The sequence below is a fragment of the Patella vulgata genome, chromosome 7 (genome assembly GCF_932274485.2).
Source record: "Patella vulgata chromosome 7, xgPatVulg1.2, whole genome shotgun sequence".
NCBI classification, from domain to species: domain Eukaryota; kingdom Metazoa; phylum Mollusca; class Gastropoda; family Patellidae; genus Patella; species Patella vulgata.
The window spans coordinates 1,192,000-1,768,715 of NC_065885.2; the positions used below are offsets into that span (position 1 = coordinate 1,192,000).

At 36.3% G+C, this 576,716-nt stretch overlaps 16 protein-coding genes and 4 long non-coding RNA genes across 43 annotated transcripts; 15 read left to right on the top strand and 5 right to left on the bottom strand.

Moving 5' to 3' along the window:
• Positions 1–2,746: 2,746 nt before the first annotated feature.
• Positions 2,747–3,561, bottom strand: LOC126828685 (uncharacterized). Its single transcript, XR_007683196.2, has 2 exons — positions 3,462–3,561; positions 2,747–2,898 (listed from the first exon to the last, which is right to left on the bottom strand). It is a non-coding gene; the product is annotated as an uncharacterized LOC126828685 (long non-coding RNA).
• Positions 3,562–19,245: 15,684 nt separating this feature from the next.
• LOC126828678 (monoglyceride lipase) lies at positions 19,246–34,278 on the top strand. 4 transcript variants are annotated; one of them, XR_008788860.1, is made up of 9 exons: positions 19,246–19,483; positions 21,931–22,037; positions 24,873–25,012; positions 25,690–25,800; positions 26,865–26,954; positions 28,722–28,774; positions 31,010–31,172; positions 31,795–34,007; positions 34,039–34,278. XR_008788860.1 is itself a non-coding variant. In XM_056102500.1 (8 exons), the coding sequence occupies exons 1-8, from the start codon at positions 19,362–19,364 to the stop codon at positions 31,891–31,893; spliced, it is 885 nt and encodes a 294-aa protein (XP_055958475.1). In that variant the 5' UTR covers positions 19,246–19,361; the 3' UTR covers positions 31,894–34,278. The 4 variants fall into 4 exon arrangements, 1 of the variants encoding a protein (XP_055958475.1); XR_008788861.1 differs by having other exon boundaries at positions 34,070–34,278; XR_008788859.1 differs by having other exon boundaries at positions 34,101–34,278.
• Positions 34,279–35,236: 958 nt separating this feature from the next.
• LOC126828661 (uncharacterized) lies at positions 35,237–61,447 on the bottom strand. Of its 5 annotated transcripts, none has more exons than XM_050558572.1 (2): positions 61,374–61,447; positions 35,237–41,558 (listed from the first exon to the last, which is right to left on the bottom strand). In XM_050558572.1, exon 2 carries the CDS (start codon positions 40,698–40,700, stop codon positions 38,838–38,840), a length of 1,863 nt encoding a protein of 620 aa, XP_050414529.1. In that variant the 5' UTR covers positions 40,701–41,558; positions 61,374–61,447; the 3' UTR covers positions 35,237–38,837. The 5 variants fall into 5 exon arrangements, with proteins under 5 accessions (XP_050414529.1, XP_050414528.1, XP_050414526.1 ...); XM_050558571.2 differs by having other exon boundaries at positions 61,341–61,412; XM_050558569.1 differs by lacking the exon at positions 61,374–61,447 and adding an exon at positions 60,893–61,314.
• A 45,352-nt stretch (positions 61,448–106,799) lies between these two features.
• Positions 106,800–116,794, top strand: LOC126828676 (transmembrane protein 115). The gene is made up of 3 exons (XM_050558598.2): positions 106,800–107,522; positions 108,261–108,434; positions 110,000–116,794. Exons 1-3 carry the CDS (start codon positions 106,819–106,821, stop codon positions 110,202–110,204), a joined length of 1,083 nt encoding a protein of 360 aa, XP_050414555.1. The 5' UTR covers positions 106,800–106,818; the 3' UTR covers positions 110,205–116,794.
• A 5,540-nt stretch (positions 116,795–122,334) lies between these two features.
• LOC126828133 (probable ATP-dependent RNA helicase DDX20) lies at positions 122,335–130,193 on the bottom strand. The gene is made up of 8 exons (XM_050557715.1): positions 129,884–130,193; positions 128,587–128,681; positions 127,136–127,304; positions 126,326–126,437; positions 124,485–124,627; positions 123,767–123,905; positions 123,226–123,367; positions 122,335–122,415 (listed from the first exon to the last, which is right to left on the bottom strand). Exons 1-8 carry the CDS (start codon positions 130,071–130,073, stop codon positions 122,335–122,337), a joined length of 1,071 nt encoding a protein of 356 aa, XP_050413672.1. The 5' UTR covers positions 130,074–130,193.
• An 89-nt stretch (positions 130,194–130,282) lies between these two features.
• LOC126828677 (twinfilin-1) lies at positions 130,283–141,137 on the top strand. Its single transcript, XM_056102209.1, has 10 exons — positions 130,283–130,400; positions 131,290–131,367; positions 132,376–132,426; positions 133,469–133,596; positions 133,822–133,917; positions 134,233–134,337; positions 134,935–135,060; positions 135,342–135,492; positions 135,900–136,021; positions 136,896–141,137. The coding sequence occupies exons 1-10, from the start codon at positions 130,376–130,378 to the stop codon at positions 137,052–137,054; spliced, it is 1,041 nt and encodes a 346-aa protein (XP_055958184.1). The 5' UTR covers positions 130,283–130,375; the 3' UTR covers positions 137,055–141,137.
• A 5,367-nt stretch (positions 141,138–146,504) lies between these two features.
• LOC126828681 (high mobility group protein B1) lies at positions 146,505–152,354 on the top strand. Its single transcript, XM_050558610.1, has 5 exons — positions 146,505–146,662; positions 147,599–147,750; positions 148,541–148,817; positions 149,704–149,810; positions 150,751–152,354. The coding sequence occupies exons 1-5, from the start codon at positions 146,659–146,661 to the stop codon at positions 150,898–150,900; spliced, it is 690 nt and encodes a 229-aa protein (XP_050414567.1). The 5' UTR covers positions 146,505–146,658; the 3' UTR covers positions 150,901–152,354.
• Positions 152,355–155,946: 3,592 nt separating this feature from the next.
• LOC126828659 (ras association domain-containing protein 1) lies at positions 155,947–226,008 on the top strand. Of its 3 annotated transcripts, none has more exons than XM_050558563.2 (8): positions 155,947–156,178; positions 157,042–157,751; positions 210,425–210,669; positions 214,278–214,430; positions 217,566–217,759; positions 218,675–218,784; positions 219,774–219,892; positions 221,143–226,008. In XM_050558563.2, the coding sequence occupies exons 2-8, from the start codon at positions 157,313–157,315 to the stop codon at positions 221,386–221,388; spliced, it is 1,506 nt and encodes a 501-aa protein (XP_050414520.1). In that variant the 5' UTR covers positions 155,947–156,178; positions 157,042–157,312; the 3' UTR covers positions 221,389–226,008. The 3 variants fall into 3 exon arrangements, 2 of the variants coding, with proteins under 2 accessions (XP_050414520.1, XP_050414519.1); XM_050558562.2 differs by lacking the exons at positions 155,947–156,178; positions 157,042–157,751 and adding exons at positions 165,105–165,187; positions 186,178–187,890; XR_007683190.2 differs by lacking the exons at positions 155,947–156,178; positions 157,042–157,751 and adding an exon at positions 186,125–187,890 and having other exon boundaries at positions 221,143–225,026; positions 225,111–226,008.
• A 3,338-nt stretch (positions 226,009–229,346) lies between these two features.
• On the top strand, positions 229,347–260,941 carry LOC126828684 (uncharacterized). Its single transcript, XR_007683195.2, has 5 exons — positions 229,347–229,692; positions 240,655–240,796; positions 241,564–241,712; positions 242,255–242,399; positions 257,819–260,941. It is a non-coding gene; the product is annotated as an uncharacterized LOC126828684 (long non-coding RNA).
• On the top strand, positions 247,757–253,565 carry LOC126828671 (cholecystokinin receptor). The gene is made up of 2 exons (XM_050558590.2): positions 247,757–247,990; positions 250,327–253,565. Exon 2 carries the CDS (start codon positions 250,344–250,346, stop codon positions 251,739–251,741), a length of 1,398 nt encoding a protein of 465 aa, XP_050414547.1. The 5' UTR covers positions 247,757–247,990; positions 250,327–250,343; the 3' UTR covers positions 251,742–253,565.
• Positions 260,942–265,372: 4,431 nt separating the features above from the next.
• Positions 265,373–272,779, top strand: LOC126828682 (sigma non-opioid intracellular receptor 1). Its single transcript, XM_050558612.2, has 4 exons — positions 265,373–265,623; positions 267,343–267,543; positions 268,531–268,623; positions 269,044–272,779. The coding sequence occupies exons 1-4, from the start codon at positions 265,488–265,490 to the stop codon at positions 269,286–269,288; spliced, it is 675 nt and encodes a 224-aa protein (XP_050414569.1). The 5' UTR covers positions 265,373–265,487; the 3' UTR covers positions 269,289–272,779.
• Positions 272,780–273,978: 1,199 nt separating this feature from the next.
• Positions 273,979–281,750, top strand: LOC126828683 (uncharacterized). 4 transcript variants are annotated; one of them, XR_007683191.2, is made up of 5 exons: positions 273,979–274,122; positions 276,841–277,028; positions 277,502–277,662; positions 278,907–279,016; positions 281,132–281,750. It is a non-coding gene; the product is annotated as an uncharacterized LOC126828683 (long non-coding RNA). The 4 variants fall into 4 exon arrangements; XR_007683192.1 differs by having other exon boundaries at positions 274,001–274,130; XR_007683194.1 differs by lacking the exon at positions 273,979–274,122 and adding an exon at positions 274,179–274,216.
• A 7,152-nt stretch (positions 281,751–288,902) lies between these two features.
• LOC126828653 (cation-dependent mannose-6-phosphate receptor) lies at positions 288,903–304,631 on the top strand. The gene is made up of 6 exons (XM_056102376.1): positions 288,903–289,186; positions 289,810–289,970; positions 290,597–290,706; positions 291,142–291,281; positions 292,593–292,719; positions 295,881–304,631. Exons 1-6 carry the CDS (start codon positions 289,011–289,013, stop codon positions 296,004–296,006), a joined length of 840 nt encoding a protein of 279 aa, XP_055958351.1. The 5' UTR covers positions 288,903–289,010; the 3' UTR covers positions 296,007–304,631.
• Positions 304,212–311,607, bottom strand: LOC126828656 (uncharacterized). Its single transcript, XR_007683187.2, has 6 exons — positions 311,457–311,607; positions 309,766–309,854; positions 308,494–308,560; positions 307,721–307,782; positions 306,123–306,229; positions 304,212–304,951 (listed from the first exon to the last, which is right to left on the bottom strand). It is a non-coding gene; the product is annotated as an uncharacterized LOC126828656 (long non-coding RNA).
• A 119-nt stretch (positions 311,608–311,726) lies between these two features.
• LOC126828655 (sperm-associated antigen 7 homolog) lies at positions 311,727–321,595 on the top strand. The gene is made up of 7 exons (XM_050558561.2): positions 311,727–311,880; positions 314,078–314,145; positions 314,358–314,446; positions 315,152–315,236; positions 316,488–316,577; positions 319,003–319,150; positions 319,948–321,595. Exons 1-7 carry the CDS (start codon positions 311,802–311,804, stop codon positions 320,139–320,141), a joined length of 753 nt encoding a protein of 250 aa, XP_050414518.1. The 5' UTR covers positions 311,727–311,801; the 3' UTR covers positions 320,142–321,595.
• Positions 321,596–322,848: 1,253 nt separating this feature from the next.
• On the bottom strand, positions 322,849–388,971 carry LOC126828647 (segment polarity protein dishevelled homolog DVL-3). 5 transcript variants are annotated; one of them, XM_050558539.2, is made up of 18 exons: positions 388,697–388,971; positions 385,850–385,919; positions 370,348–370,475; positions 369,300–369,379; positions 360,967–361,032; positions 354,068–354,203; positions 353,706–353,799; positions 353,045–353,114; positions 352,180–352,267; positions 351,233–351,361; positions 350,445–350,689; positions 349,522–349,653; positions 348,526–348,690; positions 348,036–348,056; positions 347,152–347,421; positions 341,786–341,953; positions 333,111–333,338; positions 322,849–330,905 (listed from the first exon to the last, which is right to left on the bottom strand). In XM_050558539.2, the coding sequence occupies exons 1-18, from the start codon at positions 388,855–388,857 to the stop codon at positions 330,874–330,876; spliced, it is 2,283 nt and encodes a 760-aa protein (XP_050414496.1). In that variant the 5' UTR covers positions 388,858–388,971; the 3' UTR covers positions 322,849–330,873. The 5 variants fall into 5 exon arrangements, with proteins under 5 accessions (XP_050414496.1, XP_050414498.1, XP_050414499.1 ...); XM_050558541.2 differs by lacking the exon at positions 360,967–361,032; XM_050558542.2 differs by lacking the exon at positions 341,786–341,953.
• Positions 388,972–389,580: 609 nt separating this feature from the next.
• Positions 389,581–428,342, top strand: LOC126828645 (E3 ubiquitin-protein ligase MIB2). Of its 2 annotated transcripts, none has more exons than XM_050558534.1 (18): positions 389,581–389,682; positions 394,120–394,366; positions 403,721–403,892; positions 404,737–404,843; positions 405,338–405,532; positions 405,873–406,009; positions 406,234–406,344; positions 415,627–415,731; positions 416,276–416,456; positions 417,407–417,549; positions 417,985–418,133; positions 418,859–419,015; positions 419,612–419,766; positions 420,331–420,457; positions 421,865–422,074; positions 422,690–422,865; positions 423,907–424,112; positions 426,048–428,342. In XM_050558534.1, the coding sequence occupies exons 2-18, from the start codon at positions 394,144–394,146 to the stop codon at positions 426,287–426,289; spliced, it is 2,796 nt and encodes a 931-aa protein (XP_050414491.1). In that variant the 5' UTR covers positions 389,581–389,682; positions 394,120–394,143; the 3' UTR covers positions 426,290–428,342. The 2 variants fall into 2 exon arrangements, with proteins under 2 accessions (XP_050414491.1, XP_050414490.1); XM_050558533.2 differs by lacking the exon at positions 389,581–389,682 and adding an exon at positions 393,595–393,691.
• A 9,881-nt stretch (positions 428,343–438,223) lies between these two features.
• On the top strand, positions 438,224–517,595 carry LOC126828649 (solute carrier family 2, facilitated glucose transporter member 1). 6 transcript variants are annotated; one of them, XM_056102538.1, is made up of 12 exons: positions 438,224–438,242; positions 490,001–490,105; positions 498,095–498,202; positions 502,948–503,240; positions 504,093–504,217; positions 504,884–505,024; positions 505,543–505,680; positions 505,887–506,074; positions 507,548–507,658; positions 508,901–509,096; positions 510,488–510,615; positions 511,356–517,595. In XM_056102538.1, the coding sequence occupies exons 2-12, from the start codon at positions 490,085–490,087 to the stop codon at positions 511,560–511,562; spliced, it is 1,656 nt and encodes a 551-aa protein (XP_055958513.1). In that variant the 5' UTR covers positions 438,224–438,242; positions 490,001–490,084; the 3' UTR covers positions 511,563–517,595. The 6 variants fall into 6 exon arrangements, 5 of the variants coding, with proteins under 5 accessions (XP_055958513.1, XP_050414503.1, XP_050414502.1 ...); XM_050558546.2 differs by lacking the exon at positions 438,224–438,242 and adding an exon at positions 439,977–440,097; XM_050558545.2 differs by lacking the exon at positions 438,224–438,242 and adding an exon at positions 474,662–474,741.
• Positions 517,596–518,907: 1,312 nt separating this feature from the next.
• Positions 518,908–540,954, top strand: LOC126828646 (coatomer subunit beta'). Of its 2 annotated transcripts, XM_050558535.2 has the most exons (21): positions 518,908–519,023; positions 519,735–519,872; positions 520,257–520,343; positions 521,589–521,715; positions 522,817–522,965; positions 523,784–523,930; positions 524,328–524,427; positions 525,556–525,698; positions 526,411–526,610; positions 527,607–527,806; positions 528,390–528,496; positions 528,940–529,083; positions 530,193–530,323; positions 531,058–531,265; positions 531,895–532,005; positions 532,790–533,004; positions 533,707–533,799; positions 535,996–536,176; positions 536,831–536,965; positions 537,485–537,688; positions 538,565–540,954. In XM_050558535.2, the coding sequence occupies exons 1-21, from the start codon at positions 519,021–519,023 to the stop codon at positions 538,598–538,600; spliced, it is 2,859 nt and encodes a 952-aa protein (XP_050414492.1). In that variant the 5' UTR covers positions 518,908–519,020; the 3' UTR covers positions 538,601–540,954. The 2 variants fall into 2 exon arrangements, with proteins under 2 accessions (XP_050414492.1, XP_050414495.1); XM_050558538.2 differs by lacking the exons at positions 518,908–519,023; positions 519,735–519,872; positions 520,257–520,343; positions 521,589–521,715; positions 522,817–522,965 and adding an exon at positions 523,064–523,076.
• Positions 540,955–556,667: 15,713 nt separating this feature from the next.
• Positions 556,668–567,577, top strand: LOC126828652 (forkhead box protein D3-B). Its single transcript, XM_050558553.2, has 2 exons — positions 556,668–558,060; positions 566,601–567,577. The coding sequence occupies exons 1-2, from the start codon at positions 557,144–557,146 to the stop codon at positions 566,602–566,604; spliced, it is 921 nt and encodes a 306-aa protein (XP_050414510.1). The 5' UTR covers positions 556,668–557,143; the 3' UTR covers positions 566,605–567,577.
• Positions 567,578–576,716: the final 9,139 nt, after the last annotated feature.

Genomic DNA, 576,716 nt, shown 5'->3' on the forward strand with positions numbered 1-576,716 from the left:
CAACATGACCGGATACAACAGTGTGTTCACCAGGCGGAGGGAAAGGAACCCCAATGTCCAAAGGGCCCCCAAATTAGTTCTAAAATAATAATTTATGATTTGATTTATTATGTTGTGTCAAATAAATCTATCTATCAATCATACTGAAATGCAGATTCTCCTGTAAAATAAGCTTCACATACCACCCCTTCCCTTTTATAAACCATGTCACCGGGAAAAATCTAGCCTTCATAAAGATGCACAATAAAAATGTATAGCCGGCATTAAGCCGTGTTCAAACGTGTGCACGTATCCTTGTCGAGCCGGTTTTATCTTAAAATTGTTTATCCCAGTAATTTCAAACCAATTGTAAATGGAACAGCCACATTGATAGTATAATTAGTAAAGTATCTAAATTAGTAAACTGCCTACGCTCCTTGAAATATCCTTAAACAGAAAATCGCTAAACACCTTATATTCTTCATTCATTCTGCCGCACTTTGACTATGCCGATGTTATCTGGGACGGGTGCACTGACTACTTATCTAATAATCTCGAATCTCTTCAGCTTGATGCACTACGCACTATTTGTGGGGCGGTTAAAGGTACTAGCCACGCTTCCCTCTACGCGGAAACTGGGTTTATTCCACTCAAAGAACGACGAAATCGACACAAATTAAAATTTCTATACAAAAATATAAACAACCTGACCCCTCCCTATTTTAAGAATCTCATAAATCTGGAACCAACAAATACATATTCATTTCGAAACGAAGATAAAATTAAAGAAATTCGATATCGTACTGAAATATTTTCTAATTCATTTATTCCATCCAACATAAGAGAGTGAAATAAACTCAGCCTCCCTGCTAGAAACTCAAGAACCCTTAAAATATTCTCCGACCATCTCTCCAAATCAGATATAAAAATTCCATCTTTTTACTACAACGGTCAGCGGAAACTCCAGATAATCCATTGTAAACTTGACTCCGATGTTCTAACCTACAGGGCCACAAATACCTCAGACATGTTGCTGACAGCCCCGCATGCCTCTGTGGTCACATTTTTGAAGATCCTAATCACTACCTCTTGCAATGCCCCTTACATTCAAATGCACGAAAGGAAACTATAGACAAATTACAACACGATCATAAAAACATTGACTATCTCTTGTTCGGGTCCACAAAACACTGTACAGATGTAAACAACAATATTTTTAATCAAGTCCACAAGTTTATTGACATGGCAAACAAATTTTAATCTTGCTTATTAATTGTTTTAATTTACAATATTAGTTTCAAATTTACGTGATGATGTAACCTATAATATATATATTGTACATTGCCATCCGTCTCATGATATATGTATTTTATATGTATGTGTTTGCCATTTTAACTGTGTATGTACACCCATTTTGTACCTTTGTTTTAATATTATGTATGTATATTATCTAGAGAGAGGGGTTTTACATAGGCTAAGCCTGTTCCCTAATCTCATTCAGACAAACTGAATAAAATATTGTTTATAAAAAAAAATCCCAGTATCTAGTTCTTTTCTTCTATCTGTTAAGGGGGTCGCGTTGGCTACCGAGAAAGTACCGTTGACACATTGGCATTCACGTAAAAGAACCCTTAAAAGATTGTCCGGGCAACATTTCCCTCACAGTACACTGCATGGCGTATGTCCGTCTTCAATATTTTTTTGTTGTTGTGAAGATGAATTTACCGATTCCTGATGACCTGTGAGTGGCATACAAAGCGCTGAAGAAACGCCGGGGATTTATACTTATCAAAAATAAAACAGCCAACAAACAATTCTTGGTGTACCCAGACCTTAAGGACCAACTCGTGTCTTCCTATACAACTGTTGTAACTATACGCATTAGTGAAAGTTTTATGCAAACCGGCCTATTATAAGCATATACAGTGCATTGAACAGCTACCATTTTCTGTCAACCCGGAAAGTCCCACGTATCTAGGCGTCATACTGAATATTGTTTAATAACATTAAATTTAGATCACTAACGGTGTATAATATATGATATAATGACGACAATCTTCTATACTAATATTTGTGACTGTCTGTCTGTCTGTTCGGGGTTGGCGGCTACACTAGGTTTGCCCCGAGTCTGAAATTTAATGTGTATAAGGGTAACTCGGACTGGGGAGTAACACAGGCCGGGTGCAGTTAGTCTACCACTTCCGGTTTCGGGGTTATGACCCCCGAGCGAAGCCGGGCATTCTGCTAGTATATAATATAATGACGACAATATCCAGGTAATTTTCAAATTAGACTGAAAAATGTTTAAGAGTTGAATAAATAAACGTTCGAAGCATTGTCGCCGTTTTGGCTTCACTCCAATTCCCACATTGTCTTGACGTGGGACCCTCGCTGCTCATGTGGTACACTTTTCAGCTAATCTAGACTAGTTGGGGGCGTGGAATACCAGACCCACCATCAGAAACCCGACAGACTTACATTCTGATGATACCAGATATTGGTACACTTTTCAGCTAGGTTAACACCCTGGGCTCCCGCTCTATTCGTGGTAATGGTTGGCTATTGGCCTTGTGTATGCTAACCGCCAAAAACTGAATTTCTGAATTTTATTTTCCTAAATACATTTAGATAAATAAATAGAACTAAGACAAACTAATCAGTGAGTAAGACGTTGGGTACCTAACCCAGAGTTCCGGATTTTGGTCGAGCAAGTTCATCGGGATGTTATAAAATATTCAGAAAAAGCATTATAATTCAAAGTACTTAATTCATCATCTATCATATATTCTACTTTAATTGTTATACAGAAACATGTATTTTCACAATAAAAACAGTTTTCATCTAGAACGATTGTTGCTATTCTGTTCACCTCCCTCGTTCTTTAGGATCACTTGTCTCTATTAATTTCATGATCCTTATCTGAAAACAAAACACCAGTAATATAGACATAAAAAACTATGTCATCTTTCCAAGATCTTTTTGTGGCTAGCATTAGGTTATGTTTTAATTAGAACTACTATCACCTATTCTGTTTCAAATTCTAAATATCTTTTATCCTTGTACCTCTTTATATGTATATGTTACTTTGATTGACGGTCCAAATTTAGGTGCGGTTTCCCTATGCTAATGGTGCAGAAGGGAGGGTCTGGCAAAACAGTGACCAGTCATTAGGATGGTACTAAAATATGAGGCCCCGTATACACGGTGCCGTGCAAATGAAACCTCTGCAATTTAAATAAGAGTAGGCTGCAGCACTACTGGCAACCTCCCCCCCCCCCCACTCCCAGCACACTGGTAAATACCCATCTTCATTAGCCAAGTTGATACCCATCTTCATTAGCCAGGTTGATACAGATACATAGGACGTTAAACCCCATTTTATTTTATTTCATTACTTTGATCCTAGGGCAAATCGCTACACCATTACTTTACAATGGTTAGTCCACACCCCTGCTTTACGATGATTAGAAAACCTGACTTACTTGTACTATTTCAGCATTTCGTATTGTTGACACCAACTTGACAACCATTATGACATACGCCATCTTCTATTCTACAGCCTCCTGTATTACAGTAGGAACAAACCATTACATCCCCAATATCCATCTTTACAACCAATCAAACAAACACCATATAATTGTCGACATGTACCATTACAGGTGGAACATGATTCCTCACACGCATCACCATAGTAACCATCTTTACATCCGGTACATTTCCTTGTTCTGGCGTCACAGGAGTAGTTGAAACAGTTCCTTGAACATCTTTGGTTACAATTCGTACCGTAAAAACCATCAGGACAATTTTCTAAAGAATAACAAAATTCAAAACATATTTATATTTGTACTCTTTGTTTCATAAAGTCTGTCACTGTGTCAACTGGCGTGGTTTCGATTCCCCGGTTGTCCATAAACGCCATCGGGGCAATTTTCTAAATAATAATAAAATTGAACACATATTTATGTTTGTACCCGTGGTTTCAAAATAAATAAATCGATAACAATTAAGTTTAAAATACTAAAGGCTCAGAGAGTAAGGGGCCGGTTCACTAACCATGAGTTCCCCCACGGGTTCGATCAGGGGAATTGGAACGTATGAGGGGCAAGGGAAGGTATTGTCCCCCGGGGTCCTTTCGCAAGACTGGAAAAATGTTTGGCACTCTGGTGGACAAGAGATGAAATTATCAATAACCTTACCTGGGAATATTTGTACCTCACATAGGTTCAGTATTGCTGGTGTTCCTTTTACAGATATAAAAACAAATCTACCAGAAAAGGATGGAACTGCTGCTTGATTACATCTTTCGATGATGTAGGTTGTCATGGCAACTGATGTATGGTCTTTGTAACATGGTGTAGCTGTTGTAAATCCTGCTTCATTACAATGACCACTTGAACTCACTCTAATCTCAAATCCTTTTAGTCTGGATGCATAACCTGGAAATTTAATTTAATTTAATTTATTATTTCTTATACGCATTACATATACATCTCAATGCGTTAACAACAATGTATCAGTAAAAATAGAAATAGAACCCTGAAATAAAAACATTTGACAATTGTATCACAGTACATTTCATCACAGCACATTACATAAAAGAACAGTATCACAGCATATACATCAACCAAAGTATAACACAAAAAGATAAGTCTTCAATTTTGATTTAAAGTGGTTAAATTCAGACAAATTTCTTAATTCTGCATGTAACTTGTTCCAAAGAGCTGGAGCCCTAATGAAAAATGCCTTCTCCCCATATGTTTTTGTTTTCGGGGGTTGAGGTTTTTTTTAAGGAAATTGAATTGTCACTTCTAAGACTTATATATACTATTCAAAAAAAGTAGGGGATATTTGATTTTGGGGGCATAATACTAAAATATGAAAATGACTACGAAAAAAGTCACTATAGAACCTAACAGAAATAACATTTCCAGTTACATGTGACGCCCAAACGCACCAATAGCTACCGCATGGAATGCAGGTGATGCTTGGGATCATCATGGGGGTCCAACCCAAGATTTGCACGACTCTGACTTTGAATGTTACAGTCATTGTGGCATTGAATTCCAGGGTGGAAACATCAGTTTAATTGTTTTAGTGACCAGAAAACAAATTTTGATATGCGTCGGCTTACCCAAAATGAAAGGTTACGTGCCCTTGGCATGCTACAGATCGGCACAACACAGGCGGTTGTGGCGCGGACGATGAATGTTTCTCAGTCTGTCATAAGCAGGCTATGGTCCAGATACCGTGATACACAATCTATACAGGACAGACCACGCTCAGGTCGACCAAGGGCGACAACTCAAGCCCAGGATCGATTTATCCGTACCTTGGCCTTGAGAAATCGTGTCATCACAGCAAATCAGATCAGCGCTCGTCTTCAAACAGACACTGGTGTGAGAGTGAGTTGTTGCAGGGCGTGTTACAGGCCAGTACTACCGGGACAACATCTTGGCAGTCCATGTTGTGCCGTTCGCACGACGTCATGGCCGCCGTTTCATCTTCCAGGATGACAACGCAAGATGTCACAGGGCCAGGATCGTTACAGGTTACCTCCAACAATAGAACATCACCACATTACCTTGGCCAGCACTGAGTCCCGATCTCTCCCCCATCGAGCATGTCTGGGACATGCTTGGACAGAGGTTACGTCAACGTCAACAACGTCCTGCCAATGTCCAAGAACTTGCTGCTGCGTTGCAACAGGAATGGGACAATCTGGACCAAAATGACCTTAGACGTCTCATTAGGAGTATGCCACGTCGGATCAATGCTTGTTTGGCAAACAGAGGAGGATTTACCCGTTACTGACTTGGTTGTGATGCTGTGGTAACTTTGCTGTTTGACCCCGGGTATCATTTTACCCTTATAATGGTCAGTCTGTGCCTTACTTAGTCTAACGATCATTTGGAATAAATCGATGAATGTGAACTTCATTTCATTTTGTCATTTGTTTCTTCGTCAGTTTCATTAGGTGACTTTAATAACACTTAAAAATCAAATATCCCCTACTTTTTTTGAATAGTATATGTTTTTGGATTTACAATAATTAAATCTTTCAAGTACAAAGGTGCTGTTGTTAGATGGATGCATTTAAAAACTATACATAATACTTTGAAATCGACCCTCAATTTAACCGGTAACTAATGAAGATTTCGTAGGATCGGAGTAATACGTTCTCTGCGATCTACTTTACATACAATTCTTGCTGCAGAGTTTTGAATCGCTTGCAGTTTCTTGAACTGAAACTCATGGACACCAGATAACACACCATGACAATAATCTAGTCTACATGACACAAAGGTATGAATAAGTCTTTCTGTACTGGCACGATCTAACAAGTGTCTGATCTTACTAATACGCCACAATGAGTAAGACGCACTTTTACATATATTTGCAATATGTTTGTCCATTGTGCCTTCACAATCAAAATAAACACCTAAATTACGAACTACAGAGGCGGTAGTAATGACAGAATCTCCTATTCTGATTTGCTTTACATCATTTACACATCGTGTACGACAAAATTTTGACGAAAAACAGATGAACTCACTCTTATTATCATTCAATGCGAGAAAGTTAATTTTCATCCATTGTCTAATTTCATCTATGCAAGTTTCTATTTTGACACTGCTATCTGTATTGTTACATGTAATATAGATCTGCGTATCATCTGCAAAGATTACTGTTTTGCAGCCATGTTTAATTATGATATCTTCCAAGGGTGTAACATAAAGTGAAAACAAAATTGGTCCTAAGACCGAACCTTGTGGTACTCCAAACGTCAATGGTCGTTCATCAGACATCACCGACCCCAGCGAAATCCTTTGAGCTCTACCACAAAGAAAAGCTTCAATCCAACTGATTACATTTCCTCGAATATGAAATCTTGATCTAAGTCGATGCAAAAGGATGCTGTGGTCGATGGTGTCAAATGCAGCTGACAAATCGAGTAATATTAAAAATACATCTTTCCTGTGGTCCAGGGCCAGCATAATATCATTGTGAACTTTCAGCAATGCTGTTTCAGTTCCATGACCTTGTTTGTATGCTGACTGAAATTTACCATACAATGAATTTGCCATTAAATAATCATTTAGTTGAACAAATGCACATCTCTCCAAAAATTTATCTAAGAAAGAGCAGTTGGAAACTGGGCGATAGTTCTTTAATTCATTCCTCTCAAGGCCATGCTTCTTTATGAGAGGTCTCACAATAGCACGCTTACAATTGTCGGTAAACGTTCCTAAGATAAAAGACGTGTTCACAATCGATGTAAGTGCGGGAGCCCACAGATCAGTCCTTGTATCGTTTCCCGAGAGAGAGAGAGAGAGAGAGAGAGAGAGAGAGTTGGTATCACTCTACAGGTGAGGACATATGACCAACACTATTCGGTCATGGCATCGCTATACGGGGGCATTCTGGTGTCCCCGCGTCAACGGTTATTTTCAATCTCCGTGATGGTGTATAAATGGGTAAAAGGAGTACAAACGTTTGAACCAGGCATTCTAGTTGGAAACCGATCATGGTTATCTTGAATTTTGACATGTCTCCATATTGACAACCATTATATTTTTTAATCGCGTTTTTTATCAATATAGCCATCAAGTTACTGCTGGTTTGGCTGTTCAAAAACACATTAAAACAGTTAGTGGAATACGGTTTCATGGGTTAGATCTAGAAAAAATCGACACCATAGGTTTGTGTCAAGCTCAGTTGCCAATGTAAACAACGTCAATGTCTAATGACAGTCGAATTATGTCACTATGTTTATGTGAAGACTTACGCTAAACAAATGTCATTTTAAAGCAAAAAACGCCATTTAGCCTAAATCCCTGTAAGAAAGGTACGACATATAATACAATTGTTCCATCTTTGTAAACACAAGACGAAAACAAAATGATAAATGTAAGAAAGGTCTTAATTAGGCCCAATTTTCTACCCTTTCAAAATAAAGTGATTATTACCCTAAACACACTGAACCTCACACAAATAGGCCTAGGCCTACCCCCACGAATTTGAGATTTTCAACACCCATTTTCACATTTTTGTTTTCAAGAGAATATTTTCTTTAGTGTTTGCCTACTATACTCTATAGATTAGTTCGAGATTTATTTTTTTCGTTGTGTGTCTCTCTAATAGATTTTAAATCATGTACTAACTTTGATGATCAGTAGAGTACACTGTTCACTACAGGTGATAAGTTAGTGCTTGTGGTCAAAGGGGAGATAATTTGGTGCGATATGCATTCATTGTTGGGACATGGCCACAGATGACAATTTAATTAAATTCTACCCAATACCACTAGTTAAAGGAACGGGTTTCCTACTAGGATAGTACAGTCTTTGAGAAAACCCAATGTCTCTAGAATTAGTAGGACATGTGAGATAGGTCCCCACAGCCACACCTCCCCCATTAAAATATTATGAGAGAACCCAATGTCTTGAGTATTAGTGGGACATGTATGTGAGATTTGTCCCCACAACCAAATTCCTCCCATACATATGATGAGAGAACACAATGATTCGAATATAAGTGGGACGAAAAATCGAGGTCCCGTGTACAGGTTTGCGTGCACGTAAAGAACCTGTGGCAGTTTGAAATAAGCGTAGGTCGTAATGTCGATGACGGTGAGAAATTCCCTCCACAGAACCGTGTTCATTAGATTATTCGGGAGCAGAAATGTAGGATTTCATTTCATTTCATATTTTTTTTTCATTTGAATTTAGTTGTAGAATGATTATGCATATTTACGTGGATGTATTTACAGGAAACAGATTGCAACATTATGAATTTCTAGGGAGTCCAAGTCAACTGGAGGCTATCATATTATCGTACAATACCCTTTCAATAATTTGCTTGAGCATAGGAGTCGTACGCTTTGGGAGGGAGCTGTAGAAATCCCACTATGTGTGTCAGGCGACCTAACCCCTTGTCACGTTGAAGTCTTGGATCGACACCAGGCCACTAGACTCAATGACAGTCCATACGATACATAACGCATCCCTGACTTAAATGTATATTGTTTATTTTGAAAGTGAATTAGATTAGAGTATAATACCTCTGTCTACTCGATTCAATATTTTTATACTGGTAATATCAAATCTCTGTTTTAGATCAACACACCACCATTGTTCGCTTCGTTTGTCATCAGAGTATGTACAACCTCCGGTAGCATACCAATTGTGGGTAGTGATACCATCTACAGCTCTATAGGAAGGGCTGTTAAAACCTGTTGAACTTTGCCATGTTTGTTTACCCAGGGCTATATTAAAGGAAGCTGAAAAAAATATGGAGAAATCTATACATAATCATTTGAACTAGCCTGGAGGTCGGGTGTTCGATCCCTGCAAAGTTCATCTCGATTTTCCGGCGTGGTTTCCCCTTGTCAGTGATGCAGAACAGAGGGCCTGACAAGGACAGCTGCCTAGTCGTTCGGTTGGGACGAAAAACCGAGGACCCGTGTACACTTTGGCGTGCACGTAAAAGATCCCTTGGCAGTTGGAATTCGATATAAGAGTAGGCCGTAGCGCCGCTGCCCGGGCAAAATTTCCCTCATAGCACACTGTATGGCGTATGCCCGTCTTCAATTAGCCCAGGTTAGGTGCAGAAGAGTAGGACGTTAAACCCCATTTCATTTCATTTCATTTACTATATTTGCAACATATTTATAAAGTTTCTTAATAATTCCTTAAAGATACATTATGGGAGATTTTTATAGAGAATTGGCCATTCTTGATATAACAGTTCAAAAGTACATGATGAAAGAAGAATATATTGAAAAATTCAGTCAAATTACTTTATTCTGAACATAGTTATCATCGTTGTAATATTTGCCTAGAAATGGTAGCGAATTGTGTCTTCACCTTAGCTGATCGTTTGATTGACAGGCGTTAACTCCACCTACATATCTCGATTATCAAGTAAAATTTTCAATGGCATACCGAAACGCTTTACAGCGGCCTCGCTAAGTACACTCTATCATTTAGCCTCGATCTAACTGACGTATTTTCATCAGGTTACCCCTTATTTGATTTAATCAATTAGCGAAATCCTATTTAAATCCGAGCTGTAGCCGAGCCATCCGTGGGTCTACAGAGTTGATTTTGGTCTTGTTGTTTAAATAAAGATCTAATTTATAATTTCTATAACATCTGAAGCCTAAATTAAGACTTGCAATAATCAGATTTAGCTCTTGCATAATGCATGTTTAAATAATACGAGTACATGAATTGGCAAAACTGAGCGATAACTGCGACAACACGATGCCGCGTTGTGTTCAAAATTGACTTGACTACGCACTTTCGTCTATTGGTACTAAAACCCAGGTGTTTTTATAGTAGAATACATCCCATATCCACGATACGCACACATTATGACCTCTAAAAGGGCGATTTTTTGTACAATCAGGGACCATAATCCAGGTCGTTGCGGTCCGATATGCGCGAATATCGACGGAAATCAAGATCCGTGGTTAATAAACAAACATTGCACGTTTCATCAAAAATAGATGACAATTGTGACCTCTAAAAGGCATCAAGTTACGGTCCGATAACTGTAAAGTGTCCACAAAAAATTGTAAACTGTAAAGTTTCCACAAAACAATGTGGACGGACGGACGTCTGGACGACAAGGGCCACGACAATATACCTCCACATGTTGGCGTATAAAAATGTCTTTCTCTATCTCCATATATTTCCTTATTTGGTCGTCAACCAGCGCCAAGGGACCGGGGCTTTCCGTGTTGGGACGTCCCCAAGGAAATTTGACGGCTGCAAATGCGTTTCCCTGCATTCCAGCCCTAATTACAGCAACTCCAATGCAATACAATATATTTCAGCCCGTTTTGCATGTAGGCGTTTTTGTGACGTTTTCGCGTGCATTTCGACGGTTACATGGATACTTTCTAATTTTATTTGCATTTAACCGACTTTTTTTGCCTGCGAAAACGAGAGCGGAAACCCCGTAAAAACGTATACATGGTAAACGGGCTTAACTTGGGGGACTGAACTACCGACCCGAATACCCAAAGGACAGTCAATTGTCTAAAATCTATAAATTATTAAAAAAAATAAAAACTTGAAAAATATATAAGCCTTACCTAATATATGTAGAAGTTGACTGGTGAAAACCAGAAAGATCAATAGTCTATCTATAGTCAACATTTTATATAAAAACATTCTACCATCTATAATAATATCCTGTCTGTCAACAGATTCTCCTGTAAAATAAGCTTCACATACCACACCTTCCCTTTTATAAACCATGTCCCGGGTAAAATCTAGCCTTCATAAAGGTACACAAAAAAAGAAGAAAAATGTATAGTCAGCATTAAGCCGTGTCCAAACGTCTGTACGCATCCTTGTCGAGTAGGTTTTATTTTCAAATTGTTTATCCCAGTATCTAGTTTTTGTTTCTATCTTTCATGAGATCCGCGGTGGCTCAGTGAGTAAGACACTGGTTCACAAGTCTCTCGGTTTCGCTCCCGGCGTTGGTCGAAAAAGTTCCTACGGATTTTCTGGCGTGGCTTTCCTTCTCTTTGGTGAAGGACGGAGGGTCTGACAAGGACTGGTGTTTAGTCGTTCGGGTGAGACAAAAACCTAGGCCCAGTGTACACATTGGAGTGTTCGACTTCCATTCATAATTTAATCATGAAGTGGATAATCGAGACTATGTTTTTAACGTACGGACTTGAGTAATGATGATCGAGGCTAGGCAGAAATTTCAATCTCTAAAATCTCGGTTCATAGTGGATCAATTTGACTGAAATTGTCAGCAAATTACCTTTACATTATCTAGTTTCTAACTATTATAGTGGGAACTGTCAGCTCTTTACCTAATCTCCCATAATGTATCTTTAAGAAGTCTATAATCAACTCGCTAGCATCCTGTGTCCAGTACAGTTGCTACGATAATAAACAATCTACGCCACATCTTACAACACTCGTAACATCGCTTAGAATAAGGTAATTTGAATGAAACTTTCGATCAATATATTCATTTTCTATTTTGAACTAGGCCTATAGGCCTACATGTAACACAAAGAACAGTCTGGTCTTTGTCCAATTCTTACATAATGCATCAATAAAGACCGATGGACATGGGTGACGACAGTATTATTATTATTATTATTATTATTATTTATTATTATTTAATACATTTATATAGCGCATCTTTCACCAAAGTGTTCAGATGCGCTTAACAATAACAAAGTAAAATACAATTTATAATAAAAAGAAGTTCCTAAAAATTCAATTTATAATAAAAAAGAAGTTCCTAAATAAAAAAGTAAGAAGAGAGAGACAATGTAAAAATGACATAAATTTTTTTTAAAACTACCCATAAAACAGTCAAATGTGTAAAATCAGTAAAAAGCCTGTTTGAATAAATGAGTTTTCAAGTGCGATTTGAATGTAATGATGGAAGGTGATTTCCGAATAAGATAAGGTAATTTATTCCAAATTATCGGTGCATAAAATGAAAAGGCCCTCTCGTCATAGGATGCTAGTCTGGCTCGAGGTTGTACTAACTGTAAATCGTCATTAGAGGATCTTGTGTTTCTCACCGAAGTGCGGATTTGTATCAATTCAGATAAGTATGGGGGTGCAAAACCATTGAGACATTTGTATGTAATTAACAATATTTTAAAATCAATTCTGAATGATTCAGGAAGCCAATGAAGGGTGTAAAGAATTGGAGTTATGTGCTCATGATAACCTACACCAGTAACCAGACGTGCTGCGGAATTTTGCAGTTTTTGTAGTTTTGAAATTAGCTTATCCGGTAGACCAGTTAACAAGGAGTTCAAACAATCAAGACGTGAAATCACAAGAGATTGAATTAAAGTTCTAGTAGCATCAACAGATAAATATTTACGTATTCTGCTGATATTGCGCAGATTATAATAGCCATTCTTACAAATATTATTAACATGATTTTCCATTGTAAAATATGAGTCAAAGATGGCTCCTATGTTTCTTGCAGTTAGTGATGGGGATATAACAGTTTTACACACACGAATTGAAGGATCAGAGTCAACTTTACTAAGCACATTTTTAGAACCAATTTGTAGATATTCAGTTTTGTCATCGTTTAATTTAAGAAAGTTTGAAGTCATCCAATTTTTAATGTCATCTATGCACTGTTCCAGTTTTCACTTTGAAAAAATGAGATGATTGTCAACAGAGGGTTTGAATGATAGATAAATCTGAGTATCGTCAGCGTATAATTGAAAACACAGCCCATGTTTACGTACTATGTCTCCAAGAGGTGAAGTATAAAGACTAAACAGTATCGGTCCCAGAACCGATCCTTGCGGAACGCCACAAGAAAGAATGTTTTTGGGTGAAGCGTGATCACCAACTATAACTGTTTGATCTCGGTTTGTTAGATACGAAGTAATAAGTTCAAGAGCATTTTCTTTGATTCCAAACACATTATGTAGTCGATTTAGGAGTATAAGATGGTCAACAGTGTCGAAAGCTGCTGATAAGTCCAGTAGTACAAGTAGAACACATTCACTCTTATCTACAGATAAGTTGATGTCATTGTGTACACGTATGAGAGCTGTTTCAGTGCTATGGTATTTTCTGTAGGCGCTTTGGAACTTTTCCAATAAATCATGATCACTTATATGGGACACTAACTGTTTTGAAATACAACGTTCTAAAAGCTTCGATATAAAACTTAAATTAGATACTGGTCTGTAGTTTCTTTCAAGATTTATGTCAAGACTGGGCTTTTTGATTAAAGGAAAAACAATGGCATGCTTAAATACATCAGGGACACAATTTTCACTTATAGCAGAATTGATGATATCGGTAATAACCGGAGAAAACACATTAAGATTATCCACTATGAATTTGGATGGAATTGGGTCCAAGGAACAAGTGGTTTTAGAAGATTCTTTCACTAATTTTTTAATATCATTCTCACTGACAGTCTGAAACCTGCACAAAGTCGGAGGGATTTGAGAACGAAATAAAATAATGATTTGGAAGAAAAATCCTAAGAAGATTGTCTGCAGCAATAAGAATTACATGTCACTGAGTGTGCGATTTCATGTTGGCGATAATCTCCATCATAACTAAATTTAGCTATGGATTTACCAAGATAAAACGCCGGGGATTAATCATTATCAACAAAACAGCCAACAAAAGATGCTTGGTGTGCCCAGGCCTTAAGGACCAACTCGTGCCTTCCTACAAAAGTGTGGTGATTATTTAGATGCGTTTTGAGGTATGTTTTATTATTCAAACCTGAACAACCACCGTTTTTTGCGTCAACCCGGAATATCCTTCATCTCTAGTGGTTATACTGAATATCCTTCAATAACATTAACCTAGAACAGTAACATGTCTCAGAGTTTTCGATTGGATCAAAGTCTCGGGTAATTCCCCAGATCTTACACCATTACACAGGTTTAAGTTTTAATATACAAGTAAATAAAAGTTGCACAATCACAGCCTTTAGTGGTTATACTGAATATCCTTCAATAACATTAACCTAGAACAGTAACATGTCTCAGAGTTTTCGATTGGATCAAAGTCTCGGGTAATTCCCCAGATCTTACACCATTACACAGGTTTAAGTTTTAATATACAAGTAAATAAAAGTTGCACAATCACAGCCTTTAGTCCTTTTCAAAAACCGAAACTCTGAATGTGACTACACCCTATAATAAATTTACTAATCAAATAGAAAGCCTAGGTATTAAAATCAGATGAACACCAGTTAAAATACTCGGAATCTACATCTCACTAGATCAAAGTGAGCGTGATAACATAAACTTTGAAAATAAATTACTAGATATAGAATCTGTTATAACAAGATGGAATAAAAGACACTTAACAATAATTTTAAAAAATACAAATAATAAAGACATTCTGTCTACCAAAGATTTCATATCCAGCCTTGGCACTATAAGTTCCTAAAAACATAATATTTAAATTTAATCAAATAGTTTATAAATATTTGTGTTATTACCCAGGATATACCAAGTGGAGGTCAATGCATGTTAAATCTAAAAGAATTTTTAAAGTGTCAGTGTATCTTTTGGATAAAGAAAATAATCTCAAACAACGATCTGTCATGGATTATTGCATTTAACTTAATTTTGCAAAGATATGGATGAACTGTTCTACCAGCTTGTAATGATGAAAAAGGCATACAAATACAAAATCCGTTCTATACAGAATTATTAACCAACTGGTATGAAATATATACTAATTATCCGCTTGAAAAACAAATTGTCTGGAACAATAAACACAGTTGATAAAGTCTTAATCCAAAATAAATATCTGTATGTAGCAGATATCATTAGCAATACAAATAATACAAGTTTTGAAAACTATAATATTGGTGCATTAAAACAAGTAGCACATGCTATTAAGAGGCAATTGTGAACTATGAAAAAATAACAGCATTCAAAAAGAATACAATAACAGATGGTAGTATCATTCATCTAAAGGATATATATAACAAAACAGTATTTGACATAAAATCGAAGGATATCTATAATGTAAGAGTAGAAAAATCATTTGTTACACCAAAATGCATAAACCAGTGGCAAACCATTCTAAATACCACTATTGATAATATAGAAACCAAAAAAATATTTACGTTAGCAAAAAACTGTATGCTGTAATACAAAAATGCGCAGCTTAGATTATAAGTATATACATAGAATAATATACACTAATGCAAAGCTATGTAAACTCAAATTTACTGAGAGTTCTCTTTCTGCCCTCTGTAACTCATGCCTTGAAACCCAGGAACACTTATTCTATTTATGTCCAGTAACACAAACAATATTATAGATGGGTTCCCGCGTACAAACTGGGTGATTTAATGGTATATATGGACTAAAAACATATTCAAACTAATTAATTTGTCATAACGTTGCTTCAAATCCTTCTCAAACATTGTAATTGCGAAGGAATGTCCTGCTTTCAAAATTCAATCAAACCAGGTCAATATGTTTACGTCACTTGACTTACCTCTCTTGGACGTGAGAGGAGAATTCATTGCATACATAAGACGATGTTGTCTTGAATCGCTTACTATTTATTACAAATATGGAATCCTAATTAAATTCTCGGATTATCCACTACCCGCGCCTTTTTCCGTGATTTTTATCTCAGAAAGTGTTGTACGTCTAACTATTCAACAATCAGATTAAAATACAGATCTATATTTCGTTTCGTTTTTTTTATACTTTCGATGGCCTACACTAGGGTAAGGTTTTCGTCGTTTACTCGCGTCACTCGAGTCGACTCCATTGCCGAGTTTACCCGGGTGAAACATCCTGAACGGTCCGAGTAGTCACATGACATCAAAACTGTTACGACGTCAGTATGTGATCGAGAGACAGGCTTTTTTGCGTATAGGACGCCATTTTGTCACGTGACAAACCCTTTTACTCTCCGCTCAATGGGGAGTAAGCGGGTTAGTCACGTGATGCGACTCGAGTCAGTCATGTGACCAACTCGATTCAAAACGCGAACGGTCTGGTGTCGACTCGAGTGACCCTTTTGACGTCAGACATTTGATTAACCAATCAGCATTGATGTTACTAGTGGATTACCCACAGTTCCGTGAAAAACACGCCTAAAGCTCGCCGTAACAGACCGTTTCATTGGCTTATCCCTGACACTATTCAGAACACGAGTTAAATAACAACTCTTCTAGATCCAAGTGTAGTAAAGACAAGTAAAACGAAATTTTGAACTATAAAAACTAAACGAAATAGGATGTGTGTTTTAACCAGATTGACTCTTCATAAAGTTTATCAACTTGTACATCAAGCGCTCAATGTGCGCGTGTGACCTTTGACATCACGTGTGCAGAAATTCCTAATCGTCGGGGAACCCTTACATTTTTGTCCTGTATACGCTCCATGAGTGTTTTTCGGGGAATCCAGTATTTTTCTAGTAAGATTGGATACCTCTACTTTCCATATATAAAAAAATCACCATACTTTTATTGGAAATAACCACCCGATAAATTCTTTTCTGGGAACCCATATTTAACCAATTTGTCTGAAATCCTTAAAAAACAATATTAATACCATAATCTGTCAAGAAGCAATACATCTAGGAGTATATAATATAAAAATGTTTAACGACATTTAACCTCCTTACAAAATATTACATCTATGATTGTAAAATTAAAAATAAATTCCCAAATAAAGATCAGTACCTCAACTTTATGAGAACTGTGTCAAAGACAGCTGGATTTGTTTGTTGGCAACAAGACAATCGTAGACGAATGGAAATATGAAATTTAATTATAAAGGTACAACACAAAGCACCCCCAACCCCACCCCCGAACAAATTACAGCACATGTATACTCTGATCTGCATTTTATACTTAAAGAAGGGAGAGAGAGAGGGAGAAATGGGGTTTAACGTCCACTCGACACAAACTAGGTCATTTCGGGACTAACATATGGTTCAATTTATTTCAATAATTCGCTTGCGCGTAGGGGTCTTTAGCAGTGGGAGGAAACCGGAGGACCTGGAGAAAACCCACGAGGTTGGACAGGCGACCCTACTCCTTGTCACGTACAACCGGGGATTCGAAACCACGCCACGCCCCCCCCCCCCAACCTAAAGAAGGATATACGGTGTAGTTAGGTTAGAATATTCTGTGTAATTTGATGATCAAGCCCGGTAGAGTATATATTATATTATTTAAATATGTTATTTATTTGTATTGTACTATAATTGTCTACACATGTATTTTTAGACATATTTAAGTTATGTATCAAGAAACGTTTTGCATTATTATACTAAAGTTTTGATGAAAAAAGAAGAAGAAAATAACGGAAGACATCAGTAGTGGAACAACTTCTACTCCGATTCCTTCCCACTGGAAAGGCGCGTGTCCCCAAGACAATAAAAATGAAAATAACCCCTCGGTTGAGTATAATGAATATACCCACTGCCAAGAGAGAAATAGAATATAATGAATACACCCAAAAACCAGAGAGAGAGAGAGAGAGAGAGAGAGGGGGAGAGAGGGAGAGAGAGAGAGAGCATAGTGAATATAAGGACCATGAATATTTAACAGATATCGATGTTAACAACTTTTGAACATTCCTTATCGTGCTAACGAGGGCACGAGGAGGACGCGAAACAGGGTGACACTTTTCCTTCTTCTATGACGAACCAAAATCTCTTGGTTTTCATCTCAACCTAAAATAATTCATCAAAGTAACAATATTTTATTAAAATCAGTTCCTACAGCGTCTTCTCTTTAATCTAATTAAAATGGTTTTATTTTTGTACTACATTAAAATCTCACAAATTTACTAATCACGTCCCTACAAAAAGACAGATATCTCAACTTAGGTCGACTACTATACTAAGGCCAGTTTTCCATGTACGCGTTCTCCTGGCGTTTCCGCGCGGGTTCTCGCCTACGAAAAGTCGGTCTAATGCAAGCGTAATGAGACCATTTCATTGCAATCAGCGAACCTTGTGTGGAAACGCCGCCATAACCCATAAGTGGAAACGGGCTTAAAAAATAAAACGTACATTGGGTAAATGATACACATAATTGAGTTAATCACGTGTCATTGGAACGATGATAAACCTAATTGAGTTAATCACGTGTCAATATTATTATAATCTTATCTGATTTAATCACAAGAAAAGAATCTCAAGTTGATTGTGTAGTGCTCTTCATTATATCTATTATCATTAATTCAGGACCAGAATCCCAGCAAATTAATGGCGTTCGAAAGGGTGTGGGGTTTGCCGAGTGGTCTAAAGTGTGTAACTGTTATCTAACAGCGTCTGAAAAAATATTACCACGGAAAGGTAGCTCTTCATTTAAAGGCTCAATACCACTCTTGTTGTAACTGAATAATATGTCCCAATCTTTATTCTGGTCAACAAATTGTACTATTTTACAATATTCCAATTGATTGATGATACAAATTTCATCTTAACACACCTAATTTAAAAAATTGGAAAAATTCAACTAAATGATTTGAAAAGCCTGACGTAAAGCTTGTCAAATGTGACTTGGATTTAAAAATATTTTTGAACCCTCTGGACAAGTACAATAGGATTTAATGGATAATTTACACAACAGGTAGGACACATAAACATCTAATACTTAGAATAAAGCTATTATTTATTTTCTGGAGCTGTCAAGCCAGCAAGAGTGTTATTGTCCCTTTAAGACAATTTTATTCTTAATCACACAGCCCCGCCCTCTTTTGTCTGATTTTACGTTTTGTAAAAGTGAGTTGTTTCCCTTGTGGACCAGAACTGTGACCAGCTTGTGAGAGAGTGTCCAAAGGCTGGGAGGTCATTCAGTCGACTTATAACTACCTTTAGACATAAAAACGCGAGAAAATCTGAATTAAAATCATGGCTCAAACAAAATACGAAGTAAGTGAAGAGAAGACAAGTGAAAAATGGATGACAAATGCCGATAATCAGTCGATATTTTGTAGATATTGGGGAGACGACGCTGGAATAACAAAACCCAGGTAAAATGGTTAATTCTCCTAGGGCTAGATTATCGTTTGCCTTTCTTATAAAGATTAATCACAAATATCCTTGTAATATCTGAATGGATAATAGCTAAACAGATAAATTTATGTCTAAGTTTCTAACAAATATATTCAAAAATACTTCATGCAGTCATTTATAACCCATTTTTTACTAACATAATTACAGCTAGATCCTATACTGACACAACACATTATTACATGCATTACATACCTGTATTAATATTAAGTCAAGCAGATAGTGCATTACTATTAAAAGCTAGACCTATTTTACCAGAAATTATTGCACATTTAGACCTAATTAAGGTGTACCTCACCTGTATTAAATCAACATGAGAGAAACTATTGTGTTGATGATTTCATTTATTGTGTTGTTTGATAGTAAAAATAGATGATATTTAATACCATACCTAACAGGAAGAGAATAAACTACCTGTCAACATATAATTTGAAATATTTTCACTGGAGTTAAGGCCTACAATTTGACCCATATTGTTCTAGTGATACTTTATTCACATGTTTAAAATAATCTAATTTAGTAATTAAATAAAAACAGAATTTGATTGAAATGACAAAAGTCTTCTACGAACATTTTATATTTTATTGTTTTCTAGATAAGTTATTGATTTAGTGATTAATCACAGTTGTGAATATAGACATTTATAAATGTAGATCAATACATTGAATCATTTAGATAACAAACCTCATCTGTCAACCCTCCATGTTTCGAGATAAGAGATGGTGCTATATATAGTTCCACATAGCAAAGCCCAACGCAAATCACATCAGACCTCAGTAAGCAAAATTGACAATATTTTTCATCAAAACGATTATTGATTATTATTATTTATAATATTTCTGCCACATCAAACTACAATTAAGCATATATAATCCTACCTGAATCGGGTATAAATCAAATCATTGTATTAAAATCGAGGCTTTAACTTGTTATGACGGTGTATGTCGGATAAAAACAATGCTTCATTAATTTAAACGCGAATATTTGGAGTTGGGCGATAGTCGTGCCACTACATTGGCCTCTGTAAGTGTAATTGGTCATAATAGTATAAAATTATCTTATTTTTAAGATGTTACATGCATTAATAAAGAAACTGAGTTTGCCACTTGGATCTAAAGGCACCCAATCATGGCTAAAAAAAATCCTATCTTAACGTTTTTAGCTACCTTCTTGTAGCTATAAATCATTGTGCATTAAAACACAGGATGCTATTCCCAACCACTCACAGTATTAGAAGTTTATTAAGAAGTTTATTAAGAACTACAGCTACTGCTATCAGTGATTACAAGTGATATAATACATAGATCAATTCATTATATTTAAGGTACCGGTATGTGTTTTTTAATTTTGGTGAGCGTGACATTAAGTAATATTTTGGTACTGCGTAAGGACTTTAACAAATTAAAAATACTGACATTTTCCCCAGATGTGCATTTCAATGAAATCATCACATTCAATATTTCAATGATGTACAGTTGTCACATCAAAGGATAGCATCACATCTGTATGTTAAGTTTGTAAATTCAAGAATGCTATATAGAATTAGTCAAGCATTCATAGAATAAATGAACCATATCTAATGAATGTAACATTGTTTAAGCCCAAGCTACTCCTATTATGACCAGTGATATATATCGACTAATCAACCCAAGTAAAATAGGTGTACCTGCTGTACATATAGTTACGCTCTATTTCACCTGGATTTGTCAACAATGTTTGCAATGACCCTGACCTTTAGAACTATTCAGGTGTCTGTATTTAAATGTTGGCTTCAAGTTTATTATTTTAGGTCCAATGATGAACTACGAAACAAATTTCATAGGCTATAATAGGCCATGTACTCTATTGGATTTAAAAAAATAAAATCAAAATTGAAATTGATACTTATTAGTGATGAAATTGCCAGATGGAACTTTGCCAGAGCAGTGGAATTTCTACATACATTGTTATTTCACAGGTCTGTCAGTATCCCCCTGATTATACTGGATGGTGCAGAATACTAGTAGTATGGTAAAGGGGCATTATGGGAGATTACTATAATAGTAACAAAATAGATAATTTGCTGAAAATTTCAGTCAATTTGATCCACTCTGAACCGAGATATTAGCCTTTGAAATTTATGTCTAGCATCGATCATAATTACTAAAGTCGCTAGGATAAAAAACATAGTCTCGATTATCCATTCCATGATTAAATTATGAATGGAAGTTGAACAGCAAATCTGAACCTAATCAATAAATATCACAGGCTAGCGATGCCATCGAGAGGTGATTATGGTCTGGATAAGTTAATTAATGTCTAATTAATAATTTAGATAACATTTCAGGCCTAAAGAAAGACCTGCAATAGGCAGATTTAGCTCTTGTATAATGTATGTTTAACTTGATTTTATTTTGTATAATTTCAGTGGTCTTGTTTTTATTGCCCATGGAGCTGCGGAACACTGTTTATGGTACGGTGAACTAGCATCACAACTTATACAGAAAAATCTCTACGTATTCGCACATGATCATAGTATGTATTCTAATCACAATTCTTTTATTACATCTCTTCAACTTTTAAGATTCAATCATCACCAACCTTGTTGTTAGAGCTCTAAGCTAGAATAAACGTCCTTCTGTTCTGATCCAACTGGTGAAGACGGGCATACGCCGTACAGTGTCGTATGAGGGAAATTTTGTCTGGACAGCGGCACTACAGCCTACTCTTATATCAAATTCCAACTGCCAAGGGATCTTTTATATGCACGCCAATGTGTACACAGGACCTCGGTTATTCATCTGAACGACTAGACAGCTGTCCTTGTCAGGCCCTCCTTCCTGCACCACTGACAAGGGGAAACCATGGTGGAAACCATGATGAACTTTTTCGACCAATGCCGGGTCCGGGATTGAACCTGCTACCTCCTTGCCAGTGAGCCACCGTGGCTACGGAGCTCTGAGCTAAAATCTCCTGGATTTAAAGTAGTGCTGGTACCATATATCGTTCCATCAATGTATCACAATTCATCTTCTCACGATTCAGCGTGAACGGCCAACTCTTTATCTAAATCTGTTCATCAGGATTTTCTGGCGTGGTTTCCCCTTGTCAGTGGTGCAGAACGGAGGGCCTGACAAGGACAGCTGTTTAGTCCTTCCGATGAGACGAAAAACCGAGGTCCCGTATATACATTGGAATGCATGTAAAAGATCCCTTGGCAGTTGGAATTCAATATAAGAGTAGTGCCGCTGCTCGGGCAAAATTTCCCTCATAGCACACTGTATGGCGTATGCCCGTCTTCATTAGCCCAGTATAGGAGCAGAACAGTAGGACGTTAAACCCCATTTTATTTCATTTATCTAAATCTTACATAATGCATCTTTACTATATTGGGTTTTATTGGATATTAATTAAATTAAAGTCTGAGACAGAACTAGGTCACATGGGTTAAAAAGAGGATGTTATGAGATGTCATGTGTTAGTACATAACTTCCTTCCTTATCTAGATGGTCTATTTATTAATATTCACATTTAAAGTAGCTAAGTTTCTAACTCAATATCATCCAAAGTCTTCGACATTGAAAACACAAATTATTTTTCAATTTAAATCAATATTAATGTTGTGATATTACCTGTCAAACGGTGAAGGCTTATTCTTATCTGGAGAGCATGCGTAATAAATACTATCGGTGTAAACTGGAATAACCAGACACTAGAGATTGCCATTCGATTGTGACTTCTGGTGCATTTCGCCAAACATAATTGATTAGAAATTCAATAAAACATAAACGATTGAATGTAAATCATATATACATTCATATTATATGCGTTGAGACCCATTTGTGTCCATTTCTAGATGGGGGGTTGGATGGCCGAATGGTTAGCACGCGCGCGCTGTATCATACGGTCTGTCATTGCGTCAACTGGTCGGGTTTCGATTCCCCGGTTGTACATGACAAGGAGTAGGGTAGCCTGTCCAACCTCGTGGGTTTTCTCCGGGTCCTCCGGTTTCCTCCCACAGCTATAGACCCCTACGCGCAAGCGAATTATTGAAATAAAATTGAACCATATGTTAGTCCCGAAATGACCTAGTTTGTGTCGAGTGGACGTTAAACCCCATTTCTCTCTCTCTCTCTCCATTTCTAGATCCCAAATATTAGCGATTCAGCTCCTTTAAGTATAAAATCAGTTTATATACATTCATATTATATGCATTGTGATCCATTTGTGTCAATTTCTAGGTTTCAAATATTGGCGATTTGGCTCCTTTAATTATGTAAAATATATGCTAACTATTATATTTAAAATAGGTCAGAAAAAAAGTTAATCATAAGAGTAACTGATTAAGGTATTAAAATTCACATCTAATTATATAATCTTACTATAATATTAAAAATAGGTTGAAAAAAAAATAAGTGTACTGTGTTATCTGAACAAGATAACTTACTAGAAATATCTATAATCTCTGACAGATTCTGTCTTCACATAGAGTTAGCAACAGTGGCTCAGTGATAAGGGTGCTGGCTCACTAAACACAGGAGGGGGGCTGGGTGGGCGAATGGTTAACGTGTGCGCGTTTGATCACAAGGTCTTTCATTTGAGTCAAGTGCCGTGGTTTCGAATACCCTCTTGTACTAGACAAGGAGTAAGATCGCCTGTCCAACCTCATGAGTTTCCCTGAAATGTTAGTCCCAAAATGACCTAGTTTGTGTCGAGTGGACGTTAAACCCTCCCTCTCTCTCTCTCTTTCAGTAGATAATCTCCAGATTAAAAAGAGGCCTATTAAAAGATTTTAGCCAACACTATAGGTAAAGGCGTAGGGGCCGGGATGGGGGGGGGCATTTTTCGGGCAGTGTATTTCCCTTTTATCGGGCACAAACATCTGAGAATGAGACCATATATCATAGAAATATAATTAAATAATGGTTGATTCATTCTGAATTGTATAATGATTGATTCATTCTGAACATTAGGGTGACAAAGAAAATATTCTGGCAAATAGTCTCAGCCCTTCCAATTGGTCCCCTATGACTCAAGAATACAAGACCTGGGTTTCACTGTAGGTTGGTCAACTCCCGATTATGGATGTATCCCTAGACCTGGCCAACACTATAGGTTCGTCAAAGATGAGTCCCTAGACCTGGCCAACGGTTTATCTATTCATTTACAAATGACTATATGTACTCACCACCACAACTGTTTTTTAAAAATGATTTGAACCAGTGATGGGATTTTGCCCGTATATTCCGGACTTGTCCGAATCTTTTTTCCAAACGTCCAAAATTGTCCGACCGGGAATATGCCCAATCGGACATCAAGACATGGTGAATAATATTCAAAATTCCCAAATTAATATATTGATTATTTTAGTTGGTCATGGACAGAGTGAAGGTGCTCGAGTTCATATCGATGATTTTGATTATTACGTGAGAGATGTATTTCAACATATAGAAGATGTCCAGAAAAAATTTGATGCGGACATTCCTTGTTTTATTATCGGACATTCCATGGTGAGTACTGGTTGGGGGAGGGGGAGGGGGTGGAAGTCACTGAGTATTAGTCTGAGGGGTGGACGACACCCGGTACTGGTCGGAGTGGTGGAAGTAGTAACTCAGTTCATGTAGTGACTAGGGCTGGTTAGTTGGGGTTCATTGAGTTATGGTCGGGGTGGTGGAAGTGGTAACAGAGTACTGGTCAGGAGAGAGGGGGGGGGGTCATTGAGTACTGGTCAGGAGAGAGGGGGGGTCATTGAGTACTGGTAGGGGAGAAGAGGGGGTCATTGAGTACTGGTCGAGGTGGTGTAAGTGATAACAGAGTACTGGTCAAGATGGTGGAAGTAGCCACTGTATCCTGGTCGGGGAGAGGGAGTGGCAGTATATTGTGTAATGGTTGAGGTGGTCAAATACCACACTGTGCGCTAACGATTAACGATAACACAAACCTGCTCTAAGTTGAAGACAAACTACATTTCAAGAAATTAACAACAAATATCAAATCAAGTGAATGAATCCGTAAACGTCCAGGGCCTGTAATGGTACTGGTAGGGAGAGGGGGGGGGGCATTGAGTACTGGTGGAGGGAGGGGGGAGAGGGTTCATTGGGTTCTGATCGGGGTGGTGTAAGCGTTCCGGGCCTATAATGATATACAGGCTTCATTCAAAATAAAGAACTATGGTGTTATTTTTCAGGGTGGTGCAATAAGTATAATGGCAGCCATGAAAAGACCAACATTTTTTAAAGGTGTAGTTTTAATTGCACCTGCTATAATACCCAGTCCTGATGCTGTCTCACCTCTCAAGGTAAATTATAACAATTAAAAGATATTTAAATTCATAATAATGCTGTCTCACCTCTCAAGGTAAAATATACCAATAAATAGATAATTAAATTCATAATGATGCTGTCTCTCGTTTAATGGTAAAATAAAATAATAAATTCATAATGAAGTCCAAACAAGCAGTGCCCTAGGCTATTCCACTGATGGGGCTTCTCCCCAATCCCCCACCCTTACGACTAGAGCAAGATGAATGGGTGCTGTAAACACAATTGAGCAATGCCAAGGATGATAACATTGTCAAAAATATTATACACCTTATTAATCAGCTGGAGACCTCTTGTATCTCAAGGCCTTAGGCTTCAGGTAGATCTGGTACTGTAAACTTGAATATACAGATTTCCAGCTAAACCTTATGTTAATACATAATAGGGATACTCGATTGAACATTCCGGGATTAAATTCTGTCAATTCCAAAAAATAGTGTCAGTCAAGTGAAAAGGAGAATTTCGGAGTTCAACGCATGTGCCGACTGCATAAAAAATAATTCAACCAATCATGACAGCTGAAACACATTTGTTACTTAAATTATGTCACAATTCTACTCACACCACCTCAGCTGCCAGAACTGTGACAGGGCTGAATTCCGTATCACTTAATTTTAATTCTGTCAATTCGGGACGTTCGGGACTGCCAATCGAGCACCACCAATGTGACTTGTACCATCAATCCTTCTTTCCGTAGATAACTTATGTATCATCCTAAAAGACCTAACACTCTCGTCGGCCATCCACAAGCTCTAGAGTCATAAGTTATCATCAGATAAGCAGTCTATCAACATTGACGTTTGTAGTAGATTATCCACAGTTCTGTGCACCATACGCCAAGAATTCGTCGTAACAGATCGTTTCATTGGCTACTCCCTCACTTCAACTAGAATGCCATATAACAACTCTTCAAGATCCTAGTGTAGTAAAGACAAATAAAATAAAATTTTGAACGAAACGATATAGGATCTGTGTTTTAATCAGATTGGTGTATGTTTTGTTGCCTGGGAACCTATATTATTATAATCCAATAAATTTCCAGATTCATGTAGGGAGAGTTGTAGCCAGATTGTGTCCACAATGTCCGGTAGTTTATCTAGATCAAGATAAAATATCTCGAGATACAGCTGTGGTAATTTTATATTAAAAAAAAACTTATTTTAGTCGTTTGCTGTAGGCCTATCTCTCTAACCTTATTTTAGTGTCAACTTTTTTTTCTGCTTTATTAAAATATTTCTGCTCTTGCTACCAATTTTTTCTATTTAACAAAACTAGCACTAACAATCCCTATGGAGATAGGATCTTTTCAGATCATGTGTTAAATTTACTTATTTCCTGGATGCAGTTATTTTTGGATCAGAAACTGGTTCACAACTGACGGCCATCTTGTTGGTCTTGAGGGTGACGCTGTTCGAAAGAAGCCTGCGACTTCAATTTTTTATGTAAAGTCATGATTCCAAGATGGCTGTGATGACGTCATACTCAGTTTGTGGTCCATAGTATGCTGGTACAGTGGAATCTGTCACTTCCGACATCATACGGGGTCGTTAAAATAGACCGGATTACACAGTGTGACGGAATACTCAATACTGGAAGTACTCTTCTTCGGTTGTATATCGATGTTGTATTTGGTGGCAAATGTTTATTATTTTATGTTTCTATAGCGCTCGCATTTTTATCATGCAATGATCGGTCCAGTAATGCTCTAAAAAAAACAAACCGTAGAATTGGCCAAGGTGTGCAGAATGTTTAAAGGCCTTGATGTTGAAACCACTCATGCATCATTCTGTTGATATCAAGATATCAAAGATCGACATGATTATTAATCTCACCAATAATTGATTGGTGATTACAACTTGTCAACACTGATGGATTGACGATTAATTCAAATCGTATGACGGGATCGCTGATTGATGTCAAAATTCGTAATATTCAGAATACGGATTACTCAAACTTTTTTGGCTGAAGTAAAAAGGAAAGAAATCGTAACTTGAAACTGATGACGAATTCCATAGAATGTCATAGTATTCAGAGTCCACTGTACTTGTTTTTATGGTTTTGTAACAATGTATTTTTGTTTATGTGTCTGTATTATAGTTAACTGTATGTAGATTGTTAGCATGGATGTGGCCTAGTTTAACTCTAGCTTGGATAGATAGAACTTTAATATCACGTTCTACTCAACTGGTGATTATTATTAACATTTCTTTCTTTCGTCTTCCGTATATAATACTTCAAACATAACAATTACAGTCTTTACAAAGTGGTAACAAATTCTATCTGTTTCTATATAGTCTACCAAAATTATTTGTCGTCACTAGAGACACCCTGTAGATTGTTTTTTGCGTTTGAAGTTTAGAATGACCTCAACTTTCTATGTTGTCTACTAATCTCTTTTTATCACCCAATAATACATTCTACAGTAGATATCGCCAGTGTGATATATTTCATAATCTACTGCGATATCTCCTTAGGAGATATCGCTTTACATGAATTTGATTGGTCAGTTGAAAAGGAACTACTATTTTTTTATTTTCAAAGAACAGTTCATTTCTTATTAAAAGTAACTTTTTTTTATTAAAAATGAACTATTGTTATTCAATTGACCTTGATGGAAACACTGGGTCAATATAAAGGACTTTGCAATGGTTGAATTGCTGTCAAAAAATGATGTATCACTACGCCGTTGTCTTTTTTGATATCAAAAAATATCAACACTCGTTGATAAAGTAAAAAAAAATTTTAAATAACCTGCTAGAAACCACAAAGTTTAAAAGATTTAAGCTCAATTCACGTTTAGGTAAACCATTTATTAATTCCAAGCTGCGTTTTAAATTGAAATGACCTGTTGTGTATTAGTTAAAACACCTAAAATAAAATAACTTGTTGTTTTTACTAGGTAAAGAAATATTCAGATGATCCACTCGTACATCACGGTGGTTTAAAGGCCAAGTAAGTTGAGTTGAATATATTAAACATACATTATGTAAGAGCTAAATCTGCCTATTGCTGGTCTTTCTTTAGGCCTGAAATGTTACCTAAACTATTAATTAGACTTTAAACATACATTATGCAAGATCTAAATCTGCCTATTGCAGGTCTTTCTCTAGGCCTTAAATGCTATATAAACTATTAATTAGACATTAATTAACTTATCCAGACCATAATCAACTCTTGATGCTATCTAATTTAAGTAGATTAGAACTGTACGGCCATTTAATGATTTAATTTAAATGGAGGAGCGAGGCTAAGATTCGAATAACCAGCACCGAGGTTACAATAATAAACAATCAATGCACACATCTTTTCAAAACTACAAACAGTCCTAACATGTCTCAGAATAAAGTAATTTAAATGAAATTTTCAGTATATTCATTTTGCATTATCTAGTTTTAAACTTTATAGTGAGAATGGCAAGCTTCTTTATCTAAATCTTACATAATGTATTTTTAGTATTTTTGTATGTTCACTTGTTGGTAAATTTTGCCAGGACTTTGACATTTCAAGCGACTTTTCATTGATTTGCGTTTCAACTTTCAAGTTTTTTATTACATGCACGTCAATGTTTAAATGAGTTGGTCTCAGGTTTTTACTACATGTGAATAGGGTTATATGTAAAGCACAGATTTAAAACGCATCACTTAGTTTTTCGTATAACAAAATGATCCTGTAAACATATCTTATTTATTTTGCTTCTTATTGTGAACAATATTCAAATGGGAACACATCAATAACAACACATTTGTACACTTATGGATGTTTAATCTGTAATCAAGGGTACAAAGTCAGAGGGGTCAAAACCAAAAGTACGACACAGATGTCAGTAGCGCGTGTGTCCTCCACCGGCCATCATCACGATTAGGATACAGCATTAACGCGACTCCTGCAAATGTGTAAGGCGGTCCGGTGATGAAATGTGAAGCCTCCCCACACCATTACACTTCCCCCATCCCATCGATTAGTTTCGAAGACGCAGCAGTCTGCAAGACGTCTCCACACACGTTGACGGCCATCAGCGTGATAAAGATGAAAGCGACTCTCATCACTGAAGAGCACTTTGCCAGTCTACTCTTCTCCATGTCTGGTGTCCTTGAGCCCCTATCAAACGCCGCTGACGGTGATGATCCCTGAGGATAGCTCCAACATAAGGTCGTCGTGCATGGAGTCCTACTTCTCTTAGACGACGTCTTACGGTGTTGGCACTTACTGGTCCTTGTCTTCCGACGACTGCTGCACCTGTTCGAGTCGCTGGGCGGAATCTGTCACGCAGATGAGTGACCCGGATGTAGCGGTCTTGAGCCTGGGTTGTAACGTGTTGTGGGCCAGGACGTTGGCGGTCACGTGTTGATCCAGTAACTCGAACACGTTCCACCAACCTTACAATAGTGGACTGATGACAATTGAAGTGTCTGGCAATAGCACGTGTAGACATGCCAGCCCTGGACATTCCCATGGCTTCATTCCGTTGTTTTTCAATAAGTCTCGGCATCTCTAGCTCGATTCCTTCACACGTCCAACTACAAAATACGACAGATTGATGTTTCACAGTTCATGTACTGCACATTAAGTTGAAAACATGCTTTTAAAGCGCTCACACACAATGCTGCACGTGAATATTGGGTTTTTCATGTGCATCTCGTGCAATTTTTTTTTTTTGCACACGGGCCGATATTTTTTGCATTTGGGAGCATTGTGTGAAACAATAGTTCATAGTATTGCATAATATTATACAAACAAAACCACCTAGTAATAAAATATTTGGGAAAAAAGTGATGCGTTTTCCATGGCGCTCAGTATATTTCCCCTCCATGTTGTGTTAAGGGGAATAACTCTTGTCATGTAATACAATCAGATGATGTCCTTCTCATTTGTGGAGTTCACAGTTTCAACATCAAACAAATTTTGTATAAAACCTTATATATAATTGTCTCCCCTTTTATAACTATTACATTATCTCCCCTTGTTTTATAACTATTACATTATCTCCTCTTGTTTTATCACTATTACATTATCTCCCCCTTGTTTTATCACTATTAAATTATCTCCCCTTGTTTTATCACGATTACATTATCTCCCCTTGTTTTATCACTATTACATTATCTCCCCTTGTTTTATCACAATTAGATTATCTCCCCTTGTTTTATCACAATTAGATTATCTCCTCATGTTTTATCACTATTATTATAGATGGGGTTTATGTATGATAAATACGTTAAAGTATATAGAAGATCATCTAACGGATATAACATGGCCGTTTCTAAATCTCCATGGTGAAGAAGATAAAATCGTTGATGTTCAAGGTTCGAGAGAAATGGACGAAAAAGCACAAAGTAAAGATAAAACATTAAAGGTATAAAAAAGTTCATCAGGCCAAAACAAATTTTTCTTCTGATTTCTTGTGGGAACAAACAAAAATTTTAAATAAAAAAATTAATTGGTTAATGTTCTCAAAAATTTTTAGTTCAACATTTTAAGTTTTGAAATTTTGAACAAAAGTAATTGTTTTAAGTAGGCCTACTCAGGGCACAATCCATTGTCATTGTGGGTAAAAGTAGCAAGCAGCACTGATGAGCCTCAAGGGCCTACTGTGACCCACAAGCCACAGATTAGAAACCCCTGTTATGTATAAATGTACAACTGACTCATAAAGTAGTTAAATATTGATAAATAAGGTTTAACAACCTTCTGTTCTGTTCTGATGTACGCCATACATCAGTACTACAGCCTACTCTTAATTCGAATTCCAACTGTCAGAGGATCTTTTAGGTGCACGCCAGTGTTTACACAGGATTTCTTCAGACTTGCACCACTGACAAGGGGGAACCACATCAGAAAATCCTAATGGACTTTCACAGCCAACAACAGTGATCGAATGTTGGACCTCCAGATTACCAATCAATATCATACTCACCAAGCCACTGCGGCTCCCATTGTTTAAATAAATAATGTACCTCGTGTGTTTTTTTTTTCAGATCTACCCTAAACATTATCATCAACTTCACAATGAACCGGGATCTGATGGAGCTAAAGTTCGAGAAGATATCATAAACTGGATTACAGAACGACTCTAACCTTTAACCTTTAACCTTTTAACTACCTGTGTTTTAATCAATCTACCTATAAATGAACCACCTGAGTCATTCAGTATCAAACCAAACAAGAGTGGACTATTTTTCTGAACTGACTTTGCCTTATTTACTCCAGAAATCTTTATTTTTTTGTGGTTCAAGCAAGTGTGCTCTCTTTTTGTTTTGTTACAGAATGAACCACTGAATTTCTTTTGATAATTTTTATGTATGTTTATGTATCTGATAAATGTTGATTTATTTTATATATTTTTATAATTTTGTTGCTGTCTGATTTTATGTTGATATTTATGCATATGATATTATGTCAGGTTCGTTTTCATTAGCCCAGTCGGAGCAGAACAGTAGGATGTTAAACCCCATTTCATTTCATTTAATGTAGGTCAATAAATAGGGTGCCCCTTGTGCCGAAAATTTTCTCTACCAAAAGTGGTACTCGACACACCGTGAATTTACACGCTTCAGTGGCTTGTCTCGAAGTGATTTCTGGCTAGTCACGCACCCACTTTAAGTCTATAAATAGCCATCTATCAACTATTACAGTCGTAAAAGATCTATTGTTGAAGATTCTGAATGGCAGTAATATTTAGCTTTTTGGTTATGACAGCAGCTTTAGAAATTACGTTCATTTTATTTTTTAAATTGCTTTATCATTAACTGTACCATTAGGAGCGACATCTTTTGGTTTAGTACAAATAATATCTCTGAAAAACTCAGGTTAGACAGGAACATGATACTAGCAGTAGTTTCATTTAACTTTTATAAGGATTGGTATATATATATAGATATTGTGGTGTAATTGTCGAGATATTTGGAGATATTTATGTATGTTGGAGCACCCTACAATAAGAAATTTTGTAGATAAAGTTTGCCTTAAGAGTCATCATGATATCATGACCAGAAGTCACTTGCCTATATATCTATTGAGGGATCTTATTACTCTTAGTGTTAAACGATATATCTATTAAATGTTGCTTGCATGTCTTGTGATTTTTTTAAAATTTATTCCCATTCATGTTTAGGTTTCCAAAATGCTGTATTTAATCTGTTCAACCTAATGGGGCACTGTGATACGGTTCCAGCCATTAGCTTCGTAAAATTTGGAACTCCCTGCAAAAGAAGGAGGCAGGCAGATAGCGTAATATATAATTATATAACCAAAAATACACGTTACTGATTTGTAAATAATTTTATTTCTAGGTGGGGGGAACCTATCAAAAGGATCCAGATTAAGCCCTGGGAGTACTATAGCCATCTCTTGTCAAGATGTTCTTCTATATGTAGTACCACCAGTATAAAGTTTTATAATTATTATGTAATATATTTTTCTGTATTATATTATAACATTCTGCTCACAAATGAAGTATTTTGATTTTAAAATTATTTTAGTATTTTGATTTTAAAATTATTTTAGTATTGTTTTTAAGTTTTTGATTTGAAATAATTTAATATATTTTGTATAGTGTATATTTTGTAGATATTTCTTAAGTTCCTGAAAGAACACTCTGAAACATTAATTATCAATGTTTTATGTTTTAAATTGTATATTTATTTCATACAAATCGTATATTTATACTGTGTTAAGTTCAGGTTATACAACCAGATAGTGGAGTAAAACGGAATGATACTGCTGGAGATTCCGAGGATGGTCTTACATCAGCTTATATCATATAGTATCTTTGAAAGGCATTTAGTGAAAGCGATATATAATAAACAGACAACTTTATGGATAACTTTCACTAGGTTAAATAAACTGCAACGTTTCAATGAGGATACTTTCATCGTTATCAAGCAATGATATAATAAAACATGTTACAGAAGGTTATATACAAGTGGATAACTTTCACTGGGTATATTAACGGTGAGAGTAACCTCATTGCAGTTAATAAACCTAGTGAATGTTAGCCATAAAGTTGTCTGTTTATTAACTTATATCATAGTAACGTGTTCTATATGTGTTTCTGTTTAAATGTAGTGTAAGCATACTGTCCTTAATGAACGTCTTGATGCAATAAATATATTATCTCATGGAATCGAGAATCACATCATAGGCTTAAACAATTGTGTAAATAATTTTACATTTCTCGATTATCGCGACCGTGTGCATCTGCGTCTATATATCATATACAGGTGTGCATCTGCTTCTATATATCATATACAGGTGTGCATCTGCTTCTATATATCATATACAGGTGTGCATCTGCTTCTATATATCATATACACCTATTGAGGACCAGAGAATTATTTGAGAGTGTACAATAATTTTATATCTATCAATGTTATATCTACTGAAACTATTTTTATATATCAGTGTCAATATAACAAAGTATTTATTTTATGTTTTTGCTAAAATAAAGATTTTTAATTGTTTTTCTTGTTGATGTTATTTATAAAGCATCTCAACACAAACCATATCTCTATTTAGCTACAACTTGGAGGCAGGGGGTATGGTTACTCTCTCTAGAACATCTAATACCACTTCTCTTGGGTGGTGTCATACATGGGGCAGGGTATGCTTACTCTTTGTAAAACACTCGATACCACTTCCATATTAGCTGTGACTAGAGGTGGATATAACGCAGGTGATAGGGTGCGTTAACGCAGGTGATAGGGTGCTTTAACACTCTCTAGAACACCTGATACCATCTCTCTAGATGTCACACAAATTCCACCCCAGCCTTCTGTTGAATGTAATGTAATCCACACCATAGATCAGTTGCGAGTTCAGTGTGGGGTAGACAATATACTAAACCCAATCTGTCGTAGGGGTAGGGAGGTAGTATACGTCACTCAATCTGTCGTAGGGGTAGGAAGGGAGGTAGTATATTACACTCAATCTTTTGCCAGAGGAAGGGTAACTTATATACTGCACTCAATATGTTGTGAAAGGAGGTGGGGGGGGGGGGGAACTAGTATACTGCACTCAATAAGTCAAGATAGAGAGAAATGGGGTTTAACGTGTCTCACTCAACACATACTAGGTCATTTCGGTACTAACATATGGTTTAATTTTATTTCAATAATTGGCTTGCGCATTAGGGGTTTAGCAGTGGCTGGAAACCGGAGAAAACCCAGGAGTTTGGACAGGCGACCCTACTTCTTGTCACATACAACCGGGGAATCAAAACCACACCTGTTGACTCAGTGACAGACCTTACGATTAAGAAAAGTGGAAACATGGGCATAATCTTCCATATTTGCTATATCACACAAGAGAAATAAATTAACATATGTTAGTCTTGGTAAAAAGGTAAAATATATTTTAGTACTTTTTACCCTTGTAGCCACCCTGAAGAAGCCGAGAGAAAGCAAAAGAAAAATAATTCCATTTTATTATTATAAGATTTATTTCAGAATTTTTATAAATATTGGTTTACTAAAAACACATGAAATAATTAAATGTACAAATTCATAATAAATATTATATGTTTAAAATAAAAAAAAAATTCAGTGAGAATCTGAAAGTAAAAATATGGAAATCCGAACAGCCAAAATAACAAATAAATCAACAAATATAATTATGGAGAGAAGTTTGTGTCACTGAAAATTTGTTGCTTTTTGATTTGATTTTATGCAAGTATGGGTGCAGTATGGTAAAATATTAATTCATTTTCAAAATGATGATAGTAACTCCCTGCCCTTAAACTGAAAATATAAAATTAAAACTCCCAATATCAATAATAATAAACATTAAGTATTGTTTAATGGTCGAGAGCGAGACATTAAGTAATATATTGTAACAACAAGAGGACCGTCAGGTCCGAGTGTTTTTACAATATATTACGCAATGTCTCAGCTCGAGACCATTAAACATCTTAAAATACAGACACTCCGCACGTGCGTTTACAGTGAAATACGTCACTCGAGTCTAATATTTGACAAGGTACGATTGGCAAGTTGCCCGTACGATTATTTGAAATAATGGTACGCCAACATCAAAGGGTGACGTCACATCTGTATTTTAATGTCTAATTGTAATAATACACCAGATACAGTTCTATTGAATACAAATACTGTTTTATTAATGAGGGTCTATTTAGATCACACGGTCAGAGTCAAGTGTCGGTCAGAGTCAAGTGTCGTGGTTTTGATTCCCAACTTGTACATGACAAGGAGAAGGGTGACCTGTCTAACCTCGTGGGATTTCTCCAGGTTTCCTCCCACTGCTATAGACTCCTACACAAAGGAGAAACAACTAAAGAATCCTTTGTGAATGAGAAAAAATGATATGAAATTTAACTATATGTTAGTCCTAAAATGACCCTAGTTTGTATCAAGTGGGCTTAACCCCCCCCCCCCTCTCTCTCTCTCTCTCTCTCTCTCTCTCAATCCAAGTTAAAATGTTCTCTCAGTAATAAACAGTACTTGTATTCCTTGGAAATGTTGTCCTGGGTATTTCCAATATAATTACTAAATACCATGGTAACTAATTATATCTCAATAAGCAGTAATGTTTATTTTATTAAATCTGAACCCCAAAAATTATTAGTCAAGAAATTTTAAATTTGCTGAACATCATGATTAGCCGGGAACTAATTTTGAGGTCACTAAATGGAGTTGTCCCCCTTTATATATTCACTGACCCATTCTTCACATTTTCTAGAATAGATCTACAGAAGAATAAAACATACTAAACTATATAAAACCCCTAGATTTTTTATATATGTAAATGTTTCTACTTACAAAATGATATCCACACATGAATTCATATAAATATGATACAAGGAATTTAAATTACAAAGTTTCTGTTGATTATGTAAAATGATCGACTGTTGATATTTTGAAGTATTCTGTTTATCTTATGTATTATCTGCGTAGTGTTATATTAAACAGAAGAGAAGTCTACCAAGAGTAAGGCCTACCAAATCACCAATTTAGATCTGTGTCTTAAATCAGACTCACCAATACGATGGATGAATTACATAAACAAATTAAATGACAACATCCCCAGGAAACAGAGAATGGAATTAAGACCAGACCAATTTAATATTCTGTTGTTTGCAATGTTAAAATTTCTGGTAAGTTCTTCAGACTAATTGAAAAACCAAAAGTACTTGGTTGCACTGGTCAAAAACTTTTAGTTTTAAATTTTGACATTTCAAAATTTTAAATAAAACATCTGTCACATGATTCAAGTGGTTATTTATTTATATAGATCTGGAAGAACAAATAGTCCAAACCGTAATATTTCCTTCAACAAAATATAATACGTTCTTTTTATTCACACGTTAAAAGTTTTCTTCCTCTAAACACCTCTGTACAATTCTATCTATACACAAACTTTCCACTAACAAAACAAGCCAGGCAAATAAAAACAAATATAGGCTAAATATTTACTGAATTACTCTTTCATTTTAAAATAGTTAATTAAACCTCTTTCATTTAAATTCAAAATAAATTGGTTCAATTTAAAATAGAATATTGAATTGGTTTAATCTTGAATCTGTCATTTTGTGATTGGATAAAATCTAAATATACACCAATGATTCAATTTCATTGATGCAAAAAAGCCTTAATTTTGATACCACAATTGCCTATATCATTATCTCGCGCTTTGACTGCCCATCCCAAACACCCCCTCTAGATTTGCTCCTCGTAACACAGCACAATTATATGGAAGACAAGTTACTTAAAAGTTTATTTTAGAGACATTTATAATTGTGTTAGTCTCATTCAGTTACTAGATGCCGGTTAATTATAAAAAAAACATTTGTCTTTAGCATTGATCCTGATAAAATACCCACTCCTAATAAATTATGTTATCTCTGGACACAAAATAACATTTTGACACTGCACCTCTATATAATTATTGTTACTCTTTTTTTAGCTCAAATACAGCATCTTGAGATTTATTTCAGAATCATGATGAAAATTTCCAAACAAGATAAACTTTATACGTTTTCTTATTGTCAAAGATGTAGTCTTGTAAATAAGATTTGTTATTCCAAGGTTATATTATCAGGGTTTCAACGCCAAACTTCGTAAGACAAAGAGGTGCTTAACATTTTTCAATTTTATTTTTTGCAAGTTTAAGATTTTATTTCGGTTTTGGCTTAAATTTGTTGATTGTTGAACAGAGTTTATATCTCAACATTGGCTACACGTCTGTGAATCTAAAAATAAACTGTAAATATATATATACCCACTTTACAAAACAAAATAAATATTTATACCCAAATATTTCACATTTAGACAGCCACTCACTTCACAAAACAAATCAAATATCAAATTTCATTAAAGATACACTACATAAGATTTAGATAAAGAGCTAATTACGTTCTTGCTATAATAGTTCAAAAGATACATTGTGTAAGATTTAGATAAAGAGCTGGCCATTCTTGCTATAATAGTTCAAAAATAGATAATAGAACATGATATATATGGAAAATTTCATTCAAATTACTTTATTCCAAGTGAAGTTATAACTGTTTAAAGATATAGCATTGATTGTTTATTATCATAACAATGGTACTTGACAACCATTTTATTGTTAAATTTTTCAATTTTGAGGATGTTTAAATCCATTTAAATCTCGGCCATCATATGCTCTAGAGAGTTAATTATGGTCTTGTTTTGTTAATCAATGTCTAATTAATAGTTTATATACCATTTCAGCCCAAAAGAAAGACCTGCAATAGGCAGATTTAGCTCTTGCATAATGTATGTTTAAACTGATGACATAAAAACCCATTTACAACTCACACTTCTGTACCCAAGTCAGTTCCCAAGGAAATATTGCTGTTCCAATATAGTGGTGATTCAGGTGTTTACGTGATGACTAACAGTGAATTTTACCTGTGTGTTGTATAGGGAAGGGAATATTAATTTTTTCTGGATTCTAGGGGGCAGAAAGTGTCAGTGTGTTTAGGCCTATACACATGTTTTTGCAATAATTTACTTTATATCCAAATCAAAGAGATGATGTCATTTTAAACTAACGTTGACAGTTTACTTTTCAATGCTGGATTATCATTAACACTTCGACCACCATTCACTAAAGATGGCGGTTCATGTACAGAGTTATCTGCCCTTTGATATGTTACACTCTGGTTTAATTGTCCGTAATTTACGCGCATGGGTTTAGGAGGGGCACTTGGCACTTTACTTGATGTCGAGGCTGAACGAAGCCTCATTTTCACTTCCTCTGACGACTGAGAGGGAGGTTGTAGCCATGTTTGTGATGACGGCATGGCATGGAAACTATGACGATGTGATGCATTACGACCTTGAGGTAACCCGTACTGACCTTGACCCTGGCCCTGAAATAATTTATAAATATCTGCTGATGAGGCGTATAATGGTTTCTTTATGCCTAATGAAAGTTCGGACATTGCGCGCAGCTGATCCTGTAATCGTGGCGATTCTGTTCCACGATCTGATAATCTGTCAGATGGATTCATATGATTGGCTAATTCTACTGGTTGCGCGATACTACCATAACCCCATGAATAGCGATCGCGTTTCGCAGGAGGTTTAGGTCTTAACTTTACAGCACTGTCTTTCGAATAAATAGCAGCCGGGTGTGATTGTCTATCGAAACGTAAATCCGGCATTGACACCATATGATTGTCTGGACGCTGTTTTTGTTTAATAATTAGATCATTATCGATGTCATTGTCTAAACTGGGAATTCGTTTGCCGTCACCAAACTTATCCGACATTCCCATTTGAATGTTTTTATCATTCCACAACGTATCGTAATACTTGACGTCAGAATGAGGCACGTATCCCATCTTCTCTACGCGATTGATCCATTCTTGACGAGATGTCGGAGAAGTCGGGGTGATGTAGTCACTCTCTTCAGGTATTTTTCTATTTTGCGAACCTACTTGTACGGGCACCGCATGAAATATACCATGTTGATCTGAGTTAACAGACTGTCCACTGTTCTTTAACGATCCTCGGTTGTAGGAATCGTGACGGGTTTCGCTCGGATAATTTGCGTTGCGAATGTCTTCATTTTCATAATAACTCCCACGATTTTGGTAAGTGTTCTCGACAGGACGGTTTGCGTTACGAACATCCTGATTTTCGTAATAATTCCCACGATTTTGAATACTTTCCGAAGATCTTCTGGACCGACCAGGTCTCTCTTGATCAGAACCACTCGGTTCTTCTTCCTCGATTGTGGTCAACGCACGTAAGCGTTCCTCGAGCGACTGACCGGAAGTATCGTGATTGTCTACTGGCTTAGTCACTCTTCTAACTGGCATTATGGGACGGGTATTTGGTGCTGGTCGTCCACTGGAGGTATTTTGCTGAGTTCGGGACATTTGTGGGTTAAGTCTATTGATGCTGCCTTGGCTTGAGGTGCTTTCTAAAGTGGAAAGCGATGATAAACTAGACGATAACGGAGATGAAAGTGACGTGGATGTGTTTGTCCTATTATCGGTTCCGTAACCCTCGTCAATAGTTACATCATCTTCTTCGGAAGGTCCGAGATTTTTCAGTCCGTAATTATAACTATTCTCATGCTGTATTTTGCATTGTTCGTATGTTTGATTGCTGCGTTGAATACTTTCTTCGTTACGAAGTTCTTCCGCAGTGTTCATCATTATCATAGTATCACACGACGAATCACTTCCAGAATCTAACACATCCAACGGATCAAAATTTTCCCACAATTCCTTGGCTGTATCTGGCGTAATGTGTTTTAGCGGAGGTGAAAAGGCCGAGTCTTTTGTATTAAAACCGAAAAAATTACAAGGATCTTCCTTTTCCCAGATTTTATCATGCCGTGTCACATTTGTACGTGTCAAAGGTCGTGGCTCCGGTGAAATTTGAGTCATCATAGTTATGCCCCTTGTTCGATTCTCTCTGTGTAATAACGTGAATTGAAAACAACATCGCGAAGTTAATCGGTAACAAAATACATCGTATTATTTCATTCGAATCCACGTGGCACAACAAACATAGCAATTTGTCTACTTTTACTTTGCAAAATCACTAATCCAAACCTTTTTTTTATCCGTCTGATTCCAAACCTTGTGCTTGCAGATAAAACTTTCACTTGAACTTGTTGATAATCAATGTAACAACACACAAGAAAATATTCTTGATTTATCCTCAACAAAGTATTTGTTTGGTATGAAAGCACTCCTTAAAATGATTCATCAACTATCCTTGAAGCCAGCTCACAGATTTCTAACACACTTTTCAAGCTTTTTATCCAAAACAAAATATTCGCAAATTGAATGAACTCGCTCGAATTCACCGTCAAGTAATGATGTCATATATTCCAGTAGCACAAAATTCACACACTGAATTTGTTCGCAAACACAAACTGTTGATGATTTAACAGTAAACCAATAAAAAGCTTGGATAGAGTTTGTCTTGTTTACACTCTTATCCAATCGACAATCACTTAACAAATTAACAGCACACTTGAACCTGTAAAGTGTAAACCGTGTCTGCTTTGTTCAAAGATTTTCGAGGAGATCCTGAATCTCGATTTTAGCGCACAACTTGTGAGCCGAAACGTAATGACTTTAAGTAAATTTACTGGTTAAGATTTCTCACACAACTAACAAAATGTCGATTGCCATGGTTACTAAATCTTTTTTAAATGTGCACATGTTTTCTTGTGGGTTATCCGTCCTAGTTGATGTTTGTTCTTCAAATCTTCGACATTCCGTTCAGTTTAACATCATCTGAAAAAGTTAAGAGAAAATAATTATAAAATACAGTTTAAAGAAGCATAATTGCTCAGGAGTTTTATTCACGAAAACTTAAAAACTAAAACATTTCAAGAATGCCAACTTTTCATTGGCCCAAAGCTAAAATTAAAGTCATCTCGCTTCTCAATTGTAAGTGCAGGGGTGTCGCACTACACGCAAAACAAAACCTACGAGACAAACGTGCGGATAAGCCGAACTATTGACATTGAAAGCTGAAAATAACAACTATCAAATCAAGTGAATGGATCCGGAGACCAGCTGTACGCGTCCAATGTGAGTGATAATACAGCTGTTAATAACGTTAAATACCTTAGATTTAACTCAAACAAACTGTGTCTAAATACAAGATCTCCTAAACATATAGTTACCCCTAGAATTATACAGGTACTTCAGAAAAAAAATTATGGTATCGTTTTCACAACACAGATTTATTTAGTGTTCACTAGGTCAATCTGGATTCTGGCGTCAAATAGGTGTAACAGTAGTCAAATAGATGTATAATGAGTCAAATAGTTCTATCTGGATTTAAAAGTTTATTTACAGTCAAACAGGTCTAACTGGAGTCAAACAGGTCTATATGGAGTCAATCAGGTCTATCTGCAGTCAAACAGGACTATCTGGAGTCAAAAAAGTCCTTTTGCCGTCAAAAAGTCTACCTGGAGTCAAACAGGTCTATCTGGAGTCAAATAAAGGTCTATCTGGAGTCAAACAAGTCTATATATCTGCTGTCAAAAAGTCTATCTGGAGTCAAACAGGTGTATCTGAGAGTGAAAAAATCCCTTCTATTTTAATTAAAGGTCATAAAATATAGAATCTCCTTAAGCTTCAAAGTTCCATCTAGAATAAGACAATCACAGCTATAATAAGACAATCACAGCTATTGACTGTAGATAAAAAATCCCTTCTATTTTAATTAAAGGTCAGGAAGAATAGAGTCTCCTTTTCCTTCAAAGTTCCATCTAAAACAAGACAATTAAAGCCATTAGCTGTAGTTATAAAAATCCCTTCACAGTTTCAATTAATGCTAATTTTGAAGGATGTTTTTCACCTGAAAGTTTCACCATCACTGTAGACCATACAGGTCACGATTAAATCAAAAAATTTCTTACATATGGTAAAACTCATTTAAAATTTGTTTCTACATCAAAGTCATGTCCTGATCTTATGAATAGACTTCCACATCAAACCAAATTGATACTTTCTTCTCAAACAGAACTCGAGACCTTTAAACTGCATACCTTCCACTTGTACAAATGTTTCATTGAATACCTTTAATTTTTACCTGATAGTCATTAAATTTAACTGGGCACCACACCCAAATCAAGTATTCCAACTTGGCAAGAATTTTATTTTTCTTTTAACTTGTACAAAACAATTAATCCCTCATAGATTACTGTCATGTTTTATTGGTATTTTCTTAGTTGGTATCAAAGTGTTTCGTTAACTCTTATTTCCTTTCTCATAATCAAAGATCACTTACTCTGCCAAGTATTTCAATTATCATCTAGACATATGCAAATATCTAGACATCAAATGCAAATATCTAGACATATGCAAATAACTAGATTTATGCAAATAACTAGGCTTATACAAATAACTAGGCTTATGCAAATAACTAGGCTTATGCAAATAACTAGGCTTATGCAAATATATAGACATATGCAAATCATATGCAAATATCAAATCATATGCAAATATCAAGAAATATGCAAATATCAAGACATCATATGCAAATATCTAGACATATGCAAATATCTAGACATATGCAAATATCTAGACATATGCAAATATCTAGACATATGTAAATTATTAGACATATGCAAATATCTAGACATATGCAGGTGTGAGATCCCTTTGTCGGGTATGAAAATCAGGTGTGAGATCGCTTTGTTGGGTATGAAAATCAGGTGTGAAGTTCCATTTAAACATCTTTATACAGGTAACATACAGGTAGTGATAAAAAAGAACATTTTTTTCCCAAGAACTACGAGTTCCTCTTTTAAGAATTTGGCTTAAAGACAAATTAGCATTAACCTAACCAGATAAATACACTGGCAAATTTCCTTTCAGCAGTCAAACTTCCCAGGTGTTGATAATTAATTAATTGACTATCCTAATTAAACCACACTTATTCACCTTCTGCTTAATTCTTTAATATAATTAATTACATAGAATCCTAATAAATCAAAATGATGAATATTTTACTCTCTAAACAGACAGTAAGAGAGACAGAGAGAGAGAGAAAAGGAGAGAGAGAGAGATGGGGTTTAAGGTCCACTTGACACAAACTAGGTCATTTTGGGACTAACATAGGGTTCAATTTTATTCCAATAATTCGCTTGCGCGCAGGGGTCTTTATCAGTGGGTGGAAACCACGAAGTTGGACAGGCGACGCTACAGCTTGTCACGTTCAATCGGGGAATCGATTTATTGTCATCTATATATCTGTATTGATGAAAATTACATACAAAACAGGTGCCAGGACCTATAATAGTTTAATATATCCAGGACCTACAATAGTTTAATATATCCAGGACCTATAATAGTTTAATATATCCAAGACTTATAATAGTTTAATATATCCAGGACTTATAATAGTTTAATATATCCAACACTTATAATAGTTTAATATATCCAGGACTTATAATAGTTTAATATATCCAGGATCTATAATAGTTTAATATATCCAAGACTTATAATAGTTTAATATATCCAGGACTTATAATAGTTTAATATATCCAAGACTTATAATAGTTTAATATATCCAGGACTTATAATAGTTTAATATATTCAAAACCGTATTATAACATTGAGGTGGTTAAATCTATTAAATAAAATATAAACTCAGAACCGTAACAAAATATGAATAAGTTGAATACATTTTATAGTTTCTAATTATAACGCTGTTACATTACAGCTTTTATCACCAACCTCAATACGTTTAAAATTATATCATAAAAAAACAGAACATTAGGATTTGAATAAATTGACCTATAAATTCATACAATAAAACTGACTGTATAATTATCGTATTTTACATCAATTATTACATAGCCTGCAGCGTAAACACGGCCTAGTTACAAAAATATACTCAATATATAATAGTGTATTACAGTTTCTTCTATTGCGAAAAATAAATATACATTAGCCGTATATACAACAGGGTGTAGTACAGCCGTATATACAACCACCCGATTAGATTTTATTACATACTTCGAGAAGGTATTTGTTGAGTAATAAAACCTTCTAGTAGTTTATCGGGGGCTGGCCGTCCTTACCGCACGGTACAAATAAAACCTTCGGGTGCTTCCGGAGTCCAAAATAGTTGGGGATAACTAACCCTAACCCTAACCCTTTTTAAAAGACTGAACTTGGGTCTAATTTAGGTTTTACTTCTCTTAAAAGGGTTAGGGTTCGGGTTAGTATTCCCCTAAATACTCATTTGTATAAAGCGGCCATTTTGGTATGAGTTCTGGCTTGTTCTGGAATTTGTTGCTTCTAGTGGCGATAATATTTGTACCGTGCGGTAAGGACGGCCAGCCCTCGATAAACTACTACAAGGTTTTATTACTCAACAAATACCTTCTCGAAGTATGTAATAAAATCTAATCGGGAGATACAACAGGGGTGTATAGCCGTATATACAACAGGGGGTATCGTACAACTCCATACTCTGTCTATTAACATTCACAGCTGAACAGTTTCTTATTAAGTCCAAAATTCTAGCAATCATTTCTACGCCCTTCAATATTTGGATTTTTCAGACCAGTGAAATAATCTATTACATCACATTTTGGTGGTTGATTTACGTATTTAAACCTACCTTTAATTATGGTGTTCAGTGAAATGAGAAATTGACACTTTAAGAAACTTACATTTTACGAACGTTTTCCATAATCTTGTACAACTATGATGTGGAAATCTCAAAACACTTTAAAAACATAATCTTTGAGTGGCATTTAGCAATCGGCAAACACATTAATAGAACAAGTTTTTATGGGATACAATCACTAGTTTTCTTCTAAAAGCATGACCCTATCCTCTGATCGTTGTTGATAAAAACAGCATTATAATCTTGTACAACTATTTAACATATATGTGTACACCTCAAAACACTATCAAAACTGTAACAGCGTAATTCAATCTTAAATTTTATCGACTTTTAAAACTCAACAGTTAAACTTTACACACCATCAATACAAACTTTTAATACTGTTGAATAAATTTCATTTTAATACAACAGCTGCACATGGTAAATCATGCACTATTCGTTATTTCTGTATGCGGTATATTGAATATTTTATCATAAAGACTTTGTTCGAACCAAACAACCTGCACATTGTATAAAATCATTGAATGGTAAACCTCAATAATTATCAAACGACGACATCAACCATTAAATGTCTCTAGTTTTAAACAATAAATTACAGGTTGTTTTATTTTATCAATACAACGAACAGAAGCAACGAGTACAAAACACTAGCAGCAAATTAATCGTGTTTTCGAGAGTGCAACAGATGCACTTCATTACCCACCAAGTAAAAGGCCTTGAGGACAAATCAATTTAAATTTCAGTTGTTCAAGGTCTGGATCAATAAATAGCCAATTTTAATCAATTGAAAGATGTTTTGTATAAAACAATGCATCCAAGTGCTTTTATTTTTTAAATTAGTTTTTTTCCTGAAGAAATAAGATGCAAAATGTTAAAAAATGTTCCCAAAGAACAGAAAGGGACAAAATCACAGGATCAATAAATTCGGTGGTCGAATGGTTAACATGTGTGTATTACATCATAAGGGTTGTCATTGAGTCAAGTGGCACCAATTTGATTCTCTGCATGTGCGTGACAAGGAGTAGGGTCGCCTGTCCAACCTCGTGGGTTTTCTCCGGGTCCTCCGGTTTCCCCCCACTGCTAAAGACCCCCCTTTCTCTGGGTCCTCCTGTGACCTCCCACTGCTAAAGACCCCCATGCGCAAGCGAATTAATGAAATAAAATTGAAAGATATGTTATAAAAAAAGTACGTACGAAAATCCAAAGTTATTTACGGGGACTGTAATTAATTTACAAGTGTATGAAAAGGTTTTTACCTTACAAATTTTGAATAGGCCAATGAGTACGAAAAGGTTGGATTCTATCAACGAACGAATGAATGATGTTTTTATTGCTTGTATTCATTTGCTCTTTGGCAAAAGAAATATATTTTATTAATAATTGTGAAATCTTTACGAGTATTGAGCTATCTTTATATATATACATGAGTGTATAAATGGTATTTATGGTGTGACTTGAAATGATCAGCTAGAAAGGTAAAAGATTTATTGACAAGACCAAGATGTTATTAAACCCAAAAATACAAAATATTTGTTAAGAACAAGCCTGGGACCAAACCCTTGACTTGCATAGATAACAAACCTCCAATTACTAATAAAATGGGGTCTACCGTCCTAATTTTCTGCACCGATTGGGCTAATGAAAACGGGCATATGTGGGAAATTTTGCCTGGACAGCATTTCTACGATCTACTTTAAATTCGAAAGTCAAGGCTTCTGTTAAATGCACGCCAATGTGTATATGGGACCTCAATTTCTTTTTTTGTCTCTTTCAAACAACTAGACACTATCCTTGTCCTGCACCACTGATAGCGTCTGACTCACTGACATTGACATTTGCATCAAGCTCAACGGTTGTTGATTAGATAATACTCCAAAATTATTCTGATATACACAAACATTTTGTTTCACATGCCTCTTGGGAGCCAGGCGCTGGCTCGCTAGCCTGGAAATCGGGTGTTCGATCCCTGCATTGGCCGAGAAACTTCATCGGGAATTTCTGGCGTGGTTTCCCCTTCTTTGTGGTGCAGAATGGAGGGCCAGACAAGGACAGCTGTCTAGTCATTCGGATGGGGCCGAAAAACCGAGGACCTTTGTATCCATTCGCATGCACGTAAAAGATGCCTTGGCAATTGGAGTTCGATATAAGAGTAGACCATAGTGCCACTGCAAAGGCAAAATTTCCCTCATAGCACACTGTATGGCGTATGCCCGTCTTCATTAGCCCAGTCGGAGCAGAAAAGTAGGACATTAAACCCCGTTTCATTTCATTTTCCCCTGCCTCTTATGTACATTCAAATCTTCATCCGCCCAGTGTGAGCAGAACATTAGAATGTTAAACCCCCTTTGTGTTCCCCAATCCAGTATAACCACTAAATAATATAAAGCCATCTTGTCAGTGTGAAAATGTGTTTAACATACATAGATAAAAGACATACACATGATAAATAAAAACATACATGATGTATACAAGAATTTTCAATGATAAGAAACTAATTGTTGGGCTAAATAATCTGACATTATTTCACTGATGTCCACAAACAGAGATATTCTGATTAACATTCCATGTGAAGAAATATCATACAACCTAGTCAAACAATCCATAATAATTCTAGATACAAAGATTCCCCGGACATACGAACATCTCATACCACTTCTCAATGATAGTTATACTTCTTGCACATAATATACTTCACTTATTGGATGGGAACCAATACCCTTTCACACTTGGACCACCCTAAACTACAGGAATTAGAGCACCCAGATCTAGGCACAGTAGTTTCCAACAGTTTATATCACTTGTCTTTGATGATATTTTACAACGAATCAGGATTGTTAATATTTACATGTACCTAGTGCTTACAGGGACAATAACACTCTTGCTGGCTTGACAGCTCCAGAAAATAAAAAATAGCCTTATTCTAAGTACTAGATGTGTTAGTGTCCTACCTGTTGTGTAAATTATCCATTACATCCTATTTTACTTGTCCAGAGGGTTCGAAAATATTTTAAAATCCAAGTCACATTTGACAAGCTTTACGTCAGGCTTTTCAAATCATTTAGTTGAATTTTTCCAATTTTTAAATTAGGTGTGTTAAGATGAAATTTATATCACCAATTAATTGGAATATTGTAAAATAGTACAATTTGTTGACCAGAATAAAGATTGGGACATATTATTCAATTACAACAAGAGTGGTATTGAGCCTTTAAAAAATAACTCTAAAAAACTCACATTTCACAATAAAATACAGAGAACATTTGATGATCAGTCAATCACGTCATCTCAACATCAGGTATGATATGTTTAATCAGTAGTTTAAAGGTGGACAATAAAGAGATAATATGTCATTAAGATTACATCATCTACCTATAGGTAAACCTTTCATCTATCTATATATAGGTAATCTTATACACCTGTCATTTACCTGTCTCAACCTATATACCTTGTCCTTGATAGTATAATAAACAAAGTTGAATGAAAACTACTTTATAAAGGTAGATCGACCCGTCACCCATCTCCTTTTATTCTAAGACAGAGAGAGTTTAACATGTACACATCATTGCTCTCACACCCCCTAGTAAAATAATCTTTATATCAGAAAGTAAAAATTTACCATATTTAGGCTTGAAATAACCCAAGAAAACATGTGTTACCGGAGGAACAACGAGAGACACAGAGAGAGGAGTGTAGCATACACATCCCATAGCTTCCACACCCTTCTTATTAAAAAACTTTAAATATAGAAAATAAATTTACCCATTTCAGACTCAAAATAATCCAGGAAAACTTGTTTTAGGAGACCAACTTGTAGCTGTCAATCTACTAAATATATTAATCTTGTACAAACACTCCTTAGTTCACTCCCTTCCCACCCCCATACTTTATTTAAATACAGGTGGAAACATGTCATATCGTTAACTTACTGACCTACCTGTAAACATATCTACCTGTAAATATAAACAGGTTCTATTATACACTCCTTGCTAATTAATTATTTGTTTAAACATACATTATACAAGAGCTAAATCTGCCTATTGCAAGTCTTTCTTTAGGCCTGAAATGTTATATAAATTATTAATTGGACATTAGTTAATTATCCAGACCATAATCAACTCTCGATGCCATCGGATATCTGCGATATTAAGTAGATTAGAACAGTTCAGTCATATTTTGATTGAATTTATAAATGGAGAAGCGAGGCCAAGCTTCAAACAACTGGTGTGGTGGTTGCAATTAATGCACACATCTAGTCAAACCTTCAAAAGCTAATATCTTCGCTCGCAATGGAGCAATTTGAACGAAATTTTCAATACATTCATTTTGCATTATCTATTTTCGAACTATTATAGTAAGAACTGCTAGCTCTTTATCTAAATCGTACATAATTTATCTTTAACTTAATTGAATTATGAAAACTGTAGCAGAAATCTATGAAAATTGTGTTTATTTCCCTGAGGATAAAGACAGAGATTACAAGTATTACTTTCTATTAATCATCATCCTTTTTAGTTAATTTAATCGTTTTTCATGTTTTCAGGTTTCTTCTGTTCCGACAAAAATATAAGATCTTGGAGCTCGAGAACCCTAATGTGTTAAACCTCCATTTTATTTTGAGTTCCATAAGGAAATTTCTTCCATTTATTTTTGTTTATTTATCCTCTGAGAATTAGGGTACCACATTTAAAAAAAAGCTTCTTTCCTGTTGTAAGATTTGTGCTATGGGTTTGACTGTTAAACATGGGTATCTGTATTGCATTTGGTTTTTTGGAGGGGAGAGCTTGGGAGAGACACACCACTGCCTACTACGTATTGAGATTACAAATCACAACATGTATAATATCATCCGTATTAAATCATATCTCCCTCTCACGATCTGTCGTTATCTAACCACAGGCTGTTCCAGGTAATTTAACCTGCCCGCTAATCTCTTTTTCATCATCAATCAATCACGATTCACCGATTCTACACAAAAACCTTCACTGAGATTTCCGTGAAGCAATAAAAAGACAATTTCAAGCCAAGCATAAGTAGCTGATTGGGTTAACAATGGTTCAACTTTAATCTACGCATTCCTCCAGGTTAGATTGCGGAGAAAGTGAAGAGTTAATTTACCGTAAGTGATTTGAAATGACGAGCAACAGGTTGAAATTTAAATGAGTTTTCAGCTAGTGTCTGTCTACCTTTTCTAAACTATTTGGTTTTATTTTAAGACTATGCAGATGTTAACGGTCTCTCATCGTCAATCGAGGAATTTTTAATCCCCAGCAAATTAAAATATTGTGAAAGATGAGTCTTTAAAAGGATTATAAGTCGCAAAAATGTTTCTTTTCAGTTTAGTATTTATAGAGATAAAAGTAGAATTAGGTAACATTAGATAAAGAGCCGACGGTTCTCACTATAATAGCTAAAAAATAGATAATGTAAAGGGAATTTCTGAACTGGGATATTAGCAATTCAATTTTAGGTACGATAATAAACAAAGTCTCTATAATCCTTTTTTACGTTAAATTATCCATCACAAAATGTATTCAAATCCATTAAATATCGCAAGCTAGCGATGACATCGAGAGTTGATTATAGACTGGATAAGTTAACTAATGTCTAATTAATAATTCATAAAACATTTCAGGCCCAAAGAAAGACCTGCAATATGAAGATTTAGCTCTTGCATAATATATATGTACATTTAGGAACTGACATAATTAAAGGGTGTCATAATGTATGTTTAATTAAAAATTTCCCAACATTCAGCATCCTCAACAGACAATATAAACAATCCAGTGCCACATATATTTGTTGGGTCAATAATTTTCACAGGCCTCTTTATAAATCAGATTGAATGCAACCCAAAAGATTCTCAACTCTTGATATCATGCTTCTGTTTTCTTGATTAAATTTCCTAGCTGGGCCTCTTTTTAAATCAGATTGAATCCAAACACAGATATCTTTGTTCTGTTTTCATAATTAAATGTTAAATAATCGATTTGAGATCATTATAGCATGGATTAAACAATGAAAAAATAAATATACTTCAAAAAATTTCTAAGACATTCAGCGTCTTTAATGAAACGTAAACAGCCACTTGACCGTTTTAAAACATTACATTTCTCGCTACTCTCTTAAAAAAACTTCTGACTTGAATTTTATTACAACTTCAAGGTCAGATAAACTTAGTGCCCAATTTAATATCATATATTTTACCTATAAACAATAAATACCTGGACCTCAATGACCCCTTATTAATCCTTATTTTATATTATATGCAATAACTATGGTATACGAGATTTTACTATGGTATATTGTCTATTGTATACAAGATTTTACCGTGGTATATTGAGTTATAATACACACTTGACTTATCAATATCTCACAGTAAAATTTTATATCCATTTTATATCAGTCATTTAAAGGGAGTGTTACATTCCTCTATATTATATTCGAATGGAATTGACTTGAACACTGCGTCAACATAATACTTCCGTCGTTTTGTGGTTATTTTTATTTTTATGTTTACAAGATTTTGACTGGACAGTTGTGTTTCTGTATATCTTACTTTGATTTCCGACTATCATGGGTTGTGTACATGGGTGAACTTCTGCCATATCTGAATTACTAGACATCTAGCTAACCAGTTGGTTATTTTCACTGCCAGTCAGACAAGACTGGTCAATATACCTGAAGTCAGAAGACTCAGAACCCTACTGAGAAGTACATAATTAACACTTCACCAAAAATAAAAACATTTTCTTGATGAATGGGGCCATGGTGGCTCAGCAAAGTATGGCTTTGGCTCATTAACCCTAACCCTAACCCTAACCCTAACCCATCCTGCTGTTTATACGTGCGTGGACGTAAAAGAATCCTTGACGTTTAGAATTGAATGGCACACTGAATGGCACATGTCCACTTTCCTCTCATAGCACACAGAATGGTACTTGTCTGTCTGTCCATAGCACACTGAATGGAATGTGACTGTCTGTCCCCTCATAGCACACTGAATTGCTCGTGTCTGTCGGCAGAAAAGTAGGAAGTTAAACCCCATTTCATGTCACAAGGCATTATAGTGTCATGTAAATATACATGTTTCTGTATGCTTATTTAGATGATACAACAAGACATGACATGACATGACATGACACAGATATGACTATACAGTTATCATACAACAAGTATTATAGGAGGAAATATAAATAAATAAAACAACAGTTCAAAATAAATTAGATCTTAAAATAATATTAAAGAGAAAGATAGAAAAATGGGGTTAATGTCCACATGACACAAACTAAGTAATTTTGGGACTAATATATGGTTTAATTTTAATTCAATAATTTGCCTGCGTGTAAAGGTCTTTATAGTGGCAGGTAAACCAGAGGACCCGGAGAAAACCCAAGCGGTTGGACAGACGACCCTACTCCTTGTCACGTACAAGCGAACAATCGAAACCACGCCACTTGACTCAATTACAGACCTTATGATCTAACGTGCATGCCATAAGACAATTCAGCCACCTATACCCCACCCCCCTTCATAACACAAATCTCTGCACCTCCATACTTATTGTGGCCGTTTTTGTTTGGAACAGTGCATCTGAAAGTTTGTCAAAATTATGATTAAAATCATTTATTTTTTCTAATTGCAAATGGATTACGAACCCTGATGCAAACCACATTTGTTTTTCTGTGGTTATATTATCACGGTTTTAATACCAACATTCGTATACCCAGTTACTATAAAATATACAAGAGGTATTTAAATTATTTCTCTGTGTATACTATACAAACACCCCTTTTATCCTACGTTTACGACCTTAAAGTCATTACAGCACTTCAGAATTCGGTCACAGTTTCTAACTTGTAAACATTTTAAAATAGCACTTATAGTAGCCAAGTCTCTAACTCAATATCATCCAAAGTCTTCAACACTGAAAACACAAATTATTTGTCAATTTAAATCTACATTGATGTTGTGATCTTACGGGGAAGAGATGGGCATCGTGTACCATAATGCGTTTCTTCGCCATTTGTAACAAGGGACTCGAAGAACGAGGCTAGACATATTCCACAAGTCATGTTAGTATAGATGTCATTGAGTCATGTCAAACAGTGACGCCATAGTCTTATCTGGAGAGCATGCGCAATAAATATTGTTGGAATAACCAGACGCTAGAGATTGCCATTTGATTGAGACTTCTGTCATATTTCGCCGAACATAACTTATCAGAAATTAGAGTAAAAATGGAAACGAAGGAATGTAAATCAGTTTATACATTCATATTACAATATTATATGCGTTACGACCCATTTGTGTCAATTTCTAGATCCCAAGTATTAGCGATTTAGCTACTTTAAATCTCTTACCTGTATCAATCCTTGAATTTCTGGATTTCAAATATCAAATTTTTGTGACATATCCTCAACATAATACAGCAAAAACTGTAAATAATTACACAATATAACTCTTTATTTTTCTAAAATTTCTAGGGCCGTCAAATGAATGCAGTCAAATTCAAAGGTCTATTCTATATTCAAAGTTTTAAAATAGAACTTCACATTGCCCAGCTGTCATTTCAAATTCTATAAACAGCAGATATCGCTAGTGAGTTTGTACGGGTATTCAACATGTAACTGAATAAAATAAATAAACGAACTCACGTTAAAATATTCAGCACTAAAATAGATTTATGTTAAGATCTTCCGTACATTACAACCTGCTGTTATATTTACCTATTGTATATATATATTAGTATTATCCAATCACAAGCCAAGCACCTGTTTATATTTTATTACGATGTCAATGTTCTATATACTATATGTACTACTGTTACTATCAATATTCTACTAGTTTTTACTACATAATTTATTCATAGACAAAGTTGTTGTATATATACTATAAACCAGTTTGTGTATATATTACATACTAACTTTATAACTGTTTTATTTCTCAATGTAAAGACATGTCCGCTAAATAGAAAACGTGTCAATGTAAACTTTGATATTTGTTAGAATTATTCAACATGACATATATACCTTGTGTTATAGGCCTTCTCAAGAATTAACTCAGATAATAACTCAAAAATAAACTCAGATAATAACTCAAGAATTAACTCAGATAATAATTCAAGAATTAACTGGGATAACCCAAAAATTAACTCAAGAATTAACTGAGAGACAATAAAGATGTACAGACGAACACTGTACAATTGTTTCACTATCTATAGTATAGTATATCAACATCTACCTGTAGTATATACTACACCAGGTATACCAATCTATTGACCAATAGTAAAAGGGGCACCTGCTCACTTTGTTTATTTCATCAATATAACTGTTTGTATGTTATAAAGTGTATTTTGATGAAAATATAAGAGAATAAATGGTTTTACGCTCTTATATGGACACAGATCACTAAAGATTTCCCCATTGACTCCAATGTTAATTCTCGTATCTTAGACCGGCTCTAACTTTTTCCCAAATTTTCGTTGGGTAGAACGCTTTCTACCACAGATGGAGCAACATGTGGCAACCACTTGCCCAAAAGCACGTATGAGGTTCTTCATGAAAAACTTGAGATACACAAGCTGGAAGTGGAGACAAGTAAACATGCAATTTCAGGCCCTACATTTCAACGTAACCAACCTCTCAACTCTTGTATCCTTCCGCATCAAAATTATGAATATTCACCAAAACCTGGCAGAAAATGTATTTTCAAACCCTTTTCCTCAATTCTACACCAAAAAGTCAACAAAAATCGCCATGCAAAAGGGGGAAAAAGGAAAAGGGAGAGGAAGACTAAAAATAGCTTTGGCCCTTGTTTTGTGGGTGACGGTGTAGGAATATTTGGTGATCTGTGTCCATATCTTCATCAAACGTTTCTCAACTTCTCATCTTGTCGTTATAACGTAACATCCTCTCATTATTGATGTGTATTTTGAGGTGTATGTAACGTAACATCCTCTCATTATTGATGTGTATTTTGAGGTGTATGTAACGTAACATCCTCTCATTATTGATGTGTATTTTGAGGTGTATGTAACGTAACATCCTCTCATTATTGATGTGTATTTTGAGGTGTATGTAACGTAACATCCTCTCATTATTGATGTGTATTTTGAGGTGTATGTAACGTAACATCCTCTCATTATTGATGTGTATTTTGAGGTGTATGTAACGTAACATCCTCTCATTATTGATGTGTATTTTGAGGTGTATGTAACGTAACATCCTCTCATTATTGATGTGTATTTTGAGGTGTATGTAACGTAACATCCTCTCATTATTGATGTGTATTTTGAGGTGTATGTAACACCTTAACAGTTACTGATCACTCTATTATACTTATATACACAGACCATCCAATACCACTTCTTATATAAACACCTGACATACTAATATATATATATACAGACCATCTAATACTACTTCTTATTTAACTTCAACCTGGAAATACGGCACACAGACATTGTCAAACACACTCACTCTGGTGTCTGTCATTTTATCAGGCCCAGGTTTGTCTTTTTACTGTATTTTTATTGATATTTTTAATACATGACAGAGTTTTAAACATCAGGTAAAACTTCAGTATTACCTGACATTATGTCAGCTAGATACAACTATAAACTGTATATCCAGGTCTATAGTCCATAAAAGACAACATACTTACATCAATGTCCATGTATACAAATATAACAACATTTATCACTCTGGTTTATAAAAATATTTTTCTAATTATCTTTTATATAGCACCTGATGCTGCTCTAATACTCTCTCTCTCTCTCTCTCTCTCTCTCTCTCTCTCTCTCTCTCTCTCTCTCTCTCCCTCTCTCTCTCTCTCTCCCCCTCTCTCTCTCCCCCCTCTCTCTCTCTCTCTCTCTCTCTCTCTCTCTCTCTCTCTCTCTCTCTCTCTCTCTCTCTCTCTCTCTCTCTCTCTCTCTCTCTCTCTCTCTCTCTCTCTCTCTCTCTCTCCCTCTCTCTCTCTCTCCCCCCTCTCTCTCTCTCTCTCTCTTCTCTCTCTCTCTCTCTCTGTGGAATGATTAATGGAGTGAGAAATAGAGTTTAACATCCACTCAACACAAACTAGGTTATTTCGGGACTAAAGCATAGGGAGTACACAGAGAAAACCCACGAGGTTCGAAAGACGACCCACTCCTTTTCACTCCTTTTCACGTACATGCCACTTGACTCAATGAGAGACCAGAATATTTTGTGCCTGACAATGACTCTGGGGCCTGTTTCACAAAATTTTAACTAAGATAAAATCCAAATTTTGGTAATTTGATTGGATAATATTAGACTGATTTTAGTGCTTAGCCAATCAAAATTAAAGTATTTACTAAAATTGGATTTTATCTTTAGTTAAGATTTTGAGAAACAGGGCCATGGCCTAGGAGTTTCTGTGTTTAAATAGAATATTGAAAATGACTTTACCTACTGTAGTACTGAATGCCCAACAATAGTTTCTTCAATTCATTCTGTAGTAATTCCATATAGTATGATAGTAAACTAAACACATTCACATTCTACCTCTGTCTCTATCTATTAATGTTTATTATCCAATAGTAATGGGGGCACCTGCTGGGATGTTTTATCAAACTATTACCTGCCACTAGATTTAGTTACAACATAAACCTAATTGAGATAATAGTCTTTAGATAAAGAGACCAGACAGACCCCCTACTTGATCCACTTGAGGTTAACAACCTACAAACGGTGGACAGACAATTACCACAGGATAAAACAGGTACTAGAAGTGGATGTGACATAATCTACCACAACCTCTGATCATCTTACCTGGGTTTAAATTTAAATATACAGTTGGTTAAATCATGTATAATATACTCTACCTACTGAACACAGGTAGATGCTGAACGCAGGTAGATACTGAACACAGGTAAATGAAATGAAATGGGGTTTAGCATTCTACTGTTCTGCTCCGACTAGGCTAAAGAAGACGAGCTTACGCCATGTCGTGTGCTATGAGGATATTTTGCCCGGACATGGAGCTCTTATATCGAATTCTAACAGTCAAGGGTTCTTTTACGTACATGCCAATGTTTACATACTTAAGTAAAATATCGGAATGATCAAATTATTCTTAATAAAATAAATAATTCTAAAATATGGAGGAGAAACACATGTACGATTTCTTTCAATTTGGGGATGCTGAAACTCAAAGACTAATAAACCCAGAAATCAAAGCGCATTACTCCATCCCCTGCTATACTATATGTAGCCTAAAGTCTCACCAGCTACAGCAGCTTGTGAGATAGTGAGATAAGAACAAGATTAATCTTCTGATTGGCATTAAGAAAGTAAAGTCTCCTAATATCCAATCTGCCAACCAATATAACCCTAGAGGCTATAGTCTAGAAAGTCAGCCACCCTGGCTCGGAGATGACAAGTTGACCTGTTTACAAAATGATGAAAGATAAATCGTCCATTGTTATCTTTGGACGACACGAATCCTTCAATAACATATTGTAGTATTCTATGAACAATGGGATTAATGGTGGATGATCTCCGAAGGAATTCACTGATCTCGGGAGATAAAGAATAATTTGTATTGAGATTTAGTTGTAGTGTACGAGACATTGACCAGGGGATTATTGTATTCGTGTTTCACCTGAGTTTTTACCTGATATTGTGTACAGGTGTTGTAATCTTACAACAGGTATTCAAGTTATCTACTTTGATGTGGTAATTCATTCTAGCTATTATCAAAGGATAAACTTACAAACAGAAACCGCAAATTTAAATAAAAAACTCAAGATCATAATTTCAACATAGGTATCAATTTTATCGTACCTGATACATTTAGGTTAGCTATATTTGGGTGTGAGAATCATCTGATACAATTATTATTACCTGTAGATTATACCTGTCCACCTAGGTAATTATCTGTCTATGAAATTTTATTTATAGGTTAAGTACCTTTAATGTGACATGATATATTATTATTATTATATGAAATTACAAGAAATAACTACAGCTTTATTTTATATATATCAGAGAGGGAGAGAGAGAGAGAGAGAGAGAGAGAGAGAGAGAGTTTAACATTGACTCAACACAAACTAGGTCATTTTGGGACTAACATATGGTTCAAATTTATTTCAATAATTGGCTTGCACGTACGTGGGGGTCTTTATCACTGGGAGTAAACTACAGAACCTGGAGAGAGAGAGAGAGAGAGAGAGAGAGAGAGAGAGAGAGATGGTTTAACATCGACTCAACACAAACTAGGTCATTTTGGGACTAACATATGGTCTTTATCACTGGGAGTAAACTGGAGAACCTGGAGAAAATATATGACGTTGGACAGGCGACCCTTCTCCTTGTTAAGTACACATAACAGAATCCTTGACTGTTGGAATTCAATGAAGCGTAGATGCAAATGCTGCTGTCAGGGCAAAATTCACTCCCCTCGCATTGTATAGAGGACCATAGAGAAGAAAGTAACCTTACGATAGTCCCAAAATAAACAAAGTGAAGTGTTGACAAAAACCCTTGACCTGATATAGAAGGGAAATAAGGCACCTGTCACTGACAATGTCAGGCACAGATTGAGGCTTTGTCAGGCACAAAACCTCTGGTGCCTGTCATTTTGTCTGGCATTGATTTGTCTTTTTTTTTGATATTATTAATATATGTCTGGCACTAAGTTGAAAATGTCAGGTACTATTAGTGCCTGACATTGTGTCCGGTAAATCTAAAACCGTTATTTCCAGGCCTGACCATATATACAATTTGATGACGACTAGGAGGAAACGCTCCTGTCCAGGCAAAACTTATAACTGAAGTGATGCGTTGACATGACGTCATGTTTCATTTCAACTGGTAACCCGAGCCTTCGATCAGAAAAACTTCACAATGTTATAAGAACAATCAAAAGAAAAATAGTAATAAGTTGTCATTGGTTACCATAGCAACCTGACAATCATCAATTAAACTTACAGTCAATTCTAAAGATTACGTGAAAAAAGGTGATTTTTAAATTTTTATAGATCAATATCTGTATCAATAAACACCTTTCAGGTAAATCTGATGATTAGTTAATCAATAGTTAATCACACCTTTTCTTACCTCAGGTGAAATCAACAGGTAAAAATATCCAATAATCCGACCTAAGGCTGTTGATGACAGTTGGTTGACAGGTAACAAACTAACATTAAGCCTGAGTCCACACAACTATATAAAGAATGGGAGAAATAGGGTTTAACATCCACTCAACACAATCCAGGTCATTTTGGGACTAACATATGGTGTTATTTTAATTCAATAATTTGCTAGCACATTGGGATCTTTACCATTAGAGGGAGACCAGATGGCCCAGATAAAACCCACAAGGCTAGGCAGACGGCAACCCTATTTCCTGTCACGTTCAAGTATGGGATCAAAACCATGTCATTTGACTCAATGACGTACGTTATGATCTAAAGCGCACGACCAAGCAGCCACCCTCTCTACTCAATAACATACCACTAAGTCGAGATACGGATTCAAGTTGCTCCAGGCGGTAATTCAACCAGACGTCCTTCCATCCCAGTGATTATAAGTGCAATACTCAGCAGATAATATTGAAAATACAATGTTTAATGGATTTAATATTGACCAGAAGATATCAATAATAACAAGAACTCGGTACAACACAGACGTGAACACTTCAACAGTAACCTGTAACTAGTTGCCAGGCAGTCTGTTCATAATCTGGAATATTTCAAGTTTATCAATTCTTTGTGAAAATATAATCATTATAATTAACCGCAACTTTATTCAATCAACTTCAAAAAATGAACAGTCACAGAGGAAATCATTTACTATAATTTTATTATTAGCAATCAGAAGAAAATAATATGTCGATTTTCTTGCCATGCCAATATCTAACTCATATACATGTTAAAATGATTTCATTAATATCTTTCTATAAATCGCTAGTCTATAATACCATGTCAATATATAACTCATATACTATGTTAATATACCATACCAATATATAACTTATATACAATGTCAATATATAACTTATATATCATGTCAATATATAACTCATATACCATGTCAATATATAACTCATATACCATTTCAATATATAACTCATAATACATGTTAAAATGATTTCAATAAAACCTTTCTATAAATCTCTAGATATACTTATTGTCCATATACTATTTCAATATGTAACTAATATAATGTTCATGAGATTTCATCAATACCTGTCTAAAAATTCCTAAATATACTTATTGTCCATACACCATGTCAATATGAATATCTGTTATCTGGGGATTAAGGTAACAACAAGGTAATCAGTGTCCAGGTTAACGACAAAATATGAAAATAAAATACCTCAATAAACAACCCATACCATATTATTTACCTTTCCTCCAATTCATAAAACTTAACACATATATCTAATTGTCTTATATTCAGCCTGATCACAAAAACACTAACAAACACTGGCCACAGGTAAAGGATAAACATACCTGAACACTATTTCTACCTGGCCATACAGTTCTCTCTTTCAACTGTCCGATATACTTTCTGTACCCAGTAAACAATTCAACAAGGGCTGGATAACAATCCGATATAGGTGTCCCTATAACACTGTCCACAGGTAAAGGCAAAACATACCTGAAATCTAATTCTACCTGGCCATACAGTTCACTCTTTCAATTGTCTGATATAATTTTTGTATATGTAGTAAAAAATCCAAAGATCTGAATATCCGATATAGGTGTCCCTTACACTAACACTGTTTGCCTTCTTTCATCTAGACGACAAAATCTATTTATTGGTTGATAAAACTGTACAGGTATCCTAGTGTCAGGTAATGTTTATATACTCAACAAGTCGAAGGTTTTCATATCCCATATCATACACTGTCACTAAAAACATTCACCTTGTCCATGTTACCTGTAAAACTAAACCTACCTATGCATGTGTTAGTGACAAAAAATAATGTACCTGCAAACCATGCCTACAGCCGCTAGCAAGCTTTCACCTAGTCCATAAACACCGCCTACTCAACTACTTGATAAACACGACACATATTCAACTCAGGTGGTGGGAAAACTACACGCCTCTCAATACAGGCTTTGTTTTCATGAATTCAATGAAGCACGACCGAGGACGTGGGTTGACGCAGATCACCTTTTCTCTACCTGTCAATTAACATATCTGATAAAAAACTAAAGACGGTCATTTAAAGTGGTTAATATGTGATATGAAGAGTGTAATTTCACGTTATTAGTTGGAGCTTAAATAAATGGTGATCAACCATAATTTGGTGAAATAAACCAACAATTTTAGTTTTAGAATATCGTAAACTGTAATTTAGGGAAATAAATCCAAAGTCTTTATTTTAAAGTCCCGAAGCGCCATTTTAAACAATATAAATTACTTGTAGACTACAATATCGTAAAAGATGAATCTCTAATAGGAATATCAGATCAAAAATGGTTCAATATCGTTCAGTATTTACAAGGATATGTGGAATTGAAATTATATCGATCTCTACTGCTCGTTTTGCCAATTTGTTGTCCATGAAAATTTTGATTTTGTTTTCTTAATAAATGTTAAATAATTAATCGGAGTTCATATGTGAATAAAGCTGTAAGAAATTTGATATTTCAGCGACAGATATGGATGGCGCATCGTTACTTTAATGGTTAAATCATACAGGCTGTTTACATGGTTAAATCATACAGGCTGTTTACACGGAGAAAAGTATAAAAACAGTAATCTGTTCACATAAACCAATAATTTTCGATTAAAATAACTTAATTTAATAACGTGAAATTAACCCAAAATTGTTAATTTAATATTCAAAATTCCAATATAAACAATCCAAATGTAGAGAATTTGGTGGTAAACAATAATGTGGTGAAATAAACCAATAATTTGAGTCTAAAATATCTTTATTTAGTCCGATATATAACACGAAATACAGTTGGGTGAAATACACGTAAACTGTTGTCTAAAATAGCTTTAATGATCAAACGGTTTCATACACACAATTTACATGCAGAAAAGTTGATAACTGTAATTTGGTGAAATTAACCCAAAATGTTAGTCTAAAAAACTATTATTTCAAGTTTCCATGCCAACAGAAGAACTATTGAAAATTTAATAGCAAAAATGATGGTAACATAAATTGTAATTTTGTGAAATACATTCAGAATATTAGTCTATAATAATTTTAATAAACTTAACATGATAATTTACTTTTTCTGATAACAATCATATTTCGATCTCCTCCCGTTCCATAAAAAAATACTTTTATTTAGTCAGATATTTAGTCATATTTTCATGGAATTTAAAAAAAAAAAAAAGATAACTCCATTTCCATGTGCTGACTTAAATGTATTTTTGCAAATCTAATTCAGTTTTTTGCAATCTCAGAGTCGGTAATTTCAGAGATCTGATGAACTCTAATAAACAAAAAATTATTTACTTTTGCAATTGAATTCAGTTTCTGCAACCTCAGAATCAAGAATTGGGTTTTTGCAATCTCAGTTCCATTTTTTGCAATTTCACAGGAATTTTGCATATAGCAATTCAAATATATATGTAAATGTATGAAAGAATACTAATTTATGTATAATATAAAATACAGAACTGAAATTAAAGACAATTCTTATTTTTTGTTTGAGAAAGTGTAACGACCGGAGGACCAAGTTTTTTTTCTACTTTAAATATCAATTAACATACATTTCTATTATTCTTAGTGCGGTCCGATAGTTGATCACCACGGTTAATGGACAGCAAGGGTGTTAACACTTGGCTCAATAATAACAAAAGGTCGAAGGTCGAGGTATAGAAAGTGCTCCACAGGGTGGAAATTATTCAACGTGTTATTTTCTTTAGATCAGAGATTTACACAAACTGGTTTTTTTTCACGGTTAATAAAAGGGACTCAGGCCATGAAAAGACCACCATAAAACCGTCACTCCTATATCTGATGAAAATTTACTTACTGGTACATCTAGATTGTTTTTGTTTTTTTGTCATTCTTTTGTCCAATATTCTGTTGTTTTTTTTTTTCTCGGATACTTGATACCCTAACATACAGGCCTGGATATAATGACAGACTGTCAAAAGCTACTGAACTAGCGATGTGAGATGGACAAACACAGAGAGAGGGGGAGAGGGAGAAATGGGGTTTAATGTCCACTCGACACAAACTAGGTCATTTCGGGACTAACGTATGGTTTTAATTTTTTATTTCATTCAATAATTCGCTTGCGCGTAGGGGTCTTTAGCAGTGGGAAGAAACCGGAGGACCCGGAGAAAACCCACGAGGTTGAACAGGTGACCCTACTCCTTGTCACGTACAACCGGGGATTCGAAACCACGCCAGTTGACTCAATGACAGACTTTATGATACAGCGCGCATCTGCTAACCATTCAGCCATCCAACCCCCCTAATACAGAGAGACAGAAGGAGAGAAAGACAGAAAAAAGTAGAGAGAGAAATGGGGTTTAATGTCCACTCAACATATACTAGATCATTTTGAGACTAACATATGGTTCAATTCTATTTTAATAATTTGCTTGCGTGTTTATTAGTAGGAGGTAACCTGAGATAACTCACGAGGTAGCAAGGAAAACATATCAATAGCGAAAACAATTATTTTCACAAATTTTCTTTTACAAAAGTTTATAAATGTAATATTTTATTTTTAATATGATTACCAGTTTTTTAATTTAAAGAACGACCCAGGATATTAACTGTAAAAATATTCTTTTATTCATTTTCTAATCAGAAATATGTTAAAATGAACATGTTTTTTAAAGAATAATTCATGTAATATGGTTTTTTTATTTTAAAAAGATGGTAAAGCCTTGGGATTAAATACAAGACATAATAAAAAACAAGGTTATAGACATCAAAGTTTTGTTTCATGTCGAAAGATAACAAATTATTTTACACTTTCATATGATTATTGGATACTAAAGATATAATGTAATTAAGATTTAGATAAAGAGCTGACCATTCTTGCTATAATAGTTTAAAAATAGATAATGTAAAATGAAAATTTCATTCAAATTACTTCATTCTGAGCCAAGTTATCACTATTTGTAGATTTAACAAGATGTGTCCATTGTGGTAACCAGGGCACTGGTATAATCGGGACTTATCCTCGCTTTCCCATTTTTAAATTAAATTTTTAAATGGCGAACCGTTTTATTCTAGTTAAAATCTCGAGCATTCAATTGCATCGAGAGCTGAATATGGTCTTGTCATGTTAATAAATAGTTTATATAACATTTCAGGCCTTTTCTATGTTTCTAAAGATCCTAATATGATCTTGAATAAGCATACACTGTCCTGAGCACCCAAAACTATAATTACCTACACGTATACACAGATGTCAATATTGGATTTACCTTTACAACATTTACCTTTATATATTTCAAGTAGATAAGAGTTAATTATATTTTTTTCTCAGGTAACTTCGGTCAATTATATTAAAAGATATATTAACCTATCATTCGAGTCCAATATATTCTAATAATTTAATATAAGTTAAGTACTTGATTGGCTAGCATCCAATTTTCTACAATCTTTATTTATTTCTATTCCGTGAATAATATTTAAAGTTATGATAACACACCTAGGTGTATATGCACTCGACATAGTTAAATCAGCTGGTTCATCATCCTTGTAGTTTTAGGCCTAAAATCTAAGAGTGTTATCAATTTTAAATTAGGGTTGGATGGCTGAATGGTTAGCGCATGCACATTGTATCATAAGGCCTGTGAAAGAGTCAACTGGCGTGGTTTTGATTCCCTGGTTGAACGTGGCAAGGAGTAGGGTCGTCTGTTCAATCTCGTAAGTTTTCTCCGGGTCCTTCAGTTTCCTTCCACGGCTAAAGACCCCTACACGCAAGGGAATTATTGAAATAAAATTGAACCATATGTTAGTCTAAAATGACATAGTTTGTGTAAATTGGATTTTAAACCACATTTTTCTCTCTCTATCATTTTTCTTTGAAAACGTGGATGAAAAACAACCAGATAATTAGTCACCAATATGATCACCTTGATCTACCTGTCATACCCCTGTCAATCATTCTAAACCTACATACAGAAATATGTCACCTATATTTTTACCTGTATACTCGTTAACACACCTACAATAATATCTACCTGTCATTTGTAAACACAATTTATCACCTGGTGAGAGGAGAGAGAGAGAGAGAGACAGAGTTTAACCTCCACTTGACACAAATAGGTCATTTCGGGCCTAACATACATGTATGGTTCAATTTTATTTCATTAATTCGCTTGCACGTAGGGGTCTTTAGCAGTGGAAGGAAACCGGAGGACCAGGAGAAAACCCATGAGGAGTAACTACACTCCACACGAACTTGATCCTTTCAGGACTAACAAATGGTTCAATTTTAATTAACTACACTCGCCATATAGGGGCCTTTAGCAGTGGGAGGATGCTACTCCTTGTCACGTACAAGTGGGGAATCGAAACCACCCCAGGTGACTCAATGACAGACCTTATGATCTAAGGCCACCCAACCACCTGTTTAAAAGAAGAACCAGTCATAATGTAAACAGGTACTTTAACACCTGAGAGATCACCCAGTCCATTATTAACATGTCTATTTGATCATATTTACAGTATTTTAAATAAAACCTGCTCTTGATGATACAAGGCTTTAGGACACTCAAATTTGAAATTTTGTTTTTAAAACTCGTTAAAATGTTTACTTCCTATTTCTTTGGGAATAAAAATAATTAAAAACAAAAAAAAGACTTGATTGCTCTTTTCAGAAGCAAATGTTTTAAGGGCCGGTCACACAGGCTTCCGCGAGTTGATCACGAGTGTATCGCGAGGAAGAACTGTCAAACGCGAAGTAAGCGCGGTCACAAGTGAATGACACGTGAATGAAACGTGGTGGACTCGCGAATAACAAGTGCGCACACGCGCGAAAAATTTTACACGCGCACGGAGTCCGATTTTATTTTTGAGCAGCACAAAAATTAGGCGCAACGGCCACCGCGTGTCGCACACGTGGTGTAAACGCTGTACAAACGCGGGCCAAACGCGATAACACGTGGTACACTCGCGGATCACAAGTGGACGACAAGTGGTCACTCGCGGGCAAACGCAAAATTTCTTCGTGTGACTGCGTGTGTAGCACTTGTCATCCACTTGTGATCCGCGTGTCTACAGCGTTCCTACCACCTGTGATAGCGTGTGCTCCACGTGTAAAAGGCTTCCTCAGGGATTGTGTCACGAGTCATCCGCGGGCCATTCGCGTGTTTTCGCGTTGAATCGCGATTGAACCACGACTGATTCGCGTGTCGTCCACGACCCAATCTCGTTTGTACCACTAGTTATTTCTGCTATAAAAAGATCGCGTGTGGGCCATTTTTCATCAGTTGTGATCAAGAACACCGGACGCGGCGGCTTTTATACACGCGGGCGGCAAGCGGAGCACAAGTGATCGGCACGTGATTCACACGCGGAGCACATGTGGAGCACAAGTGATACACACGCGCTGCGTGTGACCCCATTTTCTGACCACAAGCGCTCACACACGGAGGACTCGTGGTGGACACGCGATGCACACGCGCGCGTGTGGTCCACTTGTCATTCGCGTGTCCAGCATGTCTGAGACAAATTGGTTGATTTTCACCGCGTGTAGAAAAAATTTGCAAAATTTATAGCAAAATTACACGTGATCAACTCGCGGAAGCCTGTGTGACCGGCCCATTAAATTAAAAGTAACGGTAATCCTGTATCTTTTTCCCTACTCACACCTGGATTCAAATGAGGTACAATCCAGTCAAAAGTCCAGTCCTTTAACTCATCAACAGCCCTCTAATATCCACACCAGAAGTCAATATTTACCAATCAATAGCTGTTTATTTTTTTAAGTGTCCAAGAAAATCAGTCAACCATGTATTGGTGTAATTAGAGGTAAACTTTCTTTTAACTAAACAAATCAACGCCCTTGGGCACTCGACATTTTTATACCTAGTTTAAAATCTATGTTTAATTTGTGCTAACTTATTGTGTACAAAAAACATTTGGTTAAAATAATCACCCCACCTGGGGCCAAATATTTCTACTCAGGTGAATATTATCTTTAAACTTTTTGATTTAATGAGGGCACCTGCTGTATTATTCTAATGGTTTTCACAACCTGGTGGGGTTAGGTGTCCGAGCAGTCTAACACATAGGCTTTAGTTCATAAGGTCTGTCATTTGAATCAAATACCAAGCTTGCGTGCAAAAAAGAGTAGGATCGCCTGTTCAACCTCATGAGTTTTCTCCAGGTCCCCCGGTTTCCCCCCACTGCCAAACATTCTGTATGCACATTATGCGGATTATTGAAATGAAATTGAACCACATATTGTTCCCAAAATGACCTGTTTTGTGTCAGTCTCTCTCTCACACACAACCAGACAAAATTTTAATTATAAGGATCTACTTCAAATATAATTAGGTCGTACTGAGGGTCTGTCAGGGAATAAAAAGAACCTTGGCAGTTGGAATTTGATATAAGAGTAGGCCTTAGCACTGCTTTTCGGGCAAAATTTCCCTTAAAACACATTGTACAGTGTATGCCTGTCTTCAGTAGCCCAGTCGGAGCAGACAGTAGGACGTTAAACCCCTTTTCAATTAATTTATCTTATTTCAATTGGGTTGTTTATTTAGACTAACATACACAAGCCTGGAAATAAGGCACCAGTCACAGACATTGATAGGCACAAATTCACGATTTGTCTGATACAATCTGTCTGGTGTCGGTCATTTATCCTGGCACAGATCTGTGCATCTGCAGTGTTATAAATGATGTTTTTAATAAATGTCTGACATAAAGTTCAAAGTATAAGCTATATATGTTCATTAGTGCCCGGGGATCACTGATGCGATCTCAGTATTGGCCGAGAAAGTTCTTCATGATTTTTAAAGCTACATCTTCTCTGACAGTTGAAATTAAAATCAAATTGAGTAGAAACCCAACTGTTGTGCCAAAATTTCCTTCATAGCACTCTGCATGTTTTCTTATTATCCCAGTCGGAGCAGAAAAGTAGGACATAAAACACCCTTTTCATTTCATCTCACCTCAACCCTTCTGCTCCCTTTATTCTCCATGAGATTGTAAAGAACTTTAAATCAAACGTGATCTATAATCATATTTTAATGATAAGGAGTATGAACATTGTATCAAGTAGATCCTGTAAAATCTGGAGTAGAGGTAATAAAGATAGACAGAAGATGAAGTAGTACCTGTCGTATCACTACGCCATCTACAGGTGTTTAACATCGTAAAAACACTTCACGGACAGCTACTGACCAAAGATATTGCTTCTCTTTAAGATCAAATTATAACACTTCGGTTTCAAGTATCTGTACCGATCTATCTTTCGTAAAAATCTTTGATGGACAGCCACTGACCAAAGCAATCACTTGTCTTTACGATCAGATTATATCGCTTTAGTTTCAAGAATCTGTAGCCTATCTACAGATGTTAACAATCGTAAAAATATTTGACGGACAGCTACCGAGCAAATTAAACACTGTTTCACTAAAAATCAAATTCTGGCCATCAGTATTCTAGATTAAAGATGACAAAAGAAAAGAGCTGTTCAGATTAATTCTATTTTGGGAACCAAATTTTTATAAACTGAATGATTTACAACAATTTAAAATACTGATGATGAATAAAAAATATAGTAATTTTAAAAAGTTTAGCAGCTATTGCATACAATTCGTTTATTATGTCTTTGTAAAGTTGTGTATCTTTGTATAATTATGTACGTGTATATATGTATCCTTTGTTTCATGTATATTTCTATTATTTTTTATTTGTATATGCACATAACCTTGTAAGCTTTTTATGCAATAAAGTTTCTTCTTCTTCGTCTATAGCATAAACTATGAAATACCTTTTTTGATTTTTATATACAACGAAATGTCGCTTTAATTAAAAGAGTAATGGTATTCCATATTATGTTTTTGTGTTTATTATATGTGTCAAAGAAGATATTCGTCATCAATATGGAGACGAGGCAGTGAAATTAGTGAATTTAATTAGTAAATTAGACAGTAAATTTATTAAAGCAAGTAACAGTCTGACTTTTCTATTACAGTGTGGTGATAAGAACATCACAGACCATCACTACTTACAATTCTCCATCAAAGCTCCTGAGAAATAAGGTACATAGGGGGCTTAGATGTCACGGACAACAGGTCAGTAAATATGTTTGGTGTTTTTAACCATTCTTTTGTCAAGAGAAAAGTTTATTCATTCAGATTGCACTGAGTACAAATTGACAGTGCACATAAATAACAGGCCTGCGGACATTTCTATTGTAAATAGATTTAATTCTAATGTATGTTTGTTGAACTGTACGACTTTATGGCAGGTGTAATAATACAGGTAAAAACACTACTTTAACAGTTGGAGAATTCTGATGAACTCAGAAAAAAAATCTGTCATCATTAGCCCAGTTTGGAGCAGAACAGTAGGATGTTAAACCCCATTTCATTTCAGAGAAAACCCACGCACAAGCTGGGGAATCGAAACCATGCCACTTGACTCAATGACAGATCTTATGATCTAAAGCATGTGCATTAGACCATCAGAGCACTCAACGCACTCTCAGTTGAGAGTCTCTCACGATACCCCCAGATAACATTAGATTAATAACAACACCATTAGGGCACACAACTCTCACCACGCCCCTTTAATAACACCCCCCCCCCCCCGGATAACATTAGATTAATAACAACCCCATTAGGGCACACACAACTCTCACCACGCCCCTTTAATAACACCCCTTGGATAACATTAGATTAATAACAACCCCATTAGGGCACACACAACTCTCACCACGCCCCTTTAATAACACCCCTTGGATAACATTAGATTAATAACAACCCCATTAGGGCACACACAACTCTCACCACGCCCCTTTAATAACACCCCTTGGATAACATTAGATTAATAACAACACCATTAGGGTACCCAACTCGCACCACGCCCCTTTAATAACACCCCCCCCCCCCCCGGATAACATTAGATTAATAACAACACCATTAGGGCACCCAACTCGCACCACACCTTTGATAACCTTAGATTAATAACAACCCCATGATCTAGTAAAGCTTAAATAATTAAATCTGACAACTGACCTACTCTAATAATAGCCTTATCAATATATATTGAATCAATAGTTTAATCAAATAAGATGGGATGAGTCATAGACAGATCAAATATTATTTCTATTGATCTACACCTGAATAATTATATCTACCTGGAATATACAAGTTATTATTACCTATAGTATTTATCCTGATTTTACTAAAACAGTTGTCCAACCTCGTGGGTTTTCTCTGGGTCCTCCGATTTCCTTCCACTGCTAAAGACCTCTACGTGCAAGCGAATTATGGAAATAAAATTGAACCACGTGTTAGTCCCGAAATGACCTAGTTTGTGTCAAGAGGACGTTAAACTCTCTCTCTCTCTCTCTCTCTCTCTCTCTCTCACACTAAAGGAGTTGACTCAATATGTATTGTATCAAAGTTTCTATCCTGGATTTTATGATATGGTTTCCCTTTAAGTCAGTGGTGCAGTAGAAACGGTCTTTCAACCGAACCCTGTTTACAAATGAACATAATCAATGAAACTATTTGATTGGATGAAAAACAAGCATTTGCCATGCAATATATGCCCACATTTTTGTACAATCAGGGGACATAATCCAGGCAGTTATGGTTTAATATCGAAATGAACCAAGATCTTTGGTTTATAAAAATACATTTTAAGTTTCATCAAATCAAAATCAGATTAAAATTGTAACTTAGATGTCTTATATATCTTTCACTGGAATTTGATGAACTCTGGCCAGTTAAAACCTAAAACATCCTCAATGGCTACAAAACTGATTATTAACAACCTTATTCACAATCCCTGTTCTCACAAAAACAAGATGAACCCAAGTGTATTTTTATAAGGTGTATATCTATGTGATATTTGTTCCACTTGACAAAAATTGTTTAATAATGATTAATCTATATCCTCTTCGTTAGTCATAAACTGACTTTTTTTTAAAATAACACATGACCTCATGACCTCATACAAACTCTATATTTCTCTCAAGAAAAAATCTAATAATTAATTTTCATGAGAATCATTTGATAGGCTTGACAAATATTATTTAATTATGTGTAACTATAAACTCATCTTCCCCCAAAGATGAATGACCCTTTATGACTCTAGATGAATGAATGAAAAATATTGACCCTTTATGACTCAACCCCTAATAGTAATCACTTCATCAATCTTCAAAAGTTTGTGACAATCAGCAAATTGTACCAAATAAAAAATCCACGAAAAATCAAGCTTTCGATCAGGTAGTGTGTTCATCATTATTTTTTAATTTACTAACTAAAAAGGTTCTGAGACCCTGATCTCGAAGATGCATTAAAACGGACTGGGAGATATTAGGTCTACTGAGTGACAGAATAGGGTATAGGGGCAATTTTGGAATAATAATATCCCAGTTAGAATGAGAAATCGTTAGATAATATCCCAGAGAGTTAAAGAAAGAGGGGTCTTTAGCAGTAGAGGGGAAACTGGATGACCCGGAGAAAACCCACAAGGTTTGAGGTTGGTGTGGTGACCTGTCATACACAAACTGGGAATCACAACCATGCCACTTGACCCAATCATAGTCCTAATGATCTAAAGTGCATGTTAGACCATTCGGTCAACCAAACTCCCTCAATTATTTTAAGAGATTCAACTTTCAATGTTTCAGGTTGCAAGGGATTTCGATTCCTTCATATGGCAAAATATTTCTCGATTTCACTACAAAATAATCATATAAAACATCAGTGGAAGAAATAGAAACCCTTAAGGCTGTCTTTTGTCAAACAAACTGAGCTTTTAAAATTATTGATATATCTATGTATAAAACACATAGAAAATTTAACTCTTGAAAAAACCTGACATGCCCATTAGTAACTACTTAGTACTATCAATCAGATTTCTCGACAACTAGCGATAAAAACTTGTGTTTTCATGTCTTCAATCCATAACACTTTAAAGAGAGAGAGAGAGAGAGAGGGAGAGAGAGAGAGAGAGATTTAACCTCCACTCAACTCAAACTAGGTCATTTCGAGACTGACATATGGGTCAATTTTATTTCAATAATTCGCTTCTGTGTAGGGGGTCTTTAGCAGTGGGAGGAAACTGGAGGACCCAGAGAAAACCCATGAGGTTGGACAGGCGACCCTACTCCTTGTCATGTACAACCGGGGAATCAAAACCATGCCAGCTGACTCAATGACAGACCTTATGATACAATGCGCACATGCTAACAATTCGGCCATCCAACCCACCCACACTTAAAAGATATACTCCTGTAACATTAACTGAGTTATTCAAAGAATCCTCAAAATTCATCTTACAGTAACTATGTGTTAATGCATCTGTCGTTAATGCAAATAACCCTCCAACTTGAAATCAATCGGATTTAAAATAGGCTGATCAATTATTGTCGCCGACAACAAAATGGTACCAAGATTATTAGCAAGAAACATAGATAGATGATATTTCAATTCAACATATCTTTGTAAATACTCAATGGAATTGAACCATTTCAGTGACCTCATAGAGAGATAAACAATGGGATTTTAAGTAAAAATATTATAAGTACCAGGCTCTGAGTTCTCCAACTTAAGTTAAAAATTTACTCAACTTTCAATCAATGTTTATGTGAAATATCTTTAAAAGCTGAAAATTATTCTGACTAAATACAGTCTTCATTAACCTAGTCAGAGCAGAACAGTAGGACGTTAAACCCATTTCATATATTCAGACTTAATACGACTCACTACCACTTTAAATCGAATCTTCAGTACTTAAAATGATCAGGATTTTTTTTTCACAAGTGATAATAAGTCTAAAAAAAGAGAAAATAAAAAAACTTACACACAACCATTTAGCCTTGTCAATCATTTTACTCTGAGCAAACTAACGATAACAGACAAGTTTTTGTCATTCCTTTAGTCTGACATCTATCAAAGTCAATTTAACCGAATTTGATATCTCCTCATGGAGGTACTTAAACAACAAAAAATAGAAAACCACAAAAACCACAGGAGAGCCTTCTAGTTTACATTGTGATAAGAAAGGTCAGAGGTCAAAGGTTATCAGTTACCCCAGTAAAACAAGATATTAACATACATTAGGTTTAAAAGTTTTGTTATTAAATACCTGAAGGTTTGTTTATAAACTTGACCTGATTTATTTCATAAGAATGTGAAACCATGATAATCTATCTCTACATCCATCTTTTAGAATTTTACCTCTTATCAGTGTCTAGTCGTTTGGATGGGACAAAAACTAAGGTCCCATGTACTCTTTGTTTATAAACTGAGATAATCTACCTCTGCATGGTTCTTTTAGAATTACACCTCTTGCCAGTGGTGCAGGACGAATGGTCTGGCAAGAACCAGGCTCTAGTTGTTCGGATGAGATGTAAAACTGTGGTCCCATCCCTGTACACATTGGTGTGTAGTACGTAAAAGAAACCTTGACAATTGGAATTTGATGTAAGAGTAGAGCGTGGGACCACTGTCAGGGCAAGATTTCCTCATAGCACACTATATGCCGTATGTCTGTCTTCATTAGCCCAGTCGGAGCAGAACAGTATAAGGTTAAATCCCCAAGAGGTTAGAATCAGTTGCTGACCTTTAATCCATATGTCAAGAAAATTATCTCAAAAACAAGACATTAACATTTAGTGATATGTTTTATATTAGGGTTAATTGTTATTACCTCTTTAAGTGGCATTTATTAATTGAACAGTAACAACTAACACTATTTATGGATAACAATTACTGGTTTATTAACATGCAACGTTTCCACGATGATACTCTCATCTTTATCAAGTATATGGTTGTTATTGTAGGCCTGTAGAGTTATCAGTAGAAATCAGCCATAGCTTGTTTATAAACCATCTACCATTAACCCTTGTTTTGTGGAAAAGCAAAGTTCTTGCATTAAAAACAACACAGCTGGACTTGTAGATTATGTACAAATTAAGAACTGTTTGTGTGATTATTTGCTAGAATCTAAAACCTATTTATATATTGACATAGAACTGGTCAGTGTGTATAGTAGGACACCTGTCACACCTATTATTGACACAGGGGTGGTCACTATATATATATATATTATCATGGAGGTGGTCATCTTGTATTAGTTTATTTAATAATTCTGGTCAAATGTTGACATTTCTACACTGATAGTCTTTACACCATCATCAAATAATAAATAATCTTATCTTTAAATATTAACACATCTAGCCTTACATCTTCCTTTCTTCCTTATAATAACATATTCCCCATATATTCTTTTCAACCCTACATGAAATAAAATGGGGTTTAGCGTCCTACTTTTCTGCACCAACTGCCACGTAGTATGCAGTGTGCTATAAGGGAAACATCGATTACTTGGGTAATCTACACTAAATAGTTGGATAGTAAGACAATGCCAAAAATGAAAGATAGGTTGCCAGGTTAACAAAACTGATGCCCAGAGAAGAAACAAGGGCCATAACTATAGAAGCAATCAATGACTTCTGTGTCTCCCTCTGTCAACAATATACATGTATATAAATTCTAAAAAGATTGGATGAAAACTTTGAGTCTGTAGAATGTTCATAAACAATTGTGGATGGCTGATGGATATACGACAATCTGTCAATGTGGGACCTATAAAAAAAAGGCCAAACAATTTTTCTGAAGATAGCATTAATAGTGTAATGCTACTACTTCTAAAATTAGAATCACTTGAAAGAATACATAAGATCAATAGATTGTCAATACCCAACACGACCAAGTTTTAATCTGATTATCGTCAACTAAATACTGATAAATTGATATTTCATCACAAATAAATCACGGTATTACTCGAGATATGTTTCATATGAATAACCTGATATTGATTATAACTAATCAACGAGTCAGGGAGGACGACGACAAATCATTGAATAAATATCATTTATTACACTCAGTAATCAAATATCAATAATTAATTCTCATTATTTTACATCAATAAATTTCGAGGTCACTGACTATTGAAGAGTTTGTACTTTATATTGAACAAGCAGGACACCCGGCTTTGCTCAGGGCCCAAATTAGGCTGGGGCCCAAATTTTAACACAACCCAAACTACTGTGGTTGTAAAGGGCACTGGACTCTCATCTAGAATCTCTCGAGTTCAAATCCTTTGGTAGGAACTTTGGATTTTTTTTTTCGAAAGGGTATGAAAAACTGAGGTTAAACTACATGTTTTTTTTACCATCCAAACAACTAGACAGCAGATGTCCTTGTCAGGCCCTTCATCCTGCACCACTGACAAGGGGAAACCATGCTGGAAAATCTAGATGAACTTTCTCGGCCAACAACGGGAGCAAACCTGAGACATCCGGGCTAGCGGGCTAGCATCTTACTCACTGAGCCACCGTGGCCCCAGAAGTTGAAGAAGAGCAGATGGTAAAACATTAAACTTTGTGAACAGATGAAAAGTGGTACTGCATTTTCCAGAGCATACACAACATCTATCACGAAACAGATGAAAAGTGGTACTGCATGTTCCAGAGCATACACAACATCTATCACCAAACAGATTAAAAGTGGTACTGTATGTTCCAGAGCAGACACAACACCTATCACAAAACAGATGAAAAGTGGTACTGCATGTTCCAGAGCATACACAACACCTATCACCAAACAGATTAAAAGTGGTACTGTATGTTCCAGAGCAGACACAACACCTATCACAAAACAGATGAAAAGTGGTACTGCATGTTCCAGAGAATACACAACACCTATTACAAAACTGAGCAACATCTTGGAACTTTGATTCCAGAAGATAAATGAACTGACAAATAATATATTTACCTGAATCTCAGACAGGTTTGTTGTATTTAAATTTCCTGTGTTTATAAACCCTTGAAAATTATCTCACTGTGGGAACAACGCCAGTTTATAGGAAAAACAAACTTCAATTGTTGTCTTCTACTTATAGATAAAAAAAAGTCATGTTTTTAGTCCATCACCTGTTAGATTTCACACCAAACAAGATTATAACATCTGGGTAGTATAACAAGAACAATATATCACTATATACTGAGAGAGAGAGAGAGAGATAGAGAGAGAGAGAGTTTAATATCCACTCGACACAAACTATGGTTCAATTTTATTTCAATAATTCGCTTGCGTCTAGGGGTCTTTAGTAGTGGGAGGAAATCGGAGGACCGCGAGAAAACCCACAAGGTATTATTCAAGAGCTAAATCTGCCCATTGCAGGTCTATCATTAGGCCTTATTTGTTATATAAATTATTAATTAGACATTTATTAACACTACAAGACCATAATCAACTCTCTAGACCATTGAATGGCTCCGATTTTAAGTAGATTAGAACAGTTTGGCCATTTAATGATTTAATTTAAAAATCAAAAAACAAGGCTAAGTCTCGAATATACCAGTATCACGGTTACGATAATATACAATTAATACACACATATGTTGTCAAAACTACGAACAGTGATAACGTTGCTCTGAATAAAGTAATTTGAAATAAATTTTCAGTATATTCATTTTGCATTATCTATTTTTGAACTATTATAGCAAGATTGGCCAACTCTTACATCATGTATCTTTAATATATCAAGGGAGCAATGGCAAGCTTTACGTCATGGGTTTCCAGTTATTGCGCTACCCCCATGGGTTTCCAGTTATTGCGCTACCCCCCATGGGTTTCAGTGTGGTTTCTAACGCTATTGGCCCATTCTGATCTTCATTACCTCAATCATTTTGCTCAACCAGTGTCAAAGATATACCGTGGCTTGACTAACATGTTCCACGCAGCCCTAAATTTCTTTGAGAGTACCCTGGCATCCCTAATGATATAAATATTTGGTTTTATGTCTCCACGACATCTTGTTCCTCAATAACAAAAGCTTGGGCCGCTATGGAAGGAGCTATATTAGGCCCATTGTGCTGAGGTGGTCATTTTCTTCAAAATTTCAAATTGTGGCCTTGAAATAGACCCTTTCATTATGTTATGTCTATATACAGTGCTGGATTAACCATTAAGCAAATTAATCACATGCTTAGGCCATCATGGGAATGGGGGCACCACAGAAAAACTATTATCATTATAGTATTTATTAGTGTTTATATTTTGAATTACTTATACTGTATATGGGGACAACAAAATCTTTAAAGTGTTTAAGGCCTCTTACTCTCGTCATGTTTCTCATGGGAAATCAGCGTTCACCATACAGTGACTGAGTTTGTCTTTCAGTGATTGTTTTTATTCTTGTCTTAAGACAGCTCGTCCTTTAATCTGGCTAAAGACCTTCACCCATCAAATAAACAAATATAAAACTCTAGTCTGTCATTTTTTACAGGTAACTATGGTAATATGATACCAGGTAATCTCCTCTAATTAGTATTACCTTACTCATTAAAATAGTTTCAACAGAAATCAACCCTTCTTCAAGTTCACTTGTGGGGTTGGATGGCCGAATGGTTAGCATGTGCAGGGGCTAAATGAAAGGCAGCAGACCCTTCCTCAAGTTTTCTTTCATCAAGAGGATCTGTTACACATTCTCAGATTCAGGTTTTCATAATAATAACAATAAAATTACGACTGTACATTGATTTTATACGGCACTGAATTCTTTACGACACTGACTTCTTGATTTTATCAATCAATATAATTATTGGACCAGATATCACAGACTAACCTCTGGCAAATTTTGGGCAGATTATTGTATATTTTAATGTTATTGAAAGTTCATGTATCTTTATAATTCTAAGCCCATTTATATACTCTTTTTAAAAAAAAAGTAGGAGATATTCAGAAACAATACAATGCACTGCTGTTTTTCTTAGAAGTAACCAGTGTATGGTGATAATGGCCCCATTTCACGCACAAAAAGATACACCGTCAAAAGTGAAAATGGATGTTTTTGATTTTCGTCTTAATAATGAGTAATTGCTCTACCAATCCTCAGACATTCAGCAATTCATCGTGGCATGCTCCTAATCAACCATCCAATCACGATTTGGGGCAATCTGACCCACTCCTCTTGCAGTGCCACGGCCAATTCTTGCAGTGTTGTCGGTTAACATCGACAAACACGTCTCCCGATCAAATTACATGTAAACGAAACACACTAAAGCAAAGATACGCTAAACAGTAAATCTTATGAAAGAACCAATAGGAAAGCAAACATGGATAGTTTTCATCAACCCATCAAATATTCCTGTTTGGAAAAATTTGGTTGGGTTATTCAATATTTTATTTATTGTATTGTTATTGAAAACTGTTTATGTGTTTATCTATAATTTTAACGTCATTTATGGACCTCATAGATAAAGAGCGGGTCGTTCTCCCTATAATAGTTCAAAAATTGATAATGAAAAGGGAATACGTTGAAAATTTCAGTCAAATTACTTCATTCTGAGCAGAGTTTGAAGAAAAGTATCTAGTCTTGATTGTCCTTGCTACTGTTGTTAACTTATTAACGGACATTCATGTTTAAATCTGTTGAAAATCCAAACCATCTGAAGCACTAGTGAGTTGATTATGGACTTGGCATGTGAATAAATGTCTAATTAATGTTTAATATAACATTTTGAGGCCAAACATTAGGCTGATAATTCATCCTTAATTTAATAAATGATTTGTAATAAAAGTAATAGTATATCCCAGATTTGACCCATAAACCAAAATGTCCAGACACACCTGTAATTAAAAGAAGAAAGACTCAGAAAAACAGGTAATTTTATACTTTATAGTAAAAAACCTCAAAATTACATCCACTGTATCCGTATCTTTAAAGGTTATCAGTCGTGTTTGTCCGTTTGGTTTTACTAGTAATCATTAACAAGAGCAACACTGTACAACAATACGCCTCCAGTAGAACAAACAGGATTTTTATATCTCCGATGGCCTTTAGGGCGTGCTAGTTATTTCTTCAAGTCAACAAAACAACACATTTAACCTGTAACTGGAAAAACCTGACACAAACTTCTACCAACCCTGCTGTTGGTGTGACTCATGAATGAAGGATTTCAGAATCGTAAAGAGTTGTAGGTAATCAGAAACAAAACTGCTGTTAGTTTTTTGGACAATATTCATCCATTTCCTAAATTTAATGCTCACGTAAATATTTGAACTCAGATAGTTTTTTCAAGGCTATAATTGAACTGATTATTTCTAGTACTTGTCATTCAATATCAATTAAAGACACATTCCCATGAAACTATTTATCAGGTTCTTCTTTCCCAAAAAACTAATGTATATGGTACATAGAGAGAGAAATGGGGTTTAACATCCACTTGACACAAACTAGGTCATTTCGATACTAACACATGGTTCAATTTTATTTCAATAATTCTCTTGCGCGTAGGTTACTTTAGCAGTGGGAGTAAACACAGGGACCAGGAGAAAACCCACCAGGTTGGCCAGGTGACCCTACTCCTTGTCACGTACAACCGGGGAATTGAAACCATGCCAGCTGACTCAATGACAGACTCTATGGTATATGTATATGGAAAGTAGAGACACTCAACCTTACTAGAACAATACTAGACTCTCTAGAAAATACCCAAAATGTTTTGAGAGAGATTTGAAAAAAAATTTTGATGGATAATTTAGTTTGAATATGTTATCTGTCCAAATATATCATCAAATCACACAGTTTGTACGCGGGAAGGTAACACTAAAACTAATAAATCAACATTTTATCTCCTATGAAATGTTTACTAATTTTAATTCTGTAAAATATTTCCTGATATTAATTCAATGAAATCAACTAATATTCAAACATAAACAAAACGATTTAATAAAATATATTTATTTAAAATGCACAAAATTAGTTCACAAATTGATTATTTCAATTAAATTATATATGCAATTGCATTCAAGTAATAAAAGAATGTCCAAATATTACAATCTGACCACCAGCAAAATTTGGTCTGTTTAATGCTCCCTTTTGGTCTATGTAATGCCCCTTATGGTCTATGTAATGCTCCCTCAAGAAAATGGATACCAGTTTAATTGATCACTACCTAACCTGTAGCGCTTTAATCTAACCAAGGTTTCTGGATGTCATTCTTGTTCTACTATAAAGGAATTCTCCTGTATTAACAGATTTCCATGGGGATCGGTCTATAATGTTATTTCCCAGGTTACAGAAGGAATGTCAAGATTCTCACGCTTGTCTTTGATGTGGCTGTGGATCAAACTATGTACAATATGTGAATTATTAATCTCCATAAAACATGTTGGTTTAACTTCCTACAGACTTCCTCAGACTTCCTTAACTTCCTCAACTTTCATTTTTTCTTTATTCCCATAGGAAAATATTTATAAAGATATGTACAACTTTCAGATCTTATTTCATTGTTTGGTAGTTCATAGCATTTTTAGTATATTTTGGGTTTTTTTTGCTATGCTAGGAAATCCATCATTTTGATTTTTGTGTTTCCTTATTATTTTTTAGGTATTAAATTTTTGACCTCGACAAATTATCATTAATAATTTATTATTATTCACAGAAGTCAAATTGATTTATAAAGATAGGTTGCCAGCAGCTAAGTTGTCCGGGTAGTCATCAATGGTTGTCGCATATATTTTTTTCTTTCGTCAGCAATGAAAATATTTACAACACACTAAAATCGGAGTAATAACTCATTTGGCTTCTAGTTCTGCCCTATTCTAACATTAAGCACACAAAACATTTAATATCAATTCCCATAATTATTGAAAATCTTTGAAAATTGATAGCAATTTTGGATGCCGGACAAGACGGGCAGGTGGGGGCGACGACAATATACGACCACCTTTCAAGTCAACCAGAAGTCTTTTATAAACATCCTATAATTAATACATCATATCTTTCAATGATTGATTGATCTGACCTCTAGTAAAAGGTCACGTTTAGACCAGGTCAATTAACCCTGTAGTCTTTGATGTCATAAATAATGGTCTAATCTCTATGGATGATAATATCCAATACATTACAACCAGTTACATTGATGTAAAAAACATGTTTAATAACTTATCCCTTAGTCCGATACATTAATCATTTTACTATAACCATTAATATCATCATTATTCTCCTTCATATATATCGACATAAAACGAATCTATTTACGGTATGTCTTTTCATGTACTGGTATCCTCTTACATTAACCCTCTTATGAAGAAAATAGAGAGAATGAAATGGAGTTTAACGTCCTACTGTTCTGCTTCGACTGGGCTAATGAAGACCAACACATACAGTGTGCTATGAGGGAAATTGAATTCCAGCTGTCAAGGGTTATTTTAATTAATCCTCGCCAACATATACACTGGACCTTGGTTATTTCTTTTTGTCCAGCCCTCCGTCCTGCTTCATTGACAAGGGACTGGATAATTCAGAGAAATTTTCTTGACAAACACTAGGAGTGAACCCAAGATCTCCTGGTTAACAAGTCAGCTTCTTACTCACTGAGCCACTGCGGCACCCTTTTGTAAAGAAAATGCAGAGAAATAAAACAATTACATTCTCTAAGAAAGTTCCTTAAGATTTTCCCTGGCAAGGTGTCTAGTTGCTCATATGGGACAAACAATTGATCTTACATCCTATGTGTACCATTGGTAGCTTGTATGAGAGAGAGAGAGGGAGGGTTTAAGTCCACTCTACATAACCTAGGTCATTTTGGGACTAACATAATGATTCAATATTCAATAATTTACCTGAGCGTCTTTAGCAGGGGGGGGGGGGGCTTGGAGAAAACTCACAAAGTTGGACAGGTGACTCTACTCTTACAATTTTAGGGATCAAAACCATGCCACTTGACGCAATAATAGACCTTATGATCTAAAGTGCATGTATTAGATCTTTCAGTCATCCAAAACCCAAACCAATGCAATTTCATGAATTTTATTCTGACCTAGCTGGAACAGTTCCGAGTATGGTACACTTATCGCTGCCAAGTTTAAACACAACAAAACACTGAAAGATTAGAAGTTGTATCAAATGGCATGAAACAAAGAAATAATGATTCATTTCAACAAACCCTTTAAATTGTCTAAATTCTGTGGCATGCCACGGCTATTACTATTAGAGAATCTGCCATATTGTAAATTCTGTAGCATGCCACGGCTATTAGAGAACCTGTTCTATTGTAAATTCTGTGGCATGTTGCGGCTATTAGAAAACCTGCCATATTATAAATTCTGTGGCATGCCTTGGCTATTAGAGAACCTGCCATATCATATTATAAAGCACTTTGTAGTCTGTTTATCTTTGTGAAGTTCATGTTTAAGAAAACCATTGAATCATTAGAATATCCAGGTGGAATATATCAACAATCCTGCATCGAGATTTCTTGATATATATATATACATTCTTTAAATATCAACATGTTTATGGCTATTTCAATTTAAACACAAGAATTCTACTGGAAAACAAATACTGTATTTTTAAATCAGAGCTACCTTTTTACGATGATTCTTCTGTCGTTTTTAACTACAATAGATATTGTACGCAATATTAGATGTTGTCCGCAAAACGCAAATAAACAATTAAGTATTGTTAAAATAAAATATACGTTTGATGGGTTAATCTTTGATCCAACTTAGTCCAAACAGGAAGATTATCTATTTATCATGGATTAAGCTGAAATAGATTTTGTGCAAAAAATGTAAAAAGCCAATCGTGTACAACTTCAAATTGTTGATATTGTCTCAAAATAAAAGTACCGTAGCTTGTAGACTTAATTCTAAAACAATAAATGTTTAAAATCAGGCATCTGTCAGGTTAACAAGGCCTGAACTTTATCTCAAGGTAACCATTTAGCATTTCTAAATTTCACCTAACAAAGGTCACATAGCAAACCTGATGAGTTCAGCTGATATTTTTAAAATACAAAACGTATTCATTTCCCTTAAATAGATCTTTTTCAAGTTCACATATAAAGAGAGAAATGGGGTTTAACTTCCACTCATTACAAACTAGGTCATTTCAGGACCAACATATGGTTTAATTTTATTTCAAAAATTCGCTTGAGCATAGGGGTCTTTAGCAGTGGGAGGAAACCGGAGGTCCCAGAGAAAAGCCACGATGTTGGACAGGCGATCCTACTCCTTGCCACGTACAACCGGGAAATCGAAACAACACCAGTTGACTCAATGACAGACCTTATGATACAGCGCGCACATGTTAACCATTCAACCATCCAATCCCCCACCCTCACCCGAAGGTTGAGATATAACTAGGACGGAGCATAATATTTTCAAAATATAAAATGTATTCCATTTTCCCCAAATAAATATTCTGTATTTCTTTTACGTTCAGATAGAATGGAGCATTAATTTAAAACATATAAATTGTATTTATTTTCCTAAAAAAAAAAATCAGTATTTCTTTAAAGTTCAGATGGAAACAGGACGGAGAATCACATTTTCAAAATCCACAATTGACGACTTTTCTATTTTTTGCACGTGTATAACAAAGAGAAACAAACGCATGCACCTCAAGGATACAATTTCTGCATCTATCTAATGAGAGGTCAGACCTGACAAGGAGGAGTGTATTTTACGCTTTACACATGGTTAATGGATGGCACCAAAAGGCCAAGACTGATATTTCCGCGAGGGTCAGGTGGAGAGAAGAACCGCCTGTTCCACACCTGGTAGGTATCAAGGTAACATTGACGAGATTCCCAGGAGTATTGAGGAAGATGGGCGACAGACGGTTCCTCCCATTAACGGTCAAAAATAAACAAAAGTTCAGGTGATAATCGGATGAAGCTGGCTGATTGGTAAGATTTAATACAAGTGAAAATGTTCGTTATGATAACAATTTCAGCAGATAAGATAACGAACTGGTAGGTCAAACAGGTAGATGAAAGGGTGGTATATTTTATAAGGGCATGTAGTCGTGAAGGTTATTTCAAGCAGGGTCAGATTAAGAAGGGTGCTGAATTGGCCGAAGCCAGGACCCCCCAAAATAGTATTTTAATATTTTTAAAATTGTTTTTTACAATAAATAAATATGTCATGTTGTATAATGTTTGTGCCAAATAAATCTAAAATTAAAATGAAATGGGGTTTAACGTCCTACTGTTCTGCTCCGACTGGGCTAATGAAGACGGGCATACACCATACAGTGTGCTATGAGAGAAATTTTGCCCGGGCAGCGGCACTATGGCCTACTCTTATATCAAATTCCAACTGCCTAGCAACTTTTACATGCACGCCAATGTGTACATGGGACCTCGGTTTTTCATCCCATCTGAATGACTAGACTGCTGTCCTTGTCAGGCCCTCCATCCTGCACCACTGACAATGAGGAACCACGCCGGAAATTCCTGATGAACTTTCTTGGCCAATGCAGGGATTGAACACAGTGATGCAGGACAGAGTGTATGACAAAGAACAGTGTCTAGTCATTTGGATGGGACAAAAAAGCGAGGTCCCTTGTACACAAAAGAACTCCTGACTGTATAGCGTATGGCAGCCTTGATTAGGCCAGACAGTGTAGAAAAGTAGGAACATTTAACCCCATTTCATTTCATATCTAAAATCTCTGTCTAAAAGAAGAGAAAACTATAATAATACAATTTTCGGAACTCGATCTACAATGATGGTGAAGGTAATGACGTAACTTAGGATTTAAAGAATTCGGTTGTGTAACCCCAGTTGTTCCAAGATAAGAAAAATAAGAATTTGATTTCAGTAGCAGAGAAAATTCTGATAAATTTACACAAATAATTGACAATCGGTGAGATAAAAGGAACCGAAAGAAGAATGAGATACTCCTGAAGGCAGGTGCGTACACAAGAGTTGAATAGAATTACTCCCCTTGGTTTTACGTTTCACGCTTTTGTTATCTTAACCCATTCAAAGAAAATCATCAGCTTACAAGTTTGTTGTTACATCAACTAATCTGCTGATTTGATCAATTAATTATCCAATCAGCTGCCTGGATGCAGCCGTGTTGGTTTGATGTTAAATTAGTAGCGTGTGATAAGGGGTGTGCGGGTGTGCCAGTGTGTTCTGTACAAGCAGGGAATGTTGTACCAACAGTTGTAAATACCAACTGTGTTTATAAATTACTGTTGATTATATTGAGTGCACATTACCGGCTTCAAGTGCTTTTATAGTTTAAAGGGACAATACCAGGAAAATATTTCTGTTTCTAAAACTACAGGAGTTATCTTAGACAAAAGACTAAAAAAAATCAGATTAAAATAATTTTTAGATTTCTGGTTCTTATTACAAGTAGTTCAGTTTTAAATATGGTTTGTAATATCCTAGACCAGTGTAGTAATATGTTAACTAAGAGAAATAGCTGGGGTCGCAAGGATTCATATTTTATTTTCCTTTTCTTCAAAGAAATTAAATGAAATAGGGTTTAATTGTCCTACTGTTCTGCTCTGACTGGGCTAATGAAGACGGGCATACGCCATACAGTGTGCTATGAGGGAAGTTTTGCCCAGGCAGCAGCACTATGGCCTACTCATATATCAAATTCCAACTGCTAAAGGACCTTTTATGTGCACGCCAATGTATACAAAGGACCTCATTTTATGTCCAATCCGAACGACTAAAGAACTGTCCTAGTCAGGTCCTCCGTCTTGCACCACTGACAAGGAGGAACCATGCCAGAAATTCCCGATGAACTTTGTCAGCCAATGTAGGGATCAAACACGCAACCTCCAGACTAGCGAGCCAGTGTCTTATACACTAAGCTGTGGCTCGAGTTTCTTCGAAGGGTGGGTTGGGGTGGGGTGGCCGAATGGTTAGCATGTGCGCTTTGTTTTATTAAGTCTGTCATTGAGTCAACTTAAGTGGTTTCGATTCCCCGATTGTACGTGACAAAGAGTAGGGTCACATGTCCAACCTTGTGGGGTTTCTCTGGGTCCTTCGTTTTCCTCCCGCTGCTAAAGATCCCTAAGCGCAAGTGAATTATTGAAATAAAATTGAACCATATGTTAGTCCCGAAATGAACGAGTTTGTGTCAAGTGGATGTTAAACCCAATCTCTCTCTCTCTCTCTCTCTCTCTCTCTCTCCAAAGAGGATATGTATATTGTCCGTGGTTAATGGTGTTTATTTATGTGTGGTGTGGTCTTCCTGTCCGTAGATAATTCAATGAACACCCATTCAATCAATTCATGTAGTTTCTGACTACACATTATGATTTCATTTCCTATTGATGCAAGGCAATCGAATCTCACTAAAATCATAAACAATGATCTGTGTATCTTTATGAGGATTCCAACCTTGTAGTGATCCCTGGAGATTAATTAATGAATGAAATACAACCCTGTCAACCTTGTAGTCATCCCTGGAGAGTATTTAATGAATGAAATACAACCCGTCAACACATGAGCTATAAAATATATGATATGAAAATAAATGTATATTTTTACCCCTGACCATCCCTCCCTAGTACCACTATGGTTAATAATGATTTGTTGATTGAAGTTGGAAACATTAAACCACAATCAACAGAAATATTCACAGATAGATGATATCATACTTTATATTTATTTGTTTACAATTTTATTTGTTTTAAAATCCCACATTAAAATAACATCTGGTACTGTTATCAGATGTTGTCAATTATCAGTTTTAGTAAGAACACAGATGTAGAGGCTAGTTGTGTGTGTGGATATGTTCATGACTCCACAAGACAGTAGCCTATGGGACAGGGCCAAATAATATGGGCAAGGCAGTGACAGAAATTTGGGCTATTATTATTAGACTTCTACAAATTCAAACAAGAATCTTCAAGATCAATATTGAAGTCTAAAGTAGCAAGTTTGGCAAAATCGATGCCTTGCGATATTCAGTCAAAAATAAAGAAATCCAGGCACTGTTCTAGACCTCAAATTTTTACAGTAAACTCAATAATATTTGATGATGTAGAAAATTGAGTATATAATACCTCAACATAACTCAAAATTTAATTGTTGAGTACCCTTTATTTTACATGCACCTACTGTATTATACATGACACCTACTATACGACTACTATATGCAGCAGTGTACCAAGAGGTCAAATATTTTTATGTTGATAATAAATAACATCTATACTGCTGTATTAATTACACTGTCACACTCAAATAATAAATACCTCATAAATAATACTCCTCTAACAAACTATAGTATTATATTTCCCTTTAATCTACTTCATAGTACCCTCATGGTACCCTATTAAAATCCCTCCTTCTCTCATATCATTACATGGTTAGAAACCTTAACCAGACTGGAAAATCCTAATGAGCATTGACAGCCAGCAGAAGATTTGAAACTACAACATACCGAATAAGCCAGGATATGTACATATATTGAGAGAGCGAGAGAGAGAGAGAGAGAGAGAGAAATGGGGTTTGTCCACTGGACACAAACTAGGTCATTTCGAGACTAACATATGTTTCAAATTTATTTCAATAATTCGTTTGCGTGTCTTTAGCAGTGGGAGGAAATTGGAGGACCCAGAGAAAACCCACTAGGTTTGACAGGCGACCCTACTCCTTGTCACATACAACTGGGGAGTCAAAACCATGCTAGTTGACTAAATGACAGACATTATGGTACCACCTACATGCACTAACCATTCGGCCTTCCAACCCCGCTCCCTGCCATATATTTCGAACCCAATAAACCAATCCACATTCTCATTTAAGACGTTCACACAGCTAACAAATATCTATTGTAGTTTTAGATTACCAGAAATATCCACAGCATCATATCTTAACATCATTGGTCAAGTTTATCAAAAGTAGCCATATTTCCCTGTAAGTGTAATATTAATCAACGACTCATCACTTTTCTAATTAAACTGTAAATTGAATTTTCATCTCATCATATCAATAATTAGCGAGTTGAGATCCCAGAATAAAACCTGGGAAGCTATTTCTAAAAGTTCATTAATTATAGGATATCTGTCTCAATTCCTGTTAATTACCATCAACATATCGGTTGTCAGTCATCAATCGGCTGACCATAGTTACAACAAGTTAAATCAGGACTAACCCTTGTTAACAAGGCCAAATAAAAACATTTCTGTGTTAACGGTTACTTGTTCAGTATTGAGCAAGCATACCCTGTCTCAAGCACATCATCTGTCACTGCAAGTTCAATATGCACGTTTGTATGTGAATTCTGCGTATTGTGTCTTGTCTATAGTTTAGTTGTATGTAATTATGTGTGGTGCAGTCCTCCTGCACTTACGATTAGAATATAAATCGTAGCCCGTGTAGCAGGTGCCCTTTCTAAATACTATAATTACTAACAGTTAATACAACCAGTCTAAATGTAAATTACACATCACTCTACAATTGATGGAGGAATAAAATCTCTTGAATCTAATCACACATTGGCCTATGGAGAACGGGGGCAGAACGGGCATACAATCCAGGAGTTGGCTCTCGGACATCACCAAACCCCTTACTAACAGTTAATACTACTAGTCTAAATTTAAATTACAGATGAGACTACAACTGATGGATGAATAAAACTTCTATAAAATCTTTGTAATCTAATCACACGTTGGCTTGGTGGCTTCCTGAGAACGGGGCAGAAGGGAGAGCATATAATCAAGGAGTATTAGGCCTTCGGGCATCACCAAAACTCTGCAACACCAATAAGTGTACTATTCTCAATATCAAAATTAATAGAGCGAGGGAGAAATGGTGTTTAATGTCCAATTAACACAAACTAGGTAGTTTTGGGACTAACATATTGTTAAATTTGTTAATTCAATAATTTGCTTGCATGTAAGGAAACTGGAGGACCCAGAGAAAACCCACGAGGATGGACAGGTGACCCTACTCCTTGTCACATACAAGTGGGGAATCGAAGCCCCACCAGTTGATTCAATGACAGGTCTTATGATCTAAAACTAAACCAAGCGGCCATCGAACTCTTCTGGTAATTGATAGAAGTAATATATCAGTTCTACAATGAACCGAGAAGACAAATAGGTGATGACATTGTGTTTGATTTTTCATGAATAGTAATGAAGCCAATAAAATCTCTGAGCATCAGGTGTCTTTTCTGATATTCCAATTGATTAAAACCAATAAATGTAATCATTATTCCACCAAGCTACAAATCACACTGGAATCAAGTATCCATTACAGGAAAACTGTACCACATAACATAAACATTACAGACAACAAAAATTCGAAAAATTAATTAATAGTGTTCTAGTACTTAATTCAGTTGATTCCAATAGTGTTAGTGACATGAAGTTAATAGAGGGAGAGAGAGAGAGGGAAATGGGGTTTAACGTCCACTCACACAAACTAGGTCATTTCGGGACTAACACATGGTTCAATTTTATTTCAATAATTCGCTTGCGCATAGTGGGTCTTTAGCAGTGGGAGGAAACCGATGTTAATAAAGGACATCATGGGTACTGGGTGTTCAATGACAATTAAGTACACCCTGACTAACAAGAGAGAGATGGGTTTAAGGTCATTTCGGGACTAACATATGATTTAATCTTATTTCAATAATTCACTTGTGTGTAGGGGTCTTTAGAAGTGGAAGGAAACCGGAGAACCTGGAGTAAACCCATGAGGTTGGTGCTGCTGAACAAGTCAGACTGACATTCAAATTTGACTATATAAACTTCCCACTGCCTGTATTAGCTGTTTATCTATCTTCATCACCTAATTAGTACAGAATGGTAAAATATAAAACCTCATTTTATTTTCTACATTTCTTTTATTTAAAGGTTTGGTTTAGGCCAAACCAGTTTAGTTTTCTGTTCTTCGGGATCACCTGCAAAAATGTTCCTTCTTATTTTTTTTGAGAAAAAGACTTGTTTTTTAAAAAAACAAAAGTACTTGTTTCAATCTGATTTTGTTTTTTTATACTTTCGATGGCCTACACTACACATGAAGATCTGACCAGATGTAGTAAAAGGTTGCGTCAGAGGTCGTGCGAACGACTTTTGACCCTATGACGTCAGACATTGATTAATCAATCAGTGTTGACATTTCTAGTGGCTAATCCCTCACACCATTCAGAACACATCAATGATAACAACTCTTCCAGATCCTAGTGTAGTACAGACAAGTAAAACAAAATTTTCAACTATAAAAAACAAAACGAAATAGGATCTGTGTTTTAATCAGCTTGTGGGGATCACGTGGCTAAGTGGGTAAGACGCTAGCTCGCTAGCCTGGAGGTCGGGTGTTCGATCCCTGCATTGGCCGAGAAAGTTCATCCAGATTTTCCGGCGTGGTTCCCCCTTGTCAGTGATGCAGGACGGAGGGGCTGACAAGGAAAGCTGTCTAGTCGTTCGGATGGGACGAAAAACCGAGGTCCCGTATACACATTGGCGTGCACGTAAAAGATCCCTTGGCAGTTGGAATTCGATATAAGAGTAGGCCGTAGTGCCGCTGTCCGGGCAAAATTTCCCTCATAGCACACTGTATGGCGTATGCCCGTCTTCATTAGCCCAGGTTAGGAGCAGAACAGTAGGACGTTAAACTCCATTTCATTTCATTTCATTTAATCAGCTTGTGCTGTTTAAATTCTTTTAGTTCTACATTTTGTAATTTTTGAAATTTTAAACAAAACATTTTTCACATGATTCAAGTAGCTATTTGTTTATCAAGACTGCAAGAAACAGAAATGAAATGAAATGAAATGGAGTTTAATGTCCTACCTTTCTGCTCCTAACCTGGGCTAATGAAGACGGGCATACGCCATACAGTGTGCTATGAGGGAAATTTTGCCCTGACAGCGGCACTACGGCCTACTCTTATATCGAATTCCAACTGCCAAGGGATCTTTTACGTGCACGCCAATGTGTACACGGGACCTCGGTTTTTCGTACCATCCGAACGACTAGACAGCTTTCCTTGTCAGCCCCTCCGTCCTGCATCACTGACAAGGGAGAACCACGCCGGAAAATCTGGATGAACTTTCTCGGCCAATGCAGGGATCGAACACCCGACCTCCAGGCTAGCGAGCCAGCGTCTTACCCACTTAGCCACGTGATCCCCTGCAACAAACAGAAAATCAAATTGAATTGGCCTCATGTTCAGCTCAAGTCGTATTTGACCAACTTTAAATATCAATTGAATTGGCCTTACATATGATACCTGATTTTACATCTCAGGAGAATATTCACCTCTATTGAATTAAAGTTTATTTATTTAATTTATAAACTAGAAATGACGTACAAGATGGAATAATAATTTACTATCTATTTTAGAACTCGACACAGTATAGGTCTGTTTTTTGTTTTTGGATATGAATCACGATCAAGCTGTTGCTATCAATCTGGTGAAAGAGAGCGAAGCAAGAGAAAGGTTAAAATTAGCTTCCTACTTCTCTATTTATCTATCAACTATTTTATCTCTTCTACTTTTTTACTCAACCCATCAAACATCAGTTTCAAAGATCACAAGTTGCCTAAATCCTTAAACAAATTGGAAATTATAAAAAAATCTACAGTCGACAGTGCCACCCTAATCAAATATCAACAGTTGGCAGTGCCACCTGAATCAAATATCTACTGTTGACAGAGTCACCCAACTCAAATATTAACAGTTGACAGTGCCACTCAAATCAAATATCTACAGTTGCCAGTGCCACCCAAATCAAGAACCAAATATTGTGATCGTGAATATCAGAGATATGATGCAGTTTTATGGAACTGATATCAGGAAATGAGAAACTATGGGTCAAAGCTTGAGTGAAGTTATGAGGGTTTGAAGTTTTCACAAGATATTCTCAAGAGAGAGACAGAGAGAGATGGGGTTTAACATCCACTCGACACAAACTAGGTCATTTCCGGACTAACATATGGTTCAATGTTATTGCAATAATTTGCTGGCATGTAGGGGTCTTTAGCAGTGGGAGGAAACCAGAGGACCCGGAGAAAACCCACGAGGTTAGACAGGCGACCCTACTCCTTGTCATGTACAATTGAGGATTCAAAACCACGCTAGTCTTGATTATCCATTTTAACATTAAATTATTAAATGGCGCAGTTGTTCTAATCCATTCAATATCATGACCATCTGATGATCTAGAGAGTTGATTATGGGCTTGTCATGTGAATAAATTCCTAATTAATAATTCAAAAATTATCTTAAGCCAAAATACATAACTGGAATTATTATACTTGTGCATTTTAATAATGCAGAGCTTCTACGCCTAAGTGTTCTTTAAAAACATGGTACCGAAATGAAATATACAACTAAAATAAGATGTGTCGTCCTTAACAACCCTGCTCTATCATGTATCTTGCACTAAATATTTACCTGTATGTTAGTTGACATACCTTAACCACGCCCTAAAGGTAAGACTAAAGGTAAGTCTAATAACATACAGGTAAACTACTTACATACCTACATAATATCTATCCTTAATCTACTTTTACATATAATGATGATTTATCTCCAATCACAACAATTTACTTTATTTTCAAGGACGAGAAACTTTAGTCAATGTATTAATCATAGAAGTCAAACTCAACAGAAATGAAATGTGTAAAGCAGAAATTTTGTCCAGAATGTCAAGTTTTTTTTACATACTTGCCAATGTTTCAACGGGACAGCTATTTTTGTTTCATCGGCATGGTTTCCCCTTGTCAGTAGTCCAGGACGGAGGGTCTGACAAAGACAGAAACGAGGTCCCGTGTACACATTAGTATACACGTAAAAGATCCCTTAGCAGTTGGAAAATGAAATAAGATTAGGCAGTGGCGCTGCTGCTTGGGCAAAATTTCATTTGGACCTTGGTTTATCGAATTTAAAATGCCAGACACATTTTCAATCACCAATGACAAGGTGAAAGTCAAGCTGGAAATATGTAAGAAAAAACCAGGATCGAACCATGAACCTTCTGACTAGTGAGCCAGTGTCATACTCGATGATCCACCGAGGGTAGCCAAGAGGTCTAATGCATATGCTTTAGATTACAAGGTCTGTCATTGACTCAAGTGGCCTGGGTTTAATCCCAAGCCGAACATATTTTTGTAATAAAATTGTAATCATATTAGTCCCAAAATGACATGGTTCGTGTCAGGCTGATGCCAAACACTCTCTCTCTCTCTCTCTCTCTCTCTCTCTCTCTTTCTCATCAGTGATGACCAGTACTTAAAGATACATTACAGGAGATTGGATAAAGAGCTGGCAGTTCTCACTATAATAGTTACAAACAAGATAATATAAAGGGAGTATGCTGAAAATTTCAGTCAAATTGATCCACTATGAACCGATATTTTAGCGATTGAATTTTCGACCTAGCTTCGTTCATCATTACTAAAGTCGGTAGGATAAAAAACATAGTCTCGATTATCCATTTCATGATTAAATTATGAATGGAAGTCGAACAGCAAATCGGATCATAATCTAGTAAATAACGCAGGCCATCGAGAGTTGATTATGGTCTGGATAAGTTAATTAATGTCTAATAAATAATTTAGATACAATTTCAGGCCTAAAGAAAGACCTGCAATAGGCAGATTTAGTTCTTGAATAATGTATGTTTAAGGCTCACACTGCATAAATACATTTTAAAGGGAAAGATTATAATGAAATACCTTACCCCATGCATATACAAATCTTGATAGTGTTGAGGTTTAGTTAAACCGATCTCTTGTATAAAATATCTCTCTAAGAAGACATTCATTTAATCTGGCGACTTCCTTTAAACACTGACATATAATTAAGTCATAGATTACCTAAGGTCATGTCATATTTTACCTGAGGTCATGTCATAACGAGTAATAATTTGTTAAAGGATAATTTTAATCTGTAAAACTGTGATCGGCCTAAAGCATTTTGTCGTAACTCATCATTAATAAACACCCTCTCACCCTCCAGGCTTGAATATAGGACATACCAATATTAATATGGTACAAATATCTATTTGTATACAGAAGATACCAATATCAATATGGGGGGGGGGCAGATTGTATAATTTGTGCACTTTAGATCCCAAGGTCTGTCATCGATTCTCAGCTTGTATGTGACAAGGCGTAGGTTCAACCTTGCCAATTTTCTAGAGTATTCAGGTTTCCTCCCACTGCTAAAGATCCCTACATGCAAATGAATTATGGAAATAAAATTGACTATTGAACTATATGTTAGTCCCAAGTTTGTGTCAGTGGACTTTACACACCATCCCTCCCTCTCTCTCTCCATCTCTCTCTATCTCTCTCTCTCTCTCTCCAATATCAATAATGTTAAAAGATATCTATTTGAAATTGATCATTATTTTAACAAAAAATCTCAGCCTTCTTTAGACTCAAATATTTTCTAGCTATTGAAACATGGTGCCTGACAGAACCTTGATTTGTGCCTGACAACCGGATGAAATGAAACAGGGGTTTAACATCCTTCATATCTGCACTGACTGGAACTGTTCCCGCCAACACGGGGAGTGATCCCATCACCTGCAGGCTAGCGTTGTACTCACTGACTGGAACTGTCTCCGACAACACTGGGAGTGAACCCATCACCCACAGGCTAACGAGCCAGCGTCATACTCACTGACTAGAACTGTCTCTCTACCAACATCGGGAGTGAACCCAAGACACACAGGCTAGCGAGCCAGCGTCTTACTCACTGAGTCACTGCAGCTCTTATTTGTACCTGACAAGGTCCGTGACAGGTGCCTTATCTCCAGACTTGGTCTTAAATTAAAGATTCCATAAACGTACAAACACAATAATCATTACCTTAATCTAGGATCACAAATCCACCATTATTTTGTTTATCTTTCAGCCGATGTAATAAATAGAATAGATCTTCTTTTTGAGTGGCACTTAGTAATTGAACAACATATGCTTGATAATGACGACAGTACCGTTGTCGAAACGTTGCACGTTAATAAACCAGTAATTGTTATTCCATATATTATATATAGAATTGTTAGTGTAATGTAATAGATGCTAGCATATTTCTTGTAATCACGAGAGTTAATTTCATCAGAGAATAGAACAGCTGCAACAAGCTATATAAAAACACAACTGGTATTAAACAAGTCAATAGTAGTAGTAATAGTAACCAGAGTTGATGCCGTAAAGAGTAGAATGTCTGCAACTATCAATAGTAATAGTACCACAGAGTTGATGCTGTAAGAACGTCTGCAACTACTAACAGGAATAGTTTATTCTGTTATAATTGACAAGGGGTGAGTGAAACACATCAGTGCACAACAACCATATTAAATGGCTATCAGTATTACACAAGTTTAAAGTGGTACCAAGACTAACAGGAATAGTTCATTCTGTTTAAACAAGCATAACAACAAACCAAATTCAATCTAACAACAGAATACTTATTGAAACGTTGCTCTATTACAGTTGCCAGTGATTGTTATCCATCAACTAGTATTTGTGTTATTTCAATGTTTTTCTATGATTTAAATCATTACAGTTGTTAGTGATTGTTATCCATAAAGTTGTGTTTCTAATATTTCAATGTGTTTTTATCACTAAAATCCATTACAAACAGCACATTCAAACTGTTGAAGTTTCCTCTCAAGATCTACAATCTACTGAACCGTATCGGTAGCCAGATAACTCCCTAATGTTAATAGCCCTGTACTCTCTGTAGAGATGCAGAATATTAACTGCTGCCACTCTCCCTCTGTCTCCAGATATATCAGAATATTAACTGCATGGAACTCTCTCTGATGTATCAGTTCAATTCTATTAACACTCAGTACTATTATTTGATTTTAGAAAGTTGATTACCAACACAGACGAACCGTGATACGTTATCGTTATCGTGCACAGTGTGCAGCTATTGCAATCTATTTAACAGTTTTACTCATACCGTCGCATGGCCACATTGTAAACCCATCTGAAAGTCATTAACTCTAGGATAACATATTACCTGCTACCTGCATTATGCCTAATTACAGGTATGATAGGTAAAAATAGATCATAGTAAGTTGTGTAATCTACACACAGGCCAAAACAATAAAATTTTCAGTTCTTCAAGATTTTTATAAACAAACAGCAACTTGAATGATATTCTGTTTAAATTTGTTACTTACAAGTTTCGAGCTTAAAGTAGCTAAGTCACTAACACAATACAATCCAAAATCTTTTATAAACAAACAGCTACTTGAATGATATTCTGTTTAAATTTGTTACTTACAAGTTTCGAGCTTAAAGTAGCTAAGTCACTAACACAATACAATCCAAAATCTTACACGTTGAAAACACGAATTATTTGTCAATTCAAATCAACATTGATGTTGTTATCTTACCGGGAAAAGGTAGGCTTCTGATATCCAATATTTAAGACAAAATAAACATTTTACCATTGGTACACGAATCGTGTACCATAGTGCGTTTCATCGTCATTTGTGACTTAAGTGACCAGAAAGAGAGAGGCTAGACATATTCCACAACTCATGTCATACGGCGACGTCATAACTTATCTGGAAAGCATGCGCAATAGACTGGAAAAACCAGACGCTAGAAATTTCTATTCGGTTGAGACTCATGCCGTATTTCGCTGTACCTAACTGATTTGAAATTAGAGTCAAAACAGAAACAATTGAATGTAAATCAGTTCATATACAATCAGATTACATTATTATATGCGTTGCTACCCATTTCGGTCAATTTCTAGGTCCCAAATATTAGCGAGTTAGCTTCTTTAAAAATTCTGAACAGTATTTAAACATGCATTATGCAAGAGCTAAATCTGCCTATTGCAGGTCTTTCTTTAGGCCTTAAATGTTATCTAAATTATTAATTAGACATTAATTAACTTATCCAGACCATAATCAACTCTCGATGGCATCGCTAGGCTGCAATGTTTATTGGATTAGGTTCCGATTTGCTGTTCGACTTCCATTCATAAATTAAATCATGAAATGGATGATAGAGACTATGTTTTTTATCGTACAGACTTTAGTAATGATGATCAAGGCTAGGCCCACGATTCGATCGCTAAAATCTCGTTTCATAGTTGATCAATTTGGCTGAAATTTTCAGCAAATTCCCTTTACAGTATCTTTTTTAACTATTATAGTGAGAACTGCCAGCTCTTTATCAAATCTCCCATAATGTATCTTTAATCAGGACTGTTGGTTTTTAAATTAGTCTATTTGATGCAAGAAGCAAAATTTTAACCAACGTTCCCGAAAACAGAAGATAAAATTGGTGTGGCCACAATGTATGTACTGTATATCTAAAGATAGGTAATTAAACCCTACAGGTATATTTACATATTTCATGTATACCATGTATATTTAATTAATCTTTAATCAACTTAAAGTGGGGCTGTGTGCGTGAGACATGGTATGCTCATGGATATCAATCCATTATAGATAGCTGGACAACTTTAATAAACTTAATATGGAATTGTGCAAGAGGCATGCTATGCTTGTGGATGTCAATCCATTATAAATATTTGGATGCCCTTGTGGGGCTGTGTGTAAGGCATGGCATGCTCATGGATGTAAATCCATTATACTTGGACAACTTTAATCAACTTATCATAATATGGTGTAGTGCAAGAGATATGCTATGCTCATTAATGTAAATCCATTATAAATAGTTGGGATACCTTTAATCAATTTAACATGGTGTTATGCAAGAGGTATGCTATGCTCATTAATATAAATCCATTATAAATAGTTGGACGCCTTTAATCAATTTAATATGATGTTGTGCATGAGACATGGAGGATATTTTTCTATCATAATAAAAACCTTAAGAAATTTTTCAAATGCCGTAGGGCAAAAGGAAACAGTAATGTATGTACTCTTAAGAATATAATTTAGCGATTGAGCACATTAAAAAATACAACACAATTTATATGGAAAACGATCACTGGTTTTATACACATATAGCACGACGTTACGTCAAGTATTCTCTTATAGTTATGAAGAATAGATGTTCTATAGGGTGGACTGGTGTATCTACAGGGAGCTGGTTCAACAAGTATTCCCTTTATCGTTTACAAGAATAGATGTTGTATAGGGAGACTGGTGTATCGTACAGGGGGGGAGATTGGGTGGACTGGTGTTAATAATCGTGTTCCTGTTTTTACCAGCTTTGTTTATATTTGAACATCTGTTGAGTTTTAATCTGTGTTTAAATCACCTGCTAGAAACATGGACTCAACTTACACAACTGATCTATAAATAGAACCGAAAACTTCAAACAATGTTTAATTCAGTAGAGAAGGGATGGGGCTTCCGGGGGGGTGGGGGGGGTGGGGGGGGTGGGGGGGGGGGGGGGGGTCTATTCTCCACTTACACAACTCAACCTTAAAATAGAACTGAAAACTTGCATGTGTGTCAGGGGTGGGAGGATGGAGAAAGGGGGTTAGGAAGTCTACCTGAATTTTTTTTCAAAGCTATGAGTTGATGATAAACAAACTATACACAAACTAGGTCATTTCGGAAGTAACATAAGGTTCAATTTTATTCGAATAATTTGCTTGCGCGTAGGGGACTTGAGCAGTGGGAGGAAACAGAAGAAAACCCCACTCCTTGTCAAGTACAAGCGGGGAATAGAAACCATGCCTCTTGACTAAATGGCAGACCTTATGACGTAAAGCACACACGTTAACCATTCAGCCACCCAAACCACGCTTTGACAAGAGATAACTATGCTGGAGAATCGTCGAAGGAATGCACATCCCAAGTTTCATGTTGATCATACTTAAATTGGAAGGAAGGACATAGGCTTTTTTTGAAGAGCGTCACCCCCAAGAACAGTTTGGGCCCAGTTCCGGGTCTAGAAAGGATTCCACAGTGAATAGCATAATATTACAACATCAGATCAGTAAAGTCTGGGCTCTTTACACAGGTAATATGATATAAAGTATGGTCTCTTTACACAGGTGATTTGATGAGGAGTAAAGTATGGTCTCTAGACACGGGTGATTTGAAGAGGAGTAAATTATGGTCCCTTTACACAGGTACTATGATGAGGAGTAAGCTATGGTTTCTTTAGAGGGGTGATTTGATGAAGAGTAAAATGTGGTCTCTTTAATGTGATCTGTTTACACAGGTATTTTGGTAAAGGGTAAAACAAATGGTCTCTTTACACAGGTAATATGGTCTCTTTATACGGGTAGGTTGATGACAAGGAAACTGTGTTCTCTTTATACAGGTAAGCTGATGACGAGTAAACTATGGTCTCTGTACAGAGGTAATTCAATCATCGACTTCCTTCAGCCTTACAATAATTTTCTTTCAAGTCCAGATGTTAGTGCAATCATCCTAAAAACATTGAATCATCAACAATCTTGGCAACGATTGATGCTATATACCTCCTTAACAAATTGGAAGTTAATAGCAATTATTACTGCCAGAAACATTCTAATCTATTTTTTGTCTTCCAAACCAAATTATTTTCTGAGGTTTTTTCTTGTGACTATTTAATTGCCATCACATAACTCACATGAAGTATAAAATTATATATTTTGATAAAGTCTCAAAAAGTAATTTGAGGAATTGATGAATCCCTTGCTAAAGACACTGGTGAAAGTTGAATCTCTAATATGAATAGTAGTCTAAAAATAGTATAATTCCATTCATAATTAACAAAGACATGATTAATTTAAAAAGAGAGAGAGAAATGGGGTTTAATGTCCACTCGATGTAAACTAGGTCAGTTCAGGACTAACATAGGGTTCAGTTTTATTTTAATAAATCACTTGCACGTAGGTGTCTTTGGCAGTGGGAGGAAAACGGAGGACATGGAGTTAAACCATTAGCGACCCTATTGCTTCTCACGGACATGTGGGAAATCGAAACCACGCAACTTGACTCAATGATAGACCTTAAGATACCGCGTATTAGACCACCCAAGCCCCATTTTCTTAATCAAATGTCAAATATTCCATTGGTTGTTTTTTTTTGTTCTTCAAAACACATAATAAAAATATGGCTTGGTTACTCATCTCAAAAACTTTTAGTACTAAGTTTTATAGTTTAGAAATTTAAAAAAACAAAAACATTCATGACTAACTGACTAGTTGTGTTGTGCTATTGCAGACCAAAATGAAATGAAATGGGGTTTAACATCCTACTGTTCTGCACTGACTGGGCTAAGACGGACATTGTTGAGACTAGAGTGACTATATATATTTAGCACCGACGCATTTAATCGGTTTTCAAAATACACACATGACAACAGAATAACAGACAGTTTATTTTTCATCACAATAATTCTATATTTAAAAAAAAAGAAATTCCTACACCATAAACTCTTCTAAAAATAACGTCCATTGATATTTATATATAAATCTGTCACATTTCCTACACAAAAAGAATTTTCTTCTAAAAATAAAAATAAAACTGATCTATAAAAAATCTGTCATTAGATCCGTTAAAATATTTACCGTGGGCCTCAGTAATAAAAATCTTGTGGTTATTGTCACAAGAAGAGGGTAAAAGTACACGAATAAAGACTGGCTAAAACTTGGCTTATATTTACTAACACTTGTCGGTTACTTAGATAAACACGTTAATTTATTGACATATTACATTCCAAGGTTCTTATCCTACCTAGTTATATTTTTCTACGTTAAAATTACGCATATCAAAATTCTTTTGAAGTTGGATCTGTTTAAATAGGTATTTTCTGTACTTTAAAAATATAAAACTTCCTTTGAAGTTATATCTTTATAAATAGATATCTCTCATATTTTATTTGCATCATTTGAGGTTTTTTTTTTTAACATGCTCCCTGTTTTAAACAATCTGATTAAAATACAGATTTGTATTTCGTTTCGTTTTTTTTATACTTTCGATGGCCTAGTGTAGTGAAGACAAGTAAAACGAAATTTTGAACTATAAAAAACGAAACGAAATAGGATCTCAGGGACGGATCCAGGAATTTTTGCAGGAGGGGGTTTGCCAGGTTCCGGAGACAATGTATCTCTCCCCCCCCCTCCCGCATGGTCTCTATCGTCATTTTGGCGTATATACATACACATTGAGCTTTTTAAACAGAGAAATTCAACATCTCGTTTGACATCAATTTTTATAATGAATTAATCCAATGACATTGTGATTCAATTTCATGGATGCAAAGCATTAATTGTGATATCACATAATGTCTATATCATTATCTCGTGCTTTGGGAGCCCATCCTGTCCCACATCTGACGATAAAGGATAAAGCACACAGCCGAGAAACTTTTTTCAAAAAAAGTGTTGATTTACAAAAAAATTTTATGTAGCTGAGCAGGGGGGGTTGAAGTTTCTATTCCTTATTGCAATAAATAATCTACAATATGTGTACTGGTATTGTGAAAGTTGAATTTCTAAAAGTACACCATCTTCATTAGCCCAGTTGGAGTAAAACAGTAGGATGTTAAACCCCATTTCATTTCATTTCTAAAAGTACAAAAATGTTTCAATTGTGTTTAGTATCTACTATTTACAATGATATGTTGAATTGCTCGATTGGGATTGGTGACTAACCAATTATTTTGACTCAAATCTGTTACATCTTGATCCAAGGATAGTTTGAGTCACTTAAGTCTGGAGATTTTGCAAAAGAATGAAACTAGTTGTTTTTGTCTGGGAAGTTATTTTCTACTGTATAGATTTCAAATTACAATGTCTTCATCTGTTGGTATAATAATAAACAAAGTCTTGATTATCCATTTTTACATTAACGTGTCAGTCACAAAATGTATTCAAAACCACTAAGCATCACAGACATCCAATGGCATCGCGAGTTGATTATGGTCTTGGTAAGTTAATTAATGTCTAATTAATAGTTTAGATAACATTTCAGGCCTAAAGAAAGACCTGCAATAGGCAGATTTAGCTCTTGAATAATACATGTTTAAACTTTACTCCATGTTTTTAATTGTTTATAAAATTATTTCATGTCAAGAAATTTCAGTAAAAGACATCCTAATATAGATTAAAGACAATCCCTTTAAAAACAGTTAAACAAGGTTCTGAACAGCTGACCAATATTTGACCTCTAAAATCAGATTAATGACCTTGACTGAGATTTGCCCACAATACAAGATCACATGCTGCAAAAGATGATACTGGTCAATATTCTATTGTTACTGACCGGCAGTCAATCAGCATTCAGACAACAGACCAATCTAATGGTCATCACAGTGCCTCAGTGGACTGATTGCATGGCCGGGAGTTATCTGGACAGGTCAGCTGCAGGAATGAGAATTAATCTTCAAATCAATCAATGTCCGAACAATTGGACAATTTAAATATCATGAAGTGCCTGTTGTGAGAATCTGTCCACTGATTGGAAGCCTGGGGTTAATCCCCATTTAATCAAATGAGTTCTGATTGCAAGACCCTTGTCACCTGTTCAGATAGCAAGATCCTTGTCATAGTTCAGCAGAGAAACTTGCAGGAATTAGAATAACACTGATGCCAAATATCTCATACTCTGTAGACAACTATATAACCCCCATGGACGTTATACTTTTCTCCATTAACCATTATAAAGATTTATTTTTCATTTTTATACTTTCGTGTATTTTCATCCCTAATATTATGTTATTAAGTATAATTTACATACTGTCCCAAAAAGGGTGTTTTATGTTATAAATATATATCCATCTATCAAGCATCTGCTCCTCGCAGTGTTACGGTTGATACTGTCCCTAATACCTCTTAATCCAATGGATGTCTCGGCCCATTGCTTCACGAATATGTTAACCATTTACTTTGTAAATCCACAAATTGTTAAATAATTTTATAAAACAAAGAAGAAATATGATAATTCCTACCTTTATCGTCACAGCATCTCCAACTTCTCCAGATTAACCTGAACGTTGAACAAAACAGCCATCAAATTCCACATTGAATAGTCACTCTGAAATGAATGGGTTGTTTTCTCACAGAACCGTGTCCAAAAGTTTTACTTTGAAAGCCATCAGTTTCCAATGTTTGAAAGAGAGAACATTCCGTTAGATGACAAACGAGGCCATCTTTGTGGGTTTACTTTTATCATGAACGCACAAAGATTTCAAACAGCTACCAATGTCAACACAATAAAATACCTCGAAACATTAATGAAATAGTCAGCGTGCATCGCGCAGCATGCTTTCACTCTAGTTCAACCATAACTGTTCTTTCTGTGTAACAGACCCAGCTTGATTGATGCAAAGAGAGGCGTGCCAAATTATGGAGTAAAAGTCTGCAATAAAATTTAAACGCGTGCTTATAGAGACCGTGTTGAATTGCATTTTTAATTAATATTGTTCTCCATAAAAATTGGGAATCGTTGAAATGGCGACCTGCTGGTTTGAAATTTTATTAAATACAATTAAACTAAATTTGAATTAATGGATGAAAAGTCGCCTAGATATAGCCCAAATCTCATATTCCCAAATTGCACGTGCAGTGAACGGGTTAGAGTTCAAGTATACAACTGTTAAATAATTGTTTTCTTTTTGAAATATCTGCATTAGTCAATGCTAGAATTCGTTCAACTTTATCTAGTCTGCATAATAAGATTCCAATTGACAATCGCTGTGGAGCAATAAGGAAATGTGGTGACCTCGACTAGAATGAAATGAAATGGGGTTTAACTTCCTACTGTATTGCTCTCATTACGCTAATGAAGACGGACATACGTGTGCTATTTTGCCTAGCACTATGGCCTACTCTTATATTGAATTCCAACTGCCTTGGGATATTTAACGTGCATGTCAATTTAAGCACAAGACCTCGGTCTATCGTCCTATCCGAATGACTAGACAACTGACAAGTTGAAACCACGCCGGGAGAGAACACGTATACGTGTCTTTCTCACTTAGCCACCGTGGCTCCTGTTATGGCATCGACTAGAATGTCTTGGATTTTTACGAACCATCGGGATTTTTCAAACTCGGGTCCCGCTTAAAATTGCCAAAGCTGGCGTCTGCGAGTATGGCAAGGAAAGTGTGTATAGGCCTACCGTTCGCATGGTAAGAAAACCCTACGTCCATGCAGTCGTCTACGTCAAAGAACCATTGACGGTTCGAATTCTAGGAGACGGAATCGCTGCTGCCCGTTAATTTCAAAATCCTTGCCATTCGACCCCACTGACCATTGTGCAATATCGAATTGATCCCTTATATCATATTAAATACACATGTAACCCACACCTTGCAATATACAATGTTTAAAAGAGATCAATATACAGCACACAGATTATTGTGTGTAATCGTTTAATAACGCACCTTGAGTAGACAAAGAACTCTTGATGGTGGGTAGCAGAATCTCAGTGAATATACATTTTAACTCATGATTTATAATACACGGTTGGTCGGAGAATCTCGGTGATATACATATAACTCATACTTCACAATCCATCGTTGGTAGCAGAATCTCTGTGATTATTCAAATAACCCATAGTTTATTATAATCCACGGTTGGGAGCAGAATCTCAGTGAATTTACATATCACTCATGCTTTATAATACACGGTTGGTAGCAGAATCTCGGTGAATATACATATCACTCATGCTTAATAATACACGGTTGGTAGCAGAATCTCGGTGAATATACATATCACTCATGCTTAATAATACACGGTTGGTAGCAGAATCTCGGTGAATATACATATTTAACCCATACTTTATAATACACGGTTGGTAGCAGAATCTCGGTGAATATACATATTTAACCCATACTTTATTATACCTGTCGAGGCTGTGATTGGTTATCGTTCCGGATATTTATATAATTACCTGCACGTAAAAGAATATGAAATGAACGTGTTTTAACGTCCTAAATATCTGCACCGACTGGGCTAATACAATCTGACATACGCCATGTTAGGGGCTAAGTAAGATGGTCGCAATGACGAGCTTTGCGTCATGGTTTTGAGTTTCTGCGCCCCTTGGGTTTTTGTGCCCCCTCACAAATGGCAAAAACTCACGCGGTTTCAATGCGGTTTTCAGCATCATAATGCTTAACTAGTATCAAACATATACCATGAGTCAGATATGCTATAAATCGACTCTAGCATGTTCCACACAGCCCAATTACCCCCCCCCCCCCCCCACCACACACACACACATAGATAGAAGTATTGTGTTTTGGGGGCACGGGCGGGATCTTTTTCCTCATGCAAAATCATGGGTCACCACGCCCCTGCGTCATGCAGTGGGTAAACGAGGGAACTGCTTGCTCGGGCAGCAGCGCTACGGCCTACTATTGTTTGAAATCCAACAGTCAATTGTTCTGTAACGTGCACACTGGCCATTGTGTACACGGGACCTTGGTTTTACGTCCCATTCGAACGACTAGACCTTTCCCTTCGTTTTGCTGCTGTTTGCATCACTGAGAGAGAGAGAGGGGGAGAGAGAGGGAGAGAGAGAGAGAGAGCTGTAACATCCGCTGGACACAAACTATTTCGGGACTAGCATGGTTCAATTTCATTAAGCTTTCGAGAAGAGCTGCCGGGTACTTTTTGTCTTCAAATTATATTTTCCCCCAAGAATATAGGAAGTCGGGCATCAGCCAGCGTCTATGGCTCGAAGCACGGCGTCTGGGGATATGATCGACAGCATCTAGAAAGTAGTCATATATATTACATCATTTATGTGGAAACGAAAACCCACTCTCTGTGCATACCTGCATTCCATATTTTGGGGGAGAGGGGGGGGGGGGCAGAAAAGAAATGGCCGAAAAAAAAAATCCGTCTTTGATTGCTCGACGTCGCAGCCATCGAGCACCGAATTTGTCACAAGTTACCACGTTTTCCTGCCATTTTCGCTCGTGAATACAAAAACCTGGAAGTGGCCCATGTGACGTATAGCCTTGTACGTATGTTTTTATCGATAAAACAAATATTGATAATGGCCGAAAAACAACGTCAACCATAAAGCAGAACGTCTACTCCAGAGTAGCGCAACAACCTGTTTATTGCACTGGTTTTAAATGTTTTATCTATTAGTCAGTTTAAAGAAAAACTGAGAACTTAAATAATGATCGACGCTCGAAAACTCGTTCCAGGCAAATATTTTTTCCCCCAAAATTAATTTTTTTTCACTTTACCCGTCCGCCGGAAAATCTGTCCGAAAAACTGGTGAAACAAATAATGATCGTGGCCCAAAAATTGTCACAATTCAGAGTGACTCCAAACCAAAAGTCATTTGAATTCGGGCATTTTATTTTGCCGGCTACAAAGGGGTTTATTTCACACAAAAATATCATTTTAAATTTCTTTTCTCGTTTTACTAATGTTTATATACCGTAAGTATAGAAGTACTTGTAACTTTTTACATTGGCCTGTGGCGCTTAAAGTTAAAGAAATAGTTACAGCTCAAGGGAAATAACTTTGATTAAGAATTGTACGGACACTTCCGGAATGTTTGTTGACGTCATTTGTGTTTTCGTCAAGATGCAAGATGGCGACGTCCATGGCTCATAGTAAAGTTACGTTTTGTAAAGAGCAGTTATCTGCTGCGTTTGGCAAGAGCAGCGTTGTTGTCAAATTTGTAGCTGTTACCGTAACTGTTGGCTATCTCCTCACATTTATTTCATCGGCCATACCCTACATTACGATCACCCCTGGCTATGTCATTCCTCCTAACGGGAGATTCTACTCTCTGTTCACTTACGCCTTCGTCGAACTTCATTTTTGGGATGTTTTAGTAGACATTGCAGTGGTTATATTGTGCGGAAAATTACTGGAACCATTATGGGGAGCTCTGGACATGTTATTATTCTTCACGGTTGTCAATATTTGTGTGGGACTGTTGACATCTTTTTGTTATCTATTCCAATATCTTCTAACTAAAAATGATGAATATTTATTTGAAACACATATTTACGGACTCGCTGGATTCATTGCCGCGTTTTCTGTGGCCGTTAAACAAGTGATGCCTGACCATATTTTGTTCACTTCACCGTTCGGAAAGCTGCGAAACACTCACATACCTTTGTTGTTGTTATTGACTGCCATTACGTTACGCTTAGTTGGTTTACTCGATGGACCATATCCATATCTGTTTGGTTGGGGTATAATGGTTAGCTGGATATATCTTAGATTTTATCAGAAACACAGTAATGGTAACCGAGGAGATATGGCGGACAATTTTAGTTTTGCAAGGTACGAATATATCTGATAAACTTTTATCATTTCAGGTTGTTTTGATTCCCTGATTGTACGTGACAAGGAGTAGGGTCGCCTGTCCAACCTCAAAGGTTTTTTCTGGGTCCTCCGGTTCCTCCCACTGCTAAAGACCCCTACACGCAAGCGAATTATTGAAATAAAAGCAATTTATAATCATATGTATCAATAAGAAAAGATGGCCAAATGGTTAGCACGTGCACGCTGTATCATAAGGTCTGTCATTGATTCAACTGGCATGGTTTTGATTCCCCAGTTGTACGTCAAAAGGAATAGGGTCACCTGTCCAACCTAGTGGGTTTTCTCCGGATCCTCTGGTTTCCTCCCACTGCTAAATAACGCTACGCGCAAGCGAATTATTGAAATAAAATAGAACAATATGTATGTCCCGAAAGGACCTAGTTTGTATCGAGTGGACGTTAATCCCCATTTCTCTCTCATTTCATTAGGTTAGTGTCAAATTAACCGATGAATCACTGCTAGAATCGACTAACATCAGGTGATGAATAATACTATTGGTCCTGCAACGATTTGTCTTTTTTCTGGTTTTTTTTATTAATACAAGTCTGGCACAAAGTAAAAAATGTCAGGTACTAGCTAGTGGCACAACGTTTTGTCCGGTACAACAATAAGGATCACTATTTGTTGAAGCCTGAATACGAATAATACAAAGAAACTTCTGATGATAAAACATGTTATTTGCTATTTGTTTTTCAGTTTCTTTCCAAGTCAGTTACAACCATTTATAGCTGTTTTATCCAATACAGTCTTTATGGCTTTTGTAAAGATTAAGATTTGTAAGAAACCTCAGCGTAGATATGACGTCAGTTCACCAACAACTATCACTATAAGTTTACCTGGTACTGACCCACAAGATGCTGAGAGGCGAAGGTAATTTATTAATTAGTAAGCACAGGAGGACAGCACCACACATAAACAATTACCCAAGACAAACTTACGGACATCACACACAATATACAGAAATCACAAACAACAGACGCACATATCATATCAAGGGAGGGGATCACGGTGGTTAAGTGGCGAAGAGGCTGGCTCGCTAGCCTGGAGTTCGCGTGTTTGATCCCTGCATTGGCCGAGAAAGTTCATCCAGATTTTCCGGCGTGGTTTCCCCTTATCAATGATGCAGGACGGAGGGCCTGACAAGGACAGCTGTCTAGTCTTTCAGATGGGACGAAAAACCGAGGTCCCGTGTACATATTGGCGTGCACGTAAAAGATCCCTTGACAGTTGGAATTCGATGTAAGAGTAGGCCGTAGCGCCGCTGCCCGGGCAAAATTTCCCTCATAGCACACTGTATTAGCCCAGTTTAGGTGCAGAACAGTAGGACGTTAAACCCCATTTCATTTCATTTCATTTCAGATCAAGGGAATGAATGCAGGGGGGTAGCCATAAGCATCCACTACGCCGTCCAGTCCAGGGCCTTTTTTAGTGATGCAAGGATAACTCTTTATTATTCTCAATGAAAAACAAAGCTATCCAAAACAAAATGGGGAATATTTCCCAATTGTTGTATCGTTTTACATGTAGGAGTATATAATGTAGCTGAAGGGAGTAGAAGGTCTGATTAGAATTTGAATGTCATATTCTCCTCAGAAAACCGTTTCATTTCTCTTTAGGTCTCCAAATGGTAAACCCTCGTTGAAAAATAGTGTTGGGTATTGCCACTGCAGTTCACAATACAATACGTATTGCAATTCGGGCACTACGATATAATTCGTATCATAATTCATAACCAGGTCAATATTTACCAAGAAAATAACAAGATAAATGAATAATTGATACTTTTAGTCCTGCCAATGTCGGAGAAATAAAACTTTTCTATATCACGATATTGATGTGGATAAAAAATAAGCACCAAAACATTTTAAGAGTGTTTGTGTACCTGTGGTTAATGTGAGACGTGGATTATTAAGAGTAACCGGTTACTTACTGAATCGACAAATAAAAAAAGTATCGCGATACATCGATTCAGCGTCTTGTGATTCAATACGCAAATCTTGAGAAGCTGAAACACAATAAATTGAATTCAAACATGTATCGTGCCAGCACTTGTGATAAGGCCTTCAGTGGTTGTGGAATAACAGAATTCTTAAACATTGGGTATGTTCAAATCCTAATTCAAAACCAATTTGTTTGTGACTTGGGGGTTGTATGATAAGGTCTGTCATTCAGTCAACTGACATGGTTTCGATTCCCTAATTTTACATGACAAAGGATAGGGTTTCCTGTCCAACAGCGTGGGTTTTCTCCAGTTTCCTCTCACTGCTACAGACCCCTATGTGCAAGCAAATTATTGAAAAAAAATTGAACCATGTGTTAGTCCCAAAATGACCTAGTTTGTGTCCAGTGGACTGTCTGTGACTTACGATCAGGATTATCTTCCACATGTTATATGAATGGAGTGAGTATATTTTATTATAATTATATATTTACAGGCAAGTGGCATTAAAAGCTTTGAATGAAAGACTTTGTAAATCTGAAACACCAGCAAAATGGCCGTCCTTGGTTGATGAGTCTGGTAATAAATCACCCGGGTCGAGTCCAGAAAGAGAGTTATCTGACCCTCCTCCAGCAGTCCATAAAAAGAAAATACCAGTTCCTGAATTTAAAGAAATGAAATCATCCGTAGAAGATGTGTGATGATTATGGGGCTATGAATGAAACCAGGGTTTCTATTTCTACATTGTAAAACTTGTACATTTAGTAGACATATTTAAATTTGAGAACAACAACACACATATACTTTTGTCCCCTGCAGAATCAGAAATATGCATCCTGGAATTAAATTCTCTACTCGACGTGTCTAGTGTGTTGCTGGGAATTATAATTTGGGATTATTTTTAAAAACGAATTGCTTCCTTTTCGCCTCCCCATGGTATCACTGAGAACCACGCTGATCTGCACTTTTCCAGGCATTCTTCCACTCACTACTATAACTATAGTAAGACGGTTTTTCGTCGCAGTCTTGGAATTAATTTAATTCTTTAAATGACATCTAGCAGTACCGTTAACTATTCAACACACAACACAAGGTACATATATATATATATATAACTACTTCTCTATTATTTAATATCAACAGTTTATAAAAAATATACAGGTAAGATTTCAAGATAACAACAGATAAGTAGTTATATCTATATATACTTTGTGTTTTGTTTCACTGTGAATGGTCTAGATTAAGTTTTGTCCTTACCTCCAGATTCAAATTTTTACTGTAGAGAGCTGTCTCATGTCTAAATAAATAAACTAAGGCCTGATCAAATCAAAGAGGTCTTATATTGTTTTAATTATGTTAGTTGTATGAAAATATATATTTTATAGCATCTCAATTCATAAATTACTAGCATGTTAAATTAATATGAAATGAAATCGAGTTTAAAATCCTACTTTTTTTACCTATTCTTTGTGTAATTAAAACTGCCAAGGGTTCTTTTACATAGAGTACACAGGTTTTTGGTCCCTTCCGGATGACTGAATGCTAATTAAGTCATATTGACCAAGTTCCTGGACTTGACCAGTATAAATATGTGAAATAGAAGCCATGAAGTAAAGCTGTGTAATATTTTGTATATTGGTGTGTATATATATATGGTTATACTATGATAATTACATAGAATATCATGTAAAACATGTTATATCTCATTATTAAGTTTATATATTAACATATTCTATTTACAACATTCTATATATTATATATATTTAATTGTATTCAAATTTTCATCCCTGGAAATTTAAAGGCCTGCTGATGTCGACAACCTAAGTTCTTAACAGCTACATGTACAATGTACAACATGTCTAGCAAAAAACTCATTGCAGACTGTAGAGAGTCTCGTCATCGAGGTTTCGCTGGCTATTTCCATCCCCGTCATGGTGACATGTTGTTTATTAAACAATCTCTGTTACAGAAGTGTGCATTTTGAAATAGACGTATAAACTTCAATGGTTTGATAGTGATGAATTGTTTGTCAGTAGTAAGGTTGCAACGATACTAAAACAATTTATCGTGATATCTCACATTATTGTTAAAATAAATTATTGGATTATCGCGAAAACGCAATATTTGTTATTTTAGATGATAATTTCATAGGTTGACCTGATTATCGCGACATATAACCATCTGCACGATATCGCGGCAACAATAGTTAGTGCAAATGGCCGACAAAACTTTGTGGACAATCTTTGATACCATTTCATGTATTTACCATAGATCAAGGATTATCTGTTGGCTGATACAAAATAAACTTGATGTGTACAAGGCTTGAATATTTTGTTGACTCGTAATTTTTGTGTGTGGTCTGAAACTGCCTGCTTAAATACTGATAAGAGTTATGCCCCTTTATTTTCAGTAAAAATGTCTGAGAAAGTAAATTCTGAAACCCCAACACTTGTGCTAAATGTGATATGGCTGTTCCGTTTGCAAGCCTTAACATTATGTATCCTATTGTTTAATGACATTTTTAAGGTTTTATCATTTTGTCTCCATCTCCGATTTACAGATGCGACCATACATTTATATTTTGTTTTGAATTAGAAACAAATAAGGCCAATATCAGAGATAAAAGAATCAGTTTGGGTGTGGGTGGTCTAACCATGTATTTTAAATTAAAAGGTCTGTCATAGATGTAGGTCTGTTTTGATCTCGGCAGTCTGTTGACAGGAAGTCACGTCTCTCTCTCTCAATTATATAAAATATAATTAAACGTACGTCAATCCAAATATATTTTCAACATGTCATCTCTGTAAGATATATTGAAATAGATATTTATGTTTTTTTAGTGATGTTATATGTTTTGTAAAAATAATGCCGTGGGTTACTGTTATATTTTGAACATTTTGAACAGTCAGATGTTAGGCTAGACCAAATGGATTTTCTGTTGTTCGGAAACACCTGTTAAAATCTTGCTTCTTATTTCTTCAAAAATGAAATTTGGGTTTAACGTCCTACTGTTCTACTCTGACTGGGCTAATGAAGACGGGCATACGCCATACAGTGAGCTATGGGAGAAATTTTGCCCGGGCAGCGGCACTATGGCCTACTCTTACATTGAATTCCAACTGCCAAGGGGTCTTTTACGTGCACGTCCATGTATACAATAGACTTTGGTTTTTTCGTTCCATCCAAATAAATAGACAGCTGTCCTTGTCAGGCCCTCCGTTCTGCTCGACTGACAAGACGAAACCACGTTGGAAAATCATGATGAACTTTCTCGGCCAATGCAGGGATCGAACACGTGACCTCCAGGCTAGCGAGTCAGCGTCTTACCCACTTAGCCACTGTGGTTCCCCTCTTTTATTTCTTCAGGAAAAGGGGGATGGGGTTGGATGGCCGAATGGTTAGCATGCGCACGCTGTATCATAAAGTCTGTCATTGAGTCAACTGGCGTGGTTTCGATTCCCCGGTTGTACGTGACAAGGAGTAGGGTTGCCTGTCCCACCTCGTCAGTTTTCTCCGGGTCCCTCCCATTGCTAAAGATCCCTACGCGCGAGCGGATTGTTGAAATAAAATTGAACCATATGTTAGTCCCAAAATGACCTAGTTTGTATCGAGTGGACATTAAACCCCCATTTCTCTCTCTCTCTCTCTCTTTTCTGGAAAGGGACTAATTAAACAACCAAAAGTACTTGGCAGTGTGGTTCAAAGACTTTTAGTTCCAAATTCTTAAGTTTTGAAATTTTATATGGTGGCTTTTTATTTATTGAGACCCCAAACAACTGAAAATCAAACTGGTGTCACCTTACTAGTTGTAAATATTGGAATGGGTTGTTGATATTACGTATTATTGATGGGATTTTGTCGTCAAATGTTTCTGTTGTTTTGTTTTAGATGTAAATTATGGAATTTTCACGAGGAATTAGTGTTAAGCCTTGTGTCTTTAAATCGCTGATCGTGTTAAGCCTTGTGTCTTTAAATCGCTGATCGTCATAAAATTTCCACTTTTCAGACAATATCTAATTTTCATGGTTTAATCGATGACGCTGAAATCTACTCAAATTTATTATTTAAACATACATTATGCAAGAGCTAAATCTGCCTATTGCAGGTCTTTCTTTAGGTTTCAGATGTTATAGAAATTATTAATTAGATCTTTATTTACATGACAAGCTCAAAATCAACTCCGTAGACCCACGGATGGCTTGGATACAGCTTGGATTTAAACAGTCGTCCATTTAAAATTAAATCAAGAAATGTCCAACCAAGCTAACTTTTACCGTTAGTCACTGACGTCACCAGCGGAAACTGGTTTTGAAAGGCCTACCAAGCAGGCTACCATAGCCATTGAGAATGTTACTTGATAATCCAGAATATGTGGGTGGAGTTATCGTCTGTTAATCAAACGATCAGTAATTCTCGTAGATGGTACGGATACAGTTGATGCCTATTTCTAGTCCAAACTTCTAAACTTCAGAACAAAGTAACAGGACTGAAATTTTCAATATTTTCTTTTTTTATCATCTAATTTGGAATTATTATACATGTAGCAAGAATGGTCAACTCTTGTTAAACTCTTAACTAATGTATCTTTAATTAATAAAACAGGCTAAAGACAGATAATCTTTTGGTTTGAATTCAATCAGATTAAACAAGGCAGATTTCTGCAAAAATCGTAGGGTTTGTTCTTTATCCAATATATTGCCTGAACTGTGTGACGAATGGTGACAAAACTTCAGGTCGTCCTATCTTTGTAGATGCTGAATGGAATTGAACCATTTGTGGGATTATATTTCACAATATTGTAGTTTGCATGTGATTCAAAATCTCCCAATCTCATTAAAACACAGATCTTATTTAGTTTCGCGTTTTATAGTTCAAACTTTCGTTTTACTTGTCTTTACTACACTAGGATCTGGAAGAGTTGTTATATAACCCGCGTTCTGGATGGCGTGAGTGATTAGCCAATGAAACCATCTGTTACGACGACTTATTGGCGTGGGATGCATGGAATTGTGGGTAAACCACTAGAAACACCAATGCTGATTGATTAATCAATGTCTGAGGTCATACGGTCAAAAGCCATACGTACGACCTCTGATGCAACCTTCCACTACAACCGATCAGATCTTCATGTAGTGTAGGCCATGGAAAGTATAAAAAAACGAAATGAAATATAGATGTGTATTTTAATCAGATTGAGAATCTGACGATCAGCGGGTTTAAAATAGAATATAATAAATTATTATTTTGTAAACGTGTGTTTTATGTATATTTGGTTTGAAGTGAAGTATGTTATATGCTCAATCTATCAACTATCTATTCTTTTCATTAATTATATAAAATATTTATAGAGGATATCATCAGTCATTCTGTCTATTTATCATTGTTAGTAAGGGTTTATATATAATTGTAAACTTACTTGGAACGCTTTAGTTCGAACACCTGATATCTTTGTTAGGGTTTTTATATAATTCAACTCGTACTGTTAACTCTTTAGTTCGAAGTCCCATTCGAACACATGATATTATTGTTAGTTACGGTTTATATATAATTCAACTTCAGATCGACTGTAAACTTACTAGGCCGTGTTCTAGGAACGCTTTAGTTCAAAGTTCCACTAGAACATCTGATACCACTTGACTAACAGTTTTTTTATTTCAGTAATTTAAAATTCTTTTATTTTTAATCACATGAAATTCATTGCTTTAAGTATATTGACATTGTTCTGAAATTAAATGAGGGTAAATTGTAGTTCTTAGACCATGGCTGGTTGCACAGAACACTTACAGTACTCAAGAAAGACCAAATTAGTCTTTAATTATTTAGGGTCAAGTGAACAATTTTTTATGTTATAAATTCCAGAATTTAGAATCTGTGTGTGATTTGTATATTTTTTTAAAAATATTCAATTTCCCACAACTGAGTACTAAAATTTCCTCAAATTAAATATTTAAGTAGGAAAACAAAAGCAAAATATCATTGGTAGATATTGTCCTGGCTTGGATTTAATCGAATAAAAAGTGTTCAGCAAAAATTATAGGAGGCGCTGGCTTGTGTTGAATAGATCCTACTGCATCTGCCGAATGATTTGACCAAATCAAACATGTTTGATATATTCGAACAAATTATATTTGCCTACTCACCCGAATGTAGAATTCATTACCCAATCACGACTGATATCAAGAAGTCATGTGATTGTTTGAAGACATGGTCGCTGCCATGATTAATCATGTAACGTGAAAGTTGATGCAATCAACTGGCGAATCGGACAAAGGATTCGCTTTGTACGTCCACACATTCTGCTAATGTGTCTTAAACTGTTGAATCGGCCTTGTGCGTCCACACATACGGCTAATGTGTCTAACGCTTAATTTTGACAAACTTTCAATTCATCCTACCTTATTAAATACTGAATGGAATTGAATGAGTTTCAACATCGTAGTTGGTAAAGGATTAAACATCCTCCAGATGTTTTATTTTGAGAGAACTGAATGTAATTTAGGATGCCATGTCTATCTGATTAAAGACATGTAGATATTTTTGTCTTACGTATTTCTATTGATAACTATAATTTATTCAAATATAAAGAAGATAAGAATTGTCTTCGAGAGTTTTGTTATAAAACTATGACTAAATAAATACTAATCTGTATCAGATTCTCCAACACGGCATTCAGTAATTGAATATATTAAACATACTTTATACAAGAGCTAAGTTTGCCTATTGCAGGTCTTTCTTTAGGCCTGAAATGTTATATAAACTATTTATTAGACATTTATTAACATGCCAAGACCATAATCAACTCTCGATGCCATCAGATAGCTCCGATTTAAAGTAGGTTAGAATGGTTCGGCCATTTAATGATTTAATTTAACCAGGGAGAAGCAAGGTTAAGACTCAAATGACCAGTTCAATCTTGTCAAAACTACAATCATTTGTAACTTTGCTCAGGATTAAGTAATTTGAATGAATTTTTGAAATAACTAACAAGAACGACCAGCTATTTATGTAAATCTTACAAAAGACCCCTTTAAAATAAACACAACAGTTCTATAAAAACAATTACTGTATTTTTAATCCAAGCTACTGCTACAATGATCGTCTTGTCGATTTCAAGCTCAATTGGTTTCCCTAGAACTGTTTTATCTTATATTTAGTGACGATTGATTTATCATTGGTGAGTTTATATGTGGTATATTAGTGTATTAAAATCCTGTTCACAGTCTATAAAGCATAATGATGTCATGTAACACAGAAATGAGGCTAACTTTAATAAAACTTATTCTATACTGGTTGTTATATTGTGTGCGTTCTCTGAAGAAACAAGTACCCATCTTGGAATTATGACGTCATATCAAACATCAAAGTCTGTCAATTGATGCTGCACAATTGTCCAAAGAAGTTTCGTGTCAATCGTACAAGAATAAGAGCAGTCTTGAACAAGATTGAGTTGCACTTGGGGAACAGTATAATTTATGATGATTGAATATGATTGTCATCTAGATACCAGCTTTAACATCAAGTATGGTGCTCTGTGTCAGACTTACCTGTAGGCTTGGCAGGCTGAAGCCTAAAGATCTATTATTTACCTGTAGGCAGACTGAAGCCTAGGGCCTTAAGAACTGTTATATACCTGTAGGCAGACTGAAGCCTAGGGCCTTAAGAAATAGGTTTAACGCACTACCTTTCAGCACCAACTGTGCTGTGAGGGTGACAGTATTTCTGACAACTCTTCCAACTGTCAAGGGATCCTTAAAGTTCTGTTAGTGGTATACACAGGACCATCCAAATAATAGCAAAGAGCAAATTAAGAGGACTGGGGTCTTAACATCCACTCAACACAAACCAGATGATTTTGGGGCTATGGTTCAATTTTATTTCAATAATTCGCTTGCACGTAGGGGTCTTTAGCAGTGGGCACAAACCAGAGGACCCAAAGAAAACCCACAAGATTTGACAGACGACCCTACTCCTTGCCATGTGCAAGCATGGAACCAAATAATAAGACACTTTGTACCAATGACAAGCAGAACCCAGATTATCAATTCCTGAAGAACCTTCTCGGCTGATCTCTCAATAAAATCGTGCAGGACAGAGGACCTGGCACGGGACAAGGTATAGTCATTCGGGTGGGACAAAAAATCAAGGTCCTGTGTACACATTGCCGTGCCAGTAAAAGAAGTTGGAATTCGATATAAGAGTAGGCCATGGTGATGCTGTCCGAGCAAAATTCCCCCATGTCTATCTTCATCAGCCCTGTCGGAGCAAAACAGTGGAACATTAAACCCCATTTCATGTCAATAAAATGAACAAGGACATAAGTTCATAATCTGGTAACAAATGCTATTTAATTTTTAAATTGTTGACATATCTCACAGTTTCTATTTAAAATAAAAAAACATGCTACAATATGAAAAGGTTAATTACTTTCTTAACATTTGTCTGATATAATCTTTTTGAATCTTGGCAATCTCTTGCATCTTTTTCATAGATTCTTCGATAGTTTCAGGTCTAGGTTGAGAATAGTTGGGATAATAATTATAGCACTGTTCTCTATAGTATGGATTCATGGGATAATTGGGATAAAAACCGTAGGATTGTTTTCTATAATATGGATCCATGGGATAGCAAGGATAAGAACTGTACGACAGATTTCCACGTCTGTACCATGGACAATCATAATATTCAGATTCGGAATAATACTTATTATAATTAGCACCATCAATCACGGAATCTTTAGTTTTTCCTGGCTGCTCCATTTTCTCCTTTTTACAACGTCTGCTTGCCTGTTTCGAGAGGTTTTCATCTTCTTGAAGATTTCTGATAAATGACGGTTTTGTTTTCTCTTTATGAAGAGCTGCTTGTCTGCGCTCAGTCTTGCGTCTTTCAAAAATCATTTCTCCAGATTCACACCAGTGACTACCGTTTTCAAAATTGCTAGGTTCGCTCCATTTTTTGGTTTTATCTTTTCTCCGATTATTGACATGGTGACTGGATTCTGTAAACATAGACAGATTCCTATCATGGTCATAGGGATAGGGATAACCGTGATCATAAAACCAATTATTTGCATGAAAGTTATTATGTGGCAGATGGTAATCAATTCTTGCACCGAAAGGAACTCTTTCATTCTCAGTAACGTGATGGCACTGTTGATGTCCGTATGTTTGTTTATGGGTCAAAAGATATTCAGAATCTTTTTTGCGTCGAGATCTTTCATCTTCGGATTCAGAATTGGGTGATGAATCTGAATCAGATGTAATAGACGTTGAACTGCTGGACTCGGCGATTTCTGAATCACTTTCCTGAAGAATAATTTCCGATGTTTTGGATGGTGTAGAGCTGTCAAGAACATCAGATAAAGACGCTATGCCATTTTGATTGGACACACAGATTTTGGCAAGTTTGGGTTGAAACTCCTGCACGGATGGATTCCGAAGTTGATCTTTAATGTCTTTCAAGTTAGATTCCACTAAATCGGGTGAAATTGTTTTATTAATTTTAAGTTCTTTTAATTGTCTCATATTTTCCTCCATTTTTGAATTGTCTTCCATTGTTCTATTCGTTGACGATACATGTGGAACACGTAAATCTTGCGTTTGAGTTTCTCGTGAAGTTGTTTGAACCGTGCATATATTTTGTTGTCGATTAGTCGAATAAATTTGATCAATTCTAACCAATCTGCTTTTTTCAATGGAAGGAATATTTTTAACTGAGTCCTGAATATCTTTATGTATCCTAGCAACATAATTATAATCACTTTTAGTCTCACCGTTTTTAAACTCATCGTAACTTTTAAGTTTCTCGCGATATCTACTTACATTACGCAACTTTTTATTTTTAACATCACTTCCTGCTTTCGTTTCTGTATTGTCTTTATTATTTGACGTTTCATTATTTGTTGGCATATCTTCGAGATTAATGGATTCCACTACATTCAGCTCGTTAGAATTAGATTTACTTTGACTATTATTCAAATCAACAGACATCGTATTTTCAAGATTTAGATTCTGCACGGCTTTCACCACATCTTGGCAACATTTCTGTAACACAACTTTATCATTTGTTTGATTTTCATGATTCGAATCTACTTCTGTTTTCTCTACGACTTTTAAAAGATTTGCTTTTAATTTGTCTCTCTGTTTAAAGGCGCTTGATTGATTGTCGAAATTCTCCGTTAAATCACTCGGATCACATTTAATATCTTCCGAAACACAAGATTCTGATTTCATACAAACACTTTTCTCTTTCTTAGAATACTTTGAGTTTATTTTAGCACTAATAACTGCACCATTCATCTTTATATCTGAACCACGATTTTCAATTTTCAAAGCACCTGTTTTTAGATCGTAAGAAACATTGTTTAGTTCACGAGAATCTTTTGTTTTAAGATTAATACTATTCGTACTGTCTGTTATATTTGAAGGTTGGGAATGGGAATTATTCAAATCTCTATTTTCTCTAGTTTCGGAAGAATTCCTATAAAGTTTCTCATTTGTTTTCACTGATTCATCAACAACGACCGTGCTTGTCTTGGGTGATTTTTGAAAGCTGACAACACTATCAGTGATATCACGTACATCAACAACTGGAGAATTAGTTGTGGAACAATCTTGTTTCAAACTCTCAAGATTTAGCGACAAATTTGGAAGTTCAGTTTTGTCTTCTTTACAAATAAATTTTTGGGTACTCGGTTTCATGCCTTTATCAGATAAATTTTCCGTTTTACCGAATAATTCATCTTGTGCACTAGGTTCACTGGGTGTAATTAAAGAATTATTCGTGTTTTTATCATCACAAGAAAGTTGATTTTTCTTTCCAGAATAATTTGAATTGGTGTTGTCTTTTATCTCTGTTTTCTCGTGTGATGATCGGCCATTCATTGCCGTTGCCCCGATTGTTTGAATCTGTTCCGTGCTAATTATATCATCTATATTTATCGGTATTTCTTTCTTCACCAGATCCACTGGTAGCGGGTCTGAAATAAAAAAAAAAATCTGAATAGGGAACATTAACGTCAACACGATACTTCTAAAATAAGACAGGCCCATGAAGCGTTGAAATATGCCCACACAGCAGCTATGTCTCGAAACAAATATAACCATGGACAGCCGCTTATCCGAGAGGAAAACTTAGATGTTGATCAAATTTGATAAAGATCTTTAATCTGATCTCTATCGTGTTCACAAACATTTCCAACACATAACTTATCTCTCGAAAAGAAGGGTTTATCCACAGAATGCTTCACACCAAATTTAAAAATGAATATGGTTCATACTCTTATGACCTCAATGCTTCACACAAAATTCAAATAAAATCTGTTAAAAAATCAATCTGGTTAAAACACAGATCCTATTTCGTTTCGTTTTTTATAGTTCAAAATTTCATTTTACTTGTCTTTACTACACTAGGTTCAGAAGAGTTGTTATATAACAGGCACTGTGCTTGATGCAAGGAATTAGCCAATGAAACGGTCCGTTACGGCAAGTTCTTGCAAGTAGTTAGCCAATGAAACGGTCCATTACGGCGAGTTCTTGGCGTGCTGTGCACAAAACTGTGGGTAAACCACTAGAAACGTCAACGCTGATGGATTAATCAATGTCTGACCCCTGGCACGACTTCCCACTACAACTGGTCAGATCTTCATGTAGTGAAGGCCATCGAAAGTATAAATAACTAAATATAGATCTGTATTTTAATCAGATTGCAAAAAAATGTAGTCTGTTTCATGTTCATAAGGTTTTCTGGTAATGATCATGATAATACTGGTTACTATGACGATCCTTGTGCTTTACATTTCATTGGTGTAATATTTTCTTGCAAGGGGTTTGGTGGCTGAATGATTTTAGGTGTCATCGAGTAGGGTCATCTGTCTAACCTCATGGGTTTTCTCTGGGTGTCTCTCCCTCTCCCCGCCCCCCTCTATCTCCTCAGCAGTCTTGCCTGTTAAACCTCTTGGGTTTTTTCCGGGTATCTGTCCCCCCCCCCCTCCTTCTCTGCAAAATGTTAGATGCTATGAAAGAGGGTTTATTGACACCCACGACACTGAAATGTGGGCATATAAAAATGGGTGTTTAATTTTGGGGTTTTTTTCGGCACCAACCTACGAATATTTCATAATACCAGCCTTCGTGTTAAAATACAAATGTGACTTATGACTCAATAAAATTTGAACTATCTTTTACCTGGAATGGGCCAAATTTTTGTATTACATTTTTTCTCTACAGCACGAAGTTCCGATTCTTCCTTGCCACTGCTTACTATTGATATAGCTGCTCCAAACGATCCTGGAATAAAAATATCTTCTCTTCATCTCCTCACTGATTTTATAAAAATAGTAACAAAATAACCTGCATGGGATCGGAGGCAGCAGGGGTTACGTAAAAATAGGGATACAGATCAACTGGAATATTAGGTTCAGGGAACCAGGGGTACAAGACAACTGGAAATATTAAGCTTGGGGATACAAGACACTTGAGGATACAAAGCATTTGGAGATACAAGATTCTAACTGGAGATACAAGGTATCTGGGGGTACAAATTGGGGTATTAAGTTTTGGGATACAAGGCAACTAGGGATATGAGACCAATGGGAATATTACGCTCAAGGACACTGGGCAACTGGGGGTATATGGCAACTGGGGGTATATGGCAACTTGGGATAAAAGGCAAATTGTCATTGGATTTATATAAAAATGATTGTAAAGTCGTAATGTAAATAATTATATATAAACTAATCTGTAACAACTAATAACTCACCAAATCGTCCAGCTCTACCAATACGATGTAAATAGGTTTCATGATCATACGGTACATCAAGATTAATCACCAAATCTACTTTATCAGCATCAATACCACGAGATGTCTACAATATAAACAACAATCTACGTTATCGGCATCAATACCACGAGATGTCTACAATATAAACAATCTAAGTTATCAGTATCAATACCATGAGATGTCTACAATATAAACAATCTATGTTATCAGCATTGATACCACAAGATGTCTACAATAAAAACAATCTACGTTATCGGCATCAATACCACAAGATGTCTACAATAAAAACAATCTATGTTATCAGCATTGATACCACAAGATGTCTACAATATAAACAACAACACTTTGACTGATATATATTCTTTTTAGAGACCCAGCTTTCACAATATTTTAGTTGTCAAGGTTTTACGGGTAGATGTTCCTCAAATGACGCTCAAAGACCTCAAAGATTTGTTAAATGTTTACTACTATTTTGTGTGTTGCTTTTATAATCAGTAAATCTCGAAAACCTCCTAATTTACATTTTGTAAATCAACTGAATTCAAATGTCAATGCTACGTAGTCCACAGGAATGGTATATATGTCCGGAATAATAATTATTATTCAGTAAGACGGACAGGACTATGGTAAAAGTAATACACTTGAAGTAATGGAAATGTAGTGAATAATGTAATGAATAATGGGCATTGGGCATGTAATTGGTAATGGACATTGGACAAGTAATGGACATTGGAAATGCAATGAACATTGGAAATGTAACGAGTAATGGACATTGGACATGTAATGAGTAATGGTCATGTAATGGGGTTTATAGTCGTTATGTTCTGCTACGATAGGGCTAATGAGTAATGGAACATTTAAAATAAATGCTGATGAATGGACGTTTCATCCATATAGGCTAAATAGATGCTAAATGGTGCCAATAGGAGATGATGATGTTCTTACCAAATCAGTTGATATTAAAACTCGACACTGGTATGTTTTAAGTTGATTCATGGCCTCCAATCTTTCTTTCTGATCTAAACTACCAGCTATACAAGTTGTTGGCCATCCCTGAGCTTGTAATTCACTGCATAAATTCTGGGCTCTGAAAACACAAAGCAATAAACACAAATCTAGAAACTTTAACTTTAGCAGAGATTTATCTTATACAGCAGGCCATACATAAAATCTGATTTAAAGTAACTCAACCAAAATAAATCTCAATATGAAATGAAATGAAATGAGGTCCTACTGTTCTGCTCCGAACTGGGCTAATGTAGACAGGTATATGCCATACAGTGTGCTATGAGGGAAATTTGGCCCGGACAGTGGCACTATGGCCTACTTTTATATCGAATTCCAACTGCCAAGGGATCTTATACGTGCATGCAAATGTATATACAAGACCTCGGTTTTGGTTTTTCGTCCCATTCGAATGACTAGACAACTGTCCTTGTCAGACCCTCCATGCCACTCAAAGATGATGTCATGGAGATTATATTACCTGGTTTGATAGTTTGAAAAGATCAAACATTGTTTAAATGTAATACTGGACAATATTTCTACAACAGCTTTAGTCTTTGTTTCTAGGTCTTTATTTGGTAATGGATGATGGGGTACTTGCGTATAATACTGTTTAATACCTGAATAATAATTATAACAAAACAATAACTGTATCTGCTAAAATAAAACCAAAGATGTAACAATTGGATAATGTATATTGGATCATATATTCCTATATGATGAGAGAGAAATGGGGTTTAACGTCCACTCGACACAAATTAGGTCATTTCAGGACTAACATATGGTTCAATTTAGTTTCAATAATTCGCTTGTGCGTAGCAGTCGTTAGCAGTGGGAGGAAACCGGAGAACCCGTAGAAAACCCACGAGGTTGGACAGACGACCCTACTCCTTTTCACGTACAACCAGGAAATCTAAACCATGCCAGTCGACTCAATGACAGACTATATGATACAGCGCGCGCGTGCTAACCATTCGGCCATCCAACTCTCCTCTATATGATGAGATATATGTAGTACCTTGAAATGTGGTGCATATAAGGTGTCATTTAGTCAACTATACAAAAATTACCCCCCCCCCACCATTAAACTTCAGATTTTTGGTAAAGCTTGTCTGAGAACCAAACCAAAATATTGTATGACCTAATATACATGTATATACCTACCCAATTGGGCGGGAACAGAAATATTATATACCTACCCAATAGAGCTGGATCAGAAATATTAAGACGTATAAAAGTTGGATTCCTCATATAGGCTGTTAAATGATTAGCAAGGTATTCTGGGTAGGTTGCAGATAACGCAAGAATCTGTTTATTCTCTGGTAAAGTTGAATAAATCCAACTGGAAAACAAAGTTAAAATAAATGAAAACTGTACAACGTATGTCTTTGTTTACAATAATTATGATCAAATAACTTTGTCTTTTAATACGACACAATGTAGGATCAAATTATCTGAATTGTTGCACTTGAAGCCATTTTCCCATCTGTCAGGGACAGCGTTCGTAGGGCTGACAAGTGACCACAGAAAAACATTTAATTATATATGTCAGTCTAAAAAAACTGAACTATTTTACATTAAACTTCAATTCCTTTCCACGGGAGCCGCAGTGGCTCTATGAGTAGAGAGAGAGAGAAATGTGGTTTAACGTCCACTCGACACAAACTAGGTCATTTCGGGACTAACATATGGTTTAATTTTATTTCAATAATTCACTTGCGCATAGGGGTCTTTAGCAGTGGGAGGAAACCGGAGGGCCCGGAGAAAACCCACGAGGTTGGACAGGCGACCCTACTCCTTGTCACGTACAACCGGGGATTCGAAACCACGCCAGTCGACTCAATGACAGACTTTATGATACAGCGCGCACGCTAACCATTCGGCCATCCACCCCCCCCAGGCTCTGTGAGTAAGATGCTGGGTCGCTAAGCAGGAGGTCTAGGGTTTGATCCCTTTGTCGGTCTGAGAAAGTTTTTTCGGTGTGATTCTCTTTGTAAGTGCTGCAGGACGGAATATCTGACAAGGGCAGTGACTAGTCACTCGGATTGGACAAAAAAAATGGGGTCCTTTGTACAAATTGGCATGGATGTATGAGAACCCTTGACAGTAGGAATTCTAAATACAATTAGGTCGTGATGCTGCTATCTTGGCAAAATTACCCTAACAGCACACAGCATTGTGTATGCCTGTCTTCATTAACAAAGTCAGTGCAGAAAAGTAGGGTGTTAAACCCCATTTCATCTGCATCTTTCTTCCTAATTGTTGAATATCAGTATTTACATATAATCATGTGGCAGAAAATTCAAAATCAATAACTTGCCACAGAAAAATTATATATGTCAGTATCAAAATAACTATCTTACGTTAAATACCATTCCTTTCCTCCTAATACTTAAACATATTCAACGTCCACTCGACACAAACTATGTCATTACAATTAACAGTGGGAGGAAATCAGAGAAAACCCATGATGGTTGGACATGCAATCCTACTCCTTGTCACATACAAGCATGGAATCTAAACCCCGCCACTTGACTCAATGACGGACCTTATGATCTGAAGTGCATATATTAACAGCCCTTGCTGAATAACAGGAAAGAAATAGAGTTAATATATGTGAGATTCAGTACTCAATCTGATAAAAACATAGATACTATTTCGTTTCGTTTTTTATAGTTCAAAGTTTCATTTTACTTGTCTTTACTACACTAGGATCTGGAAGAGTTGTTATCATTGACGTGTTCTGAATGGTGTCTGTTATGGCCAGCTTTAGGCGTGTTTTTCACGGAACTGTGGGTAATCCACTAGTAACATCAATGATCGTATGACCTCTGATGCGACCTATCGCTACAACCGGTCAGATCTTCATGTAGTGTAGGCTATCGAAAGTATAAAAAAACGAAGCAAAATACAGATCTGTATTATAATCAGATTGATTCAGTACTTAACATATTTTTTTATACTGGACTTTGAATACTAATCGTTCAATAAAATATTATGTAATATTTTTTAAGTTAGCCTGTTTCAGGTGAAGACTTACTTTATCTGATCTTGAAAACTTTCTTCTAATAATTTATCAGCTTCATCCAGTACCAACAATCTGATACTATCTGTTGACATTAAACCACTTTCTATTAACTGTTTCACACGTCCTATAAACATCAATTATAAACTTATACTATCTGTTGACATTAAACCACTTTCTATTAACTGATTTACACGGCCTATAAACATCAAATATAAACTTAAAAAACATTTCTAATTTACACTTATATAACTTGTATTCTCTCTAAAGGCACCGATCGAGTAAACACAAGGCATGCACAAACTGAATATAATACTATCCAGACCAATCATAGCAGTTCTGTCAACAGTTAAATGTTCACTCCTAGTTTTTTTAATCGTATTAGCGTTTACCTTGTGCTTATTTATGGCAAGAAAATATTTGTAGTAATGTCACAATATTAAAGTTTCTAGTGATTGTTAGCCGTATTGTTTTAAATATAATTTTAAAAGGAAACTTGATTAAAAATATTTTGATAATCTGAGGTAAGCAAAATATATCGATAATTTACTGAATGGCAAACTAGGTTATTTCGGGACTAACGTATGGTTCAATCTTATTTCAATAATTTGTTTGCATGTTGGACAGGTTTGCATGTTGGAGAACCCGGAGGAAACCCACGAGGTTGGACAGGTGACCCTACTTTTTGTCACATACAAGCTGGGAATCAAAACCACGCCACTTGACTCAATGACGGACCTTATGATCTAATGCACACATGTAAAACCATTTGGCCACCACCCCAACCCCCAGCTAAACCTTGACTTAAAAACTCAAGTATTATACCTGGTGATCCAATAGCTATATGACATCTTTTTAATTTCTGTATATCATCTTTTACGGGAAGTCCACCTATAAATGTATGACAAGCAAGTCGTGGTAAATAAACTCCAATATTCTTTATAACATCCTGTATCTGAACAGCTATTTCTCTAGTTGGTGCTAAAACTAATACCTATAAGGAGAGAGAAAGAAATGAGACTTAATGTCCACTCGACACAAATTGGGTCATTTTGGGACTAACATATGGTTAAATTTTATTTCAACAATTCGCTTGTGCGTAGGGGTCTTTAGCAGTAGGAAGAAACCGGAGGACCCAGAGAAAATCCACGAGGTTGGACGGGCAATCCTACTCCTTTGTACAATAAGGGAGTTGAACCACACCAGTTGATTCAATGACAAGACCTTATGATACAACGCGCCATGCTACCCATTCGGCCATCGAACCCCCAAATAGGGCACTTAGTAGGTTTGTTTCCTGCAGAAATTGGAGGCAGAATTTAACAGGTGTTCTCGAAAAAACAGAAATTCAAATTGGTGAGGCCTAATGTATCATTAGATTTTTAATCATTCAAGTTGAAATCATTTTTGATTTTGGGTTAATATTTTGAACACCCTATATATATTTGGGTTTTTTTAACAATATAAAATTTATAACGATCTAATTCAAATCAAAATGTTCTAAATGATTATTTAACATTAACTATGAAAACAAAATCAAAACATTAACAGTAGATAATCTCCGAACCCATCAAAGGATTTCAGTAACAATCATTAACAGTAGATAATCTCCGAACCCATTAAAGGATTTCAGAAACAATCCTAGGTGTTGACTATATGCTGTTTATATCATCTATACAGTTGATGCCACAAATTTTGAGGAATTTTCAATTCATCATATCTTTATAAATACTAAACTGAATTGAACCATTTTTGAACTGACTTTCCTTTTATAGAAATGAAATGAAATGGGGTTTAACATCCTACTGTTTTGCTCCGAACTGGGCTAATGAAGACGGGCATACCCAATATAGTGTGCTATGAGGGAAATTTTGCCTGGACAGCGGCCTACTCTTATATCGAATTCCAACTGTCAAGGGATCTTTTTCGTGCACACCAATGTGTACACGGGACCTTGGTTTTCCGTCCCATCTGAACGACTAGACAGCTGTCCTTGTCAGGCCCTCCGTCCTGCATCATTGACAAGGGAGAACCACGCCGAAAAATCTGGATGAACTTTCTCGGCCAAAGCAGGGATCGAACTTTTCCTTTTATAGCTTCAAATTGTAGTTTGAATATGAATCCTATAATCGCTTATTTCACCTTCAGAGAAATTAACTAATTTATTTTAAAAAGTTAATGTGGCAACTTTAACACTCATACCACAAAGTAGAGTTTTAATTTTACTTTAGTGAATTTTATGTCTGATCTGTCAAAATAAGGGAAAAAAATCAAACCTGCAGAGCTGAACTTTTCAGTTGTAAGCTTTCTAAAGCAACTACAGAAAACACACATGTTTTTCCAGTACCAGATTTAGCTTGCACTATTAAATCTGAAAGAAAAATATTCTTATTAATATGTGGGGGTCTGTTAACTTTATTTATATATGAATAGAGAGAGAGAGAGAGAGAGAGATTTAACCTCCACTCGACACAAACTAGGTCATTTCGAGACTAACACACAGTTCAATTATTCACTTGCGCGTAGGGTTTTTTTTTTAGCAGTGGGAGGAAACAGGAGGACTCAGAGAAAACCCACAAGGTTGGACAGATGACCCTACTCTTTGTCACCTACAACCAGGGAATCGAAACCACACCAGTTGACTCAATGACAGACCTTATGATACAGCACGCTCATGCTAACCATTCGGCCATCCAACCCACTTCTGGACTAATGAAGGCAGGCATACACCATGCAGTATGCCATGAGTGGAATTTTGTCTGGACAACAATTGGCACGATTTCGTTTATATGCACGCCAGCGAGTACATGGATTTGAATTTTAAATCCCATCTGAATAACTAGATGCTTTTCCTTGCCAAGCTCTTCTATCCTACACCACTGAACAGGGAAAATCAGGCTGAAAGATCCTGGGGAACTTTATTTTTTTTAATTATTCTACTGCCATTTTGAACAAAAAAAACTTGTATCTTATATTGTATCATTCATTTCCATCATAAAAAGGCAGTTCCTCTTTAATTTGTGTGTAAGGGATGTGCTAACAAAATTTTGTTATGAAACAAATTTTGGAATGGGATAGGCCATTGGTCAGGCCATATTGAAATAGTTGATTGTGACCAACAAGAATAGTGATGGCTTCCGGTTGTCAGTCAGGCAATAAAATCTTTCACTAGGCTGGTTGCTGACCTAAACATTGAAGATTCACCATCACCAAATATTTGGCAATCTAAAACTACTACTAATAGCAGGAGAATCTTGATGGATCCTTGAAATTGTAGGCCTCTTTTTTTTTTCAAACAAATCAAATGGGTCGTATATTGTTGTTAGTATAATATTGACTACGTAAGCGTTTACCGCTAAATGATAAGGCCAACTCAATTTTTCATCATAGGCTGCGACATGTAAACTGGGCTAGCACTAATCCTAACCCTGGACCTTGCCCCAATGCTTACGGCTTTACGCTAACCTAGCTAGGCTACAATCTCGCCAACAATCATGTGCCCTCTAACCTCATTTACATCTCAGTGACCTTGACAAAAACTGAACTGGCCTTAACAAATAAAATTAGCCCTACCTAATCCGCAACGACCAAGAGGTATGGCTTTTAACTGAATGGGTGACGGTCTTTCAAAACCGGCTGATATCAAGCCTTTCTGAACTGGATCCGACAAAAGCAAACCAGCGAAATCTACATTTTCAGACAGCAAAACGTCGTTTGTTCTTTTCTGAGAATTAATTTTATGTGCAACACTTGGAGTCTCCATTGCAGCAAATGAACTGAAACGCCCTGGGATCTCTTTGAAAGCTGTACTAGACGCTAGGTCTAATTAAATAATTATCTTCGAAAGATAAGTTCGCAAAATCCACGTTGTCAGCCATTTTGCCTCGATAGCCTAAGAATTATGTGAACGATAAATTGATTGGTGTAGATTAGTATCATTCACCAATGGGTAGTGTTGAAACAACGTAAAATGGATTTTTAATCACGTGACAGGAGGGAGTGTACTCTTTCCGAACTTCCGACAACTTCCTCTTCTGAGTCAACTTTTACCTGTAAAAGTCAACAATGTCTCACCAAACTGGAATATCAGGTACAGTATTCTTGATCTGAAATGATTGAGACGTAAACCCTATGGAATTATTCTAGATAATTTTGTCAATTTTGTGAAATAAGTCAAACTTAGTGAGTATGATTCAAAACATTTTGCGAAAGCTGCTCGGTCTGCTAATGGACATTCCATCATCATCAACAACCACTTATTGACAGTTGACTTCACCAGTCAGACAAATGTACAATCAATAAGCAGGGACAATAAGTCAGTGTTTTGTGGTTCAGTATGTCAGTCAACAGTTGTATCTGTAATCCTATGTAAATAAATATACACAAACACTTCCTTGTAAAATGAAGGTGATGTTTGTGCTTGGAGTCGAGTTGAAGAAACAATAACATGTTAATTACTGAATCTTGCCGAATTCATAATTGTACAAATAAAGAAATTAACTTAAGTAGTGGTTTTGATTGTTATAATTCGTAAGAAATAAAATGGACTTTAATGTCCTACTGTTCTGCTCCGACAGTGTGCTATGAAGGAATTTTTGCCTGAGCAGTGGCACTATGGCCTACTCTTATATTGAATTCCAACTGCCAAGGGATCTTTTACTGCACGTCAATGTGTACACAGGACCTTGATTCTTCGTCCCATTCAAACGACTAGACAGCTGTCCTTGTCAAGCCCTCCGTCTTGCACCACTGACAAGTGGAAACCACACTGGAAAATCCTGATGAACTTTCTTGGCCAATGCAGGGATCGAACACGTGACCTCCAGGCTAGTGAGCCAGCGTCTTACCCACTTAGCCACTGTGGCTCCCGATACCTGTAAGAGTTTTGAAACGTTGCATATAATAAAATAAAATGTGGTAAATCCATAAAGTTGTGTTATTATGAAAATTAACTGAAAGTACGGAATTTATTTTTTCAGCTTCGGAAGAATTGCTGGCAGAGTTTGCTAGGGCTAAAAGTGAATCTGTCCGTGTTTTAAAAGTTTCTATTGAGAAAGGTTAGTATTATCAAGGATGTAGAATATTCCCTCAGATGAAGTTGAGGGTTATTCCCCGATTATCGTAAAATGCAACTGGTAATAGGCATCAAAGTATTTTGCACAATTCCAATTCAAAATCCGTCTGATTAAAACATTTTGTTTTACTTGTCTTTACTACACTAGAATATGGAAGAGTTGTTATATTGATGGCGAGGCACGGAACTGTGTATAAACCACTAGAAACGTCAACGCTGGTTGATAAATCAATGTCATAGGGTCGAAAGCCACTCGCACCACTCCTGACAAACCTTCCAGATCTTTATGTAGTGTAGCCTATCAAAAGTATAAAAAAAAATGAAACGAAATATAGATGTGTATTTTAATCAGATTGAGTAAAAATGCCCTGTCACTGTAAAATTAGTATTGTCAAGGAGGTAGAATAGTCTCTAGATGAAATTTACCGTTATTTCTCAATTTTTATCAAAAATGCAAATTAATTTGATAAGAGATATCCATGTATAGTTCTGTCACTGTAAGGTTGTTAAAGTTGACTTATGAACATACGACTTTTACAAATAAAAATATCTGACACATTGGTTATTGGAATTAGTCACACTTTTACTAAGTGACATGTTTTACAACTTGTTAAACACCTGCTAATTAATGACAACTTTCTATACACACTAAACATTAGTTTACAGTAATGATCACTTGTACGTGACAAGGAGTAGGGTCGCCTGTTCAGCCTTGTGGGTTTTCTCAGGGTGCTCCTGTTTTCTCCCACTGCTAAAAATCCCTACGCGCAAGCGATTTATTGAAATAAAATTTAACCATATGTTAGTCACGAAATGACCTAGTTCATGTCGAGTGGATGTTAAACCCCATTCCTCTCTCTCTCTCTGTATGATTTAATGATAAAAATTTTGTTCATAAGTTGTAATTATCTACTGCAATTTCTCCTTGGTCCACTTTGTTACAAAAAAACAAGATTATTTTCTAATCCATGTAAAATTATTTTTATTTTAGAACAGATGGTTTTAAGTGAAAGTTTGCCAGGCAAGAAATCATGGGATGAAGATATCCTTTTATATAAATACACAATTCCACTTCCTTTACCAAAACAACGGGAAAACATACCAGCCGAAGTTTCTGATAATGTTTATAATGTTTATGAAAAGGTGTAAACAGTAGTGACCGATTATCGGCAAATAGTCTGCCATTTTGCTGATACTGGAGGTGTCGATATCTGTTCGAACAGACCCAGTGAAAAAACCTTTAAAATATCATTGTCTCTTGCGTGGCTCTCGGCCATATTGTCGAGCACAAAGTCTCTAATGCTCGTCAACTTGTCTGATATATATTTGTCTTTTATCAGTGATATTTTAAATGTCCAGCACCAGGTTCAAATTGTCTGTTACTAGATGTCAATAACACTGCCCAGTACCATAAAGATATTTTAACTTTTAGTGTCAATAACACTGTCTAATACCCTAAAGATATTTTAACTCTTAAGTGTCAATAACGCTACCTAGTAACATAAAGATATTTTAACTCTGAGTGTCAATAACACTGCCCAGTACCATAAAGATATTTTTACCCCAGTCGCATTCTCTTCTTTACTTGTGGACAATTCGTTTGTGACCAGAAACAGTCGCTGGAAGCTACAGACTTGTTCTTGACATGGTCGAACTTCTTCTCTTCTTGAGGAAGGCAGGTTGGCTGGCTTTAGATCATAAGGTCTGTCATTGGGTCAAGTGGTGTGGTTTTGATACCCTGTGTGTACATGACAAGGAGTAGGCCTGCCTCTCTAACCTCGTGGGTTTTCACCGGATCCTCAATTTTCCTCCCATTCCTCAAGTGGATTATTGAAATTAAATTGAGTCATAGGTTAGTCCTGAAAAAACCTAGTTAGTGTCGAGTGGATGTTAAACCCCATTTCTCCCTCTCACCACTGGAAACTCTGTGGTTGTTCTACGAGACATAGTTAAACTTGTTCTCTTTGGTATTTGAAAGTTTGTTGCTGACTGGAAACAATCGTTCACGACCAAAATGTAACGAAGTTTGCTAGAAACAACAGGGTTGTTTATAATTGTTTAATTTGACCTTAACGATGTTGTACAATATGATGAGTTAGTTTTACCATTGTTAGAAGAGAAGCAGCCATGTTATATATTATATAGATTAGATGAGAAGAATACAACAGGTTATTTATGGATCGTAATATCCTGGTCACCAGATTTCTCACCTGTAAGTTTATTCATTTTATTTTCTCGAAAACTTAACGCTTTAACACCTGGTACATCTGAACTAAACAGATCATTTCATTGGCTAATCCCTTACATCAAATTCAAATTGAACACTATTTAAAAGCTCTTCCATATTCTATTGTGGTGAAGAAGACAACCTCCACCTGAAAAATTAATTATTTATTACAAAGTAGAATCTGTGATCTAATCGTATTTTGTTTTGTAGGTACGACAGAAGATGTTATACGCTGCAACAAGGGCCACATTAAGAAAGGAATTTGGTCAAGGTGATTTGAAACATGATGTGTTTGGTACCACAATTGTAAGTTATTATCTGTAAAGGTTATTTTCAACTTGGTCTTTTATTGTATTGTGATTAAAAGGAAATATGGTCAATAATCATGAAATGTTCATTTAAGAGGCTATTAAAACATATGATTATAACATTTTAGAAACATGTTAATTTAAGAGGCTATCAGAAACATGATTATAATATATTCATTTTAGGAAAAGCCAATTAAAACCATGATTATAATATATTTATTTTAGAAAGATGTTAATTTAAAACCATGATTATAATATATTTATTTTAGAAAGATGTTATTTTAAAACCATAATTATAATATATTTATTTTAGGAAGATGTTAATTTAAAGGGTTATCAGAAACATAAGAAATCTTTAGATGCTCCAGCACCTTTAACATTTGCTGAAGAAGAACTCAAAGCTATTAAAGACAATGAGGTACAATTAAACTCTTTCTGATACAACTTTTAAAAAATCTTTGTAATTTAAAAAAGTTAAATATTTAGAATCTTGATGATGTAAAAAGAGTTGAATATTTCAAATCTTTATGATGTAAAAAGAGTTGAATATTTAAAATCTTTATGATGTAAAAAGAGTTAAATATTTAAAATCTTTATGATGTAAAAAGAGTTGAATATTTAAAATCTTTATGATGTGAAAAATTGTCATTTAAAAGAGTTAAATATTTAAAATCTTTATCATGTAAAAAAGTATTTTGTTTAATGCCTGAATGCACCTACTTGGTTAATGAAGACAGGCTTTCTTTGCCCGAACAGCGGCACTATGTCCCACTTCTACAACTTTTAAGGGTTCTTTTATGTGCATGTCGATGTCTATATTGTTCCTTGCCAGATCCTCCATTAAACGACGACCGACAAGGGGATACCACTCCGAAAAATCCCAAGGAAGATTGGTCAACACCTGTAGTTAACCCAAGACCTGTTATGGTTCTAGAACCAAGTAATAATATCCTGGTTACTCCACCACAATAAAATTTGTCCAGAAACATAAATATTTGTATTTTTATTCTTACAGGTGAATGCTGTAGTTAATATTGATACAAAACATCAAACTATGCAAGGTGTTGCCTTCCCTTTAACTAAAGTAGCAGTAGAAAAACTAGAAGAACTTAAAAATGGTGATATTAATTATGTTCAATTAGTAAGTCAACATTTACAACATCTTATCAACACTTCAGTGATATTATATATAGATAAAGATTCACGGTTTTGCAACCTTTATGGACGGCCCAGACAACTTAGCTGCTGTGGGTGTATGTTTTGTTGCCAGAAAACCTATGTTGTTCACTGTTCACTAGGTGTCCATTCAGTCAGAGTACCTCTAGTGTAGTTTTGAACAAGAATCTAATATGTATCAAAAGTGGAATATAGAAATATGATTTATTAAATATTGTAATACCCAGATTGTTTTTATCTTTCTAGAGTTTGGATATTACAAAAGAAATTATAAATCTTGAAGAATCTGGCGATGTAAAAATTGGTAATTTGCCGTCCAAAGTTCCTGATGATCATCCCCGATATCATTTATTCACATTTAAACATACGCATGAAGGTGATTACATGGAAACCACAGGTACGTGAATTATTTACACTAGAGTTGACATTTATTTTTTGTATTTGTATATTTTGTGTATTTACAATATTTATATATTCTATTCTGGGATATACTATTATAATAATGATAATAATATAGATATATTCCAAGTATTTATATTTTCTATGCTGGGAAGGACTATTATAATATTGTTATATTTTTGTATTTTCAGTATTTGCATATATTTTGTGTATTTACAGTATATTTTGTGTACTTATTTTTTGTATTTACAGTATATTTTGTGTACTTATTTTTTGTATTTACAGTATATTTTGTGTATTTACAGTATATTGTGTGTATATTTTGTGTATTTACAGTATATTTACTGTATATTTACAGTATATAATTTTGTGTGTATTTATAGTATATATTTTGTATATTTACAGTATTTATATATTCTATGCCTGGATATAAATGTTCTATAAAAGAGCGTATGTTATATTCAAGTTGTAAATCACCTGTAGTGGATTATATACAGACAGTTATAGGAATAGATTTAGTTAAAAAGGTAAGTCATGTTTCAATTTTAATTACGGAGGGGGTGTGGGGTGAATGGTTTAGTTTAGGTCCCAGCCTTGTGAGTGGTGCAGGACAGAGGGCCTGACAAGCACAGCTGTCTAGTTGTTCGGATGGGACAAAAAAGCAAGATCTTGTGTAAACATGACAGTTGAAATTTGTTATAAGTGTAGGCCGTGGCGTCACTGTACTGGGAAAATGTTTTCCATTGGCAGCCAGTAAATATCCACTAACAGTTTGAAATTGGAATCTGAGTAACGTAGCGTCACAGTAAGGGCAAAGTTTCCCTAATTGCACACTGCATGGTGTTGCCCGTCTTCGTCATCTTGGTTGATGCAGGAAAGTAGGACGTTAAACCCTGCACTGCACTTACTGTTCGTTTGATTTCCAAGTCGTAATGGAAATGAAATGAAATGGGGTTTAACGTCCTACTGTTCTGCTCCGACTGAGCTAATGAAGACGGGCATATACCATACAGTGTGCTATGAAGGAAATTTTGCATAGACTCTTATATCGAATTCCAACTGCCAAGGGATCTTTTACATGCACGCCAGTATGTGCATGGGACATTGGTTTTTTAATCCCATCCAAACGACTAGACAGCTGTCCCTGTCAGGCCCTCCATCCTGCACCACTGACAAGGGGAAACCAAGTCGGATAATTCCGACGAACTTTCTCAGCCAATGCAGGGAGTGAACCCACGATCTCCAAGCTAGCGAGCCAATGTCTTACTCACTTAGTCAGAGTGATAATGGAAAGATATATGGAATGAGCTAAGCAATGGTTACTTGAACAAAAGTCAAGCACATGTTTAAATTTAATAGGGCCAAACATCTGAAGTTATCCTTTCTAATTTGTTGTTTCAGATTGAATCTGATGATGCTAAAGAATTAACAGAAAAATTCATTTATGAAGAAGTTCATCCTACGAAAAATGCAGTACGACAAGCGTTTGCCAAACCAAAAGGTCCAGCAAATAGAGGTCCTCGTCGAATGATTCGGGCAAAGGAAGGAGAAGAGCAATAATTGTATATTTGTACATTTGATAATTTAATTTTAGGAATGAAATTTTTAGGAGTGAGGAACAATTTAATTGAGCTATAAAATAAGTTGAAGAATTTTAGGAATGAAATTTAAAATGTGTCCCCTAATTGGCAGCTCAGCACACCTCATATATATTTAGGGTTTGGAGCGAAAAAGATAAATTTTGAAAACTCATTTATCATGAAAAAAATAAATCCATTGTTAGTTGGAGAAAAGCCTCATAAAAACATCACTGAAGACAATTTATTTCATGTGATTTCCCTAAAATGTAGAAATAACAGCATTAATTAAAAACAGCTACACAGACGTTGTAAGCAGGAAACAACAAATATCAAATCAAGTGGGTGGATCCGTGGGTCCGCTGTAAACGTCCACTGAGCTGTACAGTCCTAGCTAGATCTATTTCATAAGGTCAACTCAAGATTTCGTCAAGGTTGCTGAGATGTAAATAAGGTTAGGGCATGTGATTGTTGGCGAGATTGTAGGTTAGGATAAGCGTTAGGGCTAGATTTAGGGTTAGGGTTGGGATAAGCGCTTTGACCAAACGTGAAGTTGGCCTTATAAAATAGATCTAACCATAAAGTCCCGGGTCTGTAATGATACAAGCTTCACACAAAATGAAACAAAAACAACAATAAATGCTCTACGAGACCTAATAGAAATAATGCAATGGTGGTCGTCTCTTGAATGGCAATCGTCTGCCGATATATATCATCTGTTGTTCCAAAAATAACTAAATCAGGAAATTTAACACCAAATGATTGAATTATTGTTAGAATATGTTAAGATATATATTATAAAGAATTAAATCACCTTTTTATTGTTGCTTTATGTTGATAAGTTTATTATTATCTGTTATAACTCTTTGTTTTGTATATAGACAATGAACTTTGATCCTGTGTGATGATTTCCCTATGTTATTATTGAGTTTGAAGTCTTGTTTCCATTTATGGGGTTAAAATGTAATCGTAATATGAATCGGTTTCTTGAGATTACACCCGCGGACGTCATTACCTGTGCAGTTTATCTAATAACATTTCATACCTGTGTCCCTTCTTTTATCATACTAAAAAACTTGGAGTGGACGATATTTGAAATTTTAATTATTGCTATTACTGCCAATAACGATCTAAAAACCCACAATACATTGTCATTATTGCAGCTTATGCTGTGTTCTATAAAATACAAGGATCTTTCAGAGAATATTATTGAAGAAATGGCGATAATTTAGGGCTAATCGATATATTGGATTATTGGGGTATTTTTATCGGTCAATAAAATTCACATGTTGATTTATTGTCCAATCCTACCAAATATCATGGTAAACGGAAACCTTGCATTCAGCAGTTAATTTGTTGTAATAGATGCTGATTGGTTGGGGGGGCAAGGGATGGCGAATGGTTAGCACATGCACGCTGTATCATAAGATCTGTCATTGAGTCAACTGGCATGGTTTCGATCATCCGGTTGTACGTGACAAGGAGTAGGGTCGCCTGGCTAACCTTAATGAGAAGGGTTAATTGTGACAACATTAACCCTTGTCTGCAGAAATGAAATGGGGTTTAACGTCCTACTTTTCTGTGCCAACTTATCCAAGTCCTTGTTTGCAGATGATGCCATAACACACGACAGTACAGTTCGGTGAACTTAAGAATTTTTTTCGGAAATTCACCTGCACGTCAAACCTCATAAATGGAAGGAATTGGTTTGTTTCAGTTGTTTTTTACGTTATATATATAAAGGTAACACAAGAAAAAATGTTAATTAATAAATTATTATGAATATGTTTTAATGATCAGTGTCATCAGTCTAGTTTTAATTTGCTGTGTTCATATGTCCAGAAGATGACTATATTCTTGTATTTATATAAAGTGGTGATTCTTCTGGCAGGTAGGTTGGACGGCATGTGGTATATTTCTAGCCCAAACTTGTATGTGACAATGACTAGCGCTGCCTGTTTTCTCCAGGTCCTCTAGTTTCCCCCGAATTATTGAAATAAAATTGTATCATATGTTAGTTCAGTGTCAATAAATGTATCTTGATTCCTTAGATTACAGACATTTTGATAGACCCCATTAAACATTTAATTACTTTCACTTACCTTACGAGAGAATTGTTTCTTGTCACATGTATAATAGTACATTGTTGTTCTATTTAAATAAAGGACTGCTTCGTAAGGACACGAGGGCCTTATTCATGAAAACTTAAACTAAAATATTTTAGCAATTCAGCTCTTCCATTGGCCAATAGCTTAAATTTATTCTATTATTTTAATCTTCAACAAATACAGAGGCTGCATCATTAAAAATATTTTAAATTAAGTTTTCATGAATTACGCCCCAGGACCCACATCTAGAAATTTATCTGTTACAAATTCTGTTGTCAGTCGAAAAGACCATTACATACCACTGCCCTGGTAAATTCCAACCATTAGGTATATAATTTTAGTAATACAAATTATAGTTATTTTTGTGTTGACGAGATGTTTAAAGTGAATAAATTAATTATGTAGTGATTAAGATGTTTATATATTCGTGATGTTGATAATCATTATTTCTGTAGTTGAATATTTTATAAGTTAAAATTATTTTGTTTTTTTTATTTACATTCCCTTTCATCATGTCCCAAATTCCTGTAGAATTTTAACAACAAGAAAATAATCATTTAATCTTTACAATGGAATTCTACCTCATAATCCTGTCAACAATCTAAGCAAATTTTAATAAACAATTTTGAGGAATCAGACTACTGAAAAATTCAAAAAGAGTTAAAATTGATTTAAGTTAAAACCAGCAGTATTCACAAAATCAAACCTTTTGAATTAAGACCAGCCGTATCCAAAATCAAACCATTTGAATTAAGACCAGCCGTATCCATTTGCCTTATCTAGTTTTTAAACTAGAGAGCAACAAACTGAATATGGCTGTTATTATTTTGTTTGGCTGTTGGATTAGATGCCCCACCTCCCGAAGGTTTAAATATTAATATTATATTGGACGTCTAAAAGGTTAAACAATGTTTCCACAATTTCAGTATTTATATATAAAACCTACGGAGAGATTGTTAATCAACAAGGATTTATCCTGATTTATTTACTCTATCTTTTGTTTCTTGTTAAATCTATGGAATCAAATTTAAAATACAAATAATTTTGTAATTAAAGTTGCATTGCATTGTGTAAGATTTAGATAAAAATCTTAGTTTAAAAATGGATAATTGAAAATTACTTTATTCATAGCGAAGTTATTAATGGTTGAAGTTTTGACAAAATTGGGCTGTGATAATAAGCAACGTCTCGATTATCCATTTTGACTTGGGACGAGTGTTCTAATCCATTTAATCGGTCATCCAATCAGCCTATCATGTGAATAAATGTCTAATTAATAATTTATATAACATTTGATGCCAGAGGAAGTCCTGCAATAGGTAGAGTTAGCTCTTACATAATGAACGTTTAACTGAAAGTATTCATATTGCTCAAAATGGCATCCATGGATAATGTTTTCTATGATTGATATTTATGTTATAGATCAGAGCTTTGAGAGGAGGTGCTATTACTATATATTCTATATTCTATTCCTGTCTGTATATTCATATTTACTCCATGTCAGCAAACTTTGTAATATATTTATTTTATGTTTTCTCTCATCAAAATACCTGACATTATATATATCACGAGTATGCCGGTTATTTTGAAACGTACCCCTAGATCTACTTGAAATGTCAGTTATTTTGAAATGTATCCTTGGGTCTACTTGAAACACCAGTTATTTTGAAACATACCCTTGGATCTACTTGGAACACCAGTTATTTTGAAACGTACCCTTGGATCTACTTTGAAATGCCAGTTATTTTAAAACGTACCCTTTTATCACTGTAATATGAATATCCTTTAAATAGAAGATTTGATACTATATTCTCTTGGATTCCATTCATATAAAATATATCTTGTTGATATAATGAAATTAGTTTATAATATTAATAGATAGATAGATTTTATTCTATGAATTAAACATGTAAATAGATGTAAAATACAGGAATAAAGCTGTGTGATCACTTGAATAATTTTTTTTATTATTGTATTAGCTTGATAACTTGAGAGAATACTCTTCGAAACGTCGCCCCAAAAAATAAGTAGCTGTTTATTCCATAAGTATGTGTTTTTGTGTATTGCTCTATCCAGTTACTAAATGCCTCGAAAAGATTATTACTTGAATACACTTCTATTTTATCTATAAACATACCTTCTCACCTACAAACTCTACCTGTGATTTAAATCTCTTGCGAAACATTCTAATCTCTCAAGAAAACTCCCCCAAAGCCATAAAAGTCTTGTTTTAAGCAGCTGTGTTTGTTATTTGACTTGATTGTGGGAGAATCAATTTTACAGCTAGTATTTGTCGCTACTCGCTCTCGTCTGTTTACTATACATATCGAAGCCCCTAAGTAAATTCTTGGATAATCCTCTGCCAAAGTCTTTTTTTGAGTCCCTTTTGTGCTTTCAATGTCGAAGACTGTGGATGACATTGAGTTAAGAGACTTAGCTACTTCAATTGGTGGGGGTTGGGAGGCCGAATGGTTAGCAGGAGCGCGTTGTATCATACAGTCCGTCATTGAGTCATCTGGCGGGGTTTTGATTCCCCAGTTGTATGTGCCAAGGAGTAGGGTCGCTTGTCTCCGGGTCCTCTGGTTTCCTCCCACTTCTAAAGACCCCTACGCGCAAGCGAATTATTGAAATAAAATTGAACCATGTGTTAGTCCCAAAATGACCTAGTTTGTGTCAAGTGGACGTTAAACCCCATATCTCTCTCTCAATTTAATTGGTTGTTACTTGTGAACAGATTTTAGTGTGTTTTAAATGTTTTCATTACTGACAAATTAAAAAATATTTATAGATGCGTTGTTAAAGTTTAAATATTTATTATAACTTTAACCTCAAATCTTATCTGAAATAAAGGTTTACAGCTATTAGACTTATTCTAGGAATACTGTTTAGAGAAAACTGCCCTGTTGAATACGATTCGGTGTATTGAATAAAATACTGTATAAAGGGAGGTAACTCCTTGTACCGTTAATGGATGCAGACCACCATTAATGTCTCCCATACTCCAATGTTAATGTTGGTCTCTTTGCCCGGCTCAAACTTTCCCTCAGTTTTCATTTGGCTGAATCCTTTTCACAACAGACAGAGAAACAAATGCTCATGTCTTCGCACCAATATTTGTATGAGGTTGACCACCAAATTTTTGAGATATACAAACTTGAAGTAGCATACTAAAAACATGTAACTATTCGCTGTACATATCACCGTAGCCAACCTGATAACTCTGCTATCCTTCACCCGCTAAATCATGAATATTGACCAAAACCTGGCAGAAAATGTTAATTTAAACCCTCTTCCTCCATTCTATGCCAAAAAAAATCAACAAAAATAGGAAATCAGCGGGAGAGAATTGCTATTAATAGACGAACCCTATCAAAATTTAACCAATACGCTATTCTTGACAAATATAAGTAAAACAGTGAATTGTTAGTAAGGGCCTATAACTAAAGCATTTACTTGACAATTATTACAATTTTCGTTTCTGGCTTTTAATCGAGTTTATGCAATCAGAATTAATTTACAATATGCTAATGGTCGCAGATTATAGTTGGGAGACATGTAGCAAACTTTCACCCTAGAAATTCTGGCTACAGTATATATTCTGTGGCAATTTTACCAACTAATGAAAAACTACCTAACTTCAAGATTATATATAACAACTTAAGAAGGGCTTCAATCTAGGTGAGAACATCAACTTCTGTAGGGGCCCGTGAGCTTACCATACTCACAGGCTCCTTCTCACGCTATCCATAATTTAATCTAAATTGGAAGATGCTAATTGAGGGCCGATTCGGGAAGTTCGGGGATTTCCGGAGTCCAAAATGACCGCTTTATGAGTATTTTGGGGAATACTAACCCTAAAGGGGGTAAACAGTAAATTGGATCCAAGTTGAGTCTTCTAAAAATGGTTAGCGGTATTATTCTCCGAAATACTCATTCATATAAAACGGTTATTTTAGACTCCGGAACTCCCAGAGTCTCTCCAATCGGCCTACAATTAGCATCTTCCAATCTAAATTATTTCAATGGTCAGTATTAACTAAGTGTATATATTGTCTGGTTATATTTTCACATATCATTGCATAATAATGACTAGAGAAGCCTAGTCGAAACGTTGCTCAGTGATACGCGGTAAATTCATAGAATTTTAACCCATGGTGTAAATCTATTTTATTACCTTGTTAAACGTCTGGACTTAATAATAGGTGATAATTTATGAACAATGACAGTTTCTTAAACATGTCATTTGAAACCCTCTTCAGGCAGCCTATTTACGCTAGGTATATAGCTGGCCCTTGTTAACATCCTGTTATGTTAGTTAATTGCTTCCAGGTTTCTCGTATTGGAGGAATTTTAGTTTTATTGTGTTATCGATAAACCATAACAGTGAAATCTCATCAAAATGGATTCTGCATTAACATTTCTTATTATATCTGTTAATGTCTTCGCCGTTTCACCGAAACACGCATAATAAGCTGTGTATTTGCCTTGAAATAAAGATCAACTTTGCTTTAGCATAAAAAACACGTCATTTTGGGGACGGGGAATTCAAACTGTGGAAACAGCCGTCGTATCGCGATAAGTATTGTTTATCGTTATTAAATGTGTGTGTGTGGGGGGGAGTGGAATTGAGTCAACTGGCTTGGTTTCGATTCCCCGGTTGTACGTGAAAAGGAGTAGGGTTATCTGTCCAACCTCGTGGTTTTTCTCCGCTTCCCCCGGTTTCCTCCCACTGCTAAAGACCCCTATGCGCAAGCGAATTACTAAACTAAATTGAGCCATGTGTTAGTCTCGAAATTACCTAGCATCAAATATGTTATAAACAACACCATTCAATCCCTTGTAATATAAACTGGTTATTATGGCGTCATTTTACAATTAAATATAGGCCTATATTTGAAGTGTCGGGGGACCCCATTGCATGCACATAAAACCCATTATACAGCCCTGGGGGCAATAGAACACTTCCGCGACAATGCAAAAACAAATACCAAAACTCACAATAGAACAAAGGAAAAAAAAGAAAAGAAAAACCAAGAAAAAAAAAAGTAGCAATGACTACAAGAAAATCACAATAGAATAGAACAATAATAGATTAGTTGACTAGTGTGATTCTCTACATGTAACGGTCCTACTAATAGCCCATCAGTCGGTTCATTTTGTTTATTACAAATTTAACGTCTAATACATAATACATGATGTTGTTTTAATTCAAAATGAAATAGGGTTTAACGTCCTACTGTTCTGCTCTGAGTGAGCTAATGAAGACGTGCATACGCCATACAGTGTGTTATAAGGGGAATTTTGGCCTTACAGCGGTTCTACTCCTCTATCGAATTCCCGTTCTGCCAAGGGATCTATTACGTGCACGAGACCTCGTTTTTTCGTCCCATCCGAACGACTAGACAACTGTCCTTGTCAGGTCTCATCCCTGTACCACTGGCAAGGGGAAACCAGACCGGTTTAATTAAAATTGGGACATTAAACCCCATTTTATACATTTCGTCTTTTCTGGGTTAATGGCGTCCGTTTAATTATTTTTGAAAGGCATTTAGCAATTGATTTATGATATAACACTAGAATACTGCAAAGTGATTGTATCCATACCACGTGTTCTAGTATTATAACATTATATATCACGTATAAATGTAAACAAATTCGTCACCAGTTAATAAAATTAACAATAAACGTTAATAAATCGTGTAGAATATTTTGACAGGTTTGTCACCTGTCGACTCCTGTTTATTTATTATTTTTAAATAGACGTATAACTTGACTCTTGACAAGCATAACGCGTCGAGTAAAATGTTAAAAATAAAAACTATCAGTATCAATATAGCCTTATTCTAAGTACTAGATGTGTTAGTGTCCTACCTGTTGTGTAAATTATCCATTAAATCCTATTTTACTTGTCCAGAGGGTTCAAAGATATTTTTAAATCCAAGTCACATTTGAAAAGCTTTACGTCAGGCTTTTCAAATCATTTAGTTGAATTTTTCCATTTTTTTAAATAAGGTGTGTTAAGATGAAATTTGTATCATCAATTAATTGAAATATTGTAAAATAGTACAATTTGTTGACTAGAATAAAGATTGGGACATATTATTCAGTTACAACAAGAGTGGTATTGAGCCTTTAATACCATTAAAATAGGGGTTGACGGCTCGTAGTTCGAGTAAAACGAGTACAAAGGAGTTGTTTCAACGGATTCAACTTTCACCACACAATGGGTTATGTAAGGATTAATGTGTGTAAATCACGCAGAATGGTTTCTAGAAAGAATTCCATGACAAATCTTTTCACGCGTCATTGGCGTTAATTAGGATATTTTAATGGATGAAAATCTCTTCCTTCAGTATTAAATATATAGGCAGGATATTTAAGCTTCCTTACACGAACACAACATTTTACCGAGAGACAGAGAGCTATATCACGCTTGTCTTAATTTCGAATTATTGAAATAAAATTGTATCATATGTTTTATATACTTTGTAAAATGTATGCCATCCTCAAAGGGCGTGGGGGTTGGATGGCCGAATGGTTAGCGCGGGCGCGTTGTATCATAAGGTCTTCCATTGAGTCAACTGGCGTGGTTTGCCATTGAGTCAACTGGCGTGGTTTCGATTCCCCGGTTGTACGTGACAAGGAGTACGTCCAACCTCGTAGGTTTTCTCCGGGTCCTCCGGTTTCCTCCCACTGCTAAAGACCCCTTCGTGCAAGCGAATTATTGAACTAAAATTGAACCATGTGTTAGTCCCGAAATGACCTAGTTTGTGTTGAGTGGACGTTACCCCCCCCCCCCCCCTCTCTCTCTATTGTATTCTATGTAACTCCCGATATAACAGATTTTTGGTGAGAGGACGATAGTACCCCCCCCCCTCTCTCTCTCTCTCTCTTTGTGTTCCGCTTAAGGAATATAATAATTCAATGATTCGTGACAAAAAATTCAAATTGATTTGAAGTGAGATATTGGCTAACCAATCTACTAATATGTTTATAACACCCATTTTTTCTGAGAAATATATTTTTGTCTGAAATAAATGGCTCGCCTTGCCTAGAAAATAATTAGCATCATCGACGAAAGTAAATAGGATACATCCCAATCACGAAAACAAAGTTTGTGTAACTATCAATTTTACATGTCAATAATTGGTTATTTATCTTCATATTTTAATAGGAAAAAATAATCTGGCTTTGGGGGTTAAATAAAGTGTCGAATTCCCACCCTATCAAGTAATCTGATGTTTTCATTCGATAAAAAATTTGAGAAACCTGCACAGCCCATCCAATCGGTGATTGGCTTTGATCTGGAGTTGCCTCCCTTGTCACACCAGCTTGTGGCGGGAAAATGCATACGGGGCTCTCTTTGTTATAGACCACGTGAAAGGCTCTATATAGTGAGCGTAGCCGGTTTAAACCGCACAAGCTGTAGCAGTTAGTCGACATTACTCTCGCTATCAACTGTTGATAAAATAGGTGAAAATGGGTAAGTAACCGCTAGATTTCTTTTTAAACTATGGTTATCGTCTCTCTATGTGGTGTATCAACGATATATTTTAGCATACAGCTTGTAAACAGACGCCTTGTTTAGTGCGAGAAAATGTTCATTGACAGCTAAAACAAACAATGATCTTGCATTATTTGCACTGCAGACTGTTGTTAGCCATTTTGCTTTTGTTGCAGCTCATTTCATGCGGAAATACGGTTTTGATTCCCGACATATACTGAACTGGAACAAACCATACATAAATATGTGGTTAGACTACATAGATTTTATTGTACTCCTTGGATGTGGAGTTAGAATCTAACTAGATCGGTCCCTAACATTTTGTGTTCGTTCTAGGACAGTGTAAAGGCGCGTCTTCTTATGATTTTTGATTGATGATGAATTCAATGGCTTCAGTAGGCTATTGTTTCTGATACAGCAGTATCACAAATTAGATTTTATAGCGCTCTCACAAATATTAGAAAATTCGCATTCGAATTATTTTTTTAGGGCCTTTTATTTAGGACAGATTTTTTTAAAAGTATTCTTTACCAGACCAGACCTAGTATTGAATGGAAATATTATTTTAAACTGAAAAGCCAATGTAGAATGTAATTCTAAATAAAAGGCTAGGCTAACAAGATCAGAGCTAACATTTTAAACATTCACTGATTCAGAAATAGAAATTAAAAATAGAAAAATATGGTGGTGTAAAAAATTAACAATTTTTAAAAAATCAGATTTTTTTTTTATTTTACAATGTAGACAAGCCAGACAAATTAACTAGGCTAATTTGGGGTGTTGTTCTCATTGGTTGTTTGTTTAATTAATCTGTAGGCATGAAAAGTACTTATAGATTAGGCTACCCTTTTATGTGATAAGAATAAATTAGACTGACCCAAGTGAGAGTCTAATGATAAAGTAATTTATTTTCAGGACGTGCAAAGCCAGCAAGCTCACCCACGAAAGGAACTAAAAGAAAGGCAACGAAAGATGCAAATAAACCAAAGAGGCCCACATCCTCATATTTTTATTTCTTAGAAGAATGTAGACGAAAGGCAAAGGAAGAGGGAAGAAGCATATCAAAGGTTGGTTGATGATTTGATAAAATTATCAGGATTCTTGATGATAATAAGGGTTTCAGGTCAAAGTTTTGAATGACAGCCAAAAAATTTTATTTAAGAATATTTTGTGATAGCCCCCGATCCATTCACTCCTTTTGAATTGTTTGTTCATTTGTGGTTTCTGGGTGTGATGTCTGTTCATTTCTGGTTTCTGAGTATGATGCCTTGTCAATGTATTTGCTTTTGTGTAAATTATGTGTGGAGCCGTCCCCCTGCACTTACTAATAGAATGCTGCCCAAAGAATTTTATTTCATCAAAATATTCTATTTACAACCAGATTTGTATGGAATTTTTGAATCCAAGATTGGCGCCAATAATGTAATCAAAATGCTCTATAGATACAGTCAATGTGTGTCATGGCACCAAAATAAGTTGTTTTCATTCATATCTGTGTGATGTTATAAACAGTATTTTCCCTTCAGAATCGCTAGTACCAAATATTTATAATCTGGGCGACATCCACAAAAAAGTTGGCTATATTTAGTCTAAATTTAGCAAATTTCAGTCAGCAAAACAGATAAATCCTGTTTTCTACGGCTATAATTGTTGTCGCTCGGGGTATTACGCACCATAATAATCACAAAAATGTTATCTATCGTCTGTTGGAATTATTTCAAAATAAAGAAATAAGAATGAAATTTTCAATATTTATTTTGCCGTATCTATTTTTGAACTATTAAGCAAGAACAGTCAGATCTTTATCTAAATCTTATATAATGTATCTTTTAAAAAAATTTTCTCTCGTAATTTTAGATTGCAGAATTCACAAAAGAGTGTTCATCCTCATGGAGATCACTTGAAGCAGACGAAAAAAAGAAATTTGATGACAAGGCAGCCAAAGATAAATTAAGATTTGAGAAAGAAATGAAAACTTACGTTCCTCTACCCGGAGAAAAAGTTGGAAAATCAAAAAAAGATAAAGATGAAAATAAACCCAAGAGAGCACAGTCTGCTTATTTCTTATTTTTAGCCGATTACAGAGCAAAAATGAAGGCAAAGGGAGTCGAAAATAAAGACATTATTAAAAACGGTAAGATTGTTTACAAGGGTTTTGTTTTATTGTAGATGGTTAATCTCTTTGTCCCTCTTTTTTGGGGGGGCGGATGTGTGTGTGTGTGTGCACACCACACCACCTGCCCAGCTGCTAATCGTTTTGTTATCAGCGACTCTCTTCGAAAAAAAAAGTCTTACTACTTCAACAATTCCAGTCCGATCGTCATGTTCCCTGGATAATTGTGCATCGATTAAAGGAATTTGATTTTTGATATGTCACAAGTAGGGTAGGGTTCTGGGTCTATAGTCGTCTTTGCTATCCCCAGGGTCCATTCCACGGGGGAGACAGTCATTGTTTGCAAACATTATCATAATTGAACGTACAAGCTGCTATATATTCCGGTGTACGTAAACAATGACATGGCCAATGAAATCATCAAGGGCAATTAATTTTAATTTGTAAAAACCCCTGTAAAGGGAGCCAGAGGTTGGTGGAGCGGAACAATACCGCTGGGGATACAGAGAATGATGTGGTTTATTGTATGCTCATGCTTATTTCAGATTGGTATTTGTTCAAAATGCCTACATTTAGAACTGAGATTAAGAGAGAGAAATAGTGTTTACCGTCCACTCGACACAATGTAGGACATTTTGGGACTAACACATGGTTCAATTTTATTTCAATAAATCGCTTGCGAGTAGGGGTCTTTAGCAGTGGGTGGAAACCGGAGGACCCGGAGAAAACTCAAAAGGTTGGACAGACAGCCCTACTCCCTATCACGTACAACCGGGTAATCGAAAAACCCTGTCAGTTGACTCCGTGACCTTATGATACAGCGCGCTCACGCTAACCATTCAGCCATCCAACTCCCCTAGAACTGAGATTAGCAATTTTAATGAAGTTTAAATGTTTGTATTTTCAGCTGGGGTAGAATGGGGCAAGTTAACAGCTGAAGCTAAGAAACCTTATGAAAAAGCCAGTGAAGTTGAAAAGAAAAAATATGATATTGCCATGGCAGATTACAACAAGGTAAATTACAGGTCATTTTGGGACTAACATAGTTTCTTTTATTTTACTACTAGCAGATGACCGGACGCTGCATGGGTTGTGCATATAACCCGGGACAGCCCTAGTGTAGCCACCAGAACAGACAAACAAACGACAGTCCCAAATATTAGTATAGATGATCGCATGTGCAAATTTCTCGTTAATAAACGTCTGAAGCATTAATGCGCCCATTACTTGAAACGATTAAAACGGAACTAAAAATACATCTGTTTACTTGTGTACATAACCAAGGTGGATTGATGTAATTAAATAAATGGCAGGAATGGTTTACAAATATACATTACTAGAAGAATGACCGGCTTCGCTCGGGGGTCATAACCCCGAAACAGGATGTGGTAGACTAACGCCACCTGGCCTATGTTACTCCCCGGTCCGAGCTACCCCTATACCCCAAATTTCAGACTCGGGACAGACCTAGTGTACTGCCAACCCTGAACAGACAGACAAACGACAGTCACAAATATTAGTATAGATTATTAAAGTTGTCTAAAAGCAGCATATGCATCTTTTTGTCCAGTCATTCGGATGGCCGAAAAACTGAGGTCCTGTGTAAACATTGGCAGTTGGAATTCGATGTAAGAGAAGGCCATAGTGCTACTGCCCGGACAAAATTTCCCTCATAGCACACTGTATGTTGTATGCCTGTCTTCATTAGCCCAGTAGGATGTTCAACCCAATTTCATGTCTTGAATATACATAGTGAAGCGTTGTATGGGGTGGGTGTGTCAATCCAAATTTAGTTTGAGCTGATGTATACTCCGAACTCTTATCCAAGTTTGGCATTTAATTCTATTTTGTTGAGCCGAAGGTATCTTATCCAAGTTTAGCATTTAATTTATTTTGAGCCAAAGGTATTCTCCGAACTCAAGTTTAACATTTAATTTATTCAATTTTTTCCTAGGGTCTTAAACCACCAACTGCTAAAAAGTCGAAACCTGAAGTCAATGGAACAGATGAGGATGATGAAGATGATGACGAAGAAGATGACGACGAGGAGGAAGAAGATGAGGATGATGATGATGACGACGATGATGACGATGATGATGAATAAAAAGAAATGGTTGTGTTAGATGTTAAAAATTGTTAGTTGACTGTTTAAATAGGACTCGAGACTAGTTTGAACAATTGGATTGAAACGAAAGACGACGTAAACACTGTGAGAGTTCGTTTGGCCTTCAATTAGTTCAGTTGATTACCAAGTCCGATATTGTATAAATGCCTTTTAACAGATTGTTCCCGATCGTCTTCCTGTTATTGTAACTATGTTTGTTGTTGAAACGAAACCATGCCAAAGATGTAAAGATTCTAAAAATTGACATAAACACATGCTCCAATTGTAATTAAAAATCTCAAGTTAGTAATGGCTGTTCAAGAAGACCTTTATTGACGGGAAATATTAACGATTTGATCATATTCGAGTTGTATGACACCATTTCATAAATTTTCATATGGAAGGTAAAATCTGTGGATTATTCTTCCCTAATTAATATCACTGCCATGACATCATTGCTATAAAAAGATCTACATATCAAATAATAATTTGCGAACATCTATCTCCAAAATTGGTCAGTTTTCAATGACATACAGAATAAAAATAAAAAAATAATTGACTTAATGTAAAATATCACATTCCATAATTTCAGAGAAGTTGATTTTATTTATCCAAAAATTATAGCTTGAATGATTATGAACATAAGTAAAAAATGTGTATCTTGCTGTCATTATGAATTTCATTTTAAAAAGTATTTCAATGCTTTAATTTCTGAGAAATGTATTTTGCTTTTAGAATAATTAACAGTTGTAAAAACTATTTATCACACCTCTCAGGGAAATATGTGTCGCCTTTCGATCGGGATCATTGACTAGTTGATGGGAGTTTGAGTAATAAATATATTTTCTTGTTGAATACTATAGTGCTCTGATTTGAATTAAAATGATGTATTCTAATTGTTTTCGCGGTTCACACTCGGCAATATTTTTTCTTAGAGCTTTAGTCAGAACACTTCATAGCGTCAACGGAAACATAAAATCCCTGACGAAGGTCCAATTGCTTGTGTAAAAGCTACAATTCTTTAACCTATAGAATTTTTATTAACACAATCGAAGGTTGGTTACATCAACAATGTTTAAAAAACATTCTGTTGAAGTAATTTGTGGAAATGTTGGAGAATTAAAGGTAGCACAATAAGCAAGTGCCGTTTAAGAACAACCATGCAATGTCGTAAAACGATGTTTATAACAATTTTACGTGATCACAAGAATAATAAAATTCTTTCACTCGATTTGTAGAAATATTGCCTGTGTGTGAACTAATGTTCTAGATTAAATGTTATAGTCATGTTGTCATATCATCCATTTTGTTTTACCATATATAGATATAGTGACATTTTACAAACGTAGTCTAGTTTAAATCATATTACCATCCCTCTCCCCCACCCATGCTAGCTCATTTTATGATGTGTTCATTTTAAATTTGAAAATGGATAAATTCACTTTAAAAAAAGATTTTTCTCGTTTTGATTATTTGATTCACAAGACTTTCTGACATAAAGGTCTAAATGCATAAGATTGAAGAATAAAATAAATTTGTAAATACCTATGGACAAGGTGTTGGGTATGAATAGAATACCAGAAAGTGCTTGCTTAAAAAAGCTGGAATGGTCTGGCTTGTAAGTGGACAGGCCTATCAAGTATTTTGGTTTTTGGTCTATGGGTTGTAAGTGGACATAGACTTATCAAGTACTTGTATAACCAGTTATATAGTTTCATGGTTAAAACTATATTAGCTTCTAAACTAATACCACCAACACACTTGAATTGTATCTTGTTTTAGAGCAGTACTTATAAACCGAGATAGAAATGTGGTTTAACGTCCACTCGATACAAACTAGGTCATTTTGGGACTAACATGGTTCAATTTTATCCCAATAATTTGCTTGCGTGTTGGGGTCTTTAGCAGTGGGAGGAAACTGGAGAAACTCCATGAGGTTGTAGGTGACAAGGAGTCTTATAAACCAATTGGCTAGTATGTGGTATAATTTGAAACAGAGTAATATGCAGAAACACTTCTGTGTTGGCAAATATGTCCCTTTATACTGACCGGTTGTACGTGACGAGTAGTAGGGTCGCTTCTCCAACCTCATGGGTTTTCTCCAGTTTCCTCCCACTGCTAAAGACCCCTCCACACAAGCAAATTATTGAAATAAAATTGAACTATAATAGTCCTGAAATGACCTAGTTTGTGTCGAGTGGACGTTAAACCCCATTTCTCTCTCTTCCTTAATACTGAACACAAAGATTGATAGAAAGTATGTAGGCCTTAAACAGATGAACAAAATGTTGACTCCGTGCTATGAAAGATTTCCTCCCTGAATTACCTGAAGTGTTATAAAGGGGAATGCTCGATCTTGAAACATGTTTTCTATTCACTCATGCATACCTTGTAGTCTGAAATCCCCTTTTCACTCGTTTGTCAATATTTTTGTACTTAAGAGACTATAATTCCAGTAAGTTCAATCGTGTGTCCCCATCATCCGATTGAGCTAATGAAGGACAGGCATAATGCCTTACACAGTGTGCTATGAGGGAAATTTTGCTCGGACAGCGGCACTACAGCCTACTCTTCTATAAATTCCAACTGCCAAGGAATCATTTACATGCGTCGTGCAAACCAATATGTACATGAGACTCTGGTTTTGCATCCCATCCGAATCTATATGTTTTCCTTTACCAAGCCCTGTTTATGTTTATACACTAAAGATGTAGGAGCTAAATCTGTCTATTTAACAACTTTATTTGGGGGTTAGGTGTAAATATTAAGGCCAACTGCAGATTTAGTCACGGTTGCAAGATGTAAACAGTATTGTTGATGGGACTGTGAGTTAGGGTTGAGGTAATGGTTTTGTCTGGGATTAGGGTTAGCACTAGCATAGTTTACATCTTGTGAAATTTGACGAAATCTGCATTAAGACCTATCCTTTTCTTTTGGCTTCAGTTTTGTCCCATTATCTATTTGTGAATTATCTAAATCTTACATAATGCATTGTAAAACTGAAATAGTTTAAGAGAGAGCAAAAATGGTGTTTAATGTCCACTCCACACAAACTAGGTCATTTTGGGACTAACATGGTCCGGAGAAAACCCAAGAGGTTGGACAGGTGACCCTACTCCTTGTCACGTACAACCGGGGAATCGTAACCCCGCCAGTTGACTCAATGGCAGACCTTATGATATAGCGCGCATATGCTAACCAGAAATAGTTTAAGAATGCAGATTTAGTCTTGCCGAATGAATATTTTTCGTTTACAAATACATTATCTAAGAGCTAAATCTGCAAAATACAGGTCTTTCTTTTTTGCCTCAATGTTATATAAATCATTAATTAGACAATTATTCACATGACAAGCCCATAATCAACTCTCTAGACTATTGGGTGGTTGTGATTTTTGATGGATTGAAACATGATCGCCATTTAATAATTTAATTTAAAAATGGAAATGTTAGCAATGAAAATCGAGACGACTATTGTTATCAAAACACATTAGCTTGATAACGTTGAGAGAATACTCTTCGAAACGTCGCCCTAATAAATAAGTAGCTGTTTTTCCATAAGTATGTGTTTTTTGTGTATTGCTCTACCCAGTTACTAAATGCCTCTTAAAGATTATAAAAACATTCATAACTTCTTCTTTGATTGGCATTTAGTAATTGTTCATAATAACACAGGGTACAATTTTTATGGATACACAATTACTGAGTTTAATACTAAGCGACGTTTCGAAAAGGATACTCTTGTCTTTATCACATACCTGTATCATTTACTTGATAAAGACGAGAGTATCCTTTTCGAAACGTCGCTTAGTATTAAACTCAGTAATTGTGTATCCATAAAAATTGTACCCTGTATTCATAACTTCACTCAGAATGAAGTAATTTGACTGAAATTTTCAACATATTCCCTTTTCAATATCTATTTTTTAATTATTATAGCGAGAACTGTCTGGTCTTTATTTAAATCTTAAATAATGCTTCTTTAAGTTTTTTGTGAATAAATGGCTTCCTCAACAGGTTCCAAGTTCACAAAGCATTTTCAGACTTAAGTCAAAAATTTACTCAACTTTCAATCACTGTTTATGAGAAATATCTGTGATCCAAAAACACAAACTTTGCACATAGTTTCTTATTGGTGTATTATATATATTAATTAAAACAACAAAAGTTTCATAAAGGGCTATATTTCAGTTTTAAAAAGGCGAACAATTTTGAGTAAATTCTTAACTTAAGTCTGAGAATGCTTTGTGAACTCAAGGCCCGATGAAATGATATTCAGATTGTCTGGTCTGCAGAAACTAGGTGGATGAACACTGACATACACAATACTATGAAGGAAAATTTGCCCGGCAAGCAACGATTGCGGCTATTCTTCGACAAATATCAACTTTTGGGGTTCTTTAAATTGCATATGGCTCTATTCTTTGCAACATTAAAATACAGAAAAATGTGTCTAAAGCATATTAATGCAATAAAATGTATAAAATCAATTGTGACCCTAGAGCCATCAACCCCGAACAAAAACGACAAACATAAATATTAGTATAGAATAGGATCCCATATTTTCACGACACGATAAAAACACCAATATGGATTGAAATGGACCAATATTGAATTCTAATTAGAATTTTCGAATTTCATGGAATATATAGTGTTACAGTACCTTAAATTTAATATTAGGCTATAAATTCATTGAATTATAGCCAAAGACGTATCATTGACATTTCACAAATGAGTAGGCCTAATACCAATCTATATATTTTGTGGACAATAAATCTGATAAAAGGATAATTAACATAATTCATTTGATTTAAATTATGTTTAAAAAAATCTCTTTTTAATTTAAAACCCAACACATTCCCTTTAAATTTAGACTCAATCAACAAGACATGTTTCCCTATACTATCATTTGGACGATCGGCTGGATAAACAAGACAAAATGAAGCTTTGTAAACAAAAATTATTTCTTTATTCAAAATTTCAAAAGAATTTTTATTAAGTTACTCATCGATCAACAATTTCAGTTAAAGATCGTTAGTCATATTAATAGCAACTACTGATTATATGATAAATAATCTATTTAAACAATTTTAATTCAAACATTTAAAAAAATTATCCTGCTTCAAAACGGAGAACTCTTCAATTTTGATAAAGTGGAGGAAAGGAAGTTAAATGTGAAATAAAAATGGCGGCTGAGTTAGACGTGCATGTAAGAAGATAAGATAGGCTCTTTGTTCCGTTTTCTGTAGGCCTACTGATTCTAAACTAATAATTTTAAAGTAAGTGTTTTAACTTTGAATATATATTTATCCTTAATTTAAAATCGATTTAGATTATATTTCTTTGATTTGTTAGAAAATGTGTTCAAGTAAAAACCGTCGAATAAGTTTGTAAAAATTGAAACTCGATTCTCGACCTTCGGTACGGAAGTGAATTGAGTTTGTTGTCATGTAGATGTTGGATTTCCTTCATCAGTGAGTCATTTGCTAGCGTGTTCATTGTTTCATTGGTCAATCCTAGATTTATGTAAATTAATAACAGAACGTGAGAGAATAAAAACGAGTGCTAGATTTTAAATTTGTTTTATTACATCAGCATCAGCTTATTCAGTGCTGAATTTTATTTGACATACTTTCTTTCAAATCTACACGTGTACCATATTGTAATTGAATGCTGTCAGTCCTAAATTTAAAATTTCTAATATAACATATTTAAATTTTAAAACGCTGTTTTCTTATTCACTCCTTTGGATATGATCATTAGATCAAAAAAACGATAAAAATATACCCTTTATTATCATATTATGTACAGTAACCTTGTTAAGTTGTTAGGTTCCTGTTCTTGACAGATCGATCTATAGACTATTGGGTACATGTATACTCATTCTGACAAAAATTGTGTATTGTGACTTTGTGTTACTGTTGGAAACAAAAAATTTCAATTTGAGAGAAAACTGCCCATGGTGACATAAATAAAACAAAATGTGACTTTTCACAATGTTGTCAAAAATGCAGTAAAGTGCAGACTGTCACATTTGAGCAGTGATTAAAACGAGACCAAGAATGTGAAAATACCGTCAACTTGTGTGGAGGAATGTTATTGGCTATAAAAACTATATTTTGTTTTGTTTACAATTTTACAGCAACTTCAAGATGGAGAATTGTGGATGAGACAATGTGACATTCGAATGTTACACATGAACTAATTTTAATTTCTTTCCTTCCTTTCGTTTTCATACTCTAAAAGTGAACTGTTAGGAGTCAAAGTTCGTGTAAAAAAATTGCGACCAAATGTCAAGAAGAGATGTTAGCTGGCAAAGATAGCAGTGAGGAATTTGTGTGAGAAAAAAAAATATTGTGAAATTTGTTAAGAGTGAATTGAAACAAGTTATTTTTCAGACTGTTTTTAACTGTATGGCCAGGCAGTTCTTAGAGCATATTTATGTTTCGGAGACTGGGAAAGTAATGGCAAGATCGAGTCCCTTGTCCACGGGTAATTATTGTGAGAGTACACCATCTCCTGATGTTTTTGGACTAATTAAACGCAAACTAGTGAGAGTTCAAGCTAATATAGAACAGAATTGTAAAAGCGTGTTTCAAGCCGTGCAAGGTATCGGACAGCAGACCCCTGTCAAACGTCGACTTGGTAACAGGAACTCTAATAATAATGTAAATGACCATGACCTTTCGTTGCCGTGGCCCTGTCAAGAACAAATAGAAATGGCCCAATTTTTCGGACAAGGCTCAGGAAAAGGCCATCATTATCTTCCTTGTCAGTTATATAATCCAACATGGTGTGATTATTGTGGTGATTTTATTTGGGGAATTTCTAAACAGTGTGTCAAGTGTACAAGTAAGTAGAATTTTAATTCATTTCATATTCCTGAACTGGTTTCAACTTACAATTTACATTTACAAGTGCTCGACAGCAAGGAGTGTTTCTCATACTCAACATGTAATATACATTGACTTACAAATATCTATATCACATATTATATATTATTCATAAATCACCTACTAGTAAATAACGGATTTAACTTCTCAAACATAGAATGTTTAAATATTTTATCTGAATAGAAAATAGCTTTCGGAATTTCTTATCATATATTATACTTGATCAAGTCGGAAATAGGGCACATGTCACAGGCATTATATCATACTAAACTTCAAACATAGAATACTTAAATATTACATTATTGTCATTGCGACCGATTTCTAGGTGCCAAAGAATAATTAATTTATATAGCGCCGACAATTCAACTTGGTGAGCTACTCTCGGGCGTTTTATATAAGTACAACTAATATTATAAAATTAAAACAAGCACAACACATTGATCCATAAAATAAAAGACATAAACAAAAAACGGAGAATATTATTTAGTACACATGGTAAAAGTCTGATACAAACACTGCTAGAACCGTATTCAATCAGTTGTATATTTGATTAAAAAGTTTGGTTTTCAGATACTTTTTAAAACCTTAACAGAATAATTTAAGTGGAGCGACTGCAAAAGATTTATCACCGGAATAGTGATTTAGCTTCTTTAAAATGAAAGTTGCTTTCTTATGATACAGTCACATGATCAATCGTGAAAATAGCGCGTCACAGGAACCAATCCAGACTTTATATTTTATCACTGTTTTATTGACACCTTTAATACATGTCCAGTGCAAATTTATGAATATCGGGTAAATGTTTATTCATTAACTCAGATATTTTCTCGTGTATCATTTGGTTCAAGGCTTGTAGTGTAGGTCCTACATGATATATGAAGGATAGTCTGATATTAAGGTCTATTTAGACCTAGAGACAGGAGTGTCTTTAATTGTACACATGTTGCTACATTGTATGTTAATTGAGGCAATTATTTTTTATGTATCACAGTATTTTAATGTTTGAGCTACACATACATATACATTAACTATACACAGTCAACAACACCACAACATCAACAACAAAAAACAATCAACAACACCACAACATCAACAATCAACATCACCACAATATCAACAACACCACAACATAACAATCAACAACACCACAACATCAACAACAAAAAACAATCAACAACACCACAACATCAACAATCAACATCACCACAATATCAACAACACCACAACATAACAATCAACAACACCACAACATCAACAACAAAAAACAATCAACAACACCACAACATCAACAACACCACAACATCAACAATCAACATCACATCAACAACAAAGAGTAACCCCACAGATTTTGAAAGAGATCACACAAGAGTTTGACAACTAAATGAGGTTATTGTTTTACATGTACTTACAGAGTATTTAGTGTACATGTATATTATACAGTATGTATAAAATGTCATGTCATTTTTAATGATTGTATCATTCATTTGATGAAGACTAGATAATTCTCGTCAACAAAATTATCACTCCATAATAAACAGTAATTATATTTGTGTGTATTTCTATTTAAATAAGTAAAAATACCATTGAAACAATTTATCCGACAGTGCCTTAGAAATATAAATAGGAATCGTAGGGGGACCACACCACGCACAAACAACAAAGTCAACAACACAGAATTCATTAATTAGTGAAAAAATATTGCAATTTTTTAAGATGTCATATACATGTATACTTTTAGTAATTTCTGTTTTTCATGTACCTACATGTTGTAAACATGTAAATCATGATGTAATCGTAATATCCCAGAGCTTTAATATAAACAAACTTCTAGATAAAGAATGTATGGAATAGATAAATCCCCATCTCTCATCTTAATGTACAAGCTGTGATATCTTCTCACATAATACCAAGATACAACCTATTTGTACATGTACCGATAGACCTACATTTCAATTATTGAATTTATATTTTAAATTTTATGCATCAAGGGGGATCACGTGGCTAAGTGGGTAAGACGCTGGCTCACGAGCCTGGAAGTCGGGTGTTCGATCCCTGCATTGGCAAAGAAAGTTCATCCAGATTTTCCGGCGTGGTTTCCCCTTGTCAGTGATGCAGGATGGAGGGCCTGACAAGGACAGCTGTCTAGTCGTTCGGATTGGACGAAAAACCGAGGTCCTGTGTACACATTGGCATGCACGTAAAAGATCCCTTGGCAGTTAGAATTTGATATAAGAGTAAGCGATAGTGCCGCTGCCCGGGCAAAATTTCCCTCATAGCACACTGTATGGCGTATGCCCGTCTTCATTAGCCCAGGTTAGGAGCAGACGGTAGGACTTTAAACCCCATTTCATTTCATTTCATTTATCCATCAAGATTTCTTATAGTTTGGTTATCATTAAAATGTAGTACATAGAATAATCCATTTGATAGAATCTCAAAACTGTACAGACCTATCTATGTTTATTAGCAGATCAGTTAAACACACTATTTTATCCTCATTCTGTACATACATGTACACAATGATATTAAATCAGCTGTTCTGTTTAGACCTGACAACTGTATATCAACTCAGATTTTCAGTTTTACTACATACACATGTATTGATTATTTGATTTCAGAATTTTAATAATATTTTAAATGTTATCTACAATTCATCCTACAGTTAAACACAATAGCCTATTTTATGATAATTGTTCAAATTGGTATGTCATCATCAAGTGTAATGTAAATAATTATATTGTTTGTATAATGAATACAGGATACATATATATTAAACTATAACACATACATGTAAATAGAAAAACAGCTAATTATTTAATTGGACAACATTTCGAAGATTATCATGTATGTGTTCTAGTTTATTGCTCTATCCAGTTACGAAATGCCACTTCAAGATTATGTATATTATTGTATGTGTGAAATAACACGGTACACTACACAATTATTGGTACATGTATATTTAAGTAGGGTAATAATCGATATATACTTACTGGTGTATTGGTAAGTTACATCATATATAAAACATTTATATACCTCAATAATACACAGTTTTTTTACTATACAGCATCAACTACATGTACAACCGTATCTACAATGTATTTTGGACAGGACTCGTTTTCAGGATAATGGTTTTTAATCATCATGACTACCGATATTGTCACGCTACAAATAATAGTTGCTGACATAGCGATTCCCATGGGGGGAAAAGCACTGATCAGCATTATTGGATCAAAACATTTTGTCTAAATGAAGATTATCTTATGGTTGATATTTTTATTTTGTTTTCGTAATTAAATGTTAAATAATCTGAGTATTTTTTAGCGTGAAATAAGCTGTGAATAATTAGATATAATGTACATGTATGAAGGGATTGGTAACTTTTAAGGGATTGTACGATTATATGAAAATTCCTCTGCACCTTATTAAAATGTCTTTCTTTCCCTTCCTTAAAAAAATATCATTTCATCAGATGATTTAGAATTTTTGTTTATTTAAAAGTTTTTACTACTAATCATGTCCTGTTTGGGACAAAGTTAAAATACATGTAACACAAAGTAAATTTTTGTGGATAGGTCTACATACTACAGTATGTTATGTACTGAGGTGGACAGGGCTTAAAGGGTCCTGAGAGGTCAGGGGCCCATCAGCCCAGATTAAAATAAAATGATAATTAAACGCATTATTGCACCTACTGAAATATATAATGGCCTAAATCTGAGGAGAAAAAGGATCCATAAGTGGAGTGGAGTAGGTTTTTTTTCTCATCATGTCACATACATTCTTTCATGTCGATTATTTGGGCCCAAGGAAATCAGTTGATCTGACGACCCAGAGCTACCCAGTCTGCCCCTAAGTATGAACATGTACAAAAAACTCTGTTAGAATGGTGGATTATAAATACAGTTATTGATATAAACAACTATCCAGCTAATTTATAAATATACATGTAAAGCAGACCTAACCGTGGTTGTAATAGATGAATTCAATTTACCGGTAGTAGAACCTGTTAAGCTAGACAAGATATGTTATTTATGGTAAAGTCGACAATCATAGCATGTGTTTAATCTCCTTTATCACTTCTCTCTCTAGCTACTAGTTTAAACACTGCTAAATCTATTTCTTAAGTCCAGTTCAAGTTTTGTCACGGTCGCGCTGAGATGTAAATAAGGTTAGCGCACATGATTGTTTGCGAGATTGTAAGTTAGGGTTAAGGTAAGCATTGGGGCTAGGTCCAGGGTTAGGGTTAGGGTTGGGATTAGCGCTAGACCCGTTTACATCTCGCGACCAACATGTATGACAAAAAGTTAAGCTTGCCTTATCATTTAGCACTAACCCCCAGTAACAGAGAGTTTAGATTAAAGTAGCTATATCCTTGTTAATTTATAAAACAATCCTTATTCAATCTTTTATCACCTCTGTTTCAAAGTCTAATACATGGTTTACATTAAAGATACATTATGGGAGATAAGATAACGAGCTGGCTGTTCTCTCTATAATAGTTAAAAACTACATAATGTAAAGGGAATTTGCTGAAAATTTCAATCAAATTGATTCACTCTGAACAGAGATTTTAGTGATTGAATTTTCGGCTTAGCCTCGATCATCATTACTAAAATCGGTACAATAAAAAAACATAGTCTCGATTATCCACTTCATGATTAAATCAAGAATGAAAGTGGAGCAGCAAATTGTATCCTAATCAAGTAAACATCGCAGGCTAGCGGTGAGTGTTGATTATGGTCGGGATAGGTTAATTAAACATGCATTATGCAAGAGCAAAATCTGCTTATTACAAGTCTTTTTTTAGTCCTGAAATGTTATCTAATTGATAATTAAATCAGAAAAAGTGGATAATCGAGACTGTGCTGTTTATATTAATGATTTTAGTAATGATGACCGAGACTATGCAAAAATTTCACCTGCTTCTTTCTCGGCTCATAGTGGATCAATTTGACTGAAATTTCCAGCAAATTACCTTTACACTATCTAGTTTTTAACTATTATAGCGAGAACTGCCATCTCTTTATCTTATCTCCCATAATGTATCTTTAATGTCTAATTAATAATTTAGATAAAGAAAGACCTGCAATAGGCAGATTTAGGTCTTGTAGAATGTATGTTTAAAGAAATGAAATGGAGTTTAACGTCCTACTTTTCTGCTCCTAACCTGGACTAATGAAGACGGGCATACGCCATACAGTGTGCTATGAGGGAAATTTTGCCCGGACAGCGGCACTACGGCCTACTCTTTTCTCGAATTCCAACTGCCAAGGGATCTTTTACGTGCACGCCAATGTGTACACGGGACCTCGGTTTTTCGTCCCATCCGAACGACTAGACAGCTTTCCTTGTCAGCCCCTCCGTCCTGCATCACTGACAAGGGAGAACCACGCCGGAAAATCTGGATGAACTTTCTCAGCCAATGCAGGGATCGAACACCCGACCTCCAGGCTAGCGAGCTAGATGTTTAAAGAAACATTGTTGTAATTAATAAATAGAAACTATCCTCAACCAGTCATGGAGTTCAACATATCATAGACTTATATAATCTCATCCAGTCTTAAAACATGTTATATTTATTAGGGACATACTTGTATACTTATTCCATCTTACATCCGGTTTCCTCCCACTGCTAAAGACCATATGTTAGTCCCGAAATGACCTGCTTTGTGTCGAGTGGACGTTAAACCCCATTTCTCTCTCTCTCTCTCTCTCTATTCCATCTTACATGTTGTACAAAACTCCCCATTTCTCAAATACAGTGACTAGTCGTTTTAAATGGACAACAAGTGATGTACAATGTACATGATGACATGCATGTTTGAAATTGAATTTTGAAAAAGTCGAAAATACTGCTGTCTGGTCAGAATTTTCCTCTGAACACACTGCATGATGTATGCCAGTCTTCAATAAGATTGTTTGGTGTAGAAGAGTTGGATGTTTGTTAAACTCTATTTCATTGGGACATGACTACCCTACATGTACCGTATGCAGTCCATGTACATGTAATTCATGTCTGTATGAGATAAGACAATATAGGTTCTAAACTATATTTAGTGGCCTAGATAAAGGCTATTATTACACTGTTAGATATAGTCTATATCATTCTGTTACATGATTTATCACAATTAAAACAAGATTATCTTTCAGTTTTTACTTCAAGAGAAATGTCTGGAGTGTTTTATTTATGATATGGTTTCAATGGGATACGTTGGTTTTATCAACTGAGTCATTATTATATCAATGTACATAGAACAGATTCCTTCTCCACCAGTCTTCGTTAAAAACACAGAATCTCTGTTATTCACCTAAATTAACAGGTCATTATGGGATATTAGATAAAGAACTGACTGTTATCGCTGTAAAGATTAAGAAATAGATAACGTAAAGAGAATATGCAGAAATTTTCAGTCAAATCGTTCAACTCTGAACCATGATATTAGCGATTGAATTTTAGGTCTAGCCTCGATCATCATTACTAAAGTGGTACGATTAAAAACAAAGTCTCGATTATAGATTTTAACGTTAAATCATCCATCAGAAAATGTATTCACATCCAGTTAATATCGCCGGCTAGCAACATCGAGGGTTGATTATGGTCTGGATAAGTTAATTAATGTCTAATTAATAATTTAGATAACATTTCAGACCTAAAGAAAGACCTGCAATAGGCAGATTTATCTCTTGTTTAATTTGAGTTGAAAGACTAGATAGCAAATCTGTATCCTTTCCCCTGGTGTGTAACTATGTACATGTATCTGAAGCTTGGTGATATTTTCAGCAATGGTATCCATTTTCCATGTAGTTTCAGGCATTATTAAAAAAGAATTTCAAAAATCAAAGGAAGATCATTTTGACAGGGAACTCGTGTATCAATATGTGTGTGTCTACAGTGTCCAGAATGTTTATATGAGGACCGATGAGGTGTAATAGATAGTATAACTAACTACATATTGTTTACAAGAAGGCTGGAGGGGAGTATGTGATGTTGATAGAAATACATTGTATGATTGTTTGTATTATGTGATGTTTCCCTGTTGACATCATCTATTAATAGACTGTGACACGTTTCTATTTATAGATATAATTATTAACAGGAAAGTAATTACCTGTATAAAAACAGATTGTTGTTTTGTTGTCCATGTTGACTTTTTGAGTTAGTTTGCCACAATTTTCAACCTGGTTTTCCATTGTTGTTTGTGCAGAATAGAGGGCTCTCGCAGGAATGGTGTCGCGGGTTCGATCCCTTCATTGGCCGAGAAACTCCATCAGGATTTTCCGACGTGGTTCCAGGGGTGCAAGAACAGCTGTCTAGTTGTTCGGATGGGATGAAAAACCAATTACCAATTTCCATAAATTTGCTGGCGCCCAGCCTTCTGAATCTTTAACTACGAGGTGTAAAAATATTAAATTTACTTTTAGTGTAGTATTTGAACAGAGACATTTAGAAATTATTTAAAACTAATATTTATAGCTGTGGGATTTGAACTGAGGTATCGACTACTGAGAATATTTTAAAAAGTTAATACTGGTAGATGTCATGGTTAATTTAGTTTGAGATTTGTTGTCCAGAATGTTTTAAAATTTAATACTTGAGCTGTTATTTCTGTATTAAGAAAGTTAATACTACATGCACCAATCTGATTAAAATACAGATCTATGTATCGTTTTTTTTTATACTTTCGATGTCCTATGATCTTATGACGTCAGACTTTGATTAACTAATAAGCGTTGATGTTTTTTGAGGGATACCCACAATTCCGTACACCACACGCCTAGAACTCGCTGTAACAGACTGTTTCATTGGCTAATCCATCACATCATCCAGAACGCTGGTTATATAACAACTCTTCCAGATCCTAGTGTAGTAAAGACAAGTAAAACGAAATTTTAAACTATAAAAACGAAACGAAATAGGATCTGTGTTTTAATTAGATAGTAGTAGCTACATGTATTATGATTATCTATTGTTTAAATAGATGAACCATTCACGTCCTTGATAGAAGACAGCACAAGGATGTATATACATCACGTTACATCAGGACATATACTTCCTTTATTATAACAAGGCAGGGTTATTATAAGAAACATCTACTGAAAGTGAAAGTTTCTATGAATTATGTGGTATTAAAGATAAAAATCTTACGCACTTAGCCACATGATCCCCTTTATTTAAAGTAGGCAAGTCTTTAACTCAACATCATCCAAAGTCTTCGACATTGAAAACACAACTTATAGGTCAGTTTAAATCAACATTGATGTTGCGATCTTATCGGGAAAAGGTGGCCTTCTGATATCCAATATTTAAGACAAAATGAGAATTTTAAAATTGGTACATGAATTACGTGCCAGAATGCTTTCAAATGCCATTTGTATGAAGCGACTCAATGAACAAGGCTAACCATATCTCAAAGGAGAATACTACTGGTGTAGAGTGGAATAACCAGACGCCAAAGACAACCATTCAATTTGGACACTGCACGTAGTACAGTAAATTAAAAATTAAAGTAAAAACAGAAATGATTGAATGTAAATCAGTTTTTATACATTCATATTACATTTTTCTATGCGCTCCGACTCATTTGTGTCCATTTCTAGGCACCAAAGAATAGTGATTCAGTTCCTTTGTCTGCTTTCATTGAACTGATATCTGTTCAATCAAAATTCTGAAATACTTGGTAGTCATTTTAAACAGAAATTGAGTATAAAGGGAAGTAACTCTGCTGCTGCTATTTTGGTTTTGACTGCTTGAATCCTGTAATCTTTCGTGATAAACTTCAGCAGACATAGTGATTGTGAATAAAGTGTCTGAACTGGGTGGTTGATTGGGAGTCTTAAAACATGTAGATAATGTTTAATGTCTTGCGATTGTAAATGTGAAATGAATTGAATTGACAGAATTAACTTTAAGAATGGTCCATCCACTAGACTGAGCCCCCTCCTTCTCCTCCATTAATGATGTGCTGGCTTTACTTGCTATGATTACATGTTGTTTATATTATCTGCCAGGAATGCTAAATATTAACCACATTTGACTCATTATTAGCCTAGTTTTAGAACAGTCCTCAATATCATTGTTTGCAAGTGATTATAAATTCATCAAATGGTGATTATATATTTTAAAGTAGCCTGGTGATATGTTATGTATATATTTATGGAGGTCTGATTACTGACAGATGTTTATTCAAGTTTTCTACATTGTAAACTAAATATTGATTTTAATAGCATGTTACATCACCTGATGTTTTATATTCAGATTATTCGTCACTCACATTCGATAAATTACAACAAGAAATGCTAAGTATGTTGATATGATCTTCCGCAGTCGGTGCTGAATTTTATCTGGATGAAATTTTTCATGGAACTCTCATCTTCAAATTTAATCAAACGATTTCTACAACAGTGGCTCAGTGAGTAAGACGTTGGCTTGCTAACCTGGAGGTCTTGTGTTAGATTCCCGTTTTGGTTGAGAAAGTTCATCAGAGTTTTCCTGTGTGGGATAATGTATAGTTGTTCAGATGGGATGAAAAGACTGAGGTACACATTTGACATGAGCATAAAGGAACCCATGACAGTTGGAATTTGATATAAGAGTAGACTATAGCTATGCTGTCCGCCAGTGTCCGGGCAAAGTTTCCCTCATAGCTCATTGGGAGGGTGGATGGCCGAATGGTTAGTGCATGCACATTGTATCGTAAGGTCTGTCATTGAGTCAACTGGTGTGGTTTCGATTCCCCAAATGTACGTGACAAAAAGTAGGGTCGCCAGTCCAACCTCGTGGGTTTTCTCCACGTCCTCCGGTTTCCTCCCACTGCCAAAGACCCCTACTTGGAAGTGAATATTGAAATAAAATTAAACCATATGTTAGTCCCGAAATGATCTAGTTTGTGTCAAATGGACGTTAAACCCCATCTCTCTCTCCCTCTCCCTCTCTCTGTCATAGCACACTGTATGAGGTAAGCTGTCTTCATTAGCCCAGTCGGAGCAGAACAGTAGGATGTTAAACCCCATTTCATTTCATTTCTACATCAAGTATGAATGTAGTATATGAACCAGGAATTAAGCATGATGTCATCACAGCAAACCTTGGCTCTCGGTGAGTTTCAGGACATACATATTGATGTGATAGATATGTTGATACGTGTAGAATGACAGGTAATTGTATATCAAGTGTTGATTAATCTGTCTGACCTGTCAATCACATCATTGATAAACCTGATACAGATCAACTACAACAAATAGATCAATAGATCAATATTGATTGACAATAACCTGTTGATCAGCATATCTACATGGTTTACCTGGAGATAAATAGATACACTATATCACAGACTTATTGTGAAAGCCTTCTTATATCTCTGTATTACACTTCATGTTTCACCACAGGGTATCCATCATTGAGTTAACTGGATCAGGCAGAATGGTGCCTTTTATATACCCATTTACAATAAATAGAAAATATTTTTTTATCCAGATATATTTCAAACACCTTTATTTATTTTTCTAATACTTCAAAAAAATGTTTTAGAATTTAATTTGCAGAAGAACAAACGTTAATATCGTGAGCTCATTAAGCCGCATTGATGTCATCCTTATCAGTGATTTTAGCAGCCTAGCGAATATTCACTGCTGATCAGTGTGACACTACCTGTATAAAGATATTAGCCGGTTGGTAAAAAAACAAACACTGTGTATATAAATCCAAAGGTATTTAATTACCAGAATTTGAATTTCAAACTGAAATTTCAAATAATTTGTACTTTTTTTATATGTAAGCCTTTAGGGCTTTTTAGCATATCTCAGATCACAGTGTTTTTATATTTGATTTTTGTGTAAAGTTTAAATCTTGTTAAACGTTGATACGTGTTAATCATATTAATAACAATAATATAGCTGTTGGTTTAAATATTTATGACTGTTATTTAAGATTTTTTTTTGTGGACCATCTGGTAGCATATGGCTTTAATGGATGGGAGATGAGGAGTTGGTCATTCCAAGAAATTTATTGAAGAATAGGCAGACTAAATTTCTCTCTAGAAAACTTCATGGTTTATGGCCATCTTTATAGTGTATAGGGGGGTAGGTGGTTTAACATGTGTGCATGAAATCATATGGTCTGTCATTGAGTCTAGTGGCGTGGTTTCGATTCCCCGGTTGAACGTGACAAGGAATAGAGTCGCCTGTCCAATCTCGTGGGTTTTCTCTGGGTCCTCCGGCTCCTCCCACTGCTAAAGACCTCTACGCACAAGCGAATTATAGAAATAAAATTGAACCATATGTTAGTCACAAAATGACCTAGTTTGTGTTGAGTGTATGTTAAACTCTCTCTCTCTCTCTCTCTGATAGTGTATATTTAAATATGTGTTGAGGTATTGGTGTAATAATAAGAGAATTAATGAAGTAAATCTATGTTATTATTAGACTGGAGACATAAGAATAATATTTAAATAGAGTGATTTGATGTGATTATATAATATAGATGGGTAATCTGGTTGATCTATAAGTATATAGAAGGGTGTGCTAGTCACCTACTAATCTCTTTCATCTATAAGTAGATTAGTTAGTGGATTATAAACGTATTTAACAGATTAATGAGATATTATCAAACTAAATCAGTGACATAATCAGAAATTCCTTGAGGAGGCGGCTAGACCCATGTTGTTAATCTCATATTTCCTACCCAAATTCCATGTTTTTAAAAAGCTGTGCAATTCATATTTAGTAGCCATAAATGGAATTAAATGGTGGAAATTATGATTATGGGTTCAGTATTCTGATATGTTCCTCGAACAAAACTTTAGAATTAGTGAATGTACAGTAAATAAGAGTTAACTAATTTAAGAGTTCTAAAAAGCCAAGGTTCTGTGTACAGTTTGATATAAGAGTAGATCACAGTGCTGTTGTCTGGGCAAAATTTTCCTCATAGCACACTGTTCGGTGGGTGTATTCCCGTCTTCATTAGCCCAGTCGACACAGGAAAGTTGTTCCTTGTAACATATACATTAATTGTTCCTTGTATCAAGTTGTTGTTCCTTGTATCAAGTTGTTGTTCCTTGTATCATAATAAATCATACGTTGTACACATCTATGATTGAATTTAACAACACCCATCATTTTCAACAAATCCTGTATTACTATAGGTTCTGGATTGTACAGTGCAGTGAACTCTTATAGCTGTTGTTATGTTTGAAATGTCTGTGTATATTGTGTGTGGTGTCCACATGTTTGTCTTGTGTAATTGTTTATGTGTTGTGCTGTCCTATTAATATTTTATCAATAGACATGACATGTGTATATTGTGTGTGATGTCCACATGTTTGTGTTATGTATGTGTGGTGCTGTCCTATTAATATTTTATCAATAGACATATGTGTATCGTTATGTATAATTGATATACTACAAACTGTATCATAACTGATAATGTCATACATACAATAAGGGCTTGACTGCACATGCTCAGTAGGGGTGACAGAAGGTTTTTAAACATAAGAGAGTTATATTGGTCACCTGACCTGTAACATACATACAGTTTGAATTAACTCAGGTAAACTATGTCACCTGGTCTTCTCACCTGAACAGGTGATTAATTCTATCTATTTATAAATATACTAGGAATTATTGTGAATTTTGTGGATTTATTAATTCATTGTTTTATAAACACGTGCTGTTATTAAAGGTGAAAATATTATAAATCTCTGTGAGATTGTTGTGAAATATATAAGCCATTTGGATATTTATATATGGTAGTTATAATATTGTTTCATCGTGATGGATATAGTTTTTTGTTCAGTGGATGAATAATAATAAAAGAAGATGGCAGCCTGTATGAAATTGCTATTTAATATACAGTGATACAGTTAGTATTCAGTATATGATAGATAAAAGTATATGAAGTAGTATATGATGATATTTGTGAAGGTTTACATATTTGAATGTGATGATAAGTGAAGTATATCTATGTATATATCACAATGGAAGTCCTATTTGATATACCGGTAGTAGTAAAGTTAATGGAGTTATTGTTCAATATACATTGTCTCAAGCAGTATATATAGGATATATAGGGTATTTATTTGGATGTGAAAGTAAGTAATAATACAATAGTAGCTTGTATGAAATTCCTATTGGTTATGTTGATAACAGAACACAATTTTTATGGGAAACAATCACTGGTTTTATTCTAATAGCACGACGTTTCGACAAGTATCCTCTTATCGTTATCAACATTGTGCTTGATAACGATAAGAGGATACTTGTCGAAACGTCGTGCTATTAGAATAAAACCAGTGATTGTTTCCCATAAAAATTGTGTTCTGTTATTGTGTACCCCAATCACTAAATGCCACTTAAAGACTATGGTTATGTTGAGTTTAACTGTACAATGGTTGAAACTGTGCTCATAGTTGAAGAGCTTGTATGTGACAAGTGGTAGGGTTTTCTCCGGGTCCTTCAGATCCCTCCCATGTTAGTTTAGAAATGACTTTGTCTGTGTCTAGTCAACGTTAAACCCTATTCCTCTTTCTCTCGGGGATCACAGTGCAGGGGGGGGGGGCTGGGGGTCACAGTGGCTAAGTGGGTAAGACGCTAGCTCGCTAGCCTGGAGGTCGGGTGTTCGATCCCTGCATTGGCCGAGAAAGTTCATCCCGATTTTCTGGCGTGGTTCTCTCTATTAGTTGAGGGGGGTTGGATGGCCGAATTGTTAGCACGCGCGCTTTATCATACTGTCTGTCATTGAGTCAAATGGCGGGGTTTCGATTCCCCAGTTGTACATGACAAGGTCGCCTGTCCAACCACGTGGGTTTTCTCCGGGTCCTCCGGTTTCCTCCCACTGCTAAAGACCCCTACGTGAAAGCGAATTATTGAAATAAAATTGAACCTGGTGTTAGTCCCGAAATCACCTAGTTTGTGTCGAGTGGACGTTAAACCCCATTAGTTAAAGATAGACATTTTGTATAGTTGTGTATAAAATTTGTGAAGGGTAACATATTTGTATTGAAAGTTATAAACGTACCATAATAAAAATTAATTTATAAAATTCCTTTATGACACTGTACGTGGTATAGATAATAAAGAATTTATCTTATTCATACGTCAAACAAAGGATATTAAATTGTTGTGATGTGAAAATGATTCATTTATTTAAAGATACACGTCGAGATAAGAAGTTATGATACATATTAGAAGTATCTGTTGGTAGGTAGAACATTCAATATCAGTATGAATTTAGGTGTATATACCTGTCCCCAGGTAGATCCTATATACCTCACGCTTTTGATTTAATATCAATAGGACTAGAATCTAGGTGTACGTACCTGTCCACAGGTAGACCCTATATAATTCACGCTTTTGATTTAATATCAATAGGACTGGAATCTAGGTGTACATACCTGTCCACAGGTAGATCCTACTTGTATATTATACATCAATAGGAATATATTGGATTAGGATTTAGATGCTTTGATTATTTTGAGACTAACTTGAGTTAATTCTCATTTCTATGGTTACTGGTGTAATGCTAGTGAAGGAATTATAGGAACTGAGCATGGATGGTAGGTGTCATGAATGAGGCATGATATGCTTTATGTTATATTTTTAGATTATATTACAAGTTCTGAATAAGATGTCATCTGAAACAAGATATTTTATTGTTTAGAATTTTTAGTCTTTAGAAACTGATGTTACAGTTAAAACCTTAAAAAATGTGGGAAATTCCATTTTCATACAATTATTAATGTTTCGAAACTGATGTCATATTCGATTGAATGGGTGTACAGTGGTATGTTGGGTTTTTTCCCCCCGATTTTTTATATTGTAAAATCGTGAATGGATATGAATTTACTTGGAGGTGATTTATTATAGCGGGGTGTATAGAGTTCATTATTTGATAAGGGATATTCTCAGTGTTATAAATAAAACTCTAGTTGGTGTCAATTTCACAATTTAGATATGTTGATTTTATCTTAGAGAAAGAGGAGTACTTGTATGTAGTATTATATAACACTCTAGACAATGATCAGTTGTTTTATTATAAAGTCGAAGAAGAGTAGACAGAAACTTCACTGCCTGGGCAAAATCTCCTCCTTCTTCACAGTACACATGTAACCAATCATTGACAAACTCAGATGCCCTACATCTAGCCTCGGCTCAGTCGGCTGTATGACGGTACCTACACTCCTACAATTGTGATGTGGCTACCAGTTTACTTATTAGGAAAACTTGCCACTTTTAGAAAGAAGTTCTCAAAATGGTGTCGTTTTCATTGCAAAGTTGTCCTTTGTTTAAAGAAAATCGCATAAACTTGAAACAAAAAACAATCAATATACAGTTTCTTGAGATAAAACACGCTTCACAAGCGTCTTCATGGGCGCCATCATTTTTAATCCAGAAACTTGAAAGTAGTTCCAATGGCGGAATTCGTCGTACAGCCGAGGTGAGATGCCAAATTGTAACCGATGTTAGTTTTAAGCTGACTTCAGTAATGTGTTAGCGAGACATTAAACTCCATATTAGGACAATGGGAAAAAAATATTGTAATTGATTAAAGCTTGCCCATTACTATAAGTAATTGAAATATTACATCATATCAGCCCTGACCATGTGCTTGGCATCATATAGCAGAGGTACATCCTGGGCCCTTATTCACGAAGACTTAAACTAAGATACAATCGAAATTTTAAGAAATACTGGAATTCAATTGGCTGACCAGTAAAATCAATTTGCATATATCGAATTTGCATATTGGTCAGCCAATCGAATTGCAGTATTTCTTAAAATTTCGATTGTATCTTAGTTTAAGTTTTCGTGAATAAGGGCCCAGGAATGTTTGCCAGGTTCCTGAGAAAATGTATCTTTTGGAGGGGGGGGGGGGCGGTTTGACATGTAACCATAGTATTGTGTATGACTTTTAAACAGTTCCGATTGGGGTAGAAATTACGCCCCTGGTTGAATTTATAAAACCATCTGATGATAAAGGATTAAGCATGTTGTTTTACAAATTTTTATATTTAGCTCGGTGCGGAGGAGGGGTTGTACCCTCCAAATACCCCCTCTGGATTCGCCCCTGCATAGACCAGTTCAGACTGACGTGTCATAAAACTCCATTTCATTAATTCATTCATATCAGCCCAATTCAAGACTTTAAGATATTTTTAAGTCAGTTATTTATTGCTATAGTGTCAGTGTGGTATCTAAAATTCTACTTTATTTTTATCACATACATGTACCTGCAGTTTATCAAGCTGTCTGCAATATAAGTATTTCCATTTCAACAATATTTTTTTTTTTATGGTGTCTCAAATTTTAACCTGTGTTTAGTTCATACATGTACCTGTTGTAATGGAGATTTTATGTCATAGGATTTAAATTTTTTGTATCAGAATTTTGTTGGTTATTGTCACAGCCTGATGTCTACCATTTTATGTCAAGACATTTCAGTTTTTTGTATCAAAATCTTGTTGGTTATTTTCACCGTCTGATGTCTACAGTTTTATAATTCATGAATTCAACATGTCACAGTCTGGTGATTATTAATATTCATTTCATTGCAACCTGAAATTTATGAATTTAGAAACTGTTGTGTGGGCAGAATTTGGAGGTGACTTATTCCACAATGGAATGCAATTGAAGGTAGTTCACATCAATTCCATACGACTTCGGTTATTTTGAGACTAAAATGCAGTTATTCATAAGTTTACAAACGTAATGCAAGATTATAGTGGGTTTGGTTCTCTAATTTTGTTGGTGAAGAACAGTAGGACTTTAAAAATTTGTCATTGATGTGCATGTAAAAGAACGGTATGCTGTAGCACCACTGTCCGGGCAAAATTTCACTCAAAGCACACTGTATGAAGTATGCCTGTCTCTATTAGCCCAGTATAGGAGCACAAAAATAGGTCGTTAGATCCCATTTCATGAAATGAATGTATGTAAAATAGCTTCTTTTTTTTTTCTTTTTTTTTAAAGTCGGCTTCCACAACAACCAAAACAAAACCTGCATCTTCTATATGTTTTAGTTTAGATTTCCATTGAATTAGGTTCTTGAATATATAAAATTTCATAAATATTGTACTAAAGCAGGATATACATGAGCGATCATGAAGTTTTACAGGAATTTATTTTATTATACAATAAAAACATGATATTATAATGACTTTTATTGTTGTTATAAAATATTTCTCATTCTATTAAGGGAGTGTTTTAACTGTCAGGTTTATGTTTTTCTAACTTGATGGCAGTGATGCGTTCAAAGTTAATACATTTGTATGATTTTATTTTACCTGCATATTATTTGAAATGAAATGAAATGGGGTTTAAAGTCCTACTGTTCTTCTCCGAAATGGGCTAATGACGACGGGCATACACCATACAGTGAATGTGCTATGAGGGAAATTTTGCCCGGACAGCGGCACTACAGCCTACTCTTATATCGAATTCCAACTGTCAAAGGATCTTTTACGTGCACGCCAATGTGTACACGGGACCACAGGTTTTTGACCCATCCAAACGATTATACAGCTGTCCTCCTCTTTCCTGCATCACTGACAAGGGGGAAGCACGCCAGAAAATCTGGATGAACTTTCTCGGCCAATGCAGGGATCAACACCCGACCTCCAGACTAACAAGCCAGCGCGTCTTACCCACTTAGCCACTGTGACCCCCAGCCCCCCCCCCCCCCTGCACATTGTTTAATCATGAATATTATTTATTGACTCGTTTCGAAACATTAGATTTGTGAAAGTAAAACAGTAGGTAGAGATTAAAGGTACATTGTAAGTCTCGTCAACCAGACTGTCCATGTTGAATTCAAAGTTCAGGAAAAACTTTTAGAGTAACTTTTGTACTGCGGCAATTATGTTGTACGGATCTAAAGTTTCCACAAATATTTTGATAATTCTTTCATTGTATGTTTTCAATTTGCCTGAAAGGTACGAAAAATTTAGGTCCCTTGTACACACTCGTACCAAACAAACAAAATGGTTGAATTGACAGTTTGTAAAATTGTAGGTGGACTATAAAATATATGTCAGTCATCAAATTACTATTTATACAGGTTTAGGAAGAATCACCTGTTGATTAAACATGCAAGAGCAAAATCTGCTTATTACAAGTCTTTCTTTAGGCCTGAAATGTTATCTAAATTATCAATTAGACATTAATTAACTTTTCCAGACCATAATAAACTCTCGATGTCAAGGCTAGCCTTCGGTGTTGACTGGATTAGATTCCTATATGCCGCTAACGGCCGTTGATAATTAAATCAGAAAAAGTGGATAATCGAGACTATGCTGTTTATATTAATGATTTTAGTAATGATGACCGAGACTATGTAAAAATTTCACCTGCTTCTTTCTCGGCTCATAGTGGATCAATTTGAAATTTTCAGCAAATTACCTTTACACTATCTAGTTTTTAACTATTATAGCGAGAACTGCTATCTCTTTATCTTATCTCCCATAATGTATCTTTAAATTTATTTACTTCTGTACCAAGTACTTTCAGTAATTAAATTCTGATCTATAACGCCTGTTAGCTTCAAATAGTCAGTGAGCTTTAACAACGGATTAACAATTACTGGTTTATAGACAATGGTACTCTCATCTAAATTAGGGGGGTTGGATGGCCAAATGGTTAGCACGTGCACGCTGTATCATACTGTCTGTCATTGAGTCAACTGGCCTGGTTTTGATTCCCTGGTTGTATGTGACAAGGCGTAGTCACTAGTGTCTCCTGTCCAACCTTTTGGGTTTTCTCAGGGTCCTCCAGTTTCCTCCAACTGCTAAAGACCCCTACGCGCAAGCAAATTATTGAAATAAAATTAAACCACGTGTTAGTCCCGAAATGACCTAGTTTGTGTCCAGTGGACGTTAAACCCCATTTCTCTCTCTATCTCATCTTAATTATCAGATATGTAGTTATTGTTGTAGGGTGGGACATAACTGAATTCTCTTGTATATTTGTTGGCATGCACATAAACTCTGACATACCACTGTCCAGGTACAAATATGTTCACATGTAGATGTACCTATCTTATCCTTGTTGTACTTTTATATTTGAGATAATCTGTTTATTATATTAACATACCTGAATGGTGTGTAGATTACAACATTTCTTATTATAAGTTTACCTGTAACTATATATATACTACCTGTAATAACAGACATACCTTTATTTACCTGTGTAACATTTCTTACCTATATATTTTTACCTGGTGCACACTTCTTACTATTATTGTACCTATATAATGCACCTATATACCTTTAACATTTCTTACTATTATTGTACCTATATATTTACCTGATACCTGTAACATTTTTTATTATTGTTACATTTATACCTACTGTGCCTGTGCACCTGGTGTATTAATAACATTGACAGTGAATTATTGAAATTATTCTTACCAAGGCACAGGTTTGAATACAATTCTTGAAATTATTCTTACTAATTGAGAACTAGTTTCGTAAACATGTGTACTAATAGAGATTTATTGAATTTATTGAAATCATTCCCTTAGGCAAAAGCTTAGTCACAATTTTAGAAAAGTAATTGTGTACCAATAACAGTAAATTATTGAAATTATTGCTACAGGGCAAGACTTGGGTATAATTTTTGTAAGGAACGGACCATAAAATGACATAGTTACATATAAACACACCTCCCTGAGTAGAAATTCTGGATGGTTGGCTTGTGCTTGTCAATCAAATATATAAAAAATGTCCGGATTATGTTGATGTTGATGTTTATTGAGTATATCAACTAATGGATGTGTTGAGGGGAGAGGATTCTTGTTACCCTGGCTCTCTTTCTAGTATCGATAATACACAATGTTATTTAATACCAGGAATGTACACGGACCCCCCTCACTGACTATGATCACATCGGATAAACATCCGTTCTAGTTTATGTTCAATCACCAAGTTGAGGACCTTGTATTGTTACATGTAGGTTCAAAGTTCAACAATGTGGTTTATGAATGGGAATAAAAAAGGAGTGACATTTTTTATGTTTTGAAATATATTTATGATTCATTGACATGTGATTGATAACAGTTTATAGAATAAAACTTTCCAAATAGGTTTTGTAAAATGGATTTAAAAAACATGTTCTTGTTTAGTATCTAACTGAAGTTTAAATAAGTTAACAATAACTACAGGGGATTATCAGTGTCATAAAAACAACCAAAACAAAGTAAGTAGAACATAAGGTACAATTTTATGGATATACAATTACTGAGTTTAATACAAGCAACGTTTCGACGAGTATACTCTCGTAGTTATCAAGCCAATGATACAGATGTGTGAATAGTAGGCAAATACATGTATATACAGATTATGCAACAAAAATAATCTGTATATATTTGCCCACAATTCACATATTTGTATCAATTGCTTGATAAAGACAAGAATATCCTCGTCAAAACGTCGATTAGTATTAAACTCAGTAATTATGTATCCATAAAATTGTACCCTGTGTTTTAAAATATGTTCAAGTACTAAATGCCACTCAAGCAAAAAAAGTAAAATGATTTGACAGGTTGTACAGATTATTGGATTATATTTATTTATTTGAAATCATGATACAAGAACTGTTCAAAGTAGGGGATTATCTGGGTCAAAGTAAGAATACTTGATATTACTTAACTTAAATTACTTGAAACGTATCAAATAATGTCAGAAAATATTGTAAATTATGTACATATCTTATTTGAAATGAAATGAAGCCAAAGTTAGTGATGTTTTTATATGGTTATTTCTGCTGCTGATTAACAATATCTGGATTACAATGTAATTTAATAATGTATATAGAGTATTTTAAAAATTCTGATCTCCAGAGTATTTTAGATTTGTGATCTCCAGAGTATTTTAATTGTGTGATCTTAGAGTATTGGTACATATACTTAGAAGTTGAGGATCTTAGAGTATTTGAATATGGGGATCACAGATTATTGGTACTCAGAGTATTTAAATATGGTGATCTCAGAGTATTTGAATATGGGGATCACAGAGTATTGGTACTCAGAGTATTTAAAATCCATGATTTTAGAGTACCAATATTTCAATGTTGGTAGTAGTTTAAATGGGTGATCTCAGAGTATTTACTGTATAAGGAAATTATCATTGTGCTTTTTGACTTTGTACAAGAATGATATGAAAAGGGGAATTCCAGAAGTTTGTGATATTCACTTATCAAGGAAGTGATGAAATCTTGACACGTTTGAGTAAAGTTGATCATATCATGTTCTAAACAGATGTTGCACTAAATTTAATAAATTTATATTTATCAATTTTAATGAGTTAAACAGACACATCCTCATTTCAAATATAGTTTCAGAGAAAGAGAGACATACACTCCACACCAACTAGGTCATTTCGGGACTAACATACATGTATTGTAGGCCTACAATTTTATTTTAATAATTGGCTGGCACGTTGGGGCTTTATCGAAACTGGAATTCTCGTAGAGGTTACGCTTGTGACCCTATACAAAATGAGATTGATCCCAATTTCACAAGTCACATCTGTCCTATTTATATTGTTAACAAATTTTATTTGTGTTGTCCTTGTCATGAGAGATAGTTCATATCTAATATAGTGTTACTTTCGTCATGTGACAGTCCATATCTAATATAGTGTTGTCCTGGTCATGAGAGATAGTCCATATCTAATATAGTGTTACCTTCGTCATGTGATAGTCCATATCTAATATAGTGTTACCTTCGTCATGTGACAGTCCATATCTAATATAGTGTTGTCCTCGTCATATCTCATATAGGGGGCCTGTGGTCATCTAACAATACGACACTGGCTGATAGCGAAAGTGTATCTGGTTATAAAACTGGAATGGAAAACCGAGATCAATGGCATGCACGTAAAAGACCCCTTGACAGTTGGAATTGATGGATGAATAGGTGGAAACACATATTTACTGTTTGTTTATCTCAAAATAAACCAAGTTATTGTTTTTTAAAGTCGATTCCAGTTTTTGTATTAAATTCAAATACACCTTGAGTGATATTTAGTGTAAGATGAGTTTGAAATAGATCCATGTTCTAATTGATATATCTTTCATAAATCTGATTTAAATCCTAAATTAAGGAGTGTATTTGATGTCGATTCAGTTTTTGTACGTGGGAAGTTTCTGAATTTTATCAATTTATAAAATGTACTTTGGAGGTACATTTGTGATAAAAAGTTTGTATTTCATTCAAAGAGTTCAAAAAATTTTAGAGAAGTTTATTAAGTTCATATTATAAATTAAAAAGCCTCTGTCATTTCAGCAATTCTGAATTTCATTCAGACTACAATATTGTGAAATTTAAATCTCTAAAAGAGGGTATCAGTCCAAAAATGGTTCTGTTCGGTTCAGTATTTACAAAGAGCAGTCTAGTTGTTCGGATGGGATGAAAAACTGAGGACCTGTGTATACAGTTGTGTGCACGTAAAAGATCCCTTGGCAGTTGGAATTCGATAAAAGAGTAAGCCATAGTGCCACTGCAAAGGCAAAATTTCCCTCATAGCACACTGTATGGCGTATGCCCGTCTTCATTAGCTCAGTAGGAACAGAACAGTAGGATGTTAAACCCCATTTCATTTCAACTCTTTTGATGTTTTTTTAAAAAAATTTTAACATAATTGAATTGAAGTTGGAATAAAAAATATTATATATTGTTGATATTTTTTTCTTAATTAAATGTTAAATAATTAATCTTGAGTATATTAGCTTGGTTGAAGTTGTAAAATATTAGATATTAATGTCAATTTGACAAAAAACAAATATAGTTTTGAGGAAAATGTGAACTTTTTTATGTTTGAATATTGGTTTATTACAAAACATTAAAATGTCTGGGCCGTCAAAATGTCTGGGCTGTTTGAATTATGATATAATATTATTACGATCAACAGAAACATATTATATATATATATATTTTATGTTACATATTGTGTAATTATTACATATTGGATTTACCGGGGTATATGAGTCAAGGTATGTAATTATTAGATATTGGATTTACTGGGGTATACGAATCAATATCTCATACATATAATGTATTTACCGGTGTATACAGGGTAATATCTCATAACGAAGTAGAAACTATTACATCATTGATTACAGTCTTGTTCCAGTGATATTAGAGAATTTATTGAACATTACACCAACTGGCATCATTTAACCTAGATTATTATTAGATTAACGGGCCATGGTCAGGTCTTGTTATAATGAATTTGGCTGATTTAATGTTTTGATAAGAGATGAGGTAAGCTCTGATATGATTAAATTTTTGTTTTGAAAGACCAAGCAGAAGTCAATTAGTTATTTGATAGATGTTTGAACCCCTTGTAAACTACAACGTTGTAAAAGTTGATTCTCTTCGGAAATATCAATCTAAAAATAGTTTTATTCCATTCAGTATTTACAACCTGTCTTAATTAGCCCAGTCGTAGCAGAACAGTAGGACGTTAAACCCCATTACATTTTATTTGTTGTCCAGAAAGGTCTTCATTATTCCAGTCAGAGCATAACTGTAGGATGTTAGATCCCATTTCATTTCAGAATTTATAAACTATACATTTATAAACTATGAAAATTTGCCAATATTTCGTCAATCTCTGCAAAACGAGATATAGTTAAAACAAACCAGGGCCACCTATAATCTTCTATAAAATTTTTGATTGAATCCAAGCCTGTAGATTATCTACTGTTTATATTTTTAAAGGAAAGGTTGTAATGTAATTAATCAGTCTGTAATTGTACAACATGTGCTACGAGTGAAATTTTGCCCGGACAGCGGCGCTATGGCCTACTCTTATATCGAATTCCAACTGCCAAGCGATTTTTTACATGCACACCAATATATACACGGAACCTTGGTTTTTCGTCCCAACCAAACAACTATACAACTGTTCTTGTCGGGCCCTCTGTCCTGCACCACTGACAAGGGGAAACCGCGCCGGAAAATCTTGATGACCTTTCTCGGCCAATGTCGAGATCGAAGCCGCTTGTACCATAAATAGATGGTCATTATGTAATATATTTTAACACCATGCATAAATCTGGGTGTGGTTAGTTGTTATAATTTAATTACAGTATTTCTACTTGAATGTTTTATTGACTGCACTGACAGCTTGTTATATTAATAATAAGCTACATTTGTTAGAAATATTTTCAATATTGGTTGCTATTTGTTGGTGTGTAACAGCTTTCTTGTATTTACTGGGTTATTTTAACAGAAGTCATATATACCGGTTAATCGTATCAAGAGTTTTATTTCACATACCAGATATCTAGGTTTTATCGGTACATATACCAAATACAACAGATGGTTATTAGGTATATAGGAGATCGGCAAAGTTAGAAACCTGTCTTCATTTGCCTGGTCGGTGCAGAAAAGTATGATGTTAAACCCCGATTTGTTCATTCATTCAAATGAGAAGTGGTATCCAGTGTTCTAAAGAGAGTAAGCATATCCTGTCTTGTGTAATAGATCTGTGCTGTCACATGGTTTCGTAGTAGTTGATGAGGCGGCGGAAATATATAGCTTAGATTTATCTAATCAAGGGTGAATTGTCGTTTAAATGTTTGTCTTAAAGCCTTTAATGTATACCTGAAATGTTCTTATTAAAAGTTCAGTTTTCACTTGGAATATATGGAAGGTTTTACCACTTGAAGTTGAAATATATGGAAGGTTTTAACACTTGGAATATATGGAAGATATTATTTAGAAAAGTTAAAATTGTGAGTCATGAGATAAATATGATTATTAAAGAAAATTATTTATATATTTCCACCAGATGCGATTTACACTGATTAAACGTGACTTGTAGATTACCGTGTTAAGTATAAAATAGGAATTATGTTGTAGATAAATCATGAGTTAAGATCTACCCCTAGCTAACTAACTTCCTACTAACTGGTACAGTATACAGAATTCCTATATTTATCTCCAACTAGAAAACACTTATATAAAATCTTTACTTCAACTCAAGTAGTTTTCAAGAGAGACTGATTAACAATGGTCAGGTCAGATATTTGTTTGTTCAGGATAGCAAGCGTTTGTATAGTAAGTGATATTTGATGTTCCAGAAAGTATAGGAGCCATGTTGGCACAGTGATTAAGGTGCTTGCTGACTAACCAGGAGATCCAGGGTTTAAGTCGGGTGTAACTGATGAAGTTCCATAGGAATTTCCAGTCTGGTCCCTCCTTTTTCCGTGGCACAGAAAAGGGAATGGAGAACCTGGTAATGAAGAACATATAGTCATTCAGGGGTCCTGTGTAAACATTGATGTGTGGTGTGCATGTAAAAGAACCCTTTGCAGTTCTAAATTCAAGGAAGAGTAGATGGATACTTCACTGTCCAGGCAAAATTTTCCTCATATATGATATTGCATGGTTTATCATCGTCTTGATTAGCCCAGACGGTACAAAAAAGTAGGATGTTTAAACCCATTTCATTTCACCGCTCTTGAGTTAGTTGTAACGATAATAATGGGCCAGGCCTGGAAATAACAGTTAGGATGTACTTGACAAAATGTCAGACACTACTGAAAGATTACCTGACATTTTCAACTTGGTGCTGGACATGTATTAATAATATCAATAAAAAAGACAAATCAGTGCCGGACAAAATAACAGGCACCAGAGGTTTTGTGCCTGATAAAGTCTGAATCTGTGCCTGACATTGTCAGTGACAGGTGTCTTATTTCCAGGCTTGATAATGGGTTAGTTTTTGAGAGACTTAATTTTTAATTTGAAATTGGATTAGTTTGATTGGTATAATGATCACGTTAATGGAAGCCAAGTTAAAGTTTATATAAAGTAAGTTTAGATTCAGATCGCATGTGTTTCTTGATTAGAAAATCTATGTTTGGAATATAGACACATTTAAAGATAAAAGTATTTTAAATGGGTAATAGATAGAAAGAGCCAATATAACATCACACTATGAACTGCCATGTTTTTAGTCAAGTTAAATACGTGTAGATTGAGTTTCAAAGGTTATAAGGTAATCAAATATCCTTTTATAATTATAAAGCCAGGTATGTTATCAACCTTACTTGAAAGAAAGGAAATAAGGTGTAACATTTAACTAATTTACTGATTTTACAGGTCAAAGGTGGGTTTCACATTTTAAAGTTACGGATACACAAAATTGTACCTTGTGTTAATATGTTTAATTACTAAATGGAGATCAAAGAAAATAGGTACCAATAGTTTACAATAATCACTCAGCGGACCGTTTAGACTAAGTCCTGAAAAATTGTTATTGTCTGAAAAATGGAATTGATGAATAGTGAGTTTAACATTCAAATTTTGGTGTTGGATGGATGAATGGTTAGCATGTGTGCATTGTATTATGAGGTATGTCATTGAGTCAACTGGTGTGGTTTCGATTCCCCGGTTGTATGCCACCTGTCCAACCTCATGGGTTTTCTCCTCCCACTGCCAAAGATTCCTGTTGAAATAAAATTGAACTATATTTAAATCCCGAAATGACCAAGTTTGTGTCAAGTGGGCGTTAACCCCTCTCTCTCTCTCTCTCTCTCTCTCTCTCTCTCTCTCTCTCTTTCTCTGTTTTCATTGTGGTACTTCACAACGATTCCATTCAGATCAGATTTTTCAATGGGAATTTTTTGTAAAAATTTAAAAGAAAGAGAAAACCTTGTGTCGTAACTTACAAAGATTATTATTGATTTCTTTGTTGATCAATCATGTTTTATCAAGACAGTGTCTAGTCGTTCAGATGGGATGAAAAACTGAGGACCTGTGTACACATTGGAGTGCACGTACAAGAACCCTTGCCAGTTGGAATTCGAAATTAGAATAGGCTGTAGCTGTCAGGGCAAAAATTTCACTCATAACACACTCTATGACATATGCCCATCTTCATTAGCCCAGTCAGTGCAGAAAAGTAGGATGATAAACCACATTTCATGTTTTATCAATGATCGTTTGATTTGTTATTTCTGTATTTTGAGAGAAATAATTTGATGGTAAAATTGTTTTATCTGCCTTAGTTTAAATTACGTCTATTGATAGCAGAGTTTGAGTGTTTTAAGAAAAGTGTTTTATAGATAAAATGATATAATATTTATCTTGATTGATATTATGTCTACAACAAGTTATTTTAAAATGGAGTAAAACTTAAGGTGGTTGTCATTAACTTATCTCTAGTAGATTATAGTAAATTGACTTGGGTCTATATCAGATGCGTAGTTTGAAGGAATTATTTGCCATATCTGTTGAGTAAGTATTCTGGTGGCATGGGATAGGATTCCCCATGTAATGGGATTATTGCTTGAGTAAAAGACTCAGAAATTTGTTAGTATAGTGTATTTATATCTCTCGTTATTAAGTTTAGTTTTCTCAGGTGCGATGATTAGAGAAGTTTGAAGTTATTGTTGAGTTTCGTTGAGTTCTCTACGTTTCTAAGTTTATTTACAGAATATCCGTCTTGGTTAAAACGTTAACAATGTTTCTTTGTAGGTAAAGGATTAACTTGAAAGAATAGAAAATTATTTTAGGAACTGAAACTGTGACTAAATTCAAAATATTTTAACTAGAAACTCGTCAAGGAATTAAACAATCTGTTTCTTTGTAGGGAAAGGATAAATTTAAATGAGGAGTAAATTGTATTTTAGAATAAAACAATCTGGTTCTTTGTAAGGAAAGGATTAATTTAAAGGAAGAGAAAATTGTATTTAAGGAACTGAAACTTTGAGTCTGAATATTATTTCTAGAAAGGTAAGACGGAAGCTCTAGAAAGATGAATGAATGAAATAGTTCTACTATATATACAAGCTGTGTTATTGAAGTTAATTATTTATATTGAAGTCTACATGCTGGAATTGGATACAGCTTAATAACATATAGTAGGAGCCTGTTCTGATAAAAATCTATATGTACAGACGAAGGAATTTAAACTAATGTGTTTGATGGGAATTCCATTGTTGAAAAAACTAAACTAGCTTGTAGCCTACCTTCATGAACCATTGTTGGAAAAAAAAATAATTTCTTACTAGTTGATGAATTCCATTGTTGAAAAAACTAACTAACTTGTAACTTAGGTTCATGAGCTTTGTTGGAAAAAAACTTACTAGCTTACGAATTCCATTGTTAGAAAAACTAACTTGTAGATTTGTGAAGCATTGAGTGTATTTTAGTCCAGCTGGATGGATGTAGGAGTTATGAACAGTGAATACTTAACTTAATTAGAATTGACATATTTTTAACTGTTCTTTTAGTTTGTGAACTTATGATAACTGTATTGATTCGAGACATTTTAAAAATATGAAAGTCATTAGTGAGGAGAAATTCTGAACTCTTAATTGTTTGCAGTTTCATGACTTCCATATTTTCCTTGCAATTTCCTGATTCCTTATTTTTCTTTCAGCTGGTTGAATTTAATAAGAAACTGTTCAAAATTTGATGTTTTGATGATGTGTTGAGTGTGGTAATTTGAAATATCATTAGAGAGGAGAATGGACAGAGAGTGTTAACGTGATAATCGTGGATTTAATTTGATTATTTTAACTGTTTACATATGGTAGGTTGTCTGTGCTGTGGTATATAGGAAGACTGTATACATAAGCTCTATAGGTGTTGTTTCTTCCTCTACATGTGCTAGGTCTAGGTAAGACTGATTCTAACTGTTAGACTATATACCAGCGTATCACTAGTTGTTACTACATCATTGGTTCCAGAAATACAAACACCACACTGTTTTGACAAGCAGCCAACTTTCGTCTGCTAAACACAGCACGACCAAGATGAGTTCCACATTAGATATAACTTGCCTGTCTGGCAGAAGGTATGGAAGATAGCGGCTACCCTACCAGTTTTTCTGACCAAGATTTAAAAATATCAGAAACTTGTTCCAAACTTTCTCAACCTGATGGAATATTCAGTCTTAATTTTAACGATCTTAAAACCTCACCGACTTATTCCTACCTTCAGCATGGCTTCGAGGATGAAGAGGATTTTGAGGATTTCAAACAAGAACTAAAAGATTTCCGACGATTGAAACATGAAGTGAATGAGGAACCGCAGAAATTTGAGATAAAAAATTTACAAAGGAACGAATTAAAACGATGTGAAATATCTAATTTATCAAAACACAGAGATAAAGGTGTAAAAAACAGTTACTATGACAACATAGGACACGCAGATTTTAGTGGATTTCGCGAATTACCAGTGTCACATTTTCCTAACAGAACGTCCAAAAGTTCTCGCGATTTTAAAAGAATTTCCGACGCGTATAATCGCCGATCTCGGAGTGTAGATTTAGGAGAAACTGCACATCTTTCTCAGGAGCTCTATGATCCTAAATTCTCGAGTTTAGCGAGAAAAAAACTTCAGGACGATTTTCAGGATTTTAAACTTTCTAACTTGTCCGGATTATCGTGTCGTCGGAAACGAGAAAAGTACAATATGGATCCTTTGACTTTTGACGATCATTTTCAGGAATTTGAACGGGTATACGAGACAATCCACAGTCGTAGGACGTCTGAGGATCTAGAGAAATATCGTCCAATGGATGATTCGGACGACGATGATGATGACGATGAAGTGCTAAGTAAAGACAAACGTGGACGATTGATGCGACCGTCAAGTCGTTTCAGTTCAAATTCGTCATTAAATGACGTATTTTCAATTGATTTTGACGAAGCTTTTTCGGACTTCTTCAACACGGACGAAGATTTTGTGGAGTTTGAACGTGAATTTGAACGTAGTCGATTGAATCGTAGATCTCGAACAGTCCATGATTTTAAACGTATGTCGAGCTGTGATATATTTAGTGATGTGAAATCCTACTGTGATAGAAACAAGCCGTCTGTTATCGTGGAAAAACGACCTTCGTTACCCTGTAACATCCTTGAAACGGAACAGAACTTTCCGGGTTTACCGGACAAAAAGACTCGAGATACGAGCAGTATAAATATGTGGAACTCTTTAGAAGATTGGGATTATGTGCTAAATAAGTTAAAGCGAAACAGTCGATTATTTACCGATACTTCTGAATTCTGGGATACGTGTCAGGGTACGAGTGGATCTAGTCGATCGGACAGATTGTCCGTGGAATGGTGTATGTGTCGTAAACCTAAAGGTAAGTTCAACAATACTGAAGTCAAATTATCTAATCATGTTAAACCTTATTGTCAGTTATTGAATTAGTAGCTGACATTTTTGGACATTGTATTAATAAAACCATTGATAAAAGACAAGGCACCAGCGGTATTGTATATTTATTCTATAACTACATGCAAATACAAGCAAATATTGAATACAGCCATTGAATAACCTATGACGTCACCACTAGGCAACTACAATATTTTTAAAAAAGAAAGAAAAAAGGGTGGAACCTGTGATGAATTTGAACGTTATTGGTGATAGTCATTGAGTTCTATCTATTTATTACCTAGTTGCTTATAGATTATCATTTGAGAAATGAGTTTCAGATAGACTGAAATTTTTACCAGATACATTTAGTTAAAAACTGAACCATAATAAACCAGGAATAAAAACATAAACACACGTCTTCCAGATGCACTTACAGCCAGATACTGGTATATATCTTTTTACCCACTTTAAATACATTTATCATAAAATAAGACAAGGAAAAATCATTATAGATGTAGACATTGTGAATATAATAAATATTTATATTTATATTTAATAAATATACAAATTACAATTCTTCTTCATCTCTATACAGGGGGGGTTGGATGGCTGAATGGTTAGCACGTGCGCGCTGTATCATAAAGTCTGTCATTGAGTCGACTGGCGTGGTTTCGAATCCCCGGTTGTACGTGACAAGGAGTAGGGTCGCCTGTCCAACCTCGTGGGTTTTCTCCGGGTCCTCCGGTTTCCTCCCACTGCTAAAGACCCCTACGCGCAAGCGAATTATGTAAATAAAATTAAACCATATGTTAGTCCGGAAATTACCTAGTTTGTGTCGAGTGAACGTTAAACCCCATTTCTGTCTGTCTGTCTATACATATAGTACATACAACACATTTGGTAGAAATGTCCTGAAATTCCTGAAAATGATCATTTATGTGTTGGTAAGATTTTATTGATTTTACTGGTATGTTATTATATCAGATAGTTTGTAGATGTTGTGTATATCTAAAGGGCGTAGTTTATAAGTATAGGTAACATCACAGCAATCTGTATATTTATATGTTCTAGAAGACCGATTAAAAACTATTTGATGACATAATGATAACACATCTTTAATGTAGAACAGCCCAATAACCCATCTACAACTTCCTCAGTCTTATAAACCACAACATTTCTCAAATATAGAGTTTTCAAACTCTGATTCTTTGTTTGTTACATAACCAAACTAACAGTTGTTTACAATAAGTGATGTAATATAGATATAAGTAATGGTTGTTATTCAAGAATATTGCAAGTACGAGAGCTTCAACTGTCAGAAGGTACATATTAAAAAATTAGTGGGGAGCTGTGTGGGCTCAGTGAATAGGACATTGGCTCACTGGTCTGGAGGACTCTGGTTTGCTTCCAGTGTTGGCTAAGACAGTTCCTATGGATTTTCTGGCGTTGTGTCCCCTTGTCATTGGTGCAGGACGGACAGCCTGACAAGCACAGCCGTCTAGTCGTTCAGGTGTGACGTAAAAACCAAGGTCCCATGTACACAGTTGGAATTTGGTATAAGAGTAGGCTGTGGCGCTGTTATCCGGATAAAATTTTCCCCATAGCACACTGCATTGTGTATGCCTAGTTACCGTTGCTGCTGAAAAGTAGGATGTTAAACCTCATGTCTAGGTTCATAAACTTTTCATATATTTTAAAGAAAGCGAAATGAGTCAGATTATGACCTAAGAAACAATGTTTTGAATGTTGTGGGTAGGGCTGTTACTGAATCAAATACTTGTCACGATTTCATATCAACCTTGTGAGAGAGTTTGACAGGTTGATAATACAATAACATTGTATGTTAGAGTCTTGATATTTTTATGCACTTTGTAAGGATATTTCTATGGTTACGTAAGCTTAAGAAATAGAGAATTTGCCTTCGACAGTACCGTTTCTTCAACTGTAAAAAGCTCTTAAAAATATCAAAAATTCCCAGCGAAGGTTCTCTCAGCAACCACCCTATTGCGGCATAATATTTATCTAAGCAATATTTTAGTATATTTCGTATTTCTGAAAGGGGACATGGGGGTAAAGGCTGAACAGCTTTCTTTCTTAGCAAGGAAAAAGTCATGGAAAGACTTTAAACTACTTGCCTTAATACCTGTAACTACCTACAGTAGACCAACCATCTGTCTGCTCTAAAACACATTTGCCTTAATCACCTACAATATAATCTATTACCTGGTCTACTTTACCTTGAAATACAGTCATACCTGCTGGTCTTCTTTACCTTGAAATACTTACAGTAATTGTATCTGAACCTCACATATAATATCTTTATTCAATGCTATCAGTGAGTAAGATGCTGGTTTGCTGACCTGGAGGATGAGAGGATGAGGACCTTGCTGACCTGGAGGATGAGGTTCTATGTTCCATCTCAGTTTTGGCAAAAAAAGTCCCTCAGGAATTATCGGTGTGTTTTCCCCATGTCAGTGGTGCAGGGCGGAGAATCAGACCAGGAGTGTTTCTAGTTGTTGGGATGGTATGAAAACAGAGGTTATGTGTACATAGAACCCTTGACAGTTGGAATTTATCAGATGGATAGTCTGTAGCGCCACTGTCTGGACGAAATTCCCCCATACCCCACTGCATAGCGTATGCCTGTCTTTATCGACCTAGTTGGTGCCGAAAAGTATGAAGTAAAACCCAATTTCATTTATTCAAAAGAAGTTAAATTTAATTTAATTTAAATTGTTGAAGATATATAACATATTTAATCACTTTTATCTGACAATTTACTATACAAAATAAAAGTTTACCAGTCTTTATCTTGCTAATACCAGTATCATGTTTCATTTCTAGTATCATTATCATAACTTTTTAATTAAAAATCAAATAATTTGGTGAAATGTGAGCTGATTTCTATTAAAATCTGATGATATAGACTTTTATCTTTTCTTATCATATTTTCTCTGTTGAAATTATAAAAGATAAGTGGACCCAGGGTTTTTACTGGGGCAGTTAATTAGTGACATTTTGTTTAGAACATGTTAAAAAGAATATGAAATTTTTTAGTATTATCCAAATTTTAAAATATATTTTAAAGTGTTTTTACATTAAACTATAAATGTAACTGTTATTATTGTGGATTTTAATTAATTACATTTAATATAGCACTCTTTACTGCAATATATGCATTCAATGGCTCTGTACAATTAATAGAATATATGATTAATTATGTAAATAAATATAAATTGACTGATAGGTAATGCTAGGTTCCAAAAATCACGATTCGCACTACGATTAAAATCGTGGTTTTAATCGCGGAGTAATCATGGTGATCCTATCAGGTCTTGTCATACATTGAGGTCAGTAGCAATCGTGTTAATCGTATCAAAACGTATCAAAATGTACGCGATCGTGGATTAAATAGAGAAAATCCTGTCGTAACGCATCGCACGACAGTGGAAACCTAGCATAAGTTTTAGAGCTGGACAATTGAACAGGATGGTGGCAAGAAAATTTCAGAAAGGATATACCAAGAAGCTGGTTACAACTACTAAAGTTATCAAAGTTTCAACTATCGGACAAATAAAAGGTTATTGTTTATATTCTTTTTGTTTGTGTAAACATGGCAGTTCTGAAATACATTATCACATCTTTTTAATCTATGAGAACTTTATTGAATATAAATGATAGACTATGTGTAAAACGACAAACATATATAATTATAGGTGGAGGGTTGGATGGCCGAATGGTTAGCGCTTGCACGTTGTATCATAAGGTCTGTCATTGAGGCAACTGGCGTGGTTTCGATTTCCCGGTTGTACGTGACAAGGAGTAGGGTCGCCTGTCCAACCTCGCGGGTTTTCTCCAGGTTCTCCCACTGCTAAAGACCCCTATGCGCAAGCGAATTATTGAAATAGAAATGAACCGTATGTTAGTCCGAAAATGACCTAGTTTGTGTCAAGTGGATGTTAAACCCCATTTATCTCTCTCTCTCTCTATAGAACATATAGAGTTATGATGTTTGTGTGTTTACCATAAAACATACAGTGTTATGATATGTTAGTGTGTTTACCATAGAACATACAAAGTTATGATTATGTTAGTCGAGCATGTGGTATTAGTGAGATATTAAACGACATTCCTCAGCTCTCTATTCACATCAATATTTTTAAATGTTTATTGTGTGAAAATGTCATAAAACTTCATTATTGATAAAACAAATGAAATAGAAACAACTTGTCATTGTCATTACTGACACGTCACTGCCAACTATGATGATGTGATTACATTGTTTAGTGCCATGCCATCTTCAAGTGGATCTGTATTTAGAAACAAAGAATAGTTTCTGTAATGTACATCACTATGAATTATTGTAACGGTAGTGGTATTGGCTTGATACCAGAATCTGTCACTGTATTTACCTATAATGCACATGCACTGAACATGGGTCATGGTTTGGCTGTAGGTGTTAGAAAATATTAGTGGACGGATTCCAAAATTGCTTCGCTGCATTTACAAATATGGACTGAAGATCACCCAGGCAATTCTATTGACATTAGATCCAATGCCACTCAACTAATTCTTGTGCAAAACAATTTGTTTAGATTCTGTCCACTGATTTGGGGTGAGTGGTATAGGATTTAATGTCTTTAGAATAGTCTAGTTTACTTTCTGTCCATTGTTGTAAATTTGATGTGTGGGGGGGGGGGGAATTAAGTCTTTTTCTGATTTGTTTTATTTAGAGTAAAACTTTTAGCATTTGATTTTTGGTTGTGATCTAAGTTCTACATGTGCTTTCAAAGTAAAGATTGTTTTTTTAACCAAGCATGATGACCTAGTATCCTTCTGTTCCCTATTGTAGTTCCTTTGTCTCCCTGTAAAGATTGGTAGAGGTTGGGGGTTCCCTGATGTGATCTGAATATCTTATTTCATCCCTTCTTCCCAGTCTTCATCCCCATTCAGGAAGGTCTCTTTGTCTACCTGTAAATGTAACTCCTATACCTGTAGCGACTATATACATGTACTTGTACCTGTAACACCTATATACCTGTAGCGACTATAGATCTGTTGATTTCAAGATGATGGTTCTTTTGTGTTGTGATGGCAACATCGTTTGTTTATATCATATGTATCAACACCTGTCTCAACTTATAACACCTTTATTCTTTAACCTTTGAACTAATAACCTACGACCTCTGTAAGTTCAGTTTTACTATTCTTTATATTCTTTATATAACTGGCTTTAAATCATGTTTTTGTTCAATTCTAAAATATTTGTTTTTAACAGGACTAAAATATCTATTTTAATTTTAACACCTGTGTCTTGTAAACTTTGACCTAATCATCTACAATTCTTTAACAAGGATTAATGGTGAAGTTGTATAGAAGGGAGCTGGGGGTGGGGGCTAAGGACTGTAGACTGAAAGGCCTGTCAACAATACTTGTAAGTGTTGAGAGTTGGGTCACATGCTTGTACCTGAAACTGGGTATGGTCATACATGTATACATGGATTTCTAGATTTGGCTTTCCATCATATGTTAGTCCCCAAATAACCTAATTTTATTGAGTGTTGACCAAGAAAGTTCCTCCAGGCTTTACCAGAAAGTTGTAGTCCTTCGTATGGGACGAAAAGCTGAGATCCTGTTTACATGTTGGTGTGCTCGTAAGAGAACCCTTGACAGTTAGAATTTGATAAAGGTGAAAATACGCTATAATGTATGGCATCTGCCCTGTCCTCATCTGCCCAGTTAACGTGGGTATGTGTAATGTGTAATCATGAGGTCTGTCATTGAATCAAGTGGCAATTTTTCGATTCCCCCCCTTATATGTGACAAGGAGTAGGGTCGTCTGTCCAACCTCATGGGTTTTCTCCAGGTCCTCTGGTTTCCTCCCACTGCTAAAGACCCCTACGCACAAGCGAACAAATGAAATAGTATTAAACGATGTGTTAGACCCAAAATGACCTAGTTTGTGTCGAGTGGACGTTAAACCCCATTTTTCTCTGTCTTGCTCGCGTTTTCATCTGTACCTAATTTCTTGACCTATTTACATCTTTATCAATATTCTAATTTCTTGACCTAGTTACATCTCAGAATCAATAGAATTCAATATTCTACATTCTTGACCTAATTATGTCTAGACCATCTGCTTTCTTAAAAAGAAACCGTTTTATCATTTTTTTCACACCTATAAAAAGATGTTATGGCAACACCCTGATATCATATCTTTGATGGAAGCTCAATCCATTTCAGAGAGAGGTTCATATTTAGGATGCCAAGTGTCTGTTCGAATTTAAATCATTGATGTGTGGAAGAGTTTTTAAAACACCAGTCTGATAAGAGAAGCTACTTTGTATTTTTGAGAATTCCAAATGAATTTGGGTAAAAATGAATTGAAATTGTCTTTAACATTCTACATTTCTGCACCAACTCGGCTAATGAAGACGGGGTTTAAAAAAAAAAAAAATAATTGAGATTTGTCTGGAATTAACCGTTGATACATGTAGATTATAAAGTCTGTCATGGAGCCAAATGTTGTGGTTTTCACCCAGGCTTGTACATGACAAATCCATGGATTTTCTCCAATTTCCAGAGCTAAAGACCCCCTACGTGCAAGCGAATTATTGAAATGAAAATAAACCATATGTTCGTCACTCACTTGCTAGAAGATATTTTGGGTAGTTGTGAACTGAAATCATTATCTCGTCAAATCTTTCCTAGGAAAAACTTTATTTCTATCTTCATTTTATCAACAGCAGGTTGTGTATTTATATAATAACTTATATAATAGGTATATTATTAACACAAACAAGTATATATACAGGTCAACAGTTCATATTGATATTAAACCAGGTCTCTTGTTTTCTCTATCAATAAATCTTGGCCCTGGTTTCCACAAGAATGGAGAAAATAAATTCCATTAAACATTGTCTAAATTATGAAAATCATGTGTTGACCAACGGACAAGTTGTACTGGGGGAATCGGAAGTTTGACAATACTTATACTAAATGCTAAATGAATAGATTAATATTGATGAAATGACCAACATGTGTTTACCCACCATTTAGTTATAGAGGGGGAGAACAAAGTAACAGCTACTAATATTTATAAAATGACCAACATGTCCATTGCTGAGGGGGAGGAGAAAGTAACAGCTGACTAGACTAATATTTATTCAATATATGAATGAGATTAATATAATCAATATGTATTCAATGGTAAATAGAATGTATGAATGGGTTTGTAAAATACAATCTGTGGTATTATTTGTCTAAGATTTGTTGATCTTCATTTCCCTCTCCACCGAGAAAGTTACTCAGGATTTTTTCGGCCTGGTGTCTCCCCATGTGTGTGGGACAGGACGGTGAACCGAGACTAGCAACGAACTAGTTATTCAGATGGAATGAAAATTGGTAAAAGATCCACTGACGGATGGAATCACTGTGAAAAATCACTGTCCGGTCAAAATTTCTGTTGTACCACACTGCATGGCGTATGCCTATCTTAATTAGCCCAGTTGCGACATTGTATAAATTAACCGGAGTGTTTGTAAAACAGTTGGTGTAGATAGCATTATATAGGGTTGAATGTTAACTTAATAAAGTCATTAGTTGTTGGAATAATAGCCATCTTTTTACTCCCAGATTGAAAACATAAGGATTTGTGACCTATGAACAGATTCTATGTACCATACCTTGTAAAATTACTTTCTTTCAATGATACAAAAATAACTTCCACATGTCTGCCTGTTTCTGTATTAAATTAATTCAGTACTGTAGAGTTGTCTCCCCTGCTGAGGTGGTAATCAGGCTGTGTATATGATGTGTAACGATGGAGGTTGGATGAATGGAGATAAAACATGCCGTTAAGTTTACATGCTGTGAAAAACATGTGCGATAGGCTAATCATCTTTACTTAAACTGTATTAATGTTATAGTTTGAGGAATGTGTTTTTATTATGGGTTCCCTCATGCTTGTATTATGGGTTCCCTCGTGCTTGTATTATGATTAACATTATTATAACTTATAACCAGTGTAGTAGTCTTTAAAAACAAAAATGACTAGAATTTGATCATGCATTCCTTGGTGAATTGTTTCAATGGTATTTAGTAATTGAACTGGAATATACAAGTCACAATTCAATGGAATACAATTACTGCTTGATAATGACTAGAGAAGCCTAGTCGAAACAGCGCTCAGTAATAAGCAGTAATAGTATTCCATAGAATTGTGACATGTGAATTCCTTGGTGCTTGTATATATTAGGATTCACATCAATTATTGATATAGCCAGAGCATCGTGCTTGTATTACCAGTAACAGCTATTGTTGCTTTAACTTATAACCAATGTTGAAATCTGTAAAACAAAGTTACCATCATGGTATCGTGACTATGCACTTGTTCAGTTGTGGTTATGAGCTTGCAGCCAATGTGGGTGGATGGCTGAATGGTTAGCATGTGCGCGTTGTATTATAAGGTCTGTCGTTTAGTCAACTGGCATGGTTTTGATTCCCAGGTTTTAAGTGACAAGGAGTAGGGTCACCTGTCCAATCTCGTGGGTTTTCTCCGGTTCCTCCAGTTTCCTCCCACTGCTAAAGATCCCTAAAGCGAATTATTGATGTAAAATATAACCATGTTAGTCCCGAAATGATCTACTTTGTGTCGAGTTGACTTAAAATCTCTCTCTCTCTCTTTCTCTCTCTGCAGCCAACGGTCTAGAGCAACCTCTTTTCTTCTAGATTCACTCCCCTTTCAAAATTCTCTTCTTTCTGTAATTGTTCATACTTCACCGAGAATTATTAGATAGCAGAGCAAATATTTACACCTAAAATTTCAGAAAGTGTAATGTACTGTTATCAATATGTGCAATTGCTGCCCCCAGATTAACTTAAGTCAAAGCAGCACCTAAGATTTTAGAAAGTTCAATACTCGGTTTATCAATATGTGTCACTGACTCACTGCCCCAGACTAACGTATGTCAAAGTACATTTGAAAATTATCTATATGTAGATTGCATGAAAACGTGTATTTTTACAGACATGATGTAAGATATTTATAGAATATTTTATTTGATGTACTAACGACACCTGTATCAACAGGTTTATATTTCAAGTAACCTTAACCTTCATATATATACTTACATAACGCTGCACATACATTACACATACATTACAGGTGATTTATAGCACACAATATATCCTACATATCTTATCTTCCTATGATATATGTAACAAGAATAAAATATTACTTTATTTCTGTCTTCTATTAAAGATAGATTTGACAGTTTTTATACACCCACATGGAAATGTGGTCTCATATATTGCCATCACCTCTGTCCATAAGTATTGTATTTGCAGTAAGTGTGTATACTATTGTATTCTCAATTTGAAGAATACCACATTTTACAAGACTGTAGTATTATTCTTAACCAGAGAAATACAACATTTTATTCAACGGTTTTATTCTCCACCTGAGAAATACAACATTTTATCACCCAATAATACATTATACAGTAGATATCGCTAGTGTGATAAATTTCATCACTTTACATGAATTTGATTGGTCAATCAAAAAGGAACTATTTTTTTATATTTTCAAAGAACAGTTAATCTTTTATTAAAAGTAACTTTTTTCTTATTAAAATGGAACTATTTTTATTTAATTGGCCTTGATGGAAACACTGGGTCAATATAAAGGACTTTGCAATAGTTGAATTGCTGTCAAAAATGATATATCACTACGTCGTAATGTAATGAGGTTCAGTAAAAGTGAAATCTATAGCAAAGAATTATATTTATTTATTTGTGCATGTAAGAAAGGGTTGGGTGATAAATAAAATCTCCTACTCCTCTTTTTTGATATCAAAAAATATCAACACTTGTTTTTTTTTACTTTATCGACTTGTGTTGATATTTTTTGATACCAAAATAGACGAGTAGCTAGGAGATTCTCAATTTACCTGATTGTTGTATTGTCAATGTGAAAAATGCAGGATATAGCAAGACTATATCTAGAATTACCCATCTTTCTTTGTTTTCTTGAATGTGTTTTGCACCAGTACTAAAAAAAAGTCAAACAGTTTTTTTTATAGAACACGGTAATTTGATCTATTATCAGGTTTTTTTCTGAGTTTCCTCTCCACTTCCTGGTCTGTTTTTATACCAATATTTAACATCTAGTATTACATACCTAACAGTTACTACTTACGTTACCATGGTTATAAAACTTTCTTTAAAACTGTCAACACAATTTACCTTTAGTCTTTCTTACATTCACCTCAATTTGTTACTCCATTTCTCTCACCCTCTCTCACCTGAGTTTGTTACTAGTGGTCCATTAAACTCCATTTCTCTCTCTCATTCTCTCTCTCACCTGAGTTTTTGACTAGTGACCATTAAACTCCATTTCTCTCTCTCTCTCTCTCACCTGAGTTTGTGACTAGTGGTCCATTAAACTCCATTTCTCTCATTCTCTCTCTCACCTGAGTTTGTGACTAGTGGTCCATTAAACTCCATTTCTCTCATTCTCTCTCTCACCTGAGTTTGTGACTAGTGACCATTAAACTCCATTTCTCTCTCTCTCTCTCTCTCTCTCTCACCTGAGTTTGTGACTAGTGGTCCTTAAACTCCATTTCTCTCTCTCTCTCACCTGAGTTTGTTACTAGTGGTCCTTAAACTCCATTTCTCTCTCTCTCTCTCTCACCTGAGTTTGTTACTAGTGGTCCATTAAACTCCATTTCTCTCTCTCTCTCTCTCTCTCTCACCTGAGTTTGTTACTAGTGGTCCTTAAACTCCATTTCTCTCTCTCTCTCTCTCACCTGAGTTTGTTACTAGTGGTCCTTAAACTCCATTTCTCTCTCTCTCTCTCTCACCTGAGTTTGTGACTAGTGGTCCTTAAACTCCATTTCTCTCACTCTCTCTCTCACCCGAGTTTGTGACTAGTGGTCCTTAAACTCCATTTCTCTCTCTCTCTCTCTCTCACCTGAGTTTGTGACTAGTGGTCCTTAAACTCCATTTCTCTCTCTCTCTCTCTCTCACCTGAGTTTGTGACTAGTGGTCCTTAAACTCCATTTCTCTCTCTCTCTCTCTCTCACCTGAGTTTGTGACTAGTGGTCCTTCTCTCATTCTCTCTCTCACCTGAGTTTGTGACTAGTGGTCCATTAAACTCAATTTCTCTCTCACCTGAGTTCTTGGTTTTGCTATGGGTCATTAAAAAATGGCTAAATAAGTATAACTATGATATTTAGAGGTACATGAATTTGATGATAAAATATTATTTGAGCTTCTTGTGTTACATCAGTATCTATTAAAGCAATAGCCATTGTTTTGTGTATATGGTTGGTGACCTGAAAAAAGCTCTCCTTAAACATACATTATGCAAGAGCTAAATCTGCCAATTGCAGGTTTTTCTTTAGGCCTGAAATGTTATAAAATTATTAATTAGACATGGCATCACTAGCCTGTTTGCTGCTTGACTTCCATTCATAATTTAATCATGAAATGGATGATCAAGACTATGTTTTTTATCGTACAGACTTTAGTAATGATGATTGAGGCTATGACGAAATTTCAATCGCTTAATTCTCGGTTCATAGTGGATCAATTTGTCTGAAATTTCCCCATAATGTATCTTTAATTTGCCAAAGTCAAAAATTACTCTCGAAAAAAGAACTCCAAGTTGGGAGTTTGGACAAGAAGAGTTATATCATACGATTTCTTTCATTGATAAGGCAAAAGGACTTAGGAGTACAAGATTCAGAGCCTGTCTGTAGCTAGGATTTCACTCTAGTAGTAGTACATAATTACACAGTACTCACAAAAAACTCTACTGGATCAAGATTCAGGTGTTCAATGGTGTTTTAACTTGATGACCCCCCATTAAAAAGTAATAACCCAAGCAAGTAAATGGTGCAAAGCTTTTTATTTTGTTTATTTCTTGCTTATCATTTATTTTTTCTGTCAAAGGAAAAAATTTTTATGTCGATGAGAATTTGAGAGCTTCATCTTTTATAATGACACAATTAAAATAATTATCTACCGGTATATGATAATATGCATTGGGTGAGAAAGTTCATCCAGATTTCCCCTTGTCAGTGATGCAGGACAGAGGGCCTGACAAGGACAGCTGTCTAGTTGTTTGGATGGGACAAAAAATCGAGGTCCCATGTGCACATTGGCGTGCATGTAAAAGATCCCTTGGCAGTTTTAATTCGATATAAGAGTAGGCCATAGTGCCGCTGCCCGGGCGAAATTTCCCTCATAGTACACTGTATGGCGTATCCCCGTCTTCATTAGCCCAGTCGGAGCAGAAAAGTAGGACGATAAACACCATTTCATTTCATTTATATGTTAATAAATTACCTGGTTATATTTACAGTGAGTGGATATAATCACCAGGCCTTGACATAAGGTTAAATAAGGGGATCAACGAATCGTTCTCCTGGTTTTTCAATGAGGTGATCAGTTTTATGATCGCCTCAAGACACAAGGAGATCAATTGATCTCCTAAAATGATCACCAATCGTGCAGTCCACCTGCCTTGATATGACGGAATAAATTTCCACGATGCACACACTCGACGCCGTCTGCGAGGTTAACAATTCCCTTGAAGGCGATACCTTTGACATATCTCCGACCGGCTTCAACACGTATCACTGACAAATGACTTGAACATATTTTGCACTGAAGTTTGGTTATATTACCGTCATTATCCAGTTGTAAAATTGTGAATTCGTCTTTGAAAGGCAACTTATTGAAAGTTTTCAGATGCACATTGCAGTTTAAGGCTTTTTCGTAGCCATATTTGGCGGACTTCGCAAAGTGTAAAAAACGTGATATTTCATTGGCCATGTGTATTCCAGCTGGCCAATCAAACGCTTTATAACTTACGGGTCACTCTGACTTCGGCTCCGCGAAGCTCGTAGTTCTTGCGGAAAAACCGGATTCGCCTGCTGTTCATATCGTGATCGAAATTTTGATCCCCCTTATTTAGATTTTGGTGATCGGCAGGCGATCGACCGGTTCGATCTCCTCTTATGTCGAGGCCTGATCACGGAGATCGTGTTTATATCCATAAATAAAGGGAGGCATTTTTATCCTGACTTTCCAGTGTTTTAATTGAGGATAATTTTCTATGATCAGATGTTGAATGACATGTCAACGTGATTATAAATAAATCTTTTTATATTTAATGAAGCGTATTATGAGAATAACTCGTATTAAACGAAGGAGAAAATAGTCGTTTTAGAACATAATGTACCATGGTACTTGAATTATTACAACTTTTATACCATGCCAAAATAATTATTTACGTTACATATGATTGCTTTATTATGTCTTATGTTTTCAACGATTACAGCGATTCTGTGACACCTGTGATTAAATATAATTTGTTATGTGAAGCACGAATTAGATAAATCGTTGTTTTTGTATATTTGATTAGTAATCTTCTGCTAAGAAAATGGGCGAGGGGTGGCGGGGGATGGCTAAATGGTTAGCATGTGCATGCTGTAAAATAGGGTCTGTCATTGAGTCAACTGGCGTGGTTTAGATTCTCTGCTTGTATGTGACAAGCAATCGGGTTTTCTCCTGTTTCCTTCCACTGCCAAAGACCCATACGTGCAAGCGATTTATTGAACCATAATATGTTAGTCCCAAAATGACCTAGTTTGTGTTGAGTGGACGTTACACTCTCTCTCTCTCTCTCTCTCTCTCTCTCTCTCTAAGAAAATGTTATTTAAAGGGTATATTTTAGAGCTTTTTTTTCCGGAGTGATTAACGTGACCCAAGAAAAAACTAACAAATGATGAATCATCATTCATTTGGATGGAAACTTACTCGTGGAAAACTTTGTTTAAATGGTTATCTAATTTAAAACTTGTATAATGGTCTTTACTATGGACAACAAAAATTGATGTTTAACAGTGAATTATTATTTGTCAAATCAGTTTTTACACAAACAGGAAAATTCCCTAAAAAATACTAGATCTTCTGGCAATCCAGTTTTTATCTTGAAAAGTCAGAAATTGTTAAATTATCTCCAATTTATATTGATTATGTAGAATTTGAGAATAATTCATCCTCTATTTTACTCGATTAGGATGAGTAAGCCATGACTGAGATGAAAAAAGACAATTTTATAATGAATCAAATTCTCTAATATTATTAGAGGAAAATCCACCATTATTTCTTTTGACTTTTCTGGTATTGTTTCAAAATGAATCATACAATTTTTAAGTTTTTCCAGCTGTTAAGTTATTTTTTCTATTTTTAAATATCTTTGAACTTCTTTTTTGATTAGTCACTTTCTAGCTTTAAAGATTTCTTCTTCTGTTTTTTTTTTCTTTGATTGGAGATTATTATCAAATTGATATTTGCAGTACAGAAAAAACACATTGAAAGAAAAGAATATGTTAATGAAAATCAATCGGATTAAAACACAGATCCTATTTCGTTTCATTTTTATAGTTCAAAATTTCATTTTACTTGTCTTCACAACACTAGGATGTGGAAAAGTTGTTATTTAACCCTCGTTCTTGTTGATATGTGGGATTAGCCAATGAAACAGTGATTTCGATTTTTCTGACAATATCAAATTATTTTAACATTTAAAGGATCTAAATTGCTATTCTTTGGCACCTAGAAATTGACACAAATGGGTCGCAACGCATTTAATAATGTAATATGAATATATTATAAACTGATTTACATTCAATCGTCTCTGTTTTACAGTAATTTTGAATCAGTTATGTTCATCTAAATACACGAAGAGTCCAAATTGAACGGCAGTCTCTTTCGTCATTGATGGGGGTTATTTCAAACAGTACATCACCACAACAGATTTATACATGACCCAATATACGTGTAATACACAGTAGATAATATGTGTAATAGATAAAATCAGATACTGGGTATTAAACTACTATAACCAACCTTTGTAGAAGTTCACAGAGGTCTGAGTATTACATGATCTCTTAAACCTATATTCTATAACACCAGTCAATATTGTCTATAATACCTACATCAGTATATATAGATCAGTCAGTATTGTCTATAATACCTACATCAGTATATATATACACACCTGTTAAAACTATTGTCTATAGTACCAAGGTAATTTATCAAGATAACAGTAGCGTTTGATATTACCCATGAGAGATGAAAATATCGCAGGATAACGAGGTAAAAACATGAAAGGTACGTATCAATAGTATCGGTTGGAAAAATCAAACAGATTATTCCAACTTCTGGAAAAACAGACACGAACATATCTTCTTATAGATCTATTGACCAGAATTTGAAACAAATTTCGGATCTGTTTTTTTTTTCTGCGGTACTCAATACAGGTAATGTTTCATGGTGGGAATATATCTTTATATCAATCGCATTGGTTGTAGAATTCAGACAGATTATTCAGAGTTCTAAAAAAAACCGCAGACATCTTGTTTTTCTAAATCTATTGACCAAGTTTACGAATTGAATTCAGACAGATTATTACAACTTCTGAAAAAAACCAGTCATTTTCTTCATTTAAATCTATTAACCAAGTTTACAAATTGAATTCAAACAGATTTTTACAACTACTGAAAAAAGCAGACATTTTGTTCTTTTAGATCAATTGACTGAGTTACAATCTAATCCTAACCGTGGCCGTTTTTTTGCTGCAGAGCTCAATACAGATATTTCATAGTGGGGATAAATCTTCGTATCAATCAGGTTATTTCAAGTTCTGAAATAACCCCCCCCCCCCAAAAAAAAACCCAGACATGTTGTACTTACAGATCTATTAACCGAGTTTCAGATTTGAAAAAACCATGACTGTTTTACACAATAGGGGTAATATTTTGTGGTGGGGATAAATCTTCGTATTTTAAGTGATTTTTAGGTCTGTACTCAATATGCCATCAGCGATACCAAGTTAAGTAGGTATTACCATCGAATACTGCTGGACTTTGGTTTCATTGTAAATTAATGTATTGTCTCTGGAGATGAAAGAACTTTATCCAATTTGTCCTTAAAACAGATGTTGATGTGTTAATTGTATCAGCCTGGTTTCATGGAAGATTAATTAAAGTAAATAAATTACTGAGTTGATGAAAGGAGACTTGTTGTACATGTAGATATTATTGGAAGAGTCCAGGGGAAGAACAATCTAAGTCACATTTTTGTCTTTTCGCATAAAAGGCAAAACAGACTTTTGGACGAGAATTTTTGACGCAAACAGAACAACGAGTGGATTTAATTGCAACTTCAAAATGATGTTTAATACGAATCATAATTACCAGTACAACAACTGACTTCCACTTTTCAGGCAAATTAAGGTCAAATAAAGAGTACGATGGACTTGTATTTCAGAAGGGCCTTGGTTCGATGTGACTCGGATCGTTTTTAGCTGACATTGATTGTTCCTCAGAAAGCATCTACAATTTGCTACCAGATGGCGCCATTAACTGGGGTTTGTTGAAAAAGTGAATTAGAACGGGACTCTTCATATTCTTTCTGGTATCAAATACACCATTATTGACCAGTCCTTGGTTGAATTCCTCGTATGGATTGAGAAAAACTTACAGGATTCTTCAGTCCAGGTCTTGACTTGTCAGGGTTGTCAAAGAACGTATGTAGTTGTACGGATGGGACAGAAAACTCATGCAAATATTGACTTATCCAGCTCCCGAATCACTAAACTAGCATGGGACTGTTGATATTGAGACCAGTTGATGGAACAGTTGTTTCTGATGAGTATCTAGTTTTACGGATGGGACAGAAAACTAGCATGTGATTGTTGGTATTGAAACTAGTTGATGGAACAGTTGTTTCTGATGAGTAAATACCAAGCACGTGTAGACAGTTTTATCGGTTTGTTAAATAGTAATGATTAAAAATGTGAAATTTCGTATAAAGTGATTAGTCTGTAAGATACGGCATCTACATGAAAATGGAATGGGGTTTAACGTCCTACTGTTCTGCTCCGACTGGGCTAATGAAGATGGGCATACGTCATACAACTTGCTATGAGGGAAATTTTGCCCGGGCAGCTGCACTATGGCCTACTCTTATATCGAATTCCAACTGTCAGGTGATCTTTAACGTGCACACCTATGTATACACGGAACCTTGGTTTTCCGTCCCATCCAAACGACCAGACAGCTGTCCTTGTCAGGTCCTCAGTCCTGCACCAAGGTGAAACCACGTCAGAAAATCCTGATGAACTTACTTGGCCAATGCAGGGATCGAAAACACGACCTCCAGGCTAGCGAGCCAGCGTGGCTCCGACATTAACATGATTATATACTCAGATATATAGACAGATAGATGGATAAGAATAAGTACCTGAACTTACTTGTGCTATCTTAGTACTAGGTAACATGTACAATACATCAATAAAGCTGTGTTTATAAGAAGGAATGAATAAACGGTATGCGATGTAGATAGGTATATAAGTAAAATAAACAGATAAAGGTATGAAGGTGACATTAGATAGATATCAGGTATATTTGTTACCTGTATCTTATAATGATAGGTAGATATACCAGACTTATTGAAACGCTTCCAATATAAACACTGAGTTATAAATATTGATAGCCTAATTCACTTTCAGTACCAACTGATGGTATAGCAATGGGCATTTATATAGCATAGCACCACAAGTTAAACAAATATATATATGCGAGATGTGGTATTAGATGTTCTAGAGGCTATATACCCTGCATAGTGCATGGCCTATATCACACATGTGAGATTTGGTATTAGATGTTCTAAAGGCTGTATACCCTGCATGGTGCATGACATATCTCTACAAATAAATGATCAGAGAGGAAGAGGAACAGGGTTTAACATCCACTTGATATAAACTAGGTCATATTGGGAATAAAGAAAGAGGGAGAGAAATGGGGTTTAACATACACTTGACACAAACTAGGTAATTTTGGGACTAACATGTTTCAATTTTTTTTCAATAATTCACTTATAGTGGTCTTGAGCAGTGGGAGGAAACCGGAGAAAACCACTAGGTTGGACAGACGATCCTACTCCTACTCGAAATCGTGCCACTTGACTCAACGACAGACCTTGCGTGAAATCAGAAGCCCCAACAAGGTTGGTCAGGCGATCCTACTCCTACTCGAAATCATGCCACTTGACTTCATGATAGACCGTGCTTGAAACCACAACACCCCCCCCCCCTCCATTTTGGGAATAGTATATTGTACTAATTCATTTCAATGGGCACGATAACGTTGGATTTTTGTCCTATGTATTACTCCTGCTGAATATACCATAGCATAGTACAGAAATACCATTTATACCACACCTCTGTTAGTTCATCATAGTATTTTACAGGAATACACATCTCTGTAAGTTCATATAGCCTAAAGGTGGATGATATTAGATGTTGAGAGGTTGATATAATGATAACAATTTGTTATTACTATGGTAATGTTAGATTGATAACCACCCAAATTCTTCTTTTTATAATCTATAAATATAAAGGTTAACACAGATAAACTCAATGTTCTGTTTATATTACCTTTATTAAAATAATATATCAGCAACATTAATTTGAATAACATCTTTAAAATTACTAAAGTTTTTAACTCAATATCATCCACAGTTTTCGACATTGTAAACATGATTGATTGGTCAAATTATATCAACATTCATGTTGTGATCTTGCTGGTAAAGGATGGGTTTGTGATATCCAATATTTAAGATAAAATAAAAAAATTTAAAATTGCCACACAAATCTCGTGCCAGAATGTTTTCGAGCACCATTTGTAATGAAGCAACTTGAAGAACGAGGCTAAGCGTACTCCACAGGAGAATACTACCGGTTTAGACTGGAATAACCAGACGCCAAAGACTGCCATTAAATTTGGACCCATCGCATATTTCACCGAAAAAGAAACGATTGAATGTAAATCAGTTTATATACATCCATATTACATTATTATATGCATTGCGACACACTTGTGTCCATTTCTAGGTGCTAAAGAATAGAGATTTAGCTCCTGTAACAGTTTTACATGAATAAGATTTTATGAAATCCAATGTGAGTATGGAGCTACCTCACTAACCACGAGATCCAATGGTGCAGAACAGAGTGCCTGGAAGTTCCTCAGTATTTTCTAACCTGGTTTCCTGTTGCCAGTAGTGCAGGACAGATGGCCTGAAAGGGAAAAGCGTCTCGTCGTTCGGATAGTCTTGTGTATACCATTGGTCAAACATTGTGAAGAAACATAGAAAACTAAACCATATTACTAGTACCAAATATTTTAAACTTTGTGATGGATATCTTATATAGATATCACTAAAATTACTGATACTAGACAAACTTGTGCCAGACTAAATGACAGACATCCGAGAGATTATGTCTGACAACAGTGTGAATGTTTGGTTTATAATCCAGCCTTGTAAGACACCTGAGGTCTTTACAACCATGTTACATAAAAGGTCAAAGATTCTGTCTGATTGAATTCAGGAATATTTCTAATGTAACATACTGACCTGATTTATTTCTCCTGATAAGAAAAAAAGATAATTTGAATGAGTATGTATATAATGAAGTGCATCCATTTAGAAAACCTCTTTAAAAGGTCAGCAGCAATGCCATCTATAATTGCCTGCCACATCCCCAAAAAACTGGGAGCTATATCTTCTGTTTTATTCCCTACTGTATGATTCTGTAATTTATAAGAACCAGTGTCTTACTTGATTCATTGCTACAGCTGCCTTGGCAGATAAATTTTTGAGAACATATTTAATAGAAGTTGGTCTGAAAGGTCATCAGGTAGACAGAATCAATTATATACTCACTTCCACCCTAATGTTATAGTTTCCATGATTAGAAATGTCTGGTCAGTTTATTAATGGATGTTTGGAACTCTTTGTTAATTGGATCGTATTGTATCCTTCATCCTCGGCCATTAAAAGAAAATTAAACGATGGTTAGAATAGCAATAAACTGTCTCGATCTTTAATAATGAATATCCAATAATACCCAATATATTCAAAATGTAGATAAAGAGGTGCCTGTTCTTGCATAATACATGTAGTTTAAAAGTAGGTATTGAAAAATTCCTGTTGAAAATTGTCTAGTACCATTGCTATGATGTAGTATCGATTTTCCCTCCTCTCTCTCTCTCTCTCTCTCTCTCTCTCTCATTGGTTGGGTTGTTTTAGGTTGTTTTGTTTGTTGTTTTTTTTTGCGAAAATGATGAGCTAACTGGCGCCTATTGTTTGAAGAAGATACATGGAATGTGCATATTACACATACCTACATATTACACAATTTAATTACACCGAATCTATGAAAAAAAACCCTACTGAATGTGAGACAAATTGGGAGGTAAAATGTCAATCTAAGTGTCAGTTAAAAATAATCTGTTCAAATATCTCAAATATCTGGGCGTAGCTGATTTCAATTCATTCAATAAGTTTTTCTCTTATTTTAAGTTTTGTAGTTTCCTTTATATATTCTATATATATATATATACTTTACAATTTAAAGTGACAATTTCTCCTCATCTTAAAGCAACAGTCTCACTTAATATATAAATTATATCGGAGTGCGGTTGTACGAGACACGGAGTAGGGTCGCCTGTTCAACCTCATGGGTTTTCTCCGGGTCCTCCGGTTTCCTCCCACTGCTAAAGACCCCTACATGCAAGTGAATTATTGAAATAAAATTGAACCATATGTTATTCCCGAAATGTCCTAATTTGTGTCGAGTGGATGTTAAACCCCATTTCTCTCTCTCACATATCGGAATGCCATAAAACAGAATTCAGTATTTCAGGGGTTTGGGTGAGAGGGGGGTGGGGGTGTTGTTAGGTCTAAATTAAAATATCTTAGATATTCGAGCGTAATATACGACAAATCATTTCAGATTATCAATGTTTAGATTTAAATTAAAATATCTGTCAGCAATTTGATTGGGGGTCTTAAACGTCAGTTTTATATTTCACCTATTAGTATTTTTTAACCCATGTTTTATTTTTAACATTCAATAAATATAAACATAGTGCTGCATGCCAATGTTTCAACTATGATTCATGAACTTGCACCAGAACACTGTAAGAACACCAGGTTTATAATTTGTGTAATAAATAATAGTATGACATAATACATGTTATTTTACAGAGAATGATTGATATCCTATATTATATACATTAATTATCTATTATATATACCAGTTGTCAGTATTGTTTAAAGTGACAATATGTCAAAAAATATCAAATTTCTCATAACTTAATCCAAGCTAATCTGTACTCAGATTGATTATTTAACATTTAATTAAGAAAATCAAATCAAAATATCAATGCTAGATATTGCAGGGGCAGATCCAGGACTTTCAGAAAGGGGGAGGGGCGCTCGTTTCGGATTAAATTACGACGGGGATCACTACCATTTTTATGAATTTTGTTCTCCTTTCCTGCAAATTGTTCGCCACCACAAAAAAATAGGGGGGGGCGTGCGCCAGGGGCTCCCCCCTTTGGATCTGCGTCTGTATCGGATGCAATATGATTAAAGACAGGCCCATAAATCAGGTTTCGTATACTCGTTAAGATGGCAGCAGGCGTGTTCTAATATCATGACGTCATACACAGACTTGTAACTGCCAATCAATCTACCATAGATTTTTAAAAATGTAGACCTTTTTTGTTGACAAATTCTGCCAAAATAAGAAGATACAAAATAGAGAAAGTAAAGTGTACCATTTACACAAGCAGACCAGCATAGGTCGATGAAATTTTCAATACAACATATTTTTGTAAATACTGAATGGAATCTAACCATTTATGGACTGATATTCCTATGAGAGATTCATCTTTTGTTTTACAATATGTAGTGTGTAAGGTGTTCGCTGAAATCCACCCCAGGGACTTTAATTGAAATAGGTATCTAACCTTTATAATTATGTATACCTATCATGATTTAAAGAAAATACATTCTTGTATCTCCACAAGTCAACTAGCCAACTCCATGTCAGATCTTATTTCAAGTACAACAGATAAACTCAGAGCATGTTATATTACAATTATATATGGATAAGAACACAAGTGGATCAGGTTTTTTTTGCATCTCCTACTTCAATCTATTCCTATTCACAAAGAGAAGACAACACGGCTAAGATTTGTTTTGATTTTTTTTTAGGTATTTAATAAAACTTGTCTTTTGTCCAGTAATTGCAGGTGTAATTTAATTTTAAAGTTTACCAATTAGTGTCTGATCGTATTCAGATATACAAACTACTGTTACATATATACATGTATGTACAATTCTACACACATCCATAAAGATATATTGCATCCATACAAATTTACTCACATCTTTACATATCTACTCACATCAGTACAAATTTACTCACATCCACACAAATCTACTCACATCCATACAAATCAAATCACATCTCCAGAAATCTAAGTATATTATCCACATCCTGAAACAATGTAGATGTTTAAATGTAAAATTATCATGTTTTTTGGCATTTGATCAATAATCTAACATAGGAACTATTTTTTGTTTTTCTTCAGATTGCCAGTATACATGTCATCATACATGTGTGCCGTCAGTGACGTTAGATTGTACGCCAGTATCACCAACAGAAGTTCCATCAACACCAGATGGAAATGCTGCGGAGACGTCGTTATCTGATCGTAAACCAGTCATCTCCCCTCGACCTCCGATACCTGCGATATTGGAGGAGAAAGTTTGTAATCACAACAGTCAACATCAAGAAGCCACGCCTTTATTACCTCCTGATACTGATCAAACTAATGTAAGTATTTTGATTTTTGTTGGTGGGTCGGATGGCCGAATGGTTAGCATTGTATCATAAGGTCTGTCATTGAGTCAACCAGCGTAGTTTCGATTCAACGGTTGTACATGACAAAGAGTAGGGTTGCCTGTCCAACCTCATGGGTTTCTCTGGGTCCTCCGGTTTCCTCCCACTGCTAAAGATCCCTACGTGCAAGCGAATTATTGAAATAGAATTAAACCATATGTTAGCCCCGAAATGACCTAGTTTGTTTCGAGTGGACATTAAACACCATTTCTCTTTCTCTCTCTGTATCAGTAAAATGCTGTGGTTTCGATTCACTGCTTGTACGTGATGAGGAGAAGGGTCAGGTTGCCTGTCCAACCTCTGGTTTCCTTCCATCGCTAATGATCCGTAATTGTAAGCGAATTATTAAAATAATTTTGACCCCAGGTCATTGGTGTAGGATCTAGGGACTCAAACAGAAGAGCATATAGTCATTCAGATGGGGTGATAAATCGAGGTCCAGTGTACATGTTGAACCTTTGACAGTTGCAATTTGACCAAGAGTAAGCACAGATGTTCATTAGCCCAGTTGGTGCAGAAAAGTATGATGTTAATATGACCAGGCAGAATTAGAGCATAGTTAATTTGAGATCCCAGCCATTACAGTCTAACCCCGTCTTCATTAGCCCAGCATAGGAGCAGAACAGTAGGACGTTAAACCCCATTTCATTTCACAGTTTAGCCTGAAGCATAATCAAAGTCAAAGTTTCATAAATTATTATCTATTGTCTATGATCTTTGTAATAGCTGATCATAGCTGATCATTATTAACTTACTATAGATAATCCATCATGGATGCCCAGGTATGGTGTATGTCTATCCATTAGTATTGGATGAATGTCTGTATTAAATACTACCTGGCCATAAATGGACGCCTCTCATTTCATTCTTTCATGTAACTCATCATAAAACAAATAAAAAGATATATGTCTGTATTAAATACTACCAGGTGATATTAAAGTAGCTAAGTCTCTAACTCAATATCATCCAATGTCTCTGACATTGAAAACATTAATTATTTGTCAATTTAAATCAACATTCATGTTGTGATCTTACCAGGGAAAAGATGGGCTTCTGATATCCAATATTTAAATCAAAATAAACATTTTACCATTGGTACACGAATCGTGTACCATAATGCGCTTCAGTCCCAGTTGTATCAAGAGACTCGAGGGACGAGGCTAGACACATTGCACCAAATCAAACGGCGTATGTAGACTGGAATAACCAGACGCTAGAAATGTGCACTCGCTTGAGACTGCTGGCTTATTTCGCCGAACATAACTGATTTGAAATTGGAGTAAAAACGGAAACCATTGAATGTAAATCAGTTTATATACATTCATACTACAGTATTATATGTGTTGCGACCAACTCTCGTCAATTTCTAGGTTCCAAATGTTAGCAATTTAGCTCCTTTAAACCTCCATTTCATTATTTCTTGTAACTCATCAAAAAAGAAATAAAAAAATATATTTCTGTGATTGCAATCCTACAAGACTTTCTGTCTTATTTTATTCATCAAGGAGTAAATCAATCTTTAATATATTTTTTAAGAATAACAATTTATACTGCATGGTATTTCACTAAATGTCAGGATATAATTTGATACTATCTTTAAATATCACCAACATGTTGGGGTTAATTCATTAGATTTTATCAATAAATACAAACATTCTTTATACATTTTACCATCATTGTCTTCAAACAGACTTGAATCTAGTACTGGTACTCAATACTTCAACTTGAAACTAGTACTGTGTATAGATTTTCATACTTAATATTACAACTTGAAACCGGTGCTGTGTATAGATTTTCATACTTAATATTTCAGAGAGAGAGATGGGGTTTAACATCCACTCGACACAAACTATGTTATTTCGGGACTAACATATTGTTTAATTTTATTTCAATAATTCGGTTGCACGTAGGGGTCTTTAACAGTAGGAGGAAACCGGAGAAAGCTCATAAGGTTGGAAAGACGACCCTAATCCTTGTCACGTACAACTGACTGGGGAATCGAAACCACGCCAGTTGACTCAATGACAGACCTTATGATACAACGTGCACATGCTATTTCAACTTGAAACTGGCACCATATGGACAGTCCATTCAGTAGTTAAACTATAACACATACTTATAGAAGAACAATTACTCATTTATTTAAGCGAGGTTTCGAAGAGTATTCTCGTAATGTTTTCCAGCAAGTACAGTAACAAATGTGTAGGTTCACAAACGTGGTTTATATTTGTAATAAATTCAATAATTATCCTTTATAGGCATTTAGTAACTGGATAGAGCAATAAACAATAACATATACTTATGGAAAAAACAGCTATTTATTTATTTAGGCGTATTTCGAAGAGTATTCTCTCAATGTTTCTATGTAAAATGTTGTTCTTCCATAAGTATGTGTTATAGTTTATTTCTTATGGACGTATATTGTCATCGCCCCTGTCCGTCTGGGACATCCGTCCACAATTGTTTGTGAACACTCTACAGGTCACAATTTTTATCCGATTTCAATGAAACTTGAAATATAGGTTTATCACCCTAAGATCTCGGTTCCTTTCGATATTGGCCTGTATCGGACTCTAACTTCATGTATTATGGCCCCTGATTATACGAAAAATCACATTTTTAGCTTGTGAACACTTTAGAGGTCACAATTTTTATCCGATTTGGTTTAATCTTGAAATGTATGTTTATAACCCACAGATCTCAGTTCCTTTTGATATTTGTGCATATCAGACCATAGCTTCCTGAATTATGGCCCCTGATTGTGGACCCTATAGAGGTCCCAATTTTTATTTGATTTAAAAAACCGTCTGAATATATCACCGCTACATGCTAAGGGAGGTTGAGTTCGAATTTCGAACCGAAACTGAGGGACAAAACGGCCGCTCCTCGTTCCCAAATAGTGTCAAAATATTGTGTATTAGGGTTGTGGACCCTCTGGCACAATTTGGTCACAATTTTCATCTGATTTTGATGAACCTTGAAATTTATAACCCAAAGATCTCTGTTCCTTTCAATATTTGCGCATATCGGATCGTAACTTCCTGAATTATGGCCTCTAATTGTTAGAAAAATCGCGTTTTTAGCTTGTGGTCCCTCTAGAGGTCACAATTTTTTATTCGATGTAAAAAATGTTCGAATATATCATCGTTACATCCTAATGTTTGTTGAGTTTGAATTTTTTGAAAATCGGGCCAAAACTGCTGGACAAAATGGCCGCCCCTCGTACGTAAATAGTGTCAACATCTGGTAAATCAATGTATTGGACCCTGTAGAGGTCACAATTGTTATCCGATAATCCCAAAAATCACAATCCCTTTTGATATTTGCACATTTCAGGCCATAGCTTTCTGTATTATTGCCCCGGCCCTGATAGTACAAAAAATCGCATTTGTTCTTAGCTTCTTCTCTATCCATCTCTTGGAAAATTTGGGCGTATTCTGCCTGGCAGCCGCTGGTTATTCTATAAGTATGATGTTTCGACAAGTATTATTTTATCGGTATCAGGCAATATATCTGACTGGTTTTAATTGTGTATTTTACAGGAGAATGATGAAACAGACAGTGGTTACAGATCAGGAACGATACCTGACGAGAAGTTGCCCAAACATAAAGGTCAAGCAACGTTAAATCGCGAAGAATTAAGAGCCAAATTATTAGAATACAATAAACATGTTCCTTCAGCAGATTTCGAACCTGTAAGTACACCACGCTACTCTTTCTTTACAAATTGTAATTCAGGTCAGTCTGTTTAAAATACTGATCTATATTTCGCTTCGTTTTTTTATACTTTCGATGGCCTACACTACATGAAGATCTGACCAGTTGTCTTGGTAGGTCGTGCCAGAGGTTGTACGAGCGGCTTTTGACACTTTGACGTCAGACATTGATTAACCAATCAGCATTGATGTTTCTAGTGGATTACCCACAGTTCTGTGCAACGCACGCCAAGAACTCGCTGTAACAGACCGTTTCATTGGCTAATCCCTCACATCATTCAGAATACGTCAATGATAACAACTCTTCCAGATCCTAGTGTAGCAAAGAGAAGTAAAACGTAGTTTTGAACTATAAAAATGAAACGAAATAGGATCTGTGTTTTTAATCAGATTGAATTCAGCTGACATTCTACACAAATTGTATGTCAGATTGGATTCAAACGTTGTACATCAATGGAAGAATTCTGTTCATCTGTTACCAATACTCCCTGACATTCTTTACAAATTACAATTCTGACTGTATTCCGATGTTTTACTCGTCCACATTCTGCCTAAATTGTATTTCATACAGGATTCAAACGTTTTACATCAGTGAAAGATCTCTGTTACGAAAACTCCCCCACATTTTTCATGTGAACTATCTTTGCAGATACCGATGATAACATGCATGCATTCGGATAAATAAAAAGATTTAACGATTACAAATGTTTAAAATTGAGAAATTGAACACTAAAGTTTGATCAACTTTGTAAGAAATTTTAATTATTTATTTGACAAATATTTAAAATTGAAAAATCGGTAAAAATTTTAGGCGTTATTTTATCCCCAAATGATTTTGAAATTCACCTTTGAATTGTTCTTCTGTGAGTGAAGCACGCACATGTCATTATGTTTTAAGTTAGCGAGATATTTTAGTAAAAACTGTGATTTATTTGACAGATTCCAATCTTATTGGTAAATATTTGGCAACATATTTCACTTTCTAAGTACTTGCCAACAAACAAAACAAGTATTCTAGTTTCTTCGAGGACACATGAAAGAACAATTGCATAGTGCGTAACCTGCATTATTCATGCTATATTCTAGTAAATTATGATGATTTCTTGCGAACGATGTCTTCATAACTAAAATTAGAGTCATACAGTAAGATCATGTAATTGGACAAATGCGTAATATATTCTAACTTAAAAAAAAAACAACATGTCTTCATAACTAAAAATGGAGTCATACAGTATGTGATAATAGGATCATGTAATTGGACAAACACGTAACATATTCTAACTTAACACAACACAATTTATATGGAAAACAATCACTGGTTTATCTAGCACGACATTTCCACAAGTATTCTCTTATCGTTATCAAGTACAGATGTATTCTAACTATCTTCATCAATCGAGACCCTCTCCCTCGGCCGATGAGGGTAAAAAAAATATTGCGTCTACCGGTTGACTGGTGTGCATGATGATGTAACCAATCGTGTCATTGCAAAAGGACAACATGTTTGTATCATTTGCTTGACCCACGAGGACAAAAAACCGATTGCTCCAGTTTGTTACTCTGTAGACTTGATTTACAAGTTTGTAACTCTGTAGACTTGATTTACAAGTTTGTAACTCTGTAGACTTGATTTACAAGTTAACTATTCTGTTTGAGTTTTAACAAATAAGTATTCCTGAATTGAGTAGACGACAGTACATCACATTGCGGTAAAGCACAGGTCTCCTAATTGAAATGTCCAAGAACCTTCAGGATTGTTTGACGAGACGTCGCACCACATTCATTTCTGTTCTGTACATCACTAAACTCGCCTTCATTGGTCGAGTAGTAGGGCACTGGTCCCTCAAATAAAATGTCTCGAGTTCGAATCATGGCATGGACTAAAAAGAACCGTCGTGATTGTGTTGATAAGACATTGAATTCCGACCAACCTTGTGGTTTTTCTCCATGTCCGCCGGTTTCCTCCCACTTCTAAAGACCCCTATGCGCATGTGAATTATTGAAATAAAAAATTGAACCACATGTTAGTCCCGAAATGACCTATTTTGTGGCGAGTGGAGCATAAACCTCATCTCTGTGTTTTTATTAGCCCAAGTTGGTGCAGAAGAGTAGGATGTTTAACTCCATTTCTTTCTCTACATCACTTGTCTCACCTTCAAAATATTTGGCAAGAAGAAATAAATGTGTTTTCAACATTCTTGTAGGACAAACGAAATGATAATAGCATTGTTAAAGATTTACACCATCTTGTTTACGTCTTGTTTATGTAAATATATCCATCATTTGTTGGTTTTTGTCCTGATTTCTTGATAAAAATAATTGAGATGTATCTAATAACAGACCTAATTGGACGATACATGTCGTGTTGTTGGCACTATCAATCGTCTTACTCCTTACTAGCTTTAAAAAAAATTGCACATGCACTGGAATATTTTTTGGTATTTTTTAAAGTTTCTGCAGATACGTGTATTTAAGATGAATTATGATTATGTAAGAACTAAATCTGCCTATTGCGGGTCTTTTTTTTGCCTTTGAATGTTGTATAAATTATTAATTAGACATTAATTCATATGACATGCCCATAATAAACTGTCTATGTCATCGGATACTCGAGATTTTAAGTAGAATAAAACAACTGTTTAACAATAAAATAGAAAAACAAGACTTAGTCTTGATTGTTTAATAAAATTGCTAAGATAATAAATAATCTACTTCAAACAGAATAAATTAATTTGATGGAAAGTTTCAATATTCATAATCTATTTTTGAACCATTACAGCGAGAACGGTCAGCTCTTTATCTACAATCTTATATCTTGAAGAAAATTGTATTTTCAAAATTATGATAAAACAAATGGCTGCAGCCATACATTTAATATTTCCTGTCAAAATTATTGTTTTGTCAGAGAGAGAGAGATTTAACCTCCACTTGACACAAACTAGGTCATTTAGGTCAAGAGCAAATTTAGCTCTTGCATAATGTATGTTAAAACATTGTCTTGCAAATTCCAACTCATTTTGCTGTCACCTATGTAATATCACATGGAGATATATCATTTATTCTATATTAAGTTTTATTACATATTTAAATTGAATTTTACTTGTTTCATTTCAGGATGAAGGTACTGAAACATTCCAAGGGTTTCTCAAGGTCACCCTAAATTTCATTCGACCAATCACGATGTCTCTAGGTGTTCGACCTCCGTCTATTTATGAGATGTTAACGAAGGAACATATAGTAGAACAGAACACCCAGTCTATAGCTTTCTATATGCCTAGAGATACGGTAAAATCCATCCACACGTCAAGGTAATAAAATATAGCTCAATAGTTTAAATGAAATTTGGTTTAACGTCCTACTTTTCTGCACTATGCCGTGTACTAGGGGGTAATTTTACCCCGACAGTGGCGTTTTCAGCCTAATTTGATCAAATTTCAATTTTATGTGCACATCATATTTGGCTGTGTTGGGCACCAATCTGATTACAATACACATCTATATTTCATTTCGTTTTTTATACTTTCGATTGCCTCTACTACATGGAGATTCGACCAGTTGTAGTGGGAGGTCGCGTCAGGGAGTCATACGAGTGGCTTTTGACCCTATGACATCAGACATTGATTAATCAATCAGTGTTGATGTTTCTATTGGTTTACCCAAGAACTCGCTGTAACAGACTGTTTCATTGGCTAATCCCTCACATGATCCAGAACGAGGGTTATATATAAACTCTTCCAGATCCTAGTGTAGTAAAGACAAGTAAAACAAACTTTTGAACTATAAAATCTTGTGTTTCAAGGGGAAAGTGCACTGGAAAATCCTGAGGAACTTTCTCGGCTTAACACAGGGATAGAGAGAGAGAGGAGAGAGAGAGAGTTAGTTTAACACCCACTCAACACAAACTAGTTCATTTCGGGACTAACACATGGTTCAATTTTATTTCAATAATTCGCTTGCTCGTAGGAGTCTTTGGTAGTGGGAGCAAACCAGAGGACCCAGAGAAAACTCACAAGGTTGGACAGGCAACCCTACTTCTTGTCACGTACAACTAGGGAATCGAACACCACCCCCCCCCCCCACACACAGGGATGGAACACAAGACCTTCTTGTTTAGCAAGGCAGCGTCTTACTCACTGAGCCACAGTGACTCCCTTATGGATAGATACAAGAATGAATTTAATTATGTAAAGATTTTATACAAATGTTTTAAATTTTGTTTTCAGTTCTGCAACAACTAAAGAAGTTATAGCTGCTTTATTAAAGAAATTTCATATCATAGATCATCCGAGGAAGTTTGCTATGTATGAACAGGAGTTTGATGGACATAAAATAGGTAAAATAAAACTAATTGGGTTTTAATTAACATCCTAGTTTATGGGTTAATTAAGATGGATAAAAGACATTCAGTATGATTTGAGGGAAATGTTGCCTACCCACTTTCTTCAAATTCCAACTATGCAGGATGGAGGGCCTGACAAGGACAGCTGCCTAGTCGTTTGGATGGCACGAAAAACCAAGGTCCCGTGTACACATTGGCGTGCACGTAAAAGATCCCTTGACATTTGGAATTCGATGTAAGAGAAGGACGTAGTGCCGCTGTCCGGGCAAAATTTCCCTAATAGCACACTGTATGGCGTATGCCTGTCTTCATTAGCCCAATTCGGAGCAGAACAGTAGGACGTTAAACCCCATTTCATTTCATTTCATTTCAAATTCCAACTGCCAATGGTTCTTTTAGGAGTGACCCAATGTGTACACAGGACCTTGTTTGTGTTTTTGTTTCCCATCCAAACAACTAGACAGCAGCTGTCCTTGTCAGGGCCTCTGTCCTACACCACTGACAGGGGGAAACCATATTGGAAATTCCCAAGGAACTCTGTTGGCTGTGATACAAACCCTGAAAATAAGAGTTTTAGTTGTTCCTGATCAATTGTCAGTCACTACTGAACTTATATCTCAGTGGTAGCAAATGTCAGTCACTACTGAACTTACATCTCAGTGGTATCAAATGAACATTTTTCTTCATCCTAAACAGGAGGTGTTAAATATGTACCTGACATTGTGTGACAAGCACCCTGTTTCCAGGCTTGGTGATGTAATAAACAGATACAATAGTCCCACAAGTTTTCATTTCAAAAATTAGTTTTGGTCTAAGGGGAGATAACTATTAAATCTTTAGATCATTAAATATTTTTCTCCCCCCCCCCCCCACCTCTCGAAATTCCCCCATCTCCTCCCCCTAGAGAAAACCCCCAAACAAACCCACAGTTGTGTAATAATTTGTTGTTTTCAATTCATCATTTGTTTTATTTTTGATTTCAGTGAAGTTACGTCGAGTTACAGATAAAGAATATCCGTTACATATTTGTTTGAATTGGGATCCCGAACTTTTAAAACGATATCGTCTTGTATTACAAGAAAATGAAACGGGAGAAATTGTGGTAAGAAATTACATTTAAATGTTAAATTTTTAAAAACATTAGTTTCAAAGACTAATAGTAAGTGCAGGAATAAAACCGATAAGACAAACATGCGGACAGGGCAAACTACACAGACACTGCAAGAAATAAACAACAAAGATAAAATCAAGTGAATGGATCTAGGGGCCAGTCGTTAGCGTTCACTGCACTGTACACCTGTAATGATGAAGTCGGAGCAGAACAGTAGGATGTTAAACCCCATTTCATTTCATTTCAAATCGAGTGAATGGATCGGGGATGGGGGGTGGGCAAGTTGTAAACGTTCACTACACTGTACAGTCCCGGGCCTTTAATTCTGCAGGCTTCATGAAGTTTGTTACATGATATGAAATATTACTATACAATACTCATGAGTGTTTTGTGGAGTATATCCTCTTACCACTTGGCACAATTAGGGCCATACACCATGGGGGAAACAAAAGGTTCAAACATGCTCGGAAACTTTCTTGGCAAGCAATAGGATCAAACTTCAGACCTCCTAGTTTGAGATGGGGTTGGTTGGCCGAATTGTTTAAACGTGTGTGTTAGTCATTAAATCTGCCATTGAGTCAAATTGGTCCTCCTGTTTCCTCCCACTGCTAAAGACTCGTGCAAGTGAATTATTGAAATAAAAGTGAACCATATGTTAATCCAGAAATGACCTAGTTTGTGTTGAATGGATGTTAAACCACATTTTCTCTCTCCTGGTCAGTAAGCTGGTGACAAACTCCATAACTCATCGTAAGTCCTAGTTAGTAGAGTATACTAGATAAGTATTAGCTATTACACATACTAGATTTGATCTTTATCTTGCACTCAAATAACATTTTATTACATGTAGCAGAACAGGCCTTGAGTTCACAAAGCATTCTCAGAGTTTCCTCACAATTGTTCGCCTTATGTTAATTAAAATATAGCCCTTTATAAAACTTTTGTTATTTTAATGTATCAAATACATCAATAAGAAACTATGTGCAAAGTTTTATGTTTCTGATCAAAGATATTTCCCATAAACAGTGATTGAAAGTTGAGTAAATTCTTAACTTAAAGTTTGAGAATGCTTTGTTAACGTGGGACCTGACTAGATCTGCTGATGTCATAATAATACTCAAATCATAATAATACTCAAATAATACTCAAATCATAATAATACTCAAATCATAATAATACTCAAATGATGATTCAAATACTATAGTAAAATAATTAATTAATGATTTTAATTATTTTTTCAGTGGGATGGTTTCAGTTTGCCGGAGTTGAATAATTTCCTGATCGTTTTATCACGAGAAGAGAATGAATACATATCCCAGTTACAGTATAAATATAAGATAATGCGGAGAATCATCACTCAGCGTCTTAAAGAAATACGTAAAGAACGTAGACGATTATCGGGTGCTACTTCACCAACAGGAAGTTCAAGTCCTTCCACTCCTAAAAGTAGTTCGGGTGGTTTGACTCCACCGGCTAATAATTCTTGATGTAAAGAGCGTAGTAATATGGTTGTGTTTCGGTGCAAGCTCACAATAATTTTCATACAAATTAATTTATTCCCAACAAGTATTTAATCGCGATGGTATCTGGACAACTCTATGGATGAAGGGGGTAGAAAACCTCACGACTACTGCGAACAGCCATGTTGACTAATAATGAATCTTGTAAAGTCAGAAGGATTGAGAAAACCCCACGAATATAGTGAACAGCCGTTTACGTCAAGATTTATGTCATAACAAAATCAATTAAGACATTTCATTAACGTCATATGGATATAGATCTCTCAGTTCAGCTGGTCCTAGATTATGAAACGAACTTCCACAACAGATCAAGAATCAACAGACTTTTAATCAATTTAAATCCGCACTAAAGACTTTCCTGTTTCGACAGTTTTACCAGTAGAGTCATTACTAAAAGTGTTTTGAGCATGTGTCAACATGGAGAAGATGCTATATAAAACCTCATTATTATTATTAGGCAATTATTTCTCGAATGCTGTGAATTGCCATTTTTCGCTTGATGATATTGTGGATTGGATTTACATATGGAACTTCTTTCTTTTTTGTAAAGAAAGAAATTTTGACAACCCATATAACTCACTTTATTAAGTTAAGAGTTACATAGCTAAAGGAAGACTTTTCTGTTTGGATATTATTTCGACTTGTTGTTACAGTAACCTGGGAATTACCTGGATTATTTCAACCTGTGAATTACCTGGATTAATTCAGTATTACAGATGTAGAACGATTGTTTCATTAACATGGAATATCTTAAACACATCTTAGAAATTGGGCGTGGCTCTGTCCCTGGGGGTCGGGCTTGCACCAAAAATAATAGAGGTCATCCTTAGGTTATAAGGATCTTAAACACCACTCAGAAATCAAATTGTGTTGGTTTGCTTGTGATAAAAAATGAAGGGACAATTATTATATGTTGATGTAAATGAAGAGAGTTTAATGGACGTTTTAGTTCCAGCATCTTCGTAGAAATGTGATGACGAGGAGATTAAGACATTTTATGTGATTTCTTCATAGCTGTGTAGCGATTCTGACATTTTATTTGTTTTCTGAGAATCAACTTTTTTTTTTTTTTCAAGAATCTTCATACATGTAGAGATGTGGTGATGAGGTGATTCAGGTCTTTTTGGGCAATTTCTTAGAATTGACATGTTTTATTTCTAGTGTCGGATATAAGATGAAGAGAGATCCTAGACTATTCCATGTATAAGGTCTCTCCCAATCCCCCCACCCTCTCAACAAGAGGAAAATAAAAGCCGAGAATGTTGAAAATGTTTAAGACTACGGCGCATAACTGTAAGAAATGCTTATGGATCTGGAGACCTAGGTATTTTGTGATTCATGTGAAAGAAAGATGTTTGTCAGCGAGGAATTTCCATTGAAGGATTAAAATGTTGCTGGCGATACGGATGAAGATACAATAATGTTTTACAATAATTGTTACTTAAAAAATAAGCACTAAAATAATTCATTTTAATGAATCATGTGATTTTGTTAAATTTAAGTTTTATTGAGTTTTAAATCTTAAAGCAAATATTTTCAGGAGAGATATTTAACACACTAGTTGATGTTTTATTTTCTCATTATTGTTCATATGGTCTAAAGATAGACCATATAAGCTGTTAACAAAACATCTCTCCATTGGCTGTATTTTAAGTAAATGTTTATAAAGCTACTGTCCATTGGCTGTATTTTAAGTAAATGTTTATAAAACTACCCTCCATTGGCTGTATTTTAAGTACAAGTGAAAGTATAATTGTATTTAGTGATGTATATTGGATGATTTATTAACCAAGATTTGAAGAGAATCAATAAAAACAATGATCTTTCTTATGACATAATATAAAACAGTTTATCCAACTGGACACAGGCTCAATTAATTCTAATTACAGAACATTGCAAAATTTCAACACTTGTGTCCGAACAAATAAGGGGGGTTGGATAGCCAAATGGTTAGCGCTGTATCATACAGCCTGTTATTGATTCATCTGGCATGGTTTCCTGGTTGTACGTGACAAGGAGTAGGGTCGCCAGTCCAGCCTCGTGGGTTTTCTCTGGGTCCTCCGGTATCCTTCCACTGCTAAAGACCCCTATGCGCAAGCGAATTATTGAAATAAAATTAAACCATATGTTAGTCCCAAAATGACCTAGTTTGTGTCGAGTGGAGTGAACCCTAATTTCTCTCTCTCTTTCTCTCTCTCTCCGAACAAATAACCAGTGGAACTTTGTGAGTGGGGTGATCAACACAGTGGGTAGAAAATGATACATTATATGGTTAGGGTTGAGTGGTTGTCTTAAACGCCATCAAATTCCATCTGTGTTAACATTTTCTTCTTCTGTCAGCTCGAGTCAATCTATCTGCTGCTTATTCGTTAAGACCCAAGTGTTAAAACTGTGCGACAGGGGCCTAAATGGATTTATTAATGAACATATAAATATTTATTTTACATGGACCATTTTAAAGACGTGATAACCTGGTCTACATAATACTGTTTCCTAGCCTTGATTAACATAACTGAAATGATTTAAGAAAGTATAATTTAGATAAGTTTATCCAGTATTGAAGTATTTGTATAATAAATGCATGTAATATAGACAGACTATTTTTGTGAAATGACAAACGGCTAATGATTTAGTTACCAAGATATCTGACAATATATCTAGCTACTAAATTTAAGTGAGTTTTGGTGTTTCACAAAATTGTCTTTGATAATCTTTCTGGTAGAAATACAGAGTTGTTTGTAACGATCCCGATCGCAGGTGACACAAAGATATTAAACGGGGAGAGTCCTGGAGGGCTGAAGTCATCCAGACGTGATCTAACGATCAGATGTACATGTATTTACGGGGCCATAATCAATGCTTATTCACATGACCTTGGCATGTTTAAGCATGGGTTGAAAACCACGACATTGCACTGAATATCAGACGTTACGATATATCGGTCATCACAAACACTCTGTATTATACTAGGAAGAGATATATTGTGCCTTGGTCATATTCTCGGGTAATTTGTAAATAATACTACTAGTAAAAAAACAATCAAACCCCTTTTAAATAATTGGTTTAATCCTAGCTCACCACCTGCTGTACGTGTCCAAAACATGCACGACTTGTAGGGCTTGGTAGCTCGCAGACCAGCCGCAAGAAACTGGGTGACAATTTTGTTATGGGTAGGACCAAAAGTCTCTATGGCCAGTCTGCGATCTTCTACGGTGACGAACATATGCAAGTCTCAAACACGGGTTTACTAAAATTTCCCCTGTACTAGCATGTACAGCGTGGCTTAAACCGTGAAAAATTGGTTTTTGTTTAAAAAATGACAGAGTGTTTAAACAGACCCTGATGAAAAATTCAAATCATGTTGTAGTATGGTGACGCAATATGATTAAAACACAGATCATGTTTTGTTTCGTTTTTTATAGTTCAAAATTTCGTTTTTTTGTCTTTATTACACTAGGATCTGGAAGAGTTGTTATATAACCCACGTTCTGGTTGATGTGAGGGATTAGCCAATGAAACAGTTCGTTGCAGCGAGTTCTGGGCTTGCGATTCATGGAATGGTTGGTATCCCACTAGAAGCATCTACGCTGATTGATTAATCAAATGTCTGACGTCATAGGGTCAAAAGCCTCTGACGCGACCTTTTATTATAACTTGTCAGATCTTCATGTAGTGGAGGCCATCGAAAGTATAAAAAAACGAAACGGAATATAGATCTTTTTGTACATTAAAACTAGACACACATCAGTTTATCTGTAGTATTGGTAATTATATGTAGTTTTATTGGTCAAGAGAGAGATATAATTGGGTAATATATTGACGACATTAAGCAGAGTGTTGTTTCAATATATTACGTAATGTCTTGCTTGAGACCATTAAACAATTTAAACTGCAGATACACTTTGAATGATATTGTCACACGAGTGAATGTTTCATATAATACTGTACAATTGATACGCCAACATCCAAAGATGACGTCACATTTGTACTAGATATTTTATACGAGGCATTAAGGGATTTTTAGTAAGTTTGACACAAAATGTAGGGACAAGACGATTATCTGTAAATAAAGACTGATGGGAGTAAATATGGAGTTGTCTCCCTTTCTATGTGATACACTGTACCTATTACACATACAAAGATAAATAACTAATATGGAGTTGTCTCCCTTTCTATGTGATATACTGTACCTATTGCACATACAAAGATAAATAAATAATTAATATTAGTTAATTAATCATGTAAATATATTGACTCTAGTATTTATCAACATATTTTAAAATAAAACAAAAAAATGTTTCTGGAATTGATATTAAAATGCTTCCTCTTCGGATGTACATGTATATCGAATTCAGTGGACAGTAACACTATTTTAAGGAATGGAGATTGACGTATTTCCATCAGAGATTGACGTCACATCTGTATTTTAAATTCCAACTCAATCATATATGCTAGTCTTGACAGCTTGTCTTGAAAATTAGTCATGCATATTATTCCTACGATAATTATTACATGTACTTGATAGTCTTTCCGTAGTCTTGCTTAAAAATAAGTCTTTCATATTTTTTCAGAAACTTAGTGTGAATAGTTCTTTATAAAATAAATAAATAATTTACATTTGTATAGTTTATTTTCTCTACAGCATAATCTTCTCTTAGGGGATGTCGCAAAATGTCAACACTTGCGTCCAAACTCCAAACTCCAAACACCTCGGAACTGGGTGGGTGGCTTAAACTACGCCGTGGGTAGAAAATTAAAAATATCAGATATTTGATATGTTGACATTTTTCTTATTCTGACGTCGTGGATGAGCAGGGAAATGGATCAAGGGTTATTTGTTTGGACGCAAGTGTTCGACAGTGATTTAATAAAGATGGTCGATTGGTTCATTTGTAGATTTAATTAGAATATCAATGGCTAGTTTTATTTAATACAAGCATGTTTCCCAGGAAACCTGTGTCTGCGATATCACCCTAGATGAAAGTGGATGTAAAGCCCCATTCACTGACTGACTAAAATACTCTGTGTCCCGTTAATAATAAATAATGATGATAATATGTATATTGAAACCATGCACTGTTCCATACTAGTACGAATGCTCATGGCAATTTACATGTATATAAACTCATAGTTACACTTAATATTTCGAAATGTATATTTAAAAAATACAAAAATTAATATTAACTCTGACCATCACAAATGTATGTACATTTTTTCAAAATCAGTACAATTGTACGACGACTTGAATATTAGAAATAACCAGACTGTACATTATTTTATATTTAATTATTATTGTTATAGTTTGATTCGTTGCTGACATTTTAAACATAGTCTTAGTTTAAAATCTTGTTCATTATGGGTTTAATTCACAATTAAAATATTTTAAGGATAAAGGTATTTGATTGGATGAGAGTTAATATCCGAGTACAAATTTTTAGTTATTGGCCAATGAAAAGGCTGAATTCTTAGAATAAGTTTTTGTGAATAAAGCCCCATGAATCGCACAAAACAAATATGTGTTTAAGCATGATTTTAAACTGAGATTATTGTTGAATACTCAACAAGAAATTGAATATTAAGGATCGTGTGAGTGTGAGATACCTGTCTCTATCGTAAAATATCTATTGATTTTATTCCTATATGTAAATAGTTTAATGGAAGGGAAGTAACTCTTCTACCTTTTCAATGTAAGGGAGTTAACTCTTCCCTTTTCCATCTTTATGTTGATAATATCTATGACTTTGTATGGAAATATTAGATGGGGCTAAAAAATAGTATTTATATAAAAATAAACAAAATCATTTTCATCTATTCTTTAACCATGCTTGATTATAACACGACCACGGCCATCAGGCCATGTCAGCAATACAAAGGTTTTTCCGATTCTTTTGATGGGAGCCACGGTGGTTCAGTAAGTAAGTCGTTGGCGCACTAACCTGGAGGTCCCGTGTTCGATCCTTGCTGGAAAGTTTGTAAAGATTTTCTAACATTGTTCCCCCTTGTCAGTTGGTGTAGGACGTATTGTCGTTTGGATGAGATGGAATATCTCTTTTCTATTATGCACCCATCTGACTTGAGGAATAACCTTTGTATTTCTGTAGTAACCGTTAATTATGATTTAGAAAAAAATGCCAAAAAAAATAAAATGTCTGTTAATATTAAATCATTTGTTGATAAAATCATAGTTGAATTTTGGATTGAGTTGAATCATAAGTAAATGCATTATTCAAATCCATCCATGTATATTCATAATTTCATGTGAAAATTGTTAAAATTCATATAAAAAGAAATAAAAAAAAAAACACAATGTATAAAATTTTTTTGTTTTCTTGTATCCATGATTAGTATAGAGTGCAGCAGTTGTTTTTTACCACATGTCTCTAGGTCCTGGGCAGGGTGGAAGGCCAAATGGTTAGCACGTTCGCGCTGTATCATAAGGCCTGTCATTCAGTCAACTGGCAGGGTTTCGGTTCTCCGGTTGTACGTGACAAGGAGTAGGGTCGCCTGTCCAACTTCGTGGGTTTTCTCCGGGTCCTCCGGTTTCCTCCCACTGCTAAAGACCTCTACACGTAAGCAAATTATTGAAATAAAATTGAACCTTGTGTTAGTCCCGAAATGACCTAGTTTGTGTCGAGTGGAGGTTAAATCCCATCTCTCTCTCTCTCTCTCTCTCTCTCTCTCTCTCTCTCTCTCTCTCTGTCTTCAGGTGCATCCTTCCATCCTGGCAGTACCAATCTGATTAAAATATAGATCTATATTTCGTTTTGTTTTTCTCATACTTTCGATGGCCATTGTACTGGAAGATCGTGTCAGGGGTCGTACAAGTGGCTTTTGACCCTATGACGTCAGACCTTGATTAATCAATCGGCATTGACGTTTCTAGGGATTTACCCACAGTTCCGTGCATTGCACGCCAAGAAGTCACCGTAACAGACCGTTTCATTGGCTAATCCCTCACTTCAACCAGAATGCGGGTTATATAACAACTCTTCCAGATCCTAGTGTAGTAAAGCCAAGTAAAACAAACTTTTAAACTATAAAAATGAAACATAATAGGATTTGTGTTTTAAGCAGATTGGGCAGTATCTAGTTTGGTTGTCTGAAATCTAAGTCCAACCTGGCTAACGAGTAATGCGATGGACCATTAACTAAGTGGGCTTGGGTGCAATTCCGGGGTTGGTCGAGAAAATTTCTCGTGATTTTTCTGTATGGGTTCCCATGTCAGTTGTACGGGACGGGAGGGCCTGACAAGGAATTGATGTCCCGGGTCCACACTAAGTCCAATCTGGTGCTGGTTTACTAAGTAGTGGATCCCGGGTTGCAATCCTGTTGTTGGTCTAGAAAGATTCTCACTATTTTTCAGCACTGTTTGTCTTTTCGGAGGTGCAGGACGAATTGATTGCCAGGAAAAATTGATTGACAGGACGGATTGATTGACAGGATGGATTGACTCGCAATGAAAAGCACCCAGTTGTTTGAATGGTACAACTGAATACTTGATTGACATCTCTTTAAAGATCCCTTGACAATTAAAGATGGAAATATATGTAAACCATTGCGCAGCTGTTGGGCCAAAATATCTCTCATAGCACACAACTTGGCATATTCTTACGAATTTAAAGACCTAATCATTTGGCCTTAAAAAAAAAAATAATGTCATCCCAAAAACATTGGAAAACAGAAAGCTTGGTTGAAGAATAAAGTTTTGAAATAAACTATTGATAATTCAAAATAATTTTTTAATAAAAATGTTCCTGAAGCCAAGAATATCCTGCATAATACCAGTAAAACTAGCAAACATGTTAAATTGAACATTTTGGGTGTTTTTAGAGTGTATCATACCTGGCTGGCATGAAGTTTATATAAAGAACCGGTGCCAATATATTGCTGGCATTTATCCCATGGTACAATATAAGATATCAGATGGTAATCTGTAGCCTTATCCAGACAGTAATTGGTTTTCTTTAAAAACTCTTGTGATAAAACCTGTTTATACACGTGATGCTGTAACTGTTTATCAGATATATCGTTGTAATTCTTCTTTTAAACAAACTTACCACCAATAATAGACAACGTGTTTTAATTAGTAAATTTCCAGGACAACTGAATCTTGCTACTATATATCTATATTATTCAAGGACCTTGTTATAAACGCCTTACCACGAATACTATTGATATATTAAATTGTGTCACAGAACCGTCTTATTAACCACAGGAGGATGAAGAAGACCACTGATATTCTTTATCCAAGTTTTTTAGTCTGCCTAATATGTAAGTAAAACATTAACTTCACCCCAGTTAATTAGTCTTAGTAGAGTATCACCTCCTTTGATCTTGTTGTTGTCCTGTGTGGTTTCAGGAATTGTTGTTATAGTTTTCTGTATAAATTAGCTTCATAATTTTTGTATTAATTCAAAACGTTGCCCAAATAAATAAGTAGCTGTTTTTCCGTTAAGTACATGTTATAGTTCATTGCTCTATTCAGTTAGTAAATGCCTCTCAAAGATTAAAACATTATTGACATGACTACGTTAGATGAACTGAAAAAAAGACAAAAATTCTCCAAATTTTATCTGCAAGGCCGAAGAGTGATTTTCATTTTAGGGGAGCCAATTCTGCCTAGTCAAGCGGTACAAAAACGCTCCGGCTTGTTAATAGGAGAGTATGTTAATTTATTTTATTTTTTTTCAAAGCTAATGATTTGACAATCCCATATCTTACAAAATAAACATTTATATCTCATACATTATTTACTTGATCTCTATACATCCGTATTATGGGTGGTGGTGGGGGTATAGCTGAATGGTTGGCACGAGCGCGCTGTATCATAAGATCTGTTATTGAGTCAAATGGCGCGGTTTCGATTCCCCGCGGTTGTACGTGACAAGGAGTAGGGGACGCAGAAACTCAAAAACATGACGCACAGCGCGTCTTTGCGCCCTTCTCACTTATAGCCCCGGAGTGTTATTCTATCTATTGAAACATATATACAAGCCAAGGATTCAAATACTTATAGAATAATATTTGATAAGAAATATAAATTGTACATAATTAATAGAGAAGATAAGAATGCGTGCTAATTATAATATATGTTGTTACGTGAACCCATAGACTAGATAGATTAGTCACATTACAATTCGAACAATTGGTAGTTTAATAAATATTGAGTCACGATTAAAATCTCTATAACACACGGTGTAACTATTGCTCAACTTTAACAAATATTGAATAACGATTAAAATATCTAGAAATACACAGTGTAACTAATTAATGATACACTATTTTAAACATAACCAGGCAGACCCGTATTTAAAATCATTACCCACCTACTGGGTCTCTAAATCAGTTGGGGGGGGGGGGCGGGATGGCCAAATGGCTAGGGCGTGCGCGCTGTATCATAAGGTATGTCATTAAGTCAACTGGCGCGATTTCGATTCCCCGGTTGTACGTGACAAGGAGTAGGGTCGCCTGTCCAACCTCGTGGGTTTTCTTCGGGTCCCCCGGTTTCCTCCCACTGCTAAAGACCCCTACGCGCAAGCGAATTATTGAAATAAAATTGAACCACGTGTTAGTCCAGAAATGACCTAGTTTGTGTGTCGAGTGGACGTTAAACCTCTCGCTCTGTCTCTCTCTCTCTCTCTCTCTCGTCAAATCAGTTCTGAACTTTAAAAAAAAAATGATCTGATCATTAATTTATTTATATCGTAATTCATCTAATTTATACTCGTTTTGTATAATTACTTTATAAATAGAGTTTTATCCACATTATTCCACTGAATAACTTTTCGGGAGGAATGGCTACAAGACATGGGTGTATTTTGGGTTTGATCATTTCATGTTATCAAAGTGATTAAACTGAGTGTTTTCTTCTTCTGGTTATTTTCATTTGTCAAGATTCACGTTTCTTCTTGATTATAAAACAAACCAAAACAGATATTGTTAGCTTTTTGGACTTCTCGGACGAATGAGAACTGGTATCCCGCTTCGGTGCCCATAATATTGTTTTTAACATACACGCCCACACCAACTCTTAATTCTACGTTTAATAGTTCCTTTTTGAACGGTCTCTGACCGGACACTGTCCGCCGACTGTTCCTATCCGTCTCTTTATAGCTGCAATATGAAAATATTGTAAAATAACGCTCTTCCCTACCTGTTCTAAAGCTATTTAAGAATCCTTAGCTTCTATTGTTCACCGTGATTCTTTTTTTTTCTCCAAATAGTCAGAGGCCGTTCCTAAAGGAAATACTTTTAAAACCAGGCCCGTAAATGGTGGCGGGGGGGGGGGGGGCTGCAAAAAAATTTCGCCCCGCCTGTGAAAAAATTGTCGACCATAAAAACAATAGATATACATTTTCCGTCAATTTTATAGCAACCCCTGAGAACACTTCCCGCCGCCCTCGTTGCTCTGAACTAGTTACGGTCCCGTTTAAGACATTATCAAATGTCCCCAACTTCTACCAGCCAGGTATCCCACTTCCAATACTTTATGCTCTTCTCCAAAGAATGAAAAATCACAAGTGATGGAACATTAGTTTGGTGTGAAATTTTTACCCCAACTCATCATCGGATTTCAACAGTCTATAGGGCTTCGTCAATCTGATTAAAACACAGATCCTATTTCGTTTCGTTTTTTATAGTTCAAAATTTCGTTTTACTAGTCTTAAATACACTAGGTTAGGTCTATTTGATAAGGCCAACTTAAGTTTGGTCAAAGGTCACAAGATGTAAACAGGGCTAGCGCTAATCCCAACCCTAACCCTAACCCTAACCGTGGGTCTAACCCTAATGCTTAACCTAACCTACAAATCACGTGTCCTGGTTTTATTTACATCTCAGCGACCTTGGCGAAAATTGAGCTGGCATTAACAAATAGATTTAGCCACTACACTAGGATGTGAGGGGTTAGCCAATGAAACGGTCTGTTGCAGTCAGTTCTTGGCGTGCGATGCACGGAACTGTGGGTATCCATCCCACTAGAAACATCAACGTTGGTTGGTTAATCAAATGTCTGACGTCATAGGGTCAAAAGCCGCTCGTATGAACCCCCCCCCCCCCAATACAACTGGTCAGATCTTAATACATTAGAGGCCACCGAAAGAATATATATAAAAAAAGAAATGGAAAAATGGGTCTGTATTTCTATCAGATTGGGGTTTCGTTTACGTACACTCCGAGGTGTGCACGGGACTTCGGTATTATTCGTTCTTGCTCGCCAGTTTGGTAAGAGATCCATCTCCTTACTCATTGAGTCACGTTGATTACAGAGAACAATACTAGATACTGGTAGAATGGATTGGGAATGAAATGAAATGGATTTTAACATCCAACTGTTCTGCTTCAACTAGGCTAATGAAGATGGGAAATTTTGCCCAGGCAGCGGCACTATGACCTACTCTTATACCAAATTCCAACTGTCAAGGGATATTTTACAGGCATGCCAATCTATACATGGGACCTTGGTAATTCGTTCCATCCGAACGACTAGACAGCTGTCCTTGTCGGGCTCTCCGCCCTGCAACACGTCGAAAAATCCCGATTAACTTTCTCGGCCAACGCAGGGATCGAACACGTGACCTCCAGGCTAGCGAGCAAGCGTCTTACCCACTTAGCCAGAGAGAGAGAGAGAGAGAGAGAGAGAGGGGGGGGGGGGGTAACCTCCACTCGGCAAAAACTAGGCCATATTGGGACTAACATATGGTTCAATTTTATTCAATAATTCGCCTGCGCGTAGGGGTCTTTAGCAGTGGGAGGAAACCGGAGGAATCAGAGAAAACCCACGAGGTTGGACAGGCGACCCTACTCCTTGTCTTGTAAAACCGGGGAATATAAACCACGCCAGTTGACTCAATGACGCGCTAATTTTATTCGGCCACTCCTCTTATAATATAACACTCTAATACATATATCAAATATAACACAAACTCTAATACATATATGCAGGACGGAGGGCCTGGCAAGGACAGCTGTCTAGTCCTTCGGATGAGACGAAAAACCGAGGGCCCGTGTATACATTGGAATGCACGTAAAAGATCCCTTGGCAGTTGGAATTCGATATAAGAGTAGGCGATAGTGCCGCTGCCCGGGCAAAATTTCCCTCATAGCACACTGTATGGCGTATGCCCGTCTTCATTAGCCCAGCATAGGAGCAGAACAATAGGACGTTAAACCCCATTTCATTTCATTTCATTTCTAATACATTATCACAGACCACATGGAATAATCTATAATATGATATAACCTTCTACCATGTAAAATCTCAAGGGATTCTGGCATATTTACATCTTTCTTAGTCTGGATTTCTGCCACAATTGTATCGTACAACTTGATGTGTGGTAAGTGTTTTTGTTGGCAACATGTGGATATTTTATTTTATTTTAAAGATACCCAATCAACACCACTCTGATTAAATCACAGACATACTAGTTTAGTTTGTGTTATTTATTTTATTTTTCAGATATTTAAATAAAATAATAAAATAAATAAATAAATGAATGAATGAATGAATGAATGAATGAATGAATGAATGAATGAATGAATGAATAAATAAATAAATTTGTATTTTAATTAGACTGAATGTAATTATCGACTTGAAAGAAATATGGTGGTACCCATAGTGTAACACTATCTTAGTGATAACAGAGATCAGTTTAGTAAATATAGGATTTATTTACATCGGAACAGAATATCAAACAGTTACGCAGATACAACATGAACTAAACTACACCGGGAACTATAGATACACCAGGAACACAGCGGCTGAACTAGGGTGAGTCCATGCACTCGTCCAAGCCTTTCTTCTCCTCCCCGTTCGTCTCTGGTCTCGTATCTGCGTCTCTCTTCCTCTCTCTAGAACTCTGTCTAGCTGTCAGTAAACTCTTGGTTTATGACGTCATGGTATGCTTTCTGACCAGTGTGTTTACCTTTGAAGTCATGCGGAGCTTGTACACAGATCATATGTAGTTTGTAAATGACATATGGGATTAATTACATGTTTAATTAGAACGTGACTAAACAGAAGTATATACAGAGTTGAAAAGTCAACATCATCTATTATCAAAAGCAGCTTAAGTCAATAAGTTCTATGCACCTGAATGATCGTTCAATTTGATGAGTACTTTGTTACAGTAGGGATATTAGTTACTTGTTGAAAAATGTCTCCTCTGAATTGCCGAAAAGATATTATCCACAAGGATTCTAACAATCTCACAATGGTATCTTCGATGATTTGTTTGAATTGGTATTAATGTCAATGAGTTGTACAGCACAAATAAAGATTGATGTCGGCAGGTATTATTGTTACAATCTACCCATCAATTGAGTCTAACGAATTGTAATGTACGGCTTCTAAAAATTAAATATCTTTATAAGAAATTGCATACCCCGACTGAGCATCGAAGGTCAGTAGTGGCTTTTATGAGTTTTGATGCACATGCGTGAACAAATTGTATCCAGGGGCGTGGTGACACATTATTTGCATGAGGAACAAGATCCCGTCCGGGCCCCCAAAAACAATATTTATATATGTGTGTGCGGGGGGGGGGGGGGAGGGGGCCTCCCAGTGTCACCGGGTAATATTTGGCTGTGTGGAACATGCTAGAGTCAATTTGTCGCCACGGTATATGCTTGACATAGGTCAAACATGATTATGATTATAATGTTGAAAATCGAATTGAAACCGCGTGATTTTTTGCCATTTGCGTGCGGGCCAAAAACACAAGTGGGCGCAAAAACTCAAAACCATGACGCAAAGCTCGTCATTGCGTCCCCCCTCACTTAGCCTCTGACTGTATCATTGCATTTCTGAATTTAATTAAACTCACTTTCAAATAATGCAGTATGGTGTTGGCCGGGACACCTTTGTATATCCCGATTTTAGGGGAATAAAATGAAATGGATGTTAACGTCCTTCTGTCCTGCACCGACTAGGCTACGAGCTACTCTTTAAATTTCGAATCTGATTAAAATACAGATCTATATTTCGTTTGTTTTGTTTTTTATACTACATGAAGATCTGACCGGTTTTATGAATCATACGAGCGGCTTTTGACCCTATGACGTCAGACATTTGATTAACCAATCAGCGTGTATGTTTCTAGTGGGTTACCCTAAGTTCCGTATACTATAAAAAAACGAAACGAAATGAGATCTGTGTTTTAATCAAATTGGGGGGTTGGATGGCTGAATGGTTAGCACGCGCGCGCTGTATAATAAGGCCTGTCATTGAGTCAACTGGCGTGGTTTCAAATCCCCTGTTGTACGTGACAAGGAGTAGGGTCGTCTGTCCAACCTCGTGGGTTTTCTCCGGGTCCTCCGGTGTCCTCCCACTGCTAAAGACACCTACGCGCAAGCAAATTATTGAAATAAAATTAAAACCATAGTTTGTGTCGAGTGGACGTTCAACCCCATTTCTCTTATTATCAGATTGTCAGTCATATTCATTAAGTCATAGACTCTCCCTACACGAAAAGACGAGTCATCCCATTATAAACAGAGAAATCTATACCCAACATATAAATGGATCGAGACTTACCCCCCCCCCCCCCCACACACACACGACAATTAATATCCGGTTACAATCACCTGCATTGGAAGTTAAAATTCGCATCCATTCAACAATCGTGTGCATCTTAGCTAAATATAAAACACCAACGCTAATGGGTCGTTTTGAGGAAATAGTGGTGTATAAATTTATGTATTAAAATATATTCGTGATATACGCTTGACTTATTTTATTTTATTTTCAAGATATAAAAGATTTTATACTGATATCTGCATCCGGATTTGTACTCAGTATAATAAGGTCTGTTATTGAGTCAACTGGCGTGGTTTCGATTCCCTGGTTCTACGTGACAAAGATTTAATATATAAAAGATTTTATACTGATATCTGCATCCGGATTTGTACTCCTAGTAAATGAAATGAAATGAAATGAAATGGGCTTAACGTCCTACTCTTCTGCTCCTATGCTATGCTATGAGGAAAATTTTACCCGGGCAGCGGCACTATCGCCTACTCTTATATCGAATTCCAACTGCCAAGGGATCTTTTATGTTCATTCCAATGTATACACGGGACCTCGGTTTTTCGTCTCATCCGAAGGACTAGACAGCTGTCCTTGTCAGGCCCTCCGTCCTGCATTACTGACAGGGGGAACCACGCCGGAAAATCTGGATGAACTTTCTGGGCCAATGCAGGGATCGAACACCCGACCTCCAGACTAGCGATCCAGCGTGACCCCCCCCCCCCCTCCTAGTAAGGGCGGTGGGGGTATATTTGTAACTCCTAGTAAAGGGAGGTTTATATGGAACAACATGTCAGACTGAAATTTATATCTATACTTTGTGGATTATTAATATCTAATGGGGCAGTATGTAAATAAAGAGCTGGCAGTTCTCGCTATAATAGTTCAAAAATAGATAATGCAAAATGAAATTTCATTCAAATTACTTTATTTTGAGCGAAGTTATCTATGGTTGTAGTTTTGACAAGATGTGTTCATTGGTCGTAACCACCGTACGGGTCATTCGAGTCTTAGCTTCGCTTCTCCATTTTTAAATTAAATCATTAAATGGCAGAACCCTTCTAATCTACTTAATTTCGTAGCCATCCGATGTCATCTAGAGTTGATTATGGTCTGGATAAGGCAATTAATGTCTAATTAATAATTTAGATAACATTTCAGGCCTAAAGAAAGACCTGCAATAGGCAGATTTACCTCTTGCATAATGTATGTTTAAAAAAGAGCGTTATTTATTTAAAAAACAATAAAAAAAAAACAATAAAAAAAACCCTGAATAATTCTTGCAGTAAATGAAATGAAATGGGGTTTAACGTATCATTGTTCTGCTCCGAATTCTTGCAGTCCTGTCAACAAAAACAAGATCGCCATTTTTCAAACTTAAAAAATAAATGCAACAGTTTAGAAATATGTCCAACCTGACTAATGTCGACGGGTATACACCATGCAGTGTGTTATTGAAGTAAACTTTGGCCAGGCAGCGGCGCTATGGCCTAATCTTGTTTCCATTTCTAACTGCCAGTGGATTTTTAAATCTCTGCCAATGGTTTACACTGATTGTTCGTACCATCCTGACAACAAGACGCCTTTTCTTGCTAGCCCCCCGCCCCCCACCCCACAAAGAATGGGCTAACTTGGAAAATGCCGATGAGAACGAACACAAAGACCGTGATTTAACGTCCACTCAACATTAACTAGATCAATTCGGATGTAACATGTTAAAGGCTCAATACCAATCTTGTTGTAACTGAATAATATGTCCCAGTCTTTATTCTGGTCAACAAATTGTACTATTTTACAATATTCCAATTAATTGATGATACAAATTGATAACACACCTAATTTAAAATTTTTTAAAAATTTAACTAAATGATTTGAAAAGCCTAACGTAAACCTTTTCAAATGTGACTTGGATTTAAAAATATTTTCGAACCCTCTGGACAAGTAAAATAGGATGTAATGGATAATTTATACAACAGGTAGGACAGTTAAACATCTAGTACTTAGAATAAGGCTATTATTTATTTTCTGGAGCTGTTAAGCCAGCAAGAGAATTATTGTCCCTTTAAGTATATGTCAATAATTATAGAATTGTGTGGGTGGAGAGGGGGGGGGGATTTGGTCTGGAGAACTTACTGAAAACGAATGTGGTTGGCCAGGTGACCCTAATCCGTGTTCTCAAAATCGTTGCATCGACTATCTATCTCGAGAAGTTCTCTCCCACCCACCCATCTCCCAAGTCCCAATATTATTGATACGTTTTGGTCTAGTCATGGTAGTCTGGAGTTTTACGTCCACTTCTACCAAGGGTGAAATCGTAGACTAGGGTCTAGTCAGTTTTACAGATCAATGACTAACCTCAATGAATTATAACCTGGCAAAGAGTATAATTGTTCTGGTTGAACGTGCAAAAGGCTCGTCTAGTGAATCGCGCGACCCTGATCTGAACCCTCCCTAATGTCCTGTAACAAATGTCACCTGTAAACATCATTACATTTAATCAAGCTATCAATGTTCTAAAAAAATTCATAAATCCTTCTTCAAAGATATTATCATGGATTATCCCAAGCAAATCTTAAAGTTAACGAAACTTGGCTATTAACACAATTTATTAAAGTACAGCTGTGACGTCATCCTTTGATGTTGGCGTAATTTGGAGTTTCTTTATTTACATTGATAAAAGAACTGATAAAAATAATTTGGTATTAAGAAATAATAAGCGTTTAAAGGAGACAAGTCCTTAACTCAATATCATCCAAAGTCTTTGACATAGAAAACACGACTTTGCAGGGATCGAACGCCCGATCTCAAGGCTAGCTAGCCAACGTCTTACCCGCTTAGCCACCGTGACTCCAACATGGCGACAATGCACGTATTGCAGACGGGTGTCGATGCTATGATGTAATTTTAAAATACCGTTTTATAAGGAAGACAAACAATGTTTCGACATTACGAACTTTTTTTATCACAGATATTTTGCTTTCATTTCCTGCCGTGTAAATGAAGACACATAATTTTGAAGGAATATTTTACTAACATGAATTTGAAGCAGGTACGCTTTCATTCTATCTAATTTTGTGGGCATATTACGGACTTAAATTTGAATACTGTACGGTAATTGAATAATAAAAAATTGCGAGGTGCAACTATTTTTTTTTTTTGTATTCAGAACACGATATGCTACATAACATAACACTATTCGCGGTTAAAGTCTGTTAAAGGGAATGAAATCCCCCCATATACACACATTTATTAGTCGTATACCGGTAGAAATTATGGCCTTGAGTAGAGATCGTTGAATACAATACAGTGAAAATTTACTGCTAATTTTTAAAATCATTTTTCAGACTGATTGATTTTTCTTTGTTTTTTTTTAAACATCCAATAATTCTTATAATTTTTTTTCTTATCATCTACCCTGACAGGTGGCCTTGGTAAATAGATTTAACCTTGACACAGCCCTCACCTTCAACACAAATGAATACAAATACTAGGAATGACGACGACGAGGAGGAGACTGTGATTTTGTTTTATTTTATTTACATGTTGTTAAGTCTCGACACTGTATCAAACTGATTTATATACGATTACAACGAGTGCCGGACTGGTGGGTGGAAGGCCCACCTGTCAGGTCACTGACCAAGGCCCACATAAGTACGCGCCGAAGGCCCGCGAGCGTTGTGGGGGGGGGGGGTCTCCCAACAGGAAAATTTTGAAAATTGACAACCGCAAACCCATTTCGCAAGCATTTCAGACCAAAGCAGAAGAAGGCAAATTTTTGATTTCCTAACACAATTAGATAACAGAATGACCTAAGAGCACTATCATTAGGAAAGAAGGAAGGAGAGGACAGGACACAGACTGTGTCCTGCCCTCTTCTTCCTTCCTTCTTTCTTTTCTTTCCTCTCCCTCTCCTTTCTTTCTTTTCTTTTTTCCTTTTTTTTCTTTCTCTTTTTTCTTTTTTCTTTATAGGCTTAGGCCCACTTTTTTTAATGAGTTCCCTATGTTAGTGGCTTAAGACGGAGGGTCTGACAAAGGACAACGTACAGTCGTTCGGATAGGACCAAAAATCGAGGTCCCGTAGTCACATTGGCGTGCACGTAAAAGAGTCATTGGCAGTTGAAATTGGATATAAGTGTAGGCCATAGCGCTGCTATCCGAGCAAAGTTTCCTTAATAGCACACTGTATGACGTATGCCCGTCTTCATTATGCCAGTCGATGCAGAACAGTATAAGGACGTTAAACACAATTTCTTTTTATTTCATTTCGGGGAATATGAAATGAGTCCTGAAAAGTTACTTAGTGCACTGTTGTGGACATAATTATACAAAATAAATAGGTTATATACTGCATAGATGAACATATATTGTTCGTTGATATTAATATATACTGTACAAATATATAAGTATATATATTATTAATTATATATAACACAAAATTTATGACCAGATCAGATTAGAATTTTTTAAACTTAGGAAATGATAATTTTCCTATTTTTTTAAAAAAAAAATTATGTTTTTTTTATTGGGGGGGGGGGGGGTATTATTATTATTATTGGACTAGAGTGTCACAGATAATATCAAATACTAATTACCCCCCCCCCCCCCCCGAGCGACAACAACATTGGGGACACAACTATATATATTTAAATATACATATCACTATTAAACGTTTTGTATTTTCTTGTATTGTTATTTTTATTTGTATACAGTAGTAACACGTATACAAGCAGAATGTCCTGAAAATTATCACGATGACGTAGAGAATTGTATGATGGACGTCACAATAACTCCACAGATGGGCGGGGCTGTTACGTCATTTACTGATGTTGATGAATTAAAAAGATTGTGTGTGTAAGTTTATGTATTTTTGTAAGGTACATGAATTTTATACTCTCGTTTCTAAAAGGAGATATTTAGTAAAATATATCAGATTATCTCATTTTATATCTGAGCGATCCAAATACTTGAAACATGAGTTGCTGAGGAATAAAATCTTCCAAAAATATTTGATAATTTGTACAAGGTTATCTGATGAATTGTATTTAAATGAAGGAGATGCGACGAAGGTGATGTCAGCAGGGCCATCCGGACCCTGGGATAAGCGACTTGGCAAGGTGTGTGTGTGTGTGGGGGGGGTGCACTCCCTTGGTCTCTAGCGTCATTTTGGCGTGTATCAGGGGTAACTGGAGGACACTCCCACTAACCCACAGAATCTGGGGTTGGCAAATATTTCGCTTTCAGGTAGGCTGACAGAATTCGATTCATTCGATTCTAATCCCACTCGCGCCACGTAGGTACCCACATTCAGAAAAGTCTCCGGTTTTCTTCTACTTTACGATCAAGTAACAGCGTTTATGCGAACAATTATTTTAATACATTACACGGCATACCTCCAGGCCCCTTTAGGCTCCGGACCCCTAGACAAGTGACCGAGCTGCCTACCCCCCCCCCTCTCACGGGCCCTGGGTGTCAGTCGTACACCAGTTCTCATTACAACTTTGTTTAACAGAACCCAGCTCTTAGCTGTTATCTTGCCAAGTTATCGACAAGCATAACATGCATACTACACGACACCCGTAAAAACTATTGTTTAGAAGTATTGTTCTTTATGTTTTCAGACAGGGAATTTGGCAGAAGACAATCGAGTGTTTGAGAAATATTTATGATCAATGTAAAGATAACCCAACAACCTTAAATAATATGGATAAATTATTTAGCATTACCAGATGGCAAGAAGGAGCCGAATTACTGTGTAAAAATGTCAACAGTAAGATTGGGTTATATAACGCCATATTTGACACAAAAAAGCCCCCCCCCCCCCCAAAAAAAAAAAAAAAAATAAATAAATAAATAAAATAAAACCATCTCTGGAGATCTATCGTCACGTTATATCATGACGTCATGTTTTAAAATAACGTCACCAGGGCCCTTATTCACGAAAACTTAAACTAAGATACAATCGAAATTTTAAGAAATACCGCAATTCGATTGGCTGGCCAATATGCAAATTGGATATATGCAAATTGAATTTTACTGGTCAGCCAATAGAATTGCAGTATTTCTTAAAATTTCGATTGTATCTTAGTTTAAGTTTTCGTGAATAAGGGCCCTGAGATTTATTATAACGCCATGTTTTAAAATAACTTCATCAGAGATCTATCGTAAAGTCATATTTTAAAATAGCTTAACAAGTGGTCGATCATAAGACCATATTGTCACAGTTTGAAATTTTAAATAGCCTCATCGGTGGTCGACCATATTGCTACGATTACATCTTGTACAATATAAACATATTATCATTATTTTCAGAAATTGTGTACCAAAAGAAATGTTTGTCGGTAGCACGTGATGATGTAATGGAATGTACTTTACGATACGCCAACACCTTTTCGTCTGGTATACTATCTCTGACACCAAACAGTCCAGTAATATATAAACTATTAGAGGCATGTAGGTACGTATCATCTTGATATACACACTATTAGGTACGTATCATCTCAATATATATGCTATTAAGGGCATGTAGGCACGTATCATCTTAATATATACACTATTAGGTATGTATCATCTTAATATATACACTATTAGGTACATATCATCTCAATATATAAACATTTAGGTACGTATCATCTTCATATATAAGAGACTTTTGGCTAGCGTAATTTCCTGGTCCGTATAGCATATAGTGATGGATTTCGCGTGTGACGTCAACAATACATGTGTATTTCTCATAATATCATATGTGATACGGCACACGGATACGGCAGCACATGTCGAACGGCTTTCATACGGAAATAGCCCGTACAACATTTTACCGTCTTTACTGCTATTTTAGACACTGAAATGTTGTATCATAACGTTCTATGAATCTGTGTGTATCCTAGAACACAAAGGTGTATATTTGATGTGATTTTAACCCTGATAACGACTGGAATTTAATCATTATTTTTCATGGGTTCTCGGAATTTTCATATTTTCCCCGTGGTTGATCTACGGGCTAAATTAAGGGATGCGGGAACTTGCAAATCAGTAAATGATTTTATTCTATGGTAAAGGGGTATGAACTTTCTGAAATGATACATTAGTGAAACCAAAAATTGCTGTCGAGTCTAAGTCGAAGATTTTTAATAAGATTCGACATTAAAAATGTTTTTAATAGCCCAGCGGCTGTCGAGCGACTTCACTCCCTCCGGGAAATTGTAGGTTAGGTACTTGACTAGTACTGGTGGTGATGCTGTAATAGAACTAACCTCAGATTAGCGAGGCGAAAATCTGCCAAAACTCTAAAACTACACTGACGCAACGTATCACGTATACGATACGGATACGTGATACGGATGGGAAAATTCCATTTGCCAAAAGTCTCTGTTAACAAATAGTATGCCCCCTGGATAATCATGATGATACTCACGATTCGTGTCGCTTGGGGCTAATATAGTCCAAGACTCCCAGACTTGCCAGGATGTTATCGCCCAAGAATCTTAGACTTGCAATGATGATATCGCCCAAGAATCTTAGACTTGCAATGATGTTATAGACTTCTGAGGATGATATTGCCAAAGAATCCCAAACTTTCGAGGACGATAAAGCTAAAGAACCCCAAACTTGCGAGGCGGTTATAGCCCAAGAATCACATAATCCCTCCCAGACTTGCTAGGAAGACCCAGACTTGCTAGGAGGATATAGCCCAAGTATCCCAAACTCCCAGACTTGCGAGGATGATATAGCCCAAATTCCAGACTTTCGAGGATGATACGGTTCTAAAAGCTACCGTCCTGGGCCCTGTTTCTCGAAATCTTAACTAAAGTTAAAATCCAAATTTTAGTAGATACTTCAATTTTGATTGGCTAAGCACTAAAATCAATCTAATATTATCCAATCAAATAACTAAAATTTGGATTTTATCTTAGTTAAAATTTTGTGAAACAGGCCCCAGGGGCGGATCCAGAGGGGGGGGGGTCCAAACCCCACCCTGCTCAGCTACATAAAATAAAATGGATGCCTTGCATCAATGAAACTAAATCACAATGTGATCCTACATCATTATAAAAATGATTTCTCTCTTTAAAAAGCTCAATTTGTATGTATGCCTATGTAATTTGTATGTATGCCTATGTAATTTGTATGTATGCCTATGTAATTTGTATGTATGCCTATGTAATTTGTATGTATGTCTATGTAATTTGTATGTATGCCTATGTAATTTGTATGTATGCCTATGTAATTTGTATGTATGCCTATGTAATTTGTATGTATGCCTATGTAATTTGTATGTATGCCTATGCCTATGTAATTTAGAGACGATGATGACAGATTTCCTTAACAGGAACCTGGCAAACCCCCTTCTGAAAAAATTCCTGGATCCGCCTCTGCGGCCCCTGTTTACCAGTGGTTTTAATGATCGATCAAGTTTCACTGGTGGCCAGGCGGGAAACTTATTGCTTTCCATCTTCTTTTTGTACCCTACGCCCTTAGAACACTAGCACCATTAAATAATTTAACGATAAAATTGGAATAATATATTCTCTTCTTTTGTAAGTAATATTTAATATTCAAAGAGGAGATTTCAAAATGAAATAATGTTATTAAGACATGTGATATTTTTATTTTGGACGGCAAATTCCGTTGTCATTCTGAGTTTTGATTATTTAAAAACAAACTCAACACTTACGGAGAACCCGGAGAAAACCCACGAGATTATGCAGGCTTGACTCAAAGAACACACCATCACGCCAATTTGTTCACGGGACCTCGGTTTTTGTACCATACCAATGCCAGATCCTTCGTTTTGCGCCACCGGCAAGGGGGAACCAGGCCGAAAAATCCCAATAAACTTTGGTTGTACGTGACAAGAAGTAGGGTCGCCTGTCCAACCTCGTGGGTTGTCTCCGGGTCCTCCGGTCCTCCCACTGCTAAAGACCTCTACGCGTAAGCGAATTATTGAAACAAAATTAAACCATATGTTAGTCCCGAAATGACCTAGTTTGTTATCACTTCCCGTTTATTTGATATAGCTAACAATTTTGTTCTAGTTACTGCTAACCAGTTCGTACCATCCCCAATTAACAATACTGAATAATTTATCCCATATTAATTAAAGATACATTATGGGAGATTAGATAAAGAGCTGGCAGTTCTCACTATAATAGTTAAAAACTAGATAATGTAAAGGGAGTATGTTGAAAATTTCAGTCAAATTGATCCACTCTGAACCGAGATATTAGAGATTGGATTTTAGGCCTAGCCTCGATCATCATTACTAGAGTCGGTACGATAAAAACATAGTCTCGGTTATCCATTTTTTGATTTAATCATTAATGAGCATTGAGCAGCAGATCGGATTCAAATCCAGTAAAAATCTAATGCATAAAATGGCATCGAGAGTTGATTATGGTCTGGATGGGTGAATTAATGTCTAATAATTAATAATTTAGATAACATTTCAGGCCTAAAGAAAGACCTGTAATAGGCAGATTTAGTTCTTGAATAATGCATGTTTAAGGTTCTGAGGTTAACTAGGGGCAAGAGGTATAAACGTCCATTCGACACAAACTAGGTCAATTCAGAACTAACATATGGTTCATTTAGGGGTCTTTAGCTTTGGGAGTAAACCAAAAGGACCCAGAGGTTGCGCAGGCGTACACGGTACTTCGGTTTTTTGTACCGTCCTAACGACTATACGCTATAGACCTAACAATAATTAGCAGACTAGAAAGATGTGTGAATAAATAATAAATACAGATATAATCCTGAGTAAGCAAAATAAAAACAAAATGGCCATTTATATAGACTAGAAAGATGTGTGAATAAATAATAAATACAGATATAATCCTGAGTAAGCAAAATAAAAACAAAATGGCCATTTATATGAACCACAAACACTAGTTTATTATACATAGTACTCGACATTTCGACAAGTCTTCTCTAAGTGATTTCAAGAACAGGAAGACACTTGTTGAAACATCGCAATATCTACTGTTTAATGGTCGAGAGCGAGACATTAAATAATATATTGATACTGTGTGTGTTGTTTCAATATATTACACAATGTCTTTAGCTCTCGAGGCCATTAAACAACTTAAAATACAGACACTACCCCGCAAGTGCTCTTCAATGAAATACGTCACGCGAGTCAAATATTTCATCTAGTGTAGATAATGTACGATTAGCAAGTTGTCCGTACATTATTTGACATAATGGTACGCCAACATCAAAAGATGACGTCACATCTGTATTTAAGTGTCTTTAATAAACCAGTGATTGTATTCTATATAAACGATCGTTTTGTTTTTAATAAATACAAAATCAGAGATTTAAACTAATAATAAACGCTGGGGTTGTTCAAAAGCTCAAATGTTTTATGGAGACTCTCTAGCAGGTTTTGGGGGTTGGGTGGCCGAATGGCTTAAAGCGTGTGCGTTATATCATTGGGTCAAGTGGCGTGGTTTCGACTCCCCGCTTGTACATGACAAGGTTTAGGGTCGCATGTCCATTCTTGTGGGTTTTCTCCGTTACATTTAGTTCCCTCCCACTGCTTAAGACCCCTAAGCGAATTATTGAAATAAAATTGAACCAAATGTTAGTCACGAAATGACCTAGTTTGGGTCGAGTGGTCGTTACCCCCCCCCCTCTCTCTCTCTCTCTCTGATAGTACACTGCATGGTGCGCGCCCGTCTTCAATAGTCCGATTCGTGCAAATAGCAGGACGTTAGACCCAATTTTCTTTTATTTCTTTAAGCGTATTCATGAATCGTACGTAATTGTCTTATAGTTGGCCGTAACAAAGAATAATAGTTTTATGAATGGCACATTATTTAATTTGGTGACCATGTGGCAACTTAGTACTTATTGCAACTAATATAGCGCAAAAATATCAACTATACCGTTAATAAATATATAGAGACGGGGTGTCCCGGAAACGGAGCCCTGGGGTACGCCACCTATCTTTTTTTAAAAATTAATACTGAATCCAAGTGACCTATGTGATTTATTAAACGAAATGAAATGAAATAAAATGGGGTTAGACATCCCACTGTTCTGTGCCGGGCGGGGTAATGAAGACGGACATACGACATACAGTGTTCTATGACATGTTGAGACGAAAAACCGAGGTCCCGTGTACACAATGGCGTGCACGTAAAAGATCCCTTGACAGTTGGAATTCGATATAAGAGTAGGCCGTAGTGCCGCTGTCCGGGCAAAATTTCCCTCATAGTACACTGTATGGCGTATGCCCGTCTTCATTAGCCCAGTTCGGAGCAAAACAGTAGGACGTTAAACCCCTTTTCATTTCATTTCATTTTGTCCAATTTCTATCATTTTAATTTTATTTAATTTTATTGAATAACTTTTCATTCATATTACAACTAAACTAGCGAAACCCTGTATATATATGATATGTCAACAACATATAGAAACTTTTCTTGTAAGATTTTGAGATTTAATTTTTTTGAATTTTTCATTAACATCACAATTACATTGGACGGTGTCTCTGGTTTCACTGCATTAATATAACTTATTTTGGACACGTTTGACAACTTTCTTTGTAACAACTGTGGAGTTTCACAAAGGCAGGATATTTTTTGAGATACTCGGATGTTTGTTAAGATCCTCGGGAAGACACCCAACCGATAACAGACTATAATTTGTATGATATTTATATATATAGACAGATCCGTGTGTATAAAGGACAACAATGTAAAATATAGAATATACACTGTACATATATAACAAACTATTTTTGTATATGTATAGTCGTGGGTTTTGGCGTGTGACGTATTACATCCGGTTGGTTATTATGAGCAACAGAATATTACAATACCGCGGATTTGTCATTAATACTGGGAAATTATAAGAATCCGTTCAGTCATTTCCGATATTACGCCTGAGGTTAAACGCCGTGAACTCATCGTCCAGGATTAAAGTGAACAATTTAACTGTTGTTTATAAACATCTTGTAAGAATCTTCCAATCTATCAGAGTGATTTGAGATTTAAGGATGAGCGGTCGACTTACAGATCCCTAAAATAGTTTTCCATTATTAAGGTAAGTGTAGACGAGGGCTTTAAACGAATTTAACAAAAATATTCATTCGTAATATTTGCTTAATTTGTTGTCATTTTCCATGTAGAAAGTTTGGGACTAACAAGGGTATGAATGTGGTTTAGCCTCGAACCCTTCTACATAAATTGTTATTAAGGACCGAGATACTACAATAAACAATTGATGTAATTTTAAACAAAGATTTCTCGGGAATAGAGGGGTTGAGAGGTCGGGGGGTAAATTGAATTATACAAGAAAGGTTCGTAAATTGAACTATATAACAAAAATAAGGCAGACATGAATGGGGTTTAGCCCGGTCCCTTTCTACATAAATTAAGGACCGAGATACTACAATTAACATTTGATGTAATTTAGAATAAAGATTTCTCGGGGGGAGAGGGGTTGAGATGTGGAGTGGGGGGAGGACTCGTAAATTAAATTATACAAGAAAGGCTCTTAAATTGATATAGATTATCTTTACGTTTCATAATACTGCTTTACAAATCCCGGGCATACAAGCTTTCTTCTTTAGTAAACGTATGATTATGCATATTTCTAACCCATTCTACACCTTAAATATGATATTGTCAACAATACGTAGTGGATACTAAAGGCGAGATCGGGTTTATTAATAGCGAAATAATATCAGATGTTTACATCATTTATATTTCTTGAGGGCCTTTTCTAACTTTTTGTATTTATCTAATTTAAAAAAAAAAACGATACGTGATGTTTAATTCATCGTAAAGTCTTTTATGGATCGATAACCTATCAATCTCTTGTGGATCGATAACCTATCAATCCTTTGTGGATCAATAATCTATCAGTCCTTTGTGGATATAATTAAATTTCAGTCAGGTGTCAATACGTTAAAACTGGACAATGCATAGTGATAAATACCCCAACAGACTTAAGATAATGACGAAGGAAGATAATCCACCATTCCTTCACCGGACAGCCAATATTAACGGTGTTATAAAGGGACATTTTGTTATACAACAACTTTGCTTTTTATGTATTAACCAATTTTAATTACTCCTTTATATAAAAATAATATAATTAAATCAACCTGTCCAACGTGTATAATATATTGGATGTTAGATTTTTAATAACCAAGAAGAAGAATCCACTAGACAATAAAAACATATTATATAACAAGATGTTTTTAAATTTCTATAAAGTTCTACTATGTAAATCTGTTGTGTAAATATTAGTATAGATTATAATCCTATTTACCTGTCAGGTATAAGATCGTAAGGGCTGTTAGAAGTGGATTTATTATTTTTAATAAAATAAAAGGAACATAGATTTATTAACTATGGATACATTGTATATCCAAGCTCGATTCCCATTTTGTGTTAGGCTGACAAGGACAATATTGCTGTGTCGTCGTTCGGATGGGACGAAAACCGTTACTCACCCGTGTACACACAGGAACCCCCCCCCCCTCCAGACAATCATTACATTGCTGGAATTCGATGACGACTACGAGGAATTGCCGCTGTCTTGACAAAATCCTACCCTCTAATTATTACCCACGTGACCATAGAAATCAATAACCATATGTTAGTTTCAAAATGATCGAAGTACCATGTTACCTGGACGTTAAACCCAGTTCCTACCCGTCTAGTTTATCCACAGGATTAAACCCAGATCATACCCGTCTTGTTTATCCACAAGAAAAGATTATACCCAGATCCTACCCGTGGGTTTGTCATAACTTTTTTTTGGGGGGGGGGTTGGACGAATCCTGGAATTTGGAACATTTCATTACCAAACGAAATAAATAATTACGAACAAGCTCACCACCATGTGGATATAAAACTGAAAATCTGTCCTGGCGATCAAAATCATGGGGGGGGGGGGGCAGAGACCTATTCGTCCCCCCCCCCCTTCCGATTCTAATAAATGAATAAATATGAATAAAGACTGCCCGCCGACTCGCTTTCTCTTTCAATAAATAAGGGCTGGTTTAAACGTAGATTTAGGAAATGAAATGAAATGAAATGGGGTTTAACGTCCTACTGTTTTGCTCCGAACTGGGCTAATGAAGACGGGCATACGCCATACAGTGTGCTATGGGGGAAATGTTGCCCGGACAGCGGCACTACGGCCTACTCTTATATCGAATTCCAACTGTCAAGGGATCTTTTAAGTGCACGCCAATGTATACACGGGACCTCGGTTTTTCGTCTCATTCGAATGACGACGTAGATTTAAGATAGCAGATATTTGCTATAGTAATATACCACATGCAATACCTATATTTTATTTTAGTGTAAGGGTCGCTTAAAATGTCATCTAATGTCAATTATTTTAACATTGTCTTTCTCTTGTAGAAAATATTCAAGCACTGATGACGTCAACAACATTAACGATGACGTCCACCACACCAACAACCAATTTAACCAACGAAGAGAAATGGAGTTATTTAGTAGACCTAGACCAAGAGGAGACAACTGTGAGAATGTTCGCCGCCATGATATTTATTGGTATTCTCGGTGTTGTTGGACTGTTTGGAAACATCCTAGTTATAATCGTCTACGCCAAATATTTCAAACACAACCCCTCCAGGATTTTCATCATCTCCGTGGCTGTGTTCGACTTAATCAGCAATATCTTATGCATTCCGGGTGAAATCTTTGATTTAAAACATTCATTTCGCTTCCAGAACGCTGCCTTGTGTAAATACTTCCGTTTTAATAACGTGTTTGCCGCGGCGTCTTCAATATCTATGCTTGTCATCATTTGTATTGAGCGGTACCTAAAAATATGTCGCCCGTTTAAACCACAAATTGAGTTGCGCGTGGCCTATAAACTGGTTGGGATTGTCGCGTCAGTGTCGTTCATATCGTCACTTCCGGCAATTGTGGTTTACGGGGTGAAAACCAAAAAAATAAACAAATATGGCGTTGAGATTGATGCCTATGAATGTAACATTAGTGATGATTACCAAGGCAGTGTTTGGCCATCAATTTACAAAGCTGGACAGTTTTTGACGTTCCTTGTTTTTGCCGTGATACTAATCGTTCTCTACAGTTTGATTGGCTTGACTATATATCGACACAATAAACGGCGATATAGTCTCGGTGGTAGTATCCCCAGACCAACTGTCAAAAAACAACAAGAACTAACCCCAAGCTCTAGCAATGACGTCATGGATAAACCCGACTCTAGTCCTGACACTGAAAGCATCTCAACCGTTTCCACGATAGTGTCTAGCCCTTCGGAGAAGAACTCCCCCAAAGTTAATTTCAATTTTGACACATCCATTGAAAGTGTGTCAGATGAAAGTCTTTCAAGCAAAAAAGACAGAAAAAACAGCACAATTTCAAACAAAGCCGTTTCGTTGATGACCAAATTAACGTCGAAAATTTTAAGATCCTCGTCGCAGTCTGGTAGTAGGAAGGGATCGGAAACCCTGAAACCTACACAACCTTTTACAGTGAAGTACAAAACAACTTTGATGTTGCTGTCGATCACGGCTGCGTTTATCATTAGTTATTTGCCCCATTTAGTCATTTCATGTATTAAAATTTTTGTCAAAGATTTCGTCAGTGGTTTAACGGATGCCGAGTTTATGGTTTACACGATTTTTCTTCGATCTTATTTCCTCAATTCGGCTATTAATCCCATTATATACTGTTTCTGGAACAAAATATTTCGCGATAATGTGGTTCAATTATTTTGTAAGAACCGGTCAAAGTCGGTTCAAAAAGGAAGACAAGAAGCAAAGGTCAATAACAGTCTTTAGAACCACAGCATCGTTGCAAGCTGGAATTTGATGGGTGGCTAGTTTTATCATCATCGAAATACTAATTTTTGGGGATTTTCGAAATATACTGTTAGAATTACCTTCAATAGAACAGCAACATCCTGGCAATTCTTCCAATGGATAATGAACAGAGACCAAGGGGTATTGGTTCATTGCGAAAAGATACCGAAGTTGCCAGCATAGAAGAACAATCAGTCGGCCAACAGTAAATTATACTCGGTTGTTCCGATCAATGGAGAGCAGTAACGCCTCTTTAACACTCGGCAAACCTCAACAGATTCCAGTAACCTACATCTAATCTCGGCTGTATGACAAAGTCCGCCATTAGAACTACTTTCAAGTTCCCGGATTACAATGGCGTTGTCCATGACGACCAATGACGTCATTGATGACAACGTATTTGAAGAATGTTTTATCTTACAAAATTTTCAAAGTTTGATGCTGTTTTTCTTTCAAGTTTATCCGATTTTCTTTAGACAAGGACAAATTTGCACTGAAAATTCTACACACTCTTCGAACGACGCAATTTTGAGAACTTCTTTCTAAACGCGGGCAAGTTTCCCTTATAAGTAAACCGGTGCCGCATCGCAAATGTATAGGCGTAGGTACATATCACTTACTGTCATACAGCCGAGGCTAGATGTACGGTACCGGAATCTGCCGAGGTTTGCAAAGTGGCCTCTTTAATAATCAATTGTTGTGGATATTTGTTGTTGAATCAGTTTTAATGATGTTATATCTTTATGATTAGCTTTTAAACAATATATCATTCATTTGGAAAATATTGAACAACAGCTCTCTATGGTAACAACCAAACAGATCACTCTGCAAACCTCGGCAGATTCCGTTACTTTACATCTAGCAGTAGATGTAGCACTGGAATCTGCTGAGGTTTGCCGAGTGCCAAACAGATATCCTCGCCAGGCTTGAACACGAAGCCTATATAAGCTGGACATATTGGTTGTTGAGTCAGATTTGATGATGGAGATTTACTCTATGATTGACTTTAAAATAAAAGTATTCATTTAATAAGAACAATCTCCTTACCAAGGCTGAAAACGAGTTCAGCACATATAATACTCTACAATCTCGTAACGAACTGTACAAGAACGGGTCAAATATACATGATACGGCAATGCATGAGACGTTTACTGTTACCTGCCTCATCTTTCTTGACTCGTTAGTCTGAAAATAACGTATTGAAATATGGACTTGACATTAAATATTATTCAATCACTGTGATGATCGTCACAACAATGATCGGGCGGTCACAAACATGATTATCGTCATTTCAACCATTACAGTCGACATCGTGATCAATAATCGTTATCGTCGACATCATTACTACCATCAAATCATCATCGTCAACAACCACCATCTTCATCGTCATTGCTACCACCAAATCATCACTGTCAACCGTAAAGTCACAAACATCATTGTCATCATCATCATCATCATTGCTACCACTAAATGTTCATCATCATCATCCATACTACCATCAAATCATCATCATCATCCATACTACCATCAAATCATCATCGTCATCATCATTTGCCACCAAATCATCATCGTCAACAACATGAAATCCATAATCAATAACCATCATCATTATTATCATCATGAAAATCATCACCGTCAACTTCATTACCTTTTTTTTGTTACAAGGATAAATATTTAATTTCTTCAGTCTTAGAACGACTGATGGCGCTTCTCATGTTTGTTATGTTATGTTATGTTATGTTAATGTTATGTTATCCTATGTTATGTTATCCTATGTTATGTTATTGTATTATATAAATATTGTATATGTGAATATAATGTTATGTTATGTTATGTTAATGTTATGTTATCCTATGTTATGTTATCCTATGTTATGTTATTGTATTATATAAATATAAATATTGTATATGTGAATATAATGTTATGTTATGTTATGTTAATGTTATGTTATCCTATGTTATGTTATCCTATGTTATGTTATTGTATTATATAAATATAAATATTGTATATGTGAATATAATGTTATGTTATGTTATGTTAATGTTATGTTATCCTATGTTATGTTATCCTATGTTATGTTATTGTATTATATAAATATTGTATATGTGAATATAATGTTATGTTATGTTATGTTAATGTTATGTTATCCTATGTTATGTTATCCTATGTTATGTTATTGTATTATATAAATATAAATATTGTGTATGTGAATATTAATTAAAAGTTATCTTATTTTGTTTATTGTTTTTGCATTTTTTAATTTTGAGATTCCAGAAAGTGACAGGTCCAATAAAAAATAATTCCCCAGAGAGTTAAATCTGCAGACTGAATTACTATTACTCTCTAGACCATCGGATGGCTGAGATATTAAGTGGATTAGACAATGCCTTTTTCTTGTCAAAACTTGAAATATTCATAACTTCGCTTACAATAAAGTAATTTGAGTGTTTAATATATTTATTTTTCAATCTTACATAATGTATCTTTAATGTAACTATTATAGCAAGCATGGCCAGCTCTTTATCTAAATCTTACACAATGTATCTTATACTCAGGGATTTATTTCTGTATTTAAAATCTCAAAATAAATATCCGGATATACATCTCAATATAGAAATATGTCCTGTTCAACCTTCCCAGCTTATTGAGAAATCCGTGTGACACATCACAGTTTGTGATCCTGGATAATATTCACACGGATTAACAAGGTCACATGACGTATCAAATATAAAATTACTAGAAGAATGCCCGGCTTCGCTCGGGGGTCATAACCCCGAAACCGGAAGTGGTAGACTAACGCCACCTGGCCTATGTTACTTCCCGGTCCGAGCTACCCCTATACCCCAAATTTCAGACTCGGGGCAGAGCTAGTGTAGCCGCTAACCCCGAACAGACAGACAAACGACAGTCACAAATATTAGTATAGATTATAAACAAACCCGAAAAAAGTAGGCAGGTATAATGTTAGTTTTATAAATGCACCCCCCCCCCCCTCTATATATTTCAAATATATATTTATTATAAACAAACCCGAAAAGTAAGTTTTATAAATGCTCCCCCGCCCTCCCTGTCCCCCTCTATATATGTCAAATACATATTTATTATAAACAAACCAAAAAACAAAGGTAGGTATAATGTTAGTTTTATAAATGCTCCCCGAACCTCCACTCCCCCCCCCCTATATATGTCAAATACATATTTATTATAAACAAAAAACAAAGGCAGGTATAATGTTAGTTTTATAAATGCACCACCGTCCTCCCTGTCCCCCTCTATATATGTAAAATACATATTTATTATAAACAAACCAAAAACAAAGGCAGAAAAAAATAATAGTTTTATAAATGCACACCACTAACCCCCGCCCTCGTCACCCTGTCTGCCCCACTCCCTTTACATGTGTCAGACACATATTTATTATAAACGAACAAGAAGCCAAGGCAGGTATGATGTTAACTTAGCTGTTTTAAATCTATAATGTCGGAGCAGGGCATGGGGGATCGGATCGGGAGATCTGTGACACGAATACTGGTGATGCTGACCTAAAATGAAATAGAGATTAAAGGGTCCACCTTCATGGGCCCCTGGAGTGATGTACCTTCATTAGCCCTGTTGGATTAGAACATTAGGAAGGGGGATTAGGTGGCCGAATGGTTAGCGCGTGCGCGCTGTATCATTGAGTGAATTGCCTGTAACCTCGTGTTTTTTTTTTCGGGTCCTCGGGTTCCCTCCGACTGCTAAGGAGCCCTACGCGCAAGCGAATTATTGAAAAAAAATCATATATTAGTCCTGAAATGACCTAGTATGTGGTCGAGTGGACGTTACCCCCCCCCCCCCTCTCTCACACACACACACCTCTATCTTTCAGGGTTCGACTCTGATGGTGGTCGTGAAAGTGATGCAGAGCGGAGGGCCTGGAGGAGGACAGTGACTATAGTCGCGTGGTGTCGTGCACATATTACGCGTGCACTTAAAAGAACCCCTGCCAGCTGGAATTCTCAATTGTTATCCTGGCTAAATTTTCCCCCACAGCCTAGTGTACGACACCTGTCTTCATTTGTCCCATAGGACGTATTTAAACATTATTTCATTCATTGTGTAAGTGGAAAAATAAAATTGTGTCGGTTGTCTTTCTGCTCTTTCCGACAAATAGTCCCGACTTATTTTAAAGGCAGTATAGACCAACACACAAAATGGCCCTCGAGGCAAAAGGAGTCAAATCGCGATATAAGTTTGAAGACAGGCCCCGCTTTCACAAAACATCCCCAGATTCACGTTAAGAATTTACTCAAAATTGTTCGCCTTATTTTAATTAAAGTATAGCCCTTTATAAAACTTTTGTTGTTTTACTGTATCAAATACACCAATAAGAAACTACATGTATGTGCAAATGTCTGTGTTTTTGGATCAAACATATTTCTCATAAACAGTGATTGAAAGTTGAGTAAATCCTTTCTGAGAATGTGGACATCACTTTGTGTGTCTACTGCATTTAAAATAAGCGGGATTATTTGTCGGAAAAAGAAAAGGAACCAAACACTTTAGAAATGAATATTTTTTAAGTGGCATTTAGTAACTGGGCAGATAAATAAACATACTTATATGGAAGAACAATTACCATAGGCGTAGGAGCTCAAAGTAATTCAGGGGGGCATAAGAGAAAATTGCCCGAAATCAATACCGTTTTTTCGGGCATACCTATCATAAGAGAGCTTCGGGCATATTTTCGGGCATGCAGTGGACAAGAAAAAGACGAGAAAATACTTTTCGGGCAGTGTGGATCTCAGAGAAATAAGTTAGTTATATTTTTTCTCGAAACGTTAATAGAAAAAAAAGGTCGTCGAATTTTTCATTGCCCGAAAATAAATTTTGCCCCCCCCCCCCCGCCTATGACAATTACTGATTTATTTAGGCGACGTTTCGAAGAGTTTTCTCTCAACGTTTTAGCTTGAAAACGTTAAGAGAATACTCTTCGAAACATCGCCTAAATAAATCAGCTGTTTTTCCAAAAGTATGTTTATAGTTTATTTAAACATGATGATGAGTTAGTTGTACTTTACGTCCGCTTCCACCGAGGTGATATCGCAGATATTTAAACATGAAGTGGGGAGAATTTATAGTCTATTCTCCCTTCCTTCCTTCCAGCTGAACAGTAGGATGTTGAACCTCATTTCATTTCATTTCCCTTCTATGACTAAAAATGTTTGAGTGAAAACCCTCAAAACTCAGACAATTCGGGACTAACATATGGTGCAGTTTTATTCAATAATTCGCTGCATAGAGTGAAAGACACCGTGAAACGTGGTTAGAAAGATGGTTTAACATCCACTGACCACAAAATGGGATTAACATAATATCGTAAAACTACCAGACGTGGAACGAGAAGGTTCAACATCAACTAATATATGGTTCAATTTTATTTAATAATACGCTTGCGTTCAGGGGTCTTTAGCAGCGGGGGGGGGGGGGGGATGGGGTGCGGAGACGTGGTTGGGCAGGCTGTCCTATCTTACTTTCCTACCCCTAAACCACTACAATACTTTCCAATTTTCAGTCTTTGGATGTCTCTTTTCCCGGTTTGCTATCACCACGTGAGCAATGGGGATTATCAGGCATGGGGAGGGGGCAAACGAGGTTGGGTTTCTTTTCTAGATTATATTATTTTACCGCCAAAGAATGTTTCATTGGTTATCGATGTAGACAATATAATTCGAACGTAAAGAATAAACCCCTTTACTGGCAGGGGGAGGGAGAGGGGGGTTGAGGGGGTCGATGACCTTGCATCCAATCGATTTTATAAATTTGCATCCAATCGATTTTATAAATTTAAATTATCTTCCGTTCTGATGTTTCTGTGTATTAGACCCTATAATCAAGGGGTTGATCTCGGTGATCGCCAAACCCCTGTACGCCATGTTTCTGAATATTAGGCCCTATATTCAAATATTAGGGTTTGAAATCAAGGGATGATCACCAAAAGTTATTGACACACTGTTGAAGGTTTAATGATTTATTTGTTATGACAAATAAAACGTTTTATTCTTATATATTTTCAGGTTCGCTGAAGGGTCACTAGGATGTATGTCTGAACCTCTATCACGATTCTGTCCACCTCACATTAAACATATCTTATTGTCCGCCATGTCCCGATTTTTACCGCCAATTTGTGACCACGTGGATAAGTATGGACGCTTCATTCAAGGTGAATCACGAACGGAAGACGTTGACGTCACTGGCTGAGTCATATATTGATTGTCATCAGAACATTTGAATGTTAAAATCTGATTACAGATGCTTTGTGTAAGATTTAGATAAAGAGCTAAGAGTTCTGCCATAATAGTTTTTAAAAAAAAGATAAAAAATGTGAAATATGTCCAAGTTTGTGCATCCTTCAGACTTTCAGAGGCCACAATTTTTGTCCACCAGAATGGGCGATGTTTTCTTAAACTTATTAGTAAAATAGTGGCCGCTGGCCGTGTTAGAGGAGTGACCATTGATTGAAGAGATGAAACAATAGAATTTTTACGGGTGGAATTTATCGTGACCGCTTACAAGGAGATGTCGCTGAATAGGAATGGCTGCTCATACAAATTCTAATAACAGGGTCAGGTGGAATCCTAGGTTATTCATCCTCCTTGATTTTGCTCAACCGAGTATAAAACACAAATTCATGTTCTGCTAGATTTGATGCAGACCTGCCCGGGTAGGGGAGGTGAGGGGGGGGGGGCAAAGACCTCATGAGGAGAAGAACCTAGGGCGGGCCTCTCTTCATCTAAATCGGGCATTTGACAGGTAACAGAGCATTTTTTTACACTTATATTTTCCAACAGTTAGAGCATTATCGTTTTTGACTTGGTTGACATCTTTTGAGTCATAAGTGTGAAGGGAGCCACGGTGGCTAGGTGGTTAAGACGCTGGCTCGCTAGCCTGGAGGTCGGGTGTTCGATCCCTGCATTGGCTGAGAAAGTTCATCTGATTTTCCAACGTGGTTTCCCCTTGTCAGTGGTGCAGAACGGAGAGCTGTCTAGTCCTTCGGATGAGACGAAAAACCGAGGTCCCGTGTACACATTGGTGTGCACGTAAAAGATCCCCTGGCAGTTGGAATTCGATATAAGAATAGGCCGTAGCGCCGCTGCCCGGGCTAAATTTCCCTCATAGCACACTGTATGGCGTATACCTGTCTTCATTAGCCTAGGATAGGAGCAGAACAGTAGGACCTTAAAACCCCATTTCATTTCATAAGTGTGAAATCGTTGGACATGAAATAATGTGTAAGATTCCTCTCCGGGTATCAAATAGTCAAGGTGTGTGCTGCTCACCGGGTATCAAATAGTCAAGGTGGGCTCTGCTCCCCGGGTATCAAATAATCGGGTTGTGCGTTGCCCCCCCTCGCGTCCTTTTCCTTCGGATTTGCCACTAGGGCTATGTAATGAATACAGGTACAGTAGAATACTTTATATACTATGCATTAAGGACCCCACTCTTTGTCACGTACAAGCCGTGAGTTGAAACCACACCATTTGACTCAATAACAGACATTCTGATCCAACACGCACGTGTTAACCATTCACCCCCACCCTTCCCATATTTAACGGGTTAATATTTACCTGATATAGTAATGAATATTTTATTAATTTGCTGTAGTAAATATTAACAATCTAAGAATATACCACGTATTTATCTAGATATACAACATGTATACCTAGTGTAGGGACAATATCAGACATATAACCAGTCATTGTTTTTCAAGGCGAGCGATCGTTCTCATGCGACTGCCACTCACCTGAATGGCGGCAGAGGGGAGCTTTTTCTCCCTATCACTCTCCTTTACAAAATCATGGGGAGTTTATTACCATTTATGAATGCAGGAATGACCCCTTAACATGCAGTTATTGATCTTCAGAACCATTTCCCATACACACAACTAATCACTCTCCTTAATATCAGATCATTCTCCTTAATTTCTAAATCACTCTTATCAAAACTGGGAGAGCTTTTTTAGGGGAGGGATTTTTTCAATTTGTTGATTAAGGGGAGTTTTTTCAGCTCTCGTCAACAACGACTGTATAATTTATTGCCTCAAAACATCATTTACAAATTGACCTACAAATCAGATGACCTATATTTATTTTAATTTTGTTTATAAACAGTATTTAATTTTATTGAAATTGGAATTAATTTTAATGTTCTACTTTTTTGCATCCATTTTGGTTAAAGAAAAAGACAGCAATCGAATTCCAAATGTTGAGGATTGTTTTACGTACTTGCCAATGTGTACAGGGGACGTCTCTGTATTTTGTAACATCTCAACGACTTGATACTATTCAGGGCTTACATCCGACTTGACACAGAGAAACCACGCCAAAAAATCATAAGTGAACCCAAGACATCTTGGGCAACCTTCGGCAGTAGACTATGGTCGCAACTAGTCTGGTCAGCCCAGTCATCTTTAAACTATCCCAACCATGCTCTATAGCATGAAACGGCTGGTCACGACCACAGGTTGAACTAAATGTCGTTTGACTATACTACAAAAATCTGTGCAAACCGAAGGCCGCCCTTGCTGGCATGACAGTGTCTTACTTACTGAGCCACAGTGGCTCCAAAATAAATATCTGATTTATAATTTAGAGAACAGAGAGAGAGAGAGAAATGGGTTTAACGTTCACTCGACGCAAACTAGGTCATTTCGGGACTAACACATGGTTCAATTTTAATTCAATAATTCGCTTGCGCGTAGGGGTCTTTTGCAGTGGGAGGAAACTGGAGGACCCGGAGAAAACCCACGAGTTTGGACAGCCGACCCTACTCCTTATCACATACAACCAGGGAATCAAAACCATACCACTTGACTCAATGACAGACCGTATGATACAACGCACACAAATGTGCTAACCATTCAGCCATCAAACCCCCCCAGAGAATGGGGAAACAAAAAGCAATCTGTATTATTTTATTTACGTGACGTGATGAAGATGTGACTAACACATCATACAATATAATGACTATAACAAGATGTTTGACTGCTAAATAATAAACAATAAATATAAGATTCTCGTTTTTATTTCTTTTTCTTGTTTTTTTGACTAGATGCTCCGTCACCTTCACCTGATGCATGTTGTACTTTCTGCCATTTTAACGGTTTTCGTCTGTACATTGGCCATGGTGGTAGAGTTAACTGAAATAAAATTATAATAATATTAATTATGAATAGTTGTAGGTGTCAAAATAAGGATTGTAGTGGGGTAATATGCTAAACAAATTCTGCTGGTTTGCTACATGTAGAGCTAAAATCAAGAAAAACTTTAAAATTGTAGTAAAAAATCATTTGAAATATATATAGAGAGAAATGGGGTTTAACTAGGTCATTTTGGGACTAACATATGGTTCAATTTTTTGCTTGCCGTGTAAGGATCTTTAGAAGAGGGGTGAAACCAGAGAAAACCTATGAGGTTGGACAGGCAACCAACGCTTTATCGCATACAAACAAGAAATCAAAACCATGCCACTTGACCTATCCAACGCGCATACATTAAACTTTCGGCCACCCAACCTCCCCATTTGAAGTACTGTATACAGGTAAGCTAACAGGTAAGCTAACAGGGTTGGGTCTAGCATCTAGGGTCACGTGTGCAATGAGTAGCATCGTGATATCATTAACACAACGAATATGTTTCAGCTTCCATGGTTGGTTGAGATATTCTCTTATGCAGCTATTCAGTTAACTTAGCCTGAAATCCCCCTGTTCAATTGAATATCCCCATAGGCTGATGTGAACGTGTACTAAGAGAGATAACTCTGTTTAGTAATACCCGGGCAGCGACACTATGACCTACTCTTGAATTTCAACTGCTTCGGGATCTGAATGACTAGACAGCCGTACTTGTCAGGCCCTCCGCCCTACCCCACTGACAATGGGAAACCACATTGGATAATCTCAGTGAACGTTCTCGGCCAATGCATGGATCAAACCTGTGACCTCCAGACTAGCGAGCCAGCATCTTACCCACTTAGCCACTGTAGATCCGTTTAGCAAATGAATATATTAAGTGTACATACCAAACAAGACAAAGCAAATCCAGCTATTAATATATACATGGTCTGTGAAAACTGTTGACAGATATATCCCCACACAAATCCTACAATCTATAATAGATAAAAACACACAGAAACATCAAATATAACACACATTTAAAATAAATCTAAATTGCAAACTTTTTCTTAAAATTTTCATGATAAACACAAAACAAATACACAACATGCCACATACTGAAAAAAAAAATTTAAATTTAAAACTTCCTCTCAAAAGTTGAAACATATAGAAAATAATTCACAAAAATTATAAAAGTTAGCTAAAAATAATTATATTTTCAATTTTAGACAGATAGATACAAATTAAAACACAGATCCTATTTCATTTCGTTTTTATAGCTAAAAATTTCGTTTTACTTGTCTTTACTACACTAGGATCTGAAAGAGCTGTTATCATTGACGGGTTCTGAATGATGTGAGGGATTAGCCAATGAAACGGTCTGTTACAGCGAGCTTTAGGCGTGTTTTGCGAGGAACTGTGGGTAATCCACTAGTACTATCAATCCTGATTGGTTAATCAAATGTCTGTCGTGATAGAGTCATAAGCCGCTCATATGACTTCTGACGCGACCTATCGCCACAACCGGTCAGATCTTCATGTAGTGTAGGCCATCGAAAGTATAAAAAAACGAAACGAAATATAGATCTGTATTCTAATCAGATTGACTTGCAACCAGATTTCCACATTTATTACAGTATCTCCCGTCAAAAGGCAAAACCTAGTAACTCACTTTTTTCTTATTTTGAGAAAACAAAGGAAAACGTAATGAATGAATATTAAACGCCAGCTCATCCATTGATTTGACTATTGAGTTACTAGGTTTTGCTGTGATATACTAGGCAAATGAAGGAAGTTGCTAGGTTGTGTCATGGGTGTAACTGCTTACAAAATCAAAAGATTGGAATATCTAGTACAACAACTGGAGACACATACCCTAGTAACTACAAATATGGTCCTAACTCAATTTTGATAAAAAAAAGTGAGTTACTAGGTTTTGCCTTTTGACGGGAGGTATGTTAAAGGTGCATTATGGGAGATTAGATAAAGAGCTGGCAGTTCTCATTATAATAGTTCAAAAATAGATAATGTAAAGGCAATATGCTGAAACTTCAGTCAAATTGCTTCACTCTGAACCGAGAAATTGGAGATTAGATCATCATTGTCCATATTTGGATTTAATCAACAATGTATGTTGAGCGGCAAATCTGATTCAAATCCAGTAAATATCGCAGGTTAGCGATGACATCGGGAGTTGATTATGGCCTGGATAAGTTAATTAATGTCTAATTAATAATTTATATAACATTTAAGGCCTATAGAAAGACTTGTAATAGGCAAATTGAGCTCTTACATAATGTATGTTTAAGATTTCTTACTTTTTTTAAAGATGCATTGTGTAAGAGCTACATGTAAATCTGCATAAAGCAGGTCTTTTTTCTAGCTTCAAATGTTCTATAAATTATTATTTCGATATTTATTCACAAAAAAAAACGCCCATTATCAACTCTCTAGACTATGAGAAGGGTGAGAAATTAAGTGGATTAAAAAAGGTCTGGCATATCTTTGTGAACATTTTCGTAGCAACATTACTTGATAATGTACACTTTTTCTTGTCAAAACTTCAAACATTCATTACTTCGCTCAGAATAAAAAATTTAACTAAAATTTTCAATATATTCATCATCTATTACATAACAATTATGGCAAGAAGGGACAGCTCTTTCTCTAAATCTTACATAATGCATCTTTAAGCTATACATACATGTATGCCATATTATTCTAGATCCGACCTATATTACAAAGTAAAACAATACTTACACCAAAAAGACAAATAATTATCTGGAATGTTTTCTCTGCTCGTCTTTGTCCATCAAAATCCTAATAAAGAAAATTTAAAATGTTTTAAATCTATACTAATATTTGTGACTGTCGTTTGTCTGTCTGCCTGTTCGGGGTTGGCGGCTACACTAGGTCTGCCCCGAGTCTGAAATTTGGGGTATAGGGGTAGCTCGGACCGGGGAGTAACATAGGCCAGGTGGCGTTAGTCTACCACTTCCGGGGTTATGACCCCCCCGAGCGAAGCCGGGCATTCTTCTAGTGCCTGTTAATACAGATCAAGGTTGTTAACGACCAAATTATGCTGCCACAGACATCAATATTACACTAATATTAATTATTTATATATAATTTTACGATTTGTTTTGAGTGTTTTTTTTTTTCTTTCTTTAGAGAAATAAAGTGACGTTGTTCAAAATAAGTTTTTTGTTTGCACTTGGACTTCTACAGTTTGTGCGAAAACACCTATTGTCATAATCCGGAATCATTTATATTTATTCTTAATGGAGTATCACTCATCTGGAACCCATTTTTATGGGTCATCGTTTCGTAAAAAAACTTTTTTGAATCCTAGTGCTGTCCTAAGTGACCAATCAACAGGGAATGAAAAAACCCCAAGGTTATTGAGGCACCATGTTTGATTCCTGACAGTTCCATCCTATCACATACGGATGGAAATGGAGACAGAACTACATTGGAAGATATTAAGACAAAATTTGGTACCATAGCAAACAACAGGAGCAGTGGGGGGGGCGAGTGAGTATAATCTTGGCTGGCAAACCTGGAGGTACTGGCTGCAGAGCCTGGCAAGGGTCAACACACAGTCATTCGGATAGAACGTGACTGAATGTCAAAAATATTTACTGTAATTGCCGTAAACTTCTGTATTATTTTTGTACAGTTAAAATAAATACATGTATAACAAACAGTTTTTAAATATTTTATCTATGTACGATGTAACCTAAAGTTTCTGAATTCAGGTTCAGTGGTCATCGTGGTAATCCATTAAATAGCCTGATCAAAGTCAATTTCGTGCGTGCAGATTACTGATTAGTCAACGGAAATTAGACAGAGAGGTTAATCTGTGCTCAACATACACATGTAAAAGTGATTGTTGGATTTTGTAATAAAAGTAGGCTGTAGTTCCAATGTCCGGGTCAAATTTCCCTCATAGCACACTGTATGGCTTATATTCGTCTTCATTAGCCAAATCAGACTATCTGGAGCAGAACTGTAGGACGTTAAACCACATTTCATTTTTTCAATATGTTTCAGAAAAAAAAATATGACTGGGACTCTTGTAAACTCCTTCGTCCAGTATACAAAAATGATATGGCTAAAAATTCGTTTTTTAATAAAATTTTATTTTATTCACAACAGAGAAGAGAAAAAAATTATGAACCATTAAAAGCTGACGTGTTCGTCAGTTCCTGGCCATATGGCATGGGTATCTCACAAGCTCACAGTCAGTTGTTCTAGCTTAAATTTCCTAAACTAACACCAAAATTACGTTACCATGTGAACAGGAATGGACTTGATAAAGTCTGGAACCAGTGGCATAATATAATCCATCGTAATTCGACTTTAACCGCAAAGACAAAATTTTATAAAATCTGTTATGACTGAAATAGGAAGTAGTAACTCTTTAGAAAAGAAGGATAAAACGGTACAGTCAGTTGCATTAAAATTTCGGATTACCAGATAAAATAAACGTAAAACGAAGCGGCTGTTACGAAATTGTGTATTTGTAATATAGATAAAACGAAACGCAAAATAGAGTCAAAACAAAGATAAAGATGGCGATGTTGAGAGCGGTAGTCAAGTGGATCCTTGTTCTATGTTTTGCGATTTTTTGCATTCAGTATTGGCTGGACCATAAATCTTTTGTATTTTCCCATGATGAAATAGCTGCCATTACTAAAAATCACATTGGTAAGATTAGTGTAATATAAATATTCCATGAAAATTTGAACACAAATAATTTGAGTGTGGATGGGTCGGTGTGATAACATGACCTATATATAATTATCAGGTGATATGATTAAATCCATAAGTGCAGATATATATTATTAATAGAGAATGAATTATATATGTAGGTCATTAATAGTACACATGTAAGTGCAGGGGCACTGAACCACACATTATTTACACAAAAACAAATATACGGACAAGACATATAACGCAGAAATCATAAACAAACGTACAATTCAAATAAAGTGAATAGATCTGGGGGCTAGTCGTAAGCGTCCACTACGCTGTACAGCCTGTAATGACACAGACTTCACTCAAATTTGAAAACAATTGGGAATAAAACCCAGAGAAACCATTGTGTAATGCCAGCATGAGTCAGATCTGCTATATGTTACAAGAAATAACATACAGCAGCGGTGGCTCACTTCCGAAATGACATAGTTTGTGTCGAGTGGATGTTAAACCCCATTATTTTCTCACTGAGTAGGACGTTGGTGTTTAACGTGGATGTCCCATGTTTGATTCCCTGCTTGGCCGAGAAAGTTCATAGGAATTTTCTGGCATGGTTTCCCGGGGTGTAAGATTGAGGGTCTGACAGGGGACAATGTATAGTTGTTTGGATGGGATGAAAAACCGTGGTCCCGTGTACACATTGGCGTGCAGGTAAAAGAAGCCCTTAACAGATGGAATTCAAAATAAGAGTAAAGTAGGCTGTAGCACCGCTGTCCGTGCAAAATTTCCCTCATATAGCCCAGTAGGAGCAGAACAGTAGGACGTTAAACCCCATTTCATTTCATTTCATTTTGTCATATTATTATATATAACTAAAGTTAAAATCCGATTGGCTTTAAATTTAAACACAGTGTTTAAGGTCATGAGACGAAGAAGCCTATTGATTTTCAACGATATCTGATAATTACTGCCAGAGTTATGGCTCTTGATCACTTAGAAAAACCTTGTGGACACTCTTTCCAGTTTCTCGTGTTTCTATAGGACTTTTTTTATAAGGGCTGTCCAACAAGTTGGTTCTATCTGGGTTCTCCAGTTTGCCCCAAACGCTAAACACATGTGCCCGCAATCGAATTATTGAAATAAACAAACTTGAACCCGGAGGTGCAATGTAGTCCCGAAATGACATGGTTTGTGTCAAGAAACCCCATCTCCCTCTCTCTCTCTCTCTCTCTCTCTCTCTCGAGGGGTGGATGGCGCTATATCATAAAGTCTGTCATTGAGTCGACTGGCATGGTTTCGAATCCCCGGTTGTACGTGACAAGGAGTAGGGTCGCCTGTCCAACCTCGTGGGTTTTCTCCGGGTCCTCCGGTTTCCTCCCACTGCTAAAGACCCCTACGCGCAAGCGAATTATTGAAAAAATTAAACCATATGTTAGTCCCGAAATGACCTAGTTTGTGTCGAGTGGACTTTAAACCCTATTTCTCTCTCTCTCTCTCTCCCTCTCTCTCTCTCTCTCTCTTGAAGGAGCATATTGTCCTGGGTAAGAGTGAACTTTGAACTTTCTCTCTAAAAACACCATGCCATAATTTCAGTCAAATATAGTTGCAACTATTATTGACGATAAAGTTAGGCTATGTTCCAAAAAAGTCTGACAATTAATGTGTTACTATCTAAAGAACAAACATATTAAAGGATCTAAATCTCTAACTCAATATTCTATATTTTAGGTTCATCAGCAGAGAAATCCTTCCAAAATGTTTTAAAAGAATTGCGAAAGAAATATCGTGGTCATATTTTACCCGATAAAGATCTACAATGGATATTTATGAATGCTGGTGGTTGGATGGGGCAGATGTACGTCGTTCACGCCTCTCTTACAGAATATCTCCTTTTCTTCGGAACAGCCATCGAGACAACCGGACATTCAGGTAATATATAGGCCTAACTCAGGAATTATAAATTTTATAAACCAAACTATTAACATAATCCCCACTTACTTCCACAAAGGCTAATATTTAAGAGTCATTCCATGAGAAAACCATACAAAATCATGCAAAGGCAAATAGATGGGTGATGTCGGAAGTTTTGATTCATATTTTCAGGATTTCGAGGTATACGTAGGTGTTTTAGCCAATTTTCAACAAAGTTTTAGTCCTTTTTAGGGAAGTGAGTTTATCAAAACATTGATCTTCCTCTTTCAAAATTACATGATGACAGACTTCAGTCCCTTCATTTAAGGGGGGGGGGGATGGCTGAGTGGTTAGCACGTCCGCGCTTCATCACAAGTTCTGTCATTAAGTCAACTGACGGGGTTTCGAATCCTCGGTTGTACGCGACAAGGAGTAGGGTCGCCTGTCCAACGTTGTGGGTTTTCTCCGGGTCCTCCGGTTTCCTCCCACTGCTGAAGACCCCTATGCGCAAGCGAATTATTGAAATAGAATTAAACCATGTGTTTGTCTCGAAATGACCTAGTTTGAGTGGACGTTAAACTCCATTTCTCTCTCTCTCACTTATTTAAGGGTTGCCATTTGTCAAGAAAAATGGGCTCACATTGCGTGCATACGCAACTCTTGCTGTGGGTCTTAGATAAATTCGCGTAATGTAGGAGGGGACCATGTTTATCTATATCGGCAATAAAATTATTTCCAGCGGATCTGATTCTCATTTGGAAAACTACCTAAATTGGTACTTTTTTTGTATGTATTTTAGTCAATTTTCAGCAAGGAGATTTGTTTTGACAGGTAGTTGACTCTGACAGGTATTAATAGGTAGATATGATTCGGATACAGGTAGATATTGTAGCAATAGGTAGATATTGTTTGGATACAGGTAGTTTTTGTGGTAATTGGTAGATATTGTATTAACAGGTAGATATTGTAGTGTTTTGACAGGTAGATATTATTTTGTATTAACAGGTAGATATTGGGCTAATATAAGTGATACAGTATTAACTGGTACCTTTAGACAATGGCATGAAGGAGAATTAACCTACAAGACTTATAAACCAGGTAGGTTCCTTCTTATTACGGGGGCGGTAGGATGGCCTAGTGGTCTAGATTGTCATGCTTCAAACTCTACCTGGCCGGTCACCTCTGTCTTACCTTGAATGGTTAAATGTGCGTGTACTCGTTTCCGCAGAAGGTCTGTCATTGAGTCAAGTGGCGTGGTTTTCTCTGGGTCCTCCGGTTTCCTCCCACTGCTAAAGACCCCTAAGTGCAAGCGAATTATTGAAAGTTCGTATGAACGTAAAATAACCCTTGACAGTTGGAATTTGAAAAAAGTGTAGGCCGTAGCACTTCTGTCCAGGCAAAATTTGCCTCATAGGATCATGTATGATGTATGCACATCTTCATTAGCCATGCTAGTGCAGAGAAGTAGGACATTATGGCTATATAAATAACTGAAAATGTTTTGTACGTTTTGTTTAGGTGAAACAGTTTACCATTATTGGGGAGAGGCTACTGCTGTATCATGGACTGACAACACGTGGATGGTGGAATATGGACGAGGTTTTATACCATCAACGCTAGGATTTGCGCTATCAGACACATTCTTTAGCACTCAGGATTATCTTTCCTTGTTTTATATTTTAAGAATTTACGCTAAAGCTCTTCTACAGGAGGGTGGATTTTATTTCATCGAATTAAAAGATTATCTCAAACAAGCTTTATGATGAAATATTATTTAGTTTGCATGTTTGTGTCTGGACAAAAACCATGTAAAGAATAGATTGTCCAGTCTCTTTATGAAAAAATATTAATTAATTGTTTGCGTCTGGACGAAAACAGCGTAGAGAATAGATTGTCCAGTCTCTTTATGATGCAATATTTTTTAGTAGTTTGCATCTGTTTTGTGATACTCCTGGTAGATTAATTAAACCTTTTAAATTTTATTAAATGGAAGCAGAATAACTACTTAACAAAATTCTTGAAGTATGCTTAGTGTTTTCGACTAAAATCGTTGATTTAGGACTTAAAATGTCGGTCAACTAGCTTAGTGTCTGTTTTCAAGCGAAGCTAACTGTAGACAAGACAGGGTAAGTTTAGTATGATAATTTAGTTTGTATGTATAGTTCGGGACAAAAAAAAAAATGTATTATTTTTTTGTCCTAGTTATAGAGGATAGAATGTCCAGTCTCTTTTTGATGAAATCTAGTTTGTATGTTTACGTCTGGTTGAAAAAAAGTATTATATTTTGTTCTCCGGGTTCCTCATTCCTTGAAAATTGAAACTAAATTATTTTAAAAATGCAGCCTTTTCATTGGCTAAAAGCTAAATTATGTACTATGATTTTAACCAATGAAAAACCAGCACCCTTAAGATATTTTAGTTTCAATTTTCACGAATAAGGCCCCTGGTAGAAAATAGAATGACCAATCTCCGTTTGATTAAATATCACTGCAGAATTGATGTTATACGCCATACAAATAAATGTTTTTTACTACCGGTATTGAAAATAATGATCATGTATCTATATATAGCAACCCATTAATAGTACATTTACTACTAGATGTTATAATAACACCATGGAGCAGGCGGATTCATGTGACCTCATTGTTTACGCTACAGTATTTGTTTTCCTGTACATTCATTACGAACTGGTCAAAATATGGTTCTCTTACCAAGGAAACGCTTAGCCGAGTTTTTACTTGCGACGCCAGGTGGGAATCCCTTCAGCGAGGACGCCCATTATGTATGTATGTGACCATTATTGTAAACTAATGTTTAGTATGTGTTAGGAATTATATAGTAGAGCAGTAACAATTTCATTGTTCAATGCTTTGGGAAAAGATAACTTTGATTCTAACTGATGGAGAGGGATGAAACTTAATTAGTGTACGTTAGTTTCCTTACAAGGTACTTCAAAACCTTGACTGAGTTTGATAGTCAACATTTTCTGCTTAGACTAAGTATAGATAATCAGTTTGATTGCTTAATACTTTTGAAAGAGATAAATGTGTATTTAATTAATATGTGTATTCTATTTATTTGGGATTTCGGTTGGATTGTTAAAATTTAGATATGACATCACCCTATGATTTTCAATATGACAGTCTTACTTTATTGAATATACTAGATAAAATATTGGACCTGCGTGATGATATCATTGTACAGGATAGTGTTTCATCCAATCTGATTAAAAAACAGATCTATATTTCGTTAAGTTATTTTATACTTTCGATGGCCTCCACTACACGAAGATATGACGGGTTGAAGCGATAGGTCGTGTCAGAGGTCACAGGAGCAGTTTTGACTCTATGATGTCAGACATTTGATTAACCAATCAGCATTGATGTTACTAGTAGATTACCCACAGTTCCGTAGAAAACACGCCTAAAGCTTGCCGTAACAGACAGTTTCATTAGCTATTCCCTCACATCATTCAGAACACGTCAATGATAACAACTCTTCCAGATTCTAGTGTAGTAATTAAAAGTAAAACGAAATTTTGAACTATAAAAATGAAAAGAAATAGGATCTGTGTTTTAATCAGATAGTGTTTCATTTTAAGTTGTTTAATGGTCATGAGCGAGATATCATGCAGTATCAATAATTTATTTAATGGTCATGAGCGAGATATCATGCAGTATCAATACATTATTTAATGGTCATGAGCGAGATATCATGCAGTATCAATACATTATTTAATATCTCGCTCTCGACCATTAAACAATACATAAAATACAGATGTGACATCATCCTTTTAACGGTACGGGCTATGTGCTAAGCATACATTATTTATACTAGTTGAAATTTTGGACTCCCATGACATATTTCATTGCTAAGCATGCCCAAGTGTCTGTATCTTAAGTAGTTTAATGGTCTCAAGCTTAAGACATTGGGTGATATATTGCAATAAAAGCTTGGGACTCGCGTACCTCATATTGTTTCAATATGTCTCGCAATGTCTCGCTCTTCACCATTAAACAACACATAATTTGGGTTTTAACACTTGAGTGACACATCGAAACGCATCGCACAAGAGTGGGAACTTAGCATAACTGACTCGCTAGTAAACGTTATGCATATAAAATGACAACTCACATCTGTATATGACAGACATTTAATTTGTTAAAGTCATTTTTTCATAAGTGAACAATATCAACTTTAGAATATATACAATTACGCTTATCAAAGATCCAAGAACCACTATTGTAATATGGTCGACCCATTTGTCAGATTGACTTGATATTGCTCAATTATGTTACTAAATACAGTATGGAGAATTAATCTAATTAATTAAAAAATTTACTTGTAAATATTCCCGCTTTGAGTAGAAGATAAACAGTAGAATGTTAATTAAACCCCATTTCATTTCATTTTTCATATAACATAGTTATCTCCCTTGGTCCAGAGTTATGTGCCTGCCTACCTAACTCTAGGTCTGGGGAGACAACTCTGCCATATGCAAATCAGGAATTGACAACTGCGGTTCCCGGTAGCTCATTTTAGAAACCGTCTGAAGTTACTGCTCCTTAGACTACCTCAACCTTCCCTAGTCACAGAACTAGTCTACTGTTTTAAATAGTTCACACAACATTTATGATTGTATGCTCGAAGGGGGCAGTAGTTTCAGAAGGAGCAAGCTGATCATTGCATTAGTTTCAGATTATTGCATTAGTTTTCGCTGAATTAAATCAATCCGATTAAAACACAGATCTATATTTCGTTTCATTTTTTTTTTATACCTTTGATGGCCTACACTACATGAAGATCTGACTAGTTGCAGTGGAAGGTCGCGTCAGGGATTGTACGACCAGCTTTTGACTCTATGGCATCAGACATTGATTAATCAATCAACCTTGAACTTTCTAGTGGTTTATTCACTGTTCCATGCATCGCACACCAAAAACTTGCCGTAACATTGGCTAATCCCTCACTTCAATCAGAACAACTCTTCCAGATCCTAGTGTAGTAAAGACAAGTAAAACGAAATTTTGAACTATAAAAAACGAAATGAAATAGGATCTGTGTTTTAATCAGATTGAAATTAAATAGAATTGTATAATTTATGTATGAAGATTATATAGAATGATTTTACCAAATCGATACAACATACTTTATATATTCAATAATCGTTTATTCATCCAGTTGTGCCATGCAGACTAAAAAGTTTGCTCTTCAGGAACACATTATTTTGTTTCAGGTAAAATGATAATTTAAAATCAAAAAATAGTTTGTTATTGTTGTTCATTAGGATCTTCTGCATTGTCAGTGGGGGGCGGGGGGGGGGGAATTGGATGGCCGAATGGTTAAGATGGAGGGTTAGCATGTGCGCGCTGTATCGTAAGGTCTATCATTGAGTCAACTGGCGTGGTTTCGATTCCCCAGTTATATGTGACATAATTTGCTTGCTCGTAGGGGTCTTTAGCAGTGGGTGGAAACCCGGAGAAAACCCATGAGGTTGGACAGGCGACCCTACTCCTTGTCACGGAGAGAGAGAGAGAGAGAGAGAGAGAGAGAGAGAGAGCCGATATTTAAACGGCTTGTGATCGGCCAATAGATCACTGGTGGCAGAGAAATTACCGGGGTGTGGGTCCTGAGCAACAATTGCAGCAGATTCCCCACACTACCAAACCACTACACTATGTCGTGGCCAGAAACAGAAGAAGAAGTGCCACAGTAATATAATGTGGTTTGTGTAATTGTATGATCCCTTCCTTGGGCGTATTTATGCAAAACATATTATATATAGCCTAACATTTACACATAATATAGATATTATATATAGAAATGTTTTTATATAGTCAAACATATATTAGGGCCGACGGCAGAAATTCTTGATTGGGGAGGGGGGGGGGGGTGCTAGCATCCTAGGACTTTAGGTGGGGGTCCAGGGGCTGCCTAGATCCCGGAAGCTCCTGGACCTAGATCGTCAGAGAAGCTTTCTGAGCGATTTCCAAATAATATAATTACTCAGTAAATGGAGTGAAATTGTATACCTGTTCTAAATCCCTGACCATTCAAACCTAGTTGATGGTGGTTTCCTGCGATACTGAACTTGACAAATATATGCATAATAACACCAAGGCTGTCAACACTCTAGAGGTCACTTTTTAAATACTATTTTGATGAAACTGACAATGTATGTTTATAACCGAAAGATCTCGGTTTGTTTCGATATTGGTGTATATTGGATCGTCACTTTCTATATATACATTTTTAGCTTGTGCACCCTTAATTAGAGCTCACAGTTTTATTTGTTACACCATAAGTACGCTTAAATGCAAATCGAACTGCAACTGCCCCGAGCTTGTATATCTACATATCTGAATAGCATATGCAAGGTTACAGCTCAATCTTATGTACATAACGCGCTTGAATGATTTTGAATTAAATTATATTTGGTTTCTTAACATATAAATGTACAAAGGACTGTTGTTACCTGCTATTCAACGTGCGAAGTCATAAATAAAACGTACAAAGTGATATACACAGACCTGTCCCGGATGTGTTTTGATGATCATGTTATATATTGACTAGTATTTGTCTTCAACTGCGTCTTTAGTAAGTTGGTAGGTTTTTTTTTCTATATATTTGTTTTATATATTTACCTTTACGATATACATGACGGAATGGTCGCCGGACACGGGTTGATTGAGTAGGAGCGTACAAGTTTGGTAGACTCGGGTGCCCCTAAAGAAGTTTGAGGCCGCTGTTTTAGCTTCAGAGCCCTTTCTATTCTTCAGTCTATGTTGTTATTGATGACATGGTGTGATTATTTTGTCGATAAACTAGAGACATTAGGATCTGCAGTCAATTTTTCAGAAACGTTCTCGAGACAGTAGGGAGAGTGCTTCTGACTATTCATCTCTTCATTGGCTGTCAATTTCTTCCATGACTGTTCCTTCTTCCCTAGCTGTTCACCTCTTCTCTTGCTGTTTATTTCTTCCCTAGCTGTTCACCTCTTCTCTTGCTGTTTATTTCTTCCCTAGCTGTTCACCTCTTCTCTTGCTGTTTATTTCTTCCCTAGCTGTTCACCTCTTCTCTTGCTGTTTATTTCTTCCCTGGCTGTTCACCTCTTCTCTTGCTGTTTATTTCTTCCCTAGCTGTTCACCTCTTCTCTTGCTGTTTATTTCTTCCCTGGCTGTTCACCTCTTCTCTTGCTGTTTATTTCTTCCCTGGCTGTTCACCTCTTCTCTTGCTGTTTATTTCTTCCCTAGCTGTTCACCTCTTCTCTTGCTGTTTATTTCTTCCCTAGCTGTTCACCTCTTCTCTTGCTGTTTATTTCTTCCCTGGCTGTTCACCTCTTCTCTTGCTGTTTATTTCTTCCCTGGCTGTTCACCTCTTCTCTTGCTGTTTATTTCTTCCCTGGCTATTCACCTCTTCTCTTGCTGTTTATTTCTTCCCTAGCTGTTCACCTCTTCTCTTGCTGTTTATTTCTTCCCTAGCTGTTCACCTCTTCTCTTGCTGTTTATTTCTTCCCTGGCTGTTCACCTCTTCTCTTGCTGTTTATTTCTTCCCTAGCTGTTCACCTCTTCTCTTGCTGTTTATTTCTTTCCTTGATGTTCACCTCTTCTCTTGCTGTTTATTTCTTCCCTGGCTGTTCACCTCTTCTCTTGCTGTTTATTTCTTCCCTGGCTGTTCACCTCTTCTCTTGCTGTTTATTTCTTTCCTTGATGTTCACCTCTTCTCTTGCTGTTTATTTCTTCCCTGGCTGTTCACCTCTTCTCTTGCTGTTTATTTCTTCCCTGGCTGTTCACCTCTTCTCTTGCTGTTTATTTCTTCCCTGGCTGTTCACCTCTTCTCTTGCTGTTTATTTCTTCCCTGGCTATTCACCTCTTCTCTTGCTGTTTATTTCTTTTCTGGCTGTTCACCTCTTCTCTTGCTGTTTATTTCTTCCCTGGCTGTTCACCTCTTCTCTTGCTGTTTATTTCTTCCCTGGCTGTTCACCTCTTCTCTTGCTGTTTATTTCTTTCCTTGATGTTCACCTCTTTTCTTGCTGTTTATTTCTTCCCTGGCTGTTCACCTCTTCTCTTGCTGTTTATTTCTTCCCTGGCTGTTCACCTCTTCTCTTGCTGTTTATTTCTTCCCTGGCTATTCACCTCTTCTCTTGCTGTTTATTTCTTCCCTGGCTGTTCACCTCTTCTCTTGCTGTTTATTTCTTTCCTTGATGTTCACCTCTTTTCTTGCTGTTTATTTCTTCCCTGGCTGTTCACCTCTTCTCTTGCTGTTTATTTCTTCCCTGGCTGTTCACCTCTTCTCTTGCTGTTTATTTCTTCCCTGGCTGTTCACCTCTTCTCTTGCTGTTTATTTCTTCCCTAGCTGTTCACCTCTTCTCTTGCTGTTTATTTCTTCCCTGGCTGTTCACCTCTTCTCTTGGTGTTTATTTCTTCCCTGGCTGTTCACCTCTTCTCTTGCTGTTTATTTCTTCCCTGACTGTTCACCTCTTCTCTTGCTGTTTATTTCTTTCCTTGATGTTCACCTCTTTTCTTGCTGTTTATTTCTTCCCTAGCTGTTCACCTCTTCTCTTGCTGTTTAATTCTTCCCTGGCTGTTCACCTCTTCTCTTGCCGCCTTGTCTTATCTGGATGTTCACATCTTCTCTGGCTGTTCACCTCACGTCTGATTGTTCACTTTCTCTATATCTGTTCACCTCTTCTCTGGCTGTCCACGGTTTCATCGACTGTCCTCTTCGTCCCTGGTGGTTCAACATTTCTCTGACTGCCCGCTTCTTCCCTGACTGTTCACCTCTTCGCTAAATATCCACTACTTCCCTGACTGTTCACCTCTTACCCGGCTGCTCACTTCTTCCCTGACTGCTCACTTCTTCCCTGACAGTTCACCTCTTATCTGACTGTTCACCTCTTCTCTGGCTGTCCACTTCTTCCCTGAAAGTTCACTTCTTCCCTGACTGTCCACTTCTTCCCTGGCTGTCCACTTCTTCCCTGGCTGCCCACTTCTTCCCTGACTGTCCACTTCTTCCCTGACAGCTCACCTCTTATCTGACTGTTCACCTCTTCTCTGGCTGTCCACTTTTCCCCTGACTGTTCACCTCTTCTTGGATTGTTTAATTTTATATGATCTTACACCTTGAATATAATCAGTGGCGGATTAAGCTGAGGCGGCAGTTACTGGAGGGCCTATATAATTGCCATTCTGACATTTGTGCCTTTAATTAATTTCACATAAGCACCGTCAGGACCACATTTCCCTCGTAGCACTCTGCATGGTCTATGCCCGTCATCATTACGTCGAAGTTAAACCCAATTTCATTTTATTTCAGATGTTGCATGCTTTTGTTGGTAACATGTTATCTCCAGTGTTTGTTGTGCTGTTGTCTTTGATTGTCCTGGTAGCATCAGCTGTGGACAGTAGCAATTCAGGTTGTCAACTGACCAACCAGGAATATGGAAACGGTCTGGATTCTGAAAAAAGGGCATTTAATCAATTGAAGCCGCTGCTGGGGAAAAGGTATTTATTATCTTAAATCATTAATGGACTTTATGTGGACAGCTCAGATACATATATATAGTGGGATTATACAAATATATATGTCTCATATATATACAAAAACATTTTTATTATCCCCCGCTTTTCTAAGTACCGTATGCTTAGGGGCTATTAAAATGTGTTCGGTCGTCCATCTGTCTGTCCAGGACACACAATGGGAGAGTGATGAAACATGATTGTTTTCTACTTTGGCCTAGTATAAACAAACAGTTTGATGCTGGTAATTTTCTCAGGGTAATTATACAATTAATTAACATGCTTCATCGATTTATTTTGGGATTGCGACGGGAGACATCAGCCTCTTGAGATGACTTGTCATCGGGCTTTACTGCCTCATTCGCCTTGGGTGGTATCGCAGTTTCCTGCAAAACTTAAGCAGGGAGCCAAATTAAGAGTTAAACGACCGCTTCCATTTCCATGACTTGTTTTTGTAGGTTTACCACTACTGATGTGGAGAAGGAATATAGATATAGTGTTGGTATTTTCCGTGATGCTGTAGATGGATATAAAAATGTTGGTGTTTTGCAAGAAAGTTTAAAAGATAAAAGACGGCATGTTATAGGGTTGTATAACTCAGCACAGATAATGAGTGGTGGTAAGGTTGTTATTTAAGCATGCCTATCCGTCCGTATTTTGTTTCGTCGTCCGTCTACCATTTTTGTAAGTGGCTCAGTGAGTGGTCCCAAGTTCCATCTTGGTGCTGCGGTCGAGGAAGTTCTCCTGGATTTGCCGGTGTGGTTGCGTCTTGCCCGTGATGCATGACGGAGAGCCTGGCAATGAATAGCGGATAGTTGTTGGGATAGGACAAAACAACGAGGTCCCATGTACGACAAATAACCCTTGGCAGTTGAAATTCAAATTAAGAGTAGGCCGTAGTATCAATGTCCGGGCAAAATATCCCATATAGCATATTGCATGGCGTATGCTCCTCTTGGTCCAGTCAGTGCAGAACCTTAAGACCCATTTCTCTCTCTCTCTCTCCTCTTGGTCCAGTCAGTGCAAAACGTAAAAACCCATTTCATGATATACAAATGGTTAAAGTTTGGTCAAAGGTCACCAGATATATACTTACCTGGTAAATACATATATGCAACTTATTACTTAACTATAAAACATAACCATAAAATTCTATATTTCTTAACTGTTATAATCAATGTAAAGATTATGGTTTCGATAGAAGTCTATAAACCCTCAGTTTGATCTTCTTAAATGTTTATTTAGTCAATCGTAGTATATACTGGTTTCAGTTATGGTACACTGTGTATGGTTTCAATATTTGTTAATCTCGGTTAATCCCCTGTTTCATCTTTTAATTGTACAATAAGCCAATTCTAATATATACGATTATGCACCTTTGTTACATCAATAGCTTGTTATAGCTGCCCATGCTCACTCGCCTTGCATTCCATTGGATAGTTCGCACTGATGTTTGTATATATTCATATCTTTCTCATTTTTTATCTATTTGTGTATATGCTTGATAACGACTTGTGAAACCTTGTTGAAACGTCGCAGTGAAATAAACCATAGTAATTGTTATCCATAGAAGTGTGTTTTTGATTGGTTTTTGATTTGGTCATGAGATGTAAATAGGGCTAGCGCTATGGTGGCATAGAAATCTCCTGTGGCGAGATGGCGCAGTGTTATTTCAAGCATGCACCCCCTATTTCAAGCATTCATCCCCTATTTCAAGCATTCATCCCCTATTTCAGAGCCTTCCTGTAGATTTTAGTTCAAAATTATTAAGTTTTGAAATATTAAGTAAAACAACTTTCACTTTTTATTTATCATGTAAAACAAATTGATGTGGTCTCATTCCAACTTTCTATCTGTTTTCAGGTGATTGTGTCATGATTGAATATAAGCACGGTGAAAGGTATCATACACATTGCGACATGGAGGAGAAAAGGGCCATTATTATCATTAAATGTGACGAAACCGCTGACGATGTAAGTCGCATATTTGTTGTTAATGTCTCCAAGTCTTTAAGGCTCGGGATCCACGGTAGCTAAGTCGAGGTCGCGTGTTCGATCCCTGCATTGGTCCAGAAAGTTCATCGGGATTTTCCGACGGGGGGTTTCTCCCTTATCAGTGGTGGAGGACAGCTGTCTAGTCGTTCGGGTGGTACGAAAAACCAAGGTCCCGTGTATACATTGGCGTGCACGTAAAAGATCCCTTGACAGTTGGAATTCGGGTGTTCGATCCCTGCATTGGCCGAGGAAGTTCATTCAGATTTTCCAGCGTGGTCAGCCCTTGTCAGTGATGCAGGACGGAGGGCCTGACAGGGACAGCTGTCTAGCTGTTCGTATGGGACAACTGTTCGTATGGGACGAAAAACCGAGGTCCCGTGTACACATTGGCGTGCACGTAAAAGATCCCTTGGCAGTTGGAATTCGACATAAGACTAGGCCATAGTGCCGTTGCCCGGGCAAAATTTCCCTCATAGCACACTATATGGCGTATGCCCGTCTTCATTAGCCCAGTCAAAGCAGAACAGTAGGACGTTAAACCCAATTTTATTTCATAAAGGCTCGGTGCGTCTTTTGGATTTTGGTTAAACTGTCATATTTATCTCGACTCATCCACAATGAAGATGTGAGATTTCAATAAGGAGCTGGCAGTTCTGGCTGCAATAGTTTTAAAAAAGATAATGAAAGGGGGGTATATAGTCAAAATACTTTATTCTGAGCAAAGTTATGTCCGTTTGATGAATAGTGTAGTCTCGATTGTCATTGCTACTTCTGTTAAGATAATAATTAAAGTCTTGATTATCCAATTTTTTAGATTCAATTATTAACCGACGATTGTGTTTAAATCCGTTGGTTATCACAACCACCCGGTGATCTAGAGAGTTGATTATGGGCTTGACATGTAAATAAATGATTAATGATTTATATAACATTTAAAACACAACGAATAGATCTAATAGGCAGATTTAGCTCTTATTTCATGCATCTTTAACATTTAAACATACATTATGACGTCACATTAATAATGACGTAATTGTATTAATCATTATTAAACATACATTATGCAAGAGCTAAATCTACCAATTGCAGGTCTTTCTTTAGGCCTGAAATGTTATCTAAATTATTAATTAGACATTAATTAACCTATCCAGACCATAATCAACCATGGTATCGTTAGCCTGCGATGTTTATTGGATTATGATCCCATTTGCTGCTCGGTTCAGTTCATAGTGGATCAATTTGAATGAAATTTTCAGCAAATTACCTTTACACTATCTAGTTTTTAACTATTATATTGAGAACTGACAGCTCTTTATCTTATCTCCCATAATGTATCTTTAATGAAGAAAACAGAATTAATCAAGGCTAGATAATCTCACCGCTTGGATTCAATCGCATTTAAACATGACCCCCCCATCATGTTCCTCCGCTTCTAATAAACGATGGCGGCGCCTTTTAATGGTTACACACGAGCAGCATTGGTCCATGAAATTTCAATTCACCATAACTTTAGAAATACTGCGCGGAATGCGGCCATTTTTAGATTGATATTCCTATTAGAGATTAATTAGTTTCACAGTATATAGGGAATCCTATAGCGCTAAATGATGCGTCGTGTCCTTAATGTAGTTAACGGGTCGAGGCCGTGCAGAACAATAGGACGTTAAACCCTGTCGCATTTCATTGCAGGGCCTGGTTCATCTAGACTACCAATAATCAAAAGGGTTTAGGTCAGACTTATTATCTACCATTTTGAGCTTTGACAGCTCATAACATCTGTGTTGGTCACGAAGGCAAAATAAGTTTGTCTTCTCCCTTGTCGGTATTGCAGGATGGAGGGCTTGACAAGGAGTCGTGCTTGTCGTTCGAATGGGATAAAAAACTAAGTTCCTCGTAGTCTACATGTTTGGCGTGCATTTATTATAAACCTTTATAATTGGAATTCGGCGGAAACGCCATTGTTTTGGTCAGAATTTCCCATATAGCGCAAAGCGTGGCGCATACCCATCTTCATTACCCCGGTTGAGACTGACGAGTAGGACGTTAAACTCCATTTTACTTCATTTAAATTTTATGTATTTTCTTTGATTTTAGGATTTTCCTGACTTGAAAATTATAAATAAGGCTAAAAATAAAGTACATGGCTGTTATTATTTATTTGAAATTCGCCATAAAGCTGTTTGTAAAGTTCGTCCCGAATGGTATCATATTTATTATTACCAAGGCAACAGTCTGTCCTCTGAGGGTGCCATTGTTGGCTGTGCCAGATTTGTACATGTTATAGTTGCCATGCACCTTTTGTTCTCTGTATATTTATGAATTAAACCGTTTATTTTATCAATATTTGATTATCATGCATAACAATTTGAATTTTAGTTATTACAATTTTGGTTCTTAAAAATGTAAAATGTATGGAAACCGATAAGTACCCTCTCGCTCCTGCTTGCTTGCGTCAACGAGGTGCGAAGGCAAAGCCAGGAAGGCGTCAAAAATGTCCCCAATATCATTCCCTCTTGCCTTCCCTGCGCTACGAGTAACAGCAAGGAGCCGACAAGACAAGAAATAAACATGGTGGAGGCAAGAAGAAGCGAGCGGGTACTTATCAGCTTCCATAAAAATGTCCTGTTTTACATTTTGTATTTTGGATACACCTGCCTTCCTTATTTTGTAATTCCCTGCATTATCCGGATATTAATAAAATATTAATGTTTGATTCTGTATTTAATGACTATTTTCTTATTATAAACATATACAGATGTTATTATTATTCTATTGTCTTCTCTTATTAAAATTTCTGAGAAGGAGGCGGGTTGGATGGCCGAATGGTTACCATGTGCGCGCTGTATCATAAGGCCTGCCATTGAGTCATTTAGCGTGGTTTCGAATCCCCGGTTGTGCGTGACAAGGAAAAGGGTTGCCCGTCCAACCTCGTGGGTTTTCTCCGGGTCCTCCGGTTTCCTCCCACTGCTAAAGACCCCTACGCGCAGGCGAATTATTGAAATAAAATTGGACCTTATATAAATCATACGGTGGCTTAGTCTGTGTCGCTTAGTCTGTGTCGAGTGGACGTTGAACCCCATTTCTCTCTCTCTCTCTCTCTCTCCTCTCTCTCTCTCTTTCCTGACTGCAGAACGGAGGGCCTGACAAGGACAGCTGTCTAGTCCTTCGGATGATACAAAAAACCGAGGTCCCGTGTATATATTGGAATGCACGTAAAAGATCCCTTGGCAGTTGGAATTCGATATAAAAGTAGGAAATAGTGCCGCTGCCCGGGCAAAATTTCCCTCATAGCACACTGTATGGCGTGTGCTATGAGGGAAATTTTGCCCGGGCAAAGTATAGGAGCAGAACAGTAGGACGTTAAACCCCATTTCATTTCATTTCTCTCTCCTGACAGTATCTAGGCCAGTTTTCTACTGTTTTCTGTTGGAGCCGCGGTGGCTCACTAACCAGAAGGTCCTGAATTGTTCGCTTCTGGATTTTACCCCGCGTTTTTCCATGTCAGTGACGAAGAACGGATGGCCCAGAAAGGGACATGAAAGAACCCTTGACAGTTGGCCATAGAGTAGGCCATAGTGTCCGAGTAGACCATAGTGACACTGTGCCCCTTTAGCCCAGTCGATACAGACAAGTAGAACCATTGACGTCATCTATATATGACGTCAATGAGTAGAACGTTAAACCCCATTTCTTATTAACACTGTCCAGACATTATTTGGGTATCATTAATGATCGTGTGCTTGGTCGTCTGATTCGAGTTACTTGATAATTACGGTCCTGATAAACAGGGTCCTGGTCCTGATAAACCTGGTCCTGATCCTGATAAACCTGGTCCTGATAAACACGGTCCTGCAAACCCAGTCCTGGTCCTGCAAACCCGGTCCTGGTCCTGATAAACACAGTCCTGATCCTGAAAAAACGGTCCTGATCCTGCAAAACCCGGTCCGTATAAACATGTTCCTGATAAACGTTTTAAAAACGAAGCAATCAACCGCAAACTCCAACTGCTCGCTAGAAAAGAACAACAGAAACGAGTCCACCTTCGACTTGGACAACCCGAGGGTTTCCATTGAGCTTCAACAAGTTCCGCGGTTATGGTTGGCTGAGAAATAGGGCGTGAAGTTTAATGTCCCAGATAGACTTAAAAAAACAATCCACCTCTGTTAATCCTTTGGGGTGCTACGACGAATTATCCTGTCAAGTTTCATTCAGCTCAGATTATTAAGTGAACTGTCAGTACAGGTAGCGCGGGAACCCAGTCGGCTGGGTGTTCGCTGACCAATTCTCCCAGGTTTGTCGTCAAGGGTATATTTTGGCAACCCACATTTTTGAGCTTTTGTTCATAGGTAATTTTGCATACTTCAAACTAGAGCTATTTGAGTATTGACCAGCAACCGAATCCATATAACATGTACACAGCCATGTATATTTCAGCCGTCTGCGGAGGCATTCTGGGAAGGACGGCAACCCGCCCTCATAAATGCATAAATGTCCTACTAGGGTATAAGGGTGTGTGTGGCTGTGTGTAATCCCTTATGAAAAGTCCTCATTTGTAGAAAAAAGAGCCCAGGAATTTGGAAAGAGATACCTGAAATACTTGGGTAAATGCCTGAAATAATTTGATCATATTCCTATTCCTCGAGTGTAACATTGTGTCCCCTTTCCTGCTACCCTTCTCTTGTTTCAACCAGATATTAATTGAGGTCATATTATTATTCAATGGATACGAAGGTGAATGTCAGTTATTGTGGAAAATGGAGTCACGGTGGTTAAGTGGGTAAGACGCTGGCTCGCTAGCCTGGAGGTCATCAGATTCAATCTAAAACATCATATTAAAAAGGATAACATCAAATGTTTGGCACTATTAAAGTTGAACATGTGCTTGACATTTGTTTAAGTAACGAATACTCAGCTAATTCCATACATCTTTCCATTATGACTCTGACTAAGTGAGTAAGACGTTGGCTCGCTAGCCGGGAGGTCGCGGGTTCGCTCCTTGCATTGGCCGAGAAAGTTCATCGGAATTTTCCGACGTGGTTACCCCTTGTCAGTGGTGCAGAACGGAGGGCCTGGCAAGGACAGATGTCTAGTCGTTCGGAAGGAACCAAAAATCCAAAGTCCCCTGTGTACAAATCTCTTGGCAGTTGGAATTCGATATAAGAGTAGGCCATAGCACACTGTATGGCATCTACACGTCTTCATTAGCCCAGTCGGAGCAGAACAGTAGGACGTTAAACCCCATTTCATTTAATTGCTGGTACTTCTGGGCCCTGACAACAGATGAGTAGTAACTGTACTTTGTACTTGTTTATCATTAGAACGAACTTGCCCTGGACTAAAAAGTGTCGTGGTTTGGCACAAATGTCTGGAGAAAACGACACAGGCTGATGTTTTGAGAGGTTTTGGGGATCCAACATCCAATCCATTTACACTGATGGCTTCCTGTTTAGGTTTCACAGCCGGATTAATATTTCCATAATATTTAGAATCAGTTAACCTTGTTGAATTTGGGAAATTGACCCCCCCCCCAAAAAAAAAACCCCCACATTAATCGGAAATTGCAAAACAGGCGACGACAACATTTTTAGCTGTTAGCATACCCAAGTTCAACACGCTAACCGTTACCATGAACCCTATTGACATTCATTCTGTCACCAGTAACCTTATTATTTAACGAAAAGAAAGTCTGTTGCTGGAAGTCCCGTTTAATGCTTTGTGAACTCAGGGCTAGTTAGCTCTGAACGTAGGTCTCATTACAGTACAGGCCGAGTGAAATGAGACCTAATGAAATGAGACCTACGTTCAGAGCTGAACTAACTCGGGGCCAGATTTATCAAGACAGATGGAGAGCCTTGTCAGGAATAGTATCAAGTCGTTAGGATGGGATGACAAACTGGTCCGTGTACAATTTGGCATGCAGAGTCGTACCCATGATTAAAGAACCCTGACCGTTAGAATTCCAATAAAGAGTAGACTAGCAAAATCTCCAACTGTACCCTGAATGGCATGACGTATATCTGTCTTAATTTATCCGGTTGGTGCAGAACGGTACATTTCATTTCATTTATAATACTATAAAAGAAATCAGGGAACCCGGGCATTATTACCCGACATAATGTCGTCAATAAGGCTAGGAGAAATTAGGTTAGAGTGTGGTGGCTGTTTTGAATAAATGAAATTGGGTTAGAGTACGCTGGCTGTTTTGAATAAATGAAATTGGGTTAGAGTGTGGTGGCTGTTTTGAATAAATGAAATTGGGTTGAGTATGGTGGCTGTTTTGAATAAATGAAATTGGGTTGAGTTTGGTGGCTGTTTTGAATAAAAGAAATTAGGAGTGTGATGGCTGTTTTGCCCAGGAGAAATGGGATCAGGAGTGTGATGACTGTTTTGCCAAGGAGAAATGGGATCAGAATGTGGTTGCTGATTTGAATAAAAGAAATCGGGTTATGGTGGGGTGGCTGTTTTGCCCAAGAGAAATCAGGTTAGGGCGTGTTGGTTGTTTTTCTCAAGAGAAATCGGACTGTTTCCGTCAATACAATATCAAACTTTATCAGTAAGGTTAATTAATTTTTACTAGTACTCCCAAATTCGGACCAAAATATATCAAGTAGTATATGTGTTTTGCCATGGACCTTATAATATAAGGTCCATGGTTTTGCTTGATGTTTTTATAAACCTTTTAATTTGCTTTGTAATAAACTAAATTAAAATAATAATATTGACATATATTTATTATTAGATCAAAATAATCACGATAACAGTATATGGAATGAAATGTGGTTTAACGTCCTACTGTTCTGCTCCTACTGGGCTAATGAACACGGGGTAATAACAGTACATCATAACAATAATTAGTTACGTTAATGATTTACTAAAGTACGGCTATAACAACAAATAATTAATTAACTGGTACTGTTTCGGCACTCTTCAAATCAGCTGTGGGAAAACATCTGCCATTCAAAATATTCTAAAGAATTACAGATAGGTTTCCAATCTGCCATTTTTATCCAAGATTCAGAGAAAAGCAGTCAAACACGGTTATTTGATCATCTTGGGAAAAACAACTTGTTCTGTGAATTTGTCAGCTTATAGACCCCATCATGGTACTGAAACAACCTTAAACCTTAAGATATGTGTAGATATAAAGGTGTGTGTTTCACTGCTGATATAAAGGGGCGTGTTTCACTGATGATATATTATAGATCTTCCGCAGCTTTCGCAATAGACCACAAAAAAACTGCTTTTCCGGCTTCAGAAAGTCTTTGGTATTAATAGCACTGTTTTGAAATGGTTTACATCTTATCTGTCATCTCGAAATCAGTCGGGGGGTTGGATGGCTGAATGGTTAGCACGCGTGCGCTGTATCATAAAGTCTGTCATTGAGTCAACTGGCGTGGTTTCGAATCCCCGGTTGTACGCGACAAGGAGTAGTGTCGCCTGTCCAACCTCGTGGGTTTTCTCCGGGTCCTCCGGTTTCCTCCCACTGCTAAAGACCCCTACGCGCAAGCGAATTATTGAAATAAAATTAAACCACATGTTAGTCCCGAAATGACCTAGTTTGTGTCGAGTGGACGTTAAACCACATTTCTCTCTCTCTCTCTCTCTCTCTCTCTCTCGCTCGAAATCAGTCTGTGATTGTCAACTCAGACAAATCAGAATGTGTTCCTCTAGTGCGTGGTGTTCCTCAAGGTTCTGTGTTAGGACCTATTTTATTTACCATGTATACAAAGCAGCTTGGAGATGTTCTAATTCCAAATTCTGTATGTCACCATCTTTATACTGACGATACTCAACTTTTAGATTCATTTACTCCTGGATCCGATCAGCGGTGCTCAAAAAAATGACTACATGTATCGGAAAAAATTAAAATCTGGAGGAATTTAAATCACTGGAAATTAAATGCAGATAAAACCAAAGTTGTCCCTTTTTGTTCCAAAACTCGATTATCGGACGTTTTGTTGATTTGGCGCTATATAACAGGACATGTTATTGATATAACATCAAGAATTGATTAACACGTGTTGTACGGTACCTATCATGGATTAAACCAATTTGATTATCGTAGCCTATTATTTGATGATGTTTTTCATCACATTGATGAGCTAATGACATGGGTGAGAATACATATAAATGTAACAATTAAAAAACACAAAAAAACTCACTCAAAACAAACACAATAATTAATTTATTAAAACAATACTTTATAATTTAAAAACATTAGTCCGATCGGTCAAGATTTTCATAAAGAAAACGATATTATTTTATCAAATGTTTATTCGGGATTATCACGCCAACACGTTTTTTATTTCAAAGAAAACATTGGTCGGATTTGTATTTTTGTTGGTCTATAACGTTACTGGTCAAAATAATAACATTACTTGACTTGTAATCTGGTCTGATATTTGCGATCAATCTGTTTCACAGAGAATTACGAGTCTCGTATAATATCTCTGTCATAGATGACTGCCTTAACACGTGCTGTCACAGCACGCGGTGTGAATCATTGGCTGAATGGCGCGTGCATTGTTTACATAAGACATAACTGCTTCGGAGAGAATGCTGCATTTTAGTCATTTTAATACCCATTTACACTAAATCGGAAATAATTTTTAACTACAAATACGTCAAACGCCTTTGTTTATTTTTCCAATATATACAAAAAATGTTTTAGAATTTAATTTGTCGCAGGAAAAAGTTAATATTTCTAGCTCATTAAGCCGCATCAATGTCATCCTTATCAGTGATTGTCGCGGCCAAGCAAATATTCACTGCGGATCAGTGTGATTTGCGATATCACCGGCCGTGGGGGCCGAGCGTTAAAACTACTGCATTGGTACATTGGTACGGTAGCACGTCATTTCGGTCTCGCGTCAGTTCGGACTCAACACAAACGTCGTTTTGGACTCAGTTTGACGACCTTTCGGACTTACTTGGTGACTTTTCGGACTCGGTATGGGGAATTTTCGGACAAAGGCTGGCGACGTTTCGAACTCAATAACGGACTCAATAAAAGCTGAACAATTCTATGTATATATTTGTAATAACTGTTTATTCTTTCGTTTTAGGTGAGGCTGAAGACAGACCATTCACAATAATAAAGAATGTATGTATGTATTCTTATATCTGTAGGCTATTCGCTAACCTGGGGGTCCAAGGTTCGATCTCGGCGTTGGCCAAGAAAACTCCAGTCTGGTTTGTTTCCAGCGCGGTTCCCTTTAGTCAGTGGTGATGACGGCAAGGACTGTGTCGTCTGGTCGTTCCTGTGGGGAGAAAACCCACGTCCGAAAAATAAATAGCCTATCCATTTTTAGTTCATTAGACCTCGCCAATAAATAAAATATATACAATCGGTGAACCCCTTTCATGATTTTGTTCAGTTTATAGTTATATTTGGGGCTCTTCGGTGGGGTTTATGGGTAAAGAATTTATGAGCCTTAATTTTACTCACAGACATGCTTATAATATGGAGGGGGGGTTGGATGGCTGAATGGTTAGCACGCGCGCGCTGTATCATAAAGTCTGTCATTGAGTCAACTGGCGTGGTTTCGAATCTCCGGTTGTACGTGACAAGGAGTAGGGTCGCCTGTCCAATCTCGTGGGTTTTCTCCGGGTCCTTCGGTTTCCTCCCACTGCTAAAGACCCCTACGCGCAAGCGAAATATTGAAATAAAATTAAACCATATGTTAGTCCCGAAATGACCTAGTTTGTGTCGAGTGGACGTAAAACCCCATTTCTTTCTTTCTTTCTATAATATGGACTATTTTAGCTGTTGTGGTCTTACACCGCAATGGTGAAATAATTTCGACCAATCAATAAAAAGCACGTCTACATGTCCGGAGCTGAAAGTTCAATCTGTCACGTGGACTTCCGGTTTGAAACAACAGCCAGCAATTTTCCAAAACAATCCACCGAATTATTTATTGTATTTTAATTGTTTATCATTTAGATTCAGGAAAATAGTGAGTTTGGCAGCATGGGGTTATCGTCTGAAATATCCGTTTTGCTGCTGTTGTTTTTGACTGGCCTGTTGATATCAATGGTGGATAGTACAACTCCAGGCTGTCGACTAATCAACGAAGAAGATGGTAAAGACGTTCCTGATGATGATCATAAAGGTTACAATAAATTGAAGCCGTTAGTTGGAAAGAGGTAAAGTTACAAAAATACCCTGTTTTGTTTGTGTAAACCCTTACTGCACCAGAAGTCTAAGATCATAGATTGACTAACGTTGGCCTACATACACTGTGACTGTAGGCCTACACATCATGTAATGGCCTTTGCATGTACCGTACATGAATAAATGAATAGATTGGTGTTTAACGTCCTGCTTTCCACTCCAACGTGGCTAAGATACGATTTTATTGTATCGAAAATTCCATTGGGGACAGCATACAATAATATATACATGTACATAAATTTATAAATGAAAACAGCCGTATGTCATACTTGAAAAAAAATTGCTGGACAGCAATTGAATTCCAACTGTCAAGAGTTCTGTTACTACGTGCATGCAAACATGCCATGGATATATGTAATGACCAGTATACAAACAGAACATGACATGACAGTGTGTACGTGGTAATAACCAGTTTACAAACTTGTCATTACCATGTAAACTGATGGAAGTAGATGTTGGCCTCCCTTCTTTTCAAATTCAAGAGAGGCAAAGTGATGACAAAATAAACAGAATTTTGTTTTGTGCACAGATATTTTCTGCTTTGCATTTGATTAATTTGATGTATTCTGAACACTGAACATTTTTTTCTCTGTAGGTTCAGCACTATTGATGTGGAGAAGGAATATAGATATAGTGTTGGTATTTGTCGTGATGCTGTGGATGGATATAAAAATGTTGGTGTTTTGCAAGAAAGTTTGAAAGATAAAAGACGGCATGTTATAGGGTTGTATAACTCAACACAGATAATGAGTGGAAGTACGTAATAATGTTGATTACATAGTATTCAAAATGGGTTACACAGTATTTATAAGGTTTACTACATGATTACTACACAGTATTTAAAATGATTATAGCACAGTATTTAAAATGTTTATTACACAGTATTTAAAATGGTTATTACACAGTATTTAAAATGTTTATTACACAGTATTTTAAATGTTTATTACACAGTATTTAAAATGTTTACAACACAGTATTTAAAATATTTATTACACAGTATTTAAAATGTTTACTACACAGTATTTAAAATGTTTATTACACAGTATATAAAATGATTATTACTACACAGTATTTAAAATGGTTATTACTACACAGTATTTAAAATGTTTCTTCATAAAAGCCTGAATAGAAGACACCCATCATAGACTATTTTAGACACAGATTATCACACAATGTTTTTATGCACCTACATTTTTATGGCCTGTGTGGAAAATTTGTTGTTTGTTGGCACTCTACATGTCACAATTTGTATCCAATTTTGACGAAACTTGAAATATAGGTCGTATCTCCCAAAGATCTCAGTTTCGTTCAAAATTGGCATGTATTGGACTAACATGATGTATACGTTTGGGAATTTAAAGATAAATTTTTGATATTTTCAGATGATTGGGTGATGATTGAGTATTGGCATGGTGAAAAGTATCATACACATTGCAACAAAGAAGAGAAAAAGGCTGTCATTATAATTATTTGTGATCCATCGGCGGATGATGTAAGTTGAAAAAAATTGAGATTAGATTTTCAGTAGGAATTATCACCCGTTTGTTAAAGATACATTCCCATGAAATATTATTTGTTGGGTTATTTCCAATAAAACTATGGAGAGAGAGAGAGAAATGGGGTTTAACGTCCACTCGACACAAACCATGTCATTTCCTGACTAACATGGTTCAATTTTATTTCAATTATTCGCTTGCGCGTAGGGCTCTTTATATATTTAGCAGTGGGAGGAAACCGAAGGACCTGGAAAAAACACACAAGGTTGGACAAGCGATCCTACTCCTTGTCAAGTGCAACCGGGGAATTGAAACCCCGCCAGTTGACTCAGTGTCAGACCTTATTAGTACATGCACGCCAACGTGTACATGGGATGACTTTTTATACCATCCGATGAACTAGATGCCTTACTCTTATTTAAATGTTTTAGGAAAATGGAGTAGATATATTGGATGAAGCGAAAGCGAAAATAGGAGATTGTTATTATTTATTTGAGATTTCACATAAAGCTGTGTGTGGAATTAAATCGTCATCGAAAGCTCTAAGTTTTGGTTCCATAGTATTGATAATGTAAGTATATGTATATATATATAAAGAGAGAGGGTTTAACGTCCACTCGACCCAAGCTAGGTCATTTCGAGACTAACATATGGTTTAATTTTATTTCAATAATTCGCTTGCGCGAAGGGGTCTTTAGCAGTGGGAGGAAACCGGAGAACCCGGAGAAAACCCACAAGGTTAGACAGGCAGGTGACCCTACTCCTTGTCACGTACAACCCGGGAATCGAAACATCGTCAGTTGACTCAATGATACAGCACGCACATGTTAACTATTCAGCCATCCAACCCCCCTTTATGTATACAAGGTAGACTGGCCTCTGGTAAATATATCACTGTGTGTGAGTGGGGGATGTGTCAAGGTAGATTACATTAGTGGATGGATGGGGAGCGCAAAATTAGATTAGGTTACCAAGGTAGACTGGTCTCAAGGCTATTGATTCTGAAGTGTTTACCGAGGTAGTCTAGGCGATTGATTGTGAAATGGTCGCCGAGGTAGACTGGTCTCTAGGCGATTGATTATGGAGTGGTTACCAAGGTAGACTGGTCTCTAGGCGATAGATTGTGGAATGGTTACTATTGTACTATTAGCCTTGTGTCAGTATATTAACACAGATAATGGTACCAGGAAGACTGGCTTGCCTTTAATTACTGAGTACTGATACAGGTTTTAATATTACTGGAAAGGCTAAGCTATTGGTAATAGTAGTCATGATTACCTAGACAACTGGTTTCAAAGTCAGAGGGCTATATACCGGTTTTGAATGTTGGTCAATCTACTAACTATTATGTTATAATATTGAAGAATTCAACCGTAAAACAAAATGATTACAGTTAGATTTATAGTTGTTATGTGTAAAAACACGTAAAAATATATCGACTAGAAAATTGGTATAATTCTAAAGTTTTCCATATCCTTTGAAAAAAATATCTTGCTAATCTTACTGACCTAAATACTGCCAGTCCTACTGACCTACCTAGTGTCTGTTGTACTGCCCAGATTTTTTGGCGTGGTTCCCCCTTGTCAGTGATACAGGACGGAGGGCCTGACAAGGACAGAGATGTCTAGTCATTCAGATGATACGAAAAACCAAGGTCCCATGTACACATTGGCGTGCACGTAAAAGATTCCTTGACAGTTGGAATTCGATATAAGAGTAGGCTGTAGTGCCGCTGTCCGGGCAAAATTTCCCTAATAGCACACTGTATGGCGTATGCCCGTCTTCATTAGCCCAGTTCGGAGCAAAACAGTAGGACATTAAACTTCATTTCATTTCTGTTGTACCAAGTGTATGGTAAAATATGTTTATTTTTTGTTTGTAGATTCGCCAGTGTGGTAGCCTTATATTTATTTCTTGGATTCCTATACCAGAGATTTGTTCTACATGCCAAGGGAATGGAGCAAATACCAAATTATAGTTTTTGGCAAGATTTTGGAAATTTAGAAGCCGTAAGTAATAATTCATGATGTCCAGGAGGCTTATTAAAACCCCAACATACCAAAAAAAAAAGGTTATACTTTCAGCACTTGCACAACCCTAACTAGGTCTTCTAAGATCACAGAGAATTTTCTCCTCTACTCCCCAAGAAGGGGGGTCACGGTGGCTAAGTGGGTAAGACGCTGGCTCGCTAGCTTGGAGCTCGGGTGTTCGATCCCTGCATTGGCCGAGAAAGTTCATTCAGAATTTCCGGCGTGGTTTTGACGGCTGGGAATCGATTTTTAATTTCAATATCGATTATCGGCAAGAATTTGTCAGCGATTATCGATAATAATCGATTATCATTTTTCCGGAAAAATCCGAACTTTATCGACCTGTTATTTGTGTTGATCGAGTTACAGTAGTGTTATTATCGTAGTCAATTAATGTAAAATAATTACATGTAGTTGCTAAATGTAGGACTAACTTGAGTATTATTCTAAGCTGTGTTCTTGATTCTTTTGAACCTTTTTTTATTCCAATATCTCCGATAAATACAAAAACAATACATGGTTTTTCTTTGCTCTTTGCAAGTGACTGGCGATCACACAGTGTTACTACTAATAGAATAAAATAAAATAGAAGGCGTCTATTGATTGGACAATAAAAAAATAATTACGGGCTTTCAAAGTAGAATTTTTATGATTGGTTAATTTAGATGAAAAGCAAAGTAGAATTCTTCCACGAAATTACGAGAGATATAGATATTTTCCCTGGAAGTCAAAAACGTGTTTTGTATGGGCTGTATCTGACATGATGTAGTAATAAAAGCGGAGTTGATCATAAATAATACAATTAGTTTTATCGTGAAAGCAGATGATTTCCCTACAAATCAATCAAGAACAAAGAAGGGAGATAATTCTAATTTTACTATATATCACGTGCGATTGTCATTGTTCACAAAGTGCGTGACCTATTTTAGTTTCAACTAGTAATTACAACAAAAAGAACGAAAATATTAGAATAATGTATTTAATCTTAATTAAGTTTAGTTTTTTTTACAATAATATATATTTAAAATGTGCCAGTTTGTAAGCAGAGGGGGGAAATGGTTGTTGTGTTGACGTTGTGTATTCATTCATTCGATCGTCTGCTAATGCCAGACTACGGCAAGTTCTGACATGTGAAAGTGACCATAACTTGCTGTCAGAAGGTAAATATACCGATAATCGATATTTGAATTTCAATATCGATTATCGTTTATATACCGATTATCGAATATATCGATATTTTTGCACAGCCTTAGCGGTTTCCCCTTGTCAGTGATGCAGGATGGTGGGCCTGACAAGGGCAGCTGTCTAGTCGTTCGGATGGGACGAAAAACCGAGGTCCCGTGTACAGATTGACGTGCATGTAAAAGATCCCTTGGCAGTTGGACTTCGATATAAGAGTAGGCCGTAGTGCCGCTCATTGGGCAAAATTTCCCTCATAGCACACTGTATGGCGTAGGCCTGTCTTCATTAGCCCGGATTAGGAGCAGAACAGTAGGACTTTAAACCCCATTTCATTTCATTTCATTTATCAAAGGGGAGCTAACTATGACAGACAGTGTAAGTTTAGTATGAATCACATGAACAGCTGTAGTTCTCCAAGTAAACAAGGTGGTTTGGATGGCCGAATGATTATCACGTGTGCACTGTATCATAAAGTCTGTCATTGAGTCAACTGGCAGGGTTTCTCTTCCCCAGTTGTACATGACAAGGAGTAGGGTTGCCTGTCCAACCTGGTTGGTTTTCTCCGGGTCCTCCGGTTTTCTCCACTGCTAAAGACCCCTACGCGAAGGTAACTTATTGAAATAATATTGAACCATATGTTGGTCCCAAAATGACCTGGTTTGTGTCAAGTGGACGTACATGTGTATATCTCAGGTGTTCTAAAGTAGGGGTCGGCCCGCGACGTCAGATTGCTCGTCCTGCTGCTGCATGCTGGATAAAAAACCCACAATACTTCAGCTTCTTACACCTCTTACATAACGCATATCATACACTGGAGTCAGTAATGTCATGCGCTATACTATAAATGTTCTATAATGTTGTTCGACCCGCTGTTGCATGCTGGATAAAAAAAAATACTTTACTTTCTTACACCTCTTACATAACACATATCGTACACCTAGTCAGTAACGTCACACGCTATACTATAAATGTTCTAACTTAGTGATATCTTGGTAAGATTAAAATATTTAATTATTTTGTGTAATTCATGTATTGATAAATAAATAGAATGACTATCATTATTTTTTGTGTAAATTCAGTGTATTCTGTATTCAGTGTATTGTATTGAACAAAATATTTATGCAGCCTACGCTCGGCATTCTTTCAGTTATATCTGACCCAATATGAAATGATATGAAATGGGGTTTAACGTCCTACTGTTCTGCTCCTATGCTGGGCTAATGAAGACGGGCATACACCATACAGTGTGCTATGAGGGAAATTTTCCCTGGGCAGCGGCGCATCACTGACAAGGGGGAACCACGCCAGAAAATCTGGATGAACTTTCTCGGCCAATGCAGGGATCGAACACCCGACCTCCAGGCTAGCGAGCCAGCGTCTTACCCACTTAGCCACGCCGGAAAATCTGGATGAACTTTCTCGGCCAATGCAGGGATCGAACACCCGACCTCCAGGCCAGCTAGCCAGCGTCTTACCCACTTAGCCACGTGATCCCCCGACCCACTATGAAAAGGTTTGGTGATCCCTGGCCTAAAGAACAGAGATATATCTTTATGAAATATGTAACTTTTCTATTATTGTCTTCCAGAAATTTTGGGGTTAGGCCATACAAAAAAAATATTTTGTTTCTTCCTAAAACTCTCATGACTTGGGGAGGTTTTTGTGTTGTTATTTTGTCAAAGGATTGCTAATGGACTACTGATAAAGAATATGTTTTAAGGCACAACATTGAAGCATTCTGACAATGAGTTGACGGGTCCTATCGATGTTCAACTTTTGATTCTGCCTCTGGAGTTATTTATTTCCCCTTTGTCGAAAACTTTGTGAACAGATTCATTTCAAATTTACTGTGAAGCATTATGGGCATGAGAGGATGAACCCTTTTGATATTCATTGTTTTGTGACCTTCCATTTATATCCGTCTCTCCATATGACACCATTTTGTATTTTTATTGTAGGATGGCTGTAATCTAGTGTGTAGAAGCATGTCCAATAGAAATTCAGCACCATATAAGGGTATTGGTGACGAACAGTTAGAAGAAGACTTGGATCGAGATCGCGATGATCATTTATTACCAATGTAAAAATAAACAAAACAGACAAGGTTCTAATTTCACACGTATACTTCATCTTTGAAAATCACTTCTATTCAATGCTTGTATAATATATGTCTGGATGTATTAGACTATAGATACTGAAGTCTAGATAACCAGGTCTCATTAACATACATTTGTTTAACCAATGCTATTCAATACTTGTATAATATATGTCTGGATGTATTTGTCTACTGATACTGAAGTCTTGATAGCCAGGTCTTATTATGACAACTAATCAGAAAGCTTGTATCACACAGCTTTTGATTGGACAATAATAGTGGCTTCTGTCAAAATCAACCTACAGAACCAATCATGTAAAGTATATTATAAGGTTGTTGGTTAACAGAAACTCATTTTGGTGATGAGTAAAAATATTTTTGTGAAAATGGTATGTATGATGAAATTTATAAATAATCAATGGTCATAATAATCATGACAGATTGGGTAACTCTGGACCCTCTGTCGAACCAATTAGTCTTTGGGGGTCCAGCATGGTCACTTGATCAATCTATCAAAGTTGAAATAAGTTCATCACCTTTTGGGAAAATGGATTGATCCAAATATTGTTTTCTGAAATATGTTTTCTGATCAATTCAATTTAAATCAAGGGGTGTTCATTAATAATTCCAGAACAAATATAAGAATGTTGTTGATTTTTGAATATATAAAGTTTGTTTCTGACTGGTTGATTTTGGGTTTGTGAACGGATAATAGATTTCGGTACGACATATTTATATATTGCAGAGTTTGCGGACATATTTCACATATCATACAATAAACGTACCCATATTTAAATTCTGTCCCAGTTCTCTCTGTCGGGTGACGCATACTAGATATTCTATTCTGGGGTTGCTCGTTTGTCAATTCGGAACGTCCAGAATTGATAGAATTGCAATCAAGTGATACGCAATTATCCATGTCACAGTTCTGTCAGTCCCAACAGCTGAGGTGATATGAGTAGAATCGTGACGTATTTTAAGTAACAAATATGTATCAGCTGTCATGATTGGTTGAGATATTTTTTATGCATTTGGCACATGCGTTGTACTTTGAAATTGTCCTTTTCAGTCGATTGACACTATTTTTGGAATTGAGAGAATTTAATTCCGGAACGTTCAATCGAGTATTCTCTCTGTGTCATTGTTGTATTTAGAGAACTAAATTCTAGAACCTTCAAGTATCTTTATATTTTTGTCTTGGATGAATAGACGATAGCAAAATGAGCCTGAAGTCGCAACTCTTTGACGATATAAACAAAAATATTAAAATAGGCTAAAAATGTTGTTTCAATGATATTACATGAAAGGTAAAAGTTTAGATTTGACAAATAAAACAAACTAATTTTTGAAAATATTTTTAGCCTATTATGTATTTCCCCTTGCGACTCATTTTGCTGTCATGGTTTACATATTTTGATTGTTTTGTCATGGATAGAATATAATCACATTTTAGATTAAGTATACAATTGTATACAAGTTTAGAACTGAAAGATTAAGAAAGAGGGAATGTGTGTGATAATCATTTGTTTTGTTTACGAGGTTCGTAGTCATTCCCTGCGGTAAACTAGGCTCTTGTGTACCGTCATGCTGGCTTTAGACACATAGACATGCAAATATATAAAATGTAGAAATACATACCACGTCTGTCTATTTTTTGTATGTCCAGTATTTTATCCGTTGACCTATTTTGTTTCATGAGTTAATAATAATGATTTATAAATGGTTTGAAAGATGTAAAAATGTTAAATATATTATATGTTTATTTTACCTACTTGTGCCTTGATAGGCGGGTGTATGGATGTACGCATGTATCTACATGTGTTTTTCTTGGGTTGGTTCATCAAATAAAATGCAAACTTATAAAAATAATATATTTTGTTGAAATTTAAAAAACCCAACATGGCTTATTATGCAAGTTCTCGTCCACGGTCACATTCTAATGTGTTTCTATAGACGGTTCAACCAGTCATGATCTGAACTTAATGAAGTTTGCTAGAAATCACAGGGTTGAACTTATTTTGATCGAACCAACCCAGATTTGTAAATTGTTTGTTAAAGGTATATCTGGGATTTTTATTTATGAATATGGAATAATATTTTGTTGTTTAGTTGGAGTTCTGATAAAATAATATATATGTGTATATTTATTGTCTTCTGGTAATTAAAAGTCCAGATCCGTACAGCACAAAGTTTGTCTTCACAGGACAACAGAAGTTGGCATGAATTTCGTTGATTTGATAGGATACAAGATTAATTATGGTAGCTGCTTGTCGACATTTTTATCTGGGGTTAACACGGGCCAGAATTAGGTCATCAGAAGCTTCCATTCCCTTTAATATACTTCAGCTACGAATATGTCTTATGTTAAGTATACGATTCATTCCTGGTCGGATGAAGGACATGTCCGGCATCTACAGGCGAAACAGCAGCCATGGTTCATACCAATCTGAATTAAAATTTTGCGTCCTATTTTATCGCGAAAAAAACTACTTTAAAAACAACAAGTACGTTGTTGTCCTTTTCGAAACCAAGGAAAAAATTTGATCGTCTAACGATTCTTGTAAATATAACATAAATGCTTGGGCTTGAAAGATTTTATCCTCAAAATATTTTTGCATTTGGGTTTGTTTAAGATTTTATCATCTCACGGTTTGTTATTCTACGTAAATTATTTCACGTAAATTATTTGTTTTTGGTTTTTGTGAATACTCATAACATCATTTTATATTTTTTGTATAATCGCTGTGTATTTTGTTCCCGGTTTCCATGGAGATCAAACATGCAATAAATGTTGTAGAATTATGTATTTTACGGGGATTTGTTGATTTTGAGGAATTTGTTTTCGCTGTTTTGTAGAATGCCAGAATTCTTTCTTGATGCTTAAAATAGTTAGTTTTAATATGCTTAGTATTTTTATGGACTGTTATGATTGAACTGGATGATTTTGGACTGACTATCCTAATCCTTGTCATGAACAAGCTTGGAATCGAAACCACACCACTTGATCCATTGACAGACCTTATGATCTAAAGTGCACACATAAAACCATTCGGTCACCCAACTCCACGATAACAGAAAGGATAGAGTCAGGTGTTTTAAAAATATCTTTTATTCTTGAACAGGTCTAAGTATATTGATAAGTAAGTGTATCCACTCTGTGGCTGTACAATGCCAGAGGTATAGTAGGGATGAGAGAGCATGTGTATCAACTCTGTGGCTGTACATTGCCAGTGGTGTGTGAGGGATGGGAGAGCATGTGTATCAACTCTGTGGCAGTACATTGCCAGAGGTGTGTGAGGGATGGGAGAGCATGTGTATCAACTCTGCGGCTGTACAATGCCAGAGGTATAGTAGGGATGAGAGAGCATGTGTATCAACTCTGTGGCTGTACATTGCCAGTGGTGTGTGAGGGATGGGAGAGCATGTGTATCAACTCTGTGGCAGTACATTGCCAGAGGTGTGCGAGGAATGGGAGGGCATATGATATGGTGTATATCCTGGATAAGGAACACAATCAACAAAAATAATACCATCTTACCATCGATCTTGGCTTGTGGAGCTCGGAAATGGTTAGCTTGGAATGAAAGGATATGCATTAATTCTGAATTTAAGAGGGTTGAATAGGAACACCTGATATCACTTAGTCTAGATATATAGTATTGATAGATGTTGTACATGAGACAGGGTATGCTTACTCTCTCTAGAACATCTGATACCACTTCTTATATATCTGTGAAGGTAACAATATATGTACATTTCATTTTACCATCCTCATCATATCTGTTTTTCAAGTGGTTTTAAATAAGATCCTAAATAGAGATTGGCCATAGTAATTAGTACACATTACATTTGACATAGACTCATTACATTTGACATAGACTCATTACATTTAATATAGTGCACATTACATTAAATTGATGTAGTGCTCATTACATTTGATATAGTGCACATTACTGACGTGCATTCAATGGGGCTTATTGATGTGATGTTAAGATACAACACAAGGTTGATTATTGTTGATATTTTATTAATTAGAAAAAGAAATAATTTAATTTGTAGATATGGCATTATGCTTTTATTTATCCAAGTTGATATATTCTGTATTGGTTTTATTATTATGCATATTATATTAATCAGTAAATCTGTTTCCTTCTTTTGATCAAAATAATCATAATGCTCAATCGATAACTCTCTCTATGTTTCTGTGTTGTATTATTTATACTTAGTTCCTATTGATTGATATTTATAGATATTTTGCTAGCAGTGTTGGATTTAAACTCAGTGAGGCCCTTAGCTATACAATATTTGACTGTCTTTGTGAATGACTTGGTGAGACCCTATAAGCTATATATGCCTTTTAATTATTTCATACAATTAGACATTTTAAAAACTACAATATCAGTCCACTTAAAAATTCATGTTGAATGTTGTTCAGCTTATGTCTAAGTCGAACGAGTTAAAGGAGCACCACAGCTTTATGATACAACTGTCCATGACAAATGTAATTCATGGTAAATCATAATCTTAAATGTGTATTATATGATACCCACCCTTCTTCACATTCTTTATTCTTCCTCATTATACAGAGAAAATATCGATATATGAATATATTATTTCCAAATCGGAATTCACAATGTTGAAAAAATATTTTAAATTCATTTTTTTAAGATGAAAATTGAGTTTATTAATTTGATGAGTGGGTATTGATGTATGTATTGATGTACCAACACTACGCTACGGTTCCCTGCTATACTTCACCCACTAGTAGAAATGTTGATCTGAGAGAGTAAACCTTTTAATTTAAAACTATTTAATCATAAACCATTGTGTACAATTCTACACAGATCGAATCAATTGACCATCTGACCACCAGTTTATATGTTATGGTCATTGTTTGAGGATTAATCAGAGCCATGATCCTAAACAACAGTAAAATACCCAACATTATTAACAATTAAAATTATGTAGAGATGGAAGTGAGTGTGGGATTAATGGGAGTCCTGACCCTAACTATCACATGTTCATGAATAATATTCTGTAAGTGACATTTAGTAACTGGGTAGATAAATGAACTATAACACATGCACTTATGGAAAAACATCTACTGATTTATTTAGGCGAGTTTCGAAGAGTATTCTCTAAACTTTATCAAGCTAATACCAAGCCAATACGTTTAAAGAAGACTCTTCGAAATGTTGCCCAAATAAATAAGTAGCTGCTTTTCCATAAGTATGTGTTATAGTTTATTTTCACATTTTCCTTTCATATTTCCTTGTTTAATTATTACCAACTGTAGCTTGTAGTTTGTTTAATTGTTACCAACTCTAGCTTGTTTAATTATTACCAACTCTAGCTTGTAGTTTGTTTAATTGTTACCAACTCTAGCTTGTAGTTTGTTTAATTGTTACCAACTCCAGCTTGTTTAATTATTACCAACAACTCTAGCTTGTAGTTTGTTTAATTGTTACCAACTCCAGCTTGTTTAATTATTACCAACAACTCTAGCTTGTAGTTTGTTTAATTGTTACCAACTCCAGCTTGTTTAATTATTACCAACTCTAGCCTGTAGTTTGTTAATTGTTACCAACTCTAGCTTGTAGTTTGTTTAATTGTTACCAACTCCAGCTTGTTTAATTATTACCAACTCTAGCTTGTAGTATGTTTAATTATTACCAACTCTAGCTTGTAGTTTGTTTAATTATTACCAACTCTAGCTTGTAGTTTGTTTAATTATTACCAACTCTAGCTTATAGTTTGTTTAATTATTATCAACTCTAGTCTATAGGTTGTTTAATTATTACCATCTATAGCTTGTAGTTTGTTTAATTATTACCATCTATAGCTTGTATATTGATGTATATTTTATTTATGTTTGCATTTCTTTCATATTTTAATTTAACTAAGTATTGTAATTTGCATAATGATAACATTTGTTGAATATCCATCCCACTGACTATCCTGCCTTCCGATGTGAACATTGATGGTTATTAATAGATCCTATAAAATTAAAGAGTTGATTTACTAAATGAGACATTCCATTTCAAGTAGAAAATGGGCAGTTTTTTTTCAAAACACAAAAATATGCGAGAATGCTATCTTAAAGAATATTTCATTGAGACTTGTTCACACTAAGGATGAAAAAATATTACTTCAAGACCTTGCTAGAAGAATGGGGATCAATATAAATCTACTTTCGATTGAACGCTTTTATAATAGATATTGTTTATAATTTAAGCTTTTGTGTCAGAGGGCAACTTGTTTAGTTTGTATAAACCAGTTCTCAAGCATTATGATTAGAAAAAAACATCACAGACTCTGTGACAAGTAATCCTTGGTGTGCACAGGTTTTGAAGCCTCTGTGACAAGTAATCCTTGGTGTGCACATATTATTGAAGCCTCTATGACAAGTAATCCTTAGTGTGCACAGGTCTTGAAGCCTCTATGACAAGTAATCCTTAGTGTGCACAGGTCTTGAAGCCTCTATGACAAGTAATCCTTAGTGTGCACAGGTCTTGAAGCCTCTATGACAAGTAATCCTTAGTGTGCACAGGTCTTGAAGCCTCTGTGACAAGTCATGCTTGGTGTGCGCAGGTTTTGAAGCATGTGATGGATAATCCTTGATGTGTGCAGGTCTTGAAGCTTTTGTGACAAGTAATCCTTGGTGTGCATAGGTCTTCAAGTCTCTGTGCATTATTTCATATTTCGGAAAATATCAAATTTTTCACAGCTAAAATGAATTCAAATTGATTATTTAATTGAGATGACAAAATCAAAATATCAACCTCCAGACTTGGATTCAATTGGCCCATCAAAAAATTGTAACGCTAATTACAGCTGGTGCTCGCTTTTGATCTTTTTCTGTTTTATATCGTCTGCCAAATGTTGCTAAACTTTCAAGATAATGTAGTTTGCCAAGGCTTCCCTTAATTGATGTTCTAAAGATACTTTATTAATTCACTTCATTGACTGTGGCAATGCTCGATTGTCAATCCGGAACTTTCAGAATTGACGGAATTGCAATCGAGTGACGCAGAATTCAGTCCTGTCACAGTTCTATCAGTCCCAACCACGGAGGTGGGGTGAGTAGAATCGTGACGTAATTAAACACAATGAATATGTTTCAGCTATCAGTTGGCACATGCGTTTTATCCCCCAATCCACATTTTCGTTCGATTGTCACTATTTTTGGGTTTGATAGAATTCAATCTGGAACATTCAATCGAGCATTGATATAATGAACTGATTATTTTGGTGTTTTGTTTTGCGATACAGTTTTATTTTATATTGATGATAATTAATTCTGTGTAAATATTATATCATTCCATATTAAAATACATTTTCTATTAAACTCTTTATTTTCTTTCTTCTTTAAATAGATGACAAGTTGGGTGACTCTATAATAGTCTAACATGTGCATTGTACATCATTGGGTCCGTCATTGAGAATGGGGGTTGGGTGGCTGAATGGTTTCACACGCCCATTGCCCAGACCGGTGTTTCCACATATACGTTATCGTACTCTCAAGGATTCTTTTACGTGCATGCTTTATGAACGGTTTATGAGATATGCTCTTGAAACTAAATCGCGGCTAACTTCTTTCGTTGCAGGATAATAATTCATTCCTTGCATTGGATTTATAATACTAGAATACTTATACAGGTGACAATTTTATGGAATACCATGACTTCTTATTACTTGGCGACGTTTCGACTAGGCTTCTCTAGTCATTACCAAGCAGTAATTGTATTCCATAAAATTGTCACCTGTATACTCCAGTTCAGTTACTAAATGCCATTGAAACAATTTACTAGAATACTTGGTATGGATACAATTCACTATTTTAACTAGACTGTGAAATGTTGCAGTATAATACAAATAAAATGAAACAGGTTTAACAACCTACTATTCTGCTCTGACTCAACTAATGAGGGAAAGTTTGCCCGAACAGCGGCACTACGGCCTACTCTTGTACCGAATTCCAACTGTCAAGGGATCTTTTACATGCACGATCTTGTTTTTTCATCCTACCCAAAAGACATCCTGCCCCCCCTGATGAATTTTCTCGGCCAACGTACGGATCAAACACAGGACCTTCAGGTTCATTGTCTTATACACTGAACCACCTTGGTTCCCACGATCATTCTTGTGACCTTCAGACCTGCTTGATCTATACAGAGAACAAAACAACCTGCAATACTTTCTTCAAAATAATAAATATCATTTATATCTATTCTTTCAAATTCCAATACATACTAAAATATGTTTCTAGTAGAATTGAATATAAAGATAATAAAAGAAGAAACTTAGACACGAGAAGGTTCATTTCTTTCTTCTAGCATCAATTCTCATTTAGCACTAATTCCTTTACTCTAGCATTAATTTCATGATAGCATTAATTTCTTGGTAGAATTTATTTCCTGCTAGAACACTTTCAAACTAGCATTAATTGTCTGTTTTAGTTTTTATAATTACACTTTGACAATATGTCTCCTCAAGTCCACTGATGACTTCTTCATACTTGATTTTCACCATAAAATTGATGCAACAAATTTGTTTCACTGCTGAGGTTTCTATCAGGTTTCCACCAATTGTTTGAAATAATTCTTCCATTAAATATAGAAATCTTTAAATAAAATAAATGGTTCTTCCATAAAAAAGAGGACCAATTTCTGCCATCAAATAATGAACTTTAAATTCAATAAATTATCTATCCGAAAACAGGTCAAACTTTTTCCAGGTATATTTAATATATTTCTCAAACAGGTTTCTTAAAACTGGTGAATTTTATAATGTTCAACTTTAAATAGTTAATGTTTCATATCTTCATATATTTCTCGTCCCCTATCAACCTTATTTTTATCAACGGGAAAGTAGTACCAGCCTTTATAGTCAGCTCTTGACTGCATCAAGTCCATCATTCGAGCTTCAAGTTTCCTGTAAAAATAAAACAATTGTTAGTTGATTGTTATTATAAGAAAACGATACACTTCTATAAAAAGAAAGGGAGAGAGAGAGAGAAATGGGGTTTAACGTCCACTCGTCCACTCGACACAAACCAGTTCATTTCGGGACTAACATATGGATTAATCTTATTTTAATAATTCGCTAGCTCGTAGGGTCTTGAGCAGTGGGAGGAACTGAGGACCCGGAGAAAACCCACATGGTTGGACAGACAACCCTACTCCTTGTCACATACAACTGGGGAATCAAAACAATGCCAGTTGACTTAATGACAGACCTTATGATAAAGCGTGCACGTGTTAACCATTCGGCCATCAAAAACCCCTATAAAAAGAAAATTAAAGACCAGGCAATGAAATGAAATGGGTTTTAACGTCCTACTGCTCTGACTGGGCTATCGCAGACAGGCATACGCCATACAGTGTGCTAGGAGTAAAATTTTACCCCAACAGCAGCGCTACAACATACTCTTATATCTCATTCTATCTATCATCGTTCTTTTATGTGCACACCATGCACACTGGACCTTGGGTTTTTTGTGAAAATAAGAACGACTATTATATGTTGTACCTTGCCAAGGCCCACAGTTAGTCCTGTACCAATGACAAGAGGGAACCACACCAGAGAATTATGATTAATTTCTCGCATATGTCATACAGTGTTCTATGAGGGAAATTTTGCCTGGACAGCGGCACTACTGCCTACTCTTATATCGAGAGAGAGAGAGAGAGAAATGGGGTTTAACGTCCACTCGACAGAAACTAGGTCATTTCGGGACTAACACATGGTTTAATTTTATTTCAATAATTCGCTTGCGCGTAGGGGACCCGGAGAAAACCCACGAGGTTGGACAGGCGACCCTACTCCTTGCCATGTACAACCGGGGATTCAAAACCACGCCAGTTGACTCAATGACAGACTTTATGGTACAGCGCGCACGTGCTACCATTCAGCCACCCAACCCCCCCTCTCTTATATCGAATTCTAAATCGTAAAAACACCCAACTATCAGGTAGCGTCCTTACCAACGGCAGTTCTAATCACAGATTTGCGTCCAGATAAAACGAAAACAGAAGTTAATTTTCAAATGTCAACAAACTCATATGTCCGTACAGATTTGTAATGATTGAAATCGCGAACTTACTTCATTTTCAATTCTTCACCTTCGTGATAGAATGAATTACAAATCTTTTCATACTCCTTTTCGGGATCATTATAAATATTTTTAGAAAACCATCTCTGTATCGGACCCTAAAATATAAAAGTTAATAAAAATGTCACAGCCAATTTGTTTATCATCTGATTTATTTTGGAGCCATTTTGCAGTGTGGTTTCCCCCCTGTCAGGAACAAAATAAATGGGGTTTAACATCCTCTTCTGTTCTGCTTCTACTGGGCTAATGAAGACCGCACACGCCATACTATGAGAGGCATTTTGCCCGGACAGCGGCACTATGGCCTACTCTTATATCGAATTCCAACTGTCAAGGGTTCTTATGTGCACGCTAATCTGCACACAGGACCTCGGTTTTCGTCCCACCTAAACGACTATACGCTGTCCCTTGACAGGTTCTCTGTCCTGCGCCACGGACAAGGGGAAGCCACACTGATGATTTTTCTCAACTAATCCAGAGATCAAACACGGGACCTCAAGGGTTAGCAAGGCCTACTCACTGAGCCACCATGGTTCATACTTGTCAGGAAAATGAAATGAAATGGGGTTTAACGTCCTACTGTTCTGCTCCTATACTGGGCTAATGGACACGGGCATACGCCATACTATGAGGGAAATTTTGCCCAGGCAGCGGCACTAACGCCTACGCTTTATCGATTTTCCAACTGCCAAGGGATCTTTTACATGCATTCCAATGTATACACTGGACCTTGGTTTTTCGTCTCATCCGAAGGACTACACAGCTGTCCTTCTCAGGCCCTGCATTCTGCACCACTGACAAGGGGAAACCACGTCAGAAAATCAAGATGAACTTTCTCGGCCAATGCAGGGATCAAACACCCGACCTCCAGGCTAGCAAGCCAGCGTCTTAACCACCTAGTCGCACTTGTCAGGAAAGGAATCTAGATGTTTGGAAAGTATAAAAACCAAGGCCCCATTGATTAGGGGGGCAGAAACACTGCTATCTAGGCAAACCTTCCTTTATAGCACCTTTAACCCAATTTATTAACACCTTGTTTTTTTTGTACCATCTAAACTACTAGACATTTCATTTCCAACCTCTCCGACCTTCACCTTCACCACCGACAAGGCGAAAACCCATGCCGGAAAATAGGCCTACTGAGGAATTTTCTCTGCCAGCACCTGAATTGTCTGGTTCGTTGGCATTTTGTTAAATCTTAGTGATACATGTAAATAATGTTTAATTAGATTGTTATCATAAACAAACTATAAAAAGAAAATGAAAGAACAGGATTATGGCCAATGTTTCCATGGTTTGTGGACTAGCACAAAATGAAATGAAATGGGGTTTAATGTTCAGGCAGTGACTGGGATAATAAAGATTGATAAAGATCGAACACCCGACCTCCAGGCTAGTGAGCCAGCGTCTTACCCACTTAGCCACGTGATCCCCTAACAAAGATGGGAATACGCCATACAGCGGTACACTCTTATATCGAATTCCAACTGTCAAAGATGCACATCAATAAAAAGAAAGTGAAAGACTGGGATTGTAGCCAATGTTTGAACGGGCAACGAGTCTAATAATGACAAAATAAAGATTTTTACCTTGTGATATTCCCAGTGTTTTGGTTCGTAACCTTCTGGTATATCTCTCAATTCTGCTGGACCTGAAGAAATATACAAAATAAATATTTACATTTAGTTTTATGTGTGGGGAGGGGGTTAATGATTGCACGTCATAGAGTCAATGGCGTGGTTTAGATTCCCCGGTTGTACTTGACAAGGAATAGGGTCGTCTGTCCAACCACATGGGTTTTCTCCGGGTCCACCTGTTTCGTCCAACACATCAAGACACCCCACGTGCAAGCGAATTATTGAAATAAAATTGAACCATATGTTAGTCCCAAAATGACAAAGTTTGTGTTGGGTGAACGTTAAGCAAACAATTCTCTCTCTATTTTTTTTTCTTTATACCTTGAATAAAGGAAGAAAATGCAAAATGAAATGAATTGTGGTTTAACCTCCTACATCTCTGCCCCGCTACTGGGCTCATGAAAACGGGGGAAGAAAATACACATTAAATATACATGTGTACCAACATGTGGGACTAACACATGGTTCAATTTTATTTCAATAATTCGCTGGCATGTAGGGGTCTTTAGCAGTGAGAGGAAACTGGAGGACCCTGAGAAAACCCACGAGGTTGGACAGGCGACCCTACTCCTTGTCACGTACAACCGGGGATTCGTTACCAACTCGGAAGTGAGCTTTGGTATGGAAAAAACCCCACAAACATCCAAGAAAAAAAGGTAGATTTTAAACGAATATACAGCCATTAGATGATACAGAATCAAACCCCCCAAGTCTAACTTACTTACCTACAGCCATGTTGGCATATGCGATCACTAATCCAATTGGTATTAATCCAATCCAAAGGAAAAAATTCTGGAAAATAAGATCTTATTTAAGAGGAATATTTATTTATAGAAGTAAGTGTAGGAGGACTGCACCACCCACAAATAAACTGGATAAGATTATCCTCCGAACAAGACACGAACTACACGGATAATGTGAAGTGAAATGAAATGAAGTTTAACGTCCTACTGTTCTGCTCGGACTGGGCTAATGAAGACAGGCTTACGCCATACAGTGTGCTACGAGGGAAATTTTGCCCGGACAGCGGCACTACAGCCTACTCTTATATCGAATTCCAACTGTCAAGGGATTTTTTACATGCACGGCAATGTATACACGGGACCTCGGTTTTTCGTCCCATCCGAACGACTAGACATCGGTGCTTGTCAGGCCCTCCGTCCTGCATCACTGACAAGGGGGAACCACGCCAGAAAATCTGAATGAACTTTCTCGGCCAAATGCAGGGATCGAACACCCGACCTCCAGGCTATAAATGTAGGCTATAAATAAGAAATATCTGATCAACAAGATGTCTTGTATTTATTTACAAACTGGGCTAATGAAGAGCGACATACTCCAAGCACTGTGATATGAAGGGAATTTTGCCCAGACAGTGGTGCTACGGCCTACTCTTATTTAGAATTCTAGCTGTCATGGGCTCTTCTACATGCACGCCAATATGTACACAGGATTACATGCACGCCAATATGTACACAGGATTTCAGTTCTTTGTCCCATCTGAACAATCATATGTTGTCCCTGTTCTGACAAACTCTTCACTCATTCCAGTCTGTATCAGGCCTTCCTTCCTGCACCACTAACGGTGGGATGAGGGTGGGGGGTCGCACACTGGAAATCCTAAAGTTGCCCCCCCCCCTTGTCAGTGGTGTAGGACAAAGGGTGTGGTATATACTGGAATAAGAGAACAGAGGTCACCTGTCTATTCAGACCAATTCTCAGTTAACACCAAATCAGCTGTTAGCATAATTTGAACCAAATATCACCACTGCACAAAAAGACTATACAATTGTTGCCATTGTATGATAAACTGAGTTGAAATATAATGAGGTTTATCGTCCTACTTTTCTACACCAGGCTAATAAAGATAGGCATTCCAACTGGGAAGGGGTTTTGTCCGTACACATTAATATGTACACGGGACCTCAGTCTCATCTGAATGTCTAGAGGAAGTTGGTCGCGAAAAGGAAATGCCGCTTTAAATGAGCCAAACTTACCATATCATCTTTAAAACCATTCCATTCATATCTACTAGCTTGCATCGGAATCTTAGGAGGTCCATGACTTGCCATTCCCCTTACCAATGCTAAAAATACAAACATTCCAAAACCGTTTAGAAAATGTTGCTGCATATAGGTGAATTTTATGTACATTTTGGTGTCCTATATGAATATTAAAAGTGACAAAATTGTGTTGATTTCCTTGAACACCGTATTTTCTAGTAATGTTTTATATTTGCAAGCATATAATGTTAAGGATGCATTATAAAATGAAATGAAATGGGGTTTAACATCCTACTGTTCTGTTCTGCTCCGACTGGGCTAATGAAGACAGCATACTCCATACAGTATGCGATGAGGGAAATTTTGCCCGGGCAGCAGCACTATGGCCTACTCTTACATCGAATTCCAACTGCCAAGGGATCTTTTTCGTGTATGCCAATGTATACACAGGACCTCGTTTTTTTGTCCAATTAGAATGACTATAGACAACTGTCCTTGCCAGGCCCTCTGCACCACTGACAATGGGGAAACGATGTCGGCAAATCCCTATAAACTTTCTCAGTCAATGCAAGATGCATTATATTAGACTTTGATAAAGAGCTGGATGTTCTTATAGTTCAAAAATAGATAATGCAAAATAAATATTTAGAAAATTTCATTCAAATCACTTTATTGGGAGCAAAGTTATCATTGTTTGAAGGTTTGACGCCTACAATTGTTTGTAGCATTTCAAGGGGTGGTACTTTTTACCGCCGACCACCGCCGAACAATACTTTTACCGCCGACCATCGTGAAATTACCGCCAACCAAATACTTTTTACCGCCGACTACATTGTAATGACTTTCGATCATAATACCGCCGACCAAATACTTGTTACCGCCGACCAAATGCTTAATGATTCCTTGTTACCGCCGACTATATAAAATTAATTAAATTATTAGTGACAAATAAATAGATTTGGTTAAATACACAGAGTTTGATAAAAATATAGATTTTATTATATATAAACCCTCGCCCTCGCACTAATAAAAGATAGGCCTAAAATGTTATTTATTTATAACCAGTAGCTGAAACAATCTTGATATATTTGCCCTTCAATATCTAAATTGTAGTTTTGTCCTTCCGTATTCTTTAAAATATATATGAATGTTTTTCGACAGTTGTACCTGATTACACCTCAAATAGAAAATAACATTCTTGTTGTATTTTTTTTTATAAAAAAAAAAAACAACCGTAAAATAGTCGGCGGTAACAAGGAATCATTAAGCATTTGGTCGGCGGTAACAAGTATTTGGTCGGCGGTAATTATATTACGGTCGAAGTCATTACAATTCGGTCGGCGGTAAAAAGTATTTGGTCGGGGGTAATTACACGACAGTCGGCGGTAAAAAGCATTTGGTCGGCAGTGGTCGGCGGTAAAAAGTACCACCGCATTTCAAGTGCGCCCTGACTTTAAAAAGTTTGTGCAGTACGTTGATCTGGCTACTTAGGGTTAGTAGTGGAAGTCAAAAGTAGCCGGGTCAACGTACTAGGCCAAAAAGTTTGGGAACCACTGTTTTAGAGAGTTGATTATTTACAGGCAAAACTAAAAGAAAAGGCACTGGCAACTAATTATCAGAATGTTTAATTGTTTGTTGGGCATTCTTTTATCGCCTTGTCATTTTATTACTTTCAAATAACGTACCAGTCTCTGCTGAAAGAGTAGGCAGTCGCAAAGTACCATTTTGCCATTGCTGAATTAGAGAGGCTCGGATTGCCCGATGAAGAACTGGTCGCAGCAAACTCATGCCAGCCATCTTGCTGACCTTTCCGTCAAGGACGTTTCTATGCTATGATGCACCACAAACGGCCTTCGCCAATGGCCCGTTGTTTTATATCTGTTAGTTTTGTTTTAAGACTATTCTATTTACCACACTTGATTTATAATCCTGTCTAACCTTTAGTTATTTTCTTGATATTTGTTTTATTCGGACGGAAAATAGTCTTCTGGAAAAATCTATTGTGGCACATCAGAACAAACGAAAACAAAATGGATTTGCTGGGGTCAATATTAGGCTCCATGCAGAAGCCTCCCACGGTTGATGAGGCGGAGAAAAAGAAAGCAAGAGGTAACGAAGGGCCATTATTTCTTTAATTTAATAGAAATATATAAAATGGAAGAAAATAAATTCACAAATTCCAGGATTCTTGCATGTGCGTTTCCAAGCACCTTGTATTCAAGGGGGGCAACTCTTGTCAGCTTTGAAAAATCTCAACAAAATAAATATAACGATAAATAAATAAAGTACCGGTAATAAAAAAAAAAAAAAAAATTAAAAAGAAAAGAAATCAGACTATAGGTATGACAGTATATAGAATTTTATGTCCCATGTACTGTCACTAGGAAAATGAAGAGTCTCCAGAATTTTTAGGCTACCGGTACTCTACTACTAACTAGTACTACTACTCAGACTACTACTAATACTAGGCCTATATCTGGAACTGTATTATAGACTAGTGAAGAGTAGTGTAGGCCTACTGCCGAGAAGGTATCCATTTTTCGACCTTGTGTCTCGAGATAAGAAATGTAGCCATCATTAATTACCCCGACATTTACGGTACCGTACTCAAGTTCCTCAACACCAAGCTAACACAGGCTTAAACATGCATTATGCAAGAGCTAAATCTGATTATTGCAAGTCTTAATTTAGGCTTCAGATGTTATAGGAATTATAAATTAGATCTTTTTTTAAAGGCTCAATACCACTCTTGTTGTAACTGAATAATATGTCCCAATCTTTATTCTGGTCAACAAATTGTACTATTTTACAATATTTCAATTAATTGATGATACAAATTTCATCTTAACACACCTTATTTAAAAATTTTGAAAAATTCAACATAATGGTTTGAAACGTCTAACGTAAACCTTTTCAAATGAAACTTCGATTTAAAAATATTTTCGAACCCTCTGGACAAGTAAAATAGGATGTAATGGATAATTTACACAACAGGTAGGACACTTAAACATATAGTACTTAGATAGAGATATTATTTATTTTCTGGAGCTTTCAAGCCAGCAAGAGTGTTATTGTCCCTTTAAACAACAAGACCAAAATCAACTCTGTAGACCCACGGATGGCTCGGCTACAGCTCAGATTTAAATAGGATTTCACTAATTGGTTAAATCAAATAAGGGCTAACCTGATGAAAATACGTCAGTTAGATCGAGGCTAAATGATAGAGTGTACATAGCGAGGCCGCTGTAAAGCGTTTCCGTATGCCATTGAAAACTTTACTTGATAATCGAGATATGTAGGTGGAGTTAACGCCTGTCAATCAAACGATCTGCGAAGGTGAAGACACATTTCGCTACCATTTATAGGCAAATATTACAACGATGATAACTATGTTCAGAATAAAGTAATTTGACTGAATTTTTCAATATATTCTTCTTTCATCATCTTCTTTTGACCTGTTATAGCAAGAATGGCCAACTCTCTATAAAAATCTCCCATAAAGTATCTTTAAATGACCTGATATCAATCGAAGTGGAAGAGGCTACTCCATGAGCTGTCATTTCCCTTTCTAACTAATAATGGAATAGATATTAAAAATCCCTGCTCAACAGTGGTACAAAAATAGAAATGGGAGACCATGCCATGGTTTATTCATCTTTATAACATTTCGTTTGAAAGATCCTTATTAATTTCTTCTTTCTCCGCCGGTATCATCGTTTGATCTTGCAGCTGGTAGATCTACTCTGCTACTCTTTTAATGGTGTGTTTGCATTCTCTCTCTCGTTTCCTTATTATGGTATAAGTAGTATTTTATTATTAGTACATCACTAACCATTCCTACCTGTACATTAATACATCACTAACCATACTCTACCTGTTTTATTCCTACCTGTACATTAATACATCACTAACCATACACTTCCTATTTTACACCTACCTGTATTTCTACTGGAATAAGAAGACTTTGATAAACTAATGGGTTATTAATACATCAGTAATCATGCTCTATCTACCTCCAGGCTACTTAACTTACATTTGTTAGTGAAAGTTTAAACTGTAAACTCAACTACCTGTCTCTGTGTGTCATTTGCATTTTTATTCTTAAAGATGCCTATTGAAGGTATTTTATGGCTTCAAATGTAATTTAGATTAGACATTTATTCACATGATAAGCCCATAATCAACTGTCCAGACAATCTGATGGTATGGATATTAATTGGATTAGACCATGGGGCACCAAATCCTACACATTGCATCTGTAAGTAGATACAAATGTTGATAATAATATTTTTTCTTATTTTTCCAGAGCAAAAGAAATTGATTGAAAAGAAACAGTCAGAAGAAAAGAAGCATTTAGATGTTTTTCGTATGAAGGTATTATCAAAAATACATTTTAAAAATATGGTTGATGAATGAAATATATGTTTATTTTTAAATTAAACCAGATCAGTTTTGAGTTCAACCAAAGCCTAAAAATAACAAAAACTCAAGAAATTTGATTACCACTGAAAGGAACTGGAATTACACCATATTTTTTATTTTGTTTTAGGCTTTTTGTTTTTAAACTTAAATTTTTTTTTGTGTAGACACAGAAAGTTATTCATGAATTTATCAAAGATGAAAAACAAGAGAAATATAAATTTAAACCTTTAGATAAAGTCTACAGAGCTATTGTGTAAGTATTTAACAATATTCAACAGTATTTAATAGATTTACAATGTTTTGTGCTGTTTATACAAAGTGGTTTCGTTTCTTGTAATTAAATTAGAGAGGGGGGGGAGGTTAGCAAATGGTTTCATGCATGCTCGTTAGTTTTTATGGTCTGTGATGGAATAAACTGCTGTGGTTTTGATCTCCTGCTTGTTTGTGATAAGGAGTAGGGTCGGCTGTCCAACCTCATGGGTTTTCTTTGGGTCCTCCAGTTTCCTCCCAAAGCTACCGTTCCCTACCTGCAAGCAAAATATTGAAATAAAAATGAACCCTATGCTAGTCCCAAAATGACCTAGTTTGTGTCGAGGCCTTGTATCTAAAGGCCTGTCATTGAGTCAACTGGCATGGTTTCAATTCCCCAGTTGTACGTGACAAGCAGTAGGGTCGCCTGTCCAACCTCGTGGGTTTTCCCAGGTCTTCTGGTTTCTTCCCACTGCTAAAAACCCATACGCACAAGCAAAGTATTAAAATAAAATTGAACTATATCTTAGTCCCGAAATGATCTAGTTTGTGTCGAGTGGATGTTAAACCCCATTTCTCTCTTCCTTACCGAAGTACTGTTTTGAGATATAGATTATATAGGGTAGTCCAGATCTTTTAATTCAAAACTTAGCCAGATTGTCAAACCATGAGCGTAGCTTGTGTTAGATATTACATCTTTTGCTTTCAGACATGAAGTAGCAGACGTTGCAGGTTTGACATCGTTTTCATTTGGTCAAGAAGAAGAAGATAGATATGTGATGCTATGGAAAAAAGTAAAATATTTTCATTTAGTTCTTTCTTTTACCGGTCAGTAATTACCTGATGCCAAGCCCTGAGGAGTGGTGGTCTGGTGTGATGAAATGGTGTTATGAACTAAAACTAGTAGTTACTTCCCCTTATTTCTCTTTGGGCAGTTTTTGTTACTTTTTGGTCTGGAATCAAGGAAAAGTGTTTGAATTGACATTTTCTGACAGGTTTTAGTGAATAGTCATAATTTTGAGGTAGAAAGGTCGGGAAGTAAACAGACATGAATTAGGGTTATCTGCTACTAATAAAATGACTTCACTGCCTAAAGATTACATTGACCAGGCCTAGAAAAGATTAAAAAAAACGTCACCTCCCTTCAAAATTTTTTATGTTTGGCGAAATGTTTGGCTCTTTGTGGTTATCCAGATTAAGATCATTGGATTGTTTAAAAAGATATTTTATACGCCAAGGAATGTCATGGATTTAACATTCAAGTCAATAGGGAAAAAATTACTAGTCTTAGTTTTGATGGTTTACGATTACCTCCCTTACCCAGCATGGATGGAAATGAAATGAAATGAAATGGGGTTTAACGTCCTACTGTTCTGCTCCTATGCTGGGCTAATGAAGACGGGCATACGCCATACAGTGTGCTATGAGGGAGGGAAATTTTGCCCGGGCAGCAGCACTACGGCCTACTCTTATTTTGAATTCCAACTGCCAAGGGATCTTTTACGTGCATTTCAATGTATACACGGGACCTTGGTTTTTCCTCTTATCCGAGGGACTAGACAGCTGCCATTGTCAGGCCCTCCGTCCTGCATCACTGACAAGGGGAAACCACGCCGGAAAATCTGGATGAACTTTCTCGACCAATTCAGGGATCGAACACCCGACCTCCCTTCATGGATAGAAATCTAAAAATCTTTAAAAATGTTGCAGGGGGCCACACAGTAAGGAAGGTGTTGGCTTGCTAACCTGGAGGTCCCATGTTCAATCCCTGCATTAGCTGAGAAAGGTCATCAGGATATTCTGGAATGGTTTCCCCTTGTCAGTGGTGCAGGATAGAGGGCCTGGCAGGGGACAATGTATAGTCATTGCCACATGCCCGTAAAAGATCCCTTAGCAGTTGGAATTTGATATAAGAGTAAGCTGTAGCACCGTTGTCCAGGCAATATTTCCGTCATAGCACACTGTATGGTGCATGTCTGTCTTCATTAGCCCAGTTGGTGAAAGAACGTTAAACCTCTATTTTATTTCATGTAAATATTTTGCAGGAGTTCGCACCATCAGATGAAGAAGTTTTAGCTTACAGGCGTGGCGAAGTCTGGGATCCAGAAAAAGCCAAACAACTAGCTAAAGAAAAGGTAATAATATTATTCTTTACCTGCTCTGTTGATTGATTTATTTCAAGATATATTAGATTTATAAGCAATACAACCTAATACCTACCTGGATACCACGTTTACAAAGGAGGTTCCATGGCTGAATGGTTAGCACTTCGCTCTGTATCATAAGGTCTGTCATTGAGTCAACTGGCGTGGTTTCAATTGCCTGGTTGTACATGACATGGAGTAGGGTCACCTGTCCAACCTCATGGGTTTTCTCCAGGTCCTACCCCTACGCACAAGCGAATTATTGAAATACAATTGAACCATATGTTAGTCCCGAAAGGACATTAAACCCTCTCTTTTTGTCCTTGTCAGTGGTGTGGGACAGAAGGCCAGTGTATAGTCGTATATACACATTGACAGCTGGAATTCTAAATAAGAGAAGACTATAGTCTTTTTTTCTATAAGCAATATTTTTATTCAGATTTGTATCTGAATAGGGATTGGGGAACAGGCACAGCCTATATTAAACACCTCTCCCATAGTGCGGCTGTCTGGACAAAATTTCCCTCATAGCACACTGAATGTTGTATGCCAGTCCTCAATATTACAGCCAGTGCAGAAAAGTAGGATGTTAAACTCAATATCAGGAAGCGGAGGTGGTTTTGTGGTCTGACTGAACTGAAATGAAATGGGGCTTAACATCCTACTGTTCTGCTCCGAACAGAGCTAATGAAGACGGGCATACACCGAGGGACATTTTGCCCGGAGAGCGGCAATACAGCCTACTCTTATATTGAATTCCAACTGTCAAGGGATCTTTTACGTGCATGCCAATGTGTACACGGGACCTCGGTTTTTTCGTCCCATCCAAACAACTAGACTGCTGTCCTTGTTAGGCTATCCATGCTGCATCACTGACAAGGGGGGAACCATTGTAGCACCATAGGTCTTTCTGTCTGACGTGGAGAGCGAGAATTCCCAAAAAACGGTCGCCACATCTTACATACAACCCATGCATCTTTTCTTACTACATATTTCTGTAGCCTTGTGATCGTCTAGAATTTGTCTCTAGCTGTCTTTGCTTCTGCTTCACGTTGTGTATTTACTTCTTACTATTTTCTGAAGACGGTTGTCTTACCAGGAATAACAATGCAACAGTTCGCTTCTACATTTTATATAGCATAGCCGAATACATGCATACAAGCATGGCACAGATTACAATACTAGCTAAAACAATTTCTCCACCCTAGCCAGCCTCGCGGCTGTCTAGAAACTCAGCTGGAACCTCTCTGGAATCTAATGGAAGTCTAACTTAAAACTTTACTATGATTTCTTTTATAAGACTCCTGCATATCACGCACAGAAAGCCTGTTCATGGCCCTCAACCTGTGCAATTAACGATATGATTGGTTACTTTAAGTCAAATGATGCAATTAGAATAATTCCACTCACGTGTAATCTGGTGGTATATTATTGACACATGTTTTGGCTAAATAGCTCTTTTTATGTGTCAACTGTCAATTACAGACTAAGTTGATTTAGTACACACTATATATAATATATATGTGAATATGTGTGAAACTATTAATTTATTAATGAAATATAAAGTCATCTTATTTCTCTATTCTTTGTCTATAAATTTAAAAACAATGTCGCAACAATGATAGTGTTACACCATGCCGGAAAATCAGAACTAACTTTCTCGACCAATGCAGGGATCGAACACCCAATCTCCAGGCTAGCGAGTCAGCGTCTCATCGTGATCCCCTTGTGGTCTAACGCATGTGCTTTAAATCATAAGGTCTGTCATTCAGTCAAGTGACATGGTTTTGATCCCAAGCTTGTATGTGACAAGGAGTAGGGTCACCTGCAAAACCTTGTGGGTTTCTCTGGGTACTCCTACTGCTAAATGGGGATCTCGCTGGCTAAGTGGGTAAGACGCTGGCTCGCTAGCCTGGAGGTCGGGTGTTCGAACCCTGCATTGGCCGAGAAAGTCCCCTTGTTAGTGATGCAGGATGGAGGGCCTGACAAGGACAGCTGTCTAGTCGTTCGGATGGGCCAAAAAAAACGAGGTCCCGTGTACACATTGGCGTGCATGTAAAAGATCCATTGACAGTTGGAATTCGATATAAGAGTAGGCCGTAGTGCCGCTGTCCAGGCAAAATTTCCCCTCATAGCACACTGTATGGCGTATGCCGTCTTCAATAGTCCAGTTCGGAGCAGAACAGAACGACGTTAAACCCCATTTCATTTCATTTCATTTCCTACTGCTAAAGACCTCATATGCGCAAGCAAATTATTGAAATAAAATTGAACCCTATGTTAGTCCCAAAATGACCTATAACACATACACATAAGTTTGTGTGAAGTGGACGTAATCTTCCCCTCTCTCCCTGTCTCCTAACGAGTTCTCTTCTTATAAGTGTTCAGAATTAGAATATTTTATCTGATATTGTAGGAATTACAGAAACTAGAAGATTCACAGAGTAGTAAAACGAAAGTAGTTCCAGCCAGTAATTATCGCGATAAATATAAACATCTGATTGGTGAAGAGGCTGCCAAAGATGCTGCACAAGATTTAACCGCTAATAAATCATACGGGTTTGGTGAGTTATCTACCCTTTCTTTTAATTTCGAATTGACAGTGACGTAGAATCCAGTTCTGTCAGTCTCGACATCTGAGGTGGTGTGGGTAGAATTGTTACATAATTGAGTACAGAGAACAGCTATAATTGGTTGAGATATTTTCTGTTTCAGTCGACGCATGCGCTGTAGCCTGAAAAGCTCATTCGAAAACTTGTCTTCATTAGCCCAGTTTAGGAGCAGAACAGTGGGACGTTAAACCCCATTTCATTTCATTTTCATTCGAAAACAGTCGATTTGATGATTTACCGGAAACTATAGTGATTCAGTTAAATATGTGAAATTTCTGAGTTTGACCCACCATCTTGGTATCACTGTGAAGGGACCGACAAAAGGAGTTTTCCCAGAGTTAAATAAAGAGTAAACTAATCTCTGGGATTGAAATTACAGGCTAACCTTGACCTACTCCTAAAGAATTCTTTAGGCCTGAAATGTTTTCTAAATTATTAATTAGACATTAATTAACTTATCCAAGCCATAATTAACTCTCGATGGCATAGGATTCCGCCGATATTAAAAAGATTATAACAGTTCAGCCATATTTTGGTTTAAGCTCAAAATGGAGTAGCGAGACTTAGTTTTTCAACAACCAGTAAGGTGGTTGAAATTATTGCACACCTTCAAAGGCTTATATCTTCCCTAGCAATAGAGTAATTTGAATGAAATTTTCAAATTCTTCATTTTACATTACATTATAGCAAGAATGGCTAGCTGTTTATCTAAATTTTACATAATGTATCTCTAATTTACTCTTTTTCAGTATCCAGTCAAAATAAACGTGATACGAGAACAATAGAACAAGTTCTAGCAGACACTCGCGCAAAGAAAAAACAAAAGACTGATCATCCAGGCACATCAACAGAAGAAGGTTCATCCAGCCAAAGTGAAATTAGTAACATAACAGGAGAAGATAACTCTACAACTCAATCACAGAATTCAACAAACTCTTCTTGACAAAATACCGATTTAGGTTCTAAATAGTTGTCTGTAGGAATGTTTTAATACGCCCACATTTTCATGTGGACGTATATTGTTGTCGCTCCTGTCTGTCCGGACGTCCATAATTTGTTTGTGGACACTCTACAGGTCACAATTCTTATCCGATTTTGACGAAACTTGAAATATAGGTTTATGTCCAAAAGATCTCGGCTGTTTGTACGAAAAATCACGTTTTTAGCTTGTGGACCCTATAGAGGTCACAATTTTTATCCGATTTTGTTGAAACTTGAAATGTAGGTTTATAACCTAAAGATCTCGTTTCCTGTCGATATTTGCGCATATCGGACCGTAACTTCCTGAATTATGGCCCCTGATTGTACGAAAAATCGCGTTTTTAGCTTGTGGACCCTATAGAAGTCATAATTTTTATCCGATTTAAAAAAACGTATTAATATATCATCGTTACACCCTAAGGACGGCTGAGTTCGAATTTCGTGAAAATCGGCCCAAAACTGACAGACAAAATGGGTGCCCTTTGTTCTCAAATAGCGAAAAAATATGGTATATCAAGGTTGTGGACCCTATAGAGGTCACAATTTTTATCTGATTTTGTTGAAACTTGAAATGTAAGTTTATAACCCAAAGATCTCGGTTCCTTTCGATATTTGTGCATATCGAATTGTAATTTCCTGAATTATGGCCCTTGATTTTAGGAAAAATCACTTTCTTTTTAGCTTGTTCTCTATCCATCTCTCAAAAATGTGGGGCGTATCCTGCCATGCCTGTTTTTTTTTTTGTTGTAATTTTGCAATAGTTTGTTATAAATTTGAAAAAGAAAAAAAATTGCCAGTGCTTATCGAAATCAATTAACACTTGGTAGGTTAAATTAACATCTGTAAATATTGTAACCACAAGCTGAATTCAATTTATTAATCGTCGTTGGAGGGATTTCAAATCTTCTGCACATTAGAATATTGTAAAAATTGAATATGGCTCATTTCCGTTCAATATTCAGGGGCAGACGATATATAGCATACACTCATGTTGATTCTTGAATTTAATTGTATATAGTCCTCTGAAATGGGGATAGAAATGAAATGAAATGACTTTAACGTTCTACTGTTCTGCTCCTAGCTAAACTAGGCTAAAGAAAACGGGCATATGCCATACAGTGTGCTATGAGGGAAATTTTGAGCGGGCAGCGGCGCTACAGCCTACTCTTAATATCGAATAAAGACAGGCATATTATGCATTGCTGTGTGGCGCTATGTCTTACAACTAGCCCGGGTTTTAAGGCCCTCTGTTCTGTACCTCTGACAAGAAGAAACCAGAAATGATTTTGTATATTTATATTGTGCTAGATCCTTCCTAAATAGCAAAGATTATACTTATCCTGATTAATCCCACAGAAATGTTTTTTTTGCAAAATGGATCATATCATAATTTTAATAAAAATGCATAAAACAGGGTACACTTACTTCTCTAGATAATCGGATAACAATTCTAGTTAAAGTCTCTCATCCTTTTTTTGAGAGAAAATAAAAATTTAAAAACAAAATGTTTTTGATTGCTCTTCTTGAAGCCAAGGAAGATACATACTCCTTGCAGTGTTTCGTTTGTTTAGAGCTAATCCCACTACTCACTGCTGTATAGAAGACAACTCACAGCAACGGTACTCGACAACCAAGAATTAGCTTTGATTGATTTTAAGTCCGAAAAATGTAAATGACGCAGGTGGACTTAAATGACGCACATGGACTTAAATGACGCACATGGACTTAAATTTTAATGATGCACATGGACATAAATGATGTACACAGACTTAAATGATGCACACAGACTTAAATGAAGATATAACAGTTTATTATTTCAACATGTTTAAGCCTAAATTTTACCCAAATAGATTATGATTTTTTCTTCTATATACATGTGTATATTGGTCTATCCATTAATTCAGTGCCTTATAGAAATGAAATAGGGTTTAATATCCTACTCTGACTGGGCTAACAAAGACCGGCATACACCATACAGTGTGCTATCAGGGAAATTTTGCCTGAACAACGGCACAACAATCTACTCTTATATCGAATTCCAACTGTCAAGGGATGTTTTACGTGCACGCCAATGTGTACATGGGGCCTCTTTTTTCGTCCCATCTGAATGACTTTATATTGTCCGTTGCCATGACCTCCACGCTGCTCCACTGACAAGGAGGAACCACACTGGAAACTCCAAAAGTAATTGACGGAAACTGCTGAAATTCAATAGTCTTCTTCGTTTCACTAATTAAAATGATGCATATAAATTTCATACAGATCCGATGATAACTTTCATCATTCAAGCGTTCATAAGGTTCAACAAAGTGAAATAAGGGCCATAACTCTAGACGTAATTAACGGAAATTGCTGAAATTCAATAGGATTCTTCATTTCAATAAATTAAAAGGATGCATATAAATTTCATACAGATATGATGATAACTTTGGTCATTAAAGCATTCATAAGGTTGAACAAAGGCCGTAACTGGGGACGAACGGACTGGAGTAACAGCAATATACGCAGGGCCGTAACTAGCTCAGAGCAACGACAATGTTCGACAATTTTTTTCACGGGGAGGCGACACTTTTTGCAGGGGGGGGGGGGGCTTTGCCCCCTTTAGTTACGGGTCGAATATACACCCACACATTTCCAAGTGGGTGTATAAAAATGAAAAAAAAAAAGTCTTAAAACTTTGCAAGCTTATTTTTAATTCTGTATATCTATGTACAATTCTGTACAGATTATTATTATTACACATTTCACTTAAAATAATCTAACATTTCCATTCATAAAATAGTAAAAAAAAACATGGCTATGGTTACAGAAAATGGTTTCTCCAAACATGTACATACACAAAGCAGGCTACCATAAATAAAACAATACATTCGTTTTTCGATTTAGCGTCTTTTACATTAATATTATAGTTATATCATGTTACGCTTCCAAAATGTCATAACTGTGATCGTGGAAGCGTAACGATGATATTCCACAGACATAGAAAAATTAAAATCGTAATGTAAAAAAATTGGGTCCAATATTGAGATTGATGGTGATTCAAAATGTTATTGCATTAATTTGACAAAGGACGTTTGAGTGTGTCAATATGATAAAACAGACGGTGTATGTGATGTGTGTATAAAAATGGTCTGTTATACTGCTTCAAATGTGAAGTTTCAGTAAAACAATGTGTACTATCCAATGGCGACGTCAAAAGTTCAAATTCTTGTTTGTTTTTAAAATTTTGATATTTATAATGTTACAACCTCATGGATTTACTACTATCTCTTGGTTTATTGCATGTAACGTTTCAATAATCTTACAGGTATTTTTATTGAGTAATGATGAAACAGGGGATACGACCCTACATGTACAGTATATTACATTCATGGGTATAGTTGGATTCATTTTTGATACAGGCTTGATAAAGATACCTGTTTTTTTTTTTTTAAGACATATTCTCTATAAATGAATGTGAGATAGAGGAACAGGTAAAATGCCTATTTTAGATCCCTATTCCTGTAAGAGTATTGAAATGTTGTTACCTGTAAGAAGATACCTGTATGATTATTGTAATTAACCAAGACTTAGTAAATCCATAAAGTTGTGTAATATTATAAATATTATCCTTAATTCATGTCATTCGGGGATAATATTTTGATCTTTTCCAGATCACAAGATTTTATTTTTATGACATTTAATCGAGTGAGATTGTGAGTGATATAGTAATATAATGTGATACTAACAGAGTGTTTTATTTGAAATGCATACTTTAGTAAAAAAAAAATTAGAAATTCAAATTGTAGATCTTAAAGAATATGAAGTAATACTGCAAAATAAGTAATTAATGTTTTAAGAAATTAAGCCAACATGAAAATAATGCCATGGGGGTTTACCATCTTTTCAACACAATGGTTTTGTTTGTAATGTGAGAGGTAGAATTTAACCTGGGCAGTGCTGTTTACACCTACTCTTCACCAGATTTCAAGTGCCCAAGTTCTAGTCATTAATCACGGAACCAGTTATTTTCAACCCAAATATGAATATAATGTTAACGCCACTAATTTCTTGTTCAACATTATTGTGTTGATTTCGGTCCTTTAAACTATAATAATGACATAATATACATGTTTCAATGATTAAAAAAATTATGGAGCAGAATGCATGACATAAATCTCACTCTTAACATAATGAATTAGAATTATGTCATGAATTCTGCTCCATCCTGTAATCAGCATCTACAAATTAAATATGGAACAATTGTGTCTAGGTGTAGCTCTCTAAACCTCTCGTAACTCTATGGCACAAAATAAAATAAATATTCGGGAATTTTACAAAAAGTTCCAGAAATTGTTTTACATTTTATGTGGTTAGTAATGAATATACAAACATAAGAAATGAAAAATAAAATAAATCAGAATTATGACCAGCATTTTAATCTCGTTTAAAATTGTAATTTTTTCTACAATCTTTTCAAAAAATACAAAATAAAAATCTACATGTTTTCTACAAAATGGATAGCTTGTGTCAAAACTACTTCTTCTAAGTTCAATAAATATAATCTATAACATAATAGGTTTATTTTTCTGGATTCTTTTTTTAACTTAAGAAATAAACTAAGCAACACTTTGGCAAGTTTGGTTAATACAATGTAACATGAACAGGGGACAGCAGGGGCAGATCCAGGGTTTTGGGGGGGGGGGGGCGTCCAAAAATGACAGATCTACTTATTGAAATGTTGTAGTGACAATTTGCAAGTGTCAAAGTCACAAATTACGTTTTTTTTCTATTTTGGGCTTCGGATCCCCCGGGGATCTGCGCCTGCTTCATTGAAATTGTATGTTTTGGTTTTTTTTGTTCTTTTTATATGCAAAATGAAAAACCACAGAAACAAGTTTGAAAAATAAATATGCTTATCTTTTTTTTTGTATGTATTAATGTTGGAGATGACATTAATCGCAGTTTACTACATCACAGTTGTGACAATGGAATCACTGGAACTTATTTTTTTATAGGCATGTCATTTGGATACACTTTAAAAAGTTTGGTGCGTCATTCAGCGCTATAACCCCTTACATTTGCTACATAAGAGTTTCGGGATGAAACAGTTCAGAAACATTAACACTTTTTAAAAAAAAAACCCAACCTATGCTTATATCATTTGGATGAAATAAAATTAGTAGCCTCACAAGGTGCTGAAAGCTAGATAACCACTAATATTTTCTACAAGACCTGTAAGGACTAAGAAGTTCAGAGATATTCATTTTTTTTTAAAAATGTATGCTTATACGTCTAGTAATGGCAGGTGTTATGCAGGAGGCAGTCTATGCCTACTTTGATAGGGAAATAGGCCTACAAAAATCTAAAACTTTGATTTGGGAAAAATTCAGAGGTAAACACTTAATCAACCAAATTAAAAAGGTAAAACTTAAGCCATCCAATATTTGCATGGCGATAAAAAAAATATGCTTATATCATTTACTACAAAGTTATTGGGACAAAACATTTTTTTTTAAAAAAAAAGAGGCAGTCTATACCCACCATCAGGCCTGGAAATAACGGTTTTAGATGTACCGGACATGTATTATGTATTAATAATATCATTAAAAAAGACAAATCAGTGCCGGACAAAATGACAGGCACCAGAGTTTTTGTGCCTGACAAAGCCAGAATCTGTGCCTGACATTGTCAGTGACGGGTGCCTTATTTCCAGGCTTGTCTACCTTGATAACTGTTCTAATTCGGGATGTACAAAAAAAATAAAAATTTTCATTTAGGAAAATGAGGAGGTAAAAGCTTCATCAACCAAACTTAAAAAAGTGTAACTTGTAATATTTTTAAAATGTTAAAAGAATTTCTACGATTTAGGGCCAATTCCCTACAAAATAATTAGTAATTTTCGTATTTGGGAAATTCTAGGGTAAAAACTTTATCAACCAAACTTGATAAAGTGAAACTTATATTTGCACAATGTTAAATATAATTTCTACGATTAAGGGCCAGTACCCTTGTTTAACTATATTATATATTACCTTTTCATATCACGCACTGTCACACGATCTCTCTATAAGCGTCAACACACAGCAGAAATTGTCTTATTACCCACTTTTATAAATAAAAACACAAACTATCAATCTGATTAAAATACAGATCTATATTTTTTTTTTTTTTTTTTTATACTTTCGATGGCCTACACTTCAATAAGATCTGACCGGTTGTTTTGGGCGGTCGCATCAAGGGGTCATAACAGCGGCTTTTGATCATATGACATCAGACATTTGATTAATAAATCAACATTGACGTTTCTAGTGGTTTACCTACAGTTTCTTGCACCTTACACTAAAAAATTGCCGTAACAGACTGTTTCATTGGCTAATCCCGCACATCAACTAGAACACAGGTTATACAACAACTCTCCCAGATCCTAGTGGAGTGAAATTTTGAACAATAAAAAACGAAACAAAATAGGATCTGTGTTTTAATAAGATTGACAAAATATTTATCAACTTTAAAGAAAACCGTTACATTGTCTATAATCTCTCTGATTTACGTATATTTATTCTCAACAATGTACGATTCGACATATTTTCTTAAAACTGAAATGGTTTTAACATCCTATTTTTATGGCTTACTGTCGAACAATATGACCAGTCTAGCGTCGACCAATCAGGAAGGATCATGGCAAAACTTAAATGGAGAGAATGAGATTGAATTTTTAGGGAAGCATCGAACAGTTAGATAGGATAAGGACAGAGATTAAAGACAATGGCTCTTGTCAACTCCTACAATCAATTTAGAAATTGAAAGTAGAAGTTGATGTTTTCTATAAAATTGAACAAATACTGTGTTTTTCTATTTCCATTACATCTAAACACATCAAGTCATATTATTGAGAAAACAGTTTGATGTTTACAGACATGTAGAACTTGAACTCCATTTAAAAACAACTCTCTTAGTTTCAGAGAGAGAGAATGGGGTTTAATGTCCACTCCACACAAACTAGGTTATTGTACATACTAGTAGTTGTCTATAGCGGTGGGAGGATTGGATCTTTTAGTTTTGAAAACCATGACAACCAAACAAGGCACAATCTGATTCAAATACAGTTTTTTATATTTTCCTTGTCCTCTGGATTGCGTGTGAGGTCATGTCAGGGATCAGCTATATATATTTATAACTTTTGTTTTGTTGTCTGCATCTCTGGATTGTGTGCGAGGTCATGTTAGGGATCAGCTATATATATATTTATAACTTTGGTTGTCTACATGTCTAAAAGGCCTCCCATAATTCAACTCGCGTAAATTGTGACTGAATAAAGTATTTTATTACCCTACAAACAGAATGTGGTTATCTTAAACCTCTTCCAGATATGAGAGAGAGAAATGGGGTTTAACATCAACTCGACACAAACTAGGTCACTTCAGGACTCGGAGAAAACCCTCATGTTAGACAAAGGACCCTACTCCTTGTCATGTATAAGCAGGGAATCGAACCCACGGCACTTGACTCAATGACAGACCTTATGATGCAACGCACACACATTTACCTTTTGGCCACCCCCACCCCTCTTCCAGATGCCACCGTAGTGAAGACAAATAAAATGAAATTTAAACTATGTGTTTTAATGAGATTGTTCCAGATGAGGAGGCCATGTTAAAGTAGGGTCATTCCAGGTCAATTACCCAATGATATATAATTTAATACCTTAGTTTTCGCGAAGCAGTAATAAAATCCAATTGCTTTTTTCAAATAAAATAGAGTTTAACATCCTAATTTCCTGGACCGGCTTGGTTATTGAAGACGGGCATATACCATACTGTGAATAAAATTTTAACCGAACAGCAACTTTTCCTACAACTTTTCCTCCAATTCCAACTGTCAAGTGTTCTTTGACATGCACCCCTTGGTTAGTGGGCCAGTGCATTTCCTGCGATCCATTGTGATCCCAACCCTGGATGTCAAACATTGAATTAAAGTCTTGATCTACTAGGATGTGGTGATTACTACCACAATCTACCCGACTACTTGCCTGGTGTCCTTTTTTTACTGCCCTTTTGGGCAACTGGGGGGGGGGGGATTTGGATGGCCGAATGGTTAGCGCGCATGCTGTATCATAAGGTCTGTCATTGAGTCAACTGGCATGGTTTCGATTCCCGGTTGTACATGACAAGGTGTGGGGTGGTTGTCCAACCTCGTGGGTTTTCTCCGGGTCCTCCGGTTTCCTGTGACTGCTAAAGACCCCCACGCGCAAGCGAATTATTGAAATAAGATTGAACCATATGTTAGTCCTGAAATGACCTAGTTTGTCCAATTCAGTGAAGTGGTGGATGCCATGTATGAGTCAGGATATGCTGTCTCTAGAACACCTAGTGTCACTTTTCATTTGGGGAGTCCACATAGCTGACAATATTCTTAGTAGTCTCAACCATCAAGTCTGTTTTCTCCATAATATTGCTTGAAAACTCACTTAAAACTGATTTGAAAGAATAGAAAACAACTGAAAAAATCTACGGTTTTGATCATTTAAGATTTTGACACATGTAGCTATCCATACACTCAATCTGAAGGGGTATTTTTGACATATGTAGCTATCCATACACTCAATCTGAAGGGTTTATTGACACATGGCTATCTATACACTCAATTTCAAGGGATTATTGACACATCTGACTATCCATACACTCAATCTGAAGGGTTTATTGACATATACAGCTATCCATACACTCAATTTCAAGGGATTACTGACACTATCCATGGCTATCCATACACACATTTTGAAGCGATTATTCGACTTGCGTAGACAGTAATATATGCAGCAGTGAGAAATTTTATACCTTAAATAACTGAAGAGATTTATCAAAGTTTCTTTTATTATTCATTTATATATTCAATCATAATAAAACGTTATAAAAAAAAAAAAACACATGAAAATAATTATCTATCTATTAACAAAATGGAGGTTCTACTTACAACTAAAAATAACAACCAAAACACACTATACAGTTTGTACAATTATAAAAATATGAGTTTCGTGGAGAAGATGACTTGATAATAATTCACTGAAACACATCTTAATTCTCTTTTTGTCAACTTTTGGTAGGTGCCAATATTTCTCATTTCTGGCATATTTAAACAAAGGCGGATATTTGATTGATCGGCATTAAATTTTTTATTGAATTGAAATGAAATGGGGTTTAACGTCCTACTTTTCATACAGATCTATATTTCGTTTCGTTTTTTATACTTTCGATGGCCTACACTACACGAAGATCTGACCGGTTGTACTGGAAGGTCGTGTCAGGGGTCGTACGAGCAGCTTTTGATCCTATGACTTCAGATATTGATTAATCAATCAGCATTGACGTTTCTAGTGGTTTACCCACAGTTCCGTTCATCGAATGCAAAGAACATGCCGTAACAGACCATTTCATTGGCTAATCCCTCACTTTAACAAGAATGCTGGTAATATAACAACTCTTCCAGATCCTAATGTAGTAAAGACAAGTAAAACGAAATCTTGAACTATAAAAACGAAATAAAATAGGATCTGTGTTTTAAGTCAGATTGTACCCTAATTGTTTACAGCCTTTCATCAACTTTAATGTCATTTTAGCGGTATCAGTGGGATCCAATCAAATTATCCTAAATCCTTTGATTAATTATTCATGGAAATGACTATTACTGCCATCTACCCAAATCTGACATGTCGGTAGATAATGTGTTTCAGCATGTGTATATGTAATAATTATGATGCAAAAAAAAAAACAACGAAGGATGCAGATGAAATCAAACTTTGAATATCTACAAGAAATAATATCCTGATTGTATACATTGTATTAAATAAACGAAGATCGACGCAAACATACAAAACAAATAATTCAGCTAAAAGAATGAAATTGTGATCACAAAAGTGATATGTAAGTTAAAACATGTCGGTTTTGAAACGAAAGAGAGAAAACATGCAGAAATAAGCGAAATAAAAAAATAAAAGCAAACACAAAATGTTAGAGGAGAAATTTAAGAGGAAACAAATAGATTAAATAAAGCATGCAGAGAAAAACCAACAAAACTTTTTAAGAATGAGACTCAAATCAACGAGAAAATTTAAAAATTAGAAATAAATGTTAAACGAAATCACATAATGGACGAAAAAGTGAAAATTAATATCATTTAAATGTGAGAGACTCTCTTTCAAGTGCAGTTTTAAACTTTTTTTTAAAAAATCGTACATACATTTATATCAACATTTACACATAAATATCAAGACTTGACTCACTAAATCTTGTAAAAAATTCCTAAAATAAGTCTTCTTTAAAACTTGAGTTATAACTCATGTCAATAAAATTCGTTCCACATTTGATTTGGCATCCAATCTTTGTCTGCATGATGAAAGTTTGTCGATTTTTCAGGATAATTTGGCAAGGTTTTTTTTGGTTGTTAAAAAATACAAATAATGTAACAGTAAGTGGACGTGTGTTGGACTAGGTAGCAGGTAGGTACATACGTGCATTTACGGTTGGTTGTGGGCGGGCACGTTGTTTCGTTTATTAATTACAGTTTGAAGTTAGGCGTAGAACGGGAGATTAGAACAGCTACAGTAAAGATGGGCGTGGTTAGCGTGGTTTTTGATGAATGATGATGTAAGGAGAGAAGAACGATGATCACATCTGGCACAAGATGTATAATTTTTGGTCCAATCAGATCCTGTAGAATCATTCTAGTATATCGTCAGCCTCTAGGAGCGCTACAAGAGATAATATTGTAGCATGCATTAATTCTAAGTTTCACGACAGAACGTTAGCACATGTTGAACGTAAATCACCGAAGTCAAATTGGCTCCAAAACAAAATACATGGTTTATTTTCTAAATTTTAAGAACAGAATATTCTATAATTAATATATTTTCCATTGAAACAAAATCTTGTTTTCTTCGGAAGAATAGAAATGTACTCATTTGAATTAATTTGCGTTCTGTGACAATATTTTTTCGTAACTGCTGACTTCGTTGAGATATGTTTTCTTCCACGCTCTATAAAAACCTTGGTAATTAGTGAATCCATATTTCTAACAGCGATAATAAAGAATTTGATTCAAACAACTATGCCAAGGTCAGTGGAGATTGCTTAGTATATTTTTTTCTTTTTGATAATTTTTCTTCCAACCAAGTTCACGGGAAGTTGATCAGCCTAAACATATTAGATTGATCAACATATCTATTGTTGCCTTGATAATAGCTTATCTTTACAGTAATGAAATGGGGTTTAACGTCCTGTTGTTCTGCTCCAACTGGGCTAATGAAGACGGGCCTACGCCATACAGTGTGCTATGAGGGAATTTTTGCCAGGACAGTGGCACTACTGCATACTCTTATATCGAATTCCAACTGCTAAGGGATCTTTTACATGCTCGGCAATATATACCTGGGACCTGAGTTTCTCATCCGATCCTAACAACTAGACAGTTGTCCTTCTCAGGCAATCTCTCCGGCACCACTGACAAGGGGAAACCACGTAGGAAATGAAACCATTACCATCGTACTATGGACCAGGAAATGATTATGACGTCATCGTAGCCATTTTGGAATTGTGCCGTCAATCGCTGCATAACTGTCCAAAGAACACGTCGATTGCACATGAATTGGCAAAGCGTTAGACTTTTTACGAAGAACATCACCCGGAAAAACAACAATAACAAGATGCGTACGGTAGTGGATACTTATAAAGGAAGGGAGCTCAACACATTGGATTACACTATTATCATAAAATCACTGATTACCATGGTTTCTACAGAGGGTGGTTAATGGTTAAATATTAGTAATGAGGTCTACAATAAACTTTAATGGGTTAAAAATAGTCAATATTTTAATCCTAATCTTGATAAAATCTTTTCATTTGTATCCTCAAATCAAGAGATATTTTTTTTCTGGTTGATAATTTTCATATATTATTCGTCAGCCAATATTAAAGTGAGATATCTCCTTTAATCAATTATTCAAAATGACGATATAATACTTTAAATATTCAAATCAAACTGACACAAGGTAATTTGAATCATCTTTTGCTCAAAGGAGATCGTAAGTTGAAATAATGGTTGAAGCAAATGATATTAAATCTTTATCAAGATGAAGTGATGATTATAAAAAATATGTCAGTCAAATTCAAAGGCATGAAACAATCAAACTGTGTTTGTTTTCAGCCTGGTTGAACAAGACATCACATATTTTAAAAAAAAAAAGACTGGATAACCATGGGCGGGGGGATACTTTAGCTACTAAATGTATATGTTGTTAGTATTAAGTAAAGAAAAGCCAAGAAACGGAGAAAATATAGGCCTAAACAATCCAAAAAAACCGAAAAGGCGTCTTTTATTTTTAGTCCCTGAAATCGAGATAACCAAATATAATAAACATTTTTTGATTTTATGTTGTCTTGGTAACCTCTCTAGACATTTTAATCTAGTTTTTAATTAACCAGAAAACAGTCAAGTTATTTCTATCGACTGTGTGTCTTTCGAAACGATTGTCCTAACAATTTGTGATGAATAAATACGTTGATCTGACTGATAAAAATGATGAACAAAAAACAAAATATTATTAAAACGGCGTCCGATAATAAAATGAATTTTTCCTCTAAGAAAAAAGTCCCTTGTCACAACATAATCTAAATATATTTACATGTTTACATTACTAATAGATGATTATATTGCGTTGTCAATAACGACCATAATAATAATAATAATAATAATAACTAAACACATTTATGACTTTTGAAAAACACCTGCAGACAGGCCCAGTTATCTCACATGCATAGAGACAAACAAAGCCTTAATATAGAAAAAAAGTTTTGACTCCTTTTTCTCAATTTTTTTAAATTTTTTTTTTTTTAGCAAACTTAAATATTTAAAGTGATTTTAAATATTTGTTTTCACATAACATCAACGAAGAACTCACATGGATTTCCCATGGCCATTTTGAAAGACTGGCGACTTGCGGAGAGTTCTGGTGGGAGATTACTGAGGGTTCCTGGGGGAGGAGGTAAACTTTGTTCACTCGGCGCTCCCCTCCGTGCACTTGCTAGACTGGCCGTTTCTGTATCACTTCCACCGCTTCCCATTGGACTCGCTGATTTTCGATCGCCTCCCTTTTTCTCTTTTTTACTACCACCAGAGGCACTGCTACCTATAATTACAACGATAAAAAAATTTTTACTTAAAAAGTCTTATATATATATACTTTAACATTTTTTTTTAAAAATAAAAAATGTTGATTTTCATTGTAGTAAATACATCAACACGATGTCAACATTTTTGGAAAAACATCTGGCTTTTATAGAAAATAATATGTCAACACTGTGTAAATATTTTTTCATTCAACAAAATCAACATTAAAATAACGTAAAACTGAGTCTGGATGTCCCGGAATTAGTTTGATTACAACAATGATTCATGCAAAACCTACGCATAAATTACGACAATAAATGAATAAACGATGTACACAGAAAATGACAATGAAAGAGTACAATACATAATATGATCAAAAGATCGGAAATGCAAGCAAGCTTTTGGTTTGGGTTCATGACTGTTTGGGGATTTATATTATGAAAGCATTTTGCTGGTTATTATAACAAGCTGCGAATTATTTTGGATGATATCAGGATCTTAAAGCATGCGTAGCCATACATGTACATCATTTTTGAGCGAGGATGGAAATGAAATGAAATGGGGTTCAATGTATTACTTTTCTGCACCGAATAAGTTAATGATGACAGACATGCAGTGTGTAGCGAGGGAGATTTTGTTTGGACAGCAGTGCTTTTTTCCTACTCCTCATCGAATTCCAACCGTTGTGTGTTCTTTTATGTGCATGCCAACGAGTATACAGGTAGATATTAGTTTTGCGTCCAATCCAAAATGCACTTATACTTTTGAATTCAACAAATTGCAAAAATGAATGAAATTTTCACATTGTCATGTGCGAAGACCAAGTCTGGAAATAAGGTATCTGTCAGACATTGTCAGAAACAAGTTTCGGCTTTGTCAGAGAGAGAGAGAGAGAGGGTGAAAGGGAGAGTTTAATGTCCACTCGACACAAACAAGGTCATTTCGTACTAGCATGGTGCAATTTTATTTCAATAAATCGCGTGCGCGTAGGGGTCTTTAGCAGAGAAAACCGGAGGACCCAGAGAAAACCCACAAGGTTGGACAGACGACCCTACTCCTGGTCACATCCAACCGGGGAATCGAAACCATGTCAGTTGACTGAGTGATAGACCTTATGATGCCCACGCTCCAACTTTGTCAGACACAATTTGTCTGGTGTCTGTCATTTTTTTTCTTTTTTTCCGAGTTTTTACCAATACTTTAGATCATTGAACCCAACTGGTTGGTTTTCTGGCCAAGCATGACGCAGTAGGAATTCCACTCTGAACACATGCAGAACGTCCCCTTTGTTGGCATTTTGGGTGATTAGCAATTTTATATTTTGTCACTGAAAATTATCAAATTTTTTTCCCTGGGCCAGGGGGAAGGGTCATTTACGGTATATAATATGCCAGGGTTCAAAGGGTTAATACCTGTCCAGCAAAACATTAAAAATATCAATTAGTAGGTGATCAGTGTCTGAGATTTTGTCAGGTAAAACTGAAATCATTATTTCCAGACCTGGGGAAGATATAAACATGTACACACTTGACCACTGTACAGTTTATTCTATTTCTATTCTTATGTGTGAAATGTCAGGAAGAGATCTTTCTATTGATAGTTGCCTTTCCGTTACTCTTCTATTTCCAAATGTCAGAGAACAATGGGTATTAACACCCACTCAAAACAAATTAGGTTATTTCGAGACCAACATTGTACAATTTCATTTCAATAATTCGCTTGCGTGTAGGGGTCTATAGTACTTTAGAGGAAACTAGAGAAAACCCATAAAGATAGGCTGGTGAACCTACTCCTTGTCACGTACAAATGTGAAAAGAGAGAGAGAGAAATGGGGTTTAACATCCACTCGATGCAAACTACTTCATTTCGGGACCAATATATGGTTCAATTTTATTTCAATAATTGACTTGCGCGTAGGGGTCTTTAGTAGTGGGAGTACACCGGAGCACCCTGAGAAAACCCACAAGGTTGGACAGGCAACCCTACTCCTTGTCACATACAACCGGGGAATGGAAACCACAGCAGTTGACTCAATGACAGACTTTATGATACAGCTCGCACATGCTAACCATACGAGCACACCCCCCATACAAGGGTGGGAATAAAACCATGCCAATTGAATCAATGGCTCATTTTAAGATCCAAAGCGTATGCGTTTGACCACTTTTTAAGGTGCACGACCAATTTAAAAAAGGGGGTATAATTGATTTTATCATACAAACTTGGATAATATAAATACTGATACATAAATCTTTGGATAAAACAAATTAACCATTACCCAAAATACAAAGCCACTGGCAACCATGCTAAACTACACATGTGGAAAAATAGACCCAATCCTTAAAGCTTTGACTTGGAATGAATACAACCACTTTGCAAAAAGTTAAAAAATATCTGCACAATTTTAGATATAAGCCCCTAGAAATGAGGGTCACTAACAATAAAACCTGACATTAAATGGCCGAACCATTTAATCTACTAAATATCGTAGTCATCCGATGGTATCAAGAGTTAATGTCTAATTAACATTTCAGGCCTAAAGAAAGACCTGCAGATTTAGTTCTTACATAATGCATGTTGAAATAATTAATTTAAGTAGTAGATTTGGACAATGCCGTGAAATATGTCAAGATGATCAACTGCTTTAAACAACATCCTCAATATTTGATGACACTCAGTAACTTACTACTTACTGAGTATATCTACATGTATTTATAATAAAGTGTCCAACAATCAACTTGCTAATCAGTCTGCTTCTTGTTACATCATATGAGAGAGAGAGAGAGAGAGAGGAGAGAGAGAGAGAAATGGGGTTTAACTCCACTCGACACAAACTAGGTCATTTCGGGACTAACACATGGTTGAATTTTATTTCCATAATTCGCTTGCGCGAGGAAACAGTGGGAGGGAACCCACAAAGTTGGACAGGCAACCCTACTCCTTGTCACGTACATCCGGGGATTCGAAACCACGGCAGCTGACTCAATGACAGGCCTTATGATACAGCGCGCACGTGCTAACCATTCGGCCATCCAACCCCTCCCCCCCCCCCGGGGAGAGATAGACAAACATTTCGGGATGAACACATGGTTTAATTATGTTTCAATAATTCGCTTGCCCGTAGAGGTCTTTAACAGTGGGAGGAATACGGAGGACCCGAAAAAAAACCCCATGAGTTTGGACAGGTGAACCTACTCCTCGTCACGTACAACTGGCCTGCATCATTTAAAGCAATATTAATCTTTGCAAACTACAAAATTGTGAAAGATGAATCTCTAATAGAAATAACTGTCCGTTAATTCCAGTCAGTATTTACAGAGTCCTCACACCAATTTGTTGTGGGTGAGCAGAAATGAGAGGTCTTGTTTAAATCCAACTGTATCCAAGTCGGGAGTTTATCTAGCTTTGGTATTTTCTATATGTTAACTTAAAAATACATTATGGGAGATAAGATAAAGAGCTGGCACTTCTCACTATAATAGTTAAACACTAGAAAACCCATGAGTTTAGACTGGTGATCCTACCTCTTGTCACATTCAAGCAGGAAATAGACACCATACCGCGTGTTAAACTATTCAGCAACACCTCCCCTACCCTCGTTCACCCCAATAAGTCAAGACTTAGATTTGTGAAAATGATGATGATGATGTAGAATGATAATAAGCTATCTACTAGCCAAGACAAAAACATAACAAAGAAACATCAACTACAATTAACATAGCTTCACACTTCAGATTTAACAAAAATCCTGGTGGATTCTTACGGAAACATTGATCTGTGACACGATCAAACATTGTCAACGGCAAGATTTAAATATACAGATTTCATGGCCAAACCCATAACAAAGTTCATAGGAAGAACATCACAAGGGCAATGAGCGTAACTTTGAGTAACAATATTGTGACAACAGACAATATGACCATATTGTACATGTTCCCATATTCTGCAGGGTAATCTTACCATCAACTAATATAAACAATTTTATACATATGTTGATATGTGTTCAAAATAGCAGCACTTTTACACTTATAAATCATTCTGTTTCATAACAGAAGAACCACAATCCTTTGTTGATGCTCTAATAAAATAAAATATTATTTTTAACAGATCTGGAGCCACCCTAGAACTTTTAAAGACGATGGTTCATTTGTTTATATATTCTACAAGAGAGAGCGAAATGGGGTTTAACATCCCCTCGACACAAGCTACATGTAGGTCATGTTGGAACTAATATATGGTTCAATCTTATTTCAATAACTTACATTGAGAGGAACCAGAGGACCCATGAGGTTGGACAGGTTACCCTACTCCTTGTCATGTACAAGCGGGGAATCGAAACCACGCCACTTGACTCAGTGACAGATCTTATGATCTAAAGCATATGCGTTAGACCACCCTAATCTATAAATAGATGGACCATCTCCTTTAACGAAAAACATTTTTTCGTGGTTTCAAAGATTATTAAGAACTCTGGTTATTCGTCAAAGGTTTTCCGTAAATAGACTAACCTGAAGATTTGATCGGAATTGTTGTAGTATTATTAACAACTAACCTGAAGATTTGATTGGAATTGTTGTAGTTTTATTAACAACAGGACCTTGTTTATTACAGTTGTTTAATTCCACGATTCTATCATGACACAAAGTCTTACTCAGTATGCTGTCAGCTGTCGTAGACCATTTCATGGGAAGACACAGACAGGCATTTTGAACTGCCAAATGGTACAAAAATTTATTTGATCAAATTAGATTGATTGTGGTTGAACAAATACATTTGATACCTTGTTGCCTTTAAAATTATATAGGATTCTATGGCATACAGATTGACGGACAGGACAATTCTACAGTCTGTCAATTTCAATGATACAGCAGTGAAGACTGGAAAATATGACCAAAATCAGAGCCCTAATGAATAGAGATAGAGAGAAATGGGGTTTAACGTCCACTCTACACAAACTAGGTCATTTCGGGACTAACATATGGCTCAATTTTGTTTAAATATTTCGCATGCCCGTAGGAGTGGGTGGAAACCAAAAGGACCTGGAAAAAACCCACAAGGTTGGACAGGTGACCCTGCTCCTTGTTACGTACAAGCAGGGAATCAAAAGCACAAGACCTTATACGCTAGACCACTGTCTACCCCCTCCTTCTAATGAATAGTCTCAAGTCTCCCAGATACATTCAATTAAAAGGAGCATCGTGAATTGCAGGCAGAATGTTTTTCAGTTGTGTTTAGACTAGGCATTCAAGGTATCAAATGTATTATCAGTAATGCCCTTTGGCCTCTTCAATGCCCAGTGGTCATTACATTGAATGCTGATTATACTATTCGAATATTCTAAGCCATTATTGGAGTGCTATTCAATACAATTAAAATGATAGTTTATGGACTGCTTTTGGAAAATTATCAGTTTTCTAGACAAGCATATCTTTCAAATCAATGTGTATCTTCCATTAGTCGTTAGTATATCTTAAAATACAAGAAAATATTCCACTGGGAACAAGAAAAACAAAACAAATCAAATTCTATTCTTTTCAATTGGCATCAAATAACAAATGCTAAATAAATCTGTTTGTATAGCCCTGAACAACTATTCAAATTCACAGATTTGAATATTAGTGTGAGTATTAATGGTTCCTTCATCAATCTATGTGATGTTAGCTGAATTCCACTAATGAATGCACCAATCTACAACCTGAATACGGTGTATACGCCACTGTACAACCATCAAAACAGTAAAGCATGTACACAGATAATAAATATAGCAATACAAAAGCAGCAGAAAAATGGGTTGCATATATTAGAAGCTGTGTTCCTTGATCAATAAACATCCGGAGGACCCATAGAAAACCAAGAGGTTGGACAGGCTACCTTACTCCTTGTCACAGACAACCGGGGAATCGAAACCACGCCAGTAGACTTAATGACAGACCTTATGATACAACGCGCACGCGCTAACCATTCGGCCATCCAACCCCCCACTATAGCTCAGAGACTTTAACAAATTTAAACTCTTCTAATAACTTATGGGTGAATGAAGAATATCACAATTTAATCAACTGTATACCTTGTAATAACTGACAGGAGAAATAAACACTGCCTTTATTTAATAAACTACATACTTTGTAATAAATATTACTTATGGGGGGAATGAGCACAGTCTCCATTTAATAATAAACTGTACACCTTGTAATAACTTATGGGTGAATGAACAAAGTCCCCATTCAATAAACTGTATACATTGTACGGGGAATAAACATTGTCCTCATTCAATAAACTGTATACATTGTACAGGGAATAAACATTGTCCCCATTTAATAAACTATATCCCTTGTAATAACGTATGGGGGAATAAACACTGTCCCCATTCAATGAACTGCATCATTTATAAATAAACACAGTCCCCATTTCATAAACCGCATACCATGTAGGGGGAATAAACACAGTCCCCATTCAATGCACTGGATCCCTTATAAATAAACAGTCTCCATTTAATAAACTGTATACCATGTCGGGGGAATAAACACTGTCCCCATTTAAATAAACTGCATTCCTTGTCACCTTATGTGGGACTGAACACGTCACAATTCAATAAATTTCTTAATTTGTAATGAGGAAATGAACACAGCTCCTAATTAAAACTACTACTAACAATAGTGCCAGATTATTGTGTAATATTTGGTGAATGAATTCATAGGAAAGTGATTACTATTACAAACAACGTAACTAAGAGCAACTGGATTTTCCACAATGGGAACCCCCAACCACACTCCAGTGACCCCGCGGAAACTTCATACTATATAGACACTTAAAATACCTCAAAGGGAGAGAGAAATGAAATGGGGTTTAACGTCCTACTGTTATAAAGGGAGAGAGAAATGAAATGGGGTTTATCGTCCTACTGTTACAAAGGGAGAGAGAAATGAAATGGGGTTTATCGTCCTACTGTTATAAAGGGAGAGAGAAATGAAATGGGGTTTAACGTCCTACTGTTATAAAGGGAGAGAGAAATGAAATGGGGTTGTTGATCGTCCTACTGTTATAAAGGGAGAGAGAAATAAGAGTTTAATGTCCACTCGATAAAAACTAGGTCCTTTCGGGGCTAACACGGTTCAATTGCCATTTCAATAATTCCCTTGTATGTAGGATTTTTAGAACCCAGAGAAAACCGACGAAGTTGGACAGTGAGTAGGTCCACACAGCAAACATTTTACAACTTATCCCCTCAGGGTGTTTTTAAAGGCATGATTCAGCGAGAGTCACTATCTTTAATATATAGCCACTGATGGGCAATTACACTGGTTGCCAAAAATCTATCTTATTAGATATCTTAAATTTTAATCAAAGCTCATTTACAAACTTCCAACAAGTCAATCATATTGAGAGTGATAGGGTTTAACGTCAACTCGACACAAACTAGGTTATACGGTTCAATCTTATTTCAATAATTCGCTTGTACATAGGGGTCTTTAGCAGTAGGAGGAAACCGAAGGATCTGTAGAAAAACCACGAGGTTGGACAGGCGAAGCTACTCCTTGTCACGTACAACCGGGGAATTGAAACCAAACCAGTTGACTCAATGACAGATCTTATGATACAACCCCCCTGCAATCATAATGAAATATTATATGAATTACTGTGCAGCATGCGACAGCAGCAGATAAGATGAAAGACATTCCTGTAATTCTATTGGCAAATGATATAATTCTATGAGGATGAAGATGAAATGTTATTCTGTCTTCAGTATGCTAGCTCTGTTGTTTTATTCAGGTGGATAGATTAAACCAAAACAGCAATCAAGATGCATCACATAATAACTTGTAATCAAAAGTCTCTGTAATTTATCGCAATGATTCTGAAAGTAGCTTGCGCGTTAAAACTTTTGATATCGCTGCAAACTTAATATGAACTAATCAAATGTCTCATTCAAGATCATTTAAAAATAGAACAGGCAGAAAAAAATGTCACATTTTATGTAAACTTTGGAACAAGTTTGAGTCCGTCTAGCTCAAACCTGTGGTTTCCAGCAAACTTTGTCAAGTTTCGGTCATGAACGGTCGTTTCCACTCACAAACGAAAAGAGAAAGCAAATGACGATTAGACCAAACATGGTGCTAGCACGACAACGTAAAAATGATTTTTCCAATCCAAGTTATGCTTTCATTGTTAATAATTGTTTAGGTCCTTGCTCCCAAATTAGTAAGTAGGTCATATATCCCGGAAAAAAAACAGGACCTGCGCTTTGTTCATCACATTGTCAAATTTTAAAAAAAAATAAATCTCAACTAAAATTGAAATTAATTATAACATTTCTACAATTTTTTATTTTTTTTTCAAAAGTAATTATTTTCTTCCAGTCTATCTACCAAGATAGAGACTTGTGTTTACTGTTCTGTGGGATCCAGCGCAGGCCCTTAACATTTACAATGTTTCAGTATCTATGCTTGTGTTGACTACTCCATCTACCTGTTGAGATCTGCGTGCTATTATAAACATGCTGCTGGTCCACATGCTGCCCATATTTAGAAATGTCCGGGTTAGACGACTTGTGGCCGTTTTGTTTATCCTTATTTTCCCAAAGCTTGCGTAACTGATTGTATGTACTTAACAAACAAACACAATCTTGTCCCGCTACTGTAAATATAATCAAAACACCAAAAAAAACACTACAAGAAAATATAAACAACAAACTATTCAATTCTCAAAAACACTGTGTTTTATATTTTATCTGCTAAAAATCAAAAATGGTCTTTTTAAAGACTTAATTTTTCCCCATGCTATAAAACTAGTGTTTTAAAAACTTAATTTCCCTTTACTATTAAAATTGGCTTTTCTCTCTCATGGTTGTATAATGCTTTGAGTAAATCGTAATTCATTGTTTTGTAATTTTTTTTAAAATTGATGCCCATATACGTTCCATTTAAAGAAGACCAGAATAAAGGGAACACCACTTTTTTCAAACTGATTCTTTTTTTCTTTTTTTTTGGTGGAGGTTTCATTTTGTGGGAGGAGAGAGGTGTCATTCTTTCTTGGTGGAGGTTTCATTTTGTTGGGAGGAGAGAGAGAGGGGAGAAATGGGGTTTGAAGTTCACATGACACAAACTAGGTCAATTCGGGACTAACATGGTTCACTTGTGCGCAGGTGTCTTTAGCAGTGGGAGGAAACCGGAGGATCCGGAGAAAACCCACGAGGTTAGACAGGTGTTTTAAAAATGGAACAGTCCTATTAATAGAGTTTTCAAAAAATCTAAATATCTAAAAATCCGTCCCATCCCTCCCCCACCCACCATATATTCAGCAATCTAAAAATACTAAAACACAGCATCATTTGAAAATTGATGAAAATTGATTCTACTAATCTCCAACACACATTCTAACGTAACTAAAGCCTAAAGTGCTACAAAGAAAATACAAAAAATTCAAAAAATCATTAAAATTCTGTTAATGGCTAAAAATAAACTGAATAACCTACTGAACTGAAAATTCATGCGATGAAATCAACCATGCAGAACTAAAAATTAAAATTAAAATAATCACACACACACACAAGAAAACAAAAGCAAATCAAATCAGAAGAAGCGTGCAAAACTTGCCAATTGTGCAAAAAAAATAAAAACAAAACAAGCAACCCAATACAGAAACTAAAACATTGCAGAGAATGTAGAAATAAGGATGCTTTATCAAGGGGTTTATTTTCTTGGTCTTACTGTGTTGTCTACTGCTAGGGGGAGATCAGGCCGGTCGAGGGGAAGATGAGGCCGGGTGAGGGGGGGAGACCAGGCTGAGTGTGGGGGGGACCAGGTCAGATGGAGGGGGAGATCGGACCGGTCGAGGGGGAGATCAGGCTAGTCAAGGGAGAGACCAGGCTGAACGAGGGGGAGATCAGTCCGGGCGAGGGGGAGACCAGGCAAGTTTAAGAATTGAAATCGGGTTTAACATCCTACTATTCTGCGCCGAACTGGGCTATTGAATACGAGCATACGCCATCCAGTATGCTATGAGGGCAACTTTGCCTGGACAGCGGTGCAACCTCTTACTCTTATATCAAATTTCAATTGTCAAGGGTTCTTTTACGTGCAGGCCAATGTGTACATGGGACCTTGGTTTTTCGTACCATCCAAACGATTTGACACCCTGTCAGGCACTCTTGTCCTGCAACGTTGACAAGGATAAACAGAGCTGGAAAATCCAAAGGAATTTCCCGACCAACACCTGAAGCCCTTCAGGCTAGCAAGCGAGGGTCTTAACTCACTTCATAATTATGTAAAATTTACAGTGAAAAAGTTCCAATTTTATTTAACAAAATAGGTAATTTGTCCACGGAATGAAAATCCTTCAAATGACGAATCAATTATCACAGATATTTGTGTAATGTGGTTTGTTTGTGACTCATACATAACATGTCAGTTATTATCATGGCAGAAATTCGAAACATCTACGCTAAAACTACTAATGTCTACAAAACTACATCTTCGGTATTTCTTTTTTGCGTACAAACTTTCTAACAAGCTGCTGTACTGAGGTGAACGTAAGCAATGACACTAAGACTGGTATGTAAACTGTTTTTTTTATTGTTTTGTAGAATCAACCTACGTGGCTGATGAAATCATCGGGGGCAGATAATTTGAATTTGTGAATAATCCATGAATGGACTCAGGGGTTTAGTGGAGTAGAATGGAACGATATCACTATGGATACCGAGGACGACAGTACTATGGAGGAACAAAACATTTAAATAGGGATCTCAAAATTTCAGAAAGTACTACGCATGTGCATGTTCGATACCGTCATTGAAAACCGTTCCAAAACAAAAATGTTGGAGTAGAATTAAATATGAACTAATTTGGCGTTTATATAAAAAAAAATGCTTTTGATACATTAGTAAGAAATATCTTTAAATTCAACTGTTAGATATCGTGCTACAAACATTTCCAAAACAGAATATAAGAAATCATGATATTGAACAACAGAGTGTAAAATTTGATTCTGGCTATTTGCATCAAAAATAACCTCTTTGAGAGAACAATGTTATGAGTTAGGAGAGATGGGAAAAATGATGATTATAATATAATATGCCATGAACTACTGTAATGATCAAGTCTACCAGCATAATTTAAAATCGGTTATCCGATTAGGCCAACTTCAAGTTTGGTAAAAGGCCACAAGATGTAAACAGGGCTAGTGCTAATCCCAAACCTAACCCTAACCCTGGACCTCACCCTACTGCTTACCCTAACCCTAACCTACAATCTCACCAACAATCACGTGCCCTAACCTTATTTACATCTCAGTGACCTAGACGAAAATTGAGCTGGCCTTAACAAATAGACTTAGCCTTTAGAATCAACAAGCCTGGCAATAGGGCATCTGTCACGGACAATGTCCAACAAACTCAGGACCTGTAATTTTGGTTAGAATTTGACCTTTTTCTGTGTTTTAATGATATATTTAATGTATGTCCAGCACACAAATTCTAATAAATGACAAATAAAATTGTTATTTCCCAGTCTGAGTCTATATATATATATATAGCACCAGTCGAATCTCGCATGTTTGGACATTTGTGTAGACATTAATCTCAGAATCATCGAATATTCCCGCATTATTCCGAACTAATTTTACTCTGTATTTCTTTCTACTCAGAAAATTAAACTAATAAATTTATTAACTTCCCCCAAACAACTGTTAAATTAAGACGAATAGACAAGATTGCTTTTTGAGGATTCTGACGAATTTGATACAGAGATTTTTACGTAAGAGATCAGTCACATGACATCATTACAGTTAGCTCATAAAGGGAGATAAATATGAATAATACATGATAATGATTATATTGGTTAAATAAGCCAATCTACAAGACAGTAGTGTGTTAAATGACGTATCATATTAAGGGATGTATACACTTCTTATAAGCCCATACCACTTTCAATTCACTTCTTATTTCTTCGTGGAAAAGACTTAATATAAAAACCCCAAAGTAGTTTTTCAGTTTCAACTTTTTAAGTTTTGGAATTTTAGACAAAACATATTTCACGTGATTGAAGTGGGTTTTTAATTGGATTGGCCTTATGGTCAGCTCAAGTCGTATGTGATCAATAATTCAAAGTCAGCAATCAAGGTGTGTTTTTCTTATTTGAGTTGATATTTGAGTTGCAATATTGCAATGAAAAACGACTTTAGTAAGAGTTGTGTGTAAACATCCCTTTAGTTTGATAGCGCATGAGGAGTATATTAATAAAACGCATGGTTAATATTCAGCAGTAGACAGACAGCATATCATATACAATATAATATATAACATAACATGATATAAACATATATACAATACAACCCACATTAAACATTCATTTACACAAAATATAACACAACAATTTCACGGTAATTGACGTGCCATTTGTACGACACTTTCCTTCTTATGTACAATGTATCGCAAATCTTGTACTTTTGATCAATATGTCCCCTTTACCATGAACTTGCTCTACATATTTGTGGTTATTTTGTCTGTTTAAGGTGGTTTTATTGTTTCTAATAATTTTTATTATATCAAAATATGGTGTGTATACATAAATAACTCCCACCTAGTATACAAAATTATCCATAAAATCTCGTTATTTTGGCCATTTTAACTTATTTCGAAACTTAAGACATATCATTTGGAGAGAGAGAGAAATGGAGTTTAACCTCCACTTGACACAAACTAGGTCATTTCGGGACTAACACGTGGTAGTGTTTCATTTCAATAATTCGCTTGCATGGGAGGAAACCGGAGGACCCGAAGAAAACGCATGAGGTTGGACAGGCGACCCTACTCCTTGTCACATGTACAACCGGGGAATCTAAATCACGTCAGTTGACTAAATGACAGACCTTATTGTACAAAGCGCACATGCTAACCATTTGGCACCCCACCCCATCCCCTTTTATCATCTGGAGCTCGTTTGGAAATAAGGTGAACATCATAGAATGTCAGGCACAGATCTAGGCTTTGTCTTGACACAAATGTTTTGGTGTCTGTCAAATTGGTCTAATATAGTATTTTATTGATATCCTTAATAGATGTCCGGCACAATTCTAAAGGGTGTCCGATACAATTTTAATGGTTACTGAAACTTTGCCAAATACAATTAAAACCGTTTTCTTCCAGGCCACATCAAGTGAAGGTAATAGTAATTTATGCCTCTTTTCCCCAAAAAACTATCCAGAATATTTTGTCAATTAGTAAAGGAGATCATGAAAAAGGCACTATATGCTTATTCCTTCTTAGGAAATCTTTTACTTCGTTCACTTTACTGACAATTTTGATATCAAAATCACATCAGAAGATCGGAAAAGTTAAAATGGCCAAAACAGACACAAAATAAATTTTCGTCAGACAAATAGAATATATGATATATAACCCACTTACCTTGCTAATATATATATATATATATATATATACACATACAATATTACATTATAGTATTTGAGATGTGCTTTTAAGTAATTTTATTTATTAATTCAACAATTCAAGTTTTGAACTGAGATTTATATCAAATTTAGCTCACTGCGGAATCTTCATGCACAGGGAATTCTTAATAAAGTGAGTAAATTATGGAGTCTTGTTATACAGCTGTTGTTATCAGGCATCAACATCCACATTACAATGCAGTTGTTGCCATAACAACACCACATTACAATGCAGTTGTTGCCATAACAACACCACATTGCAATGCAGTTGTTGCCATCACAACACCCACATTCAATGCAGCTATGTCTATTGCAATAAAACTGTGATATATTGTAACTAAGTAACAATAAAAATTCCAAAATAAATATAAAAATGGTAAACTTACCTGAAGCACTATGAACACTACCGGCACTACCGTTTCCCCCACCCCCTGTTGGAGGAGGGGGAGCCATTCCATCTATAAAGCTGCCTATATAACTAGTGGTATCCGTACTAGTGTAACTATACGGGGGGATATAACTAAGGTTCTGTGGTAAATAACTTGAACTACTGTAAGGATATTGGTTGTTCCATGATGGAGGGGGAAGTGGCGCTAACGTATCACGATCGGCTTCCGATACAGAATCTACATCCTCTAAACTTAATGATGTCAGATCTGAAAAAATATAAAATGTAGGGAATTAAAAATAACTAATGAATGAAATCAGGTTTAACATATTACTTTTATGGATAATGTAAATGAAATTAAATGTGTTTGAACATCCTACTCAGACTGGGCTAATACAGTGTGCTATGAGGGAAATTTTGCCCAAGCAGTGGCACTATGTTCTACTCTTATATCAAATTTCAACTGCCAAGGGATCTTTTACGTGCATGCCAGTGTATACATGGGACCTTGGTTTTTCTTCCCATCTGAACGACTAGACAGCTGTACTTGTCATGCCCTCCATCCTGCACCACTGACATGGGGAAACCACGTCAGAAATCCTGATGAACCTTCTCGGCGAATGCAGGGATCGATCACCCGACCTCCAGGCTAGCGGGCCAGAGTCTTGCTCACTCATCCACCGTGACTCCTTTCTGTCTACTGGAGACAGACATATGCCATACACCGTGCAAGTTGATAGGACAGAATCTGTTTTCCTAGAGTTCAGGGAACTGATTCACGAATATACTTAATGTTGTGTGAAGTATGATTTTATAGTTTATAAATATCATAGTTTTAATGGTGTATGAAGTATGATGTTTAAACTATATAGAGGATGTTACCTGGATAAACTGGAGGACCACCTGTAAAGAAGAATTAAAAACATGTTAAATAAATGATTGATAAATTACATAAAGTTATTGGTACAGAGACGTGCTGATATGGGAGCAGACAAGGTTCCAATCAATCATAAATACGAAAATATCCGTTAACTTTGTTGTAAAAGTTACCATTACATATGGTTAATACTATCAATGGTCACTTGTACAATGCCAGGGAGGAATTGATTGCCTAGACATCAGTGTTTCTGCCATATCTTTCACGAATTCCAAGTGTCAAGCTTTGTTTTACATACACGCCAACATGTACATGACTGGAACTTGTTTTTTTAGTACCATTAAAAGGACTAGCCTTGTCCTTATCAATGTATATTAGAATAATAAAAAAAAAAGAGTTTTGTAAGTGAATTCATTTGACTCTTAACCCTTTCATAATTTATAATCAATAAAGTAATATTTTTTTAAATAATTTGTTAAATTTAAATTGTCTCACCTCTTAAATCACCGAAGACATAATAACATTGTTCTGAGAAAGTAAGTTTATTAACGGTATGACGAATATAATTAGCTTTAAGAAGATTACAGGCGTATTTCCGTGCATCTCGACGATCGGCAAAACCATCGACATGCGTAAATAACCAATCTACTAAATCAGCACCTGAAATAAAACAATTACAATATTAGATTAGAATGGGGTTTAACATCTTGACAACATATGTTGGTTATTTTGAGACTAACATATGGAGCTTGAGCATAATGACTTTATCTGGCCCTCGTGTTCCCTAAATATTCTCAGACTTTAGTTAAGAATTTACTTAACTTAAATATAGCCCTTTATAAAACTCTTGTTTTAATGTATCAAATACATCAATAAGATTTTTGTGTTTCTGGATCAAAGATATTACTCATAAACAGTGATTGAAAGTTGAGTAAATTCTGAGAATGCTTTGTGGAACGAGAGCCCGATTTGAATGGGGAGTAACTTCTCGTCAACACTTTGCTAATTTCGAGATTTACATATGGAGATCGAGCACAATTACATTATTAGATCCGATTAAAATTGGGCTACAAATTTGCGGCACTTACTTACTTTTCAAGTAACATTTAATTAAATTCTTATATTAACTTAGTAGAGTAGAATCCAGGGCTCTTTCACCAGTGGATATCATACATAACACATGATCTAGATCATTTACCAGCAAGTGCCCACCACTAGTTCCAGCCATGTACCCTTCAACCACTTGATCCCTCCCCCCCCACCCCCAATGTACCGTATATAGCACATGTTTTCAACAATTAGCAGACAAGTGTTTCATAATCTTCCAATATTAGATTCCACCATATATACCAAATGCTTTCGATCACTTAGCGGACAAGTGCCCTGTATCCTTCCACCACTGGATTCCCCCATGCTTTCAACCACTTGGCAGACAAGTGCCCCTCCCCCTCCCAGGGCACCCTATATTTATCCAGATATAGTTTTTCTTACCTATAAAAGCATTTGGTATAGTTATTTTGAGCCACATACGGTCTCTAATTTCTAACCCAGAGTCGGGTTGTGCCATTGCCTTGACTACTGTTTCCATATCGGTATTTATTGTCAAGTTAAGGTCATCAAACCCTGAAATAAATAAATAGTTGAATTATGGTGAACAAATTTATTTACACTTTGAATTGAATAATTAAATGAGGTCTAATGTCTCAATTTCCTGCTTCAATCGAGCTAATGACACAGGCATACACTGTACAGTGTACTATGACGTAGATTTTGTTGGAACACCTGCATATACGGCTACTTTTCATCGAATTCCAACGTGTACACGGCAAACAGATTTTTCATCTCATCTGAATAACTAGAAATTATTTCTTGCCAGGCCCTGTGTTTAGCACAAATGACAAGGAGAAACCATGCCGAAATATGCCTGTGTGAGTACATTGATAAAGCCATGAAAATATAGATATTGTCGGCAAAATACAAATGGCGAAAGTGGCTTTAAGATACTCTGCATATTTTGCATCGAGAAGTGAAAATGTTGAAACCATCGACCCCCACTCCACCCTTTCCCAAACAAGTCATTATGGAAGATAAGATAAAGAGCTGGCAATTTCAGTCAAATTGCTCCCTTCTGAACCGAGATATTAGGTTTTGAATTTTCGGCCTAGTCCTGATCATCATTACTAAAGCCGGAACAATAAAAAAACATAGCCTTGATTATCCATTTTTAAATTAAATTAACAGTGAGCGTTGAGCAGCAAATCGGATTCAAATCCTGCAAAAATCTTACACATAAGATGGCATCGAGAGTTGATTAAGATCTTTTTATGTTAATAAATGTCTAATTAATAGTTTGTATAACATTTCCGGCCTGCAATTGGTAAGTAAAATACTGTTTATAAAAAGTCGTAACTTACTTTCTGATTCTGGTATAGAACTAGTTAAAGATGAACTGGTGGAAGTCATATTACTAATTGACGTACTAGCAACACCTCTTCCCATATAATTACATGTCCCACCTCCCATATATTGTTCTCGTAACGCTGTCGTATGAGCAACCCAGGCCGAGGGGTCAATAGGTCGAACTGGTTCTTGTCTTGGCACGGTAAAATATCCTTTAGGGTTTGGGTCCCAGCACTTTGCTACAACTAGGGTTATTGGCCTGAAAATACAATTATCATTTATGAATAAATAAAACTGTCTTAGACAAAGAAAAAAATATGCAGGATCTTTGAGAGATCAATTCTTGCCTATACTTCAAATTTTAAATATGACGAACAGAATGAATGAAATAGGATTTAACGTCCTACTGTTATGTACCGACTGGGCTAATGAAGACGGGCATACGCCATACAGTGTGCTATGAGGAACATGTTGCCATGACAGCGCCACTACGGCCTACTCTTATATCGAATTCCAACTGTCAAGGGTTCTTTTACAGGCACGGCAATGTTTACATGGGACCTCCGTTTTTTTTTTTTGTCCCATCCAAACCAATATGCGTTGTCCCTTGCCAGACCCTTCGTCCTGCACCACTGATCAGGGGGAACCATGCTGAAAAATCCTGATGAACTTTCTCCGTTAACACCAGGATCAACCATGTGGCCTCCCGGTTAACGAGCCAACATCTTACTCATTGAATCACCACGGCTCCACGCTCAAACCCACACAGTAACATTATTGCTAGAGCAAACAAAATACGTACCCTGGTTTTTGTACAGCTTCTCGTAATGTTCTAACGGCATCGTCGTTACTCATATTTTCAAAACTAACACCGTTTACTTCTAATATCATGTCTCCTGGTTCTATTCGACCATCTTGAGCTACAGCACCCCTACAATACAACAAGGGAAATAACTTCAAATAATTAAACAAACAAAATATAACCGTTCTAATATACTGAAAATCTAGTGTATCCAATGGTATCGCGAGTTGACTATGGTCTCGTCATGTTAATAAATGTCTAATTAATAATTTAGATAACATTCAAGGCTTACAGATAGACCTGGAATAGGCAGATTTAGCTCTTGAATAATTCATCTTTAATTAAATGTTAATGAATCAATTTGAAAACATTTTAACACAGATTAAGCTGTGGATAATTCATTATTTTCCACAAATTCAAATGACACAGAGAGACTTTAATATACAATTCAATTAAATTTCAATATGTTTCTAAATTAATCACTAAAAATGTTAATAATTTAATAAAGTACAATTTAAAAGCTGAAATAAATCTAGTAACTATGAGTCTCTATGAATTCAGAATTTTATTTTGACATTGATATCCATAAGAGAGAGAGAGAGAGAGCGAGAGAGAGAGAGAGAGAGAGAGAGAGAAAGAGAGAGAGAAAGAGAGAGAGAGAGATGAGATTTAACCTCCACTCGACACAAACTAGGTCATTTCGGGACTAACACATGGTTCAATTTTATTGTGTTTTTTTTTTTGCAACAAATCACTTGCGTGTAGGACGTCTTTAGCAGTGGGAGGAAACCAGAGAAAACCCGTAAGGTTTGACAGACGACCCTACTCCTTGTCACGTACAACCAGGGAATTGAAACCACGTCCGTTGACTCAATGACAGGCCTTATGATACAGCGTGCACACGCTAACCATTCGGCCACCTGATATCAAAGACAATTTAAACTTACCCCTTCATTATAGAACCGACATAAATACCCCCATCACCTCCTTTATTACTCTGACCTACAATACTGATACCAAGAAAATTTACAGTGTCTGAAATATACAAACAAATAATACTTATAAATAACATTCGCCTAGATATAATCATTTTTATTAAAATTATAACACAATACTTATAACACTGGCCTAGACATAATAATTTTTGTTAAAATTATAACGCAAAATTATAAACTTATAACATTGGCCTAGACATAATAATTTTTGTTTCAATAGTTTTTAATTTGAAAATACTCTACAATTTCAAGGCATAAAGAACAGGATAGAAAAACAAACCAAGGAGACTTATATTAATTTGTTTCCTTGTGGGTAGGGTCACAGGGTGTATAATATATGTGCAATTTATAGTAATATGTGATATAGACAAAGCATTTAGTCTTTTTTTTACAAAACAGGGGCAGGTCTACTATGAAAATAATGTAGTGACTTCAGTCCACGTTGCTAAAAAATGAAATGAAATCCGGATTAACATCATATGGTTCTGCTCAGATTGCGCTAATGAAGACAAGTATACGCCATACAGTGTGCTATGAGGGGAATTTTGTCAGGACAGTGGCGTTACGGCCTACTCTTATATCGAATTCCAACTGTCAAGGGATCTTTTACGTGCACATCAATGTATACACAGGACTTTGGTTTTTTTTTGTAACTATCCGAATGACTAGACAGATGTCCTTGTAAGACCTCTGTCCTGCACCACTGACAAGGGGAAACCATGGTGGAAAATCCTGATGAACTTTTAAAGAAGGAAGCAGTGGTTGTGAGGGCCACCCTGTATGAAGGATGATACATATAACTAGTGTATGATCTTACCCATATTTAAAACAACTGTTATTATATTTAGAGACATGGTTGAATCTGTTATACTGCTAAAAGATGATGCCTGAAAATACATACAAACAAAAATTTCACATGGGTTCATTTATTATCAGAATTCTCAGATATTGATGACACCTTAGAGCAGCTAATTTGAATCCCTTTATTTGAGGGATTACGAAATTCCTTGAAAATTCATCAACTTACAACTATCGAGGGTTCTTGTATGTGTCGTCTGAATAAAAAGACTTTGTTCCTAGATGGGCCTCTAGGCTTTCAAAACTGACAGAGGAAACAACAGTGGAAATGCCTGGGAACCTTCTTATCCTTTTGAGTGAGAGATATAGATTGACAGACAGGACAATTCTCCAGCCTGTCAATTTCAATGATACAGCAGTGAAGACTGGAAAAATATGACCAAAATCAGAGAGAGAAAGAGAGAGAGAGAGAGAGAAGAAAACCCAAGAGGTTGGACAGGCGACTAGACTCCTTGTCACGTACAACTGGGGATTCGAAACCATGCCATTTAACTCAATGACAGGCCTTATGATACAGCGCGCACGTGCTAACCATTCGGCCATCCATTCCCCCGCTTCCATGTATGGTTTTTGAAACAATTTCTATTTTTTATGATAAACCAAATTACAGACTTACTTACCCTACTGATCGGTGGCGGTCGATGCCGCCGCCTCCGTCGTTTATGACGACCATATTTGGATGAAGGATTTGTATTATCTGTGACTGTGGAAAATCTGAAATAAAATCAAATTAATGATTTAAATACTTCATATAAAACTAAGCACAATCCATCTGAATCGGTTGTCAAAATAGAAAGTCGAATATATGACTTGGGATCATCTAGCAACACTAATTGACTCGCCATTTATTAAAGTGCTCAGGGGCCATAACTCTGGATAAATTATCAGAAATCGTTGACTTTAACCTATAGATTGTCTGCAATACCTTGATGAGTGATAAAACTGAAACATTAGAATGGATGAAATAGTTCTAAATTCTTACCTGCTACCTGTATCATCTTCTGAATCAAAGAAACTCGTAGATTCTAGATCGCTACTTAAAACTGTGGAGGTATCGTGATAGGCGTGGCGTAATTCTCGGTGACGTTTATGCTCTGCGTGACCATTTATTCGTGGACCTGATGAAAAGAAAAATAAGATGATTAGGCCAGTGAACTATTATAATTGATTTTAATAGGTTAAATAAAAACATTTCTAATTTTAAAACCATAACCATTTGTGAGCAGTAATACAACCACCCCGAAATTGAGCTTCCACAGAGAACACTTGTATTGAGCTTTATCAGAGAGAACTCATATTGAGGCTTCTATTATGATCAAATTGAGGTGGTTTATACTCAAATTGAGGTGTTTTTGGGAACACACATATTGAAGTATGTTAGTGTGCACCACAATTGAGGTTTCCCAAACAGCACTCATATTGAAGTGTCATAGCATAAACTCACATCAAGGTTCCCTGGTTTTTAAGAAGAAAAAAATGCAATGTTAAATCTGAAATAAATAGAACTAATTTGGACAGGCCTCGCAAAATGACACATTCCTCGCTTCTCACTCATCAGCCACTTAAAAGCTGTATCAGGTTTATTCACATATTTCTAACCACATAGACAGTGGTTAAACATATTCTTATCAATACCCAACAGCTATTTCCGTAACTTGAAGAATTTCACAATTTTAAAACAAATTATTTAAAGAAAAGTAGTCATTTCGTGATAAAAATCTTAGTCGTTAAAAAGTCAAATCTAATTGAAAATGCTTTTATAAAAAATGGCAAATATCCAGGTGGTCTCACCTCAGTGGGAAATTTAATAGCACTGCGATGATCTAAATTTACGCCCCAAACCTGATCAATGCATCAACATGAACCATTAAAAATAACATTCGGCTTTAGATAAAAGAAATGAAATCAAACTATCTCTAATAATTTGAAGACATGTTCCTTATTTTTTGAAACTTAAAAGGTCCTGAATATCTTTGATGTTTTTGTTTACGTTTGTTTACATGTTATCTGGTTATAGGTTATTTAAAGATACATTATGGAAAATTAGATGAACTTCTCACGATAATAGTTAACAAAAAGATGATGTAAAGGGAATATGCTGAAAATTTCGGTCAAATTGATTCACTCTAAGTCGAGAAAACTTATTTTATAAACTTGTGTAGCTTGATTGTTATTGTTAGGGCTATCACGATAACTAACAATGTCTTGATTATCCATTACGGAAGATTAGATAAACTTCTGACGATAATAGTTAATAGATAATGTAAAGGGAATATGCTGAAAATTTCAGTCAAATTGCTTCACTTTAAGCAAGAAAACCTTATTCTAAAATTTTTGTAGCCTCGATTGTTATTGTTAGGGCTGTCACGATAACTAACAAAGTCTTGATTATCCATTTTTGCATTTAATCATCAACGGGCATTGAACAGCAGATCAGATTCAAATCCAATGAAAATCGGACAGATAAGATGGCATCAAGAGTTGATTAAGATCTTTTCATGTTAATAAATGTCTAATTAATAGTTTATATAACATTTCAAGCCTAAAGAAAGACCTGCAATAGGCATATGTACCTCTTGCATAATGCATGTTTAAGTCCCTGTGCGTCTTATCAAATTTTATTTGGCTTAATCCATCCTATAATGAACATTTAATTAAGAAAATAAAATTAAAAAGAATATCCAGGCTAGGATTCAATCTTGTCTACGATATCACCCGAGGTGAAAGCGGAAGTGAGGACCCAAAAACGAACAAAGAAGAATTCAAATGAATTGAACAGAGACCTGTCAAATGATTTTACTCACTTAATTGTTTGTTTATATCATCAAAAACACGCGGATTATGCTTGCCTCTATTGTGGGAAAATGAAATGAAATGGAGTTTAATGTTCTATTGTTCTGCTCCGACTGGGCTAATGAAGACGGGGATACAGTGTGCTATGAGGGAAATATTGTATGGGCAGCGGCACTATCGTCTACTCTTTATTGAATTCCAACTGCCAAGGGTTCTTTTACATGCAAACCATCATGGTCTGGTCACAGAATGTATATCAAACAATCATGTTCTGGTCACAGAATGTATATTAAACTATCATGGTCTGGTCACAGAATGTATACCAAACCATCATGGTCCGGTCACAGAATGTATATTAAACTATCATGGTCTGGTCACAGAATGTATATCAAACCATAACCGTCTGGTCACAGAATGCATATTAAACTATCATGGTCTGGTCACAGAATGTATATCAAACCATAACGGTCTGGTCACGGAATGTATATTAAACTATCATGGTCTGGTCACAGAATGTATATCAAACCATAACGGTCTGGTCACGGAATGTATACCAAACAGTGGAATATTTTTATAAACGTGAGAAAAGTAAGAGTTTAATTGTGTGTGTTTGTAGGTCTGCCTCCACGCGGTTACATGCGTCTGTTTAGGCTATTAATACTCATAGTTTAAACAAACATGTGTTGAACCTACCGAGAGATTTTACATCTGTTCCGTCTGCCGGGCATCAATCATTATGTTATAATTAATACATCTATATTTATGTATGTTACAAACCACATGGGGGGGGGTTAATCTACAATAATAATTTTAAATCTTCCATATCTCATCCTAGTTAATTTTTTTTATTTTTTTTTAAACAGATTTCTTTATTTATTTTATTTCTTTTGTTATGGAATTTTCTTTAAAGTTTTGAATGTTTAGGGGTTTATGAAGGTAAAAACATTGGCTTGATGTGAGTTAGAAATTCAATAAACCACAAATCCATTCAAGGAGAATCACGTACTGTAACCCAGGTATCAATTAATCTTGTGTATTTAGCACTAATTTCTTTTAAACAAAGATTTCATATTAAACGAATGTGAAAGAAATTACTTCTAGATACACAAGATTAAATTTTGCCCGGGTCACAGTGTGAATATCAACCTTACGATGGTTAATCCTTAATAATAACTTTAAATGTTGGAAATCTCTTGGTAGTATATTTTATGCCGAATTTTTTAAATACATTCCACAGACACAATCATTTTCAGTAAAACGTTTTATTTGTTATGGAATGTTTTTAAGCATTGAATGATTAGTTTAAGAGGTTTATGGACTAAGAACTTTCGTTGGTTGTGAATTGAAATTTAATAAATTGCAAATTCAACCTGAGAGAGAGAAATGGGATTAAACGCCCACTCGACACAAATCAGGTCATTTCGGGACTAACTTATGGCTTGTATATATTTCAATAATTTGCTTGCGCGTAGGGGTCTTTAGCAGTGGGAGGAAACCGGAGGACCTGGAGAAGACCCATGAAGTAGAACAGATGACTCTACTCCAGTTGGCTCAATGACAGACCTTAAGATACAGTATGCAGTATCCGGCCATCCCCCCCCCCCCCAAATCCAACCCAAGTGTTAAATATCCAACCTAACATTAAAGATGGTGGATATCGTTTACTTTTAGTTAACTTTAGTTTATTTATACATTTTACCGAGTCTTATAATATCTTATTACATTGCTATGGAATGTTTTTAAGAATTGAATGTTCTGTATTTCATTTGGTGTGGAATTTCTTAATCTTAAATTTTAGCGGTTTCTGGAAGATTTCTGGAGCTAAAAACTTTCAAATTATAACTAACCCAAATAGCTCTTTGATTTGATACATTTGGGATGTTAGGTACATGAATTCTATTTGATCAACTCATTCTCATCAATTTTATAATAGAAGTTCTTCAAAGATGTTAAAATAATAAGTGATTATATGTTTATGAGAGTTTCCGTCGAGTTAACTAAAATCAAAAGGTTTTATAACATATTTAGGATACTTATAACAGACCCAAATTTTTGTTTGGCGTGATACATTCTAGTTGGTTGCTTTGTTTGGTATTCTATTCCACCTAGTAATTCTCGACACAGCATCTTGTAAATATCTAAGATCTATATTTTCTTTTATCTGAGAAAGGTTCAAACAACTCTGCCTTATTATCTAAAAAAACATGGTTGCGTTACTTACAACATCCAAACGGTACCATCATATGCTCTACGTAAAAAAATGGCTTCACGCCAAAATATTTAATTTGTGAGTTGAAACTTGAAAGACACTGCGTTGTCTTGAACAACATTTTTAATACTATCGTATCATTAGCTTTTATAAATTTTATAGGTAAAAATAAACTAATTCTCATCCAGAGATTAAAATATGTGATATCTCTTCTTGGCAAGGTTAAAAACAACTCTTCAATTTCAGAAATTTGTCCAATTCAAATACCTAATATAATTTTCTAGAATATATATTTCATTTTTAAATTGGTCCTTCCTGTGAATTAATCTGCACCTGCCTATAAATATTTGGTTAAAATTATGTTGCCATGCTGAAGAAAAAGTTGAAAATAAATGTAATTTTTCTCCTACTCTTAGGATGGGCAAAAAAAAAGACCTAGACTGAATGCACAGCCTCTTGGTTCAACGAGATGGAATGTAATTTGAAATGTCAAAATATGATTAAAATATTAAAATATATCAGTAAATGGTGCTCTTCTAAAACTAAGGATAATAAAAATGCTTTATGGTGAAAAAGGTCATCCACAGCTGAAAGAATTAAAGTGAATTGCATCTAAAACTAACATTACTGTAATTAGAATTATCTAATGGGTTTAACGTCCTACCCCGACTTGGCTAATGAAGACAGAGGAATGCCATAGAGTGTGGTCCGATGGACATTTTTCCTGACAGAAATAAACAGTAATTGCAGTCGTTGTTGTTTGTATTTTAGAGTTGAGCCGAAAAAAGTTCCCCTTAATCAACAAATTGAAAAAATCGCTCCCCTAAAAAAGCTCTCCCATTTTCGATAAGAAGAGTGATTTAGAAATTAAGGAGAATGATCTGATATTAAGGAGAGTGATTAGTTGTGTGTATGGAAAATGGTTCTGAAGATCAATAACTGCATGTAATGGGGTAATTCCTAGTTTCATAAATGATAATAAACCCCCATGACTTTGTAAAGGAGAGTGATTTTCAATTTTAAGGAGAGGGGGAAAAAACGCCCCTCGGTCGACATTCAGGTGAGCAACAGGCACTCAAAAGCGATCTCTCGCCTTAAAAAACAATGTCTGTATTTCACCTGCATATTTAAAGACAACAAGAAGTGCTGTGTGCATCTTCATCACCCAATTACTATAAAACAAGAGACACCAAGCTCTGTAATAAACAGTGTGAATATAGGAAGACAACTAGAAGTGTTGTAATATAACTATATCACCCAGTGTAGTTAATAAAGTTCTATAGAGGTGATACTGACTGACTACTAGGCATGATGTTGTATCTACCAGATTCATTAGTCATACTTTACAATACTTTACAATTCTTAAGTATGTATAATAGATGCCGGGCATGGATACAAAGAACGTGCAGAGACATGTCGCAAACTGTTTTAATGTTTATAATCGATTCTTGATGACTATATTCTACCCATCGCCATTCTTTTATCTTTTTAAAACTTCTGTATCTGCCCACTGTTCCTAAACTGGTGTAATTAAAAGAATAGTTTTACCTGACAATATATTATCAGAAATGAAATGAAATGGGGTATAACGTCCTACTGTTCCGCTCCTACTGGGCTAATGAAGACAGGCATATTTTTAGAGAGAATCTAAGAAAGGAATTTTAAACCAAAACTTTATATTTTATTCAACAGGTACCATTCTTCTAGGTGTGAAGAACTGATTTGCTCTGGATTTACCAATAGGCTTGGCAGGTTGAAGTCTAGAGCATTATGATTTTGTGGTGGTCCTTAAGATTTTGAGGAGAGTAATTGGCCAAAGTGTACAATATTTGACCCTGTTGTAAGCCTTTCTTTCACACTCTTTAGTCTTAAAGATCTATCATCATCCTCAGCTTTGCTGTATTTTGAGAGTGTGGGGGATTGGGAGAGCCCTTAGTCTCATAAGTAGAATAGGGTCTAGTAGTCAGCATGGGGGACTGGGAGGGACCGTATTCTCATAAGTAGAATAGGGTGGGACCTCTCATCATTAAGCCTGCCCCTAGTAGTCAGGGTGGGGGACTGGGAGGGGCCTTAGCCTCATCATCTAACCTTGCTCTAGTAGTCAGGGTGGGGGACTGGGAGGGGCCTTATCCTCATCATCTAAACCTGGTTCTAGTAGTCAGTATGATAAAGAAAGTTAACTGGTGCGTGAAATAAAGAACTAGCTATTAATAGTGTAGGTTAGTAAATAACTAATGGTGCCAATATCTCATAACCTTTGTTCTCAACTAAAAATAATATCTAGACCCTGTCTCATTTACAATAATTAACAGTTCATCATTTACGGTCTACGGAGGAATATTTACCCATAAACACTCAGTTATTACAGATCTAAGATATAGGTGGCTAGATGTTTACAAAATAACCACATATTGGATGGCATCTTCCAGCACAATCAACATCTTGCTTTTCTCAAGCACTCAGGGTAATGAAGACGGGTTTACACCATGCAGTGTTGTTCTCCCTACTTTTCACGAAATTTCAACTGCCAAGGTTTCTTTTACGTGCACACAGCAATATGTACACAGGACCTTGGCTTTAAGTTTCATCCAAATTATTGGACATTTTACTGTGCCAGATTCCAGGTCCTGCACTATTAACATTCTGGAAAAATCCCAAGTTACTTGCTCACCGGCGGGAGGAAACTGTAGGACCCCGAGAGAAACCCATGAAGTTGGATATGCGACCCTCTTCCTTGTCACGTACAAGTGGGGAATCAAAACCACTTCAATTGACTAAACCATTTGGCCACTACCCTTAAACCTTATATATAGCATGAGAAAGAACTGACATTATAATTAATTCAGAACAAAGATATTTAGACTACACAGGCGTCTTACCATGATCGTTAGCCATGTAGCGCTGACTATCGTTCGAATGTCGAGAGTTACGACTATGCAGGCGATCTAACAGGACAGAAAGAAAAGTAAAAAGAGTTAAAGATGCAAGTTATACAATATTTACATACATAGTATTATTTATAATAATTAAAGATGCATTATGTAAGAGCTAAATCTACCTATTGTAGGTCATTATTGAGCTTTAAATGTCATATGAATTATTATTTAGACATTTATTCACATGACAAGCCTCCCTAGACCATCGGATGGCAGAGTTTTAAATGGATTTAAACACCTGCAGGATTTAAAAATTTAATGATAAAATGTATAATTAAGGCTTAAGTCTAGAGCAGATGAGCGCATTTTTCCGTCAATTGCACTGATTTTTAAAATCGCTTGAAAAAATCACATGTGTGCCAGTTCACGACGACGATTCTGCTTGGCGAATCATTCACCTGATCAATCGTCCCTATCTTAGCATGTTAGATATTTCCGGTTCAATATGTTACGCTGGCGATCGATTCGTCAGAAAATCTCATCATCTGTCCGTGTCCAGCCTATATTGTTGAGCAACCATTTGTTGTCATTGTTATCACATGATCTGAAAATTTCTTCTATATAAGTCACATGATTGACTTAATTTACTTGCAGAGTGGTATACACTCTTGAGACAATCGCTATGTGTGCCCGTTCGTGATCGGTCATAAAATAATCTGTCGAATTTCAATTGACTTGATCAGGCTAATAATACACTCATCTGCCACGATAATGAACGATATATAACTTCACTCAGAAAAAACATAATCTGAATGAAATTTTCAATATTATCACATTTCATTATCTATATTTGATCTTTTAAAGCAAGAATAGCCAGCTCTTTATCTAAATCTTACATAATCTATCTTTAATAGATAATTATTACATTTAAATAATATAAGCTTTTATTAATATATAAATTAATATAAATAGCTGACAAGATATTGATTCATGCATACATGTACATTAATGATGATGATATGATGATGATGATGTTGGTGAGAGAGACACAAATTAAGTCATTTCGGGACTAACATATGGTTCAGTTTTATTTCAATAATTCGCTTGCACGTAGGGGTCTTTAGCAGTGAGAGGAAACCGGAGTAGCCAGAGAAAACCAAAGAGGTTGGCCAGGCGACCCTCCTCCTTGTCACGTACAACAGGGTAATCGAAACCCAGCCAGATGACTCAATGACAGACCTTATTATACAACGTGCACACGCTAACCATTCAGCTATCCACCCCCCATGATAATGGTGATGACAATGATGATAAGATGGTGGTAGTTGTGATGAAGAGGATCAGAAGAAGAGGAACTCAACGCAATAATTCCCTGTTAATCTTAAAGGATACCTAAGCTCATCCATCACAATCATCAGTAAGAGTCACATGTAAAGCAACATTTATAGTTAATCATCAAGCATAGAATACATATTTTATAAGCTTCCGAACATGCGTAATAGTTTCACATTTATAGACTCTGAAAAGCACATGCACATGAAAGTAAAGGCGTGTATTTTGAAACACGGGATGTTAAATCTATCAGGAAAAGGAAGTTATTCTGAAACACTGATGTTAAGCTTTATTTCTCTATCAGCCATCGTCTTTGGCTCTGTTTTCGTCAAAGTCTGAAGCTACATTTTTGAAAATGGGTTCACCAGATCTGGTTCACTCGGCTGCCGCTGAACAACATATCATAAATATGGGACCGAATTAAAGTTTTAGATGTTTTAACAAGGTCAAGGGTTAAGGTCAAAAGATGGATGAGAGAGGTGTAACGTCCACTCAACACAAACTAGGTCATTTTGAGACTAACATGTGGTTCAATTTTATTGCAATAATTCACTTGCGCGTAGGGGTCTTTAGCAGTGGGAGGAAACCGGAGGACCTGTAGAAAACCCACGAGGTTGGACAGGCGAACCTAGTCCTTGTCATGTACAACCGGGGAATTGAAACCACGCCAGTTGACTCAATGACAAACCTAATGATACAGCGCTAACCATTTGGCCATCCAACCCACCAACTGTTAAATCAATATTTCTATAACAAATACTTACACAAACAATAACATGTATAACCACCACATATACCCAATTTTAATTCCCTGTATTTCATACTTTAATCAAATCATATTTAGTTCAATCAATAACTATCCAATAACTATCCCATCAATCAACAGTCTCATGTATTTCCTGGAGCGACGTTTTAACTTGAAGCACTTTATGTACTAGCAAATGGATTCGAGTTTAATGTCTTTTCAACAATTAGTCCATCGACTTCAAGAGTTGATAATTATCGATATTCAGTTATAATGTTCATACTGATTTTCAAATATTTTTTTTTTCGATATATGAAACCAGTGTCAATATACTTCACATTTACGATGCTGATAATTATATTTAAAGAGGAATCTTAACATCGTACATGTACATTTAGTTGTAATTGTTCAGGTTGATCTTTAAATAATGTTTATTTTAGTATGTGTGAAACCACCAAACATTTTAAATAATGTTTACTTGAGTTTGTGAAACCACTGAACATTTTGAATAATGTTTATTTGAGTCCGTGAAACTGCTGAAGATTTTAAATAATGTTTATTTTAGTATGTGTGAAACCACCAAACATTTTAAATAATGTTTACTTGAGTCCGTAAAACCACCAAACATTTTAAATAATGTGTATTACAGTCTATAAAACCACTGAATATTTTAATACGATCCTACAAACCATACTTGAATTGGATTTATTTCTTCAGGTGACAATTACCCTCTCGAACAACCTTTTGTTTATCACTTATTTAAATTTATTCAAGCAGCAACTTTAAGTTTGATGAATTGGGCAAAATAATGTTTCCCATGAAATCATTGTAACTGCATCACAAAAACATTGAAACATTTGTTCAAATTTGTACTAAAATCCTCTTTTCCATATAAAATTACTGATCCATTTCATGTAGAACTCAATTTCTTAATTATTTCCACCAAAACTTTTGATTCAAAATTAAATAACTTTTGTTAAATTTAATCCTTTAGAAAAACTACTTCAGTTATCCTAGCTGTATGAAATTATATTTATGCATTGTCCTAATTACACACGACGCACACTTGTAAATCATTCATCCACATTTCGTATTATTTAAAATGCTATCAGTATCTACACGAAGTCATCCAACTACATGTACACTTCTAAATCATTCATCCACGTTTTGCATACAGAACTTTTTTTAAAACACTATCCGTATCTACATAAAGTCGTCCGACTAGTTATAAATTCATATCGTCTGTCTCCTTCAACAGTTGGACTACAAATTATCACAAGATCCAAGAGACATTCTGCTGAAGATAAATAATTGCTTCTCTTCAAATGACCAACACGGAAACATTATCAATTGGAAAAACTTTTATATGTGCATTGTACTTTCATTTTTATTATTATTTTTTTTTTAAACAAACAAGAAAAAAAATTGATCAAAACTCCCAACCAAAAATTATTGCCTAGAATGTGCTTAATAACAGTAAAAAGAAACAAATCTTTGTGAAGTCTTGTATTATTATAATAGACAGGGGATCACCAAGATCATCAATTCACTACTTTACTCATTTGAGACAAACTTAAAAATTCTTTTTTTTCATTTTCTATATATATATATATATATATATATATATATATATATATATATATATATATCTATCTATATATATATCCACATGTGCAATGCAGGAAAGGTGAATTTTGCCTAGTCAGCAGGATTTCCACCTCCTCTTCTTTATATTCCAAAACTATCATGGATACTTTTACGTGCATGTTAAAGTGAGAATTTCATATTTTCTAAGAAAGCCAAAACATAATTAATTTCTAATGTCTTTTGCTCAATAGGTTGTCAACTCACTATTATACGATCATAGGTTATCTTTCTCACACTTAAAAATCTATGACACAGGGAATAACAACACAATTACCTCCCTTGTTTTTCTATTCCCCCGATGGAATAGCTATCTTCATACGTTTGAATTTGAAGTTGAAAATGATATTTTTGCCAATTTCTCAACTGGCAATAGTGAATTATAGGATTATTCTTTAACAAGGCAGGACGGTTTATAGATACCATCTATTTTAAGGCTTTATTTTAATATATTTTAAAAATATAACTTAAAAATATGAAATTATCGCTTTAATGCTTCACAGGTGAGCTTTGGGGTTTTTTTTTGTTCTATCCAAACAACTAGATAACCTCACAGATGCCGCTACCCCTGACAAGTGTAAACCGGGCTTGAGTGATCTTTTAACACAGAATGTCATTCAAAATTTATTTCAAAGAAATGTCCCTTTAAAAACAAATAGTAATCTAACTATTGACATTAAGAGAAAGTTTAAAATTTTCCCTTGTAACTAAACTATGTGTAGACCAGATTAACATGTTAATGAGGCTCAATACCCTTATACTGTTACCAAATACAAACAAATAGACCAAGCTCTGTGTAGTCCAGGTTAACATGCTAATGAGGCCCAATGGCTTGTACTATTACCGAATACAAACAAATAGACCACGCTCTGTGTTGACTGACAAATTCAGGGGTTAAAATGGCGGTTTAATCGCTACAAATCAAATACAAAATTACATTTTTTTAAAAGAGCCATTCAGCTATTTGGTTACTTGTAACTTTTAGTACCTGTAGAATGCGATGAATGAAGTCCTTACTTTAGACCAGGCTCTGTATTGATCAACAACAAATACAATGTTTATAAAATTACTCTTTTTGTTTTTAAAGGGACCATTCAGTTATTTGGTTATCGTACTTATAACTTTTATTAACTGTAGAAGTAAATAAACTTTAAAGCAGGGTTTATGACGACTTTGTAAAACCAGTTGCAAGTGTGCTTATGTCGACAATAAATGAATTCAGGGGGCTCATGTCAATAACTGAGAATAACCAAATTCAGAGCGTTCTGAAATGAATTTAATTATCATGTGATCAACAAAGTGGTGAATATCTTAGAAGAAGTACCTAAAGGCATGGTCGGTCTTGCCAGATTGTCGACATCGACATATTAAAAGTTGATGCATTTGTTAGCTTCGATTCTGCCTATATTTAACTTAGATGACACATGTCTCTTACCATGTGATGTTATTTCCATGGAAATGCTTTGACGTTAGTTGTAAGAGCGCCCATGTCGACAGCAACTAATTGCCGCTTGTTGAAGTGAGTAGCAGAAAGTTAAAGCTGGGCAACTGGCTTCAACTAGTTGCTTTGAGTTGTAAGAGGTGCTCAGGTTCAGTTGTATACAGTTGAAGCCTGTTGCTCCCAGTTGCTGTAAAGTCTGTCGCTCTCAGTTGTAAGGCCGACATAAGTCCCCTTTTAAGACTTCGACGAATTAAGCCCTTCCCATAATTACAAACAAAATAGGTGGAAGAAGCACTATTACACTCTTGTCTAGTTTATTGTTTGGGAATCATTAATTTTGAATTTCAAAATTACACAATAGAAAATCTACAGAATTATGTTTGATGAAGGCCCTCCACCTATTCCTCTGTGTGGCGAGAGAGAGAAATGGGGTTTAACATCCACTCAACAACACAAACTAGGTCATTTTGGGACTAACATATGGTTCCAATTTATTTCAATAATTCGCCTGCACGTACACATGTAGGGATCTTTAGCAGTGAGAGGAAACCGGAGGACCCGGAGAAAACCCACGAGGTTGGACAGGCGACCCTACTCCTTGCCATTACAACTGGGGTCTTTAGCAGTGGGAAGAAACCGGAGGACCCGGAGAAAACCCACGAGGTTGAACAGGCCCACTGTGTCGCAAATAATACCGATTTATAGAATATGTTTGTAGATAAAGGACGATATATTTACAATTTATTTATTTTGTGCAAATGTCTATACCCATAACACTCTTGCATATCTGATTACTAAATTATTCTTATTTTTTTTTTTGTCTCTGTCTACCCAAGATCTTTGTTGACTTCGAAACCATATATGTACACACGTCTGGTTATCTAATTGGGCCTTTATTTACACTTCAACAAACATATCTGACTGCTACAAACCAATTTAATCAACAGGTAGATTTAACTTCAATGCAATAAATTAAATAAAAGTTTTCAAGTCAAGTCAAGATTAAGTAAATTTAATGATAGAATGAAGTAAGTAAATATATGTAGCTGTAAATCATGACTGAAACCATTAGACATAATGACTAACTTAAACTCACATGTCAAACAATTTAAATATCATTAAAACATTTGAGAATGTATTTTTGTCCCTGTACATGTTTTTGAATAGTTGTCTTCATTTGTTATCTTACATGAATAAAGTGAAAAGAAATGAAATGTGGTTTAAAATGTTTTTCTGTATCAAAAAGACTAACGAAGATAGGTATACGCCAGGGAGCCAGGGAGTGTACTTAATACAACTATGTTATTTCAGGCCCCCGTGTTCACAAAGCATTCTCAGACTTCAGAATTTACTCAACTTTCAATCACTGTTTATGAGAAATATCTTTCATCCAGGAAAACAGAAATTTGCACATAGTTTCTTATCGATCTATTTGATATACTAAAACAACAGAAGTTTTATAAAGGCTATATTTTAGTTATAATAAGGACTTATACCTCATTATGTGCAAGATAAAAATCATACTATTTAATTTAATGACAAGAGAGAGAAATGTGGTTGAACATCCACTCGACACAAACTAGGTCATTTCGGGACTAACATATGGTTCAATTTTATTTCAATGGTTCGCATGCATGTATACGTTCTTTAGCAGTGTCAGGAAACTGGAGGAGGAACCAGAGAAAACCCATGTGGTAGAACAGGAGACCCTACTCCTTGTCACGTAAAAGTGGTGAACTGAAACTATGCCACTAAACTCAATAACAGGCCTTATGATCTAAAGCGCATGTTAAACCATTCGTCTAATCACCCCCTCCCCTCAATAAAATGAAGAATGAATATGTTATAATGTTATAACAAACCAACCTTCCCCTCAATAAAATAAGAATGAATATGTACAGTGTTATAACAAACCAACCCCCTCCCCTCAAATAAATGAAGAATGATGATGTTGATGTTCTTAGCGTTTAACGTCCGCTTCCACCGAAGGTGATATCGCAGACAAGTTCATTTTAATGATCTTAGCGCACGCGCAGGGGTCTTTGCTGTGGGAGGAAACCGGAGTACCCGGAGTAAACCCACGAGGTTGAGAAGGCGCCCCTATCTCCAAGCCACATACGCTCACACCTGGGATCGAAACCACAGCCGCAAGCCAGAGGTGACCGGCCAACTAGAGGTCGAAGCATGACACTCTAGACCACTAGGCCATCCCAACCCCCATGAAGAATGAATGATATGTACAATGTTATAACAAACCAACCCCCTCCCCTCAATGAAATGAAGAATGAATGATATGTACAATGTTATAACAAACCAACCCCCTCCCCTCAATGAAATGAAGAATGAATGATATGTACAATGTTATAACAAACAAACCCGTCCCCTCAATAAAATGAAGAATGAATGATATGTACAATGTTATAATAACCCCCCCCCCCTCAATGAGATGAAGAATGAATATGTTACAATGTTATAACAAACCAACACCCTCCCCTCAATGAAAAGAGGAATGAATATGTTACAATGTTATAACAAACCAACACCCTCCCCTCAAATAAATGAAGAATGAATGATATGTTCAATGTTATAACAAACCAACCCGTCCCCTCAATGAAATGAAGAATGAATGATATGTACATTGTTATAATAACCCCCCCCCCCTCAATGAAATGAAGAATGAATATGTTACAATGTTATAACAAACCAACACCCTCCCCTCAATGAAAAGAGGAATGAATGATATGTACAATGTTATAACAAACCAACACCCTCCCCTCAATGAAAAGAGGAATGAATGATATGTACAATGTTATAACAAACCAACACCCTCCCCTCAATGAAAAGAGGAATGAATGATATGTACAATGTTATAACAAACCAACACCCTCCCCTCAATGAAAAGAGGAATGAATGATATGTTCAATGTTATAACAAACCAACACCCGTCCCCTCAATGAAAAGAGGAATGAATGATATGTTACAATGTTATAACAAACCAACACCCTCCCCTCAATGAAAAGAGGAATGAATGATATGTTTTTTAAGTTATAATAAACCCAGATCATATAATCTAAGCCCACCCATCCCCTGAAATGTAGAATGATATGTTTTAATATTATAATAAACCCAACCACCTGCCCTAAATGAAAGAATGATATAATAAAGTAATCGTACCTCTTCGTGCACTGATAACTGATTCTGTTTCTGTACATGTATCACATGTTTCATCACGACTAGCTACGGATGCGTTCGCACTGAAAAATACACAAAATATAATTAGTTTTAATTGCCAATGAAAATCAAATGAAATGAAATGAAATGTCATTTAATGCCATATTGTCATGGGTTCTTTTACATGCTTTTCAGGCTATCAGCCTGTCTTGCATTACTGGCTCTGAAATGGTTTAACAAAGTGAAACAAGGGCCATAACTCTAAAAGTTAACGGAAATTGTTGAAATTCAATGAGCTTTTTAGTTTCATAAGAATGATATATGTGGCCTGTAGAGTGTTCACAAGAAATTACAGACCAACGGACATGAGCGTTGACAATACATGTATACTGTATGTTGCCGTTTCCTTGTGGGCATACATGTACAACAAAAAGTTTACACAAATTTTGTTTCATCGCGTTTAATACTTTAGGCAGAATTTTCATCAGGAGAAAATCGTGTATGATTGTCCCAGGTGAATATAGTGTTGCATACGATAGATGTAGTCTCGACATAATTGTTATTCGTCATTTCGCCTCATTATAGATACAGATATTTGATTTGACTGAAATAATAGCTGTATACTGGGTATAATTAACCCAAATCATTCTTCAACAATATCTATTTCTTGTTTTAATTTACTAATTGAACATATTAACACATGGTTTATTATTAATTCATGCAATGTTTTAACGAGGATACTCGTCTTTAGCAAGCACTCGATAAAACCATGAACATAGCACCCTGGGTCAGATCTATCTTGGTAGACTGCAAGTTTTACAAAATCTAGATGTTGCTACAATGTACATTAGTGTGAATTCCTGAACTTATTAGTTTCACTGTCCATTCAGAGGTTGTTACACAAAGACACTCAAATCAAACCTCTACGGAAACCTTGACATTGAATGAACCTTGAACCATGCAACTTGATTATCACAATATATTTTCTATCGCGGAACTGATTGTATCTTATATAGTATTTTTTTGTATAATTATAAATGTAGATACTTACTGAAATGATGGTGGTCTACTGTCCCCTATTCCCCCTAATCTTTCTGCCGGTAATTGTACCACATCGCCAGCTTGTGAATCTGTACATTGTGACTGGGTATCGGATGCACTGTTCTCGGCTGGTACAAGCTGAAAATACATATAATACACAGATTATATTTTAAAAGTTCTAGTCAATGTTGCACCTCCAATACCAAAATCCCTCAACATATACATGTAGCATATATTTCTGTCGTGAGCCATTCAGAAATGTTGCCAAAATCAGTTTTCAAAATTCCTGTATTGGCACATGGTTTTTATTACAAATTCCAAGAAAAAATCTGCAACAACAAAAAACAGAATAGCACACTATTGAGCTGTGGAACCAGGATTTGATGAAGGACGGGGAGGGAATGGGAGATTAAAGACCTTGTGAAGAAAATGTTCAAAAATTTCCTGTGAAACATACGTGATTGTATTTTATTGAAATGCATGTTTAATTGAAATGTTTAAACTTATGCTTTATTGAAAGGTTAAAGGTTGCATTTAATCGAAATGTTAAAAGTCATATTTTATTGAAATGTGTAAAGTTTTATTTAAGTTTCGATTCAAACTAAAAATTTACTACTTTAAAGATGATTATTGAAATGTCAAATACATTAAATTTTAAAATATTAATACTAACCAGCAATCGTGAAGCATTAAAATTGAAAACATTTGTAACTTAAGCTAACTAAGATCATTTCATATGCCCCAGAGTACTTCTTTAATTATGCGTTAAATACAACTCCACCTCTCAACCTCCCGTCTGGTACATACATCTGTCAATCAAATATCACAGATTACGCATGTAGTATAAATAAAATACGTTTCTTGTATTAAATAAAGGATCAGGTCTCGTATTACCTAATTTGACACGTGTCATTGAGTGTAAGTACACAATAAATACATCTATTAGATATCAAACAATAGATGGCAGATATGACAAATCTCGTGGAATTTCACTAGGACTCAAGAAGTAAGGACAGTCCTTCAGTGCCGGATTTCCCTATAGGCTTGGCAGGCGGAAGCCCAGGACCTCAAGATTTAGGGGTCTCTAGTCAAAATGTATATTTTTGACACTGTTGTAAGCCCTTTCGTACATGCACAATGGTCGACTTTGCTCATTCCTGTTACTGAGTTACTCAATTGTGTTTAAATCACACTTTTATCTTCATCCGTAAGTGGATTAACGGAGGGCCGGTCTACATCTAAATCCGGTACCAACCCCTCCTAATCTCACAGAATTCATAGAACATCTTCTAACAATTCTAACCAGTGATATTATCTTGAAATTTAAAATTCATCCAATTGTTTATCAACGATGTTATTAAAGCCATTTTTTGTTAATAGTAGTTCTTTATCCCTGAATAAATCAGTAATTTTCTAGAAGAATTACTTGAGACAATGCCATTTTTAGGTATCATTGAGTTTTATTATTGTTTCTCAACCTGTCTGGAAATCAAACTATTTGGACTTTGTCATGATTGATTGATCCCAACCAGTCTGTGATTTGTTTGTGTTGCCGGTTTCTGTTGATTACAGTTCAACACATTTTTAATGTTTTTTTATTTTGGCAGCTAAAAATGTTTGTTTTAACAAATATATATTCAGTGATATTTTTTTGCCAAATAAAACCCTGTTAAAAATTATATTTTTTGTTGCCTGACCTTTCTTTACAGACAGAGAGAGAGAAATGAGGTTTAACATCCACTCGACACAAACTAGGTCATTTTGGGACTAACATGTGGTTTAATTTTATTTCAATAATTCACTTGTGTGTAGGGGTCTTTAGCAGTGGGAGGAAACCGGAGGACCCGGAGAAAACCCACGAGGTTGGACAGGCGAACCTACTCCTTGTCACGTACAACCGGGGATTGGAAACAACGCCAGTTTACTCAATGACAGGCTTTATAATACAGCGTGCACGCGCTAACCATTCGGCCATTCAATCCCCCTTTTCTTTAATGATACATTCCGTAAGATTTAGATACATGTAAACCACTGACAGATCCATGTTCCCGAAGCAACGACTGCAAGTTTTACAACATATACACGTTGCTTCCCGAACTTATGACTGTGTTATCTCCCTTTATCACAGAAATGTGAACAGTAGCGTCCAATCAGAGGTTGTGAAACAACCACACTCAAGTCAATCATGGCGACCTCCATGGAAACCTTGATATTGAACTAAACCTTGAACTTTGCAACTCGATTATCACAGTTAGACATTTTAGCTGGAAAGCGCAAGACCTGGTATTCCGATGATCGAGGAATCTGATAGGCTCTCAAGCTGGTTCCGTACCCAATCAAAATTAGTGCCGGAATATGCGGGGGATTACATGAAGGACTATAATAGTTCAAAAATATATAATGAAAAATGAATATACACATGTAGTGGAAATTTCATTCGAATTATTTTATTCTGAGCAAAGCTGTGAGTGTGACTGTTTGAAGATGCAGCCTTGATTGTTATTATCATAGCAAGGGTACTGGACAAAAGAGACTAAGTCTCGATTATATATTTTATTGTTCTAATCCTTATAAATCTCAGCCATCCAATGTTCTAGTGAGTTGATTCTGAGCTTGTCACGTTAATAAATGTTTAAATAATAATTTATATAACATTTGAAGCCAAAATAAAAACATGAAATAGGCAGATTTAACTCTTGCATAATAAATAAACCATTCCTCAATCTGACATCTCCATATCACATACAAGTTATATCAATCACTATAGATTCGGGATCTACAACTTTAAAGTGCCAATAAGTCAATCGAGCCAAATTAATTAATCGGCATCAAAGTCTTGTTGCGTCATTTAGGAATCCCTTGCTAACTACAATATTCTGAAAGATGAATCTCTATCTCGAATAACGTGGTACAAATTTATTCAATAATTTGCTAACGTGTAAAAAAAGAGTCATTAGTAGTGGGAGAAAAACAGGAGGCCTGGAGAAAACTCACAGCATTGGACGGATGACACTACATCTTGTCACGTACATCTCATGGCCCCTTGCAGCACTTGCATCGCCCCCTTGCAACACTTGCATTGCCCCCTTGCAACACTTGCATCGCCCCCTTGCAGCACTTGCATCGCCCCCTTGCAACACTTGCATCGCCCCCTTGCAACATTTCCAAAACACATTGCCCACTTGCAACACTTCTATAGTCCATCATCCCCTTGCAACACTTCAAAAATCCATCGCAGTTGCCCCTTGCAACACTTCAATACTTCTTCGCCCCTTGCAACACTTCAAAAGTCCATTGTCCCTTGCACCACTTCAATAGTTCATGGCCCCCTTGCAACACTTTAAAAGTGTCCATCGCCCCCTTGCAACACTTCAAAAGTCCATCGCCCCTGCAACACTTTAATAGCCCTCGCCCCTTTTAACACTTTACTAGTTTATCGCCCCCTTGCAACACTTTAAAAGTGTCCATCGCCCTTGCAATACTTCTTAAGTTCATCGCCCCTTGCAACACTTCAATAGCTTATCACTTGCAACACTTCAACAGCTTATCGCGCCCTTTGCAACTCTTCAAAAGTCCATCATCCCCTGCAACACTTTAATAGTTTATCGCAATCTTGCAACACTTCAATAGATCATCGCCCCCTTGCAACACATCAGCAGTTCATTAATAATTCATATAACAGTAACAGCATGTACATGTAGGTTTTAACAAAACAGAAATTTAGATATGTTCAATATTGAGTCAGACTTCTCATCAAATCTTACTGCTGTTTGTGAACTAAACATAGGATACATTCTGTGAGAAATCTCAGACATTTTCTATCCAAATTATGTGCTGTTAAAACAAACTTGAGATGTATCTTTTTTTTCTGGAGATAAATTCTTAAATTCTGATGAAAATTGCTTTCTCTCAGGGTTGTATTGAAACATTTAGTTTGTGCTGCATGAAGCAAACTATTGGGCGTGGTGACTCGAGACAAGAAATTTATAGAAAGAAGTACTTATTATTAGAGAGAGAGAGAGAGAAATGAGGCTTAACGTCCACTCGACACAAACTAGGTCATTTCGGGACTAACACATTGTTCAATTTTATTTCAATCATTCGCTTGCACGTAGGGGTCTTTAGCAGTGGGAGTAAACAGCGCGCGTGCTAACCATTCGGCCATCCAACCCCCACTTATTATTAACTGTATCATAAGGTCTGTCATTTAGTCAACTGGTGTGGTTTCAATTCCATGGTTGTACATGTATGTGACAAGGAGTAGGGTCGCCTGTCCAACTTCATGGGTTTTCTCCGGGTTCTCTGGTTTCCTCCCACAGCTAAAGACCTGTATGCGGAAGCGAATTATTGAAATAAAATTGAACCATATATTAGTCCTAAAAACCCTGTCTGTGTCGAGTGGACGTTAAACCCCATTTCTCTCTCTCACCCATCCCAAGAATAAAATGGAGAAAACTGGGCTTGTATGTAAGTTGAATCCATGTTTAAGAGTACATATACCAGAGTTAAAGTATATTATAATAAGTAGAGTATATGAAGTAGATAAGCTCCATTACCAGTAAATATATTATCTGTATATCCTACTCTAGCCATGGTATATATATATATATATATATATAACAAGCACCTGTCTCGAGGCATCAAACTCTTCTTTAACTTAACACTAATATACTACATCTATATATCTCTACTCTCTCTATAGTCTATACTTCACTTTTAATACTTATATAAATATATAGGACAGAAAAAAATAAGCTAAATTTTGGTAGAAGTTGAACAGATACTGTGCGGTAAAAGTCTTTCATACAGTGTAAACAGGAAATTAAGGAATTTAAAATATTGAAATTAACTGATCAGCTCTATCCAATTCTCGCTTGTTTCAGACAAAGACAATGTGCCCTCTTGTAATTTTCTAATTTTGAGAGAGAGAGAGAGAGAGAGGGGGGGGGGGGGGAGTCTTTGATGACAGAACATTTTAATTTCAATGTCATTTAAGGGAATTTTGGACATTGGGGGAGACTGTATCACTGATACATTGTACATGGAGGAAGATGCAGGACCTCAAGATGGCCCCACTTTTTGGCATCTATGACTTCAATATGAAACAGACATACATGTAAAGATCTGATACATCACTTGGCCAACCCACCACTTTCTACCACATGGATTTAATTAGATTAAATGTTAATTATTCAATTTGAGTACATTTTAGCGCCAATTAAGTCATGGAAAATTTGATACATGTATATTCTGATAAATGCAAATGTAGCACGGATTCTTTCACCATACCACATTATATAACAAGGTAAAAAAATATTATTTTACCAATTCCACTTTCATTAAATAAATTGAGTTAATAAAAAAGAGGATTAAAGACAAGTGAAATAAAGTTTCGAAAAACCAGCAAAGCTTTGACAAAATAACGAATTGAAACCCAAGGGACATTATTCTCCACTTGTCCTGCTTTTTAACTAATTGTGAGCTCATCTTATTGATATCTACGCTCATTTATTTTGACCTGCAGGCGCAACGAGATCCGAACACTTTGATCTTCCGTAAACGACTTACGTGTTGTGCTCGTATCGTACAAAAACTCTACGAGATCAATCAATATTTTTCCATTTAACATCAAATTTATTATCTTCTCAATCCCCCAACTCTTAGTTTATCAACCGTGACTCAGGGAGTACAATTTAGTTACAAAGCTGAGACATGATTTTAATAGCTTTCGGGCTTATTATTAAAAGTCATAAAATTAAATGATATTAACCTCTATTTATAGGTCACTTATTTTTTAAAGAATTAGGCTACATGTACAAGTGTATATCAGTATTAATGATGACTCTTTATTTGCCTGATATATTACTTATTTTTTTTAAAGAATTAGGCTACATGTACAAGTATATATCAGTTTTAATATTGACTCTTTATTTGCCTGATATATTTTTTTATTTTTTATTTGCTTTCGTACATTTTAAAAGCACCGTACACTGATTTTTGTCAACAATTTATATTATTATAAAAGCTTGAGTGGAATTTTACCTTTTTATGATGTTTTTATCAAATTTTATGATATTTTTATGATGTTTTATCACATTTCATGAGTTTTTATGTTTTTATCATTATCAAATATTATGTTTTTCTTTTATATAACTACACTGACAGTGAATAACTTATCTCCAGTCCATGAAGTAGTGTTCAGTCAGTGTTATGCGGATAAGAACGTCCCACCAGTAGCATTGGTGGTATTAATATGCCCACATAACATTGACTGAACACTGTCAACAGGGGCTCACATATTAAATAAAACTCAGCCCAAGAATTATCACATTATTATCTGGTTTCAGAGAATGCACAAAAATAATGTTTAAAGGAGCTAAATCGCTAATATTTTGGACCTAGAAATTGGCCCAAATGGGTCGCAAGACATATAATAATGTAATATGAATTTATATAAACTGTTTTACATTCAATCGTGTCCGTTTTACTGTGAATTGTCATCAGTTATGTTCGGCGAAATACGTCAGAAAACTCAACCGCAAGTCAGTTTCTCGCGTCTGGTTATTCCAGTCAACATCCATATTATTTATTGCGCATGCTCTCCAAATAAGAACATAATATCACCGTTTGACATGACTTGTGGAATATGTCTAGCCTCATTCTTTGAGCACCTTGTTACAAATGGCACTGAAATGCATTATGGTATACGATTCGTGTACCAATGGTAAAATGTTTATTTTGTCTTAAATATTGGATATCAGAAGCCCATCTTTTGCAGGTAAGATCACAACACCAATGCTGATTTAAATTGCAAAAAATTTTGTGTTTTCAATGTCGAAGATTTTGGATGATATTGAGTTAGGGACTTACAATGTAGCTACTTTAACCCAGCGACCAATTTCTCTTCCATAGATCTTTGTTAGTGTTATATTTGTATTGAAGTCAGATTAAATTTTATTACAAAGACGTAAAAAACTCCTCTATCAGAATAAAATTGTTTTGAAGGAAGAAGATTTTTTTATCTGAAGCCTGCAAGCTTCAGGAATCAAAGACTGAAGGAGACAATTCTTGACTTGAAGCCAAAACATTAAAGTTTGTGAAGCAGAAATATTGTAAGTTAGTGAAATAAGATAAGAAAAACATTAACTGTATCCATGTAGCCCTTACAGTGAGTATTATACAATAGAAATGAACTACATTCTCTAAATTCTATCCTAGTCAACCAATCTTTGTGGCATTGAATCTGGACATTCTAGTCTTTCAACTTATTAACTGCATCCATGTACACAATATGATACAACTCACCAAATATTTCTACGTCATCACCCACGAATGTAGGGCGAAAGTTATTTTTAGTCTTTCTCTCCCTTTCCCTTTTTCCCCCTTTTGCATGGCGATTTTTGTTGACTTTTTGGTGTAGAATTGAAGAAAAGGGTTTGAAAATACATTTTCTGCCAGGTTTTGGTGAATATTCATGATTTTGAGGTGAAGGATACAAGAGTTGTGAGGTTGGTTAGGCTGAAATGTAGGGCCCAAAATTGCATGTTTACTTGTCTCTACTTCCAGCTTGTTTATCTCAAGTTTTCCATGGTGAACCTCATACGTGCTTTTGGGCAAGAGTTTGCCACATGTTGCTTCATCTGTGGTAGAAAGCGTTCTACCTAACGAAAATTTGGGAAAAAGTTAGAGCCGGTCTAAGAGACGAGAATTAACATTAAAGTCAATGGGGAAATCATTAGTGATCTGTGGCCAATAGAGATAAACTATATTTTGTAAAACCTATCCTAGTCAGTCAGTTTTTGTGGAAATGAATCTGGACATTCTAGTCTTTCAACATATTAACTGTATCCATGTACACAATAGAAATAAACTATATTTTGTAAATCCTATCCTAGTCTTTCAACCCATTTTCTGTATCTGTGTACATGTAGCCTTACAGTGAGAGTATACAATATAAATAAATGAACTACATTCTCTTAATCCTATCCTAGTCAGTCAATCTTGGTGGATTTGAGTGGGTAAATTCTAGTCTTTCAACTCATCACTGACAAAAATGTCTTATTATCTGGCCGAAATGACAGAATTTACTTGGATACAGACAGAGGTCTTGACCAATATTCTCAATGTCAATTGAACTCTGACTGGCAAAATTACCCATTACGTGAGATCCCTGTCATTAGGTCGGGATTAAGACCTGTAGAGACCCTGATAACAGATAAAATTATGGGGACGCCATACGTTATATATGTAATTCAAAATAAAGATGCTTAAATTAAAATAACTGGAAAAAAATGAGCCCTGGTCTCCCCAGTTCCTCTTCTGGCCTGAAACTCATGCTTATTTTGCTAAATATTTTATCCCAGGCTGCACACTGAACTCTGACTTAAAAGTTTTAACGATACAAAATGTTTTCATAATTAAAAGACAGTGAAGTCAACTTTAAAAATTTATATTACGATTATTTTAACATTAGTTTGTAACAAGAATGGAATAGGTTAATGTTACATCAGCCAAATACTTGTAATGGTATTTTGATATACATGTAATAATACGTTAATATTTATTTCTATGTTTTTGTGTGAGTGTCCAGTGAGGGGAAGGAGACGTTTTTGTTAAGTCAAGTACATGTAAGTAAGTCAAGCCTGGACAAAAATTATCACATAACTTATGTGAAAACTAATATTTGTGACTGTCGTCTGTTTGTTTGTTTGTCTGTCTGTTTGTTCAGGGTTGGCGGTTACACTAGGGCTGTCCCAAGGCTCAAACTTGGTGTCTTGTGGACAGGAGTAGCTCAGACTGGGAAGTAAAATAGACTTGGTAGCTATGGCCTACCACTTCCAGTTTCAGAGTTATGTAACTTCCGATTCATGGCTATACCCTTGCTATACCAGGTTAACCGCTAGTATGTTATAATATATAAGTTGTGCAATAGTCTGTCTCTTCACAATATCTGTGACAGTTGTCTTATGCCCAGGCTTGATACATTTAAGTTTAAACTTAAAGATACATTATTGGAGATTTGATAAAGAGCTGGCAGTTCTCACTATAATAGTTAAACACTAGATAATGTAAAGGCAATTTGCTGAAAATTTCAGTCAAATCGTTCCACTCTGAACCGAAAATTAAGCGATTGAAATTTCGGCCTAGCTACGATCATCATTACTAAAGTCTGTACGATAAAAAACATAGTCTTGATGATCCATTTCATGATTAAATTTTGAATGGAACTCGAGCAGCGAATGGGACCATAATCCAGTAAATATCACAGGCTATCGATGCCATTGAGAGTTGATTATGGTGTGGATAGGTTAATTAATGTCTAATTAATAACTTAGATAACATTTCAGGCCTAAAGAAAGACCTGCATTGGCAGATTTAGCTCTTGCATAATGTATGTTTAACAAAATCTGTGACAGTTGCCTTGTGTCCAGGTTTGAGGTAAGTCTATGTTTTTATTGTCCATTTCCATTTGTTTTCATGAGATTCCAACATGTATCTGTTTATATTACAAGCCAGTTGGTCGGTATGCCAACAGCCATGAGTCAACAATTATTACACTAGTGTATAAAGATGGAGAGAAGCCCCAAGTACTCTGTGTTGATTACTCCACCAACCAGATCAAAGTCATTTCACCCTTTAAAAACAGACAACAGTTTATCGGTAAAAGAAATCTGATCCCTAGCTAGATTTTCTCTCCAATATTCTAACATCCTTCACTCATTCAATCTCCTGACTTCAGTTTACTTAAAGACCTTATAACCTCTTAATCATTCATTCACTGAACAATTTGGAAGGTTTTTTTTCTACTCACTAGAAAGAATTTGGAATGGATTGCTATCAATTTGAGTGCAGATAAAGTGGGGATCAAGAGGAGGTGGGGAGGGGTGGAAGGAAAATGGGACAGCTGTGTTTCCCCTTTTGATTGGCTATTTCATTTTTTTTTTTTTTTTACAAAAGGAATAATTCTAATAAAAGTAGTTATAAAACATCCATAAAAGAAAGCCTACAAAGTTAAATGCTACATGTATATGAATTATTTTTTAACCATTCTAAGTAGATTAGAACACTACAATTTGACAAATCTGTAAACACTTATAACTCACAAAGAACCAAGTAATTTGACTGAAGTTTTGAATATATTAATTTTGTATTATCTATGTTTGAACTTTTATACTATGAAAGATATACAGGTCACAATTCTATGGAAAACAATTACTGCTTATTACTGAGCGACGTTTCTACTAGGCTTCTCTAATCATTATCAAGCTATGATAAAAAATGAAAATATAACAAGACAATATATACATGTACACAACAATACTTAGTTAATGCTGACCAATCAGAGACACCCTCCAAATTACCTTGAAGTGAACCTAACTTAATTTATTAAAATAATGTAATTTTTTTTTTAAATCTTACAGAATGCATCTTTAATTACAGAGTTCAAGACCACACACAAGTACTTTTATAAAAGAAATATTATCCAAAAATTATTCAAATCATTTATTTAAAGGAGTTAAATCGCTAATATTTGGGACCTAGAAATTGACCCAAATGGGTCGCAACACATATAATAATGTAATCTGATTGTATATAAACTGATTTACATTAAGTTGTTTCCATTTTGACTCTAATTTCAAATCAGTTATCTCCAGCGAAATACGGCATGAGTCTCGACTGAATCGCTATTTCTAGCGTCTGGTTATTCCAGTCTAATGCGCAGACTTTCAAGTTGAATATGTCTAGCCTCGTTCTTTCTGGTCACTTGTTACACATGACGCTGAAACACACTATGGTACACGATTCGTGTACCAATGGTAAAATGTTTATGTTATCTTAAATATTGGATATCAGAAGCCTACCTTTTCCCGGTAAGATCACAACATCAATGTTGATTTGAATTGACAAATAATTCGTGTTTTTAACTTGTAAGACTTTGGATGATATTGAGTTAGAGACTTAGTTACTTTAACTTCCGTTACATGTACATGTATTTAAAGTTTATATTGGTCAGAACTGATTTCAAACTGCTATATTTTAACTGTGTTCGACAAGCCAACAGTGGGACTGACGTTCCCATCTGCAATCCCAAAATTAATAGAAGACACATACATGTACTAATTAATTGAACATTTATCGAGCAATCAAACTGATTCTCTATTCTTAGTGTAAGCAGAAAATGTTCAGCATCAAACTCCGTTGTTTTGAAGTACATGTACATGTACCTGGTAGTGAAACTTACACTAAGTTTCATCACTCTCTATCAGATAGTATCAAAGTTATCTTGTCCCAAAGCATCAACCAATGAAATTTCTTAGCTCTGCTTAGCTTTAACAGATAATGTTAATCATTGAACTCAAGTCAAGACATTCACCTCATGAACATCAACATCAGCATCAATTAAAATCAGAGTTACACTGTATATTCCAAAGCCTTGCACAATTAAAATGCTTATCACTACTTAGCCTGAGCAGAAAATTTTCATTATTGAAATTAGTCAAGGTATTGATTTAATGAAGCTATACACAAAGTTTCACCACTCTCACTTAATTAGAATCAAATGGAACAGAATGGCAACTAACAATTTGGATTGGAAACTAAATCTATGTCACATATAATTTTTCTGATTCACAAATGGATATGCATAGTGAAGAACAGATATACATGTATATGAAAAACCTATGAATTTTTTTTATTTTTTTTATCGAAATTTGATACTTTCAAGTAAAGTATTTGCCTCTAAATGTTACATGTGCATGTAGCTACACATACATGTATAAATGTATATGATTGTACCAATAACATGAATAGTATTGACTTGAATTGCTAAATTAATATCAAATCTTCTTGAAATACATGTAATAATAGGAAAACCAGAACTTGATGATCTCCAATAAAACCCTACTTCCACTGACAATTACCAAGGCCCTTTATTACTCCTTGTCAGGTACAAACGGTGAATCGAAACCCCACCAGTTGACTCAATGATAGACCGTATGATACAGCGCACATGTGCAACCCATTTGGCCATCCAACCCCCCCCCTAGGGGCTCGAACATAGGACCTCCAGGTTAGCGAGCCAACAAGCCACTGAGGCTCCCTCCTCCCTAAAACCATCAATAACTGACCTATTATTCACAACAAAATGTACATGTACATGTAGCCTTTTTTTCTTCATTTCCCAAGTATCATTATCAATATTTCCACAAATAAACTGTTGAGTAGGCCAGGAAATGAGTGACACCACTTCACCTGTCACATGTTAATATATCATTACAGTGACAAGTGATAGCAATGTTTCTCTTTTATTATGGTAATCTACAAGATCCCCAGATTTTATATCAAACTTGTTATATTCTTGTATCAAACTAAGTTTTCTAGTATTTTTACATACAGTTTAAAGGAGCTAAATTGGTAATATTTTGGACCTAGAAATTGGCACAAATGGGTCGCAACACATATAATAATGTAATATGAATTTATATAAACTGTTTTACATTCAATCGTGTCCGTTTTACTGTGAATTGTCAACAGTTATGTTCGGCGAAATACGCCAGAAGTCTCAACCGCAAGTCAGTTTCTAGCGTCTGGTTATTCCAGTCAACACCAATATTATTTATTGCGCATGCTCTCCATATAAGAACATGATATCACTGTTTGACATGACATGTTGAAAATGTCTAGCCTCATTCTTTGAGCACCTTGTTACAAATGGTGTGAAACACATTATGGTATACGATTCGTGTACCAATGGTAAAATGTTTATTTTGTCTTAAATATTGGATATCAGAAGCCCATCTTTTCCAGGTAAGATCACAACACCAATGCTGATTTAAATTGCAAAAAAACTTGTGTTTTCAATGTCGAAGATTTTGGATGATACTGAGTTACGGACTTAGCTACTTTAAATATACATTTTAAGACAATCTGATTAAAACACACATGCTATTTCGTTTTGTTTTTTTATAATAATAATAATAATAATTTATTTATATAGCGCCTATTATCCAGTATACATGTACTGCTCAATGGCGCTGAGTTGTCTGAAAATGATATATTGAAGTGAAGATATAAGTCTCGAGTCTCTAGTTCAAAATTTTGTTTTACTTGTCTTTACTACACTAGGATCTGGAAGAGTTGTTATATAACCTGCGTTCTGGTTGACGTGAGGGATTAACCAATGAAACGGTTTGTTACAGTGAGTTCTTGGCGTGCCATGCACGGAACTGTGGGTAAACCACTAGAAACATCAACGCCGTTTGATTAATCAATGTCTGATGTCATAGGGTCAAAAGCCGCTCGTATGACCCCGGGCGCAACCCTCCATGACAACCAGTCACATCTTCAAGTAGTATAGGCCATTGAAAGTATAAATAAAACGAAATGAAATATAGATCTGTATTTTAATCAGAACGATTTTAAGACAAATTACACACATATTTTCACACCAAAAGGCACATACATGTATATATAAAGGGCACATGTATGCGTATAAATGGGCACATGAATGCATATAAAGCCAAAAAATGGACGCAAAATAGATTAGGATCATTTCGGGGTTTTTTTTAAAATTTTTTAGTTATATTAAAGATACATTCCTGCGTACAAACTGGGTGACTTAATGGTATGTATGGACTAAAAACATATTCAAACTAATTAATTTGTCATAATTTTGCTTCAAATCCTTCTCAAACATTGTAATTGCGAAGGAATGCCCTGCTATAAAAACTCGATAAAACCAGGTCATGTTTACTTCACGTGACTTAACTCTCTTGGAAGTCAGAGGAGAATTCATTGCATACATAAGATGATGTTGTCTTTAATGGCTTACTATTTATTACAAAAATCGAATCCTAATTAAATTCTTGGATTATCCACTACCCGCGTCTTTTTCCATCATTTTTATCTCAGAATGTGTTGTACCTGTACGTCTAACTCTTCATAAAGTTTATCAACTTGTACATCAAGTGCTCAATGTTCGCATGTGACCTTTGACATCATGCGTGCAGGAACCATTACATTTTTGTCCTGTATACGCTCCATGAGTGTTTTCGGGGAATCCAGTATTTTTCTAGTAAGATTGGATATCTCTACTTTCCATATATATACCAAAATTGCCATACTTTTATTGGAAATAACCACCCGATAAATACTTTTCTGGGAACCCAACTTTAAATTAGATTTAGTAGATCTACGGTAGCCTATAATATTATGTGTGAAAATCTTCAATTATCTCAAATTTCATGCCAAGTTGTATCGTCGTCGGTATAGATTGGTGGATGGAGTTCTTAGATAATTGTTTAAAATAAATCAGAGGCTATATTTCTGATTTAAATATTCTCTTTGGGGGCAAATGAATGCATTTTAATCATTCCATGCTAAGAAAAAAAACAATTAGCATATAGGGAGGCCATTTTGTTCAAGGGAAAGAACTTGCGATGAAAAATTTAAAAATCGTATCGTACTGTTGTACAAAATAGGTCTGTAATAAATCTACCTGTTCTTGTTTTAAATATTAATTGAGCAGATCCTATCTGTGTTTTTGTCCAATTGCATGCCAATATTTATTAGAATGTGTAGGGGTAAATCTATCTGAAACTTGTAGTCTTGATTTTCATGTCAGCAATCTTGCATCAACAGTACATGTATGTCATTTTTTAATAATCGTACGCTGTAGACTACATGTACTTGCCTATTCCGATCGGCAATTGCAGCCTCAAAGATGACATTTATATTCATTTATACATGTAACAACAAATTATTCAGGCATTTTCACAAATTCGGAAGGTTTAGGTTATTCTGAACAGTACATGTAGGTCGGTGAACAAAAGATTTTTCATTTTTCTTGACACTAAAAAATTTAAGAATCTGCAGGTTTTGTGATGGGTAGGTCGGGTTACCGGAAACTTAACATTCTTTGGGGGGGTGGGGGGGCTAAAGAATACATCTTCTTTGAGCAGTATTTAGCACTTGACACACATAAAATAAACAAAATTAATATGGAACACAATTATTATTTTAATTAAAGGCAGGCATGTGTAAAAGGCATGTGTTAAAGGGCAGTTGTAAAAAAACGGAAACAGAATTAACTAATGCAAGCAAGAAATATGTTGATTGATTATACAATTAATGTTAAAATGGCAGTTCCAGATTTCTCAAGTGGCTTTCAGTTTGTCAGAAAATTAAAATCCAAATATTGAGCTCATCGCTAGATTTACATGTAGTTTACGCATTACGACACTCATTAAAGGCCTTTGCATATTTCATATTTATTTTATGAGTTCAGAAATTCTTATAAGTGATGGAACCTGCAGAAAATCACATTGAAATGTAAAGACTAATACACATGTATCATTTGCGAGATTTCAATTCTGGAATTTTCAATCAATTACATGTACAAGTATCTCCTAATTGTGCTGTATTCCTATACTGTTTATTCAAGGCTGAGTTGTGCAGTTCTTCTGTTAAAGCACATAATATGACAAGATAAAGGAAAGGTAACTCTGACTTACCCAAGATACAACTCGACCGTTAAAACACGGTAATCTGGCATCATCGTCTATTATTTCTTCTTTGACAACCCTGAAATAATTACAATACATTATTATAATATACATGCTAGAAATAGAGTTGTCGTCTCAAATTAGATTGTGGCATGGCTCGTACATATATAAATAGTCAAAACTACTGTAAAGACTCAAGATTGTTTTTATGTAACACATCACATTGAATCGAGGAACAAGTTGCACAATCTTGAACACCCTAATTGTCTAAGAGAGGGAGAGAGAGAGAGAAATGGGGTTTAACGTCCACTCCACACAAACTTTGACATTTCGGGACTAAATGATTTCAACAAAAATGTTATCTACCGGTAAATATAAGTCTGACAAGATGCATGTGAGTTTATTAAATGGCTGTGACAACATAATTAAAATTATTTAATAAAGAAGTCACAAGATTAATTATCTTAATAAATTAATATATATACAGAATACTCAGCTTTAATACAGGTGTCATTAGAGCCATTTATTTTAATACAGGTGTCATTAGAGCCAGTTATTTTAATACAGGTGTCATTAGAGCCAGTTATTTTAATACAGGTGTCATTAGAGCCAGTTATTTTAATACTGTACATGTGTCATTAGTGCCAGTTATTTTTTAATGCCACAACGCAGCCAATTACGGTAAGCGATTCTTTGTCACAGTCTCAGTCCCCTGAAAGTTCCGATGCATCCTTGTTAAAGAGGCATTATGGGAGATTTGATAATAACTAATAACTATAATAACTAATAACTATAATAACTAATAACTATAATAACTAAAAATTAGAATATGCTGAAAAATTCAAATTGCTCCACTATGAACCGAGATATTAGCGATTGAATTTTAGGCTTAGCCTCGATCATCATTACTAAAGTCGTTACGATAAAAAAAACAGTCTTGATTATCCATTTTGACGTTAAATCATCCATCACAATATGTATTCAAATCCAGTAAATAACGCAGGCTAGCGATGGCATCGAGAGTTCTTTATGGTCTGTATAAGTAAATAATTTAGATAACATTTCAGGCCTAAAGAAAGACCTGCAATAGGCAGATTTAGCTCTTGCATAATGTATGTTTAAGCTGCATCTGAAACAAATTTATAATAATCCTCTTTTCAAAGATGAATTTTACAATTCAAATACATATAAACAAGTTTGAATTAGTCCGCCATTACCAGCCTACAGCTTGCAGTCATTTGTTTATATTTTTGAATCACAAAATTCCACTTGTAAATAGTGTTTGGACTATCATAAATTTGTGTCAGATGTGGTGAGAAATGATTCCTTTTGACAAAAAAAGAAGAATTACAGTGGAAAATAGAAGGTACATGTACAAAGGTCTCCAAGAGAGCTGTAGAACAGAGGTGGCTGGGGTGGGGAGACTAGAACAGAGGTAAGGGTTGAGATGCATTCATTAATTTCATTTGGTAGCTTAATAAGGACGAAGAGGAAGGGTTCAAGGACTGACAAGAAGGGTCAGCGCAGCAGTTTGCATACTGACAGTAAGGGTTTGAGGACGACTGGAAGGGTTCGGGGACAGACAGTAAGGGTTTTAGGACAATAGGAAGGGTCTGCGGACTGACATGACGGGTTCGAGGATTAGGTACATGTAAGTGAGGTTTCCAAAAATTCTTCATCAAATTAGAGTCAAGTTTTCTTTACATTCACAGTGCTAACGTGTATACAACAGTCCTTCACATTCATAAAATTGTGCGAGAGCGCTAAAAAGCTATTGCCAATTGCAAAAATGAGAAAAGAGCTCACGTAAAAACCTCTTCTTAATTATATTGCTAGAGTAATTCTACATTTTCTTGAATTAAGGAGACCCAAATGGTATTTATGCTTTAGTCTTGTTTAATATTTGGTGAATATGGTAGCGTCAGAATTATCATCCTGGAAACTGATAGCTCGAACGGATGCAAGTTAAAAATAAACAAAAACTGAAAGTAGTTTATTAATCTCAGTATTTAGGAGAGTGATTTAGCTAATTTGCAGGAGTCTTTAATGAGACCAGCGAAGAAAAGTCAAGGTGCGTCAAAAAGTGCAACCTAAATGTGAAGGGCTGGTATACAAGACCTCAGTTTTTGTCTCATCCCAACCATCGCGAAACTGTTCATTACCAGGCTTTCCATCCTGCACCACTGGCATGGGGGAAACCATGCACCTTCCGCACCATCACCGTGATTGAACTCGAGACCCTCAGGTTAGCGAGACGGCGCCATTCTGAACCACAAACTGTTTTATATCTATGCTTCAATGAGCAGGAGAAGCAACAAATATTTTCAGAGTTGTGTAGCTTGAATATTTTAGATGTTTCATATCCTGTGACAGATGTCAGCCACAAAAATCTTTTCTCTATGAAGATCATTTTGACCACCAGATATTCGTAACATTATGTGGCTTCATGTGTATGTCATATTAAACGTTTGAAACAGGATGAAAATGTCTGATTTCTTAATATGAATAACCCAATGTCATTACATGTACATGTAATCTAACATGTTAGTGTAAGAACAAGAGTAATATAAAAAGTTCCAATATTAGCTGCTACTGGATCTATCTCCAGGCAAAGATCTAGATTACTATTAGAACTCCATCCATAGCAATGGCATCATGCATGGCTTCAGTCTCAATTATTCCAGGTTCTGAATCACTTCGGTAATCGTGCAATATCTCACTTATTGCCCGGTCACTATTACACATTGTTTACATTTCATGCATTGTATTGACAATAAACATCATTTATAAGGCATGCACTTGGCAACATTGTGTATAATTCAAGCTGATATTCCATAGTAGATTATTGAAACTTACCCAAAATCATCATCCATTGACTTGAAGAAGAATTTGTAGTTAGGGCGGTTGAGAGCATTTTTAAAATCCCCTAACGTAACAAGGTCTGCATGAATAGGGAGCTTGATTAAATATGGTGTATCCTCATCGTCAATATGATATATAATTTTCGTCTCCCCCATGGCGGAGGAAGCCGATAAACGAACTTAAACTCCCTCAATATCTGCCTTGAGAGTTGAACGAATATCAAAATGGCTACCGTATAATTTCCCCGCTGTCGACCGACCACTGTCAAATCGAGGCTCGTCTGGAACACTGATATCTCGAATACAAGAATTTTTCACTGTTACAAAAACATCCAAATCAACCGTGCCGTTCTAAACATCGGCCATCAGAGTTATTTTGCAAGTTTTTAGAATAATTTTGTGAGTATTGATAGTCATTATCTCTAAATGTGTTTTTTTTTAGCAATTATTGTCCTAAATACAAGGTACCCGCTTGAGCCACTAAAAATTAGTAATTCAGCTTCGCCCTTATGTTCAGCTAAGATTTGAGACAATAAGGCCAATAATGCATATTTTTAGTAATTATTTTATTTTCACACGTTATATTTATGATATTAAGAGGCTCACAGATGTTTAAAAATCGAAAAATGACATTTTTTACACAAAGAAAACCCACACGGGGCAATTTGAATTACCGAGGGGGTTGATTACTCTGGCGGAACAGCCGTCAACAAAGCCCGGAGTTGCTGGCGCTTTTGTCTGATGTCAAATTATTTTAATTTTAATTAACTTTTTATTTCATAATTAAGCGTCTCGTGCCTCAAATTATTCAAAATAAATGCAGTTGTAAAAAAAAAATATTTTAAAAATTACTTTCAGTATTTTATTTTGACCAATCATATCAAAATTATTTTATCTGCGGAGTCCGAATGTTATAAATCTAGATCCTGAAGAAAAATAAATAGTAAAAATTTGGGGCGACATTGGAGTTTTAATTTTCATGTAAGTTTTCTGTTATAGTTTCTGTTATGGAAGATTAGCAAATATACCCTTTTATATCTGATGTTTGAGTCTGATAATATATCGTTGACGCTGGAATTTTTTTTGAACTGAGGGTTTGACTTCGCATTTTGTGTGGCTTGATTGTCAGTCAGTCAGAGTTTCCCATCCCTTCTCTGCCTGCATTTTCTATCTGTGACTTGAGGGGATTGACTTTTCAATCATATCATCTGTGTTGACACCGATAGACGCTAGACAGTAATATTGATGAGTAGACATAATACAACAGTTACATTTTGTTATGGGTTTTCTTAATCAATGTAGATTTTCTTAAACTCTGGTGTCTTTCTAGAAATAGGTCTCTGATGATTTCAAGTTTTTATTATTGTGGTAAATATGTTATTCAGCAATTTTAGATTGACAGCACAATAATATCTTGACTGTTGAAGTTATGAAGAGAGACCGATTAAGCTTTATTGTCAGTTTGTATATAATATATACATTTTAAAGAGACATTATGCTCAATGCTAAATTGGCCTAATTGTATCAATTTTTATTGGCTTCAAATGTTATATAAAACTATTATTAGTATTATTTAGGAATTTATTAACATGACAAGCCTATAATCAATTTTCTAGGCTATCAGATGGCAAGCAATATTTAGTAAAATATATTGTTTTTCATATTGTTTGGCCGTTTTGACCAAAATGTTTGGCTGTTATGGCTGTTTATTATGACTAATTTTTGGGACCATTATATTAAAACCAAACTGTTTGGCCGTTTTGACCAAAATTTATTTTAGTCGTTATGACCACATCCCCTTTTGAAGGTTCTGAGGAAATAAGAGAACCGAGGCCTCACGCCGGCTTAGATTGAATTGATAGTTTGGAGGTAATTTATGAATGTTGAATCTCTTAAAGGAATATCATAAATAAAATGGTTCAGATCTGTTCAGTATGTACAAACATATGATGAATTGAAAATTTGTCAACATTGCCTTGAGCCGCCTATGCTGTATGCAGAGGATCAAAATAGTATATGGTCAAAAGCTAAAACCTTTTGATGGGCCTCCCTTTTTATCGAAGCTGAGATATCATCTATCGTTAATATTATGATGTGATGCAGGACGGAGGGCCTGACAAGGACAGCTGTCTAGTCATTCGGATGGGACGAAAAACCGAGGCCCTGTGTACATACTGGCGTGCACGTAAAAGATCCCTTGACAGTTGGAATTCGATATAAGAGTAGGCCGTAGTGCCGCTGCCCGGACAAAATTTCCCTCATAGCACACTGTATGGCGTATGCCCATCTTCATTAGCCCAGTTTAGGACCAAAACAGTAGGACGTTAAACCCCATTTCATTTCATTTCATTTAATAATATGATGACATGTTAAATAATCAGTTTGAGTAGATTACAGTTTAACTTGGATTAAGCCATGGAAAATTTCAGGACTAGGTCATTTCGGGACTAACATATGGTTCGATTTTATTTCCATTATTCGCTAGAATGTAGAATCTTGGCATTGAGAGGAAACCGATGAACCAAGAGAAAACCCACAAGGTTGAACAGGCGACCTGACTTCTTGTCACGTACAAATGAGGAAACAAAACCCAGCCACTTGACTCAATGACAGACCTAACGGTGAACTATGCACATGTTAACCATTCGCCCCCCCCATCCACCCACCAAATATCCAAATGATTCAAATAGCTGTTAAAAAAAATTATTAAGATAACCATCAGAATTAAGAAACACTTTTATTAAAGATTACACAGATTCCTCTGGTGGGTGGATTAAAGTTGTTTTAAATCTGAGATTATTATAATCCAGATTTATTGACAAACTGATCAATTTCATTAATAAAACATAAGGAAAAGGACTAAATTTTATTGATTTAAATTTGAAATTATTATTATTATGAACCACATTTTTCGACAAACAGTCGGATTTCATTAGCTTATGCCTAAAAATTTTATCACTAAAAGACAATCAAAATGTAAGAAAAAGGACTAATTATATTCCATACTCCAATGTACATACAAGTAAACTCCTTTGTTTTTTAGGCTTGATGGATTTAAATCTGAAATTATTAAAGGGACTAAATCTATTCCTCACTTGAATTTATCTGTTGTTTTAGTGTTCATTGATTGATATTGAACTGTCTTGTTATAATATTAGGAAGGGATTAATTGTTTATCAAGACTGTGATCAGGTGATCTGTCAAACGGTCATTGATCTAGAACAGACAGGTAATAAGAAGACAGAGTTAATCCTTTCTTAATCAGATCACTTCTCATCCTTGTCACAGGTAACAGCTAATTCATTACAATTTCATAACGATAAAGTCTTAATAGAAATAATAAATATATAAAGTTAGTTTTCAAGAAAAGTCTTCCAAAAAACATGAATTCTTTATAATTTTATACTGTGAAGAGGAAATTCTAATAAAATAATTTTATATAATATAAGTTATGTTAGATTTCAAGAAAAGTCTCCCAAAAAGCATTAATTCATTACAATTTTATACTGTGAAGACGAAATTCTGATAGAAATAATAAATATCCGCTACAGAAAAGACTCCCCCCAAAAACATTTATTTGTATATTCTAATAAAATTGAAATAAGTCTAATAAAGATTTATATACAATACATAATGTGTAAAAATTGAAATTGTAACACACATGGGTGTCTTTGGATACTACGGGTACCACCCATTCCAAGGGGTATATATTATTCTACAATGTACATGTACCTTTTTTTTCATCAATATGCACTTTTCTTCCTCATTTCATAACTAAGTCTGAATCCTCACACTAAAGTAGGGAAATACCCTTCCTAATTCATAGATGACAATATCCTTCCTTGCAGCCGACATTACTCTCACCCCCAACCCCCAGCCGCACTGAATCCAAGCGAGCAAAATAATATCTGTTGTCATAGTTGACGGATGAAGACATATTTTTTTCAAGGAGTTGTTCTTTGAAAAATTCTGCATTGATATGGTGAATTAGTTTTTTTTAAATTTCATACAACAACATGGTCACTTCGTGGTTCATAGTATGATCGTACTATTGTACAGACAGATCACTCATCCAATGTACATGTACATGTACATGTTTATTCATCCCTGTTGGCCATTTTCTTAAACATAAATTATGCAAGAGCTAAATCTGTCCACTACAGGTCTTTCTTTAGGTCTGAAATGTTATCTAAATTATTAATTAAACATAATTAACTTATCCAGACCATAATCAATTCTTGATGTCATCGCTAGCCTGTGATATTTACTGGATTATAATCCGATCTGCTGCTCAACGCTCATTCATGATTAAATTAAAAAATGGATAATCAAGACTATGTTTTTAATCGTACAGACTTTATAGTACGCTAAATTCTCTGTTCAGAGTGGATCAATTTGACTGAAATTTTCAGCAATTTCCCTTTACATTATCTAGTTTTTTAAATATTATAGTGAGAACTGTCAGTTCTTTATCTAATCTCCCATAATTTATCTTTAATGTTCATGTGATGGTCATCGTTCCTTGTCAAACTTTATTACGTTTTTTCTTCCTGATGTTGATAAATTGCAATTATCAGTTTTATACTACACCAGGAAATAGATTGAATAGCAAAAATATATAACCCTTTTAAGTTCCTTCTTTTATGAAAAATTAACCAATAAAAATCTTGTTTCATGGTTGTGTTGAATCTACTACATGTTGTAAGTAAACATGTTTATTCATACTTGTAGTATTGCAGTATTTATTTACATCTTTAAGGAATAGTGTACGGTACATTGTGTATGTATATAAGAAGTAACCTAGAATAAACAGCCTTGTTGTTATAATGTTTTTAGTTTAAGCTTATACATGTATGAATGAAACTATTTATGTGACTGTACACAAGTCAAGCAAAATCTTTGCATTGGGATTCTAGTGACTGACATGGCAAGCTTGCCACTATTAACAAATTTCCTGGTGGAACCACTGACCGCCGAAATGCTATCATGGGTAATCAAGACTTTGTTTATTATTGTAGTAATGTTATTTGACATTCAAGAATATCGTGTTAAAACTTCGCTCAGAATAAAATAAGTTCTGTAAATAGTCTTAAGTACCATTGATATTTTAATTTTTAATGAAGATATGGCAGACATTTTCTAATCCACTTAATATTTTGGCCATCCGATGATCTAGAGTTTGATTCAGGGCAAAATTTCCCTCATAGCACACTACATGTATATGACGTATGCCCGTCTTCATAAGTCCAGTAGGACCAGAACAGTAGGATGTTAAATCCTATTTCATTTTTTTTTCTTTTCTTTTCTTTTCTTACATACATTGTAATGCATCTTTGAACTTAGGCTTGAGTTTATTTTAACCATGGTTTTATATTGTATTGTTCACATTTAATTTCATCTTCCTCTTTTTTTTTTCAGGAAAGTCTGAATGGTTCTCACAGTATGGAGGTAGGTCTTCGTGTCGTACGAGGTCCAGACTGGAAATGGGGTAACCAAGACAACGGTGAAGGTCATGTAGGCACAGTTGTCGAGATAGGAAAGCCTGGCAGTCAAACATCGCCTGATAAAACAGTGGTTGTACAGTGGGATTCTGGAGCGAGAACTAATTATCGTGTCGGTTATCAGGGTGCCTACGATCTGAGGGTTATAGATAATGCACCTATTGGTAAGTACATATATACATGTAGGCTTACTTCGTTTTTGCTCATGAACACCCATGTTCATTGCTACACTGAACTACCCAAACCTTCCCACTCTCCTGAACTACCCAAACTTTCCCACACTCCTGAACTACCAAAACCTACTGAACTCTTCCTGTTTCATCACACATCGTTCTGAGCTTCCTGCTCTTAGGTTTCAGAGCCTTTCCTGCTCTTAGGTTTCAGAGCCTTTCCTGCTCTTAGGTTTCAGAGCCTTTCCTGCTCTTACCCGGTAGGTTTCAGAGCCTTTCCTGCTCTTGGGTTTCCGAGCCTTTCCTGCTCTTAAACTCACCTACAATGTAAATGTACCCCAGTCTACTGCACGTTAACTACCTTGTACATACTGTAATAATACACCCCTTTCTCCTCTATCTATCTCCCCTCTTCATTGAACCCTAGTGTTTAATCACCTACCACTCTCGGCTGCCCCTCACATTCCCTGTACATATACCCCTCTCTACTCTTTATTGAACTCAAGTGTTCATTTGTCTAGCCTTCTCAACTGTGTCCTGACCCCTCTTCTAATCTAGAACTAATCTAATCTACATCTCTCCTAAACAAGATTTGATGCTTCTCAAGAACTCATCTCTTCTTCATTATATCTCGTATAACAATAAAACTCCCTCAAACCCCTGAATGTCCCTACTTCGTTAAACATTAATTTGATTCTGTTAAACAGGCATTATGTACATGTAAAAGCTAAATCAGACTATCTTTATTTTGTCTTGAAGTGTTATTTGAATTATTATTAAGACATTTAGGCCCATATTTTGAAAAGTCGATCTCTGATTTTCTGACCTGTCATATTCTGGAAAGCTGACTAAATTTTAAACTAAGATTTTTATAAACATTGATTAGCCTAATCATTGAGTTAATCTTTGTTCGAGAATACCATAAAATGTGATATTCTGGAACGTTGACTTGTACTTAATCTTTGACTTAAGTCACCCCAAATATTTGTCATCTCATGGGGGTAGTTGAAGGAATGATTAAGTGCATGGATATGCCATTATAATGCATTCAGTTATGCAGTTATGAACCAAATAAGCATGAAACGACATTTATTTTAAATTGAAATAAAATGGGGTTTAAGCCCTTACATGTATCTGCTTCTGTTGGGCTAATACAGTTTACCATAAGAGTATTTTATCAAGGACAGCAGCACTACGGACTATTCTTATTTTGAATACCGGCTGTAAGGGGTTCTTTTAGGTCCACGAGACCTCTGGTTTTCGCACCTTCCGTGCCGCACCACTGACAGGAAAATCCAGATGAACTGTCACGGCCAACAAGGCCAGCGAACATGAGTGTTCCTGGTTGGCGAGACAGCGTCTTACCCACTAAGCTCCCTTTATTTATTTTTAACACCGTAATTCACACACTCTTCGAATACTTAACTTACGCTGTCTGCCTATAATTATATATATTTCCAATTTGCTTCCCCCAATCCCACACATACAAAGTGCAAGAAATTTTCGAGCCGTAAAAGATGCATGTTCCTGAAACAATGACCGAGAGTTTACAACCTTGATATGATGTACGGAAAAAAGTTGTGGCCTTCCTTGTTTGTGACTGACTCCCACTCTCACAGCCCCCTTCCCCACCAACTCTGGCCGCGGGCCTGTTCACAAAGGTGGATGCATGATTTTTCTAAAGGGGTGGAGTAGGGGTTCAGCCAAACCAAAGTCTCGTCGAGCGAATCGAGGACAGCATATTTGGTGACGCTTTCAAGCGATTAGTTAGAGAAAAAAAACACAGGGCAAAGTCAACATTCAACTAGAAATGACATTTGGATATTCGTTGCATTAAAAGAGTTTGTTACGTTCTTTGTTGCAGTTTCATATTTTCACACAATATTGCCAACAAAGATATGATAGAAATGAAAAACAGCCAAGTTCAAAGCGGAGCGAACTCAATAATTGTATTTTAGGTCTTTGAAGCTTGATAATTACAAATATACTGTTCATGTTTTTATATAATAACGATATTATATTTAATATATCTCATGAAATTTTATTGTTCATGTAATTGGCACTCAGTTGTATTTCTAAAAATTGCAAAAGCAGTATCTAAACGACCAATTAAATTCCTTCGAAACATAAAATAGACAATTTTATCTTTATATAATGACGTGCAAAGTGGGGCGATGCCAACAACTTTATTAAAAATGATAATTATATTTACATCTTCCAGGTGACAGGCCTACGCCTGGAGTCTAATTTAAAGGGCCAATCTCGATTATATTTTGGAGAATAAAACTGCTTAATTTTGTGTTAAAAGGCCTTATAATCCTCTACCTTTTGCTGAACAACCAACTCAATATATGTGATATTTTTTTCAAACAACTTAAACCTGTCAGTCTTCATCTGGAAACGGCGACTGGTGTCCCAAGCAGTATGATACGGTGTCGGGATAAAATTTGTATGATAAATTTGTATGTTTGTCCGAGAGAATTTTCTATCGTAGTGAAGACAATTACACCTCCGCTCCTCGCCATTGTGAACTCAACTAGGTCGCTTGTGGGAAATGTGACCGATAACAACTACTGAAATCCACTGTCCCAATACTAAAAATTTCATACTTTAATTTACTTGAATGTCTTTTTGCAAGGACCTTTTGCTTACACCCTGTTGATCTATATTTCGTTTCATTGTTTTCTACTTCTGATGGCCTACACTACATAAAGATCTGACAAGTTGTACTGGAAGGTTGTGTCAGGGGTTGTATGAGCGGCTTTTTACCCTATGACGTGTTGACATTTCTAGTGGTTCGCCGTAACTGAGCATTTCATTGAATTATCTTTCACCTCAACCAAAATGCCGGTAATATAACAACTCTTCCAGATCCTAGTGTAGTAAAGACAAGTAAAACAGAATTTTGAACTGTAAAAAATGAAATAGGATCTGTGTTTTAATCAGATTGCAAACTACACCGACATTGCAAGCAAAAAAACAACAAATATCAAATCAAGTGATTTCCGTGTTGATAGGACCTTTTTAAAAATCATTTAGAATCAATTTTAACAAAGCCGCCATTCTATAAAAGGAAGTTAATTGTTATATGATTGAAGTTGTCACAATTGAGTAAATTAACGTATTAATAATTGACAGAGGAAGTCAAGTTTATTGTGAATATAAATAGTTTTATTATCAGACTGGAACCAGTATTGTCTGTTACTTCACACTGATGTAAATTATACATGTCACCAACAATAGTATTAATATCCCACAGGCTTTCATGGCCGCATTCTTATAAAATAACATATTAAACAGTCTCTATTTTCTGTTTGTATAATCGCAGTGATAGAATACGCGTTCTTCTTTTATTCCTTGGACAATTGCTCATTGATTGACAGACACTTCCTACTCGGTTACTGGTCCTTAAAGTACATATCAGCTTGGGTTTTGTTATTTGTGCTACAAATGTATTTCTTTTATTCCTTGGACAATTGCTCATTGATTAACAGACTTACTACTTGATTCCTGATCCTTAAAGTACATATCAGGGGTTGGATGGCGGAATGGTTAGCACGTGCACACTGTATCATGAGTTCTTGTCATGGAGTCAACTGGCATGGTTTCAATTCCCCGGTGATACGTGACAAGGAGTAGGGTCACCTATCCAAACTCGTGGGTTGTCTCCAGGTCCTCCAGTTTCCTCCCACCGCTAAAGACCCCTACGCACAAGCAAATTGTTGAAATAAAATTGAACCATATGTTAGTCCCGAAGTGACCTGGTTTGTGTCGGGTGTCTCTCACTACACGAAAGATCGGCTCCGTATCTAAATCTTCGATAATACATCTCTATAAAATAGAGTTAACAATAAGTTAATAGTTGTACACCCAACTTGACAGAAATCTACGAAATTCTTCTATAAAACATTATTTACACCCATTATAACCATCACATAAAAGAAAAACTTGAAATACAAAGTTCACTTTGATGATTTGAGTTAATTCTGTGATGTATTATGTATGTTACTTAGTTGGAGAAGACCCACAATCAAATCACCTTACAATTCATTCAATCAGTTAATTCTTATAGATTCTAAAAATAACTGTACTGTAACTCCTGTACAGTAGTTCAAACTATAACTTTACAATTTTTGGTTTTTGTGCAAGACGTTTCCTCCCACTGGTAAAGACCCCTATGCACAAGCGAATTATTGAAATAAGATTAAACCATGTGTTAGTCCCGAAATGAACTAGTTTGTGTGGAGTGGACGTTACCCCCTATCTCTCTCTCTCTCTCTCTCAAAGTACATATCAACTTGGGTTTTGTTATTTGTGCATATGTTTGGCGGGTGGTGGTGGGTTGGTGAGTAAGACGTTGGCTCACTAACCGACAGGTCAGGGTGTTCGATCCCGCAGAATGTTCATCAAGAGTTTCAGACATGGTTCCCTTTTGTCAGTGCAGATGCATGTAAAAGAACTCTTGACAGTGTGGAATTCGAAATAAGAATAGGCCTTTTGCCACTGACTGGGGAAAGTTTCCCTCGGAGCACATTGCATGGTGTATGTGTGTCTTCATTAGCCCAATCATTGCCAATCTGGTTAAAACACAGATCCCATTTCACTTCGTTTTTTTATAGTTTAAAATTTCGTTTTACTTGTCATTACTACCCTACCATCTGGAAGAGTTGTTAAGAACCCATGTTCTGGATGATGTGAGGGATTAGCCAATGAAATGTTCTTTTTGGAATCCATGGAGAGATCTTGGCATGCGGTGCACAGAACTATGTATAGACATTCGCAGTGAAGACATTTGTTTCAAATTTTGGTTAAAAGTTACATGTAGTGGAGAGCACAGCAACTAACTTTAAGGAAAATAGACAATAGGTCTTATTGAAGAATATTACATGTTCACGAATATTTAAATTAATATGCATTAAATCAACAATTACATGACTAAAAGCTTATTAATGACAACAAATTATACTGGCTGGCATAAACTGCAGGTAGATCATATGTTAGTCCCATATTGACCTAATGTTGGTTGGGCTTTATAAACCCTTTCTTTTATCCCCCAACTTAGTCACTCCAGTAAACCGTAGAGGGAGTGAAAGGAAGGTCTTTAAACTCTTTCTTTCACCTCCCCCGGATTGGCCACCCACCCAATAAAACCTTAAGGTGCAGTAAAGCTGGGGAATGAAAGAAACCCTTCCTTCAAACTCCTACTAAATGATTGAGTAAATGATAATAACATTACGGTGACTGTATTGATAGTTTGATAAAATTGATAGAATACTACTAATTAAAAACACTTCTATATGGATATATATTACAGTTTCGATACAGGGTTATATGCTTGATAACAATATCTGTATGTGTATCAAAACGTAGCATGTTAATAAATTCAGAAGTAGTATTTCCATATAAGTGTTTTTAATTTGTGAAATCTACCTCTATATGTCTTATAAGGATTATTACTAATAATACTAATAAATTAGTAGTCGCGAAATGACCTAATTTGTTTCGAGTGGACTTAAACCCCATTTCTCTCTCTTTCTCTAATAAATTAGTAGCTGTTTTTCAATAAATGTGTGTCATAGTTTATAGTATTGACACGGTTCAGCCTTTTTGACAGTTCACTGATTCTTGTTAAAAATACAACGTAAAAGAGGCTATACTCTTATTGTATAATAAAAACCCCATGGTTCAGTCAATTTGACTGATATATGACACATATAGATGATATATGACTGTTTGAGTATCCTTTGTACATGGGTCAATGGACACAAGCTTTCAGTCTATTATGTAATTAAAAAAAACCTACCCATAATGTGCCGTTCAAGTTGAAAGGACTCGACCTCGTTAATTTGGGTGAAAATTGAAAGTTAATTTGGGTGAAAATTGAAAGTTGATTTTTTAAAAGATGCGTGTAAGATTTAGATAAAGAGCTGTCCGTTTTTACTATAATAGTTCAAAAATAGATAATGCAAATTGAATATATTCAAAATTTAACTCAAATTACTTTATTCTAGACGTTGTTATAACTGTTTCAAGATATAGTGTAGATCATTAATTATTGCAGCAAGGCTACTTGACAATTGAGGCTAAACCTTGAATGTGCGGTGGGGTTGGATGGCCGAATGGTAAGCACGTGCGCGCTGTATCATAAGGTCTGTCATTGAGTCAACTGGCGTGGTTGTACATGACAAGTAGTAGGGTCGCCTGTTCAACCTTGGTTTTCCTTCCACTGATAAAGAACCCTACGTGCAAGCGAATTATTGAAATAAAATTGAACCAGATGTTAGTCCTGAAAATGACCTAGTTTGTGTTGAGTTGAGGTTAAACCCCATCTCTCTCTCTCTCTCTCTCTCTCTCTCTCTCTCTCCCCCCCCCCCCCCCCCCCCCGAATGTGCCATTTATTCAAATCTATTTAAATCTCTGCCATCTGATGGTCTAGAGAGTTGATTATAGTCTGTTTACATCTGTGTCATCTGATGGTCTAGAGAGTTGATTATAGTCTGTTTACATCTGTGTCATCTGATGGTCTAGAGAGTTGATTATAGTCTGTTTACATCTGTGTCATCTGATGGTCTAGAGAGTTGATTATAGTCTGTTTACATCTGTGTCATCTGACGGTCTAGAGAGTTGATTATAGTCTGTTTACATCTGATGGTCTAGAGAGTTAATTATAGTCTGTTTACATCTGTGTCATCTGATGGTCTAGAGAGTTGATTATAGTCTGTTTACATCTCTGTCATCTGATGGTCTAGAGAGTTGATTATAGTCTGTTTACATCTGTGCCATCTGATGGTCTAGAGAGTTGATTATAGTCTGTTTACATCTGTGCCATCAGATGGTCTAGAGAGTTGATTATAGTCTGTTTACATCTGTGCCATCTGATGGTCTAGAGAGTTAATTATAAGCTGGTCACGTGAATAAATGTCTAAATAATAATTTATATAACATTTGAATCCAAATTAAAGCCCTGCAATAGAAAGATTTAGCTCTTACATCTTGCATCTTTAAATGGGGAATTCCCCAGATTTAAGTTAAATTTGTTTCAGGTATAAAGACAGTGTGTAAATCAGCTGTCAATATTTTACGATATCGCTACATTCCGAGAAGTGATCGCTAGAATTTGCTTGACATGATCACTGACAGGAACTGTGTCTAGTCCTTCGTAAGAGTTAGAATTCGATAATAGTAGGCGGAAAAAACGCTGGCCAGGTAAAATTACCCTTATAGCGAAATTCATGGCTTATGCTCTTTTTCATCATCTCAATTAGTGCAGAACAGTAGGACGTTAAATACCATTTTATTTCGTTCAAAATCAAGACGTCTTGCACAAAAACCGAAAATTGTAAAGTTATAGTTTGAACTACTGTACAGGAGTTACAGTACAGTTATTTTTAGAATCTATAAGAATTAACTGATTGAATGAATTGTAAGGTGATTTGATTGTGGGTCTTCTCCAACTAAGTAACATACATAATACATCACAGAATTAACTCAAATCATCAAAGTGAACTTTGTATTTCAAGTTTTTCTTTTATGTGATGGTTATAATGGGTGTAAATAATGTTTTATAGAAGAATTTCGTAGATTTCTGTCAAGTTGGGTGTACAACTATTAACTTATTGTTAACTCTATTTTATAGAGACGTATTATCGAAGATTTAGATACGGAGCTGATCATTCGTATAGTGATAGACACCCGACACAAACCAGGTCACTTCGGGACTAACATATGGTTCAATTTTATTTCAACAATTTGCTTGTGCGTAGGGGTCTTTAGCGGTGGGAGGAAACAGGAGGACCTGGAGAAAACCCACGATGTTGGATAGGTGACCCTACTCCTTGTCGTGTACAACCCGAGGAATCAAAACCATTCCAGTTGACTCAATGACAGACCTTATGATGATACAACGCACACACACTAACCATTTTGGCCATCCAACCCCCTGATATTTTTTTAGATAAAAGGGCTGACCGTTCTTGCTAAAGCAGTTCAGTCAATTTTCTTGATTCTGAGCAAAGTTATCACTGCTTGAAGATGTAGACAGACTATATGTATATTGTTTATTATTGTCACACACCAATCGACATAATAATGTAACTTTAATTTATTGTAGACTTTATTAAAGGAAGTTCTTTTCAAAAACAACATACATGTACATGTAACTGAAACATGCTCACTTGAGTGAATTAATTTGAAATAAAATTATAATATGAATGAATAGCTAAAGAAATGTTCACTTCAATAGATCTTTCTAATGTTAACTTAATGTTTATAAACTGTCTCGCTTGACATTCTTCCTTGTTTGATGGATCAATGTATTTCATTTCATATACCTGCAGTACACTGTATTAATCACATGGTTCTACTCACAGTACTTTTAAATCCTATTTCATTCTGATATATTTTATAAATTTGACAGATTTTTGGTACACAATGACTGTAATACACAGAAACACAGTTATATGTTCTGTGGTTTTTGGGGTTTTTTTTTCTTGTGAAATTTAAAGTTTGTTTTAAGGGAGGTAATCAGGTTTTACGCTGTAGTAATTGGATCACGCTTTAAGCATAACCCTTGCGGATAAAACATGTTATAATTTACACATTATTTTTGTCTATTTATAATTATGCTTACTACCTAATATTTATATACTTCCCCAGTCCATGCAGAGAAGTTAAACCCCATTTCATTTCTACATGTATCTTATAATACATAATTTATACATGTATTTATAATATATAATTTATAAATATATCTTATATTTTCCCCTTTGTCAGTGGTGTAGGACAATGTATAGTTGTTGGGATGGGACAAAAATCTGAAGTCCTGTGTACACATTGGCGTATACTTTAAAGAATTTTTGACAATTGGAATTCGAAATACATGTAAAGAGTAGGCTGTAGCTCCGCTGACTGGCACAATTTCTCATATACATGTAGCACACTGCGTGTCTGTATTCATTTGCCCAGTCGGAGCAGAAAAGTAGGATGTTAAACCCCATTTCATTTATATATTTATAATAAATACCATCTTTCTTATATCTATAAAAGGGCCTGACAAGGATAGTTGTCTAGTCGGTCAGATGGGACGAGTTCCTTTGTACACATTGGCATGCACGTAAAAGATCCCTTGTCAGTTGGAATTTGGTATAAGAGTACACCATAGTGCCGCTATCCTGGCAAAATTTCCCTCATAGCACACTGTATGGCGTATGCTCATCTTGATTGGCCAACTCAGAGCAGAACAGTAGGATGTTAAACTCTCTCTCTCTCTATAGATATATTATTGTTTATTTATATAGATACCATCTTTCTTTTATTTATAAATATATTATTGTTTATTTATATTTTTAGGTGTAAAACATACGAATATAATCTGTGACTCATGTCGTAAACAAGGTATACAGGGAATGAGGTGGAAGTGTAATAAATGTCGTGATTTTGATCTGTGTACGTTATGTTATATGGCTGATAAACATGACTTGGCTCATTCCTTTCTACGTTTAGATTCAGCATCCTCTAAAGGGTAAGTTACAACATAATCTCTTTCATGTTGTGGGGGGGGGGGGGTGGATGGCCGAATGGTTAGTACATGTGTGCTGTACCCTGAGGTCTATCATAGAGTCAACTGGCATGGTTTCTACTCGATTGTTGTACATGACAAGGAGTAGGGTCTCCTGTCCAATCTCGTGGGTTTTCTCCGGGTCCTCCGGTTCCCTCCCACTGCTAAAGAACGCTACGCGCAAGCCAATTATTGTAATAAAATTTAACCATATGTGAGTCCTGAAATGACTTAGTTTATATCGAGTGGATGTTAAACCCCATTTCCCTCTCTCTCCCTTCACGTTGTGGCTCGGTGAGTAAGACGCTGGCTCACTAACCAGAAGGTCGCACGTTCACTCCCATGGTGCAGGATGGAGTGCCAGGCAAGGATAGTGTCTAGTTGTTCAGATAGGATGGAAAACTGTGGTCCTGGGTATTGATAGCCGTGTGTGTTAAAGAACCCTTGTTTGTTGTGTTGAGACTTTCTGTTCTGTATTTAAATAGGCTGTTTGGGTGGTCTAGTGCTTTAACGTGTGAAATCATAAGGTCTGTCATTGAGTCAATTGGCGTGGTTTCGATTCCCTGATTGTATATGTACTTGACAAGGAGTAGAGTCGCCTGTCGAACCTCGTGGGTTTCTCTGGGTCCTCTGGTTTCCGCTAAAGATCATTACGCACAAGCCTATTATTTAAATACAATTTAGTCCCGAAATGACCTAGTTTGGATAAAGTGGATGTTAAACACCATTTCTCTCTCTCTATTTCTCTCTCTATGCAACTATTTCAAGCTCTGGTGGCCTATCATCATTTTATTTTCAAATTTTTCAGTATAAAAGTGGCAAAGAGAGGATTAAGTGGTAAAATGAAATTATATGGAATATTTAACCAAGCGAGGGTTGTGAGGGGTCCAGATTGGGACTGGGGTAATCAAGATGGTAAGTATCGAGCTAATCTATTAATAAAATAAGAACATTGGGATTTATACCAACCTGTTTCATGCCTAGTATACGACAAGGAGTATGGTCACCTGCCGAACCTTAACAGATCCTAATGCATAAGTGAGTTATTGAAATAGTTAGTTCAGTCTGTAAGATGCTGGCTCGCTAACGAGATCGTCAGGAGTTGAATCTCGGTGTTGGTTAAAGACCCCTATGCGCAAGCGAATTATTGAAATAAAATTGAACCATGTGTTAGTCCCGAAATGACCTAGTTTGTGTTGACTGGCCGTTAAACCCCATTTCTCTCCCTCGGCTCACTAACCAGAACCTCAGGGGTTGGATGGGACAAAAACAAAACCAAGGTTCCATTTACACGGTAGTGCACGTACTAATAGCACCCATTGGAATCTGACAAAGAGTACAGGTGATAATGTTCCTTTTTGGGCAAAATTTCCCTCATTTTATTTTTGTTTTGTGTTTTTATTTTACAGGAGGTGAAGGGAAGGTAGGAAGGGTAACAGATATCCGTGGTTGGGATTCTGAATCGGGACGAAGTGTCGCTCATGTGACATGGGGGTCTGGTTCTACTAATGTTTATAGGGTCGGACATAAAGGGAAGGTGGACATTAAATATATTCAAGCTGCTGATGGCGGAGATTTTTATCCCGATCATTTACCTGTATTAGGTAAGTTAAAGTTACAATGTCTGACCTAGAGTTATACCCCTTGATATTGAACCTTGATAACAATTTTCATTTTATCGCATTGAAATTTGTTCGGTTGGATGAAAGGAAGATTCCTATTGATTTTAGATCAATACTGATCCAGAGTTATGTTTCTTTATGCTACAATTATCATTCAATTTGGTAAAATGAAAACTCCAAAAGCAACGGATGGTTACAGGATGATCACATTACTATATTATTTGATTTGTTTCATGTAGTTCTACAATTGCTTACTTTTTTCTGTGGTGTCCATTGTCTTTACTTTCTCTAATTGTTGGGTTGTTTTTATTTCTCTGTTTAGGAGAATTTACAGAAACAATTTTACCTGGAGTACCATGTCAATTCAAGGTCAACGATAAAGTCATATGTGACCTTGACCCAGAGTTACTCAAGGCTATGCAAGAAGGTCATGGGGGCTGGAACCCAAGAATGGCAGAAGTAAGTCTATTAATATAAGTTTGAATGTTTAGGTAATATTTCCCAAGAAACGTGTTTTGCCTGGTTACCTTTTGTCGCAACTGGTTACAAAAATAATTGGGTATATACAGTTTGTTCCAATTATTTTGGACCAAAATTGATTATTATTTATTGACAGTGGGTAAAGTTGATAATTATTGATATATTATTTATTGACTGTATATAAATATTATTTATATTAACAGTATGTAGCTAAAGTTGGTACAGTACATAGAATAACAGAACGAGGAGATGTTCGAGTACAATATGATAATTGTACAAATAGATGGACATTTCATCCTGGGGCATTAAAAAAGGTAATTCACAATATATCTTCTATAATCATGTTATATTGGTAATTGATTGGCTCAATACACAATTTCTATAGTAAATCAATCACTGGTTTTATTCTAAAAACACAACGTACTTGATAACGATAAGAGAATACTTGTCGAAACGTTGTGCTTTTAGAATAAAACCAGTGATTGTCTCCCATATAAAATGTGTTCTGTTAATGTGTTTCTCAATCGCTAAATGTCACGTAAAGATTAGATTAACACTCAGTAGTTAAGGTGCTGACTTGCTAATCAGGAGATCCCAGTCGATCCTTGTTGGTTGTCAGAGGAGAAAATTCATTTGTTTTTATACTGTTATATAGTGATAAGTCTAGTTACATAAGTAGTTAATTGTGGTCTGAATCTTAGTTAAGCTTGAAAGAGTTACCTCCCTTTAACTGTCTTTGCCTTTGATTTATAAAAAGAATTATTGATGTTTCTACTTTGTATGAGTGATCTGCCCTTGGGGGAAGAGAATAAACATGTGGATCATTGAATGGTGTTTTCTTTATTGAGATTGAGAAATAGTGACACCCCCAGTGGGATTAAACCCACATAACATGGTGGAGATGCCAGATCTTTCCCTGAAGTAACTTTATAGTCATTGAATTTGAGTGGATGCCATGACTTTTCTTTGATTGAATTGGATTTGATTTTTATTTTGTGCCAGCCAAACTCGCCTGGTTTGAGTCAAGCCCAGCTTTAACTTTTCAGGCTGCTTACAGCTTAATTAGGCCTATCACTGTGAATATTCGCATTGTCATTGTGCGAAAAGACAATTATTGTGCCTATTTGTGGTTGCAGTTTGACTTTGTTCAAGAACATTTTTATCATTTTCATTGTGAAATTTTGGTGAGGTATCCTAGTTCGTTTGTAGTATTCCACTTCATTGAATTATTAGCCTAGATCTAGACATGAACACTGCCAAGAATCAGTTAGACCTAATTTAGCCTGTCATGCCTTTTATAAACATTAAAGCAAAGATGCAGTAATATGAATGATGACGAATGAAAATGATTACAAACTTTTGTGTAGATGAGCTCAGATCAGATCTTATTTACAAGCTGAACAATTTCAACTTCCAGTTTTTAAAATCATTGAATGTGTGCTGTGTCCAGTGACATTTGATTCATTTTCAACTCCCTAGCGATTCCTGTTACATGTGCTGTTTCGAAAGGAGTGCAGTGACATTTTCATCCATTTTAGCTTTTATAACAACATTAATTTGATATTCTGTGTTTTATAAAACTATTAATTTAATTTACAGAACTGTTTAGTAATATTTAGTCAATTTGTCCAAAACTATATTGTCAACTCCTTGATATGTAATATTTGTTTTCTTGTAGGAATCAATTGCATGTTACTAATCAAAATTTCTTTTCAGGTTTAAGTTTTATGATTTAAGTGTAGGCCTATTCTTTTATGTTATTTTTTGGCCTAATATTTCTCTTCTTATTATCTGCAATGGAGAAAATGATTGATCGGTTCGATGGGTCTGTTATTGATAGGGATACTGCAAGAGCCCACATTCTTAGCTTTGAGGATTACCTCAACCATCAAGATATTGCTATTGACGATGAAGAATTTGAGCACATATCACAACTGTTTAAGCAATCGCTCAAGGGCAAGGCTCGTCTTTGGATAGAGGACATTGAATTTGATTCTTACGCTAGTTTGAAAGACCAGTTCATTGACAAGTATTCCTCAACTAAAACTAAACTTGGATTGTGTAGCCAATATTCCAATATTCAATATGATTGTTCATTGTCACCTAGTGACAATTTAGATAAAATCAAGAAATTAGCGAATCAGTTAGGTTATAATTTGTCACAAGTTAGGGATAAATTTATATCTATTTTACCAACCAACTGTAAACAGGCTGTTATTATGGCAAGTTCAGATGACACAACTGCACAAGCACTTGCGTTTCAAGCTCAACGCTATTTTGATGTGGGTAGTAATTCATCACCAACTACAGCTGTTAAAGAGGTTTCCTTTAATTTGTCTGAGAATTTGTCCAGTTTACGATTGCAATCCCAGAATTCCCATAGTCCCCAAAGGAGAACCCCAGCACATTCTGATTCCAGCAGAGACAAATCTCATTCACCTTTCCGGGTTCAACGACCTAAAAGTCCCTCAAATTCTAGGCTGCGCAATTCACAGTCACCCTTTAGAAATAACAGTCCAATACGTCAGTCGAGGCGTGTTATATTTTGCGATTATTGCCTCAATCCGGGTCACACATGGAGATCCTGTTTTGCTCGGCAAGATGATCTTATGAGTAGGCGTAGACATTTGTCACACTCTTTCAACCCTACTAGTTATCAGTCACCTTATACGTCAGATTTTCAGTCGCAGCCTTCTGCTGTTGACAGACAGGGTTTTCGACAACCTGGTGGATCATCTAGGCCACAACGCTCAGATCAACGCACACATAGTTCTCGCAAGGATTTTTGAATAGGGGAATATTTGATAATAATGCTCCACAAATATTCCCCCAACTCAATCATCTAGCCAAACATGTTTCAAAGGACATTAACTCGGATGTCATTCTTCAGTTAAGTCCCTTTAATTACTGTAAGGGTAGTTTATCAGATAGAAAATCTGTGCTTATTTTATTTGATAGTGGTGCTTCTAAATCACTTATTTCACAATCCGTTGTTAATTCTTCTCCTTATTTGTCAAGTTTACCTGTACATAAGTTAGAAAAATGTTTGGAATTTCGTATGGGTAATGGTCAAATGTTAAGTTGTTCAACTTTCATGTTTATACAAGTCGTTATTCAAGGTTATTCGTTTCATTTAAAGGTTTATGTTGCCCCACATTTAGTGGGCATTGATCTTATTTTTGGTCAGGATACCTTATCAGAGTTACAAGGTTCCTTACATTTTGAGGATAATGTATTTCGGTGTAAGCCTAAAAGAGTCAACTTTTCCCCAACACACAATGTGTACATTAAGCCAGGTCATACACGCTATGTCGCCTTATATGGTCATGTCCCAGGTCTTTATAGGAATCGTGAGGTCCTTCTTCAGAAGAGATCAGATAACACATGTTCATCGTTTATACTCGCTACTTTACAGCGTAACAGAGCTGTTGTTCCCATATCAAACCCTGGTAGTAAAACTCTTCACCTTAGGCAATCTCATCCTTTGTTCTATTTCAACACAGGTACTGTTTTTGTGTGTGATTCCTCAGATTTTGTTCAACGTGCAGAACAATATTCCCACCTTAAGAAGGATGATCCTTTATTGCAGTTATCAGAAGATGAGATTTTACAACAGCAAATTAACTTGTATGATAATTGTATTTTGTCACCTAATGAGGAGAAAGATTTTCAAAGACAACTATCCCAAAGCAGAGAAGCATTCAGTCTTTATGGTGAGATTGGCCATTGTTCTAACATTGAAGTTGACATTAATGTTAATGACCCTCGTCCATTTTATATTCGTCCATATCATACCACTGAATCAGATAAAGAGGTTATCGATGCTGAACTTGATAAATTAGTAAAATTGGGTATTATCGCCGAGGGTCACCAATCGTACACCTCTCCTGTTTTAATTCTCCCTAAAAAGGGAACTACAGATAAACGTGTTGTAGTTGACTTTCGTCACTTAAATAAGCGCATTAAGAGGTATAACCATCCATTCCCTTTATTATCATCTACCTTGCAAAGAATTGGTCATGCTAAACCCACAGTTATCAGCTGCCTTGACCTTAAGTCTGCTTTCTTTTCTATGCCCCTTTCACAAAATGCTCAACAATACACGGGTATATCGTCTTATCACGGAGGTCGCCACTTTTACTTCAAGCGCTTAACACAAGGCTTAAGTGTATCCCCTGCTATTTTTCAAGCCGAAATTGATAGGATTCTCTCTCAAGTACCTGACAGCCGTCATTACTGTATTGCTCATCACGACGATATCATTGTATTTAGTAAGGATGTCCAGTCACACAGTAGTCACTTACAGGCTGTCTTTCAAGCACTTATTGATAATGGACTGAAGATTTCTCCTCGTAAATGTTCGTTCTTCAGAAATCAAGTTGTGTACATGGGTCATTTAATTAAGATTAATAACGAAGGACTTGTTACCCTCCAACCATTGGCAAATCGTTGCCAGGCAATTCAACATCTTGTTCGTCCTAAGTCTAGTAAAGAAGTTCGCAGGTTTATAGGAGCCGTTAACTATGTCTCAAACTTTCTGCCAAGGCTACAAGAAGTTATGCAGCCCCTTCATCAGATTTCTTCCAAGAGATCTAAATTTTCATGGACCGAAGAACATGAAAAGGCTTTTCAAGATGTAAAATATCTTCTTACTAACCCACCTGTTTTGTACCTCCCGACTGCAAATGGTCCCTTGAGTCTCTATAGCGATACATCTCGATCAGCTACTGGATCGTACATTACACAAATCATAAATGGTAAGGAGCGCATATTGGGTTATTATTCTAAGAAGTTACCTCCGGCATGTAAGAATTACAGTGTTACCGAGTTGGAAATGTTTGGTCTTCTCATAAACATCACAAATTTCCAGTACTTACTCAAAGGAGTTGAGTTTACTGCTTATGTTGACCACTCTGCAATAGTTCAACTTCTGTACTCCAAGAAAGAGCCTTGTTCTCAACGTCTCACTAAGTTAATTGTCAAACTATCCCAATATTCATTCAAAATCTTCTATAAAAAGGGAACTGAATTAGTCTTAGCAGATTTCTTATCAAGGAGTTCAACTGATACAGACGATGAAATTGATCAAGTTGTGCCCACTGCTTTTACCCTTTCTGAGCTCGCATTTCCTGTTACTCAGTCAGCAAGTCGCCCGGTTACACGGCAATATGCAAAACAGAAGCAAATCGCCATTCCCGAACTCTTCCCCAAACCTTCCACACGCACTACTACCGTTAGTCAACCAACTTCTAGTACTTCAACTGAAATCCCCTCTTCCATTGTGTCTTCCAATAATATCTCTTCACAGTCAAGGAATTCTAGAACTCACCAGTCAAAATCTCAACAGAACTCTTCCATTCCCCTTCCCTATATACGCCAACCAAGCCAGAATGCTGTCCCACCTAAACCACCACCAGTTCTCGCCGACACACAAGTATCTTCCTCTAATGATTCTATACCTGAATCTCGTCTGGTCGATAAATCAGTAGACATTGATATAGATGGTGATACTCCCATTGATCTCTGTATTCCTCCCAAACCCCTCATCCACAATTGTGAACGGCTGGTCACTAATCATTTCCCAAGACAAGCTGAATTGGATAAGTTGTACAATGTTATTAAGCGTAAAATCATCAGAGACTATAATTTGACATTCGATCAAAATAAGCTTCGGCTTGAACAAGCGTCTTCTCCCCAATTTAAGCCTATCTATGATTATTTGTCCCACAATATATTGCCCAGTGATCGCAAAGCTGCGAAACGTCTCAAACTCCAAGCAGAAGAGTACATTTTAGCAGAGCATATTTTATTTCGTCTTCTCCTACCCAAGGATGATCGCTTTACTCTTCAACTTGTCATTCCTGAGTCAATGTGCACAAATTTGATACATCAGTATCATGATAGCCAGTTGTGTAATCATCAGGGAATAGTTCGGACTTATTTGACTATGCGAAAGCTCTTCTACTTTCCCAACATGTTTCAGAGGATCGCACAGTACATTAATACATGTTCTACTTGCCAGAAATTCAAACCCAAGACAGATAAAACCAGAACATTTCATCCTAGGATACCTGAAGAATACAATGTTTTTGACAAACTTAGTATTGATTTCAAAAGCATGCCTGCATCCATCTCTGGTTTTAAGCATCTTCTAGTTATATGTGATGAGATTACTCGCTTCATCATTTGCGTCCCAACTAAGTCAGTTGACGCCGAAACAGTGTGTGAAGCTTTAATCCAGAAAGTAGTCTGTCTCTTTGGTCCCCCATCTGTCATAGTAACAGATGCAGCTGCAAGTTTCATCGGAAAATTGGTTACCTCTCTTTGTACAACACTTGGTATTAGTCAAAAAGTAATTAGTGTTGCAAATCATGGTAGTCTTCTGGCAGAACGCCACATTAGATCAATCTCTGATTTTCTCAAGGTTAACTTAAATCAGTATGGAACTGATTGGGTCAGATATGTGTCTCCCTGTTGCTATGCTTACAATTCTTTTGTTTCACCACAGTTAGGTGACTTTTGCCCTTACGAGTTGGTATTTGGTAAGAAGCCCAAAAACCTTACCCATCTTCGTTGGCAATTCGATGGAGTTTGTCGTTCATATTTCGAGTATGTTTCCCATTTAAAGGACAAGTTTGATCATATTTCTAAGACTATGCTTGAATTACAAAGATGTCAACAGGAATCTCAGAATATCAGTATTGCACACACCCTCAGTAAAAATCCTATTTACGGATTGGGCCAGTTAGTTTATGTACTCAAACCGTCATCATCAAGCCTTACTTCAAATTCACGTAAAATCAAAGCTGATTGGTGTGGTCCTTTGGTTGTGCATCAAATTCTTGATCGAACCCATTACGTTCTCTCTACGTTGGATGGTAAGGTCCTACAGGACGTCTATTCGATTAATCGGTTAAAACCATGTTTTGTTAGGTCTCCTAATTTTGAGACAAAAATTACCCACATTGATCAACTTCAGAAAGAGTTAGGTAATATTCCTAACAATGACAATCTTACTGTTTTAACTGAAACTAATCAATGTTTCATTACGGATGAATGTGATGTTATCTTACCTAGATTTGATGAGAGTGATATTGTTTCTAATAGGTCTACAAATCCTATTAATATTTGTCATTATCTTCCAAATAGTACAAATAATCATAATATTGCTTATGTAGATAAGTTATCACACTATCAGTTATCAGAACAATGTAAGATGTTACAGGAAATGTCTAATGTGTCTTCTATGGAACTGCATAAAGCTAGGTTCAAATGTGGTTCATTGCAAGTTTTGATAACTACCTCTAATGTCAAGAAAGGTCAAACTTCTTCCTGGATACCAGTTAACTCATCTCCTGTTTTGTTTAATGTAGCCAATGGACTTATCAATGATAATAAACTACAAGTAACTGGTAGCCTAAGCAAATATCAAACCTTGTTATAATAATTATTGTTTTACATTCATTTGAGGATTATAACATAAGTGTTATTCTAACATCTCTGAATCGTGTTTATTCATAGACCCACCTGTATCGCATATTTTAGAGCAATCTTTTCTTGGTAATATATACTACATGCTTTTGGGGGTTTTGGAGCACTTGAATAAACCTATTCTGATTTGTTTACTCATTTTTTTTGATGTCTTTGATTTGTTCAAAGTTTCATGCCTTGTAATATATGTTACACATTAGTATTTTTAAGCACTTATACAAACATAGATGATATGTATTGTCAAACTATTTTTTCCAAAAACTGTGTTTTTGACTTAGGAGGGAGGGATGTTATATAGTGATAAGTCTAGTTACATAAGTAGTTAATTGTGGTCTGAATCTTAGTTAAGCTTGAAAGAGTTACCTCCCTTTAACTGTCTTTGCCTTTGATTTATAAAAAGAATTATTGATGTTTCTACTTTGTATGAGTGATCTGCCCTTGGGGGAAGAGAATAAACATGTGGATCATTGAATGGTGTTTTCTTTATTGAGAGTTAAAGATTGAGAAATAGTGACACCCCCAGTGGGATTAAACCCACATAACAATACACCCAACATGGAAAAATGTTTGTAAATTTTTTTTCAATGTGGCCTTCCCTGGTCAGTGGTTCAGGACGCAGGATCTGGCAAGGTCCAATATACTTGTTGGCATGTATATAAAAGGAATGAAATGGGGTTTAACGTCCTGTTCTGCTCCGACTGGAAAAATGAAGACAAGCATCCGCGATGAGGGAAATTTTGCCTGGACAGCAGTGCTAATGCCTACTCTTATATAAAATCCCAATTGTCACGATTTCTTTTACGTGCATGCTAAGGTGTACACGTGACCTCAGTTTTTCGTCCAATTCAAACGACTATACATTGTCCGTGCCAGGCCCTCCATCCTACACCACTATCAAGGGGGAACCACACTTGTAGTACCATAGGTCTTTTGTCAGACGTGGAGAGCGGGCATTGAAACCGGTCGCCACATCCTACATACGACCCATGCACCTTTTCTTACTACATATTTCTGTAGCCTTGTGATCGTCTAGAATTTGTTTCTAGCTGTCTTTACTTCTGCTTCACGTTGTGTATTTACTTCTTACATATTCTTAAGACGTTTGTCTTACCAGGAATAACAATGCAACAGTTCACTTCTACATTTTGTATAGCATAGCCGAATACATGTACACAAGCACAGATTACAATACAAGCTAAAACCATTTCTCAACCCTAGCCAGCCTCGCGGCTGTCTACGAACTCAGATGGAACCTCTCTGTAATCTAACTTAAAACTTTACTATGATTTCTTTTATAAGACTCCGGCATAGCACGCACAGAAAGCCTGTTCATGGCCCTGAACCTGTGCAATTAACGATATGATTGGTTAAATTAAACCCAATGACGCAATTAGAATAATTCCACTCACGTGTAATTTGGTGGTATATTATTGACACATGTTTTGGCTAAATAGCTCTTTTTATGTGTCAACTGTCAATTACAGACTAAGTTGATTTAGTACACACTATATATAATATATATGTGAATATGTGTGAAACTATCAATTTGCCAAATATATTAATTAATGAAATATAAAGTCATCTTATTTCTCTATTCTTTGTCTATAAATTTAAAAACAATGTCGCAACGACGATAGTGCGACAATCTGGGGAAATTCAAGTGAACTTCCTTGGCCAATGCAAGGATCAAACACGGGACAGCCTGGTTAGCGAGCCAACATCTTACTCACTGAGCCACAGTGGTTCAGATAAGTATTATTCTTTGAGAGGTGTTTAGTAACTGGGTAGATAAATAAACTACAACACATACTTATGGAAAAAACAGTTACTGATTTACTTGGGCGACGTTTCCAAGAGTATTCTCTCAACGTTATCAAGCTATTCAGTTAGTTTTTCTAGATTATCATCCTCTTAGAGTCCTTTGAACTTTTTGTTGTCCTGTATGGTTTCATGAATTGTTGTTATAGTTTTTCTGTATATATTTGCCTCACTTTCTTATATAACTGTATTAGTGTGATAACGTTGAGAGAATACTCTTCGTAACGTCGCCTGAATAAATCAGCTGTTTTCGATGCCTCATAGCTCATTATTATTGTTTTATTCAGGTAATGAGATTTGGAGCAGGTGATTTTGTGAAGATAAACGATGACATGAAGATAGTTAAAGAATTACAGAAAGATCATGGTGATTGGACAGAAAATATGAAACAGGTACGTTACACCATCTACGTTCCTAGATCGTTAGTCTAAAATATCTGAACAGAATTAAGTGAGGAGAATTTGATATGAGAATATCTGATTGACTTCAAATTTATACACAGTGTTTATTGTCATGGGACGAAGAATCCTATTGATTTTCATTGATTTCTGATAATTACTGCCAGAGTTATGGCCCTTGATCACTTTAAAATATTTTGTGGACGCTCTAGACGCAAATATCTGACTTTTAATTTATGCACAGTGTTTATTGTCATGAGACGAAGAAGCCTATTGATATTTTAACAATTTATGGCCCTTGATTACTTTGGAATATTTCTTAATCAAATAATGAGTTGTTTCTCGCATGATCAGGTATTGGTGTCTTTTAAATGCTCCATTTACCTACAAAAATAATGAATATGCAAAAATTTTGTGGACTGCTAGGACATCATAGCTTCTGTGGGCGTATGTTATGTTGCCTGGCAACCTTTTTGCAATTAGTTAGACTAGGATTGGTCCCACACACCTTACAGGTAATAACTGTTTGTTTTTTTAGACATTGGGTAAAAAGGGTCAAGTTGTGAAAATATATCAAGATGGTGATCTACGCGTACAAGTTGGTAATATAACGTGGACGTTTAATCCTGCGTGTTGTACGATAATACCACATGGTGAACAGGAGATGAACAACACGATGGGTAATCAGGGTCTGGAGAGAGATGAATTAGAAAGAAATGGTAAGATAAGATAAAACATCCACAGGTAGCAGCTTACAAACATCACATTACAGCAAATATACAATTACAAACATCACATTATTACTGCAAATATACAAGTACATATATCACGTTATTACAGCAATTAAATCAATCGCATTATAACAGCCATTACATAAATCACATTATAACAGTCAGTACATAAATCACATGATTACAACAATTACATAAATCACATTATTACAACAATTACATAAATCACATTATTACAACAATTACATAAATCACATTATGTCGACCATTACATAAATAAATTGATGAAATTGGTAATTAGCATACACTGTAACCACGGGTATCATTTAATCTTGTGTATTTAACTCTAATTTCTTTTACATTCATTCAATATCAAATCCATGGTTAAGAATTTGGAAAAAACAATAGATTATGCCCAAGACTGATAAATGGCGCTGGCATGTATTTATCATTTGTTCATTTCATCATATCTTTTTTAAAGGAGCTAAATCTCTATTCTTTGGCACCTAGAAATTGACACAAATGGGTCGCAACGCATGTAATATGAATGTATATAAACTGATTTACATTCAGTCGTTTCTGTTTTTACTGCAATTTCTAATAAGTTATGGTTGGCGAATAGTCTAAATTGAATGTCAGTCTTTGGCGTCTTATTATTCTAGTCTAAACCGGTAGTATTCTCCTGTGGGATATGGTTAGCCTCGTTCACTGAGTCGCTTCATTACAAATGGCGCTCGAAAGCATTCTGGCACGCGATTCATGTGTCAATTTTATAATTTTCATTTTGTCTAAAATATTGAATATCAGAAGCCCAAATTGACCAATGAATTGTGTTTGCAGTGTTGAAGACTTCAGATGATACTGAGTTAAAGACTTACCTCCTTTAGTTTGCATGGTGTTCATCGACGTTAAGACTAATTTTTCTTTCCTTTCTACAGCTTCAATGACAACATTGATGGATCAGCTTTCTGATTTTCATATAAATACGGGAAAAGAGACGGGACCAGATCGATTGGTTCGTGAAGCAGCTCAAGGTCATCTAGATATCGTTCGTGAAATAATTACAAAACATCAAGAAAAGGTGGGTATCAATTAGAGTATTATAAATCTTTATTTCATTCAGGTCTTCGTCTGTCCAACTGCGTGGGTTTTCTCCGGGTTCCTCCCACTGCTAAAGATCCCTATGTGCAGGCAAATTAATGAAATGAAATCGAACCATATGTTAGTCCCAAAATGACCTAGTTTGTGTCAAGTGGACTTTAAACCCCTCTCTCTCTCTCATTCAGGTTTTTTTTTTTTTTTATGAAATTAACACCAACAAATTTGGCCCAGCATGTTACCTAACATCTGCTTCCAGTGAGTGTGATATCACAAATAAATTGTACCTAATAAACTAACCTGTAATAATGCCTGTCGTGATTGCGAGGTCAGTTCAGAAGATGTAAAAAGGAATTCACAGCCCAGATCCTAGTGACTCTATGTACTCCTATATTTGACTGGTTTTATTGTTTTCTAGGTTAATGAATTAAGTTCTGGTAAAACAGCTTTACAAGTTGCTAGTCATCAGGGTCACCGTGATATTGTGGCGTTATTACTTGCAAATGGCGCTAATCTTGAACTACAAGATGAAGATGGCGATACGGCATTACATTATTCAGCTTTCGGGTAAGACCAAATATTATTGAATGAAATAGGGTTTTAACGCCCTACTTATCAGAACCGACCATACAGAATGCTATGAGGGTAATTTTACCAGGGCAGCAGTGCTACGTCCTGCTCTTATTTCTAATTCAAAAAGTGCTTTTACATACACAGCAATGGGGGGTTTTTTTTGGCTCATCTGAGTTAATAAAAGTTTAAAATCGTTTGAAATCTATACAGTGGTGATTAGATATCTCAATTCACTCTAATAAAGCTACTTGAATAGAGAGTGATCACCATTTTGTAATGTAACTGTTTGTTTTATGTTCATGACAACTGTAATTTATGCCGAGGGAGAACTAACAACAAACTGATTCATCGAACTGGCCATAAAAAACCATAAGTATCTACAATTTCCCCTGAGTTTCGACGTATACAATGGTTATAATATGTGTTTAAATCATGAATTCAAAATACATTGAAATGTGGTTGTATATTGTCATCGCCCCCGTCCATCTGTCCGTCCGTCCGTCCATCTGATTACTTAATGGGTTGTTACTCTTAATCAAGTTTTCATGTGTTTTAAATGTTTTCATAACCGATAAAAAAATATATGCGACGGCCCGAACAACTAAGTTGCTGTGGGCGTATATTTTGTTGCTTGGCAACCTATCTTTTTAATTTATTTAGGAATCTGTCAGAAGTAATTATACAATGATAAGATAATATGTGATTTTTAATTTGTGTAGGAATCAGTCAGAAGTAATGGAGATATTATTAAGTCGTGGAGCTGAGATTGATGCGTTAAATAAAGGAGGTTGTAGTACTTTACATGTGGCCGTCAACAAACAACATCTGGACTGTGTTAAAGCTTTAATTAAATGTGGATGTAATGTCAATATACAGGTTAGTGACTAGCCTGTTAAATATAGACTCAAGGCTATTCTATTTATATTGTTGAGTCAAGTGGCGCGGTTTCGATTCCCCACGGGGGGGTTGGATGTTTAGCATGTGCGCACTTTATCATTGAGTCAACTGGCATGGTTCCGATTCCCTGCTTGTACGTGACAAAGAGTAGGGTCGCCTGTTCAGCCTTGTGTGTTTTCTCTGGGTCTTCCGGTTTCCTCCCACTGCTAAAGAGCCCTACGCACAAACGAATTATTGAAGTAAAATTGATCCAGATGTTAGTCCCGAAATGACCTAGTTTGTGTTGAGTGGACATTAAACTCCATTTCTCTCTCTCTCTCTCTCTCTCTCTCTCTCTCTCTCTCTCTCTCTCTTAAGTCTAGTGGCGTGGTTTCGATTCAGTGCTTGTATGTGACAAAGAGTAGGGTCGCCTGTCGAGCCTTGTGGGTTTACTCCAGTTCCTCCAGTTCCCTCCCACTGCTAAAGACCCCAACGTGCAAGCGAATTATTGAGATAAAATTGAACCATATGTTAGTCTCAAAATGATCTAGTTTGTAACGAGTGACTATTAAACTCCTCTTTCTTTCTGTGTGCAGGATGCGTATGGTGATACAGCTCTACATGATGCTATTGGTAAAGATAGTCAAGAAATTATTGATATGTTAGTCAACTATCCTGGTATTGACTTTACACTTAAAAATAATCGTGGTTTTAACGTTTTACATCACGCTGCCTTAAAGGGAAACAACGTGTAAGTAAAATTTATTTACTTCCTTCATTCTTAAATTTCTAAAATATTCTTTTCTGAGTTTGTTTGAAGAAAACGTTTTGATTAAAGGAGCTAAATCACTAATATTTGGGACCTAGAAATGGACACAAATGGGTCGCAAAACATATAATAATGTAATATGAAGAGACTCAATGAATGAGGCTAAACATATCCTGCGGGACAGAATACAACTGGTTTAGACTGGAATAACCAGACACCAAAGACTGCCATTCAATTTCACTGAACATAACTGATTAGAAATTACTGATTTACATCCAATCGTTTCTGTTTTTACTGTAATTTACTAATCAATTATGTTCGGTGAAACTGAATGGCAGCCTTTGGTGCCGTGGTTTCTCCTTGTCAGTGATGTAGGACAGATGGCCTGACAAGGACAGTTGTCTAGTCATTTCCCTCAAAGCACACTGTATGGACGAAACCCCTGTGTGTAATCTATGTATGATCCTGTCATTAGATCCCGTACTTATATTCCTCATACTTAGATTCTATTAGATTTTAACAATTTGTGTTAATTTTATATTTCAGTGCTACCAAGAGAATTTTACAGAAATGTCCTCAAATTGTTGATATAAAGAAAGATGATGGTTTTTCTTCGTTACATTTGGCCGCGTTAAACGGTCATAAAGAAGTAGCAGAAACGTTATATAGAGTCGTAAGTAACTCATACCTCAAATCACATTATTATTATTATTACAGTATATTTATAGTGCGGCCTTTCATATAAACATGTTCAGGGGCACTTTACAAGGTGACATGTAATCGTAAATAAACAACAAGATTATGGACATGTTAACAATTGTATACAGAGTCAGTTAAAAGCCTGATTAAATAGAACAGGGTTTTAAGTTGTTTTTTTAAAAGAATATAGAGATGTACAACATCTTAAATTAAACAGTTATACCGGCAGAAATATCATATAGAGTTGTAATTAACTTGGCCGAGAAAGTTCATTCAGATTTTCCGGCGTGGTTTCCCCTTGTCAATGATGCAGGACGGAGGGCCTGACAAGGACAGCTGTCTAGTCCTTCGGATGATACGGAAAACCAAGGTCCCGTGTAAACATTGGAATGCACGTAAAAGATACCTTGGCAGTTGGAATTCGATATAAGGGTAGGCGATAGTGCCGCTGCCCGGGCAAAATTTCCCTCATAGCACACTGTATGGCGTATGCCCGTCTTCATTAGCCCAGTATAGGAGCAGAACAGTAGGACGTTAAACCCCATTTCATTTCATTTTCATTTCTGGGTGATCTGAGGGATTAGCCAATGAAATGGTCTGTTACCGCGATTTCTTGGTGTGCAGTGCATGGAACTGTGGGTATCCCACTAGAAATATGTGATGTCATAGGGTCAAAAGCCACTCGTATGACCCCTGACACAAGCTCCCACTACAACCAGTCAGATCTTCATGTAGTGTAGGCCATCGGAAGTATAAAAAACCAAACGAAATATAGATGTGTATTTGAATCAGATTGTTATTATTTGCATCAGAACTATCATGGTAGTGAGGTTTTACATGGCAGATGTTGTCCACTAGACAGGGTATGCTTAAACAAGATCACCTGTTGCTTACACACCTGATATAACTTGACATTTCTTTCAAACAAACTTAACTGTTTTAAACTGGCAATTACTCAATAACTATACCATTCAAAAATTAAGTTGGACACAAACATTAAACATACATTATACAAGAGCTAAATCTGCCTATTGCTGGTCTTTCTTTAGGCCTGAAATGTTATCTAAATTATGAATTAGACATTTATTAACTTATCCAGACCATAAACAACTCTCGAAGTCCTCGAATGGGTCCGATTTTAAGTAGATTAGAACAGTTTGGCCATTTAATGATTTAATTTAAAAACGGTGATTGTTACAATCAGTGTACACATCTTGTTACAACTTCAAAGGCTAATACCCTTCCATAAATATCTTCGTTCAGAATGAAATCATATGAATGAAATTTTCAATGCTTTCATTTTACATTATCTATGTATCTTTAATTTATTTTAATGGAAATCAATTCCTATCTTGTATTTTCTACATGGTTTTTTTTTCAGGGTCAAGCTGATATTGAAATTCGTAATAATCGACAACAGACACCATTACTGCTGGCGGTATCCCAGGGACACACGGCTCTTATCATGTTATTAGTAAGTTGTGGTGGTAACGTGAACGTGGAAGATGAAGATGGCGATACCTGTCTCCATTTGGCATTAATGAGACAAACAGTTGCCACGGAAAAAGAACGATCACCGTTGTTAGATGTAGTAAGTTCTTTTATCTAATCGGGCAGGGTTGGGTGGCTGAACGTGCTGGATCAGAAGATCTGTCATTGAGTCAAGTGGTATGGTTTCGATTCCCTGCTTGTACTTGACAAGGAGTAGGGTCACTTGCCCAACCTTGTGGTTTTCGCTGGATCTTCCCTCTGCTAAAGACACCTACGCGGAACCGAATAACTGAAATAAAAATGAACCATATGTTAGTCCCGAAATGACCTATTTTGTGTGGAGTTAAACCCTCCCTCTCTCTCTCTCTCTCTCTCTCTCTCTCTCTCTCTCTCTCTTTCTTCAAAGTAAGCAGCTTCGATTGCTCCTTTTCCTACAAAAATTTCCCAATTCAAATTGCACTTGTTGCCGTAGATATAAGAATTACTATAGTATCATTCTATCTCATATATCCATATCATCATCGATTTTTGTCGACATATTTGACATAGGTGTCTTTCATAGAGAGATATGACAGTTGACATTTTATTTGACCTTTAGATGACCTTGTGTTAAATAATTATTATCCTTAAATATTTTCTAAACAATATGAAAATATTGGATATATAAATTTATAATATTGTTTATACATCTGTCAATAATCATGTTATTTTATAGATCAGAACACAACTTGGTATGTCAGAAGAAGAAGATCAAAGGGGAGCTGCGATTGCGTGTTACCTGGCTCAACAGGGGGCTGATCTCTACCATAAAAACCATGTGGAGAAAACTCCGTTAGATATTATAAACGACGCTCAAGTAGAAAAACATGTCAAACAATTCGCAGACAACTTGTAAGTTTTATTTATAAGTCTATAGGGGTGTGGCTTGTATTTATAAGTCTAGAGGGGTGTAGCTTGTATTAATAAGTCTAGAGGGGTGTAGCTTGTATTTATAAGTCTAGAGGGGTGTGACTTGTATTAATACGTGTAGAGGGGCGTGTGGCTTGTATTAATAAGACAAGAGAGGTGTGGCTTGTATTTATAAGTCTAGAGGGCCGTGGCTTGTATTAATAACTCTAGATGGGTGTGGCTTGTATTTATATGTCTAGAGGGGTGTGACTCAAAGTGTTTTTAACAGCATCCTAAATAGTTTTTGGTTTAGTTATAAAGATACTCAAGATGATGTTAACAATATTAAAACTGTAAGGTGATTGCCCTGTATACCAGATAAACTGTAAGGTGATTCCCCTGTATACCAGATAAAACTGCTTTTGGTAATCTGATTACCTTTAAAAATGACTTCTTCTAATCGCTGTATAAATAAAGTGAAATAAATTGAACCATATGTTAGTCCCAAAATGACCTAGTTTGTGTCAAGCAGCTGTCATGATTGGTTGAGATATTTTTTATGCAATCGGCACATACGTTGTACTCCAAAATTCTCCTTTTCACTCGATTGACACTATTTTTAGAATTGAGAGAATTTAATTCCAGAACGTTCAATCGAGTATCCCCTCTCCCTCTCTGGATGGGGGGTTGTATGGCTGAATGGTAAGCATGTGTGCGCTGTATCATAAAGTCTGTCATTGAGTCGATTGGCGTGGTTTCGAATCCCCGGTTGTACGTGACAAGGAGTAGGGTCGCCTGTCCAACCTTGTGGGTTTTCTCCAGGTCCTCTGGTTTCCTCCCACTGCTAAAGACCCATACGCGCAAGCGAATTATTGAAATAAAGTTAAACCATATGTTAGTCCCGAAATGACCTAGTTTGTGTCGAGTGGACGTTAAACCCCATTTGTCTCTCTCTCTCTCTCTCCCTCTCTGGTATTTGATTTTAAACTGAAAGAGGTATAACTTCTATGGGCTGTAAATAAATAATTTTGTTGATCGTTTCAGTGCTGCTGGTAAGAAATCGGAACCGTCACCAGATCCATCACCAGCGCCCCCTACTGGTGATTATATTGAATGTGAGATTTGTTGTGAACAACAAGCTAATGTGACCTTTGAACCCTGTGGTCATGTGATATTATGTGTCGAATGTTGTATTAAAGTAAAAAGATGTCTGACGTGTAAAGAAACTATCACTATGAAGAAAGGACCAGGTAAGACTTCAAATTTTTATTATATTTATTTTGTTTTTTGTCCCCCGCCTTTCGAAGAAAGCAGGGGACTATTAAAATGGGTTCGTCCGTCTGTCTGTCTGTCTGTCTGTCCGTCTGTCTGTCCGTCACACTTTTTGGGACACAATAACTCTCTTCCTAATTGAGCTAGAATGTTCAAACTTGGTGTATGTGTTTATTAGGTCAATGCCTTGATGGAGTTCAAAGATGAGCATTTTCCGCTTAGGGTAAGCAGAGATAAGCAATTTGATTGGTTGATGCTTTGGGACACGATAACTCTCTTCCTAATTGGGCTAGAATGTTCAAACTTGGTGTATGTGTTGATTAGGTCAATGCCTTGATGGAGTTCGAAGATGAGCATTTTCCGCTTAGGGTAAGCAGAGATAAGCAATTTGATTGGTTGATGCTTTGGGACACGATAACTTTTAATTGAGCTAGAATGTTCAAACTTGGTGTATGTGTTTATTAGGTCAATGCCTTGATGGAGTTCGAAGATGAGCATTTTCCGCTTAGGGTAAGCAGAGATAAGCAATTTGATTGGTTGATACTTTGGGGCACGATAACTCTCTTCCTAATTGAGCTAGAATGTTCAAACTTGGTGTATGTGTTGATTAGGTCAATGCCTTGATGGAGTTCGAAGATGAGCATTTTCCGCTTAGGGTAAGCAGAGATAAGCAATTTGATTGGTTGATGCTTTGGGACACGATAACTTTAGTTCTAATTAAGTGAGATTGATGAAACTTGGTGTATAGTTTCATTACAGTAATACCTTGACTAAGTTTGATAATGAGCATTTTCTGCTCAGGGTAAGCAGAGCGATACGCAATTTGATTTTTATATGTGTCCTCTAATTATTTTCCTATTTCGGCGGGGGACATCAGCCTCACTGTTGGCTTGTTTACTCCATTGTACTAAAACTGTACATGTCCTAATCGCTGGTCGGTAATTGTGGTATAAGCGTCAAATCGCCATGTGGTGCAAGGACCGTACAGGTCCTAGTCGCTACATGTTACTTGAACCAAACTGTTGCTAGAAGCATACAGGTTATGATCGCTGTATGGTGCTAGAACCGTACAAGACCAAATTGCCATGTGATGCTAGGACAATACAGGGCCTTATTACCATGTGATGCTAGGACAATACAGGCTGTAATTGCCATGTGATGCTAGGACAATACAGGCTGTAATTGCCATGTAATGCTAGGACAATACAGGCTGTAATTGCCATGTGATGCTAGGACAATACAGGCTGTAATTGCCATGTGATGCTAGGACAATACAGGCTGTAATTGCCATGTGATGCTAGGACAATACAGGCTGTAATTGCCATGTGATGCTAGGACAATACAGGGCCTAATCACCACTCTCATTCTTTTATCTCTTTTCAAACTATGGACAGTTAATTAATGACTGAAATCAGCTGTTCATGACCGTAACTACAAAGCTTACTTGAAACCACAGCTGGGGATTTCAGAATCTCTCTTCACCAATACCAAAGCAAATAACCTAGTTTGTCTCAAGTAGATTTTAAACTCCATTTCTCTCTCCTCTCTCTCTCCCTCTTTTTCTCTTTCCCCCTCTCTCTCCCTCCCCTCTCTCTCTCTCTCCCTCTCTCTCTCTCTCCCCCTCTCTCTCCCTCCCCTCTCTCTCTCTCCCCTCTCTCTCTCCCCCTCTCTCTCCCTCCCCTCTCTCTCTCCCTCCCCTCTCTCCCTCCCCTCTCTTCCCCCTCTCTCTCTCCCCCTCTCTCTCCCTCCCCCTCTCTCTCTCCCCCTCTCTCTCCCTCCCCTCTCTCTCTCTCTCCCCCTATCCTCCCCCTCTCTCTCCCTCTCTCTCTATTTGAAATAACCATCCTATTAATATTTTCTTGGGAATGCATTTTTAAATAAATTTAATCGTATGATCATATTATTCATTACAGATGGAACAACAATAAGTACTAACTATCATTCACTTCCCGAGAATCTCATGTCAGAAGCGGCACTTCTGAAAAAACGACTACAAGATATGGAGGACCAACAGACGTGTCCGGTTTGTATGGAGCGGAGAAGAGATCTCGCATTTATCTGCGGTCATACCGTCTGCGCGCACTGTGCTGGTTCGCTGAAACTCTGTCCAATTTGCCGTAAACCAATCACCAAGAAAATACCCATTTTTTCTTAAATGATCTACTGTTTTTGAAAAATTTGGACGTGGATGCGATTTTGTTTAAACTAAGTTTTCATTGGTGGCAGTACCAGGATGACTTTTGTATGCAAACTTTAAAGCTAATCAGCTAGTAGTCAGCTAATTTAATATCTGAAGTTGCTTATGTCGTGAAACTGTGCTAATCCTTCTTGAAAAACCAAAAATACACAAAAAACTGTGCTGCATTTAACACCTACTTGAAAAACTGAACATGCACAGAAAACAGTGCTAACTCCTGCTTGAAAAGCTGAACATGCACACAACAACTGTGCTAACTCCTGCATGAAAAACTGACCATGGACACAACTACGTTTGCTTCTGTATCCAAGGAACTAACAATCTCTCGAATAACGATCAGAAACTTGAAACTTATAATCAGTATGTCAGTTTTAACGGCACTTGTTTAAGAGCACCTGTTTTCCTAGATATATAATTTCACACACCAGTACTATAGATAATAAAATATTGTTATAATTGTATGTTAACGGAGTCAACTGATATTCCTGTCCACACAAATATATACACATCAGTTAGTGAATGTACTTCTAGTCTACACAGAGGGAAAAACTGCCACATAATAAAATATATAAATCACACTCAGGCTTGGATTTACTTGACTAAATCTCTATATATTTGTCTGTTTGTGTGTTTGTTCAGGGGTGACGGTATGATGGTTTAAAAATAGATAATGAAAAAGGAATATATTGAAAATTTCCGTCAAATTACGTGATTCTGATCAAAATTATAACAGCTTGAAGAATAGTGGAGTCTTGGTTTTCATTGCTACAGATAAACAAAGTTATGTTTACACATTTTAAAATTAAATAATCAAATGGCGATTGTGTTTCAATCTGTTCAAAATCACAACCATCCTATGTTCTAGAGAGTTTATTATGGGCTTGTCATGTTAATTAATGTCCGATTATTAATCTATATAACATTTGAGGCCTAAAGAAAGATCTGCAATAGACATATTTAGCTCTTGTATAATGTATCTTTGATAATATTTGTGAATATTGACGCCACTTTGTGTAAGTAATGCCAGATAAACATCTAGTAAATAATGTTGTAAATATTGTAGTTATTAATCGATATACCATGGTTTATATTTATTATAAACTGTTTCTATATTAATCAATAAACCATGGTTTATTATAAACTGTTTCTATATTATGTCCATCCATTCCATCATGTATATAAATAATAGATGTGTATATATAGTTTGATTGATTATATGTATTGTTATTTTCCACCCAACTGGATTATCTCCCTTTACGTATCAAACTGATTGCTTTCTTGTCAAACATGCCTTGGCTCAGAGGGTAACGCACAGTTCAGGGTCTCGAAAGTGGTGCAGGAGGGAGGACCTGGCAAAGGCAGCGTTTAGTCATTCCGATTGTACATAAACCAAGCTCCTGTGTAGCCTACATGTTGGAATGCATATAAAAAAACTCTTGAAATTTTGGTGTTCGACATTAGAGTTGGTTCGTGTGCAACTGTCCATGCAAAATGTTCCTCATAGCACACCATATGCTTGTCTTCATTTCGCAAACATGCTACATAAGGCATTCTGATAAAGGGGGGTAATCCAGTTAAACTGAGGCTTATTCACAAAATATTAAAACTAAAATACTTTAAAAGACGATAGATTTCGCTGGATATTGTTGTCAGTGAACAAGTCTACCTGTTGGAAGTAATAATAATACGATGTATATATATTATTGAAATGTGATATATTGTATATATAGGTAGTATTACCTGGTTGTATATATATATTGATGTGTAAATATTTATTACTTACCTTTATATTTGTATATTTAATATCCTGTACAGTTACCATAGAAACTAATGTATATTTATTTATTCCCCAATTTCTTCGTTTCAGACTAGTGTTTTATTTAATTTTTGGCAAATTATGTAATTTTTCGTTTTTGGCAAATTATGTAATTTTTTCGTTTTTTGTACAAAAGTATATGTAGTGAGGCATGTGAATAGTATTTTTATCCTAAAATAAGATTTAAAAATGGTTCATTTTGTTTTCATTAGTTCAATTTTTACTCCAAAAGGGTGAACACGTATTCCATCACAGGCGGAAATCATATGAAATTGTTTCATTTTTAGCTTTAAGATCTGACTGGTTTATGTGGTTTTCCTGCAAGTAATATTAGTATACCACCTGGTCCTTGTAAATTATACATATTATTTACAGCACAATATGCTACATAACAAATTAACTCCAAATATTTCTTGTTGAAGGGGAGAGAAAGAGTGAGAAATGGGGTTTAACGTCCACTCGACACAAATCAGGTCATTTTGGGAGTAACCTATGGTTTAATTTTATTTCATTAAGTCACTTGCGCGTAGGGGCTTGAGCAGTGAGAGGTAACCAGAGGACCCAGAGAAAACCCACGAGGTTGGACAGGTGACCCTACTCCTTGTCACGTACAACCGGGGAATCGAAACCACGCCAGTTGACTCAATGACAGACCTTATGATTTTATGCGCATGCACTAACCATTCAGCCATCCAACTTTTATTGAAGAGAATGGAACCTTATTGATTATTTATTCTCCAGTTGACAAGCACCGCTTGTGACCCCATTCTGACCCTAATTAAATATATATCCGACTGGCAATAACTATGACCCGTTAAAGTCTCAACACATCATATAAGGCATGGATGATATCCAAACTACAGTATTGTAAAAGTTGAATAGCTAACGGAACTGAACAATCATTTTATAGCAGCATTATGTACGATTTAGATCAAGAGCTGACAATTCTCACTATAATGGTTCAAAAATAGATAATGGAAACAGAATATGCTGAAACTTTCAGTCAAATTACTCCACTCTGAACTAAGCTATCGGCAATACAATTTTCGTCTAGCCTTGATTGTCATTACTACCATCAATCTCAAACGTCTTCAAATGTACTAAATATCCGATGGCATCAACAGTTTATTATGGTCTTGGTAAGTTAGTTAATGCCAAATTAGGGGCTGACAAGGAAAGCTGTCTAGTCGTTCGGATGGGACGAAAAACCGAGGTCCCGTGTACACATTGGCGTGCAAGTAAAAGATCCCTTGGCAGTTGAAATTCGATATAAGAGTAGGACGTAGTGCCGCTGCCCGGGCAAAATTTCCCTCATAGCACACTGTATGGCGTATGCCCGTCTTCATTAGCCCAGGTTAGGAGCAGAACAGTAGGACGTTAAACTCCATTTCATTTCATTTCATTTAATGCCAAATTAATAAGAAAGACCTTTAATAGGAAGATTTAGCGCTTGCATAATGTATGTTTAATACGTTTAACTTTCACAATATCATAGGTTATAAGGGAATAGAAAATCCTTCAGATAACGATCTGAGATTTGATCTAAAAAATATCTCAGAACCGAATTAATCTGGTGGGGCCTCATATCACAGATTTACGATCAACCCTTCCTTAATCATTTAGGTGAATGTAAGAAATGTTCTATGTGGAAGGACACCAGTATGACAATTTTAACTGAGAGGGAACCACGGTGGATCAGTGTGGAAGACGTTGTCTTGCTAAACTGATTGATCCCTACATTGGCTGAGAAAGTACATCAGAATTTTCTGGCGTGGTTCAGCTTTGTCAGTGGATCTGGCAAGGAACAATCTTTAGTCGTTTGGATGGGACGAAAAACCGACGTTCCTTCTACACATTGGCGCGTGCCCGTAAAAGTTCCCTTGGCAGTTGAAATTTGATATACGAGTAGGCGGGCAAAATTTCCATCATAGCAGCACACTGTATGCCTGTCCTTGTTAGCCCAGTCGGAGCAGAACAGTGGGAGTTAAACACCATTTCTGTTTGGTTATGATCCATCAACATGTATGTGGGGTTGCCCCATTGTCGATCCTGTATTGATCTAGCTTCAGGTAATGATCTGGTTCAATACGTGTTAGATATTATAAACCATGCTCAAGACAAGAAACATATCAACCAAGTCACAGACAAGTTGTAAGTTTTATAAGTCTAGAGGGGTGTGACTTGTTGAATAAGTCTAGAGGGGAGTGGCTTGTTGTTGAATAAGTCTAGAGGGGAGTGACTTGTTAAATAAGTCTAGAGAGGTGTGACTTGTTGAGTAAGTGTAGAGTAGAGTGACTTGTTGAATAAATCTAGAGTAAAGTGACTTGACGTTGTTAAATAGAATAAAGGAAGTCTTGCGGGTTGTTAGTGTTTAGTAGACCAAAGGGTACTGTTTGTCACATCGAATACTAATTTTACTATTTGAATTATCCAAGTCATTATTCAATGCAGTTTGAATATTTAATTCAATTTGATTGTTTTTATGTCAATTTCGATTTCTAGATATAAATCTTTCCATTACCTGTTTATTTATCTCCTAGGCGACCGAATTCCATTAGTTTTAATTGACATTGTATAACAAATACTAAAAAATATCAGTAATAAAAACCTTCAAAAAATATTCAAATGTTTGTGTGAGCTCTCGCGCCCGTTTTCAACGTACTCTTTTTTTGCCGGCGAAAAGTCGGTGTCATGCATATGTAATGGGACCGTTTCCACGTAACTGCCGAAAACGCGCACATGGAAAACGGGCTTTTGGGTGATCGCTTTACCTCCCTCGGAACATCATACATTTTATCAATTAAAACACAGATCTTATTTCGTTTCGTTTTTTATAGTTCAAAATTTCGTTTTATTTGTCTTTACTACACTAGGATCTGGAATGATGCGAGGGATTAGCCTTTGAAACGGTCTGTTGCTGATATTTCTTGGCGTGCGATGCACGGAACTGTGGGTATCCTACTAGAAACATCAACGGTGATTGGTTAATCAAATGTCTGACGTAATTGGGTCAAAAACCGCTCGTATGACCCCCGACGCGACCTGCCACTACAACTGATTAGATCTTTATGTAGTAGAAGCCAACGGAAGTGTATAAAACGAAACGAAATATAGATCTGTATATTGACATTTTATTTCTATTCTAACTAGAGTCTTTATATCTACCAAGATATGTTCTGGCAATAATTTCTACCAACAACCTGACTATAATAAACTATCAAGAAAGTATAACCCTTGAGAGGTATTTAACGATTGAACACATTAAAATACACAAGACAATTTATATGGAAAACAATCACTGCATGGTTTATATACATATTTCACGACGTTTCGTTTATTTATGTTAACAATTTGTGGTTGTGGTTTCGATCACTGGTGTGAGCGTATGTGGCTTGGAGATCGGACGCCTTCTCAACCTCGTTGGTTTACTCCGGGTACTCCAGTTTCTTCCCGGAGCGGACGTTAAATGAAATGAAATGAAATAGAGTTTAACGTCCTACTGTTCTGCTCCTAACCTGGGCTAATGAAGACGGGCATACGCCATACAGTGTGCTATGAGGGAAATTTTGCCCGGACAGCGGCACTACGGCCTACTCTTATATCGAATTCCAACTGCCAAGGGATCTTTTACGTGCACGCCAACGTGTACACGGGACCTCGGTTTTTCGTCCCATCCTAACGATTAGACAGCTTTCCTTGTCAGCCCCTCCGTCCTGCATCACTGACAAGGGAGAACCACGCCGGAAAATCTGGATGAACTTTCTCGGCCAATGCAGGGATCGAACACCCGACCTCCAGGCTAGCGAGCTAGCGAGCTAGCGTCTTACCCACTTAGCCACGTGATCCCCCGGACGTTAAATAAAGCTAGTTCATACTTTACTAATTATCAGCTTGATAAGAGAATAAACGTCGTGCTATATAAATTGTGTTTTACAAGAAAATATAATTGTATGTATATATAAAATAAATAAAGAAATGTATATATATATTGGATTGCTATGATAATATTAAACAAAGTCTCGGATACCGTACGTCAAATTAAATGGCATGGGTGCTAAATATTTAAGAAAAGATTTTTATTGACTCATCTTAAACAGGTAAACACAATATCAATATGCATTGCACATCGTCATAACATCACAACAATATTCATAAAATTTAGGTTACCGGTACAATAATTTACATACCTGTAATTAATTAAGAAATAGATAGATATGGTATATCAAGGTTGTGGACCCTCTAGAGACCACAGTTTTTATCCAATTTGGATGAAACTTTAAATATATGTTTTTATCATTAAGATCTTGGTTCCTTTTGATAATTATTAACATTAGTGTTACTTTGCTCTTATTTTTTGAAAAAATTTTCACAAGTTGATTTCCTTTATTTTGTTAATGTAGAATGGTAACGAACTGCTCTTTTCATTTTCTTTGTTTTATTTGTTTCGTTTGAATTTGATTTATCTGTTTAGTTTTTGATTGTTTAATTTTTGTTAATGAAGTTGATTCTTTTAAACTTCGTTTTTATTTTTGAACTCTACTTGGTGTAGGTGTTCATCAGGTAATACCTCGACTGAGTTCAATATTGAGATTAGCCGGTTGATTTGTTGGATATAAACCTTTGAATAATAGCGCCTAACAGGCAGCTGTGTTTAATTATGTTCTCCTGATTTTGATTGTTTCTGTGTGTTTGAAGTATATGTTTGTGATATGCGCTTAGAAACACTTCACGTGTAATGAAGCGCTATATAAATCGAACAATAATAATATTATTATAAATTACTAGGTTCATTTATACTCTTTGTTTTGAGTTATTTTATTTTTTGTTGGGGGGAGGGGGCGCAGTTTGTATCTTCGTCGCAAAAGCGTGTAAGAATTTCGTTGAAATATCCCTTTACTTTTAATGTGATATCCGATGTGCTATATACACAGTTTGACTTTCGATTTCAATTCTCTAACAGTTCAGAGTAAAGCGCTCCTCTCACTTCTACAGACAGACCTACCTGAGTAAACGAATTATAGTCTGTCAATGGTTCCCACTATCACCATTCGTGCTGCGATTGAAATCGTGGTTTTAATCGTGGTTTTAATCGTGGAGGAATCGTGGTGATCGTATCAGGTCTTATCATATATATTGAGGTCATTCGTAGCAATCCTGTTGATCGTATCGAAATAATAACGTATCCGAATGTACCTGCACGTACCAGATCGTGGACTCAATAAGCACGAACCGCTCGACAGTGGAATCCTAGCATAAAATAACCATTGATAGACTATAATTCATTTACTCATGTGGGTCTGTCTGTAGAAGTGGGGGGAGCCAGAGGAAACCTACCAGTTTAAACAGTCGACCACACACCTGATCACGTACAAGTGTAGGGTCCGAAATCACGCCTCTTGACAATGCCAGACCATATTATCTAAACAGGGTCGTCTTAGACTATTTTAGCCCTCCCCCCGCCCCCATCTCCGCCCCCATCTCCGGACAAAGGCGTGCAATAGTGCTCCTACCTACCTACATAACCACCCACAGAAATAACTTAAAATGTATTTGTTCGATAGAATTAAAAATATGTGTATTGTATTGGTGATAAACATAAAAAATACGTGCTGTACAGCGAAGATAAGACCTCAATACTCGAGCTCCCACCACAACATATTTTATTGTATAACACGCGCCCGTGTGTAACCTTGGTTGTTGGGAGCCAAAGGTGAAAAGGTTGACTGTTTGTCTAGACCATTAGGATTAGGGACCTATAGGTTAGCTTTAGTTGACCGACACAAATTGGTTGGCTGAATACGCTGATTTTCAAAATTTCAATCCAGCAGATGCTGTTTTCCGTCAGAGTTGAACGTCCACTGTGTACGGGTCTTTAGTGGGAGTAAACCCACGAGGTTGGACAGGTGATCCTACTCCTTGTCACGTACAACCAGGGAATCGAAACCCCACCATTTGACTCAATGACGCGTACGAGTTAACCATTCGCCCCCCTCCCCCCGCCATCAAAATTCGTTAGATGACACGGCGTTTTTTTATCCAGTTTCGCAACCATTTCTTTTAGCCTGATCTAACCTTAATGTAACAGATAATGACGTATCGATTCAATTTATTTCTGGAATGCTGAATCATTCATGTTATAACATATTCTGTAACCAGTGGCGAACACATTATATTTCGTCAGCGGGCGCCCTCTGAGAAAATTGTGAAAAATGGGTGTGTCGGTGGCGATTTGTGTGGCATATCTGGGCCGGAATATAACATTCAAATTCATGATTAGTTACATGATCTGTATACTGTAACCAAGCTAATATATTCGTTTTAAAGAAACTGAATAGCAAGTAAATTATATACAGCTATTTAGGGGAAGGAGAAGGGGCGTGGTTTTAGGACTCCCACCTTGATCCGCCACCGTTTGTTACTGGGGGTCACGCTGGGTAAGTGGGTAAGACGCTGGCTAGCTAGCCTGGAGGTCAGGTGTTCGAGATTGCATGTAAAAGATCCCTTGGCAGTTGGATTTCGATATAAGGCAAGCCTTAACGCTGTTGCCCTGGCAAAATTCCCCTCACAGCACACTGTATGGTGTATGCCAGTCTTCATTAGCCCAGTTCGAAGCAGAGCAGTAGGACGTTAAACCCCAGTTCTCTTCATTTCCGTTTGTTACTATCTTGATTAAGTGATAAAATTGTATAGGAGGGGGTGTGGACGTGGTCCTAGAGCCACCACTTTGCGTCCGCCCACTGTATGTAGAGCCGCCACTGTCTGTAACTGTCTTAAATGATAACCTATCTAATTATTTGATGTCGATCTTTTATATTGATCTCTGTAATCTTATCTTTAACAACTTGTTTATACATGCAGTAGTGACCTAGCTCCAGATCGGTTATACAAATATCTTATGAAGGGACAAGTTGCTCAATTTATACCAATCTGATTATAATACACATCTGAAGATCTGACCGCTTTTAGTGGAAGGTCGCGTCAGTTGTCTTACGATTGGCTTTTGACCCTTTGACGTCAGACATTTGATTAACTAATCAGCGTTGATGTTTCTAGTGGGTTACCCACAGTTCCGTGCACCTCACGCCAAAAACTCGCCATAACAAACCGTTTCACTGGCTAATCCCTCACATCATCCACAACGCTGGTTATATAACAACTCTTCCAGATCCTAGCGTAGTAAACACAAGTAAAACAAACTTTTAAACTATAAAAAACGAAACGAAATAGGATCTGTGTTTTAATCAGATTGAATTTATATGTCAATATCCCAACAAGAGCAATGTTAAATTGTTCAAATTTGAATACATTAGTTTTATTTAGTTCGTATTTTAACTATTTACGATTCAACATAATTTTGACCAGATCTGGACGATAAATCCCACCGTGGTATGAAAAAGTTATAACATAAAAACGAAACCAAAATAAAAGTATGTAACATCAGAAATCAGCTTTATCGCAACTAGCTCGCTCCTTAACAGCCTTTTTGCAGATATTCGCAACGCACCTTCAAAGCCTACAACACATGCAAATGATCAAAGTTCGTATAGAACGTTATATTTATGATCTTAGTTCATACATAACGTTACATTATGATCTTAGTTCATACATAACGTTACATTATGATCTTAGTTCATACATAACGTTACATTATGATCTTAGTTCATACATAACGTTACATAATGATCTTAGTTCAAACACAAACGTTAGTATCCCTTTAAAGACCCTAATTAGTTCGTAACAACACGTTTAGGATCAAAGTTCGCACATAAATTTAATTTTAATTTAGTAGCTTAGTTTATAACATTTTAAAGCTTTGGTTTTGTTAACGTGATATACATGTCGAGGAGGCGGGTGGGTGGGGTGGCCGAATCGTCTAACGCATGCGCTTTAGATCATGACGTCTGCCATTGAATTGAGTCAATTAAAGTGATTTCGATTCCAGACTTGTCGGTAATAAGGATAGAGTCGCCTACCTAAACCCGTCGGATTTTTTCGGGGTCCTCTGGTTTCCTGTCTCCATCAAAATCACCATATGTTTGGCGCAAATACAGTCCTGTTGGAGCTGACGTGCCATAAAACTCCATTTCATTTCATTTTCTCTGGTTTCCTTCCACTACTAACGTCCCATAGGCGCAAGTGAATTGTTGAAATAAAAGTCTACCATATATTAGTCAAGGAGTAGGGTCGCCCGTCCAACCTCGTGGGTTTTCTCCGGGTCCTCCGATTTCCTCCCAATGCTAAAGTGCCATACGCGCAAGCGAAATATTGAAATAAAATTGAACCAAGTTTTGGTCCCGAAATGACCTAGTTTGTGTCGAATATCTCTCTCTCTCTCTCTCTATCTCTCTCTCTCTATTCAATAATGTTAACTGATCTCCTTTTATTAAACCGTTCTCTCTCTCACTTAGTGTCTAGGTTATGTTGACAGGCTGGTTGTATTATTTGAATAAGTGAAAGTTAGGAGAAATAAAAAACGAATGAAATCTAGAACAAGGTTATGAGATCCTGTAACTCGTTTCTCATTCAAACAACCAAGATAAAAGTAGGTAAACATTTGATAAAATTTCCTATTTCTAACCCACAATATGACCCTTGTTACATATAAAAGGGGTTACAATCGGAACGTTAGCTACATCCGGGCCCTGTTTCTCGAAATCTTAACTAAAGATAAAATTCAAATTTTAGTAGATACTTCAATTTTGATTGGCTAAGCACTAAAATCAATCTAATATTATCCAATCAAATTACTAAAATTTGGATTTTATCTTAGTTAAAATTTCGTGAAACAGGCCCCAGCTTTATTGAAATGAAATCAAATGGGGTTTAACGTCCTACTGTTCTGCCCCAACTGTGCTAATAAATACGGACATACGTCATACAGTGTGCTATGAGGGAAATTTTTCGCAGACAGAAATATCTAATTCCAACTGCCAAGGGTTCTGTTATGTGCACGCCAATGTGTACACGGGACTTCGGTTTATCGTCCCATATCCGAATGACAATACCTTGTCCCCTACCAGACACTCTGTCCAGTACCACTGACAAGAGGGATACCAGAAAATTTCGAGGAACTTTCTAGGCCAAAACCGCTTCGACCTCTATCTGGCCGGTCACCTCTGGCTTGCGGCTTGTAGATAGGGGCGCCTTCTCAACCTCGTGGGTTTACTCCGGTTTCCTCCCACAAGAAAGACCACTGCGCGTGCGCTGAGATAATAAAAATGAAAAATAAGACTTGTCTGCGATATCACCTTGGGTGGAAGCGGACGTTAAACACTAAGAATAACAACAACAATTTAATTGATGGTGAAATTTGGTGAATTGTTTCATTACATCAATACCTGAAGAGAGAGGGGGGGGGGGGTAACGTCAACTCGACACAAACAAAGCCATGACTAACATATGGTTCAATTTTATTTCAATAATTCGCTCGCGCGTAGGGGTCTTTTACAGTGGAAGGAAACCGGAGGACTCGGAGAAAACCCACGAGGTTGGGCAGGCTGCCCTAGTCCTTGTCACGTACAAGCGGGGGATCGAAACCAAACCACTTGATTCAATAAACAATAATTGTATTTGACAGTCTATAACATTGTGTTCTGTGTATTCAACTATACCAAACAATATAAAACAGCTATTCTCTGTGTAATCAGGTATCGTCTAATAATCTTAATGGATAGCCTCCGGCGCAGACAATAATTATCATATTGTTGCTGTTAATAATGACTTACACAATGATATTACATGAAGGTCATTCCAGAGTGACCTTGGAAAACGGTGAATATGGAATAACGCTCATACACGCGCTCGACGAGTCCAGTTGGAATTAGTTGAAGACAGGACAATAACATCGTTGATATTTCTAAAACAAAAGTAAGAAATTCTTGTTATATGTTTAGCTATTAACCAGAACATGTGCTAGTTTCTCAATGACCGTCAACAGTTCCAAGGTTTTCAGCCTTGAACTCGAGTTAACATAATATCGGTTTGTCTTTTACAATACTTGAACGACGGTCGTTCTGTTTAAACAGCACGTGTTAGATGACAGAACCACGCTAGTAATAAAGTCTAAGTCTTTCTTCAAACACAGCACAAGTGGTCGTGAGTATAAAGTGTCTTTATTTAAGAAATGAAATGAAATGGGGTTTAACGTCCTACTGTTCTGACCCTACTGGGCTAATTTAATGAAATGAAATGGGGTTTAACGCCCTACTGTTCTGTCCTTACTGTGCTAATGAAATGAACTAAAATGGGGTTTAACGTCCTACTGTTTTGCTCCGACTGGGCTAATGATGACGGTTTAGATCTATTTTATAAGGCCAACTCCAAGTTTGGTCAAACAGGGCTAGCCTTACCCTAACCCTGGACCTAGTCCCAATGCTTACCCAAACCCTAACCTACATTCTCGCCAACAGCCACGTGCCCTAACATTATTTACATCTCAGCGACCTTGACGAAAATTGAGCTGGCCTTAACAAATAGATTTAGCCATGAAGACGGGCATACGCCATACAATGTGCTGTAAAGTAAATTTTGCCCGAACAGCGAAGTTATGGCCTATTCTTATTTCAAATTCTGTCAAGGATTCTTTTACCTGCACGTCACGGGAACTCCAATCTGGTTAAAACACAGATCCTATTTCGTTTCGTTTTTATAGTTCAAAATTTCGTTTTACTTGTCTTTACTGTAGTGTCTGCCATCGAAAGTATAAAAAAACGAAACGAAATATAGATATGCATTTTAATCAGATTGCGGGAACTCGGTTTTGTGTCCGATCCGAACGACTATACACTGTCCCTTGTCAGCCGCCACACCCCACAACCGTCCTTCACCACCGACAAGGTGAAACAAGGTCGAAAGATGCCGATGAACCTTCTCGGCCAACGTACTGTTCCAACACGGAAGCTCCTGGTGAGTGAGCCAACCTCCTACTCACTGATCCACCTTGACTCCAAGATTTCTACTTCAGGCCAGACCATTTAATTTTTAGCTTGTGGGGCTATGTGGGGCTGGCGTGAATAAGAGGTTGTTAGTTTGTGTTTTCTTTGGTATAAACGAAAGGCATAAAATATAACGCATGGGCTTTAGATCATAAGTTCTGCCATTGAGTCAAATGGTTGGGCTTCGATTACGACAAGGAGTAAGGTCGCCTATCCAACCTTGTGGGTGGTTTCGATTCCCGGTTGTACGTGACAAAGAGTAGAAATGGGGTTTAACGTCCACTCAACACAAACTAGGTCATTTCGGGACTAACATATGGTTTAATTTTTTTTATTTCAATAATTCGCTTGCGCGTAGGGGTCTTTAGCAGTGGGAGGAAACCGGAGGACCGGAGAAAACCCACGAGGTTGGACAGGCGACCCTACTCCTTGTCACGTACAACCGGGGAATCGAAACCCCGCCAGTTGACTCAATGACAGACCGTATGATACAGCGCGCGCGTGCTAACCATTCGGCCACCCCCGCCCCCGCCCCCGCCCCCCCTGCTAAAGAGACCTACACGCGAGCGAATTTTTGAAATAAAATCGAATCATATGTTAGTCCCGAAATTAAAAGATTTAGTGTCGAGTAGACGTTAAACCCCATCTCTCCCTCTCTCTCTCTCTCTCTCTCTATCTCTCCAACCTCGTGGGTTTTCTCCGGGTCCCTCCAGTTCCCCCGCACTTTCGAAGTGAATTTTTAAGTGGTATATATATATGCCACTTTAACCATAGATAAGCGGGTCTACCATTACATCGTGGAGAAAGAGTGTCGACCATGACACTGATCAGCTGTTAGACAGCTGACTGGATAGAAAATCTAGGTTAACGTATACCGGTTAATACTATAGTCAAGTTAGTGTCTTCTTCCTCTCGACTCGGTGGGTCTTGTGCGTACACACGGTGGTTTCTGCTACACGTGAAGTGGAATATTAGCTTTCAAAATGTGACTATAAGAACCCTGGATCGTGTAAAAGGTAAGGCCGTTTTATTGTTTTAATATGCACGCTACTTAAAGATACGTTATCGGAGATTAGATAAAGAGCTGTATCAGTTATCACTATAATAGTTAAAAGCTAGATAATGTAAAGGGAATTTGCTGAAAAGTTCAGTCAAATTGATCCACTCCGAACCGAGAATTTAGCGATTGAATTTTTGGCATAGTCTCGATCAGTAAAAAACATAATCTCGATTCTTTTTGATTTAATCATCAATGAGCGTTGAGCAGCGGATCGGATTCCAATCCATTAATATCGCAGGCTAACGATACCATGGTTGATTATGGTCTGGATAAGTTAATTAATGTCTAATTAATAATTTAGATAACATATCAGGCCTAAATAAAGACCTGCAATAGGCAGATTTAGCTCTTGCATAATGCATATGTTTAAAATTCAGTCTACATGATGTTTAAAATTCAGTCTACATGATACCAGCTTTAATGGAACTCTCTCTTTCTTAAGAAAAATCTCGAAGGGTTTAGAATGTTTCATGTCACAAAAGACACCCATCTTTTCTAGTACCTGTATATTATGTAAATGTTGAAAGCTGATCACGAGCATGCCCATTAGCATTACAGACTATTCTAATATTTGTGACATGAACTAAACCGAAAGTAGAACAACCTACAATTCCCCAATGAGAGCTGTATCATATATTTTGATTGTTCTGGTGAACGTATCCATTTAGAGGAGGAGGTTGGGAGGGGTGGGGGTAACTATATTAACTGGTCTCCTTTAGGATTCTACGAACTCCCCCCCCCCATCTAAAACGGAGTTTATAAAATTTTAATGATAAATAATTTAGGCGCCCGGGGTCCAGGAGAGAATATCACCTACCCTGATCCAAGCTTATATTACAACTATAATTACAGGTGTGGATATAATTGGGTTAATATATTTACCTGACCGGTATTTATTATCAGATATAGATGTATATACTGTAAAATAATTTTATCTTTATGTAACCTTGAATATCATAAAAAATAGAAAACTCTATCAGTTTTATACTGTATTGAACTCTGCTTGTGCCTCAGTTACTAAGGCGCTTGCTCGATAACCTTCGGATCCCGGATTCCATTCGGGGTTTGGCCGAGAAGGTTCCTCAATATTTCAATAATTCTCTAGCTTGTAGGTGTCTTTAGCAGTGGGGGGACCCGGAGAGAACCCACGATGATGAACAGGCGATCCTACTCCATGTCACGTAGAAGCGGGGAATCGTAACCACGCCAGTTGACTCAATGCCAGCCCTAATTATCAAACGCGCACGTGTTAACCATTCGTGTATCCCAACCACCCCGTCGCCATTAGCCCGATTGGTGCAGAAAATTAGGACGCTAAGCCCTATTTAATTTAACCCACATAACCCCTACTCCACTGAAATAAATCTAAGCCCCTTGCGTAAGGTATATTTGGGTCGGTGACAGGATTTAATTTCAAGGGTCACTATGTTCAATAATCGCTGGTTAATTCAAAACATGACCGAGAATAAATTATCCAAAATGGCTGACTTATTCATTTTGAGCCAAGGTGAGTGATAAGAATTTGCTTAAAGCGGTCAAATCAGTCAGCGCCGAAATTCGCCTAGTGTGTCGATCCGTTGTCATCAGGCCGAATCCAACAGGTTTGATATATTGAAAATTCGGCCGAATTATATTTGCCTAGTGTGTCCGCTTCGCCGAAGCATTAGCCCCATTCTGAACATCTGAGACACGCTACCTGCGGAGAAGCTAGCCGCCAATTAATTTTCGTACGTTAGTTACGTACGCATTAGCCCGAGTGTAGAATTCATTAGCCAATCACCAGAGGACGTTTAATCATGTGACGTGAATGGAGAGGCAGAGGACTGGTGAATCGGGCGAAGGATTCACCTGGTGTGTTCACTCATTCGGTATGATGAATTCGGTTGCAGTGTACAGGTGTGCACAAATGGTTCAATGCGTCCATAATAGATATGCTGAACTGAAAATCTGTCAACTGTCGACATCCACAGTCAACCCAATCTAGCGCCATCTAAAATTTTCGCTGAAATCTTTTGATAGGTCCGATTTTAGTGGAAGACACACGTGGCCTATATTTCGAGAATTTTGAGAAGTATTTATTCTGCTTTCATTTGATAAAGGTTCGCATTACAAAACAGTATACCGATTGTTAGATATGGCGGTCAGTTAGGACAGAGATCTATTCCCGAGGAAGAGTAGATAATTCTCTGTGTGCAGAATGATGACGACCTCGCACTTTAATTCTGTGAGGACTGCTAAAGCAATTGAGGGAGAAAGAGAGGAGAGGAGAGAGTTTAACGTCCACTCGACACAAACTAGGTCATTTTGGGACTAACATATGGTTTAATTTTATTTCAATAATTCGCTTGCGCGTCTTTAGAAGTGTGAGGAAACCGGAGGACCCGGAGAAAACCCACGAGGTTCGACGGGCGACCCTACTCCTTGTCACTACAACTGGGGAATCGAAACCACGTCAGATGACTCAATGACAGGCCTTATGATACAGCGTGCACGTGCTAACCATTCGACCATCCAACCCCCTCGTTAAAGCAATTGAGCGAAGTCAAAGTAACTTCCGGATTGTAAATCGGTCACGTAAAGTGTTCAAAGTTTTTTATTTTAAACAAAAATAAGGTCAACAAATAAATAGAATGAAATGCTCTTAAAATAGTCGGATATTCTAGCAACTGAATTATTAAATATTAATAAGTCTGCCATATTTATTATATATTTGAATTTAACTGATAATAATGTCGTATTTGACAGTAAGTACTCGGTAGCCTGGCAAAAGGTGACATTTCTTTACCTACTGTCAACCAGACTGTCATAAAGCACTATAAGGTACGTAACGACCGGTTGTTCGAGTATTTAGTCTGTAACGGGGGCATAACAAGGTTACCGTCTATCAACGGATTTATAAATGATAAGTCAGAGAGAGAGGGGGAGTTTAACGTCCACTCAACACAAACTAGGCCATTTCGGGACCAACATATGGGTCAATTTTATTTCATTAATTCGATTGTGCGTAGGGGTCTTTAGCAGTGGGAAGAAACCTTAGGATTAGGAAAATACCCCCACAAGGTTGTACAGGCGACCCTACTCCTTGTCACGTACAACCGGGGAATCAAAACCACGCCACTTGACTCAATGACAGACCTTCTGATCAAACGCGCACGCGTTAACCATTTGGCCACCCAACCCGCACGTTTGCAGCTGAATTTTATAAGTCTTTCTTTTGGCTTCAAATGCTATATAAATTATAAATTAGACATTTATTAACATGGCAAGCCCACAAGATCATCTATATCATCGGATGGCAGAGAATTAAAAGGATTAAAACGCCCGTGAGATTAAACAGAATAACGATAAAATAGATAATCGAGACTTTGTCTCATTTGTCCAAGAACGTTGCTACATCTTCCAACACCCATAAATTCGCTTAGAATAAAATAATTTGAATGAATTTTTCAAAATATTCATTTTTCGATATCTTTTTCTGAACTATTATAGCAAGAACGGACAGCTTGCTACTACGGGCGGTCTACGACTACGAGATATATTTTTAGTAAACCCGTTCGTGAGACTTACGCGTCCCTTGCGTGTGTTTGGCGCCGTAGAAGATCGAAGACTGGCTGTAGAGACTTTTGATTCTGTACATACAAAAGTTTCACCGGGCTTCTTGCGGCTGATCCGCGAGCTACCAAACCCTACGACCCGTACGTGCCTAAACACGTACGGTGGAGCAAAAGGCTTTAAATGTCACACCAAGTTTTGGCACCGCTATACTTCCATAGATTTTTTAAGTACTGTCAGATCGAAGTTATTTTAGACACCCATCCATTCATTCAATTTTGTTAAACATTTTATTTTTCAAACGGTATTATTCGCGATTATTAAGAACTATATTAGTTCCATGGCCAGTATGACAAAAAAAAATATCTTAGACGCTTTTTAGTCAATTACTGTTATTTTCATGGCAGATTGAAGTGGGGTTTGTCCGTAACTTTGCACGCATAACGTTTGAATAAACTACTCTTGACGGAGGACATTCCCCTACTTTTCACGTACTATCCGTTACCTAATACATGTATTTATTTAAATCTAGAATTTCTATTTCAATAATCTAGTTTATGTCAACATTTCCCTTATATTAAAAAAACCTCCCGAGAAAAAAAAAACATAAAGACAACACTTTTATAAAGGGTAACCTTTACATAGTAAATTTAGATGAAAGGACAAGTAGTGTAAAGGGGAATAACCCGCTTTTGAGATCTACATTGTAAATTTAGAAAGGACGAGTAGTTTAAAGGGGAATAACCCGCTTTTGAGATTTACATTGTAAATTTGAAAAGGACAAGTGGTTTAAAGGGGAATTTCCCACTTTTGAGTGGTTTAAAGGGGAATTACCCGCTTTTGAGATCTACATTGTAAATTTAGAAAGGACAAGTGGTTTAAAGGGGAATTTCCCACTTTTGAGATCTACATTGTAAATTTAGAAAGGACAAGTGGTTTAAAGGGGAATTTCCCACTTTTGAGATCTACATTGTAAATTTAGAAAGGACAAGTGGTTTAAAGGGGAATTTCCCGCTTTTGAGATCTACATTGTAAATTTAGATAAAAGGACGAGTAGTTTAAAGGGGAATTACAGATTTGGGGATCTGCACTGGTGGGTAAGAGAGAGAGAGAAACTTTCTCGGGATTTTTCTGCCTGTTTACCCTCTCTGGTGATGCAGGCCTAGTCGTTCGTATAGGACAAAAACCGAGGTCCCGTGTATACCGTTGAGTACGTGCGTTCAAGATCCCATTTCAGCTGAAAATAAAAACAGGAATAGGTCGTAGTGTCACTGTCAGGGCAAAATGGCGTATAGTGTCATTAACTCGATTGATTAAAAAAATAAGTAGGCCGTTAAACCATATTTTCATTCATATTTGTTTGCCTGTTTAAGGCCCTGTATAACAGGGGTCGCCAAACAACATACTTTAGTTTCTTACTCTTACATAACGCATATCGTACACTGGAGTGAGTAACGTCACGCTAAAGCCCAGCTTAAAGTAGCTAAGTCTCTAACTCATTATCTAAAGTCTTCGACATCGAAAACACGAATTATTTGTCAATTTAAATCAACATTGGTGTTGTTATCGCATCTTGAAAAGATGGGCTTCTGATATCCAATATTTAAGACAAAATAAACATTTCAGCGCCATTTGTAATAGGGGTCTCGAAGAACGAGTCTAGACATATTCCACAAGTCATGTCAAACGGTGAAGCCATATTCTTATCTGGAGAGCATGCGCAACAAATACTAACGGCGTAGACTGGAATAACCAGACGCTAGAGATAGCCATTCGATTGACACTTCTGGCGTATTTCGCCGAACATAACTGATTTGAAATTGAGTAAAAACGGAAACGATTGAATATAAATCAGTTTATATACATTCATATTACATTATTATATGCGTTGCGACCCATTTGTGTCAATTTCTAAGACCCAAATATTAGCGATTTAGCTCCTTTAAGCATGGGCCTGAGAGGCCCAGGCCCAGGGCCCCGCGGTTTAGGGGCCCCACGGTTCTTGGCAAAAAGAGGAAAAATTCAAATTCCAGATGAAAGTTTCACGGTAATCTATCTAGCGGCGCGAGGGCGGAGACTGAACTGTCCCGCAACCTTCTCTGTGAAGTTCCACTCGGTGATCGGTCTAGGCTTCTAGACTTGTATGCCGTTCGGAACTGAATAGGTTTTGTATGTGATCAGATATAATGTAATTATTCTTATATTACATACCGTTTAATTGTGTGTTACACATGCGTGCCATTCGGAAGGATATGAAATAATTTTTTCGTCGCGTTACGGTTAGGGGCCCCGCAATTCTAGTCAGGCCCAGGGGCCCGCTCCGGTTAAGCTGGGCTTTGCGTCACGCGCTATGGGTATGTGTTGTTGCTAGGCCAAGGTTTTATTTATGTACAGGGTTGTCACTGACCAGAGACATTGCTGCCCTGTGATTGGCTGGTATGCATTTCGCGCGCCACAATAATAACTACAGAAACTACACGCGCCTCAAGCCAGTCAGTGTATTGTATTGAACAATATATTTATCCAGCCCGCGCTCGGCATTCTTTCAGTTATATCTGGCCCACTATGATAAAGTTTGGTAACCCCTGCTATACGGGATAAATAAATATACCCATTTACATAATCTACTCGCCTTTTGAAACACGTGTAAGGAAAACAATCCACCAAGATAAAAGTGTAATTATACTTTAATATCATATAAACATGGTTATTCCAACCCTATTGCCGCCATTATTTCAGAACTTGTCACCAAACACACAATTAAAACTGACCGTTTGTATTTGCTTGAGAGCAAGGTACACGACTATGACAAACATTTGTTAAACAAAATGTGTAGTTCATGCGAAGTCCCGGGACACTTCCTGTAAACTCGCTAGTACTGATATAGAGATCTGATTCTACAGAACAAACAGCATGAAATTAACATTGACGACAGCGGAGAAACACCGGTGGTTTAAATCCACATTCCCACTAGATATTGTGGTTATCTCCCTTTATTCACAATCATTACACGGTAGAAGGGAGAAAGAGGGGATTTAACGTCCACTCCACTCGCGATCATTTCGGAACTAACATGATGCAATTTTATTTCAATAATTCGCGTGCGCCTAGGGGTCTTTAGCAGTGGGAGGAAACTGGAGAACCCGGAGAAAACCCACGAGAAAATATTTTTTCCGAAGTGGAAACCTCCGAAATGGAACTCTTTTTTCCAAAGTGGAAACTTTTTCTCCGAAGTGGAAACCTTTTCGCCGCGGTGGAGAACTTTTCGCCGCGGCGTAAACATGTGATTTACCAGCGCGAAGAAAGGGTGCAGGAAAGTAGGACGGAAAACTCCATTTTACTGTATTGCCTCCATGAAGCAATTTATTTTAGTCAATATTCTTGCCTAATTATCTTAGTTCTATGTATTTTCTTATAACCATAAACCGTCAAGCATTTTGAATCGGGAGCCACGGCGGGACCCTCTAATCTGAATGGCGAATGACAAGCCAGCCACATTGGTTCACAAACTACGATGCCCCGAGTTCAGTCTGTAGCCCTGTAAAGTAGAATGTTAAACCTCATTTCATTGTGGAATCATTTTCTTCAAAATCCTAAAAAAAGCAGAATATTTATACCATATTAAACATGCATTATGCAAGAGCTAAATCTGCCTATTGCAGGTCTTTCTTTAGGCCTGAAATGTTATCTAAAGTATTAATTAGACATTAATTAACTGATCCAGGCCTTAATCAACTTACGATGGCATCAGATTTCTCCGATATTAAATAGATTAGAATGGTTCAGCGATACTTTGATTTAATCAAATATGGAGGACCGAGACTTAGCTTCGATCAACCAGTACGGTGGTTGAAATTATTGCACACGTCTGTCAAAACTTCAAAGGCTAATATCTTCGCTTGCAATAGAGTAATTTGAATGAAATTTTCAAATTATTCATTTTACATCATTTACCAACGAATATATAAAATAAAATCTCAATGTCATGGATTCCAAATCACATTTTGGCTTCTTCTTATCACGATTTTCTTTAACCGGGAATGGAATAGAAATATATATTTGGTTTAATAACGATGTCAGGGTTTAGGTTTTCGAGCAATCTGATTAAAACACAGATCCTATTTCGTTTCGTTTTTTATAATTCAAAATGTTGTTTTACTTGTCTTTACCCACACTGATCAGCAGTGAATTTTCGCTACAACGCTACAATCTGTTTCACAGAGATCTTCTAATATCTCTGTAACAGATGACTGTTTCGACACGTGACGTCACACCACGCGACGTCAATCATTGGCTCAATAGCGCGTGCATTGTTTACATAAGACGTTACTGATTCGGGCTAAATGGTGAATTTTACTTATTTTAATACCCATTTACACTAAATGAATGTTTGACACCTACAAATAATTCAAACGTCTTTATTTATTTTTCTAATAAATGAAAAAAATATGTTTTAGAATTTAATTTTTACGGAAGAAAAAAGTTAATATTTGGGACTCATTAAGTCGCATCGATGTCATCCTTCATCCTTATCAGTGATTGTAGCGGCCTAGATATTAGAAGGTATCAGAAGATCTTTGTGAAACAGATTGGTCTTTACCAGTAGAGTCTATCGAAAGTATAAAAAACCAAAACGAAATATTGATCTATATTTTAATCCGATTGGTTTTCGAGTAGACACATTAATTGTAATCAGAGATCCGTTGCGTGGAGATTGTAGCAACTTTATCTTGAATCCTATCAATATCATTTACTTTCCTAATTTAGCCATTTTAATAAAAACAACATTTGTTTGAATAATTCAGCTTATTTTCTGATCCGATCCGATCTTGTCTATAGTCACCATTGTCACGCATATGCTTGTATAAGAAGGAAACAGTGTCGTATTACCAGTTAATCTGTAAGTCTTGACGCTCTGTATGACGTATGGCTATATTATGACAAGATATAATCCGAATTGAAACCTTTAAATTTCATATCGTGATGGTGTATTAAAAACAAAACAAAGAAATGGCATATTTGCGGAAGAAATGAAATGGTACATTTGTATCAATAATAGAATAGTGATTAGAGTCTCTGAATGTCATTTGCGAAGAGCCTGACAAGGGACAATGTATAGTCCCTCGGATGGACAAAAAACGAGGTCCCCTGTAAACATTGGCATGCACACGATATAAGAGTAGGTCATACCGGCGCTGTCCGGGCAAAATTTCCCGCATAACACACTGTATAGCATATGCCCGTCTTCCATAGTCCAACGGCAGCAGAACAATAGTACGTTAAACCCCATTTCATTTCATTTGAGAGCTTGTTAATCCCTTGCAACTTACAAAAGAAAAAAAATATCCGTTTAAAAATAGCTCAATTCCGTTTACTAATTACAAATGTATGACGAATCGAAAGTAGTTTTAAGAACCCGTAAGGAAAGAATGTGACTTTAAATATAACGGATTTGAGCTAGACACGTTTTTTTGTGATCTTGTCATGACCTTTAACCCACCGTAGCGTGTAGAACGTTGACCTAGTAAAATCTATAAATGTTGAATATAAAATACTTGGACGCATGTGTTACCTGTTATTATTAATTCAATATATCACTCATTTACATATTATATATATACACTGTAAAATTACACAATATTATATACACTGTAGAATATAACACACAATATTATACACTGTAAAATATAACCCATCATCTCTAAAAATTATATTATACACCGTTACATTACATTTGTATCAAATACCCCATATTATATACCGAAACTTTAAATTTACATATCATATTACACACTGTTACATTACATTTATATACAACACACCACTTTATACACTGTAACATTACGTTTATATATAACACACCATAACATTACATACAGCACACCATATTATACAATTATACACTGTAACATTACATACAGCACAATATTATACACTGTAACATTACATACAGCACAATATTATACACTGTAACATTACATACAGCACAATATTATACACTGTAACATTACATACAGCACAATATTATACACTGTAACATTACATACAGCACACCATATTATACACTGTAACGTTACACTGTGTGTTATAATGTTGTAACTGAGAAATATATACATATATGTTTTACAGTGTATATAAGACGATTTGTGAATGATATGAATGGGTTTTAATCCCTAACTGTCTGCACTAAATGGATCAATAAAGAGGGAAATACACCATGCATTGTGTTACGAGAGACTATTGGTTCTTTTACCTGCACACCAACGTAAATGAACCACGGTTTTCGGTCCCGAATATAGACGCTCCTTCCTACACCTCTAAAAAGGGGAAGGTACTGTCTGAACAAACACCAGAATCGAACCTTGCACGTCTTGGTTAGTGACGATATTATTAGAGCTACCTATTAACCAGGCTATTTATTTTACAGATTGATTCAACCCCGCTCCCCTTCCCACCATTGACTGTACAACGCTTGCTTTGCATATCCGATTTAGAAAAACTTCTGAAATCGTTATGGCCAAAGATACACTGACACTTCCAGTTTTATTCTTTAAGTGGCATTTAGTAACTGGGCAGATAAATAAACTATAAACATACTTATGGAAAACAGCTACTGATTTATTTAGGCGACGTTTCGAAGAGTATTCTCTCAACGTTTTCAAGCTAATAAATCAGTAGCTGTTTTCCATAAATGTGTTTATAGTTTACTTCCAGTTTTGTTATGGAAGACAATGGTCAATAACATCTAACTGTCAAAATAATAGTATCAGAGTGGGACTGATGTCAGATTTAGATTTGTTAGAGGCTGCTATTCCGCGTATCCTGCCCAGAATCTCACACTCCTAGCGACAAGATGAAGATGGAATTGTGTTTTATACAATATTGGGCAAAGTCGAGGATTCTGGTGGGTGTCTAAGATTCTGTGCACTGAGGCCCAACTCGGCAAGCCTCGGCAGATTCCGGTACCCTACATCTAGCCTCGGCTGTGTGACGAGGTCCTCCATTGGAACTACTTTCAAGTTCCCGGATTACCAATGACGTTGCCCATGATGACGCCTTTGAAGAATGTTTTATCATACAAAGATTTCAAAGTCTGAAGCTGTTGTTCTCTCAAGTTTCTCTTTAGACAAGGACAAGTTTTCACTGGAAATTCTACACACTCTTCGAACGACGCAATTGTAAGAACTTCTTTCTAAAAGCGGCAAGTTTTCCTAATAAGTAAACCGGCGCCGCATCGCAATTGTATAGGCGTAGGTACATATCACTTACCGTCATACAGCCGAGGCTAGATGTAGGGTACCGGAATCAGCTGAGGTTTGCCGAGTGACCGAGGCCCATGTACAACTGACTGAGGCCGATGTACAGATATGCACCGAGAGTCCCTCTAGATTGTTGAAATCGCGTTCGGCTAAAATGCATTTTACCTCTTGCCAAAAGTTCTGTTCATTTTCACTTCTGGATCAACCTTCTCAACAAAACGTCCCCAGTTTTAAAATGTCACAATGTGGAATGTCCGACCGGATAAATGAAGGTTAAAAGTTAATGGTGTAATTTCCCAGCAGAATAAAAAACGACCCGAAGACATCAACTTAGACAGGAAATACAAAACAAATTCGGCTAAAAATGTAGTCTAGGCCACCAGGACGTCTGATAGCATGGTACATACGAGATGTCTTGGTGACCTAGTGCACTGAAACTGTCGGGGTATCCATTTTCTAGGTTGAAAACATGTCAGTTACATAATGTCAATCTAATTTACATAATTTAGGTATTCAATGTGGTGATAATATTTCCCACATTGCAAAATGATTTATTGTTTTTATAATAAATCAACTGTAGCTAGCTCGAGGATAAGGTGAAGGTCGAATGGTAAAATAGCGAGTGACAGCGAGAAGGCTGGGCGGTTAGAGAGAGAGAGAGAGATCCATAAAATGGATGAGGAGGGTGGGGGCTGGGGATTACGTTTTTTTAAATTTGAAATTATCGGTGTTAACTTCTGGTTTAATTTTATTTCAATACTTCACTTGCGCGTAGGAGTCTTTAGCAGTGGGAGGAAACCGGGGGACCTGGAGAAACCCGACGAGGTTGGACAGGCGACCCTACTCCTTGTCACGTATAACCGATGAATCGAAACCACGCCAGTTGACTCAATGACAGATCTGATTATCCAACTCACATGCGTTAAGCATTTCAATTCATGCAATAATAGCTCGGAGCCCACATGTGCATAAAATACGTAATTTGTCGTGTTCCCGGTACTATCATACATGAATAAGTCATATAATGTCCGATGATCATGTCTTTATCTAATTAATTCCAAACAAAGAAACAAACCATTAATTATAGAACTTGTTGATACTCTTGTCGTAATGTTTCTCTAATTAGCCCCACATGTAGGCCTCGCTACTGTAGGCTTATCAAGTTCTACTTTCTATATTCACCTTTCCGACCACATGATGTCCGAGAGTAAATTAAAACATTGAGCTATGGTCCAGGCACAAGGCGCCGTGGTTTACGGGCGACGCGGTTTCACGGTTATCTATCTAGCGGCACGAGGGCGGAGACTGGGCTATCCCTCAGTTTTCTCTGTGAAGTTCCACTCGGTGATCGGTCTAGGTTTCTAGACTTGTATGCATTCGGAACTGAAAAGATTTCGTATGTGATCAGATATTATGTAATTATTCTTGTATAACAGACCGTTTAATTGTGTGTTAGACATGCGTGCTATTCGAAAGGATATGAAATAATCGTTTCGTCGCGTTACGGTTAGGGGCCCTGCGATTCTAGTCAGACCCAGGGCCCCGCTCCGGTTAAGCTGGGCTTTGCATCGAGTAATCCCGGAAGAGGCCATTAATCCAAACCCATCGCTGATAGTAAATAGTGAGTTCGTCTGAACATTTTGAGATAACGTGTATTGTAAAGCCCGCCCCTTATGGTTGTGAAATAGGGTTATATAAGGTTCTCGTCCACCGAGGGTATATCGCAGACAACCACGTCACTTCCCATACATTTCATTTTCATATTGAGTGTTGATGACAACCAAATATATATGTTAGTGTTGGGCTACCGTAGAATTATGTAGCATCGCTTGCTATTGTCATTATCCGTTATTCTATATAAAGGTGAAGGAGATAGAAGGTATGAGAGTATGGAGGGTGAATAAATGCTGCGGTAAATGTATTTTATTAATACAAGATGAACACATTCACCAGCTGTGTGTTATCATGAAGATATGCCGGGTACTCCCGACCTGCTGTAGGCCTACTTTACTTTATGATCAGATCGGCCGCGGAGGTCATTTCACCCATCGTGAATTTGGGGTTAGGGTTACCTACCCCAATCCCTGATCGTTGTGGTATATAACACGACGTATGCTCATTTCGGACCTCCCAGCCGGGAATTCATGGTTAGGGTTACCTACCCCTACCCCAATCCCTAAACGTATCTAACACGGGGTGAGATTATTTGTACCTCCGCAGTCTAAAATAAACTCTTCATTGTGAATTACCAGGAAACATTGGGCCGTTTGGAAATGAAATGGGGTTTAACGTCCTACTGTTCTTCTCCGACAAGGCTAATTATGAAGACGGGCATAAGTGATACTGTTTGCTGTGAAAGAAATTTTGCAGGGGCAGCGCACTGTGGCCTACTCTTATATCAAATTCCAACTTCCAAGAGATCGTTTACGTGCATGCCAATGTATACACGGGACCTCGGTTTTTCGTCCCATCCGAGCGACTAGACAACTGGCCTTGTCAGGCCCTCCGTCCTGCACCACTGACAAGGGGAAACCACGTCGGAAAACACCGATGAATTTTCTCGACCAATGTAGGGATCTTACCCACTTAGCCACCGTGGCTCCTGGGCAGTTAGGGGCTACACAGTACGATTAGGTGTATTTATGATTCCCAAAAGCGGGGTAAGGAGCACATTGGTATTAATGACGACATTGGGTGGGGTTGGTCGAAAACAAATTTAAATTTTGGTTTTGGTTGTAAAAATCACCCCTCCCGTTCCAAAAGGATTATTTTGATTGATTCAGTTTGACCGTTCCTTTTTAATTATCTGCTGTCTGCTCGAACTCTGATATAGTAGTCTAGACACCCATAATGTAGGTGAGAAATCCAAGAGGTTAATTAAAAACATCGGCCCATAAACCGACCGAATGATAAAAGCGAGTAAATAGGAAGATGACAACCAAACTGGGAATAGTAATAAATATTATCCCGTGTCTCAAAAAAAGTCAACATAACCATATGGGTTAAATCGGGTCTGTTATTTCAATAACTCGCTGGAGCGTAGTCGTCGTTGGTAGTAGAGGTGGGTGGGCCGCTAGACCCAAAGACAACACAAGAGGTCACGACCCAGCCTCGGAAGGAAACCACACATCTTGACTTATTGATTGACCTTAGAATCTAAAGCACACGCCAAATACGACACGGCCATGATAATTGCCTAGGATATCATATATGTGAATACACTTAACAGCACTGTCATAGTAAATAGATAGATAGAGAGAGAGAGAGAGAGAGAGAGAGAGAGAGAGATGGGGTTTCAGGGGCCTTTAGTAGTGCGAGGAAACCGAAGGACCCGGAGAAGACCCTCGAAATTGTACAGGCGACTTTACTCCTTGTCACGTACAACCGGGGAATCGAAACCACGTCAGATGACTCAATGACAGACCTTATGATACAACGCGCACGCGCTAACCATTCGATGCATAGGAATAATATTGACTGGACAGGGACGTCCAAAGGTATGGTGGTGCCGGGAACCAACTCCTTCATCGTATGCCCCTAAGACACAAGTATACGGCTTTATAGTCCAGCAAAAAGGAAGGCTTTTTAAATAATATGTAAAAAAACCCAAAAAACAGATGATGATGAAATAAACTTTCTGTTAAAATTAATTGAGGCTACAATATTAAAAAAAACAGATTTGTTTTTCAAATTTTGCCCCCCCCCCTTCCCTTTTGAGATGAATGCCCGGTGCCTTCGCCCCCTCTGCCCCTTTTCCGTACGCCACAGAGATTGGATTAAGTATATAAGAACTAGAATACTTCAGATAAAATTTACCTGATAATCAAATTAAGACATGCGCACGATAGTACAGGTGTACCAGTATCACATGACCTTCACTTATATGTTTATAATTACCCTGGAAGCCACGGTGACCGAGGAAGTTAATCGGGATTTTCCGGCGTGATTCCGTTTGTCAGTGTTGCAGGACGGGCGTCCTGGCAAGGAACAGCGTATAGTTGTTCGGATGATGCGAAATCCAGAGACCCCGTGTACACATTGGCGCGCTCGTAAAAGAACCCTTGGCAGTTTGAATTCGATAAATAAGTAGATCGTAGCGTCACTGCCCTGACAAAATGTGCTCCATAGCACACTGTATGGCCTATTTGGGGCAGAACAGGTGACGCAGAACCGGCCTCGCCTTTTCTGCAACCGACCCTGCGCGAGGTATGTGTGTGTGTGTGTGTGTGGGGGGGGGGGGGGGTAAGAGGTATATTTTTGAATGGGATATGATCCGAGTAGTAATGACAAAAAGTAAGTGGTGAACAAGACATGTGGGTGTAATAGTTGATGTGATGGGGTAGCTAGATTGAAACGCTAAATAGGGAGCAGCCATGACACTTTGTCGCGTTTTAAGTACTCATTGGTATGATATATGTTTTCTTTACAAATTTGTTCTCGGCATTTATCAGCCTTCTGAAAAAAAGATCTAATATATTTATCGCGCAAATACAGAGTGATTCGCCTCGTCTAAGTCAGATTACTCTTATATCCCCGAAGCACTACTCGGCCCATGGAACGGCAAAAGAAAAAATGTTATTATTTCTGAACAAAACCCAGGTATTAAGTTATTTCCGATTTCCCCGCGAAATATTATCCACTCTTCCCTATTTATTACTTCTGTTTTGTTTGTGGGAGGTGGCAGACAATGGGGACCCCTTAGGTTTGGTACCGTAACTAAATTTATAAACTTATTCTTCGATCTGAACGCGAGAGAGAGAGAGAGAGAGGGGTTAACGTCCACTCGACACAACTCCACTAGGTCATTTCGGGACTAAATGGTTCAATTTGATTTCAATAATTCGCTTGCGCGTGGGGGTCTTCAGGGGTCGGAAACCGGAGAAAACCCACGAGGTTGGACAGACGACCCTACTCCTTGTCACGTACAACCGGGGAATGGAAACTACGCCAGTTGACGCAATGACAGGCCTTATGATACAGCGCGCACGTGCTAATCATTCGGTCATTCAACCCCCCTCGATCTGAACGTAGTTGTATAGTATAGGGGGTCACGGTGGCTAAGTGGGTAAGACGCTGGCTCGCCTGGAGGTCGGGTGTTCGATCCCTGCATTGGCATACAAAGTTCACCCAGATTTTCCGGCGTGGTTCCCCCTTGTTAGTGATGCAGGACGGAGGGCCTGACAATGACAGCTGTCTAGTCATTCGGATGAGACGAAAAACCGAGGTCCCGTATACACATTGGCGTGCACGTAAAAAATCCCTTGACAGTTGGAATTCGATATAAGAGTAGGCTGTGGTGCCGCTGTCCGGGCAAAATTTCCCTCATAGCACACTGTGTGGCGTATGCCCGTCTTCATTAGCCCAGTTCGGAGCAAAACAGTAGGACGTTAAACCCCATTTCATTTCATTTCTGTATAGTATAATATGCTTAATCATAGTGTTATTGTGATCCGATCGTGTCGCTGGTCAGGTGAACGAGTAGAAACATCCAAAGAACATGTTGTTAGTAAAGAAATAAATTGTAAAACGAGCCAATATGACATCCATCTTTCTACGTGAAGGTAAATAAAACTACAGTTTAAGATTCAGGACTCGGAAGTCAAATAGGTTAATGAAAATATAAAAATATAAAAATATTTCCTTTTATAATATTGTTAAAGATGCATTATGTAACAGCTAAATCTGCCTATTGTATACTATAAATTATTATTTAGTTATTCACTAGCCCATAACCACTTCTCTAGACCATCGGATTGAAGATAATAATGTAAATGAATTAGAACGCTCGTGAGATTTAAAAGTAACGCTAAAGTGGATAACCGAGACTTAGTCTCGTTCATCCAGAGCCGTTGCTACGATGATAAACAATCAACGCCACATCTGCCAGCATTCGTAACTTGGGTCAAAATAAAGTGATTTTAATGGAATTTCAATATATCCATCTTGAATTATATATGAACTATTATAGCCAGAATGGTCAGCACTCTATCTATATCTTACACGCTGTATCTTTAAGATTGACGAAACCTCGCCCCTCCCCTCATACAATCTTATCCCTCCAAATTGAAATCAAAAATCAATACTGTGTAAGCTACAACCCGAGACGTGACGATCGTGACTTGCTTAAATCAGACGGTTGTTTACAAAACCTGCATCACACCAACATGGCGGCTTTGATCCCGGTACGTAAGACAAGATCACCCTGACTCTCAAGTCAAAAGGAAGAAAGACGCGAGATAAAGTTGGCAATTTGCCCGGTTTGAGATAGGTTCAATCGGAATTATCAGAATAACATGGATGTAGCTACAAGAGATAACTTCATTCATTCCGTCTGTTTTGTTTCTAATTTTAGAAATAAACCCCCGTTAAAGATAGGCCATCTGGAATTCTTTCAATAATACTGATCCGGATCTATCAGTCTGTTGAATGGTAATAAGCCAACGGATTATATTTCTGGACATGTAGAACAAAACAACAAAAACAAACCGCACTCACCATAACAGATAATTGATTCACATTTTATTAGGGGGTTAGGGGTTAAGTTATTAATGGCTCAGGAACTAAGTGAAGACGATCTCATGAAGTGATGTTACATCTTGGGCTCAGGGTTTTTAAGTCCCCTTGAGATTTAGAGACCCCTCTCAAACGGAAACAATCATGTGGTTTGAATGAAGTTTTATTCAACGCTATAATCTTAATAATAGTGGTTATCTGATTAAAACACAGATCCTACTTCGTTTCGTTTTTTATAGTTCAAAATTTCGTTTTACTTGTCTTTACTACACTAGGATCTGGAAGAGTTGTTATATAATATAACAGCGTTCTGGATGATGTGAGGGATTAGTCAATGAAACGGACTGTTGCAGAGATTTTTTCGCGTGCGATGTACGGAACTGTGGGTATCCTACTAGAAACATCAACGCTGATTGGTTAAGCAAATGTCTGGCGTCATAGGGTCAAAAGACAGGACTTCCCACTACAACGGTCAGATCTTCACATGTCCCCTGACACGACCTTCCACTGCAACTGGTCATATCTTCATGTAATCGAGCCTATTGAAAGTATATAAAAACGAAACGAAATATAGATCTGTATTTTGATCAGATTGTAATGATAGCTGCGAATTAAAACAACTAGACTCTAGTATGTTCCACACAGCTCAAACTTTCTGGCACCCACCCCAGCCATATAAATACGGATCTGGTTCCTCGTGAAAAATTATACATTATACGTGCCCCAATCCGTTTCCAGGCAATGGTACCAGATATTTTTCGTAAAACTGAGCGGATATGAGTCCTCTTGCATCATTAATTTGGAAACATTCTCTCTTCTCAATCAGAATTTCTCTACGTGTATGTAAGCATAATTTTAGAATGTGTTTATCACGCAGATTAACCGAATGTACGTGCATGTGAGCATAATTTTAGAATATGTTTATCACGCGGATTAACCGAATGTAGGCTACGAGCATAATTTTAGAACGTGTTTATCACGCAGATTAACCGAATGTAGGCTACGTGTATGTAAGCATAAATTTAGAATGTGTTTATCACGTAGATTAACAGAATGTACAATAAACATCCGGGTTAGCCCAGACCTGTGATTATTGGAACCATTAAACTGCCTTTTAAAGAAACCTTTCAAGATAATGGCCATTTTAGTTAACCGGAAGTTAATTCGGTTTTTGCGACTTCAGTCAGAGCACGTAGCTTGTTATCCACCTCCGCTTGTCCGTTTTGGTTGTGATTCGGAAAGATATTTTTATTAACTACCCCGTAGAGAAATCTTTTAAGATAATGGGAGCCGTTGTTATTGTCTATAAACAGAAATGAGTTAGTACAACATGGAGAGAGATAACTAGCCACCCCCGACTCTGTTGCCACCCCATTCTGTATTATAATAAAATTGATATTAACCAGCACGTATGGCTTAGCCTATCTGCCAAGGTCAATTATGTGTTAAATTGTGACATCGATGGTGTTTATTTGTTCTTTAAGTTCTTTTTACTGGACAACCTTCTTCTTCTTCCTTCTTCTTGTAGGAGCGACACTCTTCAAAAAGGGCCCAAGACAGGCGTATTCTTCGAACATTAGTTGACATACTTTTCGATTCTTAATAAGACGTAATAATAATAATAATAATAATATCTTTATTTTCAAAGGTGAAAAATTAGGCTTTTGCCTCTTTATAACAAAGAAATGAAAAAAAGACAGTAATAGAACAAATTAAGACACTTAACAAATACTCACACACAAAACATTCAAATGTCACAATTCTAAGAAGGTTACAATGACGTCATGAGACATAATGGTTGGTTCTGCGATAGGCTACTTGTTGTTTATTTTGTGTTATCTTTGAGGGTAAGGCTGACATGGAATCTGTGTAATGTAAATCGATGGTTTGGAAATCCAGGGTAACAGGTACAAATTGACAGGACAGGAAAAACATAAATTATATTGACGGCCGTAATATGAAGAAGAGTTATAGAATTTCGCTGTCCTGGCTGAATTCTCTTCCATCTCGTTATTCAACAATAGAGAGCAGTATTACCAAAGATATTAGATTTTAATGTACTCATACGCCCATTGTACTCATACGCCCATTGTACTCATACGCCTATTGTACTCGTACGCCCATTGTACTCGTACGCCTATTGTACTCATACGCCCATTGTACTCATACGCCCATTGTACTCATACGCCTATTGTACTCATACGCCCATTGTACTCATACCGCTGTTGTACTCATACGCCCATTGTACTCATACGCCTATTGTACTCATACGCCTAGTACTCATACGCCTATTGTACTCATACGCCTATTGTACTCATACGCCTATTTAGAAATAAAATCAAGTGAAATGGAATTTAACGTCCTACTTTTCTGCTCCGATTGGGCTAATGAAGACGGACATACGCCATACAGTGTGTTATGGGGGGAAGTTTTGCCCGGGCAGCCCTAAGGCTTACTCTTATGTAGAATTCCAACTGCCAAGGGATCTTTAATGTACACGCCAATGTGTACACGGGACCTAGGTTTTTGGTCCCATCCGAATAACTAGACAGTTGTCCTTGTCATATCCTCCGTTCTGCACCACTGACAAGGGGGAAGCACTTCGGAAAATTCCAATGAACTTTCTAGGCCAATGCAGGGATCGAACACCCGACCTCCAGACTAGCGAGCCAGCGTCTTACCCACTTAGTGTAATAAAAGAGCATATTACATACCATACCATAATATCATTACAAACACTACTCTTTAACAACAGTAATACGTTAAATCCCATTTTATTTCATTTAATTTCATTTCTACTCTGTAACATTTATATTGATTATGTTGTAATATGTCTGGTACAATGTCTGAAAATGTTATCGACATAACCCTAAACCTCATTAATAACATTTCCATTTGATTCGCTATATAAATATTATAATATAAATTTGGTGACCTTTATTAAAGCTCGAGAATAAAGGTTATTTGGTCGAACGATTATTTAAATTCATCAATTCTAATTGAAGTAATAATAAATCTGCTTTATCGTACTGAATTATATAATGTCATTATTTAAACATACATTATGCAAGAGCTAAATCTGTCTATTGCAGGTCATTCTTTAGACCTTCAGGAAATGTCATATAAAATATTAATTAGACATTAATTACCGGTAACTTGTCCAGGCCATAATCAACTCTCGATGGCATCGGATTTCTCCGATATTAAATAGATTAGAACGGTTCAGTCATGTTTTGATTTAATTTAAAAGTGGAGGAGCGAGAATTAGCTTCGAACAACCAGTACGGTAGTTGAAATTATGACACACGTCTTGTCAAACCTTCAAAGGCTAATATCTTCGCTCGCAATAGTGTAATTTGAATGCAAACTTCAAATTATTTATTTTACATTATCTATTTTCGAACTATTATAGCAAGAATGGCTAGTTCTTTATATAAATCTTACATGATGTATCTTTAACATTGAAATAGAACATATTGTTGACTTTAATAAGAACAGGAGGACTGAACTACACACAAAAGCAAACCTGCGAACAAGACACAAACTAGGTGACATTACCAGCATAAACAACAAATAAATCAAGGGAACGGATCCGAGGATCAGTCGTAAACGTCCACAGCAATGTACCGTCCCAGCTAGATATATTTCATAAGGTAAGGTCAATTTAAGATTTCGTCAAGGTCGGTGAGATGTAAATACGGTTAGGACACGGGATTGTTAGCGAGAGTTTAGGTTATGGTTAGGATAAGCGTTAGGGCTAGCTACAGGGTTAGGGTTAGGTTTAGATTTAGCGCTTTGACCAAACTTGAAGTTGGCCCCATGAAATAGATTTAACCGTACAGTCCCGGGAATGTACTGAAACAGGCTCCTCTCAAAATGAAAAAATAAAACAACCGCTTACAAGAAAGACGCAATTGATATAATGCGACAGTGGTCGTCTCCTGAAATATGTGTTTTGATGGCGGTAGGCCTAGCTTGACTGACAACTGGGGGAACTGCTCAAATAAACGGGAGTTGGTATCACGTGATCCAGAATTAATACGTAACGCTTCAACCTTGATTGCCTTTGATAAAGTTATTACAGCGTTTTATGGGATCATTCGAGTCTAGTTGTATGTGAGCGATTTAGATTGACCCATTCATGAAAACTCAAACTAAATTACAAGTCATTGAAGCGTGAAATCGATTGAATGGTTATATTATTTATTATTCTATAATTAATGCCTGGAGTGTGTATATGTATATATGTAGGTCTGTTAATACTTCAATTACATTATTATTACACGCCTGACTGTGTCTATTAGAGAGCAGCAATGTATTCTATGGTAGCCAGAAGATGCCATTACAGCAAGGTTTTTATTCTCTCGTCAACTTTCCAATATCAGCGTGATGGTTCGGACTATCTTGGGATACGTCTAATCCGACGCATTGCATTCACTCGCCAACTTTCAGTGTGGTGGTTTGGGCTATCTTGGGATAAGTCTAATCCGACAACCCGCCTTCCAAAGCAGATTAATATCGTTTTGTGACTGGGTAATCGCGTTGACTATGGGGTTAAAGGCTGCTTGGTGTCAGAGGATCGCATTGTTAGCATTACGTAGCGAATCCAACGTCCGATAGAAGTCAGAAAATGAGTGACGTAGAAGCTTATCTGACGTATTGGTGCTTCCCAGGCCACGTGCAGTAATACCTCTGTAGAAGACTAACCGTCACGCGATTTAAATTATCCCAGGGGGCTACTAGTACAGAGTGGACATGATAGATTCTGACGTGATTTAGAGTAATATCACCTTCTTGCCAGACATTTTTCACAGCTTCTACCAATAATATAGAGATATTGCTATAGTTAACGTCGTACTAGGACAGAATTCTCGACAAATTCATTTCCTTTTATGAGTAGCCTGACAAGGACAGCTGTCTAGTCCTTCGGATGAGACGAAAAACCGAGGTCCCGTGTATACATTGGAATGCACGTAAAAGATCCCTTGGCAGTTGGAATTCGATATAAGAGTAGGCGATAGTGCCGCTGCCCGGGCAAAATTTCCCTCATAGCATACTGTATGGCGTATGCCCGTCTTCATTAGCCCAGTATAGGAGCAGAACAGTAGGACGTTAAACCCCATTTCATTTCATTTCATTTCTTTTATGAGTAACAGACCCGATACATTATATAATTAACTTTCTCATTTGACGGATATAACAGAACACGTGCAGGATATATCAGAACTAAGTTGTATGGGTTATATGACAGAAATAAGACGTTTTTATTTATTTATTTTTTTTTTATTTTAAAATAAAATCTGTATTTAAAAATCAATAACAACGACATAGTACATAGTTCACATTATACATTTACAGTGTGTAACATCATATCTTAGAGAATCTCATTAACATTTCAAAATAATAATAATACTAAACATTGATTTAATATTGAAAGCTATACTATATTTCTAAAATTCATTTAGTAGAACAAACAGATACACAAAGAAACTAAAAGCAAAAAAACAAAACACAAAGATAACTAACTAGAGGTATGAACGAACATTTGGGAGATTTGAAAGAAGCAAGACATTTGGGTTATATGACAGAACTAGGACATGTGGGTTATGTGACAAAAGCAAACCATTTGGGTGGTATGACAGAAGCCGACCATTTGGTGGGTGATATGACAGAATCAAACCATTTGGTGGGTGATATGACAGAATCAAACCATTTGGTGGGTGATATACTAGAGAGAGACCATGACATGTCGGAACTAATATATGACATTAATGCAATAATTCGATTGCGGTTCGGATCTATAAGCACAGCAAAAGTTTTCTTTTTAGCTGTGTGAACTCTTCAAAGTGTTATTATGACACCTTCACTACTGTTAGCTAACTAGAGCGATGGTTAGGCCGTTGATTTCAGAAATCGAGGCTACTTGGGGTCTATGATAACCTCAGGGTCACCGACATGGCCACCATTCAAGCGGTTTGAATACAAATCTCGAATAAGAAGTGGTATCAAATGTTTTAGACATAGTACGCATTTCCCAATTCCGCCCACGCATTTAGGAAGCCCCTAGTTGTATGTTATTCCTGGAATGATCGATTATCTGAGAGTCTGTCCAAACTTTATGTTATTGCGGAACGATCGACTGTAACTTTGACATAACAACCATCGTTTCTACACGCATCTATTCTTGCGGGGAACTCTGTATCTGTGGCTGATTTCTGGCGGGGAACTCTGTAACTGTTTCTGATTTCGAGAATGGTTAACTATGTGCAAGTCCGTAGTTGTTGAGATACCAACCACCGATTCTAAAAGGGTGAGGTACACACATTTAGTCTGGCCATGTACCCCCCTCCCCCCTCTCCTCCTGTTTGTGTGTGATTCCGAGACTAGATGCTGACATACCAACCACGGTTTCAATCAGATATATAAACGTTTCACCTTCAAGGTAATTGGCGTGGGTAGTTAGTAATCTCAGGTATTCTCAGGTAACGGACAGGCATAAATACATTATTTCTTTCTATGCCAGGATTAGACTACCCCCTTCCTATTTGTCTGTTAGAATTCAGAGCAACTAAACTCGTTACCTAGCGACAGACTCTTAGCGACCAATACCCTCCACAATAGTGTGTATTACCCTATATATAAATATATATATGTGAAGATGTGGGGGCTGATGTAAATACCGACATACTACGGATTGATAATCTACGTCAGGTTTACAAATGTTCGATCAGTTTATTTCTATGGACAGGTGGAAGCCACGTGGTGATGATGTTTATAATCAAACCCACTCGTATATGCACGCCGCCCACATCTACCCTTATTTTAACACCTGAGCGATTCTTATTTAACGCTTCTAGATTCTCTGAAAATATCAATATTTCAAATTAAAATATTGGGAGCTGATTAAAGTTGTATTAGGTAAGATCAGATAAAGGGCTGACAGTTCTCGCTATAATAGTTAAAAAATAGATAATGAAAACAGAAAATATTGAAAATGTCAGTCAAATTACTTCACTCTTGAGCCAAGGAATCAGCGATATAATTATATACTAGCGTCAGTTGTCATTGCTACTGTTGTTACAATAATAAACACAGTCTTCATTATCCAGTTTTTGATTTAATCAGAAGCAGCAGACCGTGTTCTAATCCAGTTAATATCGTAGGCATCCGATAGCACCCCGAGTTGATTATGGTCTGGATAAGTTGATTAATGTCTAATTAATAATTTAGATAACATTTCTAGCCTTAACTGCTGATTTGGCTGCTGAATAATCAGATCAATAAGACCACTATTATATGACGTCAATTCAATTATATTAGTATTGGCGTGCAGTAGGTAGAGTGTGTTTATTATTTCTATAATATCTGATATGAATTCACTTTGAACATGTTCGTATTACTTTCACAGTGTAATAATCTTTTAATCTTTTAAAAGACAATTTAGTCTGCGAAGCCCTAATCTGCGGTAGCTTTGGTTGTCATGTATGTAGTAATTTACTAATTAAATTGGGCTTATTAAGCGATCATCCAGTTTAGCGAACCAAATATGGACACCGTCTTCATCAGTCCTAAAATGTCGTTTAAACACAACACAAGAAGAACAAATAATATCGATCTAATCGCACAATTCAAAACAAATGTATTGAAACCTTAAAAATTAAATACACGAGTTTCACGTCGATCGGTTAAAATGGTTAACATGACCAAATGTCAATAACAAAACTCTCGTTTGTGTAGAAATGACCAATATATCCTCGTAGCTAATGCAGCGACGTGGTGGAGGGGGTCGTGGGTACTTATCCAAATGAACCGAAGACAAAATAATCTAAACCAACGCCATGTCAATAGATTGTTTTCCATCTATTTTCACCACAATCTGAATAAAACACAGATCCTATTTCGTTTCGTTTTTTTATAGTTCAAAATTTCGTTTTACTTGTCTTTACTACACTAGGGTTTGGAAGAGTTGTTATATAACCCGCGTTCTGGGTGATGTAAGGGATTAGCCAATGAAACGGTCTGTTATGGCCTGCTTTTCGCTTGCGATGCACGGAACTGTGGGTAACCCACTACACACGTCAACGCTGTTTGGTTCATCAAACGGCTGACGTGATAGGGTCAATATTCGCTCGTGTGACCTGTGACGGGACCTCCCAAAACATGTAGTGGAGGCCATCGTAAGTAAAACAAAACGAAACGAATTGTAAATCTGTATTATAATCAGATTGTTTTTATCACTCATAAAAGTAATACACGGGATTTTTTTGTCAAATGTGCCTAATCATTCGAATTGGCAAATGTTTATTCGTACACGCACTGACGTGTACGTTCAAGAATCCTTGTCATAAGACAGTTGACGAAGAGAAGGCAGAACGTCAATGTCTAGATAAAGGCTACCTTGCTAGTAATACACACGTGACCATAAAAACTGTAGGTTAGTCTCAGTATGACCTTTCCTTTACATATGATGAGAACGTTAAACCCCATTTCATTTCATCTTTTTTTTTATCATACCGACTTAAATAATGATGATCGAGGTTAGGCCTAAAATTCAAACGCTAATATCTCGGTTCAGAGTGGAGCAATTTGACTGAAATTTTCAGCATATTCCCTTTAAATTATCTAGCTCTTTATCTAATCTTCCATAATGTATCTTTAAGTTCGAAATTTCAAGATCGCCCACATCTTACTTGGCAAAATGTTAGTAAACATCTCCGTTTGCTACTTCATCGATCTTATTTCTAATTTAGAAACACATTCATCTCTGGAAGTCATCAAACACACTCCAGAATTCACGGGTTACTGTCGGAAGCTTTCGACATAGAAGCAATACAAATTTCGGTGAAACAATCACTTTATATCGATTTTAGTGGAATTAAACTGGTTCAGAGTGTGTTGTTGTTTTCGTTTTGCGGTTGTAAACAATGGTCCATTATTTGTTTATTTATTTATTTACAGACGCCGATTGATATTGTTTTGTTATGATATATCCCGGATTTATTTTTTCCGGTTTCTTTAAACAGAGAGAGTAGAGAGAGAGAGAGAGAGAAAGAGTTTGAGTTTAACGTCCACTCGACACAAACTAGGTCATTTCGGGACTAACATATGGTTTAATTTTATTTCAATAATTCGCTTGTGCGTAGGGGTCTTTAGCAGTAGGAGGAAACCGGAGGACCCGGAGAAAACCCACGAGGTTGGACAGACGACCCTACTCCTTGTCACGTACAACCGGAGAATCGAAACCACGCCAGTTGACTCAATGACAGACTTCATGATACAACGCATACATGCTAACCATTTGGCCATCCAACCTTTGACAGACTACTTTAAGCAGTTAATTTGGTTTTCTGGATTATGGCTTCAATTTCAACTTTGTTTGACTTTAAAGTTTGTTTTATATACTTTTTTTATATCCATATTAAAAGTACTTGTTTGTTTTTATTAAAAAAAATAAGAAAAAGAAAAAAATCATTTAGTATTCTGTATTATATCAGTCAGGAGAGTCCGTCATCTGTTACAGTAGCGGCCATGTTTGTGTTTTTATTAAGACAGTCAATCTATTATCTTGCAGTATCGATCTCTTCCGTTCCTTTTAATTCTTGACGTAAAACTGCTTCACGTAGGAAGTTGTTGATTTGTCACTCTCTAACTGTAAAGAATTATAAAAATATATAGTTTATCGCCATACTAAAGGTGGATGTATAAAAATTATCTAACAGTTTACAAGTATTTTTATGCTTTATATTTATCGCTTTCATTTTTAAAATTTCCAGATTAGTTTATGAAATCGTTTTAACGATCCCTGGAGGTGATATAAATTCGTTTTTAAACGATATCCATTATATTCATCTCACAAATTATCATATATAATGGATCCCAACAAAACTCCCAATCATATATAATGGATCCCAACAAAACTCCCAATCATATATAGTGATTATACACAAAAGAATCATAAATAATGTTAGCTGGGTCCTCGAGAGAGACAAGCACAATCCGCCTACGATTTATTTTAAATCCCAGCTGTTTACTAACATTTTTTAGTTTTGCGAACTTTAATATCAGGTGATCTGATATTTTCTGAAATATAGATATTTGTTTAGGCTACTTAAGAATTAAATAGAAGACATATTATATTCAATATTAACAAGTTATGTTGAATATAAAAACTATATATTGAATATTAACATGATACTTTGAATCTAAACAAGCTATGTTGAATCTAAACACGTGTTAAATATAACACGCGTTGAATCTAAACACGTGTTGAATCTAAACACGTGTTGAATATAACACATGTTGAATCTAAACACGTGTTAAATATAACATGTGTTGAATATACACACGTGTTGAATATAACACATGTTGAATATACACACGTACTGAATCTAAACACGTGTTGAATATACACACGTGTTGAATCTAAACACGTGTTGAATATACACACGTGTTGAATATGCCCCCCGTCCTGCACCACTAGTAACAAGGGGAAACCACGTCGGAAAATCCCGATGAACTTTTCTCGGCCAATGCAGAGATCGAACACGCAACCTCCAGACTAGCAAGTCAGCGTCTTACCCACTTATCAAGATAAGTCGGACCAAATTGTGCTATGAAAAAAAACTAATTATCCTATTTTTCTCACTAATCACATTGTAAATTAATGCACCTTGTATACATAATATGTCATTGTCTGCGATGTCACCTCGGTGGAAGCGGACGTAAAATACAACTAACTACTACTACTACAAATTGTGCTAAAGTGTTATCACGTATGGTGTATAAACAAGTTGTAAAAGTTGATAGATTTACTATTAAATGCATCTGTTACTGAGACAAAATAAATATTATTGTTTAAATACCATATGGTGATTATTAATAGAAGCCAACTAACCTTTTTATCGACTTTTATGAATGGTCAACAAATTTGATCTCCCCATTCAATACAACAAACACACGGAAATCGAACATGGTTAGTAATGGGACAAGCTGTATACGGTTAGTAATGGTACAAGCCCTATATGGTTAGTACAGAGAGAGAGAGAGAGAGAGAGAGAGAGAGAGAGACTAGGTCATTTCGGGACTAACATATGGTTCAATTTTTTTATTTCAATAAATCGCTTGCGCGTAGGGGTCTTTAGCAGTGGGAGGAAACCGGAGGACCCGGAGAAAACCCACGAGGTTGGACAGGCGACCCTACTCCTTGTCACGTACAACCGGGGAATCGAAACCCCGCCAGTTGACTCAATGACAGACCGTATGATACAGCGCGCGCGTGCTAACCATTCGGCCATCCACCCCCCACCCCCCCAGTAATGGTACAAGCCATATATGGTTAGTAATGGGGCAAGCTCTATAGGGTTAGTGATGGGGGCAAGCCGTATGTGGTAAGTAATGAGACAAGTACTATATGATTAGTAATTGGACAAGCTGCATATGGAACAATTTCTGTTTGGTTAGTAATGGGGAAAAGCTATATCATTAGTAATGAGACAAGCTCTATATATTATTATAAGTGTTTATTGAACAGGGGACCCACGTTTTTGGCTTAACAAATTACAAACCAAATATTACCAACAAGTCCATATTTCACATTGTACTGGGTAATTCCATTAGTGTCGTGCATTAGTTAGAGCAGGATACTTTGTGTATCAATGTCTAGGAGAGTCTACACAGCTCTTCTACATGGTTGATAGGTTTGTGTGTTCAAACCGTCTTATTCGTGCGCCGTTATAAAATTCATCTGAACGGTCCCGGATATGTACGGGGCACGAGATAGGTCCGACCTTTTAACCGTGTGGGTTTTCTCCGAGTTTGCCGGCTTCTGAAGAACCCTGCTTGCAAGCGAATTATTGATATAAATTTATATTATATATGCTGCTATGATGAGACCTATTTTTTTTTTATAGCAGTCGGCAGTAATTTTGTTATGTAACCATAGTAACTAATGTTAGTAAAGTAATTAATTATAGTATTTTTGTGTCTTCGATAATATAATGACATCACCATCGTTACTCATCGTACTTTAGCTTTACAATGTTTAGTTTGCTTGAATGATATACATCTCTGAAAATCCCCTGTCGATTTTTATTCGCCCTCCTTGGCCTTACCTAGTTTGTTTTAGTTGATGTGCCAATGCAATATAAACATTCGCTATATAATTAATATATCATTTCATAGATCAAAAACGTTTAATGAGGTAAACAGACACACATTCGTATAAATGAAACTGTTAATAGTCCAGACTTAGGTTAATTGAGGAGGGAATGCTTATTTCGTTTATCAAACTTACAAATCGGTTAATTTTCTAACATAAAATGTTATCTATGTGAATTCTTCAAATGCGAAATATTCTACAAAATAAATTCGAATAAGACTTTGATATAGACCATTTCCATTATAGAACTGTTTTGTTTTCAAATCGTTGTGTGTAGAAAAATTGGATGATAAAAAAAAATCATTTTTAAATCATTACATATAAGGATGTTGAAATGTGTAGGGGCATTCAACATTCCAAAAGGCAATGACCCCGAGTGAATAATCTCTGAAAGTCTGGTTCTTGTACATACAAGATACAACACTACCATATGTCCCGCTTATTGGTGATCCTTAAATTGGTTAGGTATAGAAGATGATGTTCTAGTATTATCTGAAACAAGTTGAAATAAAAATTATATATTTTGGTATTTAAAGGATTTGAGAATGGTTGGTCTAGATAAAAACATAAAATATCTATACGATTAAATGTGTCGTTCCGAAGATAAAGCGAAAGTAGATTTGCTTCCAATTTCTAATCATCTAAATCTCACCGAAGTAGATAGATTTGATTAATTTACCCTTCTCTGCCCCCTCTCCCCTCTCCGCACGCCATTGTCATAAATAGAAATATATCAATACCCAAGTAATGAAGCCGTATTTCTTAATTATCTGGGAATGGCATACTGATCACATTTGTTGTACTTTTTAAAATTAAAACCTTCCTTTGTGTGTGTTTTTATAAAAGACAATAAACAATGCACCAGAGTATTGTTGTTTTTTTTATGTATGCATGCATGGTTAAGCTTGACTGGATAAACAGTCAATTCATTGTGTTATTTGTACCAAGAGGAAATGAATTGCACTGTCGAGAACAGATAATTACAAACAAAAAATAGGTTATTATTGAGCTTCTCTGTAAATTGTTTCTATTTTTAGAATCGTTGTGTTGTTCTCGTGTACAGTCGAGACGTTTGTACTTGGGGTGGATGTGATTAGTCAACAACTAGATTGACTGAGTTCGATTTCATAATAAGAAAGAAAAACATTGTTGAGTGCAATGTCAAATTAAATTATCGATGTTCAAATTCCTTGGTAGGTCGAATAGAACCATCTGAAGTTTTACAGGGGTAGTTACTCACAAGGAAATTGTAATTTGACTTTACAGAACCCTTACCATGCGACAAGGGCCAGAATTTGGGTTTTATGCCCCAATTCTTTAGGCGTTCGGGGCCACGCATATTTGGGCGATATATTCGAGGGATCACTGTTATTGTGTTGTCCGAATTTATAAACTATATAATTTTCCCAACGAACTTTAATTAAAATCCGAATATTTGACCCTAAATTGATTGCACGTTTGTTTTTATATCCTTTTCATGATATTATGGACAGTATTGCACGTCTGGGACCGTTTTCCTCTTCTAATACATACGCCCATTCATTAAGCTTGCCTTCTTGTTCCATTTAATAATTGTTGATAGTCGTGTCTAAATAGATTCACGCAACAATTTTAACCGATTTCTTCTCGAAGCTGTGAGATTTCATCATTTTATTGATTTTGTGATTTACAGTAGAACCAGAAGTAATTCGTCTCCCGCCGGAATCGTGGAATAATTGAAATATCAGGAATCTAGAATTACCACAGTTTGTTTGTAGTTAATGTAGCATTATTTCAATTCCTGGAATTTAAAGATACGTTCTCTCATCCAAACACAAGTCTTTAGTAGCCAAGTCGGTGCTAAATTCTCAAAATTTACTTATTGTTTCGACTAAAATCGTCGATTTAGAGATTAAAATTAACTTTAGTAATTCAATTAAATGGATGCGGAATAAATACTTCTCAAAATTCTAGTGTTTTGGACTAAAATCGTCGAATTAGGACATAAAATGTCGGTCATCTAGTACACTGTCTGTTCTCAAGTGGAGCTAACTGTAGACAGACAGTGTAAGTTTAGTATACCCGGTTCCTTCGACTGGCGATTACATGGAGTAAATGTATTTTATAATTAAATTAGCGAAAATAAAATTAAACAGTTGAATAGAAAGACTATATAGAAAACTGAAACTAAATATTTATTTGAAAATAGTCATTAATATACACATGTTGCCAATGCTTTATTGTTAAATGATAAGGTCAGCTCAATCTTTCGTCATAGGTCACGAGATGTAAACAAGGCTAGCGCTAATCCCGACACTAACTCTAACCCTGGACCTATCCCCAATGCTTACCCTAACCCTAACCTACAATCTCGCCAACAATCACTTCTGTATTTTAAAAACTATTAATTAGACATTTATTAACATGAAAAGACCTTAATCAACTCTCGATGTCATCGCTAGCCTGTGATATTTAGCGGATTGGAATACATTTTGTGAAGGATAATTAAACGTAAAAATGGATAATCGAGACTTTGTTTTTTATCGTACCGAGTTTAGTAATGATGATCGAGGATGGCCTAAAATTTCAAAAGCTAATATCTCTCTCTCTCTCTCTCTCTCTACCTACCGGTACAACATTTATGTATATTATTGACGATGCTGGACAAAATTTTATTTCGTCATGGTGACATGGCAAAAAAAGGAGCTGAATCAACAAAAATTTGTTTCAATATTCATAAGAATTAGTATCGACATTTCACAACAAAGTAATCATACCTCGTCCCACTGTTCTGCACCGACTCGGATAATGGGATAGGCTAACAGTGTGCCATGGGGGAAATGTTGCACAGGCAGCTGTGGTATGGCCTACTTGTTTAGGGATTCTTGTGGATGTATTCTAGCTAACAAGTAGATTTATGTTTTAAAAATTATCTTAAATAACACTGTAGATATTAAATGAATACAATCGTCTCTTTTCTTCAACATTGGAACGATATGAAACATTTTGAAATAGACCCTAGATAGTAAGCACAGGGAGACCGCACTACACACAAACAATGACGCAAGATAAAACAGGAGCGGTTCCAGAGGCGGGGGTTGGGGTCCATACCCCACCCTGCTCAGCTACATCATCAGATGATGGGATGGGATGGGCATCCAAAGACAATGATATAGACATGTTTGATAAAACAATTAATGCTTTGCATCAATGAAATTGAATCACAATGTGGTCCTATTAATTCATTATCAAAATTAACATCAAACGAGGTGTTGGATTTCTCTCTTTAAAAGGCTGAGCCTGGCACCCCACCCCACCCCCCTCCTGCAAAAATTCCTGGATCCGCCCCTGCAAAAGCTACGGACAAGACACAATATACACACACCACAAATATCAAATGCACATATGAGATCAAGGGGATTAATAATAAAGATTATAAACAACATTTCGTCTATTCAACTACTGTACTTACGTAGTGAAGCATGCCTCAATTATTCACAACTAAATCCTTAATGCGAGTATACTATTTACTATAGACCAATGGCGACAAGTTGCTTTGATGTTTAAACAATTAAAATATAATTTTTCTACTAGTCACAGTTACATAGCAAAATAAAACGGAAGTACTGAATGAATTTTATTTATTTTTTAACGTATTCACCTACCGCCCAAATAATAGCCCTCTATACTTACTTACCTATTCTCATTGGTTTTTATCTGTATACGGAAGATAGTTATCAATATAGGCAAGTATTTTCCCAGTATTACTTAAATCCTTAGTGGGATGGTGTTATAGTCGAATTGCTTTATAACACAATTAACCATTAACGTTAAAGTAGATAATAACCTGATTAAAACACAGATCCTATTTCGTTTCATTTTTTATAGTTCAAAATTTCGTTTTACTTGTTTTTACTACACTAGGATTTGGAAAAGTTGTTATATAATCCGCGTGCCTTTTGATGTAATGGATTGGCCAATGAAACGGTCTGTTACGGCGAGTTTTTGGCGTGAGTTGCGTGGAACTGTGGGTTACACTTTGTAGAAACATCAACGCTGATTGGTTAATCAAATTTCTATCCAGTGTCGTAGAGTCAAAGGCCGCTCGTATGACCTGTGACGCGACTTCCCGCTACAACTGGTCAGATCTTCACTTAGTAGAGGCCATCGAAAGTATAAAAAAAAACGAAACGAAATATTGATCTGCAATTTAATCCGCTCTGTTGTTTTAGTTGAGATAACCTTATACGAAAATAACGTTCTAAAAGAATGATAACGCCCTAACAGAATAACGTTTTACTGTAGTAACGCTTCGTTCTTTAAACTATGTTGTTTTGGTGGAGAGGGAGACGCGGTGGCTCAGTGAGTAAGACGCTGGTTCGCCAGCCCGAAGTTGAAGTGTTCGATCCCGGTGTTGCCCGAGAAAGTTCATTAGGATTTTCCCACGTGGTCCCCCTTTCTCAGTGGTATAATCTTTCGGGTGGGACTAAAAAAAACGAGGCCCCGTGTACATACTGACTGACGTGCAGGTAAAAGAACCCTTGACACTTGAAAGAGTAGGTCGTAGCGCCGCTGTCTGGGCGGCAAGTCTCGTATGGCACTGCGCCAGAAAAACCCGATGAACAATCTCGACCCATAACGCCTGCTCACAGAGCAACCACGGCTCTCGGCAAAATTATCATAACGTGAACGCTATAGTCGGATAACATTACATACAGAAATAATAAAAAATATCGCTCTAGTTAAACAGTATTATTTGACAGTTAGAAAAGGTTGCCGTTTATCCGGTTATACACATATGTTCTAACGTTACGTCTAGACACCCAACAGTTTATACTTATATATCATCAATCATAACAAATTGTTCATTATTTCTCGCTGTCTTTGATCTGGTTCGAGTTTTATATTTAGCTCGAGTGTGCGTTGGTTCTCGGTAATATTCGAGTGAATCTCACAGTGGAGAGAAAATTTCGTAAATAGCAACAAATTTATCGTTTTTTGTAAAAACGAAGTGATGTGTTGATGCATATTGTGAATATTTGTTAGTTTCGTACAAACCTTTCTGGTCTGTTTTAAATTGGTGTTTATGTTGCTGAATCAATATATAAGATAATAGGACTATTGATATATTGTTTTCAAGGTACGTAGTCCATAATATTTTTATTTATTAGTTTACATCAGTTAGTTACAACTATAGAATCTTCAATCATGGACATTCCTAGAATTTGTGAAGTTATGATTTTATGTAGATCTAATAATAAAATGAGCTGTGGGGACCTGCCTCTTCCAAATTTAAAAATCAGAAAAATCATTCGTACAAAAGACGGGAGATGAGCTGGGTCAGTTGGTAAGACGCTGCCTCATTAAACAGGAGATACTTCCGGTTTCGTCCGAGATAGTTTCCCGTGATTTTATGGTGTGTTTTCCACGTTCGGATATCACGCAAAACCCGGGTCCCCGATACACAACCGCATGCATGTAAAAGAACACTTCAGAGTTGGAATTCGAAATAATTGTAGATTGTGTAGTGCCGCTGTCCGGGCAAAATTTCCTCATAGCACACTGCATGGCGTATAGCCCAGTTGGTGCAGAAAGGTAGGCCATTAAAGCCCATTTCATCTTGTTCATTTCCTGTATAGCGCGTGCACTATGAACTTATCAACATGACACTTGTCATTATTATCAAGTCCGATAATACAACTCAGTTAAGTTATATACGTAGTATCGTGTGTGAGGCAGGTTATGCTTACATTTTATAACACCTGGTACCACAGCTTATTATTTGGGAACTTCACATAGCGTATATACATTTTCTCCTTAAATGTTATTTAGACGAAGAGGTATAACTTTCATAATAACACAACTTTATGGACTCACACCTTGATAACGATACCTGTAAGAGTACTGAAACATTGTTTGAATAAGATACCTGTAAGAATGATGAAACGTTGCGTGTAATAAATTTAGTAGTAAATTCATAAAGTTGGATGATATATTTATTTATGTGTTCTTGTACTATTCACGTAACGTTACACTAGGTTAATAAACTTGTTGATATTTATTGTCCTTCACGCCTCTACAAACCGACCTATTTATATATATATACTTTACCTTTACACGCATACCTTACGTTCTTACAGGTATTATATATACACAACTTACATCATACCGACAGGTATCATATATATAGACTTACTTGTTTACAATAATTACCAAACGTACTGACATCAAACCTGAGATGCAATTTGATCAGATTACCTGTGGCGTCATATTTTAAAGATCCGTAGAATTATTAATTTCGAATTCCATTCAATGTGAATAAATAGGTTGTTCTACGTGTAGTCTTTCACAGTATTGAGTTACCGTACGTGACGTCATCGTTGGTTGTTATTGTGGTAATCGATGTTTTTTCGGGGTGAAGCGATCAATTATAATTCAGTTGGCAGGGGCGGGTCCAGGATTTTCAGAAGGTGGGGGGGGGGCGTGCTGCCCCCACTTGGGAGTGCAAAGCCCAGCCCTCGGTGGGCGGACTGATGGGTAATCAACCGAGTCACCAACCGACTCGTTTCGGAGTAAATTACGATTTCCAACCTAAACTGACTGTTAATTCCTTTCCCGCGAGAAAATATGTCAATATTTGAATTTTGCTAAATAAAAACATGGCAAGTCATAGACGGCATACACCGTAGACACACACTAGTCATAGACACATAGAATGACTCAAACTAAATAAAGAAAAACACAGCTATGAACATACTTTATTGCAGTGTTTCGAATTTCAGATAGCTGGCTTCTTTAGTGAGAAATGTTCTTAAGTGTGCCGTTCAAAATTTTACGGCCCACTTAGGAAGATCTCGCGGCACACCTGTTCGCCACCGCAAAGATAGCCCCCCCCCCCTGGATCCGCGCCTGGTTGGGTCCACTATTTGTATTTAAAGAACATCTTCCATCTTTTATAGTCCTTAGAAACTCCACCGGAAGGCTGTCTGGTGCATCTTACGGAAAAGGTGAGGACTCCTTACTGAGCGCCCCCCCCCCAGTATCCACTCTTTTGAACCGGATGTCCTTAGATTCCATCCGGATAACAAATAGATGATTCTATCTTTATGTCTAGTGATTTCTTTAAACCGGATTTATTTTTTAAGTCCAATATTCTGTGTAGTAGAACTAGAACAGGACTCTAATTTTCTATCTTTATGTCTAGTGATTTCTTTAAACCGGATTTATTTTTTAAGTCCAATATTCTGTGTAGTAGAACTAGAACAGGACTCTAATTTTTACAATCAAGGAGATTGGATGACTGAATCAGCTTAACTTGAGTTGAAACCCATCGTAGGTATGGAGTATTGCCTGCCCGATTACCAGGCGTAGAGGTCTCATCATTCCCCCTCTCCTACTACAACAATATAGACATAGGTATGTAGGTCTAATCCTGCGGATGGTCCAAAACACGGAAAACGCCAGATCGGAGACAGTCCTGCATACATGACGTCATATGTGGGTTGTGTGTTCGGTTTAAGAATTTGGTGGAGAGGTTATTATAATTAAGTCTCCACATCTCAAGACGAAATCTTCAGGTCCTAACCCTAACCCACAATCCACATATTTGCTAATTCCGTTCCGAGACCGAACTCATGTTTTCGTGGGGGTGGGGTGAGGGTGTGGGTATAATTCAAGTATTCAGCCAGTTTAGTTAGTATTGGGTAGTATTAAGTTAGTGTTGGTATTAGGTTGTATTAAGTTAGTGTTAGTATTGGGTAGTATTTGGGTAAATCGTCCTGCTGACCGGAGATTAACATCAGTATTGTTGAACCATGATCAAGTTGAAGACGATATAAGTTACATGTGCTATTACATTCAGTAATAGGTTACAGAATACAATTACTGTAATAAGAAGACATTAGATAATAACCTAGGATAAATGTCTCTGTTTTCTGGGGTGTGAATAACATTATAGAAACACCTATATAATTACAGTTTATATACACATGTATGTCGGACCTCTATCATACCAGGAGTAGGGTCGCCTGTCCAACCTCGTGGGTTTTCTCCGGGTGCTCCGGTTTCCTCCCACTGCTAAAGACCCCTACGCGCAAGCGAATTATTGAAATAAAATTAAACCATATTTTAGTCCCGAAATGACCTAGTTTGTGTCGAGTGGACGTTAAACCCCATTTCTCTCTCTTTCTCTTTTATCATACCATAAAAGGTAAAACCAAGTAAGAACAATCCAAAGAGTTATTATAGTTGGGCCTGGTAGAGTTATTATAGTTGGGCCTGGTAGAGTTATTATAGTTGGTCCTGGTAGAGTTATTATAGTTGGTCCTGGTAGAGTTATTATAGTTGGGCCTGGTAGATTTATTATAGTTGGTCCTGGTAGAGTTATTATAGTTGGTCCTGGTAGAGTTATTATAGTTGGGCCTGGTAGAGTTATTATAGTTGGGCCTGGTAGAGTTATTATAGTTGGGCCTGGTAGATTTATTATAGTTGGTCCTGGTAGAGTTATTATAGTTGGTCCTGGTAGAGTTATTATAGTTGGGCCTGGTAGAGTTATTATAGTTGGGCCTGGTAGAGTTATTATAGTTGGGCCTGGTAGAGGTTTCACACAATTGGTCCTGGTAGATTTATCACATGGTCTTCGATCCCAGTGCTGGCCGAGAAAGTTGCCTTAAAATAACCAAGATATTGTATTTTATTTCAAGCTCTAGCGATAACGTCTCTTTAAAGAATTAAATTGAGTTTTTGTGAAGAAAAGAAAGGAACAAAGCTGAACGTTTTAACTGTCGAATAATAGGTCACCATATAATCTATTTGCTCTTGTAAATTTGACCTCGTATATAAATAATATTCTCTGATTTAACCGTAGAAGTGGAAATTTTTCAGGTAATTGGTCTCTGACGTTGGTTAATATATTGTTTGTATGTACTTGGTTCGGTAGTTACGACAGTGTCAGATGCCCCAGTGACTTTCATGGTGGAGTAAATCTTTATGAATGAATGTAGACTAAATTATCTAGATCTAGTTCACGGTTCGTATTATTACTGGTAATCCACCCATCTCCCCTCAGGCAAATTTTATCTATGGAACCTAGATAGTTCACGGTTTCTGTATTTTGACTGGTAACCCCGCTAGTCGTCATTTCTTCGATGCCAGCGTCCATGAATGTAGCCTATATTTATCAAGTTTCTGTATTTTGACTGGTTAGCCTGCTCTTTCTTCATGCAAACCATCCACAAAGAAGTTTCTGCTTCTAAAATCCAAGTATAAATATCGTCGGGTGTCTGGATGACCGCGTTGATTGCATGTCGTTACATTTTGGCATCAAAGGAAATTGAAATATATTTAAATACGGTTTAACGTCATAATGTTCTGCTTCTACTGGGTTAGCGTTAGCCGGGTTCGATCTCTTTATCAAAGGAGCAGGACGGAAGGACTGACAAGGACAGCTGCCTAGTGCACGTAGAAAAACCATTGACAGTTGTGATTCGATGAAACATGGGCGCCACTTATGATCCTAAATGATTCACGCCAGATTTGAAAGAAAAAACATCAAAAACAATAGGGGGCGTAACTCCGGACCGGAAGGTCACAGAACGTTGAAAATCGACATGGTTTCGCCCTAGCATGACCACAATGTTTCACACCAAATTTGAAAAAAAGAAAATCAGTCGCCTCGATCGAGTTCGCAGGCGACTGGCAGTATAATATGAAATGTGGGCGTATACAAATGTCACCTACTCGTGGAAGGAGGAAAATTTCCTTTAATGAAGTTATAATATCAATAATAGCGATGTAACACGTGTTTCGTAGTAGCACATGGAATATATTTACATTAAAGAAAAGTCGATGGCTTCCTGTTGTTATTGAGGATATAAATATTGACATATACAACATATAATTATCTTAGCTCTTTCTCTCTCTCTCTCTCTCTCTCTCTCTCTCTCTCTCATTAATATATTTTTTTTCTGTAAATTCAAAGTCATGAAATTTACAGGTTGTCCGAAAAATGCCAATAAAAATTAGCGACTCGATCTCTCTCTCTCTGTACTTTTTTTTAAAATTAAAGCATCTTGACGTTTCTTTGTGTGTGTCTTTATTAAAGACTATAAACAAAGCAACAAATAATGGGGTGGATAATATCCACACGTTGTAATTTTGTTATTGATAAAGTGAAATGAAATGGGGTTTAACGTCCTACTGTTTTGCTCCGAAATGGGCTAATGAAGACGGGCAATACAGTGTGCTATGAGGGAAATTTTGCCCGGACGCGGGACTACAGCTTACTTTCATATCGAATTCCAACTGTCAAGGGATATTTTACGTGCACGCCAATGTGTACGCGGTACCTCGATTTTTCGTCTCATCCGAATGACTAGACTGACCTTGGCAGGCCCTCCGTCCTGCATCACTGACAAGGGGGAACCACGCCGGAAAATCTGGGTGAACTTTCTCGGCCAGTGCAGGGATCGAAAACGCGACCTCCTGGCTAGTGAGCCAGCGCTATAGCCACCGTGGTCCCCATGTTATTGATAGAACTAAGACAGATTAACATACCGTAACAGAAAAATAATGAAATGATTACAGTGAACAAATCTAGTCCGGCTTGTGTTTGCTCGAGGTTTATTTTATTGGTTTGACCAAGTGTGAAACAGTAAATCATAGCTAGCCTTAGTCATAATATTATGTGAACACGGTAGCTATTGAACTTGACTTGTTATCTACTATTATAAAAACTTCCCAATTCAATTAACTGATTAAAGTAGTCCGTCAAAGAAAAGTGTTTTATTAGAGGAGAGAGAGAGAGAGGGAGAGAGGGAGAGAGAGAGAGAAATGGGGTTTAACGTCCGCTCGACACAAACTAGGTCATTTCAGGACTTGTATATTGTTCAATGTTTTGTTTATTTCAATAATTGGTTTGGGCGTACGGATCTCTATTTGACCTTTGTATAAAGACAAACTTGTATGAAACAAGTTAATATGGTATCGAGTGTTTAAATACAAAATAATGTCAGGGGAGGTCTGGTCGAACAATACACGGTGACTTATTGAATATCTGACAATAAATCAATCCACGTGACCTCGACCCCGTGAACCATGTGAACTTTAGCGAATAATAATAAAGTAACCAACATAAAAGTTTTATAATACAAATTTAGTTCATGCTTTAGCTAGAAGTGACATTTCATGCTTTAGCTAGAAGTGACATTAGATGTTCTGGAAAGTGTAAGTATAAAACAGTATATATGCCTCAGGTTTCTGGTTAAAGACCGTTCTATCCTTCATGCGTATATACGATAGCTAAAAGACAACGAAATGAAATGGAGTGGAACACATTATTTTTCTGCATCGGGTCAATGAAAAAGGACATTCGGCTGTAATGTGCTACGGCGGACATGTTGCCTGGACCGCTGTATTATTCATCAATTTTCAACTGACCGGGTTTTTCTTTTTTTACGTCCACGTCAACACTGTTCCCTGCCCGGCTCTCAACAAGAAACATTCCTAAACAACACCGGGTTTGAATCTCGAATGAAATAAAATGGGATTTGACGTCCTACTATTTCTATGGCAATCAGGCTAATGAAGACGGGTCGAATCTGAAACCTCCTAGTGGTACAATCGTAACACCCTAGTTAGTATGGTGACACGTGATACAGACGGAACCTCCTAGAGTTAGTGTGGTAACACGTGGTACAATCGTCAACAATTAGAAAATCGAGAAGAAACGTCTATGTCCCCTTCCGCCACCCCACTACCCAATCCAGGGCCCACCTCGTGCTTGTACCCACCCTGTCGTAATATATAATAACTTACTACCTATATACACCTGTCATATTTTCACCTGTTATATACCTGGTGTCTAATATTTATACAGCCACTATATAAATATAGTATAACATACTATTCAATATATAATTGGTTTAAACACATTCATTCAGCTGGATAGAATATTAGCTTATTATTTCAATTGATCTCACGTGTGTGCTTTAGCTCATAAGGTCTGTCATTGAGTCAAATGGCGGTTTTTTTCCAACCCCACACGTGTTTGTGACATTTAGTATGGTCTCTTGTTTAACCCCTATACTCCTCGCAGTGTTTCGTTTGATTAGACCTAATCCCACTTAACACTGCTGTATTGGAAGCAAATTTCCGTTCCAAATTATGACTGGTTAATAATCCGTTTAATAACCAATAGCTAACTGCGTAAAAATATCATTACGCTTTAAACAGAGCTCCAAATTGGACCAAATATGTTTACATAACGTTACGTCATGACTCGCGATTTTATTATGCCCAATTAAGCAGTGCATAGCAGTATATTGCAGAAAACTTAATTGCGTTACAAACGAGGCTATCAAAACGGATATAATGTAAACAATACTGTTTGGTGACGAACAACACTTTCACCGTTTTTAATAGCTTAAATCACTGTCCAAAGTTTTAAGGAAGACCCCAGATTAAACGAAGAGCTGTCATGTTGATGTACTTGGGATAGATTTGATTGAACGGGAAGAATAGACACACTCCCTCAAAAGCTCAAGTATCAGAAGCCAATCCAGCAATGGCCAAAGAGGGATTAACTCGGGCCATTGCTTCAGGAATATGTCTAACCCCGTGTGTTTGCCTATATATGGTATAGACGAGTATCTCATCTGAAAACTGGCACACATATATAACACTATTACCGTTTTAACATACCTAACAGCGGTACTGTTTAAAAAAAACTGGCACATGACACGACCACCTATTTACACCCTTGCCGAAAGCTATTTACTAATGTCTTACCTAACAGCAATCTTGTCTAAAAACACTGAAATATGACAGAAAATGATTTTTACACCTGGTCGGAAAACTGACAGCAAAGTAGGTATAACAGTCTACTTATCTATTAGTAGTATTACTATTTGGGTTAGTGGGTAATTTTATACTCCGAACATTATTGGTATTCTTACCACTAATCTCTTAAAAACTACGGGAGAGAGAGAGAGAGAGAGAGAGAGAGAGAGAGGGTTAAATGTCCACTCGACACAAGCTAAGTCATTTCGGAACTAATATTTTTATTTCTATAATTCGCTTGCGCGTAGGGGTCTTTGGCAGTGGGAGGAAACCGGAGGACCCGGAGAAAACCCACACGGTTGGACAGGCGACACCCTACTCCTTGTCACGTACAACCGGGGAATCGAAACCTTGCCAGTTGGCTCAATGACAGGCCTTATGATACAGCGCGCACGCGTTAACCATTTGGCCATCTGACTTCTGAGTCAGACAATACATAATTTGACACCCCCTTTTTTAAAAAAACTCGTACTATATGTTAACACTATGTGAGCGGTGGACCGTCAATTTATCGATAGCCGTCCCGTTCGAATTTGATATAAGACTAGGCCGTAGCACCGCTGTCCGGGATAAATTTCCCTCACAGCACACTGTATGGCGTATGCCCGTATTCATTAGTCCAGTCGGGGCAGAACAGTAGGACGTTAAACCCCATTTCATTTTTATTTAATTTCAATTTGTCCGACATCATGGTACGACATTTGAAACATCACTAATATAGACGCAATAATTTTTTAATTATTCCCCTTTAACTTGTGTACTCGCTGTTTCTGTATGAAGGATATTCAAGTCCCGAATTCACAAAGAATTCTCAGACTTAAAGATACATTATGGGAGATTCGGTAACGAGTTGGCAGTTCTCACTATAATAGTTAAAAACTTGATAATGTAAAGGCAATTTGGTGAAAATTTCATTCAAATTGATCCACTATGAACCAAGAACTAAGCGACTGAAATTCCCATAAGCCTCGGTCATCATTACTAAAGTCAGTACGATAAACAGCATAGTCTCGATTATCCACTTAATCGTTTAATCGAGAAGGAAAGTTATGCAGTAAATCGGCTTACAATCCACTAAAGATCGCAGACTAGCGCTGCCATCTAGAGTTGATTATGGCCTGGATAGGTTAATTAATGTCTAATTAATAATTTAGATAACATTTCAGGCCTAAAGAAAGACCTGAAATAGGCAGATTTAGCTCTTGCATAATGTATGTTTAAGTTAAGACTTTACTAAAAATTGTTCGCCTTATTTTAACTAAAATATAGCTATCACTTTTATAAAAGTTTTGTTGTTTTAATATATACTATTCAAAAAAAGTAGGGGATATTTGATTTTGGGGGCATAATACTAAAATATGCAAATGACTACGAAAAAAGTCACTATAGAACCTAACAGAAGAAACATTTCCAGTTACATGTGATGCCCAAACGCACCAATAGCTACCGCATGGAATGCAGGTAATGCTTGGGATCATCATGGGGGTCCAACCCAAGATTTGCACGACTCTGACTTTGAATGTTACAGTCATTGTGGCATTGAATTCCAGGGTGGAAACATCAGTTTAATTGTTTTAGTGACCAGAAAACAAATTTTGATATGCGTCGGCTTACCCAAAATGAACGGTTACTTGCCCTTGGCATGCTACAGATCGGCACAACACAGGCGGTTGTGGCGCGGACGATGAATGTTTCTCAGTCTGTCATAAGCAGGCTATGGTCCAGATACCGTGATACACAATCTGTACAGGACAGACCACGCTCAGGTCGACCAAGGGCGACAACTCAAGCCCAGGATCGATTTATCCGTACCTTGGCCTTGAGAAATCGTGTCATCACAGCAAATCAGATCAGCGCTCGTCTTCAAACAGACACTGGTGTGAGAGTGAGTGGCCAGACGATTCGGAATCGACTGCATAGGGGTCACCTTCGCGCCCGACGTCCTCGCGTGATCCCTTGTTTGAGAGATCATCACATTCAGGCAAGACGTCGTTGGTGTAGGGATCGTCAACACTGGGATAATCGACGCTGGAGCAATGTGATGTTTTCAGATGAGTCAAGGTTCACTGTTGATTTTTTGGACAGACGTAGGAGGGTGTGGCGTCGTCGAAACGAGCGCTTCCAAGACGTTAACGTCATCAGACATGATCGATTTGGGGGTGGTTCTGTTATGGTGTGGGGAGGCATCACTGTTGCTGGAAGAACGGCTTTACATGTTGTTGCAGGGCGTGTTACAGGCCAGTACTACCGGGACAACATCTTGGCAGTCCATGTTATGCCGTTCGCACGACGTCATGGCCGCCGTTTCATCTTCCAGGATGACAACACAAGATGTCACAGGGCCAGGATCGTTACAGGTTACCTCCAATAACAGAACATCACCACATTACCTTGGCCAGCACTGAGTCCCGACCTCTCCCCCATCGAGCATGTCTGGGACATGCTTGGACAGAGGTTACGTCAACGTCAACAACGTCCTGCCAATGTCCAAGAACTTGCTGCTGCGTTGCAACAGGAATGGAACAATCTGGACCAAAGTGACCTTAGACGTCTCATTAGGAGTATGCCACGTCGGATCAATGCTTGTTTGGCAAACAGAGGAGGATTTACCCGTTACTGACTTGGTTGTGATGCTGTGGTAACTTTGCTGTTTGACCCCGGGTATCATTTTACCCTTATAATGGTCAGTCTGTGCCTTACTTAGTCTAACGATCATTTGGAATAAATCGATGAATGTGAACTTCATTTCATTTTGTCATTTGTTTCTTCGTCAGTTTCATTAGGTGACTTTAATAACACTTAAAAATCAAATATCCCCTACTTTTTTTGAATAGTATATCAACTATATCAATAAGAAAATATGTGTGCACAATCTGATTACAACACAGATCTTATTTAATTTCATTTTTTATAGTTCACAATTTCGTTTTACTTGTCTTTACTACACTAGAAACGAAATATAGAGTTGTATTTGAATCAGATAGCTATGTGCAAAGTTTTGTGTTTCTAGATTAAAGATATTTCTCATAAACAGTGAATGAAAGTTGATTAAATTCTTAAGTCTGAGAATGCTTTGTGAACTCGGTTAATGATTTATAGTATACTATATTCTAGAATTGAGGCGTGCGTCATAGTTAAATATAAGATATGCACGTAGTAAATATAGGTGTGTATTATTTATGAATGAAACCAGAATATTTAAATGCGTAAATTGATTATTCAAAAGGGGCCTCACACAAAGGAGGTTAGCCAAGCGATCCTACTCCATGTCACGTGCGAGATCGAATTCACGATGTTAAATCTGTAACATTCTTTATGGCATAGCTTAATCGTTAATATTTGGGACCTAGAAATTGACACAAATGGGTCGCAACGCATATTTTCTAATCAGTTATGTTCGGCGAAATACGCCAGAAGTCTCAAACGAATGGCAATCTCTAGCGTCTGGTTATTCCAGTCTTCACCGATAGTATTGATTCTGCATGCTCTCCAGATAAGAATATGTCGTCACCGTTTGACATGACTTGTGGAATATGCATTGCCTTGTTCTTCAAGTCCATTGTTACAAATTGTGCTAAAACGTATTATGGTACACGATTTGTGTACCAATGGTAAAATCCTTATTTTGTATTGGATATCAGAAGTCCATCTCTTCCGGTAAGATGACAACATCAATGTTGATTTCAATTTTAAGTCCTAAATCGACGATTTGGGTGGAAAACACAAAACATACTTCAAGAACTTTGTGAAGCATTTATTCTGCTTCCATGGAATTGCAGAGGTTTAGCCTACCAGATTTCATGGGGTCGCGTTGGTTCAATGAGTAAGACGCTGGCTCGCTAATCAGGAGGTCCCGGGATCGTTCATGGTGTTAGCCTGGAAAGTTTCTCTGGACTTTCCGGCGTGATTTATCCATGTAGGTGGTACATGAACCACCAAGATCCATTGATACATCGTTTCACCTCCGTTCTTCGGGAGCCACGGTAGCTAGTGAGTAAGACGCTGGCTCGCGGGTGTTGCACGAGAAAGTTCACCTGGATTTTCCGGCGTGGTTTCCCCACGGAGGGCCTGACAAGGAAAACTGTCTAGTCGTTCGGACCGGACAAAAAACCAAGGTCCCGTGTACATATTGGCGTGCACGTAAAAAAATCCTTGACAGTAGGCCATAGCGCCGCTGTTCGGGCAAAATTTCCGTAATAGCACAATGTAGGCGTTATGTCCGACGTCATTGGCTCAGTCGCTGAAGAACAGTGTGACGTTAAACGTAATCTCACATCAGTTCTTGGTGGCGACGCTCTTAGAAAAAACAAAGTTCTAGCAATTCATGTACTGTCAACATTAACCCTGGCATACTTGTTTCTTGGACAGTTGTGCACGGATTGACATGGCATCACAATTCCAAGATGTCTGCGATAACGTCAAAGTCAGTTCCAGGGCCCTGTTTCTCGAAATCTTAACTAAAGATAAAATCCAAATTTTAGTAGATACTTCAATTTTGATTGACTAAGCACTAAAATCAATCTCATATTATCCAATCAAATTACCAAAATTTGGTTTTTTTCGTAGTTAAAATTTCGTGAAACAGGCTCCTGGTCCATAATACGGTGGTCCTTGATTTTTGCACAATATATGAGAATAACACATGACACAATTATATGGAATATAAGTTAATTAAAGAGTTTATTACAGCGACGAGGGTTCTCCTGTCTTTATCAAACAAAGAATGACCATCATAGTACAATGACGATATATATACAAAATATGGAACAAAGACAAACATCTATATACAATCAGAGAATCATTTGGAAACCATCAAAGGGGTGGGATTATCGATCCAGGGATCCGGTCGGAATTTAAGTCTTGACTTGTGCTAGTGTGATGGGGAATGTTTAATGATTTATGGGCGTCCAGCTTCATGGTGTAAAATAAATATGGTAATTGAGGGTCACTTACTATTCAAATCGTCCATTTCATAAACATCTGTTGTCTGTCCTTATGACCTGGCGATAGTTGGCTGTCCTTATGACCTGGCGATAGCTGGGTGCTATAGTTGGCTGTTCTTATGACCTGGCGATAGCTGGGTGCTATAGTTGGCTGTCCTTATGACCTGGCGATAGCTGGCTGTCCTTATGACCTGGCGATAGCTGGGTGCTATAGTTGGCTGTTCTTATGACCTGGCGATAGCTGGGTGCTATAGTTGGCTGTCCTTATGACCTGGCGATAGCTGGGTGCTATAGTTGGCTGTCCTTATGACCTGGCGATAGCTGGGTGCTATAGTTGGCTGTCCTTATGACCTGGCGATAGCTGGGTGCTATAGTTGGCTGTTCTTATGACCTGGCGATAGCTGGGTGCTATGGTTGGCTGTCCTTATGACCTGGCGATAGCTGGGTGCTATAGTTGGCTGTCCTTATGACCTGGCGATAGCTGGGTGCTATGGTTGGCTGTCCTTATGACCTGGCGATAGCTGGGTGCTATGGTTGAGTTGTCGATATAGAATGATTTTGAAGTAGTTCGGTAAACTTGTGGACTTGGTGGTCGAAAGTATCTGGGGATATAAGGTCTGTCATCAATTTCATGGCGTGTGCATGCACGTGATACGGCGAAACGTCGGTTGCTAGTTCGAAATGGCAGATTCTTTCTGGTCTTTTAAAGCTATTGGGTAGCCGAATGTTCAAAGTTCACTTGTCTGGTGGTGGGGTGGGGGTGTGGGGGTGGGCCGGGTGACCGAATGGTTTAAAGTGTGAGCTTTAGATCCTAAGGTCTGCGGTTTAGTCAATTGGTGTGGTTTCAAACCCACGCTTGTACGTGAAAAAGAGTAGGGGCCAATCTTGTGGGTTTTTTGTGGGTCCCCCGGTTTCCTCCCGCAGCTAGAGACCCTACGCGCAATAAAATTGAACCACATAATAAACCCCAATCCCACCCGGCCCACCCTCTCTTTGTGGTCTTTTTAATGGCTGGTAGTTTGGTGGCCATCCATTAAAATGGATAATGAAGAGGTCAGACCTAACCGAATTACAACTGTCAAGGGTTTTTCGTCCCAGCCGAACGACTAGACGCTGGGTTTGTCGGGGCCTCTGTCCTACACCACTGACAATGGGAAACCACGCTGGAAAACATCGGGATGGAAACGAAATGAAATCAAATGGGCTTAACGTCCTACTGTTATGCTCCGACTGGGCTAGTGAAGACGGGCACCGGGATCGAACTAGGACCACCTGATTATTGAGCCAGGGCGTTACTCACTGAGCTACCGCGGCTCCCAATCAGAGCGCGTGCTAATTACCATAATGTTAGTCCCAATATGACCTAGATGTGATCAGTGGGCGTTAAATAACGCTGTATTGGAGAATTCCCTATCGATATCGATATATTCAGTCTAAACGATATCTTTATTATAAATACCAATTTATCTATTCCCTATGGAACCATACTACCCACTTGCGTCTACTATTATTAAATTATCTACTGTATTTAGAAGTTTCAGGAATCCTCGTATTGGCCGGTTCCATCCAGTCATGAAATATCAACCGTAACTTGCTTCATATGATGACGCAATACCTCAGCTAATTACAACTATACTATATAGCTCGCTAGAAAATATTTGTGCGCATATTTCATTCACTATCACGCGACACGGAGTACTACACGTTAAAGCTATATTACCTGCTCGAAGATAAGAAAATATATTTACACGAATTACATCACGTTCAAGCTAACAACCTGCTGAAGAAAGGATTATAGTCGATACACGATAAGAAAATTATTATTATTCAAGGAAAAGTATAATTTCAAGTTGGATTACTATAACTACTTGCTGGAAGATAAGAAAGAATTATTAAAGTGGATACCGGTACGTGATTTATCAGTTACAAGTAGTGACAGGCGTTGAGCATGAGACATGATATAAACTTATTTGATGTTTTAGAAACACCTGATACCACTTCTCAATTCGGGTTATCCATATAGTTATTCATCTCCGTTGTATTCATTGCGATACTAAATTATGACCGGCTTCAATGTACAGCGCAGTGGGCGTCTACGGCTGGCTCCCAGATCTATAAATCACTTGGTTAGAGAGAAATGGGGCTTAACGTCCACTCGACACAAACTAGGTCATTTCGGGACTAAGATATTGTTCAATTTTATTTCAATAATTCGCTTGCGTGTAGTGGTCTTACGGAGGACCCGGAGAAAATCCACGAGGTTGGACAGGCGACCCTACACCTTGTCACGTACAAGCGGGAAATCAAAACCACGCCACTTGACTCAATGACATACCTTATGATACAACGCGCACGCGTTAACCGTTCGGTCACCCCCTTACTTTGTTATACGTTGATACGTTCGTTGTTTATTGTTTGAAATGTTTGTTTATATTTGTTCGTGTCCGTGGGTTTGTCTTGTGTAATTGTTTATGTGTGGTCCTCCTATAAATAGTATTTAGAGAAAAAAAAAACAGTATCGGAATTTAAATAGCAAAGATTTAAGGTCGAATTTCCTTTAACCAATAGGAATCCATTAAAAACTTCCATGTTCCTAATGTGCTACCGTATATATTTCAGGTTTGACGTCACAGAAAGGTCGAATTATTTACTAGCAGAACACGTCTAAGCATCGATAGCCGTGCGCTACAAAATACAGCTACAATGGCCCTACCCCTGGCAGAGGTAAGAACACTTTTTAATTTATTTGTTTCATTTTTATCTCGTATGTAGTGTATCCGTGTAATTCGAGAGGCTCCGGGTTTGTGTCTTATCTCAATCGGCGTCTCGAGGTCGTTCACACTTAGCGTGTAGCCGTTATCATACATAACATAGCAGTACATTCACAGTCCAATACAAGCCAATGCGACATTCCTCCGACATGCTTGTTTCGCTTAATTAAATGTTTTTTTCTTATCATCTGTGGTCTTAGACTTTCTTATTAAATAATTTATAAATATGTTCCCAAAACTTATTTGTTCTTGATTCGCAATGGTGATTTCTAACAGTTCATTTGTCGATTTTCGTTCCTTGTGTATTATATGGATACACGCGATTGACCTGATGATGAAATTATTAGTCTCGTTCTACCAGCCCCATGTTGTAAACATGCGTTACATTCCAGTCTGGATCATCATGCCTAGTTTCGAGTGTTAGTTGGTTTAAGCTGTGGAAAGCGCCGTAATAGTTTACAGCGTTTTGGCCTCGGAATAACGTAATACTAGCAACCATTATAACGTTTTCTAACCAATGTCTGCCATTGTCTGCGGTGTCAATGTTAAAAAGGAAAAGTCAAGGTGACGACGGTACATTTGTACGGACAACGATCGAAACGGTCGCATGTTGTGGAATTTGTTTTTACCAGAAAATGACATAATATTTCATTTGAATAATCCGTTGATGTTAAGATGGCATTTGACGGAGAAAAAGATATTTTTATTTGGTATCGATGGCATAGATTTAAAAATTCCTCATTCATTCGTCTATTTTTTTTATTTTCTTTTTAAAATTTAAAAAAAAAAACAACTTAATTTGGTTCATTTGCTCCACCGATTTTAGATAATGCAAAACTTATTTTTAAAAGGTCCGGAAAAAATACAAAGCGTGATTCTTGAAAATATACAGATTAAATCTATTAATATATTTTCATTCATAAATTAATTTTTCAATAAAAAGATGACAATCCTTGCGTTTTTTACGAAATGTCAGCATAGCTTTGCACACGATAGGTGTTTTTGATTGGTTAATTTGAACACACCCTCCTGTGTTGATAAACTGACGTCACGTGTACCTTTTAACACGTGGAGTTATTGAGTACAGGTAATAATAATAAAAAAAGAAAGTTAATTTATAATGAAACTTCTCTTTTAATTTCTCCTTCAAATTATATCACCTTGACTGTTTGATTACACGTGCATATTGCATAAACATCTCAACATTTCTGTTTATTTTATATCTCGAGATCCTTAATTCTTTGGGTTTTTTTATATCTAACAAACGGCGAATCCTATCGTCTGTCCTGGTGTGGGTGGGGTGGGAGTGTCTGGGAAGTCTGCCCCCCCCCCCCCGCGCCCGCCCTCCAGCTAGCTCAGTATTTTTCCCGCTACAATTTAATCGTCAAAATAATGACTGAATACGATTGAACAAACGCGGGAAGCATTGGCCCCTTTCCACTAAAATCCTATAAAATTTCGCGTAGTCCTATATTTCCCAGATCTCGCGTTGTCATTCCAAAGTGTTGCAGCCTTCACACATTTTGCTAGTCTGTTATTAATATTTGATGTAACTCAATATACATGTAATACCATTGTCTAGCTGTCTAATTTAGCCTATGTCAAGTATTTATGTCATATAGGCCTAATTATGTTTTTATATTTTAGGCCTATTGTATTGTGTATGCATATCTTAACCGTATCTTTTCCAGGCCTGTCATATTCTATGACCTTCTATCACACGTGTTGTCGGCTTAAAGCCTAATTGTTTTAATATGTGTACCTCTATCGTTTACCTCGCCGTTCACGAACACGTGGAACAGCGTCTAGTCATCCGGGTAGGACAAAAAACAAAAAAAAATCAACTATTTGACTTGAATTCGACGAAGAGTGGGCCACAACGCTGAGCTGCCCGTCCAAAATGTCCTCTTAGCACACTGCTATAGCGTGGTTTCGATTCCCCGCTTGTAGAGTCAAGAGTAGGGTCGCCTGTTCAGCCTCGTGCGTTGTCTCTGGGTCTTCCGGATTCCTCCCACTGCTAAAGACCCCTACGCGCAAGGGAATTATTGATATAAAAATTTAACCATTTGTTAGTCCCGAAATGACCTAGTTTTATCAAGTGTACGTTAATCCCCATTTCTCTCTCTCTTACTCGGATTGGACGGAATTCTGAGGTCCCGTGTATACATTGACGTTCACGTAAAAGATCCCTTGGCAGTTGGAGTTCGATGTAAGAGTAAACCATAGCCTACTGTATGGCGTATGCCCGTCTTCATTATCCCAGTCGGAGCAGAACATTTAATTTCTCTCCCTTATAAATGTATGTTTTGATTAGCTCAGTAGGTACCGTACAGAAAAGTAGGACGTTAAACCCCATTTCATCTCATGCGCGAACCCTATTAGTTATAATGCACCCAGCATATGTCGGGCAGGTCTAAATATTAAGGCCACTCGCAGATGTCGTCAAGGTCACGAGGGTTAAACCGGGCTAGCTAGCACTAAACCTAACCCTAACTCTAGAACTAGCTCTACCCCTAATTAACCCACAATCTCGCCAGCAATCACGTGCTCTAAGCGAAGACTATTTACAATCTGTGCTATTTACACCTGATCGCGACCTTGACGAAATTTGCAGGTGGCCAGGGCCAATTATCGGAGTAGCTAGCCTACGACAAAAATATAGATTTAGTAATGACCGAATCGATTTATACTATTGGTAAGAATATTTTTTTCCCCAGATATTTGGACAGGGTATGTTTATTTAAAAAATCAGAGACAATTGATTCGATAATTCAGCAATTTCCGTTTGGAAAATTAGTCGAAAATTGAAGGTTCCGTTTCCGTACATCTATGAAACAGGTGGATCCACTAGGAACGGTCTCTGACCGGCGAGACGACATCATCCGGTCAGAGACCGTTCCTAAATTTAATGGCGAGAGGACATCGTCCGATCAGAAACCTTTCCTAACGGAACGAAATAGGAAACGGGTAGCTATGAGGTAGCGGATTTATACATTTTGTCCTATACCGGTTATAAGTATAACGTGTATCATAACTGCACGTGTATAGCCATGAAACTATATGGTATAAACTGCACGTGACATAACGGATGTGTATACTATAAATCCGGCGTCTTAAGTTGAGTAACACAAATATATGTCAGTTTTATTCTCTGAAAACGCCAACTTAGATGAAAGTGCCACGCTAATATTCCAAGAGAAAATCTTTGCCCAACCCCGTCAACCCCACCCCCCGCCTTTGCCATGTCGCTAACTGGCGATGCGAATTGCATAACTAACCCTAAACCACGATAGATTTTTATCAACACGCTAATTGTAATTTGTAACATAGTTATTTTTGTCAATCCCATTCTTCCAACTCTTGTATAGAAATAAATAATGGTCTCGCTCTATAAATAAACAGGATATAAATTAGGCTACAATTATTACAATACCAGGATGTCGTATATAAAATCTACAATTACTGGGTGTCATCACTTTAAGTTGGCCGGCCGAAAGTAAAGGAGAACGTTTAGGAAATTTTGTTAATGTGAAGAAAATAACTTTATACACTAGTATACTGTGGAATATTTTTATTACTGCTACATCTGAACTTAAAACTTATTTAAAACTACTGAAGAATTTGAATTAATTGATGGATATTCTGATTAATAATATTTTAAAAATATTGAGTGTTGATTAAGAAATCGTGTATTTTGAATTTTTACCAACTGTAGATTTTGTGACAGTATTTTAAAGAGATTTATTTGTGTTGTAACTATTTATTTTGTGAATTTAAAATGACTGTTTATCAGCCTACGACCGAATCAAATCCAGCTGAAGTAAGTACAAGATATTTAAAACAAACATTGAACTATTTGTCATTGTGGGAGAGCAGAAAATGGGGTTTAACGTCCACTCGACACAGAGTATTTCCACTGTCGGATATGAGTTTTAATTAACTTGCATATCGATATTAAAACAGATTCAAGTCTGTTTAGTTTCATAAACATTCTCACATAACACAAATATTACAAAACGCTTGATTAACAACTGTGGCCCAGTTTAAAAATTTTATTTTACAATAATCGGTCAATATGCTGAAACTGGACACTGCCTTTACAACGGGGTTGGATGGCCGAATGGTTAGTGCATGCACGTTGAATCATAAGGTCCGTCATTGAGTCATTGACAAGGAGTAGGGTCGCCAGTCCATCCTCGTGGCTTTCTCTGGGTTCTCCAGTTTCCTCCCACTGCTAAAGACCCTTACGCATATGTTAGTCCCGAAATTACCTAGTGGATGTTAAACTCCTCTATCCCTTTCTCCACATATTTGTAAAATAGTTCTACATTCCAAACTTGTTTCAAAAATTCAATCATCAATCCATCTGTTCCGAACGACCTTGTAGATTTGTGACGTAACTCTTTGTTATTCTTGTTTCATTGACAATAGAATTAGCCTTATCACAAGATGCTTAGAATAACTTTCTCTTGATACAGATCTATTCCTGGAATTCCATGAATGAGATCTGAAAAAAAAAATAGGTCAAGATCGCTTGATCCATGTAAACTTGAACAAAGATAACTGATAGACGAGAAAAGAAGGAGGAGAACGGTGGTTTTGCCACACCAATATTTGTTCAGAGGATTAAGGAACAAAAAAATAACAGATAACACGCTCTCGTTGGAATTACGTCCTATATTTCTGCACCAACCGGGAAAATGAATATGGGTATACACCAAACAGTGTGCTGGGAGGGGAATTTTGCCCAGACAGCAGCAGCACTACAGCCTACTTGTATATCAAATTCAAACTGTCTTAGGTTATGTTAAGTAGGCCTACATGTCAATGTATGCGCAGGATTTTGATTTTTCGTCCCCTCAGAATAGGTACTATATCTGCACCACTGATGCTTTTTCGCCCGTATATTCCGGACATGTCCTGTGCTATTTTCCAAACGTGCGACCAGGAATATTCCCAATCAGACATCAGGATATGGTGAATAAAATGCATAATTCCAAAATTAATATAGTGTACTGAGTGTATAACTACCACTCAACCCGATTATCGTTGATAATAGGCTGGATTGATTAAATAATTAAGTGATCAACGTATTTATCATGTTATACCGTCTATACACCTACCTTGATTAACTACTTAATCTGCCTTGATTGGCCGACTTAATACTATGTCGGACAATTTTCCAGTCCAATCCTAAACAGAAGTCATTGCTTCCCCTTTGGTCGGACTAATTAACAATGTAGCGTAGATTATTTATTATTGAGCAACGCTACTCTTCAACTTGTCTCGTGGGAGTTCAAATCCATTTAAATCTCGGTCATCAGATGATCTAGAGAGTTGATTATAGACTTTCGTCAGTAAATGTCTAAATAGATAATGTATATAACATTTGAAGCCAAAAGAAAAATAACACCATTTGACTTCCAGTGAATGTAGCTCGTTGACGTGTGTTCCCTAAGTATGTACAGATTCTTGGAATGGATCTTCAACACTTTATTTCAGGAGCGAATAATTGACAGCAACAATTGAACATCTTATAACTTCCTATAAATCGGACCTCCAACTTGTATATAGATTCCCTAAGCTAATGAATCATCATACATCTGTATTTTGATATAAATTAGTTACTATAAAAGCTGTTGACATAAATATATAAATTGATGGATCAAGTCTTAAGGTATTTAAAAAATAGTTAAAGAAATTTAACAGATCAACCACTTTAGTTGCCAGTCTGTCATAATTTGACTGACAGATTAATTGCTGTCTGATTCTAATGATTAACCAAGCATTAATGAATATTAATATATATATTTGAAATTAAAACAGAATTAAAAAGTAGTACAATAACATGACCTAGACATTGGTCAAAAAAAAACTCCCATATACAGATTTTGTTACATAATGTATCTTTGATATATGGATTTCACAAAACACAAATCATAATAAATATCGCCTGATCCAAGGTGAAGCCTTGATAAAGAAATATTTTGTCCCGTGAGAAAATTCAATAGAATTATTGAGGTGTAATTAAAATGGGTGATTGAGTTAGGTTTTAAAATAGTCAGTCACATTACGACTGGAGAACCATAGAAGGGTGTGGGGTGTGTTTACTGTCACGAGAGAGAGAGAGAGAGAGAGAGAGAGAGAGAGAGAGAGTTAAAACATCCCCTCGACTAACACTAGGTTATTTCGGGACTAACATATGGTTAAATTTTATTTCAATAATTCATTTGAGGTTAGGGGGTCCTTAGTAGTGGGTGGAAACCCATGAAGTTGGACAGACGACCCTACTCCTTGTCACGTACCAGCAGGAAATTGAAACCACGCCACTTGACTCAATGATAGATCTTATGATCTACCACACACGTTTTAAAACATTTGGCCACCCAACTGAACTGAAACTCTATAAATCAAAGACACACCTCTACCCATGATGTGAAAATGGTCAAACAATTTGATTTCTGTCGAAAGCTCCATCTGATTAAAACACAGATCCTATTTCGTTTCATTCTTTATAGTTCAAAATTTCGTTTTACTTGTCTTTACAACACTAGGATCTGGAAGAGTTGTTATATAACCAACATTCTGAATGATGTGAGGGATTAGCCAATGAAACGGTCTGTTACGGCAAGGTTTTGGTGTGAAGTGCACAGAACTTTGGGTAAACCACTAGAAACGTTAACATTGATTGATTAATGGTCCAAATCCACTCATATGACCTCTAACGTGACCTTTCACTACAACTGGTCAGATCTTCATGTAGTAGAGGCCATTGAAAGTATAACAAAAATGAAACGAACTATAATATTTTAATCAGATTGGACAAGTTTGACAGACACATCCGTGTTTTATTATCTGTACCCTTCTATTATCAGTATTTTACCATGACTAAGGGAAAACAAATTTACACTGAATAGAAATTTCCTGGTTTCGTATTCTAAATAAACACCCATATATAGTGTCTCCCTGTACTTAAGTTGTTTATTTGTAATAGTTGTAATGGGGTATCATACTACAGGTCACCAAGTTAAATTTTGATTCCCCCCCTCCCCCCCTCCCCCCCCCCCCCCCGCGTTCAAGGACATAATGATCATATGCTATAATAGCTCAAAAATAGATAATGTAAAATGAAAATATTGAAAATTTCATTCAAATTACTTCATTCTTAGTCAAGTTATCACTGTTTGTAGTTTTGACAAGATGTGTGCATTGTGGTAACCAGGGCACTGGTATATTAGAGACTTAGCCTTGCTTTCCCATTTTTAAATTAAATTTTTAAATGGCAAACCGTTCTTATCTAGTTAAAATCTTGAGTATCTGATGCTATCGAGAGTTGATTATGATCTGGATAAGTTAATTAATGTCTAATTAATAGTTTAGATAACATTTCAGGCCTAAAAAAAAGATCTCCAATAGGCATATTTAACTCTTGCATAATGTAATAGCCCGTTCAGATGCTTAAGTTGAACTGGTTTAAAAACCTTGGGGATTGTTAAACCAGTTTAACTTAAGCATCTGAACGCAAATGTGCGGCAAATAAACAGTTTAAAAACCCCTGCTCGCGACCTGTCTTCAAGAAGGCTTTTTATTTTAAACTGGTTCATCTTAGCCGCTTTGAGCATGCGCAGTACCCAGTAAGTTACATTCCTGTGAAAATATCGGGGTCAGACAGTGCCAATTTTATCGAAAGCTTGCGAGAACCGAATAAAGAATATGAAGCTACCCATGCGTAGTTACATGTAACTCTAACCTCCGATCGAAGAGGTCAGAATAGTTAAACTGGTTCGGCTTATAGTACGTGTGAACGCAACACGATGCTGTCTTAAAAACCCCAGCGATTATGAACTGGTTTAAAAATAAGCGTCTTAACGGGCTATACGTTTAATGTGATTTGACATTATTCTGTGTGCATTTATTAAGTTTCTTTTTTTTCTATTTTCAGAGAGAAACCAACTACACGTTCACTCTTATATTCAGCACATTTGTTGCTGTATTAGGAAATTCATTTCTTTATGGATACAACATCGGAGTAGTAAATACACCGGCTTTGGTAAGTTAACTAAAACAATTTAAAATTGTTCATTTAATAATAATAGTATCACCATTTAATAATAATAGTATCGTCATTTATAAAGCATGTTAACCAGGTACATAATCAATAGAGCACCGACAGGTGTTTAAAACACAGGTAGATCTGTTGGATGTACAATCGTACATGGAATGATTAATTAGTCCTGCTAGACACTGGATGAGTTGTGGGATATAAATAGTTTACCTGTGTGTCTAGTGTACAGGTAAGTTTATATAGAGTACAGACAGGTAAAGTGATCAAATAGTCTGATGTCAACTACAGGTAAACAAACACATATAACTCACCTTTAACATGTATAACTCTACGACAAGGTCATCGTAATCAGATTTAAAAGTTTCCACGACTTATTGGAAGTTTAAATCACTCGAAAAACAGTTACAGTGTGGCATTAAACCTAGAACGAGAAGGTCATTGTGTTCTGTACTTGCTTGAAAACGTTGAGAGAATACTCTTCGAAACGTCGCCCAAATAAATCAGTAATTGTTCTTCCATAAGTATGTGTTATAGTTTATTGTTCAGGTTTAAACATTAAACAACTTAACGGAAGGCTAAATTACTCGAAACCTAAAATATATTGTAACATTCTGTTTGGTATCCAGGTCTAAAAACTTAAAAACTTATTGGCACCTAAATCACTTGCAAAACTGTTCATGCAGCGTGTCTTAAAACCTAGAATATATTGTAACTCTAAAATCTGTGTGGTATCCAGGCCTAAAAACTTTCAACAACTTATTGGCACCTAAATCACTTGCAAAACTGTTCACGCAGCGTGTCTTAAAACCTGGAATATGTTGTAACTCTAAAATTTGTAATTCTAACATACATGTATTTATAACAAACAAGTTACGGTTACATACAAGATAGTGTAACATATCGCTATTACATACAAGATAATATTACAACATAAAGTTACATAAATCTATAGCATACAAGATACTGTTACACATATCTCTCTAACATACAAGATACTGTTACATATTTCTATAATATACAAGATACCGGGGGTCGAGTAGTCCAACGCATATACAATATACCGGGGGTCAAGTGGTCTAACGCATGTGCTTTAGATCATTATGTCTGTCATGGAGTCAAGTAGCATGGTTTAGATCTGACACTTGTATGTGACAAGGAGTAGGGTCATTTGTCCAAACTCGTCGGTTTTCTCTGGGTCCTCCAGTTTCCTCCCATTGCTAAAGACCCCTACGCACGATTAAGCTATTGAGATTGAAATGAAATGAAATGATGTTTAACGTCCTGCCGTTCTGCTCCGAACTGGGCTAATGAAGACGGGCATATGCCATACAGTGTGCTATGAGGGACCTTGTTTTTTTGTCCCCTCTGAATGACTAGACAGCTGTCCTTGTCAGGCCCTCGTCCTGCACCACTGACATTCTCCGCCAATGCAGGGATCAAACACCCGACCTCCAGGCTAGCAAGCCAGTGTCTTACCCAATAGTTGACCCCAAACTATTAAAATAAAATTAAACGAGTGGAATTAAAACTCCATATTTCTCTCCCTTTCTCTATAACAATACAAGATAACACGTGTAAATCTATTGGTGACAAGTAATATTCTGTTATAAAATCAACTACCCCATGACTATATTATTAAAACATTAAATCTTCTTTTATAGGAAAAGCTGTATTCTATTTATAGTTTTATATGTATTTTATCTTATGTAAATATTCAACCTCCTCAAACACTGTTTTATAACTTTCTATACGTTATACACCGGTTATATAAATATAATAACATGACAAATTATTCAATCATATAAATATTATAACCAGTTATATACACCGGTTATATAAATATAATAACATGACAAATTATTCAATCATATAAATATTTTAACCAGTTATATACACCGGTTATATAAATATAATAACATGACAAATTATTCAATCATATTAATATTATAACCATTTAATTACGTTATAACAACTTGATATATTATGCAATCGTAATGTTATATATATATATATTATATTATGATAAATTATACAATAATATAAATATGATAACTTGATAGATTATATAAAAATTAGATAAATTATACAATGATATAAATATAATAATATAACTTGATAAATTATATAATACAAATACAGATACAATGATATAAATATAATAATACTCATTTTGGTAAATGTTTTTATTGTGATTTGTCATATATTAATTTTATTATTAATAATATCGAGATGTTTTAGTTGATTCTTGGAATGAGGCACAAAAATAATTTTCGAGAAACAAATGGAAAGACAAATGAATTTAAGGACTGGTAGTTCCCATTTAATTTACAATTCCCCATTTTAAGAATTTTTGTAATATTTCTTTGACCCTCCTCAAAGGAAATAAATATTTTAAAGGGACAATAACACTCTTGCTGGCTTGAAAGCTCCAGAAAATAAATAATATCTCTATCCAAGTACTAGATGTTTAAGCGTCCTACCTGTTGTGTAAATTATCCATTACATCCTATTTTACTTGTCCAGAGGGTTCGAAAATATTTTTAAATCGAAGTTTCATTTGAAAAAGTTTACGTTAGACGTTTCAAACCATTATGTTGAATTTTTCAAAATTTTTAAATAAGGTGTGTTAAAGATGAAATTTGTATCATCAATTAATTGGAATACTGTAAAATAGTACAATTTGTTGACCAGAATAAAGATTGGGACATATTATTCAGTTACAACAAGAGTGGTATTGAGTCTTTAAATAACTTGTATTACGCATAAATGTGTCTTGAGTTAAACTAATGTATGGCCTTATATCCGTTAATAATAGGGCGTGGTGGTTCAATATTATCAGTAAACAAGATTACTAATAGGAAGGAAATCACTAGATGAGTAACTACATTCCATTATTAAACTCAAACAATATTATACGATATAAACTCACCCAATACTATATAGGCCCTTAATATACAATATACTATACCTTAATATACGATATAAACTCACTTAGTAGACCTTAATATACAATATGAACTCACCCACTAGACCTTAATATACGATATAAACTCACTTAGTAGACCTTAATATACGATATAAACTCACTTAGTAGACCTTAATATACAATATGAACTCACCCAATAGACCTTAATATACGATATAAACTCACTTAGTAGACCTTAATATACGATATAAACTCACTTAGTAGACCTTAATATACGATATAAACTCACTTAGTAGACCTTAATATACGATATAAACTCACTTAGTAGACCTTAATATACGATATAAACTCACTTAGTAGACCTTAATATACAATATGAACTCACCCAATAGACCTTAATATACGATATAAACTCACTTAGTAGACCTTAATATACCATGTAGTAGACCTTAATATACGATATAAACTCACTTAGTAGACCTTAATATACAATATGAACTCACCCAATAGACCTTAATATACGATATAAACTCACTTAGTAGACCTTAATATACGATATAAACTCACTTAGTAGACCTTAATATACGATATAAACTCACTTAGTAGACCTTAATATACGATATAAACTCACTTAGTAGACCTTAATATACGATATAAACTCACTTAGTAGACCTTAATATACGATATAAACTCACCCAATAGACCTTAGTAAACCATATAAACTCACCCAATAGACATTAATATACGATATAAACTTAATGGGGCATTATGTAAGATTAAGAGCTGATAGTTCTCGCTATGATAGTTAAAAAATACATAATGAAAAGGGAATATGTTGAGAATTTCAGTCAGATTACTTTACTCAGAGCCGAGATATCGCGGTTAGAAGAACAGTATAGCCTCGCTTATCATTGCTACCGTTGTTAAGAAAATAAACGAAGTCTCGATTATCCATTTTTGAATTAAATCATTAAAAAGCAGAATCTCTAAGCTACTTAAATTTGTAGCCATCTGATAGCATCGAGAGTTGATTATGGTCTTATCATGTTAATTAATGTCTAATAAATAATTTATATACCATTTCAGGCCAAAAGAAGGACCTGCAATAGGCAGATTTAGCTCTTACGTAATGTATGTTTAACTTACCCAATACTAGGCTATATAGACGTTATAATATGCATATAACCTTATTTAGTTGACCTTAAACATACATTATACAAGAGTTAAATCTGCTTATTGCAGGTCTTTCTTTAAGCCTGAAATGTTATCTAATTGATTAATTAGACATTAATTAACTTATCCAGACCATGATCAACTCTCAATGTCATCGCTAGCCTGCGATATTTACTGGATTGGAATCCGATCTGATGCTCAAGGCTCATTGATGATTAAATAAAAAAATGGATAATCAAGTCTATGTTTTTTTATCCTACCGACTTTAGTAATGATGATCGAGGCTAAGCCTAAAATTCAAACGCTATTATATCGGTTGAGAGTGAAGCAATTTGACTGAAATTTTCAGCAAATTCCCTTTACACTATCTAGTTTTTAACTATTATAGTGAGAACTGCCAGCTCTTTATCTTATCTCCCGTAATGTATCTTTAATATACGATATAAACTTAACTCACCTATTCGTCCTTTATGTTTCAATATTGAATTTAGAGAAATGAAAATAGATTGAAACTCTGCTGCCAGGGAAAAATTCACCCATTTCTTTGCATTAGTCCTCATGTCGACCTCGGGGTCATGTTAATCTCAATCAACTCAGAATAACCATTCTTTTTTATTCTGTGTAATTTCAGATCATTCAAGAATTTTATCGCAAGGTGTATTTTGAGAGAGCTGGTGGAAACTATGGCAACCTTCAAGACTTCGACAAGCAACTGATCAGCAAGAATTTGACGTTTGAAAATGGAACCCTCCGTGCTAACCAATCAGAAATCGATGATCTCTCGGATAAATTGGGTGTCGATCATGCACTTTTGTTGGAGAAATGGGAGATTGAATTATTGTGGTCTACAACCGTTGCTGCATTTGTCTTATTTGGAATGATAGGCGCTTTTACTTCCGCAAAGGTCGCTGACTTTTTTGGCAGGTATTATAAATTACCTCCCTTTCAGCTTTAGTTAGCATTTATGGTTCTCATGCTTTTTATTTGCAAAGCCGAAATAAGTTTCCTACGAGGCTCCCACTGCTAAAGACCTCTACCCGCAAGCGAATTATTGAAATAAAATTGAACTATATGTTAGTCCCGAAATGACCTAGTTTGTATCAGTGGAAGTTAAAGCCTCTCTCTCTCTCTCTCTCCCATTAAAATTGATTTTTTTCCTGTAAATTCAAAGTCATGAAAATTACAGGTTGTCCGAAAAATGCCAATAACAATTAGCGGCTTTCAGAATTACTCAAAACTTCTTAATACATTTATAAATTGGTTTTAACATCCTACTGGTTTTAACGTCCTACTTTCCAATTGGGCTAATGAGGACAAGCATACATCATACATGGGTTATGAGGAAAAGTGTGCCTGGGCAGCAGCGCTGTGGGCTACTCTAATATAGAATTCCAATCTTTTTCATGCATGACAATGTGCACATGGGACTTCAGTTTTTTGTCCCATCCGGATGACTGTATATTTTCCCTTGACAGACCTTCTGTTCTGTATCACTGACAAGGGGTAATATTGCCGAAAAATACTGACGAAATTCTCAGCCAACTCTGTTATCAAAGAAAGGGGCCTCCAGGTTAGCGAGCCAACATCTTACTCATTGAGCCACAGTAGCTCCTAAAAAGGGCCAGTTGTAGAAAGTGCGGGGCACAATTTGGGAGGCATGAAGTTACAGGATATAAATACATTACAGCAGTAGGAAATTGGTCAAATGTTTCATAAACTGGTCCTTAATAGATTTGGATTGTATTAAAATGAATTTTTTGTAAAATAATTTTTTAGGAAGAAGGGTATGATTGTCATTACATTTGTTATGTTTATTGCCGCCATTTTTGGCGGAATAACGAAAGTTGCAGCCTCACCAGAATGTCTGATTATATCCCGTATCTTTGTTGGTCTTCATTCCGGTGAGTACGATTATTTAATTCAATCAGATTAAAACACAGATCAATCCTTAAAACAATGTCTAGTTGTTCGGATGGTATAAAAAAACGAGGTCGCGTTATTAAAACACAGATCAAATATCCTTAAAACAACGTCTAGTCGTTTGGATGGTATTAAAAACCGAGGTCGTGTTATTAAAATACAGATCAAATATCCACTCAACAATGTGTCTAGTCGTTTGGATGGCACAAAAAACTGTGGTCCCATTATTAAAAAAACACGGATCAAATATCCTTTCAACAATGTCTAGTCGTTCAGAAAATTGAGGAGGCATTTCTAAAACACAGATAAAATTTTCTTTTACATTTTTTTTGTTCTAATTTCGTTTCATGTTGTGTATATCAAACATACAATTTATACAAAAGGCAATCATTTCTTTGTATACATATAGCACAGCTTTTGAAAGAGTATCCTATTATCAGACACAGCATACTTGTCAAAAAGTTGTTCTGTATGTGTATTTGTCAAAATGTCATGCTATATGTGTACAAACCAGTGATTGTTTTACCTATAAATTGTGTTGTATTTGTCAATCGCTAAATGTCAATCAAGGATTACGCCAAGTAGTTCTTCGCGAAAATTGCCGTCTGTAAATTATTTGATATTTTTGAATGTTTTGTAATCTACAGGTCTAAATGTGAGTTTAGCTGCCTTGTATTTGGCGGAGATTTCTCCCAAGAAGATTCGTGGAGCTATCGGAACTTGTCATCAATTGGCTATTACTGTTGGTATCCTATCCTCCCAGATTCTCGGATTAAACGAACTTCTTGGTGAGTATAATAGCCAGGGCCGAATTAACCTGGTGTCGGGGGGTCATCATTCCGTCCCTAACTGATGAATGCAAAAACACCTTGGTGAGTATGATAGCTAGGGTCGAATTAAGCTGGTGTCGGGGTTGTCATCACAGATGCATTCCATCCCTAACTGACGTATGAAAAAGAAAAAAAACCATAGAGGAGATCGTTAGAAATCATCATCCCTGTCGTTCAGAAAAGGGAGACGTTAAAATCCACTTCATTTAATAATAATAATAAGTCCATTTATATATCGCGCTAATTCCACATAGAGTTGTGCTCATAGCATTACAAAAAACACAATCACTCGTGCAAATATTTCTCAAATAAGTATGTTTTCAATCTGGATTTAAAGGAGTCTAATGATGGACTGGATCGAAGACTTTCAGGTAGTGAGTTCCACAAATTGGCAGCAACAACACTAATTTCATACGGTTGCTGATGTGGTAAGGGAGATAACTATATTATTAATATTTTCTATATTTATTTATTAGGTACTGTGGACTTATGGCCGTGGTTGTTTGCGTTCAATGCCATACCTCTCTTCATACATCTTGTCTGTTGGCCATTGTGTCCTGAAAGTCCAAGATATTTACTCATTAAGAAAAATGAAGAGCAAGAAGCTACCATTGGTAATTTCCTTTTTTAAAAATAATTTTCAATGAAATCTTTTGATAGGTTTTTTGGGGCATTATCTGTTATTGAAAATGTTTTTTTTCTTAATTAAATTTTAGATAATCAATTTTAGTATGGATTAGGCCCTCAAAATTCAATTGACGATCACAGGCTTTAAGAGATCTCGGTGTTATAATTAGATGATTTTTTTCTTTTAAATCAGCTTTAAGAAAATTACGAGGCTATGATGACGTGGAGGATGAAATAGAAGAAATGAGAATTGAATCAAAGAGATCTGTCAGTGGTACGAACTTCTCCATGCATCAATTATTGACGACCCCAGAACTACGATTCCCAACTGTTGTTGCTTGTTTACTTCAAGTTACCCAACAATGGTCTGGTATCAACGCTGTAAGTGGATTTTATTTTTTTAATATTTTACACCGTGAGTTAATTGATCTAACATCGTACAGCCTCCAAATAACGTTGAACAAACAATTGTGCGAAGCATTGCCACCATTTTGTTTGGCACCTCTTTCTTAAACTCTTAGAAGTTTCTGATTTTGTAAAATTCCTCGATAATTCCACAGACTTCACGCCAACTCGATGCTGTCGTCAACCCCCACCCAGCTCCCTCAAATTCCTGAGCACATCTCTGACCCTGAGGTTTGATCCCTGCATTGGTGGAGAAAGTTCATCCAGATTTTCCGGCATGATTTCCCCTTGTCTGTGATGCAGGACGGAGAACCCGACAAGGACAGCAGTCTTGTCAGTCGGATGGGACGAAAAATAACGAGGTTCCGTGTACACATTGCCGTGCATGTAAAAGATCCCTTGACAGTTGGAATTCGATGTAAGAGTAGGCCGTAGTGCTGCTGTCCAAGCAAAATTTCCCTCATAGCAGTCTGTATGGCATATGCCCGTCTTCATTAGCCCAGTTCGGAGCAGAACAGTAGGACGTTAAACTCCATTTCATTTCATCTAAAAGTCTGATAATAATTGGTCGAGAGCGAGAAATAAGATAGATTATTGATACAGCATGAAGACATCAAACTGTAGTGTCTGATGTATATGTATGTATTCCATATAAGGTTACTTATTAATCACATGATCACTGTTGTACCCTTCTATTGTCACAGACAAAGTGAGGCATCATTATATTACTGTATGTCTTGATTGAGATACAGAAACACTATCCCGCCCTTGTATTCATGCGAGTCCAATATGACAGTCGTCTAGAATATGTGCGATTGGAACGTTGCCCCAATATCAAAAGATGACATCATATCTAAAATAATTGTACATTCTACCCTTTTTCATCAATTATTTGCGCAACTGGAGCTGTATGAAAAATGGTTAAACTTTTTAAAAGAAACAAACTTTTATTACAAATTTTAATTGATATCCGTATTTTTGTTTTTAACTATTTATATACGCAAAGGACTTCTATCTATTTGTATTTATTTTTAACTAGCAGGATAACCGGCTTCGCTCGGGGGTCATAACTTCGAAACCGGAAGTGGTAGACTAACGCCACCTGGCCTATGTTACTCCCCGATCCGAGCTACCCCTATACCCCAAATTTCAGACTCGGGGCAGACCTAGTGTAGCCGCCAACCCCGAACAGACAGACAGACAGACAGACAGACAAACGACAGTCACAAATATTAGTATAGATAGATAACTTTATTGTCTGTGATACTTGTTTTTATTTATGTATATAAATATATTTATGAGATATTGATTTAATTTGTCTCGTCAAAGTTACCATGAGTTTGGCACCATATAGCCTGTTGGAGCTGACGTGCCATAAAACTCCATTTCATTTCATTTCCTCGCTAGGTATCACAACATATTATAATGAATATATTTGTTTAATTATAGGTCATGTCGTATTCTACTTTCATTTTTGGACAAGCTCAAGTACCAACTGAAAAGATTGGTTATGTTATTGTGGGTACTGGTTCTATCAATGTCTTGTGTACGGTCATAGCTGTAAGTAGATTATTGTGGGTACACGTTCTAGTGCTGTGCACGTAAAAGATCCCTTGGCAGTTGCAATTTGATATAAGAGTAGGCCATCGCGATGCAGTCCAGACAAAATTTCCCTCATAACGGATGGGTTATGACTGTCTTCATTAAATCAAGTCGGAGTAGAACAGTAGGACGTTAAACCCCATTTCATTTCATTTTTTTCCTTTAAAAACGTAGAAGTATATTTGTATATATATATATCAAGATTCAAAGAGTAATTAATGTCTTGCGTTCTGTGGGGGGGGGGGGGGAGGCATGGTCAAATGGAAATGAGTTAATACATGCACGTTGGATCATAAAGTCTGTCATCGAGTAAAATAGCATAGTTTCAATTCCCCAGTTGTACATGGCAAGGAGTAGGGACACCCGTCAAACCCTGTGTTTTATCTTTGGGTCTTCCGGTTTCCTTTTGGTGTTAAGACCCCTACACGCAAGCTAAGGGGTGAAATAAAATTGAAGCATATGTTAATCCTGAAATGACCTAGTTTGTGTCGAGTGGAGATTAATCCCCATAAGATCTGTCGTTATGGCTTTATTTTAACATCACACTTCTACTTGACATGTCGTCTGACTAATCCCGTGGGTTTTTCACAGTTTCCCCCACTGAAATAAAATGATATATGTTTTCTTTGATTGGCATTTAGTACATATTAACACCAGGTACAATTTTATGGACACACAATTACTGAGTTTGATACTAAGAAACGTTTCGACGAGGATACTCTCATCTTTAGCTTTAATTATATTTGATTATCTTTGTTGCATAATCTGTATTTATTTGCCTACTATTCACATACCTGTATCATTTGATTCTTATCTTTGTTCCATATTCTGTATATATTTGCCCACAATTCACATATCTGTATCATTTGCTTGATAAAGACGGAGTATCCTCGTCGAAACGTCGCTTAGTTTTAAACTCAGTGATTGTGTATCTATAAAATTGTACCTTGTGTTATGATATATGTTATTCCGGAAATATATGACAAGGAGTAGGGTCGCCTGTCCAACATTGTGGGTTTTCTGCCTGACATCCGGTTTACTCCCACTGCTAAGGACCTCTGAAGTAATAAAAATTAAACCATATGTTAGCCCCGAAATGACCTAGTTTATTTCGAGTGGATGTTAAACTCCATTTCTCTCTCTCTCTCTCTCTGGAAATAAAAATCCAACTTTTAATCTTATATTTTGTTGTAATTTCAGGTACCTTTAATGGAGAAATTAGGAAGACGTCCCTTGTTATTATGGCCGATGTGTATGATGGCTATTTCTTTCTTGTTGATGACCGTTTTTATTAATCTACAATTTAACGTTGATTTAGTCGAACACCATTCGACATTCGCTATGATTTGTATCGTTCTCATGCATATATACGTTATAGGTTTCGCCCTTGGTCTTGGTAAGTTAAACATTTTTATTTTACGTTTGACTGTAGATGATTTGTGATTTGTTTTACGTTTATTTGATTTTTTTTTAAAAAACAAAACGATCTGCTGCTCAACGCTCATTGATGATTAAATCAAAAAATGGATAATCAAGACTATTTTTTTTATCGTACTGACTTTAGTAATGATGATCGAGACTAGGCCCAAAATTTAATCACACTTTGACTGAAATTTTTGGCAAATTCCCTTTACATTATCTAGTTTTTATCTATTATAGTGAGAACTGCCAGCTTTTTTTATCTAATCTTCCGTAATGCCCATTTAAGGGAACATTCGTTCATAAATTGAAAATGTGGGCATATAAAAAAAAGGTCTAAAATAAGTTTATTTTCATCTATACATATTAAAATGTAGGCTTATAAAGGGTCTAAAACATGTTTGTTTTCGTTTAAAAACTTGCTATTATATAATTTAGCTATTCCCAGTATTAAAAAAAAATCAGACAGAAAAGGGTCACATATACAAAACAAATTGCCAAATTATTATTGTGGACTCGTTGCCCCAGTCTGTCCGGATGCCTGTCCTTCCACATTTTGTTTGTGGACCCTCTACAAGTGACAATTTTTATCCCATTCTGATGAAACGAAAAATATATGTTTATATCCCAAAGATCTTGGTTCCTTTTGATATTGATGCATGTCGGACTATAAAATCCTGTATATTGACCAATTGTTGTATGCTATTTTAGTTTGTTCTGTGTCCATCTCTTGCTAAATGTGGGCATATGTTGCATGGCAACCCCTTGTTAGATATATATGAGCAAGCCTGCAAAAAATGTAGTAGTCACAGGCATTGTCGGGCGGTAATTCAGGCTTTGTTGGGCACAAAACCTCTGGGGTCTGTCATTTGTTAGGCGCAAAACCTCTGGGGTCCGTCATTTGTTAGGCGCAAAACCTCTGGGGTCTGTCATTTGTTGGGCACAAAACCTCTGGGGTCCGTCATTTGTTAGGCGAAAAACCTCTGGGGTCTGTCATTTGTTGGGCACAAAACCTCTGGGGTCTGTCATTTGTTAGGCGCAAAACCTCTGGGGTCTGTCATTTGTTGGGCACAAAACCTCTGGGGTCTGTCATTTGTTGGGCACAAAACCTCTGGGGCCTGTCATTTGTTAGGCGCAAAACCTCTTGGGCCTGTCATTTGTTAGGCGCTAAACCTCTGGGGCCTGTTATTTGTTCAGACACCGATTTGTCTTGTTTTCTTGATACTATTAATACACATCAGTCACAAAGTCAGGAACTAGTTCATTCGTGATTGACATTTTTTTCTGGTACAATTGAAACTGTTATTTTTAGCCCTGTAGCCGTATAGGGGTGATCTGGCTTCAACAAACTTGAAATTTTTCTTTCAGGACCGATCCCCTTCATCCTTGTGTCGGAGATCTTCCGTCAGGAGCCGCGAGCTGCAGCCATGAGTCTGTCTACCGCTTTTAACTGGATTTGTAACTTCGTTTTGATGTTGGCTTTCCCCTTTATGAAGGTAAGGAAAAAATATAACCATAAAAATTCAACCATTTGTCCACCATTGACAGTAGTGTGCAGAAAGGGCATCAGAGGGGGCCACAGTCCTGAGCATACAATTCTGGGTGTGAGGGGATGGGGGCATCCAATTCAGGGGGAGAGGTAGTGGGGACATCCAATTTAAGAGGAGAGGGAGTGGGGACATCCAATTCAGGGAGAGACGGGGTGGAGGCATCCAATGTATCAGGGCAATAGGGGTCGACTGTGTTAGGGCTATGTGGTTGACTGTATTAGGGCAATGGGGTTGACTGTATTAGGGCAATGTGGTTGACTGTATTAGGGCAATGGGGTTGACTGTATTAGGGCAATGTGGTCGACTGTATTATGGCATTATGGCAATAGGGGTTGACTGTATTAGGTCAACTGTATTCGGGCTATAGGGGTTGACTGTATTAGGGCAATAGGACACTAGTAAATTGACTAGAATGTCCCGTGTTCGAATCCCGGGCAGAATTTCCCCTCATGGCGCACTGTATGGCATACCCCCATCTTTATTAGCTCAGAAGGAGCAGAACAGTAGGATAATCCCATTTCATTTTCTGTCCATAGTGCTGTGATGTTTGTTTTTATTTTATGCATAATATATTTTTGTTTTATTATTATTTGTGTGTCTCATTTTTTCATTTGGTTAGTAGAATAAATTTTGTGAACTTTTCAAGTTTGAAAATAAAAATATCTTGTTTTATTTTATTATTGTAGGATGGATTGGGGGCCTATACGTACCTGCTGTTCACTATAATATTAGCAGCCGCAGTAGTCTTTATATTTTTCTTTGTTCCCGAAACCAAAAATAGAACCTTCGACGAAATCGTTGCTTCCCTCGGTCTGACCCGTGGACGTGGTCCAAAAAGTTCGTACAAATTTCCTGATGAAGCAGAACTTCAACCAATGGGAGAAAAGGTGTAAATGTGTGTTTTCTTTTAGGATAATTATTAAAAAATATTATTAAAAACTGGTCAGAGATTGTCGCTGCAGAGTTGGGATTAGAAGAGCATGGGAAAAAAATTGGATTAAACTGGGTAGCCATGTAGTGCGCACGCATATTGAATGATTATATAGTTCTCTGGTTTCAATGTGTATTTTAATTGAATGACCAGATCTCTAATAAACGAGGGTATTGTAGTAAACCATAGCATTTACACACTCAAACAAAAAGAATTTTTGAAAAACAAATGGTCATTTATAATTGTATTTTCCAAATTCATTGTCGAAAGAGAAAAATGTACGTTTAGCAATTATATTAATTTAAAACATTTTTGACATAGAAATATAGGCTATATTTGTACAGTTTTGAAACATAAAACTAAGAAATAGAAAAAGTAGGTATTTGGCATGAGTCGTATTCGTAGGATCCTTATGACCAAGATTCCAACCTCGTTAAACTTACTTATTCTTGATTATAATAAGGGGGATAAGTGGTGAGACGTTCAGTATATCGAATAATCAGCTCAAATTTAAAAAAAAGTGGCATGGGTTATCTCAGTGACATGAAGGGTTATCTCAGTGGCATGGGGTATCCCAGTGACATGGGATATCCAAGTGGCGTGGGTTATCCCAGTGATATGGGTTATCCAAATGGCATGGGGTATCCGAGTGACATGGGTTATCTCAGTGGCATGGGTTATCCCAGTGACATGGGTTATCTCAGTGACATGAGTTATCCCAGTGGCATGGGTTTACCTCAATGTTGTGTGGAAACATAAAAACAAAATTTCAATGAAATTTCGATAGCAAATCCCACCACTGTGTAAAAGTCCTTCCTTCGACCAAAAACCTAAAGAAATTGCCACTTGAGTCTCGCGAACAATGCTTCATTTAAAACTTCAACACTTTAAAACTTAAAATTTTTTAAGACGAGCAACCACGTACTCTTTGTTTTTAAATTATTCGTTTTCCCGAGGTAACAGGAAGCAAAATTTGTCATATGTGTTTACAAAGATAAAAATTGAAACTGTCGTGGTCATACTGAGGTACGATAACATGAGATATAAATTCGGGTGTTAATCATATAGTCCATTATCCCCCTTATTTTAAAGTCTCTGAATGTCATATGAGGAATTGGGGAATCCCTTACAAAATACAATACTGTACAAGTCAAATCACTAAAAGAGATATCGGGCCAAAAATCGTTCAATTCTGCTTAAGATTAATAAAGATGTGATGACATTCAGCATCCGATATAAACTGCTGATAAAACTAAAATCTCTTGATGGTTCTCTTTAAATTCATTTCAATCCAATTCCGTTGATTTTGTTGTTTAATTAAATTTTAATTAATGAACGCGAGTACATTTTAGCATGGATAAAACTTGAGAAAACTTTGATACCCAATAAAAAGGCAAAAGGCATGCAGAGACTTTAATGAAATACCGTCACCATCTTCATTACAACCTCAAACCAGATGATCGTTTATTTGTTGGTTTTTTTTTTTAGATAGTTTGTTGAATTATTAATTGATTTTTGATTTGATTTGATTTAAATTTAAAAATTGATGAGGAGTTAAGTTTGCACCTGAGAGACCCTGATTGATCATTGACCTATGATTTTTTAGTCAATATGTTTTGTGTGTGTGTGCGTTTTTTTTTGTGTTTTAATTAAATTCTGTGATTTGATACAATTGTTAAAATGTATAAAATTGTTTGATGTGTTTCAAATCAAGTGGGTGTTAAAAAATTTAATGATTTTGTGGTTGATTTTACATTTTTGATGTGATTTTGAGGATTTAGAGTGGTTGCTATAGCAATAATAGCCTTATTTTGATTTGACTTCTATAGCGGCCATATTGGGTTCACCGTGGTTTCTATAGTAACATATTAAAGATATGCTTTGTGGGATTCTTTTGATAAAAAAAATTTGTTTTAAACTAAGTCAAAAACACATAAAAACAAAATGTAAATAATATATATGTTTAAAAATATTTTTTTCTTCTTCTCTTGCTTGACTTTTATTTTAATTTGCATTTATCCATATTTGTATGTCAATTTTACCAAGAAAAAGATGTTTTTTACAGGTATTGTAAGGCATTAGAATTTCAGGTACAAATTTTATTTTTTATTATGAAAATGATTTTTATATTGCCTTGAAATTGTTTATGGAAAATAAAAATAGAAGCAAAAGATTTAGACTTGGTATTGGTGGATTTGGACTTGGCAGTGGAGGATTTAGCCTACTTGCCAGTGCCATGTTTTAATTTGGTTATGCCCTAAGCTTGATAAAGTTTACTTGATAGATATATGTACTTAATTAGAATGAGAATTTTGTACTAATTTTACTATGTATATATGCTGAAATAGCTACTGGTTGTGATATAACACGGCAGTTGTAAATAACTTCTTCATTAGACCTTCATTGGAATTTGATATACATGTAACAGTAGGCCGCAGCGCTGCTGTCCGCCCAGTCGGAGCAGTTTGATGTTAAACCCCATTTCATTTTATTTCTGGCAGTTGAATATAAGAGTAGGTTGCAGTGCTGCTGTCTGGGTAAAATTTCCAGTCAAAGCAGGACAGTGGTATGTTAAACCCTATTTATATCCAATAGCTGATGGTAAACCCCTATTTCATTTCCGACTTTACCCTTTTGTGTGTTTTCTCAATCAGTAACCCTTACAGTATAAGATACTACATCTATGATCATTTTTACTTCCATTAATTGTTAATTAAGCATACATTTGTCAAATTGATTATAATGTTTATCTTGTTAATTGTCCTGTTAATTGTTTAATTAATTATTGTCTTATTTAAGATTCTGATCTTTATTTTTAAGTTCTTAAAGTTTTAGACCTATTTTTAGTTTTGATAGAAATATATTGGTGCTCTTTTATTTTTTTAAACATAAAGTTTTTTAAAAATTTATATTTTTGGATATATTTTTCGTTTGAAGATTTTAATGTTAAAATTCACCTTTACAGAGGTTTATCGTACATGCACATCAGTAATATTACATTGATAGATAGTCCAAAACAAATTTAAAAATAAAAGATTGACTCAAATTAAAGATGGCATAATTGCTTACAAAGGATTATCATGTATGCACCATCAGTAATATTACATTTATAAATATTCCAAAACAAATTCAAAAATAAAAAATTGGCTCAAATTAAAAATGGCATCATTGTTTAAATCCTTTAGATCTAAATAAAGTTACTTCTAAATTATTTAACATACAAACACGTATGTCACGGGAGTTTGGAGGTATGATAATAAAATCCGCATTATATTAATAGAACTAGTGAAGTAACATTATACACATGGTAGGGGATATACTTTTATAAACATAAAACGTTCCGTACCCAATATAAAATATTTCTAAGTGTAAATTCTAGTCACAAGATCTCTGATGAGCGCAACAATGTCCGAACACTTGGCAAATGATATAATATTTAAAAGAAAAATGAATGAATTCGCAGACTGCTATTCGACAGAAATATTAAATTTATGATGAATATCAGGACTGTAATACTATCCTAGGGCCAAATACAACATTTTCTGAGAATCTTAATATTGAAACTTAGCATGGCTGAATTTTTTTGTTTGCCAAGTGTAAGGTCTAGACTTGTAGAACTTAAAAATATGAAATCAAACATCATAGAAGGTGTGCAAGGGTTGTCAAACATCATAGAAGGTGTACAAGGGTTGATTAATGAATGATTAATCACACAATGTAGAACGCGAAAGAATTAACAAAGTTGTTTCTTTCTTAGGCCAAGCCAATTTTTACTTATTTGGGAATTGGTCAATAAAATTTCAAAACTTAAAAATTTGGAACTAAAAGCTATTGAGGAGCGCAATCAAGAACTTTTGGTTTTTAATTATTTTATGTCCTTCCAAGAAATGGGAAGTCATTTTGGCGTGGCCTTAATTGAAATGATTGTGTCAGAGAGCAGTCAACTACCTCAATGAGCCTAGATTTTATGTATCTGTGTTTTTACTTGAGTTACCGTAAATCTTACAGATCAAAGAACAACAATATTCTGGAACGGATCAGGAATCAGATTCACAAAAACTTCTAAAACATTTTAAGAATTCAGCTTTTCAATTGGATATAAAAAGAGCTAAAATTTGTACTAGAATTTTAAATCTCAACCAATGAAATGCCTGAATCCTGAAAATATCATAGTTTAAGTTTTTGTGAAAAAAAACCTGGAAGCTTTCTTCATATGTTGTTGATTTCAAGAAATCAGAATCTTTATACAAAACAGTCGTGATTGAGTCTGGTGATTGATTCATAATTATTGGATGTAAAAGTATGTGCATAAATTAGTGATTGGATGTAAAAGTCTATGATATTTCTACATGCATGAAATTAATGACTGGATGTAAAAGTCTATGATATTTCCATGTGCATGAAATTAATACCTAGATGTAAAAGTCTCTGATATTTCTAAGTGCATGAAATTATTCACTAGTTGTAAAAGTTTATGAAAGTTTTCGATGCATGAGATAAAAGTCGTATAAATTGTAAGAAATAAACAAGAATAAACGTTGTTTTAGGTGAAAAATAAATTTGTATTGGCCTGATCTATTCTTAATACAGTTTGGCCATCAGCCCTTTTTATATACTTTAATTATTTTAAATGGGAAATTAAAGGCCATTATTTACGAAATATTTATTTATATTTCTTGTATTTCAAATATTAAAAGCATGATGTCTGCTTTGCGGTAACTAAAATTGTTATATTTATTTTAAATGAAGATTTATTATCTGTTAATGTTGATTTCAAATCCATTTTTATAACTTACATCTCTTGTATAAATGATGTTAAATAATTATATATAATTGTATAAAAACAGGAATTTTTTTCCGAGCTACTGGGTTCATAAAAACTGTCTCAATTAAGACCAAATAGATTATATGAAATCATTGAATAATTGTGTTAATATGAGCATTTAAAGCCTATCAATGTTTTATAACCGATTTGTTTAAAAAAGAACATTATGATCTACCAGCACTAGATAATGATTCAAAAGATGACATTTTTATACAAAAGGAATGGAAATTGTTAGGAGTTGGGACCCATACGAATGCTTAATTCAATGTACAATTGGCTCATCTAAAATACATAGGCCTTAAAAATCATTTGATGTGTCAAGGCCTTGATATATATATAGGCCTACGTGTAATTGTGAATGTGTATGGGTGGACTTGTCAATAAGTCACATGTAGATAATAAGTTTGGTGTAAGAAAGGGGGGACAACTGCACAATTACTTACCATTGCACAATCACCACTGCTTAGTACTTCAGGAAGGAGATCATTTGTCATTTTGAGCCATGATTCACTATTGTAGTTATACTCTACCTGCTACCATTACAAAAAAGGGTGATCCACATGGCTTGTGATGGCTAATGGTGTTAACAATCTGATTTAAACACAGATCCTATTTCGTCTCATTTTGTATAGTTTAAAATTTCGTTTTACTTGTCTTTACTACACTAGTATCTGGAAGAGTTGTTATATAACCGGTGTTCTGGATGATGTGAAGGATTAGCCAATGAAACGGTCTGTTACGGCGAGTTTTTGGTGTGAGGTGCACAGAACTGTGGGTAACCCACTTGAAACATCAACACTGATTGGTTAATCAAATGTCTGACATCATAGGGTCAAAAGCCGCTCGTATTACCCCTGATGCAACCTTCCACTAAAACCGGTCAGATCTTCATGTAGTAGAGACCATCGAAAGTATAAAAAAACCAAAATGAAATATAGATCTGTATTTTAATCAGATAGGGGAAACTTTATATTGTATGCTGAATAAGTGTGTCAAGGGGAATAACTCTTTTAGATGTGTCCCCCCTCACCAATTCTCTGATAGTAAATGAAATGAACTACTAATAAGAATGTATAGAAGAATAATATATAAGCATTTTATATATATGAATATATTATTGTGTAATATGATGTGTTATATAAAATAAAATAATAAATGGTTTTAAAATTATGTTTGACTTTGTTAAGTTTGTAATGGAGAAGAGAAACATGGGGTTCAACGTCCACTTGACACAAACTAGATCGCTCGCTCCTGGTGTTGGAAATGAAATGAAATCGGTTTTAATGTCCTACTGTTCTGCTCCGAACTGGGCTAATGATGACGGGCATACGCCATGTAGTGTGTTATGAGGGATATTTTGCCCAGCCATCGGCACTATGGCCTACTCTTATCAAATTCCAACATCCCATCCATGATTTTCAGGCGTGGTTTCCCCTTGTCAGTGGTGCAGGATGGAGTACCTGACAAGGACAGCTGGCTGGCTATGGGCCTGTATAAGAGTCCCGGTAAGGGGGAGAGAGAGAAATGGGGTTTAACTCCACTCGACCCAAACTAGGTCATTTCGGGACTAACATATTCTTTAGTTTTATTTCCATAATTCGCCTGCGCGTAGGCGTCTTTAGCAAAAGCAGTGGGAGGACCCGGAGAAAACCCACGAGAATGGAGAGAGAGAGAGAGAAATGGAGTTTACTGTCCACTCGACACAACCTAGGTCATTTCGGGACTAATACATGGTTTAATTTTATTTCAATAATTCGCTTGAGCGTAGGGGTCTTTAGCAGTGGGAGGAAACCGGAGGACCCGGAGAAAACCCACAAGGTTCGACAGGCGACCCTACTCCTTGTCACGTACAACCGGGGATTCGAAACCACACCAGTTGACACAATGACAGACTTTATGATACAGCGTGCACACGCTAACCATTCAGCCATCCAACCCCCCACCCCACGAGGTTGGACTAATGAGTACCGGTTGGCAAATTTTCCTAATACTAATAATAGGCCTACTAATAATAGCACACACTTGTAATTGTATGGAGTATGCCTGTCTTCATTAGCCTGGTCAGAGAAGATCAGTAGAACATTAAACCCCATTTGTTGTACAGTAGTACAGTACGTGACCAGGAGTAGGGTCGCCTGTCCAGCTTCGTCAAGTTCGTGGGTTAATTTCTCCGGGTCCTCCGGATTCGACTTCAAGTTTTCAACTTCAATGAAATACTCCACAAAATCCTCTGTTGGACATAAAGTAAAGTAAAGACCCCTATTGAAATAAAATAGTAACATACGATAGTCTCGAAATGAATTAGTTTGTGTCGAGTGGAAATTAAACCTCATTTCTCTCTCTCTCCCATTTGTTGTAAATCGTTTACCGTGACATCTTTCGTTTTATTTTAATCTGATTCGGCAATTTGCAGAATACTGTAGTCCCGTTTTGCCAGCAGTTCCCTTCTGTGTTCACGACTTTTGTTATTTAAGTCTGGATAATTAAGTTTATTTAACAGGAAGTTTGTCTGATATATCCGGTGTGCATGCGTATTGATGTGGGCCACGTATTCTGCTCCAACATTTTCTAATATTCAACTCAAATAATTACATTATGGTAAGTATTTATCTTATCTTGCCCTATCCTCTGGATATATTAAGAAAGACAATTTCTGGCATTTCATTTAATTATTGAAAGTAGAATGGTAAGTGTTATTTATTTAGCGAAGAGCGTAAAAAGCGTTGACTTGAAAAAGATGTCAACATCGAAAACACACTCGCCGACTTGACACGAGACGAGGTTCGAATGCATACGTTTTCTGCAGAGAGTTGTCATTAGCCTAGATTGTACTATGATTATTTGTCTTATATGTGTATTTGATGTTTGTGTGATCATTTCTTACATACTAATGTGAAAACATCAAGCCTAAAAATAAGAAAAAAAATATTGTCATTTTTCTTACACAAACCAATTAAACCAACTTGTTTCAATTTGAATTTTAGTCTGAGTGAAATATTAGTTCAAATACTCAAATCGAAATACTAGGCTATACTGCCAATAGCTGTCCAGAAAGATTCAACCAGTGATGTCTTATTATTTTACAAGTAGACTGGATATCACATTTACCGGATTTTCAAATTGAAATTGTTCGGGGGCCCCAAACCTGCCTTGCCGGAGTGTGCTCCTCTGGACAGTAGTTTTGCAGAACCCGGTATTAGCTTTCCCCGTCTTAGGATTCTATTCTATGACTGACATAAGCAGTTCAATTATTATCTATGCACCCTGTTTTTGTGTACTGGTACCTAAAACTCAAATTTTTATTTTCAGCCGCTTAGACTAGATATCAAGAGAAAGTTATCCGCTCGCTCGGATCGAGTGAAATCCGTTGATCTCCATCCGTCAGAACCATGGATGTTAGCAAGTTTATACAATGGAAATGTCCATGTCTGGAATTATGAATCACAGGTAATAACATTGATTTGATATTTGTTTTTTTTTGTTGCTTGCAATGTATGTGTAGTTGTCTTATCGGCTTGGTTGCATGTAGTTCAGACCCCTGTTATTTGGGGCTGATAGTGATATCAAGTAAAGTTTTATGCATCGATGCATCAGGAGCACACACTGATTCTTGCATCGTTAAATTTGTTCTGTCACCAAAACTCGCTATTGGAACAAAAATTCCATGTGTCAAATATCCGCAAGTTGGGATGGAAATGGAAAAGTTTAAAATGAATCTTTTTGAAATAACTTGAATTGTATTAATATTATTATAACTGTGTATTTCATTGCTCAACTTTCATCAAGTTGTTTATCTGAACTGCTATATTGTTGATTTTCCTTGTTTTACAGCAACTTATCAAATCATTTGAAGTATGTGATCTACCAGTTCGAGCATCTAAATTTGTTGCCAGGAAAAACTGGGTTATAACTGGTTCAGTAAGTATTTTTTAAGCCTCATCTCTAATCTAGGGGAGCTCCAGTCTGGCCCTTATTCACGAAAACTTAAACTAAGATAAAATCGAAATTTTAAGAAATACTGCAATTCGATTGGCTGACCAGTAAAATCAATTTGCATATATCCAATGAAGTTGCAGTATTTCTTATAATTTCGATTTTATCTTAGTTTAAGTTTTCGTGAATAAGGGCCCAGGGCCTCAGTGGGTAAGGTGCTGAGTCAAGCGGTGTGGTGTTTCTATTCCCATCTTGTATGTGACAAGGAGTAGGGTTGTCTGTCCAACCCCCGGTTTCCTCCTACTGTTAAAGACCTCTAAGCATGAAATAAAATTGAACCATGTTGTCTCAAATGACCTTTGTTTGTGGTCGAGTGGACTCTAAACCTCATTTCTCTCCCTCATGGTCTCTGCTTAGGGCAGAAATCCAGTGTTAAAGGAGCTAAGTCTCTAACTCAATATTATCCAAAATCTTCAACATTGAAAACACGATTTATTTGTCAAATTAAATCAACATTCATGTTGTGATCTTACCGGAAAAAGATGGGCTTTTGATATCCAATATTTAAGACAAAATAAACATTTTACCATTGGTACACGAATCGTGTACCACAATGCGCTTCAGCCCCAGTTGTATCAAGAGACTCGAGGGACGAGGCTAGACACATTGCATCAAATCAAACAGCGTATGTAGACTGGAATAACCAGATGCTAGAAATTTGCACTCGCTTGAGACTGCTGGCTTATTTCGCCAAACATAACTGATTTGAAATTAAAGTAAAAACGGAAACCATTGAATGTAAATAAGTTTATATACATTCATATTACAGTATTATATGCGTTGCGACCCACTTTTGTCAATTTGTAGGTCCCAAATGTTAGCGATTTAGCTCCTTTAATAGAAAAATTGTCACAAGGTTTTAGCTCTTTACCCCCAAAAATGTATTTATATACATGTTCAATCTACTGTTCCTTTATCTATGTTAAAGAGGCTGTGAATTGTATTTGTAAAATACCATCTATTTTATGCAGCTGATTAATGATCATGAGAGTCAAGGAGGTGGTTGGCATGATATCTTATGATTTCTGATTTCTTAGTCATACAAATATCGTCGTGATTTCGTTTAAAGTTGGACATGCTTGGGTTTACAATATGGTATTCCTTAAATATAATGTACAACTTTTCTTTGTGAAAGAGATAATACTTGAATTAATTATATTAATTTTACAGGATGATATGACTATTCGTGTTTTTAATTACAACACCTTAGAAAGAGTTCATCAATTTGAAGCCCATTCTGATTATCTACGATCTATAGCTGTCCATCCAACACAACCTTATATTCTTACTAGCAGTGGTAAGTATTTTAGATATGACTCCTTAAGATTTTCCCATGTGGTTCCCTGGCAAGAACAGTGTCTAGACATTTGGGTGGAACAAAAAAAACAAAACAAGGTCACATGAACGACTGACAAGGACAGCCATTTGGATGGAATGAAAACCCTAGGTCCCATGTACACATTGGTGTGCACGTGGAGCAGAACAGTACGACGTTAAACCCCATTTCATTTCACATAAACGAACCCTTGACAGTTGGAATTCTAAAGAAGGGTAGGCTGTTGTGCCGCTGTCATGGCAAAATGTCATTCACACAACACTGTAAGGTACATGTCCGTCATCATTAACCCAGTCTGTGCAGAAAAATAGACTGTTAAATTTCATGTCAGAGATTATTTATTTACTGCCCGTTACTCTTTCACCATTTCTCTATAGAAACAGAGTTTGTATGATGTTTCAGTGTGTCCATGTTGAACTTCTATTTTCTACGTAGGGCTCGTATCACCAGATCAATTAAGAGTTTACATAGGGCTCAGGTCACCAGGTCAGCAAAAAACTGATTACTGGGTCCTCTTCTATTATTATATAGTGACAAGTAGCGAAAGGATTAAACTGAAACGTTTATTTTAATTGAATAAACCGTTATAAACAATCTCGCTATACCCAGTAGTATCTTTCCATTGTACTCTACTAACTTCTGGGTCCATCCATAGGGTTTTCACAAAGTCAGATTATTTGCCCTTCATTGTGGCTTGATTCTGTGAACCAATCAAAAAACAGTTTACATACCAGTAGTCTTAGCGTTCTTGTTTACTTTCACTACAATGATCTAAGTTGCAATAAAATGGGAGTTACTTCCCTTCCCCCACTAGATTGGTCGATAAAAATAGCAGAAGTATGAAGGGTGGGTAATATGACTATGTGTCTCCCGCGTTGATGGACCCGGAGGTTAGATTAGTAGAATGGAACAATACCACTGGGGATACCGAGAATGTGTAACGGTATAAATAGTGATTGGAGACCAATTTGTTCTATAAATTGGTATCTGTTCAAGTATCAATATCTTCTCTAATTATGTTGCCACGGCAATGTGATTATATATTTTGTTTGTTTTTTGTAGATGATATGTTAATTAAACTATGGGATTGGGATAAGAAATGGACGTGTACTCAAGTATTTGAAGGACACAGTCACTACTGTATGCAGATAGTTATTAATCCTAAAGATAATAATCAATTTGCTAGTGCTTCGTTAGATAGAACTGTCAAGGTGAGTACAGGTGTATAAATTAGATAGAACTGTCAAGGTAAGTACAGGTGTATAAATTAGATAAAACTGTCAAACTAAGTACAGGTGTATAAATTAGATAGAACTGTCAAGGTAGGTACAGGTGTATAAATTAAAGGCCTGATGCGTCATTTGTTTTTTTCGCTAAATTATTAAATTTGTTAAGGCTTAATCCACGCTAGATATATATATTATTACTTAAAGATACATTATGGGAGATTAGATAAAGAACTTGCTGTTCTCACTATAATAGTTAAAAACTAAAGGGAATTTGCTGAAAATTTCAGTCAAATTAATCCACCATGAACCAAGATTTTAGTGATTGAATTTTCGGCCTAGCCTCGATCATCGTTACTAAAGTCTGTGCGATAAAATACATAGTCTCGATTATCCATTTCATGATTAAATCATGAATGAAAGTTGAGCAGCAAATAAGATCCTAATCGAGTAAATATCGCAGGCTAGCGATGACATCAAGAGTTGATTATGGTCTGGATATGTTAATTAATGTCTAATTAAAAGATTATATAATATATCAGACCTTTAAGAAAGACCTGCAATTGGCAGATTTAGCTCTTGCATAATTAAATCAGTCAGTTGGACAGAAAACGATGTCCACATGTGCACGTTAAAGAATCCTTGCTGGATGGAATTTGTTACTGCTGACCTGGCTAAATTTATTCTCATAGCACACTGCATGGTGTATAGGTCTCATTAGGCCGGAGCAGAACAGTAGGACGTTACACCCCATTTCATTTCATTAAGACTAAAGATGTATGATATTTGTTGTCTTTTTTCAGGTATGGCAGTTAGGATCCAATGCACCAAACTTTACATTAGAAGGCCATGAAAAGGGAGTTAACTGTGTTGATTACTACACAGGGGGAGATAAACCATATCTGATTTCAGGAGCAGATGACAGATTGGTTAAAATTTGGGATTATCAGGTATTAATTGAAATATAATCCTTTGATTGGTGGGACGTCTTAGAATTTGGCAGTGTCTAAGATGCTAAAAAGCCTGCACCGACTCTTTATTATATGTCCCACTCCAATGGCCAATATTGACCAATTTATTCATCGTATTTTCCTTGTTGTTCGTGTGCGGTGACCATTATGAAACTTGGCATGCTTATTCCTTGGACAATTGCGCAATGATTAACAGACTTTTGATTTTTGACATGATGTCACATTTCCAAGCTATCTGTGATGACGTCATAGTCAGTTCTTGGTCCATAGCATGGTGGTAATTGTTTTATTACAGATGTGCAGTTCCATAGAATTAAAACGTAAAGCAACAATTGATTTTACTGTATTATATAAATAAACCTTGAATCTATTCCAGAATAAAACATGTGTACAGACATTAGAAGGACATGCCCAGAATATATCGGCAGTCTCATTCCATCCAGAGTTACCCATTATAATGACTGGTTCAGAAGATGGTAAATATCACTTTATTACTTAATTCAATTAATTTGACACAAGGTACAATTTTATGGATACACAATTACTGAGTTTAAAACTAAGCCACGTTTCGACGAGGATACTCTCATCTTTATCAAGTAAATTAATTTGGATTGTTTAGTTTCATCTCTTAATTGACAAATTTAAATGTTTATAGTTTTTTTATAGCTCCTTTTGATTTGTAAGATTAGATAAAGAGCTGACCGTTCTTGCTATAGTAGCTCAAAACTAGATAATGGAAATTTAATATGTTGTAACTTTCAGTCAAATTTTGACAAGATAGTCTCATTTATCAAGTACCTTGCTACGATAGTAAACAAAGTATTTGGTTATTTATTTACATGGTGCTAGCCTGGAGGTCGCGTGTTCGATCCCTGCATTGGCAGAGAAAGTCCATCCAGATTTTCTGACGTGGTTTCCCCTTGTCAGTGATGCAGGACGGAGGGCCTGACAAGGACAGCTGTCTAGTCGTTCAGATGAGACGAAAAACCGAGGTCCTGTGTACACATTGGCTTGTACATAAATGGTCCCTTGACTGTTGGAATTTGATATAAGAGTAGGCCATAGTGCCGCTGTACGGGCAAAATGGGGGGGGGGGTGGATGGCTGAATGGTTAGCGTGCGCGCGCTGTATCATAAAGTCTGTCATTGAGTCAACTGGTGTGGTTTCGAATCCCCGGTTGTACGTGGCAAGGAGTAGGGTCGTCTGTCCAACCTCGTGGGTTTTCTCTGGGTCCTCCGGTTTCCTCCCACTGCTAAAGACTCCTACGCGCAAGCGAATTATTGAAATAAAATTAAACCATATGTTACTCCCGAAATGACCTAGTTTGTGTCGAGTGGACTTTAAACCCCATTTCTCTCTCTCTCCCGGGCAAAATCTCCCTCGTAACTCACTGCATTGAGTATACCCATCTTCATTAGCCCAGTTCGGACCAGAACAGTAGAATGTCCCATTTCATTTCATTTTTACATGTTGCATTTGTTCTATTCCATTCATATCATGGTCTAGAGAGTTGATTGTGGGCTTGTGGTGTAAAAGGCCTGCAATAGGTAGTTTTAGATGTTGCATTACGTCTCTTTAACTGAATGTATTATTGTCTATTCCAGGTACTGTAAGAATATGGCACGCCAACACATACAGATTAGAAAGTACGTTAAATTATGGGTTAGAAAGAGTCTGGACAATATCGTCTCAAAAAGGATCAAATAATGTTGCTTTAGGTTATGATGAAGGCAGTATTATTATTAAGGTGAGTGCTTTAAAGTAGTTTTAGAATTTTTGATTGAAAGGGAGAAGATATAGTTTACTTGTTATAATGTATTTATAGAGTGCACGTTAAAGATCCTCTGATTACATATCAATCTGATTAAAACACAGATCCTATTTCGTTTCGTTTTTTATAGTTTAAAATTTCATTTTGCTTGTCTTTACTACCCTAGGATTTGGAAGATTTGTTATATAACCCACGTTCTGGTTGATGTATGATTAGCCAATGAAACGGTCTGTTACGGGAGCTTTAGGCGTGTTTTGCACGGAACTGTGGTAAACCACTAGAATCAACAATGCTGATTGGTTAATGAAATGTCTGACGTCATAGGGTCAAAAGCCACTCGTTGGTGTTTCTAGTGGGTTACTCACAGTTCCATGCAACTCATGCCAAAAACTCAATGTAACAGACCATTTCATTGGCTAATTCCTCACACCATCCAGAACGTGGGTTATATAACAACTCTTCCAGATCCTAGTGTAGTAAAGACAAGTAAAACGAAACTTTGAACTATAAAAATGAAACGAAATCAGATCTGTGTTTTAATCAGATTGAGATCCTCTGACAGTAAACCGATGCAGCACTGTCCATGCAAAACTTCTCTCATAGCACACTGCATAAGGTCTGTCCATTGTCATTAACTCAATCGGTGCGGAACACCAGGACATTAAACCCATTTCGTTTGTTTTTCTAGCTTGGTAGAGAAGAACCCGCCATGTCTATGGATACAAGTGGTAAAATAATCTGGGCCAAACATTCCGAGATTCAACAAGCTAATATAAAGGCTATGGGAGATCAAGAGATCAAGGATGGAGAAAGATTACCTCTAGCTGTCAAAGATATGGGAAGCTGTGAAATATATCCACAAGCCATCGCACATAATCCTAATGGAAGGTGAGCATATAATTCAAGTCCATGCTTTTATAATAACACAGCTTTATGGATTTACTAGTTCTTGGTTTATTACATGCAACGCGCTTAGAGCATTTCCCTATGGTGATGTGGATTTTAGCACATTATAAGACTCCTTATTATTAACATTTCAATACACTTACAGGTATCTTTATCAAACAACGTTTCAATACTCTTACAGGTATCTTGATCAAGCCATATTAATAAACCAAGGCTTAGTAAATCTGTAGAGTTGTGATATTAATGAATGTTATACCGCTACGTCTAAATGTCATTTTAGGATATTGTCACTACATTTATTAAAGATACATTATGTAAGATTTAGATAAAGAGCTGGCCATTCTTGTTATAATAGTTCAAAATAGATTATGAAAATTGGATATATTGAAAACTTCTGTCAAATTATTTTATTCTGAGCAAAGTTATAAATGCTTGAAGTTTTAACAAGACGTAGCGTGAGGGGGTTGGATGGCTGAATGGTTAGCGTGTGTGCTGTATTATACAGTCTGTCATTGAGTCAACTGGCATGGTTTCGATTCCCAGTAGGACGTTAAACCCCATTTCATTTCATTTCCTAAAAAAGTTCTCCCATTTTCGATAAGAAGAGTGATTTAGAAATTAAGGAGAATGATCTGATATTAAGGAGAGTGATTAGTTGTGTGTTTGGGAAATGGTTCTGAAGATCAATAACTGCATGTTGGGGTGGGGGCGGTGTCATTCCTGGATTCATAAATGATAATAAACAACCCATGACTTTGTAAAGGAGAGCGATTTTCAATTTAAGAGGGGGGAGAAAAACCTCCCCTCGGTCGAAATTCAGATTAGCGGCATAAACAATGACTGTTTAATAAAATGTCTGGGGGTTGGCTGGCCCAATGGTTTAACAGGTCTATCATTGAGTCAAGTACCTTGGTTCCGATTCCTGACTTGTAAATCAACATGATATTTAATTTAATTATTTTTCCCTCCCTCGTTTAGATTTGTGGTTGTATGTGGTGATGGGGAGTATATAATCTACACAGCTATGGCTCTCAGAAATAAGAGTTTTGGTTCAGCCCAGGAATTCTGTTGGAGTAACGATGCATCAGTTTATGCTATCAGAGAGGGAAGCAGTATGGTGAAAATATTTAAAAACTTTAAAGAATTAAAATCTTTTAAACCAGACTTCGGAGCTGAAGGTAAGCAAGGAATAAAGCTGAAAAATATGAATATGTACTAAGACACTGATTGCTATTTGCTTTTTTTCGACATCTACTAATCCATATTAAAGATTTTGTCAGGCATAGTGTGATAAATTTGCTCTATCTTTATTTAAAGTCTACTCTCTGTATAGATACAGCAAGAAGTTGAGTGGTAAGGGTCCCATACTCTCGACTAGAAATTACCAGACTTGAATCTGAGAAGTATTTCGGGACAATCGTCATTGGTATCGTTTTCAGAACTGACATGTAAAGTGTTGTCTAGTCCTCTGAATGGGACAAAAAACTGAGGTGTGCACGTAAAATAATCCTTGACAGTTCGAACTTGATAGTAGACAGAACACTGTGTATTGGCAAAACTCCTTAACATTGTACATTTGACCATATGTTAGTTTCAAAATGACCAAAGTAATGTGTTGATGAACATTGAACCTCCTGTCATTACAACATACTATAGTTACTCATAGTAAACTTACAGAATATACATTTATTTATATTGTGATTTCCCTTCTATATCCGTATTGACAGCTTGTGACTTGTTTATAATGTTTCTATTTATCAGGTATTTATGGAGGTTTTATGTTAGGTGTAAGATCTGTTAGTGGTTTAGCTTTCTATGACTGGGATTCAACAGAACTAGTGAGAAGAATAGAAATCACACCTAAAAGTGTAAGTTAACAAATTAATTCATGATTCTATATCTTTATAAATGAAACAGGGTTTAATGTCCTACTGTTCTGTTCTGATTGGGCTAATGAAGACAGTTCTGATGCTATTTATGTGACCCAAATAGTGATGCTAATCATGGCTTGCCACAAGACGTGTTTTTGCGTGAGTTGATAGTCGCTCGTGCACATCTTTCAAAGGATAGTTGTTACCAAATTATTTGCTTTTTTCATCTATCATCTTCGAATAAATAAAAACTTTGCAAGTTACCTGATAGACAAAAACCAAAATTTGTGTCAAATAGGAAGAAATACCATGGTGTCGAATCAGCTTATTTTGGCAACAGCATTTTCTGGGCATGCTCTTGGATGGATTTAGCGCTCTTCAAATGTACATTATTATTATTAATTGTTGGGTGTGATACATGAGTGTTTATATTTTTTTAGATTGTATGGAGTGAGAATGGTGATCTGGTTTGTATAGCAACAGATGAATCATTCTTTATTTTACGCTACAGTCCCGAAGCTGTGGAGAACGCCAAGGAAACAAAAGAAGGAATCACAGAAGATGGTATCGAAGATGCATTTGAGGTAAAAATATTGATATGTAAATAACATAGGTGGAAACAAGACACGGGACCTCGGGTCAAGTCCCATGTCGTGGCACTTCCAGCCTGAGTTGTGTCCCAAGTGAATCTCCTTAGTACCGAGTCGAGACCCAAGTCACTGACGTTGGAGCTGAGTTGACTCCCAAGTTGATGACTTTAGTATCGAGTCGACTCCCCATTTCAATTCAAGTTCATGAAATAAAACAAGTTAGATTTATGTCCACTTGCTGCCACTCAAGTCAAGAATTGTCCCAACTGTTTGAGTCAAGTCTAAAATAAATATTTTAAATCTAATCACAAGTTGAGTCTTTGAGGCGACTTAAACCAGACTCTTGTCCGCATCGCAGTGCTTGAATTCCCACCTCTTGTAATAAAATTGTTGCATTGACCTTATTGAAGAACTGACTAGTAAAGATTAGCCTGGTCTGTTGGATGTAAATTACATGTAAAAGAATTCTTGACAATTGGAATTCAGAGAAGACTGGTGGAAATGATGCTTTCAGGGCAGGGAAAACTTAAGCTACCAAACATCGCACACCTGACAATAGAAAAAAAACCCAAACCCATATGTTAGTCTCAAATAGTCTTGTGTTAATGAGATATACCGTTTCTTCTATAATTAGGTTATTGGCTATAGTTTTATAATAATTATATTATAGAACGAGATACAACCCCTGTAACCAGTGTAGATTATACAAACTCCATAGTTAGAATGAACAGGTTTATTGATTAGACGTTCATTCTAACCATGGAGTTCGTCTGATCAATACTGGTTAAAAGGGGTTGCGTCTTGTTATATATCGTCTTCTTCCTGAACCCCTTTATATATTGCTGAGATCCCAGTACAGATGTCCTCCGATCACTAGTCTCCAGCTATCCAAGACCTCACCTTACGAGAGTTGTCGTCGTCTTCTACTGCTTTTAAATTATGTTATAGGTGGTGAGATAGTTATATAATAATTATATTGTAGGTTATTGGAATGATAATTATGTTATGGGTTATTGGCCAGAGGGTTTTATAATAATTATATTATATTGGAATGATAATTACAGGTTATTGGACAGAGAGTTTTATAATGATTATATTTATAGGTTATTGGTGAGATAGAAGAGGTTGTTAAAACTGGTATATGGGTTGGAGATTGTTTTATTTATACAAACAGTGTCAACAGATTAAATTATTATGTTGGAGGTGAAATAGTTACAGTTGCTCATCTAGATAGGTAAGATTAACATCTAATCTTGTTTCACTAGAAGCTGTTGTGACTCGGGTGATTACGACGCTGGCCCACTAACCAGGTGGCGTGTCAGTAGTGCAGGACGGAATGTAATGATGCAAGCAGAAATGTAGTGGTTTGTCGATGTAGAATTTGATAAAAAATAAACATTCTTACGTTAGTTTCAAAATGGCCAGATAATTTTCCTGCTTTATCTTTAATTTATTAATTGAGTGGATGGGTGGCGGAATGGTTTAACACATACGCTTTAGATTATAAGGTCTGTCGTGGCATGGTTTTAATTCCCCGCTTGTTGTGGAACATGGAGTAGAGTTGTCTATCCAATCTTGTGGCTTTTCTCAGGATCCTCTAGTTTACCCATTAATAACCCCCCCCCCCCCCTAGATGCGCAAGCCAATTATTGAAATTAAATTGAACTATATGCTACATGTAGTCCCGAACCAACCTTCTTAAAGGACCTCAATCTCTATTTCTTCATACCTAGATTTACATTCAATCAATTCTCTTTCTACTGTAATTGCTAAAAATATTGGATACCCGAAGCCCATCTTTTCCCGGTAAGATCACAACATTAATATTGATTTAAATTGACGAGTAAGTCGTGTTTGCAATGTTTAAGACTGTGAATGAAATGGAGTTAAAGACTTTAAACCCTATTTCTCTGTCTATTGAATGGTTAGATATGACCCATGAGTGAATATATTTATTGTATTTTTCAGAGTGATGTATCTATTAGGTTATATACCGAAAGAAAATCGTCTATACCTGGGTGATAAAGAATTAAACGTCGTTAGTTATAGTCTACTGGTATCAGTGTTAGAATATCAAACAGCTGTCATGAGACGGGATTTTGATACGGCAGATAAAGTATTAAGTACAGTACCCAGGGAACAACGAACTCGTGTAGCTCATTTCTTAGAGAAACAGGTAGGGTTTTAATCAACTGTCATTGTTAAAAGCTATGCCCTAACTCGTGCGGAGAGCCACGGTGGCTAAGTGAGTAAGATGCTGGCTCGCTAGCCTGGAGGTGTTGTCTGAGAAAGTTTGATATTTTCCGGGCTGGTTTCCGCTTGTTAGTGGTGCAGGATGGAGAGCCTGATGGAACGAAAAACCGAGCTCCTGTGTATACATTGGCGTGCATGTAAAAGATCCCTTGGCAGTTGGAATTCGATGTAAGTGTAGACCGTAGTGCCGCTGTCCAGACAAAATGTCCCTGTATGGCGTAAGCCTGTGTTGATTAGCCCAGTCGGGCAGAACAATAGGAGGTTTAACCCAATTTCATTTCAATTCCTGTCATTGAATCAAAATGTGTGGTTTTGATTCCCTGGTTGTACGTGACAAGGAGTAGGGTTGCCTACCAACCTCACAGGTTTTCTCCGGGTCCTCCGATTTTACTCCCACTGCTAAAAAACCCTAAGCGCAAGCGAATTATAGAAATAAAGTTGAACAATATGTTAGTCCCAACATGACTTAGTTTGTGTCGAGTGGACTTTGAACCCCATCTCTCTCTCAGGTTTTACTGTATATGAAGATTAAATATGATTGTTTTATTTCAGGGGTTTAAATCACAAGCTTTAGCTGTTACATGTGATCCAGAACATAAATTTGAACTAGCCATACAACTGGGGGATTTAAAAACAGCATATCAACTAGCAAAAGAAACAGAGGTAAGTTACTTCATTTTATAACCTCATTGATTTTCTTGTGTTTCATCCTCAAACTTTAGTTCTTTAGATCATTAGTTTCACCCTGCAAAAACATTATGTTTATTAGTGAGTATTTTCTAGAAAATATTATGACAGTTGGAATTCAAAATAAGAGAAAAATTCGGTCATAGCACACTGTGTAGCACATGCCCATCTCTAACTCGAAAGGAAGGGTTCAATTCCATTCAGTATGAACTGAAAGTTTCTCAACATTTGATATCCTCTACAGACAATATAAACAAACCAACGCCACTATATAAACAAGGAAAAAATATTTTGATGGGCCACTTTCCAATCCAATTGCTTCTGAATTTTCTTTTCTTAATTAAATGTTAAATAATCAATTTAGGTGCATTGTCGAATGGGTTAAGCCATGAAAAATTTGATATTTTCCGAAAACTGCAAATAACGATCCCATACTTTTTATGTTAATTAAAAATAGATTTTGTAATTTCCAAAGAATAATTATTTTAGATGAAATATAGGCCTAGCCTGTTTTACAGTCCTCTCCTGAGAATAAAATATTGTTTATCCAAAAAAAAAGAAGCCTATTCTTCAAATCCTTTTCTAAGATTAAAATATTGTTTATATAAATATCCCAGTCTGAGAATAGATTATAGTTTATATAAAAAACCCAGTCTGTTCCTCTACCCTTTCTGAGAGTAGAACATAGTTTATATAAAAAATATGATAATTGTTTGATAAATATAGAAAATAATAATAAATCTTGTTATTGAATTTTCAGTCTGAACAGAAATGGAAACAATTATCTGAGTTAGCCATTAAGAATTGTGAGTTTGGTTTAGCCCAGGAGTGTTTACATCATGCTCAAGATTTTGGTGGTTTAATGTTATTGGCTAGTTCTGCTGGTAACAGAGAGATGGTAGCACGTCTCGGAGAAACGGCAGAAAAAGCCGGACAAAATAATGTAGCATTCCTTTCGTATTTTACTATGGGAAGGTGAGTAATATTTCTGATTGTTTTTTTAGTTTCTAAGGGGGGTGTGTGGCCAAATGGTTGAACGCATGGGCTTTAGATCAGAAGGGCTTTCATTCAGACAAGTGCATGGTTTGGTTTCCCAGCTTGCACGTGGCAAGGAGTAGGGTCGCCTGTCTGAGTGTGGGTCTTTTCCGAGTCCCCCAGCACTGTTTCTGATTGTTATTTGGTGTCTAAGGAGGGAGGAGGGTGTTAACTGAATTGTCGGAACACAAGCGCTTTAGATCTGTCTAAGTGTGGGTCTTCTCTGTGTCCTCCAGTTTCCTGTGAAATAAAATTAAACCATATGTTAGTCCCAAAATAACCTATTTTGTGTCTAGTGGTCCGTAAATTCCATTTCTTTCTCTATATTATATATAAGTAGTTTAACTGGGCTGGTAAAGGTGACTCTTGTTTCAATCATATTTACAAGTCTTCGGTGACTGACAGTGAAATTGACTGGTTGAAGAAGTTAAAAACATACTTTTTTCCGTAAAGCATTCCTTTAACGTTTGTGTAAGACTGTGAAGCGCCATTGAATGCATGGCAGTATTGTGCGCTATATCAAATGTAATATGTTAAGTTAAGTTATCTGTTAGTCATGTTTCATGGCAGAAATTTCAGATCTCCACTGACTCGTTATTTTACATTCAAAATAATTGAAATATATTTTAATTATATTTGTAGATTAGAGGAATGTTTAGAAGTTTTAATAAAAACAGGAAGATTACCAGAAGCTGCTTTCTTTGCCCGAACATATTTACCTAGTCAAATATCACGGTAAGTCGATTAATCTCTACACAAATATCACGGCAGGTTGATCAATCTTTACACATATATCTCTTAGAATATATTCTTTCAATGGCATTTAATAATTGGAACACATTTTATGTTGTTGATTGAATCAATCTGATTAGAACATAGATCCTATTTCGTTCCTTTTTATATATACTATTCAAAAAAAGTAGGGGATATTTGATTTTTAAGTGTTATTAAAGTCACCTAATGAAACTGACGAAGAAACAAATGACAAAATGAAATGAAGTTCACATTCATCGATTTATTCCAAATGATCGTTAGACTAAGTAAGGCACAGACTGACCATTATAAGGGTAAAATGATACCCGGGGTCAAACAGCAAAGTTACCACAGCATCACAACCAAGTCAGTAACAGGTAAATCCTCCTCTGTTTGCCAAACAAGCATTGATCCGACGTGGCATACTCCTAATGAGACGTCTAAGGTCATTTTGGTCCAGATTGTCGCATTCCAGTTGCAACGCAGCAGCAAGTTCTTGGACATTGGCAGGACGTTGTTGACGTTGACGTAACCTCTGTCCAAGCATGTCCCAGACATGCTCGATGGGGGAGAGGTCGGGATTCAGTGCTGGCCAAGGTAATGTGGTGATGTTCTGTTGTTGGAGGTAACCTGTAACGATCCTGGCTCTGTAACATCTTGCGTTGTCATCCTGGAAGATGAAACGGCGGCCATGACGTCGTGCGAACGGCACAACATGGACTGCCAAGATGTTGTCCCGGTAGTACTGGCCTGTAACACGCCCTGCAACAACATGTAAAGCCGTTCTTCCAGCAACAGTGATGCCTCCCCACACCATAACAGAACCACCCCCAAATCGATCATGTCTGATGACGTTAACGTCTTGGAAGCGGTCGTTTCGACGAAGCCACACCCTCCTACGTCTGTCCAAAAAATCAACAGTGAACCTTGACTCATCTGAGAACATCACATTGCTCCAGCGTCGATTATCCCCGTGTTGACGATCCCTACACCAACGACGTCTTGCCTGAATGTGATGATCTCTCAAACAAGGGATCACGCGAGGACGTCGGGCGCGAAGGTGACCCGTATGCAGTCGATTCCGAATCGACTGGCCACTCACTCTCACAGCAGTGTCTGTTTGAAGACGAGCGCTGATCTGATTTGCTGTGATGACACGATTTCTCAAGGCCAAGGTACGGATAAATCGATCCTAGGCTTGAGTTGTCGCCCTTGGTCGACCTGAGCGTGGTCTGTCCTGTACAGATTGTGTATCACGGTATCTGGACCATAGCCTGCTTATGACAGACTGAGAAACATTCATCGTCCGCGCCACAACCGCCTGTGTTGTGCCGATCTGTAGCATGCCAAGGGCACGTAACCTTTCATTTTGGGTAAGCCGACGCATATCAAAATTTGTTTTCTGGTCACTAAAACAATTAAACTGATGTTTCCACCCTGGAATTCAATGCCACAATGACTGTAACATTCAAAGTCAGAGTCGTGCAAATCTTGGGTTGGACCCCCATGATGATCCCAAGCATCACCTGCATTCCATGCGGTAGCTATTGGTGTGTTTGGGCGTCACATGTAACTGGAAATGTTTCTTCTGTTAGGTTATATAGTGACTTTTTTCGTAGTCATTTGCATATTTTAGTATTATGCCCCCAAAATCAAATATCCCCTACTTTTTTTGAATAGTATAGTTTAAAATTTCATTTTACTTGTCTTTACTACACTAGGATCTGGAAGAGTTGTTATATAACATGCGTTCTGGATGATTTGAGTTTTTGGCGTGAGTTGCACTGAACTGTGGGTAATCGGACCACTAGAAACATCAACGTTGATTGGTTAATCAAATGTTGACGTCATAGGGTCAAACACTTATATGACCTCTTGCCTGTCCAACCTCGTGGGTTTCCTCCGGTTTCCTCCCACTGCTAAAGACCCCTATGCGCAAGCAAATTATTGAAATAAAATTAAACCATATGTTAGTCCCGAAATGACCTAGTATGTGTTGAGTGGACGTTAAACCCCATTTCTCTCTCTCTTTAATCGGATTGGAATTTGTATCATATAGGAGCACATTGAATAGTGTATGGTTATTTTCATCAGCTTGGTTATACAACAGAGAAGTAGAACGTTAAACTCCATTTCCTTCCATGTTAAATATTAATATATTCTATTTTATTTTATCAGAGTTGTAACGTTATGGCGTGAACATCTATCAAAGATCAACAAAAAATCTGCTGATTCCCTCGCTGATCCTACGGAGTATGAGAATCTATTCCCGGGTCTTAAAGAAGCTTTTAAAGTTGAACAATATCTTGAACCACAGAGAAAATTGGTTTTACCAGCTCATAAATATCCACAAGTTCCTGTAAGTTGCTTTGTTAAATTGTGATCGTATACTTTTCAGACTATATCTAATTTTTCCCATAAATACAAGCTGAACTCTACTTAATATGACGTTTAATTAAGAAATTAATATCGTTAGGCATGCACAGTGCCGGTTATAGTACACGCTCGTATTGATGTGTGATGGCACAGATATTTTATGAGTTATTGATATTTATCAGTTCAACCCTTTTAGAACTGCAAGAACCTTAAATTCCTGATGCACCATTTGAATTTGTCGCTTAAATATCAAATTTCTCAGGGTTTAATCCAAGCTAATATGTACGCAGGGCTTAATCCAAGCTAATATGTACGCAGGGTTTAATCCAAGCTAATCTGTACGCAGATTCATTTAACATTTAATTAAGAAAATAAAATCAAAATATCGATGCTAGATAATCTCCCGGTTTATATTTAAAAAGGGCCTGTCATTAAATTTTGGCAGACAATAAAATGGCAGAGGGTTTATTGCATAAAGGGCAGCACAGATCGATGAATATTTTAATTCCACATATCTTTGTACATATTGAACAAAATAAAACTGATATTCCTATTAGAGATTCAACTTTCAAAATATTGTAGTTTGCAAGTTATTCTATAGTGCTAAAATAATGTATTCTTAACTTGTTTTTTGTAGCAAAATAGCTCTCGTAATACGGTGGAAGAGATGCAGGAAGCGGAAGCGGCTGGTCGATTTGAATATAAACCAATTGATAGATTAACGCAAGATGATGATGACGATGATGATGATAACTTCGAAACACCTTCTCAGGTATATTTATTTGTTTATATGTTACGGTCATGGTAATTGTGTGGCCAAGACAGCTGTTATCAATACAAGTGATGTGGTTTGGACCCTGTTCTTGTGAGAAGGAGTATAGTGCCTATCTATCTTCTACAGGCTCTTGGATGGCTGAATGCTTAGCGTGTGCGCGCTGTATCATAAAATCTGTCATTGATTCAACTGCCGTGGTTTTGATTCCCCGGTTGTACGTGACAAGGAGTAGGGTCGCCTGTCCAACCTATTGGATTTTCTCAAGGTCGTCCGGTTTCCTCCCACTGCTAAAAACCCCTATGCACAAGCGAATTATGAAATAAAATTGAACTATATGTTAGTCCCATAATGGCTTTGTTTGTGTGTGTGTCTACTCCATTGTTTTTAGAGAATTATTAAAATGAAATCATACCATAATATTTTAGATCATATTCGACCTAACATGCCGTTTTCCGATGTTATCTTTTTACTCATTGACAACAACTTACATAATTTCTCTAATATTTTTCCTTGCAGCCACCATCTAAACCCGAGTCTAAAACAGAATCTAAAAAGCCAGTAGTGGAACCAAGCAAACCTGATCCGGTCCCTGTATCGAAACCCCCAGCCCCGAAACCTCAACCATCTGATCCCATCAGTTCTCGGTCAGCAGCGGAAATTGAACAAGAACTTGAACTAGATTTAGATAATTTACAATTAGATGATGATATCGATACATCCGTAAGTTGATTTTATAATTAGATGATGATATCGATACATCCGTAAGTTGATTTTATAATTAGATTATGATATTGATACATCCGTAAGTTGATTTTATAATTAGATGATGATATCGATACATCCGTAAGTTCATTTTATAATTAGATTATGATATTGATACATCCGTAAGTTCATTTTATAATTAGATGATGATATCGATACATCCGTAAGTTCATTTTATAATAATTTTTATTCTGATACACTTAAAGGGGAGTTGGATGGCCGAATGGTTAGCGCCGGCGTGTTGTATCATAAGGCCTGTCAGTGAGTCAACTGGTGTGATTTCGATTCCTCCTTTGTACATGACAAGTAGTAGGGTCGCCTGTCCAACCTCGTGGGTTTTTTGTCCGCGTCCTCCGGTTTCCTCCCACTGCTAAAGACCCCTATGCGCAAGCAAATTATTGAAATAAAATGAAACCATATGTTAATCCCGAAATGACCTAGTTTGTGTCAGTGGATGTTAAACCCCATTTCTCTCTCTCTTATTTTAAGCTCCTAAATAAATCTAAAGGACTTTGGAAAGCCTTGCCATTTGGCTACAAGTTGTGGCTGTTGCTGTGCATCAGGGGGGGGGGTATGCTTCCAGAACATCTAATACCACTTATCCCAATTTTGAATCCTGTGGTGGCAACACCAGAGAACCGATCAAGAAAAGTGTTTTCTAGTTATTCGGATGTCACAAAAACTTAAGTATCACCCATGTACACAGTGGAGTGAAACAATCCATTCCCTCAAAGTTGGAATTCGATTAAGAGAGGAGGATAGGGTTGCTGTCTAGGCAAAATTCTCCTACCTAGTATTACACATGTGATCATATATTTAATTTGTTTATTTCAGGATGTAAATTTAGATGAAGATTTATTAGAAGATTAAAGAAAGAGTATATTTATTGTTATTGTAAATATTATTATCATTATAAACTCGTACATCATGGGGGACACAATATATATCATAGTAAACCAAACAACTTGTATATATAATATTCTATATTCACCAGTAGTATATACAACACTCTGTATTGACTAGTGTCATAGACTACAATAGTCAACACATTCTCTGTATTCATTGTTTCAGTAGTTTATCTAAAAGCCACGTACACAGAGAATCTGGCCAACTATTGTGATTGCGTATAGTCAACACTCTGTATTCGATACACTAAAAACTGATATATATAGAATAACAATTACTGGTTTATTAACTTGATAAAGACAAGAGTAACATCGTTAAAACATAGCATGTCTATAAACTTGTTACTAATGTGTTGCTGTTCAAGTATTAAAATTCCATGTTTTATAAACTACAATAGTTTATTCCAGACTGTCATGGTCTTGTGTATTTACATTGGAGATACATGAATAGAATCATATAATTTCTTGAATTAGAAATCCTTTACAATTGTTTGGTTGATTAAAGATATATGTTTTATTTGACATTGTTTTGTATATTATTAATTAAATTAATTAATCTTATCAGTCCAACATGTCTGACAGATGAATGAACTAAGGCCACTGATCGTTGTTGGTATTTCTAGGACAATATCTAACTATTCACGGCTTAATCAACGCTAAAATTTATTTAACATCAATGGTAGATAAAAACTGAATCGTTAAAATCGTAAATTCTTGTACGTGACAAGGAGTGAGATCTCCTGTCTAAATTTGTGGGGGTTTTCTGGGTCTTTCTGTTCCCCCCCCCCCCCCCACACACACACAGCTAAAGACCCCTACCTTCAAATGAATTATTGAAATAAAATTGAACCACGTGTTGGTCCCAAGATGACCTAGTTTGTGTTGAGTGGATGTCAAACCCTGTTTCTCTCTCATTGTGGATCCAATCGAATTGTTTATATCAATAGTGTGTAAAGGATACTGAAAACTGGGGAATTTTCAATTCATGAAGCATTATTGTCCTGATATTCCTCATAGAAATCCAACTTAAACAATATTCAAAATCTCATTAACGACAAACTGCGGCTGTAAGATGGAATTAAAAAATAAATTATGAATTTATTTGAAGTAGAATAATTTGTTATGTTTGTTACATTATGAAATCGTTTCTACAGATTCGGAATATTTTGTGATCAGATGAATTATCAGGGGAGATATACAAATATTTAATTAAAAAACCAACAAATATTTTATACATGAAGTAAAATGTAACTGTGGCCTAGACATCAGTGAATATATGTTTAAAGTTTGTCTTAAATCATTCTGATTCTCAGACAGTTGTACAAAAACAATACGAATTCTGAAGAGAGGTTTTTATTATGTTAATTGATCACTGGGCCAACTGACCTCTTACAAATACTAGTTTCAATTCAAAACAGGTATCTCATTATTCTATTTATAGCAAAGCATGATTATCCAGTGCCATTTATTATTGTGAATAATATTTATACTTGATAATTGAGTCTTCTGATGATATAGATGTATCTGGGAAACAGAATGTTAAATGTGGGTTATTAATAAACATTTTTTCTTAATGTCATATTATCATATATTGAATTATAAAATTAAGTGACAGTGCTATATGGTGACTATTATTATATTTGTCTGAAGGTTTAGTGTAAATATTTCTAACATGTAAATATCTTGGTTTAATATAAATATATAATAAAGCCACAACCTTGTATTAAAGTCCTGAAGCACCATTTGCATTTTTTTGACTAATATTGTACCCAATTTACTCAACCAATCTGATTAAAACACAGGAGCCCATTTCACGGAATTTTAACTCATTTTCAGTAATTTGATTGGATAATATTAGATTGATTTTAGTGCTTAGCCAATCAAAATTGAAGTATCTACCAAAATTTTGATTTTTATCTTAAGTTAAGATTTTGAGAAACAGGGCCCAGGACTTGAAATTCTCCTCTCATTAAATAAAATAATATATCATCATGATGTGTACACACCACTCTACTATAAAATACGGATGTGACGTCAGCCGTTGATGACCGCGTATCATATTAAATAATGGTACAGGCAATGTGCCAAGCGTACATTATTTATATTGGACCCGTGAGACGTATTTCATTGCAAAGTACGTGCGAGTGTCTGTATTTTAAGTTGTTTAATGGTCTCAAGCTTAAGACATTGTGTAATATATTGAAACAACAACTTTAATATCTGGCTGTCGATCATTAAACCATACATACTATAATACTATATATATGGTGAAATCTTGTAGCTTTGTACAATAAAATAAACATCAACATTTCAAAACAATCCACGAGAAGTTAGACTTTGTTGTGGATAGTTTTGCATGGGGCATGGTGAGTGCTGATTTTCCCTGAGGGTATCAAGAAGTTACGGACTGCTTTAGTTTTGTAGATGCGTGGTGACCATTGATTTTGAATGAGGAGCCAGGTTCCATGAAGGCACAAAAACGCAATATTCATATCATTGGATGGGGTGGGGGTCTTTTTCCTGTGGGTAACAAGGATTTATGGATTGTATTATTTTTGCAAGGGTGTAGTGGACGCTGATTTTGCGTGAGGAACAAGTGTCCTTGAGGGCACAAACTCCAAAATTCATACTGGGGGTGGGGGTGGGTCCTCTTTACTCTGCTAGCACAAAGATATTTTACGGGGTGTTCAACATGTAGGATATCCAAGCCACGTCATACATTTGACACTGATCGTAAACAGACAATTGCGTGCCAATGGCATTAAACACGACTCTGAAACCACAACTGACCAAGAATGGGTACTAAGTATGTCGACCATCACCATAGCCATCAATAAAGCCAGGAAGGGGGAAGATAGCGACGAGAACGTATACTAAAAACGTTGAGATATACTGAGGGTTGCAAGATGAGATTTGTTATCTAGGGGTAAGACATCTCTAACTAAATAGGTGAATACCCTTAATTATCACTTAAAACATAAAAATTATCACGTAAAACATAAAAATGAAGGTCAAGAAGAGAGCCAGACGTACTTGACCGGACTGTGTTAAGTTGTGCATTTTTCCAGAGTTTACGGCTTTACGTTGGGTGTGTTAAAGTTGATTAGGAGTTTGATAAATGGAGTTATCCCCCTTACATCTGATGACCAAACCCTATTGCCTTTTTGGTTAGCAGTTAACCAAGACCAAATGAAATGATGGGGCTTAATAGGCTATTTTTCAGAACCAACTGAAATAATAAAGACTAACATACACCATGTAGTGTACTATGTTCCCGCTTACTCTAAATTGATTTATACATGCAGTAACGCCGCTATCCGGGCGAAATGTCCCTCATATCACACTGGAGTGTGTATGGTCCGTCTTTATTAGCCCAGTTTGGGAAGAATATTAGGAGCCCCCCCCCTCCCTTGTGAGTGTTGCAGGATGGAGGGCCCGACAAGGATAGCTGTCTAGTCGCTCGGATGGGACGAAAAAACGAGGCGTGCAAGTAAAATATCCCTTGGCAGTTGAAATTCGATATAAGAGTAGGCCATACTGCCGCTGTGCGGGCAAAATTTCCCTCATATGGCGTATGCCTGTCTTCATTAGCCAGGTCGAACCCCATTTCATCCTTCTCTCTCTCTCTCTCTCTCTCTCTCTCTCTCTCTCTCTCTCCTATACACACACAAACATCACAAACTTACTGGTGTTATTTTTACGTGTAAAGTAAATTGCACCCAATGATACAGTGAGAAATAGATAGATAGAGAGAGAAGGGTGGTAGTATGATACCCTCTATACTACTGTAAAACTATCCTTCATCTCTCCATAATAATATTATTATTTATCTTAACACACCTTATGTTTTACTTGTCACTGTAGAAAACAAAATATCAACATCTTTCAATCCTGTCAAACTCTCGTCAAATCAAAATGAATGGTCTTACAAATGACATTAAAAGGCCGCCAAATGGATCTTACAACACGCGGTAATTTTAACAGTTTAATTGCTATGTAATAATATATATATATAACACCTTTTAAACACCTGCCCTGGCTGCTTTCAATCTAGTTTTATTTTCATTCAAATCAACTTTTTATAATGTGGCATATATGAAACGCGTATATCAAAACGCTGTTTTTTTCTCATTCATGTAACGAGTCATGTTGTGAAGGATTGGGGTGGCATGTTATGTATTCAAAAGTTCAGGGAGAGAGAGAGATGGGGTTTAACATCCACTCGACACAAACTAGGTCATTTTGGGACTAACATATGGTTCAATTTTATTTCAATAATTCGCTTGCGCGTAGGGGTCTTTAGCAGTAGGAGGAAACCGGAGGACCTGAAGAAAACCCACGAGGTTACAGGCAACCCTACACCTTGTCACGTACAACCGGGGAATCGAAACCACGCCAGATGACTCAATGACCATTCGGCCATCCCCACCCCCGGCATGCTATGTATTCAGTTCAACCCATGGTTATATAGGTAGGAGGGAGTTGGGCGGTTGTAGAAAATAGGGGGTCGAATTTGGGAGGCCTGAAGTTACAGGATGTGTATACATTACAGGACATGAATAACTTTAAATAGGCCTATATTCATTCATATTTAAGGTCAACGATGCTTTACTTCATAATTAGTAATCGTCCCTTTTTCCCAACAAGTTAATTTTTTTAGACAAAATATAAACCATTTGTCTGTCCCGAAATGATCTACGTTCAAGACTTCGGTTAGTAATGATAGAAACTGCGGTCCAATTAAATTATTTAAAGAGGGGAAGGTTGGGGGCTGAGAGTATAGCAACTTCAACAATTTAAAATCATTTCTTCATCAAAACCACATTGCTGTTTTTAATCATTTCATAGACACATTTTTGAGTGGAGAAAAAAAATGACAGCAATGTGTCAGTCGAATCTGTGAACTAATTATGTCCCATAAGATGGTGTTTACTCCGACGTCCGCTGTTAATTTTTTCACGGTGCGTCAGTGTAACAATTTAACAAGCTATGTAGTCGAGAAGGAGATATGATAGGATATATAATACATTATTAAACATGTAAATAATTACTCGGAGAACTCGACGAACTTTATTTAATCCAACGATATTAGCTTATTAGACTCGAGTTGCTGCATTCGGGCTCGCTGTATAAGTCTTCGTCTCTTCTTACTAATTGCTCGCGGTCCCCCCACGATGTTCCTATTCACTTGTTTCTGTTCTTATCGACATATGTTGTACAAGTTATTACGGATATTTATAAAATATTGGACTAGCTTGAACATCGCTTATAAACATTTTCACATTTCTTTTGCCTTCTCTTCCATTTATCTCTGGTTAAGATTTATTTACAAGTTTTTTTGTTTTGTTTTTAGGAAACACTGAAGTTTGTAAAATAAAAACAAATGAAGCGAGTGTGTAATTTGTAGAAAGCGGTTTGTTGGCAATAACATTATTAACACAGAACTGTTTATTTTAAACAATTCCGTTAGTGTTAGATCGTATCCCAATCTCGTTAGTGTTGAAGGACGGAGGTCTTGGCCAGGAGAAGCATCTAGTTGCTCGACTGGGACAAAATTGTGTAGTCCTGTGTTGGCGTGCTAGTAAAAGAACCCAAATAAGAGTAGGCCATCGTTAGTATCCCGGTCGGTGCAGAAACGTTAAACCCCATTTCATGCCTAATGCTAGGCCCCCACTATCACGATTCGTGCCACGATTAAAATCGTGGTTATAATCGTGGGATAATCGCTATCACGATTCGCGCTACGATTGAAATCATGGTTTAAATCGTGGAGTAATCGTGGTGAACCTATCGTGTCTTATCATAATGATGTGGTCAGTCTTAGCAATCGTGTTGATCGTATCTGCACGTATCCGATCATGGACTCAATAGTGACAATCCTATCGTGATGCATGGCACGACAGTGGGGACCTAGCATTACCACAAGTTTATAAACATTCTCGAGCTTTAATAAAATATCTTATAAGATAAAAAAAACCCAAATATTTTGAATTGATATTCCTCTTTTACTCACTTCAAAAATAAAATTATCGATTTATTTGGATTTTATCTGTTGATTTGTTTTGTCACTGTGGATTGATAAAATTAGATCAAATTAAACTAGCTAAGTCTCTAACCCAATATCATCCAGTCTTCGACATTAAAAACACGAATTATTTGTCAATTTAAATCAACATTGATGCTGTGATCTTGCCGGGAAAAGGTGGGCTACTGATATCCAATATTTAAGACAAAATAAACATTTTACCATTGGTACACGAATTGTTTACTATAATGCGTTTCAGTGCCATTTGTAACAAGGGACTCGAAGAACGAGGCTAAACATATTCCAGGGTTAGGGTTAGTGGTGTCAGTGGTGCCATATTCTTATCTGGAGACCATGCGGATCAAAAAGTTGTGACTCATTTGTGCCAGTTTCTAGGTCCCAAATATTAGCGATTTAGCTCCTTTGGTGACATTTCAAGATCAGGGGAATCAGGAAATTCCTATAATTTCGATTTACCTTTATCATTCCTATAGCTTTAGACTAAGTCTTCTTTCCGGAGCCAGACGGCCGACAGGATAAGCCAATCAAACAATTTAAGTAAACCCTAAACAATATGGCGTATATTTATAAACTGCAATGAGATTCTGTTATAATAAAGTGGTTTGTGATCAATCTGATTAAAACACCGATTTTTTAATTCGTTTCGTTTTTTATACTTTCGATGGCCTACACTACCTAGCGTAGTAAAGACAAGTAAATCGAAATTTTGAACTATAAAAAACGAAACGAAATAGGATCTGTGTTTAATCAGATTGATGCGCAATCAACTCATATGTGCTGTTCACAGACCGGGATAGGAACAAGCACTCGCGGGATACCCTGAGTAAATGGTAAACAAAATGGCGTATATTTACTAACTGTGTTCGTGGTGTGAATCTGTTTTAATAATATAGTCAGCGAGATCAGTGAAACGTGAAATAGTGTATATTGTATATCAAGTTGTTTGTTATTGTAAATATCCATGTTTATTTGTATTTATGTATGATGTACAAAAAAAACAGTCAACAGTTTCTACTATGGCAGCTCTACGTACTGGTGTATCTAAGGTAACATCTAGTGGGTGGGGTGTTAAAATGGTGGGTTCACTGACTTTTGGAAAGAATTTCTTTTGCAAGAGAAGATCTTTGTGAACAGTGTCTAATTTACCTACTCGAATGTGGTGGGATCTAGTGGGTGGGGCGACAATTTCTACTATTGGTTGTTTATACGGTAAGATTTGAGGTGGAAGATTCAGTTATTTTAAACGAACAATTTACTGCACAAACGGATGAGTTTTGCTAGGGCAGAGGGGGTTGGGTGGCCGAATGGTTAGCGGGTCCTCCGGTTTCCTCCGACTGCTAAAGACCCCTATATGCGCAAGCGAATTATTGAAATAAAATTGAACCATTTGTTAGTCTAGTTTGGAGGTTAGAGCCCATCTCTCTACCTCTCTCCCTCTCTCTCTCCCTCTCTCTCTCCCTCCCTCCCTCTCTCTCTCTCTCCCTCTCTCTCTGTCTCCCTTTCTCTCTCCCTCTCTCTCTCTCCCTCTTCCTCTCTCTCTGGCTCTCTCTCCCTCTCTCTCTCTCCCTCTCTCTCCTCTTTCTTTTGTCATGGCAGCGTCGTAGAAATCGTCTATAATTTACTATATCTACTATAACATCTTATATGGCATACAACAAATAAGTTCAATAAATACGAACGCGGTAATGAATTATTATGAACGTCGTAATGGGTATATATATTTGTCAAGGAATCGTCCTAAAACATTGGACGGTATGTTGTTTAGTGACTGTGGAAATAAAATAATTGCGATGTTAGCGGCACGTTTTGTATTCCAAAGTAATTGTATTCCAGTGTAAAATGTTATCTAGCGAGGATTGGGTTTTGTTTTTTTTTCAAAATGAACCTATATTAGATTTAAACCAGCTTACAGGATAATCCTTCGTCTTAATTTCTGTTTTGATCATTCTGACTTCAGAGGCGATTATAAAAACGTTAGATTTGAAAACTTCCTATCTTGTCTTCCGTTCGTTTATTGGATTACATCACCAGGGTTTTACTGTGAAATTAGAAATAATTGTAGAAATACCAGGAATGATTAGAATGGTTGTAAATAAGAGGGGTGAGTAAATTAGATATGGTAGCAGTCAAAGGGAATGAGGATATGTTATAAGTAAAGATAAACTATTAGTAATACCACTTAAATCAACCGAGCTTTTAACAAATTAAACAATTAAACAGTAAATAGACAACACTTGAGTCGGTTTAAAGAGGACTAGAGGGTGGGCATACCCCCTCCCACCCGTTCCATCACTACACAGTTGAATCGATTTATGGAGGATTAGGGATAAGAGCATAACGCGACAGCACCCCCCCCCCCCTTCCCCTCCCCTAACTCTTGAGTTGGTTTAAAGAAGAGCATTACAACTCGAGCCCCCCCCCCCACACACACACACTCAACGTAGAGTTAAGGAGATAGGCATAACAACACGAGCCCCCCCCCACCCCCTTACCCCCTACCGTCTACCTCACTACTTACTGTCCTTAAAAATGACCAGGAATGTGGCTGAAAATTTTTGATTTTTGATTTAATATTCTTTACCATTTAAGGATATAAACAGGGCTTAACACTAAAAGAATAAAAAAAAATTATCAGCGTTCGGGAATGCGAACTTAAAAGTTTTTAAAATTTCGCCTCGCTCACAAATTCCATACTCTATTACAACAGGCGACAGAGGCCTATCTTTAAATTTTGCCGAATGGGAGTCCTCAATTATATAACATGTAAGCACTGCTATTTAATTTAAATATAAAGTTCTTCAATGTGCAGATAAGTAATGAACATTTTTCACTCTCGAAGACCTGGATCGAGGCGAGATAATGTCCGATCATACCACAAGATAAAAGGCGGGAAAATGTACAGGTGTAATTGGAGCCAAAATGTAAAGTGCTGAAATGTTTGGAGATTTGTAGAAAGTGATATTTAATCCATGTGTGATGTAAGGGAGGTAGCCATCTTGGTTTCTTCATGTTAATTACACGTGATCAATGGACGCCATGCTGCTAGAACAACAAGCTTGCTGCGTGATTGTTAAATAAATAATTCTTAAATACATTCTACAAGTTACTCCTGTTCATTGATGGATGAATTGGTTACATGGTGAGGTGTTGACCTGTTATACGGGAACCACGGTGACCTACAGATGACACTGACCCACTAACCAAGGCGTCTAGGGGTCGATCCCGGGGCTGCAGGGTGAAGGGCATGGCAAGAAAAGGCTTTTAGACTAGTCGGATTCGGCCAAACCCCCAGATCCACAAGTGTACCCGTTGACGAGCGCGTAAAAGAACCCTTGACAAAATTCCCCAATAGACCCATTTTGTTGCCTTGCCCTCCGCCCTGCACCACTTTATCGAATTCCAACTGTCATGTCTTCTTTTATGTGCACGCCAGCGTGTACGCCGGTCCTCGCTTTTTCGTCCAACCCGAAAGACTAGATGCTTTACCATGCAAGCATCCCGGCTCCCCGTCCTACACCATTGATAACGGGAAACCCCACGCTTAAGTCTCGAGGTACTTGCCCGACCAACACCGGGATCGAACACGCGACTCTGCGGAATTGAACCTCAAGTTCACAAAAACAATCCAGCAAATACCGTAGGCTAGCGATGCCATCGAGGGTTGATTATGGTCTGGATAAGTTAATTAATGTCTAATTAATGATTTAGATAACATTTCAGGCCTAAAGAAAGACCTGCAATTGGCAGATTTAGCTCTTGCATAATGTATGTTTAAGTTAAGAATTTACTCACCTTTCAATCACTGTTTCCACATAGTTTCTTATTGATGTATTTGATAAAATTAAAACAACAAAAATTTAATAAAGGGCTATATTTTGGTTACAATAAGGCAAACAATTTTGAGTAAATTTTTAACTTAGGCCTGAGAATGTTTTGTGTACTCGGGACAAGGGTGAAAAGCGGACATCTTTCTTTCTTTCCTTGTCTGACGTTTCACTGACAACATTTCCCGATTGGAGAGTTCACATAGTTAAAAAGACGTCTGGCTACATTTGTTTTACTGGTTCTTGTTTTTAACGATATCATCTTTTAAATCTGGTTACTGATCAACATGTTTATTTTAGGCGGGAAACACTGGAATCCGGACATCCAACCGACAATTCTAATCATATCGTCTGCTTCAATTAGTGCTGATTGACATCTCGTGAACTACATGCACGTCTCTCTTAGATTATCCAAACTTATTCTATTAAACACGTGCAGATTACAGGATTAAGTGGAACCAAATAACTACCGTCCATTCTAATTATCGCGAGCTCTTGACAAGCCAAGTAAAATTCCATGCTGTCTAATTTACAGGGTTGGCATAATCGGCCTCTTTCTTCGTTATCCTCTACATTTTAGAGTTTAAAGAGACGAACGTCGTTTAATATATAAATCAAATAAAATGAAAGGTGGTTTAACGTCCTACTGTTCTGCCCCTACTGGGCTAATGAAGACAGGCATACAGTGTGCTATGAGGGAAATTTTGCTCGTGCAGCGGCACTATGGCCTACTCTTATATCGAATTCCGACTGCTAAGGTATCTTTTACGTCCTCGCCAATGTTTACACGGGACTTCGGTTTTTCATCCCGTCCGAACGACTAGACAGCTGTCCTTGTCAGGCCCCCCGTCCTGCACCACTGACAAGGTGAAACCACGTCGGAAAATCCCGAAATCTTACCCACTTAGTCACCGTGGCTCCCGTTTAATATATAAATGTAGATTTATAATATAGGCCTACAGAGCACAGTGTGGTAATTTTCATTATTCCCCATCTAAATAACATTTAGATGTAGACTGGACGAATTTCATAAATTTTGATAACATTATTTTGTCACACCCCACAGTGAAGTCATGCATTTATGGTATCGTTAAATCTCGATTTTGACATTACGTCAAATATGACGTCTTCAACATAAAGATTGACAATCAATATAAAAAATCTACGTCATATTCTAAATTGACGCTATTTCATGATGACATCACACGTTTCGTCATGAAAATGGGGTTTAACGCTATATTTTTCTACACCGACTGGACTGGGCTTATTAAGACGAAAATATTTCGTCATACTTAAAATAGTGACCGGTTGGTGTAGAAAACTAGGCCGTTAAACCCCATTCATTTTTCATTTGCCTGCAATATGGCTTGGTCCTTTCTACCAGACCTTTGTATTAATTAGGTAGATTACATATAAACAACTTGATAAACAAAATTAAAAAACAAAAAACCAAAAAAAAACCCCAAAAACCCAAAACAAATACAGCCACCAAAAACATTAAAAGTTTCAGTAATCTTTAACTATAATCGAATGTTTTACTATTTATTGTAAGTTTTTGATTAAGTTAGGACAGAGAGACAGAGAAACGGTTTTTAACGTCCACTCGACACAAAAGATAAGGGTAGAGGGGAGACTGTATTTTATCAACTCAGACAGTTTGTATATAAATATTAGATAGGTATATATAATATACTATAATATACTCTATATTTACACACAATATACCATGTTTATAAATATACACTTATACTAATGATTAGTTAAACTAAGTTTAATTAAATTATAGTTTACTAATTGATTAATTACTCGGACTGTCAATAAGATAATATGTATATTACCAGATGAAGGTACGTGCGTGTAGAGTTACCATGATTACATGATCGTGCAGTGTTAGACATCATCATGGCAAACACATAACCGTTTATCGTTAAAGCCTCTCTGTGTCATTTTGCGGGAAATATCAAAATTTCCACGTCTTAATCGACTCTGAAATAATAATTGATTATTTAACATATAAAGAACATAAATTCAAAATGCCGGTCCCCGACTCTTGCTGGTCCCTAATCTAGTAGTAAATACAGGACGTCTGCATTACACAAAAACAATCCGATTAAAATACAAATCTATATTTCGTTTCGTTTTTTATACTTTCAGTTGTAACGGGAGGTCGCGTCAGGGCGTATACGAGCGGCTTTTGACCCTATGACGTCAGACTTTTGATTAACTAATCAGCGTTGATATTTGTACCCACAGTTCCGTGCAACGCACGCCAAGAATTCATCGTAATAGACCGTTTCATTGGCTAATCCCGCACATCAATCAGAACACGGGTTATATAACAACCCTTCCAGATCCTAGTGTAGTAAAGACAAGTAAAACGAAATTTTTAAGTATAAAAACTAAACGAAAAAGGATCTGTGTTTTGATCAGATTGCACAAAAACAAAACCCTAAAAGACACAAAATACAGAGACGTTGCAAACAAAAAACAACAAATATCAAATGAAAGGGGTAGGTCCGTGGGTTGCGTCCACTGTCCAGGGTCTGTAATGATATAAGCTTCTCTCATCCCACAAAAAAACATTAACCTTCAGCGGAGTTTGTTGAAATTTAAGACACATTTTTCATATTAATAAAATTATGTACAGTAATGGTTTTATGATGAAAAGTTAATTAATTAATTTCTTTAATGATATATTACAAATAAACAAACCAACTCCTTCAAAAACATTCTTATTTTACCAGATATCTTTTATATTAAATAGAATTTATAAAAACTTAAAACAGATCTACCGTTTAATTTAATGTTTATAATATTGAATTATTTTCATAATAAAATATGTTATAGTAATGGCGTAATTGATCGGTATGGAATTTAATTTCAGTTTTACAAACACAGAAAACATTTTATTTTCATCAAAGAAATTTCAAAAATATCCTGAATAGATAACCACCGTGGTTTTAGAAATTTGAAAATTACTGCAGTTATAGAAAGTGTGTGGAATAAGAACCGAATAACTAGTTGATTCAGAGTGGAAACAAGACGTTATGTTTCCTCGTGGGTTTTCTCCAGGTCCTCCGGTTTCCTTCCACCGCTAAAGACCCCTAAGCGCAAGCAACTTGTTGATAAAAAACTGAACAATATGTTTGTCCCGAAATGACCTAGTTTGTGTCTAGTGGAAGTTAAACTCCATTTCTCTTTCTATTTTGCCTCGTCTTGAGGAAAAACTTTGCAGAAGATTTTTTTATGAGGGGCGTCGGGCACTTGTTATTTATTACTATTACTTTATTTTTCTTTCTTCTGCAATTGTAGCCGTGGTGGCTCAGTGAGTAAGACGCTGGTTCGCTAACCATTTGGTCTCGGGTTCGCTTCCGGTGTTGGCCGAGAAAGTTCCTGCGGCCTGGGGCAAGGGTAGTCTCTAGTCATTCGGATGGGACGAAGAAACGACTAGATCTGCGCCACTGACAACGGGAAGCCACACCCGGATAATCCCGAAGAACTTTCTCGACTAACGCCGGAAGCGAACCAAAGAACTTAAAATTAGTAAGCCAGCATCTTATTTTAAAACAGCATTGTAATTAGACGATTGGAAACATATATACGAAAAAGTCTGAAAATAATGCTAGTAAAAAATCTCAACTGGCGTAGAAATAAGATATCACTATGTATTACGGCAATATAAACACGGGAACTCAATTTTTCGTCCCATCCGAAAGATTAGACTCTATCCTATTGTAACGTATAATGGAAGGCGGAACGGGAATAATTCTAGTTATTTTCTCATCTGGTGTAGGGACAAGATCTCAGTCTTATGTTTACGTGTGTGGCCAACCATAGCGATGTTCATCAGGTTTATTAAGTTGATGGGAAAACCAGACTACAACTTGAAGATGTTAGCACCCAGTCTCCTACACGACAAGACACCTTTACGGTTCACTTCCATCTCAAAACCGGCAAATTTTCTCATTTTTCCGTTCCTGTTTCTAAAAGTGAATGAAAAAGAGTTTAGTCTCTTGTCAGACAATGCCTCGCTCGCTGGGAGAGTGGATTAACGTGTGCGCTTTAGATCATAAGGTCTGTCATAGAATCAAGTGGCGTGGTTTCGATCCCCTGCTTGTCCGTGATAAGGAGTAGGGTCGTCACTGCTATAGTCCCCTACGCTCAAGCGAATTATTGAAAAAAAAATTCTACCATGCGTTAGTCCCGCAATGACCTGGTTTTTTTTCTTATCGTGGATATTAAATCCTCTCTTTCATTCTTGCCTGCAGATTAGATGGCCGAATGGTTAGCTCGTGCGCGTTGTATCATAAGGTCTGTCATTAAGTCATATCATAAGGTCTGTCATTAAGTCAACTGGTGTGGTTTTAATTCCCCGGTTGAACGTGACAAGGAGTAGGGTCGCCTGTCCAACCACGTGGGTTTTCTTCCTCCCACTGCTAAAGACCCCTACGCGCAAGCGAATTATTGAAATGAAATTGTACCATGTGTTAGTCCCGAAATGACCTTAGTTTTCTTTTATCGTGGAAGTTAAATCCTCCCCCCGCCCTCTCTCTCTCAACACCAAGCGACACTCTTCGAAAAAATTCTAAGGCACCGCCAATTTAAGTACGATGGACATGGAATTTTGTATACTTGTGCTTTGGACAACTGCGCATCAATGAACGGACCAATCTGATTATAATACAGATCTATATTTAGTTTCGTTTTTTTTATACTTTCTATGGCCTACACTACATGAAGATCTGATCGGCTTTTGACCTATGACGTCAGACATTTGATTAACCAATCAGCATTGATGTTACTAGTGGATTACCCACAGTTACAATTCATAGGCAGATTCCGGTCCATAGTTTGAAAAGCGTCGCTCCAATTAGAAAAAGAACCAAATGTTCCTGCTTCAAAAACCTAGACGAAGGAGGAGGGCATTGGGGACTGAAAGATCAATGAAAAACGAACCTAATTGCCGAAGCTCGTGTATGTTTATATGGTAGTGTTTGTTGTTTTTGTTAGTGTATATATCTAGGCCTATTCTAGTAGCCTTGTAACAGATATACCTCTCTACAACCCAGGATAAAACTTAAAGAATTAATCCCTCGTTTATTTGTGTTTTAAAGAAAGTGGTGTTTATCTTTAACAACCGATCCTCATCTATAGAAAAGATGGAGTAAAAAGATGAAAGAGAAAATGAAACAGGTCCATCTTATCACTCCATCATTCTGTCCCAACTCGACATGACGTGTTGCCTTTTTACACAGTTTTTGACAACCCGATACCCAATTTATTTTTTGAGCTTGGATAAATGATCCGCCATTATTTTTTCTAACTTGTTCACACTTGAATTGCGAGCGTGTACTCTAATTTCGCCTTTTATTGCCTTTTGTAAAACAGAAGGTTCGCCATAGTTTCTGGTTTCCGGTTTGATGTTAGTGAAAACTGACAGATGACCGACTCATGTGTAAAATGTTATTCTAGTTTTAATGTGTCCACCCTCCGATCTGGTTTTTCTATTCATGGTATTACCATCGTCATCGTGACCGTGGTTCGGTGGGTGACGTGTTGGCCTACGAACCAGTTCGGTTCCGGTGTTGGCTGAGAAAGTTTTCGGAATTTTCCAGGGTGATTTCCCCTTGTCAGTCGTGCAGTGCGGGGATCTAGTCAAGGAACTTGGTCATGGAACCACAGTGGCCCAATGAGTAACGGGTCCGGGGCCCTTATTCACGAAAACTTAAACTAAGATACAATCGAAATTTTAAGAAATACTGCAATTCGATTGGCTGACCAGTGAAATCAATTTGCATCTATCCAATGAAGTTGCAGTATTTCTTAAAATTTCGATTTTATCTTAGTTTAAGTTTTCGTGAATAAGGGCCCTGACAAGTAAAAACATCTAAAGGTTCGATTGGTATTTTCACCGGACCTCGGCTTCTCGCCCCACCCGAACGACCAGACGTCGTTCTTGGCCTAACTCCCCGTTCTGCACCATTGATAAGGGAAACCCAGAAACACCGTGGCTCCGAAAAGGAATTTAACTTATATAAATCAATTAATAAAAACCAATTTCGTCTATCATTTATATTCTTCATGTAAGTCAACAAAAAACCATTTTATCAGTTGAAAAGATAACAAAGAAAAACTGAGAAATTTAGCTTTAAATTGTAAATTATATTTTCTGTGCAATATTCAATTGTTTTTGTCTAACGGACATTTATATCACATGGCAGATATCGACAACTAACGTGTCACATATTTTCCCATGTTATAACATCATTGATACAGTTATTATCACGTGCATTTTGCTTGTCAATATCTATATATACCGCTTTCTCCTGCGCGCGACCACGAGACAAATCGATCGGGTGACGTCAGGTGGGTGTCTGGATCAATCACGTGATGTAGGATTGGTTTTGTTATGATTTTCTGTGAATATCCGATTTGTAAAACAATGGATGTCGATTAAAGTTTCTCATCGACATTGGAGGTATATTAAATCCCTAGCAAATTAAGATACATGCGTCTTGTGAAAGTTGGATCTCTAAATAGAATATCAGACAAAAATAGTTCAATTTATTTCATTATTGACAAAAAAAATGATGAACAGAAAATCTGGCAACCCCCGGCATACTCTGCAGACGACATGGTCAAAAAACAAACCAGCGCCACCCATGAAAGTCGCAGAAATCTTTTCATGGGCCTCCTTTAATTCGACTGGAACCAAGTCGTGAGATTTCACATCCCATGATTTTTATTTCTAAAATAAATGTTAAATGATTCAATTTGAGTGCATTTTATCGTGGCCATGACAAAAAATTAGATATTGCCCCAAAATGTAAATCACGATTAATGACTGTTGCAGTTTTCGGGGAGATTAAGCGTCGTCGTAAAGTTGTGTACGATACACAGAAATATCTTCAAAAACCCGGGTAAAGCACCACGATGTGAACAGCAAGCCCCAGAAAACAAACTGAATAAAATTGTATATTAATTTCATCGTTTATGTTTTGGGGTTCTCATTCTCTAAGATCTATCTGATATTCAAAACGGCTGCCGTTTAAACATTGACTGTGTTGTGCACGAGACTTTAGTAAGTTCTGAAAAGAGCATTGGACGATATCTTAATGTGAAAAGGTGCGTTTTCATTAGCGTGACTATAAAAGATGCTTTTAGTACAAAATTAAGAACACGGCACCATGATAAAGCTTGTCAACAACGACCTCAGTAAAATAGAAAATATGGAATTTAAAACGAAAGAATTCGACAAACGAATGAAAAAAAATAATCTGATTTTAACCAGATTGCCCTAAAAGTGCCTTATGTGCATTGGAAGTAGCAGCTTCAATTGGCAAAAGAGTCTGCTTACATGTTAAATACGTTTTTTTTTCATAAGGTATTTGAAAACAGTTTTAAAAATGTCCGTATATTTCCAAAGCAAAGATTTAACTTCTGTCCTAAAACGATTCAATGGATGATCGACTGTTGTATTCAATTCTTTGATGAAAAATACTTCATTGAAATATTAATAAATCTATTTCCTATTTCGAAATCTATGAGATTTATTTTTAGAATTTTTTCCCCCTCTTTTCAAAACCTTAGCAATTATTATGTGATATGTTTTCCTGTGTAAAATAGAATTGTTTTATTTTAGTTGCCTTTCATTACGAATTAGCCATCAGAATATTATTTATTTAAAACACGCCAGTAATTCTGGAACCATTTTAGAAAATATGTTGAAAATGTTGATTGCAGTGACAAATATGTACAAGACTCCCATCTTAAGAAAATGTGTCAATTTAGTTTTCGATTATTATCGTTAAATTAAGCTTTATCGTCTAATCACTACATTATCCACGACCATTTTACATGTTCATTTACACGTCCATGCGTTTTAACTGGCAGCCCACACGCGAAAATGAATACTTCTCTTTGCCTAAACTAATTTAGACTTTTAAAAATTAGTCTGATAAGAGAATTGGTATTTACGGTGGGTGTGGCCAATCCGTAAGGTGCGCGCACTACGATTGGTCAATTTCCATTATTCCATCCCCATTCCTCCCAATCAGTGCCTAGTGCTGACTATGACTGACAGCTGATAGAAACCATGCCTCAAATATGTAAAATAAAAATTCCTCGTGTCAATAGAAAATGCAAACTAATCACAACTGGTTGATAGCGACATTATCAAGGGAAAATATTTTGGTTAAGGCAGAATGTTGTGTGACGCTTGATTTAGATAATTCAAAATCAAAACTTATCATCAAGTTTAGTTGTTCAAAACAAGCGACGTAGAAGAGAAAATTGCCGACATTTTGGTAAAAAGAATGAGCCAAGTCGATTAACGGAATTATTAAAAGTTTGGAGTAAAATCTGGAGCCCATCAAATTACAGGGTTTACATCAATCCCGTCTTCTTGTTGAAACGTCATCCAGGAATTTCATCAGCTCGTGGAGATTGGAACGTCAGTGGCGCGCGTCTCATTTCGTCACTGTGCGAGGCAACGTAAACAGAAGGGTGATTTGTATAAACTTGGACTTGAAGGCAAGTGCAGCATTTCCGCTGTGCTTCATCGAGAAAAGAAGACAAACATTATTTAAATTTCAAGGCGTAGAATTGGTTAATTAATTAAACAATCGGAGTTTTAATCATGAACCTTAGCGCTATGGATTACAAACTGAATTTATCGCATCAAGATTACTACACCAGCGGTCCAGGAGTCAAAATGGAGCCACTGGAATCATCGAAATATTTGGAAACAAAAAGTTCTAAAAATGAAAAAATAACAGCGGATATTCCGGAAAAGAAGAGCGAAGACCATTCTCATTCCGACAGCAAAAAGGAATCTGCAAAGGACAGTTCGAACGAGCATACGGATCCGAACACCAAACCGCCGTATTCTTACGTTGCTCTGATTGCCATGGCCATAAAAGAATCTACAGAAAAACGTCTGACTTTAAGTGGTATATATAATTTTATCGTTGCTAAATTTCCTTATTATGAGAAAAACAAAAAGGGATGGCAGAATTCTATCAGACATAATTTAAGTTTAAATGAATGTTTTGTGAAAGTTCCAAGAGAAGGGGGAGGGGAACGGAAGGGCAATTACTGGACAGTCGATCCGGCTTTTGAAGACATGTTTGAAAAGGGAAATTATCGACGAAGACGGAGGATGAAACGACCCTACAGACCAGCCATATCACTACCCAAACCCTTATTTGCCGATTCGAGCTGTGCCTTCAATCAGTTTGCTCTGACCAAGAACTATTTCTCATCCCCGTATTCTCAATATTCGAACTATTCACCATGGAGTTTAACTCATAATTCCTCACAAAATAACATGGGAATGTCCAATATAAATAATTACGGTTCCTGTCAACGAGTGCCCTCTGCAATAAATCCCTACCCTAGTATGCAGTCGGCAGGGGTTCAGATGTCTCCTACGCCCTCTCCGTACCCCCAGTTTAACGAATACGGGTCTGTGACGGGATCAGGGCCGTTCGCTTTTCCATGCCGTCAACAAACAGAAGCCTTTAGTCCAATGCATTATCCTTATTGGACCGATAGGTAAGTCTAATTTTAAAATATATATTTTTTTCATATTTTCATTTTTGTTTCTTATTATCATTCAGTGTGGGTTTAAATGTATGCTGCTAAACCAACTGCATCTTAGGGCCCCAGAATCCGCAATAAAGTTTTGTTAATGTCGATGTACGATCCGCTTCGGGAGGCCTAGTAACAAGGGACCCCAAACTTTTGTTAAGTTTATAGGGCCTCATCAAATCTAAATTCTTCACTTGGCTAATGTTGTATTTCGGAAAATATTAAACCAAATTTTGGTAGCAAGTTTATAAAAAATATACGAAAGAAAATAATTACAAATAACAACCGAGGGCCAGTCATTTAACTGTAATTCTATTAATATTTACATAGTCGTCCGGATGGGAAGAAAAACCCAGGTCCCGTGTTAACATTAAAACAACAATTGACATTTGTAATTCGAAATATTTAAACAACAATTTAAAACAACAATTGACATTTGTAATTCGAAATAAGAGTAGGTCGTAGTGCCGCTGTCCGGGCAAAATTCACTAGCTCAATCGGTGTGGAAAAGTAGGACGTTAAACCCATTTTATTTCATTTCTATTAATATTTACAAACCACCATGCATGAAGTAGTACAACGAAAAGCTCGGCCGACATTATTATATCTCTTTTATTCCCAAACATAGAACAGACATCCCCTCGGTAAATTACTAAAATACAGTAACTTTTCACACAATTATTAATTTTGACGCATCATGGCCGATTGTATTTAATTTCACACAGTAACTCTATTTCAAAATCTATTTTTCCAAAACCGAATTCTATCAAAGAGTTAACTGCCATCCTAGATCGCTTTTCAACAATATTCGAGATAGTTTTTTTTTTTACATTACTATTAAAATACGAATGCAATAATGGGTCGAATAAAATAACATTAGGAAATCTCTCAAATAATATAAGATAGATTTTTTATTTTATTAAAAAATAAAATGACCAAAGATGTTTTGAATTTAATATCTTAGAATACTTTGTCCGTTTCAATTTCCAACCGTCTCAGGGATATGGATCTAATTATTGTGCTTTGTTATGTCTGTATTTTGCCGTGCGCTTCTCCTATCTCAGCGTATGTAATTGATAAATAATTAAGTTATATTGGAAGAAATAGAATAAAATGGGATTTAACGTCCCCCTTTTTCTGCACCAAACGGAGACAGAATAAAAAAAAATACTTCTGAGTTTATCAAAGCAATATCCGATATTTACGTCACATGATAATGGATTTTAATTGTGTAAATGGCGTGTCATATCTCGACTAAATCATGTCGAAGTTTTCACAAATAATCACCTACAATAAATAAATGGTTTAATACAAATATTTTGAAATGGTTTTCGCCATCTCGGGATTATTTTCTCTCTAAATGTAAAGAGAATATTGCTAGTTGGGCATCACGGGGTGTCGGCTACGAGCGAGAGGTTACAAGTTACAAGTCGACGGCTCGTAAAACTTTAGATATTTAATCCACTTAATTTAAACATCTTTGTACACTTTGTAGTGCCTCTTATCGACTCAATCTATCTAAGGGTCTACACCCACTGTACGATATTTAGTCGACAACGTTGCGATTTTTTAAATCGAACCTAGTCAACGACTTCTCGAGTCGACAAAAGGCGATTATTAATCGCGTTTCTGTGGTTTTGTTTTTGAGACGGGAGTAATCGTTTAGTGAGCTTTGTCGACTTTGCATAGTCATAATTCCTGTAAAGACAGTTGTATAACTTGTAAACTGTGCGCTCGTCTTTAGAATGGCACAATAAGCTGATAGACCACACATCAAATGAATTTGCCATATTTATTCGTTTTTAGCTATTGTTTGAATGCAGTTTTTATCTTGTTTACAAAACAATAGGTAATATTTTGATTCCGTACATGACTAAGGCAAATATATTTCTTCGTGTTTTGTAAATATTTTGGGTTATACTTTTCTCCTTCAGTCTGTCAGAATTGTAAAAATGTTAAAGACGAGGTGCTGTTATTATGAAGAAGAAATTTACACAATGTTATTTAAATGTTAATTAACTAGTAATTTTAAAGGCGAGGTGCCGTTATTATCAAGATGAAACTTACACAATGTTATTTAAACGTAATGATAAATAAATAGTTTCTATAATTAAATTAATTGTTTTCTCGGAATATCCATCTCTGATAATATTGTGTATATATGAGTGAATAAATAAATGAATGAATGAATTGAGTTTAAGGCCTTTTCAGCACCAAATAGGCTAATGAACACGGACATTAACATAAAGAATACAACCTCAAAGAATATTTTAACGTATAATTGGAATTAGACACAGTAAACTAATTTACTAAATATAATTAACAATTAAGTAGATTTAAAAAACAAAACTAAGGGGCTTACTTGATATATATGTGTTACCATAATACATATTATATTAATACTTTCTACATTAAACAATTTCTTGATATAGATGTAGATGAATTCTCGGATCACTCCCTTTAAAATATAACCTTATAATTTCATATTCATATTTTCTACATTAAAACATGTCGGATCACTCCCTTTAAAATGTATAATTTTATATTTACTTTCTACATTAAAAGTTTTATTAAAGAACTAACTTCCTCACTTAATACTTTAACTAAAAACATATTTTATAGAACTTATACATGCTCTATTTATAAAACCTTATGATTCACATATCACCCCCATAATTACCTTAAATTTGTTCCAGAAAATCTGAAAATCTCTCAGAAAATTAGCCGATTTTGCTTAAAATCTCTTAGCAAAAATTGGGGAAAACACCTCGTTTTATTATCTTTCATATTCAAATATTAATTTTGTAAAAATTTGGATCTATACCCATAATAACATCGCATAATTGAATCAGAAATTAATTTATCTCAGTGTCAAATTTTTGTTCTTCCCACACAAAATTGAACGGATTTGTAGATTCAAGACGGGTGGCTTTTTAAATTAATTTTCGCACGCTTCCCTCTAAATTACACTGACGTCCATCAAAATTATACCAATATGGCTAAATATAAAAAAAAAAAATCAAGTCAGACGCAAGTTAAATGAAATGGAATGGGGTTTAACGTCCTACTTGTCTGCACCGATAGGGCTAATAAAGGATGCACGCTAGAGAGATATTCTATCAAAATTCAAACTGGAACGGGTTCCAATAGCCTACATCAGATGTATGGATTGTACAAAATATATTATTAAGCTAAATGTAATGTCCACTCAGACTCAACACAAACTAGTTAGTTTCGGGACGAACAACTCAAGAGTAATTAATTCAGAAAAAAATAAAATTATTAAAAGTATATTATTTAGCCAATATTGAAATATGTAGCCTGTTATCTAATGTAACGATAGTTGACGTTTTTTAAAACAAATTTAATTAAGTTTAACCAATTTTATTTCAATAATTTAAGGTCTTTTCATTATTAATATTATTCCACATCAAATTTCACAAAATTGGTAAAAATAATAAAACACCATAGTTTTAAAACCGAGAAATGGAAAAACTATCAAATTATTTCAACCCTAAAGTAAACACGGTGATATCTTTTAAACTTTCTCAACCGGAACCAAGAAACGAAACGAGCGACATGAAAATTTGGAACTCAGTTTTAATGAAACGGAAAACGATGGACGCGGGAGGGTTTTGTTTTCTTTTCATTGAATCGGGTTATTTGAGTTGAGCTTATCTCGATTCTCTTGATAAAATTCTCATAGTTCTTGTATTCCGGATTTTAAAATGTAAAACAAGATATTTAGCCTGCCTTCAACCACTGATTTCATGTACGATATTAGATTTGTTTAAAAACATGAGTTAGAAAAAAAAAGAAGTAAAAAAGGGGGATTTAATCCAATTGTAAGAATCATAGATTTTGACGCTTCTGTTTTTAAAAAAATACAACCCACTTTATGTTTTGATTCTCGATTTTAAAAAAGATATTCATTTAAGAAAGAAAACTCCCATTTTTAAATTAAATCATTAAATGGCCAAACTGTTCTAAAATCCGATCGCATTGAGAGATAATTAATGTCTTGTCATGTGAATAAATGTCTAATTAATAGTTTATATAACATTTAAGAAAGACCTGCAATAGGCAGATTTAGCTCTTGCATAATGCATGTTTAATCCTCTCTTATTTAGGTGGTTGGATGGTCGAATGGTTAGCGCGTGTGCGTTGTGTCTGTTATTTGGTCAACTGGTGTGGTTTCGATTCCCTCGGTTGTATACGTGACAAGGAGTAGGGTCGCCTACCAACCTCCTGGGTTTTCTCCGGGTCCTTTGGTTTCCTCTTTGTCAATACTTAACGGAATTAAGCCATTTTCACAATATTGTAATATGCCAAGAGGATTAACAATTCTTTATAATGACAACCAGAATGTAATATCGAAGCACCGTCTAAACGTCACATGCATTTCAGAAGTCGCAATTTATATTTAATTTTTTAAAATGTCGATTTGAGAAGTAAAATGTTGGTTCCCATGTCTTGAAATGTTGACATGGCGTTCCCGATGGATTTCATGAAAATATAAATTCCATCAATCATATTACACGTTGTCTGATAAAATCTAAGGCCAAGACATGTAGACATTTTGATTTTTATGATTGTGTACAAACAAGCTGAAAATAAAACGATAGCAGATACAAAAACACATGCATAACAAGTTCGACCCCGGTCGAGAGTAACCTCGCCAAGTTGTGGTCATGAACGGTGGTTTGCTGTCTCAACCGATATGTCCACAAAATTTACATTGAAGACAAATGAAAATAATCCGATAGTAGAAAGACTCCGTAGTTTACAGCGAGCTTTGTCAGTTTGTTGTGGTCACACTACTTTTTTTTTTCTTGTCTTTTTTTGTTTAAACCAATGGAAGAAAGATTTTCAGAACGCACCAATGCAAACTTTTCAAAATTAGACGACAAAACGAGCGTTCTGTAAACATTAGAAATAATTAAAAATCTTGTTAACTCAGCATGAGAAAATTTTAACCTCATCATCCTATCTTAATGTTTTTATCAGCCCTATTTACACATTATACCATGAACTATGACCTCTTTAATGACACGTAAATGACGTGTACGGGTCAGAGGGCAATTGATCTGATTTCCTGCTAATGTCAATGAGGTATAAATTTTGACACGTGAAATTCGAATCGTAAATTGAATATTGGATAGTGCGATATCCCCCATTGTTATCAGAATTCGCCTTTCATATGATAAGAAATAAATTTGTAAATTTGACAAGAATTTGTTTTGAAAGTTGTTACGTCATTGATGATATGACGTCAATCACTCGGGCAAACCTCAGCAGGTTCCAGTACCCTACAACTAGCCTCGCCTGTATGACGAAGTCCGCCACTGGAACTACTTTCAAGTTGCCGGATTACAAACGGCGTTGCCCATGACGACGCCTTTAAAGAATGTTTTATCATTAGAAGCTTTCAAATTCTGAAGCTGTTTTTCTTTCAAGTTTACCCGATTTTCTTTACACAAGGACAACTTTGCATTGAGAATTCTACACACTCCTCGAACGACGCAATTTTGAGAACTTTTGTGTACAAGCGGCAAGTTTTCCTATTAAGTAAACCGATAGCCGCATCGCGATTGTTTAGGCGTAGGTACATATCACTCACCGTCATACAGCCGAGGTAAGATGTAGAGTACCGGAATCTGTCGAGGTTTTCCGAGTGACCTGCGTTTCTGTTAGCTGAGATTGACTATTACCATAAATTGTGCTTATGTATTTTTTCGGAATTTGAAATAGACCTCAAAACTGTTCTTAATTCTGTCATATGGTCCTGTCTAAATACGAATACCCCCCCCCCCTCTCTCTCTCTCTCTCTCTCTCTCTCTCTCCCTCTCTTGGCTCGGGTTTAAAATGAAATCGAAAAGACCAGTATCAAAATTATCAACTTTAACACGTTGAATTGGAAGTCGATATAAATATTATTTATTATTCAAAAGCAAACTCAAAATTGCGTTTTGTAATGCATTTAGCGTGGACGGTATAAATCCAATTGCGGTTTGTAATGCATTTTGACATGTACAGTAGATCCAATTTGTCGTGTAGAACTGAAACACGTGGAAAACAGAAATAAATCTTAAGTTTGAGATATAAAAATGAAGTTTTTATGACTGTCTAACAAATTGATATTTTAGTAAAAAGATAACCTTTAACACGGGTCTCTAAAAAAGTATTTTAAAATAAAATTAATTGGAAAAGTTAAAATATATCACAGAAGATCAAGACACTCTCCATAATTTACTCTAGAAAGACAAAAAAAAGACAAAAAAAAAAACCATTGAAAAAAATTAACTAGCAAAAATCATGTCCTAAAATTCTAAATATTCTCTTCAAAGGTTTCAAATGGAGAGAAAAAGTGAAGCGATGAGGGAAATGGTGAACGGATTTTAACTAATTATGTACAATATCAATTTCGTGTTTTGGGGTTTGTTTATATTTCAGTTTCATAAACAAAACCGTGCAAGCCAGAAGGAAAAGCTTTTTACATTATTAAAGAACATTTGGTTATCATTTAGTTAGTCTGAATGTTGCAAAGTTTTCACTTAGAAAAAAAATTATTGTTTATTTTAGGTTATGTTCGTTAAATTGATGCTTATTTTGCGAAACAATTAGATTACCAGTTACAAACCGAAACAAAGAAATTCTTGTAACAAACTGAAAGGTTTTTTATTATATGGCATTTTGAGTGGAGATGAAAATGCATGTTAATAAAAGAAAATTATTCTTTTTTGGAGTAAATGTTTTTCATCCAAGTGGATTGATATCTTTAATGAATTTTCAAATATATATTCTGCCTACCTACCTTTTAAGGGACCATAGCTCTGTTTTTTGGAACTTTAATATAAAAGAAAATGGTCTTTTAGCACGTATTCGTGTAATACGAGTGCACAAAGGGATTTACATTCAATTTTCTTTTTAAAAATTTGTAAATTGTAATTTATTATGTTCGGTAAAATACGTAAACAGTTCAAATTGAGGTCCATTCTACACGTTTTTTTTAAAAAATAAATTTGTCATTTGTGAATCAGCCAAATTTTTAATTACGCCCGCTTTGTGTTGTGGGGTATGTTTTTCTTGGTAAATTACAAATGGCGCTCGAAACCATATAATATACGAGTCGTGTACTGATTTTAAAATGTTCATCATGTATTAAATATTGGACATTTGGATCCCGTATTTTCACAGTAAGACGAAACGTCAATATGGGATATGATGATCCTATAGCCTCACAGCAAGATAACAACATCAACACTGATTGAAATGGACCAACTTTGAATTCTAATTCGTGTTTTTAATTTTGAATATTATGGATAATAGACGTTTAGCCCCTTTAATAAAGAGCATGGTGTATCTGAATTTGCTTTTATATATGGTTAAAACTCAATCGGATTAAAATACAGATCTATACTTCGTTTCGTTTTTTTTGTACTTTCGATGGCCTCCACCGTATAAAGATCTGACCAGTTGTAGTGGGAGGTCGCGTGAGGGGTAATACCAAAATTTGGACAATAAAAAACGAAACGAAATATGATCTCTGTTTTAACCAGATTGGTTAAAATTCATCTTCTAGTATGCTAATTGTTCGTATTTAATGTATATAGTTTGCGTCTCGTAGAATTCACCATATGCTTCATACAATACAGTCCGGTTGATGTTGGCGTGCCATTAAACACCATTTCATTTATCTGAATTTAGTTTAACAATCCCGATGTGGCGGGTTGACACGGTACTCAGTTCGGAATGGATTTATCATACATATAGCTTCACTTTCTATTGTCTTAATGAAATGTTCTCACAAAACTGTTTGTTATTGGGCAAATAAAGAAACAAAAATAGTTATGTTTAATGTTTCTTGGCCCCAATCAGTAGGATCGGTCAGTCGGTCGGAATATGTTTGTTTCGAGAAGTTTGTAATCTCTATTTCCTAGAATTCCTTGTTTTAATTCCTGGGAAAGATCCTTGAAAATAATACCGATATTTCAGTGTTGGAATTTGTCAAGAGAAAATCACGCCAACGCCGAGTTATAGGGCCTGGGAAATGAGAGAAACAAGTTTAGGGTCGGCGATTTTGGCTAAAGACAACAACGTCGGCCGGTTAACCCTAAACGCAGGTATTATTTATTTTGGCCTTACTATAAATCTCTGATTTGGTGTTATTTTGTTTGTTTATCTATTATTTTTGGACCTAACACTGGCTTTGGGGTATTTTATTGTATATTATATTTGCCGACTGCCACTTGACTTGCAAAAATTTCGTTCATAAGGTCGCATTAAGTGCCGAGTCAAACCGAGTACCCAGTCAATCCGCCACACCGGAACAATATTGATTGATCACGTCACGCGTTTTTGTATTTAGATGTGTATGGACCAACCTAAATATATAATTACTAATTTCGCCCTGGCAGTGGCTCTTCGTTGGACTCGTCTACAAATTCACACTATATATTATAGATGCTATAAAATTACTGATATATTATTATTTTTTTTTCCAGATAATATATGTAAAGATGTTAGTAATTACAGATAGGCGTGTTTACCAATTATTATTATTATTATACTCTGATTGGATCGTAATCTAAGACGAAAAACTGTGCCAAAAGACTACACATATTTTGCTAAATCTAGTGCGACTGTGTGAATACATAGAAATTATATGATACCTTGGCAGTCAAAACACAAAAATACTATGTGCCAAAATGACCATTACAGTTTGGAAGTGCACTCCTGGATTTTCGCAGAAGGCACGTTACCTGGAACGAAACGATGATATGAAATGTAACCTAATCACTGATTAGTTGATGACATCTTGTAACCTAATACCTGATTGGCTGTTGATGTTTCCGAAAGGTCACCTTACGCATTGTATTTTATTGAACAAACCTTTCAGAGACGTGTTTGCGTAATTAATGCGAGTAATGACTGTGCGTAATTAATGCGAGTAATGACTTCGTGTAATTAATGCGAATAACGACTTTTTGTAGTTACTGTGAGTAATGACTGTGCGTAATTAATACGGAGTTATGACTGTGTATTTAGTACTGTTATTACTGGACTGGGTCAATATGAATGTTTGGCGATTGCGAGTTAATGTCCATCGCTTATCTATGGTGGCTGTTAGCGGCCATTCAAATGAATCTAAATCGTCGCCTTGTGAGGAAGGCGACAAGTCGACAAAATCAACCCACCAACAAATATATCCGAGAAAACTAAGCAGCATAATTATAGAACCATTTTTCGAAATTTCTATAAACATTTTAAGAATATCGCCCTTGACCTATCAAAAATGATCATTTGAAGTGAACAACTTTATTCTAAATTCGTATTTTATGTTCGATTGTAGCACGTGGCATATGTGTTGTATTTAAGGTCTGGTCAATTATCCTGGGTATGTCCACGGGTATCGTATAGATAATCTACTCTATATTGTCAAGTGGAAACCATTTGGACTGGTATATCCGCGACTAGGCATGTTAGTCAAGGTCGCTGAGATGTAAATAAGATTAGGGCACGTGATTGTTGGCGGGATTGTGGGCTAGGGTTAGGGTAAGCAATGGAGCTAGGTCCAGGTTTAGGGTTGGGATTAGCGCTAGCCCTGATTACCTCGCGTGACCTATGACGAAAAATTTAGCTGACCTTAACAAATAGATTTAGTCGGAAACATGCCGTTACCATGAAATAAAGACAGCTGGCGGTATCTTAAATTCCGTTTACATCACAAATTTTAAGTGTGCCAAAAAAAGAGCCTATCTATAGAAGGGGACGGTTAATTTTTTTGTAGTGTAGCCTTGGTCATTGTTGCATTAATTATTGTAATTTCTAAATAAATGTCCAAATTATTTAAAGATACATTAGGGGTGGTTAGATAAAGAATTGACTATTCTCGCTATAATAGTTAAAAAATAGAAGATGTTGAAAATTTCAGTCTAATTGCTAAACTATTAAAAGAGATGTTAGCTTTTAAATTTTAGGCCTAACCTCGATCATCATTACTAAAGTCGGTACGATAAAAAAAAACATAGTCTCGATTATCCATTTTTTGATTTAATCATCAATGAGCTTTGAGCCGCAGATTGGATTCAAATCCAGTGAAAATCCGATACATAAGATGACATCGAGAGTTGATAAAGGTCTTTTCATGTTAATAAATGTCCAATTGATAATTTATATAACAGGCCTGGAATAGGCAGATTTAGCTCTTGTATAATGTATGTTTAATTGGGTATATTTCATGAAATTATTTATTTTCTTGGTGGTAGAATTTATAAATATTAATGATTTCAGAATATAATATCTAAGTGAAGTTTATCTGTTTTAATTATTTATTTATTATGATTAGCTTGAAGCTAATTTTAATTTTGATTAATTCATATAATAATTAGACGGTGAATAAGTACCTCCATTATTTGTTGAAATATTTATATATATCCTGAAACGGTCAATTAAAATTACATATTTCGTTTCGGTTTTTATTTTGTTAGCATGCACTCTTATTTAAAGGTCAACATAATCGTGAAATGATACGAAACGAAATAAGACTACAAATCCCAGGGCCGAACAATTATTATTTTGTCGACGATAGTTCGTCCTCGGTTCCCGTAGTGCGACATATCTTCAGGCTGATCTACCCTCGACGATAAAACCAGATACAAAATTACTAACGATGAACAAGCAACATTCAGGACGAGCTTTAAGCCAGTTCGACTAATTACTCCCAATTGAACCAGTTAGGCCCCATACTAGGGTAATCTGCTCTAGTCTTCTCAAGTTATTCTGCCTTACACTTAAATACGAAAGTATGCTTTTAATTTAAAAAAAAACCCATTTATTTCTGGCTATTTTTAATAAATCATTTCCCTAAAGGAGACACAAATGGTCTTCATTGGGCCACGTAGCCTTGAAGACCGGTCCTGTTTTACACACTGACTTTATCGCCGACAATCTGGAGATTTTCCTGACATCCAAGGCTAATTCTTCTTAGGATGAAAATCACCAACAAATAATCATTGATTATAGAATCAATAGAAATCCTAGTATAAAGGAGAGGGATGATATAGGCTATGGCTAATGTCTGTTCATCCATTTGAAATAAAATATTGTTTATTTTTATTAAATAAGAAGGGTCTCACCTTAAGAATATTTAGTTGTAATTTTTTTTATTGAACAAGAAACTCTTCTTGTAAAATGTGTATTTAGTTGTTTATTTGTAATATTTGATTATTTTAATGATATTGGAAAAATAATCTAGAAAATTATCTAGAAACAGAATAAAATGTAAATAGAACAAATATTATTGTGTTTTGATTCCGTTTAGGACTACCCTGTGGTTCCCGACGTTCATCACCATTTTGTGGAGGGGGGGTTGGATGGCCGAAAGGTTAGCGCGTGTGCGCTGTATCATAGGGTCTGTCATTGAGTCAACCGGCGTGGTTTCGAATCCCCGGTTGTACGTGACAAGGAGTAGAGTCGCCTGTCCATCCTCGTGGGTTTTCTTCAGGTCCTCCGGTTTCCTCCCACTGCTGCCTAAAGACCCTTTATTGAAATAAAATTGATCCATAGTTCTCTTCACCATGTTGTGGTCATAAATGATTAATTCAAGCTATGAATGGACGAGTAAATAACAGAAATGTGATTCATTTTCAGGGGGTTGGAGAAAGTTGCAAAGCTGAATGCTTCTGTCACATTTCACCGAGCTCCGTTCACGTACGGTCGAGAAATATGACTTGAAATGTCAACAAGAGAACTCCACGGGATAAACTTGTTGAATGATTTGATTTATTCATCCTTTGTTCTGGATCTTGGGATGCGTTTAAATTCAGATGGTTCTTTTATAATAAGCTTGATGCCTTCGCATACATTGCATAACGTGGCGAAACCCGCCTTATCGTGTGGTTGCGGACAGACGAATATGCAGGGCCGTCATTGGGTTGGGACGCATGAACCGTTTACAAGTAAACTGATCAGATTCTAATAATGGAGTCAAATGCTCTCCCTGACATTCCACAGCGTCAAATTGTATTTTTCTCAAGGGTTTCGAAATGAACATGAAATAAAAAGGGGTTTAACATCCTACTATTCTGCTCCGACTGGGCTAATGAAGACAGACATACACCATACAGTGTGTTATGAGGGAAGGTATCTTTTACGTGCACACCAATGTGTACACGGGACCTCAGTTTTTCGTTCCATCCAAACGACTAGAATGCTGTCCTTGTCAGACTCTTCATCAAATGTTTCGAGTGTAATGATGTATCTGCTCTGTGGATGTGTAAATTAATATATCGTTTGTTCTATTGGGATTGCTGTATTCAAGCAGTAAGGCAACTGAAATCTCAAAAACCGCGTCATGGACCAAGAAGAACCTCGGGACAGTTTAAGCCTGGTGTCCACTTGTATGTCTTTGAGACTGGTAAGTAAACCGAGGTCTACCAGTGCACACGTTGACGCGCTGGTCAACGAACCCTTTACAGGAAAAGCTCCCCCTAGCATTGTACACGCTTCATTTCTGTTAAAGGTTTTCAAAAGATCAGTACCTGTCTCTAAACACCCCTAACAGCTAGATTTAACCCTAACAGCTAGAATTAACCCTAACAGCTAGAATTAACCCTAACAGCCAGAATTAACCCTAACAGCTAGAATTAATCATGGTATTGTGAGATAACTCTGTATAGGACCATCGGTGAGGTGTTGATTTCGAGATAGAGGTGTGATTTAACGCGTACTAGGTCATTTCGGGACTAACATATAATTAATCTTTATTCAATCTACTTGCACGCAGAACCCCGAGACCCTAATCCCTGTCACGTACAATATCCCCTTTCTCTCTCTATCTCGCTCTCTAAGAACCGAAGATCATGAAATAACGTCCTACTTTTATGCACCGACCGGGATAATGAAGATGAGCACACGTCATTAAATATCCTGTGGGGGAATTGAGCCCGGACAGCGGCGCCACGGGCAACTCGAATATCGAGTACGCAACGTATATACGGGACCTTGGGTTTTGTACCATTTGAAGGACTGGACAATTTCCTCGTCAGTCCCTCCGTCCCGATCCACAGCAAGGTTCTTCGTGTTCAAACGGGGCGTTGAGTATGTATATATCAGAAAGTAACAAATCAAGTAGAAAGTTTATATCAATCCTAGTTATAACTCCAACCGTGTCCTTATCAAGGTTTATCTTCTCCTATCTGTTTTAAGATATTACAGATTCACTTTACTTACTGTATCACTTTACTTACTGTATCTTGTGGGTGGTAACAGATTAAACACCCACAAAATAAAATACAAATCCTCTTTTTACTTAATTTAAAACATTCAACAATTGTCGACATCCAATATAAACAAACCGGCATGTTTTACAACTGGAAATCTTAAAACAAATGGATCACCCAAAAACACAAATGTTTTCGCGTGCCAGTTTAAAATAGAGTTGCCCATTATTTAATGGAGAAATTCCGACGGGCCACATTTCACATAAAGAACACGATCGTATATAGGACCGAATTTAGATGCAGTGAGACACTATAGGCTATTCCGCTTATGCGACCCCTCCCAATCTCCCATCCTCACGTCGCCTGTCCAACCTCGTGGGTTTTCCCCGGGTCCTCCGGTTTCCTCCCACTGCTAAAGACCCCTACGCGCATGCGAATTATTGAAATAAAAATGAACCATGTGTTAGTACCGAAATGACATGGATTGTGTCGAGTGGACGTTAAACCCCATTTCTCTCTCCCTTTTATCATATTTTGAGGTCAGTCGGTCAGTCGTAGCAACCTTGTTAACCGCATAGAAACGCATCCGAAAGTATCTGCACGTACCAGATCGTGGACGAAATAGGGAGAATCCTGTCGTTAGGAACCGCATGGCAGTGGGAACATAGCATTAGCCTATAGATAAATCTGGCACTGGTCATTGATTGGAATACATCAATAATCTCGAATTATTACCTCCCTTGTTTTGAGTTATTATGCTTGGAATATTATTATTCAGTGTAATAAATCAACCCAATCGTAGTCCTCCCCTCCCCACCAAAAACAAAATCGGAGATACATGCAGTCCACGATTGGTTAAAGTTTGACCATTGATGCACCGATGAATGATGACCATGATGACCTTGGTTGTATCAGTCAGCCAAGAATGTATAGTAGATCTGGTAAAAATGTGTGGGTGTCAAAGATCAATCTACTAATGACTGGAACATGACCTTAGAATATTATTAGTCTTGTTCTACCAGACACATTAACAGGGAGTGTAGATTCATACAGCAATATCTGTATACAATTTGTCATAGATACAAATAAAATGAAATAGGGTTTAACGTCCTACTGTTCTGCTCTAATTGGGCTAATGAAGACGGGCATACGCCATTCAGTGCACTATAGGGGGCCATTTTGCCCGGATCCCGGATCTACGGTCTACTCTAATATCGAATGCCAACTGTCAAGGGATCTTTTACGTACACGCTAATCTGTTGCCCGTCCTACACCACTGACAAATTAACCTGTTCAATTTTATGTGACATGAACCACGTAAGGGGACTACAACAGTTCTTCAAACCGGGTAGAGACAAATAATCGACCATTTAAGCATTGGTCTTTTAAAAGGAACATTTTTATGGAAAACACATTATTCAGAATTTAAAACCGACGAAATGCAATGTTTAATCCTAGGGTCTGGTTGAACGCGACTGTTACAAGAATCTGCGTTTCAACACCGCCATGTTTGTTTTCAGCGTCTGTTACAGCAATAACCTGTTGAAAAGGTCGAGGGGCTCCAGCCGTGCATAGCCGCGTGAACTTGTACAAATGGAAAGACCATACATGCCGTGAACATATACCGTGTTCGACATCTAATAGCTCGACATTTTAACATTCATAAAAACACGTTCTCTTAAAGGCTGTAGGTTCCTGTAGAGCAAGAGTCCATTGATATTTTTACGCCTTTCAATCAACTTTTAATTATTTTTATCAACTGGGAGTTTTATAGAAGTATAAAGGAACTTTTAATTTTATATAATTTATTAGTTTTTATGAATCGATTATAATTAAAAATTGTGTATTTTGAACAAAAATATTGTTAACGTCCTACTATTCTGGGGGGTTGGATGGCTGAATGGTTAGCGTGCGCGCGCTGTATCATAAAGTCTGTCATTGAGTCGACTGGCGTGGTTTCGAATCCCGGTTGTACGTGACAAGGAGTAGGGTCGGCTGTCCACCCTCGTGGGTTTTCTCCGGGTCCTCCGGTTTCCTCCCACTGCTAAAGACCCCTACGCGCAAGCGAATTATTGAAATAAAATTAAACCATATGTTAGTCCCGAAATGACCTAGTTTGTGTCGAGTGGACGTTAAACACCATTTCTCTCTCTCTCTCTACTATTCTGCACTTTGTACCCCGGGCACTACCGACTATTTTTATTTCAAATTCCAACTGCCAAGGAATATTTCACCAGAGCTCGATTTTTCGTAACTTCCCAGGGACAAGATGCCGTCCCTTGCCAACCCCTCCGTCCTGCACTAAGTGGGAACCACGCCGCAAAATCCCGAGGATCTTTCTCGGCCAACTTACAGTTTGGTCAAAGGTCACGAGATGTAAACAGGTCTAGCGCTAATCCCAACCCTTGCCCTAACGCTGGACCTAGCCCTAATGCTTACCCTAACACTAACCTGCAATTTCGTCAACAATCACGTGCCATAATCTTATTTACATCTCAGCGATCCTTGAAGAAAATTGAGCTGGCCTTAACAAATAGATTTAGCCAACACCAGGATCGGACCCAGGACCCCTGGTTAGCCAACCCACACCTTACTCGCTGAGCCTCCACAATGTGTGCAATTCATATTAAAAATGGAGAGAGAGAGACAGAGAGAAATGGGGTTTAACGTCCACTCGACACAAACTAGGTCATTTCGAGACTAACATATGGTTTGTTGTTTTTTTGGGTTTTTTTTAAATTTTATTTCAATAATTCGCTTGCGCATAGGGGTCTTTAGAAGTGGGAGGAAACCGGAGGACCCGGAGAAAACCCACGAGGTTGGATATTAAAAATGGAGGTTATACACTTTACAACTTTACACAATAATAAAAACAATGTCCCATAACGCCTTTATCATTTCCTCCATGTTGAATTTGTCATGACCGATTGCAACCTGTCATGGATAGCGCCATTGTGTTCGAAAAACCTCCACGCACACTGACATGCAAGTAAAATACGCCTTGAGATTCGAAGAAAGGCAGACAGAAACGCCTTTGTCCATTTTTACCTTTGCATCTCATACATACATAACCAGGTCCGTCGTATTGTTTATTTTAATGTTTAAACATTGATTTTGTTGTAAGTACTAATGCAACAGTACATATATGTTTAAAGATACAGTATTCCAAAATAATTTATTGGGTGGTTATTTCCAATAGAAGTATGGCAAATTTGGTATATATGGAAAGTATAGACCCCCCAATCTTACTAGAAAAATACTGGATTACCCGAAAAACACCCATGGCACAAGTATTGGGCAAAAATGTCAGGGTTTCACTGACTGGCAACCCAACTGTTGTCTGCCAGCTTATTGTGTGTTAGCTTGACTCAGGGAGCGGTTCTTATTTCTTGATCAAATGGTTAGGCGGTTTGGGGAACATTGAGGGGTGTCAACGTACAAAGGACTCTGCAATTAAACGGCGGAAAAAGTAGTTGAAAGAAAATAATTAAGAATTTACTAAGGCCACAATATGTTAATGAACAGTAAGTAATGAAAAATACATTCTGAAAAATGGACCCACGCTCAATGAATTGAGCTGACTGACATGGCGTCTAACGACAGTTTATTCATATATAACTTGCGGTATCTCCCGACGAATACACAGTTTTGAGAGGTATCTGAAGCAGATTTTTGTTCGATTAATTAGTTTGAATATGTTTTTAGTCCAAATATATCAAATCACATAGTTTGTACGCGGGAAAGTATCTTTAACTTTATCGACCAATTTACATTTTTATTCCTGTGAGTGGTTGTTTGAGAGGGGCCACAGTACACTGCTCGGGGACACCTAGTTCTGTTAAGATAACCCAGTACATAACATTAGTGCAATTTTTTTTTATAAAAAAGTCACCATATAGCGACAAGAGGTTCAGCCAAAATCGATGTTTATCTCCCATTTTGGATGTTTTGTAGATTTTGGTGTTTACAGCGCCATGGTGATTGAGCAGATAACTCTTTTTCCTCTTCACGTGTCAAACATTTAAAATCTCGTTCACAGACGAATATAAACGACTTGTTTACACGCATTAATAGCATGCTTTTTCAAATATTGTGAAAACAGACCAGTTCTGTGTATTAATGACATCACGGTTCACGTGATTTAGTGTTCTTAAAGTAATTAATTAGCTAGCGAAACAAATGTTTCCTTTCGCCATTTTCAATTTTGCAGAACATGTTTCTTGATTTCATGTATCGCTCCAGTGAGGTTGAATATTAGAAAATATAAATCTTGTGTTTCAACTTCTTTAAATGGATTTCTCCTTACCATAGTATATTAAAATCGTATGATACAAATGAAATGAAATGAAATGGGGTTTAACGTCCTCCTGTTCTGCTCCTATGCTGGGCTAATGAAGACGGGCATACGCCATACAGTGTGCTATGAGGGAAATTTTGCCCGGGAAGCGACACTATCGCCTACTCTTATATCGAATTCCAACTGCCAAGGGATCTTTTACGTGCATTCCAATGTATACACGGGACCTCGGTTTTTCGTCTCATCCAAAATGAAATGGGGTTTAACGTCTACACCGACCGGGCTATTGAAGACAGGCATACACCAAACAATGTGCTATGAGGAGAATTTTGCCCGGATGGTGGCACTACGGTCTATACTCTTATATGAAATTCCAACTGTCAAGGGCTGTTTTAGGCACACGCTACCTCGGTTTTTCGTCCCATCCGAATCATTAGACATTGTCCTTGCCGGGGTGTCCCACCAAGAGAGAAAGAATTGAAAATTTCAGTCAAATTACTTTATTCTAAACGAAGTTATCACTGTTGGAAGTTTGGACTACAAATAGGCATCAAATGTCTCCGCACCGTCTCCGAGAATTGGCGATCGTCTGATTGACAGACGATAACTTGTTATCAAGTAACATTCGCAATGTCTACGGTACCCTCCATTGTCAGTCCTTTCATCGGCAGTATCCGGTAGTGACGTCAATGATTAACGGTAAATGTTAGCTTGGTCATCCATTTAATGAGTTAATCATTAAATGGACGACTGTTTAAATCCAAGCTGTATCCAAGCCATCCGTGGGTCTACATAGTTGATTTTGAGCTTGTCATGTAAATAAAGTTCTAATTAATAATTTCTATAACATCTGAAGCCTATAGAAAGACTTGCAATAGGCAAATTTATCTCTTAACTGATGTATCTTTAATTTTCAAAATCAATCGACCAAATTCGGTGTGCTACGAGTGAAATGTTTCGTTGCTATTGCCTACTCTCATTTTAATTTCCAACTGCCAAGGGATCTTTAATGTGATGTCAGTGATGTACACTTGCCACCATGGCTCAGGTATATGAGAATATCTGCTTGATATATACTGGTGTGTAATTATTCCACATGT

What these genes read in the sequence shown, in the direction of transcription:
- LOC126828678 (XM_056102500.1), top strand. Translation starts at nt 19,362, where the DNA reads ATGGCTCAAACAAAATACGAAGTAAGTGAAGAGAAGACAAGTGAAAAA. An exon ending in ATGCTGTCTCACCTCTCAAG is followed by an intron (nt 25,801 to 26,864) that starts GTAAATTATAAC and finishes ATAAATTTCCAG; the next exon opens with ATTCATGTAGGGAGAGTTGT. An exon ending in GTAAAGATAAAACATTAAAG is followed by an intron (nt 31,173 to 31,794) that starts GTATAAAAAAGT and finishes TTTTTTTTTCAG; the next exon opens with ATCTACCCTAAACATTATCA.
- LOC126828661 (XM_050558572.1), bottom strand. Translation starts at nt 40,700, where the DNA reads ATGATGACTCAAATTTCACCGGAGCCACGACCTTTGACACGTACAAAT.
- LOC126828676 (XM_050558598.2), top strand. Translation starts at nt 106,819, where the DNA reads ATGGCGACGTCCATGGCTCATAGTAAAGTTACGTTTTGTAAAGAGCAG. An exon ending in GACAATTTTAGTTTTGCAAG is followed by an intron (nt 107,523 to 108,260) that starts GTACGAATATAT and finishes TTTGTTTTTCAG; the next exon opens with TTTCTTTCCAAGTCAGTTAC. An exon ending in CAAGATGCTGAGAGGCGAAG is followed by an intron (nt 108,435 to 109,999) that starts GTAATTTATTAA and finishes ATATATTTACAG; the next exon opens with GCAAGTGGCATTAAAAGCTT.
- LOC126828133 (XM_050557715.1), bottom strand. Translation starts at nt 130,073, where the DNA reads ATGGAGACTCCAAGTGTTGCACATAAAATTAATTCTCAGAAAAGAACA. An exon ending in AGTTTTCAAGATCAGATAAA is followed by an intron (nt 124,628 to 126,325) that starts GTAAGTCTTCAC and finishes TTTGTTTTCCAG; the next exon opens with TTGGATTTATTCAACTTTAC. An exon ending in TTCTGATCCAGCTCTATTGG is followed by an intron (nt 123,906 to 124,484) that starts GTAGGTATATAA and finishes ATTATTATTCAG; the next exon opens with GTATTAAACAGTATTATACG.
- LOC126828677 (XM_056102209.1), top strand. Translation starts at nt 130,376, where the DNA reads ATGTCTCACCAAACTGGAATATCAG. An exon ending in CAAGAAATCATGGGATGAAG is followed by an intron (nt 132,427 to 133,468) that starts ATATCCTTTTAT and finishes ACGATGTTGTAC; the next exon opens with AATATGATGAGTTAGTTTTA. An exon ending in GGTCACCAGATTTCTCACCT is followed by an intron (nt 133,597 to 133,821) that starts GTAAGTTTATTC and finishes TTTGTTTTGTAG; the next exon opens with GTACGACAGAAGATGTTATA.
- LOC126828681 (XM_050558610.1), top strand. An exon ending in TAAAGACATTATTAAAAACG is followed by an intron (nt 148,818 to 149,703) that starts GTAAGATTGTTT and finishes TTGTATTTTCAG; the next exon opens with CTGGGGTAGAATGGGGCAAG. An exon ending in CCATGGCAGATTACAACAAG is followed by an intron (nt 149,811 to 150,750) that starts GTAAATTACAGG and finishes ATTTTTTCCTAG; the next exon opens with GGTCTTAAACCACCAACTGC.
- LOC126828659 (XM_050558562.2), top strand. Translation starts at nt 186,597, where the DNA reads ATGGAAGATAGCGGCTACCCTACCAGTTTTTCTGACCAAGATTTAAAA. An exon ending in CTGATACTGATCAAACTAAT is followed by an intron (nt 210,670 to 214,277) that starts GTAAGTATTTTG and finishes TGTATTTTACAG; the next exon opens with GAGAATGATGAAACAGACAG. An exon ending in GTTTGATGGACATAAAATAG is followed by an intron (nt 218,785 to 219,773) that starts GTAAAATAAAAC and finishes TTTTGATTTCAG; the next exon opens with TGAAGTTACGTCGAGTTACA.
- LOC126828671 (XM_050558590.2), top strand. Translation starts at nt 250,344, where the DNA reads ATGACGTCAACAACATTAACGATGACGTCCACCACACCAACAACCAAT.
- LOC126828682 (XM_050558612.2), top strand. Translation starts at nt 265,488, where the DNA reads ATGGCGATGTTGAGAGCGGTAGTCAAGTGGATCCTTGTTCTATGTTTT. An exon ending in CATTACTAAAAATCACATTG is followed by an intron (nt 265,624 to 267,342) that starts GTAAGATTAGTG and finishes TCTATATTTTAG; the next exon opens with GTTCATCAGCAGAGAAATCC. An exon ending in CGAGACAACCGGACATTCAG is followed by an intron (nt 267,544 to 268,530) that starts GTAATATATAGG and finishes TTGTATTAACAG; the next exon opens with GTAGATATTGGGCTAATATA.
- LOC126828653 (XM_056102376.1), top strand. Translation starts at nt 289,011, where the DNA reads ATGGGGTTATCGTCTGAAATATCCGTTTTGCTGCTGTTGTTTTTGACT. An exon ending in AAGCCGTTAGTTGGAAAGAG is followed by an intron (nt 289,187 to 289,809) that starts GTAAAGTTACAA and finishes TTTTCTCTGTAG; the next exon opens with GTTCAGCACTATTGATGTGG. An exon ending in ATTTTGGAAATTTAGAAGCC is followed by an intron (nt 292,720 to 295,880) that starts GTAAGTAATAAT and finishes TTTTTATTGTAG; the next exon opens with GATGGCTGTAATCTAGTGTG.
- LOC126828655 (XM_050558561.2), top strand. Translation starts at nt 311,802, where the DNA reads ATGGATTTGCTGGGGTCAATATTAGGCTCCATGCAGAAGCCTCCCACG. An exon ending in ATGTGATGCTATGGAAAAAA is followed by an intron (nt 315,237 to 316,487) that starts GTAAAATATTTT and finishes AATATTTTGCAG; the next exon opens with GAGTTCGCACCATCAGATGA. An exon ending in TAATAAATCATACGGGTTTG is followed by an intron (nt 319,151 to 319,947) that starts GTGAGTTATCTA and finishes ACTCTTTTTCAG; the next exon opens with TATCCAGTCAAAATAAACGT.
- LOC126828647 (XM_050558539.2), bottom strand. Translation starts at nt 388,857, where the DNA reads ATGGGGGAGACGAAAATTATATATCATATTGACGATGAGGATACACCA. An exon ending in GAAGATGATACAGGTAGCAG is followed by an intron (nt 353,800 to 354,067) that starts GTAAGAATTTAG and finishes ATTTTATTTCAG; the next exon opens with ATTTTCCACAGTCACAGATA. An exon ending in GAAGCTGTACAAAAACCAGG is followed by an intron (nt 350,690 to 351,232) that starts GTACGTATTTTG and finishes TTGTATTTTCAG; the next exon opens with GCCAATAACCCTAGTTGTAG.
- LOC126828645 (XM_050558533.2), top strand. Translation starts at nt 393,626, where the DNA reads ATGGCAAGCTTGCCACTATTAACAAATTTCCTGGTGGAACCACTGACC. An exon ending in TTACAAAACATCAAGAAAAG is followed by an intron (nt 417,550 to 417,984) that starts GTGGGTATCAAT and finishes ATTGTTTTCTAG; the next exon opens with GTTAATGAATTAAGTTCTGG. An exon ending in TTACATTATTCAGCTTTCGG is followed by an intron (nt 418,134 to 418,858) that starts GTAAGACCAAAT and finishes TAATTTGTGTAG; the next exon opens with GAATCAGTCAGAAGTAATGG.
- LOC126828649 (XM_050558544.2), top strand. Translation starts at nt 493,931, where the DNA reads ATGACTGTTTATCAGCCTACGACCGAATCAAATCCAGCTGAA. An exon ending in CTTTGTTGGTCTTCATTCCG is followed by an intron (nt 504,218 to 504,883) that starts GTGAGTACGATT and finishes TGTAATCTACAG; the next exon opens with GTCTAAATGTGAGTTTAGCT. An exon ending in TGGCTTTCCCCTTTATGAAG is followed by an intron (nt 510,616 to 511,355) that starts GTAAGGAAAAAA and finishes TTATTATTGTAG; the next exon opens with GATGGATTGGGGGCCTATAC.
- LOC126828646 (XM_050558535.2), top strand. An exon ending in AATGACTGGTTCAGAAGATG is followed by an intron (nt 524,428 to 525,555) that starts GTAAATATCACT and finishes TGTCTATTCCAG; the next exon opens with GTACTGTAAGAATATGGCAC. An exon ending in TAGAAATCACACCTAAAAGT is followed by an intron (nt 528,497 to 528,939) that starts GTAAGTTAACAA and finishes ATATTTTTTTAG; the next exon opens with ATTGTATGGAGTGAGAATGG.
- LOC126828652 (XM_050558553.2), top strand. Translation starts at nt 557,144, where the DNA reads ATGAACCTTAGCGCTATGGATTACAAACTGAATTTATCGCATCAAGAT.